Consider the following 496,077-nt stretch of genomic DNA (forward strand, 5'->3'; position numbering starts at 1 on the left):
TTATAGATCCAAAATACCATTATTCAGATTGGTCAACAGTAAAAATGTCCACTGTGTTGTTCTATGTAATTCTGCTTTTATAAAGGGGGCAAAAGACTTTCTGTTAAGTGTTTCTTCTGGCACAGTGTTCCAGAAGAGAAATGGAGAAAACACTTCACCACTGTTAGCAAGTTCAGGAAGAACAACAGAAGTTATTGTTTTAAATAGTCATCAAAGTCAAGAGATTCCATCTGATTAGTTGGTGGAGATTATGGCTCAAGAAACATTACACTGGGACAGGACGAAAGGAATAAGATGACTAGTTAATGGAAATGACACAAGGTCAAAGTTTATCCTGAGACTGCAGGATCCATCTGAAAATATATAATTCAACCAGATTCCTGAAGTTGGGGTGCAAGCTGAATAAGGGGAGGTCTTCTTATCCTTTTCAACTATAATTTCCCATTCTTCCCATGCTAATTTTTATTAATTTGTCATTTGGCTAGAGTATATCTTCAAATAATTTTTTTTCCAAAAAGTATATGAGAGGAATATCTTATGAGCAGTTGAACTTATATTCATTCATTCATTAAAAATATTTGTTGAGGTCACCATATGGAAGTGACCATATGGGGCTATACAGCACTTACTTTCTGGTGGGAAAGATAGGCCAGTAAGTAACCTGCAATAAAGATGCTGTGCTGTGATAGACACACAGAATCCTAGGAAGTTGTATGGAGTGCCATCTAACCAGACTTATAGGCTCAAGGAATCTTCCTCAAGGAAGGAATATCTAAGCAGAGGCTAGAAGTTGAATAGGAACTAACCAGAAATCACTTGCAAAGATGTAAGAGAGCCTGGTGTGTTTGGAGACTCAAAGATAGTATGGCCACAATGCAGCATGTGAGAAGGAAAGGGCAAGAGAAGTAGCTAGAGAGGAAGGCAGGGGCCAGATAAGCCAAGAAAGAGTGTTTAGACACTCCTTAAAGGGTGTTAGGGAGCCATTGACGTGTTTTGGCAAGGAAGGAGCCTGGTTACACTGATAGATGGATAGAAGGAAAGCAAGAGTAGAATCAGGGAGATAGCCTAGCAGGCTGTGTTAGTATCCAGGTGGCAGCTGATGGTGACCTGAACTAGGAAACAGGAATCGGGGATAAAGAAAAAGGACTGAGTTTATTAGAATGTAGAAGTGCTGCAACTTATACTGGAATGTGGGGCATGAGGAAGGAGAAGGAGACAAAAAATCTTTTCTGATCTTTGGTCTAGGAAAATAAGTACATGGTGATGCCATTCTCTGAAAGAGTGAGCCATGAAGAAGGGCAGGATTTTGAGAGGAAGTGATGAAATTCCACTTGCCTATGTTGAATTTGAAGTGCTTTTAAAATTTTTATTTTTAGCTTTTTAAAAATTTATTAAAAAAATTTTTAATTAAAAAAATTTTTTAATTCAAGTATAGTTGATTTACAACATTGTGTTAGTGTCAGGTGTATAGCAAAGTAATTCAGTTATACATGTGTATATATCTATTCTTTTTCAGATTCTTTTCCCTTATAGAATATCACAAAATATTGAGTATGGGTTCCCTGTGCTATATAGTAGGTCCTTGTGAAGTGCTTTTAAAAATGGCTTTCTGGGGCTTCCCTGGTGGTGCAGTGGTTGAGAGTCCGCCTGCCGATGCAGGGGACACGGGTTCGTGCCCCAGTCTGGGGAGATCCCACATGCCTTGGAGTGGCTGGGCCTGTGAGCCATGGCCGCTGAGCCTGCGCATCCGGAGCCTGCGCGTCCGGAGCCTGTGCTCTGCAACGGGAGAGGCCACAACAGTGAGAGGCCTGCGTACCACAAAAAAAAAAAAAGGCTTTCTGTTGGTTGGCTATACAATTTTGGAGTTACAGAGTTCTTTCTTCACAAAATTTAATCAACTTTATTACATTAGCCTCATGAATTAAAATTGCAAACAAGTTAACCTTTTTTTTTTTTTTTAGAAAAGTTAACCTTCTTTTTATTACTTATTTTTACCAATTTTTTTCTGCCTCGTTGCTTGTAGGACTTTAATTCATCTATGTCATTTGAAAGTTTTGCCAGTACCTAGTTGTAGGTCTCTACTCATTGACTGTGGTCGTCAACTCTCACTGAGTTCTTTTATTGACGTCCTGGTTTAGCACATCCCTTCTGCTCATGTTTTCACTTTGAAACCCTTGTATAGTTAGCTTGAATCTTTGTTCTCTCTTATCTTCTTTCTCATAATCTTTGTCTTTTCCTCTGAATTTGGGGAGATTCAAGTTTTTTCTACGTTCTTTGTTAGAGCTTCTTCAGTGATTGTCTAAATTTTTATGGCCTCTGGTATGAATTTTTATTCACTAATAGTTTTCATTTCTTTGCATTTTTTCTTCATATTTCCATCTATATTTCAAATTTATCTTCCTGTATTTTCGTTCAGCCTATAACTTCTGTTTCTATTTCATAGAGGCTATTTCTTCTGGAAACTTACTGAGGACCTCTTCAACAGGGTAAAAGTTTAAAAATTTTCCAGAAGCAGATCTTTATTAGAGGTAGGATTTTCCTCTAAGTCTTCAGGACAATGTTCCTGTGGAGAGAAACAGGCAGGATTATCCAGTCGACGACTCCATGTGCCCAGTTGCCCAGAATGGGCTCACTGGGGAAGGTAAACTCAGCTTCTCAAAGGAATGAGGTCTCCCTTCCCTCTGGCAGCTTGAATCCTGTTTCTTAAAGGGTCACTAGGAGCTTGTAGTTGGTGATGTCAGACAAACATTTGCACAGCTGGTGTATCACCCAGAGCGGTTTCTGTGTTCTGAGAGCTTATTACCTACATATAAGGTGTTCACATATTTGTACCATAAGAAAATAGACACCAAGGGGATGGAGGCTCTCTCTCCAAAACAAAGTCACAGCATGTCCAGTTGTATCGCCATGGCCCTGGTACACCTCTTAGGTATGAAGAGAACATGGCACTTCCTTTCCCTCCTTGCTGGTCCTTGGCTTGTATGTTTCCTCAATAAAACTGATCATCTACCCATACCTTGTAACAGTGTATATGGTATTTGCCTTTATCTCCAACCATCTTGATTTCCTCCCGACTGTCGTCTTTTTAGCACTGAAAGTTCTTCATCCTGGGAAATCCCTCCATCTTGGGCAAACTAGGACAGTTGGTCACTCTAGCGAGGCAGATGAAGAAATGTCACATGGCTGGCATCCAATGTGGATAAAATTTGCTTGCTCTGGTTAGAGTCTTTTGGAAGTAGCAGAAACTCTGGAATGATGGTTCTACTATTAAATAGAAGCTAAAGGAAATAAGATTGATCCTTGCCTCTTCACAAGTTTAGAAGTTGTTTTGAGCCCTACAGATCAGAAGGATGGGAGAACACAAACCACACCCTTCCCACTACTGGTCACCGTGGGGGGACTAGTATAGACCAGTCCTTTAGATCCGATACCTGCTCTTATGCCTTTGGGGGGAAAATCAGGTACATATTGAAGAGAAACTATGTTCAAATAGGAAACTGGGCTTGTTTTGAGAATTATATAAGTAACAATCAAAAGAATCTCTGAAAGTCCAGACTATCATTTAAATGATAGAACTAATAGAAACGGAATGGTTTCATCCCTGCCCTGCCCTTGAGATTTGATTCACATATGCACATAGAGGATACTTCCCCAGGACCACACATACACAGTGAAGTGCCCTCGCTGAGGAAGTAGCCATGTTCAGATAGTGTACAGTTTAGCATTGATATATGAAATTCAAGGACAGCAGAAACTCTGACTGTATGCCATTGAGAGAATGCTGGATGGGTAGAAATGAGGAGAACCTTCTAATTGGAACCTGACCCCATCTTTACTCCTTTGACCTGGGGGTACCTAAAGGTTAGAACAATATTCTTAGGAGATATATGTCACATCTTAAAATGGAACATAGAAATAAGAGGCCTCAAAAGGCAGTGGTTTTTTCTGTTAGCTTGTTTTGTTTTTATTCTATGACAGTGAAAACAGAGACAGAAAGAGATACTCTGCTTCTGCCTTTGTTACTGCCTTCTGAGGCTGAGTTCAAACTCCAAAGAGTCCCTCTATACAAATTTAGTCCTGTTCAAACTTAAAGAGGACTAGGGCTAGACTCTGTTTCCCAACAGCTTCAGAAAGATTTCAAGGCTTAAGTCATGGTAAATGAACCCCTCTGTCGGGATTCAGGACAAGTATTGCTTGTAGTTGAGAGCCCTGGGTCACCATCTATGTGAGTGTTTGACCTGTTTGATCAGACCGAACTTGTGATTTCTTTGTCAAACTGCTTAACTGGAATGTACATTCTTAAATATCAGCCCCATGAAGGGGCACTGACACTAGCTGAGCATCCACATTATAACCTTTGCGGGAACCATTACAATTGTTTGTATTCCTGGGAACTCCCTGCACTTCTTATGCTACAAGGATTGTGCTATTGAAGCAGAATTACTTACTTGGTGGGTATAAAGGAATTATTCTCATCATATAAGTGTAAATGCAGGCAAAGATTAAATGCCCATTATCAACCATTCAACGGTCCAGTCTGGATGGTCAAAAAATCTTGGGGTGGGGAGTGGACTTGATTTGTTTTTTTTTTTTTTTGGTACGCGGGCCTCTCACTGTTGTGGCCTCTCTCGTTGCGGAGCACAGGGTCCGGACGCGCAGGCTCAGCGGCCATGGCTCACGGGCCTAGCCACTCCGCGGCATGTGGCATCTTCCCGGACCGGGGCACAAACCCGTGTCCCCTGCATCGGCAGGCGGATTCTCAACCACTGCGCCACCAGGGAAGCCCTGGACTTGATTTTTGACGGTGGATCACAAGGACTAAATAAAGATGTTGTCATGATTATTGAACTGATGGAAGCTGCTGTCTACACTTGGTATGTGGCTTTAAATACTGCTATTTCTCTTCATGTTTCTCTGGGAAGTAGATCAAGAGCAGTTTCTTTCACATAATAGGGTACATAGTATATCTTTATCACTCTGTTGTAAGGCTATTTGAGCTCCCTAGAAATAAGGTCTAGATCCCTAGTACTATGTGTACAGCTCACTGGGATTCAAGTAGTCTGTAAATGTATGATATTTTGGTCATGGCTCCACTAAGAAAGCTGCTTTCTCTATACCGCATGCTGACCAGACAATGGTGTCCACGGACAGCTGAGCCCCGAATCAGAAGAGAATCCAAGATTCCACCTCCCAGGTGTCTCTCTTGAGGGATTCTTTGGCAGCAACTTGAAGATATTCCATAACTGTCAAGGACACATTGCTAACCTCAGAGCTGTAAGCCACAGAAATAGAGGCCTAACACCTGGCTTGCCTCTTTGGACACAGCACATCACACATGGACAGGCAGGCAGATTGAAGCAGTGCTCTTTGCAGCGTGAAGCCCTGGAAGTAGTGTAGGTCGCAGTGAAACAGTTTCTGCTCTTGGGCCCCTTATCCGCTTCAGACTTAAGAAGAAGTTACATGTATCTGTGACTCATCTCACAGATAATGGGAACAGTTGGCAATGAGATTCTGTTAGCATTTTATGGTCTTTAAATCTTTGAACTTCTAGCCTTCCCACTGCTGAAAACTTCACCCCTTTTGCTGAGCTCTGGTAGGGACAGATGGTCTCACTAAAGAAAAAAAAATATGACTCGCTGACCTGACATCCCACCTCATTCTCCCCCTGAGCCAAAGACCCATGAGGTGGGAAAATGCCAAGAAAATTCCATTATGATATAGAAATGGTATCAATACATCCAACTGAAGGTCAAATCTGGTTCTCAAGTTCTCATCCAAATTTACGAGCAAGTGGTTGTTCATCCAACAGGTATTTTGAAAGTCCCACCTGATGGCTAGACTTCCTGGTTGAGTAAAAGTCCCAGATGCAAGATTTATCTCCTGACAAGAAAGCCTTGTTCACCAATAGTATAGCTTGCCTCCAAGGCAGACAAGTCCCATGGAGTACTGCATTGGCTGACTTAGAAAATGGGTGGAATTTCAAGTGGTGCTTCTAACCATAGAATTCTCCTTCTTGGGATTGACTGAAATCAACTTGTACACAGGCTCATGAGTTATTCTTAGAGGACTTGTTGTATAATCAGGCTACTATGTCATTCAGGACTGAACTATTAAGGGCCCAAACTTACGAGATTTCTCTGTGATAACAAACTCAACAACTCAGCTCTGAGCTTCATCTGTGCACATGTCCGTAAGAAGAGATCACATCCTAAATAAAACAGTTGGATGAAAAATTTACCAAACCCAAGTGCTTCTCATATCCATGGTGGCCTGCTGAATCCATGCTCAAACCCCGAATGTCACAAAACCACCATGAAGGATGGTGGTACCCATTGAAAAATTCATCTGATACGTGGAAAGATCATGATGTTCCCAGGGCCTTAAAACAAAGTATATGAGTGAGATTTTCTAGTACATGACACAGGTAGCAGTTAAGGCCTTAATGGTCTGTATGCTCTTAACCAGGGAGAGGAGATCAGTAAGCTCATATTACTAGAATATGTCCAAGGCAGTCAGGACCCACCACAAGCTCCTACATGGGAGCTTGAGATGAAAGTGGTTTAATAGCATACACATCAGGACCAGTTCACAAGTGGTGGGTAAACTTCACAGGACCTGAGTATAGAGAGCAATGCAGGGGTGAAGAATCTACTGGACATGTTAGAGCCGTAGAGTCTCTATACCTACTCACTTTCCTCCCTTTTTCATTCCTGCCTGGACCTCTGTGGGTGACCGGGCAGATGAGGTTGCTGGTTTGGGAACAGCTTCATGGACGTAAATTTGGATGCTTTATGCTCCTGTGAGATCATCTCCATGTTATTGCCACAAGGCAGGCAAGTCTGACACTTTTTTTGTGTTGAATTTGTTGTGCTTCTACCATGTTCTTCCTCTGTGAAGTGGACATACCTCTGACATAAGGCCTTTGTAACAAGGCTCCTCTTCTCTGTAGTGACCCTCCTTCATTTGAGAAGGTAGCCTGTTTGCATAATGATCACTCCTGTCCCCATGGAGCTCTTACTGTGGGGAAAGTTTAGATGGTCTGGACCAACCCAGAGTAGGGTTACAAGTGAACATGCCTGAGCAGGAAGATGGTGGAACTAGAGGGATGAATTATTTTCCTTCTTTCCCATTCCAGACACGAGGAGGCAATGGAGAACAGCCTTCTGTGGGTGTCACAGGCAATGGTCTGCTGTGTATGCCATCCTTAACTTGAACCAGACACGAGATTTTATCAATATTCTACTCCCTCAGATAATGGCGCAGGAGCAGATTCCATGTAACAGTGGTACAACAGCTTACCTTGGCCCTACACAATTGGGCTTCTGTCCCCTGGGCAGTTGATGTCAATGCCAAATTGATGCAGAGGGTCACCTTGAACCAGACTCAGGTTGGCAATGTGTGACCCCAAGACTGGTTTCTCTTTCTCTATGCAGTGGACAGGCCCATCTTTGCCTTTTTCTTGAACCTAATTCTGCTTATTCCTTGGGAGTTACATATGACCCTTCACAATGACCCAAGCCTTGATGGCAGCAGCCACGTCCTTAGACTCTGGTTCCAATGTCAGGACTTCCATGGGAAGAACGAGGATAAAGTGTTAACCATTTTACCCAGATTTTCTTCCCAAGTGCATGATGAAACCTCTTCCAGTAACCACAGGGAGATATTGCCAATAAGACAGCCATTCTTTGTTCTGGATTATTTGTTTTAGAGGCCTGTCTAGTAAATCTGCACTCCTAAGTGCAGTGAAGAAAATTTACAGACAGACCTTAGGGCTGAAAGAGACTCAGTTCTTCTGATAAATTTTTACTGTAACCAGCCAAACAATAAAAACATTCCCTAGATTACACACACTACTATATACAAGATAGATAACCAACAAGGACCTACGGTGTAACACAGGGAACTCTACTCCATATCCTGTGTTAACCTATATGAGAAAAGAATCTGAAAAAGAATGAATGTAGTATATGTATAACTGAATCGCTTTGCTGTACAGCTGAAACTAGCACAGCATTGTAAATCAACTGTACTCCAATAAAATTTTTGAAAAATGGTACACCATTTATTATTTAAAAAAACCCCATTCCCTAGAGAAATCTTGTTTTTCCTGTTTGTTTCGTATATAAATTTTCATTTTAACATGCATTATTATAATTTCCATAACAATGACCTACTCCCCAAGTCCCTGAAAATATCCACAGCATTAATTTCCCTAACTATGCAACTCCACAATTTAAAAAAATTCTTGTTCTAGAAGTCCATGGACTATCTGTGTTCCAGGGTGAAAGAATTTTATGACACGTCCATTTAATTTGCTGTGACTCAATTGAACATCGTGTAGGATTATGTTCTGTTTAGGCAGCTCATTTAAACTTTTCTCAACTTTCGGAGAACTAGCTTAACTTCTGTCCCTTAATCAGGAGTAGCTCTATGTGAAGTTCTATTTCAGTGTTGGTTGTTCCTGAGCTGCCAGGAAAATAGACATTTTATGGTGTAAAAATAAATATAATAAGTTCCCTTATTCTAAAATGGCAGAACAGATTTTAAACAACTGTTGCACCAAATTTACTGCATGTGACACTGGGTTTGGAAAGTTTCAACACCCAGAATAATATCATGGAAACTTTTGGGCATGAAAACAAGGGATAGAATGGAAAGTACTTCCTTTCCTTCCTTGTGCAAAGAGAGATAACATTAACTCTGTGTGTTGGCAAAGAGGGGAGCAAATGTACACAGTGTTTCTGGATTTCATATAGGACCAAAAACAAAAACAAAAAATTCCTCAGGAATGCAAAAACAATTAGTTTACGAAGTTTTCCTGGCCATTCCCCAAGTTTATCAAGAAGGGTTCTGTTCACTAGCAGACAGACTCTCTCAATTACTATCACTGTTCAGATCATTAGACCATGTTTCTTGACGAGTGTCCCAGGACTTACTAGCTCTAAAGGATAGGTATTATTTGAACAAAGGGTTTCAGAGTCAAGAGATACTGTTTCAAACAAGTCTTCATGAGTATATTTATTTCAGGACCTCAGAATATGCTGATTGATATTCAGGGTAAATCAAGAGTGAACTAGAGAATGCAGTTTGGGAATGCATTTTCCAATAAAATGGTGAACCAGACATCCTAAAGATCTTCTCTTCACAAAACACATAGAAGTTCTAGATAAACTATGTAACTTAAAATGCACAGGGACTTCCTTGGTGGTGCAGTAGTTGAGTCTCCATGCTCCCAGTGCAGGGGCCTGGGTTCGATCCCTGGTCAGGGAACTAGATCCCACATGCGTGCCACAACTGAGAGTTCGCATGCCACAACTAAGGAGCTGGTGAGCTGCAGCAAAGGAGCCCGCCTGCTGCAACTAAGACCTGGTGCAACTAACTAACTAACTAGATAGATAAATAAATAAAATAAATAAATATTAAAAAAATAAAATGCACAGCTATGCAAAATTAGGGAAATGCCTACAGGCAAAAATAAAAAGGAGGAAACCAGACCAGTAAGCTAGTGCTGAAGCCGTGTCTGAACTGGGAACATTTCCCAAAACGGGAATCGAGCATTGAGGGGCTTAATAGCTGCATGAGAGAGAGGGATTGGAACTGAGACACCTGCACCAAGCTTGGATCCTCAAATGTCTACTCTGTTAGATAAAAGGGGAAACTAGGGGGGGAAAATTCATTAAAGAAAAAGGAGATGACAAGGAGTATTTCTATCTTGAGCTATGTTATTTATGTGGGGAGAAGTCTCACATTGTACTTCATAATAATAGGCCACCTTCATCATCTGAGAAACCACAAAGGAAGAAATTAACTTACTGTAGTTTCAGATTATGATGCTCTCATGCGTGCGCCTGGAACAAGAAATCAAAAATCCTTTCTGGAGGGACCTTTCTCCACTTACACCTTTGAATACAAGTTTAAAATTCAAAATTACAAAACACATAAAGAAACAAACTATCATGAGTTTGCAGAAACAATTAACATCAGAATTTTTTCTCCAAGGATTTCAGATATTGAAATTATTGGGTCTGAGATAAATGTATTTAAATTACTTAAAGAAAGGAAAGAGGAAATGGAAAACATGAACAAGGATAGGTGCTTTTTAAAAAGAACAAGTAGGGCTTCCCTGGTGGCGCAGTGGTTGAGAATCTGCCTGCTAATGCAGGGGACACGGGTTCGAGCCCTGGTCTGGGAGGATCCCACATGCCGTGGAGCAGCTAGGCCCGTGAGCCACAACTACTGAGCCTGCGCATCTGGAGCCTGTGCTCCGCAACAAGAGAGGCCAGGATAGTGAGAGGCCCGCGCACCGCGATGAAGAGTGGCCCCCGCTTGCCACAGCTGGAGAAAGCCCTCGCACAGAAACGAAGACCCAACACAGCAAAAATAAATTAATTAATTAAACCACATTAGAGAATGGCTGAAAACACTTAAAAAAAAAAAAAAAAGAACAAGTAGAATTGAAAAAGAAACAGAATTTCTAGGAATAAGAAACGTTGCTATTGAAATTAAAATTCAATGTTCAGAAAAAGAAATAGACTCACAGATATAGAGAACAAACTAGTAGTTACCAGTGGGGAGAAGGAAGAGGTGAGGGACAATACAGAGGTAGGGGAGCAAGAGGTAGAAACTTTTAGGTATAAAATAAGCTACAGGGATATATTGTACAACATGGGGAATATAGCCAATATTTTATAATAACTATAAATGGAGTATAACCTTTAAGAAATGTCAATCACTATGTTGTATACCTGTAACTTATATAATATTGTACAGCAACTATATTTCAAACAAATGCAATGTTCACATTAAGTAATAGATAAGATGTTGCTAAAAAAAATCTGTAAACTAGAAGATAAATCTGAAGAAGTCCAGATGGCAGCACAGAGAAACAGAAATATGGAGAGTTTAAAAGCAATGGTAGAGTGTGCAGATGTTACGATGTCCAATAGGAGTTCCAGAAGGAGAGAATAGAGAGAAAGAAAAGAGATAATATCTGAATAGATAATGGTAGGAAATAGTATGGAATTTAAGAAAGGCACAGATCCATAGATTTAGGAATCACAATGAACCCTAAGTATAACTAATAAAAATAAATTCATGTCTAAACCTACTGTAATGAAACTATGAAGACAGAAAAGATCTTTTATTTTGTCAGAGGTAAAAGACAGATTCCATACAGAGAAATGTCCGTTAATCTGATAGCATGACAGCAGACTTATTTACAACACCAACGCTGGAAAACAGTGGAAAGTTGAGTGGAATGCTGGGGAAAAGTAACTGTCAACATAGAATTTGATATTCATCAAACTATCCTCTAAGAAATAAAGACAATTTCAGACACACAAAAACTAGGAATTTGCCACCAACAGACTTTCACTAAAAGGAATTTTTAGTTCTTTTTCACTAAAAGATTGCCCTTTAGGAAAAGAAAAGGAGAAAGGTCTGAGATATAAGAAGGAATGGTGAGCAAAAAGATTATTTGCAAAAGGTGATAAATCTAAACAAACTTTTACGTATAAAACTAATATTTGAAATATATATTTGTTATATAGATAACATTATATATTATGTAATAGATACATAATAATATTATTATGTAGATAATAAAACAAGATAGAATCAAAACACTGGACAAGAATAATCTGTAAACTGGAACAGAAGTGTTTGGAGTTAGAGAGAATGCAGTTTCTCAAATTTATACGAGCACATATTCCTAATTTGCAAGCAGCTTGTGGAATTTATGTTACTAAGGAATGTATTGTACTTGGTGTTTGGCTTGGCAGATATGGTGCAACAGAAGCAAGCCTGTTAACATCCTGGATCTTATTATTGCGTACATGCTGTGTTCCAGGCACTGGAATTCATTTAATCTCGTTTAATCCTCATCACCCTATGAGTTACAAACTATCATTATCTCCATTTTGCAGATGAAGAGTCTAAGTATCAGGACCTCATCCAAAGCCACACAGCTAATAAGTAGTAGGGCTGAGATCAGAACCTGGGTAGGTTTCCTCTAGAACTCACACTATTAACCAGAGGGCTTATTAGTTTTTTCTATTCCTAAAGCACATGCTGTGTCCATTCTTCCTTAGGGAAATGTGGTACAGAGTGGTACCCTTCATCTGGTATGAATGTGTTAAGGATGTGAAGAGGAAAAAACAGACCAGAATGATTCTTTGCTATTGGCCCACGAGGAAGGTATCAGGCTTTGTGCTAGACAGTGATGGCTGGAGAGAGAGTGAGGAAGCGTAGAGGCAGAAAGGACCAAGATCAACATGGTCCCTGTTTAAAGGAAATTATCTAGTTGGAGGCACTTAGATTGATAATTAGTTCTTGCATGCATTCGATAAATACTCATCAAACACCAGAGAGGCAATGCCCCTAGTTCATCATTAGGGAGTAGGCTCTAGAGTCAGACTCCTGGGCTTGAACTCCAACCTCACTGCAATTGTTGAGTGACATTGCATAACTTCTTCATGCCTCAGTTTCCTCATCAGTAAAAGTAAAAGGGATATTAATGGTACTTCTTTCTGGTTGACGTGAGGATTCAGTGAGGTCATATATGCAAATATCTTAGAACAATGATTAGCTTACAGTAAGTGTTCAATAATTGTAAGCTATAATCATACTACGTTTTTGGCAGTGAAGCTACATGATGATTAAGACAGTACCTGACCTCCAGGAGTTCGGAGTCTAGTACAGAGATAAGCAAATTAATCATTGTGATGTGTGTGGTATGCAAGAGGCGTGACGGGTGTGGGGTGGGGGTGGGAGCCTGCAGCAGACACATCTGAGCCATCCTAGGTGTGTGTGGTGGAGTCAGACAGCATAGGCTTTCTAGAGACGTCTCTGTCTGGGCTAAGTCTTGCAGGACAGGAAGGTAGGGGGACCTGCAGTGATCCAGGCAGGGGAAGGAACAGGAGCTGAGAGAAATCGTTTCCCATCTGTAGAGTCGACAGGTTTAGCAACTAACAATACCGAATGCCCCATTTAATTTGAATTTCAGATAAACAACAAAGAACTTTTTGGAATAGATATGTACCATGCAAGATTTTTAATATAAATAGGCCCCAAATATTGTACAACAGCAAAAATCACTTGCTTATCTAAAAGTCAAATTTAACTGGGCCTCTTGTATTTCGTCTGTCATTTTTATCTATCGACATCTAGGGAAATGAAAGGTGTTTCAGGGTAGCTGGAGAGATGGGAGAGGAAAGGGAGAGTGAGCTGAGTGAAGCTGGGAGGCATCAGAAGAAAGACCTCATGCCAGGTCAGGGGATCTGGATTTTATGCTGAAATTAATGTTGAGCCATTGCAGAGCTTTAACCACAAGGATGTGAAACCACACACAGCCTTTTTAAACATGTCATCAGGCATAATGAGGGGAGTATTAGTTTCTATTGCTGCATAAAAAATTACCCCAAACTTCATGTCTTAAAACAATAAACATGTATTATCTCACAGTTCCTGTGGTTCAAGAATTCAGAAGTGACTTAGTTGGGTGGTTCTAGCTCAGGGTTTCTTATGAGGCTGTAGTCAAGATGTCCACCAGGGTTGCAGTCATCTAAAGGCTTTATTAGGGCTGGAGGTCTTGCTTCCAAAGTGGTTCACTCACATGGTTGATAAGGCCCTACGGGCTGTTGGCAGAAAAGCTCTGTTCTTTGAAACATGGACCCTCCCTAGGACTACTTGAGCCTTCTCACAACATGGCATCTGGCTCAGTAATCCAAGAGAGAGCAAAGTGGAAGCCACATGTCTTTTATGACCTTAACTTTGCAAGTCGTACAACGCCATTCCTGCAATATCCTAGCAGTCACACAGATCATCCCTGCTTGATGCAAGTGGTATATATACAAGTAGGCAGGGATCACTGGATCATCTTGGAGGCTGGCCACCGCAAGTGGGAAGCTTAGATAGTGATGCCTATGACTTGGAAGGGGTGGAGAATGATAGAAGCATGGGATAGTGAAGAAAGGCTTGGAGGAGTAAAGATATAGGAGAGGAGGTGAGACAAAGAAAAGAGAAGGGGGGAAGGAGTGTTGGAGGGGTTTGCAGCGTGTCCACAGCAGAGAGCATGACCAAAGCCTGTACAACAGGAGTAGATTTACCTCTTCTCCTGGACATGCTCCAAAAATGGCTTGGGGTCCTGTCTGGAAGACAGGAGGAAGCACATAAAGTGGAGAATGGAAGGGCAGTACCCAAAGCCCCAACTTTCTGAGCTCAAGATTGAAAGTTTCCATGATGAAACAGGAAGTTGACATGCTTAAGGAGAAAAAAGTGGTAATTATTCAAGAGAACAGAATCACATGTGGTTTCAGGTTTCAGTATTAATGGATAGGGAAGAAAAAACCCATAAAAGTAATCAATATACATATATATTTGAGTATATTAACAAGTTTATGGCCATATATACAACTTATATATAAGTATATAAAATATATATTTATATATACTTATATAAATAAATAAATATTATATAACATACCTATATATAATTTAAATATATAAAATATATTTATTTATATATACTAGTATAAATAAATGTTATATAAAATATATGCATATGTTTAAGAAGAGTCATAAACTTGTTAACGTACACAAAGGCATTTTAACTGTTTTCCTTTAAGAAAAGTTCTGGTAGAAACGAATCTGTAAGAAGAGCGCCCTCTGCTGCCACTTACACAAAATAGATTTTCTGTTTAGCAATACCAAGAAAAATATGTTAAAAGGCTCTTAGGCTTATCTGCCTGCTGTCTCTAACAAAAAATAAAATTATATTTAAAAAATGACTTAACATTTAAATAAATAATACCTCTGCCTCTTCAAATATCCTTAAGATTTTTTTTTCTGTCTTGTAGAAGGCCATGTTGCTACATCTTTCAATTTGATTTTATTCTTTCAGCGGTAACTATAATCAAATAAAACTGAGACACAGAGACATCGGATAACTATGCAGTATGCAATTAGAAGCATTTCTTCTAAACTCTTAACTAAATAAAGTAAATCCTTCTCCAGGTGCGCAAATTCGTAGGTGAGAAGTCACAATTTCCCCATCAGGAGTAGTTCATCATAGTAGGCAGGAGGAGATGTCTTTATTTATTCCAGAGCAGTCAGGAAAGGTAAAGGCACTGACTTTTACAACCTGCTCAGCTGACTATTTCTGGGGATAGTAGTAAGGGGGTGGGGGAGGGCAGATCTATAACAATTCCACGGCAGCAACGACTCAAGAAAAGAAAGGATGCATTTGCTCGGCATTCTGTACTAAAATGTAATTTTTTTTTTTTTTTTTGCGGTACGCGGGCCTCTCACTGTTGTGGCCTCGGAGCACAGGCTCCGGACGCGCAGGCTCAGCGGCCATGGCTCACGGGCCCAGCCGCTCCGCGGCACGTGGGATCTTCCCGGACCGGGGCACGAACCAGTGTCCCCTGCATCGGCAGGCGGACTCTCAACCACTGCACCACCAGGGAAGCCCTAAGTTGTATTTTGAAATGGATTGGCCCTAGATGCTGACTGCCCACCCACACCTGACCCATCTGGGCAAACTAAATATAGACATGCGTGGCACCACTGCCCCCCATGTTAGCCTGGAAACTCCCATCTCTTCCATGAATTCATTCTTTCTTTCCTCTCCATAGTCTGCAGGTTCCCTGGCTCTCTTTTATGGCTTCTGGAATCAGCTTCTGAGCTCTCGCCATTCTCTATCACTACCGACTCACTGTTTAACTCAGGACTTTGTAGGTCTGTGGCACTTTGTTACAGCAGCCCTGAGAAAGGAGCACATTGTTCAGACATTCCCAGCTCTGGGGCTGCTCCCCTTCTGTGGCATGGGATGTGTTTGCTCCCCTGGGCTGCTTGCTCCAACTGTGGTTCTCAAGAGTCCATTTAACATAGTCTCCTGCAATTGGGAGCCTCACCCCAGTGGATGGGTACCCTTGGGCAGGACTTCAAAGGTTCTCTGTCCCCCATGGCTGCCCTGGCCCCAAGATGCCCTCATCCATCCTTTTTCTCTCCTGCTGACAGTGGGAGCCTTTCTCAGCACCGTAGCGCTCTCTGGCTCCCCCTCAACACTGAGTCAGCCATTGTCCACCCTTTTAGATTTCCTGGGCGGTACTCAGACACCACCCATTCAGTACCCCGTCCTCAACGTCAGGGACCATGCACCAGGCTTTCTACTGGAACCCCTCTCATTAGACCAGCGTAGAAGGTAACAGGGATTCTCCCCTCCCCTGGGAATCTCTCCCAAAGAAATCTTACGAATTCTCTTCTCATCACTCTGACCTCTTTTTATATCCTTGATCTGTCTGAGGGGATCAGAAGCCTAGGAATTGCTGAGCATTTCCTTTGTGCATTTTCATGTGGGGTTGTTTCACAGTCGCTCTAGTAGCTGAATTATGTACCCATACAGCTTTGTTAATTGTTTCATGGTTGCTCTCTTTTCTTTGTGTAAATAGCATCATATCTCACATACTAAAACTAATATCTTTCACTCTACAGTGTGTCCTAGAGATCCTTCAATGACAGGACATATCATCTTATCTTATACTTTTGTAACTGCTATAGTGAATTCCCTAGGAAAGATTCTCCGTAGTTCATTCAGTTATTATCCTAATGATGAGTATTATGGTACTTCTAAGTATTTTGCTGTTGCAAATGAGCTGAAGTCAACATTCTCATGCCGGTCTCCTTGTGCACATGTGCAATTGTTTCTCTCGGTTAGAAAAAGGTAGGTTGGGTTGCTGAGTCAAAGGCTACATGCTTTAAAATGTTCAACTGATTCGGTCAACTGCTCTGTATCGTGGCTGCCTCACTTCCCATTCCCTCCATCGACGGTGTTTTGGGATAGTCTACCCCACTTTCAGCAGTCCAGGTATTCTTCTACTTCCGCATATCATGCTCCAGTTATTGTGGGTTTATACTAATATCCATTAACCAACTGGATTGATGAATTCCTTCACCTGAAAGCAGTCGACTGATGTTCAGCCTTCATTTACTCCTCCTTTTAGTGCACCTTCCAGTACAGCAGAAATTGGAAAACTTTTAAAACAAACTAGATTTTTACACTTCCCTACAGGCAAAGTACTGGGTACAAATTAGATCCTGCCAGTAAGATGCATTCATTGGAAATTTGAAGGTGGAAATGAGGTTGAGGCATCTCCTGTTACTTCAGGGACTGTTTCTGATGTTGTGTATGATTATGGAATATAGTGTTTTCACCCCTGAGAAGTGGTCCAGTGTCTAATCCCCAGATTTGTGGATGGTGAGAGCGCCAGTGACCTCTGGATACCAAGTACTTGATCCTGGATTTTATGTGCACTGACATTTTCTTGGACTCAATAGTTCCAATGGCAGCTTCTTGCTTTTCCACCTCCCTAGTTGGGACAGGTGTGAAAGCTTCCCTGGTGGCTCAGTTCTGTAGTGTTCTGAGTATCATGCTTGGAGACCTAGCCTACAGTCCAGTCCAACAGTCCTTCCACCAATTTCCTGAGCACCTCATTCCTACTATTAAATCCTGTTCTGTATAAAATCCCTATGGCGGTCTCTGCTCCCTGTACCTGAATCCTGACTAATACATACTTGCTACATGGCGTCTGATTTGTTTTTTTTACTTTTTATTATTTATTTATTTTATTTTTAAAATATTTATTTATTTGGTTGTACCAGGTCTCATTTACGGCTCGCGGGCTCCTCAGTTGTGACATGCAAACCCCCAGTTCCGGCATGATGTGGGATCTAGTTCCCTGACCAGGTATCGAACCCGGGCCCCCTGCATTGCGAGCACGGAGTCCTAGCCACTGTACCACCAGGTAAGTCCCTTGTTTTTTATTTTTTAAATTAATTTTTATTGGAGTATAGCTGCTTTACAACGTTGTGTTAGTTTCTGCTGTACAGCAAAGTGAATCAGCTATACGTACACATATATCCACTCTTTTTTGGATTTCCTTCCCATTTAGGTCACTGCAGAGCACTGAGTAGAGTTCCCTGTGCTATACAGTAGGTTCTCATTAGTTATCTATTTTATACATAGTATCAATAGTGTATATATGTCAATCCCAATCTCCCAATGCATCCCACCCCCCTTTCCTCCTTGGTATCCATACGTTTTGATCTCTATGTCTGTGTCTCTATTCTGCTTTGCAGATAAGATCATCTATAACATTGTTCTAAATTCCACATATGTGCATTGATATATGATGTTTGTTTTTCTCTTTCTGACTTACTTCACTCTGTATGGCAGTCTCTAGGTCCATCCACGTCTCTACAAATGACCCAATTTCATTCCTTTTTATGGCTGAGTAATATCCATTGTATATATGTACCACATCTTCTTTATCCATTCATCTATCAATGTACATTTAGGTTGCTTCCATGTCCTGGCTATTGTAAACAGTGCTGCAATGAACATTGGGGTGCATGTGTCTTTTTTAAAAATATCTTTATTGGAGTATAATTGCTTTACAATGTTGTGTTACTTTCTGCTGTACAACAAAGTGAATCAGCTGTATGTATACATATATCCCCACATCCCCTCCCTCTTGAGCCTCCCTCCCACCCTCCTTATCCCACCCGTCTAGGTTGTCCCAAAGCACCGAGCTGATCTCCCTGTGCTATATGCAGCTGCTTCCCACTAGCTATCCATTTTACATCTGGTAGTGTATATAGTATATACATGTCAATGCTACTCTCTCACTTCATCCCAGCTTCCCCTTCTCTCCCGTGTTTTCAAGTCTGTTCTTACATCTGCATCTTTACTCCTGCCTTGCCACTAGGTTCATCAGTACCAAACACTCCTAGTTTATCATTCTAAGACACTCAGTCCTATACCAGACGTTTCAAAACAGCTACCATGGAAGTTCACACAGGACGCTGTGACTCCATTTTGAACTACTTAACACAGCTTAGGTTGAATCCTACAATTTTCACACAAGATGAGTAGGAATCATAACACAAAAGAAGTCACATTCTAACAGAGACAGTATCATGTGGTGCGTAAAAAGAGCCCCAAGCTTCAAGTCTGTAGCCCATGCTCTGGTCTTGGCTCTGCACCTTACCAGCCCAGTGACCTTAATTAAATCCCTTACCTCTTCTGGGAACGAGTTTCCTAGACTTTAAAATAAAAGGTGCCAGATGGCTTTCAAGGCCATTTTATTTTATTTATTAATTTATTTATATTTTATTTATTTATTTTTGGCTGCGTTGGGTCTTTGTGGCTGCGCACGGGCTTTCTCTAGTTGCAGCGAGCGGGGGCTACTCTTCGTTGCGGTGCGCGGGCTTCTCATTGTGGTAGCTTCTCTTGTTGCGGAGCACACGCTCTAGGCATGTGGGCTTCAGTAGTTGTGGCTCGCGGGCTCTAGAGCGCAGACTCAGTAGTTGTGGAGCATGGGCTTTGCTGCTCCGTGGCATGTGGGATCTTCCTGGACCAAGGCTTGAACCTGTGTCCCCTGCACTGGCAGGCAGATTCTTAACCACTGGGCCACTAGGGAAACCCTCAAGGCCATTTTAATTCAAAGACTTTATAGTCCTTTGAAATCATTATCTGAATCTAAGCATGAAATGGTTAACTACTGAATAACATCATAGCCCACTAAGTATTAAAAACCTCGCAAATGACATGTTTACTTCCCTTCCTCCTTGTTCTGCTTGTCAGTGTTAGGTATTAAGGTTTCTCTGTTCTGTCTGCTTTCTTTTGTTTTGTCTTCCATTAATAGTAAATTGACATAAAATTGCAGTTCCAGAGAATTAGAGGTGTTGCTATGGAAACAGTCTTGATTCATTGAGGTAAACATTAAGCTGTTGATGCTATTCTTTGAGGTGCTTGTAAAAAGGAAAACATAAAATAAATGTTACGGTAAGAATGACATTTTGTTTTCAGAGTCAGTGGCCCACACTTTCAAGGCTGGATCTGAAGGTATACACAGCACGTTATTGCAGGGATTTGACCCTAGGTCTAGTGACGCTCCCGACTCAGCCGCTGACATGATGTAGCAAGACTAAAATGTGGATGTTAGTCTTGTTTGCCTGCACCTGGGTTACAGAGGACTCTCAGAACTCATTGAGGTTAACACAAAATAAAAGATACCTCTACCTCAGGCTTATTGGTTGTGGCCCAAAATTGTTCCCCTTTTAGGACCCAGTGAAATTTTTCTTCCCTTTCAAACAACTACAATACAATTCACTCACTTTAAGTGTGTATTTGGTGAATTTGGATGATTGTATACCATCATTTAACTTCCACTAAAATCAGATAGAACGATTCCATCATTCTAAAAAGTTCTCTCTTGTCCCTTTTCAGCAGATTCCCTCCACCCTGATCCCCAGCCCCAGACAACCACCGATCTGCTGTCAGTATAGTTTTACCTTTAGTAGAACTTCACATAAATGGAATCATACTGTATGTAGTCTTTTGTGTTTGGTGTCTTTCACCTAAAATAATATTTTTGAAACTCATCCATGTGGTTGTGTATATTACTTCATTCCTTTTTTCTTGCTGTATAATAGTCCATAATATGGATATATCACAGTTTATTTATTTACTTACTGGCAGATAGAAATTTGGGTTGTCTCCAGTTTCTCACCATTGTAAATAATGCTGCTACCTACAAGTCTTTGTGTGGACATAAATTATATTCCTCTTGAGTAACTACCTCAGAGTAGGACTGCCAGGTGGTATGGTAAGGGTACCAAGTGTCTTAACTTTATAAGAAACCATCAAACTGTTTCCAAAGTGGCCAGACAGTTTGCCCTCCAGCCAGCAATGTCTGAGAGTCCTACAGCCTTGCCCACAATGGGCATCACCCCCGATTTCTGTACGTGTCTTGTCGTGGACAAGCCGCAATTTGTGGACCATATTTAGAGCAGGACTGCTCCAAGCCTTTCATGGGAAGATGTCCATGATCCTAAATGGAATCTGAAAAATTGTCACAACCAGAACAACAGGATCTAATGCAAAACTCCCCTTGGATTAAGAGAATGAAAATTATGCAAGTCTAGTTCTACAGCATTTTATGGATTCTGTTTTTAATGCCAACATTGAGGTCTACCTTTTGTCTCAGAAGCACTTTGAGTTTTCTTTCTTTCCTAAAGAATGGAAAATAAACATAGTATCTACTTTTTAAAAATGACTCACTGAGCTCCAACGTGCCTAGTCGTCTGGAAATCATGTATGCCCGTTAACCTCATCTCTGGCCTTCCTAGCAGTGCTTGGACTGATCTTGGATGAACTAAACTATAATGGTTGGATGAACAGCCAGACTCGGGAACAGAGGGAGTGATACATGTGCAAGTGGGGGTGGATGGAGCCACAGAGATGCACCTTGAGCCAGAGTAGGAAAAAAATCAAGCTGAACCCTAATTAGGAGCTGTGGAGGATAGAACATACTGAGAGAGGGAGTAGTGGAAGTGACTTTTCTAACTCAGCTAAGTTTCTTAACATTTGGTGGAAGGGAGAAGGAAATACACCACTGATCTGAGATTTCAGGATAGCCTGTTGGCTATTTTATTTTCTGCCCCTTCGGAAGGCAAATTTGAGTCACGGCACGGTGAGACGAATCAAGTGCTGCACGATTACGTGTGCAAACCCAGACTCAACAGCGCCAGGGGCACATAGCTTCAGGGCTTATTTGTGACTGAAAAGCATATTAGAGCAGAATATTCAGAAATGCATTAAAACATACTTATCTCTAATTACTTATAGAGGGTGGGGTAGAGCTGAGTGGAGTTATTTTGCTAAATAGTGCAGAAGAAATTCTGTTAAAAGATTAATTCACTAAGGAGAGATTGTACTATTTTCAGAAAGCAAGTAACCATAAAGTACAGGAGATCCTGAAGAGATGATGAAGCTGCCGCCACTGCCAGTGGGTTATTTTTGGCTACATATTCTGGAATGGGATACAGTTATTGAAGGCACACAACAAATTAGACCTGCGTTAAAACAGAGCACGGATTTTTTCACAAAAAGTAAAGTTTTAGGAAAGTTTATGGTGAAGAGTTTTTTGGGGGGATAAGAGAGGGCTCTGGGGGATAAAGGTTTGATTTGGAAACCTTCTCTTTTTTCCCTTTGCTATAATTAGCCTCAAGTTACAATGGCTGGAAGAATTAAAATATACTTATCTTTTCAGCAAAAATACCGGGATAAAAAAGCCCCAAGCTTATGAATAGTGAAGCAAAGGTGCTTTACGTATTTTACATACATTACAAATTCATTACATAATCAATGGGTCAGCAAGTATGAAGTCTCCTCTAAAGGGCTGATTCAAATGAAGTAAATAATAAGTATGAAAATAATTACTGGACTTTTGGGTTAAGAAGGAAGCTGGGCATCCCCAACATACTTTCTAAAATAATTTAAGAAATCAGTGGCAAATTGCAACTGCCCTGCAGATTAAACACATTAGTTCTCTCTGTCACATTCCAAGAGAAGTTATATTAACCTAAGTGTCTAAGTGGTTCCTCATCAGGATGGTAAGAGGTTTCCCTGCATCCCTAAGTTCCAGAGATGTGGGGTCTTTATAGATGAACAACCATCGGTTACCTCTCTATCACAGGGACCACTCTATGAGGCAGCCAGGGCCATCTCACTCCAGACCAGCCTCCCCTCTCCACTTCTGTTCAAGGGCTGCAGTTTAACATAATGCATGCACCTGGAGGAGGACACACTTTATCATTGGCTCACCAAAGCCAGGAGCAGGAAGGTAATACAGGTGCAGATCCAGGAAAGTTCAGGGGAGTGGAGTTGCCAGTGGTTTTCATTTCTATACACTGCTTCTAGCAAACAATGAACTACAAACTACTTCAAATAATTCTGGAAGAAAGAACCCTCTAACTGGTCCAACCATTATGTAACAGACCCTAAAGTTTAAGCTGACCTTAGATTGTAATATTTTAGGATCTCATTAGTTGGTTAACCATTTGGGAAAAAAACAGACCCTCACCTCATAGGGTCTCACATCAAAACAAAATCCAGATGAACTAAAGAATTAGATGTGTATGATTTAGCTATAAAATAACTAAGAATAAGAAACATTATCTGAGTTTGAGATGGGAAAGAACTTTTCAGGCATAAAAATCAATAAAAAATATTATAAAACAAATATTTATAATACATTTGACCATATAAAACACATATTACTTCTGTATATGTATTTTAAAAACCACTGCAAACAAAATAAAAATATAAAATTGAATAAATATTTATAAAATTATTATAGCAGTGAGCTCATGGCCTTATTATAGAAAGATTTCATGGAAGTTAACAAGAAATTAAAATTTAAATGAAATGAGCACAGGACATGAAAAGTCAATTCAAAAATTTAATTCTTATGAAAATAGCAAATAATGTATTAAGATGCCCAGCCTCCCTGGTAACTAAACAAATCGAAATGAAAACAAGATTTAGGGGCTTCCCTGGTGGCGCAGTGGTTGAGAGTCCGCCTGCCAATGCAGGGGACGCGGGTTCATGCCCTGGTCTGGGAGGATCCCGCGTGCGGCGGAGTGGCTGGGCCTGTAAGCCATGGCCGCGGAGCCTGTGCTCCGCAGCGGGAGAGGCCACAGCAGTGAGAGGCCCGCGTACTGAAAAAAAAAAAAAAAAAAAAAAGATTTTAAAAAAATTACCATATGGCAACTAATTTTTTTTAAAGATAGTATACAAATATAACTGATAAAGACCTTGTAATTATTGGGTAGAGTAATTTGGCCATAATTGTCAAAATTTACTTTACTTCAGTAAATTTTCCTCTATATTCTAATGAACTAGTCAGAAACTCAAAGATTTATATATCAAGGTATTTATCCATTAATTCATCAAATTTGAAAAGAGAAATCTTGTCTAAACTATAGTACAGCCATATAAAAATATTATTTTTAATTATTTATTTTGAATTTAATTATTAATTTAATTTTCAGAAGTGTTAATAGTTATTTAAAATTATAATTAGCACCATGAGGAATGTTCAGAGTACCATGAGCTTTCTGAGGTGTAACAAATAACTTTATTTCAAAATGAAAATAGTTTATTTTTCTGATTATAAACAATAAAATGTAAAATTAAAGTAAAAAAACAAAGCAACACAGAAGGCCCAAAGAAAAAAGTTAAAGTGAATCAAAACACCATCTCTCAGAGATGAAAGATGTTAAATTAATGAATATTCTTCCATATAGGTCTCTGTGCCTATACAGAGGCACACACCTTCATGCACAAATTTATATAATACTATTTTCATGAACTGCAGCATACTCAAGCTGAACTTAGCTTTATTTCCTTTCATTCAAGATATTTATAAACTTCTTTCCAACTCAAAATTATATGTCCCCATAATGATTTGTAATGATTGCATAGTATTCTAGTTCATATTTGTCCCAAAATTTAGTTAACTAGTTTTCCATTGATGGATATTTTTAACAATTAGACAGAGTTAGAGCAATGCAGCTGTGAGCTTGTTTTTAGGGGAGAGTCTCTGTCCCCTTCTAGTCTATTTTCTTATGGTGTAAATAGAAGAACATCTTGTATGTAGGTGATAAGCTCTCAGAACATAGGCACCAAGGACTCTCAGTGATACACCAGCTGTGCAGAGGGTTGTCTGACATCACCAACTGCAAGCTCCTGGCAACCCTTTAAGAAACAGGATTCAAGCTGCCAGAGGGAAGGGAGCCCTCATTCCTTTGAGAAGCTGAGTTTACCGGCCCCAGTAAGCCCATTCCGGGGCAACTGGGTACATGGAGTCGCTGACTGGACAATCCTGCCTATTTCTCTCCACAGGAACGTTGTCCTGAAGACTCAGAGAAAGATCCCATTTCTAATAAAGAGCTGCTTCTGGAAAGATTTTAAACTACCCAGGGGTCACTCCTGGAGCTAGAGGGCTGAGCTTGCCTTGCTTCTTCCTTTCTGATCTGGAGTTACCTTACCACAACTCTGTGGTCTATCTGATCAGCTTGACTCAGCCTAGCTTGCAAGTTGCTTCTCGCAAAATCCTACTTTGTGTGTTGGAAGCTTAGCTTTAACTCTTACTCTCCCATTGCATTTCTGCTATTGTAATCCTAACACTTGCTAGTCCCTGCCAGGGATGCCCAACTAGGTAGAAGGTGGCATAATGCAGAAAGAAACGCACCAAGGAAAGCACATTGACATTTAAAAAAATATTTTTCTTATGGCATCCACACACAAATCCACACCCTTCAAAAAATAAACTTGCAAGATGTTTTAAAATGATTGCTATTGTTATAAAGCATTTAAGTAACAGTAGAATTCTTTAAAAACTAACCCCAGGGCTTCCCTGGTGGCGCAGTGGTTGAGAGTCTGCCCGCCGACGCAGGGGACACGGGTTTGTGCCCCGGTCCGGGAAGATCCCACATGCCGCGGCGCGGCTGGGCCTGTGAGCCATGACCGCTGAGCCTGCGCGTCCGGAGCCTGTGCTCCGCAACGGGAGAGGCCACAACAGTGAGAGGCCCGCGTACCGCAAAACAAAACAAAACAAAACAAAACTAACCCAAAATATGAGTTCCAACTTCATTTTGCTTGAAAAATTATAATGGCTTCCCAAAGCCTGCAGAGAACATATCCTGTGTGATAAGAAGACTGTTTATAATCTGACCAACTGCCCGTCTTTCTTCATTTTCTACCTTATTATGTACACTAGAGAAAAGTGCTACGATAACAAACTTCTCATCATATCTCTCAAATGGCTCAGGATATATCACCCCTTTGTGACTCAGCTCAAATGTCTGCCTTAGGGCTTCTCAACCCTGGCCGTCCATTAGCGCCACCTGGAGCACATTTAAACAATTTCTATTTATTTATATTTCATATTTTAAATTTTTAAATGGTTGTAGATATACAGAAGTTATAAAGATAGTATATAAAGTTCCTATATACCCTTCACAGCTTCCCTTAATGTTAACATCTTACATTACCAGGTACATTTACCAAAACTGAGAAATTGACATTGGCACATCAGTAAGTAAACTACAGACTTCATTTGGATTTCATCAGTTTTTCCACGAGTGTCTTCTGTCTGTTCAAAGGGCAAAACTAGGAAATCATATTGTATTTACTTGACATGTCTCTTTAGTCTCCTCTGATCTGTGAAAATCTCCGTCTTTCTTTGTTTTTCAGGATCTTCACACTAGTCAGGTATTTGGTAGAATGTCCCTCCGGTTGTCTGATGTTTTCTCATGATTGAACTGGGGTTATGGGTTTTGGGGGAGAAAACCATAGAGGCTAAGTGCCCTTCTGTTGCTTCATGTCAGGGGACACGTGATAGCAACAGGACTTATTTTTGGTGATGTTAACCCTGATCACTTGGTCAGGTGGTGTCTGACAGGTTTTTCTACTGAAAAGTTACTGTTTTTCTTGGTCCATATTGCTGAGCTGAAATAAATAGCCTGCCAGATATTTCTCCAGCAAACAAAGGTTTATTCGGGATCCGCAGAGCATTGCAATCGGGGTCTGCAACCACGTGCAAGTTCCTGCCCGGCAAGGGAAGGAGAATGCTTTTATGGGGAGGAAAAGGAAGTTGGGATAGTAAACAGAGTCCATGGCTTTTCACTGGCCCAGTCCTTGCCAGGAAAGAAGAGTCATCTTTTTTCTTCCTGCTGGTCTCCCCACTCTATTTAATTGAGACTTCTGTTCATTAATGTTTTTTTTACAATACATATTAGTTAGCGAGTCACTAAATCCAGCCTACACTCAAAAGGAAGGGAATTAAGCCTCACCCATTGTAGGGAGAAGCATATTTTTAAAAATGTGGGCATAAGTTAAATATTTTGAAGGAAATACTTTGGGACTATGCAAACATCCCTTTTTTTACTTAAAGTTTTGTCTGCTGATTTTAACATTTATCTATGGATATTGCTTATAGCAATTATTACTGTGGTGTTCTAAAGGTGATTTTCTATTTCATTTCTTCTACATTTATTAATCTGAAATTTTTCTGTAAGGAAGTTTCTACCCCCTTCCCATTTATTTAACTATTTCATTGTTATTTATCAGTGTGAACTCATGGATATTTATTTTATGCTTTGGGTTATAATCCAGTACTACCCTTATTTATTTTTTTGCTTAAATTATTCCAGCTTTGTCCATTGGGAGCTGTTTCAGGCTGGCCCCTATGTCCTTGTGACATGCTCCCCTTACTCCTATCCTCCTCTTTCTTTTAAATAACACTTCCTTATTTTCTACAAAGATGTTCCAGGGTCGTCTTATATTTTCCCTGCTTCAGGCCTGAGAATATGTCATTTCTTCAGGGAGCCCTGTTTCCTTTTATTGGAGATTGGTGTCTAGAAACTAAGACCTGGTGTTAAGTGTGTTCATTTATTGCTGGGTTATCATTGTCTCTAAGCCCTCTCAGTGGACAGAACTAGGAAACATGTGCATACTACCCCAGGAATACATACATATTTACATTTATTTATTCATGTGTCTACCTGTATATATATTAAAATAAACATAAACTCATACTAATATCTTCAATTCTAATCCAGCACCACATTCTAACCTTCCCTGGGGAACATTTTTAAATGTCTTTGTCTGGACCTCAACTCAGGCCAATTAAATCAGAAACTTGGGATGTCCTGCCTCCATTGGTTGTTTTTTTTTTGAAACTCCCCCAGAAGATTTTAATGGTTCAACCAGGATTGAGAACTACTGTCTAGGGTGGCCTTTCCCATTTGTCCTTTTGATGAAGTCCATTCAATGAGCTGGCCCCTCAGTTCAATCTTCCAGCGTCCCACAGACCATTATCTCCTTCCTCCCCAAAACTCCCACCCATCATTGCTTTGTTTCAGACGGATGTGGTATAGCCTTTAACACATGGACTGTACTTAATTCTCTAGATGTTGGTCTTAGTCAACAGACAGTGAGCCTCTTGAGGGCAGCTGATTGTACCATTATCTGCTCCCCTTCATAGTTATCAGACCGGGAGAACAAATATGGCTGCCACCAGCCCTAGGAAGGAAATCTTCACTGGTGAGATGCCCATGAACTGGATGACCTCCCCCCGGACCCTTCTCAGAGACCAAATAGATTTAGGGAGTGATTCTGCTGTAGAGGGGAAGGAGACAAGCTCAAATCAGGGATGTGATTGTTGCTACTGTAAGTCACACCGTCTTAATTGTCTGCCTGGACCTGTGCACCCTGGGAAACTCAGGTTACAGAAGTAAAACCTATGTACGTGACTGGAGATCAGAAAGACCATAGAGAAAGAGAGTTGTTATATTAAGGAGAAAGCGAAATGTTTTTCACCTCTTGTAGTTGTTAGGGTTATAAAACTCTTTTGATGAGAAATATTCTTTTTAATATTTGTCGGTAAAAGTTTCAACCTCTCCTCCCAGTGTAATGAATATATACAAACCTTCAGATGTGACACCAGCACATTCTGTTTCACCTCTAGGAGCCCAGGAAGGGGGAACTGGTGAGCAGAAAAAAGACTAATTTTAAAATGAGTGATTGAGTGATTGATGTATTACATTTATTACCTCAAAAGGGATCAGTTATCAAGGGAAACATAATTTTCTATTTAAGAAACATAATTAAATAGAAAACTAAGATAATGAGAAAGTCAACTATGAGTATTATTCAAGCTCTTGCCTATTTGGGAAAATGAGCAGTGCTACTCAGGGTACTTCTGGATCTGTAGTTGCTAGAACAAAATCAGAAAAGAAATGGGGAAAGAAGTGCATACACAGCTCATTTCTAAAAATAGAGCAACACATAATGGATGACATCTGAGGTAGTTTGCTGTTGATGTCATTAAGACAACAGAGTTTTAATTGAAATTGACACAGACATATTTCCTCTCAACCTAGGCTTTCAGCACAGGAGCTACAGGATAAATATCTATTGACTGACTGACAAGGAATCTCTCTCAAGACTAGGGTACAATTGTAATGGGAGTGGAGTAGAGTGGAAAACCATTTGACTTAATAGATAGAGGAAGTATTTGAAAATTTAAAGAGATCTCATGGGGGAAAGACATTTACCCAAAGGAAAGAATAGTTAGCAGTGGGTCATCAGGGGAAGGCTAGCAGGGGAGATGTTTCTTGATAAAGGGTCTTTCCTTTAATCATGCCATGTTATATATGCCCACTACCACCATCATCAACTCAGTTCTTAAAGAGTAGAGTCAAAGAAAATTTAACAGTCGAATGCATTGACTTATGAAGACATTCATAAACAGTTGATAGACACATACATTGTAGGAAATCTCACTTGAATACTTGAATTTTTTTTTTCACTTAAATTGTTGATGGAAATCTCCCACTGGAAATGCATGATTTCTCCAGAATTTATTTTTATAATTAAATTCTTGTGGCTATAAGCCTGGATATATATGCAGAATAATCAATATTTGAATGAACAATGAAAAAAAGCAGACAAAGGAAAAACAAGTGCCTTTTCAAGAATCCTCTATTTTGTGCATTTTTAATGATGAACGTTCCTTCAAGGAAATGCAGCAGCAAACTACGGTTAGGAACTATGTAGGATTTATCCCAGATTCTGCATCCACCACACAGTGCTTGGTACAGAGCAAATTTTTTTTGAATGAATTTTTAACATCTAAGACACTAGGAGCAGGTTTTAAGTGAAGGCTGAATTTGTTATTCTTTCTTCACACACTGGAGCACTGAGACCCGGAGAGGCTAACTGCGTTTTTTGAAACTATTGGAAAATCAGTGATAGCACTAGGGACTGAATGCATACTTTCTACTCCTGGTCATTCACTTGTAGGAAATTACTAGCCTGATTTGCCTTTTTGGCAGGCTTTGGTCACGTCCATGGCTGACTTTTCCCTTAGTCACAGTGCCTGGGTCTCATGACACTTAAGGGCCCACAAAAAATGATTTATTATACTTTCTTTTAAAATAATTTTTAAAAAGTTATATCAACACAGTCATAAAATATCATCTTCAACATTTTTTTAATGGAGAAAGGGGCCCACGAAGTCATAATGCTGCCCTGATCACAGCTAGCTCCTACTACATAAGTAAGGAAACAGACTGGCGTGCCCCTCTCCAGGACAACAGGCACCACCATCAGTGTAAGACAGAAGCCAATTTTTAAAAATAACACCTTTCAACCAGAGTTTCTCCCCCTCCCCCAAATGCCCCATTTTAAAATTCAAGCTTATTGAGGTCTCATTTACATACAGTAAAATTCATTCTTTTTACTGTTCAGCCCTGTGAGTTTTGACAAATACATTGTTGACCTAAAAATAAATAGACTGCCAGTTATTTCTCCAGCAAAAAAATGGGTTTATTTGGGATCCACAAAAAATTGCAGTTTGGGGTCTGCAACCATGGTGAGCCATGTGCAAGTTCACAGCAAAAATGGAGAGGAGAACTCTATTATAAAGGGGAAAAGGAAGTTGGGAGGGGCTAGAGTGAACAAAGAGTCCATGGCTTTTCATTGGCTGAATTGTGACGGTCTCTCATTGGCTGAGCTCTTGCCAGGAAAGAAGAGGAAGTTTTTCTTTTTCCAGTGGCTCTGCTATCTTCATAGGGCATGAGAGCTCCCCTTTCTGGTCTCCTGACACTATTTAATTTAGGTTTCTGTTTATGAATTTTTTATGACATATACTTGTAAACCTATAGCCACTATCAAGATATAGGATATTTCCATCACCGTCAAGCGTCTGCTCATGTCTCTTTGTAGTCAGCCCCTCCCCTCTTCTCTGTACACTGGTAAACCACTGATTTATGTCTATACAGCCTTATCTTTTCCAGAATATCATATAAATAGAATCATACAATACATAGCTTTTTGAATCTGGCTTCTTTCATATATGTATTTGAGATTCATCTACATTGTTGTGTGTATCAAAAGTTCATTCCTTTTTAGTGTCGAGTAGTATTCCCTGGTATAGATGTACAGTTTGTTTATCCACTCGCCAATGGAAAGACATTGGGGTTGTTTCCAGTTTGAGGCAATTACAAATAAAGATGCTATAAACATTCACCTATATCTGAACATCATTTTTCATTTTACTTGGGTAAATACTTAGGAGTAGAATTGCTGGGTATGGAAGTAATATTGATCCCCCAAAGATGAACACATCCTAGTCTACAAAACCTATGAATATGTTATATTATATGGCCAAGAGGAATTAAGTTTGCAGATGAAAAGTAGCTAATCAGCTGACCTTAAAATAGGGAGATTACCCTGGATTATCTAGTGTGCCCAATCCACATGAGTCCTCAAAAGTGGAGAACCTTGTCTGGATGTGGTGAGTGGGAGATGTGATGAGAAAAAAAGAGTCAGAGAGATGTGATGGTCCTGGCTTTGAGGATGGAGGAAGGGGGCCATGAGCCAAGGAAAGTAGGCGGCCTGGAAAAATAGAGAAAACAGATTCTGCCCTGGAGCCTCCAGAAAGAATGCAACTTGGCTGACACATTGATTTTGGTTCAGTGAGATTCGTATTTGACTTCTGTCTTACAGAACAAATTTATATAGTTTTTGCACTACTAAGTTTGTGATAGTTTGTTACTGAAGCAACAGAAAACTAATACACTCGGTCATATAGTACATATGTTTACCAATAAGAAAGTGACACATGGTGACCCTTGGAGGGCCATCCTTCAGCCTACCATAGTAACATGAAAACAAACAAACAGACAAACAAATAACAGAAACCCCCCAGTTTATTAGGATGACCAACTCATCCTGGTTTGTCTTAAACTTTCTTGGATTTCAGCCCTGGAAGTCTTGCATCCCGGGAGGTCCCTGAAGCCTCAGTAAACTGTGGTGGTTGCTCACCTTACTTGGTAGACACAGTAAATGTTTAATAGAATGTGTAAATTAACAGCAAATAGTCCATGAATTTACTAACTTAGAAGGAATCTTAAAATGTCATTTCTAAGAGCAGTTTTGCTTTCACGATGCAAATGCCAATATTACCAGGGAGGTCCCCACCGGTAATATCTATTCATTATCTGAGGCTTAAGGAATCCCAGAATAGGGAGAAGGGATTTCAGGTTATTTGAGGAAAAAAGGACATACATTTCCTTGACTCCTCTGGTGCAAGGATTTATGAAACTACACAACACCATATTTGACATATGAAGGAGATGGTTTGAAAATATAATTTTAAAACACAAGACCTAAAACATGTTCGGAGATTGAAGAAAGTGAAAAAAGTTCACAAGCGGGATTGAGACCTGTGAGACAACCTGGGATTTACTTTTAGTAGATTTACTTTTATTTTACTTTTTACTTTTGATCATTTTTCTGATGATCACAGAACTCTGGGCCTCAGTTTCCTCATCTGTGATACGGGGTTAAAGACTGTCCATTCTGAACTCACAGAGTTTCTGAGAACAAACAAGGTCTCACACTGAAAATGCTGTGACAAAAGTAGAGCATCTTGAATATTTCTTGACTTCAGGAAAAATAATTAGCCTTTCCTTGGCTCGGTTTCTCCACCTATAAATGAGGGTTCATTCATTCAACAGAGATTTATTGAGGATCTTCTACGTGCCAGCACTCATTTGCCACAGGGTTACAACAGTGAATAAAACAGACAGAATTCCTTTTCTCAAAACAGTTATATTCTGGGATACGAGACAAATAAATATATGCTGGGGTGATATGTGCTAATAATAAAAGTTTTTTAAAAATAGGAAAAAGAATGGCTGGGAGGGTGCTATTTTAAAGAGCGTGGTCAGAGGCTGACATTTGAGTGAAGACTTGAGTGAAATGAAGGCAAGAACCTTCATTCCGAAGGTCTTTGTTCTGAAGACTTCTGGGACAGAGGGTTTCAGGCACAGGGACCAGCAAAGTTGCTGCAAAGGCTCTGAGGTAGGGAGTGCTTGTATTCAAAAAGCGGAAAGGAGGCCTGTGTAGCTGAAGCCGAGTGAAGCAAGAGAGGAAGTAAGAAATGAGATGAGAGGGGAAGAGAGAAGTGGGGCAAAGCACAATGGCTGTTTAAGCTGTGGAAAGAAGGGTTTTAAATTTTAACTCAACCAGATGTGAGGCAACTGGAGGGTTTGAGCAGATGAGTGACATGACTTGACATTGCTTTTAAAATGATCGATCCAGTTGCTGCAAGGAAATGGATAAAGGGAGGAGCAAAGAGACCAGATGGGAAGCTCTTGCAATCATCCTAGGGTGGACAAAGGTGGCAGAGATGGCAGTGGTGAAAAGTGGGTGGATCTGGGTTACATTTTGAAGATACAGAGAGCTTTCTGATTGATTGGCTGTGAGGAGGGATACCGAATAAAATACAGGATGCCCAGTGAAATTTGAACCTCAGATAACTAGCAAATAATGTTTCAGTGTTTAAGTGTGTCCCAAATCTCGCTTGAGCCTAACTTATGCTAAAACACTATGTATTGTTTATCTGCAATTCAAAGTTCACTGGGAATCTTGTATTTTTATTTGCTAAATATGACAACCCTAGATGTGGGCCTGAGAAAAGACAGGAATCAAGGATGACTCCCACACTTTAGCGTGAAAAACCACAAGAATGGAATTGCCCCTTTTAGAGAGGGAAATATTTAGTGAGGGGAAGACATAATCTAAGTGTTCAAATTTAAACATGTTAAGATCGAAATACTTATTAAACATCCAAAGAGAAATATTGCATAGGCAATATAAATGAGTCTGGAGTTTAGGGGCGAGGTCTCAGGTGAAAGATATACTTTTAGTAGTAGACAAGATATAGAAGGCATTTGAAGCCATAAGACTGAATGAGATCCCCTAGGAAGTGAGTATAGTTGCAGAAGAGAAGAGCCTCTGAGACTGATCCTGGGACCCACCAGTGCGCAGAGGAACCAGCCAAAGAAAGGAAAACAGATCTTTATTCATAGAACTCTTTTTTTTTTAAATTTTATTTATTTATTTTCAGCTGTGTTGGGTCTCCATTGCTGCGTGCGGGCTTTCTCTAGCTGTGGTGCGTGGGCTTCTTATTGTCGTGGCTTGTCTTGTCACGGAGCACGGACTCTAGGCCCACGGGCTTCAGTAGTTGTGGCTCATGGGCTCAGTAGTTGTGGTGCATGGACTTAGTTGCTCCATGGCATGTGGGATCTTCCCGGACCAGGGATCGAACCCGTGTCCCCTGCATTGGCAGGCAGATTCTTAACCACTGTGCCACCAGGGAAGTCCTTATTCATAGGGCTCTTAATTCGTAGGTCTTAGGGGATAAATGAACACATGTAACATACTTAGAACCACTTAGGAAGTGCTTAATAAATGTGAGCCTCTATTACTTATTTATTTAACAACCTGATTCCCTAAGGATTTGAATGAGATAAGATTCATTAATTCCAGAAATATGTACTGAGTGCCTACTGTCTGCTAAACACTGATCTGGGTGCTGGGGAAATGGCAGTGACAAAATGGACAGAATTCTATGTCTTCTAGTGAGGTGAGGGAGGTACAGACAATCAACAAAATAATTAAGTAAAATATATACTATATCAGATAGAGAGGAGATTTCCACAGCTGAAAGTAAAGTGCTGGGGGCAGGGATAAGGTGGAAACGTTTTTGATCTGATGTTCTTGGGAAGCATTACTTACATGGTGACATTTGAAGGTGAAGTAGAAGAGCAAATGAGGGAGTAGAATTCCTGGCAGAGGGAACAGCAAGTGCAAAGGCCCTGAGGTGGAAGCCTGCTTGATGTGCCCAAGAAGCTGGGGTGACTCGAGCAGTGTGAGTGAAGGGGAAGAGTAGCAGGCAATGAGGTCTGGGCAGGGGGGCCTTGCAGGTCCTGTGGGGCCGTATAAGTCATCGTCCTGACTTTGGCTTTTACTCCCAGAGAGACAGGAGTGGGTGGAGGTTTAATTGACCTCCACCTGCCTCCCATTTTATAAGAATTTTTGTTAAGCCAAATTTTCCTGTGAGGAAACACTAAAAACAGAATGCTAGTTATATTCAAAGTCACTAAAAGCAAACAATTGGGTGCAATTTGTAACGACTTGGCCTTAGGAATTTAAAAATTCATTCATTCTTGGGACTTGCTGGCAGTCCAGTAGTTAAGACTCCACGTTCCCAATGCAGGGGGCGTGGGTTCAATCCCTGGTTGGGGAACTAAGATCGCGCATGGTGAGGCCAAAAAGAAGAAAAATAAATTCATTCATTCAACAAGCATTTTTTGATCACAGGAAATAAAAACAGGCACTATGACACTGATAAAAGTGATGACACCAAGCCTAAATGTGTAGTATTTATGTAACAAATATAATGCCCTGTCCTGGATTAATGTCAGTTTAAAGAAGTGCTGCCCAAGTAGGAATTCCAATGGCCTCATTTTACAGATAAGGAAATTGAGGCCAGAAATGTTAGGCAGCTTCCCCAAGGTCAGACGGTGGAGAAAGTGGTGCTACAGAGGGGTCTACAAACCACGGGATGCCTCCTCTTTTCTTCTTCAACCTCTGTTGGCACAGGATATGGTATTGGGTAAAGTAATACAGTTCAGCTAAAAAAGTGCAGGCAGATTCCCATGATGTTCTGCTATTCAATAAAAGAGCTGGTGGTGAAAAGGCCATCCCCTCCCTTCTTCCCTTTGCCTGTATCAAAATGCAGAAAGTGGTCTCTGTAGAAATTCAAGCCCATTGTTACTGCTGCTGAGCCATTCAGCTGCGTGGGTCAGTGCAACTCAAGGAGTGTCTCATTGAGGTGCAGGCATCATGGAAAAGCTGCCCAGCCCGGGACAAGGGATTTAATTTGCTGGCCTCATTTTTTATATCCTGAAAATGAAAGATGCAAAGGGAGGATCTCTGAGGTCTCTTCCAGCTTGGAAATTTTAAGATTCTGATGGGAGAGCTGCTTGGGATTTAGTGCATAAAGGAGACATAGGTGGAGGAAAATGTGCCTCCTCTATTCTTTATTTTCTATGTGGCTAAAGCTGGTACCTGAAATGTAAGTAACCTGTGTCTTCTGACCCTTTAAAAAAATCTTTCTCTCTCTTTCTATTTAACCTTCCTCCTTTTTAATGTCTTTTGTTTTCTCTGATTCACAGTCAACTTTGGGTTTCTATGACCCTTTAAAAGACTTGAGCCAACCTTTCTTGTAAACTGTTGGGGGCGTGGGAAGAAAGGAAGAAAAAAGTTCTTGTTTCCAGGTACACCGTCTCAGAGCAGCATCTGTCCTCAATTTGGACAAAGCAAATGAAAGGGGAAAGGAGGTCTTATTGATTGGAAGAAAACAGAGACGGCAAAGCACAGAAGCTTCTCTTTGGCCAGCCTCGCAATTGTGTTCCCCCTTCTTTGCTGTCCTCCCAAGGGCTACACCCCACACTCCCACCGAGGTTCTCATGACATTGACAGTTTAGCTGGAAAACCAAGTCCCACTCCTGGGGGGATTTCTTGCTGCCTTCCCACCGACTGTCTATCCTGTAGCCTGGGAGGGCTGTCAGCACACAGAGAGAACAAGGCAAGGCCAGGACAGCAGGTGCCCGGCGACTGCCTGCTCCCAGCAGCCCCTTGTGGCCAGGTGTGGCCAGCCAGCCTGTGAAACAAGAGACAATCCAGTCCCCGCAGACTCTCGGCCACCCCGACTCATTACTGTGTAACTAGGGCACTGGGGCTTTCTGGGGCCTGCTGCAAACATTCTTGCGCACAGAGACTGTCTCTTCCTCGAGTGGGGCTGAAAAGATGGATGCTGTGGGCTTTTGTTCTCTCCTTGCTTCTCCTTCTCCTCTTCTCTCTCTTTCTCTGCCACTTCTGAACATGGAGGGTTTACCCAAGAGTGACGCAAGCGTTCCCAACTAGCTGTTGACACACCAGGTAGACACACCTGTCTCAATGACTCCTCAATATAAACACCCAGTGCTCATTGCCTAGGGGACTGGACGAGGTGTGAGACATTTTCTTTATGCTCCTTCCTGCAAAGACTTTTTTTGGTGACTTCATGAGTCAGTTGGATTATTGTGTTTGGATTCTCTCTCTTGCTTTCTGTCTGATACTCTAGTGAGGTGTTGGAGGGCTTTGTTTCAAATATCATACTTAATCTGAAGTGATGCATGGTGGGATCGTTACTAAATCAGGACTCAATTTCACAGGGATTTAGAAAAAAAGAAAGTCAGCCAGTAACCTCCACGGAATGACATACAAAAGTCTTCTCTAAGACCCTTCTCCTCACTAAGGTAGGGAGTCCTAAAAAACTTAGAGCCCCAGAGAAGTTCATCTGCAAGGACTTTTTCACATGACCAACAATGAATCTCTTTTCCAAGTAAAGCCACAGAGCCGGGCTCCAGTGCTGTACTTTTTTGACACAGGTACAATGAGGAAGACTTCTCTTCCCTCACAGTGGGAGAGGGTATAGTGGTGAATATGCACTGGGGGCCCAGTAGGGCTTGCTGCAATCCTGGGTGGGAGAAACAACCATTTCTGCCGTCTCCCCAGGGCTGGGCCTGTAAGCATCACTTTGTTTTGTTTTTTTTTTTTGACTGCTTTGGGTCTTTGTTGCTGCGCGTCGACTTTCTCTAGTTGCGGTGAGCTGGGGCTACTCTTAGTTTTGGTACACTGGCTTCTCACTGCAGTGGCTCCTCTTGTTGCAGAGCACGGGCTCTAGGTGCCCAGGCTTCAGTAGTTGCAGCATGTGGGCTCATTAGTTGTGGCTCGATGGTTCTAGAGCGCAGGGTCAGTAGTTGTGGCGCATGGGCTTAGTTGCTCCGCGGCATGTGGCATCTTTCCGGACCAGGGCTCGAACCCATGTCTCCTGCATTGGCAGGCAGATTCCTAACCACTGGGCCACCAGGGAAGTCCCCAGCATCACTTTTTTGGCAGCTGCACAGAACGCTGCTTCTCCACACAGCTATGGAGAGACAGGCCCTCAAGGCAAAGGCCCTGGAGAGACCATGATGACAACTAGAAAGTGTACAGTGTCCACCCTCAACCTCTTCTCCTCAGGCCGGTCCCCAAGAGCAGTGCATCTTGGGTTTAGTTCAATGACCGCTGTGACCTTGGACTCCACCAGCACATGGGGTGAGGGTCTCCTGAAGTGGCCTCTAGTTTTCTTTGTGTGGATTTACATGAGATACTTCTGCTGTTTCAATTTAATAAATTTTAATGAGATTTCTTAAAAAAACGCCAATCTTTTTTTTTGAAGAGGAGGAGGTTTGTTATTTTGTGGTAAAACTTGATATTTAATTGAACACAATGGTAGAGATGGTATATTCTTTTACCATTGATGAAAAAAATGAATTTAACACAATTCTGGGAACAGAAATGTAAATACTCCTCTGTCTTGAAAACTAAAGAATTAGGCGAAGTATGTCTTTATTATAATCAGAAGTGGATCTTATAAAGTTCTATAGAAATAGAAAGCCACATATCTAAAATGTGCCTAAACATTCAACCTTAAATTTATGAAATCTTCCTCTTCTAAATTAAAAATCTACTAAGTCTAAACTAAAAAAAAAAAAACAAAAAAAACTATAAACTAAAAAGTCTACTTAAAATCGTGGAAAAGCCAATATCACCCCTACTAAATTCTGGTGTGCAAATCCTGTAAACCACATCTATGCAGCTTTGTAGTTTCCTTGGTGTGTTATGGAGAAGGTCTTGGTTTTGGTGTCAAGGGAGGGTTAGGATCCCTGCCCCACATGGTACTTAATCTCTTGGTGCCTCACCGGGAGAGATTATAACGCCTACAACACAAGATGGCTGTCAGGACTCAATAAGGCGATGACAAATAGCATCTTGCTTGGCTGAGTACTTGCTGCCACGTGAGTGAACAAGATCTTTACCTTCCCTTCCCTTGTTGACCTTTGACACTGTGAAGAACCCTGGGAGGCAGACCTTACCCCAATGAACCACTAGATGGCACTATTTGGAGACGCCTTCATCTACCACCTAAAAGCATCAGAATTTATTAATACCACCATCCCAACTCCTCAATGTTTACCTAAGTGTTGGTGATCCCATCACTAGCTTCTGTACCTCCTAACTTAAGCCCAGTCATTGAGGGATGAATTACTTGGACTGATACTACTCTATTAGCCAGGCACATACTCCATCTAGACCTGTAGTATGGAATGTAGTCCATGGAAAGAGTGAGGTAGAAAGAAGAGGAAAGAAAGACAAGGAGAGTGAAAGAGAAGCAAAAAGGAAAGGTCAAGAGGGAAAGAGAGAGACAGAGACAGAGAGGCAGAGAAAGAGAGAGGGACAGAGAGAGGCAAAGGACAGAACAAGAACCTGGGAGAAGGAAAGGGGAAGTGATTCACATTTGACTGAAAAGGGGAGGGCTTTATTTTTGTTTCACATGCTGTGAAGCCAAAAGAGATGCCTCCTCTCCTTTGTAGGCCAAGAGGCTTTGAGGGCTGTGTCCAGGGAGCAGCCTCTGAATGCTGAGCCATACACACCTGGGCCAAGACTGAACCCACACCCGGTTACTTTTCAACTGTCAGAGATATCTTCTCCTCCCTGAGTTGCAGTGGTGGGATAAGTGAGAACATAGCTTAGGGTTACTAGGAAGTTTGGAGTGTGAGGGCAGGTATGCATCCATTGTTAATTCAGAATTAACTCTGTTAATTCTGAAGGAGAAGCCATTCATGAGATGTGAGAACATTTTAGGCTTAAGGTTAATTCTTCAAGACAATGAGCTGCCTGTCACTGGGAGGCAGGCAGGCTGGGGTTTTTAGGATGATGGGGGTGTGGGTGTGGGAGTCGTGCACTGAACAAGAAGGTCTCCCAGAGTCCTGTTGTCCCCAAAACATGAAAAACAGGACTGTAGTGGTGGGACACTGACTGGCATTCTTTGCCTACATCCCATCCATTGGGTCTGAATCTGGGGCTGCAGGTGGGTACAGGGGAAAGAGGCAGCAACCATTCAAGGTAAGATATAAGTCTTCTTGCCTCTGAGGTCACTTTTGCAGGTTTCACCTCCTCTGTGCTGGGGGAGGGAGAGGAGAGGAGGGGTTGAGCGTGTACTGAGCAGTCCCTGAGACGGGAAAATCTAAAAAGGAGTCAACATGTGAACTTGCCACTTTGAGAATGCGATGCCATTGCGATATCTCACTGAATATTTGCAGTTGACTCAGCCTAAGAGCATGAAGTACATATTCTCCTGAGACTGGAGGAAAACATGCCCCCCTGTGCCAGTGCATGATTAATCAACGTGCTTCTTTGCTTCGCCTTTATCCTCACCATTGATGCTATTGTTTTAGTGCATGTTCATTGCTGCTAAAGCCTGCTTAGTTGTCAATAATGAATTTTCTAGAACATTTGTTAAGGAGCTTGAAGGCAAACAGTCTGGGTTGCATCTTGGCCCAGTGGCCTTGGGTAATTGACTTGATCTCTACAAATCTCAGTTTCTCCATCTGTTAGGTGGAGCCAGGTTATCTTCATGCCTCGTAGAGCCCTGTAAGAAGTAGATGAGATAGTCTAAAAGACAGTCACTCTAGTGCCTGATACAGACTTATCAATGAAACAATTATTATAACATAGACAACTTTTCTTTTTGCATTTCTGCAATATTTCAAAAGGAGCCTTAATGAATATACCATGAACATATGAATTTATTTGCATGCTTTCTTGTAGAGGTCAATTTACTATTGATTTTGAAAGGCGATTTACAAAGCAGACACAAGAAATTACAGTGTGATAAAAACTGACTCAAGAACTACGAAAGTACAGAGTTAGTGGAAGCTGGAGCACACACCAGAAGAAGAGGAAAACTGCTACCTCATGGCAAGAATAACCACCAAACCCTAGATAGATTAATGAGATTTGCTTTACTACACTTGCTAAGTAGCCATGCTCCCCATGAAAATATGTGTTCAGCAGGCACGTGGATACCACAATGTCTCAGTCAATTGGAACTAATAAAGGAAAACTTACTCAGATTAATAGTCTAATAATTCTTTGAGAAAAATGAATAAATTTTAAGTCCATTTCCACACTAGCTCCAACAATAAAATGTAATCTTATTTTAGCAGATCTCAAACAATGCTTTGTGATTTGACTTGGAAACTGAGTTCACATTTTTCATCTTTTGTTTCAACCAAAGGCAACTCTGGAAAATGCTTACTGGAAAATACTTGCTGGTGGCCAATCTCTAAATGGTAATCTGTCATTCAAACATATTAATAAAGCTCTTCCCCATGCTGTCTAGACAAGCAGGACTCATTTTATTTTTAGTGTGCAGAAATTCTTTCATTGTTAAAATGTTTCAGGGACTCTCATGTGATATGTGTGGGTTTTGGCTTTCCAGCAACTTTGTTTCCTTTCACAGGACCCTTTCTTCCTTTCTTTTTTTTTTTATTAAGGTATAGTTGATATCTAACATTATATAAGCTTCAGGTGTACAACATAGTGATTCACAATTTTTAAATGTTATGTTCCACTTATAGGTATTAGAAAATATTGGCTAGATTCTCTGTGTTGTACAATATATCCTTGTTACAGGAGTTTTGGCCTTTGTGCTTGGAAGAAGTGGCAAGGGCAGGCAGGACACATGAATCTGGGTGAAAGCAATCACAAGTCCCGTTCCTCTGGTCACAATGGTTAACTCAGAGATGGTCAAATCACCTGTTCAGAGCTTGGAGATAGAATGAGACCTTTGCTGGGAATTCTGGGAAAGATTCCCATTGCCTTCTGCTGGACTGAGTGTTGAGAGATGAGAACCTGAAATTGAGCATCCCCTCCCTGAGCCTTAGAAAGGAGCTGCTCTGGAGAAGCTGAGCGAAGACATGAGGAAAGACTGGTTCCTGGTGACCTCTTTGGAGCCATCTCTTAACCTAGACTTTTTAAGTGAGACAATAACTTTTCCATGCGTTAATCCAGTTTGAGTTTGAGTTTCTATCACATGCCACCAAGAAATCAATGCTTATCACACAGGACTGTTGTGTAGATTAATGAGATAATCCAGGAGGAAGCACTCAGCACAGTGTCTGGCATAGGGGAGCTCAATGTGCCTTACCCACCTCCACCAGCCCCAGCAGCCCCAGGAGTCACTAACATGGAGTATTAGGATGCTCAAGGAAGCTTCATGAAGGGTCTGAAGGTTCAGAAAGGGCAGGGAAACGTGGAGAAGAGAGACTGGGAAGGGATGAGAATTTCGGGTAGAGGGAGTAAAAGTAGGAATGGATAATGCATACTTGGGGCATGGTGAGACAGCCAATCAACAGAATGAGAGGAAAACAGATCAGCCAGCCGGGCTGAGGCCTGGATGACTGCAGGGCCTAGGTGCTGGCTAAGGAGCTTAGACTTTGCCCTGTAAGATGCAAGGAGATATTGACCGCCTGGCTTGACCCGACAAATCAGCATTAATCTGACAAATCCCTGCGTGCTGTCAGTGATGTGGTGTGGAGGCCATTTCTGAGGCTGCTGCAGTGACGGAGGTGAGGAAGGGCAGCTGTTTCTCAGCACTGTGCACTTAGCCCTTCCATTCATGACCTGTTCTTTACAGAGGATGAAATACCAGCCTCCAAGCACCAGATGCCTATTAGCCTTTGTCCCTGAGCAAGAAGAATGGAGATTCTATGGCATTCACTTTAGCTGGCTGGATGATTATCAGTTTTCTGTTTCTGCTCTCTCACCACGCCCTCTGACTCACCCTGCGTGCTGCTATAGGCCTGTGTTACTTTTCAGAGTTTTGTATGAAATTTCTTTTCTTCTACCCATATCTCATTTTAAGTAGTGCATGCAATTTATATTGCTTCACACTTACTTTTCCTGAGGTTGGAAATCAGTCCTGGTAGAATCTTTCTCACTAAAGCAAAGAGGAAGTAAGTCGTTAGTCGTTAATTTGGCACAAAGATTTTATGAAAATGTCAAAGGTAGAGCAAAGCAAAAGGTTCCTTTTCATAACTGTGAATGTGGTGTTGTGGAATAAGTCCTGGTGAGGGTCAGGAGGCCTGAATTCTTGTCTTAGCTCTTTTGCTAACCATCCTGTGGCCTTGGACATGCTCCTTGATATTTCTGCCCCTGAGTTTTCTTATCCATTAAATGAAATGGCTCCATCTGAGGCACTCTAAATTTGCTCCCAGTTCTATAATTCGAAACATCTGTCTGGAGAGTCAGCAGTTGAATGCAGTTCTCGAACAGAATAAGGGAAAGTGAAGGCCTTTGCGCTGTGTCTGACTGAGCCCCTCAGGTGTGGTCCTTACTTGGATCCATTGTTGCAAAGTAGCCTGACGGGGACAAACTTTTAGGAAGCACTACGTTTTATTCAACTGTATTTGGACCCAGACATAAAATGGAGCCCCCATTACAGATTGTTTCCCCCATAATTAAGTAGGAGTATAGTTTAAGGAGCTTCAGTAGTCTCCCAGAGAGAACCTATGAGATGTCATGCTTAGAACAGCTCAAATTCCCTCTGCTACTTATAGGCTGGATGACTTGCAAAAATACTTAACTGATTTGATCCTTTGTTTCGTTACGTTTAACTGGAGATAGTAACACAAATCTGATGGATTTATTTTGAGGGTTAAATGAAGTATGTAAATGTGTTTAACACATACCTGATACTTAGCAAGAGCTCGAGAAGTAGTGGTAAAACTGCTAATTTCACAGGATTATTTTCTGAAGCCTTAGTTTCTCAATCATGGAACTGGGTCTAAATATTGACAGCTCCCGTTATCTCCACCCAAACTAACTAATCAAGAATGTAACTAATTTATGCAACACAGTGCCGTAGACCCTTGGTGTGTATCACAGCCTAAGATTTTCTTTAATACCTATGGCTTCTTTTTCTGCTATTTATCTTGAATTCTGGAAGACAGTTTAACCTACTATTGACTAACAGAGGGTTTACTGGTGGGTTACTACTTACAGGGAGTGCTTGAACACTTGCTGGGGTTTCGTGGTGCTACACCTGGCCCAAGGAGACAGAAGACAATTATGCTTAGAAGCTAAAATGAAAAGTATTATGAAACTTCAAGGTACTTCCATGAAAACAGTCAAGGAAACAGAGGCTAAAGATTAATAGACAATTAGTGATTGTAGGAGCTCTTGACATCGTAAAGGTCATCATAAACAACAGCTTAGACTGGAAGAATGGACCTACAATTACATAAACTGTAGCTGGAATCATTCAATTATTTCAAGGAATGTAAGGAGGAGCAGGGAAAAACAGTTGCCAGTGTAGAATCTAAGAAATTCAGCTCCCTACGGGCAGGGCTGTAAGGACGTGCATAGCCAGCTGACTCAGCTACGTCTCCCATTTCCAGGAAATGATTAGTCCCTTACACTAAATACAGTATGTGTATAGAGTACAAAGTATGTTGGCGTTATCCTTTTAATTTTTAACTTTAAAATATATCAATAGATTCTGGGTATCTCTCCATGTCAGCATATATATAATCTATCTCATTCTTTCTAAACGCTCGATAATATTCCTTTGTATTAATTTACTGTAATTTTCCTGGTTAGTCCTCTATGGACATCTGGGTTGTTTTAAAGTTTCTGTATTACAAACAATACTGCAATTGCCATAATGCCCTTAGAAGATTCTATACTAATTTACACCGCTGTCTGGTTTTGGAGAATGTTTTCTTTCTCTATGTCCTCACCAGCGTGAGGAATTATCAAGTGTTTTAAATGTGTTGTGATTTATAAGTGAAACTAATGTTTTATTGTTTAATTTGCAGTTCTTTAATATTAATAAACTTGGATATCTTCTTATGTTTGTAGGATATTTGCACTTCAAATTCTGTGAGCTCCTGGTTCATGTTATTTACCCATTTTTCTTGTAGGTGTATTTATAACACTAAAAACTTGGAAATAACTAAGTTGTTTAATACGTTTAATATATTTCATGCAATAGAATACTATGTAGTCATTAAAAACTATATTTTCAAAGGATTTTTAAAAGATGGAAACATTCATTATATGGTAAGTGGAATATAAAGTCATACATAAATAAAATGGAATATAAAATCATACATAATGTATCATACTTGTTTTGTTTTTAAAAATACATAGAAAAAAAGCCTGGGAGAAAATGCCTACATATATTAATGTGATTTGGAGAGTTGAAATTATAGGTAATGTTAAAACTCTTTTCATAAATTTTATTATTTTCCAAAGTTACTACAAAGCACATTTACTCACGTGGTCAGAATGAACAAAAATGGTGTAGTTTTGTGATATGACTGACGTCGAACACTTGTACTCTTCTGTGCTTCAAGGGCACTGGTGCTCAGCACCTGAGATTATTATCACAGGGGCTCTTTAAGGAAGGACGGAACCCAATCAAAAAATGGGCTGAAGATCTAAATAGACATTTCTCCAAGGAAGACACACAGATGGCCAAAAAGCACATGAAAAGATGCTCAACATCGTTAATTATTAGAGAAATGCAAATCAAACCTACAAGGAGGTATCACCTCACACCCATCAGAATGGCCATCATCAAAAAGTCTACAAACAAAAAATGCTGAAGAGGGTGTGGAGAAAAGGGAACCCTCTTACACTGTTGGTGGGGATGTAAATTGGTGCAGCCACTATTGGTGCAGCAACCTAAATGTCCATCGACAGATGAATGGATAAAGAAGATGTGGTACATATATACAATGGAACATTACTCAGTCATAAAAAAGAATGAAATAATGCCATTTGTAGCAACATGGACGGACCTAGAGATTATCATACTAAATGAAGTAAGTCAGAGAAATATCATATGATACCACCTATATGTAGGATCTAAAAAAAGATACAAATGAACTGATTTACAAAACAGAAATAGACTAACAGACATAGAAAACAAACTTATGGTTACCAAAGGGGAAAGGAGGGGGTGGGGAGGGATAAATCAGGAGTTTGGGATTAACAAATACACACACTACTATATATAAAATAGATAATCAACAAGGACCTACTGTATAGCACAGGGAACTCTACTCAATAATCTGTAATAATCTATATGGGAAAAGAATCTGGAAAAAGCTAGATATGTGTATGGCTAAATCACTTTGCTGTACACCTGAAACTAGCACAATGTTGTAAATCAACTATACTCCAATATAAAATAAAAATTAAAAAAATATATAGCCATTAAAAAAAAAGGAAGGATGGAACTGTCTGTAAGATGACTGAGTGAGTAGAAAAAAGGCAGCTAACTGTCCCTGCGTCGTCCAAATGGGGTCCGTGCCACACTGGTGGGCCATAAGTGTCCTCTGCCACCCACTGACCGACAAAACCAAAAGCAAGTTCCTTGGTCTTGGTTTTGGTTTTGGTTTTGGTTTTGGTACTTGTGAGTGACTCAAATGTACATCCAAGGATTTCATTTTTATGTAAGATTTAGTTATGTACCACAGGTAACCTCCTGAATAAATTATTAAGGATGATTACAATTTGATATTTATAAAGGAAATGGCAGTGTTTCTAGGGCAATTCAAGTTTCCACACATTTTCCAGCCTTTCAAATCCAAATAAGTGCCTCAGCCCTCATCTTGGAAGGTCTTACCAAGGCCTTCTGGTTGTCGTCCATCCCATCTTGTTTTGCTTGGCGGTTCCTGGTTTCCCACTGGTTACCTCTGGCGTTCTTGCCATCACTCTGCAAACTGAAGATTTCTCTCCCAGCCGCTTCCTAATTCCCCAGGATCACCAAGCAAGGCTGCTGGCTTAACAGACTGAATATTGGAGGCTTCACAGTGCAGAAAAGGAAAGCTTGGGGGATGGTGACGGCATATGAGCATCATGAATACTGCCTCTCTCCTGTCCCTGGCTGGCATCTACTCTCTGCAAATCAGAGCCTCTTCTCCCATCTTTGCTCCATGGGGAGTCCCCACCCCTTGGTCCCCAGTGCTTCCTCCTACCCAGTCCGGGGACACCCTAGGAGCTCTCAGCACAACAGATGTGTATCTCTGTCCAAAGAAAGTAGCTTTTTTAACACAGAGAAGTTTTAGCCTTGTTTTGTCCAAACCACTCCTGCCCTTTCTACTTAAGTGTAAGTAGAACACCCATTAAAGTGTTTTCCCAATTAAAAAAAAAAATCTGTTCTGGACTTCCCTGGTGGCACAGTGGTTAAGAATCCGCCTGTCAGTGCAGGGGATGGGTTCGAGCCCTGGTCCAGGAAGATCCCACATGCCGCGGAGCAACTAAGCCCATGCGCCACAACTATTGAACCTGTGCTCTAGAGCCTGCGAGTCACAACTACTGAAGCCCACGCACCTAGAGCCCATGCTCCGCAACAAGAGAAGCCACCGCAATGGGAAGCCCGCGCACCACAACCCAGAGTAGCCCCAGCTCACCGCAACTAGAGAAGGCCTGTGCACAGCAACAAAGACCCAACACAGCCAAAAATAAATAAATAAATAAATAAATAAATTTATATTAAAAAAAAGAGTTATGTTGATCTAGATGTTTAAAAAAAATAAAATCTCTTCCAAAGAAGAATTCTGCAGTCACTCAAAGTAAGGAGCATAAACAGCAAAGGGTCCTTAAAGCAGCAGGGTTTCCCCTCCTACTCTAGATTTTGCTGAGTTCTCTCATTCACTTCTCTGTTAAAGTTGCTGCCATACAAGGCTTGTAAAGATAAAAGGCTTCTCTTGTGAGTGTGGACACCGAGATACTGTGATTTCAGCAAACTGGGGGAGAATTCTTTGTGAGCATCTTGCTGTCTTAGGTGATTGTAATTTTTGACTGATGTTTTTCTTTTTAATTATACATTACTTTTAGTTTAACTTCAAGGTTTACTTTGTTGTAGGTAGTTTAACTCAACGGTGGGTAGCGGTGAATATTTTTATCAGTAATGTTGGGGTCCATCATATTTCAATAACTTGATTTTTGAGATACCTTATATTGTGTTTCATGTAAGAATCATCTAATCCTCTACTGTTAGAGTAGATAGATAGACACATGATTGTTCTCCCTCTCATTTGTTTATATAAAACACTCCATTGTTTTCATTGATTTCCTTTCCTAAAGGATGTGGGAGTAGGTGGCCTAGAAGAGCAGGGGATCTTTTGCAAAGTCTAACAAGTTTGAGAGACACTGATGTAGGGACAAGTGATGTTAAAACTACTTAGCAATTGGTAGGGACTTCCCTGGTGGTACAGTGGGTAGGGCTCTGCACTCCCAATGCAGGGGGCCCAGGTCGGGGAACTAGATCCCACATGCATGCCGCAACTAAAGATCCTGCATGCATCAGCAAGGATCCCACATGCTGCAACTGAGACCTGGTGCAACCAAAATAAATAAACAAATAAAAATAAATCTTAAAAAAAAACTACTTAGCAATTGGTAAAACGTGCGCACAGATCAATTGGGAGGACTCTAGCTGTTAGGGTGGAGCCAAATCCTAGAGTTCGAATCCTGGGACAGAGTTAACTCTTTAGTTACTGGGTCCTGGATAGATCCAGGGCTCCTGGGGGATGGGGGCACCTGGTAGGGTCCACAGTGGCTGTTTACCAACCAGTATGGAAGTATTTTAATATTTTAATAGTCAACGGGGTCTTATCAGTGCGTACCTGCTAAGTGTCAGTGCTGAAAGTAAAGATAGAGAATTATAGAATCCCTGAGTTGGGAGATACTGGAAGTCTCTAAAGAAATCATCTAAGTGATGCCTCCAGACAATGAATTCCTCAAAAAGCAAAGACCACGTGCTTCCCACAGTGACAGCCACACCACAGATGCTCCATGACTGATGACTGGTTCAATGAGGGAATGAGCCAGCCCTCACTGCTGTGCACTTCGCAAGTTGTCACTGGTCTTTTCTGATTATCTTAAGTGATAGGAAACTCATTATCATGCAAGGCTGCTGGTGATTTTCTTTGTGAATCCCTCCCATTTTTTGCATAGGAAAATTTTGATTTCAAATAATTTTACTCTTCTTTTGTTTTCTGATAAATGTTTACAGCAAATATCTGGACTTCTCTTTGTATATTATACATATATTAAATGTGAAATATATATTAACATTTGTCTAGTATATATATTTCTCTTCTGATTTCTGCCTCTTTTCAGAAAACCTTCTTTTCCTATCATATTCCTTAGTCTCAACATTTTCTATTCTTTATGCTTTAGCAATAGCAGATGACAATTACTAGCTGGGAGGTGGTGATGTGGATGCAAGAGGTACAGCAAAACCAAAGGGTGAAGGACAGACAGAAGGGGCATAGAAGAAACCTCACTAGCACTGAGCATTCCTTCCTGTGGCCTTAAGCTAAGATCAGCTCTCTTTGGTGGAATCATTTACATGGACCTTGAACACTGGAGCTCTTCAGAGGGTGGGGCAACAATTACTGCTCTTGGAAGAGCTGACGGCTTTGACAGCCTGGAATTATTGGCACGTGAGTGTGCTGGAGAGAGCAGTCCTGCCAGAGGCCCAAGCTAATCACGACAAGGTTTATAGGGACATACAGTAGCCTTACTGTGACGGAGGGAGATGTTTATCTTGTTAAATTGCCTTTGAATCCCTTTTGGAGCTGAATTTGCAATATTCTCCATGTTTAGTATGGGTATGATTTTTATTGCTCTTGTTAATGATAATGAGAACAAAATGCAAAGTACTTAACATACATCTTTCTATTTGTTACAACACCACCAGGACGTGGACATTATTATTCTCATTTCACAGATGAAGACCACACAGGAAATAAGAAGAGCCAGTCAATAAATAGATCTAAAGTCTGTAGACCCCTCCCTCTTTACATGGATTTATGCCAAGTAACATAAAAAGCCCTGGTAGCTCTTGACCGGGGCAAGGGTGTAGGCTCGCACGCTTCCCAACTCCGGAAAGATAGAGGAAGTTTTTAAGTTTCAGATTTCCTTCTACTTTCAAAAAAGAGGAACCTTAGTATTATTTCATTTCAAGCATAGCAATGAGAAAAAGGTTCAAGAAAAGGTGCAGTTCTAAGACTGCAGGAGTAAGAAGAAAGGAAATTTTATAGCTATCTAAACACCCCCAAAACGCAGGGGACTTACATAGTCAACCTGCTGTGAAGGAATAACAGGCTCGTGTTACATTTTAGAAATGACACTGAGACTGCAAATAGTCACAGCTGCCAACAGCACTGGCCTGACTTATTCGGTCATTGGAGAGATGCCCATGTGAACACACAGACACATGCATGTACACACAGGATATGTGTTTACTCAGTCCTCATTACTCATAGAATCCATATTTGTGAATTTGCCTACTTGCAAAAATTTATTTGTAATCCCTCAAATTCACACTCAGGGCACCTTGGTGTCATTCACAGACAGGCACAGAGCAGTGGAAAATTTGAGTTGCCAGACGTGCACTTTCCCTGCTGAGGCCAAAGTGACTCTCTAGCTTCCTGTCTCAGCTCTCATACTATGAACCGTGTCCTTTTCGTGGCCTCTATCATGCCATGTTACTCACATTTTTGTGCTGTTTGTTGGTGATTTCCCTAGTTCAAATGGTCTCCAAGTGTCTGCAGTGTTCCTGAGCACAGAAGGCTATGATGTGCCTTATGGAGAAAACGTGTGTTAGATGAGCTTCGTTCAGGCGTGACTTATAGTGTTGTTGGCCATGAGTTCAGTGTTAATGAAACACCAGTGTATATTAAATAAGGGATCTTTTAGACACAAAAACACACAAAATAAGGTTATGTATTCATCAGTTGACTTAAGCATTGCAACAAGAGACTCACAGGACCTAACTCTGTATTTCCCCTAGCATCAATGGTTCAATATTTGCCAATTTGGTGTTTGTGGCACTTTTATAGGACATAACTACCATGAATAACTGTACGAATCAACTGTATGTTTATAGTGTGTTGTGCATGTGCATGTATGCATATGTGTATTTGTGTAGCACCTCATATGCTAATTCAGTGAGGCCCTGAAATTGTAATTCTGTTATTCAGTGATAAATGATTTTTAGAGAAAACTATTACCATTCCAAAATGTACATTTTTAAAAACTAGGGCTTAAAGATCCTACAATTCATCTTTTGTTTCACTAGCAATATTTTTGATCAGCGATCATTTGATTGTACCAGCATGATAATGTTGCTTAACTACTGCTTGGAAGGGTGGGTGTATGTGGGCTAAAATTGTGAATATTATTGCAAAAACGCTTACTTGGAATACGACTGCATTCCAAGCAACATTTTCACTCCAGAAATCTGTCCAAGAGTTTGTTATCTAGTTGGTAAGTCGACTTTTGGACATAATATTCTGTTCAGATCTCTTTGGCCATGTCAACATAGTCAATACCCTCAAACGACCACTCAAACTGAGTCAGATCTTGCCAGAGATGGGCGCTACCCTTCTGTGAAAGCCAGACCTGAATCCTCCCCAATCCACTCCCCTCCCAGCTACCACAGAGAGTGGAGCAAGATAGTTCCTGTCCATTTATTTCTCTGCAGCAGTGCCTTCCAGGAACTTCCCAGCATCTTTGGCTCTCCACATTTGACTAGATCCAGTTTCAACATATCTTGATTGTGGGAAAGAAATCAAAGTTTATAAAATGGTAAAAAGCAAGGCAAAATTTTTCTTCCTTATTTGATCATCTCCATAATTGAATTAGGAAAAGCAGCCTGTATGGTGGAAAAAGCCCTAGACTGGGAAACAGGGTATTATTTTCATCGATAATATTAATTACCTATGTCATCTAGGCAAGTGACTCAACTAGGCCTTAGTGTCCTTATCTGAAAAGGTTGAAGTTGGACAAAATATCCTTTAGAGTCCCTTTTAGGTGAAAAGTTCCTACACTCTATGCTTCTAGCTGGACTGCTCAAGATAATCTTGAGGTTTCCCAGATCATTTTGTCATTAGAAAGACTTCTAATGTGCTTTAGAGCCTGAAAATGGAAATTAATGAGCATAACACATCATATTGAATCTGACAATAGTCCCATTCAGTCCTGGTTGGCTGAAGAATATGTTAGTTTTTTCCATGTCATCTTCAGAGATTACAAATACCATTAATTTGTTAATTCATGCATTCGACACATATTATTGGGCCCCTATAATGCTGTAGCACATTGAAAACAAGATATGGTCCCCATCCTTAAGCCAAACCAAGATGTGTGCAAACCCAGTTTGATAAAAACTTGGTGCTCAAAGTAGGTTAATAATTTGATATCCTATTCTTTTAAAATACGCTCAACATTTTAAGAAATGAGAAGGGGAAATGTCAGCACCAAAGAGAAATGTTTTTCTATTTAACTCAAAGGTATAAAAGTAATTTATATTTTGCCATAAGAGAAATTGTGTATGGCAAGCCGAATTAATTGGCATCATGTTTTATAGTTATCCTAGAGATATTTTAGGAACCATAAAAACTGCTCCCAGGACTTCCCTGGCGGTCCAGTGGTTAAGACTCTGTGCTCCCAAAGCAAGGGGCATGGGTTGATCCCTGGTCGGGGAACTAAGATCCTGTATGCCTCACGGCAGTGGCCAAAAACAACAAACAAACAAAAAACACCAAAAACCCCCCTCTTCCCTCTCCTTCCAAGCGGCTACCTCTGGCCCACTCGCCCACCGCTGCATCTTCCCCACTGGAGATTACAACCTTTGTTTTTTGTTCCATTTGATAATCAGTTATCAAATAAAATCAGAAAGTGTTTATTAAGTAACTTACTATACTATACTATGATTTCTGGGTGTCTAAATATTTATTTTATTGTTTTTGTTATTTTTGTAAGCTCTTCAACACTCTGTGAAACAAGATAAGGTAGAAATAAACTATTGGCTTAATTAACATTGTGACATTTCTATGTACCAATTTAGCTAATATTTAGTATCTGTTTATATTTAACCCTAACTAAAGGTTTTTTGTTTGTTTGTTTTAAGGTGCAGAATCTTCCAAACATACAATCTGCTACGTAAAGCACTGTATTTCCTTTTATAGATTTTATACTATCTCCTATATAAATCAATGTTTGGCAAAGCAAATCAGATTTATCTATTAGCTTACATTAAAAGTCAAGCCATTTTTGTTTGCTTATAAATTTATCTTCAATTTGGGGCTTCATTAGTCTCATTTTGGGAATTTCTCCCTTTTGTCTTTTCTGCACCTACAAGCACTATGGTGGTTCTGAATTCAAGAATATTTTTGGCAAATCTTTTGGCAGAGAATTTTGGTAATGAAAAAAACCTTCTGTCCCTAAGTCATCTGTTCTATCTATTCAAACTTCTCTTAACTTACAGTTTATTACACTGGGACATACCTAAAAATATAAGATTTTGATAAGTAATGTTCCCTGTGAATCCTGAAATATAGAGGTTGAGATTTCACTGTAGAAATATCTATGTAAATAACTTTACTTCATGGAATCAAACTTATAAAAACCAAAATTTTTGTTAATATTCAACATGCTATGTTTGTTGTGAAATAAACTAAGTTTTGTATAGAATAGTGGTTTTTATGACATTTTTATTTTTTTGGCCGCACTGTGAGGCTTGTGGGATTTTATCAGACCCGAGCCCTCAGCAGTGAGAGCGCAGAGCCAGCCCTAACCACTGGACCACCAGGGAATTCCCTTATCATTTAATTTTGCTAGTTAGGAAAAAAAACCACTATGGCGCTCACTGTGAATCTAAAATCTACAATTCCTCCTAGAATCTACCCAAACAGAGGGAAAATTAATACTTCTTTCAAGTTTTAATTCCCCATAGAAAGAAAATTATTTTTCTTAAGTATATTTCTAGAATTAGTCTAAGGAAAATAAAATTTTGCTAAACGATTAAACTGATTTTTTTTCTGTTTCAGCTAGTCAATATTTTAAATTGAGTCCCTTAGTGATCTTGTATTATCTTAAAACTCAATCATAATTAACTTGCTTCTCCCAACTTTATAGAAGAGGGAACAATCTTATTATAAGACCTTTGCCATTCAATACTGTGTTAAAAGTAAGTTAGAGAATTAGGAAAGATAAGGCTGCCTATTACAAGCTGTTCATCTACTAAGAATGTATCTGTTCTTGGAATAGTTAAGGTGTGGCTAAAGTTTAAATGATTTGTTTACAGAAAGGATTTTTTAAATGCATAGAGTAATATTTGACCTTTACTATGTGAGTCAGCAGAGTGCAAGAGAACTTCCAGTCATGTTTTTGCTCTTCCTCAAGAACATCAGTGAATTTGGGGAGAAAATATCACTAGTACGTCCACGTATACATGTATATGCTAAGTATTTTATATTTTTATTACTTGTTACCTTATGATAAAATACCAAACAGATGTAATTGTGTTTTGCTTTGAGTTTTATTATAATATATGTGCTCAGAAATATTAAATTTTGGTGAAGAAAATAAGAATATTAAATAATTAAAACTACTCTGTATTGCTGTCAGCCAGTCATCATGCTTAGCCTTTTACGTAAATCACGACTCTATTCAATCATGATGGTGATGAAGATAAGAAAGATGATGACAATGGATATCATTTGTTAAGCAGCCATTATGTACCTAGTACCTGCTAGGCACCTGAGGTATAATAGTGTACATGGGAGGCACAATCCCTGACCTTATAGAGATTAAGATTAGTGACAAGGTGTAAACAGATCAACAGTTATGATATAGAGCGGTGAGGGCTGTGTGGGAGAAGTATGGGTGTTACAGAAGCACACTGGAGGGGTGTCTGACCCACATTTTATTGAGGCATAAAGAGAAGGTATGTGTCACACACACACACACACACACACACACACACACACACAGATATAAAAGGATGAATTGGCCACCAAAAAAAAAAAAAAATCCCAGAATAAAAATGAGCATGAAGAAATATCCAAAGGGTGGAATATGCATGACATTTCCAAAAGGACTGAAAAAAATGTTCAGTATGGTGGGAGCAGAGAGGACCAACATGGACAAAATAAAACATAATCAACCATGTGGATGAATGATGGGGACAGAGGCAAGACTGTTGGCAACAAAATGAATTAGAAAGGTTGCAGTCATTTGGCAAAAACAAAACGAAAAATGATTGTCTGACACCAGGGGACTGACAATGTGAATGGATAAAATGTGATTTGATTTGAGAGACGTTTAGGATGTAGATTTGGTAGGTCTCAAAGGTGGGAGTGAGGGAGGTTGAAAGAGAAAGGGATTCTGTGGAGAGGCAGTTGGCATTTAATGAAATTCGGAACAGAGGAGTAGGAGAAGGTTTTGGAGTGAGGAAAAAGAGAGCACTTACTTTTGATGTGCTGAAGTAAATCCAGAATTTACATATGAGGAAATGAAACTGAATGAAGTTAATAACTTCATTTGGAGTCATGACGGTCTGGCTCCAAATTCCGTTAACCACTATACTATTCTCCTTCTCAAATCTTTGTGCGAAACTCTTCTCTAGACATATGGATTTTGACAATCTGGACTCTCAGTGCTCCTTATTTGATCCTATAGGACAGTGTCAGGATACCGGTTTCTACTTCAGCTGTTCCACTAACTTCTTGACTCTGGGCAAATCATTAACCTTTCAGAATCACTGTCTTTAAGGAAGGAGTTGGACCAGACTGGTATTTTTCAAAGGGGCTTTGGAAGTAGGAGTGGAAGGAGCTTAGAAAAGAAGAGCATGAACAAACATGTCTCCCGAGAAAAGCCTATCACCTGGAAAGGTTCCTCAAACCATAAACTCTACCTAGGTCCTTCTCCTCCCTCCTATTCTGATATTCCCCCCCAGCAAGGGCATCCCTTCCAGTTGAGATCTATGGCTTTGGCTTGTTCTGTATCCTTCAGATATGCTCAGAGAAATAAAGATTGATAACCTCCAGATAAGGTGATCTCAAAGTCTTTCATGTGCTCTTAGATATTTCAAAATTCTGTCATTGCAAATCAACTTCTTTAAAATATACAAGAGAATAGTGTTTTTGCTTGTTTTCTCACTAGGTCTTCTTTCATTCACCATATATTTACTGCGTACTTACTATGGGTCAGATCAGGCATGTAGATGCTTGCGATATAGCAGCGAATAAGACAAAGTCCTGTACTTTGGACACTCGCATTCTGGTAGGGAGGGACAGATAATGAACTTTGAAAAGCACAGGCTGAACTGTGTAGGTCCATTTATATGCAGATTTAAGAAAATAAATATAGTACCTGTATTTTCATTTTACAGATCTTAAATTAACTAACGTGGGGAAATGTTTGTGTTCAACAGGATCACAGTATGTGGAATCAAAAGAACTAGCGTTTGAGTCCTGATTCTATCCACTGTTTCAGCTTCCTGCCCTTGGGTGAGTCATTTATCAATTCCTTTGTTTTTGAGGCAGAGATAGCAGTACTTGTATTTTTGACTCAGCGGGGTGTCAGTGCCTCTAACCCCCATGTTGTTCAAGGGTAACTGTACACAGAAAATCACCAAAGCTATAGCAATCCTAAACACTATCAAGCAACTTGATTGAACTGAAATATTTTCAGACTCTACTTCTCTACCTAACAGCAGCAGAACACACATTCTTTTCAAGTGTACACAGAACATTCACCAAGAAAGACAATACTCTGGGCCATAAAGCGAACCTTAGCACACTTTGAAATGAATTGAAATCAGGACTATGATAAAATTAAACCAAAAATTAATAGCAAACTTATCTAGAAAATCCCTACATATTTAGAAATTAAACAACAGACTTCTAAATATCACATGGTACAAAAAAATGTCTCAATGGAAATTAGAAAATATTTTGAACTGAATGACAAGAAACATGTAGCACATCAAATTTGCACAATGAAGCTAAAACAGTTTTTAGAGAGAAATTTATAGCAAAAAATGCTTATATTAGGGGGGAAGAAAAGGTCTCAAATCAGTAATCTAATCTTCCACCTTAAATAATAAGAAAAAGCAGAGCAAACTAAGCCCAAAGCAAAGAAAGAAAAGGATAAAGATAAGAATAGAAAGTCAATGAAACTGAAAACACAAAAAACAGTAGAGGAAGTCAGCATAACCAAAAACTGGTTCTTTAAAAAGAACAATATAATTGATAAAGCTCTAGCAAGAATGGCCAAGAAAAACAGATAGAAGACACAAATTAATATACCAGAAGCTAAAGCTGGACAAAGAAGGGGTGAACATTAAATGCATAATTAGGAAATACTATAACAACGTTATGCTCATAAATTCAACAACTTAAATGAAAAGGACCAATTCCTTGAGAGACACAAACTACCAAAGCTCACATACACAAAAATAGGTAATCTGACTAGTCATATATCTATTAAAGAAATTGAATTTGTAGTTAAAAACCTTCCAACAGGGCTTCCCTGGTGGCGCAGTGGTTGAGAGTCCGCCTGCCGATGCAGGGGACGCGGGTTTGTGCCCCGGTCCGGGAAGATCCCACATGCCGTGGAGCGGCTGGGTCCGTGAGTCATGGCCGCTGAGCCTGCGCGTCCGGAGCCTGTGCTCCGCAACGGGAGAGGCCACAACAGTGAGGGGCCCACATACCGCAAAAAAAAAAAAAAAAAAACCTTCCAACAAAGACACCTCAAGACTCATATGGCTTTTCTGGTGAATTCTACTAAAAATTTAAGGAAGAAATAATACCAATTCTACAAACGCTCTTCTAGGAAAATTGAAAAGGAGAGAGTACCTCTCTACTCATTTTATAAGGCCCATGTTACCCTGATACCAAAACCGGACAAAGACACAAGAAAACTATAGACCAATAATTCTCATGAACATAGATTCAAAAATTATCAAAAAGATTTTAGCAAGTTAAATCCAGCAACATATGCAAAAGATAACATCATGAGAAAATGGGGTGGACACCAAGAAGCAAGGCTAGTTCAGCATTCCAAAATTAATGTGGATTACAGTGACTAAAGAAGACTGAAAAGGAGAAGCTACATAATTATATCAATATCTATAGAAAAATCATTTGACAAATAAAAAATATATTTATGATAGAAACTCTTAATAAACTAGGAATAGCAGCAATTTTTCTCAATATGATAACAAGCATCTAGTAAAACTTAAAGCTAAATTATACGTAATTAGACATTATAAATTATATGTAGTAAATTATACATAATGGTGAAGAATAAATACTTTTGCCTTGATATGGGAATAAGATTCAAGACTGAGACAAGATGCTCACCACTCCTATTTAGCAGCATACTACTCAGTGCAATAAGGCAAGGAAAAGTAAAAGATACTGAAGTATCATTTACAATGGCCCCCAAAATGAAATATTCAGGTGTAAACAACAAAATATTTGCAGAATTTGCATGATAAAGACTACAAAACACAGATGAAAGAAATCAAAGAACTACATTTATTGTGCTTGTGTACTGAAAGACAATATTAAGATGATAATTCTCAAATTGATCTATGGATTTATTACAATCCCAATAAAAATCCCAGCAGGATTCTTTTTATCAGTAACTATTGACAATATCATTCTAAGCTTTATATAGAAAGCCAAAATAATTAGAATAGACAAAATGGTTTGGAAAAAGAAAAACCAGGTTGGAAGATTCATGTTGCTTGATCTTAAGAGTTACTATGAAGTCACAGCGATCAAGACAGTGAAGTATTTGCAAAAGGATAGACACAAAGATGAATGAACAGAATACAGAGTCCATAAATTGATCCATACAAATATGCCCAATATATTTTTTGACAAGGGTGCCAAGATAACTCACTGGAGAAACCATAGTTTTTTCAACAAATGGTACTAGAACAATTGAATATACATATGCAAAAAATAAATGTAATGAAATATAAAATTATAAAACTTTGGAAGAAAACTTTAAAGAAAATCTCTATGTCCTTGGGTTTGGCAAAAAGTTCTTAGATATGACATTAAAGGTCCAAGACATAAAAGAAAAATTTGCTACCTTGGAATTCACAAAATTAGAAACTTTTGCTCTGTGAAAGACACTGTTAAGAGAGTGGTAGATAAGATACAGACTGGGAGAAAATATCTGCAAATCATATTTCTGACAAAGGAATTATATCCATAATATATAAAAAGTTTCATAACTCAACAACAAAAAAAACCCCTAAAAACCTGGGCAAAGGTTTGAACAGACAGTTCACCAAAGAAGATATATAGATAGTAAATAAACACAAGATATGATGCTCAACGTTATTAGTCATTAGGGAAATGCAAATTAAAACCACAATATGATACCTTTACACATCTTTTTAAATGTTTAATACAAAAACAAAAACTGACAATACCAAGTCCAATACAGTACAAGGATATGGAGTATCTGGAACTCTCATACACTACTGATGGGAATGAAAATGGTACAGCTACCCTGGAAAACAGTTTGTCAGTTTCTTGTAAAGTTAAACTTGCACTTGCCATATAAGTGTAGCACTCTTACCTCTATGTATTTACCTTGGAGAAATGAAAACTTAGGTTCACACAAAAACCTGTATTCAAATCATCATAGCAGCATTATTCATAACTACAAAAACCTGCAACAACCTAAGTATCCTTAGCTGGGCAAATGGATAAAGAGGTACATCCATTAAATGAAATACTACTCAGGAATTAAAAGGAATGAATTATTGATATTCTCAACAACATTGATGCATTATGTTTATCAAATATATTATGCTAAGTGAAAGAGGCAAGGCTCAAAAAGTTACATATTGCATGATTCCATTTATATGAAAATCTGGAAAAAACAACACTGTAGGAATAGAAATAAGATCAAAAGTTGTTTACTATGATTTAAGGGTGTGTGTGTGGCGGGGAGTGGGTTTGACTATAAAGTTGCAACACAGAGGAATTTTTGGAGTGAAGGAACTGTCTGTATCCTGACTGTGATGGTTGTTATACCATGCTATAATTTATCAAAACTCACAGAATGAATACTTTGAAATATTTTTTAAAATAATAGAGATCATAAAAGAAAAAAATGAAATTGATTCTAAAAATATTTAAATATCTTCTCTATGTAAAAATAATTCTAAATAAAGTTCCTAACTAAAACACAGAAAATTTCAAAAAGTGGGTGAGGAATTTACAAACCATGAGGTCCTTTAGGAGAACACAACGGCTGGCGACCACTAGAGGCAGTACAGAGATGTCTAAAGCACTTTAGTCAAACCCAGAAGATAAATGGCAAATTAATCAAAACCTTCTTCCCGCCTTTGGAATTTTTCAGAGGGCACTTGGCAATCCTGGGTTACTTCCTTTGTTCCCTCACTTGTATTGTGGGCGGCAGATAGTGGGCTGATGTGACCGCAGAAGCATTCCAAGTGGGTGCTTATAGATTTGCAATGCCCTGCCTGGGCCGGGGAGGCCCCGAATACTAGAATGGCCGGGATCCCAGGCCTCTGCTAAGGGTGACTGATGGAACAGTGGAGGGGAGCTTTCTGGGTGAGCGTGTGTCTCTGCTCAGGCTTCTAACCAGCCCACTGGTGCTTGCAGATTGGAAACCAGAAACGTGGGATGGGACAAGAAATGTAAAGAGCATAAAAATAAACTTGCTTAGTGTGGCCGAATGTCTGAGGGGCCCGGAGAGGCTGAGGGAGAGTAGAAGAGATGCCACGTGGAGAAAGATGAGGACAAAGAAAGAGGCCAAATGTCTGAGCAGATGCCAACCCATCCTTACCTCATTTTTCTCTTTTTTTATTTCATTTTTTTCTTTCTCTCTTCCTTCTTCTCCTCTCTCTTCTCTTCTCATTCTCCACCCCTACACCCCCAACCCTGTATTTTCCCTCCTCTCCTGTGCTTTTATATCTCCTTCATTCCTCTCTCTTCACAGTCAACTGAATAACATGTATTCAGTGAACACGGCAGAGACAAGATCAAAGGCGTGAAGGACCATTAGCTTCTGGTGGCTGCCATAACAAACTATAATAAACTTGGTGGCTTAAAACAACACAAATTTATTCCGAAGGCCAAAAGTTTGAAATCAAGGTGTTGGCAGGGCTGCAGTCCCTCTGAAGGCTGTAGGAGAGGATGCTTCCTTTCCTCTCCAGACATTCCTTGGGTTGTGGCTGCCTGACTCCGTCTCTGCCCCCCTCTTCACGTGGCCTCTTCTCAGTTTTTAAGATCCTTAATTTATGAATCTGCAAAGACCTTTTTTCCAAATAAGATCATATTCATAGATTCTGAGGGTTAGGACATATCTTTTTTGGGGGGGAGGGGCACCATTTAACCCATGACAAATGAGATTCCAACCTCCAGACAACATTTGATTCTTCTGTTCTCACTCATCCAGTAAGCCATTTAGTTCTGACGATGAATTATTACTTAGCCTCACACTGGAATAGAGCAAGTAAAAAGTAAATGCAATTCATGGGTCCTGTACTTAGAGAATCAACAGTGTGGTTGGAAATTCACAATAAATCCTCCCCCCAACCCCCCACATATAAAACATAACACAAGAAAGTTAAAGAACACAATAGTTTAATAATGCCATGTAAAATATAAGAGTAATCTAGTTAGAGAAACAAGACTAGCATATGTCTCATGATTAAAGAGCAATTAAACTAATAACGTGATAGAAAAACAGACAAAGGATGTGAACAGAGAGTTCATATAAAAGACATAGAAATTAAATGTTCCAAAAGATGCTCAAGCTTACTCATAAGAAAAGAAATGCAAACTAAAACTACCTTGGATATATACTATCTCTTACCTATTATGTAGCTAAAATCCAAAAGTTTGGTAATGCTCTCCTGGTGAGGCTATGGAGAGAGTCACTTTCATACATTGCTGGTGAAGTGTAAATTGGTACAACCCTGACAGTGGCAATTTGATGATATCTCTAAAATTTATCTATAAAAATGTTGTGAAGTATATATTCTTTGATCCAGCATGCCTGCTTCTGGGATGTTCCTTTACCGAAAAATTTACACAGGTGCAAAATGATCTATGTTCAAATTATTCTATATAGCACTGTCTTAAAGAGCAAAATATTGGAAATGAGCCAGAGATTTTGCAGTAGGCGGCTGAGGAATATGAGTGTTAAAGAACGTAGAGGCTCAGTACCAGGGAAGCCATTATGGGGGGGCGGGGGTCCCATGACTCAAGCCTCCCTTCTTGGCCTTTGTCTATCATTCTTCTCAAGTAGCAATCATCTTCCATTCCAGTAAGGGTTTCTCTGCAGCCTTGCTTTCTTCCTGACCTAGTTTTTACAACTGTGTTCAGCATTTCATGCAAAGTTTTGGGAAACATTCTCATTGAGGTCCACACCTAAGGGGCATATTGAAGCCCATGCCCACTTTTATCCGGAGGCTGGTCCAGTCACGCTAACATAAACATGCAGGGCCTGGATCTATCACAGCCAATAAAACTATTCATTTGGAATAAAATAGCCTGATAAACCCTGGGTCTGTACCCTTCAGAGGAAATACAGGTACATGTACACGTACACACACACATGCACACACACACTCGCCCAATCTAAAGTCCAGCGCATTAGTAATTAATTTGCCAGGAAAAGGATCATAAATTGCCCCACATCAATATGTTTATGTTTCCAGACTCTGAGTCCATCTTTCCTGGCGTAGAATCAGAGGACAATGGAAAAAGCAAATATTTGAATTCAGAAGATGCAGCTCTTTAGGACTCACTAACCATAGAACCTTGAACAATCACTTAATTTCTTTGAGATTCCATTTCTCATCAACAAAATGGGGGTCAAAGTAATATCTGCAACATTAATTAGCTTTTGATGCCTAACAAACCACCCAAAACGCAGTGGCTTAAAACAATTAATTTCATGCACAGTTCTTCAGGTCACCATTTAACCTGGCTTAACTGGGTGGCTCTGGTTTCATCTAGGCTCTCTCCTGCTTCTGCAGTGAGCAGCCAAGCCAGCTGGTCTCAGGTAGCCTCAGGAAGACAGCTTATCTCTGCTCCTGAGGTCTCTTCTCCAGTTGACTCGCCTGGACTTGTCTTAAGTTGGAGACAGCTTCTGAGAGAGAGTCAAAGCTCATAAGGCCCCTTGGAGCCTAGATTTGGTGCTATGGACCAAATTGTGTCCCCCTCCCCCAAATTCATATGTTGAAGCCCCAATCCCCAGTGTGACTGTATCTGGGGACAAGACCTATAAGGAAGTAATAAAGGTTAAATGAAATCATAAAGGTGGGGTCTTAATCTAACAGGAAGTGTCCTTATAAGAAGAGGAAGAGACACCAGAGATCTCTCTCTCTTTGCACAAGCACAGAGGAAAGGCCATGTGGGGTTAAGGTGAGAAGCTCTGTAAGCCAGGAAGAGAGGTCTCACCAGACACCAACCCTGATGGTACCTTGATCTTGAACTTCTAGCCTCCAGAACTGTGAGCAAATAAATTTCTGTTGGTTAAGGCACCCAGTCTGTGGTGTTATAACAGCCCGAGCAGACTAATACAATTGGAGTTGGCAAAATATCACTTCTACCGCATTCCATTGGCCAAAGCAAGACACTAGAAATGAGCCCAAAGACAAAGCGTTAGGAAATAGACTCACATCTTGATGGGAGGAGCCGCAAAGTCCCCTATCAAAGGGTCATGGCTATAGCAGTAATAACCTAAAGCGTCTGCCACACATAGTTTTTGTATGGATCACATGAAATTACAGACATGAAGGCATGTCCTTAATCATAAAGCCCTATAGCAATGTTAACTATGGCATGCAGCCTGTCTCGCTTTGTGGCAGTTGTGACCATTTCTTAACTACCAGGTGATGTGGTTGTATAGATGTGTCTGGGTAGTACACTGTTCCCAGGGAGTTAGTAAAAGTTGCTGCCTAGTGAATGAAGTCCTATAATTCTTCTATACAAATTTTTGTGTATTTATTTTTGTCCTTTTTGAAGTCCTATAATTTTTATAATTAACCAGAGAAGTAGCATGGTTTAGGAAAGCAAGACTGTATTTTCATAGCTAGAAAAGCCTGAAAATAAGTATTTGAATGAGTATCCCACTCAGTGAGTTCAGGAACAGGAAGGTTGATGGCTGGATGAATAGTAGAAAAGAAGGATGCACATCAGGTCGGATTTAGTGAACTTAGTCTTCCATGCTCACCACCTCCCTGAGAGACCAAGGGAAAATCGAGGCTGCTGAGTCAAAGAGGCAGCCCGCCGGGAAGGAATATCTGTGGCTACAGCATTAGACTCTTTTCTCATCGAAAGACCTGCCCATGAGTCCTGAAGACTGTGTCCAGGTTCACAAGCCTTTGCCCTGATCATCTCCCTGATCATCTCCTGTCCTTGCGCAGAGCTGCAAGCAGAAATCCTACTGACAGTTGTGGTAAAGAGAGGTTATTCTGTCAGAACAGATAGTCCAGCAAGCTGGTGCTTCTGTTCCAACTGCGAACAGGTTAAATTACAGCATAGCATATTTCATCATTCTTTCATCGGTGAGGATAGACATGGCGCTCTGACTGCAGTGGAGACGTAGTGGTTCCTGGGAAGTGGATCTGTGTACCTTGAGAAGTCAAAAGGGGATAAAGGGAGAGGCTTCAGCCTCTGGAAATCTGCAAACTTGAGGAGTTAAGAGGCAGAACGTCACCCTCTGCCGGCAGTCACTCCTATGTATTGGCTTAAGTAGGCGGGTATGTTGGTCGAGAAGCAAGGGGGGTGATTTGCCCCCCGGGGTTGGGAGCATGTTTAACACCTTCAGGTCACTCACAATACCTCAGATGTAATTAACTCATCAAAACATCTTGAATGGTTCCTGAATGATCCAACGCCTGTCTCCAAACTATCATTGCTTATATTACACTGTACTGCAGTAAGATTATAAGTCGGTATAGATTAAGATCTTACTTTCTTCTGCATGCATTTTAGTTCACTGCCTGGTACCTAATAGGCACACTGAATAAATACAAGAATGAACGAACTCAATAAATATTTTTTCAATAAATTGATAAATCAATACAAAATAAATGAAGGACACAGTCAGGGTTTAAATTTATAAAGTATATGAAGGACTAAAAATATTGGTATCTACTTTATTTTTTGTCCCAAGGCCCTTGTACTATGTACTCAATAAATACGGGTTGATTTGCAGTGAAGTTACCTAGCCCCCAAATTAAATATTACATTACAAAAATAAGACAGCTAAGTGTCCCAATTAAAAGGTGCAATGGGCAAAATTCTACCCTTCATTCCTGAAAAGCCATAGCTCTGTGCCCCTGTAGACTGGAAAGAACTACCTTCTTCCGTCCAAAAAATTCCTAGTGCCTGTAGCCTTGGCTATACCAGGGTCAGGGGCATCTACAGCCCCCTTGTTCTCATTACAATCAGTGGGGGACTGACAGGGAACTTTCTTTCAAAACCCATGCCTGTTGGGAGCCTCACCAGGCTATATCTCCTACTCCCCCTGTGCTCCCTCTGCCTCAATCTCTCCATCTAATTCCTGAGAATTGGCTTCAGTGTAAAAGAAACTTAGAATATGTCCAAGGGTGAAGATGTGAGCGGCTTCCTTCAATCAAAACATACCCTTCTGCAAACTCAGGCTGAGAGAGATTTCTTGCAAAGAGTGGTCTGTCAGGGCTCATAGGTGTTGACATACTCCACGGAACTGACAGTGAGCTACCTAAGGCTGCCTTGGATTTCCAAGGCAAAAGTTGTCCCATGTAAAGTCCCCACCTGCAGTAATACAGCAGTGGACGGCTAGAGGGAAGCATGTGGATCATGGGGATGAAGCTGATTCCTCGTCCTTCACCATCTCTAGGATCAGAAATGCAGGGAGGATGGTCACTCCCAGGGCTTTAGAGATTTTATTGTTGACAATGTGGTGTCTCCACATCCCTAAGCCATCCTCCAGGCATTCCTGAAACTTACCATTGCATTTCCCTACTAAGCTAATTGCCTCTTCTTCCCAATTTTACTTCCCTTTTTGGGGGGTCTGACAACACCTTAAAATATATTCATCATATAATCCCAGATTCAGGGTATGTTCTTAAACATATAGATGACAGCACGGAATCCCATTCTCTTCTTTTTGTCCTCTTGGACCTGAGGCTCTTTCTTTTTCTCCATCTCCTAGATGTTCAACTGCCCTTGAGTTTTTGAAACAAAAACATGACCACAGTTTTCCAAAATGCCTCTTGGCATTCCCCAAGGAATGGAGCCTTCACATTCCAGACAGGGTTTAAAGGAAACTGCTGAAATAATTCCTTCAGGCCAATCTCAACCCATCACTCAGGAACAAGAATAAAAACAGCTGATATTACTGAGGGCTTCCTCTGGGCTATGCAGTTTATCTCTAAGAGATATACTTTTATGTGTGCTTAGTTCAAGCAAAACCCCATGAAGTGGTATTTGCATTTATTCACAAGGAAACCTGAGCTGGAGAAGGTAGATGACTCCACTCCAGTTCCATTCCACGTGGCTGCTCAAGCAGCAGCAATGTCCTCAAAAGCACTGAAAGTCTGCAAAGAAAGGGTCTATCGAAAGAGGTTCATCAAGCTCTTGGGACCTTGGAAAACCTGACCTCCAAGGCAGAGGGGAGAACATAGTGCAAGACCTGGAGCCTGCTTTGGCCGGAATAGAGGGTGTTGGAAGGGATGGCAGGGAGAGAGACACGGAGGAGTGGGCAGAGGTTGGACCCAGCGGGGTGCTTAAAGCACGTTTATTGGTTTAGGATTTTATCTGGAGGATACTGTCTCATCATACATCAGAGAGTGTTAACCAGGGGAAGGAGATACTACTGGATTAGCTTTCTATGTTAAAAAGTTTTGAAATCTAACTTTTTACAAAGTTTAGTTCAGTGGTGGGTTGGGGAACAGATTATAGTAGGGGCAGGAGTGGATACAAAGAGAGGACCAGAGAGCAGGCTGCTGCGCTGGGCCAGGGGAGAGAACTGGTGCCTTAGATTCTCTTTGTGGCAGGGAAAATGGAGAGAGGTGGACAGATTTGAAAGAGTTTATTAAAAATACAGAACAGACTGATCAATTCAATGAAGAGAGCCAGTGAGTTGGGAAGAATGAGGAACCAAGAATGACTTCTAGTTTTCTGGTTTGAGCAATTAAGAGCACTGAAGGAAGAACAGCAAGAGAAGGGGAGGAGGGCTTCCCTGGTGGCGCAGTGGTTGAGAGTCCGCCTGCCGATGCAGGGGATGCGGGTTTGTGCCCCAGTCCGGGAAGATCCCACATGCCGCAGAGCCCCTGGGCCCATGAGCCATGGCCGCTGAGCCTGCGCGTCTGGAGCCTGTGCTCCGCGACAGGCTGGAGCCTGTGCTCCACAACAGGAGAGGCCACAACAGTGAGAGGCCCGCGTACCGCAAAAAAAAAAAAAAAAAAAAAAAAAAAAAATTAAAGTAAAATAAATCAGACAAAGACAAATACTGTATGATCTCACTTATATGTGGAATCTAAAACAAACTGAATAGAAACAGAGAACAGACTGGTGGTTGCCAGAGGGGGTGGGGGAAATGGGTGAAGATGGTCAAAAGGTACAGACTTCCAGTTGTAAGATGAGTAAGTTCTGGGGATGTAATGTACAGCATGGTGACTGCAGTTAACAGTATCGCATTGTATATTTGGAAGTTGCTAAGAGAGTAGATCTTACAAGTTCTCATCACAGGAAAAAAGACTGTGACTATGTGCGATGGTGGATGTTAACTAAAGTTACTGTGGTAACCATTGCACAATATATAAATCTATCCAACCATTATGTTGTCCACCTTAAACTAATACAATGTTATATATCAATTATATCTCAATATCGGGACCAAAAAAACACAACACAAACACAAACAAAACAAAACTAACAAATAACAACAACAAAAATGAAAGCATGGCAGGTTGTATAACTCAAATAGGTTCACAGACAGTAAATGGAAAAGCCAGGATTTAAATCTAACTCATCTGACTTTAGAACCCTCTGTCTTAACTACTATATTACTTCACGTCTCCTGCAAGAAATTTAAGTCCTCATTCGCTCAACAAATATTTAATGAGTACTACGTGCTAGGCGCTGCGCTGGCCACAGCAGAGCCAGCATAAATTAGAGTCCCTCCCCTTTAAGAGTTTACCATCTGGTGGTAGAGACAGTAACAATACTGTCCATGGGATGGGCTGCGGCAGGAGTCTGTGTGTCCACGGCAGGGACACAGACGAGGGCATCTAACTCTATCTTGGAGGCTCTGAGCGAAGCAACCAATGTCACAGTTAAAACTTAGTGGAAGAGTAGGCGTTGTATGGCTATTTATAATATATATATATTTATAATATATAAAAATAATATATATGCAAAGGAGGAAATTTCAAGTTAGCTGGAAGAGCTGGTATTGGTAGATCTGATCACAGCCCAGAAAAATATCATGTCAATGGTGAGGGACATGTTGACCACAATCCTACTGTAAAATTTATTGCATGTAATTGGAGATCTGGTCTGTTTTGAATATAAAGGTAAACACTGCTTCTCTTAATAGACACTATAATAACAGAATTTTTGAACTTGAAGTGTCTGAACTTCTTGTTTTACAGGTGAGAAAATGAAAGCCCAGAGCAGTTAAGTGATTTGCCTGAGACCACACAACTACCAGTTAGAAAAATGGGTCTAGAACCTGGGCTTCCTTTCAGGCAGGCCAGTCTGTCCTTTACCAAAGCCCATCACCTTCAGGGCATAGTTCCATCTATTCATGGACTCACAGCTGCTGTATAAGGCTGTGTAGGTTGTTTACTGGACGAGGGTGCCTGCTATGGGAGTGTTGGGGGGGGGGAGCTGAAGCCCACCCAGAGGAAGTAGCCCCCTTTTCTCACTCTCACAGGCACTTTATAGGCAAGCAATTGCCCTCTTGAAATGAATGTAGCCCAGCCTACAGAAACACCAGTTCCCTCCCATACTGTATTAACACAGCAATATTTCCTGTATTTTTACCCATGCTGTTCAAATAATTTAGTGATTAGTGCTTTAGTGCCCACTGGCACAAAAAAAACAGTTCTGGTAGGTGGATTTCCAAACAAGTTTCACTGGTGTGATTTCTCTGCCTACAAGTGTGTCTCAGCCATGCCCTTTCCAACAAGGTGCAGGGGTTTGGAGCGAACAGGGGGTCTCCTTTGAGTGCTTAATCTCAGCTCCGGGGTCATAGTTGCACCTTATATTATTACTGTGTTCTTTTGGGTTCCTGTTACTTCTTACCAGGCAATCCCTTCTCACTGCAATCCGTATCACAGGTAATAGTTCTGTATAGTAAATGCTCCCTGTTCAAATTACTGTGTGGTTTCTCTCTCCTGATCAGGCTCTGACTGATTCACAACCCTCTTATATTTTTCTATCAGCCAGACACAGCCTACTTTCCTAGAGGAGAAAAGATTATGGCCCTACCAAGAATTACATGCAAGTACAGCATGGAGGGCCCATAACCTTGTAGATTAGCCAGGAGTTCATGAAGGGGCATGAAGAATGAACATTGCCCTTGGAATTTCCCTGAGCTCCTCGACTAAAAGGGCAGTGAGGCATGTGATCACATGCATATAATATGGTCAGTGGGAGTGGTAACATGCACTTGAATGTCCTATGCATAGGTGTTTCCCAACAGAGTGAAGGAGGACCATGACAGTCGCGTGGGAAGAGACTCTTGAATCTTAATGGTTGATTGAGGCTTTGCCAGGCAGGTAGTGGAGAAAGAATATTCCAAGCAGAGGCAACAGGACAGACAGAAGCCTGCAGGCATGGCAAGGTACTCTCGGGAATTGTCAGTAATATGGAATGGCTGGATAGGGGTGGCAGCCCTTGTGAAGGAGTCTGAACTTATCCTTCACAGTTTTAAAGACAGTGTAGAGAAGAGTTAAAAACTGATTGTTTCCAGGCCCCTGGCCTAGAGGGGATGAATTCTTGACCAAGGACAACACCAATGAGAATGGAAAAAGATGAGTTTAAACAAGAGTACAGAATCAGGTAGATTGGCGGGATTTGGGGCCCTTGAGGGCTAGTTATGAGGAACTGAGATTATAGTTGTGAAAACGCACTTTTAAAATAATATGTATATAATTATATAGCCGTGCTGCAATTTGATTCTAGGCATGAATAATGAGGCTCCATGCTCCTTTACAGCAGAATTACCCTGATTATTGGGCCAGACGACAGTGTGGTGACAGCACCACAGGATAATGTGATAGCTTTATTGCAATTTATGCTTCTCTACCTCCCTCCCAACTTCCCACCTGACCATCAGTACTGGACAGTTGGTGCCTTTGTGTTTTATAGTAAACAATGAGCACTCTATGAATGAGCTTTTACAGCCCGTTGTTCAAAATAGCAAATTCCTAAGAGAGAGTTTTAAAGTGGGAATATAGACTCCATCCCATCATTTTACAGAAGAGCAAACCAACACCCGGATCATCTAAGACTCATCTAAGAGCAAGGGAGAGAGAGAATTATGACCGGGTGTCTTGGAAAACTTTGCAGGAGCTCTTTGCTGCCATCTTTGTAGGATATGCTTGCTGACTGGCACGAGAAAAAGATTAATAATCCAGGGTACTTGTAACTCAAGGAATATCCCTTCAGAAAAAGCAAAGGGAGGTCCTGGATGGGTCCCCTATTCCCCTCTTAACGGCAGGTAAGTCAGCAGCTCCTTTCAGGGGTAGGAACCTTCATCTTCTTCAACATGAACATTTCTAGTTTAAGGGCCGGAAAGTTTCTAGTTTAAGGGCCGGGTAAACAGTCTTGTTACACATGTCAGAGATGAAGATACTCCATCTTTTTATTGCACAAGGTTATGTCAACAACTCTGACATGACAGTTACGCATCCATCGCTTTGTCATCCGCAGCACAATTTGGTTTGGAAGAAGGGCTGAATTCCTTGTTTTGAATACCTGGAAGGATCGCTGATATCCTCTGTCAGTCTCATATATCGTGATCTTTAGCTACTACCACTTCTATACTGTGGTCAATTGTCCTCTGCCAGGGCAAGACCTGTGCGGTTTCCTTACAATTTATATCCTTAATGATAATCTTCTCTCGCCACGAATGCTATTCACCCCATGTTCCAGATGTACGGGGCCATCTTTTGACAAAGTGGTTGTTAATACACTGTGCCTGCAGGAGGCTGGGGAAGGGCCCTGTGCCTCTCTCCGGGCGGCCCCTCTTCCACATCTCTCAGCCTGATGGGGACGCACATGCAATCGCTGAGGCGAGGTGAGAATGGGGCCGAGGGTACAGGAAACGGGTGAGAAGAACAAAGCTGTGATGGGACAGCCAGCTTGTCAGTGACAGTGTACCCTGGGCTGCACACTTGTTTCTAGCCTAAGGTACTGGTTATGTTGACACCCAAGAGTATAAAATATCTCTGGTCCCACCCTCTACTTGCCATGGAGATAAACTCATGCTTATCCCAAGAAAGAATCTCTTACATTTCTGGGTAATTATCATAAGATGCTCTGCAAATAAAATAAGAGTTTTTAAAGATCAGTTACCCCTACATCTCTATCATGCTAGCTTTTTTTTAGTGTTTGTTTCTAGTCTGGCTGATACTCCTCAACTAAGGAAAAATAATATTCTCTATCTCTTTTTCTCATAAAAGGTGCCTTGTGATCACTGGATACTAGTGCCCTATTTTCCCCCTTATTCCTTTCCAGTTCACCTTTTATTTGAAAGGTGCCCACTTTCTGCCCACTTTTATTATTTATTCACTTCAAGGCACCCACATTTTCTTCTGCGTATCCCATGAGAAGAACTATTTCTGACAAAGCTTCAGCCCATGCTACCGTTCATTAGGTTTATAGTTCCCTTCTAAGGACTCGGCAAGATCAGCGTTCTGAGTTTGCATTACATTTCAAAGCAGAGAAAAATATTTCCCAGTGTTATATGAAGCAGAATGTCCTAACTGTATACAAAATAGTCTCTGCTCTTGAAATGCAAATCAGAATGGGATGAACAACAGGAGCACGAACACAAAGGGACGTTCAGGTGACCTGTAATATGAGTTACTGCTCAGCCACCGACTGCAAGGACAGTCCCTGAGGTAAAAAGCACCCTGTGCGTATAATTATCATGGGTATGAAAATATTGAGCAAACACACTGCTAGACTTTTGTCCCTTTTTCACATAATTTGGAAGCATGGCATAAGAATTTCTTTAATCGTTTCCAAATTTGTGAGTGAAATTTCATTTGTAAGGGATTTTAAGAAAACAAAAGTCTCCAGCCTAATTAACTCCAAATTTAATTCAACATTTTCCTTTTATTTACTATAAAATATCTAGAGGTTTAAACATTTTCAAAATCTGTATAGATGTTATGGGAATGTAATTAATGATCTGCAGAGCACATAAATCCCAGCAAGACACTTTGTCAAATTATCTCATCTTACTCATGATCCTTTTATCCCACCAATTTTTCTTGGTTTCTGATTTCACGGAGTTGGGATTAAGTCAGTGCATTCCTCCCACTGCATAATTAGGACTGCTTTAAAACTATGTAATTACAAACCTCAACTGCCAATTGTGCATTGCATTCATTGTCATAACTGCCATTAGCATGGTTTTAAATTCTTTCAGGACAGTGGGGAAAGATGTCATGTTAATAAGTTCCACTGCTATATGTCTGCTATCGATTATCTGCGGCAATTATAGACTTGGATGGGATCCAAAACTAGACACAGAACCCAGGAAAATGCCAATGTTTTGTGAACCTAAAGGAATTTTTAAGGAAAAAAAAGTTCTTTAAAACAATAAAACTGGATGAAAGGGTTAGTATAAGATTTTAAAAGTATGCAATGGCTGGCTTGCTTTTATAAATGGGTACAGATCTAATCTCTTGGTCTTCCTGGGAGGGGAGAAGTATTTTGGGTAGTTATCTACTCTAATTTTGATTACCTTCTACAGAAATTAAAATAGTATGAAGGTGTTCCAAAGCCTGATTTGACAGCGTCTGCTCTGTTCACTCCCACTGCTGGTCAGCCCACAGTCCCCTCCCTTAGCACGAACCTCCAATATCCCAACTCCCTCTTCTTCATCAGCGTCTAGAGATGGTAGGTAGACCCACTTAAAATTGATGTGAAGTCTTCCTCATCCAGAAAGCTCACCCTGATGAGACTTCAGTCACGTATTTCCCAATTCTGAATACAAAGCAAAAAAAAACTTTTCATGATTAAAAAAACAAAAACAAAAACCCTCACAAACTCTTTTTTAAGAAACTAAGGTGTTCATAATCCCCATGTAAACAATTTCCTTTGGAGTAAGCCTTTAGTATGTGGAAGTGCATGTATCAAATGGTAAACTCTATGATTTTGCTGGTATCCAAGTTTGATTCACTAATTTAAATCCATTTTAGCTATTTTCATCAAGTTTCTTTGTTAAATCTCTTTGGACAATCAACATGCTTTGTTATAAATTACTTTGTTATAAATTACTAATTTAAGAGAAACCAAAAACTATATATAACAAATTCAGGAGCTCCAATCAAGTTCTGGCCTGTCATTATCCACATTATATATATATAATATATATAATAATTATATATATATATAATATAGATATCACATATATAAATTATATATATTATATATATAGTTTATATATTATATATATATATGAGTGCAATGCACAATTGGCAGTTGAGGTTTGTAATTACATAGTTTTAAAGCAGTCCTAATTATGCAGTGGGAGGAATGCACTGACTTAATCCCAACTCAGTGAAATCAGAATTTTATATATTTATATATATTACATATATTACATGTTATTTTCTTTAACATCTTTATTGGAGTATAATTGCTTTACAACGGTGTGTTAGTTTCTGCTTTATAACTATATATGTTATTAATATATTAAATATATTAATATAATATATATTATATATCTATTATATATATGTACAATGTGTGTGTGTATATATATATATACACACACACACACTTTGATCATTATAATTTCCCCGCTATGCATTTCTAAATGGTTATAAATGAACTGAATTGTGGTGGGAAGAGGTCCCGGGGATCTTAACAACTACAATAACTCTCTTGTAATTTGCTGAAAGCAAGTGATTTCAGTATTGATTTACTCTTTTACTTGAAGTTCATAACAAAAGCAAACAGGTAGATTTTTTTAAAAATCTACAGGTTGGTAGATCTTTAAGGCCTTGCACCTAGATAAATTCTTACTTCAGACTAAGGAAATTAGCTTTTGAAGCAAAGAGGGTGGGAAAAAAAGCCAGCTTTGCACAAACTGAGAGTTCAGTCCACCTGTTTGAATAAGTAGTTTTAGACAATTGTGAGTCAGGTTAATAATGAATACAGAAAGAATTATTATTAGCATTGTGACTTACTCTGTGAAGATGCACTGAAGTAAAAAAGAAAACTTAGGAATAATTAATTGGTACCTCTCCCTCTCTTCCTCGAATTTGGTTTGTAAATAGGGATATCCAGCTAGCTGTTTCCTATCTGGGTGTTGGTAGTTTGTAGACATGGTCTCCTCCCTGCAGCTTTTCAAGAGGAAATGTCAGGTTATGTGGCAAATGATTAACTCTGTCACCCTGGATTTTGCATGCCTGCTTTTAAGTGTGATGGGCTTCAGTCTTGCAATGGAAAAAAAAATACAAAAGTCACCTTAAGTCTTACAGGGCAACAGTTTTAATAGTCCACGCTACAACAGGCAGTACAGTTTTGCAGTTCAACATTAAAAGCAATCCTGCCTTAATTAAAATGCTTCTACTTAAGAATGCTTCCTGCTCTCTCCCATCCCTTCACTTAAGGTGTGTCTACAGAAGTACTCCTAAAGTGCATTTCTCAGGCATTAAAGATAGCACTGTGATTTGCTTTCCAATAGCAAGTTCGGAATCAGAGCATGCCTTTCTCAGTGGAGGGCTGCGCAATTCCAGTTGAGCTAAGGTCTTTTACAAAAGTACCCTTCTCACTCCCACGGGCGACGCAAAGGAGGCCACTGAAGTTTTTTGAAAAAAATTGTGCCATCTTCCTCTGCGGTATCTTCTCTTACCACGAATAAATATTTAATGCATCCTTGAGTCGTGATATACGGAACACGTTGTTTTGTCACGTCAATTTCCAGGAAAATAAACTCTGGAGGCCTTGTGCGAATATTCTGAATTTGGTGGGATGAGACTCCAAGAACAGGGGCGGGGCAGAATTCTCGGGTTTAGACCTGGGGGTTGGGGAGGCGTGGTGCGAAGAGAGTCCTGGAGCGCTCGGGCTACTGCTTGTCCTCGTGCGGGTCACCAGAGAAGCTCGCCTCCTCCGAGGACCTGACTCCCTCGGGGAGCAGAGTGGCGCGCACTTTCCTCTTCTCCTTAAAGCGGCCCGAGCGCGAGATCTTCAGATTTCGGCGGCTGTTGCCCGATTTCTCCCCGCCCAACTTGTCTGGCTTGTGGGGCTCGCCGGCGCCCCCGAGGAAATTGGGATGCTGATTCTCCCGGGTACTGCTAGTCCAGTCGGGGCCAGGCGGGGCGGGCGCCGCGGGTTCCCCGGGGTCAGGCTGGGCGGGAGGCTTCGCACCCCCCGCGGCGTCCTTGCTTTTCTTCCTGCTGTTCTTTAACGAACTCCACCAGGAGCCCGAGCTGCCTGTGCCGCCGCCGTCGGCCATGGCCAGCGGGCCAAGTGGCGGGGGGCGCGGCGAGCGGGGAAGGGCCTCAGCGGCAGCGGCGCCTCTCTCGTCCACCTCGGCCCTGCCCCGGCTTCTCGCAAGCGGGCTGCGGGCTGGGAGCCGCCGAAGCAGAGGCTTGTGCTGGGGAGGAAAACAAAACTTCGTTACTGGGTTTGTCGAAGTCACGTGCCCCTCAATCCCACTTCCTCCCCTTGGCTCCGTCTGGCACCGGAGCGGCTGGGGTCCGAGGGTCCGCAGCCGCGCGGGCCGCAGAGGGCACCGCCGCGCCCCCCCCACCGCCCCCCGCCAGGGCGCAGGCGGACGAAGGGCTTCCGGGGCGCCACCCTCTGGTCTCGAGACTGAGTCTTGGCACTCCCTGGCCTCAGCCTTAGTCTGGCTTCCAGGATAGCGCAGTGGTCCGCGCGCGAGGGCCACCCAGGGGTGGGTGCCGGGGCTTCTGGATTAACCAGGCCTCAGAGGGAAAATGGCCTGTCCTGTCACTCCGCCCGTTTGTAGGCGAAGCCCAAAGGTGACCCACCGGGTCCAGAAGGGCACCTGCGAGGAGGGCGCCCGGAAGCAAGCGCGCCCCCGCTATAGGTGAGCCATGAACATTAGATCCCTGTCAAACAGTTCCGAAATTTCCCTCAAAGGTTTTTGCTCCCTGGACTTCTGTCCCGGGATCCTTTTTGATGTGATTCTTCGGGGGCGGGGCGGGGCGGGGCGTGGGGGGCGGATTTACAGGCCAGTAAGAGCGAGGGACAAGCTCATGGTGTTTGTTTCTTTTAAATTCTGCTTTCGACAAAACTTCTGCCTGATGACCTTCAGAGAAGCATGTCTAGACCTAACTTCCCTTGAAAACCGCCATCCTAACGCTTCCTTTTATTCCCCAGAGACCAATCTTGCGTCTCTTTGAAGCCACCCGCTGCCTGCGGTTGAGATGAGCCCAAGTCCCCTTCCCTTAGTTCTGTATTAAAATATGCACCGCGTCTGTTTGTACTAGGCAACTCAACTCATGGGATTTTAAGTTACAAATTAAAGGCTTCTGTTCTTTTCCTTGCGCAATTCCCTCCCCCAAAGGAGAGAGCGCACAACCAGGAACTCCAATTTGCCTCTTCCCAGCTTTTAAAATAGCACTGCGGAGCGAAAAGGCTGTTTGTTAGCACTTAAGGTGCGAATATCGGAAGCGAGACTCCTCTGCTCATTTTCTGTGCTGGGCACTAACTCCACGAACGAGCAGGATTCGCTGGCGCCGCGGCTCATTTCCAGGTTTCCGCTGGGCTCCTTCCCATCCCACGCGCCCGGCGCTGCTGGGATTCGACCGCTCTGGAGAGCGAAAATTCGGCGGTGTCTGTGGTTTGGAGGTTCTCCTTCCCCAACCGGGGTGAGACAGCCGGAGGGCCTACGCCGGCGGCCGCAGCGGCCTCCCCTGAGCAAGGAGACCTTGGCACCAGCTCCTCCCCAGAACGCCCCGAGGGCACACTCGACTTGAAAACAATAGAAGAAAAAATGGCCAAAAGTTCTTTCCTTACAGAAGGCACCCACACCCTCAGGCACAGTTTGCAGTTGGGTTTGCAAACATCCATTCCCCCTCCGCTTTATAGATCGGAAAAGCACCCCCAACTTATTCACTGGTGGTGGTGGTGGTGGTGGTGATAGTGGCGGGTGTTCCTGATGCTACTTTCAGTCTTCTACCCTACGCTTTCTTCTCCACAATCAACGTTGTATGCACGGAAGGGTTTTGCACGAATTGCTCATGGGAAAGATTGCAAATTACGCAGAACGCCTGCAGCTAGTAACTTCTCCTCGGGCGCTGGGGGAGCGCCCCAGCGTGACACCCCGGAATGGGCTCTGTCTTGGCGGACGGAGAATCACCCTGATCGCTCACCTGCTCGGGCTTCCCAGGACCCCGCGGCTCTCTTCCCGCGCAGAGTCGGGAGGGGGTGCGCTTGGGTTAATCTGGAAGTCGGGGCGCGGCGTCCCTCTGCGCGGTCTTGGAGAGGTCGGGTTTCTTTCTGGAAGGTGTGCTAGCCGAAATCGCCGCAGTCCAGCTAAGCCGATTGCTGTTGCTGGTCTCCCCTGGCTCCTCCAGCTTCCTGGCGCAGCGGCGGCAGTAGCCCGGAGCTCGAAGTACTGTTGGCTCCGACCGGAGGCCGCCTCTGCGAGTGGGTGCCAGGCTCACTGCCCCAGGTGAATGGCCAGGCAGGCTCTCCCGCCTAGTAGCCTTTCATTCTCCCTTTCCCTGATAGCGCCGCCCGGGAGCCGCAGGGAGATGGGATCTCAGGGGCTCACTCTGATGCATTGAAGCTCCCTACCGCGTCGGTCCTCCGCGCGGGGAAAGACATCTGCTCACCTGCTGGTTATTCGCCAAGTGATTCTAGAAACCAGAGCCCCGGGGCAGCGGGAAGAAAAAAATAATAACCCAGGAGGCGGCCACTGCTGCCACAGGTGCAGGTAGGAAGTTCGCGTTCCCGCCTTCCAGGGACGAGATTGGACCAGGTCGCCTACGTGGCGCCAGCCTTGGGATGTCTGATTGGAGAAAGGCTGCGTGCGCCTCTCGCGAGTCGGACTCCTGAAGAAGAAACAGTAGAGGAGACCGGAGGCCCGGAGACCGAGGCTGCAGGTGGGCTCCGGCGGATAAACGTCGCAGCTCTCTCTCCCTCTGCCCCTACCCCAATTTCTTTTTTTCCTTTCCTCTCCGCGTCCCCAACCGTGGCCACTCAGCTCCCAGAATCTCAAGTTCTGTAACTTACAGAAGCCGTTCCATACCCAGGCACAATGTTGCAGAGTTGCAGGCGCCCTGAGTTGAAAGGCTGTAATATTAAAAAGTTCGTTATGTGCCAGTCAGGCGCTCTTCCAAGCGCTTTCTGTGGATTAACTTATTTACTCCTCCTCACAGCAACCCTAGGAGGTAAGAACTATTGTTATCCTCACTTGAGGATAACTTAGCTCTGAAAGGCTAAAGGGTTGCCCAAGGTTGCACGGCTGGTGAGTGGCAGAGCCGGATTTGTACCCTGGAGACCTGACTCCGGCTCCCGCGGTCTTAACCGGCACCTTATACCGCAGCCTGCCAGTCAGTGTCGGTCTTTTAGCGTGACTCAGTGAGGATGTGAATTTCCTTCCCTCAGGTCTAGAAGTCCGTGGACAGCCACCGCGCCTGAGGAGTACAGATCCAGCCCTGAGCTGGAAGTCAAGTGAACCCGCGGATGGCGTCAAGTTTCAGGAGGCTTTTGTTCCCAGGAGCATATGGGTGCTTTTTATTACCTGGACAGAAAGGTTTTGACATAGGGCATTTTCACTAATAAGGCAGAGGTGCAACCGGCTGCATCTTCTAGGATGCTTTTATTTTTCAAAGAACTATTTTGATGTTCACTGAGCTCGTGTGTAACTCCTCTGAAGGACTGCGTATGGAGCAACTGACATCCCAGCATCTTTGTTCTGAGGATTTTCTGAAGTGGTGAAGTAGTGAAAGACATGATGCCTACCTATTGCATAACTTACAATATGGAATTCATAGGAAGAAATTTTTATAGAGTATTTCAATGTATGAAATATGGTAAAAATATGAATATTTTATATCCTTAACTTAGTTTAGCATTCTTGGATTTTTAAATGATATGCACAGCAGCGTGTATTTGAAAGTGATACATTTTCATATATTTCTTGGGATTCGTTTTAGAGAGGAAACTTGCAATCGTAGCACCAGAACTGAACAAAGACAGGCCACCAACCATGAGAGGAGGACGGGATACGTCGTCATAGTGCCATCTCATTACAGAGGAGACACTGGACCAAGGAGGAAAGTCCTGTCTGAAGAACCCTCACCGCTAGAAAGTGGTGGAGCTGGGTTCCAAACATTGTTTGTTGATCAAATGGGTGAAAGAAGGAAGAAATTTAGGAAAAGAAAATGAGTCCTGCAAATGGCTTCTCATCTAGCATGATTTAACAGAGGGCCAGCATTTTCTAAATAGATGGACATCAGCTAACTGCTGAAATTAAAAAATTCATTCTCTTCCATCCCTCCCATTTATATTTAATAACTTTGAATATTTCTGTATTTCATTGACTTGATAACACCTTATAAATAGCCCTTGCATGCAGTAAAAACATTTAAATGGAGACATGAAAGCTAAGGAGAAATGAGGCAGAAGGGACTAGGGAGGTGGAGAATGGGTGTCCCTCCAGACAGAGGGAATAGCACGTGCAAAACCCATGAGCTGTGAAGGAGCTTAGGATTTTTAAGAAGCAAAGAGGTGGTCAGTGTGATCTGAGTACAAAGTGAACTGAAGCACTGCAGGAGACAAAGCTAGAAAGGTGGGTGCGACCAGACCCTTCAGGACCTGGTAGGAGTTTTGAACATAATCCAGAGGAAGTGACATGGTAAGATTTGCATTTAAAATATCACTGAAACTGTAAAGAGTGGATGGTAGAGTGGACAAGGTGGGGCTACAGGAAAACCAGTTTGGAACTGTTGGGGTAGTTCAGGTGGGATATTTTGATGGCTGGTGGGAGAGTGCTGGCAGTGGGGGAGGTGAGAAGAATTAGATGTATGCAAAAGAGATTTAGGAGGTAAAATCAACAGGACACGCTTTCATTCAGTTCATACAAAAGAGGAGCCTGAGTTTAACTAGAGGCTTAAAACAGATGCTTTTACAGTCTTCCTTGTAACTAGGAGCATGCATGTGATCTAGTTCTGACTTATGGGGCTATAAGGAAGACTTCTGGAAATGTTTCTTCCTAAATACAGGACAGAGCCTTCTGAGAGAAGAACATCTTTTGCAATACCCTTGATCCTTATGTTTAAGTACAGTGTGAGGATGTGCAGCAGCCATTGTGCAACAGTGAGGCAACAGACATGGAAATAAAACCCAGCACACGAAGGATGATGGCATGGGAGTGTGACAAGTGTCTGGGTCCTTCATGATACTGGTGAGCCCCTGAAAGAACCGTGGGATGACCTATCTCTTGACTACTAGTTCGGTGAGATAAGGCGGATTCCTATGATTTAACCACAGCTTTAAATACAGTTTTCTGTTACTTGCAGCACCAAACATTCCTTCTTGGTACAGTCTAGTAGAGCTATAGAAAAAACATGACATTGTTCAAAAGGCAAAAAGGTAGCGTTGTCACATTTTTTCCTTGACCAATCTGAAAAGTTCTTCCTGGAAGAAGGACTTAGTGAAATGTTTAAGTGATGGGGAAGTTTTTAGAGGTGGGGAATGCATCTGCAAAAGAAGGCACTTCATTGAAAAGGCTTGGAGTTGGAACTGCCCTGGAGGTCCAGTGTTTAAGACTCCACACTCTCAGTGTAGGGGGCATGCGTTCGATCCCGGCCAGGGAACTAAGATGCCACATGGCAAGGCCAAAAAAAAAAAAAGAGGCTTGGAGTTAAGGGAATGAGTGGATAAAGGTATATGTGTACATGTGTACATATGGTGGCGAGGAGCATCAGATTATCTGAGATCTCATGGTAGTTTGACTTTTAAAGATAGAATTTTAAATCAAAACAATTGACTTATTTTCCTCCATTTTTTGAATCTAGAACTGTTTAAATCTATAAAAATTTTCATAACCAATCCCATGAAAAAAAAACCCACCCCAGGGCTTCCCTGGTGGCACAGTGGTTGAGAGTCCACCTGCTGATGCAGGGGACACGGGTTCGTGCCCCGGTCCGGGAAGATCCCACATGCCGCAGAGTGGCTGGGCCCGTGAGCCATGGCCACTGAGCCTGCGCATCCGGAGCCTGTGCTCTGCAACGGGAGAGGCCACAACAGTGAGAGGCCCGCGTACCAAAAAAATAAATAAAATAAAATAACCCACCCCAAACCAAAAAACAACAAAGAGAGTTAGTGTTAAACAAATATAGTTGTGTTCTGTAACTATTGATCTAGGAATCCTGCTGTTTTCTTCTATAAGGAGAACATGGGCTGTCCTAAACCTCTGTGTTGGTAAGCTATGAATACAGTATAGATGCATTTAAAAGTTGATTTATCTACCCAGTGAATAGTAGGTGACTTTCAATGTTACAGAATTTAAATATGCTTAGATTGGGCATTGCTTACATTTCTTTATAATATTTTTTTCTTGTCATTTTTTACTTTTCAAAAATGTGTTCATGGTTTGAGAAAGGACACAGTTTCTTTCTTCTCTTCTTTTTTTAAAAAATTAAATTGTTGGGGCTTCCCTGGTGACGCAGTGGTTGAGAGTCCGCCTGCTGATGCAGGGGACACGGGTTCGTGCCCCGGTCCGGGAGGATCCCACATGCCGCGGAGCAGCTGGGCCCATGAGCCATGGCCGCTGAGCCTGTGCGTCCGGAGCCTGTGCTCCGCAACGGGAGAGGCCACAACAGTGAGAGGCCCACGTACCGCAAAAAAAAAAAAATTAATTAAATTGTTTCTTTCTCGGTGACCCTTTAAGTGCAATAAATGATTACACTAAAAGACAATAGATAATGAATTTCTAGAGAGCAGGATTTGCATACTAGAAATTAAAAGAGGAACTTTAGAAGTTCAACTTGGCATTTGCAATCCTAGCAAATCTGGCATTGTATCAGAGGCTGAGAAATTGATTCTCTTCCTTTAAAGCATTTATGGTGGGAACTGGGCAAAGGAAAACACATGATGAGAAAAGTTAAGAAATACAGCTAATCGGAAAAGATAGGCAGAACACTCTATAACATAAATCACAGCAAGATCCTTTTTGACCCACCTCCTAGAGAAATGGAAATAAAAACAAAAATAAACAAATGGGACCCAATGAAACTTAAAAGCTTTTGTGCAACAAAGGAAAACATAAACAAGACAAAAAGACAACCCTCAGAATGGGAGAGAATATCTGCCAATGAAGCAACTGACAAGGGGTTAATCTCCAAAATTTACAAGCAGCTCATGCAGCTCAATATCAAAAAAACAAACAACCCAATCCAAAAATGGGCAGAAGACCTAAATAGACATTTCTCCAAAGAAGATATACAGACTGCCAACAAACACATGAAAGGATGCTCAACATCACTAATCATTAGAGAAATGCAAATCAAAACTACAATGAGGGGGGCTTCCCTGGTGGCGCAGTGGTTGAGAGTCCGCCTGCCGATGCAGGGGACGCAGGTTCGTGCCCCGGTCCGGGAAGATCCCACATGCCACGGAGCGGCTGGGCCCGTGAGCCATGGCTGCTGAGCCTGTGCGTCCAGAGCCTGTGCTCCGCAACGGGAGAGGCCACAGTAGTGAGAGGCCTGCGTACCGCAAAAAAAAAAAAACCAAAAAAAAAGCTACAATGAGGTATCACCTCACACCAGTCAGAATGGCCATCATCAAAAAGTCTACAAACAATAAGTGCTGGAGAGGGTGTGGAGAAAAGGGAACCCTCTTGCACTGCTGGTGGGAATGTAAATTGATACAGCCACTATGGAGAACAGTATGGAGGTTCCTTAAAAAACTAAAAATAGAACTTCCATACAACTCAGCAATCCCACTACTGGGCATATACCCTGAGAAAACCATAATTCAAAAAGAGTCACGTACCACAATGTTCATTGCAGCTCTATTTACAGTAGCCAGGACATGGAAGCAACCTAAGTGTCCATCGACAGATGAATGGATAAAGATGATGTGGCACATATATACAATGGAATATTACTCAGCCATAAAAAGAAACGAAATTGAGTTATTTGTAGTGAGGTGGATGGACCTAGAGTCTGTCATACAGAGTGAAGTAAGTCAGAAAGAGAAAAACAAATACCATATGCTAACACATATATATGGAATCTAAAAAAAAAAAAAAAGGTTCTGAAGAACCTAGGGGCAGGACAGGAATAAAGACACAGACATGGAGAATGGACTTGAGGACACGGGGAGGGGGAAGGGTAAGCTGGGATGGAGTGAGAGAGTGGCATGGGCATATATACACTACCAAATGTAAAATAGCTAGCTAGTGGGAAGCAGCTGCATAGCACAGGGAGATCAGCTCAGTGCTTTGTGACCACCTAGAGGGGGGGGATAGGGAGGGTGGGAGGGAGACGCAAGAGGGGGGAGATATGGGGATATATGTATATGTATAGGTGATTCATTTTGTTATAAAGCAGAAACACACCACTGTAAAGCAATTATACTCCAATAAAGATGTTTAAAAAAATACAGCTAATCAAAATGAAGAAAATAAAGATGATTTATATTCTCTTCACCCAAGGATAACAATGGCCCACATTTTCACATTTACTCCATTCATCCTACCCCTTCCCTACCCCCCTTCCCTCCCTTCCATCATCCCTTTCTCTTATGGACTCTTCCATTCTTTGAAAATTAGATTTGTCTCTCCTATGGCCTTTTCCTTTATAGTCACCCATGTACTTATAGTTTAATATTTCTTTTCTCCTTTCTGTGTATGCACATCAGTGTTGTTGGATTTAGTCTGTAAACTTTTTAAAATACATTTATTTATTTATTTATTTTTGGTTGCCTTGGGTCTTCGTTGTTTTGCGTGGGCTTTCTCTAGTTGCTGGCGAGCGGGGGTTACTCTTCATTGTGGTGTGCAAGCTTCTCATTGTGGTGGCTTCTCCTGTTGCAGAGCACGGGCTCTAGGCGTGTGAGCTTCAGTAGCTGTGAGGCACAGGCTTAGATGCTCTGGGGCATGTGGGATCTTCCTGGACCAGGGCTAGAACCTGTGTCCGCTGCACTGGCAAGCAGATTGTTAACCACTGCACCACCAGGGAAGTCCGTAGTCTGTAAACTTTTAGAGAGGGTGTTGCACCTGTGCCTGAATTTGGAATCCACTGTTGACAGCATCTCATCCTGTGCCCTGTCAAGTTATCATGAATGCATACCTAGAAGAATAAAAATTATAGTCACAAAATATGACTAATCATGTCAGTTTCACACTGGACCTAAGCAAGCCTGGTTTGTACAGTTCCGCCTCCCTCCGAAATTCAGTCGACACCAGCTGACTCTTTGTAGCTTCCCACACCTCCTCCTTTTGTGGATCTGGTTCCTTTAGTATTCTTGGATATCATTGTATGTTCCTCATTCTCCTTAAAAAATTATTTGTAGGAAAATTTAAGACCTAAGACAAAAGTCACTTTTTCTAGAAAGGATTTTCAAGAGTTTAGGGACACTACCAGGTAGGACCACTTTACACTAAGTTCATGGCTTGAGGATTTTGGAATAACCAAAAACAAGAGATCCACAGGACCATTAGCCTATAGTCATACTCCAGGGACAAGTTCATTCCCTCCCTACCCGCCCCCCCCCCATCATTTCTGCTCCAAATTAACTTAATTGTCCATGAAGACCTGTTGGGGGGATGGGTATAGTTTACTTCTGGGCTGCCCAGAGCCTGAGGGTATGGTCCTTTGGGGTCTGACACTTATCAAGGGAAAAATCTTCTATTAATTGCTCCTTTTTGGATGAGCCCTACACTCACTTATAATTCTGTCCCTTATGCTCCAGGGGGCTATGAAAACTGAAGTTGTTTTGGTGCCCAATTTTTTCCAGCAGGAGAATTCAGCCAAATAACCTAGCTGCCACTGACAGGAGTGGGTGTGTTTTAATTTTATTGTAAATTGTTTGCTTGATGTTTTTCCCTGCGACTAGATTATAATTTTCTTATTTATTTATTGTCTGACTCCCTCACTAGAAAATGAGTTCCATTTTATTTAATGATCATTTACAGAACACTTTCTGTGTACTGGGTACATTTCTAATTGCTTTATAAATATTAAGTCATTTAATCTTCCTGAAAGCCCTGTGAAATAGGTACTATTATTATTATAGATGAGGTAACTGAGACACTGAGAACTTAAGTTACTTGCCCAAGGTGACACAGCCAGTAAGTATTAGAGCCAGCATTTGACCCCAGGAAAACTGGCTTCAGAGTCCAGGGACTAACTCTTCTCTGTGCTGTGTCTCTCTGTGAGCACTAGGACAGGTCACTAATGAGTCTTTAGGACCTGGCATCTGCCTGACAATAACAGTTCTTAATATTGTTGAATGCATGACCATCCAATGCAGAAATGTGCGCTTCCTTGGTTAAAATGTGACCAACTTGTAAAAAGAAATGTACTAAAAGTGGCAATGAAATAAAATTTCAATCTGTCATTACAGGTAATAATAGCCCGATTTTCTTTAATTCTGAGGAGTGAGTACAGTAGGTGGACCAAATTATCTGATAAATTTTTGCTTTTTTCTTAAAATTGTAAGAGCACTATCATGTTGCAATACCCTTTGAAGGAGATGTGGTTAGGTGGTAAATGCGGATGGGGAAGAATAAAGTAATACCAGAGGATGGCTGATGAGATTTTATTAAATATTGTACTTGGGGAATAAATGAATGATCTAGAGGACATGACATTTCAGAACAGGGCTCCACAGCACATCTTGACTCTCTCAGGAAACAAAGATAATTCTACTTTATTGTTTATTAGAAAATCACTGATGTAAATAAAAGTCATGTGTTACCACGCAAGGTAGTGTTCTCTGGCTGGTCACCTGGTTCCAGGTCAGGGCCAGGGTAAACTGGATCCTGTAAAGGGTGACTTGCTATCTGCAGTTGTTCATTTCCATTTTCAAAGGGTTGATTCGGTTATGCTCCGTTCGCCAGGTTATATTTTCTCTTTATGGTTTGTCGATGTGTCAGCTCATTACGTCACATGTGCACAGGGAGGAGGTGGATATCTGATGGAAGGGTAACATGATGCAGGAAGGGAATCTTTTGGTTTCATCATTTGCATCAAGGCCAGTGTCAAAACATAGTTAGAAATCCATAAGAAATAGCTGCTTTCCTAAGTCACAGGCTGTCAGGGGAGGTGCACCAAAGTTTTGGCACCCAGCTTTCTGTTCGGCGCCAACACAGGTAAATCTCCAATCGTACACTCCAGTGAACATTCAGTTTCATCTACTTGATGTCATTTCACTTACCTACTGGGGGAAACTACTTCAGCTGCAGCTATAAAACTTTTATAATAATGGCAAATTTTAAATTCTTACTGTGGGCTTTCACTTTACTATGTGCTTATCCAAAAGTGGAAAGTGTCCTCACTGGTTTAATGGTACAGCAACCTGAGAGAGAGATATTACAAGTTCTGCAGTTTTATCCTAGAAATTTGAAGCAAGTTGCTCCAAGTCACAGGACCAGAAGAGGTGCAGTTATTTTGATTCGGTTTGAGTTACTCTTTCCCTAGTACAATGTTCTTTCAATATTGATATTTGAATCTCATATTGCCTTTTAGTTAATCATTAGATCAATAAATATTTGTTGGTGTCAAGGCTATTACATCAAAAGAGGTAGTCATACTTAAAAGATTCGAATTAGGTCATCGTCTTCTAAGTTTCCCACTTAGAATAATGCTAAATTCATATGTGGTTGCTTAAATATTAAAGCCCTATGGAATCACAGAGCACTCAAAGCTCAAATTAACACTGGGAATTGTAATTATATACATTTCTTGTGAAAAGACTTGATGGTTGGTTTGAATTACGAGCTGTGTGGCTTTGAGAAAATTACTTAATATCTTTAGGCTCTGGTTTCCTTAAATGTAAAGTGGGGATAATACTATCTACTTCTCTGGATCGTTGCCAAGATTAAAGCAGACAATACATTTATTAAAGTCCCCAGCACAGTGCCTGACACATAATAGGCACTCAGTAAATGTTAGTTTCTCCTTGACTGATTTCTTTCATTGGCTGTGTAGGAAAATCATGTAAACAGACTCTACAGATCAATCACTTCCAAGTGCTTTTGGAAAAAAATGGGTAGAGGGTCTTAAAGTTCACTGTCATTATTGTTGGTTAGGGCCCATTGCATTCCCCCCCAAGAACATAAGGTTAAAATTTACTGGAGAGTATTTAATATACAACAATTTGCTCTGAATCTAACTTTTTTTTCAGGAACATACTTAATGATTAAATCAAATCAAGCAGAAGTTTTCTGTATGTGATTCAAGAACGCTCTTCATCCTTTCGGCACCAAAATTGCATTACCTGTCATTGAAGGAGGAAGTGTGCTCAGTTAAGCTTGAAAGCAATGTTACCAGAAAAGGATTAACAAATCATAAGGCAGAATCCTTAGAAGTAAGGTCACTACCAGAATGCGGCTGAGGCACAAGCCAAGGAATATGTTTAATATGTGTTGCCCCATTAGCTCCTGGAATCTTAATATATAATCCACATCACTGAATCAGACCCAACGGAGGGAAAGAACAGGAGCATCATGTCTCTGCTATGTAGACACGGCATTATTAATTGTTTTAAGAGATTAGTTTTTAGTCTATTAAAGTAATCTATGCACACAGAGTTCAAAAGTCAAATGTTATTAAGGCGATTATAGCACATTACAGGGGTTTCTTATCTCATTCCTTCCCTTAGTTCTCTTCCCCAACCACCTTCAACAATTTTGGCTTTTCATTTCCGACATGTGCACATCTCTGTATTTCTAATTAATTTGTGTATTATGCTCTCTTTTGATTTATCGATATTTGACCTCTATTAATGTCTTATTATGGTATTTGAGCCTTTTGTTCTCTTATACCACCATGCCTTCTGTTTCCTTTCTCTCCTATCCCAGTACAGTGGTCATATTACAGCCTTTGTTTAATTGACAATTCCATGTTGATATTATTGTGCCTTTGTAAATATTGTTCAGGCTAAGCATTATAGTGTACAGAACATTATATTTGCTTTCCTACTTTTTGTCTTTTCCTAAAGTTAATAATGGCCTCTCCCTGCCCGCCCTCCCTCCCACCTCAACCCTTTCAATCTGCTTGTTTTTAGTCCTATTTCTAATTCTTTCTACACTTTCCAATGGCTTCTTGGTGCACTTTTCTACAAGTGCCATCATATCAGTATATATGTGTTCCATTTTGTTTTTCCTAAAAATATCCCTCCTGGACACTTCCTTCTCCTTCCATAGGGACTGACCTCTCTCTGTCTGTTGCACAGTCTTCTCCTGGGGATGCCTTGAGTCTCCTTCTTTCTTGGTGGAGTTGCTTGTTTTGCTGGAGCACATTGTCAGATGGGGCAGCAGCAGAAGTTATCATGGTGGCCGTCTTCAACGTGGCTGTCTCTTTAGCCACACAGTTCCATCTGGACTGTTTATCCTCCATGCCTCGCACACATCATCCTCCTGGGAGATCTTTCTACCCTTATTCTGGACAGTCCCTTTGTGCCAAAGGTGCAAAGTGAATATTGACGTACACATCACACAGTATAATTAATAATTAGATCATGGATTTTAAATGTAAAAATATAAAACTTTTAGAAGAAAATATAGAATGTCTTTGGGACCTAGGGCTAAGTTCATAGACATGGCTAAAACGAAGATCCATAAAAGGAAAAATAACTAAGTTGGACTTCATCAAAACTGAGACAAACTTTGGCTCTGAAAAACACTCTGTTAAGAGGATGTAAAGACAAACTACAAAGTAGGAGAAAATATTTGCAAACCATATATACCTAAAATATATAAAGGACTCTCAAAATTCTATAGTGAAAAAGAATCAATTATGAAATGGGCAAAAGACTTGAACAGTTGTTTCACTAACTTGGAGATACAGATGACAAATAACCACATGAAAAGATGTTCAGCATCATTAGCCATTAGTGAAATGCAAATGCGAACCGCAATGAGATATCAATATGAACTTATCAGAATGACTAAAACAGAAAATAATGATGACACCAAATGCTAGTGAGGATGTGGAGAAACTGAATCACTTACACATTGCTGGTGGGAATGTGAAATGGTCCAGCTGCTCTGGAAAACAGCTTGATAGTTTCTTAAAAAAACTAAACATGCAAATATGACCCAGAAATTGCACCCTTTCCAAACTGGAAACAATCCAGATGCCCTTCAGTGGGTGAAAGGCAAAACAGACTGTGGTAAATCCATACCATGGAATATTTCTCAGCAATAGAAAAGGATAGCTTACTGAATCTTAGGAATCATTTGGAATTGTTGCCTACAGAGAAAGTACGGCAAGAAGGCAGCCTTGGAGAGTGTTCCAAGGGACTTGGAGAGTTCTAGAGGGAGAATGGGCAGAGAAGCCTGGGCAGAGGATGGGGGCGAGGGTGGTGTCATAGCAGCCGAGAGAGAGGGGGTTTGAGAAGAAGGGAGGTGGTCAACTGTGCCAGCAAATGAGAAGCCAAGTAAGCAGAGACCCGAAGCTGCAGTGAGGTTGATGGGGCTCCAGGGAGAGCACTCTGGGGGTGGAGCACAAACACTGAAGCTTGACCTGGTGGTATGAAGGTATGTTGCAGCACCTCCACACCTGCTCCCATGCCATCTGGCCTCAGTGATAACCCATGAGGTTGGTGGGTCGGGCAGGCAAGCAGGCATTAATTTTCAAGTTTCAGAAGGGAGAAACCTGGGGCTCAGAAATGTTGGAAGCCTTGATCTGTGACCGAGCCAGGTCTTGTGGCTCTAAATTCAGTGCTCTTGTAGGGCTCCCATGATGGCTTTCTACCACATCACAGCACAGGGCAGGTGTGGCTTGGCTTCAAAAACCCATTGGACAGTAAACTGCTAGAATCCCCCTATAATTTGCTAGGCAGCAATGTGATGTCCTGTAACTCTGAAGAAAGTTTACTAAGGCTTACTTAGTGTAAGTATTCTCATTAAAGTTTCCCACAGCTCTTGAGTTTTCAGACAAACATTTGTCTTACTGTGTGCCCCAAATACTATACTGAGTGCTGTACATAGATTATCTTAAGCCTCACAATTACTTCATGGAATATGTACCGACACTAGTTCATTATAATGACAAGGAAACTGAGGCTTAAGAAGTAAAGTAACTTTCCCAAATTATACTATCAGAAAGTGATAAGAGGCAGGATTGAAACAACGGGGTTGTAACCTGCAATTGAACTTGTGTAACAGGCAATTGAACTAGAGACTTAGATCTTCAGGTTCTCCAAACTGAATTATTTTGAGGCTTAATCATACCTACTGGATAGAAGGAGAAAGAATATGGTGACGATTAGGTGAGTTTTGGATAACTAGTTCCAAGAAAGCTTCAGTGACTGAAGGGTTCAGATACTGGACAGAACTCTAAATGGTGGACAAGAGTCAATATGCATTTTCAGATTCTTCTGCTTCTAGAATCACCCCCTCCTCCATGACACCAAAATATTATAGGATATTTGAATATTTGTAGAAGGATTATTCTATTAATTTAGAAAGTGTTTGAGTGCCTACTGTATGCCAGGCAAAGTTCCAGTTAGGGGCAGGGGTAGACTGGTGAGCAAAGTAGACCAATTCCTGCCTTCATGAAGTTTACAGGTCAGACAATGTCATTTTAGAGATAGAGGTGGTTCCATAGTTATGGAGGTGAGACGCCTTTGGGGACCTTGGTCTATGGATGTGGAGGGTCTTATTCAGCCTCTGAAAGTTTGAACATCCTTCCCAATGCTACAAAACTATTTCCCCTTCTTCATTAATAAATCCTGAGTTTCTTCAGGTATCCAAACACTTCGGAATGGGTGGATTTAGCCGCAGTTCAGGTGAAACCCTTTCTGTTCTAAACCAGTTCTTCTCAAATTTATCCTGCATTGGAATCACCTGGAGGGCTTGTTAAAAAGATTGTGAAGCATCACATGAACGACCGCGGTCACGTGAGCACAGTTTTCGCGGGGCTCTGGCTGCGGCTTCCTCCGGTAAGTTGCGGTCACGGTCATCTCTCGGCCTCCCGCCGCCGGCCCGGGGGAGGCGGGGAGGAAGCGAGGGCGCTGCCAGGCTGCCCAGACGACGCCAGCACAGGAGCCCCCGCCGCCCCGCTGCCCCGCCGGACCTCTGCGACCCCAGTTCCTGGCGCACAGGCTTTTGGTGCTGTTGCTGGTGCTTTCTTCCTTGGCTTCGGCTATGATAGTCCTGCTGACCTCAGACTCAGGTTACAAGGATATGCAGGTGAATACCACGAAATTCATGCTGCGGTATGCCTGGTATTCTTGGCCCAATGTAGTTTTGTGTTTCTTTGGTGGCTTTTGTGTTGTGTGTGTGTGTGTGTGTGGTACGCGGGCCTCTCACTGCTGTGGCCTCTCCCGTTGCGGAGCACAGGCTCCGGACGCGTAGGCTCAGCGGCCATGGCTCACGGGCCCAGCCGCTCCGCGGCATGTGGGATCTTCCCGGCCCGGGGCACGAACCCGTGTCCCCTGCATCGGCAGGCGGACTCTCAACCACTGCGCCCACCAGGGAAGCCCCTCTTTGGTGGCTTTTTGATAGAGCAAGCATTTGGAATACGATGGGGCACCATTATTTTTAGTTGCTATTTGTTTTTGCCCTGGGTAGAATATTTAATGCTTTTTGGCTGATGGAGTTTGGATGGTTAGGTTTGGGATGGGTGGGGACTCCTTAGCAGTTGCCCAGAATACGTATGCTGTGAGTTGGTTGAAAGGCAAAGAATTAAACTTGGTGTTTGGTGTAAGTTGGACTCCAGCTTAGCATGGCTGGAATTGGAAGAACAGCAAACATGAACCTCATGAGATGGCTGTATTCTAAGGTTTAAGCTTCCTTGGGTTCTGCTGGTCACACAACCCTTGGGGTCACACTTATGACTGCGGGTATAACATGTATTCTTTCACGAGTCTGTGCCTTGGCCCTTGCTTATTTGGATCAGACAGCAGAAAGAATCCTTCATAAAGAACAAAGAAAAACAGGTGAAGTTATTGAGTTGACTGATGTGAAGGACTTTTCCTTACCCCTGTGGCTATATTTATCATCTGTGTCTGCTGTTACGTTGCCGTGTTCCCTTTCATTGGACTTCACAAAGATTTCTTTACAGAGAAATTTGGATTCTTCTCCCAGACAGCGGGTGATATTAGCAGTATAGTGTTTGGGCTCCTGGTGGATAAAACGGGAAGTAACATCATCTGTGTGCAGTGGTGACCATGCTTGCTTCCCACATGATGCTGGCCTTTATGCTGTGGAACACTTGCATTGCTATGTGTCTCCTGGGACTCTACTATTCGTTGCTTGCCTGTGCATTGTGGCCAGTGGTGGCGTTTGTAGTTCCTGAACATCAACTGGGAACCGCATATGGCTTCATGCGGTCCATTCAGAATCTTGGGTTGGCCATCATTTCCATCATTGCTGGCATGATATTGGATACTCGGGGATATTTGTTTTTAGAAGTTTTCTTCATTGCCTGTGTTTCTTTGTCACTGTTATCTGTGGTCTTACTCCACTTGTTGAATCATATCCAAGGTGGGAACCTAAATTATTCTGCAAGACGAAAGGAAGAAACAAAACTTTCTCATGCGGAATGAGAAGTTTAAATGACTGTGTCATGAGAATGGGCTGCACACATCATTGGTTTGAAAAACTTTATTTTTTCCTCAAATTTAGAGTTTAGTTGTTAGGAAAAATAATGGTCTGGAGAGTTATTATATTTATATTTTGAATACACTTATTTTAAAGTATAATTCTGAGGACTGTTTTAGCCTGTGTCTTTTGTATTGCTGAAGAATTCTACTTTGGGATAGGCTCATCAGTGGTGAAGTTCAGAAAATTGTACCTGGTACATGTGGGTGATTTTGAGTACGGACACTGAATAATGGAAATCTTTGGATCTCATATTGAGATAATTTTCACAAAGAGTATCATAGGAATATGGCCTTTTCTTTATCTTAAAGCCAAAAAAAAAAAAAAAGCTTTTGAGGGAGTAGAAGTGATTTTTTTTTGGTCTTTTTGTATCTTGTCCATCATGTGCCCCAACTGCACATGCACAACAGTTATTTTTAGCCCCTTATAGTTTCTTTGTATTCTGTTGCTCCAGGAAACGTGTGTCCAGGTACAAGTGCTGCAGCAAAGGGGCCCAGGGCCCAGCCTGTCTCAGTTTGAAGTACATGGTATAATACTGTATGCTTAAAAGTTTTAGAACAGCTTGAAAGTGCATTCCTTATTCAGGATAAGTTTATTTACATCCTTTTTTTCTGATTTACGGTGTACTGTGTCATTATTCAGTTGTTAATTCTTTAGGCTTTGACGGCCATGTGACTGTTCTCGCCGATGGGTGTTGAAAGTTGGCCTTACCAGTTGGGAAAAGTCTGCTGCTGTGGAGGGCCTGTGTGGTCTGGCTTCCTCTTTCCACTACCTCTGTGCCTCAGCTACAGTGAGCTGCTTACATTTTTTTCAAATTGGTTACATCTCTTCCCTTCTCAGGGGCTTTGTCCATGCTGCTCCCTTTGCTTAGACTATTTTAGCCAGGATTCTCTAACAACCTGGTTTCATAGGATTTAGGACAGAAAATTTTAGCCCCCCACTGGGAACCATTCTCCCTGTGGAAACTCTTCCAGACCCTTCAGGCTATATAAAGTTCTTCTAAAATTCCTGTGATCTTTGAAAACCCCTGTACTTTTCCTTCGTAGCTTTCCTCGGCTTATCATGAAGAATTTGTGATGAGGTATGTGTGGGTGTCTCTTTATTTTGGTTGTAAGCTCCACGAGGGCAGAAACTGTCTCTGATATGTTAATAATAATTGTGTTGATAGTGCCTAGCACAAAGTAGGCACAAAATAAATATTTTTTTGAATGATGCATAAATAAAAAGGAGAGTAAACTGGGACCAAAAACATATTGTGAGGCCCCAGCCCCAGTCAGTGATTCAGGCCTGAGAAATTGCATTTTTAACAAGTCCCAGGCCACAGTGTTGCTGGCCAAGGGACTATACTTCGTGCCACACTGACCTGAACTAATCATGGGAATCTCATTCCCCTTGCTAGTGACTGGTTTAGCAATAAACATGCTATGCAATTCTGGCCAAGGTGTTGTGAGGGCATATATGTCGAGGGAAGGATTTCTTAGCTATTAAATGGGACATGCAGGATGAGAAAGACATTGTCCTGCTTCTCCTTGAAGCTACCTTCTTATACGATGTTTGTCAAAGCCTGAGGGAAATGCCAACAAACCGAGCATGATGGAATAGAAAGAACCAATAGAAAGCACCAATCTTGGAGATGCCCTACATTTGGATTTCTTGTTGAGATAATTAATGTCCCTATTGTTGAAGCCCTTTGCATCATAGTTTCATATTATGGTGCAACAGATACTTTCCTGATGGATGAATCTAGTGCTTCTTAAAGGTTAATGATCATCTCCTTACTAGTAGAAGTCAGTAATCCATGCTCAAGCAGCGGTCTGTATGGGCTGTTGGTATTATATTGACCTTGCCATGGACTTGGGACTTGGGACTTTGTGACTGTTCCTGATTTTGTTCCAAGGTGATCATCTTGACCATTCCAAGAGTCAAGAACCTGTTGGCCCATAAAACCTGATGGGTTTTAGCATGTGACCCCTGTGGAAAAGAACCCACATCTCTCTCTCACACACACACACACGCTTATTCCTCACTTGATCCATGGCACTCAATTCCTGAATTCCTGGCCTAAAGACGTCTATCTTTGCCTTGTCACACGTCTTTTCTGCTTAGACTTTGGAGTCTGAGCATCTCTCCTTGGTGGGCTGTTTGGCCTGAGCTTCTGATTCTTGCAGCCCTACTTTGCCCCTGACAGTAATGCCCTGCTCCAGCCCCATGCCTCCACATCCTCCAAACCTGCCAATTAATGGACTAACCTGGGTTTGCCCTACCTAAGGATGGTCCTGCATACAATAATCAACATTTGTACATTACTATCCAGTTTATACTGAGCTTTTAGTTTTTATATTCAGGATCTCAATGGATCCTTGCGTAGAAGCACTCTGACAAGAAGGGGAGATCAGGTACTCTGTTATTATGCCCATTTTCAGATTAGGGAATTAGAACAAACCAAGATTATATCCATTGTGTAAATTAGGACATAGAAAAAATCAGGTAATTTAAGTGAGCAAACATCTATTCCAGTAATACTTGCTTAACTCTTTAAGAACATTTTGAAGTACACAATTTTTCAAGAAAGTCTGTTAAGGTTATAAATTTTCGGCAGCAATGAAAAATTTGTTCCCGTGGATGATTTATCATACATATGAGGTTTATAAGCCTATGAAAGGAGAGCTTTATGGGTTTTTCTTTAAAAATACAGGTTTTATCTTCTTTTGATAACCCCATTCACTGTAAAGGTTTAGCAATGTGCCATGCACCACATTGTCCTCACTGAAAAGCTCCTGTTAAGTTACAGGGACTCCTTAGTTGCTATATCCAAAGGGGACTCATCACCTTATCATCTTTTTTTAAAAATTATTTTCACTTTATAAGTCCAACAAACTATAACAGTCACTTTATTTAAAAAACTTTATTATTATTATTATTTTTTAATTTTTGGCTGTGCTGGGTCTTCATTGCTGCAAGCGGGCTTTCTCTAGTTGCAGCGATCAGGGGCTACTCTGTGTTGCGGTGCGCAGGCTTCTCATTGCGGTGGCTTCTCTCGTTGTGGAGCACGGGCTCTAGGTGTATGGGCTTCAGTAGCTGTGGCACGCGGGCTCAGTAGTTGTGGCTTGCAGGCTCTAGAGTGCAGGCTCAGTAGCTGTGGCGCACGGGTTTAGTTGCTCCACGGTATGTGGGATCTTCCCAGACCAGGGCTTGAACCTATGTCCCCTGCACTGGCAGGCAGATTCTTTACCACTGTACCACCAGGGAAGCCCCACCTTATCATCTGTAGCAGCATTTGACCCTGGTGACTTCTCCATCCTTGAAGTTCTATCTTTCTCTGCTTTCTTCTTACACTCCTGACTCTGTGCTTCCTCCTCTGGCCATTTCTGACCTTCCTTTCAAAGTTCTCTAACTTTGCCTGTTCCTTAGACTTTACTGTTACCCAGGGACCTATTATTGGTCTTCTTTATTTCAGCTGACTATACAGTCTGATCTCATCCTTCTTTCTCGAGCTCCAAAACCATGTGTTCGGCCATTTGCTAGACATTTTTACATGGGTGAGCCATTAGCACCAAATGCATCCTGCAAACTGAACCCATGATTTCTCCCTGCTGAACCCCCTTTCCTTCCTGTATTCTCTTATCTTCCTAAATAGTCATTTAATTGTAAAAACCAGAAATGAGGGTGTCATTTGTGACTTCATCTGTTCAATCTTGGCATCAAATCAGTAAGTCTTGACAACCCCCTAAATATCTCTCTTACCATGACACTTCTCCATCCCTACTGCTGGGAATCAAGTTCAGTTGGTCATTGCCTATAACATCTTCTTGATTAGCTTCTGTCTTTCTAATCTTACATCCTCTGGCCTATCCTCCACGTGTCACCAGACCAATCTTTCTAAGTTTGACTCATACTTGGCACACAAGGTTCCTTATTCCCTGGCACAGACGTGCTTGTTTAATCTCATTCCCCCTCCTCTTCCCTCACATTTCATGTGCTGGTTAAACCCAACTCTGGAGAGTACTCTGAACTTTCCATGCTTTCATGTGTTTACGGCTGGCACCTATGTACTCTGCCTGGGGAAGCCAGGGAAAGTCTCAGCAGAGAGGAAACTTCGAGTTGAGACTTGCTGGATGAGTAGGAGTGTGCCTGACCAGCATGTGGTGTCCACCATTCTTTTTTTTATTTTATTTTTTAACATCTTTATTGGAGTATAATTGCTTTACAATGATGTGTTAGTTTCTGCTTCACAACAAAATGAATCAGTTATATATATACATATGTTCCCATATCTCTTCCTGCTTGCTCTCCCTCCCTCCCACCCTCCCTATCCCACCCCTCCAGGCAGTCACAGAGCACCGAGCTGATCTCCCTGTGCTATGAGGCTGCTTCCCACTAGCTATTTACCTTACGTTTGGTAGTGTATATATGTCCATGCCTCTCTCTCGCTTTGTCACAGCTTACCCTTCCCCCTCCCCATATCCTCAAGTCCATTCTCTAGTAGGTCTGTGTCTTTATTCCTGTCTTACCCCTAGGTTCTTCATGACATTTTTTTTTCTTAAATTTCATATATATGTGTTAGCATACGGTATTTGTCTCTCACTTTCTGACTTACTTCACTCTGTATGACAGACTCTAGGTCTATCCACCTCATTACAAATAGCTCAATTTCGTTTCTTTTTATGGCTGAGTAATATTCCATTGTATATATGTGCCACATCTTCTTTATCCATTCATCCGATGATGGACACTTAGGTTGTTTCCATCTCCGGGCTATTGTAAATAGAGCTGCAATGAACATTTGGTACATGACTCTTTTTGAATTATGGTTTTCTCAGGGTATATGCCCAGTAGTGGGACTGCTGGGTCATATGGTAGTTCTATTTGTAGTTTTATAAGGAACCTCCATACTGTTCTCCACAGTGGCTGTATCAATTTACATTCCCACCAACAGTGCAAGAAGGTTCCCTTTTCTCCACACCCTCTCCAGCATTTATTGTTTCTAGATTTTTTGATGATGGCCATTCTGACTGGTGTGAGATGATATCTCATTGTAGCTTTGATTTGCATTTCTCTAACGATTAGTGATGTTGAGCATTCTTTCATGTGTTTGTTGGCAGTCTGTATATCTTCTTTGGAGAAATGCCTATTTAGGTCTTCTGCCCATTTCTGGATTGGGTTGTTCGTTTTTTTGTTATTGAGCTGCATGAGCTGCTTGTAAATCTTGGAGGTTAGTCCTTTGTCAGTTGCTTCATTTGCAAATATTTTCTTCCATTCTGACAGTTGTCTTCTGGTCTCGTTTATGGTTTCCCTTGCTGTGCAAAAGCTTTGAAGTTTCATTAGGTCCCATTTGTTTATTTTTGTTTTTATTTCCATTTCTCTAGGAGGTGGGTCAAGAAGGACCTTGCTGTGATTTATGTCATAGAGTGTCCTGCCTATGTTTTCCTCTAAGAGTTTCATAGTTTCTGGCCTTACATTTAGGTCTTTAATCCATTTTGAGCTTATTTTTGTGTATGGTGTTAGGGAGTGATCTATTCTCATACTTTTACATGTAGCTGTCCAGTTTTCCCAGCACCACTTTTTGAAGAGGCTGTCCTTTCTCCACTGTACATTCCTGCCTCCTTTATCAAAGATAAGGTGACCATATGTGCGTGGATTTATCTCTGGGCTTTCTATCCTGTTCCATTGATCTATATTTCTGTTTTTGTGCCAGCACCATACTGTCTTGATTACTGTAGCTTTGTAGTATAGTCTGAAGTCAGGGAGCCTGATTCCTCCAGCTCCGTTTTTCGTTCTGAAGATTGCTTTGGCTATTCAGGGATTTTTGTGTTTCCATACAAATTGTGAAATTTTTTGTTCTAGTTCTGTGAAAAATGCCAGTGGTAGTTTGATAGGGATTGCATTGAATCTATAGATTGCTTTGGGTAGTAGAGTCATTTTCACAATGTTGATTCTTCCAATCCAAGAACATGGTATATCTCTCCATCTATTTGTATCATCTTTAATTTCTTTCATCAGTGTCTTATAATTTTCTGCATACAGGTCTTTTGTCTCCTTAGGTAGGTTTATTCCTAGATATTTTATTCTTTTTGTTGCAATGGTAAATGGGAGTGTTTTCTTGATTTCACTTTCAGATTTTTCATCATTAGTGTATAGGAATGCCAGAGACTTCTGTGCATTAATTTTGTATCCTGCTACTTTACCAAATTCATTGATTAGCTCTAGTAGTTTTCTGGTAGCCTCTTTAGGATTCTCTATATATAGTATCATGTCATCTGCAAACAGTGACAGCTTTACTTCTTCTTTTCCGATTTGGATTCCTTTTATTTCCTTTTCTTCTCTGATTGCTGTGGCTAAAACTTCCAAAACTATGTTGAATAAGAGTGGTGAGAGTGGGCAACCTTGTCTTCTTCCTGATCTTAGTGGAAATGCTTTCAGTTTTTCACCATTGAGGACGATGTTGGCTGTGGGTTTGTCATATATGGCCTTTATTATGTTGAGGAAAGTTCCCTCTATGCCTACTTTCTGCAGGGTTTTTATCATAAATGGGTGTTGAATTTTGTCAAAAGCTTTCTCTGCATCTATTGAGAAGATCATATGGTTTTTCTCCTTCAATTTGTTAACATGGTGTATCACGTTGATTGATTTCCGTATGTTGAAGAATCCTTGCATTCCTGGAATAAACCCCACTTGCTCATGGTGTATGATCCATTTAATGTGCTGTTGGATTCTGTTTGCTAGTATTTTGTTGAGGATTTTTGCATCTATGTTCATCAGTGATATTGGCCTGTAGTTTTCTTTCTTTGTGACATCCTTGTCTGGTTTTGGTATGAGGGTGATGGTGTCCACCATTCTTGATCCCACGGAGCCTGTACTTCAGTGGGAGAGAGATGGACACACAGTTGCAATACTCTGTGATAACCGATGGATTAGAAGTATGTACAAATGGCAGTAGAAGGCAGTGAAGGAGGTCCTTGAGTATGATAGTATCTTTTCAACTCAGGAAAAAAAATGACCCTGGCTTATTTGCATTTACAAAGCATCCAATGAAGCAAACCCCTCCAAAGCATAGGGTCTAACGTGGTGCCTCGCGTGTAGCAAAATACATGGAAGTGGAACAACGAAATGGACTAGGACATTGTGAAACGAACCTGAAGACAAGGAAAGAGTCTTTCTGAACCACACTCATGAGACCCTCTATATTTTATCAAAATAGACTTCATTTGCCCTCTCCTCCTTCTCATCCCCTCTCCTGAATGTTGGTGCTCTAGAGAACTTTGAATCAGGCCTCTCCTGTATTTCTCTGTTCCGGGTCCCTGGGCACTCTTATTCAATTATTACCTTGGTTCCAATTATTACCTCTGGTGTCGCTCCTAAATTCCTACCTCCAGCTTGGGTCTGTTAGTGCAATTGCTCATGAAATATCTCTTCCTGGAAATTTCACAGGTATCCCTATTTCGTCATGTCCAACATGGAACTCATCATCCTCTTTACTTTTTCCACCCCTCCTCAAGAACCTCTGGCTCTCTTTGTGTTCATTTCAAGAAATATTAGCCAGTTGTCAAATTAAGCAGTGTGGGAGTCGTCCTTGATTCTCTAATCCAATCTATAGCCAAACATTTTCAACGCTGCCTCCGAAATATCACTCAGTTCTGTCTATTTTTCTCTGCCTTGCTACCACCTGATCCAGGCTACATCACCTTAGACTTACAATGACAACAACGAACATCGAAGTGACTCCCTGCATCTACCTTCACTACCCCCATCTGCCTGCATATTCTCTGATGGATCCACAGTCAAGTAAGTGATCTTTAAAAAATGTAAACAAGATTGTGTCATTTGTTTCTTAAAACCCATTAATGCTAAAGGCAATATGGTGTCCTAGATTGTATCCTGGAACAGAAAAAGGACATTAGCGGAAGACTCATAAAATCCGAAAAAAGCCTGGAGTTCAGTTAATAGTAATGTACTAACGTTGGTTTCTTGGTTTAAATAAATGTACTGTGGTTATATAAGATGTTAACATTAGGGGACAGAGGGTGAGGTGTACACAGGAACTCTCTGTGGTATCTTTGCAACTTTTCTGTAAATATAAAACTGCTCCAAAATTAAGTTTATTAAAAACAAAAATCGTAGCACCAGCGCCTTTTATGTTAGAGTCCAAAATCCTTAGCATGACCAGCTTTTGCTCTCCAGCCAAACTAAACTTATTATTTAATTCTTCCAGTGAGACAAACCTTTTCCTTGCCAGTATTCAGTGTCTGGCCCATTAATAAGTGCTTGATAAATGTTGGTGTAAAATTAATGAACATTACATTTTTAAAAATCAAAAGATTGACTGTAAATTTGGGGATTGATAGATCTTGGGAATTTGGAAGCTACCTGATTTGGGTTTTCAGTTGGAGGCAGGATGGCCGAGGCAGCACACCTGTAGTGGTATGTGACTTTCCTCAACTCCCCGTATCTCCCCTCCCTCGTCCCTTCCAGGCTGCTGTCCTTGAAATTCTGCACCAGGCCCCTTCCGAGCTTGGAGACCAGGTGCCCATTTATGTTAACGGGAGAGAGAAAAAGGTCTTCCCCCACCCACACTGCCCCGTCCCGTCCCGTCTCCCACAACCCACCTGTGGGCAATGTAACAGTGGGTTCTGGAAACAACACTGCCTCTTTTCAGGTCTAACTACTAGAGTTATTCCAATGGCAGGAATTTCAAGCCAGGTAAGAGAAGCCACGTCAGGCTGCCAGATGGTGGGGAAGATAGGCACGGGTATCAGAGCGGGCTTCAGACTAAAGGCAGGTAGAGGGGATCAGGTGTTGTAATCACATTGGAGAAAAGGAGTCAAGTGAACCTCATCACACATTATAGAGCCCTGTTATAATAATACCCCTTATTATTACTCGGACTTGGATTTAACCCGTGACAAATCCTTTTCTCTCATGTGTCTTCCTTTCCCCTCCTAAGTCATCATTCTTAAAATAATGATGACAATAAGAAGTAACTATGACTAATTACTTTTTAGATCATCATTTCATCTAAGGTGTCCCAATCAGAATATTTCCAAACCCAGTTTTTCAGGTAAGCGAACTCATTCCCAAGGTCATACGCAGTTGATAAGAGGCAGATCTGCTGTTCAAAGTCAAGTCTTTCTGGCTCCAAAACTCTTTTTCTGCCCTCCTGCAAGTTGCCTAGGGTGATCTGCTCTGAACACCGCATCTCTCAATGAAGGACAAACACAATGGGTCTTTATAGAAAGGGAAGCTGGAGTATTGGAATCTTAATTGCAGGCAGGCTCCTCAGGAGGAAGCTGGAGGAGGGAGAGGGGCCAGGAGGTGTGGACTCCATGGGGTGTTTGTTTTCTCATCGTGTCTTGGTGATGGTAGACACTTTATTGCCCACAGTCCATCTGGGAGCAGTGTTTTGAATATTCTGCCCCCCCTTTCCCCCAACATCAATTTCCTTCACGTCTTCCAAAATGATAGACAGAAGAATTTAATACATTTAATGCTTTTCCTTCCATTTACACTATCATAAATTACAAAGTATTGTTCACTTCACAAAATAAAACCATTTCCAGATAGTTTTTTGACAGTATCAAGAAGTACATAAGCTACAACAAACAAATCTGTACAGTTGGGAGGAACGATACTAGCAGGGACCAAGCAGAACCGTTCTGACCCCCGTGTGCCAGCGGAGTCCATCCACATAGCCCTCAGGACTTTCTAGGATAACAACTGCACTGCCCTCTCCCCTTTCAGCTCGCTTATCACACAGTAATTCTCTTCTGGTCACTCCGAAAGAAGACTAGTGAGTAATGACATGAATCATCTCAGATAATGAGAGGAAAAGACTTTGTAGTTGGGGTTAAGAAAAAAATTTAGATTGACAGTTTTTGACGTTTTAAATATTTTACCTATGTTACAAAATATAGAAATCTTGGTGTGGAAAGCTCATGCTAAGATAAATATAACCAATAAGATAGGACTGTAGCAATCAAATCATATTAAATTATTATCCATCAGAGTTACTTTGATCAAGGAGGAACACATATTTGTAAAAAACCAAACATTCATTCTTACTTTAAAAAACAGGCTTGTTTATAAAACAAAAATGAAAAAAATCAACAATGACTCTGCAGATTGACTTTTCATAAATACAGAAATGTGGCGAAAATGCAACCTGACATTAACAGGTGAATTCAGAATGCTTGCCTGAAAAGAAAGAAGTGCTAACTTTTTACATGGCCCAGATATAACCAGTGTTTCCAAATCATTTTATGTAAAATGACCACGTTCTGCATGTTCTGTGATGTACACACATGATATGGAAAGACTATGACCAATTCATAGAACGTACTTTGGGATTTCACAAAATTTTTATGGAAAGAAAATTTGTGGATGTTTCAGACCATCCTCCAATTGCTATCAACATACACCGTACGACAGCAAAATGCCAGTGCTTAACCGCAAATCTATCAAAAGCAGGGACAGAGGTGGGAGGCGAAATTTCATTGCAAAGCACTGATAAGGACAGAGGTATGTCAAGATAATACTGCATTCATGGTAAACTTTTCAGGGATCGCAGCAAGAAGGCAGGACAAGGTACACAGGGTAATAATCAATGCACTGCATTGAGTTCTATTTGCTAAAATAAAGTAACATTCTTGCAGCTAAAATAAAAATACATTTTACAATATAAGTTTCATTTAACATTTAACATATAGAATTGTCTTCTTTTTGTAAGTGGAAAATGTATAACTGTATCAAGTACCTCTATGAATTAAGTTCCCTTTTATTACTGATAAGACTGAAGTTTAAAGGTCTACGTTGTTTTTTAATAAGTTAAAGAAAGATTTATTAATCACTCTTCCAGCAAAACAGACATACGAGGCACAGCAAAGACCCAGGCAAGGGCTTTTTCTCACCCTCATCCTTGCTGTTCTCCTGTGGAGGGGGCCAGTGTCTATGAGACACAGTAGCCGACGTGGTGATCCTCTGTGGTCTAGGAAATTCCACCACTTGTTTGGAAAACAAATCAAGTGTAAAAGATGTTTTTATTTCTTTAGCCTTATCAACTTAGATGGGGCTCGGGCCACTCAGCTCACTTCCCTGGTGGATTAAAACAAAACATCTTCGTTTTCTATTAAAATCTGCACAATCATCTTTTGGTACCGCATGTCATGGAGGCTGGTGAGGGTACTGTCCTCAGGGGGCCTCATCAGGGTGGGCCCAAATACGATCCCCAGATTTTCAGCGTTCATGAAATTGTCCTTTTCATTCAGAGTCACCCTGCAAGACAGACATATACACAGAGGCATTATACAGACTCGAGGGTGGATTTGTATACTGATTATGAAGTTCTCTGGTTTGGGAATTTGCAAAAGAAAATTGAGAATTGGAATTATACAGAAGTATTTTTTAAAAGGTAATTTTCTGACTAAAAAGAAGTTTTAGATTATTGACATTGCCTTCAGCCAGTAGAAGTGAACCACTAAGTCAATCTGGTATAGACACACTTTTTAAAATTATAAAATCAGTCCTTCTTACTAAATAAACGTGGAACTCTCATTGAGGGAATATTGGTTTGAAGGGGCAGTAGATTATTAGGTGGCCCATAGTGCATACAGATTTAGTCTAGGCTTGTATGGATGTCTTTTTTTCCCCTCTTGTCGCTGTCTACTGGTCTGTATGCTGGCAAACCAGGAAGCTGAGGGCAGATTCCCTGTCTGCTGGCAGGCCTAGGGCCTGAGGAGAAAGGTCAAGCCATCATCATGGGACTGGGAAATGGCTGGAATGTGGCCAAACGGAAAAGCAGTTGGATATTATTTCTAGTTCCCACAGGATGAGGTCTGGAGCAGTAATTATTGTTGGAATTGAAAATCGTCATTTCATCACTAATCATTAGGGAAATGCAAATCAAAACTGCAGTGAGGTATCACCTCACACTGGTCAGAATGGCCATCATCAAAACGTCTACAAACAATAAATGCTGGAGAGGGTGTGGAGAAAAGGGAACCCTCCTACACTGTTGGTGGGAATGTAAATTGGTACAGCCACTGTGCAGAACAGTCTGGAGGTTCCTTAAAAACTAAATATAGAACTACCATATGATCCAGCAGTCCCACTCCTGGGCATATATCTGGAGAAAACCATAATTCGAAAAGATAACATGCACCCCAATGTTCATTGCAGCACTATTTATAATAGCCAAGACCTGGAAGCAACCTAAATGTTCATTGACAGAGGAGTGGAGAAAGAAGATGTGGTACATATACACAACGGAATGTTACTCAGCCATAAAAAAGAATGAAATAATGCCATTTGCAGCAACATGGATGGCCCTAGAGACTGTCATAATGAGTGAAGTAAGTCAAAGACAAATATCGTATGATATCACTTATATGTGGAATCTAAACAAAAATGGTACAAATGAACTTATTTACAAAACAGAAATAGAGTGACAGATGTAGAAAATAAACTTACGGTTACCAGGGGAAAGTGAGGGGTGAGGGATAAATTGGGAGATAGGGATTGACATCTACACACTACTGTATATAAAATAACTAATAAGGACCTACTGTATAGCACAGGGAACTCTCCTCAATACTGTGTAATGACCTGTAAGGGAAAAGAATCTAAAAAAGAGTGGATAGATGTATATGTGTAACTGATTCACTTTGCTGTACACCTGAAACTAATACAACATTGTAAATCAACTATACTCCAAGATCTAGGGGAAGATGGCGGAAAGGTAAGACGCGGAGATCACCTTCCTCCCCACAGATACATCAGAAATACATCTACACGTGGAACAACTCCTACAGAACACCTAATGAACACTGGCAGAAGACCTCAGACCTCCCAAAAGGTGTGCGAGGAGAGGGGATTAACAGTGCTGCTTAAAGGAGCTCCAGAGACGGGCGCGAGCCGCGGCTCTCAGCGCGGACCCCAGAGACGGGCACGAGACGCTAAGGCTGCTGCTGCCGCCACCAAGAAGCCTGTGTGGAAGCACAGGTCACTGTCCACACCTCCCCTCCCAGGGAGCCTGTGCAACCCGCCACTGCCAGGGTCCCGGGATCCACGGACAACTTCCCCGGGAGAACACATGGCATGCCTCAGGCTGGTGCAACGTCACGCCGGCCTCTGCCACCGCAGGCTCGCCCCGCACTCCGTACCCCTCCCTCCCCCCAGCCTGAGTGAGCCGGAGCCCCCGAATCAGCGGCTCCTTTAACCCCGTCCTGTCTGAGCGAAGAACAGATGCCCTCCGGCGACCTACACGCAGAGGCGGGGCCAAATCCAAAGCTGAACCCCAGGAGCTGTGCGAACAAAGAAGAGAAAGGGAAATCTCTCCCAGCAGCCTCAGGAGCAGTGGATTAAATCTCCACAATCAACTTGATGTACCCTGCATCTGTGGAATACCTGAACAGACAACAAATCATCCCAAATCGAGGAGGTGGACTTTGAGAGCAAGATTTATAATTTTTTCCCCTTTTCCTCTTTTTGTGAGTGTGTATGTGTATGCTTCTGTGTGAGATTTTTTCTGTATAGCTTTGCTTTCACCATTTGTCCTAGCGTTCTATCCGTCCTTTTTTTTTTTTTTACTTAAAAAAATTTTTTTTCTTAATAATTATTTTTTTATTTTACGAACTTTATTTTATTTTACCTTATTTTATTTTCTTTTATCCTCTTTCTTTATTTCTTTCTACTTTTTCTCCCTTTTATTCTGAGCTGTGTGGATGAAAGGCTCTTGGTGCTGCAGCCAGGAGTCAGTGCTGTGCCTCTGAGGTGGGAGAGCCAACTTCAGGACACTGGTCCACAAGAGACCTCCCAGCTCCACGTAATATCAAACAGCGAAAATCTCCCAGAGATCTCCATCTCAACACCAGCACCCAGCTTCACTCAACGACCAGCAAGCTACAGTGCTGGACAACCTATGCCAAACAACTAGGAAGACAGGAACACAACTCCACCCATTAGCAGAGAGGCTGCCTAAAATCATAATAAGTCCACAGACACCCCAAAACACACCATCAGACGTGGTCCTGCCCACCAGAAAGACAAGATCCAGCCTCATCCGCCAGAACACAGGCACTAGTCCCCTCCACCAGGAAGCCTACACAACCCACTGAACCAACCTTAGCCACTGGGGACAGACACCAAAAACAATGGGAACTACGAACCTGCAGCCTGCAAAAAAGGAGACCCCAAACACAGTAAGATAAGCAAAATGAGAAGACAGAAAACGCACAGCAGATGAAGGAGCAAGATAAAAACCCACCAGACCTAACAAATGAAGAGGAAATAGGCAGTCTACCTGAAAAAGAATTCAGAATAATGATAGTAAAGATGATCCAAAATCTTGGAAATACAGTAGACAAAATGCAAGAAACATTTAACAAGGACCTAGAAGAAGTAAAGATGAAACAAACAATGAGGAACAACACAATAAATGAAATGAAAAATACTCTAGATAGGATCAATAGCAGAATAACTGAGGCAGAAGAATGGATAAGATGACCTGGAAGATAAAATAGTGGAAATAACTACTGCAGAGCAGAATAAAGAAAAAGGAATGAAAAGAACTGAGGACAGTCTCAGAGACCTCTGGGACAACATTAAACACACCAACATTCGAATTATAGGGGGTTCCAGAAGAAGAAGAGAAAAAGAAAGGGACTGAGAAAATATTTGAAGAGTTTATACTTGAAAACTTCCCTAATATGGGAAAGGAAATAGTTAATCAAGTCCAGGAAGCACAGAGAGTCCCATACAGAATAAATCCAAGGAGAAACACGCCAAGACACATATTAATCAAACTGTCAGAAATTAAATACAAAGAAAACATATTAAAAGCAGCAAGGGAAAAACAACAAATAACACACAAGGGAATCCCCATTAGGTTAACAGCTGATCATTCAGCAGAAACTCTGCAAGCCAGAAGGGACTGGCAGGACATATTTAAAGTGATGAAGGAGAAGAACCTGCAACCAAGATTACTCTACCCAACAAGGATCTCATTCAGATTTGATGGAGAAATTAAAACCTTTACAGACAAGCAAAAGCTGAGAGAGTTCATCACTACCAAACCAGCTCTACAACAACTGCCAAAGGAACTTCTCTAGGCAAGAAACACAAGAGAAGGAAAAGACCTACAATAACGAACCGAAAACAATTAAGAAAATGGGAATAGGAACATACATATCGATAATTACCTTAAATATAAATGGACTAAATGCTCCCACCAAAAGACACAGGTTGGCTGAATGGATACAAAAACAAGACCCATATATTTGCTGTCTACAAGAGACCCACTTCAGACCTAGAGACATATACAGACTGAAAGTAAGGGGATGGAAAAAGATATTTCAGGCAAATGGAAATCAAAAGAAAGCTGGAGTAGCAATTCTCATATCAGACAAAATAGACTTTAAAATACAAACTATTACAAGAGACAGTGAAGGACACTACATAATGATCAAGGGATCGATCCAAGAAGAAGATACAACAATTGTAAATATTTATGCACCCAACATAGGGGCACCTCAATACATAAGGCAAATACTAACAGCCATAAAAGGGGAAATCGACAGTTACACATTCATAGTAGGGGACTTTAATACCCCACTTTCACCAATGGACAGATCATCCAAGATGAAAATAAATAAGGAAACACAAGCTTTAAATGATACATTAAACAAGATGGACTTAATTGATATTTATAGGACATTCCATCCAAAAACAACAGAATACACATTTTTCTCAAGTGCTCATGGAACATTCTCCAGGATAGATCATATCTTGGGTCACAGATCAAGCCTTGGTAAATTTAAGAAATTCAAAATTGTATCAAGTATCTTTTCTGACCACAATGCTATGAGACTAGATATCAATTACAGGAAAAGATCTGTAAAAAATACAAACACATGGAGGCTAAACAATACACTACTTAATAATGAAGTGATCACTGAAGAAATCAAAGAGGAAATCAAAAAATACCTAGAAAAAAATGACAATGGAGACACGATGACCCAAAACCTATGGGATGCAGCAAAAGCAGTTCTAAGAGGGAAGTTTATAGCAATACAATCTTACCTTAAGAAACAGGAAACATATCGAATAAACAACGTAACCTTGCACCTAAAGCAATTAGAGAAAGAAGAACAAAAAAACCCCAAAGTTGGCAAAAGGAAAGAAATCATAAAGATCAGATCAGAAATAAATGAAAAAGGAATGAAGGAAACAATAGCAAAGATCAATAAAACTAAAAGCTGATTCTTTGAGAAGATAAACGAAATTGATAAACCATTAGCCAGACTCATCAAGAAAAGAAGGTAGAAGACTCAAATCAATAGAATTAGAAATGAAAAAGGAGAAGTAACAACTGACACTGCAGAAATACAAAAGATCATGAGAGATTACTACAAGCAACTCTATGCCAATAAAAAGGACAACCTGGAAGAAATGGACAAATTCTTAGAAATGCACAACCTGCCAAGACTGAATCAGGAAGAAATAGAAAATATGAACAGACCAATCACAAGCACTGAAATTGAAACTGTGATTAAAAATCTTCCAAAAAACAAAAGTCCAGGACCAGATGGCTTCACAGGCAAATTCTATCAAACATTTAGAGAAGAGCTAACACCTATCCTTCTCAAACTCTTGCAAAATGTAGCAGAGGGAGCAACACTCCCAAACTCATTCTACGAGGCCACCGTCACCTTGATACCAAAACCAGACAAGGATGTCACAAAGAAAGGAAACTACAGGCCAATATCAGTGATGAACATAGATGCAAAAATCCTCAACAAAATACTACCAAACAGAATCCAACAGCACATTAAACGGATCATACACCATGATCAAGTGGGGTTTATTCCAGGAATGCAAGGATTCTTCAATATACGCAAATCAATCAACGTGATACACCATATTAACAAACTGAAGGAGAAAAACCATATGGTCATCTCAATAGATGTAGAGAAAGCTTTCGACAAAATTCAACACCCATTTATGATAAAAACCCTGCAGAAAGTAGGCATAGAGGGAACTTTCCTCAACATAATAAAGGCCATATATGACAAACCCACAGCCAACATCATCCTCAATGGTGAAAAACTGAAAGCATTTCCACTAAGATCAGTGGAGATCACTAAGATCACAAATTGCCCACTCTCACCACTCTTACTCAGTGTAGTTTTGGAAGTTTTAGCCACAGCAATCAGAGAAGAAAAGGAAATGAATCCAAATCGAAAAAGAAGAAGTAAAGCTGTCACTGTTTGCAGATGACATGATACTATAGAGAATCCTAAAGATGCAACGAGAAAACTACTAGAGCTAATCAATGAATTTGGTAAAGTAGCAGGATACAAAATTAATGCACAGAAGTCTCTGGCATTCCTATACACTAATGATGAAAAATCTGAAAGTGAAATCAAGAAAACACTCCCATTTACCATTGCAACAAAAAGAATAAAATATCTAGGAATAAACCTACCTATGGAGACAAAAGACCTGTATGCAGAAAATTATAAGACACTGATGAAAGAAATTAAAGATGATACAAATAGATGGAGAGATATACCATGTTCTTGGATTGGAAGAATCAACATTGTGAAAATGACTCTACTACCCAAAGCAATCTACAGATTCAATGCAATCCCTATCAAACTACCACTGGCATTTTTCACAGAACTAGAACAAAAAATTTCACAATTTGTATGGAAACACAAAAAACCCTGAATAGCCAAAGCAATCTTCAGAACGAAAAACGGAGCTGGAGGAATCAGGCTCCCTGACTTCAGACTATACTACAAAGCTACAGTAATCAAGACAGTATGGTACTGGCACAAAAACAGAAATATAGATCAATGGAACAGGATAGAAAGCCCAGAGATAAACCCACGCACATATGGTCACCTTATCTTTGATAAAGGAGGCAGGAATGTACAGTGGAGAAAGGACAGCCTCTTCAAAAAGTGGTGCTGGGAAAACTGGACAGCTACATGTAAAAGTATGAGAATAGATCACTCCCTAACACCATACACAAAAATAAGCTCAAAATGGATTAAAGACCTAAATGTAAGGCCAGAAACTATGAAACTCTTAGAGGAAAACATAGGCAGGACACTCTATGACATAAATCACAGCAAGGTCCTTCTTGACCCACCTCCTAGAGAAATGGAAATAAAAACAAAAATAAACAAATGGGACCTAATGAAACTTCAAAGCTTTTGCACAGCAAGGGAAACCATAAACGAGACCAGAAGACAACTGTCAGAATGGAAGAAAATATTTGCAAATGAAGCAACTGACAAAGGACTAACCTCCAAGATTTACAAGCAGCTCATGCAGCTCAATAACAAAAAAACGAACAACCCAATCCAGAAATGGGCAGAAGACCTAAATAGGCATTTCTCCAAAGAAGATATACAGACTGCCAACAAACACATGAAAGAATGCTCAACATCACTAATCGTTAGAGAAATGCAAATCAAAACTACAATGAGGTATCACCTCACACCAGTCAGAATGGCCATCATCAAAAAATCTAGAAACAATAAATGCTGGAGAGGGTGTGGAGAAAAGGGAACCTTCTTGCACTGTTGGTGGGAATGTAAATTGATACAGCCACTGTGGAGAACAGTATGGAGGTTCCTTATAAAACTACAAATAGAACTACCATATGACCCAGCAGTCCCACTACTGGGCATATACCCTGAGAAAACCATAATTCAAAAAGAGTCATGTACCAAAATGTTCATTGCAGCTCTATTTACAATAGCCCGGAGATGGAAACAACCTAAGTGTCCATCATCGGATGAATGGATAAAGAAGATGTGGCACATATATACAATGGAATATTACTCAGCCATAAAAAGAAACGAAATTGAGCTATTTGTAATGAGGTGGATAGACCTAGAGTCTGTCACACAGAGTGAAGTAAGTCAGAAAGAGAGAGACAAATACCGTATGCTAACACATATATATGAAATTTAAGAAACAGAAAAAAGTGTCATGAAGAACCTAGGTTTAAGACAGGAATGAAGACACAGACCTACTAGAGAATGGACTTAAGGATATAGGGAGGGGGAAGGGTAAGCTGTGACAAAGTGAGAGAGTGGCATGGACATATATACACTACCAAATGTAAAATAGATAGCTAGTGGGAAGCAGCCGCATAGCACAGGGAGATCAGCTCAGTGCTTTGTGACCACCTAGAGGGGTGGGATAGGGAGGGTGGGAGGGAGGGAGACGCAAGAGCGAAGAGATATGGGAACATATGTATATGTATAACTGATTCACTTTGTTATACAGCAGAAACTAACACACCATTGTAAAGCAATTATACTCCAATAAAGATGTTGAAAAAAAGTACAATAAAATATTATTAAAAAAAAAAGAAAATCATCATTTAAACATCCATGTTCAAGAACTGCAAAGCCTTTAAAAGATGAAGTTCAAACTCCAAAGTTGGCTTAATACCTTCCAAGTAGAATAAAACTATGATCTCTCTGATATTTTGGTTTAAGGATTTAGGTTTTAGGATGTTTCTAACAGATCTAAAAGGGATTACATTCTCCAAAGAAGAGCAAAATAGGATTAACATATGTTTAGGTTTTGCACAGAAAGCCATGCCTTTGTGTTTAGTCTCTTGAAGCTAATTAAGACTAGCCATTTAGTATTATTTTAGGAAGGGTAATTCAGCTTGCATTACCTTCACCTTGCAAAGTTAAGAGGTAAGAAAGAAGTCATACTTCACTTTCAACGTGCTCGTATTTCCCCACTACGTCAGGCACCACACCTGACCAAACAAGATGGCTAGCAAACCCACCATAGTAAAAATACTAAATAATTGGCATTTAAGATTCAACTGGCACGTCAGCATTTCTCCTGATAATGATACTTTGCCTTCCAAAGTGTAACAGTTGGGCACTGAAAGAAATAACTTAGAGCTATTTAAAAGCCACGCTGTCATACAAGTCTTTTTTTAATCCCAAAATTACTTGTACTCTTAAATTCAATAAATTAATCAGGGACTTCCCTGGTGGTGCAGTGGTTAAGAATCCACCTGCCAATGCAGGGATCATGGGTTCAATCCCTGGTCCGGGAAGATCCCACATGCCGCGGAGCAACTAAGCCCGTGCGCCACAACTACTGAGCCTGAGCTCTAGAGCCCACGAGTCACAACTACTGAGCCCACGTGCCACAACTACTGAAGCCCGCACGCCTACACCCTGTGCTCCGCAACAAGAGAAGCCACTGCAATGAGAAGCCCGCAGACCGCCATGAAGAGTGGCCCCCGTTCTCCGCAACTGGAGAAGGCCCACGTGCAGCAACAAAGACCCAATGCAGCCAAAAATAAATAAAATAAATAAATTTTAAAAAATAAATTAGTCAAAATGGGACTCTTCTAAACTACATGTTACACCCCTGATCACGTTGAATATGAGCAAGAGTTTATATGTTTTAAAGGTAGAAGAGTTAAAACCTCAATACCTTAGTGTTTCTACAGTGTTCTCCACTTGCTTCCTTTCACTTACTTAATGGATCTGTAAGTTGGTATAGGCGATTTTCTTTTAAAATCTAAGAATGGGCTGTTGCCATGTAACTTCCAGAAACACAGAGGAAGGCACACAGAAGCACCCCGATCCTTCCAACATCTCAAAGACCAACTGATTGACTTCACTATACAAGTACAGTGAAGGAAAGAGATCGATGGTTTAGGTAAAAGAGTCTGGAACCAGAGACTTAGTATCCTGTGAACACCCATCTCCATCTGTCTCGCGTGCTCTCACACAGATAACCCGGTGTGCAGCCCTCTGTGGCAGGCACCCTCTGAGATGGTTCCCAGTGATCCCTGCCTCCTGGAATTCATACCCTTGTAACCCCTTCCCCTAGAGCACGGGCTAGACCTAGTGACTTGCTTCTAGCACATAGGGTATAGCAAAAGCAACTGGATATCAATTCTGAGATTAGGTTACAGAAAGACTATCTCTCATCTTGGGTGCTCGCGCTTGCTTGCTGTAAGGGCGGCCAGCTGCCATTTGGGTGAGCTGCCTATGGGGAGACCCGTAGGACAGGGAACTGAGGGTGGCCTCCAGAGAACAGTCAGCAAGAGAGGCCTGCAGTCTAATAGCCACTGAAGAACTGAATCCTGCCAAACACCATGTGACTGACCTTGGAAGTGGATGCTCCCCGACTCAAGCCTCAGAGGAGGTTGTAGCCTGGCTGTCAGTTTGACTGCAACCTCATCAGAAACCTTGAACCAGAGGCACCCAGCGAAGCCACCTGGATTCCTGATCACAGAGACTGCGCGATAACAAATGGCTATTGTTTTAAGCCACTAAGTTTGGGGGCAATTTGTCCCTCAGTGATAGATAATTAACATGTCAAGTAAAACAAGAGATCAGAGTGGGAATGTGCTTGTCCAGAAGGAAGGCAGCCTCAGGAATCTGGGACTCTCGTAAGCAGGAGGACCAACAGAACACAGAGCACAAGGCTGGTGTGGGAGGAAGATGCAGAGGCGGAGGCAGTGCAGGCAAATGGTTAAGACACAGTAAGGGCCACGGCTCAGACCGGGTTTCAGTCCTGGCTTTACTGCATCTCTTTGCATCACTTATTGAACCTCCCCAAGTTTCAGCAATATCATCTAACAGTACCCCCGTCATAGAGATAACACATCTAAAGTGCACGGAGCAGCCCCTGCCACAGAGTGAGTGGCTGGCAGTTATGAATGGGGCTGGACTGGAGAAGGCGGCCTAACTCACTCTGAAGGGCGGTCTGTCTGTTCAGCAGGTTGGGGAGGCTGTGAACTTTTCCTGATGCGTTAACTGCCCAGGGCAGGGAGGGACTGCAGAAGCAGCGCCGAGGAGGTGTGAACTTACTTCTTTAGGTGGATCATCAGGTACCGGAGGGTCTCATAGTGGGCAGGAGGAAGCAGCATCAGCACTTCGTGGACCGCTTCCAGCCTCTCATCCGCACTGGAGATTTCTGTGAAGATCACACGTAATGAATATACGTGCAGTGTTGAAACATTAAAGTTTTCAGGGAAGTAACAAGAAGTTTGGTTTGTTCAGGTTGCAGAAAAAGGGGCAGTCTACTAACGTTTCACTTAAAGTAATCAATGTGTTCTGTGTCTTGCCGTATTCCAGAAAAGGGTTTGAGGCTGGGAACCACGTGCGTGTTGAACGTCCACTGGCCGTGTGGCAGGAGGCTGCCCACGGTCCTTGCCCTCCAGAAACCTGCAGCCCTGTAGATGCTTGCTGGTGGCACATGCACCGACTGTGTTTTGCCCATCTTCTGAACACTGGATTTGCTAGAAAACTCACTATCCCCAGCTTTAGTTTAAATTGGACCACACTTGGGAGTGTTCTCTTGAAGTTGTCTACCAGCTCTTTCCGTGGCAGGCTTCCATGACGGAATACACTCTACAATGCAAGGGCACTGGCAGGTGAGCCAGCCAACTCAGTCTGCACTGATGGCACTTTTCACCAGAATGCTGGCACGGTTAAGCCCAGTGTGCCGTCCAGGTTAGGAAGTAGATAGTAGGTATATTAACAATGGGAGGAAGCATGCATGCTTCTGCCTTTTAGGACTCTGATAGGTATTGGCAGCCACTCAAAGAAAGCTCCCCTGGTCACTCCTCCTGGGGCAGAGGGCACCCTGCTGCCAGAACCTTCTCCCCCAAGACCACCAGGACCCAGGAAAGAATGCTCTCACCAGGGAGTAGGGCCACAGCTCATCTGGAAAGTACACCTTGCACTAATCCCAGCCTGACCACATCTCTCCCCATCAGGCATCTTGTTATTATATTTAGCAACACATATCTTTAAAGGTTATATATTTTTTTAATAAAAAGTTCCTTGAGGTGTGCTTGACTTCTACGTCATTCATTCTAGCACCTAAATCTCCCCTTCCTCACTATGCTCCTGGACAAAGTGTAGTGCAATTCCCCCCACACCCCAACACACATATACGCACTATGGTTCTCTCTCCTGATGGTGGTGACCCAAGCGCCAAACCCTGAATGAGCAGCTATGGACTGATGGAAGTCCAATGCTGACGTGCCATCCCTGGACCTGTGAGCTCAGCTCTCCAAGCCTAGCTTTCCTCCTCTGTACAACGGGATTAGAGTACGTGATTCATCAGGTAGATGGGAAGATTAAACAAGAAGATATTGGTGAGAGTTCCTAGTATAGTAGGTGACACAGTATATTCTGGGCCTATTACTAATTTTGAACAGCATCAATGTGCAAAACTTGGGGTATGACTTTAATTGATTAGCAATGGGATTCTGCCTAATAGATGAAAGTAGTTAATCTATACAGTCCTCATTGAAGAACATCTGACTGTTTGCTGCAGAAACATTCTGCTTTCAACATATAAGAGTAAGCCTGACTGTGCTGGCTCCCAGCATAGGAGAAACGATGGGGAGAGACAGAACTGCCTGGCACCTAGCTTCAGCCGAGCAGAGCTGGCTTAGTACTGGGTCAACTCGGCTGATGAAGTATGCCTGGTTTTCTTTTAACTGCACCATTGTGCTCTCGCTTGGCAAAGCAAATCCTCATGCAATAATTTAATCAGGTCTGAGTTTTAATTTTCTTGAAGTCAAAAGCATTGCACTTAAAACTTTGGTGCCATTAAAAAATTAGTTCTCCATACTTACTTGCTGCTTCTATAAATTTGGAATAGGTATCATAGGTGATGACAGGAATGGGTAAGTCTCTGAAATACAGTTTAAGGGCTCCAGTGATGATGTTTATGTCTGGATAGATGTTGGCAGATATATCGGCCTTTTCACCATCTGAAAAACAATCAATGATCCAATTCCTAATTAGGACCTTATTTCACCAAGTTAAAGCATGCCCAGAAAGAAAAAAAAGATCCAACAATGAATGCTCCTTTACAAGTTTCAGCTGACTACTTTGGCTTCTAATAACACTGAGATGCAGGAAGTAACAAAAGAAGTTTGGTGAGAGGGATTTTGGGTCCGAGGGTAAGTGCAGCCAAAAAAGTAGTGAAATAGACTTAAAATAGTTCTTTGGGTCCCAGCCCCTGGTAATTTGCTAAATAGAAATCTAGCACAGTAATTTATATTCTAGACACAAAGGTTCATAATAGAATAACAATCTAATTTGAAGTAAAAAAAATCAAGAATCTCTTATTTAGTATTCTTTGGACTCGGATTTGAAGATCACATACAGAAAATAATGGTTGAATATCTTCAGTTTCTAATATCTCTTTCAGGCCTACTGAAGTTTCTTTTCACTTGATTATTTCTCCCCTAGTCCCTAGGACTTTAATCTGGGAAACTTTAACCTTCCCTCATGTATAGGTAATGTTATATTTCTTACTATTTTTACAATCATTCTGAAGACATTTTTTGACTTTTTGTTTTACCATTAGTAAATACCAGTCCAATTTAATTGTTGCAGTCTATAAAACTTTTTGGATAGAAAAATGTTTCAATCATATAGGGATTATTAGCATTTTCCTTTATACAGAGAATTGAAAGAACAAATGCCTCAGCAAATTTGGTTCTGAGGATTAAAAAAGCTCCTAATGTACAGAAAACAATAAGAGTGTAGCAGATATGCCATCTGATCCCCTTATTTATGTACTTAACAAATATTTATTGAGAGTCTACCATGTGCCAGGCACTATTAAGCCCTAGTGCATCAAAGAAGAAAAGACAGACGGTTGTCCCTCAGTATCCAAGGGGGATTGGTTCCAGGAACTTCCCACTGCGTGGACACCATAATCCAAGGATGCTCAAGTCTCTGATATAAAATGGCTTAGTATGTGCATATAACCTATGCATATCCTCCAGTATACTTTAAATCATCTCTAGATTACTTACAATACCTAATACAATGTAAATGCTACATAAAGACTTGCCAGCATGTGGCAAGTTCAAGTTCTGCTTTTTGGAACTTTCTGGAATTCAAAAAAATATTTTGGATCCATGATTGGTTGAATCTACGGATATGGAACCTGCAGATACAGAAGGCCAACTGTACTCCCTTCAAATATAACTCTAGTTAGACTGGGAGTCAGGCCTGCAACTCAACAATTACAAGGAAATAAGAAGACTGCTGTGCTGGAGACATGTGGAAACAAGGGGGCGGGCAGAGGAAAAGGAAATGGAATTCTTAGGTCAGCTTGGGGAGGTTGGGGAGGGGTCGTGACAGAGGAAAGACTTGAGCTGACACCTGATGAATAGGTAAGTGCTTGCCAGGCAGAGATGTGAACACATCCTAGATGGACAGAGCAACATGAGCCCAGGTGCTTGTTCATGAAAAGAGGTAGGGTGTATGTCAGTATTGCTGGGGTACAGAGTATACAGACAGGAGGAACTGGCTATGAGCCTGGACAGATAGGGCAGCTAGATCATCAGAGACCTTGTCTACTACTCTACAGAGTGCAGGTCCTAGCTAGTGGGCTAGACGTTCCATCTCTGATTGGCTGTACCAGAAGTATTTGGATCATTCAACAGATATACAGATTCTTGGGCTCACTCAGCTTCCTGAATGAGTCCCCAGGGTGGGCCCTGGTGATCTGTATTTTTAGTAAGTTCCCAAGTTGGCTCATGATATCTGACCTAAGAAAGAATATGGCCTAGAGGACGTATGGCACAGTCACAAAGAACAAAAGGAGTTACCTCCTAAACTTCCCCGACTTCAGTGCCAGGGGTACCCCCATCCCTATGCTCTCTTCTCTGGAGCTCTGGGAGAAGAAATCAAAGGGATCTGAGATGGAGGATGCAGAAGGTACCCTGGTGCCATGTGAACTGACCATAAATGTTGGGCGACCAGGTCAAGAACCTTAATGGCACCAAATGCTGTCTGATCATTTTCAAGTAGTATTTTAAACTCACTTCTCCGTATGGTCAACTGTCCACGACTTTTAAAAAAACACTTTCCCCAGAGAAGCAGAGAACTGTGATATTTGTGAACCGTTACTCCTTGGCTTCCTAAAGAATAGCTCTCAGTAGCTCTAAAAACCCATTTCCATTATGAGTAAAACCTGGTTCCAAAAGAGAGGATGCTAAGGAGAAATCATTTGGCACTCAAGAACGTGCAAGCCTACCTCTGTCAAATGCCATTTTGACATCTTCGATGTGTTCAGTAAACCCGGACACTCTATAAAGCCCTTCTGACTTTAATCCTGTTAAAAAAAGGGACAGACAGATTTTAACTTTAGCTTCCTAAAACATCTAAAAGAGAATCTGATTTCCTATCTACACTGCGTGCTATCAGGAAATGAGCAAATATAGTCAGTGCTCTTATATATTACATACTGTCACGTCAGAACTTGAACTTGTCCATCTCGGTTTCTGTGCAAGTCTGTCTTCATTTGCTTGTGTGGCAGTGGAGACCTCAGCAATCTGGTACTCCTCCTGCCTGGCTTTGCAAAGTGAACCCATGGTCAAGATTCTCATCAACCGTGGTCTGCTGCTTCCTTTGTTCATCTGACAGCTGGATGTGATTTCACTGCAGCAAACTGTTTTCCTCGCAGCATCATCTCAATCCATATGCCATACTGCATGTAGCGTGTACTAGGTACCCAGTACAAGTATGCATGTGTGTGGTACATATTACCCTGATTTTACTGGAACTATCCAGATTTTATAGCCTTATATGTTTCATCATAAACATGACAATATGTTATATGTTTAACTACATATGATTGATTTAATTGGTATACCTTCAAATAAATGATCATACAAACGGATGCAGGAAAATAAAATTCTATTGAATGATTCTGGAAACTTGATCGCTGTATATTTAGTCTAAGAAAAAAGATGTGGGTTCTGCTCCTAGATCTCATTGATTTGTTAAGATATTTCCAAAGTATCAGAAGGGATAGAGGACAAGATTTCAGACCTTTTATGTCAAAAACTAGCTGCTATCAAACTGTAGCTACAGCAATAATAAATAAGCAAATAAATAGCTTCTACTGCTGCTGCAGTATACTCTGTCAAACTCCTGCTAACTGACATGCATTTCTGTTTTTCACATGTACTATCTGCCATATGTAAGGGCTGACATCGGGTCTGCATCAGAGACAACAAATGCATGGCATACATACTACCCCTCCTCTCTCCTGTGACCAGAGGAGACATTCTTGATTGACCTCAGCTTCTTCTCCTACTGAGCCCCACTCAGTTTCAGAATTCGTCTCAGGACAGTTGTCTAGGATGCCACTACCGATCAAATGAATTGGCCCATAAGATGAGGCCCGGTGTCATTCTGTTCTAGTTGGTGGTGCATGTAAGCACGCTCCAGTCCAGTTGTAACCTGCACGGCAACAGAGGCAAGGACACAGTGGCACAGGGGAGCACAGTGCAGTGGACACTAACACTGCCTTTTGATAGAATAGGCCATGGGGAAGGTCTTACTGAGGAGCTATCTTTAAAGGACATCATGAAGGACAGGCTGGAGTTTGCCAGAGTTAGCAGAGGCTGCCAGCTCCCCGTCCAATACTAGTTCTCCACTTCCTCTGTTGTGATAAAACCCTTGGTTTTTAGAACAACATCCATCGCAGAGGCCATTAACTCCTGGCCAGTGTGAAGAGAGCAGAAGTGATGTGTATAGTGCCTGGGTCATGGACTTGAAGAGAAAGGGTATGCCCTTTTGCTGTTGGCTGGAATGCAGATGAGACGGTGATAACCATCTGGGACCATGCACATGAGGGCAGCACTCAAGGATGACAGAGCAACAGCTGGCAGGGCCTGGGTGCCTGTTCCTGGGCAGCTGCTCCGTGAGCCCTGGGCTGCTGCCGGAGAGAGAGATTTCTAGCTTTTTGAAGACACTATTATTTGGGGTCTCTGTGACAGCATTGAAAGCTATGGGTTAAGTACATTGGTTAGACACACAGATTTGGAGGTGGAGTTAGGGGAGTTGGTCATTCCAAGAAAAAACCAAAAGAAACAACAGAGTTGAGTCCTATTATGTTGGGCCCTGTACTAGGTCACTTATATGGATTAACTCATTTTAACCCTCATAACTACCTTAGGAGGTACAACTGATTCTGTTACTTTAAAGATGAGAAAATAGATATTCAGATGGAGTAAGTAACTTGCCCAAGGTCATACTATAGCTAATATGAGAAGGGGTTGGGAATCTAACTTCAAGGTCATGATCTTTTCACTCTGCCATATCATGCAGAAACAAGTGGCGGTAGAAGCATTTGGAGAACAACAAGAAGTTTGCTATGGGTGGAAGACAGGGTAAGATGTTGGCAGTGGTGGCAGTGAAGCTGGGAATGGCAGCACCACGTGAATTTCTTCCAGCCCATCCTCTGGTTCTGCTCACATGCACAGGCCCCTAATGCCTGTAGCTCCAGTCCCTTTGCTGTGACTTCCGTATAAATTCCTCACTTGTGCTATTCTAGCTCTTGTACTAGACTTGCTTAGTGCTGTGCTCCCCGTGGACACATTAGACACCTGATGTGGTAGTGACTTTGCCCAAATTATTAGTAGTCTCTGATGAGGATCCCTATGGGATGATCCCAGCTTCTTCAGAGAAGCGGAAGTCCTGACTGCCGGCTCTGGAGAGGCTGATGATCTGACCCTTTGGGGTCGCGGAGTCCTCTAAACAGCAGGACCCAGGGCTGCTCTTCCCAGCCACTCATCCAGAGTCAGGGCACCCCCCTCAACTCGTACTCAGCTCAGCCCCTGCATCAACAGCTTCACCAGATTCCAAAGCTCCCATTCAACTCTGACAGACACAGCAGTCAAAAGGCAGGAGGCATTTCTTACAATTTGAGATGAAATGAGCAAGTCTTAAGTTAACAGAATAGCTATCGTTTTCATCCTGTATGGAAGAGGGAATAATTTCCTATCTCTAAAAGCTTTGGGATAACAAGTTACAATACCCTCCTTTGCTTTGTTTTGGAAAGAATGGGATGGTTGGCGAATGCATAAATACCTGTAGAATATATTAAGCCAATTTGGACACAATGATGGATACCAACTATAGCAGGGTAAATACATGGCAACAATGGTAAAAGCCTTTCCAATTATCCAAATTACATCCAACAATCCAGTTCTCCCTAACCAGGCTCTATCCACCATATCACTGAACATTTTGATACTGAAAAGTGGCCGAAGCACAAATAAAGGAAAGATGACTCAAGCATAATATAAAGAATCTCTTCTTTGAAATGTTTCTATCTTCCTTGCCTTCTCAATTTTCAGTGAATAGATCTTTTCAATTTTTTAACTCTCCTCTTTGAAATAAACAGAACCAATACTAGGAGTGAATTGCTATATGGTAGAAAATATATGTGTTGACCCAAAATTTCTTTACTTATTTAATAGAAGCACTTTCAAAGACTCGATTCAAACCTCACCTCTGCCATAAACCCTTTCTGAACTCTCCTCAGATAAGATTAAAATGTTTCACTCTGTGACTCCGTGGTTTTGTTTTTAATAGTGTTTTGAGTATATGTACTCACAGCCTTTATTTATTTGCCCCCAACCCCCGATTCTGCACATTATGCTATGAATTTCCTGAAGGTGTGACTTTTATATCCCCAGTGTGTAGCCCGTGATAAATGCTTAGCAAGTGTGTGTTAAGTGCATACATGCATGATTTATGTATGACACAGAAATGGATGTCATTGGTTGGATTTGGCACGTGTGCATGCGCGCACGGGCCCGGGCAGACCATTTCCCCAAGATCAGTACTGGAGAGTCAACTGAACAATTATAAGGGAGTCTCCTTGACAACAGTAAAAATAAAATCACTCTAAGAAGCAGGTGTGTTTTTTCCAAACCTCTTGCTTCAATTTCCCGAATGCACATGTCAACCACCATGGGTCTCTGCGTGTTGTGAGCCTTCACGAGTGTTGTCAGGTCACAGCAGTACACCTTCTTGACCCTCTTGAGATCAGGTTGGCAGTCATTGGGAACATGCTTGGAACACTGTTTGTGTACGTTCAATCCACAGTCTGTAAACAAAGAAGCCACATTACGCTTGCCTGGCCGTTTTGTCAAAGCTCAACACAAATTATATGTTACCAAAAATAAAAATGAGAACACCCGGAGTTTGCTGTATCTCTCTGAAATATCCATCCCACTTAGAGGTGATGCTGTCCACAAGGTGAGTATGAAATCTAGCTTTACTCATGAAACTTATATAATTCCACTTTTCTCAGTAATCCTTCTCTGTGGCTGGACCATAAGAATAGAACATCTCATGGAGATAGTTTTGGTAATTAGCCAGGTTGTTTGTATGCTTTTTTTTTCCCTTTTGGAACTGGAAACTTTGGGTCCATATGAGGGCTTTTGGGTTTGGATTCCCAGAGCAAATTGTGTCTCATAAAGGGCACCTAGGACTTTTGCTAGGTTGTTTCCCTTAAGCTCGTGACACTCCTTTTACGGAAGACATGATGACTGTCTCTGTAAGAATCTCTAATCTTTGGTCTGAGAGACCCATGACCATTGGCATCCTCTTTCGCATTCCTGGAGAGTTGCCCATACTTTCCACTCCTGTCCTCCTTGCTGGGCAGTTTCAGCAGGCCATTCTCCTTTCTACTTGCCTTATTTTGACACCTGTTGAGCGGAAATACTGTCTAACTGGCCACCGGTGGGAGTACCCGAGAGTTTACAATTTAGAACAATGCCATGTAATGTGATGATAAGACTAATTATTCATAAAGCTCATATCAAGATCCAAAGCTGAAAAGGTGCTTTTAAGTTCAATGTGCACATTAAAAGCCTTATTAGCAGTTGGTATCCACTGATGGAATCTCTCTAACAATAACAAGGCACAGTCTACGTTCTGGAAAATAAAAATTTAATGCTGAAGATGTTCAAAGTTGATTTGGTATCTATTCAAAGTACCTTCTAATACTGATTGTTTTTATAGGTGTAAAGAATAATAATATCAATTTTTTATTTTATATACATATTATACACACACGATAATGAATATTGTAATCAGTTTCTTTAAATAAAAGCACTTAACTACACCAAGGATTTGAGAGGATCTAAACTTTTGCAAAATCATCAGAAAACGATTTTTGTCATTACATGATTTTCGTGTCGTGTTTACTGGCTGAGTTCTGTCTATCCCCCTCCAAAGACAAAACCAGTTCTAATTGTCTTAGCTTTATCAACATGAGAAGTTCAGCAAAGCTCAAGTAAACTTCAATAACATTTGATAGATCTATTTAGTGAATACAAAGGTTGGTGAACTGAACTAAATAGAATAGGCTGGTTTTCTTGTTTGGATATAATAGCACCGTTATCATGCGGATCAAATAAATTACTATATGTGAAGTCTGAAGTGTGGGAACACTACATGAGAGTTAAATAGAAGAAATAACACATACGGTGATAGAAAATATAAGGATACCTGCCCAGCTATTCTTAAGTTATTTCATTAGTCATTTTTACTCACTGAATTCTTACAAACTTCATTTAAAACAATTTTTTTAGAAATGTGGTAAAATACACGTAACATTCACCGTTTTAGCCATTTAAGTGTATAGTTTAGTGGCATTAGGTTCCTTCCCACTGTGTGCGGCCACCACCACCGATCTCCAAAGCTTTTTTGCATCTTTCAAAGCTGAAACTTTGTACCCATAAAACAGTAACTCCCTGGACCCTCTTCCCCTCGGCCCCTGGCAACCACATTCTGCCTTCTGCGTCTATGAATGTGACTACTTTAGATGCCTCATAGAAGTGGAATCATACAGTATTTGTCCTTTTGTGACGGGCTTATTTCACTTAGCATAATGTCCTTAAGGTTCATTCATATTGTAGCCCATGACAGAATTTCCTGAAGAACATTCCATTTAAAGGCTGAATAATATTCCATTTTATGTATATACCACATTTTGTTTATCCATTCATCCACTGATGGATACTTGGGTTGTTTCTACCTTTTGGCTGTTGTGAACAATGTTGCTATCAACGTGGGTGTACAAAGGTCTGTTCCTTTCAGTTCTTTTGGGTATATACCCAGAAGTGGACTTGCTGGATTATAGCATAATTCTATTTTTAATTACTTTATAAACTTCATTTTAAGGTCTGAAATGACAGTGTTTTTATGTAGAGTTAAATACTGATATTTTATTAAAATGAAGATGTTTTCTAACAAGTATAAAAATATTCAGTTTTTGCAAACGAATACAATTCTATATGATATAAATAAAGTCTAGTTAATTTAAAAAATATTTAAATTATGTAAAATATGGAGAGTTGAGAGGTAATGATGGATATTCCAAACATTTAATGATCAGTTTTCAGTTCTCCTGCTGCTCAGAGGAAGTATGAGGTTAAACAGTGGCCATTGGAGAATAGTAACATAGCCTTAGAATTATGTTTTATTTAAAAAAAAAACAAACACAGAAAAAAAACCCCCAAAAAACCCAAACTCTCTTATCCCAGAGCAAGTTGCCGTTCACAGCTAATCTGAATCCCAGAGTTTTGTTCTCATAATATTGACTTTGGACCAGTTTCCTGCTGAAATTGGATAATAGAAGCAATTAGGGATATTTTTGGTAGGTATAATCTGAACAGGTTGAACTAATGACCACTGAGTAATTCAAATATTCCACCACTTTTCTCAGTGGTTGAACTGTGAGATACTTTGTAACTTTTGTGGTAATCAGAGGTATCTAGATCATTTCTGGAGAGTCTGCCTCCAAACCTACATTTACTGCTTGCCTCATGGATCTGGGATGGGGGCAGCCAGACGAATTGACATACACGAGCACTCCTGGACCCGTCCAGGTATCACCATAGGTGATTGCTGTATCTATATACTAGAAGCTGAAATAGCCCTTTCCAGGCAGAGAAAGGATTTAAGGTCCCATGATCCTGTGAACCAAAATGGGCAGTATGGGGAAATAGATCATCATTTTTAATTTTTATTTTTTAAATTTTTATTGAAGTATAGTTGATTTACAGTGTTGTGTTAGTTTCAGGTATACAGCAAAGTGATCAGTTATGTATCTATCTTTTTCATATTCTTTTCCCATATAGGTTATTATAAAATATTGAGTTCTCTGTGCTATACAGTAGGTCCTTCTTGTTTATCTATTTTACATATAGTAGTGTTTATATGTTGCTCCCAAATTCCTAATTTATCTCCCCCGCCACCTTTCCCCTTTGGTAAACATAAGTTTGTTTTCTGTGTCTGTGAGTCTGTTTCTTTTTGTAAATAAGTTCATTTGTAGGAAACAGATCATCTTAATGTAGTGTCATTAGCTTATTTTAAAAGCTTCATAAGAATTATTTTTTAAAATCACACCCTAGCAAGAAAGAAATCAGTCATGCTGTCAGTGGAAACCCGGTCAATGTATCACAGGAGGCTATCCTTGCTTCCGGCCGGAACTGTTCGCCAGAAAAAGCATGGCATGATGAAGTAGGAAGCCTGGTTACACATTAATTTGGCCATTCTTTGCTGTTTTGTTAGATGTATCTTAATAAGATATGCTGTGTGCTCTTAGCAATGGGTGTGTGTGTCTAGTTCTAGATGGAAAAACACCTAGGGTTTCAAAGTACTTTGAAAATATGTGATATCAAATCAAGGTGTGTATTTTCACTGCTAATCTGATGGCAGAAAAATACTGGGCATGATGGGCTCTGGAGCCAAATCAATGTTCCACCACCTACTATGTGGCCAGGGGCAATTAAAGATTATCATTAAGGCTCAGTTTCTTCATCTATTTAATGGGGAGAATAACTGCATCTCCCCGAAGGTTCACTGGTGAGGCTAAATGGCATGATAAATAGAAGATGGGAAATTAATGTAACTTTTCTATCTATGCAATTCCATTGGAATTGATTTAGTTTTTTCTTTTAAGGACAGCTACCTAGTTTGGATGGCAGGTAGGTGCCTAAGAAAATATACTCCCCTGGATTTTTTTCTTTTCTTGTATAAACAGAGATAATCCTTTTCATTCTAGCAAACACCTAGAGGAGTTTCTCCATTAAGCACAGAGATGCCTTGAATCTTCCAGAAAGCTAGACTTCTGAGCTAATCTGGGCCTATTTCCCCGCTCTGGAGAGATGCCCTCCAGCTCATCATTGCGGCGCTTGATGTAAATGGAAAAGGGGAAGGAAAGCTCCGTGCCTACCTGAGCATCGGACTCCTTGGGCAATAAGCCCCCACATGAAGTTGGCACAGTATTCACACCAGTGCGGGCCTCGGAACGTGTGGACCTGTGAGCCGAGACGAAGAAAAGTGTTAGAGAAGTCAGTCACCTGGAGGCAGGTGGCCTTGGACATGAAACGAATAGACACCAAGGAACAAAGGCCTGAGTGGGAGTGAGCATCCCTCACTGGGCGTTTTCTTTCCAGTGGGGATGAGTTGCGAACAGACCTGGAAAAAACAGAGATGTGCTTTGATTTCTGAAAATCCTCCACTGAGCCTCCATGCCCCACACCAGAGCCAGAAAGGAATGTGGAGAAACAGTAAGAGGACAGGCCATGCCATCAGCTAAGGAATGAGACTCTCCCTACCCCAAACAAGGCACTGTATGGAAAAACCCAAGAGAGCCTGAGCTGGTTGCTATAACCTGCATTTAGCTCAGCAAGTTCTGGAAGGCAGACCTCAGTTACTGTGGCCTTTTGACCAAAGCTGCCCTATCTATAGAATATCCAGGTAGGTATAAATAAGACATGACTATGGGAAAATTAGAAGGTTCCAAGGCTTTAAGCCACTTTCAGAAGAGGCATTTAAAAAGTGAGGGAGTTCGGGCTTCCCTGGTGGCGCAGTGGTTGAAAGTCCGCCTGCCGATGCAGGGGACAAGGGTTAGTGCCCCGGTCCGGGAAGATCCCACATGCCGCAGAGCGGCTTGGCCCGTGCACCATGGCCGCTGAGACTGAGCGTCTGGAGCCTGTGCTCCGCAACGGGAGAGGCCACAACAGTGAGAGGCCCGCACACCGTAAAAAAAAAAAAGTGAGGGAGTTGGCTGAAAATGAAGGATACCAATAGGGTCTATAGAATTGCCTTCCCCAGAGAGGTGTCTGCATTCAGTAGGCCCCGGTGTGACCTCTGGGTGTGTGTAGGTTGAAAGTCCCTTCTGATTGGCCAAGGTGCCAGTCTCATTGGTTGGTGGCCAAGTCAGTTGTTAAATATTTTGAACATCATGAAGTAAGGATGGTCTTATCTCTCATTATTCAGGTACAGGTCCACCTGTGACAGGACCATGTATTAAGTCATGATTTAAAACAAAAATAAAACAAAACAAAAATACATGTTCCTGGGCACCAATGAGCTGCAAGAAGCAGAGCTAGGGGAATCCTTGAAAGCAAATGTGGTTGAAGTAAGCCAGAAACCATCACAGGCAGTCTATTTGGGGGCATATCAATCTATGTGAAGAGGTCTTGAATTTTTACAAAATTAAAATATTATGAGACTGTGTGGCTCCTATAAGGACCTTCAAAGTTTTAAACCTCCATTAACAAATAAAAGACATGCAGACAATATTATTTTTTTAAGAGACTGGGAGGCCTGTACAGGCCTGTATAGTCAGGATGACAACTACGGTCACAATTTGGGAAGATGTTCATCAGAGCTCTACTTAAGAAAAAATGGCATCACTTTGAGATCTTTATTTATTTATATATACTAGTAATTGGGTATACATAAAGTGACAAATGAAACAAGCTTGGTTCCCTCCTAATGGCACTCACAGATTTGTCAAGGCAGAGAAAGTAGTCAATCAACCCATCAAAAAGAGCAACTTCTGACCACGGTTTCTATGCAATACAGCTCAGTTATAATAGTCTTTTGGTATTTCAGTTTGTCACATGCAAACTGCCCCCCTTATACTATTTCTCCTTTGAAAAATGATCGGGGGGGAGAAAAAAACCTCTCAGAATTATTTTTACTAAAATGGAGAATCGTGCTGCAAGGAAATGACACTAAGATATGACAAAGCACCCCTTGCTGGAATGCAGAGAATCCATCTGAGGGAGCATTTGAATTCTCCCAGAGCCAAAATGCCACGATTCATTGAAAGGCCCATTCACATTAAATGTGGTACTAAAAGAATTCCTCAGTAAAGTGTCCTACTGAAAGCTGAACATTTTACAAATTCAGCAATCAAAGGTTTCTTAATATTTTACTAGAAGTGTTCTAAAGGGACTGCTGGTTAATCATGGCAACAAAGTTGATTGCTAATATACCGTTGAAACTGCAAGGTCGATAAAATAATATGTAAATAATATATCTCAAAAAAAAAAAAAAAAAGAGAAAAGGTGCGGAAAGGGCTATAAAAGAATAAATGAGGGCTTCCCTGGTGGCGCAGTGGTTGAGAGTCTGCCTGCCGATGCAGGGGACGTGGGTTCGTGCCGCAGTCCGGGAAGATCCCACATGCCGCGGAGCGGCTGGGCCCGTGAGACACGGCCGCTGAGCCTGCGCGTCCGGAGCCTGCGCGTCCGGAGCCTGTGCTCCGCAACGGGAGAGGCCACAACAGTGAGAGGCCCGCGTACCGCAAAAAAAAAAAGAAAAAAATGAGGCTGTTACTAGAGAGATTTAAGAAAGGCCCCTGTGATATCCATGAGGGTCGAGAAGTCATCTTTTGAAAGGTGACCTCAAGCTGCTTGAAGGAAGAGAAGGAGCCAGTCTGGTGGGGGCATTGAGGCGTGCATTTCAGGCAGAAGGAATCTACGGAGGTCCTGCAGGAGCAAAAGAGCTTGGTGTGACTGAGGGACTAGAAGGCCAGGGTGGCCAGAACACCAGAGTGAGGGGGAGAGAAATTGGGATGAGGTTGAAGGTAGGACAGGGCCTTGAAGGCTTTATTAATGAGTGTGGATTTGGTTGTAATCTAGGTCCAATAGGAAGTTCTTGAAGGACTTCAAGTAGGAAGATGATTTTTTAAAAAAGATGTTCTGACCGCTGTGTTGAAAATGGAAGCGAGAGTGTTAATAGCAGAAAAGATTCAGGAACTGGGTAGTGGTTACTAGTTGGGAAATGATAGAGGCCATGACCAGGAATGTTGGAGGAAGAGATAGAAAGTGAATGGATTTGAGTTCTCTTTTGAAGATTGAATTGAAAGGACCTGACAGTAGAATAAATGTGGGTATTTGAAGGAGAGAGGAATCAACAGTGACTCCTAGATTCTCGCTTTAGAAACCGGGTGGATAGTGATGCCACTTGCTGAGCTATGGAAGACATTCTTTTGGGAGAAATTCAAGAATTCAGCTTTGAGCAGTTTAAGTTAAAATGCTGCTGAGATTCCAAGTTTTATGGTCAAGCAGGAATTCACACACAATTCAATAACTCAGAGGAGGAGTGGAACTGGAGGTATACATTTGGCCATCCGTGACAAGTAAATGGTATTTAAAATCATGTGAATGGAATAAAAAAACCTATTAGCAATAGAGAATAGAAAATGAGGAAAATAGAGCTCAATTCCAAGCCCATGGTGCTCCAACATTTGGAGAGAACCAAGAAAGTAAAGTGTCTCAGAAGTCAAGAGGTGAAGCGTGTTTTAGGGAAGGAGTGGCCAACCAGGTTGAATGCTGGAAAGAGGTCCAGTTAAATGAGGGTTGAACTGTGATTCAGACACATGGAAGTCACTGGCAACCTTGGCAAGAGCAGTCTCTGGATTGTTGAGGGCAGAAGTCATACTCGAGGGAACTGAAGGATAACTGGGAGGCACGGAAGTAGAGAAATGTGTAGGCAAATTCGTCAAAAAGTTTGGTGGTGATGTCCAGCAGAGCAACAAAGATAGCTCCAGGGAAATATGGGGTGGGCCCTGGGAGGATTTTTTTTTTTTTTAAATAAAAGATGGGAGACATTAGGGCATGTTGACTTGTCAATGAGATTGATACAATAGGTAGAAGAGACTGGAGATGCAGAAGAGAGAGAAGCAAAGGAGTGATGATCCTGAAAAGCTGAGAGATGACGGGGTTAAGGGCATATATGGAAGCGATATTCAAAAAGAGAAACAGTTGAGATCTTTCCAGAATTGCTAAAAGACACAAAACCCTCAGATTAAGAAAAGCTAAATGAGCCTCAAACCTGATGAATAAAAAATAATTTAGACCTATACAGATTGGAGTGAAAGTGCAGAATACCAAAGAGACAAGCAAAATCCTGAAAAAACAGGTTACCTGCGAAAGGACAGCAATTAGGGTGAAAACAGACTTCTCCTCAGCAAAAAAGAGACAAGTAGATTACAGATTTCATCAAAGTGCTCAGAGAAAATTACTGCCAACCTAACTTCTATACACAGCTAATTACCATTCAAAAGCAAGGGTGAAATAAAGATATTTTCAGACAAATGCCAAGAGTTTCCACTCACAGGTCCTCACTCAAAGATACACTTAGGGATAATATAGTTCTGTAAGAAGCACATTGAACCTAGTGGGAAAGGACAGGATTCAAGAAGCCAGGGTGAGCAAGAAAACTGGGAAACACAGGCCAATCTAATCAAGCCTGTTTATGAAACAATAACAAGATGACTAATTTCAGAGGACTGAAAAACAGGATGAAAAAAAGGATATGGAAGATTCAAACAGTAAAACAAAGAAACAAAAAAGATTATTGTAGAATATAATGAAATAGAAAAATAAAAGAAAAAGGATTAAAAAAACTAACAGGTGATTTTTTAAAAGATTTATAGGATAGGCAAACCTTGGGCAATTGATCAAGAAAAAAGGCACAAACAATAAAAGAGAGGACATGAATGCAGATGCAGTAATGATATAAAACAAAAACCTCGAGAATGCTAACTTTCTACCCACAAAATTAAAAGTTATATGAAATGGATGATTTTCTTAAAGAATATAAATTATCAAAATGACTCAAAATAATATAGAAAACCTAAATTCAATTATACCCATTAAATAATTAAATCTGCAGTAAAACATCTACCCTCAAATGGTCATTGATCCCAAATGATCTTATTAGGTTTAATCGAATTTTTAAAGAACAATCTCTAGCCAATACAGACTACTGCAGAGCAGAGAGGAAAAAAAAGAAAAGCTCCACAATTCACTTAATGAAGGTAATGTAATCTTGATTCAAAAACCATACAAGAATGGTACATAAAAGTAAAATTATACATCAATTTCAATTATGAACATAAATATAAAAATCCTACTGAGTGTAGCATTATATTTAAATGTCATGACCGAGGAGGGTTTATTTCCGGGATTTAAGGTAGTTGACATATTACTAGAATTCATAACAATAATAAAACAAGAGAGAGAAACCACATAATCATTTTAAAAATTAGAATACCAACAGTTAATAAAATTCAACACCTGTTCATAGTAATAGCTATTAGCATACTAGAAATAGAGGGAACTCTCGTAAAAATGGTTGATTAAAGATATCTATGATACACATATAATAAACATCACATTTAAAGATAAAATATTAGAATAATTTCCTTTAGAGTCAGCAGAAAGAAAAGGCTGACTGCTGTAAGTGCTTCTCTTGGGCATTATCCTTCAGAGTTTTAGCCAGCCTAATAAAACGAGACAAAGAAATACATCATATATGGTCGGAAGAAAGAACAAGCCCATCAAGTTTACTTAATATAAGAGCAATAAGAAGAAATCAGTAGCATCGTTATACATCAGCAATAACTCATTTTGTTAAATCATAAAAATTAAAGACTTAATTCACAGCATCAGCAATAATCTAATTATAAAATAATTAAATTAAGTAAGGAGATATTCTATATTCATAAGTAAGGAGATATTCTATATTCATGTATGGCAACGTTCAATACTGTAAATATATCAATTATCCTCCAAATGAACCTTTAAATTCAATGCAATTTCAAGCAAAGTCTCCATGGTGCTTTTCACAAAACCTGACAAGATGGCCCTACAATCTATATGGAAGAATAGAGCAGAAAGAAATAGCGACGATAATTTTGAATAAGTAGAAGAACATAAGAAAACACATCCGACTATATATCAAGACTTATATAGTTTAAAAAAAAAAAAGTAAAACACCATGCAGGATGGACAAACAGACCAGTGGTACACAGTGGAAAGATCAGAAACCAAATCACACATATATGGATACTTGGTATATCTCAGAAATGGCATTACAAATTGGTGGGGGAAGGATGTCAGAGAGGGCAACTATTTCCTAGTTCATCCACCCATTCACCCACTCATTATTCACTCATTTATTCAATACTTACATGCTGATTGCCTACTTTTAACCTGGCACTATACTAGTCCTTGGATAACAAACTCAAAATAGATCAGGGGAGCAAAACCTTCCTGCACTCAAGGATCTCATCTACAAGAATAAACAGGCAACATAAATAATTATCCTATGGTAGGATACTGGAGAGAATAATAAATTCTTCCTGAGAAGGCTGGGGAAAGAGGTATTTGAACTGGGTTTTTGAAGGATGGATAGGAGTTCACTACACTGGGAAAGATTAGGCTGATGGGGAGCTGATGATGTTGACCTGGAGAGGCAGATACTTGGGGAGAACATTCCAAGAAGAGGAAACAGCACAACCAAAGGCCAGTGAAGGTGGGTTTGGCTTTTTAAAGGCATTCTTTTCGTGTAGGTCATGCAAAAAGAAAAAAAAAAAAGGAGTGGCAAAATTCTTATCTGGAACATCTCCAATGGATGAAGAAATCACATGGGAAATAACATGCCTTGGGGTAAAAATAAAAATGCAATATTTAGGAATTAGGAGAGTAGCTACAGTGTTTACCATACATTGACAAAATGGAAACTGGTCTACCGGATGCTTCAGGAAATACAGGATACGCTAATCACAGATTTTCTAAAATTTCACTTCTTGCCATATTTTTAAAAATAATTAAGCATACCAAGATTGCATTTAATGCTTATTAGCCCTGCTCATATTTACCAACAACCTTTCCCATCAGTGTTTCCCCACTGCCTTCCATCTCATTTCTTCAGCCAAACAAATGCAGGCAGACATTTCTGAATAGCAAATAGCTCCACTTATTGTCCCCACAAATACACATTCCCCAGAAATATAGCAAAATGGGGACACAAGGGAATGTAAAGTTAGTTAAACATTATTTTAGGTCCACTGCCTAATTTCCGCTTTGTGATGCGACGTTTATTTTCACGGCTGATATATCGTTCAATTTTCTTTTGGGTTCACAAGGACAATCTCTAGACAGGAGGCTATATGTAAATGCTGAGGGTACACTCTCTGGATCCATTTTATTTCGGATTGAGTTATTATGTTTACTCTCCCAATGAAATGCCCCATATCTTGAAAAGTCACTGATCAGTTTTTTCCATTCTCTGAAGTTTATTGATTTTCAAGAGTATCTTTTCAGAAAAAAGAACATTTTGCAAACTTTAGGGCAGTAACTAAAATACCCCAGACAGGAAGAAAATACCCCAGACAGGAAGAATGTCTGTCCAAGACTATTATCCTGGGCCTGGTCTGCCTGGAATTCAAAAACCACACCAAACAGAAAAAGATGATATTACAGGAGATAAAGTCTGTTTGACAAATAGCCCAGGAATAGCCACTTAGGAAAAACAAGAGCAAGAAGAGTTGTCAAGAAAAATCTCAGGCGTTTAGCAAGTATCCCCCAACTTGACTTTCTAAGTGAGCAGGATGTTATTTGTCTCACATCTGCTGAATCTGGAAAGCAGTATTCTCTGGTGGTTTCATAACAAATATGTTTTGATGGGTCAGTGTAGACACCGCCCAAGTATATAATCAGCTCAGCCCAAGTTCTAGACCATAAGAAACAGAAAGTGCTATTTATGATGTGCTACAGTTGAGAAATTTTGCTTTTCCTTATCAGTGTAAATCAGCGTTTCTCAACCTTGGCACTATTGACATTTTGGGCTGGATAAGTCCTTGCGCATTGTAGGACAGTTATAACGCATTATCCCTGGCCTTTACCCACTAGATGCCAGTAGCAACCCCTCAACTGGAACAACCACAAATGTCTCCAGATATTGCCCAATATGCTCTTGGGGACAAAGTAACCTTGATAGAGAGTCACGGGTATAGACTAAAACCACATCACCTCAGTTTGTCATTTTTATTACTCCTAATAAAATGAGAACTTTATTCTTTTACTTTGATATGAAAAGGACTCTGGATCAAAGGCAATTTTTTCTTAGCTGCTTTCTATGCAGAGAAGAAGGGGCTGGAGATGGCTAAAGTCATTTTCAGCTACAAGTCTCTGGGTTTGGGGCTCATCTAGTCTAGCTTTTGCCCAGTTACCTGGGCGGCTGGAGGACAGGTGGCTTGTCCACGGTCACCCAGATGGTCAGCAGCACTTGGCCTCCTGATCTCAGCCAAGGGTTCTTCCTGTAATCGACTGCGTTTCCCATCATCATGTGACATTGAACTTGTGTGAGAAATTAGGTTAAACTTTGGACTTTTCCCTCTTGCAAGATCAGATGAAATACTGGCCTTGAAGTGAACCTTTTCAGATGTAGGGAAATAGCCAAGGGGAATCACTGGGCCTGTGACTGAAGACCCTGGGTTTTCCTGTGAGGGCTAGCAGACGCCGTGGGACAGCCGGGTTTCTCCACCGTGGCACCACTGACCCCTCCCCCACCCCTCCACCAGGTGCGTCTATTCAGCAGCTGTTCTAGTACATTTAAAACAGGATTTCATTTCTAAAACACTGACTGCCACAAAGCGTTTTGGGAGTCTCCCCATTGCATATAATGAGATATCCTTATGCTGGCTGACTTCCTCTCAGGTTGATGAGGGCATCAGCACCAACATCCTTTGACACTTCCCCGCTCAAAGGCCGCCAGGGCCCCCACTGTCAACTGCAAGTTTTCTCAACCTTGGTACTATTGACATTGGGGCCGATAACTCTTTGTGGTGGGGACTGTCCTGGGCCTTGTAGGATGTTTCGCAGCATCCCTGGCCTCTGCTAGATGCCAGTCATGAGAATGAGAAATGTCTCCATTGCCAAATGTCCCCTGGGGAGCAAAACTGCTCTGGTTGAGAACCACCTAGCAGGGGAAGAGCTCGCATTCTTTTTTTTTATTTTTATTTTTTGCGGTACGCGGGCCTCTCACTGTTGTGGCCCCTCCTGCTGCGGAGCACAGGCTCCGGACGCGCAGGCTCAGCAGCCACGGCTCACGGGCCCAGCCGCTCCGCGGCATGTGGGATCCTCCCGGACCGGGGCACGAACCCGCGTCCCCTGCATCAGCAGGCGGACTCTCAACCACTGCGCCACCAGGGAAGCCCAAGAGCTCACATTCTTATGTCGCCACCATCTTTCTTGTACCTGGCAGTGCCTGGCACATAATTGGCCCTCAGTCTGTATTTGCTGAATAAAAAAAAGAATGTCTAAATAGTTAGCTCTTCTTAGAACTTATACCCAACTAATACGTACAGTGATCACTGGTGGTTTTTTTTCTCTCCACAAAACACAAAAGGAGTATTTCTCTAGACTTAAAAAGCCAGAATCAGCCATTTAGTCATTTAGAATAGTCCCTTGGAATGAAATGTTCTTTGGCATAAAAAAAACTCAACATAAAATTAGTAACAACTGAGCATTTTATATGGGCCAGACTTGTTAGTAAATGATTTACATTTGTTGAACACCTTGGCCAAGCCACTTGCCTGGTGTGTGGCCTAAGCAAGGAGTCTCTGTTGGGTTAGCTGTCAAAGCCTATTTTCTTTCTACCAGGCTCTGCTGGTTTGTAAAGGATTTACAATGACAGTGTCCCAGTATTTACATAAAAACATGCCAAGGAGGTATAAGATAAGCTTTAGGTCAGACCCTGGCAGGCAGAGAAGGTACTCACCTATGTGAGAGCCTTGTCCAAAACTTGTTTCCTCACTTGGCCAAAATCCCTGCCATGAATGAAATTCCATTGCAGAAAGGCATTGTGCCGCTTGTCTCAAGAGGACTCATTTAAAACACGACTACTAGATTAATTTAGCTGTCATTTTCATGAACAAGCCCTTTTTAAAATGAGCACGTACTATCTGTGGAGTAATAGTAAATCTTGGTGAATCAAAGAAGAAAGGGTTTTCGTGCAACCTACCAGGCTGCTTTGTCAGGAAACAGGTGATAGCTCAAATTAACCCTCATGTGTAGCCAATTTGTAGAATGTAAAGCCTCCAGATGACATGGAGAAGGAGAAGCTAAGATCTAGAAACTAGGGCTGGCAGGTCTCAGCAGGGTGGTTCCATGGAGTAACTCGGCAGATAGGAGCAATGGAAGGGGGGCAGGAGAACCAATCCAGGCGAAGAGGGTGGAGAGTTTGCCAGACACAAACCTCATTTACTTCCCAGGTTTGCTGAGGGCTAGTCCTAACTCCAAAATGGCACAACAGCAATGGGTACACTTTGTAAAAGATGGAACTAAAAGAATAGAGACTCTAACTTGAGTCTGACTAACAGATGACAAGACTAACTCGTGCTGCAGAATGCCCAGGCTCTCAGATACTAATATTAATAATAACATCGAGGCTCAGAGTAGCTTCATGACCTCCTTCAAGCAGAACCCAGTGGAAAGAGTTGGACTTTGATGTGAAACTTTAAGTGGAATTCTTCAAAACAAGGTGGAAAGGATTACAGCTGACATCTCCAGGCTATCTAGCTGGGAGTTACAATTCACACATAACCTGGGTACCATCCATCCTCCAGACATCCTATAGCCCCATCCATGTATTTACGGGGAGGGGGTGACCTCCATGGCCAGAGTTATCTGAGCATAGTAGACACCTGGTCTGAGTCAGGCTATTCCGATTCTCTCTCTGGAAATTTAGAATTGGGATTTTGTGGCTGGTCTTCGTAATATGTAAACCAGGGAGTTACCATCAGCCATATCCTGCAGACCATATGGACTAAGATATTTTTGTGCAGGGAGAGAACAATGAGAGTAGAAAGCAATGAAATGATGGGAAGGGAGGGGGAGAATGGAAGAGAGGGAGGGAGGGAGTAGAGAAGGAGACAGTGGGTCCAGGTGTACCCCCAGCTCCTGCTTCCTCCCTGCCTGAGTTCTGAGCAGTCCCTTGGGGGCTCTATGAGGCCTGCCTATTATTTCACTTAAGATGGTTTCCAAGGGTTCTATTATTTGAAAATAAGGGGCTTCTAATAACTATAACGGGGGAGCCAAGCTACAGTAGATAAAAATGACTCATCTTCATGGCACTTTGAGAGCAGAAGCCCTGTTTTCTTCATAAAGCCCAGTATTTCCAAGCCTATTTATTCCAGTCTCACTCTGAGTCCCTCATTTTATATTCAAGGTGATGAAGTTAGCCTTTCCTTGAATTGTTCCTTCCGGACTTGCTTCTGCCAAAACAGCCTTTTCTGATTATTAAACAAAAGAAACAAAATAAAACTCACAACCATTTCTGAAGTGATTTCTGCCTGTGCCAAAGGGCAGGTGCAAAATCCAACCACCCTTTTCCCCAGGCACACGGAAGCGGGACCAGGACAGGCAGGGACCCCTGCATGCCCGTGAGAATGCAGGGTGGGCAAGATATCGGGGGTGAAGTACTGGCACAATTTTATGAGGCCAACAAAGATGAGGAAAAGCAAGGGGTTTGCACGTGGGAAGCAAACATGGCTTGTTGCAAAGCAAATGACCACCAGATTGATAAGAATGCAGAAACTGATGATAGGCATAGAAGCCGTCAAGGAGCCACAAAACCCAAACTGGGAGGTCGTGGTGCTGCCACACCCTGCCACACACCCTCAGCCTCCCGGACTTCTTGTCCTGGCCCCCAGAATCTTAGGGGTGGGAGGTGCTGCACGAGCACGCACGTACACACAGTGTACTGCAGGAAAAGGATTCTGCTGGTGCAGCCTCGTCTATGGAGAGTGGGGGACGTAAAAGGGCAAGTTGGCAACCGTTTAACTTAAGCCCAGTCAAGGCCACTTTTGAGAGTCACCACACAGGAAGCTGGGACAATAGGAGTAAACCGGGCACGTGTCTCCCCCGCTTGCCTGCATATAAGATACCGGGTAGCACTGTTGGTGACCCTGGCAAGGACTGCTACCCACCACCTGGAAGGACTGGAGCACAACAAGCCCCAAATGAGGGCAAACTGTGGGACGGGGAGTGAGGAGGGCAAGTGCAAGCTTAGGTAGGCAGGGTCAGAAGATACCTGCTACACATCCTGTCAACATATTCACTGACAGTCGGCTCTGGGCCAGGCCCTGATTGAGACACTGGGATTTCTGCAGGAAGTACAACAGACAAAAGTCTCTATCTCCACCCCTTTTCCCCCACCCAGCAGGGTCTTTCTTTCTGATAAGGAGAAGGCAAACACATAAATACATGTGTACAATGTCAGCTGGTGATCAATGCTATGGATGAAAGTAAAGCTGGCAGAGGGCTGGGAAAGGGATGGATGGGGATAGAAGAGGATTGAAGGGAAGATGGACAGGGGAGGCCTGGGGGAGGGCTGGGGGAGGGATTGGTGGGATGGGGAACACAGGTGAGGTCGGGATCGGGTGGTCTGCTCTTTAACGTTTAGAACTTTCTGGACCTTTGCTCTCCGTGCATATTGCATATAGGGAGAGAAGAGCGCCCCTGAAGTACCTGGGTGGAGGGAGAGAATTCAGGAAAAGGAGTGAGTGATGTACACGCACATGCAGATTGGGAAGGCTGAGCGCGTGAGTGGGCTAAGCACACAAAGTGCCAATGCGTCAGCAGGCTGTGGCCACCCGCCCCGCCCCAGCTGACTCTCCAGATGTGCAGTGAGCAACTCTCTCTCCTGGATGGTATCTTCCCTGTACCCTGTTCACCCTTGGCTCATTTCTAATTCCAAGTTCTGACTCATGTCCTTTGCACTGCCTGGAATGTTCTTTCATTTTTTAATTACATCATGCTGAGAAGAAGAAAGAGATGATAGAAAAAAGGACAGGAAGAAGTGAAGGTAGAAAATAAGAAATACAGAGACAGAGAAAGCTAAACATCAAAACTCAAGAAAAATGAGAGACACGAAAAGATGAACAATAAAGTAATAATAGTAGCCAACCTTACTGGGTGCCAGTGACCTTGAGTGATTTACATGTATTCTTTAAACCTTACAGCACTCCCATTTTACAGGTGAGGAAACTGATGCTCAGAGAACTAAGGTCCTTGCCAAAGAGCACTTTGTGGCCAGGAGTACCAAGCTGGCCACAGCTACCTCATCACTGTGCTAAGTGGGGAAGGAAGGACAGTTATCCAGACTGATGGGGCTGCAGGGTTCTCGAGGGTTTCAGAGCTCAGCCATAAGGTGTTCTTAGGGCAGATCCTCTAAAAAGAGAGCTAGTCTACCTACGGGAGAGTGCCTCTTTCAGTCCCATGGATAAACAGAGATGCGGACATAAAACACGTTCAATAACAAAACGGCTTTTCTATATATCAAACAGTTTTCATTCTAGAGAGGAGTCTGCTAATGTCATCATTCCTTCAACAACTACTCTTAGTTCCTAGTATGTACAAGTAATCCTGAGAATTTAGGATTTAAATCAGCAACAATCGCATTTGTATACAGTGTTGAAAAGTATATAATTACTGCATGAAATGAGGCGCAACTTTAATTTGCTTCCGAAACCTTTTGTTTCCAGAGCTGAATTTCAGCTTTTCCTAGACACGCTTTGTTTGGAAAGCAAGGGCAGTAGATATGCCCTCAGGAGCAGTGACAGGAAGCCTTCTCAAAGAGCACAGCGGGAGGGGTTCCAACCTGCACTGTGTCAGGAGTTTCCATTCATTGCTCTTTTTTAAAATTGTAAGTATTGGATTTTTTTTTGATTTGAAGTATAGTTGATTTATCAAAGATGTGTTAGTTTCAGGTGTACAGCAAAGTGATTCGGTTATATTTTATATATATATGTATATATATATATATGTATGTATTCTTTTTCAGATCCTTTTCATTATAGGTTATCTATTCATTGCTTGTGATGAAGCTCCTGGGGAGAGTGAGGAGAGGGCTTTTTACCCGGGGAATAGTCCTGACTGGGGCAGAAAATCCTGTTCTGAAGTGAGGCATCAAGATCTGCTAGCAGATTTGACTCTCTGGTAGGAGGCCTCTAGGCGAGAGCGCAGACAGAGCCTTGCAAGGCTCATTTCTTGATAAGCATGAAAATGTGATTATTCTTTTTAAACACTTTCTCTATGCCAGACACATAATACCCTCCAATAATAACCCAAATTACAAATCAAGAAAGTTTCAGAACAAAGCCTACTAGAAGTTAATATAAATAAAAACTTACTGCAAATTTAAGATATAAAACAGATTCCAAGCAGATGTCAGGGGCCTTTGATAAGACCTTTCTTTCTTCTGTTAGGTCAGTGGCATGTTACTAAAACCCCACTGCTCTATTTATAGCAGGGACCTGCTTTTAGAATGTTCTTCTACAGACCATGCAGAGTTCCCACTTAAAGTTGGTTGGGGGGTGAGGAGAGGGCTGAATGAGGCGGGGATGGGGAAAGGAGTGACAGAAAGAGCCATCCCTCCTCCTGCCTCAGCCACTCATTCTTAAGGACAGTGGCACGAGCAGTACCATTGAAAGCCACAGTCAACTGACACAGCGACTCAAGGGTCTGTTATGTCTCAAAGATGTCTATTTAAAACACGGAAGAGAAACGCTCCTGTCTGGCTTGTCTATTCCCCTCTAACGACCTGTCTGTTCTCTGCCTTTTCTTCTTTTAATAGCAGTAGGTTAGAAGAGATATTGTTAATAGAGATAGTTAATAGATACTGACTTTTAAAGCAAACGTTTAAAAAGCTGTTGGTGTTTTTTAGTGATAAATAATTAATGTAGCTCATGTCAGCAACAGAACTATTTAAGAAAATAAGATTCAACTAACTTTTTGTTTTAAATGTCTTTATGTCCCATGCAGACATCTAAGATTTAAAAAGACTGAAATTAGTTTTGAAACTCAGTCAACTAAATACACTTGGGTATTTTTCACACAAACTCAGACGAGTATCTACAGAGAGAAGCTAGCCCATGTAAACACATAACTGCGCAGGGCACAATTCCAATGGTATCTCAAAGCCAAAAGAATCAGAATTTTCGAGAGGAAGGAAAAAAAATTTGCAAGGCCAAGATCCATCCTACCATTCATGGTAGTGCATCTATAGGATGCAAAAAGTCAGGGATTTCTGCCAGAAGTCAGAAAAATACTTTCTTAAGGCAAAAAAAAAAAAAAAAAAAAAAAAAATAGGGTAAAGAGAGGAAAGAGAAATAAACATAAATTAGACCCGTCTCTACTCAGTGATGCCCCAAATTAGACCTGTCACTATTCAGTGATGAGAGAAATAGCGAAAGCCTTGGCATGGATGAGGACCTATCTAATGCAATTCTTCACCCTCATGCTAAATATGGAGAGCTGAATAAATTCCATGCCTCAGGTCAATTATAGCATGCAAATGCCTGAGCTGCTTGCTTTCTAAAAACAGAAGCAGGGCAAACAGACCAAACTAACACAAATGTATATTTAATAGACACACATCTGTCCGTAGGAAGGATAGGAAAGCAACAGAAAAAACTAGGTCTCCCTGGTCACTTCTGACAAAGGGTTATCTAGTTCCAGTTGTTACTCGGGCTACTGGCCCTAAGGGAAACGAGTTTTTAAAAGAGAATACAATTTACATTTAGCTGCCCCTGTCTCTTCTTTTCTTCCTGGATCCCTCATCTCCACTCTCTCCAACTTCCACACTGTCAGCCCATTTGCTGGGGTAAAACCTCTAACGCTGTCCTGTCTCTCCTGCACTCAATGGCATCTCAAGCCAGGCAATTTGGCATCAGAACCTCCTCTCAGAGCTTCTTGGAAAACACATCAGGGCAAAGGAAAGAGGCGTACTTTTCTGACGGCAGGCCGTTTCTACAACTGCTAGTCTGAAATAAAGATAGCAGTATTTCCAGTTTATAAATTCACATGGGAAAATCCACTTAAAGCGCCACCAGCTCTCCGTATCTTTTTGTTTGGGCTGGTGAGCAGGACCAAGGCTGTGACCAGAAGGAGATTGGTAAGGCTGCCAGGGTGCCCCCTGCACCCAGAGCACAGACAAAAGCTACTGGATGGTATCTCCTGTCGTCATTTGCTTTCACAGCTGTCTACACATAAACCAAAGGAGTTAGCATCCCCGAAAACAAAAGACAAAACACAAAATGTGAAACGGGCAACTGTTTTCACTTGCTCAGAGATAACAATATTCTTTACTGCTACTCCCAGCGGAAAAGTACTGCTTGATATTCACCAGATGATCTCTAAATGCCAAAGACTGGGCATGCTCTGTTTTTCTTTCATTGGACGTGGGAATGTGAGGAGGAAATGGGCCCAGTTCTCCGGAGCTAAGTTAACATACATATAGGTGTTTCTAAGCATCAGCATTGAGCAAACTGCCTTCTGAAATCTCCCGTTTGATTTGATTCAAAACAAGTAACTAAATGTGGAAAGCAGAGGAGTTTGCTGTCTCGTTACTTTACCATCAAAGACCAGGTGGAAAGCATAAACTGGAGCTCTCTACCTGCCCTTTTATAACAGAAGAAAGAAAGCAGAGGCTCCCTTACCTTAAAGTTGTGTGTCTTCTCATAGTTGAAGTGGTTGTCGTTGTGTGAGAGGGCGGCCCTTCGGACCAGGGAGGAGATCTGTGGACAGGCAAAGAGTTTGAGAGGGGGCCAAAGAAAGCTGCCTTTGACTCCCACCTTCACCCCCAAGGCCACGGCCAGAAGCTCCTGGCGTTTCCTGCCTTGCTTAGGCTTGCGAACCACAGCACACTTTTTCTCATTTTCCAGCCACAGTTCCTCGGAGAACATATTGCCCGGATCCCAGATCTTTCTAGCTTCCTCTGCGGAGCCTTGGGAAGCGCAGAGCTGTCAGGTTTTTTGAACCGCGGCTAATGTTAGGCAGCAGATTAGAGGCAGCTGTGTCCTGTCTGCAGAGGCCTCGGGCATGTGACCTGGAAGGGCCGCTTTGAGTGATGGAGGGGGCTCTGCATCTGAATAAGGACGGGGCTGTTTTGTTTTGTGCTATTTCTTAAGGCCGACGTGTGCCTGGAACAATAGCACACATTCATGAGCATGGCACCCCCCAGAAGCTGTATCCAGTTAGCCACTGAGGAACCAATGCAGGAGGCAGGGGCAGGCGGCTTTATTCCTCCTGCCACAGCTCATTGCCAAGGAGGGACCTCAAACACTCCTTAGCATATTTCACACACATGCGTGCACACACACACACACACACACACACACACACAACCCCCAACCAGCTCTGATGTTCAAAGCCTGAGGCTGTATCCAATTATTCTGGGGCTCTGGACCCCATCCTGGGCTGAATTCCAGCAGATTAAACCTTTAAACCCTCATGTTTAATCTTATAGGGGATAAAGCCTGCGTCTTTTTTAAAAAAAAAATCTGCCCCAGCACTGGAAAGCTTAATTTTTATTCTTATGCACGCATTAAATTAGAACAGTCTGACCACTGAATGAGGCATAAGAGAATGGTATAGCATTTCAGCTCCGGTTTCTGCAGTCAGAGTTTCAAAATAAGAGGCGGGATGTCTTGCTCCCGTCCTGCCTCTTATTTTGGATACCCCCATCTTCCCCCGACCCAACCACAAACAGCTCCCTCCATACAAAGACAAGATTCCTTAACTGAAACCAAAACATCATAGTTTTTTTCTTTAAAAAATTTTTTTCCGTGTTAATTCTGTTAGTATCCAAGCTAATGCCCTCCCCTTGCTCTTAAAAGCATCTGTTTGATGGTCTCCCTTGGGACCCTGGTTTTCTGGTCCCAGGTCTCTGCATTAATAGAAGTGGGGAAATCATTATGTCTTAGGAGTACTCCTAATCTGTGGGCAAAGGTTAATGCAGCCAGTGCCAGACAGTAAGATCAATGCTTTTGGGACTAGAAAACAAGGACATAGATGGTTGGACCATGATGTAGATGGGACTGTCCATGAATCTCACCCCATCCTCTGTGTGGCCCCATGTTCCAGCGCCTCCAAGCAGCCTTGGGGAGAGTAATAAAAGATCAATCTTTTCCTTGTGTAATTCTTTATTCCTGGCAATTACTGTCATTCCAACTTGGTTCAGAAGTCCATCCTCTCATTTCATCCTCTTTTTACTTTCAATAATAATAACAGCCAAGGGCTTCCCTGGTGGCGCAGTGGTTGAGGGTCCGCCTGCCGATGCAGGGGACATGGGTTCGTGCCCCGGTCCGGGAAGATCCCACATGCCGCGGAGCGGCTGGGCCCGTAAGCCATGGCTGCTGAGCCTGCGCGTCCGGAGCCTGTGCTCCGCAACGGGAGAGGCCACAACAGTGAGAGGCCCGCGTACCGACAAAATAAAAAAAAATAACAGCCAATTTTACATTGGGCTTTTGAGCACATTAACTTATGTTATGCCAGACGAGATTCAGAATGTGTTAAGTGCACTTACTCATTTACTCTTCTTATGAGTATGTAAAACAAGACTTTTATTCCCATTTTGTGAAGAGAATATGACATCAAGAGGTATCTCAGGGACATGCAGTGGGTTTACGCAGCCGAGCCAGGACTAGAGCCCAAAACATCTGCATCCAGCACCCGTGCTTCTGAGCCCCATGTCCAAGCGCCTAGGTAAGCCGTGCAGGGCTGCCTCCTTCACTTTGTCTTGCCAAATGCTTTATCTGAAATATTGGCCAAGTCTGGCCTCTCCTTACTATTCTTGCCTCACAATAACTCAGACCCTTGATATCTCTCCAGTCCACCTTATACACAGCTGCACAACAGCTGTCTTAGTCCAGTCACCACTCCACCTCTGCTCAGAAAATGTCAGTGATTCCCCATGGCTTGACTGCATCCTAGCATTGTGGGTTTTTCATGAGCTCATCTCAATCTATCCATCTTATTTATTTCCCTATACTCCCTGCCACAAATGCTACAAATCTGCTTCTCCGACATAGTCAACTTCCCATCTTGGTAGTTTGCTCTGTCCTTTAGCATTTTCCAGCATCATTTCCACATCTACATATCCACCAATGTTCACATTTGAACTCAGATGCCACCCTCTCCAAAAAGACTTCTCCAAACTCCCCACTGTAGGCAAACACTTTCCTCTGGAATCTCATAGTGTTTTCCCCACATTTTTCTTATTGCACTTATCACTTTATTAGAGTGATTTATAACAGGTCTTATGGTCTGCCATATTGAGAACTGCGTGTGACATGTTCTATGTCTGGTTCACCTTTGTTTCCTCCTCCAAAAAGGTCTAGTAAGATTCCCTGCCATAGTAGCACTAAATAAGCTGTTGAAAGCACTTATACATACAGGAAACCAGAGTTATGGAGGAAGGTGTGCAAAGGTGGTGCATGGAGTGGGGTCTCTTGCCCCATGCATCCCCATGCTTTAGCTTCCAAGGGTGTGAACCTCCAGGGGTCTGCCCTCCTCATGGTCTCCACCACACTCCTTAGCCCTCCTTCCCATCGCCCAATCCTAAAGGACATCTGCCACGCACAAGGATTGACTGAAGGTTTGGCATGCCTTTAACAGTCTTCCAATACTTAGCCTAAAGGCAAAAGGACAGAGAGGAGGAATAAGGGTCCCTTTCGCAAACCTCACTGCTAGCAAATCAAGACAGACCTTTTGTTGGCGAGTCATTCTGTGTAAGAAGATATTCTGTGATCCAAACTAGACTAAGTATATGGATATATGGTTTTGGAATCTGATAAAATAACTCTTTAAATGGAAAGTGGGCAAAAGGGGTCTCCTTTACCTTTTGGTGTGTGGGTGGTTGAATACAAGATTTAATATTTTTTTGTGTGTCTGTGCCTTTACTTATAACAAGTAATTTTTATTTCTGACAGTGATTTCTTTTTCAGATATTTGTTCAATAGAATTTACCCAAACACAAGACACATTCAGATATGTGAACAGACACTGTTCACTCACTTAAGATGCGTCTTTATAGGGAACTGTTAAGTGTTAGCATTTGAGCAAGAATTATTGTGAGAAGTGTGGAGGACCCCAGATCGCCTCTTATTAAAGGAAAAATGATGACAAAAGTCTCTTGGTAAAAACTTCCCTCTTAAACAGCCCTCCACACACAGAGCTCTTCTTATCCAAGCCCCTCCAGGACTGAGGCTGGGTTTCTTTTATATCCTCACAAAGTCTAACACATGTTGTCTATACACAGAGACAGGCTGGCAGTCTTTTTCGAACAAAAATTTCTATCTGACGTATTTTTATTCATATATTCATTAGATGAAGCACATGTCCCGGCACGCTCCGTTTAAATCAGGGATTGTCCACCTTGGAACTACTGACATTTGGGGCCGGATAATTCTTAGTTGTGGAGGAGCTGTCCTGTGCATTGTAGGATAGGTAGCAGCATCCCTGACCTCCACCCACTAGATGCCAGTCGCATCCCCCAATGGTGACATCACAAATCTCTCCAGACACTGCCAAATTTCTCCTGAGGCAAAGCTGCCCCCAGTTGAGAATACCGGGGTTAGATTAATACCACAAATATTTACAGCATGCTTCCTCTGTGCCAGGCATTATGCTAAGCAAATGCTTATACTGCTTATATGCCTAAGTGCATATGTTGGCTTATTTAAGATTTATAACCCTCTGAGGTAGGTACTGTTACAGTCACCCCCACTTTGAGAGGAAATGGGAACTGAGGGTTTAAGTGATTTGCCCAAGGTCACACAGCTGGTAAATGGTAGAGCTGAGATTAGAACCTGGGCACAACTGACTAGGTCTATGCTTCCCCCCCGCCCCACCGCCCAAGAATAAGTTTATTTTGTGTGTGTGTGTGATAAAATATGCATAACATAAAATTTACCATTTTAACAATTTAAAAGTGTATAATTCAGCAATTCAGTGGCATTATGTACATTCACAAAGTTCTGCAATCAGTCCCACTATCTAGTTCCAGAACATTTCCATCACCCAAAATGAAACGTTTTACCCAATTAAGCAGTCACTCACCATTCCCCTCTCCCTCCAGCCTCTGGCAATGGCTAATCTGCTTTCTCTGTGGATTTGCCTATTCTGAATACTTCATGTAAATGCAATCATGCAATCTATGGTCTCTTGTGCCTGGTTTCTTTCAGTTAGCTTGTTTTCGAGATTCATCCATGCTGTAGCATCTATCAGTACTTTATTACTTTTTATTGCTTAATAATAATCCATTGTATGGATGTGCCACATTTTGTTTATCCATTCTCCAGTTGATGCACATTTGGGTTGTTTTCACCTTTTGGTTATTGTGAATAGTGCTGCTAAGAATGTTCTTGAACAAGTTTTTGTTTGAACACCTGTGCCAGTTTTTTTGGGTATAACAGTAAATCTATGCTTTTAACCACCCTCTAAACTACCTCTCATCCAAATAAAGTTCACATTTTAAAATATTCAGAAATTAAATGCCAGAATTACTCTCTTCCCCATTGTTAACCTGTTAACAACTCAGGGCTGGTGCTCCCTGGTCTGGTTTTTAAAGAGGAGACTTCTTTTCTCCCTGAGTCCTCTGCCAAAGCAGCCATGACTTAAGATACTTCTGGAAGGTGGGGCTATAAATAAATGGTGACATAAGCTCACCACTTCCCTTTTCCTTTTTTATAAATAAGGGTTGGATTCTATTTTCTATGCATGGCATCTCACTCTTCTTTGTCTCTATGATTAGGATCCTGGATCCAAGAAAGAATCAGGTAACGAGACGGCAGTGGAAGTTTGTCAGATGAAGACAAGGAAGCACGAATGGGTCACTGGGCAGGAAAACATGGGGAAACGAAGCCCGTTGGGGTGCATGTGTACGTATAAAGTGCCCAGGATGGTGCAAGAAAGGACACCCTTCTCTCTTCTCTGACTTCAGTAATCTAGCATCTTAAATCCATAGGGGACCTCAGAAGCTAGTCTAATCAAAGGCCCCTTCTCCACCTGGCTTCAGGCAGGCCCACATCTTGGCCTCTGGGGACCACAACAGTCTGCCTTTTTAGTACCAATTTCTAGAAAAGGTGATTTACCATCCATCTGCAATCCTTTCACAGACTTCACGTAAATTCCTGTGGTACATTTTTTTTTTTTTTTTCAGTACGCAGGCCTCTCACTGCTGTGGCCTCTCCCGTTGCGGAGCACAGGCTCCGGACGTGCAGGCTCAGCGGCCATGGCTCACGGGCCCAGCTGCTCCGCGGCATGTGGGATCCTCCCGGACCGGGGCACGAACCCATGTCCCCTGCAACGGCAGGCGGACTTTCAACCACTGCGTCACCAGGGAAGCCCCCTGCGGTACATTTTAAGGAGGGCTTTTTGAAAGTGTCATTATCAACCCCAAGACAGTCTCCGAGTCCTCCTGGGGCCCCTCTCACTTCCATCTCTTGAGTCTGAGTCCCCCCTTGGGTGTTGAAAGCCTGAGCTATACCCCTGCTACCAACACTACCCTGTAGATGTAGGCATCTGCTGCCTTGTGGCAGTATGTGAAATGAAAATCAATATTACTGATGCTGGTGAGGGTGTCATGAGGACAGCTCGCCAGCAGGCTGATGGTGTTTTTAAGAAGTGGCCCATTGCTGGGGAAAAAAGCTGGCAATGTATCAAATGTCTCATGTGCATTGATCCAATGATTCTATTTCTAGGATTCTCTTAAGAAGGTCTTCAGACAAAGAATTAATAGGTAGGTAGATAGATATTCATCATCACAATAACAAGAAATGAGAAAAGGCCTAAACATCCATGACAGGGGAAAGGTTAAGTACATTATGGTATAAACATGTAACGTTTGTACGTTAGGTAGACACTAACAAACATGATTAAAATCACTTTTAGTGATGAAGGGATATGCCCCTGATATAACGGTAGGTGAGAAGCAGGCTCTTGAACCATGATTTCAGTTTTGTAAGTAGATGCATGCAGAAATATCAGAAGGAAAAACACCAAAATATCTCCAACACATCAAACAACTGGGGAGGGGGCAACAGTTCTCTCCAGGTGGAGAAATTTTAATTGACATTTATTTTCTTCTTTATTCTTTCATGTATATTTTGAGCCTCCTACAGTGATTATGTTCTGGTTCTATTATATAAAAATACAGATTTTTAAAAAGTATATTATGAAGACGTTGTTAGCTTTCGTGTGCACAGATGATAGACTAACATCATAGGTAACCTTTGAGCTCACCTAATCCCACCTACTCTTTTCACAGCTGAAGAGACTGAGGGTCAGAGAAGCTCAATGATTTGCACCTCCCTCCCCTCATCGCAGAGCTATTCTACAACTAGATCTAGAACCAGGTCCAGACTCCAGGTTCTCTTGGCTGCAACCTTCGACAGAGTGTGCTTCTCACACTTAGGTGGATCTCAGGACCCCCAGAGGTCTGGTTCAAACACAGACTGCTGGGCCCTAGCTCCAGGGTTTCCGGCTCAGTCAGTGTGAGATCAGGCCTAAGAATCTGCCTGAGAAAAGTTCCCGGGTGACGCTGATGTTGCTGCTCCAGGGACCACACTTTGAGGACCCGTTTTGTGCTTTCCTCTGTACCTGTGGATCTCAGCCTTACCTGATCATTAGAATCACCTGGGGAACACAAATGCCCAAACAAACAAAAGCCACGTTCAAGCTCCACCTGAGACCAATGAAATCCAAATTTCTGGGGATGGGCCTGGACTTTAAAAAAAAAATCCCTCAGGATTCAAATGTGCTCCTAACATTGAAAACCACTGCACTAATCTCGAGCGCTTCAATTCAGGGGGATTATCAGAGAAGAGGGACGTATGAATGGAGTAAATGCTATTGAAAACCACCCCACCATAGGAATCAACACCTTTTCAAACACAGAATGTGAAAATGCTTCTATTCACGCCCACCCCTCCCTCACCTCCCATCATGCCACTGAGAACTCCATAGACTCTTAAAGGCAAAAATCCACACCATGGCCTATAGGGGCCTGCATGGTCCAGCCCCTGCCACCTTCCCAGCCTCACCCTCCACCCTTTCTTCCCGCCACCTTAAGAATATATAACCATGACCTAGCAGTACGATTTTTAAATTGTTACCTTCGACCCTCCCCAGACTGCTAACTTTATGAGAGCAGATACTGTGTGTGCTCAGGTCACAGTTAAAACCCCAGTGTCATACCTCAAACGTGGCACAAAGTAGGTGCTTGCTAAATTTTGCTGAATGAATGTCCATGGCTATAAGATATCGTGAAGTCAAAGTACCACTATAGAGGTTTATTATCATCACTACCTATTCATCTAGTCAATTTACTCTTTTGAGTCTCTGATATAAAGTCCAGGGGCCATGCCCTTTGAGGTTTTCTTTTGGCCAAGCTATCAGATTTTTGGTATCACAAGAAGGGGTACTGGAAACAGGGGGACTCTGCCCCAGGGTGAGGCCCTAAGAGTCACAACCAAGTTCAGGACTAGAATAATATTAAAAGTACCATTGTATATTTGTGGACTATATTATATGGTATCTCTGTAACCAAGCAGAACCCTAGGGGCCTTCCCAGGACAGACCCCGCCCACCCCCCCACCATGTCCTCTGCCTGCCTCTTGTTCGTAGAAAAGATGTAGTCTCCAAGGCTTCCCCTGAGTCACACAAAAAAAGCCTGGCTCAAGAATTAATGATTGAAAGGATGTGAACAAGTAGTGACAAAAATAGCAGTTGGGCTAGGAGAACTGGAAACAATTTAAACAGTAAATCGGCCATATGGCAGTCACAGAATCTTTAGTTCCTCCCAGAAGTACACAGATAACAGTATCTGATGTACATTCCTGAGTCACTTTACAGATACTGAAGCCCCTACCAAATGAAAGAAGTTAACTACATGATGACCATGAGCATGTAGCCCCCAGTCCGGCTGGAGGGTGAGGATTGATAATGTTAACCCCTGTGACACTGCCCTGTTACCTCACCATCAATCAATTAGAGAATTGTGCACGAGCTGATCACATACCCTGCAACATCCCTCCCTCACCTTGCCTTTAAAAATGCTTCTCTGAAACCCATTGGGGAGTTTGGGCCTCTTGAGCATTAGCTGCCCTGGACTCCTTGTCTGGTGCCTTACAATAAATGCCGCACTTTCCTTCACCACAACCTGGTGTCAGTAGATTGGCTTTACGGCGCGTGGGTGAGTGGACCCAAGTTTGGTTCGGTAACATCTCTATTCTATGAGGAAGGTAAAGCGGGAATCATTATTCTCATTTTTACAGATGAAGAAACCGAGATCCTAACGGGTGTGTCCTGGGGAATGGAATCAGGTCTCCTGATTTTCTTCCTTTTTTTTTTTTTTAAAGTTTTTTTGATGTGGACCATTTTTAGAGTCTTTATTTTTATTTATTTATTTATTTATTTTTTTGGCGGTACGTGGGCCTCTCACTGCTGTGGCCTCTCCTGTTGCGGAGCACAGGCTCCGGACGCGCAGGCCCAGCGGCCATGGCTCACGGGCCCAGCCGCTCCGTGGCATGTGGGATCTTCCTGGACCGGGGCATGAACCCGCGTCCCCTGCATCGCCAGGCGGACTCTCAACCACTGCGCCACCAGGGAAGCCCTAGAGTCTTTATTGAATTTGCCACAATATTGCTTCTGTTTTATGTTTTGGTTTTTAGTGGCAGGCATGTGGGGATCTTAGCTCCCTGACCAGGGATAGAACCTGCACCCCCTGCATTGGAAGGTGAAGTCCCAACCACTGGACCACCAGGGAAGTCCCTCTCCAGATTTTCTTCCCATGGAAATCCCTGGCCCTCCTGTCACAGCAGATCAGCAGTAGAAACCACTCACAGCTGACACGGGGCTCATTCCTCCTCTCTCTTCCTAGAGGACTTATTACAGACTTTTAAAATGGGGCCCCCACCGAGTTCTTCTACTAGCTATACCTCCAGTGACTAGCATGAGGCCAACGTTAGCTCTCATGAAAGTTTTGTCTCATGAAAATAAACAAACCCAGTTTTTTTGCAGTCTATTTTTCTTGCCTTCCCTCAAAATAACTTCTAATTTTAAAAGGTTGCTTTTATTTTCTTGCTTCGACCATCAGTGTGTTGCCCACACATCTATCTGAGGTTCTGGGGTTATTTCCCCAAAGCTACAAACTGTGAAATCCAGCCCAGATTCAGAGACGCCCAGCAATGTGCTGCAGTCATTCATTCCGCCCAGAATGCTGGGAAGAAATCTGTTTGTTCCTTTTGTTTTCACTCTCTCTGGGTCATACTTAAATATTTTTAATTGCTGGATATTGTTATATTAAATGTATGCTTACTAGTTATTATTTCAGTATTTGAAATACACACCTGTGTGTGTGTGTGTGTGTGTGTGTGTTTGATTGAGAGAGAGACAGATGGAGAGAATGCTTATGAGAGGACAGTGGATAGAGGGGCACGGAGATTTTCACTGTGGTTTTTGCTGTGGCATCCTACATCTGGTTCTCTATTCTTGTTTGCAAGTGAAAAAACTAGAAATACTAAGTGAAAAAGCCCAAATCCCAAATTGCTGAATGATAATCAAAGTGGTAGCTTTCTTTTATCAACACTGCTAAGCCCAGCCTGTCTGATCCTATGAACTCTGAACATTTCCCCGATACTGCCAAATCTCTGTTGCTTTGCCTAAGAACCGCCCCATTAGTGTTTGCTATACTGTGCTTGTGGTTTTCAGTCCTGAAAGAGGAGAAAGACAACAGGGATATGACTCAACTGCAAACTCATTCCCATGACAGCAAAAGAAATGAGAGACCAGGGTGGGACCCTGCCATCTTTCCCACCAACGTGCCAGTTGAAGCTGCATAATCCTGGCTTTACTGGAGTCTGTCAAAGCATCAGGTATCAAGGGCTGACCTGGCTGTCTCCTAAAACTCCCGGTGACCTCCAAATCTTCTGTGTCCTGGTCCGAGGAGGAGAGACCTTTGACTCTGATGGCACAACACGCCCAGCTGCCGCTCTAATTGTTCTCCAGGGACAGATGGCCACTCTCAATACGAGAGACACAAAAAGGCTGGAGGATCGGTCCTGCCGCCTCTCTTACAACTCATTTCCCTTCATCCACAAAAGTCAGCGTTCATCCCAAACTGAAGGCCTGTGCGGTCTCCAAAATGGACCAAACCACCTTGTTTGGAAGCACATAAATAATCTGATGCTTCTTGGGTGATTGATTGTGAAATGTTGACATTGCGGTCCTTCCCACTTCATTTCTCCACCTGTTTTATTGAGGCTGATGTCAACAATTTTGGCTAATGGCTGCTGTTTTTCACAGTCTGCTTAGATGTAGACACAAAAGTTACTCCCCGTTACAGAGAAAGACTTCTGGTTACATTAAGCATTTCACACATTTCAACAGGTACTCGTCGGTATTTTCTTTTTGTGCACAGTTTTTGAATGAGGAAAAAAAGAGGTTTACATCAGAATGTAGTAACCCATTTCCTTACGCAAGAACTTGAAAAATCGTAGTCAGATTTCTCCAATGCTGAGTTTCAGAAAGGACAGTAAGGTTATTTTCAAAAGAAGGGAGCATTTGTGGAATCAAATTGCTAAAACTGCCTTATGACACGTTAGGTAACCTTTTATAAAACTAAGACCCAAACGGGCAATGCAAACCTTAAGGGAGAAGCAGCTATGACAAAGTTCCCAGCTGCTAGTTTGCTTCTTGCCTGACGTGACTCTCTTCTCTTATTCAGTATTTATATCCTTTGCTTTCTATTTTCCTTCCTTTGCACCTTCCCATCTCTGGCCAGAGAAGTAGGTACCCCCAACGATTGATGTAGGGGTTTTATTACAAAAGTCAAAGATGCTCAATTTCTGGCTTATGGCACCCAACAGTATAGTAGGATCCAAATGTATTTCTCTCTTGCCCCCTCCCTGCCACTGCCGCTCACTCAACTGAGCCTGAGAAATCTCTGCCAGAGGCTAGAAGCTTTGCCGAATTACACTTTCTTGCCATAGTGCAGCCTGGCAAGTTGTAGAGCATAATGTGCCACACAGAGCCTCAAGCTGCTTTTCCACCAGGTTCTTTGGTCAGCTGTTGGATTAGGATGCACCTTTACTGAAAGAGAAAAATCAAATCAACCAGCTGTCTTCTGCGTGCAAGCTGTCCCACGTTGCAAATGACAAGAGAGACACCTATTAAATGTTTTTTCAAAATTTCACACACAAAACACCTCAAATCCCCCCCGCTGTGTTTTTTACAGTGAACAATCACCCAAACAAAACAGTCCTTGAGGCCACTCACAGCTGTGCAGCTGATCCTGCCCAATATAGTTCCTGGCGATATTTACCAACTCGAGACTTCTGAAATACACATGCTTGCACATTCCAAATGTGAACCTAAGATGCTTTCTGGCCTCCTGTGTGAGTGGTGACAGGGATTTTCAAATTCTGCAATTGAACCTCATATTTGTGTGTTGGGAAGACCAGCCTTCTGCCAAGTATATATGGCCCTGTAGCCCGTTCCCAGGTGGAGTGTCAGAATACATGTGATGATGCAGACACTTCTACCAGCCACTGGCCAGCCCTGGGAAGAGACACTGTCATCCTAGTGTGTATACATGAATATTGCAGAGGGACAGTTCAGTCTGAAACGACCACATCCAATTTGACCTCAGCTATGTTTTAATGCAATAAAACTATTCTTTAATATGTTAAATATAGTTTTTTCCTTCCTTCCTCCCTCCCTCCCTTCCTTGCCTCTTTCCCTCTTTCAGCAAATATTTACTAAGTATCAATCATATGTCAGGCACTGTTTTAGGTCAACGGGATACAGTAGCGGACAACTGACAGAAATCTCTGCCCTCAGACAAGAAACAAAACTAGTAAATACATTATATATTATTCTAGAAAGTGATAAATGCTACAAAGAAAAATAAACAAGAATACAGGATAGACATTAGTAATCGAAATTTGTGAAATGGCATTGAAACATTACAACAATGTTTTGTTGCACCAATTTTATAAACTTTTACAGTGCAATACGTGTTATTTTTCAGAGACAAACCAAAGTTTAATTTCTCAAGGTTCATGCTGTTTGCTTTAGCAGCATTTGATGGTGGATCTTTTATATACGTTTGTAATAGATGAAAAATAAACCAGATTGCAAATGCTTTTTCTTTCTTTTTTAAAGCAAACCATGTACCAAGTTTTCTGGTCCAAATTGTGTAGGATAAGTTAAATTGTGTTCTAATTACCAATATGAGTGTATTTCTGTAAGTATAGTTATGTTGAAATAAAGTTTTAAAAAGCAAAAACAATACAGGGTAGACAGTGATGGGGAGGGAGGGTGCAATTTAAAACAGGATGGCCAGGAGAGGCCTCATTGAGAAGGTGGCACCTGGGCAAAGACCGGTAGGAGGTGGTGGTGAGCCATGTTGATATCTGGAGGGGCAGCATTGCAAGCAGAGGGGACAGCAAATGCAAAGGTCCTGAGACACGAGCAAGGTTGGCACGTTCAGGAAATAGCAAAGATCAAGAGTGGCTAGAGCTGCGCGGACGAGGAGAGGTGAGGCTCCCAAGGGCCTGGCAGGAGAGAGGAAGGACTTCGCTTTTACTCTGAGTGACGCGAGCAGCCACTGCAGGCCTCGGAACAGATGTGTTGTATGATCTGAATTACTTTTCAAAAGCATCGCTCTGACTGCTGTGTTGAAGACTGTAGGAGGGCAAGGGTGGAGGCAGGGAGGCCAGCCAGTTAGAGGCTGTTACGGAAATCCAGGGGAAGAGAAGACAGTGGCTTGGGCCGGGGTGGGAGCAGCGGAGGTGGTGAGGAGGGGCCAGATTCTGGATATCAATTCAAGGTGGAGCCCAGAGGAGCAGCTGACAGGTTGGATGTGGAGAGAGAGAAAAAAAGAGGAAGTGAGCCAGGCTGGGGCCTGTGACCCTTTGCTGCAGTGCTTATACCTGGACAAATGTCTCCTGGAGCAACAAAATATAAAGAAACTATAAGGGACTAAAAATAACTGTGCGCATGTGCGGTTGGGGCAAATTATGAACAAAATACAAGAAAAGACCCAAAAGCCCAACTGCCACTTCTGAAGAGCCGGGAGCAAAAGCAGGGAACTGCGCATGCCCCCTGCATACAGCACCACCAAAGGCATGGGCAGACCACCTAAGCCACCCTTCTGGCCTGACCCCTGGACACACCCTGCCCTCACCCCATATAAGGAACAAGCTTGCCCCCTATCAGTGAGCAAGCTAGCAAGCGAACCTGTTGTTTGTCCTCACTGCCCCCTGCTGCAGCGGGGGCCCCAATAAAGCCTTGCCTGAATTTCTTGTCTGGCTTCTGATCAATTTCTACTGCTTAAGGAAGGCCAAGAACCCTGGTCGGTAACAGAAGGACTCCAGGATAATGGCACAGTTCGGGCCCTGAGCAACTAGAGAGATGGCACTTCCATTAGGAGAGATGAAGAAGACCGTGGAAGAGGCAAGAGTGACGGGGAAGCGCAGAACTCCGTCTGGAGTGTATGAACTCTGAGTAGGTAGCTGGACAGACAAACCTGGGTTCCAGGGAGGGGTGGGCGCTGGAGACACACTCCTGAGAGCTGTCATGTCCAGACGGATTTACAGCAAGAGAATGAGTGCAGACAAGAGGACTGCAGAGGCCCCAGGACTGAGCCCTGGGCCACCCCAAGCATTACGAGGTCAGGAAATTGAGAAGGAACTAGCCAAAGAAAAAGGGGAGGCAAATTTGATATCCTGGAAGCCGAGGGAAAAGATGACCAATTGTGCCCAGTGCCGCTGACAGGTCAGGTGTGATGGGGACTGAGAAAGGACCATAGGATTTAGCAGCTTTTAGGCAAGTGAGTGATCACATTGACAAGAGCGGTTTCCAAGGAGCGGCGGGGGAAACCTGATTGCAGATGCTTTAAGAGAACAGGAGGAGGAGAGAGCATTTGGAGCAGAGACTATTGTTAAGCTAGGACTGGAGAAGGTGGGAACAAGAGGAAAAAGCAAAAAGGGGTGGGGAGAGGTAGGGTCCAGAGAGAATGCTTTTACTTTTAAGAAGGGAAGAAGCCACTGTGATTCCCTCTGTCCATCATAAAACCATAACCCGTGTGGTGAAGCCTGACAACAATTTGGGTTAATGACTGCTGATGCTTTCATGCCAATCAGAAGGCCCACGTGCCTCCTCCCTTGGTGCCAGCAGGACGTCAAAACCGCACAAGCCTCTGCGGGTGCAGCTCCCTCCTCTAGCCCACCCCCCCTCCTCCACCTCCGCCAAGCACCGCACAGCCCTAAGCCAGTTGTCCCTCCCAGCTCTCTCAGGCCATTTTCAGACCTGCTGGGGAACCTGTCCTGCTCTCTCCAGCAAGTCTCATTATGTGAGTAATAAAACTTCATATCCTGTTGGTGGGCACGTGGCATCATCAGTATCCACATCGAGGCAAATTTTGGGTGGGGGAGGTCCATCCACCTCTGTGAAGTGGCTACCACGGCCTATTAGAACTGAAAAGCACCTTCACTGTGGCCCGTGACCCTGACCTTTCACCTGCTGCTTACTGCTCTTCCACATTTGTTCAGTGCTCAGAACCCAGGACCCATTCTTTGAACACATGATATTCTTTTGTGAAGCCACGCCTCTGCACATGTGCTCCCTGCCACTTAAGACTTACCAAATATATTAGATTCATATCAGCAACAAAAGAGAAGAAAGCAACCCTAACAATTACTGGACACATACTGCACCAGGCACACTAACGACTGTCTCGTTCAGTCTGCACAATAGCCCTGTGAGAAAGATATTATTATCCCCTGTTCATAGATGAGGAAACCGAAGCGAAGAGGGCTCTCACTGCTCAAGCTTACACGGCTAATAAGCAGGACGGATCAGTTGCTTCTGTAGTTCGCACTCCTAAACCTCATGTGATTCTGCTTCCACATATTCGTCCCCCAGGAGGTTGTAATATCCCGAGAAAGGACACTGCACTCATATTTTCTAATCTCTTTGGCATCAAGAACCAAAAAGCGCTCAGCAAAGATTTATAAATAAATGAACGTGTCTGGTCTGGCCCAATCTCCCCATTATACAAGGAACGTTAAGGTAAGTTAGCTGCTCACGTTCTCACAGCAGTTAGTTGTAGAGTCAGGACAAAGAGCCAGGTCCTTGGAGGGCAGGTTCAAGCTCTTTCCACTGTGCAGCAATGGATGTGGTCAATATCCATGCTCTCCCAGGCTGCACAAGTTAACACACACACACACACACACACACACATACACACACACTAAAAAGCATATCAAATATAGGCAGGAAATTGCTAGACAATGTACACTGTTAAAATCATCTCAGAAAGTAATTTGGCCATCTGTATCAAGAGTTTCAAAACACTAATATCCTTTAATATTCTGTAATTCAAGAATTATCGATTCTAAGAATCTATCTTAAGGAAATGATCCTAAATACAGAAAGGCATTCATGGCAGCATTATTTCTAACATTAAAAATGGAATATATTGTGCATGTCCTAACCTTAGGAAATAGCTGAATAAGTATGATGCTCATGCTGCAATAAAAAATAATGTTTGTGAAGAGTGCACAGTAACATGGTTGTAATATACTATGTGAAAATAGCAGGATACAAAATTATAAATGTACTATGATTACAACTATATTTAAAAAGCCCCATGCATAGGAAATCACTGTAAGGAAATAGCCCAATGTATGTATTTTCTGTATCTTTCATAATTTCTTTAATTAATTACCGTTATAATTGGAATGAGAAAAAAAAAGGAAAAACTTGCCACAGAGAAACAAAAACCTTTTTTTCCCCCAAGTTTGCATCAGTTTTGTTTTGTACTAGGAGGTCTTTACCTTACAGGGAAAATTAGGTAAGTTTTAAGCATAACTAGAAATCAAATAAATCTAAAATATTAGAGTTTTCTGTGGTCTGGATCTCACAGCTATAATATATTTAAAGAAACTAAGATGTACAAAAAAAGTGGTTAAGAAATGTTATTAGACATGAAAACTTTAACCTAGCAGGTATTAAGAAAGGATTCACTTTTGGTGGGGCTTAATACCTGCCATTTTATGGCATCTCTTGATATGAATTAAAATCTTTTCAAAATGCAAGACAGATTTATGTTTATGTAAAAATAAGATTTAAACCTCCGAAGAGATTTTGACCTTGAAATAAAAGTTTTCAAATAAAAATACTGTTTCTGTTATATATTATTGTTTGTAAGAGTCAGGAGTTAAAAGAAGAAGGAATAAATATCAGGTTTGCATAACATAGATTTTTCTCTAAATAAATTTATTCAACCCCCCAAAATTATATCCTAGCACGTATAATATACCTATGAGACTTTAGCTTTTGTAATATTTCAATAATGATTTGGGATCGAGGAGCTTCTATTTTAAATAATTTAAATGTTTTCTAGTTTAATTTTTTCACTTCAGTCTTATAATAATAAAAATGAAATAGGGCTCTGTTTTTACTTTTTATCAGTAAGGAAGGTTTCCAGCCATCTCCTGAAGAGTTGTGTAAGAAACTAACACAGTAATTGACCATGCGCTATTTTGGTTGAAAATGCTTTGAGCTTATCAAACCCCTTGGTCATAGAAAGGGCAAATACAACTGTGTTTGTTTGCTAAGAATTCCTTGGTAAGAGTAAAGACTCTGGAGCTAAGTTGTCTGTGTTCAAATTCCTGCTCCAACCCTTCCCAGCTGGGAGACCTCATGCCAAGTTACTTAACCTCTCTGTGCCTCTTTCCCTCAAATATGAAATGTGGATAATAATAGTAGTGCCTCATAGACGACTAAATGTGCAATTTAAGTTGTGAGTTGTAAATTGCTCAGATCTATGCCTGGCATCATTTTATATGTATATATGCATATATAATTTAATGAATAAATTAACTTTAACGATTATGCAGGTGATGCTTTCAAAGTAAAGCCTAATCTGAGGAAGGTGTTGACAACTGAGTTTAACTAAGATTACCTTTACTTGATGTGATATGGAGAAAAAATTCTTTTCTGATCTGCCACAGTTAAAAAACGCATGGTCATTTAAATTCAAGCAGAATCAACAGAGAGCTAAGTGTAAGCTAGAAGTATACTAACCACAAATGGCAGTTCTCCAAGACATATATGGTGGAACACATAGCGGGTTGCACCAAAGATGTGTAAATGCTGCAAAAGTAGGCTTGTCTCCTGAAATATTTTGATGATATCAGAAGGAACAAAGGTAACAGGGGTGTATTTTAGGATGTGAGTTTATAAAAAACAAACAGCATGAAGGAAGAAACTGGAGCTTATATTGATCTTGGGGATTAAAATATGGCTGGTCACCTTAGTCCTGGGCTTCGGCATGGCACTCAGGAAAGAGCCTTCAAGACTCTTGGGGAATGGGGTGATCAGCAGCAGGACAGGCTGTGAACATCTGAATGGGCTCAAAATCCTCACTCTTCAGCTTCCTCACCTTGTACAATATGACTGGGTGTGGGGAGCACGGGATGCTCCTTGCTCCTGTGATGCAAGCAGGCTTTTTTTGGAGAGTTGTGGAGCAGATAACAGATTTCTAAAAACAAACCATCAGCTACTTCCAGGAGTCACCAGGCCATCCTTGGTATATCCCCAGTAACTATTTTCAAAGACAGTTACACTAAATCCAGCTATAATGATTTAGACTTATATTTGTTTCCAAATAGCTCTTAGACTGAACTTATAGAACACTAAACATATTTTATGGTGACCCACTCAGGTTTCAAACTGGTGTTTCTAAACTATCAGTTATCCCAGCTGTTTTATGATTAAAGAAGTTTGTAAAATTCTACATATATCCCCTTCTTGGAGAATTACCTTTTATATTACCATTTAGAAGGATCAGCATTTTCTAAACTTAATTGTAACCATGTATGGCCAATGAGTATCTAGAAGTACTAGTGTCTGGGACACTAATCCTCGAAACTCAGGACTGTTCTGAGGATTAAAACAGATAACCCACATTGTTTGCGGTAACCAAAACACAAGGGCTCACAGAGGTTACCTATGATTATCATTAATAACAACTACACTTTTTTTTTTTTTTTTTTTGCGGTACGCGGGCCTCTCACTGTTGTGGCCTCTCCTGTTGCGGAGCACAGGCTCCGGACGCGCAGGCTCAGCGGCCACGGCTCACGGGCCCAGCCGCTCCGCGACATGTGGGATCTTCCCGGACCGGGGCACGAACCTGTGTCCCCTGCATCGGCAGGTGGACTCTCAACCACTGCGCCACCAGGGAAGCCCAACAACTACTCTTTAAATAAGCTTAGCTAGTGATCCTGCTGTATCCTGAATGGTGTACATTTAAGAAGGCTGGTACTGGTTCTGCTAACTGGTCCTGAGTGACACGGTGGGGAGTGGAGATGGTTCTTTCTCTCCCACATGGCAAGTCATTCAAGGCAGCATGAGGCAAGGTGAGCACAGGATGACTGGCCACAGCTGATGGCCTAAAGTGCACTGTAGAATGTCGGTTCCAGGCGGGTAGGGCAGGAAGAACCACCTCTGGGCACTCATTCCGAGATTTGTACACCAGTGGAAATGGGACACAACGTGGCTGGTTCCTGTGGGTCCCTTAGAGTTGCTGTGATGTCTCGCTGGACAGAGCCCAGGGTGTCATCTGAATCCCAGCATTCCATATCTTGACCTCTCAGCTCCCTGGTGCCAGTTAGTCTGAAGTCCCAAGATCTCTGGGCCCTGACACAAGGTCCTGGCATCCACCCACCTTATTTTACAAAACTCCTTGATGTATAAGAAACAGTCCCTTAGCCCCAAATGACATGTCCTAAACGATCTGAATCCACAGGAAACTGCCCACTTGCCTGTTGCCCTGAGTCCTTCCAGAAAATCGTTGCACTTGCAAAAGCACAAATACCGGCTGCCAAGATCCTACGGAGAAGGAGTGCATTTGTGGGGCAGGTGGAAGCTTGGGGGGTGTCACTGCTCTGGGCACGCTTGCTCGGTGGTCGGCTGTTACTCCAGGCTCAAATGCTTGGCCCTGGCTTTCTAATATGGGTTCTGTTGCTGCGTTAAGAAGGCCTCCTGCTACTGCTCCAACGGAAATCTGGTGCCAAGGGCTCTTCTCTCAAAATTGGCATCATCTAAGGTGAGCACTGAATTCAGGAAAATGGGGGTGAGGTTTTCCTGCCACCATGTTGCCGGCATATTCCAGGCATGAGGGGGTGTTGGTGATCCAATTCTCCCCTCACGAAAAGCGAATAATACATGTCAAGAAAAATGAGTCTCAAAGGGTGATGAAATGAGTTAAGGTAAGATTTCATTCTGTTGGGTTCTAGGGTTCAGTTTCTAAGAATTAGGGGTGTGGTATTTTAACAATGGCTGCAAAACTATCAAAAACAAAACAGTCCTGCAAAAACATTCCTCTTATCAAGATATGGGGTGGATGTCCTCTCCCAGGAAAGCTGGATGGACTTGTGTTTACTTCAGCCAGTAGAATATATGATGGCAACATGACATGATTCCCAAGGCTGGGTCATAAAAGGCAATGAAGCTTCTGCCTTGTCCATGGAAACCCATACACTGGAGCTGTGAGCTGTCTTAGAAGAAGTTCAACTATACTGAGGCTGCCAAGTTTGGGGGAAACACATTTCATGGAGAGGACTCATGTAGACACTGATTTACACTCTTGCTAAGTTCAGTGCTCAAGTCATCCCATGTCAGGGGCCACGTATGAGAACAAAGGAGTTTCCCGATGATTCCAGTCCCCAGCCATCACATTCCCCCAGCCTTTGCACCTTCCCAGATGTGGCCCCTGACAGCATGGAGCAGAGGAAGTTTTCCCCACTATACCCTGTCCTAGTCCTGAGTCACTGAACCTGTAACCATAATACAACAGATATTTTACACGACTAAATTTTGAAATGGTTTGTTTCTCAGCAATAGTATCTAAAACGAGGTTTTAGTAACATAGCCTGTGAAAGTCCCTTCCACTCCCGAAGTAAAAAAGCTAATGGCCCTGGGGACCAAGCACATCTGTTTATTCACGTTTATGACAAATCACGAAGTCCTCTTTAAAGGATTAATGCTCAGAAGTGTTACAGTGTTATGGTGGTAGGTTTTATTCAGAATGCATTTGTATTTTAGTTTCTCTGCACAAACAAAACATATGTGAAACAATGGCTATATTTTTTCCATTATAAGAAAAACACTATTCCAAGGACTGTATTAAAATAGGTTAAATGAGTAGGAATTCATAGACCCAACTATTTTAGTGTTTATGAAAGTTAAGGTGTTTATGCTGTAGGGCAATAGAAATATATAATTACAATTTATTATGTCAGACACTGCTCTAGGCACTTTACATTCCCTCTCTCCCATCCAACCATCCAGCCATCCATCCACCCATACACCCACCCAACCAATCAACCAACCAATGGACCAACAAACCAAACAATCAACCAACATCAAATGAACATCTCCTAAGTATGAGGCACTGTGCTAGGCTCTGACCATCAAAATGCAAATAAAATTCAGTACCTGTTCTCACTTCAGGCAGTTCATAGACTAGGAGACGTGTTTATAGCCCAGGAAGTGTGACACGTGCAGTGCCTTGCTGCTCATCACTGCTGTATTTCATACCTGAAAGTCTCTCTTTCTCTAGGCCTATTGCTTAGTCTTGACTAATGTCCATACTTGGCATTGTCCTGAGAATACAAACCTACATTGCCTGAAAATAAATTTTTGTGCTCAGTATATAACTTAAACTTTGAGTTTATTTATCTCTCTATGCATAGAAGCCCAGGAAGGTGGGGTCACACTGTAAACTTGGATCTCCCCAGGATATACTCCAACCCGCCCAACATCATCCTTCTTTGTTCACCTTGCTAATTCCTATTCATCCTTCCAACAGTCCCTGGCTTCCCATCACTTTCTGCAGGAAGCTTTCCTTTGTGTCTGTTTTAGCTCAAATGATTCTTTTTTTAAAAATTTTATTTTATTTTGTTTATTTTATTTTTGGCTGCATTGGGTCTTCATTGCTGCTGGCGGGCTTTCTCTAGTGGTCCAGTGGTTAGGACTCTGCACTTCCACTGCCGGAGACACGGGTTCAATCCCTGGTTGGGGAACTAAGATCCCGAAAGCCGTGAGGCGCAGCCAAAAAAAAAAAAAAGGTTACACTTATCAAGACACCGTGCTTTGTACTTTGCATGCATTACTTCATTTTATCCTCAAAACAACCCCATGCAGTAGATACTGAGATGGAAAAACTGAGGCTCGGGTGGATAAATAATTTGCTCAGTTCCACAGCTAATAAGGGACATAGCTCGTTCTTGAGGCCAAGATTTGTATGGCTCATGAGCCCATGTCTTTAACCTTTACATGATTTTTGCACTTTTCATAAAAAATTAGCCACTATAAAGTTTGTATACCTGTTCAGTATCAATGGGATGAGCCTCTAGGATCTCTGTTTCTTCCCACTCTCCCCTCATGACCTGTGGCCTTATCAAATCAACCTGTCTCACATGTGAACACAGTGATACCTGTCAATCACCCTGTCTGAGGAGCATCTTGGAAGCAGGAAGCCACAGAACATAAAGATCAGACAGTTTACACTTACAAGACAGCTTTGTGCCTTTAGAACAGGTACTTGCCAGGAACGGCACCCTGCTCCCCAAACTGGGTTAAGCTAGACAATGCATACTGTATTGTCCACAGGGCACGGCACATAACAGGTGTGCAATAAATATTGGCTGGATCTGAACTTGTCCCTTACAAAAGGGTGATAGGTCCCCTGGAGGAAGTGGAGCCTGTTCTGAGAGATTTGTTCTGAGAGTGTGTAGGGCATGGACCCTAGGAACTACATGGCTAATAATTCAGTGGTTCCCAAAGTTTGTTACACATTAGAATTGCCTGGGGAGCTTTAAAAATCCAGATGTCTACTTGCTACCCCAGGTCAATTAAATCAGAATGTCTGGGGGTGGAAGCCAGGCATCAGTATTTTTTAAAGATACCCAGGTGATTCCAATGTGCATGTGATTAAAAAAGGTTTTCTTCAGAAGAACACTAAGGGTCACAGTGAGATTGTGGCTGCTGGTTTGGAAGAGGGGCAGCTGTGCTTTGCCTTAGTGACTGAGAGGGAGGAGGTGGAGGACAGATGTTGACATGTGGATGCAAATTTGATTGGTTGATTGTATTTTTTAAAATTAATTAATTTATTTTTGGCTGCGTTGGGTCTTCGTTGCTGCGTGCGCAGGCTTTCTCTAGTTGCGGCGAGTGGGGGCTACTTGTCAGGGTGCGCGGGCTTCTCATTGCAGTGGCTTCTCTTGTTGCAGAGCACGGGCTCTAGGTACATGGGCTTCAGTAGTTGTGGCACACGGGCTCATTAGTTGTGGCACGTGGGCTCAGTAGTTGTGGTACGCGGTCTCAGTAGTTGTGGCACACAGGCTCAGTAGTTGTGGCACGTGGGCTCAGTAGTTGTGACTTGCGGGCTCTAGAGCGCAGGCTCAGTAGTTGTGGCTCACAGGCTTAGTTGCTCCGCGGCATGTGGGATCTTCCCGGACCAGGGCTCGACCCCGTGTCCCCTGCATTGGCAGGCGGATTCTTAACCACTGCGCCACCAGGGAAGCCCGGTTGATCGCACTTTATGTGTTGATGTCTCCTCTCTCTCCTCCTCCACTTTCCTTTCCTCCTGGCCTCTTCCTCTTGCTGCTGCGTCATTGGCTGCCTGGTTTCTACTGGTAGCAGTAAAATCTAAGGACTTTCGAATGCAGGATATACAAGCTTCTAGAGGCTTCTCCCATGCCACTCGTGAATTTGCTGGAGCTTTGTTCTTGTTTTTCTGGATATCTGAGAGCTTGGCACGCAGGCAGGGGAGGAGGGGTGAGATGGAGCCCTCCTGGGCTGCAGGCTGATGTCACACCTGGCCAGTGGGTGTGCACAGCTGTCCCAGCAGAGGCTCCCACCTGTTGCTGTGGGCTGCTTTGTGAGGTTGGGTTAGCTCCTGCAATTGGCTTATTGACCTCAGAAAGGAATTCTTTGTTTCCTCTCCCATTACACACATAACCAGATGTTTTATTGTGTCCTGAGGCAATTGGGGCCTCTCTGGCTGGTCCATGGAGGTCTCACCTAATGAAGAACTTGGAAGGGGAGATGAACTGGACACGTTTGATCTGTGTGGGGAGAAGGATTAGCCAGGTTAAACTCACCCTGATTTCTCTAGGGCTACCTTCCCCTTTCAATGGAAAAAGAAAAAGAAAATTCCATATTACATGGGAAACCAGAGAAGGGGAAGTATCGTGAGAGAAAAAGAATTAGTGCCACATGAAAAAGAAGTGAGGTTAAAAACACATGAGGAAAGAAATATGACAATTCTTCCCAAAACCCTGAAAGTCTTTGAAAAGACATTTAAGAATAAATTTTAAAAATAATTAAAATGTGTGGATGTGAGCCCTTCACAGCCTTCAGAAGGAGAGATTGTGACCCCTGATCTACCACGTTCCTGGCAAGGAGCATGGTTATGGGAGAGATTGAAGGATTCCTGAGAAAACTTGAGACTACATGAAAGGGAACAAGAAACTGGTCTCTCCTAGTTTAGTGTAACTTAATTCAAAACCAGGGGAGACTTTTTGTGAAAGAATCACTGTCAAATTCAAGGCAACAGAGTTCTTAACTGGTTGAATTTCACAAATGTGTTTTCTGGGCATTACATCTGTCCATTCCTGAATTCTGATATTTCGTCACGCCCTTGGATCATTACACAAAGCACTTTGCAGATGAGATAGGCAAAGGAAATGTCTTATCTTCTTGGGTGTATTTGCCATACTAAAAGCACATCCTTTCACATATCCAAGTGATTGAGGGAAACTAAGAATTTTGATAGGGGACATTTGATAAATATTTTGATTTGATTAAAAATTCTCCTGCTCATTACTCATGCACTTGTTTTTTGTGTGTTTCATTTTTTGTCCCAACTGCTGTGATCTTGGCTAAATAATCTGATGTATTTGGGCCTTGGTTTTATCTCTTCCAAAATGAAGGCTCAGCCAGGACCACTTTCTATCTGCAAATGTTCAATAAACATTAACTCCAGGCCCTAGGAATACAGATGTCCTTGAGAAATCAGAAGTTGGGGATGGCAGGGGGCTTCCCTGGTGGCACAGTGGTTGAGAATCTGCCTGCCAATGCAGGGGACACGGGTTCGAGCCCTGGTCTGGGAAGATCCCACATGTCGTGGAGCAACTGGGCCCGTGAGCCACAACTACTGAGCCTGCGCGTCTGGATCCTGTGCTCCGCAACAGGAGAGGCCGCGACAGTGAGAGGCCCGCACACCGCGATGAAGAGTGGCCCCTGCTCGCCGCAACTAGAGAAAGCCCTCGCACAGAAACGAAGACCCAACACAGCCAAAAATAAATAAATTAATAAATTAATTTAAAAAAAAAGAAGTTGGGGATGGCAGAGACAACTAACAAGGATAATTATATAATATTGGAGTCATGGGAGAACAGAGATGGGACAGCTAATGTTCGAATTCTAGGTCTATTTGTGATGGGTGTGTGGGTGTGTTATACAAACAGCTCCAGTGGTATTCCCTTAGTAAACCAATTATTTAGTTGTGTAACTTGCCCCATAGTTTAGAAACTCCAATAGAACCAATACATCCCACTATTTCTAGAATCTTCACCATCTGAAAATAAATGGAGACTTATGCTTCAATTATACAAAAAACACTCCTAATCACAAATCATTGTATCTGCATTCCATTGGGAAAGTCTGAAATTAAGCACCAATGAAAAAATTATTCACTGCTTTTTGTGACATATAATAACAGGGACCTGGGCTCTGAAAGGTTAATAAGGGATCTATGAATATAAGGCACTAACATTGTTAAAAAAAAAAAAAAAAAAGAGTGGGCAACTGAAATTGTGGCACTGCTACTATCTGTAAACTTTAGGTAGAGCAATGTATAAGATTTTAAAAATACGTGCTAATTGATAAACAGAAGTTGTGAGTCATGGACAAGCATTGCATGAGAATAACTCCAGCACCAAGCAAACGGCTGGGTCCCCAGCACAGCTGCACGATTCATTAACATCAGGGTGTCAGGCTCCCCGGGCCACCCAAGGCCACCCAGTTGACTTCCCAAGTAGTGAACTGGAACCGCGCACTGCCATGTCAGGATGTCCAAGCACTTCAAAAGCTGCCCCTTTCAAAAAAAAAAAAAAGCTGCCCCTTTCAACACTTGGTTTCTCCTTATAATTACTTCTTGTTTCCCTCTGGATACTCATTTAAATGCTAAATAAAGGGAGAGAGTTCTCCTAGGCAAGAGACTCATGGTTGTAACCTGGAGCTACCTCAGAGTGAAAATTAAAATCAATTACATCCCATGTGGGTATAATTATAGTCACTTACTGAGAGGGAGTATAAAACAATCGTCTTCTGGGAGATGACTGTACTCTGTGAGGTGAACGAGTGTGACATGCACTGCTTGGCACTTGCCAGACCTTTTCTAGGGCTCAGTTCTGAGATGGGCTCAGGTGGGGGTCTGGAGGGGCGTGAGGTGCCTGGAGAAGGGCTCGGAGGCTGAAGATGTTGGTAACCAGACCTTCCCAAGGAGGTGACAGCCCTGCTGTGGCTCAGCCTTGAAGACAGAAGCAGCTGCTGGAGCCGTGCATGTGGCAGCCTTGGTGGTGGGTGCAGGACTTGACCAGAGGACACTGCTATTGCTGAGGCTGGGGTAGGAGGGCCTGAAGGACGCCCAGGTCAGCCTGGGAAGTGCTGTGACAGTGGCACTGGCTACAGTCGCAGCTTTGCTGGAGGTCTCTGAGCCCAGGGTCATGGCTCATGTTCTTGAGTCAGACCATGGCTAGTACCAGGATCCCACGTGGCTATCCCACAGCCCAGAATAATCAAATAACGGACTAGAATTGGAAATATTCAGATGTGTCCTTAACATGCCAAAATTCTGCCAAATATTCTGAAACAAGAAGTACAAGAGGTCTACCAGCATTTCTGCTGTGTGACAGTGGCCCGAGTGAATCAGGCAGGGTTCTGGGTGGACTCCCCTAGGACCTTCCAGCTCCCTGTGATTTTGGGGAAACACTGCAGGCAGTAGATCGTCCTCTACAGCCCGGTGGGTACATTGGACTTGAGTCCGTACCCTCCTCCTGGCTCTTATCTTGTCTGCATTCCTGGAACCATCTGACCAATACTTCACAAAAGTGTTGGGCAGGCCATCTGAGCAGAATATCTCCAGGAATGCTTGTAAAAACACAGATTTCTCCCCTGCCATCCTTAAAAATGGGAATAAGGGTGAGGGCAGGGAGGTAGAAATCTACCTTTTAAACAAGTATGACTTGGTGACTTTCCTACACAGTACGGCTGAGACTTGTTGCCCTGGGGTGTACACAGTCATCTGGTAACTCAGAGCATGACGGGCACAGGGAGACTTCACTTTTCTCCAAGTTTGCTCTCATTCCAGAATGGTCCTTCCTCTCTCCTCACCCTCTCTCTTTGGTGTCAATCACGGGCTAGGCCAGGCACTATGGTGGGTTCAGGAAACTAAAAATGAGTAAGACACGGGCCTTGACTTCAAGGGGCAAATATTCGGTCTGGTTGAGGAGACATACAGCTGAACAAACAATCCCAAAACACTGTGATATGAGCCGTAGTAAAGGTAGAAGCAAAGTGTTCCAGGAACAGGGTAGAAGAAGCAATAAATTTAGAGGCGGGGAAGGGAGGTACTGCCATCAAGGTCAGATCAAGGTCAGAAAAGTCTTCAAACAGGAAATGACATTGGGGGCTTCCCTGGTGGCGCGGTGGTTGAGAGTCCGCCTGCCGATGCAGGAGACGCGGGTTTGTGCCCCGGTCCGGGAGGATCCCACATGCCGCGGAGCGGCTGGGCCCGTGAGCCATGGCCGCTGAGCCCGTGTGTCCGGAGCCTGTGCTCCGCAACGGGAGAGGCCGCAGCAGTGAGAGGCCCGCGTACCGCAAAAAAGAAATGACATGGGGATGGGCCTTGAAGGAAGAGCAAGAATTTGTTAGAGTGAGAAAGGAGAAAAAGGCACTTAAATGGTACGACCAAAGAGAGTCACACAAGCTTGAAATATATTTGGGGACAAGTCTGGCTTGGTCTCCAATCAGTCGTGATTATGGTAGAGTTATTATTCGTTTTGACTCTACCCTGAGACTTGTAGAATGCACTCATTCTCCCCAAAGACTCTTCTCAGCTACCTCAAGTTTGGCTGAGATGGGAAAATGCTTGGTGGTCTGGTTCTTGAACACATGGCTGCCGCTGCTGTTCTTAACGTGGGGTGAGCTGGGAAGTCGGCAGCAAAAGGCCAGGGAGCCCATGCAGACTGGTTCCCATGGGGGCTGGGGGTGAACCACAGTCCTCAGATAAGGTGCCAGCTTATCCTCTGCTCTCCCAGGGCAAAATGCATTATTTGGATCAAATAGCTATCAAGTAACACCTGACACCCCTCTGCACCCTCTGTTCCCTGCCACTCGCTCACCACAGGCATGGTTTAGCTGAATGTTGACCTTTTAAAAACAATACTTGTAAGATGGATGTCAGAAAGTAGACTAGGAACAATGGTACACATTCAAAACCTGGAATCCCACAGTTCCTGCAGTGGTGGGGAAAACCACACACATACATTAAATAGGAAGTCAGGAAACTCGGGTTCTGGTTCCAATTTTGTCACCAGTCAGCTGGGCGACTTCGGGCGCATCTTTTACATTTCTGAGAGTCTTCAACTGTCAAGTGACTAGATAATCTCCAAGACCCCATCTAGCTTTAAATGTATGATTCTGCCAGATTATTTTTTAAAACTGCAGTATCTGGTTGGCGTTATTATTATTATTACTACTGCTAATTCTGCATTACTAGCAAATTGGGAATTTGTAAAAGGCAATCCTGGGACATTAGGAAGTCAATCATTATCTTCCTGCTTATTATAATGTCAAATTATAGCATATTTTAATATTTTCAGTGGTGTGCAGGGATTGGCTTAAAATGTGTGCATCTCTTCCTAGCTCAGTTCAGTGACATCACACTGGTAGCTTGAAATCAGCCATGGTAGGGGTATTTACACCATGGAAATAGGCAAATATCACTATTCCCTCCCTCTCCCAGAGGGAAAACATTCCCGGTTGCTAGACATTTAATCAGCATATCACAGGTTATGATTTTTAAAAAGGATCCATAAAATTACTTTTTAGGGATCAAATAATAATTTAAGTGACTGTTTGGATCGTGATTTTCAAAGTTTTTAAAAGCTGGCTGTTTAAAAAAAATGCACCGAAGTATTTTTTTAAATCAGAATTATTGGCATATAATTTACATATGGTAAAATTCCCTCATTTTAAGCATACAGTTCTATGAGTATTGACAAATGTACAGAGTCTTGCATCCATCACCGTATGGTAGGACTGCAATGCCCTGGTCCCTCCGAAGTTAAGCGTGGCCATGTGACTTGCTTTGGCCAATGAGATGGAAACAGTGACAGGTGTCACTTTCAGGTAGAAGGTTGAAGAAGCAGGTCACAGAAAAAGGACAGTACTGGGCAAATACTGTGATGGGTATGTAATGTGGGTAAGAAATAAATGTTTGATGCCTTAAGCCACTGACATTTGGGGGTTGTTCGTTAATGCAACCTAACCTAGACCATGCCCACTGACACACCTATGATTACCAATGAATGACAAAGCAGATGGATTAGTTTGCTAAAATGTGCTGCAAATAAAAATCTATCTCCCTTAGCATACTGTTCAAGGCCGTTCCCAAAAAAAATTTCAAATTACCTCTCTAGTTTCATTTCCAGAACTTCCCTTCCTATATTCTAGCCATACTGGGTATTTGAAATCCCTTAAACATGTAACTACCACTACTGCTCCTATTACTATTTATTGAGTACCTACTATGTGCCACATACTGTTCTAAACACTTCACAGGTATCAGCTCATCTGAGGTACCACACCTTTCTCCCTGTTTTCTCTACTATGCACGTCCCTTTTTCTTTGTCCTACAATATCCTACTTACCCTTTATGATTCAGTTCAAATATCATCTCTTTTTTGAAGTGTCCCTGACCCTCTCTCTGATAAAATTAATTGCTCCACTACTAAGCTTCCCTGAGCATTTGGTACAAAACTGATACTGTGCTATTATTATTTGTCTACTGTGGTTCCCCCCCACCCTGTTCCCTCAAGTGGACCATGTACTTGCTGTGGCACTTATATAGGGTGGGATTTCAGGCCAGGGAGGAAAGGATGAGCCAGGGCAGCATTTTGGGTGGGTAAGGTCTCAACATCAATCACGAAAAAGCAAAAACAAGGCTGGTTAAAGGAATCAACTGTAACTGCATTTTAAACTAAAAAGTCCAAGTGAATCTTTGTAGAGATTCCTCTTTAAATAGTAAAATTGTAGAAAATTGTAGAGAATCCTCTTTAAATAGTTTGTTAATCGATGGATCTGGAGCTAGCCTAGGTGGACCCTGATCTCTCTATCAATTCTCAAGCAACCACCCAAAACCCCCTATGTGACCTAGCTAGAGTTTAGCACTGGGGTTAGCATGGTGTCCTTGGTGCTCCCGTGACAGAGGCGCAGGAGTGTCTGAAAATACCCCTAGGTGCTCAGCCTAGGTGATTTGGTTAAAGAGCCATGGGGGTGGGATCCTAACTCCCTCTCCGAGCTGCAGAGGCTGTGCCCAAGGTCCCCTTACCACAGGACAAGCCGTGTTCTCCTTCCAGGGTACCATTACTTGGGTTCCAAGGTCCCCAGGTGCTGAGAGCTTGATAATTCCTGTAAATGCTGGCACCCAAATCCAGACTGCCTGGTGCCAGAGTAGTTTCATTATCTCCCCACTAACAACTGCTCTCACACTTGCCCCAGGAAAAGGGAAATAAATGGGGATGGGGGTGGCTTCGTCCCCTGGAACAGAAATCCATCTAGAAGAGCCTATAGCCTCAGCAGGACTTTCCATCTTCTCTTATCTGGCTGGCCCTGGCTTTGGAAATTTCTTCTTTTCCTCAATAAAGCCTATTCCAAGGCCTAGCTCATATTGTTTGATGTTGTGGAATTCACCCCTAACCTTGGTGGATGGCAGGTGGCAACTCAGAATGGACCCATCCTGCAAAACCACTGCCCTCCAAAAATTGAATAATAGTGTCAATAACCAGCTAGCATTTTATAATTTGCAAAGCATGTTCAAAAGCATCAGTTCATCATTCCATCATAATAATCATGGGAGACAGGGATAGCTTTATTATCCCTATCTTATAGGTGAGGAAACTGAGGCTGAGAGGGCATGAAGCATTTCCGCAGGTCACTCAGCAAGTACGCAGGGAACTCGGGACAAAAACCAAGGTTTTCTGACTTCACATCACGCCATTCTCAGTCTCTGGTGACTCAAGGAATGTGACTACAGGTGCCATCGACTCTTTCACCCTTCCTATAAAATGTTTTATGGTATTGACAATTCAGCTTTATATCAAATTACATTTACACAATACAGCATTCACCTGCCAACCATGGCCAGTCTTGCAGAGAAAGGGGAAATATACTTCTCCCTCAACGAAGACTGGACAAATAAAGAACACTTTGAGAAAAATCTAAGAAAAAGTCAATAGTGTAGGTTTCTGTGTGCCACCTGATCTGGCTGATGAAACTTCAGCCACCATAGAGGCACACACTCATTTCCAAAGATAAAGGAAGCAGGAGAGAATAGTATATGGTAGGTGTAGTGCAGGTGTGGTACAGGTACGTTGCAGGTGTACTGCAGAGTAGGACCTCAGTGAGACAAATGGGGTGCAAAATTTAAGGGGCACTCACTCTCAGGTGCTGACCCTGTATTGGCACAGTCCTGAGAGTCAGCACTTCCTTACATTTTGGACTCTCAGCTCCTGCCTTGCTTAACCCACATCCCAGCCTTGGTATACCAAGTCTCCTCATCCCAGAGCGAATGGTCTATCAAATCCTCAGACGCAATAATGAAGGCTGTATCTCCAGAAGGAGACTGGAAGCAAACTAGGGATAAAATGCTGTTAAAGCCAAGTTGTCTTACCCAGACAGGACTGGCTGCATAATTTGCAGGGCCCAGTGCAAAATGAAAAGGTGTGCTTCTTTTTCAAAAATTATTAAGAATCTCAAGAAGGTGACGGCAGAGCATTAAATCAAGCAAGGGCTTTCCAAGCACCAGGCTCTGTGAGGCTTCATGCTCATGCAGCTGGCCCTGTGCCCAGGCATGTCCTAACTGTCCTGCTGTCCTCCATCAGAGGCGTGGCCCTCATACCATCCTCCGTTAGCCAGATTCAGGTTTATAAGCACGCTCCCAGTCACCTAGGAGATGACCTTTAGGAAGTCCATGGAGATGTTTCATCAGTGTCCACTGAAATAGCACGGGATGGGATTCAGAAGTTAGGATCCTGGGTTTGGGCCTGTCTCAGATGCTAATTAGGTCATAATCACAGAATGGCTTTACCCTCTGGTTTCCTTGTTGGGGTTGGCTTATAACTCTGAAACTTTAGGCTATGGAGTCCTAATGGTTCATCGTTACTCTATGTGGTTGGAGAATTATCTTTATTTGGAATAAATACACCCCTTTCCAAGTATCTGTCTCTTTCTCGTGTCTATGGCCATTTTAAAAGGAGGTAAATATTGGTGCAACCACTATGGAAAACAGTATAGAGGTTCCTTAAAAAACTAAAAATAGGTTACCATATGATCCAGCAATCCCACTCCTGGGTATATATCCAGAAAAAACTAAAACACTAAGTTGAAAAGATATATGAACCCTATGTTCATAGCAGCACTATTTTCAATAGCCAAGGCATGGAAGCAATCTAAGTGTCCATCAATAAGTGAAAAGATAAAGAATATGTGGTATATATATATTATATATATATTATATATAGAGAGAGAATGTTACTCAGCCATAAAAAAGAATGATATAATACCATTTACAGCAATGTGGATGGACCTAGAGATTATCATACTAAGTGAAGTCAGACAGAGAAAAACAAACACCATATGATATCACTTATAAATAGAATTTAAAAAACAGTACTTATGAACTTATTTACAAAACAGAAACAGACTCACAGACATAGAAAACAAACTAACAAACTTATGGTTACCAAAAAGGAAGTTGAGGAGAGATAAATTGGGAGTATGGGATTAACAGATGCACACTACCATATATAAAATAAACAACAAAGATTTACAGTATAGCACAGGGAACTATACTCAATATCTTACAATAAACTATAATGGAGGAGGGCAGAGTCAAGACGGCGGAATAGAAGGACACAGAATTTATGTCTCCACACAACTAGGGCACCTACCAGGCACGAGTGGGGGACCACAGACACCTAAGGGATGGGAGGAAATCCCAGTGACCGGCTTGCGGGATCTTGCTTCCCAGGCCAGAGGTCGGGTCTGAGCTCCTGTGGTGGGAGCTCTGAGTCCAAACTGCAGGAGTAACAGAGAACCTCAGACCCCAGGGAATATTAATCAGAGTGAGGCCTCCCGGAGGTCCTAATCTCAGCCCAAGACCCAGCTCTATCCAACTGCCTACAAACTCCAGTGCTGGATGCCTCAGGCCAAACAACCAGTAAGATAGGAAAACAGCCCCACCCATCAAAAAAAAGAAAAAATGAAACGACAAAAAGATATGTTACAGACGAAGGAGCAAGGTAAAAACCTACAAGACCAAATAAATGAAGACGAAATAGGCAACTTACGTGAAAAAGAATTCAGAGTAATGAGAGTAAAGATGACCCAAAATCTCAGAAACAGAATGGAGGAAATACAAGAAACATTTAACAAGGATCGAGAAGAACTAAAGAGCAAACAAACAGTGATGAGCAACACAATAACTGAAATTAAAAATACTCTAGGGACTTCCCTGGTGGTCCAGTGGTTAAGACTCCACACTCCCAACGCAGGGGGCCTGGGTTCAATCCCTGGTCAGGGAACTAGATCCCACATGCCACAACTAAGAGTTCATATGCTGCAACTAAAGATCCCACATGCTGCAACGAAGCTCTGATGCAGCCAAATAAATAAATATTAAAAAAAGAAGATAAATTAAAAAAAATACTCTAGAAGGAATCAGTAGCAGAATAACTGAAGCAGAAGAACAGATAAGTAAGCTAGAAGATAAAATTGTGGAAATAACTGCCAGGGAGCAGAATAAAGAAAAAAGAATGAAAAGAATTGACAGTCTCGGAGACCTCTGGGACAACATGAAAAGCACCAACATTCAAATTATAGGGGTTCCAGAAGAAGAAGAGAAAAAAGAAAGGGTCTGAGAAAATATTTGAAGAGATTATAGTTGAAAACTTCCTTAACATGGGAAATGAAAGAGTCAATCAAGTCCAGAAAGCACAGAGAGTCCCATAAAGGATGAATCCAAAGAGAAACATGCCGAGACACATATTAATCAAACTATCAAAAACTAAATACAAAGAAAAAATATTAAAAGCGGCAAGGGAAAAGCAACAAATAACACACAAGGGGATCTCCATAAGGTTAAATGCTGATCTTTCAGCAGAAACTCTGCAAGCCAGAAGGGACTGGCAGGACATATTTAAAGTGATGAAAGGTAAAAACCTACAACCAAGATTACTCTACCCAACAAGGATCTCATTCAGATTCAAAAGAGAAATTAAAACCTTTATAGACAAGCAAAAGCTAAGAGAATTCAGCATCACCAAACCAGCTTTACAACAAATGCAAAAGGAACTTCTCTAGGCAGGAAACACAAGAGAAGGAAAAGAGCTACAATAACAAACCCAAAACAATTAAGAAAACAGTAATAGGAACATACATTTCGATAACTACCTTAAATATAAATGGATTAAATGCTCCAACCAAAAGACATAGACTAGCTGAATGGACACAAAAACAAGACCCATATATATGCTGTCTACAAGAGACCCACTTCAGACCTAGGGACACATACAGACTAAAAGTGAGGGGATGGAAAAAGATATTCCATGCAAATGGAAATCAAAAGAAAGCTGGAGTAGCAATTCTCACATCAGACAAAATAGACTTTAAAATAAAGACTATTACAAGAGACAAAAGAAGGACACTACATAATGATCAGGGGATCAATTCAAGAAGAAGATATAACAATAGTAAATATTTATGCCCCAAACACAGGAGCACCTCAATACATAAGGCAAATGCTATCAGCCATAAGAGGGGAAATCGACAGTAACACAATCATAGTAGGGGACTTTAACACCCCACTTTCATCAATGGACAGATCAGCGAAAATGAAAATAAATAAGGAAACTCAAGCTTTAAATGACATATTAAACAAGATGGACTTAATTGATATTTATAGGACATTCCATTCAAAAACAACAGAACACACTTTCTTCTCAAGTGCTCATGGAACATCCTCCAGGATAGACTATATCTTGGGTCACAAATCAAGCCTTGGTAAATTTAAGAAAATTGAAATCGTATCAAGTATCCTTCCTGACCACAATGCTATGAGACTAGATATCAATTACAGGAAAAAAACTGTACAAAATACAAACATATGGAGACTAAACAATACACTACTAAATAACCAAGAGATCACTGAAGAAATAAAAAATCAAAAAATACCTAGAAACAAATGACAATGAAAACATGTCGACCCAAATCCTATGGGTTGCAGCAAAAGTAGTTCTAAGAGGGAAGTTTATAGCAATACAATCCTACCTCAAGAAACAAGAAACATCTCAAATAAACAACCTAACTTTACAACTAAAGCAATTAGAGAAAATAGAACAAAAAACCCCCAAGGTTAGCAGAAGGAAAGAAATCATAAAGATCAGATCAGAAATAAATGAAAAAGAAATGAAGGAAATAATAGCAAAGATCAATAAAACTAAAAGCTGGTTCTTTGAGAAGATAAACAAAATTGATAAACCATTAGGCAGACTGATCAGGAAAAAATGGGAGAAGACTCAAATCAACAGAATTAGAAATGAAAAAGGAGAAGTAACAACTGACACTGCAGAAACACAAAGGATCATGAGAGATTACAACAAGTAACTACATGATAAAAGGGACAACCTGGAAGAAATGGACAAATTCTTAGAAAAGTAAAACCTTCTGAGACTGAACCAGGAAGAAATAGAAAATATAAACAGACCAATCACAATCTCTGAAATTGAAACTGTGATTAAATATCTTCCAACAAACAAAAGCCCAGGACCAGATGGCTTCACAGGCAAATTCTATCAAACATTTAGAGAAGAGCTAAAACCTATCCTTCTCAAACTCTTGCAAAATATAGCAGAGGGAGGAACACTCCCAAACGCATCCTACGAGGCCACCATCACCTTGATACCAAAACCAGACAAGGATGTCACAAAGAAAGAAAACTACAGGCCAATATCACTGATGAACATAGATGCAAAAATCCTCAACAAAATACTAGCAAACAGAATCCAACAGCACATTAAAGGATCACACACCATGATCAACTGGGGTGTTTATCTGAGGAATGCAAGGATTCTTCAATATACACAAACCAATCAATGTGATACACCATATTAACTAACTGAAGGATAAAAACCATACGATAATCTCAATAGATGCAGAAAAAGCTTTCGACCAAATTCAACATCCATTTATGATAAAAACTCTCCAGAAAGTAGGCATAGAGGGAACCTACCTCAACATAATAAAGGCCATATATGACAAACCCACAGCAAATATCATTCTCAATGGTGAAGAACTGAAACCTTCTCCTCTAAGATCAGGAACAAGACAAAGTTGCCCACTCTCACCACTACCCTTCAATGTAGTTTTGGAAGTTTTAGCCACAGCAATCAGAGAAGAAAAAGGAATCCAAATAGGAAAAGGAGAAGTAAAACTGTCACTGTTTGCATATGGCATGATACTACACATAGAGAATCCTAAAGATTCTAGCAGAAAACTACTAGAGCTAGTCAATGAATATGGTAGAGTAGCAGGATACAAAATTAATGCACAGAACTCTCTTGCATTCCTATACACTAATGATGAAAAATCTGAAAGAGAAATTTAAGAAACACTCCCATTTACCACTGAAACAAAAACAATAAAATACGTAGAAATAAACCTACCTATGGAGACAAAAAACCTGTATGCAGAAAACTATAAGATGCTGATGAAAGAAATTAAAGATGATACAAACAGATGGAGAGATATACCATGTTCTTGGATTGGAAGAATCAACATTGTGAAAATGACTATACCCAAAGCAATCTACAGATTCAGTGCAATCCCTATCAAACTACCAATGGCATTTTTCACAGAACTAAAACAAAAAATTTCACAATTTGTATGGAAACACCAAAGATCCTGAAAAGCCAAAGCAATCTTGAGAAAGAAAAACGGAGCTGGAGGACTCAGGCTCCCTGACTTCAGGCTATACTACAAAGCTACAGTAATCAAGACAGTATGGTACTGGCACAAAAATAGAAATATAGATCAATGGAATAGGATAGAAAGCCCAGAGATAAACCCATGCGTATATGATCACCTTATCATTGATAAGGGAGGCAAGAGTATAAAATGGAGAAAAGACAGCCTCTTCAATAAGCGGTTCTGGGAAAACTGGACAGCTACATGTAAAATAATGGAATTAGAACACTTCCTAATGCCATACACAAAAATAAACTGAAAATGGATTAAAGACCTAAATGTAAGGCCAGACACTATAAAACTCTTAGAGGAAAACATAGGCAGAACACTCTAGGACATAAATCACAGCAAGATCCTTTTTGACCCACCTCCTAGAGAAATGGAAATAAAAACAAAAATAAACAAATGGGACCTAATGAAACTTAAAAGCTTTTGCACAACAAAGGAAACCATAAACAAGATGAAAAGACAACTTTCAGAATGAATAGGAGAAAATATCTGCAGACGGAGCAACTGACAAAGGATTAATCTCCAAAATTTATAAGAAGCTCGTGAAGCTCAATATCAAAAAAACAAAAATCCCAATCCAAAAATGGACAGAAGACCTAAATAGACATTTCTCCAAAGAAGATACACAGATTGCCAACAAACACATGAAAGAATGCGCAACATCACTAATCATTAGAGAAATGCAAATCAAAACTACAATGAGGTATCACCTCACAGCAGTCAGAATGGCCATCATCAAAAAGTCTACAAACAATAAATGCTGGAGAGAGTGTGGAGAAAAGGGAGCCCTCTTGCACTGTTGGTGGGAATGTAAATTGATACAGCCATTATGGAGAACAGTATAGAGATTCCTTAAAAAACTAAAAATAGAACTACCATATGACCCAGTAATCCCACTATTGGGCATATACCCTGAGAAAACCATAATTCAAAAAGAGCCATGTATCACAATGTTCATTGCAGCACTATTTACAATAGCCAGGACATGGAAGCAACCTAAGTGTCCATCGACATATGAATGGATAAAGAAGATGTGGCACATATATACAGTGGAATATTACTCAGCCATAAAAAGAAACGAAATTGAGTTACTTGTAGTGAGGTGGATGGACCTAGAGACTGTCATACAGAGTGAAGTAAGTCAGAAAGAGAAAAACAAATACCATATGCTAACGCACATATATGGAATCTAAAAAAAAAAAAAAGGTTCTGATGAACCTAGAGGCAGGACAAGAATAAAGATGCAGACTTAGAGAGTGGACTTGAGGACACGGGGAGGGGGAAGGGTAAGCTGGGACGAAGTAAGAGAGTAGCACTGACATATACACACTACCAAATGTAAAATAGATAGCTAGTGGGAAGCAGCTGCATAGCACAGGGAGATCAGCTCGGTGCTTTGTGACCACCTAGGGGGTGGGATAGGGAGGGTGGGAGGGAGACACAAGAGGGAGGGGATATGGGGATATATGTATGCATATGGCTGATTCACTTTGTTGTGCAACAGAAACTAACACAGTAATGTAAATCAACTATACTTAAAAAAAATGAAAGGTGGTAAATATGTTGTAATTAATAAAAATACAAATTCATTGAAAAACAACATCAAATTTACAGTAGCTTTTTATCAACTATGTTATTTTCTTCATCAGTGATATTTTTAAAAAAGCATTAAGAAGTTCTTCTGGAGGCTTCTGTACTACTGTACTTATTTCACCACAGACTGATAATAAATGGTTCTCAAAAAGACACCTGTCTTATGTATCACACTTTAATCAGGGTATTAATTTGGGGTCCCAATAAAATTTCAAGCTTACCGTGAATCCCAAATCTTACCTGCCTTTATTTCACTCATGTATTGAGTAACTATTTACTGAGTACCTATTATGTTCCAGGTACTGCTCTCAGCATTGGAGACACAGTGAATATAATACACAACAATCTCTGACTTTATGTCAGAGATTATGTCCTCATGTAGGGAGAGCCAGACATTAAACGAACTAGCAAATATATTTAATAGATGCTATGTACTATGGAGAAAAATAAAACAGAGAGGGGAGATGGCTGAGACATGTATCTCTGCCCAGTTATCTAAAGCTTCAGCGAGTTTTCCCTTCCATGTCTTCTCCATCGCTTTGCTAATTCTCCCTCCATTTTCCCTGATCCCCAGTTCAGTAACGTGTACTATGTAACACCTGTCCCTGCTTGTATGGATAGAGAAAAAGGGGGGGGGGGGCTTTTTGCTTCTCTGTCTCTCTCTTTGTAGTTTATCATGCATACACTATTCACCAAATGAGTACATGGTATCAGTTTTCTATGGCTGTTGTAGCAAATGACTACAAACTTGGTGGCTTAAAGCAATGCACACGGGGCTTCCCTGGTGGCGCAGTGGTTGAGAGTCCGCCTGCCGATGCAGGGGAATGGGTTCATGCCCTGGTCCGGGAAGATCCCACATGCCGCGGAGCGCCTGGTCCCGTGAGCCATGGCCGCTGAGCCTGCGCATCCGGAGCCTGTGCTCTGCAACAGGAGAGGCCACAGCAGTGAGAGGCCCGCGTACCGCAAAAAAAAAAAAAAAAAAGCAATGCACATTTATTCTCTCACAGTTCTGGAGGCCAGAGGTCTGAAATCAGTCTCTGTGGGCCAAAAATCAAGGGCTGTGCCTCTTTGGAGGTTCTAGGAGAGAATCTGTTTCTTGCCTTTTCCAGCTTCGGGTGTCTGCCGACGTTCCTTAGCTTCTGGCTACACCACTCCAGCATCTTCAAATCTCTCCGTGTTCCATTTTGACATTGATTTTTCCTCTATGCCTGTCTGTGAAATACCCTTCTGCCTCTCTTGTAAAGACATTTGTGGTGGCACTTAGGGCCCATCTGGATAATCCAGGATAATCTCTTCATCTAAGAGCCTTAATTTAGTCACATCTTCAAAGACCCTTTTTCCAAATAAGGGAAGCTTCACAGTTTCCAGGGATTAGGACCTGATATCTTTGGGGCCATTATTCTGCCTACCAGCACATCCTTAACAACCCACTCACTCCCTGCCTCCTGCAGTATCTCCTCTCGGGTTACTTGGTGCTTCGTGAGGAGCCTGACGATGCGCGTGCACCGCAAGCGGACAAAACAAACCTACCTATTTGCCCTAAAGATATCCATCAGGTGAAGTAAAATACACACCCTGGACTTCTTAAACCTCTACCACATCCGCTGGGGAAGATCCTGGAAGCCACCTCATGAAACTCAGAGTGAAATACTGACTAACCACAAATTGAGTTTGGCCCTCCATCCTTTTCTCTGGAGGTAGAGAAAAGGAAGTGATATAAACATTCCCCAAGAGTTGTTTTTCTTTAGAGCAGAGTAAACACCGGGTTACCACCCACCTGTAGTCCTCTTTTTCTCTTTGCTTGGCCTTTGCCCAAACTGTTCCACAAGCCATGAACATCTGTGTTCCTGCCTTATGTAGAGGGGCTGTACCTTTGCCTACAGCCCAGTGTTCGTTCCTCAGTGCCCGGCCACCATACTACCAATCACAGCCAACGTTTATTTGGGTTAACTATGTGCCAGACACTGTGCTCAGTGCACTGTAGAGCTCCATCAGTGATTCAAAATGAATGTAAGTAGTCTCATGCATTCCTAGGTGGAGGGCCAGCCACTGTAAAGTGCCGAGAGTAAATATTTTAGGATTTGCAGGCCAAACGGTCTCTGTCCTGTTGGGACACCTCAACTTTGCCACTGGAGACCAGAGCCTTAGTCAATACTGAAATCATAGTCTATTCCTCAGTAAATGGGTATGGCTGTGTTTCAGTAAAGCCTTATTTACAAAATAAAGTTTAGCTATTCCTGTTCTAGGCCCAAAGGACATTTTTTTTTTTTTTTTTGTGGTACGTGGGCCTCTCACTGTTGTGGCCTCTCCTGTCACGGAGCACAGGCTCCGGACGCGCAGGCTCAGCGGCCATGGCTCATGGGCCCAGCTGCTCCGCGGCATGTGGGATCTTCCCGGACCGGGGCACGAACCCGTGTCTCCTGCATCGGCAGGCGGACTCTCAACCACTGTGCTACCAGGGAAGCCCCCAAAGGGCAGATTCTGACTTACTTCCCACCACAAGAAGTTTAACCATTTCTGTTGATTTAAGGACAACTTCAGATTTGTTTTCCGTTATTACCTCTCCAAACTGGGTTTCCTGACACATAGACTATTTTTCAGACACTCACTGGGTTTATATAATACTAATAAAACTTAATTTTTTAGAGACTTCCACTTTTCCTATAATTCTCAAGTTGTCTGCTTCTCTCTGTGTGTGAAACAATGGGGAATCATTTCATTTATCCCCTCTGGGTTTATTCTGCTCAGCTTAAGTTAACCGAAAAAACCTAACTTTGCAAAGTTATCAAGTCTCTCTTACAGAATGAAGCCCCTATGGCTGAGTTTCAGTGGTAACTTCCTGGACCCAGAATGGTGATTTGCAAATCAGAAATGTACTGTAAGAAAATGGTGCTACCCAGCACTTTATCAGTCCTTGCATTTCTGATTGACAAATCATCAGTCCAGGCCCTGTGAGGGAAGCTAGGACTGGTTCCTGTCCTCAAGGAGTTTACAGTCAGGTTAGTGAATAATAGACGTTAATAGACAATTATAATATAATTATGTATATTATTATAATTATATAATTATATGTTTATGTAATATTACATTATATAAATACAATATGCTATATGTTATATATTAATTATATAATATAATTGGATATTATAATATATATTATATGTATAATACATATAATTTTATAATTATAATAATGCTAAGGTTGGGGAGGTGTAATGTGCTCTGGGAACACAGAGTCATCCCTCAAGGATGAGAAGCATGCAGAGAGAATGAGTCCAGGAGAGTATTCTAGGAACAGGGAGCAGAATTTGCAAGGACTTGGAAGTGAGTTAGAGGGTGACCCATCACATGAGTGTGGCTAGAGATAAGAAGGTAAGGGAGTGATGCAGGCATGCATGAGATCATGTAGACTCTTACAGGATATATTAGGGAGGCTGGACTAAATACTAAAAACCTGGGGTAGAGTGGCTGGGAAGTGACATGGTAGGATATATAAATGCTAAAAGAGTGAAGATAAAGCTGTCATGTGCTTCCTTAAAGAGAGCTTAGAAGTCTTCAGGAGGCTCGCTCTGGATGACTTCTGACCTGTAACAACAATAATATCCTTCTAAGAAGTCACTTCTTGGAGCTAAAAATCAAAGGGCCCAATGTGAGCATGACATCACAAAGTTCCAGGAAATCAGAAGCTGTGAATGTTCTGAGGGGAAAAAAACTCAGAAAGTTTAGAAAATAAGGAAAAAGGTGTCAGAATCCCATCCTTTTATAAAATAAGGTGTATTGTATGCCTATAAGGAAAAAGACCAGACACAGGAAACCCACAACTCAGATGTTAATGCTGTGTATCAAGTGGCCACATCCCTGAAATATGAAGCTACATATTTAGAATAAAGGTCATTAGCCTCTAGACCAGATTAATGGGGAAGTTTCTGAAATTTCCTGCTGGCAATGATTCTCAAAAAAGCTTGCCAATAAGAACTCTCTGCCAAGTTTTAAAAAATATGGATCTTGGGTCCCATCCCAGACTAACTGAACCAGAACCTCTGAGGACAGAGCCTCGTATGTTTATAAAGTTCCCCATCATTCTCATGGGCAGCCAGGGTTGAATTATTGTTTGCTTTTGAAAATCTATCAGCTTTATTGTGATGTAACTGACATAAAATAAAATAAACCACACACATTTAAAGCTTGAAATAGTTTCACTTATCCTTCATATCACTTATCAAACATATATACACGGCTGGGGAACTACCACCACATTTAAGAAAATGAGCGTATCCATCACCCCTGGAAATTTCCTTATGTTCCTTGATAATCCCCCCCTCCTGTCACTGCTTTTGAGCAATTTGGTTATGATGTATCTTGGTGTAGATTTGGGCACTTGGGGTTTGTTGAGATTCTTGGATCCCTGAGTTTACAGTTTTCATCAAATTTGAAAAATCTCTGGCCATTATTTCTTCAAAGGTTTTTTTTTCTGTCCTCCCTTCCCTTCTTATCTCTTTGGGAACTCCAACTATATCAGACCAGCTGAAATTGCCCAGTAGCTCAATGAAGCTTTTTTTTCATTAAAAAAATTCCTTTTGGATGGTTTATATTTCTGTCTTTAATTTCTCTATTTTTTCTTCTGTCATTTCTAGTCTGCTGTGAATATCATCTAGTGTATTTTTCATCTCAAGCATGGTAGTGTTCATCTCTAAAAGTCTGATCTGGATCTTTTATATACATACCACGTCTCTACTTAACTATTTGAATACATGGAATACAGTTTGAATACAGTTATAATGCCCATTTTAATGTCCTTGTCTGCTCATTTTCACATCTCTGTTAGTTCTAACATGATATGTCTTCTTATTATAGGTCACATTTTTCTGCCTCTTCCCATATCTGTAATCTTTCACTGGATGATATATATTCTGATTTTTTCCTTGCTGGGTGCTGGGTATATGTGTTCTATAAATATAAATGTGAATGTAAATGTTCTTCAGCTTTGTTCTCGCATGCAGTTAAGTTGCTTGAAAACAATTTGATCCTCTTGTGTCTTGCTTTTATGATTTGCTAGGTGGATATGGCACAGTGCTGGGTCTAGGGCTAATTTTGCCCCACTCCTGAGGCAGGAACACCCTGAGTACTCAACCCAATGCCCCATGAATTCTGAGACTTTCCAGGCCGGCTGGTGGAAAGAGCCACTGTTCTTGGCCCAGTGTGGGCATCTGCAATGTTTCCTTTAATCTTTTTGCATGGTTCTTCCCTGACCTTGGCTAGTTTCCGCACACCCGTGCCCTGGTACTGCTGAATCTGCTGCACTGATATCTGCTGAATACTCCAGGGCCCCCATAACAGGAACCCAGATCTCTGGGTGTCTCTTTGTGCGGTTCTCCCATCTTGTTACTTGGTCCTGGACTCTAAGGTCCATCTCTTCATCTCAGAGTCCTCTAGGCTCTGCCTAAGCGTCTCTCCTTGCACCACTGCCTGGGCACTCGCTAAAGGCAGTAAGCTGGGACAGTCATAGGGCTCTCCTCATTTGTTTCTAGTCAGCGTCCTTTGTTGTCTGATGTCCAGTATCTTACAAACCGTTTCCTCTCTTTCTCTCTCTTTCTCTCATCTATCTGTCTAGTATCTATCTATCTACCTACCTACCTAACTGTCAATCAATCTATGGTTGTTTTAGTTGTGAGGGTAAATCTGGTCCTTATTCTATTTTGGCCTGAAGAGTTAGTCTAGAATAGTGAGTCTTAACCCTTGGGTGTACATCGAAATAACCTGGGCAGCTTCAAAGCTACCGTCCTACCCCAAAGAATCTAATGTAATTGGTCTGCCATATGGCCTTAACATCAGGGTTTTTAGAAGCTCCCAGGTGATGATAATATGATTCCAAGATTGAGAACCATTGGACTAGATGGTCACCCTTCTAATGAGGTGCAGGTATAGCCACTTCCAGCTGGAGAGTAAGACAAGAATCTTGGGGGTCCTTTCTTTTTTTTTCTTTTATTAAAAATTTTTATTGAAGTATAGTTGATTTACAATGTTGTGTTAGTTTCAGGTGTACAGCAAAGTGAATCAGTTATACATATACATCTATCCACTCTTTTTTAGATTCTTTTCCCATATAGGTCATTACAGAGTATGGGTTGGGTTCCCTGTGCTACACAGTAGGTCCTTATTAGTTATCTATTTTATATATAGTAGTGTGTTGCGGGTCCTTTCAAACAAGAAATTCTGTAGTCAGGCACCTAAGTTTCTTTGCCTTTTGGTACTTCAGTGATGACTAAACTGAAATCAGTACCTCACATGTGATAATCAGTTTATTTAACTTGTTAAGTGAAAGCTACAGTATTTCACTAACTCTTTGGAGTTCAAAAATATATACTGTTCAGTTAAAAAAAAAATCCAAAACAAAGAACAAACCTGTGTTGATTGTAGCAGTGATCACAATACGACAATAGAAACAATGATGGGTAAACACCTAAACTTAAAAAAAAAATCTTTCCAGATTGGTCTTAATGAATGCTCTTACAGTGCTGGATTTATTATGCTAATCATTCATTCTTAATTGGTTAACAGTGAATTAACAGCACTATTATGCTTTAAGGGCATACTATAGAGCTAGATTTTGCATATTCAAATGGTGGTAATAAAAATCTACACATGACAATACATTTTTGGTGGCTAGATGAGTTTATTTCATGATTTTCCAGAGTCTGATATTGAAAACATCCTAAATGAATCCAGAACCTCCCTCCATTAACAAGAGACCTGACTTTGGGATGGGACAGGCCTGTTGGCGAGGAGGGGGATGTCTCTATCCCCTTATATCTAGTTGGAAGGCAGGGTTCTCAGTGTTCCCAACAGGAATCCAGCTAGGACTTTTATATACTTTGTGAGTCTTGTCTCCCACATTAGACCACCATCTTTCTGTGTGTTGGTAGGATTTCCTTCAGAATCTACACTAACTTCTTGCTCGTGAAAGAAAGCATGGGAGAAAGATGTATAACCATGTCATCTGAGGCCAGTAGCACAGGTTGAGGGGAAAATTTGGGGTAGCATTCTGTCTCTATCTCCTGATTCTGCTCAGATAGGCTTTGGAACCAGAAGAAACCCTTCTTCTCTTCTATTCATGGTTCCTTTCCTTTCTTATAATCCTTTCAAAGTGTCTTCAAAGTTGTCCAAATCCTGGAGTGACCCACTAGAAACTAACAACCCCAGAAATGCATGAAACAGTTCTGGCACCATAGATCCCATCTGGTCTAAGGCTGATGGTGAGCAAACTATCCACGAGTGGTGTGGTGGGTTCTTTGCACAGGTACTAAAACTTCCTCCCATCTTTGTATGTGTGAACTGTTCTTCTGTTTGAGAGGTGGAGTCACGCTTCCTTGCTTTTGAATCTGGGCTGATCCTGTGTCTGGCTTTGGCCAATAGAATATGGCAGAAGAGATGTCATAAGACTTTGGAGGCCTTGTAGCCACTTGATAGAGAAGCTGTTTTACATTACAACTAATTCATTTACTCAATTAAGGAATATTTCTGAGGACGTCCCAGACTCTATTAGGGATAAAGCAGTGAATAAGAGACACAAAGACCTTGATCTTCTACTACGCAAAAGCAGGAAATAAACAAACAAGCAAATGACCCAAGACGATTATGCGAGATAGTGAAGAGTCATACAGGGGATGTGAATAAGGAGGGTCTGGGTGAGGGTGGTCCGCTGAGAAAAATGTTCTTAAAGGGGTGCCACTGGAGCTGACACCTGAGGGACAAGAAAGAGCAAAGGTGGGAATGTCTAGGCGAAGAAGACTCTAGAGAGAAAACCAGACATGACATGAAAGGCTCAACGTGGGAAAGGGTATGGCAGAGTCAGGGAACATGAGGAAGACAGTTAAATTCAGTTCAACAATTTTTTTGAATGGCTGGTACATACCAGGCAAAGAACCATCCTAAGTGCCCAGAGAGATGAGACAGATGAAGTCTCTGTCATTAACAGTCTGTTTGGCATGTGGTTTTCTACCTGTTTTTTGTTTAATGTAAGCATGCTATTCCAATGGCTCTTACATATGTGTAGATATTCACGATGACAATCTCATGACAGAAGACTTTCTTGTTATTTAGTTTCTGTATAACCAGGAAAGTGTCGTTCTTCATTCATCGAAATCCAATACAGACAAACCCCCAAACATGCTTAGTACATGACAGGTTCTCCAGAAATAGTGGTTTTTTTCATGCCCAATAATAGATGAATGAGGCAAATGCCATATTCATTAGCTCTCTGATTTCAGGGAAATAGTGTCTCTGGTAACAGGCCAGTTAGTGGATTAATAGAACTGCAGTTATAGTAAAACACTATCTGTTCTTCTCCAACAGTTGAGGGTAATAATTCAATAGATATTTTGAATAGTTCTGCACAATTGTTTCCACAATGTCTGTTTCTAATATTACTCCTCACAAAGGTTGTTTAATCAACCAGTAATGGTCATCTAAAACAGAATGTCCCAAAAGGAGATGCAAAATATAGGTATTTCCTCAAAGCAAAACAAAACAAAAACATGATCTTGATGGGATAATAGTTAAGGAAAGAGGTTTACAAAACACAGTGCAAAGAAAGTAAAGTTATATTGGCTATACAGTTTAATATGAGTGCAAATGTGTAAAGTAGGTACCTGAAATTTAACTTAAGGAAATAGTTAAACCCATTTGCTAAGGTTTAGCTACAAGAATGTTCACAAGCAGAGTTGTTTCTAAAATTTTTTTTAAAAAAGAACAAACATCTAACCATAGGGGGTGGTTAAATTAATTATAGTGCATCCGTTCAATGGACTGCTATGCAACCAGTAGGAATGATTTTATTAAGGATTACTTGGTAATACAGAAAAATGTTCATAATAAATAGTTAAGAGAGAAAAAGTAGACTTGGAGTTGTCAGGTAATGAATGAGTGCTAGGGCTACTTGACTGTTAACATTGAAGTAAAGCTGCATAAATCTCTCGAATCTGAATGGCATTTATTTCAACCAGCAGAAAACTCAGTGGCCCTTCAAGTATATCCGGGCAGTGGCAGGTGTTGTGAGGCGTGTTTTTCCACCACTCCGGATCTGCTTCCCTGTTTTTGCTAAAGTCACACTCCGCTCTGTATCTTCACCGACTATCTTTTTTCTACTCACCATCGTCCTACACTAGCCATCACCGCATTTCCCTTACTCCCCACCATGTTCTAAAAGTATGTGTGTAGCGGATTTTACTGAAGATTCGGGGTAAGGGATGGGGAAGAACAGTGTTTTTAAAGCACCACCTAGCAAACCACTCAGAACTGTTTATTAAAAGTCTGTGTTCTTTGAAGTTCCTGAACCATTCTCATTGGCCTCACAAAGCTCTAGGCTCTGGCTCTGACCTCACCTCCTCAACAACCCAGGCACTTGTGCTGTTTCTCTTTATATATAATGATCCAAAACAATTTTATATATACTATAAATTTTATACACATATAAATTTGAAAAGCTTAAATATAAAGGAAAAGGTAGCTTTCTATTTTTCCCTTTCCCTTTTCCAAACTCCTGAGAGCTTTCCCTTTCATAAATGACCTATCAAGATATTTTCCTAAACAAAGGTTTATCTACCCAGAGAAATTATGCTAAGCTCCTTAGCAGGAAGAAGCCACTGGGGTCTATTATGGTTTTAAATGGCCTAAGTGCTTGTTAGATAAAAACAGTAGCTGTCTCTGCAAGGTCAGGTTAGGGATACTCAACAAATGATTTTAAAACGCATATTTTCTAACTTGTATACAATGAAAATGTAATATTTAAATTATTTGGTAAGAAAATAAAAAATAATAGAAATTATTTTAAAATTTAAATTAATTTTTAAAAGATAGGGCAACTATATATTTCTCTATATGTAAATGTTGGAAAGAAATAGTATCTCCATGTGATGGATTATTAAAAAAACTATCTTCAGACTTCCCTGGTGGCGCAGTGGTTAAGAATCCACCTGCTAATGCAGGGGACACGGGTTCGAGCCCTTGTCCGGGAAGATCCCATATGCCGTGGAGCGACTAAGCCCGTGCACCACAACTACTGAGCCTGCGCTCTAGAGCACATGAGCCACAACTACTGAGCCCACGTGCCTAGAGCCCGTGCTCCGCAACAAGAGAAGCCACCGCAACGAGAAGCCCACGCACTGCAACGAAGAGTAGCCCCTGCTCGATGCAGCTAGAGAAAGCCCGCGCGCAACAACGAAGACCCAACGCAGCCAAAAAAAAAAAATTATATATATCATTTTTGCTTATCTGTATCTCATAATTCAGTAAGCAAATAGCAGGTAACAACAGGATCAAACAGTAAAGTTTATTATTATTAATTTTTACAAAAACAACTATCTGAAATCAAAGTTTAGATTAAAAGTACTTTCTACTAAAAAAGAAAGTTGGGATTGGGATATAAAAGTTTGAAACCCTACAACATGGGGAATATAGCCAATATTTTATAATAACTATAAATGGAGTATAACCTTTAAAAATTGTGAATCACTATACTGTACACCTGTAACTTATAATATTGTACAGCAACTATATTTTTAAAAAAAGTTTGAAACCCTGGGAATTCGCTCTTAACAAAGAACGTATTGAGAGCCCCATACATAGGAAACTATTTCATTGCATATCCACTTGAAATGAAGTTGTTTACTCAGATTCTCTCCCTCTACCCATTAAAGAGAGAATCAGAAGCCATAGAAGCTTGTTGGGTTGTACGGATAGAATTGGTTAACTCTGGGGACAAATGTTGTTCTCCACAGTTTCTCTCTGGAGAATTCGGATACTTCCTCCTGGTGTCTCACGTGGTGTGTCACCAGGCACAACCCTTCTGAGCGCATGAGACCAAATATCATCAATTGTCAGAAGGCAGGGCTGCCTCAGTTTACCCCAGCATCAGGTTGCCCTTCAGAGAGCCAAGTGGGGGACACTGGGGCCGCACTCACTTGACACACAGCTACAAGGAAGCTGAGGTCAAACTCTACCTTCACAAATGCTTGTGGAGTGTTTAAAAACTGATAGCTTTTTTTCATCAATGTTCAAACATAATGTTCAATGTTAAACATGATATTCAAATATTCAATATTTAAACATAATATTCAAATGTAAGTACAGTCATATAAAAGCTAATATACCCACTTTAAAAAGTGTGGATAAATAGTGGGGTCCTTAACATGCTGCCTAGTCGTACTATTTAAAGACACAGACAGGGCAGGGGCATCCCTGGACCCTGTAGCCTCAGTATCTCTGGGAGCTGGTTAGAGATGCAGAATCTTGGACCTCAGCACAGACCCACTGAATCAGAATCCCCAGGGCTGGTGGCAATATGAAGGCTTGAGGGGCACTGCTCCAGTATTCTGTGTTCTCCAATCCAAGGCCTCACTCCACAGCTTGGCACACACGCTGACTTTGACCTTGCAGTACAGATGCTACAACTTTAGGGCAAGCAGAACCTAGTGAGAGGACCACTTCATTCCACACCTTGGTTAATATGCTGGGCTGATTAACTCTATTCTAGAATTCACCAGTCCAATTTTCACCCCTCACCATGATCTAAAACATGAAAAAAAAAAGTGGCAGGCTCTTCTGGTAAGATGTGGAGAAGTGTGCATGAATTCTCTCTCAGCTTAAAGATTTCCTTAGATGCTGCACAAAGTCTTATCCATTCCGGCTTTGAGGAAGGTGACGTCTCTGAATTCCTTGACCAGTAGTTCTTAACCTTTGCCTGCATTACAGTCACCTGGCTTCAGATACTGATTGCTGGGCCCAACCCCAGAGTATCTGATTCCATAGGTCTGGGGTGGGACCGGAGCATCTGCATTTCTAACAGGTTCCCAGGCAATGCTCATGCTGTTGGTCCCTGGACCACACACTGGAAGTCACTCTCTTTTCCTAGAGCACTGACTTTTGGTTTCTCTCATTTGGACCTTTAAAAATAATTGATTGGATAGATAGACTGAGAGGGGATGTACTTACTGATTTGTCTTGTTTATCCTCTCATTATGGTCTGTTTATAACTTTTCCAAATACTGCAAATGGCAAGTTCCCTGAGGGCAAGGACTGTGTCTTTAGATCTGTCGTGGGTTGAATTGTGTCTCCTTCCAAAAAGATATGTTCACCCCTATAAGCTGTGTTTGTAAACTTATTTGGAAATAGGGTCTTTGCAAATGTAATCAAGTTAAGAGAAGGTCACACTGGATTAGGGTGGGCCCTTAATCCAATGACTGCTGTCCTTAGCACAAGAAGAGGGAAATTTGAACACAGAGACACACTAGGAGAGAGCCATGCGAGGATGGAAGCACAGATTGGAGTGATGTGTCTTACAAGCCTTAATGTTCCGTTAGGAATTGCCATCAATCACCAGAAGCTGGGAAGAAGCAAGGAAAGATCCTCCCCTACAGCCTTTGGGGAGAGCACAGCCTTGCGCAAACCTTGACTTTGGACTTCCAGCCTACAGAACTGAGAAAATAAATTTCTGTTGTTCTACGCCACCCAGGTGGTGGTATTTTGTTATGGCTGTCCTGGGAAACCAACACAGGCCTTTGCATTTCCCAGGGCAGAGCATGTGGGTTACAGACAGTCAGTAACTCTCCGGGATGCAGACAAGTCACCAAGATCACCAGAACCTATGGCCGACTGGTGTTAATGACGCAGGGCAAAGAATGAAGACGTTTAAAAAGGAAGGTGAAACTGCACAGACTTTTCTGGTCAGGTACAACATTCTTAACCACTTAATTTATCTTAGTACACTTTTCATTTTACCAAGAAAACAAGTACCAGATTTGAAAAAAGAGAAAAGGCAGGCAAGAGGGAAGATTCTCAGTGATAAATCAATGCTCGTTGCACATGAGGACACGTTACCCAGTTTATCTTTTGGTTGTTGAGGTTAACAGAGAACTGTAAGGCTCCTTCTCAATCAGGTGACCCTATAGCTAGATTTATTCCTGTAAGTATGTCTCATTTCACTCTAAAAAGTCTAGGTACACATCTAATTGTCACCCTAGTACAAACGATCATTTATGGTCAACACGAGGAAAATAACCTGGTACTTGCCACCTGCACGACTTTGATTCCTGCCAACTCCCTTCAGCCCAGTTGTTCCCAATTCCACACATCTTTCAAATCTCATTCCCCTTGCAAGTCTTCCCTTGATAACCCAAGGCTCCTCTTGGATTTCCAGACCTTGTAATCACAATAGAGCATAAGTCAACCATACCTTGAATTTTACCTCTTTGTGTAGACATCACTTTTTGCCAACCAAAGTGTACTTGAAAAAAGAAATCCACTGCCACAGTGCGCGGCACATGCATTCAGCACTTGAGGTGCAAAACAAATATCCGCTGGCATAAACAGTGAACAGAAGAGATAGCACTAAATGAAACGCTTCTGCCAGCAAGAGCCGGTTCCTCTGATGGAAGAAGTATGTGCACGAGCTGCAAATCTTATTGGTAACCATGCTCTGGAATGTCTTTTTATGCACTAGGAGTTGCAGAGCTGTCAGCCAACAGAGGCATGTCAGAGCTGCAGACTCCCTGTTGTCAGCTCTGATTCCACACAAACCTTTTTTTTCTGGTTGCAGCAGCCGAATTATAGCTCAAGAGAAAAACATAGCTAAATTCAGAAGGCCAGGGACAGCTGTTGAAAATACTCTACGAACAAAACAACAACAAGAGATGAATGAGGATTACCCATGATGCACAGCTAATCCAAAATATTCCAGGGACTATTATGAAATGACTTCCCATTTTTTCTTTTGTCTTATGTTCTTCACTTTAAAAATATTAGTTAAATGTGGTTGATTGACAGGTGCAGCTAAATCTATCCTATTTCCACATATATTTACTAAAAATGTTGGTTCCTTCCAGTACAGACACATACCCACACTCCCATACCCACAGCCACACAGACAGCCCTCCCTTTTCCTCTGGTTGGCTCCCCAATACAAATGCAGAATGAATGCAACAATGCACGTGTGTATACACAAGGATCTTTGGAAAATTCTCGCTGCAAATAGGGCAGGGTAATCCTCATTCATCTCTAGTTGTTGAGATCACCTATACTTCTGATGTAGTGGGTAAGTAAAATGTAGGTTTCTGAGTTAGGATCTTTCAATAGGCTAACCCTGAAAAACTTCACTTCTTTCTGGGCTTCTCTGGCCAGCAAACTAGAGGCAATGAATTGACAGGGAGAAGGAAGTGGTGGTTAGAGTTCATAGCTGACAACAGGAAGAGAAGCGCAAAGAGCACTAGGCTAGAATACTGGTTAGCCTGGGGCCATTCATTGAGGGAATGTGCAGCACTACAGAACTCCAGTAGCCTTTAGGGACATCACATATTGTAGCAAAACACATCATTCTTGCTTCTGGGACAGGAGGTTGTCACTGAATGTTTGTCCTCAGGAGTAATTATGGAATTATGAAGTGAGGCATATACCAACTTAAGGCAGAGTCAGAGGGACCAGTGAATACCAGTTCACAACTCTTAGACCCCCTTCCCTCCCAACACAGAGCAGGATAAGGAAATGGAAGGTTGTTCAACACCGGGAAGGATTCATGAGGCGATTCTTTTGGCCAACTCAGCTGTGAGTCCCAAACCCCTGATTCCTGCAATGATGGAAAGGTGTCTGACTGATGCTGAGGCAATCGGACAATCTCAAGGTGCATCCTAGGGCTGTGGGCCTGCAGGGTGACATCAGAGGGCTGCATCTGGGAAGAAATGGCATTTCCACCTAACTCAGGGCAACCATAAATAAATGTTACCTGTGGACCAGAAGTGGGTCCCATGGCATAGAGGGTTGTCTAGGAGTTTTTCCAATTCAGGCCATCAAGATCATCTGGAACATTAAGAGAACTTGAAAGGAGAGTTCTTGGTGAAGGGGACAGCTGGAAAAGCAGGGACTATGGGCCAAGTGGCCACTGGAGGCACAGGTGCATTGCTAAGTTCGACCTTTGGCCATTCTCCCTTATTGCTCCAGATAATTGATGGTCCCAGGTCATGACTGTTGGCCTGGTCAAATAAATACTCCTCCATCTCCACCCCCCTTCACTCTCACTTGCACTGTCTAGTTTGGAAGATAAGTTATGTGGTCAGCTATGCAGTCGCCCATGTCCTAAGAACAGCAGTCAGAAGGGTCTAGTGGAGCAAGCTCCATACCCCACAAATGTGCCCACCAGGCCCATTGAGTGTGAAGCCTTCCTAGGATGACACGAGTCAAGTAAGAGCTCTCCCCGATCTGTGCATCCCTACCCTGTGGGCAGTGAACTTGGCAACAAGAGTGGGGACAGAGGAAAGCTGATCACAACCCTTGCCAGGCAGCAGGCGACCTCTGTCAGCCAGGGCTGGGGGAGAGACACTTAACTATATCGACTTGGATTTTCTAGTATTATTCAGGACTGGGGATTCTAATTATTAAAACCAGATTGTGTTTTGAGATTGAAAGTGATGGTAGGGCTTTCTACCAGCTGCCAAGTGGCTAGAAGGGTCAGGGGGCACGACAGAGTTTTTATCCCAGGAGCAGGAGAAAACTTCCCCAACTTCAGGAATTTTTAACTGGGCAGCTGTACTTTGATCGTCTTCTGCGAGTTGCGCTTGTTCCAAACCAGGCACGCTTATACTGGTTACCCTCTTGGGCAGATCCTCTTGGTTCCCTGCTCACAGCTGCTTTCCCCTTCTTCTCACTTGCCAACAGGACACTGACTTGGTTTGGGCAGCGATGTACCTGGATCCAGAGAACTGGTCAAGACTGGCCCAAGCCAGTTATGGCTCCCTGTTCCCTTCTGTCAGTGACTGGTCTATGGGAAGGCATGGGCCCATGCTGGTCAGCGAGATATGATGGAAAGTCTGCCGGGGAGAGGTTTTCTCTTGTGAAGGGAGGAACGGAGAAGTCCCTTTGTTCTATCACCTCCCTTGCCCTCTGCTTTAAACATTGTCATGTGATGCCTGTGATGGAACTGTGATCTTACTGTGCACTTGCTGACCAAATCTGGAGGGAAGGCCATACGGTGAGGTTGGCAGAGGGGGAATAAAAAGAGCCTGGGTCCATGATGAAGCCACTGGCCCCAACCTGTCCTCAAACCACCTACCTTGGCCTCTGTTAAGGAAACAATAAATGTCCTGAAGATTAAAATCTGTTAGCGGGACTCCGTTATTTACAAAGAATTGTTACCTTTAAACATTAAGAAACTACTAATTTATATATCCTATGCAAAGTTTGCTTGTCTTTTTAAACACAATAGCAGTGATCTCATAAAGGGAAATGTCCTAAAGTGGATTTACCTTCTCCTAGGAACGGTGTGCTTATGTTCCTTAGCCAGGTCTTATACCTCCAATAAATTAGAGCACAAACAATATATGAAAGCAAAGATACAGCCACGTATTGTTACACAACGTGCTAATTATACAAGGGCCTCTACTATATGATAAAGTTCACTTATAGCACAAAAGCATACCATACCGTTACATATCAATTTCCAAACGTATACGTATTATAAACATCTGAACTGACTCTAGTCACAACAAATTCAAAAATCAAATTTCCACCTTACAATTTTGTCTAAGCCTATACTAGTACTCACTCAAGTCTTGCTTTCAAAGTTTTAGTGTTCTAGAACTCAATCACAAACTCCAGGCAGCTGAACCCTGAGTTAGGGGTGTCTCTTTCTCCGTAACTCAAGCTTCGTTCTCCAAAGTGTAAGATGGCTAACCCATGCTGCAGGTTGTCAAAGGTCATCAATTTCTCAATTTACAAAGACAGATTTTGTGTGAGTGGTATAAGATATCAAAGCAAAGACCAAGTCGAACCCAAAACAAAACAAAACAAAGAACCTCTCAATCCAGCTCCCTCACTGTTGGTTGCAACAGGGATAGGAAATGTTTATAGAACATTTCACTCTTACTGTTTAATCACCTGGTTGGGTTTGGTTCTAAAAAGACTGATATCTCTTGTTTTACTTCTTTGGCTAAATGCTTTGCTATTTCAGATAAGCCTCCGCCAACTTCTAAACTACTAAGGCAAAAAATAAGCTCATGTAACAATTCTAAAATTTTTTTTGAAGTTGTCCGAGTATGTTTAGCAGAATATTATTGCTCTTGGAAAACACTAAACAAGACGTGTGATACATGTGTAGGGCAAGATAAAATAAACCCTTGACAACAGTCAAATACGGTAAAGACTGTGAGATGGTGACCAAACCCTTTTCTACTGTCTCTTGAGCAAGAGCCAGCAACATTCTCCAGCCTCCCTTTTCTTGGTGTGGCCCTGTGCCTGAGTTGCAGCTGGTGAAATATGAGCGGGAATAATATACTGCTTCCAGGACTGGCCCGTAGAAATATCCTGACATGATCGTCTGGGCTCGCTCTGCCAGCAGAATGGAAGAGTCTCCCATGATACATCACTAGATCTCCAACTTTTGGTATCAGAACCCCTTTATACTCTTACCATTTATTTAGGACCCCCAAGAGTTTTTGTTTCTATGAGTTACATCTATTGAGACGTACCAAGAACATTTCAGAATCCTGATTCATTAAAAAATAAAAATATAAACATTATAAACACTATAAGCCCTAAATATTAATGTAAGTAATATGTTTTTTATAAAAATTAACCATATTGGCCCAAACAGGAAAGAAATCTAGTGACAAAAGTGGCATTATTTCACATTTTTTGAAACTCTAATGTCTAACTTAAAAGAAGACGGTTGGATTCTCACATGTGCTTCTTTATTCCACCTGTTATATTGTTTTGGTTGAAGAATACGGAGAAAAATCAAGACCTTCACAGATGAACAGCCGGAAAAGGGGGGGCCTTGTGGAAATAGTCTGAAATGGCCTCAGGGACTTAAGGTCCTTGGATTACACGTTGAGACCCAGTGATTCAGAGGAAGATGGAGCCACAGTATATAAGGTGTCTTGGTTCCTGAATGACCTCACGGAAGGCTGCCCACCAGAAACACCCCCACTGAACTATGATGCAAATGAGAAATGACCCTTGATGGCATTAAGCCACTAAGATTTGGGGATTTATGTATGGAAGCAGCTAGCATTAGTCTAATTAAAACATTAGCTCTATGCCAGGCACTGTTTAAGCACTTCACATATACTAACTCATTCAGTCGTCTCAACAACCCTGTGAAGTAGTTGCTTGTATAGTCTCCATTTTAGAGGTGAAGAAACTGAGGCACAGAGAGGTGAACTAAAATATCCAAGGTCATGCAACTAGTCAGCGAGTCTACTTCTAGAGTTCTTCCTCCCAGTCACTTCACCATACTGCCTACTCACCTTACCTACATATTTCCCAGCACCATCTTACACCTTATACTCCAGACAAGCAAGGCAGACGTAAGTAAAAAATATGTACCTGCACTAATGACTTGCTTGCTTGAAACAGATACAGTAGAAACTAGTTTTGGATTCTCCAGAAAAGATGAGAGTTGGGAGCAAACAAATAGGTGAAAAGGAGTTACTGAGGATTCTGGGAGGCGGGTGGTGCAATGGTTGGTGGGGGGAGGGGGCTGGTAGGGTGAATTCTAGATGGCCTCATGACCTTGCCACCTCCTGTTACTTCTCTGATTATGTTACATGGCAGTGAGTTGCATGATTACATTATATGGTAAAAGGGATTTTGCAAATGTGATCATGGCTACTAATCAACTGACCTTAAGATAGGGAAATTATTTGGGTGGATGATCATGAGCCCTTTAAAAGCAGAAATTTTCTCTGGCTGGCAGGAGAAGTCTGGAAGATCTGAAGTATGAGAAGGACTGGATGCTTCCCTGATGGATTTGAAGATGGAGGGACCATGTGAGAAGGAATATGATTGGCCTCTAGGAGCAAAGACCAGACCTCACCTGACAGCCAGCAAGGAAATGAGAACTTCAGACCTACAGCCTCAGGGGTCTGAATTCAGCCAACAACTTGAATGCAATTAGAAGTGAATTTTTCCCCAGGGCCTCCGCCTGGCCCACACTTGATTTGGGCCTTGCAATACCCTGAGTAAGGACCTGGCTGAGTCCACCTTGATTTTGATGTACAGAACTGTAAGTTAGTAGATGAGTGTTTCCTTAAGCTGCTAAACTTATGGTAATTTATTACACATCAATACAAAACTAATAGAGAGGGTAACTCAAGAGACATCCTGTCCCAGGGTACTTGCTTGAGTAAGAACGTCTTTGCTGTTTTGTCCCTATTCCTGGCAACTAGTGACAAATAACCCTAAGCACCAGTAAGTTTTCCTACACAAATAAAAATAAGTAAAAGAAACCCAAACCACATATTTCCTTATAAATATTTTCAGTCTACCACTGGCAACTTTAAAACTAGTGATCCATAATAGTTTATTATTATAAGCCACAGAAAAACTAAGAAATGTTTTAAGGCAACATGTTTCATGTAATCTATTAACCTCTCTCATAGTCTACTCTTAAAAAGAAGTCTTAGAAAGTCCCAGAATTAAACCCCACACTCATGCACAGACCTTGTAAAATGTGTGCAGCAGATTCTCAGGGCTTTTATTTTTTAAGGTATTTAAATTTTTTTTCAAGGGAAACGTATATGTGTATCCGAAAGTAACCTCTATGGATGTAATTAATTATTTTTATATCTTGCTCTTTCTTTAAAAAACAGCCTCTTTACAATCCTGCAGTCCCACACCTGGGTATTTTTCTGGAGAAAAACATGATCGGAAAGGATACATGCACCCCAATGTTCATTGCAGCACTGTTTACAATAGCCAAGAAATGGAAGCAACCTAAATGTCCATTGACAGAGGAATGGACAAAGAAGATGTGGTACATATATACTTTAAAAAGAATGAAATAATGTTATTTGCAGCAACATGGATGGACGTATAGATTGTCATACTGAGTGAAGTCAGAGAACGTGAACATGAGGAACCTAAAACAAATGACACAAATGAACTTATTTGTAAAAAATGATACAAATAAACTTATCTGCAAAGCAGAAACAGACTCACTGACTTAGAGCAGGAACTTATGGTTACTGGGGGGAACGGTGGGGGGAAGGGATAGTTAGGGAGTTTAGGATTGACATGTACGCACTGCTATATTTAGAGTGGATAACCAACAAGGACCTACTGTACAGCACAGGGAACTCTGCTCAATATTATGTAACAACCGAAATGGGAGAAAACTTTGAAAAAGAATAGATACATGTACATGTATAGCTGAATCACTTTGCTGTACACTTGAAACTAGCACAACATTTCTAATCAACTATACTCCAATATAAAATTAAAAGTTTTTTAAAAAAGAGGACATCTCTAGTGGCGCAGCGGTTAAGAATCCACCTGCCATGCAGGGGACACGGGTTCGAGCCCTGGTCCGGGAAGATCCCGCATGCGGCGGATCAACTAAGCCCGTGTGCCACTACTACTGAGCCTGCACTCTAGAGCCCCCAAGCCACAACTATTGAGCCCATGTGCCACAACTACTGAAGCCCGCGTGCCTAGAGCCCGTGCTCCTCAACAAGAGAAGCCACCGCAACCAGAAGCCCGTGCACCGCAACAAAGAGTAGCCCCTGCTCGCCGCAACTAGAGAAAGCCCGCGCGCAGCAACGAAGACCCAATGCAGCCATAAGGAAATAAATAAATATATTAGAAAAAGAAGTAGTAAAAAATAATATTAAATTAGGGGAAAGTTTAGAATACCCACCAAATATCACAAGTTCCTACACTTCCATAAGAGATGGCTTTGAGACTCCTAGATGCCAAAGAAGATTCTTAGAGTCCTTTAGATAAAAGGAAACTAGTCTCTGAGAAGAAGAATTTTTCTAGTTCTCTAAGAGAAATCTCTTTTATGGACTGTACCACTCAGTATAGGCTAGGGTCTGCTGCAGTAATTTAAAAAAATCCCCAAATTTCAGCTACTTGGGTTCAACAAAGATCTATTTCTCACTTATGCTACACATCCTCTGTTGTTTGGCTGCGGGTTCTTCTCCATGCCTCTTCTGGGACTCAGGCTGGCAACAGACACTATCTTGTCATTGCTGGAGGAAAAGGAAGTCTGGAGGGTCTTGCACTGGCAGATCATGCCATGGCCTGGAAATGATGTGTATGCAACACAGATCAAATGCCATACATCATTTCCTGTCGTATCGTCCCACCCAAGCACAAGGGGGCCGAGCTGTGCATCCTAGTATTGCCCAAAAAAGGCATGACCAAGTAATATCTCAGGAGCACTAATGACTGCCACAGATGTCGTTATAAAGTGTGTGATACAGTGTGCCACGTCACAAGTCATAGTGAGTGAGCATCCTATGATTATTTTTTATACAATTGCTTAATAAAGGTGGAAAACACGACGCCAAAGCACAGCCAGGTAAATACCATGCTATGTGGGGACAATACAATAAGGCCAGCATGCAGCTCTGTCGGTCTTGGTTAATGTAAAGTAAAATCCTCCAGGAATAGGCCTCCAGAGGCCAGGGAGGGAAAGCAGAGGAGGGAAGCTGGCTGGTTGACCAAACCGTAGTAAACTGCGAAGCGCCTGCCCCATGGAGGGGTTGGTCTACTAACTTTCAGTAGGTTTATTGCTATAGGAGGCTGTGAGCCTCGGGCTACTAGATATTCTGATTTTTTCTTAAAAGAACCTGGAAATGTAGGTTTGTTTGTACAATCTCCAAAGTTAAAAAATTTTAAAAACAATGTGCAAACCAGTCAAAACACGTCTGTCAGCCAGATGTGGCCTGCGGATGCCAATTCATGGAGAAATCCTATGTATGCTGCTGATTCCTTACAGAGGCATTGGTTGTGACAATCAACTGAGTAGAGGGGGCGTTGATGTCCCCTTGGGAGAGGGTCACAGAGAGTGAGATCTCACATAACTACGACATGGGAAATGAAGGGCAAATGCCATCTCATTGGTCTCCCTCAATGTCGAAATCACTGCTGAAGAGGTCTTGGCTTTGTGGGAACCAAATGCCTGCCAAGAAGACTCCAGGGAGGCACATTCTAAAGCCTGCGAGACCAGGGGCTTTGCCTGTGTTTGTTTACCACTGTGTCCCCAGAATCTCAAAGGAAGTCCAGCAAATGGAAGGTACTCAGTAAGTATATGTTAACAGAATGTGGGCAGTTGCATGGAACTAATTTAAAACCTGTATCTGCAGAAGGACAACATGTGTGATAGCCTTTTTCACCCACGGACACCAAAAAACAATTGCTCCTTCAGGACATTCTGTAAATGGATTAATTTGAACAGAACCTTCAGTGCTAAAAAATGGAACTATAACCACATGGCACTTTTCTTTTTTTTTTTTTTTCCCCTTAAAGAAATGATGTCTATAGTAGAAAATTCAGCAGCTTCCTGTTGTCCCCAAGTAGCCCAGCAGGGGTGGGAGGCAAGAGAATGGCCGCTCCCATGCAGCTACGAAGATGTGTCACCAAGAGATGGCCAGCAGGGAGAAACCTGAGGGTTGAACCAAGAAGCAGATAGCTGCAAATGGGGTGTGGACCACAAACCAGGGAGTGGACAGAACACGGTGTCTCAGTGGATGCTGGCACAGAGAGGTGACAACTCCTAAGGTCTCACGGAAAGGAGATGTAATCCCAGGAAGAAGAGGGGAAGAGGGGAAGAGGGGAGAAGGAATCCCTGAACTGGCAAAGACTAAGGTATCACTATTAGGCAGCATGGAAGCTTGAGATGGAAAGTAAATTCAATTAAAAAGAAGATAGAGTGATTATTCTCCACCTCCAGTCTGTAGCCTGAGATTTCATACTCCCTGTAAGATTGTCATGGGTCCAGTTCCCTGGGAAGCAGACTCCAAGGTGAGCATAAGGTACAGGAAGTTTACTGGGGGAGCACTCTCTCAGGATCAGTACCTACGGAGGAGGAAAGGAAGCAGGACTGGGCAGGGGAGATGCTCGCTGCTACGATGAAGCCTCGACAAAGGCTTCACCTGATCCCGGGAGTTCTGAAGCCGGGCTGGTCCTTCACGGTTGTCCTGAACTGGGGCAAGGAGCTGAGCTTTCATGCCTCAGTGTTACCTGGTCATTTGATGTGGACCACCCCCGAGAAGGACTATGTGGCTGTGGACAAAAGCCCCTTTCTTCAGCCTTCTGTCAGCAGCCCACCCAGGGCTGGGGGAATGAGCCTGTCAGTCCTGTGGGGCCCAAGGGCGGTGCATTATAGTGCCCATCAATTACCAAGTGAGATAACTGTACAGTGTGGCCATCCCTGAAGTGGTGCATAATAAGCATGAAATAAATGTCAGTATCACTGCCCTCTTCTCTCCATTCTGAGCGCTGAAGGTCTGTGATTCGGGGAACACAGGCACTCCCTTGCAGCTCCCATTTCAGTCGCAGGGTCTTTTCCATAATGTTTCATGTAATACTCTGATAGTTGGGGCCGTGTATGGACAGACCAAAGTCAAGAACATGGCCTGGAGCAGACTGAAGGAGGAAGTGGAATTAACAAGGCAAGTATGTAAAAAGGACCATAACAGTGCAAGTTACAATGCAGACCCCTGAATGTGGACACTTTTCCTCTATTTTTCATTTCCTTTGGTCCCAGTTTTTCCAAGGTGTGCTCTCAGAACATCAGTCTGGAGGGATGCTCAGCACTGAAAGGGTTCGACGGGCAAATACGCTGGGAATCACTCATACTCTAATCCCCCGTGAAGATTCTTACATGACCCTACTGAGAAGTCCCGCACAAAAGAAACCTGTTTATCTTGGTAAAACACAAATTTATTTGACCACAGGTAATAGCCTTAACATCTCATGGAAACACTACAAGATTCCAAAGGGTTTATGTGTATAAAGCAAGCAATTTACTAATGCGTTTGGTTTTTCTAAATAAATATTCCTTTTTGAAAACATCAGTAACTACATGACCCTCTTGGTTTTTTTTTTTTGTTTTTTTTTTTAATCTATGGAGGAAAATCTCAGCTGAGGCTATTTCTCAGAAGAAGAGACAGTCACATTATAGCAATAGCCAGAGAGGCAGGCTATTAGACATGGAAACAGCTTTAAAATTTGACCTTAACCACGTAGGAGATATCACTCATTTAAGGACTTCATTTTGCACTAAGATTCTGAAACTGCCTTCTAAAAACCAGCAGTATACCAGTGGCTGGAATTTATAGCTCACCTGGTAGGTGGCAGCTGCTGTCCCAGAATACACTTCACACACACTGTGGTACTTAAGAAGATGCTCAGGCTGAAAAAGGATAAATGATGTGCCCCAGGCCACGGGGACAGAGCTGACCAAAGAGTAGTTTGGTTCCTCAGCCCCTGCTCTGAACTGCCCCTCTTCACCATTCTTTCAAAAATGGATCAATAACAGCAAGGAAGGGCTAAAATCATGCTTAAGATAAAACGAATAAACATATCCCCAAAGAGAGAGTCACTTAAAAAATCTTCACTTGGGAAACTAACACTTTAATACTTGCTGACTTAAACAAAATTGAGTATAGATATTTCAAAGGAGAACTCTACACATTTTTTCTGTAACAATAGGGAATCTTAAGTCCATCTGTGGAGTAAATATATACCCCTATTCAGTAGTCCCCAAACATTTGACTGAAAGTTCTGTGTTCTGCTTGTCTGACACTGTTTTAGTTGAAAAAGCTGTCAACTCTCCCAAAGTACTTCAGGTCTTCCCCTCCCGAAAGACAGATCAGAAGGCCGGCTGGTTTTCAAACAGCTGTGTTCTTTTTGAAGTGGCCATGACAAGGACCAGGGCTGCTCTCATACAAACCAGGGGCCACAAGTCGGACTCACCCCCTTGGGTGACCTTCCCCAGCACCTTCCCAGGGCTTCAGCTGTGCAGGCAAGTACCTGCCTTCATAGGTGTTTGCACATATGCTTACCGTATACACCTCTGAGCTTTCTCCGCAACCCATTTTTGATTTTATGGCTCATCTTCTCTGAGCTAAGAAGTCTCTGCCAAAATAAGTCACTGGGCCACCCTTCACTTTGGAGGAAATAAAGCTGCAGAAGGCCTGGTCACTAGGAGCTTCTGCTGTCCCAGCAGTCCCTTCTCTTATGTGTGCTTAGGGCGGCAGGAGTACGCGTACATGAAACCCAGTTATTTGAAACCAATGGCCTCAACTCCCTCTATGCACAAAACCTCTTACGAGCTCTGCCATGACTTTCACTTCCTTCCAGAGCCTTCTCTCTGGTGACCTGTCTCAGAGGCAGTAAAACAGCCCAGAGGCAGGAAAGCAGGGGAGTCTGTCCTTGAATAGACTGAGGATCTCCTGAACCACCCAGCGGCACAGACTTGGCTGTGGATCAGCTTTAGTGACTGGGGCAGAGTGATCACTATGTGAGAGAAAGGAACCCAGCTGACCTTCGCTGAAAGTACAAGAAAGATGTGGGATCCATCTGCTTCTCTAGATTGAACGTTAACCTGGTAGTAGGTTCAGAACGTTGTGCTGGGTAGAGACTGGGGGTGATTATTTCAAACTATCTGGCTAACAATTAACAAACAAACCCTCAAGGTGTCTGCCCCTGAAAGCTGATTTTACACACACACACACACACACACACACACGGTGTAACAGTTGCCAGTTAGGGAGTTTGGGATTGACAAAAAAATTGTAAATCACTATATTGTACACCTGTAACTTATATGATATTGTACATCAACTATACATCAGTAAAAAAGAAAGTGAAAAATAAGTAAGTAAACAGAACTGCCACCTAGTGCCAAACCTATACTATTACTCTGATAAATCATCCTGCGTGGCCCTTCAGAATTCAGGACTTCAGTCCACCAGCGTCCTTGTTGTAGACTTATTAATGAATATTCATAATGGGCTGAGTATGTGCAGAGCAAGTATTACTGTGTTATACTTACCAGTGTTCAAAGGCACTCACATTAAATAGATATTAGGGACTTCCCTGGTGGCACAGTGGTTAAGAATCCGCCTGCTAATGTGGGGGACACGGGGTCGAGCCCTGGTCTGGGAAGATCCCACATGCTGTGGAGCAACTAAGTTCGTGTGCCACAACTACTGAGCCTGCACTCTAGAGCCTGTAAGCCACAACTACTGAGCCCATGTGCCACAACTACTGAAGCCCGTGCGCCTAGAGCCCATGCTCCGCAAAAGAAGCCACCGCAATGAGAAGCCTGCGCACCTCAATGAAGAGTAGCCCCCACTCACTGCAACTAGACAAAGCCCCTGCGCAGCAACGAAGACCCAACGCAGCCAAAAATAAATAAATAAATTCATTGAAAAAATAGATATTAGTTCGAGCCACATGAAATTGCCTTTTTTGTAGTTAAAAAACTATCAAATATCAACAGTTTCATATGGTTCAGCCTAAATCATTTCTAGGTTTTCTACTTAATGGATTTTCCTCTAGTTTCAAAAGTTACAGGAAGAATGTTTCACAGACAATGAGTAACTTGGAAAATTCCTTCTTTCTGTCGTCCTTCCTTCCTCCTCTTCCTTTCATCTCTCAGCAAACACTGATTGACTGTCCTGTAAGAACAGTCCCTTGGCTGTCAGTCCTGTGACGGCACAGAACTAAGTAAGGCGCTGCCCTTGACCATGAATGGTTCCTAACTAGCAGGGAGACCAGCCTGAAACAACTCACAGCAGTGCACAACCCGGCTCTCAAGAAGGTGCAGGTGAGACAGATCAGGGGGTTGGGGAGCAAGGCAGGAAAGGGGGGCTCAGGAGAGTCCCAAGGAGAGTTCCACAGTCCCTGCCTTGGTTGAGAATTTGCTCTGTGCCAGGCACTGGGTGGCATCAGAGGGGATGAGGGAAGCCTGGGATCCAGCAGGCTTAAAGACCCAGGGGCTCACTTACTGTGCTTGTGACACTGGCCCATCCTGAGCTAGTCACAGAGATGTAGGGGTGCAGATGCCTTAGGAGGGGGAGCATTTCTGGTTGTGGAGCTCACGGTGAGCAGTGACCCGGTTCAGGGGTCACAGTGAAGAGAGAACCAAAGGCTAGCCTTACGTAAGGACGCATCATGTGGCAGGCACTGCTCCTGGGGCTGTGCCTGCCATTAACTTGGTCACCAGGCACAACCCTTCTAGGAGGCGGTTATGATTATTTTCACAGGAGGAAACCGAGACACAGGGAGTATACATGATTGTCGAGGGCCACACAGCCTCTGGCCCCGGAGCCCATGCACTTAACCACTGAGCTGCACCTTTTGTGTGAGGAGACGTGCCCTTCAGAGGGCATCACAGACAGCTTCAGAAGAGAAGGAAACGTGTCACACAAAAGCAGTGGATAGGGGCTTCCCTGGTGGCTCAGTGGTTGAGAGTCCGCCTGCCCATGCAGGGGACACGGGTTCGTGCTCCGGTCTGGGAAGATCCCACATGCCGCGGAGCGGCTGGGCCCGTGAGCCATGGCCGCTGAGCCTGCGCGTCCGGAGCCTGTGTCTGCTCCGCGGTGGGAGGGGCCACAGCAATGAGAGGCCCGCGTACCGCAAAAAAAAAAAAAAAGGAGCAGTGGCTACTCAGAGAACACCTAAGATGTTCCTTGCTGGCATCAATTCATCTTTCTAAAACTTACATCTCTGGAAACCCCTCAAGCTTTCAGGTATAAAGTCCAAACTTCTCAGCCTGCTTTACATGGCCCTTCTCCAGCTCACCTATCTCATCAGCCTCCCTTCCCCTACCTGGCTCTCTTGTCTGCCGAGGGCCTTCCTCTTTACAACCCTGTCACTAGGCTCTGCCCACTGTCCTCCCTTTTCTATTTTATTTATTTATTTTTGGCTGCATTGGGTCTTTGTTGCTGCAGGCAGGCTTCCTCTAGTTGCGGCGAGCGGGGGCTACTCTTCGTTGAGGTGTGCAGGCTTCTCATTACGGTGGCTTCTCTTGTTGCAGAGCACGGGCTCTAGGCGCGCAGGCTTCAGTAGTTGTGGCACGCGGGTTCAGTACTTGTGGCTCGCGGGCTGTAGAGCGCAGGCTCAGTAGTTGTGGTGCACGGGCTCAGTTGCTCCGTGGCATGTGGGATCTTCCCGGACCAGGGCTCGACCCCGTGTCCCCTGCATTGGCAGGCAGATTATTAACCACTGCGCCACCAGGGAAGCCCCATGTCTTCCCTTTTCTAGAAGATCCTTCTCTACCAGGCATGGGTCTCTTTCCTTTGTGACTCCATTAGAGCTCTTTTGACAACAGAAAACAGAAACTCTACCCAAATCGGCACTAGGAAAAAAAAGCTCAAAAGATCCACTTAAGAAAGGAAGAGCCTCTTCCTTATTTTTTTAGCAAAGACCCAGGGGCTCACTTACTGTGCTTGTGACCCTGGCCTATCCTGAGCTAGTCACTGTAACTGGCCAGCCTTGAGAAGAACAGTGCTTGACACAGATTAGGTATACAATGGATATTTACTTGTTATTAATTATTGATAGTTAAGAATGAATGAATGAACTCTCCAGTGCAGTGTGCTAAGTGCAAACAGAGGTAAATCTAAGTGACAGTGAGGTGGCCAAAGGAAGGCATGTCCAGGAAGGCTTGGGTGAGATTAGGGAAGACTTTGTAGGTCAGAAAATGCCTGAGCCTGATCTACAAAGATAGGTAGAGTTCCTTACATCAGGGCAGGGGCTGGCCGAGAGGAGAGGGGGACCACTGCAGAGAGCTGGAGGAGGCTGGGTAAAGGCTGAGGGGCATGAAGCCAGCTGGTGTGCTTAGGAAATGGTAATGGTTCATATGTGCTGGCCTCTTGGACACAGCTGGGGAGAGGAAGTGGATAAGGGCAAAGAGATGAGTGCATGTGTGTGCAGGGTGACAGGGCAAGGGCACAGGGTCATCAAAGTCCCTGTATATAACACCAAGAAGGTTACTCTCAAGTAGTCAGGAGCTCTTGAAGGGGCTTCCACGTCAAGTCAGCCAGGGGTTGGGTTCCGGTTCACCTGTCAGCTGGGTGGTCATGAATAAGTTACTTCAATCACCCCAATTCCTCCCTCCCAGAGCTACTGTGAGGACGGAACACGCAAAGCACCCCCTCCAGCACCTGCTGCATGACAGATGCTCAATAAATGCTAGTGTTCCTTTGCTTGTCGCCTGGTTGATTTTTACACTTAATTTACTGGAGGAAGAAAAAACCCAGTAAATGAAAAACTCTGTGTATATCATTTTACAATCCCAGAGTTCAACCAGTGTTTCAAAGCCGGGGGAACTGGGTCATGCGTTACTTCCAAACATTCATGAGGGTAACTATGGCTTCAATTTCCTCTCGTCCCTATGTATTTCATCACGATGTGAAGGTGTGGGATGCAGGCTTCTGCTGAAGCACGTATTTCATACTTGTCACTTTGGGATTTCGGGGAGGTCCACATACAGAGCTTGACAATATTGCCGAATCCCTTTAAAATTCATATAGCTCCAGGCTAAAGATACACAGAGGGATTTTCGAACAGAAATCACAGAGGCAGGCGTATTTGTCTGTAATGAACGACTTGTCTTCTTAAGGAACTCCCTCAGCCAGACGTATTTTCTTCCTAAGAACCAATTAGTCAAGAGCGGATGACGATTAGAATCACGCCACAGAGAGACAGGAGGACTGACATTTGAAGAGGGAAACAATTCCCAATATAATGCTTTGTTTAGCAGCTTTCAAATTAGACACAAAGCAAGTTAATTTACTTTGTCAGTGTGTAGAGTAGAAAGGACAGCAGCTTTGAAGTCAACCAAGCCACGTTCTAATTAATAGTTATTAGTGATACAACCTGCTAGTTCTATGACCCTGGGCCATCCCTGGGCCTCCCCACGCCTAGGGTGTTGTTGGTTTTTTTTTTTTGCTCTTTTACTGATAAAGCATAGGAACTCAAAACTTAAAGATTGTTATGAAGCTGAACGAAATAATGTAACTTTATAATGGATTAAAAACTATGCCATGCTTGATAAATGTAAAGTTTCTGGTAACTATAAATGTCCTATAATCATTCAAGATGAAAAATATTAGAATTATTTTATATCCTGAATTGTTTTACATGGAATTTACGTAAACGGTGATAAACTATAACTAGCCCTACTGTGTTAAATGTGTGCTGGGACATCGATCGCTCACCATTCTGCAGCTTATTTCTGACTCTCAACATGAGTATTAAAGGAGGATCTGTTGCACATGACGGTGATTTGACTTCTTAATAATTATTTTAAGCCACCAACTCACATGAGAGCAATAAAAGTTGCATTTTTAAAGATTAACTTATTCTTCTGATGGCTAGACACCATTAGCGACATAAATGGGGACTAGGTACAAAGTGAATTACTAGCTTTGTGGAAACTTCAAAGTGATTATCTATAAAGAGAGACAAACCCAATCGGGACATTTACAAACTATTGTCATAAAATCCAGACAGACATTTCATTATTGAGGAATGAGTAATGCCAGTTCTGCAACCTGTTCCAGAGGCAACAGACACAAATCACCTAAGCTGTAGCTCTGACAATCTCACATCCATTAATGACAATGGAAATTATTCAGAAAAACTAAGCATGTGCCGCAACTAAGAAGTCCACATGCTGCAACTGAAAAAAAAATCCCGCATGCTGCGACTAAGACCTGGCGCAGCCTAAATAAATAAACTATTTTAAAAAACAAATCAAGACTACAGATTGGAACTTTGACCTTTCTTTCCTCAGGGTCTGCACGTTTCCACTTCATATCCTCTGTTTTACTGATAATCTGGGAGGTCTCGTGTTCAACAGAGGCTCTCTGGGCAGATCCAATACTGCCGATGGGGCTATGTTTCTCCTCATTCTGTTAAAAAAAATTTCCTGGCAAAATCAAGAGCAGACAAAAGCCTGGTTTACCAGAGTTCACTAGGACTCTTTAACAGATTGCCATAATCTTATGTAAGTGCATGTCATTATTAAGAAATCCACAAAGCCGCTTCTTCAGAGCTGCGGGCGAGAGAGATGGAGAGAGGTACTCCGGAGGTGGCTTTGGGGTTATCTCTCAGTCTGCCTGGTAATCCAGGCACCACATTCCTACCTATTTCAGTAAACACTAGATGTCCCCTTTTCTGATTTGATGTTACCATGTAAAAGAAGGATAGTGAGGGTGATTCGATTAAAATGAAAATGGACCCTGAATGTGACTAGTGAGCTTTCTCCATAATGGTGACAAGCCGTGAGTGCAGGATGAAAGTGTGGAGGACAGGGGATGGGGGTGGTGTGAGTTAGAGCTCTTCTGGTTATAAAGACGCAGACACCTAAACTCAACACAGACACTCCCGCTGCTCGGCTCAAGAGCTAAGCAGGAATGACTTGGTAAGGCACTGAAACAGGCAGCAGAGCGCAGCGGGCCCCAGAGGCAGCTCAGGCTGAGTCCTCGGGACTCAGTTTCTTTCTCTCCACTTCCAGGCTACACCTTCTCAGACTCTATGTGGTGGCTAGAAGGCTTTCGCCACCCAGACTCTGCTTCCTGTTGGATCCAGCCCAGCAGAAAAAGGGCAGAAGGGCCTTCTTCCGGGAATTCACAGTGCAAGGCTATTGGTTTCATGGGTTCTGATGACCGCATGCTAACCCTTGAACCAACCAGAGTGGCCATGGACATGTGACCCCTTGGATCAGCCTTGAACCACCAGTCCGCCTCTGGGAGCAAAGAAGGACATAAACTGAGAGCGGGAGGGGAAGTGGCTCTGGGTGCCGTTTCCAAAAGAGGGTGCATGGCTCTAGGTGGCAAAAATGACAGCGACTCACTGTGGGGTGGAGGTGGGGAGACTGGTAAGTCCTGATGAGACAGACGCAAAGCTGGTGGAAGGAGAGGCACTGGAAGAGTAAGAAAGAGGCCGACACCCTGTGCCAGGCCAAGGAAAGAAAATAATGGGGTTCCCTAAAATGGTGTCTTGTCCTGCCAGAGCTCATTGTCACCATGTCACCTTGAGCTCTGGGTCTCAGCTTCTCACCTGCACAGGGAAGGGAATAAGAGCAGGTCGGTGGCTCTTTACTGGAATATGCATCAGAATTACCTGGAAAGCTGTTTTCAAATGACAGAGGCCCCAGAATCAGTGCTGTTGCCCACCCCCAGGGAGAGCCATTGGGAAGAACTCTGAGGCCATAATCAGGGCAACTCCTGCAGTCTCCAAAGGTGGACGGCAGTCCCAGGCGACAGAATCATTTACCTCCCACAGTCAAAGGTGATAAAAGTGGCATAATAACTCCTCCCAAACACCTCCCTGGAGACGTACAGATATAAACTTTAAAAGGTGTGCTTTCTGTCCATCAAACGTCTGCCTAGAGCAGCAGTTCTCCAAGTGTGGTCCACCAACGTTTGGGGGACCCCAAGGTCCTCTCAGAGTCCGTAATGTCAAAACTATTTTTATCAATTGCCTTTTCCAACCCATTGACGTTGTAAGTAACCTTTAAGAAACTACCATTTGTTAAGTTTTGTTCTATTATTAAAAAAATAAAAAAATTCAAATTTACCTAAGAAGTCTATAAAAACATTCTTCCTTTTCCCAATGACTTATCTGTTTGAGGCCAGAGCTTCTTCCTACACTTCAAAGGAAATAATATATCACCACAGATTGAATACAGAAGCAGGAGTGAGAATCCAGATGTTGTCTATTAAGCCAGACACTTAAGAGATTTACAAAATGTAAAACGACGCCAATATTCTCACTAATTTTTTTTTGTTTTGGAGAATGGGGTTATTTTTCACAAAAATATGTTATTTACACGAATACATAATGACTTTATTACTGTTATGTTTAAAAGAATTAAATGTTTTCTCAGTTTTACTTTCTAATGCAGTAAATATCAGTAGATATAACTCACATAAACAAAAGCTCTTTGGGATCTCCAGGAATTTGAAAGAGTATAAAAGGGCCCCGAGGCCAAAATATTTGAGTGACCCAGGACGAGAATTTCAGTGAATCAGGTCATTGGGACCATTTTTATACCTAAACGCCCCAAGCTGGAGGAACTGCCCACCTGCTTACACAAAGAACGAGCCCGAACCACAAAACAGACACCCCCTAGCCACTGCATAGCCTGATCTGTGCTATAAAACCTGAGGAAATGGGGACGATTCAGTGGATTCTTGGCCGAACATTTGTTCTTGCTCATTACTCCCACATCTGTTAAGTGTGGTCCTTTGAGACTGCAGTCAGCATGTAACTCTTCTTTGAGCCACTAGATGGCACTGCCTGCACAGAAAATACTTCAGCAAGGGGTGCATCGCGCTGTTTTCCAGAGATTTTTGATGTGGATGAATGAGGAAGGTTTGTTTGGACCATCTTATTCTGACACACACTGAATGTACTAGGATAACTTTCCTTTTTGTTCCTGTAAAGCTCTAACCTTGAGACCACTGATGGCAGGGTACTGGTAAAAAAGAGAAGCTTTCTGATAAAGATAAATCTGGTGTATAGAACAACCTAACTCATTTTTAGTTATTCCTCCATAGCAGGGGTTCTCAGCTTTACCTGCATATCAGAATCACCCAGAGAATATAAACACCAGATGCTCTGCCCTTATCCCAAGTAGTTAAATCTGTTTTCTGGGGGTGTGGCCCAGGCACTGGTATTTTTGAAAACTCCCCAGTGGGCAGGTAAGGTTGAGAATCCTAGTCCTATAAACTTTGTCATTAAGAAAACCACCCACTAGCCCGTAAAGAGATACTGACTTTTTCTTGTCTCTTCATTAAATTCTCTTAATCCTACTACATTTAATTTCCCCCATCATTTAAATTTTAGCCAATAATCTGGGGAAAGGACCCAGGAAAAAAGGAGCAAAGCAAACCTTTGAACCAACTCAGATAACCAGAACCACCGGAGTTTACTCTCTTAAGAATGTTTACATGGAGAACTTTGTGGAGGTAAAGGTGAGAAAGAATGCCAGTGCCTAAATTAGGACATAAAAGAGTCTCAGGGGGCTTCCCTGGTGGCGCAGTGGTTGAGAGTCCACGTGCCGATGCAGGGGACAGGGGTTTGTGCCCCAGTCTGGGAGGATCCCACATGCCGCGGAGCGGCTGGGCCCGTGAGCCGTGGCCGCTGAGCCTGCGCGTCCGGAGCCTGTGCTCCGCAACGGGAGAGGCCACAGCAGTGAGAGGCCCACGTACCGTAAAAAAAAAAAAAAAAAAAGTCTCAGAAATACAAGAGGCGTTAGAGAAAGAGGGACAGGAGTCCTTAAAAGAAAATGCTCCCAAGTATCTGACAACCTTTACTTCCCCAACTGACCTTTCATCTAACCAGGGGCTGAGAATTTTAGAATCATCTGGGGAACCTTAAAAACAGAGATGCTTGAGCTTCACCAGTAGAGGCTTTGATTTAGTAAGTCAGGAGGGGTTAACATGTGTCTTTCTTTAAAAAGCTCCTAGGGTGACTCTAACCCGAAGCCGGTTTGAGGACCACTGACCAAGCCAAATCAGCTTTTTTCCACACTGCATGATGAATTCCACACCCTTAGGGGATTCTGATTTAAATAACTCTTGGTAAAACCTGGTTTCATGAGCAAATGTAATCTAAGTTCAAATCCATTCTTATAGCATTATATCGCATTCCATTTTATGACACCGTGTGTGTGAGTAGGAAGATGGATGATCAGAGTCATTACTGTACCTGTCACTTTTTTTTTTTTTTTTTTTTGTGGTACGCGGGCCTCTCACTGTTGTGGCCTCTCCTGTTGCAGAGCACAGGCTCCGGACGCGCAGGCTCAGCGGCCACGGCTCACGGGCCCAGTCGCTCCGCGGCATGTGGGATCTTCCCGGACCGGGGCACGAACCCGTGTCCCCTGCATCGGCAGGCGGACTTTCAACCACTGCGCCACCAGGGAAGCCCTGTACCTGTCACTTTTACTAGCTAAATTATGCTCATCTTCATTTATCCTTTCTCCTGAGAAAAGACTGGTTATGTCAGTTACATATTATTTCCAAGAGACCTCCTGCAGAACAAATCTACAGGTTCTCCAGACCCTGTAATATGACTGTATCTTTTTCAGCCCCTGGATGCTTTCTATGTGAACAATGCAGGCTCTTCCTTTGGCAAATGGATGCAGCATCTCTGCTCGGGGAAGGGCAATGGGCGACACCATGCTTGAATTAACTGTTCTTAATGAAGTTACAAAACCTCTCCACCCTCTAGGACCAAGACCCCTTCCATAATGGCTCAGTGGTGGAGTCCACCCACAAAAAGGGCTACCTCGTCATCTTGCATTAATGCCAATCGTGGCTTCTGAATCTGGTGACTGAACGTTCTACAGGAATTAGAACAAGGCTAACACACTTTTTATTCTATTTGTTCCTTGCATTGGTTATTCTCTGCCACATCCCCCCCCCCAATTCATTCCCCCCTCGCCTATGGTGGGGAGACTGACTCCTATGGACTGTAACCCTGGCTCCCTTGTCCTCTGGCTGCTGGTTGGATTTGTCCAATGGGAGATGCAGGCAAGAGATCAAAGGGTGGGAGGAGAGAGAAGCTGAGATATTTCTTCCCCTGCCCCTTCCCGCTTGAGTGGCGCAGCACCTAAGGGTTGCACCCTTGCTTGACCGTGAGGGTCTCTCTCTATGAGAGTCCCCTCCTGTGGGAGTTCCCTTTTTATGTGAGCTCCCTACCTACAGAAGCCCTTCTCCTGCAATCTCCCCCTTCTGTGGCAGCCCCCCCCCCTCCAGCTCTCATAAGACCCCAGAAACCCAGTGCCTTCCCATAGTCCCTTCAGCACTGGGGAGGTAACAGCTCCCACCATTGCCAGTCCCTCGGAAAGATCCCTTGTTAATCAAATTCTCTTCAAAATCCCAGTGAATGTGTCTTCTATTTCTTGCTGGGACCTGACTGCTGGGATACCTTTAAGACTAACTGCAACCTGAATTCATTTTTCACTTTTCAATCATTCACACAGGAGTCCTGTACATATAACTTGTGCTCCTCAAAGATCTTTTAACTTTAAGAGAACTTCTAAGTGGCCAGTTGCTTTAAAGCATTTTTTTCTATCCAAGCCTCTGTGACCTCTAGATGTCTCTGAGATACTCCAGACAAATGAGCTGGATGCCTTAGTCTCCTGTTGTGTAAAACAAAGGGGATGCACAAGATGGTCTCCAAGACCCTCCTCCTCCAGGCTCTAGCTTCTCAGGATGCCACAGCAGGTCAGAGTTTAGCCCAGGGGTGGAAGGAGACGCCCTGAGAGAAAATGGTGGGAGATACTGATGCACCATCTTGGTGTATTCGAGAGACGCTGTTCCTTAGGGTGAGTGTGAACCAATCTGTTCCATTTTGAAAATTATCTATCTGTTTATTCAACAGTGTTTACTCTGTTGAGTCCTTCATGGGTCGGGCTTTAGAGTTAAGATGTAAACCAAGGAGTGACCTGGGCCTCCAACTGGTCAACTTCTAGAGGAAGAGAGGAGCGTCTAAACCAGGGGTTCTCAAACTTGGGCGTGCACCGGAGCCACCTGGAGGCTTGGTCACACAGCAGCTGGCAGGTGCCGACCCGGAGGGCCTGACCCAGTAGTGCTGGGGTCGGGGCCGAGCAGGTGAATTTCTAATCAGTCTCTTGGGGAATGTGATGCTGCCAATCACTGAGGGAGACACTGAGAACCATTGATTTCAATAATTACCTAAGACAGCATGTTACATTATCTTAAAGATTACGTGCAAAACATTAGGCTAAAAAAACGATACAAATGAACTTACTTACAAAACAGAAACAGATTCACAAACATAGAAAACAAACTTATGGTTACCAAAGGGGAAGGGGAGAGGGGTAAATTAGGAGTTTGGGATTAACAGACACACACTATTATATATAAAATGGAAAAACAAGGAACTACTATATGGCACAGGGAACTATAGTCAGTATCTTGTAATAACCTATAATGGAAAAGAATCTGAAAAAGAATATATATATTTGAATCACTTTGCAGTACACCTGAAGCTAACACAACATTGTAAATCAACTATAATTCAATAAAAAGTTTTTTGTTGTGAAAGTGGTGAGATAGTGGTGAGATGAGATCAATCCTTTAGAGTCGGTGAGGGAGGGTGGGTCCCAGCAGGTTTTATTAGGGAGGCTGTGCTTGTCTCTAAAGGGTGAACAGAAAGCTGAAGATAACAGGAGAGGGAAGGCATGTCAGATGGGGCACAGAGGGAGGGGAGGCGAGGGGCACAGGAACATCTGTAGACCACAGGCCGGCGAGGGAGGCCAGCCTCTGGAGACAGGCTGGGAAAGGCGGGGCCGGACTGCAGTGGGCATTGTCTGGCCCACCATCGACCCCGGGCATCGCTGTGGCTCTCACCTTCCGGCAGTCCGACAGCATCTGTCCTCACCATGATCTCTCACTCCCTGCCCTTGGGCACCCACCTGGTTCTCTGCAGGCACAGCCTGGTGTTTAAGGGACTTAGCAGCTCACAAGCACCCCTCAGCCAACAGAGGTCAGGGGGTGGTGGGCAAATACCACCCCCCTTTCAGTTCCTCCCAGGAGCAGTTCTACATGGCTCCTTGGAAGGTGCCCAACTCAATAATCTGCATTTCTACTGGCTTCTCTCCTTGTCTGTTTCACTCTCCCTCCTGCTCCCTGGCTGCCATCCCAAATTACCAATGCACCAAGCCCTTGCCTCAGGCTCTGCTTCCAGGGGAGCCTGGGCTTAGATGGGCTGCAAATGTCCTGCTGAGGAATCTGAACTTTGTCCTGTAGACAAAGCAAATCAGATGGTTTCCAAGATGAAAACAACAGCAAGAGCAACACTCTGATGAGTGAAAAGTCACCAAGGGGCACCAGCCATTGGGGGCCATCATGGGACTGGTGGGGAGAACCACTCAGGATGAGCTGAATCCACTGTTGACGCTTCTCAGTAAGTGAGGCCTGGAGATTTGTGCCCTGGGGCGGCACGGGGAGTGGGGGCACTTCCTCTTGCTCCAGGAGTATGGAGAAAAATGTAACATGGTATTAGGCAAAGATATCTTGCAGGCCAGCTGATCCCTATGGTGGAAACAGTGAAATAAAAGACCAACGGTTCACCCTGGACATAAAGAAAATAATTATTTCTAAAAGAAAATAAATGGTGGGGTGGAGGTTGGAGATCATTCCTCTCTGAAACACTCATCTATACAGGAGGACAGAGCCCTTCACTCCAGAAAAGGTCTCTCTCTCGGTTTCACAGCAAGACGAGCAGAAACGAAAAAGGTTTCCTCGCTGCTGTAGGAAAGCAAGAGGAATCTGGGAGCTGGCCTGGGGCGGCTTGAGAAAGGAGGGTGGGGTGGGGTGGAAGGGCATGAAAAATGGGGGGAGGGCTGGAAAAAACCCCAGGGGAGCACTGCTGAGGGGTCTATAGGTGGTCAGGGGCCAAGATCAGGGAGGGAGCAACAGTCACCCCATTTCCAGGGACAGTCATGCTGTAGGCTTTATTTGCTGATTTAGTTCTGTGCTATAATTACTATCTTCTAGCCCCCAACCTTCAGCAAAAGGCTTCTAAATACAGACTCTTTGCTAACAATCCAAAGGAGAAATGAAAGAATAAAAAGAGCTATCAGGATGGGGAAGGGGGCCAGTGAGAAGGGATGGGAAAACAGTGTGGGTCCAGAGGGCTAGAACTGTATATGTGTGTGTGTGATACACTGAGTAGAGAAGATGTTTTAGGGAGGGTTTGCTTTAATGTATGTGAATTTAGGACATGATGAATTTTGCTTTCTTATTTAATTTTCTGAATGGGATCCTGCATTTATCATGATTCAAAATTCAAAGAGTATGAAATAGCAGCAGGAGTCTCCTTCCCTCCCTTACATCTTAGACACCCCCGTCCCCTCCACACTGGCAACCCTGACACTAGCTCTTGCATCCTTCAAGGGATGTTCTATGATTTTGCAAGAAAAAAATGTCTAAAATCTTTTTTTCTTGTTTACACAAATGAAACCATACTGCCCATACTATAGTATATTTGGTTTTGCATTTGATAACTCCGGATAATCTTTTCAAACTGGTCCATATGAGAGCATCCTCATTCTTTTCTGTGGTTGCATAATATTCCTGTACATCGGTGTACCATAATTCATCTAAGCAATCCCCAACTGATGGGCATTTAGGTTGTCTTCTGATGTTTGCTATTATAAAAAATAGTGAAATGAATAATGGTAAACTATAATATATTCTTAAATGTGCTTGTATTGTATCAAGAGTACAGATGATTTTTCTCCAGTAAAGCATAAATGCAATTTAATCCAGCAAGCCAAATTTACTTAATAAATGTGCTATTGAAAATATTGTTGTCACATATATTTGATTCAGTTGGGTATCGTTTACAAGGCAGTTTAGTTATTAGAGCTATTGACAGCAGTGTATTTTCAAAAGCACATCACGTAAATATTAAGGGATTCTTATTATCAATTGACTTAGGATGGTCAAAAGCAAGGGTGTTTGCTTCAGGCAATAAGGGCAATAAGAACAGAATGAGGTCCAGCTGCTCCATAGATTTAAGAAGCTTTGAACTTGGAGTTAGGAAGTGTGGGTCTGATTCCTCATCCTGGTATTGAGACTTTTTCAATAAAGTGGGGATAATGATTCCTGCCCTATGTGCCTGGCAAAGTTGTTCTGAGGATAAAATGGGAAGCTATTTCACGTGCGTGAAATCTGTTTACGAACTGCAAATGTCTGAACCAATGTTAAATCCTGTTATTCTTACATTGCTTACAGCACCAGTTTTGGAGGTCAGTAGACAATCCATCTATGGAATAAATTCTGAAATAAGTTTCATAAAAGAAATGACACTGGGGGCTTCCCTGGTGGCGCAGTGGTTGAGAATCTGCCTGCCAATGCAGGGGATATGGGTTCGAGCCCTGGTCTGGGAAGATCCCACATGCCGCGGAGCAACTGGGCCCGTGAGCCACAACTACTGAGCCTGCGCGTCTGGAGCGTGTGCTCCACAACAAGAGAGGCCGCGACAGTGAGAGGCCCGCGCACCGAGATGAGGAGTGGCTCCCGCTTACCACAACTAGAGAAAGCCCTCACACAGAAACGAAGACCCAACACAGCCAAAAATAAATAAATTAAAAAAAAAAAAAAAGAAAGAAATGACACTGGGCATGACCATTTTAATTAAATACATGAAACGGTGGCCCTTATAGATCATAATGTTTTAAAAATCAATTAAAGAATCAGAAAGAAATCAGATCCCTATTGGCTAACAACCACAACATTTTTTTTTGCACCCTCCCCTCTCCCCACCTCATCTGCAGTGATTAAAATCAAGTCCACTGCTAACCATCTTGACAGGAGGTAAATCTGGAGACAGCTCAAATCTGATGGGGTAGGTAATATCTTTTTGCCAGTTTACACTGTTAACATTCTCGGATTTACAGGTAACATAGTCTCTCTGGATTCATTAGGAAATGAGCAATAAAATAAACAGGTGGATGGAGTTTAAGTACTCTGGAAAATGAAATGCTGGGCTGTCTGGATTTGAGAAGTATTAGGAAACCTACCCCTTTCACTCATTAAAACCTTCAAGACGTGCCACTACCGAAGCAGACAGGTGCCGCGGACATTCTCAGTCAATCCACTCAAGTTTCTGCCACTTCTTTTCTAGTTACTGTCTCCATGGCAGCAGTCCACTGACCTGCCCTTAAGGGAAATGGAATTTCTGGCAAGACTGAGACTTGGTAATTCCACTTGTCAATACAGGTCAGAGAGAAACAGATGGAGGTGTACCAAGTTACTTCACAAATCCAGTAACAAAATGAGTGACCCCTGGCAAATGACCAGACCCACTATTCGGAGTGTCCTCCAGGAAAGCCAAACACTGCATCATTAGCATCCAAGAAACCCGCACCACCAACACCTGTCCATCAAACCTTTCACTGCGTTTGGACTTCCTCTTTCAACATTTTCTTTATTTACCTTTTCCTAAAAAGGTAAAAGTATACTGGGGGGCTCACTCAAAGTGATTATTAATTTCCTCCAAAATTTAATCTTAATAAATACAAAATGATCTACAAGAAAGGACATATTTTGTCATGTAAATCTCCTTATGGGACTATCATCTAGAAATATCAGTTTCCAGTGACCCAACTTCCCTTGTGGCGGAGGGCAGAAATCGGTGAATGTCAGACCCAGGATCTAAACTCTCATGCCAACTACACAAGAGTCACTGCCTACTCACCTCTTTTCCTGGAAATGCCCTAGTGTGCTGCCTGCAGTTGTAACAGGCTGCCTTTACGGTGGTATCACTCTCCAATTCAGAAATGTAAACACCACTTCAGAGATTCATTTTACAGTTCATCCTCTGATTTGTCATGGCTAGGAGGGTCAGCTTCCAGATTTGCTATTCCAAATTACTTTTCAACAGATTTGGCAAACAGAGTAAGGAACGGCTTTTGCCTAGACGGGAACAAACTCTGAAAGTTGGGACCCAGGTTCTCTCTCTCTCTTTTGTTGAAATGTAAACAATCAGAAACCTCACCATTTCCCAAATCAATTATTTGCAAAAGAATAAACAGGTGCTTTGGAGACTCTGGAGTTATAAAAAGAAAATGGCAAATGATTTTTTTCATGAGCCAGCTGCTCATCTGACATGATTCTGAGGAAGGTTCTCCTAGGCTCTAAAGCTTAATTAGCAAATCAATTAAGATCATCCCCTGTCTGCCAACAGAACCGCCTGCCATCCTCTGCTCTCCTCATTTCAGTGCTTTCTGGTGCATCCCCGTCGCCAAAGCCGAAGTCCAATCAGTCAGCCTGAGGTTCCTTTGCTTTCTGCTAACACTGGACAACAGGGGGACGAAGGGGGCCATTCCAGTTTAATTATGGATTAGTAACCACCAGAAGTAGCAGTGCTCGCCCTGCTTATTTACATCTGCCCCAGTCCAAGCTCGCCTTAGAAGCTGGGCTCAGCACAGACTCAGTGGGGGCTGACTGGCGTGGCTGGCTGTCATTTTCTTTCAGTGGAAAACAGACAGGACCAGGCAAAGCAGATGGTTCCTAAAGAGGCACATCCAAAAAATCTGCTAGCAAACTGTGGTGGTGTCTTTCAAATAAACAGCAACTTACTGGAGAGGAAAATCAGATCTTCCTCGCCACATCCTGCCGTGATGCAACCACCTTGAACATCACCCACTTAGGAGCTTCTAATCCTCGGCGAGGCATAATAACTCCTCCTTTGGGACAAAGGATAGCCTGTCTTTCCAAGCCTCCCAGAGAGAGCCATCATCACCGCTAATGCTCCCATCTCTGTCAGTAAAATCTATTATCTAGGTAAAACCACCTTCAAGAGACGGCTGACCTGTGGATCACGCATAGTCACCCAGTCCTGAGAGAAGGAAATGCAAATACCATGTATCTGGCCAGCTGGGTGGAACTAGAGATTGCCACCTCAAATGGCAATTAAAAAGCAAGTGACTAGTTTCATCATAAAACATTAATGGGATTTTCTCTTCCTTTCAAACTCCGAATAAACGCACAGATAATTATCTGTGGAAGTCCTGGCTCTGACCGCATGAGTTGGGGCAAATCATCAAACATTTCTGGACGTCACTGTCCTCATCTGTAAAATGAGGGGGTTGAGCTGAAAGATGTCCAAGGTCCCTTTTAGCATGAAAATTCTGAAGTTCTTTTGGTGGAGGTGGGGTGGTCTCCTACAACATACTGGCAAATCACATATAGAATTAATCGTCCAGTTTTTGAGCACAGATCAAAAACAGAGAGACTGTTTTTGTCCCTCGCGTAAGCTTACCTTTTCAACCGCTGTGTGTTCTTCATTTGTGACGCTGGCTTTTCTTGATTCGTTTTTAGACCTGCTTAGCCTCCTGGATACTTTTTCTCTGAGTAAAGTGGCATATCCAATGTGTTCATAGATGGGATTTGTTGTCATTTTGGAAATGTATTCAGAAGCTTTTGTTTCTATGTACAGCGTTATCAAGCCATCTGTGACCAGATCGTGAATCGATTCAAACCTCTTCTCACCCACAAAGTGTTTTCCATCATAGAAGAGCCTGTAGTTTAAGGTCTGGTTTCCAAACCTGCCCATGAGGAAGGAGAAATCACAGTAGTGTTAGAAATCAGGCCAGTGAGTGGCAATGGCAGCTAAAACTTCCCGAGAGTGTACTGAATGCCAGGCACTGGGCTAAGCCCTTGGACATGATTTTCCCCATTAAGTTATCACGGAGACCCGTTGAGACAATTATTATCCCTGTTTGACTGCTGAGGAAACTGAGCCTTGAAAAGAGGGGGTACCTGATTGAGGCTACATCCCTGGAAAGAGGCAAAGGTGGGTTTAACCCTAGCCAGTCATATGGCATCATTTGGTCCTAGAAATCACTAAGGCCATTGGGTCATAATCATTCTCATTTGTAAAAGTCAGGGAGTACTGCCTGATTTACAGATATCTTACATAAATTTCTTAATGGGAACTAGCCATGCCCCTCCACCCCCTCCCCTGTACCAGGCAATTACCTCTGCAAGGGAATCTATCACCACTGGCCTGATGTCCTTTTATTATTACATCTTTAACCACTATCAGTAAAGCACCCCATGCCTCCCACCCCAGTTGGTCCAGCAGAAGGGAAACAGGGGAGCTGTGTGGAGCTCCCTGCTTGAACGCCAGAGCCAGCATTCCAGTGACCTAATCATTAGGGTGCTCTCCCTTTAGTTCTGACTGTTCCCTCTTGGCCTTGGTCCTATATCTCACAGCCCCTGCTTGGCTCCCCACTGGGACTGTCAACTCCTGCTGCTGGGGTGCTGGGAAGCTGGGAAAATACTTTGCATCTCTAGGGCACTTGCTACTCTTGAAGTGCTTCCCCATAATGACATCACTGAAGATATGCCATCCCCAGTCGCAACTTGGAAAGCATCTACCATTCCACAATCACAACATCGAGATGGTGGGTTGAACACACCTTTGTGGGCTGACCTGGGAAGTGCTTCTTTCTTTCTTTTTTTTAAATACATTTATTTATTTATTTTCTTATGACCGCGTCGGGTCTTCGTTGCTACGCACGGGCTTTCTCTAGTTGAGGCGAGAGGGGGCTACTCTTCGTTGCGTGCGCGGGCTTCTCGTTGCACAGCACGGGCTCTAGGCGCGTGGGCTTCAGTAGTTGTGGCACGTGGGTTCAGTAGTTGTGGCTTGCGGGCTCTAGAGCATGGTGTCCCCTGCATTGGCAGGCGGACTCCCAACCACTCTGCCACCAGGGAAGGCCCTGGGAAGTATTTCATTGATACCATTTCTTCCACGGAGAAAGAGCTTCCCAATTCCAAAGAGTTCACGCATGAACTTTTGGAAGACAATCCAATTCTGAAATTGAAAACCTTCACCAAACCTTATAGGATTGCCATGAGGATCAAAGGACATAAAATATTTGATCCAGGTTAGGAAGGTGCAGTAAATGCAATGCCTTTGGGGTGCTGTGATTTTTATTTTCTTTTATTTTTTGTTTAACATCTTTATTGGAGTATAATTGCTTTACAATGGTGTGTGAGTTTCTGCTTTATAACAAAGTGAATCAGCTATACATATACATATATCCCCATATCTCCTCCCTATTGCGTCTCCCTCCCACCCTCCCTATCCCACCCCCCCATCCCACCCCCTAGGTGGTCACAAAGCACCGAGCTGATCTCCCTGTGCTATGTGGTTGCTTCCCACTAGCTATTTTACATTTGATGGTGTATATATGTCCATGCCACTCTCTCACTTCGTCCCAGCTTACCCTTCCCCCTCCCTACGTCCTCAAGCCCATTCTCTACATCGGCATCTTTATTCTTGTCCTGCTCCTAGGTTTTTCAGAACCATATATATATATATATATATATTTTAGATTCCATACATGTGCGTTAGCATACGGTATTTGTTTTTCTCTTTCTGACTTAATTCACTCTGTATGACAGACTCTAGGTCCATCCATCTCACTACAAATAACTCAATTTCGTTTCTTTATATGGCTGAATAATATTCCATTGTATATATGTGCCACATCTTCTTTATCCATTCATCTGTCAGTGGACACTTAGGTTGCTTCCATATCCTGGCTATTGTAAATAGAGCTGCAATGAACATTTTGGTACATGACTCATTTTGAATTATGGTTTTCTCAGGGTATCTGCCCAGTAGTGGGATTGCTGGGTCGTATGGTAGTTCTAGCTTTAGTTTTTTAAGGAAGCTTCATACTGTTCTCCACAGTGGCTGTAACAATTTACATTCCCACCAACAGTGCAAGAGGGTTCCCTTTTCTCCACACCCTCTCCAGCATTTATTGTTTGTAGATTTTTTGATGATGGCCATTCTGACTGGTGTGAGGTGATACCTCATTGTAGTTTTGATTTACATTTCTCTAATGATAAATGACGTTGAACATCCTTTCATGTGTTTGTTGGCAATCTGTATATTTTCTTTGGAGAAATGTCTATTTTGGTCTTCTGTCCATTTTTGGATTGGGTTGTTTTGTGTTTTTGATACTGAGCTTCAGGAGATGCTTGTATATTTTGGAGATTAATCCTTTGTCAGTTGCTTCATTTGCAAATATTTTCGCCCATTTGAGGGTTGTCTTTTCGTCTTGTTTATGGTTTTCTTTGTGGTGCAAAAGCTTTTAAGTTTCATTAGGTCCCATTGTTTATTTTTGTTTTTATTTCCATTTCTGTAGGAGGTGGGTCAAGAAGGATCTTGCTGTGATTTATGTCATAGAGTGTTCTGCCTATGATTTCTTCTCACAGTTTTAAAGTGTCTGGCCTTATGTTTAGGTCTTTAATCCATTTTGAGTTTATTTTTGTGTATGGTGTTCGGAAGTGTTCTAATTTACAAATGCTAAAGGAACTTCTCTAGGCAGGAAACACAAGAGAAGGAAAAGACCTACAATAACAAACCCAAAACAATTAAGAAAATGGTAATAGGAACATACATATTGATAACTACCTTAAATGTAAATGGATTAAATGCTCCCACCAAAAGACACAGACTGGCTGAATAGATACAAAAACAAGACCCGTATATATGCTGTCTCCAAGAGACCCACTTCAGACCTAGGGACACATACAGACTGAAAGTGAGGGGATGGAAAAAGATATTCCATGCAAATGGAAATCAAAAGAAAGCTGGAGTAGCAATTCTCATATCAGACAAAATAGACTTTAAAATAAAGACTAGGGCTTCCTTGGTGGCGCAGTGGTTAAGAATCCGCTTGCCAATGCAGGGGACATGGGTTCGAGCCCTGTTCCAGGAAGACCCCACATGCCTCAGAGCAACTAAGCCCGTGTGCCACAACTACTAAGTCTGTGCTCTAGAGCCCACGAGCCACAAGTAGTGAGCCCATGTGCCACAACTACTGAAGCCTGTGGGCCTAGAGCCCGTGCTCTGCAACAAGAGAAGCCACCGCAATGAGAAGCCCGTGCACCAAAACGAAGAGTAGCCCCCACTCGCCACAACTAGAGAAAGCCTGCATACAACGAAGACCCAACACAGCCAAAAATAAATAAAATAAAATAAATTAAAAAATAAAATAAAGACTATTACAAGAGACAAAGAGGGACACTACATAATGATCAAGGGATCAATCCAAGAAGAAGATATAACAATTGTAAATATTTATGCACCCAACGTAGGAGCACCTCAATACATAAGGCAAATGCTAACAACCATAAAGGGGAAATCGACAGTAACACAATCACAGTAGGGGACTTTAACACCTCACTTTCACCAATGGACAGAACATCCAAAATGAAAATAAATAAGGAAACACAAGCTTTAAATGATACATTAAACAAGATGGACTTAATTGATATTTATAGGACATTCCATCCAAAAACAACAGAATACACTTTCTTCTCAAGTGCTCATGGAACATTCTCCAGGATAGATCATATATTGGGTCACAAATCAAGACTTAGTAAATTTAAGAAAATTGAAATCGTATCAAGTACCTTTTCTGACCACAACACTATGAGACTAGATATCAATTACAGGAAAAAATCTGTAAAAAATACAAACACATGGAGACTAAACAATACACTACTAAATAACCAAGAGATCACTGAAGAAATCAAAGAGGAAATCAAAACATACCTAGAAACAAATGACAATGAAAACACGATGATCCAAAACCTATTGGATGCAGCAAAAGCAGTTCTAAGAGGGATACAATCCTACCTCAAGGAACAAGAAACATCTCAAATAAACAATGTAACCTTACACCTAAAGCAATTAGAGAAAGAACAAAAAAACCCCAAAGTTAGCAGAAGGAAAGAAATCATAAAGATCAGATCAGAAATAAATGAAAAAGAAATGAAGGAAACAATAGCAAAGATCAATAAAACTAAAAGCTGGTTCTTTAAGAAGATAAACAAAATTGATAAACCATTAGCCAGGCTCATCAAGAAAAACAGGGAGAAGACTCAAATCAATAGAATTAGAAATGAAAAAGAAGTAACAACTGACACCGCAGAAATACAAAGGATCATGAGGGATTACTACAAGCAACTATATGCCAATAAAATGGACAACCTGGAAGATGTGGACAAATTCTTAGAAAAGCACAACCTTCTGAGACTGAACCAGGAAAAAACAGAAAATGTAAACAGACCCATCACAAGCACTGAAATTGTGATTTTTAATACTGTGATTTTGTGGTAAAGTGCTGCGATGGCTCGCTGGCATGGAGCGTCATGACTACCCCTGGGAGCTCAGTGTGAGGTCAGTGTGATCTCTGAGAGAATCCTCTGGTTAAAGCGCGTGGCTGTGCAGGCACACACGCACAACGTGAGGTGAAGACTTTTGCCGAGGGCGCAGGGAGGCAGAGGCGTGTCTCAGACAGCAGGCTTGATGTTTCAGAAGGAAGCAGCCCTAGAGCACCAGCTTTGCAGATGGTTCTCCAAAGAATGCTGTGTATGCATAAACAGAGCCTCAGAGCCCATCAACTGATAACAGGAAATGTATAAGCCTCTGACATGCTGCTGGCTGCTTTGTAAATGAAGTGAAAATAAAAAATAATTAGGGGGGAATGGGGAGCAATTAATTTAATGGGTACCGAACATTTGGGATGATGAAAAAGTTCTGGAAATGGAGAGTGGAGATGGTTGCAGGACACAGAATATATTTAATGGCGCTGAATTGTACACTAAAAAATGGTTAAAGTGGTACATTTACATTGTATGTTGTGTATATTTTACCGCAAAAAAAAAAAAAAAGGGAAAAAAATAAGTAAAGTCTCCTGTAAAGCAGTTGCAACAGTGGATGAAATCAGGCTCACCTTAGTGCTAACGTGTAGCACCCTGGCTGGCGCTGGCTTTCTCTAAGAATGTAGGCGCCCTCCACGCCTCCAAGAAGCTCATCTGCCTGCTCTCGGGAGATGATCCCATGAAACCTGAGGAGAGACAAGATCATCTTTGTTCTGAACAGATCACATACCAACATGGACCACAAAGAGCTGCCTAAAAAAGATGGTGGGTCCTCCTGGAATCTACAGCTCCCCATTTAAATGAAGAGGGGTGTGACTACTGTATACTTCCAGATGGGCTTGGACCTGGCTCTCAGCATGCACCCAAACACATAATAAGCATGCAAGTAGGCAAGGCAAAAGGAAGAACACCCAGTCCACCTGGCTTTCTGCTATTGTCTTTGATCATAAGCTGAAAATTAAAGTCGTGACCAAAAGCCAGGTTATGGCTCCTCTTTTATCCATGAAGGAAAGCAAAAGAGCATTTACCAATTTAGCACTCTGCTCATCACTAGGTATTATCCTGATTGCAAATGAGCACGTACTGATTATCACCCTGCTTACTTCAGTGTGGGGTGATGTTCATTTTAGAGGCTCATTCTCTGGGAAGAATGGCCAGAAGTAATGAACAGCCTTCCATTCCTCTAAATTTTGAGAGCATTCGCTTCGGTTCGCTTAGGGATGTGTTTGGAAAATGTACCTATTTTTCTTTTTTAAAGATAATGTTTATTTTTTCCCCCGCAATTTAAAAAGTAATACACATGCATGTAGAAAATTCGGTAGGATTGCAAGCTTGGCCAGTAACTGCCTTGCTCTGGAAGGGATGTCTGGGACCTAGAGAGCGGACAGCGATGCCAGGGGAGAGGAGAACAGGACAGGAGTTAGGGACACACAACCAGCCAGCTCTCTCTGCTGCCCTAAAGCAAAGACAGTGGCTCACCCCTGTTATCAGAGATTTGATCAATCTGTGTTTCAGAGGAAGGTGGGAGCTGGGTTGTGGCGGAGTGAGGCCAGGGCCAAGGGGTCCCGGGCTCCTGGGAGAGGGAACACCACCTTCTTTCTGGGATTACCCAATCTTAGGGAATTGGGGGGAATAAATTAGAGAAGTTTTCTGGACAGAGAATCCCCTTTTACCTTCCTGGAAGGAGACGGGAGGGAGGGAAGCTGGCTACACAAGAAGTGCTGTTGTTTTTTCCCACAGGAATGCAAAGATTATTAGAGGACACATGTACCAGGATAACATTTTGGAAAAAAATAAACCTATCACAATACTTACGTCCTAATTCCCTTCTATTCTTTACAACTAGACCTTACAAGCTGAAGCTTTAGTCCTAGGGGAGTGAGGTCAAACACTCTGGCCTTGAGTTCTCAGATCAACTCTCAAAGGCCTAGGGCAGTGATAGCTTGGGAAAAAGCGGTGTTCTGGCTTCTCAAATTTTGGTTTTAAATCTTGAGAGTCAACGTATGGAGGTCTTGCAGCATCGCTTTTCCGGGGTGAGGATGAATGTGCTGTGTGACATAAGAGCAACGCTCCTTTCCAAAAGGAGACCAGTGTCCCCAGTTCTTTTGGGAGGGAGATTGGGAGAAATTTGGCTAGAACCCATGTTCAGTGGGTCTAAGCTGGGAGGTGGAAAAGCCTCCTTTGCAGCAAGAGCTGGGGCTGGAAGAAGGCTGGAGAGAGAGAGAGAGAGAGAGAGAGAGAGAGAGGGAGGGAGGGAGGGAGAGGTGGGAGGGACGTGGAGAGGATAGAAGGGCAGAGGGCATTGGAAAGTTTCCCACATCAGAAAGGACAAAAGCTGGTGCCACAAGAGGTTTGAGGCTGAGATGTCCAGGACACAACCGGGCAGGGCAGGGCAGGGGGTGACCGCAGCAGGAAGAGGCACACGCAGCGAAGGGCACAGAAACCTGACACCCCTGACCCAGGTCACTCTCTGGGGGGAGAAGGGCAAAAAAAAAAAATGGGAAAAGGAATATCCCAAATAGGCAGTTAACCTGAAAGCAGCTTTGTTTGAACTCCCTTGAATGGACGTGTTTCAGCGATGGCCAGCAGCAGATGTCAGGTGTCAAGAACTAAGTTAAATTCAATTGTTCAAAAGAAGAAAATGACAATCTTGTGCATCTGAAGACCCAGTGTGTGGCTCATCAGCCCCTTTAGGCATGGATTTAAAAGTACCCATCATGTATATATCTATGATCCCAACTTTTCAAAAAAAAGAGCCTGCACAAAGACTGGGAAGAAAGAGATGAAGGGAAAAAAGTTAACAATGCTTCTCTTTCACGGTGGGGCTATGGTGTTTTCCACCTTGTAGATTCCTATATGCTCTAATTTTCCCAAATTAATTGGGTATTAAGTGATTAACTTTTTAAGAACAAAAGTAATACCTACCCACAGTGGGAAAATTCAAAATTTGAAAGTTAAAAGGCACGAAAGAAATAAAAATATAAACAGTAGAGAAATAAAAATTCCCTTTCCCTAATGGTATCTACTGAACACACTTTCTTGTGATTCTTTCTAGGAAGAAAATATGCATATATGTTTGCTGAATAGAGCATGTTTTACTTTTTGAATGGAACAACAAAAACTTTCATTTTTAAAAAAGAAAGGGAAACACAGAATATGAAGTTTTAAAGCTAACTTCCCTCTAATATGATATATTCCTTTTTTATGGTTAAGAAAATGTTTCTTTGGTCTCGTTTCACTCTATAGTTTATGTGGATGGTGGGGTGGGGGGAGGTTGGACTATGAAAACTAGAAGGTTATTCAACAAAACTTTTATGCAAAAAACAGAAAGAAACAATAAATAGAGTTTCTTTTGGAATTCATGTACAAAAATGTTCTATTTGAGAAGTATACAATAGGTTTTCATTTTCTCTTTTTTAAATTAATTCTCTTTTCTTTTGCTCTATGAGCAAAATCCAAATCAGTATACTGAAGAAAAATAAGTCCTATTACAACCAGGTTAGATGTTAGGGACATGGGGGTGGAAGAGAGAGGAGGCCAGCGATGCAGGCAGGTGTTCCAGAGCCCCCAGCTGAATTCCCAAGGCCCAGTAGGAAGGTTCAGAAACGCAGCCGTGGCAATTAGGAAGTGGCTGCTGAACTGGGACAAATAAGAGGGTCATTCATCACGGAAGTGAAGCTCTGATGGGTAAGGGAATAGAGGAAGAAGGTTTTGGATTGGCTGGGAGAGCTCTGGGAGCTGAAAGAGACTTTAACCTTATAATGCCTCCAGGTGGGACATGGGAAGAAAATCGAATTGTGCCTCTGACTGACATCCTCCCCACCTCCGCCTCCGCCCTTTGCTCTGTCTGGGTGGTTCTGCCTGCTGTGAGCTGTGCACCATGCCACAGCCCGGGACTGCCAGCTATTTTTATGGTAATGCGTATTTGCTTTGCAGTAGGCTTCTGAGAAAGTTAAACAATAGATGAAATTAAGAGAAAAATGGGGGGGACTTCCCTAGCGGTCCAGTGGTTAAGACTCTGCCTTCCAATGTAGGGGGTGAGGGTTCGATCCCTGGTCGGGGAGCTAAGATCCCACATGCCTTGTGGCCAAAAAACCAAAACATAGGGCTTCCCCGGTGGCGCAGTGGTTGAGAGTCCGCCTGCCAATGCAGGGGACGCGGGTTCGTGCCCCGGTCCGGGAGGATCCCACATGCCGTGGAGCGGCTGGGCCTGTGGCCATGGCCGCTGAGCCTGCGCGTCTGGAGCCTGTACCCCGCAATGGGAGAGGCCGCAACAGTGAGAGGCCCGCGTACCACAAAAAAAAAAAAAACAAAAAAAAACCCAAAACAGAAGCAATATTGTAACAAATTCAATAAAGACTAAAAATGGTCCACATTAAAAAAAAAATCTTAAAAAATATAGAGGAAAATGGGGGAAATCATAATTATGGTATTAAGGCAATTTGGCTAATAGATCCATGTCAAGAGAAATAATCATTTTGGTTTTAGGAGACTGCAAGGAAATGGGACGACTTTCCTGAGCGTTGCGTTTACTGAGGTAGATGAAAGTAAGGAATTCAGCCTCAGTTCACATTCTTCGACACCCTAGCTGTTTATATAGTATTGAAGTAAAAGTGAAATGAAATACTAAGAGAGCCACAGTTATGAAAAAATGCCGCCTTACACCTTATGTTTCAAATACTTGCCAGGCACTCAGTGGCTGCTTTTATGAAGAGAACTGAATGTAGCAGGAGATAGTCTCCCTCCCACATTCATGAAGCCAAGCACCTGAATATTATAAGAAAATTCAGTACAAAGGGATCTGATTGCATTTATCCTTATTATTAAACTCTTGCACAATGGACATTTGATGAAGACTACATATTGGAAAATTTTTAATATTTAAATGACATAGGAAGTGACTACTTATTACATTATTAAAACAATGAATAGCATAATACATACTCTCTTCCATAATATTTTGGTCTGTTTCCCACCTATATTGAAAAGAAGAAAAGTGTTAGTAATGCACTTGAATTCAAATCAGATAGATAAAAATACTATTCAAATAAACAGAGCTAGAGTCCTGGGAATAATTTTATTCCAGTTTTTATTCCCCAAATCAGAGATCTAAGACACTCTGGAGTTAAGCAACACATTCCACTCTCTTGAGTAAAAATGACCTAGAATTGCCATATTTCTCTAATCATTAGGCTCACTCCCCACCCATACTCAATCACCCAATAAAAAAATTTTTGAAGGAAACACAGTGAGGCTTATTTTAATATTAAGGAATTTATAAAAGTATTACAAGGCTTCATCCTGAAGGATAGAACAAATAGTTTTAGCGTGAATAGAACACAAACATTTATTTCAATCTTCACCTAATTGTTTCATTATGTATTTATAATAAAAATGGGCAGTGCACCCGGATTAAAAAATAAGTTTATTTTGGTCTCTTTCCCGATAAAATCAATATCCTAACATTCTTATTTTTTTCATCAAATGGTGAATGGGCTAAAATTCACTTGACACCAGAGGTACAAGCTTTGGAGGATAAGATTTATGAGTTGACTGAAAAGCATAAACATTCCAGAAAAGATTTTTCAATCACATCTTGAGCCTTGGGGTTATCACATTGGATTTCTGCCACATATATGTGATAATCTACTTTCATATGAACTTTGTTTTCTTACATTCAAGGTGTTGGAGTTGGTAAGAAATTAACATGAGTTCTCATGTTCAGCTTTTATTCTTCTAGTCTGATTCCAGGGACACTGAGAACATGCAGAGCTACATGAAGTTATGGATTTCACTGGTGGTTATAACAGCAAGATCACGTTTGTTTACTAGGGTAGAATATGAGCTGGGCAGCTATGTCATTTACAGTCACTTCTGTCTACAGTCAAATGGGCAGTTTTCTCAGCAGGGCACCGTGGTGGGATTTGAAGGCAGTTTCCCGGGCTACCTTTACTCTCCAAAGGATGCAGGGGACCCGAGTGGGCAGTACGGAGGTATGGACTAGAAGAAAAGGTTCAAAAGGGGGAGCCGGGTCTCTGTGGACCATCTTGACAAGCCTGCCTTGGACAAGCCTAGCTGGCGTAAAACTAATCATCTAGATACTTCTAAATACGTGTTCACTCTTCTGTGCGTTTTACACCTGAAAAGCACTGAACCAAGAGAGGGCATTCATCACTCTTTAAGGTTTGAAGCCTGCTGTGTGTCATTTATGAAGGAAGATCTAAATGATATGATTAATCGAAGCACAAAGTGTGTAAAAAGGCACCTTGTTATCTGATTCCTCTACATGCTGGAAAGCTTTTGAATGGGAGTTGAACATTTTGTCATTTACACTGTTCGACTGGCTTTCACAGTTCTTTCTTACTCTCAGGATACTGTAGATAATATGGCTGCAACACCAACATGCCATAGAAGAAATTTAGAATTTTAGAAAAGCTGATGGAAGTAGGTAATATATAATATGCAAGATATCTGTCCTTTCTTTGAGAGTCAATGTTCCACATTTTGAAATGACTCCCTATTTATCAGGACAATTTTATTTCCATCTTTTTGGCTGAGCCATAACACAGATTTGCAAATCTAGGTGTAGCTACCAACCCCATTCCCTTTCCTCCATCCTCTTATCTTTCCAAAAGAGAAGGGTAATTTTTTTTTTTAATATGCGAAAGACCCAAGTTTTATTTGCCTCCAAAGGACGTAGGTAATTTAGAGAAATTTAAAATACAGTTAGTTGGTAAGGGGGAATCATCCCTCAACAGCAGCTGCCGAATAATCAAGCCTAACGACCCAGCTGGGCCTCAGAACACTGTTAACCTGTCTTTGCGTAAAAAAGAAATGACTACAGTTTTAATTATAATTTGGGGTTATCCATGTAGTCTGACCCCTCTCCCTCACAACCCTTATTCCATTGAATATTGACTCTACCAGTTGAAAAGGAAAATATTTCCTTGAGATTAATAAAAAAACAAAAGGGTGGTAGACTATAGTAAGAGAAGGGTAATTAATCTAATTTCCTAGATGGACAGCATGGTAGATGGAGCTTACTACGAACTCCTGGCGTGCAGGTAAGTAGTTAATTTAATTGACTCTTAAGAAGACAACAAATTGCTTTCAGTTCATCCATCACTCATAAAAATATATGGTACACTTATGTTCAGAGCTCTGTGCTCAGCCCTGTCATTGTTCGTGAAGTGATGACCTCACAGGTGTGAGAGGAAAGCTATAAGGAGCTCAGGGGTGTTCTGTACTTGAAGTAAGGGGCAACACTTGAAAAATGTGACATAGGCCGCCAAATGGGGAAGTCAATATCTAGGGTGCCTTGAGGAATACCAAATAAGATCCCGCCTGCAGGACCCTTTGATCCAATTGAAGAACAAATCTGCATATGAAAACTGCAAGGAAATAAAACAAGAGCACTGAACTGTGTGGGAGAGACTACCCGTGGAATAGGGCCATACAATAGGTCTCCAATATTGCGCAAAACGTATACTAGAATATTATTCTTTATTTAGCTGAAATCCAAATTTAACTAGGCATCCTGTTTTTATTTCATTTTTTCTAAATCTGGCAACCCTACATAGGGAGAGAGGAAACGTGGAAGTAAGAGAGAGCGAAGACAGAGGATGTGGGCAGTCATCTGATCACTGCTCCCACTGTCCAGGCTGTTTTGATAGTGATCTGATTCAACCTGTCATCCATCTGTTGTCTCTGTTGCTCTTAAAGAAAACATAGCTCCCTCGTTAATGTTAAAGAGAGAGAGAATGGCTGGGATAAAAAAAAATACAACTATCACCTCTTCCTTTCCTAAACTTTTGCTCACAGGAATCTAAACGTAGTCTTTCTCTCCACCGTTCACTAAGCTTTTAACCAGTCAAGAGCTTAATATAAGTTAAACGACCCCAGAAAAATCATAGAATGTGCACATTTTTTTAAGGCGGATAATATGGGATCCTCGGATCCAGACAAAATACAGTCGGCTGATGTCAGGGCTCCAAGGGACAAGGGACCTGACTAGAGAAACTAGAACCTCTACCCTGTGATGGAGTAATGCCTTAAAGGAGCCTGACTCTCTCCAGGTGCTGCCCCACATTAGACACTGATGGAGTCAGGACCCACCTGTGAAATGCTGATTTGTTTTATTAAAGAAGCCCTAGCGTTGAATTTCAATTTCCAGGTGTATGAGATTCTCTTCAGTGAATGAGACAGAGGACAACTGATAAATAAAAAGTAAGGCAGCTCAGAAGTTCTTGCATTTTCATTGAGAATTATGCTTGTTAAAATCAGGCAACTTGACAAAAAATGGAGGGCTAATTTAGGTGTTCATGTGGATTCAGGAAGGGACAAAGATGTAACATATCCCAACGTGAATGAAAGTTGGTTCTGGAACTTCCCTGCCACTGTGATTATCCTAGGATAACCCATCACCTTGGTGAAACTGGTCTTTGAGGATATGACTGACAGAAATCGGATTTGCAATGCCTGCTCTTGGGGTTTAGTGATCCAGCTCCAAGAAGTGAAAGAAGCCCACCCTTTTCAGGACAAAAAAGTAATAATTCGTATACACATTGCTGGATCTTCCAATACTGGATCCTTTCATGATCTACCTGGTTCTGAAAGGAACACCTCTTTTTGCAAAAGGAGGATACCAAGTAGATCGGTGAGCAAACAAACACCTGAAATGGGTCCTGCCCAAGACACAGGTGCATTTCGTGTGTGGGGTGTGACTGTGAAGAATGGTGGCTGATTCTTTTTATAAATATAACTGAACATCATATTCTAAGTAAGCATCATGTACAGGAGAATAGTCCCTCGAGGTAGGTGATACATGACACTGATGTCACTGTTGATGAAAACACTTTTGGAATTCCTCTTTTGGAACTGCCTTAAGAATCACTACCCTTTTTCTTGGATATACTTAGAGCTGCATTTCTCAAAGTGTGGTCTTCAGGATGCTCGTTAAAGACGGCAGGACCCTGATCCCTTCCTCAGACAAACTGAATCAGAATTACTTAGGGTGGGGCTTTAATCAAGTTCCCCTGGACGACATTTAAGCATACACTAAAGTTTCAGAATCACCTGGTAAATAGAAACATACATTTATTTTTTGAGAATGGATTTGAGAGTGGATGTTATTGTGGCAAACAGGTATAAGTTATTCACAGCCAAATTCAGTAAATAGGGTGAGTGATCCGACTTGGAAACACATCTGAGACAAAAATGAGGCATGATCCTAAGATACTAAGATTTGCACCGTGACTTATTCTGAAGGTTCTTTAGAAGAGCATTCCCAGCACACTCTAGGCAATGGGAAATTGGTGGAATAAAAGCACAGCTTCCCATGATGACTGACTGGAAAGGGACCACCCTCATGTAATACATGTTAAACTATTTCATGACTTTATAGTCACACCTCATATATAATTATTGCCAGTACTGTGACTACTGACGATGGTTCTAGTCCTGTCTAGCCCTGTCCATACAATGCACCCACCCCCCGCTCAACAGTCCATCGTTTTTAATATGCTCTTATTTTAAGATCCTGAACTTTCTTTTAATAAAATAAAGGTGGATCACAAGATGGTTGAAAGCGTGGGCTCTACACTCAGACTGCCTGTCTTTGAGGCCAGATCAGTGTGTCCATAAGCAGGCTGCTAATCTGTTACTCAGTTTCCTCATCTTTAAAATGGGGATGATGACAAAAATACCTGCTTCACTGAGTTGTAATACTTGAGTAAATACATGCAACATGGCTGCAACAGTTCCTGGAGTACAGAGATATTCAATGAATATTAGCTGTTACTGGTGCCCAGAGAGACCCTCCTGTGTAGAGAAGGAAGAGGTAGGCCCATTATTTTCTGTGCTCTTAAAGCTCCTTTTACTGATCTCTGCTGAAAAACTTGACATCTCACCATATTTTAAATCTTTATTGGGCTGGTTCTTCTCTATTCTGTGAGTGTTTTGAAGCAGCCATTTTTGTCTTCATCATCATTGTATTCCTAGGATTTCACCCGATGTCAGGCACAGGGTGAATGCAGGCACCTCTTGTTATCTGAATCAAATCCATTCCTAAAAATGTGTTGGGCAGCAGAGTTTCAAATAGCAAGAGCCTATATTCCATTATTTTAAATGGAAAAAAATAATAATTCATTCTTAGAGCATCCAAAAATAGCAATGTCCCAGATATTACTAAAATTCTTTTAAATAATTATATAACAATCTGATAAGAATTTCTGCATAATATATTTAAACGCCAATTATGTAATTGTTTAACACTTCATGGTGTAATTAATAGGTATGTTTATGTACAGTCCGCAGCTGAACAGAATAGGAATTTCATTATCCTTCTACACTGAGAATGTTCTATAATAAAAAACGCAATGAAATAATATTGCCAAAGATTTGAAAGATACTATCTAAATCAGGCCTGAATTGGTAGTGCCCCCAGGTACCTGGCCCAAACAAATACTGAGGAGCTAAACCCTCAGGGGAAAGTGGGGGGAGTTATGGATATAATGCACAATATGTTTAAACAGGAGGTAGAACAGGAGGACTCTGAGGTATGAGAGGAGCCCCTCTTGCATCACCTAGCTTTCCTGCTACTCAAAGTGTGATCTGGGGACCGGCAGCATTGGCATCACCTTGGAGCTTGTGAGAAATGCAGAATGTGCATTTCGAAGGGGAATCATATACACATTAAAGTTTGAGGAGCCGTCACACATAGGAGAACTTGTGACAGCAGGTTTTTAACTGGGAGAATGATTTTGGCTAAAACCTTCTGTAAGTTGTTACAGCAAATACTCGGAGAGTGATTGTCCTGAGAGCAAAGGGTGCCTGTACTCATTAAATGTTTGCAGAATGAGACAAAGATCATGAACGAAGAGCCCCACTGTCAATTCAATGGCTGTGTGACCCTGAATAGGTTATTAAACTTCTTTGCATCTCATTTCCCTCGATTTTCAATAAAACTGGAGTTATAAAGATGTACTATTTTAATAAGGCTCTTTCAAAGATTAGGTGAGATAACGCATGTAAAAACCGGTAGGGCTTGGGAAAAAAGTTGTGGTAATAGGCTAACATTTACTGAGTGGCTATTCTGTGCCAGGAACCGTCCTTAGGGTTTCACGTGTTGATCTCATTTAAGCCTCCAAACAAACCTATGAGGGAAGTGAGTGCGATTATTTTACACAAAGCCCTCAAATAACTAGCCTGAGGTCATAGTAGAGTCAGTAAGTGGCTTTGGACTCAGCACACATACCTTTAACTACAGTACTGTGCTTCCCGGCTTCTCCAGAGCCGATGCCAATCAATGCTGATGGCTTCATTGGCTAGCAAAATTCTACGGACTGGTTTCAGACTGAATTATCTGAATTGCCCTTGATTTTTCTTTGCCAGGACTGAACACCTTAAAATCTCCTTGGACTTCTGTCAATGAGTTAACAAATGAGAACTTGGAATAAATTTGCCTAGATGTTGTGATATTCTGGGTCTCTCAACGATTTCCCTGTGATTTAGAATTAAATGTATTCCAAACTACCTGGTTTGTTTTTCAATTTATTCTTCTAATTTTAAGGAAAAATTCTCAGCATTTTGCAAAGCTTGAAAGAACAGTAGGGTGACAGCTGCATAGTGAGAGACAGGAAGCATAAGCCTTAAATGAGTTTGCTTTATAGTCAGATTATCATTGCCTAGATAAACACACGTTCTTTTATATTCAACACAAAGGCATTTAAAGAATATTGTGAGTCCCCTGTAAACAAGTTTTCCAATTATTGAAAAAACTAAGCTTTTATAATCCCTCAGCAGCTGGTATGTGTTAAGTTTTTGCCTAATAGAAATAATTTAAAAAGCCAATTTAGCAACCTCCTACACAGGGCAGCTAGACTGCTGGATTCTCTGAGATACAGATCAAGTGTAGGAGAAAAGGCTTTTGATGGGGGGATTTGTATTGGTGATACTGGGGCAATTTCATCCAGAAAAAAATAAACATGGATTATTCCCTTCTAATTAGAAATCAAAGATCTCTGTTGAAAGGGACAGAAAGAAAATGCAAGTACTGAAATTTACATTCTTGTGGTCAGATTGCATAGTATAGAATGAAAATTGAGCAAACGTGAAATCTCCAGTTTCTTTTCTTTAGGTTTCCTCATGGCATTACTTTAACCTTTCCAGGATTCTGATGGCGTGCTGGTGAGGTGCATTCCTTCCTGTCTTGATTAGAGTGTATTATTAAAAAATCTACTGATCAGTCTTTCTGTAATAAACCTCCTTAAAAGATTACCAATGGTTTTCCTAAGTTATGTAAGTACCCACAAGTCGGGCGCCTTAGTAACCTACTATAAACATTCTGCTAACATGTAGATGTGCACAATATCAGGTTGTGTGCTCAGGACCAAAGCAGTTTCCATTCATTTGGTTTGTTTTCTGCCTTCTTCTCCTTTTTTTCTCATATTTTTCCAGGAATTATGATTTAAAAATCAGTGACAATATTAGAACAATTAAAAAGACTTTTCATAGACCAGTGGTTTTCAACCGGGAAGGGAGGTGTTTTTTATTCCCCAGGAGATATTTGGCCATGTCTGGAGACAGTTTTGATTGTCAATGACTAGGGGGAGGGTGCCACTGACATCCAGCGGGTAGGAGTCCAGGGATGGTGGTAAACATCCTACAATACACAGGTCAGAACACCCAAAATGTCTATAATGTTGAGGTTGAGAAACCCTACTTCAGACTAAAAGAACTTTGAACTCTTGAGTATTCCCAAGGAAGATCAGTAAAAAACATTCTTTTAACTAAAATGCAAATAAGCAACAAATACTTTAAAAACATAAAATAAAATGGAGTAAAAGGAAGGTAAGAGGTAATACTTGTTTTTGATAATACTGATAATTTATAAGAGCAGCTTTTAAGAAAAGACAGAAATACCTCCAACTACTCCGGGAAATAGCTCAGATAAATACAAAACTGAACAGACTAACAGCTCAATCAGATTAATAAGGGAACCAACCTCTCTCCCCCCTTGGAAAAATTATAAACAATCTAAAATGTGAAAAACACTAAAGAAAAAAATTTAAGATATTATTCAAGAATATCAACCACGATATGCATACATGTGAACTAATCGATATATATACACTACGGAATGTAAAACAGCTAGTGGGAGGCAGCCGCATAGCACAGGGAGATCAGCTCGGTGCTTTGTGACCACCTAGAGGGGTGGGATAGGGAGGGTGGGAGGGAGGCTCAAGAGGGAGGGGATATGGGGACATGTGTGTGCATATGGCTGATTCGCTTTGTTGTACAACAGAAACTAACACAGTATTGTGAAGCAATTATACTCTAATAAAGATCTATTTTTTTAAATAAATAAATAAATAAATCCCTTACGCCATGGGACCCCACACCACAGCATGTTGCTTTGAAACTATGCCCTGATCCCTGGGCTGGAAACAAAACTTCCACCACTCACACTCCCAGTGTTAGAGAGCGCACTCGGGGGTGGGGTGGGGTGGGGTGGGGGTGAAGCGTTGAATGGCTGTCTAGTACCTCAGTGATGTCCTGATTTCCCAGGTTTAGTTATATAAGCACCTTTACAAAACAAGCATCATAAAAGAGGAAGGTGAATTGCCCAAGTTCCTTATATTTGGATTTGAAAAGTACTGGAAGGGTAACTACACCCAGACACACACTCATACAAATACCCATGCCTTTGCACATTCAGCCCTTTGCTCCTGGTTCTGGGTTTCTCCAGGTTCAGACCTACTGACCCTGACCCAGAACCCCACCGAGGGCACAGCCCAGGAGGAGCGGAGGAGGAGGCAACACCTCACAGGTGCCTTCAGTGTGTGTGCTTCAGTTCTCCCAACAGGTGAGTTATGTAGAGAATGGCGTTCCTAGTCCACAGAGGAGAAGAGGGAGGCCCCTGTGACTACATCACCTGAAGATCACACAGCGGCATGGAGATGAATCCAAACCGACATCCGACTGACACCAGAGCCCATAACCTTCTCCTACACCAAGAGGAAGGGAAATTGTCCAGGGAACAAAAGAGATGGTGCACTCACAGAAAACACCGACTCTGCTGTAAAAGGTGGGTTGATCTTCAGGTGTTAAACCCCTCAACCCTCCCATTCTGGAGACCTGGGTGGGCTGTTACAGGAATACAGTAAGTCCCTTACATACGAACCTTCAAGTTGCGAACTCTCAAAAATGCGAACGTGCATCCGGTTCCAGCAAGGAATCAGAACCTGTGCCATCCACGTCAGGCGTGAGTGAAACTGCAGCTTGCCCTCCGTCTCCTGTCGCTGACGATCCTTCAGCTCTACCATCTCCCACCTCCTCTCCCTCCTCCAGTCAGTGACTCCTCTTGCCTGTTCACCCGGCGCCAGCCCTTGTGTGCCAGCTGTTATACTGCACTACTGTCCTTTTCAAGGTACTGGACTGTAAGCTTAAAAATGTTTTCTTTCTTTTTTGTGTGCTTGTTTTTTATGTTTTATTTGTGTGAAAAGTATTATAAACCTATTACAGTACAGTATATATAGCCGAGTGTGTTATTTGGGTACCTAGGCTAACTTTGTTGGACTTACGAACAAATTGGACATACGAATGTGCCCTCATTACGGAACTCGTTCGTTATGTAGGGAACTTACTGGTATCTGTTCACCACATCTGATGGCCAACCTCCTTTTCTCCCCATCCCAGTGAATGGTACTACTCAGGGCATCAGCCACCCACTGCCCAAGCCAGAAATTGTCATCCCAGATTCCTTCTTCTTTCCCAACCCCACTGTCATTAAGTCCTGTCCATTGTATGTAATTTCTTAATTGCTTTTGAAATGCTCTCTCTTTTTCCTCATGTTCACTGCACTACATAGTCACCTGGACCACTGAAATTGTCTTTTTACAGGTCTCCCTGTCTGCACTTGAATCATCTTCCAATTTGTCTTTCACACTGAGGGCAGAAAATGCACATCTCACTGTGTTACTCTTTGCTCCAAATTCTTCACTGCCATGTGGTCAAAACCACACAACTTAGTGGGGCCTTCCCAGACTATTCTACTTAAAAGTGGTGCCTCCTTTCTTTGGCAGACCCCATATCTCTTCTCTGGTTTATTTTTTTTCACTACATTTATCATCATCTGAGATACTATATATTTCAATTGTGGGCTTTTTGCCAACTATATATTTTAACTGTGTGTTTTTTGCCAGTCTCTCCCATTCAAATAGAAACTACACAAGGGCAGAGATTTTTGTGTTTTGCTTACTGCTGTATCTCCAGAGTCTAGAACAGAGCTGGTGTATAGTAGGTGCTCAATAAATATTTATTGAATGAATAAATGAATAGTATACAGAATCTTCCTTTCTTTAATTAGTAATCTTTTGATGTTCCAACTACCTGCTTTTTTTTTTTTTTTTTTGGCAAAAACTCCTGTATATTCCAGCTCCTCCCTTACTTCTTCAGAGCAGTCCCTCAGAGCCATCTGAGAGACTGTCTCCCAGGCTTAAGTCCTCAGTTCGTCTGCCAAATAAAACATAATTCTCAACTTTTAGGTTGTGCGTTTTTTTCAGTCAACAGTCCTTAGAACACACACTCCTGTTCCACCACATCCTCGTTCCCCAATTCTTTCAGTTCTTAATACAGAATGCCTTGTAGTTTCACACCTTGGTTGTTCATAGACTTTGGCCATTCTTTGGTTGTGATATTTCCTCTGCCTGGAATTCTAATACTTGCTCTCTAACCTGTCTATCCCCTAACCTGGCAAAATCTCACTGATCTTAAAACTAAGAGGCAAGATGCTACTATGGTAGGAAAATCTTTCCTGGCCAACTCACACGAGTTTAGGTATGGTTTCCTAGCCTCTCTATGAACTTTATAAAGGCCTCAGTTAGGGCCATGATCTTATTAGGTTTGGGATTGTTGGCCTTTACAACCTCAGGATGTGAGCTCCTTATGGAAAGGGCTCCTGTCTTTTCACCTCTGTTGTCCTAGCAACCAACAGCATATGTTATACAGAGCTCAGCTTCAATGGAAGTAATACATTATTTGAAAGACCGCTCTGCTAATGGCCCTACATTCCCTTCCTGGGCTCACTGAAATTTCAAAAGGGGCCTGCATGGCAAGATAGGCAGTACTGCTGGCTCACACCTTGGTCCTTTATGCTTCCACACCATAGGACAAAACTTGCTCCCCTCCCAGTTTTCTGAATCTCCAAAGAGTGAAGGATGACGCCCACAGCGAACAACCACGACTGGTAGTCAGTGATTCTGCTAATCAAATTCCTGCACATTCTCGGGCCAAGGGGTGAACATGTGAACCAATATAAGCTGCTCAGATGCTCTGACCCTGGAATTTGCAAGTTGAGGAAAAGCTATTAAGAGAAATGGTTACAGCTGATTCACATGCATGGCAGAGCCTAACAGCAACAAGAAAAATAATTGCTAATAGTCATTAAGAACTCACTATGTGCCAAGAATTGTTCTAAGCACTTTCTTGCCGTATGTTGACGCATTCAGTCCTCATGACTAGCACATAGGTAAAAATCTATCACACCCATTTCCAAAGGGCAAACTGAAGCACAGAGAAACAGGGTATAAAAGCAGGCTATAATATCCCAGAGCCTGGGCCCCTAACCACACACTCTACTGCTCAGAGGTGCAGCCATCGTATTTCCTGGATCCCTGGAGATGTCCTGATTCACAGATCCTTCCCAAAGCCCCTTGTTCAGCCTTTTTTTTTTTTTTTTTTCTGTTCAGAGAATTTCTTCATATCTTTCCAACCACTCTTCTCACTACCCCCTCTTCCCAATCTTCCCCCCCCCCTAAATTTAGCCAGATTTGGTTTCTGTTGCTCACAAAAGAATCCTAAGTGATGTTCCCATTAAATCCCAATCTCTAAGGCTGGAGCCAGGGTGGCTGTGAGGTTTACAAAGCTCCACAGGGGATTCTGACACATATGTAGGAGTGGAAGCCATGATTTTGGGCAGTAGTTTCCAAACATGGAAAGAATGAACAACTTCCTAGGACTTCTACATGGATTTTGATCTACTCTCACAGTAGCCTTCCAACAGCACTTAAAAGCCTAGCCATGGGCATTACTCTCCTTGGCAGCTGGTCCACAGCATCTTCCCAGCAGCTCACCTTGACCCACTCTTCCTTGCTACGTCTTCTCTGACACCGATTCCTTGGCTCCGTGTGTTGACACCCAACACCCGCCTCTGGCACTGCTTGTATGGACAACCCAGCTGGGTGTATTGCTCTGGCTGTGATCTCTTGGCTAGGGCTTGGTACTCATCCTCTGGCATCCTGAAGCCACAGCTCCAGGAAAAATGACTTTCTTCCCATCAAGCCAGAGCCTATGGAGGCCACATTGGCCAGGTTGGCTGGCCGGCCTCTGACCAGGGCAGGAGAAGCAAAGGTGATGGGTTCACTTGTCCCTCCTCCTGATACGTCCTACAGACAGGCACCTTATTTTGAAAAAATCCCATAAAGGAGAGTCAAAGTCTAGGATTTAATCACGGGCAGTTATTTTATCTTAATATCTAATCTCACATCTCTCTTGCTTCAAAATACACTTTTTCCCTTCCTTTGGTTTTCAGTACAGATAAGAACCTGAGAATATTCTCCATAGGAGGTTTCCATTATTAGAAGCCATCTCTGTGCTACCTGATTGCCAGTTCTTCCTCACACTAAATAATCCTTGTTCTTTTAATCTTTTCCAATAGAGCCTATTTTCCAAACCTTAATTCATCTTCATTATTCTCCTTGGAACTCTCTTTAAATTCTCCACGTACCTCTTAGACTCAAAGAGCTTGAAGTACCCAATAGAATCGAAGCAAATCAAGGGAAAACTAATGCTACTGTTAAATTTCTAGCAGGAAAAAGACTGGGTGAGTACACTCATTTAATTCCTCATCCTTGTTAGCAAATTCCTTCCTTCAAAGCTTAATGGTATTTGGGTTAAGTGGTACTACATGTGCTTTGGAAAAGACAATGTCCATCATTCTCATTCTTCTCCCCAGAAGTTTTTCTTTTTCTCCCTCCTCCTGGAAATATAAGATTCAAATATAAGTATTCAATGTAAGAATTCAAATTTACGTGCTCGAACTGATGGATCAGATTAAGCTACCTATAAAAAAAGGGGACAGAACTTAGGAGGTGGTAGGAATTAAAGATCATCCAGCAAAATGTTCTCAATATTGTTTGCATTATAACCTTCCTTGTTTTTCTTCCCTAATCATCTCTTCCCAGTGAAATTTCAATACTACAGATAGATTGTATACCTGTTTATGTTCTATATGTATATCTGTGCTTTATACATTGAAATAGTAAAATTTTTTATGAGCCCCCTGAAGAACCAATCACCACTCCTTGGGCATAATACTGCCCCCATTGAGAACTCATTGTCTGGTGACATCTTCATGGCTTTCAGAATGCTTTTATATTTATTCTACTACCAGGAGGGTGGACTATGTATCTTTGCCTCCTTTTCATAGATGAGAAAGCTGCAGTTCGGAGTGATAAATTAATTTCCTCCCAGTCCTACCCATGGTTAGCAGAAGATTCAGGGTTGAAACCTAGCTGATTTCAGGTCCCGTATTCATTTTGCTACATGGTGATGATGCCATAAAATCCAGAAGCCTGTTCTCTATTATTTAAAAAAATTACTTAATTTAGCATTTCTGAAACAGGCATTTCCCCCAAACAATTCCCAATATGGTAATAAATAAGAGTAAAAGTGCCTTATTAATGTTTGTCCTTGCTTTCAAATTCTTTTTCTGACAAATTATTCCACATTAAAAATTCCTGAGCTTATGGTGTTTGCAGCAGCTCTGACACTGAGACACCCTCCTATCTTTCATTTTTGTTCCCTGGGCCGGAGCATGCCCTGCCATTGCTCATCTTACACAAACGTTGTTTTTCTTCTTGACAGTTTATTATGAAAATTTTCACACAGGCAGAAATATTTAAAGACTTTTACAGCAAACACCCATATATGCACCACCTAGATTCTGTAATGTACTATATATACTTGCTCTATGGCATATCTCTTCATCCCTCTATCCATCCACTAATCCAAATTTGTGGGGGGCTGTATTTCATAGTAAGTTACAGACATGGCACTCTTTCCCCCAGATGCTACAGCAGGCAAATCATTAATCAGAATTCAGTAACATATAGACTTTTAATAGGAAGGTAACACCAGCTCTGTTCCTGAAATTAAAGAAAGTGAGCTTAGTTTGCATGTTCAGATGGTGTTACCAAATAAAGAGATTCCACACATCTCTTCAATTTCCTGCTTATGAAGCACTGGGCTACGTCTTCTAACAGGCTACCATTTCTTGATGGGAGGAAGTGGCCGTGAGAAAGCAGGTGAAAGAACAACTTTTTTTTTTTTTTTTTACAACTTCTTATTGTAACTGCCTTGGCTTCTTTCATCAATTTACATGTGTTAAATATGAAGGTCAAAATGTTCCTTATAATGGCTTGGGATCAAATTCATCCTACATTACAGGTCTAAAATTCCCTTTTTGGCTAACATTTACACAAGTGCTTGGGAAGTGGTAGAAATTAAAGATCAATACTTCCCATAGATAAATGCCAGGCACTGTTCTGAGTGCTGTACATGTATTAACTCACTCTTCAAAGTTACTTCAAGTGCAAGACTAGGGGTCAGGAAACTTTTTCTGTCAAGGATTAGATAGTAAATACTTTGAGGACCATACAATCTGTCTCAAGTACTGCACATGGAAGCAAAAAAGCAGCCGTAGACAATACATAAAGGAATGAGCATTGCTGTGTTCTAATAAAACTTTATTTACAAAAAAAGCTGGCAGACTATAGTTTGCCAATGGCTATGTTAGACTAACAAACATTAGAGTCCATTCTTAAAAACGGTTTCAGGACATCTTATAGTTAGCTCAAAACTCTGAGCTTTTGCCAGTGCCTCAAAAGGCCTTTTTATTTAATGCTGGGTCAAATCATCTATTTGTGTTCATGCCCTTTTGTCTCTTACTGTGCAGAAAGGAGAGAATCATTCATTTTTACTCTATGGCATATTGATGCCAACTTACAAAATCAAAATGAACTAAGACAGCAAATAGTTGAATTATATTGTTAAACGACGGGGAATACTGAAACCCTGAGGGATCTGATCTGTTTCCTTGAATTGAAAGGTGCTGCAGCAGCGTCATTAAGCATGGTCTTCGAGAAGTCATGGAACTTGGAGGATCACAGCAGATCAAAGGGACAACCAGAAAAGTGTAATTACAGACACGGTACAAATACCCCTGGAGATACAAGAACAATTCATCTAACGATCGATGCGTAATTACCTGGGAAGACACAAGGTGCTTGATGGCATCCAATATGCCTTTGTCGGGCTGTGCCAAGGCTATTTAATTTCCTCCCACAGTAGATGGGGAGATGACACTGGCCATGTAAATAAGGAGGAAGAAAGAGATACTATCGCGAAAGCAAAGCTTGCTATTCTGTCCAGCAAGACAGGGAGATACGGTGTACTGAGAGCTAATGCCAAGACTGTGGTTTGTCAGAGGACAGAGCCAAAGGTGACTGATTACCAATGGCACCAGTAAACCTGGGGACGGCAAAAGGAGTGGTAGACTGAGGCAAGGAGGCAAGGTCAGGACTGCACCAGCACTGGACTAGCTTTTATTGGTAAATTAATTGCCTGCAATCCTGAATTGAGAGCTACTCACTGAGCACAGAGATGATCCACTGAGTGAAGTGACTAGCACTTGGAAAATAGAAATATAATTCACAGTATTCCTGACATAATGATAATGGATTTGGTATTTTTATTAATACAAAGGTCCATAAAAGCAAGAGTAAAGGGACTTCCCTGGTGGCGTGGTGGTTGGCAATCTGCCTGCCAATGCAGGGGACACAGGTTTGATCCCTGGTCTGGGAGGATCCCACATGCCGCGGAGCAACTAAGCCCGCGAACCACAGCTACTGAGCCTGCCTGCCGCAGCTGCTGAAGCCCGTGCACCTAGAGCCCGTGCTCTGCAACGGGAGGGGCCGCTGCAGTGAGAGGCCCGCGCACTGCAGTGAGGAGTGGCTCCCGCTCGCCGCAACTAGAGAAAGGCCCACGCGCAGCAACAGAGACCCAATGCAGCCAAAAAAAAAGCAAGATCTAGCCAGGATTTCTGCACAGTCACAAGGTAAGGAAAACATCTAAAAAGAGCTGGAGTTCATAAGAATATATACCAAATATGGACAAGCATGAGTATGAACCACCTGATTAGAACTGAATTTGAACATTTTTGTTAATTAGTCCTGCAAACATAAGACTAAGAAGAGTGGGAGGACGGTGGTGGGCATAGAAAACCAGGTTAAATTAAGCACTGACCATTCCCCTACAAAGATTCATATTTGGCCTCTGCAACATACGAGGGTGTGGGAAAGCTAGACATAGCAAAGAAGAAAGGCAAAGGCAAAATACTTTTAAAGGGTGGAAAATAATATCTAGGAGGAAGTACATCTAAAAAAATGGCGGCTATGGGGTGACTTGGCATCGACTTTGAAGTTCATGAAAAATCTAGCACAGTGCTGGGCAAACAGTAAGCATCATCAGGAAACAAAGCATCTTGATTCTCCTAGTACAGGGCATAGGGAAAGCAGCATGAAACAGAAAGTAGAGAGACCATTTCACTCGAAAAGATACATGCACCCCAATGTTCCTGGCAGCACTATTTACAACAGCCAACACGTTGAAGCAACCCAAATATCCATTGACAGATGAATGGATAAAGAAGATGTGGTATATATACACAATGGAATACTACTCAGCCATAAAAAAGAATGAAATAATGCCATTTGAAGTAACATGAATGGACCTAGAGATTATCATATTCTAGGAAGTGAAATAAGTCAGAAAGATACAAATACCATATGGTATCATTTATATGTGGAATCTAAAAAAATGATACAAATGAACTTATTTACAAAACAGAAACTGACTCACAGAAATAGAAAAAAAAAAAAACAACTATGGTTACCTAAGAGGAAAGGCGGGGAGGAATAAATTAGGAGTTTGGGATTAACAGAGACATACCACTATATATAAAATAAACAAAAAGGATTTACTGTATAGCACAGGGAACTATATTCAGTATGTTGTAATAACCTATAATGGAAAAGACTCTGAAAAAGAATATATATATAGTATATATGCATATGCATATATATATATATATATATATATATATATATATAAAAAACGAATCACTTTGCTGTACACCAGAAACTAACACAGCATTGTAAATCAACTATACTTCAATTTTAAAAAAAAGAAATTAGAGGAAGTGAGAACAATGGCTATAGCAGTGGTCCTCCCACTTGAGCAAACATCAGAATGACCTGCAGGGTTTGTTAAAACCCAGATTGCTGGGCCCCAACTCCGAGTCTGTGATTCGCAGGTCGGGGGTGGGCCAGAAAATCTGCATTTCTGATAGGTTCCCTGGTGATGCCACTGCTGCTGGTCTTAGGACCACACTTTCAGAATCACTGGGTTAGAAGGCCAGTCCTGGATTTGGACTATCTGAGTCTGAATCTGGCTCTGCCCTTCCTGTGCTATTTGTCTCATTTCCTCTTGTAAAACGAGACAGATAACAATCGCCATGGCACTGTTATGAGAAATAACATATGTGAAACTCTTAACCCAGCGCTCAGGGCGCAGTAAGTGATCCATATGTGTTAGCACTCATTACTATGGAAAGACTGACAGCAGTAAATAATTAGGCAATATGCCTCAGAGCAGCCACAGTCAAATCGGGACAGTCTGAGACTGTGCCATCTACATTACTTTTCAAAAGTCTCACTGCTTGATTAGCCAGGCCACACTACCCTAGGAAACATGGCTTGCTCGGGGCAAAGTGTAACCTGCCCCCACCAACATTATTTCTCAGTTAATATTTAACCAGATGAGTCAAATGTGAAGCATGTCTTTTAAATCTCACTAGTGCACGCAGTGCTATGTACCTGTTCCCTTTCTCAGAGGATCCTGGCCACACCTGAAATTTTGCTGGACCTGACCTCTGAGTCACAGAGCAGACATACTGTGGGTTGTTCTAGATAGCGACTGGTGTGGAGACCTTTGCTTTCTGTTTGGGTAAGGTTGGCCCTACAAAAGCCAGCACCTCCTCATAACCTCTGTGCCCTCAGTCTGGACCACCCCTCTCCCTCTCCCGATCTGTGAGCAATGGTATCTTGGGTTATGGCTGTCACAGACTAAGTGAGGATAACAGAGCGTGTGTTATAATACATGATGCTATCGGTTATTCTTTTTTTTCTAAAACAACTAACTACACAATGTAGTACTTCATCTCTAGTAGTAGCTTCTTAAGAAATTTTACTTTTCAGAGGGCAGACAGCAGAAGCAAGAAGAACTACAATCCTGCAGCCTGTGGAACAAAAAACACATTCACAGAAAGACAGAAAAGATGAAAAGGCAGAGGGCTATGCACCAGATGAAGGAACAAGATAAAACCTCAGAAAAACAACTACATGAAGTGGAGATAGGCAACCTTCCAGAAAAAGAATTCAGAATAATGATAGTGAAGATGGTCCAGGAACTTGGAAAAAGAATGGAGGCAAAGATCAAGAAGATGAAAGAAATGTTTAACAAAGAACTAGAAGAATTAAAGAACAAACAGATATGAACAATACAATAACTGAAATGAAAAATACACTAGAAGGAATCAATAGCAGAATAACTGAAGCAGAAGAACAGATAAGTGACCTGCAAGACAGAATGGTGGAATTCACTGATGCGGAACAGAATCAAGAAAAAAGAATGAAAAGAAATGAAGACAGCCTAAGAGACCACTGAATGACATTAAATGTAACAACATTCGCATTAGAGGGATCCCAGAAGGATAAGAGAGAGAGAAAGGACCTGAGAAAATATTTAAAGAGATTATAGTCAAAAACTTCCCTAACATGGGAAGGGAAATAGCCACACAAGTCCAGGAAGCGCAGAGAGTCCCATACAGGATAAACCCAAGGAGAAACACACCAGGACACATAGTAGTCAAACTGGCAAAAATTAAAGACAAAGAAAAATTATTGAAAGCAGCAGGGGAAAATGACAAATAACATACAAGGGAATTCCCAGAAGGTTAACAGCTGATTTCTCAGTAGAAACTCTACAAGCCAGAAGGGAGTGGCATGATATAATTAAAGTGATGAAAGGGAAGAACCTACAACCAAGATTACCCTACCCGGCAAGAATCTCATTCAGAGTTGAAGGAGAAATCAAAAGCTTTACAGACAAGCAAAAGCTAAGAGAATTCAGCACCACTAAACCAGCTCTACAACAAATGCTAAAGGAACTTCTCTAAGTGGGAAACACAAAAGAAGAAAAGGACCTACAAAAACAAACCCAAAACAATTAAGAAAATGGTAATAGGAACAAACATATCGATAATTACCTTAAATGTAAATGGATTAAATGCTCCAACCAAAAGACACTGGCTTGTGAATGGATACAAAAACAAGACCCTTATATACGCTGTCTACAAGAGACCCACTTCAGGCATAGGGACACATTCAGACTGAAAGTGAGGGGATGGAAAAAGATATTCCATGCAAATGGAAATCAAAAGAAAGCTGGAGTAGCAATACTCATATCAGATAAAATAGACTTTGAAATAAAGAAGGTTATAAGAGACAAGGAAGGACACTACATAATAATCAAGGGATCAATCCAAGAAGAAGATGTAACAATTATGAATATATATGCACCCAACAGAGGAGCACCTCAACACATAAGGCAACTGCTAATAGCTGTAAAAGAGGAAATCAACAGTAACACAATAATAGTGGGGGACTTTAACACCTCACTTACACAGATGGACAGATCATCCAAAAAGAAAATTAATAAGGAAACACAAGCTTTAAATGACACAGCAGACTAGATAGATTTAATTGATATTTATAGGACATTCCATCCAAAACCAGCAGACTACACTTTCTTCTCAAGTGTGCACGGAACATTCTCCAGGATAGATCACATCTTAGGTGACAAATCAAGCCTCAGTAAATTTAAGAAAATTGAAATCATATCAAGCATCTTTTCTGACCACAATGCTATGAGATTAGAAATCAATTACAGGGGAAAAAAACGTAAAAAATACAAACACATGGAGGCTAAACAATACATTACTAAATAACCAAGAGATCACTGAAGAAATCAAAGAGGAAATCAAAAAATACCTAGAGACAAATGACAATGAAAACATGATGATCCAAAACCTATGGTATGCAGCAAAAGCAGTTCTAAGAGGGAAGTTTATAGCTATACAAGCCTACCTCAAGAAACAAGAAAAATATCAAATAAACAATCTAACCTTACACCTAAAGGAACTAGAGAAAGAAGAACAAACAAAACCCAAAGTTAGTAGAAGGAAAGAAATCATAAAGATCAGAGCAGAAATAAATGAAATAGAAACAAAGAAAACAACAGCAAAGATCAATAAAATTAAAAGCTGGTTCTTTGAGAAGATAAACAAAATTGATAGCCAGACTCATCAAGAAAAAGAGGGAGAGGACTCAAATCAATAAAATTAGGAATGAAAAAGAAGTTACAACAGACACCGCAGAAATACAAAGCGACCTGAGAGACTACTACAAGCAACTCTATGCCAATAAAATGGACAACCTGGAAGAAACAGACAAATTCTTAGAAAGGTATAACCTTCCAAGACTGAACCAGGAAGAAATAGAAAATATGAACAGACCAATCACAAGTAATCAAATTGAAACTGTGATTAAAAATCTTCCAATAAACAGAAGTCCAGAACCAGATAGCTTCACAGGTGAATTCTATCAAACATTTAGAGAAGAGCTAACACCCATTCTTCTCAAACTCTTCCAAAAAATTGCAGAGGAAGGAACACTCCCAAACTCATTCTATGAGGTCACCATCACCCTGATACCAAAACCAGACAAAGATACTACAAAAAAAAGAAAATTACAGACCAATATCACTAATGAATATAGATGCAAAAATCCTCAACAAAATACTAGCAAACAGAATCCAGTAATACATTAAAAGGATCATACACCATGATCAAGTGGGATGTATCCCAGGGATGCAAGCATTCTTGAGTATACGCAAATCAATCAATGTGATACACCTTATTAACAGATTGAAGAATAAAAAACAAATGATCATCTCAATAGATGCAGAAAAAGCTTTTGACAAAATTCAACACCCATTTATGATAAAAACTCTCCAGAAAGTGGGCATAGAGGGAAACTACCTCAACATAATAAAGGCCATATATGACAAACCCACAGCAAATGTCATTCTCAACGGTGAAATACTGAAAGCATTTCCTCTAGGATCAGGAACAAGAGAAGGATGTCCACTCTCACCACTGTTATTCAACATAGCTTTGGAAGTCCTAGCCATGGCAGTCAGAGAAGAAAAAGAAATAAAAGGAATACAAATTTGAAAACAAGAAGTAAAACTGTCACTGTTTGCTGATGACATGATACTATACATAGAGTATCCTAAAGATGCCACCAGAAAACTACTAGAGCTAATCAATGAATTTGGTAAAGTTTCAGGATACAAAATTAATGCACAGAAATCTCTTGCATTCCTATACACTAATGATGAAAAATTTGAAAGAGAAATTAAGGAAACACTCCCATTTACCGTTGCAACAAAAAGAATAAAGTACCTAGGAATAAACCTACCTAGGGAGACAAAAGACCTGTATGCAGAAAACTATAAGACACTGTTGAAAGAAATTAAAGATGATACCAACAGATGGAGAGTTGTACCATGTTCTTGGAGTGGAAGAATCAACATTGTGAAAATGACTATACTACCCAAAGTAATCTACAGATTCAATGCAATCCCTATCAAATTACCAATGGCATTTTTTACAGAACTAGAACAAAAAATGTTAAAATTTGTATGGAGACACAAAAGACCCTGAATAGCCAAAGCAGTCTTGAGGGAAAAAAACATAGCTGGAGGAATCAGACTCCCTGACTTCAGACTATACTACAAAGCTACAGTAATCAAGACAACATGGTACTGGCACAAAAACAGAAATATAGATTAATGGAACAGGATAGAAAGCCCAGAGATAAACCCACGCACCTATGGTCAACTAATCTTTGACAAAGGAGGCAAGGATATACAATGGAGAAAAGACAGTGTCTTCAATAAGTGGTGCTGGGAAAACTGGACAGCTACACATAAAAGAATGAAATTAGAACATTCCCTAACACTATACACTAAAATAAACTCAAAATGGATTAGAGATCTAAATGTAAGACCAGACACTATAAAACTCTTAGAGGAAAACATAGGAAGAACACTCTTTGACATAAATCACAGCAAGATCTTTTTTGATCCACTTCCTAGAGTAATGGAAATAAAACGAAAAATAAACAAATGGGACCTAATGAAACTTCAAAGCTTTTGCAAAGCAAAGGAAATTACAAACAAGATGAAAAGACAACCCTCAGAATGGGAGAAAATATTTGCAAATGAATCAACGGACAAAGGATTAATCTCCAAAATATATGAACAGCTCATGCAGCTCAATATTAAAAAAACAAACAACCCAATCCAAAAATAGACAGAAGACCTAAATAGACATTTCTCCAAAGAAGACATACAGATGGCCACGGGGCACATGAAAAGCTGCTCAACATCACTAATTATCAGAGAAATGCAAATCAAAACTGCAATGAGGTATCACCTCACACCAGTTAGAATGGGCATCATCAGAAAATCTACAAACAACAAATGCTGGAGAGGGTGTGGAGAAAAGGGAACCCTCTTGCACTGTTGGTAGGAATGTAAATTGATACAGCCACTATGGAGAACAGTATGGAGTTTCCTTAAAGAACTAAAAATAGAACTACTGTATGATCCAGCAATCCCACTACTGGGCATATACCCAGAGAAAACCATAATTCAAAAAGACACATGCACCCCAATGTTCATTGCAGCACTATTTACAATAGCCAGGTCATGGAAGCAACCTAAATGCCCATCGACAGACGACTGGATAAAGAAGATGTGGTACATATATACAATGGAATATTACTCAGCCATAAAAAGGAATGAAATTGGGTCATTTGTAGAGATGTGGATGAATCTAGAGACTATCATACAGAGTGAAGTAATTCAGAAAGAGGAAAACAAATATCATATATTAATGCATATATGTGGAACCTAGAAAAATGGTACAGATGAACCGGTTTGCAGGGCAGAAATTGAGACACAGATGTAGAGAAGAAACGTATGGACACCAAGTGGGGGAGCGGCAGGGGGGTGGAGTGGTGGTGTGATGAATTGGGAGATTGGGATTGACATGTATACACTGATGTGGATGAAACTGATGACTAATAAGAACCTGCTGTATAAAAAAATAAATAAAACAGAATTAAAAAACTCAAAATAAAATAAAATACGAATTCATGTGAAAATTTTTAAGAAAAGATGCACATTTAAAAAAAAAGAAATTTTACTTCTTATCAATCACTGTTAATTCGCCGTCATTTTCCTTATTCTGTTTTAAGGAGAAAAACCTTCTACTTTTGCCTCAACTTATATATATATGCTGTTCCTTGGTGGCCCTCTCCAGTTTAGCCATCTGTCCTCTCGGCTTGGAGCCTCTGAGCATCTGAATCCTATAGCAGCTTGTCCTCAAGAGCCCTTATCCACTTCTCACGATATCACCTTGGAAATGAATAAATATTTTCTAGGTGCAAACGTTCAAAATCTGTGTTACACTAGAAGAAATTCAGAATATTCCAAAGAGAGCAAAATTTTTGGAAGGTTATCTATTTTGGTAGATGGCCTCACTTGTTAATTTTAAAAAAAGCAGCTTTTTATTTAAAGCAGCAGAAAACTTGGTTTTATCTTTAGAAAGAAAATAAAACTCATATGTCTAAAATTTTTTTTCTAACATTAGTTTTATGAGGTTTTCCCCCTTTACAACAGTGGGTCTACAAGCAAAGTGAGTCTAGCTGAAGATGAAATCACAGCAGCAAAAACGCCTGACTGCATTAGGGAGTGAGATGAAAGCATGGGGGGGAGTAATGTTGGGAAAAGCCTTTGATTCTAGGTTGTGTCAATAGTAAGGGGAGAAAAGAGACGAGTGGAGAAAGTCTAGGATGAAAAGAAGAGAAATATTTCTGACCAGGGAAGAAATAGCCTTCTGATTGCTACACATAAAGCCAATTAAAAGGTAATGGGATTGATTTTTGTGTGTGGCTTAAAGAATCAATCTCATTACGTTAAAGACAAATCGTCTAGATGTCTTGAATCAGTAGAGTTTTCAAAAAACATTTATTTTCAATGAATAGAAAAAGAAAAGGGGGAGGATGGTAGAATATTAGAAAACCCCTCTGAGTTTACTTTAAATCTGTGATTTGAAATGTACTGAGCTAGTTGAGAATGATACAGCCAATCAGTATGGCTTGTTAAGATCTTCCAGACGTGTCTAAGACAAGAGAAACGCCTAAAGCTACAAGACTCTAAGACGTGAAATCTAGGTATGGTGAATGAAAACTTAAAAGCCTAATGATAAAATGAAATGCTCTTATAGGCTTAAAAGGACAGTTTTTACAAATAAAGGTAGAAGGGATGAAATGGGTAGATATTTAGGAACACCAAAAGCTAGAGAAAATGCACAAAAAGGGGGAAGGGGCACTTACGGTAATATTTAAAAAGTGAATACAATTCACTAGGAGGTAAAATAAGGTACGACAGCAACTTAAGATAGTCCACTGTCATCTGTACTTGGCTTAACCTCAGACAATCAAGAAAAAAAAAAGATTCTACAAAAGTGAATTGTACAACTTCAGTTCTACAATCCACTTTTGCATTAAAAAAAAAAACTTCCAAAATACTCTGTGGTAAGGGAGAGGGGAAGTAAAGCCTCATAAAATGGAGAACAATTTGAAATGATAGTATGTAATTTATTTCTCTGCTTTGAAATTGCTTTTTATAATCCCATATTCACTACAACAATTTCAAAAAAGAATGACAAATGACACCAAATCATTTACAGTCATAAAAGAATTTCTGCATATTTTATATTCTTCAGGTAATTCTTGGGGCCCTTGCAAGTAAATCTTGACGTTTGGCCTTTTGGAAAGGCCAAAAAGAAAGTGAGAATGTTCCAGGAAAAAGTATTAGTCCATGTTTACGTAAGAACCTTAACAACAGCCAGAAAGTTCAACTCACTCCCCTAATAACAGCATTGAGTAAATCTGATATGCTATTAGTAATAGTTTGAGAATTCTAAGTTCCTTATGTTAGCAGTCTCTATCCTTTTTTTCATCATTTTACCATATATTTACTGATTACCCACTGCTGCTTGGCCCTGGGCTTAATGCTAGGGAAGTACTTATGATTAAGACTGGTGACATCTCTGGAGCTTATATTCTCCTGGAGAGAGATGTACAAGCAACAGGTAAACAGTTAAATATGATCAAAAGTATACTAGAGCATGTATTAAGTCCTATAAACAAAATAAATAGGGTGAAACGAGAGAGAAGATCTGTAGGTGCTAAATTTTAGGGGGTTCAAGGAGGGCTTTATTAGGTGAAATTTGATCTGAAACTTGGACATGCAGAGAACTTGAGGACAAGAATTCTAGGCAAAGGGCAAATGCAAAGGCCCTGTGGTAGCAGCACTATGATCTGTTTGATGAATAGGAGCAAGACCTAGTGGGGCTGCAAGGCAGTGCACTCTGAGAAGGATGCTACAGACAGGGCAGTGAGGAAGGCAGGAGCCACACCACGGCTCAGAGCCATGGCAAGAGGTCTTGCTTTTTTTTTTCTTTTATTTACTTCTAAATTAATTTATTTATTTGTTTTTATTTTTGCTGCGTTGGGTCTTCGTTGCTGTGCACAGGCTTTCTCTAGGTGTGGCGAGCGGGGGCTACTCTTTGTTGCGGTGCGCGGGCTTCTCATTGCGGTGGCTTCTCTTGTTGCGGAGCACCGGCACTGGGCGCACAGGCTTCAGTAGTTGTGGCTCATGGGCTCTAGGCGCGCAGGCTCAGTAGTTGTGGCTCACGGGCTCTAGGCGCACAGGCTCAGTAGTTGTGGCGCACGGGCCTAGTTGCTCCACCGCATGTGGGATCTTCCCAGACCAGGGCTCGAATCCGTGTCCCTTGCATCTGCAGGCAAATTCTCAACCACTGCACCACTAGGGAAGCCCGAGGTCTTGCTTTTAAGAGCAATGGGAAGCTGCTGAAGCAGTTGGATTTATATCTAACAATGATGGTTTGGGCTCCTGTTTGAAGAATGGTGTGTGTGTGTGTGTGTGTGTGTGTGTGTGTGTGTGTGTGTGTGTGTGTGTGTGTGTGTGTGTGTGTGTGTGTGTGTGTGTGTGTGTGTGTGTGTGTGTGTGTCCGGGAGAGTGCCAAGAGTGGAAGCAGGGAGATGAGGCTGGAGGTTGCTGAGCAGCAACAATCCAGGTAAGAAACGATGATGGGCCCAAGCCCATGGTAGTCCTGGAGGCAGAGAAGAGTGACAAATGCAAGATATATTTGGAGGTAAATGCAGCTTGCTAAGAGAAAAGGCTGAGGGTAGGAGAGACAGGCATGCAGGTTTCTGAAGTTAGGTGCCATTTAATGGAGTGGGGTCCAGTTCTCCTTTGAGCATTAGGCTAGAGATGGCCGGTGGGACATCTCCCTGAAAAGGTCAAGTAGACAGATGGAGCGAGGTGTTTGGAGCCCAGGGGAGAGGTCTTAGCTAGAGATGCAAATTTAGGAGTCGATATTCTGCACTATTCCTAGCAGACCACCCAGGCACACATTTGGTGATTAATAAATGCTGATGTGACGACTGATTGATAATTGACAGAAAGGGCAAGTGAGAATTTGGCATACCGGAAGATGTTCTGAACCTCTTGGCACGGAGCGCTCAGGAAATGCTGGTAGAGAAGAGTGCCAGGTGCCGTGGCTGCTCAGTAAATATTAATTTACCACGATGAATCTCAAGAAAGCCATGGACTCTTATTTCAGTAACTGACCCTCCCTGGCTTAACTGGCGCCAGAGCCATTGTTCAGCCACTTGTTCTTTCTGTTCCTCACCCTCAGCATCTTTTTACATGGCAGCTTAATCCCTGACCCAGGAATCGTGCTTTGTTCTTCATCACTGCCTTTTTGGCCCTCACATCCAGAGAATACTGTCATTGCTGTGACTCTGTCCCTAATGACTGTCTCAGAACTTGCTCTCCACAGATTTCTGAATCTGCCATGAATCATCAACAGTGAGTACCTCCGATGTGCCAGGCACCATTCTAGACACTTGCCACATGGATCCCACTTATAACACCCTGCGCAGTAGCTGTTTGCCCTGCGGGTAGACCTTAATCCCCCTGAGAGAGTAAGTGCTTGGTTCCAAGTCAGGTAGCCGGAAAGTGGTAGAACAAGGATGCAAAACAAGCCCAGCTGACTCTGCAGCCGGGCTCCCCTTCCTGGGTTTGCAAAACTCACTGGATTTCACCTGCTGAATCAGTCTGTACCCTCGATCGCCTAGTTCTCCAACAAAGTCCATTAGGCGGTTGGTATCCGTCGAGAGCCACCAAGCATTCAAGTCAGGTTGGCCTGTGTCTGTACACTTGAACGACAGTGTTCCATGACTGTAACTGCAGACTCACTTGGTGCTCTAATGTGGGATGTATCACTTGCAGTGGGAGGACCCGAACCTGAGAGAGGCCCATAGCCTGGGAGGTTATTAGTCATCAGAGAAACAAAAGAGATGGAGTGTGTTGGAGCAACACAGCGGAGCAGGCTTGCCAGGGACAAGGTGGCTGAGAGGAGAGGGGCTGGAGACTAAGAAGGAGGGCAGCAAGGCTGTGGGTAAAGTAAAGCGAGGACTCAATGGCTAGCTGAGGGATAAGATGGCAAAGACACAGAAAAAATCATAACTCACTGTTCAAAAGAAATAGCCTTTATGGCTTTATGTAAATATGTTAATAAAGCTTCAGGCTTTCTGGCCACACACTCAAACTGAAAGGCTTCTTCATTAGGCATATCCCCGAGCACGCAGGTGTGCTATAAGGCACAGAGCCGTTTGCTAAAACACCCTCTGCAGCAGGAGTGGTTTCACCAGCGACCACTCCTTCACTAGAAGGAGGCCAAGTCCTGGGAGGCCGAGCAGTGTGGGCAGGAATTATTTGCACAGGAGGACAAAGGGCCCTGAAGCTACGCTGGCTGGCCCTCGCCTCGGCAGCACCTGTTCCTCCAGCACACTCGGACCTTTATCACCTGACATCTGCCTGGCTGGATGGCCCCATGCTGCCTGCTGAGGAAATGGAGTTGATGAATGTCCATTTTGTGCTAGGCTTCCTGGTAGAAATGAGATATGGAATTCCTAGAGGCAAGTTACCTAGGAATCCGGCATCCACCAGGCATAACTTATTAATGAATCAGATTGATAAAGGTCAAAATGTGAAAAGCTTGGTTTACAAGACTAGAAAGGAGGATGAAAAAAGCTGTACACACGCCATGTCCTTTAGTCATAGCAGATGGTGGTGGCTTGTGGCTCACAGCTCTGCTTTGCTAAGGCCTCTGGGGCACTTCCTTCTGATGCAAGTGTGACATTGAAGAGATAGGCTGTGGACCCTCAGCCCATAGGATGTCTGAAGAGTTTCAGAGGAACCCTGTGAAGACGCTTCATGAAGCTAATCTGAATCTACCCATCTCCACTGCTAACATTCCACCTGGCTTAGAGGACAACAGACATGGTTCCAAGGATTTTGAGAAACAAAGAGGTGCTCGGACTCTTTCTCTCTCTCTCTCGCTCTCTCTCTCTTTCTTTCTATTTCTCTCTTTCTTTCTGTTTCTTTCTTTCTCTCTCTCTCTCTTTTACACCCACCCATAGATAACATCTTAAATATACCTTTAATTACATACAATTAATATGAAACTCAAAGCACCAATAGCCAAGTTCTTTGCTGTATTCCCAACACCTAGATCTAAGTCAGAACAGAGCAGTCTCTCTCTGTATCTATATATTATATATATATAAAATAAATGAACAAATGAATATTTACTATATCCCTTTGGGTTTCAAGTTCTAGTGCCCGACCTTACCAGTAGACTTTTTATTAATACCCCTAGGAAGAGACTTTAGTTGTATTTTAATTTTACAAACATTCTTTTCATGGAGACATTTAAACTCCTCTAACTCCCTACACATGGTTATATTTTTCCTGATGGCAAAATACTAAACGTAAAGTAGGACTGAAAGAATTTTTAACAACTTGTTTCTTATTTCTCACCCAAAATACCCTAATTAAAGCATCTCATTAAAAATTTTGTATTTATCCTATATTTCTCTTACTTGGATATTATTTAATAACCAAAAGACAAGTCAGCAGGGTTAGTGATGGAACAAAATCGTACCACCAAATAAAGATTTGACCTCATCCTGGATTTTTCCTTACAGATCAAATATTTTCTCTTCTCAGGCTATATTTCTGGGATGAGAATGTCCACTCTATTAAAATTCAGATTACTTGATGAACTTCAGTGCCCTTCAACAGAAGTAAAATTTCACATAGAAACACTTATTGAACAGTGGTAAGTTGGCTCTGGGTGTGGGTACATATGTACCTAAGCCTTTGAGACAGATTCAAAACCAGATCCAGTCAGTCTGCCAGAAAGTACTGATGTTCAAGGAAAAATCTCAAGATTGTTGGAAGTAGAGCCTTGCCCTCTGATAAGGCAGATGTGACACTTTAAAAGAAATCTGCTATTCTGTATTTAATTGAAGTCATAATAACAAAAATAATCAAGGACCCATGGACCTTTGTTTGAAGGATATTGGTCTGGCTGTTAAAGCACCTAGTCAGCATAAAAATAGAAAACAGAGCCTTAGTCCTGTCTTTCAAATCTTGCTGGCATCCCAGATGATAAGTAAAGGAGGGCTAGGGAAAGTTCTGTGCCTGGTAAGCATTTTTATGAGTCAATATATTTTTAAGCTTATCTCCAAGAATAAAAACCCAGTCACTTTTCTCGTAGGGATTTTTTTTTTAATATGACAAAATGTAAAGGTTTGCTAAATATGGGTGTTGAGAGTATCCAGATATTTATCATTCTCTGCATTTTCTCTTTTGGAAGCATTTCATAATAAAAAAGTGATAAAAGTATCAAAACTGCAGGAACAAAGAAAACAACCAGAACACACATTTTGGAGAGTTTACAAAGGATGCTTAATTTGCCTCTGTAGTAGTGAAAAATGTAAGACTTCTGATTCCAAGTTAGTATTTTTCAAATAATACCTGATTTCAAAATATAGATTATTTAGATGTTAAATTTGGTGACACTTTAACAAACATTAAACGAAATCAACTCCCAGGAAATCTGAAGGTCCTCCAATATGAACAAAGTGCTGACCATTCATCATATTTAACGAGGTGTATCGGAAATAGCTGAGTACTGACCTCCGCAGGGCAAATGATCCTCTTGGGGCGAGGGGCCTCTTGCTGTAACTGATATACTGCCAAATATAAAAAGAGAGAATTATAATTAAAGAGCATTAGCACATACCAACATGTCTTCAAACAGTTCCACCTAACCACCTTTCAAGAACTGCAAATTTCTCAACCAAGAAACAAAGGAGATACAGACACATTTTTAGACTAAATAAAGGCAGATCATTTAAATGGAAATTAGTCACAACGAATATAAATGGGCAAAATTGATTTTTTAAAATTCTTATAAGGACAATTTAGTGTCATAATTGTTACTGGCATTGTTCATGTTATGGCTTTCTTGGAAGACTAGATAGGACTAAAATTCTTTCGACAATTTTAAAGATGAAATTGTACTTTTGAGTACCTAGGTAGTAAGATCATGTAATAGGATTCCTGAATCTCAATGCTGATGTTTCTTGACATACCAGGGAAAGACTGGCATTAGAAGAGGAGTGGCATTCTCTGAAATGTTACAGTTATGGACAGAGACACAGCTGATTCTGTGAGTGAATGAAGCCCCAACTCATTTCTCTTTTCACGAGTTCCATTTTTGCCCTGTCCATCACCACGGATACTTATCTACTTGACTATTTCCCACCCACTGTCATTCCTTTTGCTTGGGCCCTTTAGTATCTTAAATAATAATAACTCTCTTATATCCTGTTTTAAAGACAGGCTTTCAGGCTTGGGCATGGAGGAAAGCAGGTAACTGTATACAAAAATGTAATTTATCAGAATATTATTTGTAATTTTTCAGACTATAATGAGTGATTTTCTGCTGCTCAGCTAGTTTGATTACTTCTCTTAGAGGAAAAGCTACTCTATGCAGGTACCTTGGGATTCTACTTCCATGGAAATAGAGGTTGAAAATAAACCTCCTTGATGTTATCTTCAGAATCTTGAAGAGGGAATAATTAATGTCAAATAAATCTCTGAATCATATCATAGAATACATCTATGAGAAGTTAAAAACTAGATCACATAAAGTCTTCTGGAAAATGTAATAAGAGAAGCAAAAACTTCTGGCTTATTCTTAGGTCTAAAAATTAAAAAAAGAAATTTTAACTGAAGGGCAGATGGTCACATGGAAACAGAGGTGGAAATGATGAGATGTATTTTGTACCTATGGCTCCCCAATGCCTTCAGCTCAACATGGTTATTTTCTTACCTAATTAAGGGTAGATGATTCAGCTTCCTAACAGAGAAGAAACCATCTAACCCTCATATGGATGTTTTAACGTGTCGCATTTCTAAGCTTAGGTTGCCCACACTAATGATGATGCCTGTGTCACTTAAGGACAACTGTAGCCATGTATCAGAGACAGGTCAGAGAAGGCTCCTTGTGCAGGAGGAAACATGAGGAAGAACTGGCTAAAAATAGAGAAATAGCTTTGGACATTCCACTGACTCTCCCACTAGAGCCCATGCTCTCTTTAAATCACGACAGAGTCTGCATGGAATCCTTTATTCCTCTCGAATGAGCTCCAACAGCAACTAACTGCTTTTCAGCAGGGTTTTGCTGTTAATGAGTGTAAAGGGAACCAAAGGGGGCATCTCCTAGAATCACAGAGCTTTAGAGCAATTGCAGAACCCACATCCAGAGAATCCTATCCTCTCTTCTCTTCCCATTGTCAATGCCCTCGGAAGCCAGCAGTTATATGTGGGGGGCATGGCTGGAACAGTTTTGTGAACACCGTTTTTAATGCTTCCCTCGAAGGTGGCAAAGGAAGTACAGCTGTTATGAGAGAAGCATTTTAAGCTAAGCGCACCTTTGCAATTCATATTGGCAAATATTTGAACATCTGCCGTAGAACAGATACCACAGTCAGCATTATGTGGAGGCTGTGAGGATGGAGGGGAAGAGAGAAGAGAAGGGAACCAGCATATCAGTACCTGTTATGTGGCAGGAACAATGTCTTATTGAACCTTCACAAGAGCTCCGAGGACAGAACGTATCATTACCATTCTCATATTTTATATGAGGAAATAAGTACCCAGAAGTGAAATATTTGCCCCAGACCATCCAGCTAAAATGTATCCTTTCGATTCCAAAGCCCAGGTTTATTTTTCCATGCCTCAGGGCCTTTGCACTTGCTGTGCCCTCCACCTGGATTGCACTTTCCCAAGATGTTTAGATGGCACTCCTCCCCCTTCATTCAGGTCTTCCCTGACTTGGTATAAAATTCCATGCCATCACTCCGCTACCTTTACACCATTTCACATTTCTTCACAGTACTCATCACCATTAACACGCTGTATTTGTTTATTTTGTGTGCTGTCTCCCTTGACTAATGTGTAGGCTCTTTGGGGGCAGGGACTTTGTTCTGTCCACTGTGGGACGCTCAGCGCCTAGAACAGTGCGTGGCACATAGTAGATGCTTAACGCATATTTGTATGCATTGACTCATGGGTCACAAGCCATTCCTTCAAGGACACTGATTCAGTGAGGGAGATACATGTGGAGAAACAAAACCAGGAAGGGCCAAGTGCTTTAATTAAGGGCAGAGGAGGAAGCAGTTCTTTTTACTCAGGTGGTCAGGATGGCTTCCTGAGGGGAGAAGCATGGAGCTCTTCTTGAAGAGTTAGCAGGGTGTCCACAGGTAGAGAAAAGAGAGGGCGGTACAGATAGAGGAAAGAGCCCCACCAGTAAAAGGGAATGACGTGCTGATTGGTCAGTGAGAGTCCAGTGTGCCCGGGGCAGATGTGGGAGGAGGCCATGTGGGACTGAACCTTGAAGGTCATGGTAGGAAGCATGGACGTTCTTCTGTCGACAATGGGGGAACAGTGACGTGTTTTGAGCAGGGAGGTGACATGATCTGGTCTGTTTCAGAATAATGACAATAAGGATAAGACTGTTCAGAAAAATAGAAGTTCTCATTTTCTGGAGACCTACTGTGTGCCAGACACCTTATCTACATTTCCTCATTTACTCCTCCCAACAAACCTCCAAGGTAACTGTTATTCTCCACCTCAGTGACAAAGTAGTGGAGACGTCAAGCTGTGAAGGAGCTCAAGGTCACACAGATAATATGATGAAATCAAGATTTAAGGCCTGATTTCCAGGTCCCAAGGTCTATATTTTTCAGCCTCACCAGTGGTTCCCTAAAGCAGATGGTGGAGAGGTCCCAAGTGGGGCTGCTTGCATTAGAATCTTTGAAGAGCTAAAATATAAATTATATAATTATAAAATACAGATTTTCAGACACCATCGTCTCTGGCCATGCTCACTCTGCCAGCCTGGCAAGGGGCCCCGAAATATGTTCTTTTTAAAAGTCTTTGGGAGATTCCAACACACAGTCAGGAGCGGGGGCCACTGCCCTTTGCTTCACTGAAGGAACGATCGGAGGGGGATCCTTGGAGGCAGGGAAGCAAAAAAGAATTGTATTTTAGTTGTATGTAAAGGAGATCCTGAAAGTACGAGTTAGGACAACACTAAGAGGAGGTGAGTTGATTGCAGAGGGGGATAGCCAGGGCTGGATTACAAATTGAATGGAGGAAAGGGCCTTGAATGCTTGAAAGATTGAGACGCCATTAACAATCACAGAGGTTACAGGAGAAGGAATGTAAGGGACAGTTCCTCTCCTGTGTCAACAGGCTAAAGCCCTTAGCTGTATCCTCTGAGTAAAGAGATACATGGTCATTCACCAGTCTTACAACTGGAAATAGCCCCAGCTAGGAGTAACTTTGGTGGGGGAGTCGCTGAAAAACCCTCAAGCCAGGGGTGCCACCTCTCCTTGCTGGTCTCTGGGCAGCACACATCATTAATCAATCATTATTTTTCAGTGAGCCAGTCTCAGGATCTACAAAATCTGCTCAGTGCTGTTCCAAGCAATAGAAATTGACAAAGCCTGTTTGCCACCTGAATAATATGTCTCTATAAAGATAATGAGATGACAACCAATTGCCATGGCAGCCACAGAAAAAAATGGGGCCCTAGACTCTATCTCAGCTTCAGCCCCAGTCCCTCATTTTCAAGGTTGGCTATAACGAAACAAACATCCATGAGGCCCATTTAATATAACTGAAACATGTCACATAATCTTGAAAATGTCGTTTCTTGAATTTTCTTTGTTCAACAAACCCACGTCACAAGCAAAATGCAATAACAAATGTCGCTGCTTGGGTGATTCTGTGTGCTAAGGGGCGAGATGATGGACTGTGCTTCTGCGGCAATGCTCCAAATCTGTCCCAGGCACTCCCCAGCCCTGGGTCCTTGCAGCACAAGAGAGAATTCTTATTCTGGAATAAGCTGTTAGGCAGGGGGATGGGGTGGGGATGGTCACTAGGGAACGTGGAGGTAAGAGAAGGGGATTCCCTGCTCCCCAGGAAACCTGAAGCAGACTGAGAAATCAAGAGCTCACTGAGAGAGTGTTTTATTTTTTTCTTCAGTAAGAAAACTCGGCTCATCCTCTGGTAACACAACTCCATGGAGGCCGAGTGAAAGCCCTGGCCTGGGTGATGCTAAGCCCAGTCCAAACCCGTCAGCTACTAAGAGACCCTGCAGGGATGTCCTCTAACAGCCACTTATCACTTAAGAGGGCATGTGGATCCAGGAGCCAAACCTGGCCGCTTGGCTGTGACACTGACCCAGCACCACCCCACTCACTGCCCATGTCTTCCCAGTTTTCATGGGAAAAAACTTACGGGTGTGAGTAAGAAATAGCAGGGGCTTTCAATGGCCTCTTGGCTGAGCCCCACTTCCAGGCAACTGTGTGCAGGTCTTGTCTTGCGAACAGAATGTCCAGTCTTACTGGGGATGGAGTTCTCCTCTTGTCCCATGGCACAGTGAAAAGCCTGAGGATGAGGCTGTGTAGACTTGAACCAGGGGGTCTCAGGCCTAAGTGTGTATAAGAAGCACCTGTGGGCTGTGATAAATTGCAGATCCCCCCACTCTTCCGATTCAGAAATCTGGCGTCAGGCTGAGGTTATTAATAATAATATTTATTAATAATTAATAAATAATATTTATTAATAATAATAGTTATTATAACTATTCTCCCCAGGTGACTCTGATGCAGGGGGCCTATGGATCAGAATTCTGAGGTTCTAAACTCCTCTTTAGAAAAACAGGCACAAGCTGTGACTGCCTGACCTGCTGCCCAGGAGAGTCTCTGGGGAGAGATGTTGGCCACAGCATCTTCTGCTTAATTGGCACTTGGCCTGTTAAACAATAACATCTTCCAGAGTGTACCCATGGTGGCTGGCTTTTAAACTCATCTGCTTAGGTCATAGTTCTGGCTTAAAGTTTAGAATGTGGCTCTACTATTTTTAAAGTAAACTTGAAAATAGCTTTTTTTTAAGAATTGAAACCAAATACATTTCACCAATGTTTTGGGGTTTGGTCTTGCATATTAAGGACTAGATGTAGATATATGATACTTTGGGACAAGATTATTCTTACCAAATAATCAGCTCAGGAAGTGATAGCATTGGCTTCTAAGAAAGAAAGGGGAGCAGGAAAGGCAGGAACTTAAGGGACTTCACGTGGCATCACTGTTCTTTGAGTCAAGATGGAGTCTTATCCATCCTTGCGGTCCCACAGCTCAAAGCACACTGCCTGGTCTAAGGCAAAGACTTAATATGCATTTGTTGAATGAATAAATTAATAAGCAATCTACTTTATAGAAAATATTTAGAGAGTTGATTTCTAAGGTTCCTTATTCTTCTAAATTTCTAAATCAGACATTCATTGGTTGCCTTCTAGGCATCCATTTCCATCTTCCCCATTTTAACGGTACTCCAAAGTTTCCAGTCACTCCTATGTAATCCCTCCTGAGTTCCAGTGGTGAGCCCTGATGGGTTTAGGGCAGTTAGTATATCTCAACTCTCTGACCACAGTGATGGAGTCAGGGTTGGGAACCCATGTCAAATAGGGCTGAGACTCAATTCTAAGACTTCTGCTTGCAGTAGACTGTCCTTCTGCCTGTTGCTCTTAAATGTGGATGTGGTAGCCCTGGTGCTATTGGTAGCTCTCTGGGGGTTACAAGAGAAAAGCCTACTAACAGTGGAGACAAACCTAGGAAAGTAGAGCCAAGAAAGGAAGAGGTACACATTGGGTTCTAGTAATGTCATTTGAGTTGCTGGACCAAGTCATGCCTGAAGCCAGTGCCTCTAGACTTTTTGCTTATGTCAATCAATGCGCTTGAGAGGAACATTCTGTTACTTGCACGTAAGAGCATTGCAATTAGCATTAAAATTTAAAAACAGCTTCTTAAAGTGGATCATTATGAGGCAGAATAATTTTCTTTTAGGAATAACGTTATAATTGGGACTAAGGCTTCATAATAAGAATCTGATATCAAATAAGTCAGTGTTAACAGCCAACAATAGGTGATGGATGAAAGCAAAGACATATCTATATACTCCTATAATCATTGTAAACAATCAGTTTTCAAACCAAGTCCTATAATATGGCAAAAAGGAACTACATCTGGTAAATGTATGAGAAATTTCAAAGTACCGAATAAATGCCAAAGCTGGAAAATTAAGTGTGTGATGGGCAAGTATGGATTCCATAGATGATATGTTAATGAGTTTGACATCAACAAGTAAAATTAATCTCTGAAAGGATGGTCTGTGAGTATTTCAAAGAGAAACAACTTGGTGATTCCTGAGGTTCGGAATGGGTTTACCAACAGGTTATTTAAAAACAAACAAATTTCATATTCTGATAGGTTTGTTGGATTTTCAGATAAGGAAAATACTATTGTTTTAACATACTTGGATATTAACATGTATCTCATGAAGTTTTTCAAGGCCCTCGGATTTCTTCTCCTTATTTATCCTTCAAGACCCACATGCAAATTTAACCTCTTTTATAAAGTCTTCTCTAATCCCAGGAGGTAGAGGAGCAGCATATTGTTGCTTCAGTCCATCTGCATGGTAACTGGTTACATCTGTCTCCCTTTCTAGACTGTAAATTGGAGGAAAGTATGGGCCACATTTTAGCTGCTGTTGATTCCTAAAGCTTATCCTAATGCTTATAATGTATGTCTGCTGAAAGACCAAATGAGTAGATGATAAACTTGGGAATAAGAGGGAGTAGCATGAGCTTGGTAATGATATTGTTAGATGAGTTTATAGTAGTCCAACACCCTAACTCAAAGAATTAATGGACTCAGGACAACCAAAAGAGAGTGCTTTCTCAGTAGTACCCTGTGGATCTTCGATCAACCTGTTTTTGATGCCGTGGGTGGCCCTGCTGTTGGCATACTCCCTTCAGTTGTAGAGTTCTGCATCACTAGAGACCCTCAAATACAGCCTGGATGACTATTAGTTGAGTATAATAAAGAGGAACTTCATATATGTCATTAGGTTTGTATTAAATGGACTCAACTATCCCTTCTGCATCTAAAGTTTTATGATCCTAGAGCAAATTAAGCACACGCACACACACAACTTGCTTAGATCAAAAAATCAAACTTAAAACCAATATACTCTGGTAAAATTGATATTGGAACATGTAATTAACAACACCTTTTCTGGTTTCCTTAGGACATAAAAGTGCTTTTAAGGGATACACTGGGTGGCCCAAGGTCTCTTAGAAAAAGTGAAATGAATTTGAGCCAGTGCCATCTTCTCGCTTCAGTAAAGCTCTCTGCGGTGGCATTCACTCAACAAATATTTATTGCGTAGTTAACGTACGCAAGGCTGTGTGTAAGGCAGTGCAAGGAACAGTGAGTCACGGGACCCCCAATACCCTCACTACAGATATTTCGTTGATTTACTGCCAGAGCGCTTCACACTCCATTAGGAAACAAACAAACAAAACCATCCAATTACTTAGTCATTAGCATTGCCTTTTAAAACAGAAGATCAGAATGCATAACATTAGATTGGAAGGGCCCTTAGAGACCCAGAACCACCCCTTTATTTCACAGATGGAAGAACAGACTCATGTAATAAAGAACGAGGTGCCTCTCTATATGCTGAAATAGGAAGATAAAAACAAGGTATTTGCGAAGTGAAACAAGCAAGTTGAAGGACACCGGGTACAGCATAAACCCATTTTTACAAAAGGGAACAACAACAAACTATTAGGCATGTGTATTTTAAACACTTGGAAAGATATGCTTTCCAAAATTGACAGGGTCAGTGACTGGAAAAGAGGAGTGGAATATGGGGTGAGAACTGGTATGTGGCCTATGGGAAATTTTTGCTCCCAGCTTTATGTATTTCTCTACTGTTTGTCTTTTATGTAGCTTTGTATTGCTTTTGTAACAAATATGTACATACACAGGTATATGCATATGTGTGTCTGTGTGTATGTATATACTTATCTATATACTTATGTATACAATTTTAAATAGAAAGAAAAAAAGATTGGCAACTTGCAGCCTGTCAGTCTGGCTTGCTTCTGGGCTCCACTCTGAATGCCACTCCAAGGTTTCTCATAAAACGTCTGCCAAGTTACTGAACCCCTCTGAGCTGTGGTTTCTTTGTACGTGAAACAGGGATAAGGGTGGTACTGGTCGCTTAGGGCTGTGGTGCGATTTGCGACTTGAGGCACAGAGCTAGCGTGGTGGCTGGCACACTCCAGGTCTCAACAGGCGGTAGAAACAAGGGGAATGGCAATAATGATAGAAATAATTATTCTTATTATTGCTGTCTAGAAGCAGAGCCTGAATGAGAGCCTGTTCCCCTGGCTCTCAGCACAGTGGGCTCCCCACACCACACTCCTCCCCTCTGTCACTGGAGAATTACTTAGTCAGGAGGATGATACTAAGGAAACAGAAAACCAGCTTGAGGTGATGACAAGTGCCTGCCTTCATGAGGGGAGACGGATTGATGATCGATGATCAGATAATGATCTCTGTTTCTAAGGAGTCACCCTTAGTGACCAAACATTATCCATTGCTATCTGTTAATTTTTCTGTGGTAAATGTCATTTGATATTACAGCTTTAAGATGAACAGCCAGGAACATAATTCATGGAAGTCAACACACTTACCCTTGCTGACCAACTGTGAATAAAAAAGAGGAAGGAAGGATGGAAAGAAGGAAGGAAGGAAGACAAGGAAAGTCCCAAAGAAAGGTAGAGAGTCAGAATGTCCATCTTTTTTTTCCCTAAGCATTTCCCTAAGCGGGTCACAGGCAGCTGGCTCTCCGAGGTCCTGGCCAGGGGACAGGGCTCTTCCAGTTCTCTCTGACCAATATCTTTCCTTAGCAGAGAAAGAGACATTTGGGTTTGCAGTGCTGTGATGCGAGAGTTTGTGTGCACTAAATCAACAGCAAAAATTGTTCAAAAGGCAGGCCGACTAAAGACTTCTGAGGAGATTATGATTTTAGGTACTCACAGTAGGATTTCCATATCGGAGGCTGGTATTCTTCAGCATCTAGAATAAAAAGAAAGAAAGCAATCCGTCAGCTTGAACATCAAACTGTCAACTTGTGTCTTCTCTGGAGGAACAACTGTCTGTCAGCAGTACTTGCTTTCTGGTCCTGGGGGCCTCTCAGCTCATTTACGGGACAGTTCCAGGCATGAGGGGAGAAGTGTATATGGCAACCCTTGTGGATCCAACACCACTTTCTTCATGTCACTTACCATGACAGAATCAATTGCTTAACCATTTTCATAGAGCCCAGTAAATCAAAAAAGATTTTTAAAGCAATTAACTTGATTGTACCCTCCAGTAATCCTTTCAAACAGTATTTACTTAACTTGGCATAATAAACATATAATTTATCTCACAGATTCCAGTCAGACCTTTAGCCCATTTATCAAGACTCGAGGGCAAGACACAAAGTGGCAAGTATGTAATATTAAATCTGTTGAAGTTGTACGACTCAACCAACTGAACTCCTGGGTCTGACAGCTGAGACACTGATGATTCAATTGGAATCGCATTATATCCTTGAATTTACTCCAGTTTGTGACTTAGGAAATTTCCAGAAAACCTCTCAGCAATCAGTGTCAGAGTGAAAGAGTTACAACAAAATGGAGAGGACGAAATTGTTATTCATCAATCTAGAAAGCAGACGATGGAGAAAATCTGCTTGTTCAGTCAACTCAACAATCCCAGTGCTGACAGCTGAATTTATAATTTTGACGGAGTTATTAGAGTCCTCCTGAGCTCATAGCTAAGGTCTTGGTAAAACATACTCTAGCTTAAGCAGCCAGAGGGAAAAATCCTTTTCCCCGACTCATAGAATGTTAAGCTGGGGAAGCTTTAAGAGTTCTCTAATTCAGTGCTTTTTGATAAGGAAACTCTGTTTTTGTCATCCTGCACGTCTATGGCATCCCACACCCATCCTTATGCTGCCTTTGTCCTTGTGCTACTGTCACATACTACTTTCATGCAAAGGAACAGAAATTTTCTGATCTCATGCAGTAAGATAGTTTGAGAATTTTTCCCCTCCTGAGAAACAAATATACTTACTATAAATAAAAAGTAACTCAAGAGTGGTGAACTTCCCCAAATCCTACTCAATTACAGTTATGTAGCTTAAATTAAGTTCTTTCACAATTCATACTTGCTTTCTGGGGCCCATCCTATCACAGAGGCAACTAAACACCTCCTAAGATAGTTTCATACAAATGCATCTGGATTCTTAGGCTTGCATCGTCAGGAACCTACCTACAGATAATCAGCCACATAGGCACACACACAAATACAGTGTACTAATAATGGTTTATGTTGTTATTCAAACCTAGTTTGCTAAATAACAGTGAAGCTCTTAATTCTTTTGTCAAAGTAGACAATGTAATAGTGAGCTTTTAACCTAAAGAAGCAATTAATTTCATCTTATATGTGACACAGACCAATTTTAATAGGTTAAGATGAGTGTTTGTTTATAATAACATTCAAATAAAATAAATCATGTTGCCGAGTTTACAACAAAATTTTAGAACCATCCATACAATACCATCTCACCAGAAAAACCAGGTCCTGAATGTTAAAATATTGATGACACCTTCAAAAATATTTTTCAAATATAAAGATTAATATGCATGCGCGCGCGTGCACGCGCTCACACACACACACACACACACCACACACACACACACACACATACCAGACTGCATGGAAGTATGAATCCCTGAGATGTCATCTACCCAAAGCTGTCTTGTTATTTTGGATGAGATTTACTCTATAAGGTAAGTACAACCCCCAGACCAAGAAGTTGTCAAGAATATTCAGAACCTAGAGTGCAGCTTTCTACATAGTCAGGGAAGTTCCCCCCAAAATAAACAGTCTCCTTAATGCAGGTTTTCAAACATAGCTCAGATGCTCAACTTGGATTTCCTAAGGTCTTCTTACCTAAAGTCAGAAGTTTGGATTAGATGGTCTCTCACTGTTCATTTCAGTCTTGCTCTGTGAAAAACCTAGAATTTTGATTCATCTGAAATGCTGGCTCCTAACCTATAAACTTTCATTTAGGCTTCCCTGCACATAAACACCTTATCCCCTTCTGGTTGCTTCTTGTTGGCAACTGCACATAGAGGTAAAGAAAGCCATCCACAGAGACGGGAGATCACAATGCTCCCTTGCTTAAAATCCTCCAATGTCTCCCATCTGCACTTGGAATAAAATACAAACATTATACTGTGGCCTCCAAGGCCCTGTGTCCTCTGGTCCCTGGCCTTCTCCTCACTCCATTGCAGGCACTGCCACCCTTTTCATGTATCATCCAGCCATATTGGCCTTCTCTCTCTTCCTAGAACAAGCCAAGTTCTTCTGAGCCCCTGGCCTTGGCTCCTGTGGACCCTCCATGTAAGAACTCTCCTCCAATAGAGCTTTGCATGGCTGACTTGCTCTGTCATGCAGGGCTCAGCTCAAATGTCACCTCCCACGGGCCACCCCTGCCAATCCTGTGTAAAGCAGCCTTCCCCCAACCCCACTCACTCTCCTTCACAGCCACTTATTATTACCATCTGAAATTATTTATTGATTCGTTGGCTTGTTATTACTGGGCTCATCCCACTATTAGCCAAACTCCATACAAGCAGAAATTTTGCCTCGTTCACTTAGGTCTCATCGGCCCTTAGAAGGGTGCCTGACATAATAGACATTCAAACAGCACGTGTTAAATAAATGAACAAACTCTCAGGGTTCATATCTTACCTCTGACAACTACTGGCTGAATAACGAGAAGCATGTTACTCAACTTCTTTTAAGAGCCTCTCAAAACTTATCTTTATAAAACAGAAAAATAAATGTACCGACCTCAGAACCGATCTCTTAGGGCTATTGTGTCAATTAAATGAGATAATATATATAAAGTTCTTGGGACTGTGCCTGGCAAATAGCAAGTTCTCCATGAAGCCCCACTAATATTGTCATTGTGCTGTTGTCACTGTTATATCACCCGGTCCTGGTTCTTCCCAGGTGAGCTCAGGCTCTTGTCTTCTCTCGCTTGGCCACAGCCAGTGACTATCTCCGTTCTTGCCCCCAGACCTGGAGCCTGTAACTAAGTTCCACTGCTGTTGTCATGGAAGGTTTTCCTTTCTCATAAACGCATTCAAAGTGAGAGGCCATTTGTCACGCTTCAGTGGAACAACTATAACTACCTTGGTCTTAGGGATTTGTTTCACGAGCCACTAAAGCAGACTGTCAGGAGGCCTTGGCCAAGAGACAAGGCACAAAACATTTTTATTATGTCGACAGGAACCTTTAGCCGCGTCCAACATGGCCCCGCCAACATCACATTTGTCCCAGTTTCACACAATATTTTTTAAAAATCTGCTTTACTCTTGGATAGCCTGACACCGTATTTTTTTTTTAAACCTGGAATAGGTTTTCTAGATCATTTAGTTCACCTTCCTCATTTAGCAAATGAGGAACATGAAATGAGAAAGATGAAGTGGCTTTCTCAAGGTCATAAAACAAGCGGGAGGCAGAGGTGGGATCAGAGCAGGGAGCTCTGCCCTCCAGCCTCTGACACACTGTCATCCTTACCAGGCAGTCCATCCTACTTTACAGACTAACATCAGGAAAAAAGTTATATAACAGATTTGTTACTGTAATTCTTGTGACGCTCGGAAGAAAAAAATAAAATAGAGAAAAGAAAGAAAATCAGTTGTATGAGGCAGGCAATGATAAACATCATATGATACCACTTATATGTGGAATCTAATAAAATGATACAAGTGAGCTTATTTACAAAACAGAAACATACTCATAGACTTATAAAACAAACTTAGCGTTACCAAAGGGGAAAGTTCGGGGGGGGATAAATTAGGAGGCTGGGATTAACATATACACACTACTGTATATAAAATAGATAAACAACGAGGACCTACTGTATAGCACAGGGAACTGTATTCAGTACTTTGTAATAAACTATATGGGAGAGGAATCTGGAAAAGAATAGATATACGTATATGTATAACTGAATCACTTTGCTGTACACCCGAAACTAACACAACACTGTAAATCAACTGTACTCCAATATAAAGTAAAAATTTTTAAAAAACTGACATCAAGTCAAATGGTGGGACTGTATTCCACTAATACACATACCCCATCTAATAGTTAAAGTCCAGGAGATATAAGATACAGGAAGTGCTGACAACAAAAGGCATTATGCTTTGGGGAAGGGTATTATTTTGTTAAACATTTTAGAGAGATGGGTATAAGGCAGAAGGATGGAGGAGGAAGTAGAACAGAAGAAGCTCCATGTTCTAAGGAAAAGACTATCATTGAACCCAAATGGACAGTGATACATTATTCGAAAGGAACAATGAATTATAAAGGTCAAAGAGGCTTAGAAAATAAATTGCTTAAAAATGTTGACTAATATGTATCCAAACTTTAAAAAATGTGTAAACTTTTTGACTCAGCAATTCTATTCATGGGAATTCAGCCTAAAGCAGTAATTGAACATGTGTACAAAGATGAATGTTTGAACAAAGTGTTCATTGCTGCTTTGTGTATAACAGTGAATCTAACATCCCAGAAAGAAGGGAAGGGTTAAATAAATTACCATCTACTATAGCCATGAAAATGATGGCATGGGTCAGGGCTCTGTGGTCCAGAGCACGGCCTCTAGAGCTAGACTATCTAGGTTCAAAACGTAGCTCTGTCACTTACTAGCTGTGTTACCTCAGGCAAATTATCTCACCTCTCTGTGCTTCAGTTTTTCAATTTACAAAATGGGAGTAATATTACTACCCAACATACAGCCATGTTTTGAAGATAGGATGGGTTGTCTAGCATGTAGTAAACTCTATCTTTGTTGTTATTATTATCTTTCCTTAATGACATAGGAAAATATTCATGCTACATTATGAACTAAACAAATCAGGTTACAAAACAATTTAACAAATATGATCCCATTTTAAGGAAAAGATAAATATTTATATACATAGAAACGATCTACAAGGCTATAAACCCAATTATTAACATTTGCTATTCCTGATAGTGAAAATATAGGCAATTTCTAGTTTTCTCTTGTTTTGCTCAGCTGCATTTCCTAATTTTCTGTTCATATTGCTTGTATAAAAATTAACATGAATGAGAAATAAATTCATGGGAGCGCTAGGTGGTTTCTCTTTTTGAACATGCTGTCTAAATAAATCACCACCTTGAAAATAAAGCAGAAGCAAAAAGACCCAATAAAAAATAGTCCCTATAATAACACATGCAGCATGTACAGTATTAGCCCAGGAGAGCTAAGGGTGAAGTCAAAGGAAAAGAGACCAGGGCTTCTGCAGTAAAAAGCCAAGCCCAATTCCCTTGGCCCTCTTAAAAATCCTGTGAAACAGATATTAATGGGCAATTCTAAGCAGGCTGGGAAGCAGGTATCTCTGCTCATTGAAGAGGGAGGGAAAAGGGAAAAAAAGATATAGATGCTTAGAAAACAACCAAAACCTTGCAAAAATAGGTAATAAAACCACACAAATGAAACAATCTATAAAGACTGGAACATATGAAACAAAAAGAACAGAAAAAAGAAAGAGAAGCTTGTTTGAGGGGCCTGGAGGTACAGGTTAAAAAAGGGAAGTTTGGGGGAGAATGCATACGTCTATATGTGTGGCTGAGTCGCTTTGCTGTGCACCTGAAACTATCACAACATTGTTAATCGGCTGTACCTCAATATAACATAAAAAGTTAAAAAAAAAACCTTAGAAACAATTTTGAAAAAACCTTACGTGCTGAAGTAGTTAAACCCTGAAAAGATAGCGCTGCCATTCTGAACTGTTGGGGAGGATGAGGAATTCTGGGATCAGCATATGGAAAGCTCTTCCATGTGTGAGGCCCAAGGAGAGGGAGGCGGGCGATAGAGAGCATGTGTCATAAAAAGTCATCTTTCTAGATCAAAAGCACGACAAAAATAATTTGTCTGTTAAAATACACAGCATGTTGCAAAGCAGAAAAATTAAAAAATGTATATTTTAGAAAGTTCCTAACCTCAGAAAAAAGCACCATAAACGCGAATCCTTCCAGATTTTGTCTTGTAAAAGGCTAGAATAAAAATTTATAGGGGCAGGCTTCCCTGGTGGCGCAGTGGTTGAGAGTCCGCCTGCCGATGCAGGGGACACGGGTCCATGCCCCGGTCCGGGAAGATCTCACATGCCGCGGAGCGGCTGGGCCCATGAGCCATGGCTGCTGAGCCTGCGTGTCTGGAGCCTGTGCTCCGCAACGGGAGAGGCCACAACAGTGAGAGGCCCATGTACCGCAAAAAAAAAAAAAAAAAAAAAAAAAAAAATTTACAAAAATGGTCTCATATCATATATAGTGTCCTGCAATTTGCTTTTGAACTTAATGATATTTCTTAGGCATTTTTTCCATGTACATATAGATCTGTGGCTTACTTTTTTAAAACTGTGGGTTGGTTTTCCACTATATCTGTGTACCAGAATACCAAAATGCATTTAATTCACTTATGTAAACATTTCCAATTGATGGACATTTAAGTTATTTTCAATATTTTGAAACAATGCTTCAATGATAGGCTATACACGTAGTTTATATTCTGGGAAGTTGAACTGCTGGGTGATGGGTGTATTTCTGATTTTCAAAGCTATTGTGAAAATGGCCTTCAAAAAGATGTATCAATTGGAACTCTCAATCATGTGTGAAAGAATGCCCATTTCCCCACACCCTCACCAAACACTGGAGGTTATCAATATACATTTTAATTTTTGATGCCTTTTATACTCAATTAGAAAAAATATACAAATGAAACTAAGTACATTTGTATGGAAGCAAATGGCTGCACAGAACGCTCCTGGGAATGAACCTGTGGAAACATATGGCCAAGGAGTAAGGCAAAAACACGCTAATCCCCCAAGTTTTGGTGGCTGCAGCTGGAAGGCTATATTCTTCCAAGCATTTTTAGCTCCAGAAATATGTTGATTTGATGGAATCACCTGAGGAGCAAGTGTAAAGGAATTTGGGGACTGATTAATGAAGAAAAATTAGAGAACACCATGTGCTACACTTGGGCAAGTGACAACCAGAGAGGAAATACCTGTAAACATCAAGGAGAGCCAGATTCTTTTGCTTGGCTCAGTGGAGGATGTCTAGACTCACAGAAAAACACATGCAGGGGCTTTGGAAAATGAGAGTGAAAGATTCACCAATTTTGAGAATGATCTACCAAGGAAATTGGAGATGACCCACCCTTAAGGATATTTCAAGCAAAGCTGCCTACACTGCATCAGGAGGATGATTTGGGAAATAGAGGGTGGAAGGATTGGGTCCCTCCCTCTGCCATCCCCTCTCCCAGAAGAGCCAGGTCTCTGCTGTCACTTTTGATTTATTGATGCACACATTTGAAAATGGGCTGCAGTTCATGGGCTTTTTCCAGGGAAGTTGGGTGGAAACAGGTTTTTCAATCAGCCACGGGACAGCTTCACAATGAGATGACAGTTTGGAATTTGTTGGGCTTAATGGGCACAGAATGGGTTGGGATCCAAACGAAAGTAAACAACGACAGCCCAAGGAGTATGCTTCGTTTGTGTACATGCCGCAACATATCCTCGACACACACACACACGATGCCTAGGCTTGGGTCTTCGGAAGCGTGTGAGGGGCCACAGTGTGCAGCCTGCGGCTGTGGTCTTGTCAGGCCATTCCAGCCCAACAGCGCCATGCCTGAGCGGTGAGATGACCTGGAGATCATCCTAACTGCTGCGAGGCATTGAGATGTCAAGGCTATTATGGAGCTTTCTTTCTGTCACATTGGCTAAGGTATACAGAAATGTGTTCTAACACTTGTCACCTGTCCAGGCCCCCGGCATTCCCCTGAGAAACAAGACATCCATGTATTCTCTTTGGGAACTGCTGCTTGGGTAAGGAATGCAGCCCTGGTGTGCATCTGACTGTTGCTCTCGTTTCAGGGATTTTTGTAACTGATTTAGTCCTAATTGCAGAGAACAGTTAGTAAGACATATTCCAGAAATTACTGCTGGGCCCCAAGGCCAAGGCTAAACTGAGATTTTCTAAAGATGATGAAGCCAACCATCGAGGGCCTTGGGCTGGAGTCTGTGGTCACTAGAGGGCACTGAGGCCACACGGAGCTTCTGTCTGGGCCACTTATTCTGTATGTAGAGGCATGATGAGTTTCTCCTATTCAACAGGTATTTATTGAATAAATACAGTGAGGCAGGCCCTGGGAACGCCTCAGTGAACAAGGCAGGTAGGGCTTCAAGCTCTGCGTGACCTGGCCCCTGGCCACCTCTCCCAGGTCATCTCATTTGTCTCCTCTCTTGCCCACTATACCTCAGCTACTCTGGCCTTTCTTTTTTTTTTTTTTTCCATTTTTATTGAAGTATAGTTGATTTACAATGTTGTGTTCATTACTGCCATACAGCAAAGTGGTTCAATTATACATATATATATGTATATATACGTTTTTTAAAAACATTCTTTTCCACTATGGTTTATCATAGAATATTGAATATAGTTCTCTGTGCTGTACAGTAGAACCTTGTTGTTTCAGCCTTAGAGATGTTACACAGCCTTAGAGATGTTACACAGTGTACAGTCTCTTCCCTCTGATTTATACATGGCTGGCTTCATTATCATTTGGATCTCAGCTTAAATGTTCTGGCTCCCCAGAGACATCTTCCTGTACCATTCAACCTAAAGCTGTGTCTTGGATACCTTTTAAAATTATCTGCTGAGCCTTTTCACTATCTGATTTTTTTTTTTTTTTTTTTACTATGTGCTTGTGTATTTCTTTGTTTGTAGACAGCACTAGACAGGCTAGACAGCACTTATGAGAGCAAGAACCTCATTTATCTTGTTCTCCGAAGTCTGGGTCACCCTTAGCTTATCAAGAACCTCTGATGAATTTTAAAAGGTGCCCCTTTCAGGCAGGTGCGTGGCTTGGTCACTGGACAGCACCTGTGTGTAAAGAATATGCTTCCTTTGGGAGACACAGCCCTGAGTTAGGGCACAGGCCTGGTGAGGGGAGTCCAGACTGGGTTCAGCCCTAACCCATCCCCTCAGCTGGGCACTAACAGCATGACTGGAACAGCCCTGACTCTTGTATTCAGGAGGTAGTAGCTTCTCAATAAAGAGTTGGTTAAGTGAAAGGCAGATTTGTTGCCTTCCTGTTGAGGGATACAAACAAATAAGGAGGCAATCCAATAGCAAGAGGATATATAAAGGAGTATCTAGCAGAACTTCCTAACCTTCAGAAGGCTGAATGGGGCCTGGGCCAGTTACATCTGGTTTCGAGCAGCTCTGTCCAGGGCTCCTTCAAGAATTGTCCCAGAAAAGTGGAGTCTAACAGCAAGACCTAGGGTCCCCAAAGGCTGAGAGAATTATAAGTAACTTAGTACCATTGCCATTAAGCCTAGTCAAGGAGGTACGCTATCACCCAGATAGCTACTTACAGCAGCCCACGGCAAGGAGTGCCTTTGTGAACAAATGGGCTCACGGATCATGACTAGTAGACCAAGGTGTGGCCTGTCAGGACGAAAGGCAAGACAGAACATGGTGCTGAGAGCTAGAAGTGGTTCAGCCTGCTGGCTGAAGCAGAGAGACCATGGTGTGTGTGTGTGGGACGGGTGTGTGTGTGTTGTGTGTAGGTTTCAGAATGGCTAGGAATGAAATTAGAGAGGCACGCAGGGGCCAGATAATGAAGGGCTTTTAAAACCATGCTAAGGGCTTACCTTTGTTCTAGAAGGAAGGGGAAATATGCACAAGGAGGATACAGCATCCAGTTTGCATTTTAGAAAGATCACTCCAACCGCAGTGTGAAATCAGACTGGAGGAAGAGAAGACAGGAGGGATGGAAGATAAGGGGGGTGAAGACCAATCAGGGAGCTGGGTAGTAACCTACGCAGCTGACACTAGTGGTTGGAACTCAAACGGTGTCAGTGGAGATGGAGAAAATGGAATGGGTTTGGAAGATGTTGAGAAGACAGAATCTACAGGACTTGGTGATAAATTGGATGTAAACAGAAAAGGAGAGGAGGAAACATGGCTTCTGGTGGAAGAAGATGAATGGTTTTTGGCATAAGGAACTGGATGGATAGTGATGCCATTCACAGAAACAGGCCAGACCAGAGGAGGAGCAGGTTGGGCAGATGGTGATGCACTCGGCTTTTCCCTGTTGGAAAGAAACGTCTATGGGACAGCCAAGTGAGCATATCTAAGGGGCTACGAGTTTAGAAGAGAGATCTAGGCAAGAGATCTAGAAACGGAAGCCCCAACATACAGATGGCGACTACAGCCCCTAAAGTGGTTGACACACAAGGCCTTGGACAGAACCCCCCGGGAACATCAACATTTAAGGGATAAGCAGAAGAGGAGAGTAAGTAGAGACCCGAGAGATAAGAGAGAAACCATGAGAGGGGGTGACGTGAAAGGCAAGACAAGGAAGATTTTAAAAGGGAGAAGTGGTTAAGTGTATCAGAAGCTGTTCACATGAGACAAGCATGAGGAGGACCCACTGCTTTAGCAACAAGAGGTTTATGATGACCTCGCAATGGAGTGTGGGCAGAAGCCACAGTTAAAGAAGATGAAGGGTGAATGGAAGTTGAGAAAACTGAACTTGTGAGTATGAACAACTCTTTTGGGAGATGTGGCAGTGACATGGAGTTGAACATCTCTTTCCAATAAAGGGGGATGGGGATCAAGAGAGATAAAAGATATAGGAGCTTTAATTCGGATATCATTGTCATTACCTCTTGCCCGTGTCCCTGGTCTCCCTTTCCTCCAGGGCCTTCTCCCTACTTCCTGGTCCTAAGTTTCTATAACATGCAGGTTCCTCCCAGCATGATGGAGCTGCTTTCCTGGTGGATAACTTCCTCCTTTAAAATTCACATACTTCCTCCTCTGCTGTTTCTTTAGAGACAACCCCACACTCACTACTTCCATTCAGTCTGGAAGCCTCTCTTCTCCCCCAGCCCCCAACATTCTCCCTTCCAGCATTTGCCTGCCTCTTCACAAATTCTTTTCATCAGAGGAATGTCTTCCTGGCTTTCCTCCAGAAGCCAGGCATTCATTTATTCATCCAACAAATATTTACCTAGAACTTACAGACTACTTGGCACAAAATACTGCACGAGGCACTGGTGTAGCTATAAAGGCAGGATGCAGAATCTAATCACGAGAAATCAGAAGATGAAATAAAGACATCAGCTCATTCACTCAACAAGCACTGCCTGCTGGGCATCCAACTTCTGGCCACACGTGCATTGTAACCAAAGCATAAGGTAGAAAGTGGCATGTTATATAGAAAGGTTAGACTGAAAAGTGCTGTTAAAATGGAGAGGAAAGAGATTATTTTACTCAGTTATTTCTCTTTTTTAGTAGAAAATGGCTCTTTAAAATCTTTTCTTGGCATTCCCTGGCAGTCCAGTGGTTAGGACTCAGCGTTTTCACTGCGATATAGTTGATGTACAATATTAAGTTACAGGTGTGCAACATAGTGATTCACAATTTTTAAGGGTTATACTTCATCTATAGTTGTTATAAAATATTGGCTATATTCCCTGTGTTGTACAATATATCCTTGTAGCTTATTTATTTTTATACATAGTAGTTTGTACCTCTTAAGCCCCTACCTTGCCCCTCCCCCATTCCCTCTTCCCACTGCTCAGTTATTTCTTGATAATTATTCTTTTAAACATCTCTTTCCTGAAGAAGATGTCTTCTTCCTTAGAAAAGACAACTTAGGTGCACCTCCAGGCAGCTCTCTACTCTTGCCATTTAGAAAAGCCATTTTCTTCTCCTATTAAAACAGTATCTTTCTTGTGTGCCTTGACCTTACTGTGGGTATTTGTGTCTCTACATACATAGTGGTAGTGGCAGTGATAGACTAAATTCTCATGAAAGCAGCTCATAAATCATAGCCCTGGAAATGTTGCTACTGGCAAGGAAAGAAAGATTTTTTGCCTGTATTATATTCGGAGTCAAATAGAGGGAAGTCTTAGTGCAGAGACAGAAGAGGAAGTGAGGTCTTCTACCAAGAGTGGGAAGGAATTTTAAGTACCCAGTAGATTCTAGATTTGGGGGTAGGTCGCTTATATACATTATATCTAATCTTTACAATTTTCCTGAATCATCTCTCCACGCGTTCACCCATCTATTCGCTCATCCCTCTACCCACCTATCCACCTATCCATCCATCCACCCATCCATCCATCCATCCATCCATCCCTTCGCCAAATACTTATGTGCCAGGCACTGTGCTACACAGTGCTATATAAAGATATAGCCATGGGCTTCCCCGGTGGCACAGTGGTTGAGAGTCTGCCTGCCGATGCAGGGGACACGGGTTCGTGCCCCGGTCTGGGAAGATCCCACATGCTGCGGAGTGGCTGGGCCCGTGAGCCATGGCCACTGAGCCCGCGCGTCCGGAGCCTGTGCTCTGCAACGGGAGAGGCCACAACAGTGAGAGGCCCACGTACCGCAAAAAAAAAAAAAAAAAAAAAAAAAAAGATATAGCCATGAGTAAGGCAAACTCAGTCCCCACTTTCAAAGTGCCTTCAGTCCAGCAATGAAGGCAAACAAACATTTAAAAAGTAATTACAGGGCTTCCCTGGTGGCTCAGTGGTTAATAATCTGCCTGCCAATGCAGGGGACACGGGTTCGAGCCTTGGTCTGGGAAGATCCCACATGCCGTGGAGCAACTAAGCCCATGCGCCATAACTACTGAGTCTGCACTCTAGAGCCCGCGAGCCACAACTACTGAACCTGCGTGCCACAGCTACTGAAGCCCACGTGCCTAGAGCCCGTGCTCCACAACAAGAGAAGCCACTGCAATGAGAAGCCCACGCACTGCAACGAAGAGTAGCCCCCGCTCGCCGCAACTAGAGAAAGCCCGCGCGCAGCAACGAAGACCCAATGCAGCCAAAAATAAATATATTTTTTAAAAAAGGAAAAATTACAATAAACTAGGAAAAACATGATAGACAAAGTTCAGGGTGCTAATTAAGGAAGCATATAACGGGGGGTCTTGTAAGTATTTTTATCTCCTAGCTATGAGGAAGATGAAACTCAAAAAGATTAAGTAATTTTCCCAAAGTCACACAGTTAGTGGCAAAATTCAAATCCAGGTCTGTTTTGCTTCAGAACCAATTGATTTCTCTCCCCATGGCCCTAATCCCACAGAGGAATCAGCAGTGCAGAAGCTAAAGTGAAAATTTCAGCTCTTTCTTATTTCTCTTCTGCTTCAGCAATATAACACAGTTTGAACACTGTAGAAAGCAGCATTAGAGAAGCAAGGATACTTAGGACACTATTCCTTTTTCTGCCATTTTTTTAGACCAAAAAATGTGAAATCTCACTAACTGGAATCCCCTCCCTCCTTTCTCTTCTCCTCCCCTCCTTCCCTCTCTCCTTCTCCCTCTCTCTATTTCTCCCACCATCCATCCCTATTCTCCTTCCTCAAGAGCCCTCTATGTAACAGGTTCTGTGTGTGACTCTTCCTCAGTTTCATTATCCATAGAAATATTCAGCCCGTGCCTAGAATATTGGCTTATCAGCAACCAGTCTGGCAACAAATGGGCCCTCTAGTTTAACACCACCATTCCTCACAACTGGTTCAGTTCATAACAAACGGCACGGTTAATATAACCGTAGTAATTGATGGCAGGAATGGACATGTCAGCAGCCATTCACTCTGGCCACGTTTGCCGGGTCACTGTTGGTTTTACAGGCTGAAAACAGAACCAGCTGCAGTGGAACCTGCCTTTCAGAGGGCCACTGGCTATGCATCCTCCTGTGAAGGAGAGAACTAGTCTGGAAAATGGAAAGTTTAGAGATTTCTCGCAACGGGCATCTCAAGCGAGGGCAGAAATCTGTGCTCTTGTTAATGACCCTGGGAGTTTCTCGCCCCAGCTCCACTCTCAGTTCACTCAGTGATTTTCACCCACTCCCGCAACCCCAACCCAGGTGGGCCTCAGTTTTCTCATCTGTCAAAACAGGGATTGGGCGGGATTCCCTCTGAGAGCTCTCCTGAATCCCTTAAATGATCAGAGTTGTGGAGCAGCTTCAGTCTCCCCTGACGCATTCTCTGCTCAGAGCGGTTCCAGGTGACCTGGAGGTGAAAAGGCGGCGGGTTGACACCAGCAGTTCTGGTGAAGCCCTCCTTCCCCTGCTGATGGAACAAGTGAACCCCTCACCTGCCACAGAATAATCGAATTGCCTCACATGCGTTGTGAGAATCACTCAAAGTGAGTATAGGCTTTATGCCCAAATACACAGTGTTAGTGGAGAAGACTTCCCTACTCCTGGCCTGTGAAGCTCACTCGGTAAGTGAACCCCTGCCCTCGATCTGGGCATATGTTGTGTCCTGGGGAGATGGAAGCTATTTGTCGCCTGGCTTTGTGTCAGCACCTGGGAGCGCTGCACTGGAGGTGAAGGGCTGCCTTTCTGGTGATCTAGCTCTGCAGTGCCTGGGGGACAGGTAAGCCTACTTAATTCTGGGGTTCAATGGTGTGCAAGTCCACCTGGCTAACCACCCTCCTGCCTGCCCTTAGTAATACAGGTGACACTTCAGCCTATGCCTGCTTTACTTTGATTTCTATTTGTTTAGAACAGACCTGCTAGGGGACTTCCCTGGTGGCGCAGTGCAGAAGACTCCGTGCTCCCAATGCGGGAGGCCTGGGTTTGATCCCCGGTCAGGGAACTAGATCCCACATGCATGCCGCAACTAAGAGTTCACATTCCACAACTAAGGAGCCAGCGTGCCACAACTAGACCCAGTGCAACCAATAAATAAATAAATAAATAAATTTTTAAAAAAGACTAGAACTGCTAAGTACTGGGGAGTTCTAAGCAACCCCCAGCAGAAGGCAGCCTCCATTTTCCTAATGAGCAGATCCTCTACAAAAAGTTTTTGAATATATAAACTTTTAGAGACATCAGTGAAATCATCAGATACCTACTAATACTATTTAATTCATTAATTCAGTTATACATATGTACTTAAAACCAGATATAAAATAATACACAAATTTAGAGATAGTGCTTTCATTAATTCATATTTCATAGGACAACTTTATTGAAGTTCTCTATGTATATCTTTGGCATTTTTGAGTCATCTAAGACATTTTTTTCCTAAAGCGCATCATATTCACTTCTTCCTTAGCCTTTTCGGAGTTAAAAATTTAAAGATCCATGTACAGTGTGGACAACATAACCACTGGCTACATTACTTTTTTCAAGTGATCTTTAAAAACTCTGTTTATGGAAAACTACAAAGGTGCTAAAAGGAATAAGGTGGCTGATACGAAAAGCTCTCTAAGATGTTAAATTGTGAAAGCGTGGTACAGCCAGCCCAGCGTTGGCAGAGCACAGGACGGCTCTGGAAGATTCTGCCACGGTTGGAGTTGTGTTTGAGGAGGAAGAGAGCTGGGGACTGCGGGTCAGAAGAGACTGGGAGGCTTGGCTGTTAAGTAACCTCCACAAGAAGGCAAAACTATCATTGATTAAGGTGATTTCAGGTCGACTGTGTCTCTTCCAGAAAGTAGCTGGGGGTGCAAAATAAAGTAACTGAGAGAGAAACCCAGCTACCTGAGAGGCTTCATTATAAATACAATTTTAAGATGACACCCCCCTTTCTGAAAGATCATTTGTGGCACATATCATAAATAGAGACACAAGTATTTTAATCTCTATTGAGAGGCTTTCATTACATGATGTTGTTAGGTGTTTCAGGTGCAGTCTTATTTAATATTCATAACAAGCTTATAAAATAGAGATTATCAGTCCCATTGTACGGGTGAGTAAACCGAGGAATAATGAGGTTGCCCAGAGTCACACAGTTAATAGGTAGTAAAGCTGAATATTCAAATTTAGGTCTGTCCAACTCTGACAACTAGGCTTCTTCCACTATAAAATCTTGCCTCTCCCAATGAACCCTGCTACATCGTGAGACTTCATATATATTATCACACGGGATCATCAAACAGCATTGTGAGGTGGGTAGTATTATCCCATTTTACAGATACGGACGCTGAGGATCAAAGGCAACCGAACCTTACCCAAAGTTGGCCATCTCTTTTGTACCCCATAAAAATAATACTATGTACACCCAATGGTCATCTTGGGAAGGCTGACCTATCATTTTATCACAAGCATTGAATACATTTGCTTCACAATGCTAAACCTGTTTACTTAGGTCTAAGGTTGCATTAATTCTGTCTTCATCTATAACCAACCTAAACCTCACCTATTACTGTAAGCCAAATAAAGAGAGATGAGGCCCAGTCAGGTTGTCTGGTGTGGCTGTAGTTGTGGCCCTGATACTTGAAGCCTCCTGAAAACCAGAGCCTCAAGTTTTGCTTTTCTCCAGGGTTTCAGTGCTCTGCGGTTTCTTATCACTTGCTTTAAAAATAACTTCTTACAGAGAAAATATTTCTAAAGATCACAAACACGCACACTATAGCAACACTTCAGACATCTCACCCACCGTACCACAAAGCAACAAAAACAGCACAGGAAGCGCAACAGCGATGTACAGGAAGGAGAAACAAGAGTCAAAGCAACCCTTCACAAGCTGCAAGATGCTAATTAAAACCTCAGCGTTCAGCTTGGCATTAGCAGCGTGTATTTATCACTTGGATGCCGCATGCTTGAACAAATGTACGCAGGAAGGGAAGCCTTCCTGTCACCCTGGCAGGGTGGATGACAGCATTGGCAGGTCTATAATTAAAGGGTTAAGAATAAGGCAAACAACAGGCGGGCCCAATCATTTCTGGAAGGGAGAATATTTACATTACATAACAGAGCAAGAAGAATAGACACCCCCCCCCCGCCCCTGCTGTTATCTTAGGGTCGCCTGTCTTCACGGCACTTGGGACAGCTGTCCCGCATGCTGGCGGGAGAGTCATATCCTCTTGCTGTTTGCACAGTGGCACATTTGTCTTCCTAATCCCGGTATGTGAAAGTTCCTGCTTCCACGACCAGAATCAGAAACCAAATATTAAAACAAATCTTTCCTTAATATTATCCTCCTGTCTGAAGATGTTTGTACTTGTAACCTCTGTTTATCTATTTCCAGTGGCACTGGCATAAGGAGGAATAGCATATTTACACACCTGTGCCTTTATGAAAGATCATTTATCAATTTCCTAATTTGTCCACATAACAAATATTTACCAGTCACTCTGTTCCTGAGCTCACGTTAGGTGCTGGGCCCACAAAGATGAGTAAGAAAGTTCTTTCCCTCAGGCAGCTCCCACTTCCAGAGGGAAGAGAATTGAACGGTGTCTATGGGAGGCGGTTGTGCAAGTGCCACGCCCCTGGCAGGGGTGAGTGGGAAGGAGGAGGAAAACTTCACAGAGGAGATTATATTGGAGCTGGGCAGTGAAGGGTGAGTAGGAGTTCTCTGGGCTCTGCATTACAGGGAAGAGAAGGAAGGTGAAGGTAAAAGGGAGGATTGGGACATTGGTTTCACTTTAAGTGTTCTGAGAAGGAAGGAGACTTCTTGGTTTGTATGTTAAGTGTTTCTGACAAAGGAGCGTTTTCTCACAAAGGCTAGATCATCATTTCCACTGGAAGTCTGTGCCTTAACAAAGCCATCTTTCCCTGCCTATAATGAATGCAAAGGCAAATACACGAGGCACCAGCAGGCTTTGAATGAAAGGATTGCTTGCATCCTGTCAAGGGGCAAGGAGAGGGTCACGGGAAATTCCTCCAGGGCAACCTGCTGTCTCGCCTTCTCTTCTAGGCATGTGGCCTATTAACCCTGGCTGCTCAGGGCAGAGCCCTCACCATGATTACTCCCAGTAGGTGTCCTGTGGCTTCTGATGGAATGAAAGTGAGGTGTGAATCCAGTGGAAAGCCACCCTAGTGCCCCCCAAACCCCGGTGCTACCCTGAAGCTTTACTTTCTTCAGCACCTCCCAGAGCAGAGCTCTGTATACACCAGGTGCTCAATAAATGCTTGTTTGATTGATCAACTGAGTGACCACTATCGAAGCAGAGGAAAAAAATCAGATTCTCCTTAAGAATGTCTATTGCAGCCATCAGTACTGCATTTTCAGGGCTAGGTTCAAGCAAGACAAATAATCTTCACTGCTCACAGTGTCCAAATGACCAGTCACAAGCTGGCTGACGGGATTAAAAAGGAAAAGAACAACTGGGCATACTGGAAGTCTCCTTCAGCCAGGATGTACAGCATGCCCTACCTGACATCTGCAAACTCTGATACAAACCAATCAGTAACTAGTGCGGCCATGATTTGGCTGTCAGAATTCAAAAACTAGAAAAGGAAAAAGCAAAGAAAGCAGCCAGAAATGATTAGATCTTGGGCCTCTAAACAACAGTGAAAGGTCCTTTGTCTCAAGCATCTGAGTCCAAGCACTTGGTGGGAGCTTCCCCTGTCCAGGGTTTCCTACCCTCCGGTAGGAAGTGGGCGTTCCTCTGGGCACTAAGAAACCACTTAGGACGAACTAGTAATAATTTGCTGGGTCAAGAGGCTCAGTCTTTGGCAGGAGCTGTTTGTAGGTTTTTCATATGCAACCTTTAGCTGTTTAGGATGGTTCTATTTTCAGAGTTCATTTGTTACATTGTAATAGGCTTTCCTCCATTGCCTGCCATAGTGACAGAGGATGCTGGAGGGACTCCATTGTTCCACTCCTGTGAGCACCAATGCACTGAATAGATGGTTCCGGAAAGAAGGCATACTTGACCTTGACCACCACTGAGACTTTCACTATGGAATTTTAGATGTCTTTCTAAATGCATTTTATATCAACAATGTTTTCAAAGCTATTACACTAAAGTATTCTAAATGTATCCACTGATTAAGATAACTTATCTCTCACACATGGTAAATGACTCAAGGTTTCAATAATAAGGGTACACAGTTGCTCTTCCTCCATACAGGAGCTTCCTGTATATACCCAGAGGGGTATTTCTGCATTTGACTTTCTCACTCCAGTCTAGTCCTTTGACCCTAATTCTTACACTTAGGGGACAGAGATGTGACAAGCATGGAATCTGATGGACATTTTCCAAATAGAACTTTTAAAATAGAATTATAGAAGAATGTTTTCTAATCCCTCACCATTGTAGCTTTGTGATGTCAAACTGCCACAATTCTATCAGCCAAATTTTTCTACACTCATCTTGTGTGGTGAAATAGTAGCTATGAGATTGAATTTATTCATCATATGGCTTTTTAGATATGCTTTAGTATTTTCTGAGAGAAGGGGGATCAAAACTACTGGTTGTCAAAGGCCAGGTAATCTTCAAAATATGAAGGACTGCCAGCCCCGTAACACAGTGTATTTTTTATTATCATCTGGTCCTTTCTCACCAGCTCACACACTCATCTCATCTCTGACTCTTATCCATTACTGCTGAAAATCCAGAGATTACCGACACAAAATGTGCTGCCCCTGTAACCACTGGCTTTTTCATGGGTTGGGGAGACCTGGGGATGGGTAGGGGATGAGGTGCATAAGTTGGAAAACCAGAAGGAAGTCCAAGGATGGAGAAGAAATTAGCCAGGAAAATGCTAGTGGTAGAAACAGAGTCATGTTGAATATGAAACCGTGCCACGATTTCATGAATTTAGAACAGAATTTTGCCCCTAATTCCCAAGGCTGCCAGTGTCTTTATGTTCATCCAACTTGCTTCTAGTTTTTATTTTTAAAACTACAAAAATGTAAGGCAAAGCCAGCTAGTTTAGAGGACTCAACTACACCTTTAGATTCTTTTATTAGATCCTTTTTTTCTTCAAGAGACCCCAATTTCTTCTTGATCTGCTCTTAGCTGCGTGTAACTCTCTCACTCACTCTGTCACCTCTTCTCCCAAGAATGGTCATTTTCTCAGGATAAGACTCTGAGGCGGGCCTGTGAATCCTTTTAACAGCAGCCCCAACATGAAGCGATGGAGGCCATGGGCTCAGAAAAGAGTGGGTCAGGACCTGGTGTGGGATGCCGGTGAAGAATGTGATCACACAGCCTGGGGGGGCCTCCCCCATTTTGCTGTTGCTCCGCATACACCCCCATCCAGCCCTGACCTGGTGGGAACCTAGCACGTATCCTTCTTTAGTCAATTTCTCTGCTGCCTACTTCTGAGCTCCACAGGCTACCACCACCTGAGAGATAAGCAAGGCCAGAGCCTTCTTTACTCAGAGCCAAGAACGGAGGAGACAGTGGGTGTTTCTCAGCTGATTGCAGTCCACGCTCCCTTTTTATAAACATAAAGACCTCATGCCCTTATCTTCACCCATTCTGACTCCTGGTGCAGAAGGAAGGACATCTTCCGGGACAGGACCACGAGACAAGACTGAGCCTTCCTGTCTATAATTTGGATTAGCTGCTAGCAGCTGTATTTCTTGAGTGCTGATTATGTCTCAAGCCAAGAATTTTACGATTATCTTTTTACTTCAGCCTACCCACGGGTAGGTATGATCATTATTCCTACTTTTAAAATGTGCAAAAAGAGCCTCAGAGAGAAACTGGCCAGCTAGTAAGAGGCCAACCTGGGGTCCCACGTGAACAGTCTCAGTCCAGCGCAGGGGCTCTGAACCACTACTCCATGCGGCTGTTTGTTTCTTTTCTCCTTTTTATGGATATACCTCATATCTTACTATTCATGATATTTTTTTCCAGATCATACAAGCCAGCGCTCCACACCAATTCTGATTTCATTCATTCCTTGTGCCCTCTATCCCGCAGCAAATCCAATGAAAAATCACTATGTTGGTAACCCTGAGTTTGAAGGGAAGAACTGACTCTCTGACAGGAGTGGTCTGCTTCTCCCAAGGGCCTCCTCAGTGTGTGTGTGCGGTAGGGAGATGAACATCTAAGAACTGTAGTCCTTAGGCTCCCTTGCTTCAGGCTTCCAATTGGGTTCAGCCAATGGGAGGCTTGGGCAGGAAAGGGAAGGAGGGAGGAGAGGTATGCTGGGGTATTTAGTCCTGTTCCCTCCCTGCTGTGGTGATGCAATGGATGACCCTCACAGCCACCACTGTCCAGGCTCTTCTCCTGTGGCTCTAGCCATCCCCTGGCTCCAGCAGTAACATGGTTTCCTCCTGTTGCCTCTTCAGGCTCAGGAGTGGTCGTGGCTTTGCACTGCTGGCAACCCCTGGGTGCTTCAGAATCTCTGGTTCCCTTGGCCTGCCTATACCTCTGTAGAAAAGCCCCTTCATTAACTTCTCTTCAACACCCCAGCTGAGTGTGCCGTCTGCCCCTGCCAGGACCCTGCCAGAGACCATTTAACATCCCCTAGACCACAGGAAAGGTGAAAACAGTCTGAAACAAGACCTGAACAGGACGAAGGTCATTTATTTTTGTAGGGACTTTGGACTCACTTTTTATAAACTGGAATCAAATACATTGTCCAAAGGTGAAGAGGGAGCCTGTATAGCCTTCCAGTTTCCGTAGGTGTGCCTCTCTTACCATCTAGGGAGATTTTCAAGCCCACAAACCGAAACAGCAAACCCGCTTCCCACTGCAGCATTAAAATGGGTTAAACTTAACCCACTAAAGTGGGTTACATTTGGAATATGAATAAACATTTACCCTTGCTACGTACTGCATAATTTCACATCTGTAATCAACTTCCCATGCTATACTACACACCTTCTAAATTGGCTCAATGCAAGGAAGCTCTCATCTGAGCTCTGGGCTTTTCTAAAAATAAAAATGATAACAATAAACACTCCCCTCTTTACTCTTTGGTGATATATTCTGAGCCTAAGCAAGGCCTCCACGTTTAGTGGGCTATTTTTCTTTTCTTCATATGATATGCATGCCACAAAACCTGCAATTATGGGGTTTCTAAGAATTTAAATGATATGTTCTCAAAACTAACTCGATTCCTTTGTTTTTCATACACACAGAAACGCACACACACATACACAACATCCAAGAACATGAGTTTGTCTCCTGAACGTCAATCAGGGACCAAAATCAAATTCCAAGAACAGGTTTCAGAAAGGCCAACTTCATTAACCCTTTATGAATTGTAATTAAAAACCAAATAAATATCCATCTAAGAGAGGCATTCTCTCTTATGTTCTCCAATCATGGAAGATTCTCAGAGTCGGAACAATTCCCAATCACACTCACACAGAAATTATTCAGCCTGACCCTATGCACTGCGATGAAGCTCATTCAATGGAGTGACACTACAAATCACGCTTATTAGGTGTGATACCCAAACCATCCGGAGCCCAGGACTGAAGAACTTTACTGCAGACCACTGTGCTGAAGAAGGCCAGGGTCATTTTAGAAGAGGGACTGTCAAACACACTACATTTCATGATGACTGTATGATATTAAAATAGAATGAGGTGGGGCTTCCCTGGTGGCGCAGTGGTTGAGAATCTGCCTGCCAGTGCAGGGGACACGGGTTCGAGCCCTGGTCTGGGAGAATCCCATATGCCACGGAGCAACTAGCCCTGTGAGCCACAATTACTGAGCCTGTGCGTCTGGAGCCTGTGCTCCGCAACAAGAGAGGCCGCGATAGTGAGAGGCCCGCACACCGCGATGAAGAGTGGCCCCCACTTGCCGCAACTAGAGAAAGCCCTCGCACAGAAACGAAGACCCAACACAGCAAGAAAGAAAGAAAGAAAGAAAGGAAGAAAGAAAGAAAGAAAGAAAGAAAGAAAGGAAGAAAGAAAGAAAGAAAGAAAGAAAGAAAGAAAAATTTTTAAAAAATAGAATGATGTGCAATTCACTATTTTAAGAAGAAATGGGTCAGATCATTAAATGTGATTAAACACATAAAATCTTGTTACACAAGTGCCTGACAATCTACTGATTTAGGCACTTTGAGAAATAAACATTAAAATGATGCTTACCTTCAAGGAGTTTATAGTCTGGTTGGGACATAAAAAGAGAATTAACAGCAAGCACATGAAAGTAGATACTGAAAGATGAGAAATGAATAGATCAGACAGTGAGAGCTCTGAGAGGTCAGAAAAGAGAGGAACCACAAAAAACTGCCATGCAGATTCCTCAAGAAAAAATTCTTTTTTCTGAAAAGCAACAGTTCCTGTTTTAAAAAAAACAAGAAGAAACTTTATTACCTAATTCAATCAAACAACGTATTTTCTTTATTGCAGAGGTTTGCCGACTAAACACTGTCATTTTTTTTTTTTTTTTTTTTGCGGTACGCGGGCCTCTCACCGTTGTGGCCACTCCCGTTGGGGAGCACAGGCTCCGGACGCGCAGGCTCAGCGGCCATGGCTCACGGGCCCAGCCGCTCCGCGGCATGTGGGATCTTCCTGGACCAGGGCACGAACCCGTGTCCCCTGCATCGGCAGGCGGACTCCCAACCACTGCGCCACCAGGGAAGCCCTAAACACTGTAATATTAAAATGCTTTAGGATCATCCAAACAATGATTAAAAGCACTTGTTTCTTGATAAGTTTCTGCAGGATTAAACACACACACTTTACATTAATTATTACCGAGCTGGCAGGAAGTACACACAATGCAAGAATCCCCGGATTTCAGAGAACTGAGGGCAGTGAAATTATATTCTCTTTCCTCACCACATTTCTACTGATCTTCTTAGAGCAATCTCAGAAACGTTGCAAACAAATAATTTACTCCCGATAAGAAAAGACAGGCCCTGAGAAGACAGGTGATCAGAAAAATGAGAAAATATCTCTGGCAGGACCATTTTCTATTATGAGGGGCAGGCAGTCCCAGCGTTAGCCATTTTTCTTGCCTTATCTGAAGCTTAATGCCAGCGTTGGAAGATGAGGAGGAGTTAAACTCTTCCTTTTTGTTTGCCGTCAACCCTCACAATTTGCCAGACATGCTACTATTTCATTTCACTGAAGTGCTTTGCAGATTGTTCTGAAGCTTGGTGGAAATAGAAGCCATTCTTGGGTTCAGCCAGTGCTTTTCAAGGAAAGGGAGGGCACAGTCTCTTTTCCTCCCTCTTTTCCCTCACAGGGAATCCGCTGTCCAATTTATTTCGACTTATTTGGACTTGAAAAGGAAACACTTCAGTCTGCAATGAATAACCCCAGACAGTTGTAAAGTTAGACCAACTTCTAAAAGGAGTCTGCATGGCCCTTCTAAGGGCAAACATGATTTCCCAGGTAATTCGTAATTAGTTAATGGTGCCCTGAATGATTTTTAGCGGTCGTAAGCACCATTACTGTCTTCTGAAGAATTTAGAGATGTTTCTTCAGAAACGACAGCAGCTGTTAGCTTTATTTCAAAACTTTTCTTTCCATTAGCAGATGGCTGAATTTCTTTCTTATATTCAATAATGAAAACGTATGTCAACTTGTTATTTTAGGCTATTGTAAGCATTTGACCTCCAGCATAGGCACGAGGAGAAACAAGCCTGTTTACTTGAGACTTGGTTTTATAAAATAGTGAATTGATTCAGGGTCTGAATGATCCTTATTCTGCTGTTCTTTTTTTTAAATTCAGGAATAGCATATAATTTAAAATGTCAGGAAATGGTAATAAAAGGGTGGAGGTATTTTCCCTGCCCAGTGATTATGCTCCAATATTAAAGTTATAACATACAAAATTAAAACTACAGTTAGTTGGCATCTAAATTTTTTTTTTCTCCATACCACACTTGGTATAAAAGCCTCTTTTACACACGTATCTTTGCTTGTCTTTTTTTTTTGGCTGTGTTGAGTCTTCATTGTTGCACGCAGGCTTTCTCTCTCTAGTTGTGGTGAGCAGGGTCTACTCTTTGTTGTGGTGCGCGGGCTTCTCATTGCAGTGGCTTCTCTTGTTGCGGAGCACGGGCTGTAGGCATGTGGGCTTCAGTAGTTGGAGCACGGGGGCTCAGTAGTTGTGGTTTGCAGGCTCCAGAGAGCAGGCTGGAGGGCAGGCTCAGTAGTTGTGGCGCATGGGCTTAGCAGTTCCGCGGCATGTGGTATCTTCCCGGACCAGGGCTCAAACCCAAGTCCCCTGCATTGGCAGGCAGATTCTTAACCACTGAGCCACCAGGGAAGCCCCTCTTTGCTTATCTATTCACATTTGTATCCTCCATGTAAATTGTGCCCTGGTCAACCTCTGAAAAGAAATGTTTTTGCTGTGTCTCTATCTGGTCTTTTTTGGCCATTCATCTGCTTAAGATGAAGGCGGGAAAAAACCTTTTACTAGAGTAAAAAAAAAACTAGCTGTACTCTTGTAAATCTAATCTAAAATGAGAGTATACATAGGACAAGCAGTCTTGCCTAAAAAAGGAAGTATCTGCCTAAGCTGAATAAAGAATGACCGCGTAGAGAATATTATTCAGACTTTTTGGATTCTAAATAGGAAAAGGAGGGTTACCATTAAAAAGATGAGCAGAAATGAAAATGTTCATGAAGTGAAAAGGTGAACCATCTTTAAATAATTGCAGCTTGGAATCTCAAAGAACCAGCATTACCTCTGGCACCAAGCATCTCTGCCCATGGAGTCTCTCACCTTTCTGCTTAAATCATCTGAAGAATCTGTTTGACAACCAATCCAACATCATGCTTTGGAGAGGTTATTTTCTCAGAAGGTCCTGATATTTTAAATGTTTTCTTTCTTACCCATTTCCTCTGGAAGTTTGAAGGAAGCACACACACACACGCACACAATTTGGGGCTAAAGAATGAATAAAAAATCAGTGCAAATACTGAACAGTTAAATTAACTTTCAACTTTACAATTCAGAGAAGAAATGTTAAATGTGTCAAGTTGCAGGCAGCATTTAAGGCCATAAACTGGTTATTATCCTACAGTATTTATAGGGCGCTCTGGGCTCCAGGTGCCTTGCAGCCACTAATTACACATTTCTCCTGCTACCCCAATAGGGAACAGGCATCACTAACCACATTTTACAGGCAAAGAATCAGGAGTTAAGTGATGGGCCTCGGGTTACAGACTAAACAGAAGGTAGGAAAGGAATGGCATACCTAGTCTCTCAGTCCAAGCAAGCATCTTGTGGAGTCTCATCTTAAGATATCAAAGAGGTAAATATTCATGTCGATTTAGAACTTTTATTGCAACAGTGAGAAAACCAGAAGCTTCACCACTCTTCAGAAGCTGGTCCACAGCAGGATTCTCAACATGCATCAGAATCCCCTGGAGGGCTTATTAACATGCCCTGTGAGCGTGTTCTGAGCCTGATCTCCAGCTTTTTGGATTCAGAAGGTCTGGGATGGGGTCTGAGAATCTGTATTTCTGGAAAGTTCTTGGGTGATGCTGATGCTGGTGGTCGAGGGAACCCAATTCTGTGGAACTGATATTCCACCTCATATCTAAGCCCTTTCTCATACACCTTGAAACATCCCTCCCTCTCCCTCTCTCCAGGTATTATAGAGATTCACACTCCCCATCCTGTTGGCCTTGCATTTCAGCTTCCTCATCCATATTACTCAGTATGTCCCATAGACAGAAATGAGGCCACGTAACAAGGTGATTAAGAGCCTTGCTTTTGATATATATATACACACATACATACATATATATATATATCAAATTGCCTCCATTCCACTCAAGTCTTAATACCTCCATTGCTGCATTTATAAAATGCAAAAAAATAATAACTACCTGATAGGTTTATTTTAAGGATTAACTGAGGTAACCCACTAAAGCACTGAATGCCTGGCATGGAATTAGAGCTCAGTAATAGTGATTATTATTATCATTGCATATTTATCCAACAAACATTTGTTGAAATCTACTATACTTTAGACTCTACGAAAGGTAATGAAGACAGAATGACAAGTCCTGATGCCTGCTCTCAAAGAGCTGAATATCTGATTTTTGAGCTAGATGGGAGTTTCAGAGTGTCCTGTGATATTATACTACATGGACGTACTAAGATACATTCATTTGTAGGCAAAAACAAAATAAAGCAACAACAACAAAAACCTTTCCCTGAATAAAAGTTTCTGCAGAAGACCGAAGGGTAAATACTGAGTTATTTTGGTTGAACAGAGAGGGAGGAGGACAAAGTCCCTCTCCCACATCTCTATCCTGCTTCTCCCCAGGCTTCTGTGAGCCCTGCTCATTTAGAAAGCCCAGGAATTAGTCATTACTCCATCTTTAAAACTGAGGAAACTAAGACCTAGAGAGGTGACACAACTTGCTAATAGGACACAGAGCCAACTATAGTGGAAAAGATGGGATTGGATTACAATAAAGTATCACAGAATCATGCTGGGAATGACCTTCCAGATGTGTTTGAGTTGACCCAACTTCTTCATTTTATAGATATAGATACAGAGATCTCTGAGTCTATTTAGGAGCAGATCATGGGAACATGACTATGTCTCTTAACTCCTAATCCACCTCTCTTTCTTCTACACCTCTCCTTCCTCCAGTTCCTGCCAACAATATTACAGGAACATAGCAGCCTCCCAAAATGAATCAGGCTTGGGCTCTTCTCCATTCAGTGGCACCAGATAAAGTGTCCCAGGAAGGTCTAATGTTTCAGCCCAGCCATAAGTGAGCAGTTAAGGATGTCTTCCTTTAAAATGCCCCCTCACCCCTGAAACTATATAGGCTGTTAGCTTAATAACCCTTCTAAGAGATATTTGCATTTTAATAAGGGTCACTTAAAGACTGAAAGTAGTATTTAAAAGAATTTGGTGAGGCTCAGAACCAGGAGAACATCAAAGAAGACCTGAGTCAACTGCCTGGCATCCAAGGTGTGATGCTGACGGATGTCAAGAGGCACAGGGGCTTCCCTGGTGGCACAGCGGTTGAGAGTCCGCCTGCCAATGCAGGGGACACGGGTTCGTGCCCCGGTCTGGGAGGATCCCACATGCCGCGGAGCGGCTGGGCCCATGAGCCATGGCCGCTGAGCCTGCACGTCCGGAGCCTGTGCTCTGCAATGGGAGAGGCCACAACAGTGAGAGGCCCGCGTACCGAAAAAAAAAAAAAAGAGGCACAATCCCTCTCCCAGCTGCCACTGGCTTCCCTGCCAGGGAGAACAGTCTCTGGCTTACAAACGGAATGGACAACCTGCTGACAGAGACCTTGGAGGAAGACATGATCCATGAGAATGGGGCCAGAAGCAAGGAATTAGGCAAATGTCTTGATTTTTTTAAAGAGGCAGAAGGAAAATTCTCTAAGATATTGGTGGTTGAGCTGGAAATTGATCCCAGAAATTATAAATGGGATGGATTGAAAAAGAAAGTGATAATGGTGGGGCCATAAAGCCAATCCAGTCTCACTAAGAACAACTGAAGTCATAGTAATGCCAGTCATATCTTTCCAGAAATAAAGGAATAAGATTGGGATATCAGAGAAAATGAAGCAAACAAGAGGGATGTCCGCAAAGCATTTTGGACAAGGTTACAAAACACAGGTTAGGGCTTCCCTGGTGGCGCAGTGGTTGGGAGTCTGCCTGCCGATGCAGGGGACGCGGGTTCGTGCCCCGGTCTGGAGGATTCCACATGCCGCGGAGCGGCTGGGCCCGTGAGCCATGGCTGCTGGGCCTGCGCGTCCGCAGCCTGTGCTCCACAGCAGGGGAGGCCACGGTAGTGAGAGGCCCGCGTACCGCAAAAAAAAAAAACAACACAGGTTAGAGACCAGTACAATTAGGCAGATTAATAATCTGATATTGACAAGTAGAAAGGGCTCAAATTAGCTGATAGAAGAATATTTCTTGGCCTTATCCTAGGCAATATTTTTATTAACATTTTAACCAAAAGTGTGAGCATTTTTATCAAAATTATCTATGTACAGTAATCTAATTAAAGGTCACTATATTTGAAAGAAGCATGCTCTTTACCCTTTCTGGAATAAAGATTCAGAAGCTTGGATTGCCACCTGTGAGGGGTAGATAATATATTAGAAGGTAAAATGGGGATTAAAAAAAAAACTGAATAGGAGGGCACCAAATTCAATAAAATTTCATTTAAGAGGGACAGATGTAACTTTTTGCCAAGCATTTAAAAAAATCATTGCCAATACTGGGGAGACACAACCTAGCAGGGGTACATACAATGTAGATGTAAAGATTGTAATTGGTGTAACATCAGTAGCTATTATAGAGTAACAAAGCTCCCAGAAAATTCTGATCTCAGACTGTGCTAATAGGATGACAAGGTGGCCATCTCCTTTGGTCAGACTCTCTGGAGTGTCGAGTGTGGTTCTGGGGGCCACACTCTATAATATTAGGGGAGGACTGAAATATGTCTGGAGGAGAATGAGTAGAATGAGATGATTCAAAACCTCATCGGGTAAGACATGGTTGAAGGAAGCTAGGTTAGCGATGTCTCTGGATGAGCATGGTGCATGTCTTCAAAGAGCTGAAGGGGCCAGATGTGGATGTGCTCTGCAGAGTTCGGGAATGCAGAGAAATACCACCAATCCGAGGAAGCGCTTTCTAACGGTCTCCAGTGGCAGCTTCAGGAGCTGGGGAGCTCCCCATCGCAGGAGACATTCAAGCATGACTGAAGTGCTTCCCAAAGAGGAGTGTGCCCATCCTTTTAACTCTAGGCTGTCTGTGACCTGGATAGTGTTAATCTGACTGTATTTGCCATAAGTACTCTCCTTCTGGAATAAAGCCTTGGGACTCCAAACTACTGGCTGAAAGACCTACTTCTCTGATCTACAGACTGTATCCAAATCCCAATAAAGCAGGTTTAATGATATACTGGGATTTTATAGAGCTCTATCTATGGCGCTCAGGGCACCTTCATACCAATTATTGCCTTTTACCTTCACAATACTCCCACCAGGTAAGGAGGAGGAGGAAGCAAGTTTGATTTTGCCCATTTTGTAGCCAGGGAAGCTTGAGGAGATTTAGCAAAGGCTATTCCATCGTGATGGGAATCTGGTATTTGGAATTTTGTTCTTTAGCCATCTCTATTTTAAAGGGTAAAGCCACATTCCACCTTTCTGTGGGACACTGTCCCTGTTACAATGCATTTAAAAGCGACAGTAATCAGGGACTGACTTCAACTTTTGGTTCCAGGAAAGGCAGGGACTCACTAGTGGAGACAGGCAGAGGTGTTAGGAAGTAGAATGAGAAAAGCTGTTTGACCCTGATCAGTGGTGAATTACAAGGAAAAATGGCTTGGAGAGGACCCTTCTTCTCATTTTACCTCATCTTCCTCAGTTATCTGAGTGGCTGATAACTCTCGGGGATGGAAGGCAGTTCCAAAAATGGCTTTTTACACCACATGAAAATATCCAGGGCTTAAAAGCACCCTTTTCTGTGTTTCTGTGTGGTATTTAACACAGTATGTCTTAAATTAGATCGGCAAATGTCTCTCTGACTAATCCGTAAGATCCATAAAGGAACTGACAAGCTTTCCTTGTCCTTGTGTCAAGAGGTACAGAAGAAGGGGTATAAGCACAGTCTCTGAAACCACACTGCCTAGGTTCAAATACCACCTCTACCACGCATGAGCTGGGTGACTCTGGGTAAGTCAGTCCACTGCTCTGTGCCTGGTTTCCTCATCCATAAAACGGGATCATTAGAGCACCTCCTCCCTCACAGGAGGGCTGTGGGGAATAGATCAGCAAATCTATAAAATAAATGCCGGGCACCTGGCATATGCTTCCCATGTCTGCCTCCATGGCCACTGCACTGCCTGTACACCACAGAGCACAGCGAGTCTTCACCTTGGTGCTAAGAATCAATCTACTCCCTCGTCACCTGCTTTAAGATCTTGGGCTGTCCACACCAGAGGGCAATATTAGGAAAGCAGGCATAAATAAAAGGCACAGATAACCCCAAAATCTACTCTCTCCAAAAAAATGTCCATTGTTTTCCACCAAGGAAGCTTTGTACCAGAACTGCTAATGATCTGTAAGGATTTTCCCTAGATGGTCTGTTCTGTAGAAGAGATGATGACGTTTTAAAGAAATGCCATTCTAAAGCAAGTTTTAAAAGAAGCCACTTTCTCCCGTGAGGGAGAAATTTACCTAAGTGCTCCCAGCATTGGGTCTAATTTTAAGTGATTTAGATTCTGGTGTTGGAGAACAAGTAAAGATGGGACCAATGTGGTCTCTCTGGTTGCAGCAGATGCACCCCTGCAAATAGGATGTGAGGTGAAAGAAAGGAGGGATATAGTAGGAGCCTGGAGGGAGAGGGCCAGATGATGACCATGGGACAGAAAAGGTCTTCCAAGGCCCAGAAGGAACAACTCTGAAAGCACTTGAGGAAAGAGAAAGAGAATCTTCAAGAAGGAAAGAACCCCAGGGAAATGTGCACCCAGGTGTGGCAGGACAGTCTGGAGGACAGGTTAAAATCTGAGAACCGTCATTAATATTGCTATCCCGAGTAGGGTCGGGGGTCCAGCTGGCTGTTAGATGTTAGTGAGGAAAGCTGCCATATCCTAGAAGTTGCTCTGTTGGTTTGGATGCTTCTTTAATATTTATTTGGCTTTAGTTCTTCCAATAAAGAGAGTTTTTTACAGTAAAGTTGCACAAAGTGCACAGTCACAGATCTGTGGGGATGCCAGCCAAAAGCCCTACTGGCAAACCTCTGTGAGGATGACCCTGTTGTTCACAACCACAGGGTTCTGTCACCCCTGGTTAGCAATGTGTCTAAACCACAGGGGAGGGGAAGGACAAATGAATATCTTCCTGCAGGCAGAAAGTGCAAAACTCAGAAGCCACAGTTCAGTGGCTCTGGGACTTCAGTCTCCAGCGTGTAAGGTTTGGAGATGGGCGTGGTGGTGAAGAGCCCCACTGCCGCCCAATCTTGAGAGAGGAGATGTGGTTCTCATGCAGCTCTATTACTTTTTGCCTGTACCACTTTGGGCAAATTATGTAACTTTTCTAAATCTCTGTTACTTGCTCTTTTTTTTTTTGCGGTACACGGGCCTCTCACTGTTGTGGCCTCTCCCGTTGCGGAGCACAGGCTCCGGACGCGCAGGATCAGCGGCCATGGCTCACGGGCCCAGCCGCTCTGCGGTATGTGGGATCTGCCCGGACCGGGGCACGAACCCGCGTCCCCTGCATACGCAAGCGGACTCTCAACCACTGCGCCACCAGGGAAGCCCCGTTACTTCCTCTTTAATAGAGAAATCTATTGGACCTACCCCCCGGGGGCCAGGGAGGGTTCAGTGAGCCCAGCTCCTCACCAAATGTTGATGCTCATCATCTCATTCATCAATCTTCTACTTCACCCTCTCGTGGAGAGTCACAAAAACATGGAAATACTGCTGAAAGATAGGGGCTGGGGAGGGCAGGGGAGGGGAAGGGGAGGGAGGGGAGGCTGCACAAAGGAACTGGGCATTGCAACACTGGCTCATTCACACTGGGAAAGCAAGACGTGATAAAGGGTTTGGTGCCACTCGGTTCCAGAGTAAACAAAAGCCCAGATGAGCCACGGCCCTGTAAGAAAACCCCAACACTGCAATATTGTGAACAGACAGCTTCGGGCCCTCAAAGCAACTGGAAAGGCCGAAAGAAAATGAAGTTTGTTTTGTGGAAGTGGAGACCGACTCAGCGTCTCTAATGGAACCACATCTCCTCTGTCAGACCTGCCGGCAGTGGGGCTCTTCACCACCATGCCCATCCCCAAACCTTACACACTGGAGATTGGGGTCCCAGAGCCACCAAACTGAGGCTTCTGAGTTTTGCACTTTCTGCCTGCAGGAAGGTATTCATTTTTCATTCCCCTCCCCTGTGGTTTAGACCACACTGCTAACCAGGGGTGACAGAACCTCTAATGGAGCACTGCAATGTGCAACTGTAGGTTTACCAAAAGAGCTCCTGGAGCTTCTCAGAAGTAAGCATCTTACACCTCAAACTGAAATCAAAACAAGTTTGGCAGCTCCGTTATATCTGAATTGCGTCCACGAGGATGTTAAACTAGAGGGTGTCTGTGAAGACACCATCCACCATGCCTGGCACCGGACAGTACAAGGACCACCTTCTTGCTGGTATGAAAAGGTGACATTAGGGTGTCTGCACCGATGGGAGGGTGCTGAGCTGACCTCCACCTGCATCCTTTTTCTCCTCCTCACCTCAACTCAACCTCCCCTTGGAGCCCAGGACTTAACACTATCTGTGTTACTTATCTAATAAAGGTGGGCTAAGAACTGAGGCTCGAATCCTTGACTTTTTGTGGTGACTCCATTAAAATGTTTCATGCACAACTTCTGAGAAGTATGTAAGAGTTTATGGCGCCGAACGGCTTTTAAATTTGCAGATTTTACACATGCAGTTCTCTTTTTAATGCCCTAAACTGCTTCCGTGCTCCAGGAGCATCCTGCTTCCCTTCACAGCTCCTCTCTGTCTGATCCAGTTCCTTGTATCTGGTAGAGACCAACAGCCTCACGACTGGGCAAAGCACAGAAAACATGCCAGCTGTGGCCACACGGCTTTGGGACCGGATTGAGAGGATAGGGGCTTTTCAGGAGCTGTGGGCACCTCTGCACAGCCCTGCCAGCCACAGGAGTCAGGCAAAACAAATTCACAAGGAAATGAAATTTTTCCTTTCTATTTCATGAGATGATGAGATTCTTCTCTGTTATTAGGCCCAAACTATTATGTTACGTACAGCTTTTATTGAAAGGTAAGCGTTGTTACCATACAGAATCTGCTAAATTATTAGGATCATAAATGACCTACAGGATGGGTCACGGAACTAATGCAAGTTTCTTGGCTTAATAAATTTGCAAGTGCCAAATTTATTATTATAAATTTATAATAATTTATAATAATAATAATTTTTTCCCTCCTCCTCCCACGTACACAAACAAAACTGCTGTAAAATTATCAGGGGAATAAAAAGAATTTGAATGGCCAGGGGAGCTACCCCGGGCACAAAAACCACACGAAGCCATGTCTGTCTCAGGGCTCTGACCTTGCCCTTTTTTCTTCTCACTGACACCTCCCAAGACAGTCTTTATCCACCCGCTTGGCTGCTTGAATTCCACATGGCTGTCTATAACCCAGACTTCTCCACTATGCTCTAGAACAGGACTCAGCAAACTTTTCCTGTAAAAGGCTCGAGAGAAAAATATTTTTGGTTTTGTGTGCCACGGGGTGTCTGGGTCTCTGATGCACCTACTCAACTCTTCCCTCATAGGGTGAAAGCAGCCACAGACAATGTGTAAACCAATGTGCATGGCTGCATGCCAGTAAAACTTTGTTTGCAAAAACAGAGAGAGGGCAGGATTTGGTCTATGCAGTCCCAGTTCGCCAACCCCTGCTCTCAACTCCAACTGCCTGCTAGACATTTCCACCTGCAGATTCCATAGCTGCCTCAAAACTCAATGTTTCAAGGCTAGATACATTCTCTTCTACCTCTAGTTAGATGTAAAGAGACCACCAACACTCGTGTGCCCGGGGCTAACACTGGGGCATCATCCACATTCCCCATCCTGACAACCCACAGCCAAGCACAAAGCCCATTAACTCTAACTTCTAATACATCTCATTTCGCCCACTCCAATTATGTATTCCTTGAGTGCAGGGACCATGCATTCCTACTGTCTAATCTAGTTTCTAGCACATGGAAGGGCCTCCCAAAAAATGTTTACTGAATGAATGAATGAACTGTTATAAAGACTCTAGGGCAGTGCTGCTTCTTCTTTTTTTTTTTTTTTTTAATTAACTTATTTATCATTTTTGGCTGCCTTGGGTCTTTGTTGCTGCACGCGGGCTTTCTCTAGTTGCGGTGAGCGGGGGCTACTCTTCATTATGGTGCGCGGGCTTCTCATTGTGGTGGTTTCTCTTGTTGTGGAGCATGGGCTCTAGGCACGTGGGCTTCTGTAGTTGTGGCACGTGGGTTCAGTAGTTGTGGTGCACGGGCTTAGTTGCTCCACAGCATGTGGGATCTTCCGGGACCAGGGATCGAACCCGTGTCCCCTGCATTGGCAGGCGGATTCTTAACCACTGCACCACCAGGGAAGTCCCTCAGGCAGTGCTTCTTAAACTTCAGTGTGCATACACATCACCTGGCAACTTCATTCTGCAGTTTCTGATTCAGTAGGTCTAGAATGGGGACTACAGTTCTGCATTTCTATCACACTCCCAGGATGCTACATACTGCTGGTCCACGGACCACACTTTGAGTAGCAAGAATCTGGGAAATACCCTTTGGTCCCAGAGTGGCATATGCTAAGAGATCTCCTCCCCAATTTTGGTACATATGTTGACTTCTTTCCATGGTCATTTCATTAAATCATTACTTGCACCTATTCAAAACTCCAGAGAAATTAATAACATAATTTATGGCACCCAAATGACTTTTAAATTTGCAGGGTTTACACACATTTCCATTTCTACGCCTCAGACTATTTGCTGTTTCAATTACGTCCTCCTTCCCTGTTTACTCCTATCCCTTGGTGTCCACTTAATTTAAACATAACTGTTCTCATTAACCATAGAGTGATTTTTCTACAGATGCTCTGCCAATGCAAGCCTTCCTTATCAAGATGTATTACTTATCATGAATGGTGCAAATGTATTAAACAAATTACTATTGTTTAGAAATTCAAAAGAACAGTCTATTTTCCCAGAACTCCAGCACAGTGACCAAACTGAAACTTATTTGGGGGTTACCTACACCTCTTTTTATAGCAACAAAACACTTTTTTATCAGCAGAGCAAATAATTGCTTACAGAGCTCCAGGAACCACATGATTCTCCACCCTCCCAACCTCCCCTAACCCCCCGGATCACCTCACACGCCAAAAAAAGAGGCAGAAGAAGAATACATCAAGATTATCTAGAGGAACTTCATACTCCATGAAAGCTGAGCTCTTTGCTTTGGCAAGTTAAAAGTATAATCTTAACATTGTGGCAAAAATCACATTTCATTGTATGAGTTCAATAAAGTTAGATATCACACTGGGGGCAGCAGCTCCAGCCATTCAGCTTTGCCTGGAAACTGACTTTTAGCATAAAGATGCCACAGGTCCATTACAAGTAGGCTTAGGCTAGTTTATATCAGGTAATCTCAGCATTTTGGATAACTCCATCTCCTCTGACAATTTCTAAGGATATTGAATTGTGTCACAAAATTGGTGCTATAGTGAATATGTGATTCTAACCAGGCTTCTTCACTACTAAATTGTAGTAAAATGCACTACAATCAACTCATACTACATAAATGGCTCTCTCCCTATATTTATTTCCAATGGAAGGAATCAAGTTGCCTTACCTGAAATTACAGAAGAAAACGATTACAAAAGTATGGCAGTTTTATAACTGAGCAACATCTTATAATACCTGTCTCTTAGTCCCTTCCGGCAACTATAACAAAATACCACAGACTGGATAGCTTATAAACAACAGAAATTTGTTTCTCACGGTTCTGGAGGCTGGAAGTCCCAGACCAAGGTGCCAGCGTGGTTGGATAAGGGTTGCAGACTTTTCATTACATCCTCACATGGCAGAACGGGTTAGGGAGCTCTGTGGGATCTCTTTTTTAAGGGCATTAAGCCCATTCATGAGGGCTCCACTCCCCAGGCCCTAACTACTTCCTAAAGTCCCCACCTCCTAATGCCATCACACTGGTGTTGGGATTTCAAAGTGTGAATTTTGGGGGAACACAAACATTCAGACCACAGCAACCTGATTTCATTATGCATTATATATATGGCAAACATTCCTATTTCTCCAAAACCTAAATGACCAGAAAGCTCCAAAAAATGTATTCGATAGTAATTGGTTTCCATACTGACAGCTCTGGGGAACTGAAAGATCCTGAAGGGTCTTCTAAATCATTAAAGAAACATTAATACTTACAGAATTTTAGAGCTGAAAGAGATTTGGAGCTCATGCGTCCAAAATGCACATCTGACAGCTGTGTACTGAGTCTGAAGGAGTGAATAATTTGCTCATGAATGAAAGCAAGGCCTGGCACCCAGTTTCCTCATACTCCGACACATGGCCTTTGCAACCACACTGATTAAATGGCGTTAAGTATCATAATCTTTCATATGTTCAAATTTTTGGAAATTTCATAATTCATGTATGGTCCACCCTATCTAAAATTTCAACACCCACCACCATGTTTCAGAAATCCCTTCCTACTTTATCTCTTCTCTTTGGCATTCTCACAATTTAAAAAAAAATCATCTGTCTCCCCCATTAGAAGGTAAGATTCCTAAAGACAAAGATTTTTATCTTTTATTCACAGCTATACCACCTAGAATAGTGTCCAGCACAAAGTGAGAGGTAAATAAATTTGTTAAATTAAAAAATAAATGAATCATACATGATAACCCTCAAAAATATCACTGCATTATCAGAATATCCCCTTTTCATGTTATCTATTTGACATTTTTTCCAGAACCTCTGATGTGCCAGGCATTTTACAAGGCTGAGGTGAACCTCAGAGTAATAGCTTTATTTTATTCATTCAAGGGAGCTTAATTTAAGGTGATCCTATTATTGTAACCTCCTAATGCAATGTCACTGTTTATCAGCTTAATTCTGCAGACTGGATCTAGACATTACTCCCTGAAGGAATTCTTTTCACCTTTAGCCTGAAGTTAGGACTCTCAGGATTCAGCAGTCAGCCTCCTAGGATTATACGGCAGGGAAATTGCCATCTCTGCTGGCCTGCCAACGCTAAGAAAGATAGATCAGATCAAAATAAGCACGCCTGGCCAGGCAACTTTGACATATTCTCTCTTTCAGATATTCCCATCACAAAGTAAAGTATTTCATAACTACGGGAAGATCCTTAAATTAGAAGCACACATGGTATCAGGTCTCTCATATACTACACTCGTTTTTGAGGTAGTCAAAAAAGTAGAAATAAATCTATGGCTTTGTTTTCTAAGAATAGGAGAAAAACAATCATTTCATAAGAATTCAGGAAATTGTACAATATTTTCACAATTGAATGCTAAATTACGGTAAGGTTGGCGCTTTTATATAGAGAATGCTGGTGTTTAGAACCTCTAAGGGGTTTGGTACTTAGCACTGTCTTGTCCCTAAAACACACAATGTTGATTTAATCAAGTGACACTTTATGGAAGGGATGCCTGGAATTATTCCATCTCAGAACAGTTTATAAGAACTCAGAAAAATAAAGGGCCATAAAGTCTTAGTTATTAATTCTTTAATACAGGCACAGGTAATTAAAAAAAGTTGTTTCTATCTGGCTTTAGATTCCTACCTGTCCTTCTCAGTTCACCTTAAGTGATCATCTCAAATGTTCTACCTTGTACCTAATGTGAACTTGCACTTCTTGGAATTTTCACTCAATTAATATTCTGTGCATGTCTCATAACCTGGACCACACCAGCATCTCCCGGGAGACAAGAACCATGCTGTATTTATCTTAATATCCTTCTTGGCTCTCAGCTCAGGTATACTATATATAGTAATTACTGAGAAGTATTAGTTGACAGTGACTTATCTGAATTTTTGTTGTTGGTGGTGTAACTTTCCAATTCCTCTTCCCAGGTTATTATTTTTTTAATTTTATTTTTAATTGTGTCAAAATACATACCATAAAATTTGCCGTCTCAACCATTTTTAAGCATACAGTTCAGCAGTGTTAAGTACATTCGCACTGTTGCGTAACCAATCTCCAGAATTCTTTTTATCTTGCAAAACTAAAACTCTATACCCATTAAACAACAATCCCTCCTGTCCCTCTTTCCCCAGCAATCTCCATTTTACGTTGCATATCTGTGAATTAGACTATTGTAGGTATCTCACATAAGTGGCATCATACAGTATTTGTGTTTTGGTGACTGGTTTATTTCACTTAGCATCATATCCTCAAGGTTCATCCATGTTGTAGCATGTGCCAGAATTTCATTCCTTTTTAAGGCTGAGTAATATTCCATTGTATGTATATACCACATTTTGTTTATCCATTCATCCATTGATGGGCACTTGGGTGGTCTCCTCTTTTTGGCTACTGTGAATAATGCTGCTATTACCATGGGTGTACAGATATCTCTTTGAGACCCTGCTTTTAATTCTTTTGGATGTATACCCAGAAGTGGTATTGTCCCAGGCTAATGTTAACATTAGTTTATATATTGGCAAGCACTATGGACAGCGGATGAAAAAGGATTCCAAGAAGACACTGGGCAGAATGACTCTATAATCAAATAGGGAATGGCACCCCCCCAGACAGAATGTTGGGACTCTGTGACCTTGAGGAGATCTTCATTGTGTACAATTTCTAAATATAATAAACACCCACAGTGAGTTATGTCTCATAAACTACCTTAAGACCCCCGGTTCTGCCCTAGAGGAAATAAGGGTATGGACATGAAGAGCCAGAAGGGAGAGGAGGGGGAGATCAAGAATTAATGTATCAAAAAGAGTTTCCCAGAGAAATCTTCCTAAGTAAAGCATCATGGGAATGAATGATTTAATGTTTAGGAAGCTTAACCTTTGCTTCCTGGCTTGGCCAAGTACCATGGTCCTAAGGACAGCACTTCTCTAACTTCGTTGCTTTCCCAGAGTTCAGTGGTCACTTAAATAAAGTGCCTTCCCACCTTAGCAGTCAGTAGGGTGCTACAGGGAGCCTCAGGTGGGGAACAGGGATACATCTGCATTTTTCCGAGACTGAGCTGACACCTCTGGGACCTCAGCCATTAAATCATTTGCCCCACCTGCTTAGTGAAGATTTTCTCACTAGTCCACAGTCCCTCTATTTCCTGGGAATCCTTCCAGCTTGGGTTCATATCAACTAAATTAGAGGCTAGGGGGTTGGGTATTTTTCCTCCAACCCTTCTTAAAATGTGACAATTCGTTCCTGGGGGAAAACCCTAAAGGTAAGCATTGACCCTGAAACTGCATATATCTCGGGAAGGCTGAAAGGCACTATGGCTGAGGGAAAGGCTTGACCTTGGCGGTGAGCAGGTCATTGGTGAACTGTGAGCTGATACAGTGAGGCTCAAGTTCAACTGTAAGTGTTCAAAGAACACAGTGGACTAACAGAGATACAGGAATACTGACTATATTTTTGGAACAGGGTTTGACAGAACATCTGCAAAAGATAATGTTCTGGAAATCTAGGCTGTGTGATTGCTCAAGATACAGGGAAACTATTGATAAATTCAGGGGCTTCCTATGGTCACGCTATGGCCGTTTAAATTTAATGTAGAATCTAAGGAATGAGTAATTTCCATTCCTGGAGACTGGAGTGTAGGGAGGGGAAAATGAAGAAACAGCATATTCCGGTGATACATTTTTAAGCAAGTGCTTTGCAAATATAATAGGTTATTGCTATTCCTGTAAGGCTCCATTTGTTTTAAAATAATGGCATCATTTGGGAACAGTCTGAGTTTCTTACCACCTCAATTTCATTTTAATACATGAGACCCCAGAAGAATATATCCCCTAGGTAGGAAAAGCAAATTTTTCTCAGAGCTCGCCTCTGTATAAGGTGGTGAGCAACAGAGTGTAGAAGAACATATTCTTTTACATGTTCTTTATTATTTAGGTGACTTTAGACAATTAAACCTTTTGAATCTCTGCTTTGTTATTAATAAAACAGAAATAAAGTCTACCTCATGAGATTATTCTGCCCTCTAGAGCTAGCCTTTCTTCTTTCTTCTGCACCCAAATGAAATCTATAGTTGCTGGTGACACCAATTTTGATCAGATCAATGCCTTGCCATTTTTACCCTACAGGTTGAAAGAGAAAATCATATCGTATTCCTGAGTTTTGATCAACTGTTACAAACATACATTTGGGAAGGTAGAGGGAGAAGGAAAGAAGGACAGGCAGAGGGCGCAGAAGGAAGCAGTGAGAGGCACTGAGATAGTTTCACGAGAGAAGAGGGGAGAAAAACAGAAAAAAGTAAAAATTATGAGCAAGAAAGAAGAACATAAAGAAACGAGAGAAAGGTGATATTTTCAGATATGCACTGAAGTTTGAAAAAATACATTTCAAAGCATCAAGATGCATCAAGCAGTCATGATGTGATCACTGACAGATCGCTAACACTTGATCAGCTACAGAGCTCTCACGTGACAAAGGAAGGATTTGTATTAATTTCCAGCACTGTCATTGCCTCAAATTATATTATATAATTATAATAATATAAATATATATTATATATAAATATAATTATAATAATTATATTATACCCCAAATTTAAAATGAAATCTAGTGAAGCATGGATACAAAAGAAGTAAAAATGTCATGTAAATAACACCTGAGTCATTTACCCAACTTGCCCTTGACATTTTCACTAGAATCTAAGTCACTGCTCCGCTCTCCCACTGAGGGCAGAAATCTTGATGTGTTTTGTTATTTACGTATTTCAAGTGCTTAAAACAATGCCTGGCATATGGCAAAGGCTCAATAAACTCTTGTTGCATGAATAGTCGATATTTATGATGAGATTGCTATATGCCAGCCCTGGGCTTGGCATCAAATAAAGAAAGATACATTTAAAACACGATCCCTCCTCTACAAATATGGTAAAGGAAGAGAGACATGCGAAAGGCCTCATAAATATGAGAAGCAGCAGCACCTAAATATGTAAAGTGTAGAGATTAGAGATGCTGGAGCTGTACTACCTGAGTATGACCCCATTCTTGTCAGTTTCTCCCTGTGATGCCTTGGACAAGTTACTTAACCTCACTGTGCCTCCGTTTTCTCATCTGTAAAGTGGGGCTATAACCCTCATGGGGATGTTGCAAGGATCACACAAATTACCATGGGGGAAGTGTAAACACAAAGTGCCAAGAAGGGCAATAGAAAATAATAATGGTAAAGCAACGAGAGGAAACTTTGGGAGGTGATGGATATGACTCTGGCCTTGGTGGTGATGGCTCTATACTTATGCCCAAACTCATTAAGTTGTACGCATTCAACTTTTACATGTCAATCATACCACAATAAAGTGGCTTTAAAAAAAGAAAGAAATGCAGCAGAGATTTAAAGCTTCCATAAGAGAGTTCAGAACAAAGAGTGAGGCATAAAGAAGGGTCGATTCTGGGAACAGAAATGGAGACAGTCAGGAAAGACTCAGAGAACATGTGACCTTTGAGCTGAGTCTCCTGAGAAGGGTCCCCCTTTGCCGGGTGGGGGGGTGGGAGGATGGGGGGGTGGGAGGTGTCAAGTGTGAGTCCAGGCCTGGAGGCAAGTCTCATCCGAAGATGACAGAGGGCTAAACTAAGGCAATGGCGGTAGGAATGCCATGGGAGGGCGTGGCGACCAGAGATGGCACCACTCCAGATACTGAGGAGGCCTCAGCACTTAGTACAGGTGGGTGGGAGGGAAAGTGAGAGACAGGGTCCAGGATGAGGTTGGGGAACAACAGATAAGCAAGTTATTGGGCTTTTTTAAATTGCACTTCAATGACTTGGTTTGTTCTTTTAAGTTCTGTCAACAGTCATTTTTCAGAAACAAGTGTTTATTTGGGAACCTAGCCATCTAATTTGTAAAGTAGCAGTTTAGATTTTTATGTTCCTTTACAAAAGAAATGTGTGTGCATTATAGAAAATTTTAAAAATACCATTGGGCACTAAGAATAAAAGAAAAATTTACCTATCATCACATTTACACAATAACCACCCCATTTTGATCTTTATTCTTTTCATTGTTTATATATTATACATTAAAAAAAGTTTTAATTGGAAAAAATGGGGTCACATGGTATCCCCTATTTTATAGCCTGATTTTTAAAAATTAAATTACATGTCATTTAATACTCTCCTACATGATCAATGTTAGTGACTTTCTAGTATTTCATTATATGGACGTACCATAATTTATTTTTATCTGCTCCCTTATGTGAACGTTTAAGTTGTTTTCCATTTTTTTCCTATTACTGAACATACCTGTTGCTACATCTTTGTACACATCCTTGATTTCAGTGTTCATCTTAACGTGTATCTGCACAAAAACGCCAAAGCGAGGGAAAGAAAGCAAAGTAAGTACACACTGTACTCTTCACAGGAATTACCGCAACTACAAGTCCTCGGTCCTCTACCCAGGAAATGCCATATGCCTGCCCCATGGGAGACAGAATGGGGTGATGGGAGAAACCCATCTGCGGTAGGGGCATCCTGCCTAGCCAGTGATTCCAGGAATCTGCACTCTGCCCCCTCACTCTCCTACATTCCCCAAAGCCCAGCCAATCAGGAGCCATGCCAGAGACAGAGCCACACAAATGAACTAGGTAGGGTGGACCTTCTCTGTGTCCCGCTCCAGGACACAGGCAACAGCCCAGCCTTCCCGGCAAAGTAGCTGAGCATGCCATAGCATCCCTCCTTAGAGCCCTACTCACACTGCAAGAGGGGAAGCCTTGGGTTGGGCATTCTGCCTCTTGGACTGCCATACACTCCTGATGCACACTGAGCCAGAAAAGGACGATGGGAAGGGAAAGGAGAAGAAAGATAAAAAACTCAGTCGTCTGAAATGGTATGCTCCCATTCCCTGGGCCACTATGAGGATACTGATAGAGGAGGGGAGGGAAGGAGTAAGTCATCTGGCTTCTCTGAGCGGAGTGGAGGTGGAGATGAGGTGAATTAGGAGGGTGTCTGAAAGGTCTGCACCCCGCTCAGAAATACAACAATAGAATTAATCAACCAGAATAAAAACACAGCACTGCTCCTTCCCTGTCTGCTCACCAGGAGAACTGAACTTTGCGGAAAGAGCCGTGCCACTCCAAACACTTTCTGAACCCTAGTACAAGGTCTGTTACTTTTAATTCAAAGATTTTTGTGGCTTCTTAAAATTAATTATTGTAAAAGACCATGAGCTATTGGCTCTGTCTTTGCTACAACAGTGGATATCTTCTAGATAAGGGCTCTGTTTTCTCTTTATTCATTTGTTGGGTCATCGGCTCATCCATTCATCACACATTGATTAACTATTATTAATTGGTAAACTACTCTACAGGACCCAGTTTTGCCATGTGCATATGGTCATGACAAAACAAATGATCTCTATCCTCACGCAGGTCTGGGCTTGTGGAGAGAACACAGTTAACAAAGAGGCAAATAATTATTAAGGATAAAGCACTATGGAGAAAATAAATAAGGAATCACCATGAGACTCACAAGGCAGACCTGCTTAGGGATGTTATAGAAAGCATCTCTGAGAAGGGGCACAGCAGGGCAATTAGTCACCAAGTGGCGAGTTTTCCATCTGAGCTTATAGAAGGACTGCCTACCCCCTTGCACCTAGATGGGGTCATGTGGAATGTGAGCCCAAGTGATGCTTCTCACTTCCAGGCCTGGCCTGAACTATCCTCCACAGGTTTTTGATTTCTCACCGGGTGAAAGCAGGTGAACCTGCAGAGGATTCCAAGAAGGCCAAGGGGTTGGTGGGGGTCACATGAGGGAAAGGCTCGGTGGCCATGTAGAACACAGGGGCGTCCGCATTCTTATCCCTGATTCCCACACGCATCAAACACATTGGGCTGTGACCTGAGGAACAAATAAATGTCATTGTTTTAAGCCACTAAGGTTTGGAGTTGTACCCGATACACTGCTCTGATAACGGAGGAGGAAAGGTTACGCTAAGGCCTGAAGGATGCGAAGAAAGCAGCTGTTGGGAGATCTGGAACAAGGGCATTCAAGGCAGAGGAAGCAGCATGAACCAAGCACCAGGGCAGGAAGTGTGAAGAACTGGCAGAAAGCTGGAAGAGCTGGACTCAGGATTGTGGAGAAGTAACATAAAGGAAGGCTGGAGTGCCAGGAAGGGGCAGGTGATGCAGACACTGGGACACTGGTAAGGAGTTTGGATTTATCCTACTTCCTCTATACTTTTACAACAACCCTCGTACAGTTATTTGTATGTCATGGTACCCAGAAGATACTGTTAACTGATTTTGGTTAAATGACCAAAATCCAGAAACATACTACACTCAGTGCATTAGTTTCCTATTGCTGCTGTAACAAATTACCACAAACTTAAAGGCTTAAAACAACACAAACTTATTACCTTCCAGGTCTGGAGGTTAGAAGTTCAAACTAGGTCTCACTGGGCTAAAATCAAGGTTTTAGCAGGGCTCGGCCCCTTCTGGAGGCTCTAGAGAAGAATTTGTTTTCTTGCCTTTTCGAGCTTCTAGAAACTGTCTGCATTCCTTGGCTCATGGCCCCTTCCTCTGTCTTCAAAAATAAACAGCATAGGGCCTCCCTGGTGGCGCAGTGGTTGAGAGTCTGCCTGCTGATGCAGGGGACACGGGTTCGTGCCCCAGTCTGGGAAGATCCCACATGCCGCGGAGCGCCTGGGCCCGTGAGCCATGGCCGCTGAGCCTGCGCGTCTGGAGCCTGTGCTCCACAACGGGAGAGGCCACAACAGTGAGAGGCCCGTGGAAGGAAGGGAGGGAGGGAGGGAGGGAGGGAGGGAGGGAGGGAGGGAGGGAGGAAGGAAGGAAGGAAGGAAGGAAGGAAGGAAGGAAGGAAGGAAGGAAGGAAGGAAGGAAGAAACAGCATAGCATCCTCAAATCTCTCTCTGACTGTACCCCTCCAGCTTCCCTCTTTCACTTAAAAGGACTCCTATGATTACACTGGACCCACCAGATAATTCAGGATAATCTCCCCATCTCAAAGTCAGTTGATCAGCAGCCTTAATTCCATCTGCAGTTGTACTTCCCCCTTGCCATGTAGCAACATAGTCACAAGTTCTAGGGATTAGGACAAAGACATCTTTGGGGGGCTGTTATTCTGCCCCCCACACTAGGAATGACATTAGTTGTAAATTGAGGTTGAGTAAACCATAGTTACTAACCTTGTAACTCACAGACCCCTTTTATTATTTTCCCTCAAACTGGATGTTTCAAAAAATGTGATTTCCAAAGCAAATGGAATGTATTATATAATTATGTATAGATAATGATTTCCATTTAGATTTTTAAATTAGACTTTCAAAATGGGTAAAAGAGGTTGCAGAACTCCAAAAAACATTTGAAGTGATCCTTGGGTTGGGGGCCATTAGAATTACCGGAAACTGGGCTTTTCAAATATCAACTTCCTAGGTCTGGTCAAAGGATTCAGCTGAAGGGGAGACGACAAACTGATAGGATGGATCTGGGTACATCCCCCTCCTGTTGTCCCCCCAGTGGGGGTTTGGGGCTGCTCCCTGGAAAATGTCAACACAATAAAATTATATTCTTAATACTAAAGAGGCTTGGACATGATGAATCACATCTAAAATGAAGAGGACCAGTTATTATACACACTTCACACCTCTGGAGGGAAATGTGCGAGAGGACAGAAACCTGGGAAGTCTGCAGAATGCAAACCACCCAAAACAATTCCCCTTGAGCTCGGCCCGATTACATTCCCATGTCATCCCTCAAGGATGCTAACAAAGCTACCGGCACAGTAGGGAGTTTGCAGCAGTTCTAACCTAACTGATTATCCTGGATTAAGTGGTCTGCCCAATATTTAAATACTAAACAAAACACATGAAAACTCACCTTGGACACAAGATTCCCTGGACCTCTGTTTGCTGTTGGAGGGTGAATTTGTCACAGGTCAAAGATACAGCACTTCATGCAGCATCTGCTAGACCATTTTATTCTTTCTTATAGCTCCCAGGACCTCCTTTTCCTATTATGTCCCCAAGTCGATACCCGGGCAATCAGTACTCTCGTTAGTGATACATCACAGAGGGACTCTGTCTTCCCATCACTATCCCTCCTTCTATACTTTTCGCTTTGTGGCTCCTCCTCATTGTTTATTAAACAAGCTACTTAATCAGAACATTCTCCTTTCTTTTACATGATGCCAGTACTTCCATTTTCAGGAGATACTAATAATTAACTTCTCAGGAAATGTTTACATTGACTACAGTTTTAAGCTTGAAACACCCTCCCAGGAAACTGACAAAGCAATAAGATGCTTTCAGATCTGCTTCTTAAGACACAGCTAGTTTAGGGACTTTCTTGGTTCACACTGTGTGCTACTCAATCAATGAGCTTTCACATACCAGCTTCCAGACAAAATCCTAAAGGGGGCCTAACTTGCAACGGGATTGAAAGCAAATCACAATACTGGGAACATTCTGAGCTATTTGCTTGACACCGATTCTGCAATTTTTCCCTCCTAGATGTGAGCATTCTAGACATGGAACACAGAAATCTAACATGTAAATAAGATTCAAATAAGTATGTGTCTAAAAAGCTTTTGGGGGGGCAAGAGAGTTGAGGAAGAGGGAGAGAAAAAAAAGAGAGAAGGGGAGAAAAAGAGAGAGATTGAAAGAGAGAGAGAGGAAGGGAATTAGAAGAGGAGGAGATGGGGGAGAAGGAAGGAGAGGGAGAGAAGGCAAGCGAGACCCACAGTGTGTGGATGTGCTTTCTTATTCAGAAGAAGAAAATGTGGGCACGCAGAGTAACTTTCCGGGCAGCCCATGTGGCCTTCTACACAAGTAAACTTTATCAGACTTTGCATTCTGTGCAATGTAAACCAAATAGCTAACTCTACAATTGCTTTGATTACTTCGTCTCTAAAAATTATCCAGCTATTGACTCAGTTTTCCATTTTATCATGTCTCTAAGCTTTAACAAATGCAAATTTTTCTTACAAATCACAAGCTTTGTAATAAATCAGGGTAAGGGTCAAAACTAAAAAACAAAATTCATCTTCGTCAAAGAAGAAACTATCCCTAGCGAAATGCTGGATGCTGAATAGTTATTTTATGATTTTCAGCATGTAGAATATGAACAGCAGATAAAGAGGTGCGCTTCTGTGTAATTTCTAGCCCTAGCACCTAACAGGATCGCCTGACATACTAAGAGCTCAAAAGCATTTGTTGGCTATAGATATTTTATATCTCTTTGAAACCTTAATATGTGTGACAACTATTTTGAATAAGCAAAATTCATGGGCTATAAGCAACTTTATTTTTGTCTACCACTGTCCAAACTTTAAATTTATTCTGGTAAAGTTAACTCTTCCCCGTCCTGAAAGAAATTTAGGGCAAATCCCATGTCTTTCAGATTACTTTTGGATAATAAGAAGTTTGTCTGACAAAACACAACGTGGAATAATTAACATGTTCAGTCAGTCCAGTGTAATAATTCAAGGTTACAACTTCCCTTACTTTCCTGTCTCAGCCTGCTTCCAGCTAGCTGCCTGAGGGAGAAGATCTCTCTTCCCTCCTTGCCCTTTTATCCTTCTTGCTAACTGCAGTTTCTGATTCCTCCAGGTCAGGGTGGAGGGAAGAGAAGGAAAAGGAAAGGCCTTACTGGATTAGTACTGCTGAAAGATGGCTTAGGGGCCCACAGCAACTACTGAGCGTATATTCCATACCTGAAACTAACATAATGTTGTAAGTCTACATATACTCAACTCAAGTATATACTACTACACTTCAATTTTTTAAAAAAAGAAAGAAGAGAAATCACACATGCAAAAATAAAATAAAATATCTGCTTCTTCTCCTGGAGTGTTTTCATGGGTTTCCCCACAATTACTGGGGATCTCGCATCTGAGGTATCCTTAACACAGGCAAATCTGTAAGGCTCCTTCCTCAGCTACTGGAAATCTAGAGGCTCACCTCCTTTGGGTGTCGGTTTACCCTCCAAGTGGCTCTCCTGGACAGCTGTCCCTGGGGCCCAGCTTACATCTGCTTCATGGGAAATAGTTGCTCCTCTTCCCTGACAAATTCCAGATACTCAATGACCCCCAATCTGAGAGCAACCTGCCCTTTAGATTTGCTAGGGGTGAATCAGACCCCTGTTCACTGTGTCCCCCAAAAGGCAGACACATATTAAACCCTCCAAGAGGTCTGGTGGAAGCTGTTCTTTCTGTGCTTGAAGAAAGAGGCAAGCACACTTCATACCTTTTTTGGAGAGGATGAGATTTAGAGCATAGCACACAGTTTGCTCCAAAATTCTAGCTCTCCATCTTGTTACACCCTCAGTGGGTGAGGGGTCAGAGTCACAAAACCAGTTTGTGTGCATGTCCTTCCCAAATTTTGAAATGGCACATTTACTGTATTGGGTACTCAGCCAACATTGAAATTAAAATAGGTCCATTTTCACATAATATTATATAATATTCCATTTTATCCTAAATATGCAAGTCTAGATTTCCAAAGCAGATTAAGCAAGACAGTTATTGTTCAGTTGATCACATTTTACAATTTTTAATGCTATTTTATTATGAGGTATCATCTTGCTCTACAATTATAGCTTGGCTAAGCCTCTCTGAATATGTTTTTTCACTTGCTCCCTCAGTCACTTTTGGTTTCTTAACTCTCAGATACACTTCACATCCTATAAATCTCTCAGGGATACCAAAGGATCAGGTTTTAGTCATCTGCAAATTGGGTTTGGTTCACTAATTTATGTCCTCTGCTCTCCCTGAACTTCTACTAAACCGCGGAGTTGAAACATTAGAGTTAGGAAGATATTTTTAAGCACTAACCCAGTGGCTCTTTGTGTGTTTGTTTTGTATTTTGCTGCGGTACCCAGTGACCCTTGCTCATTCAACCAGCTACGACCACTGCTTTCATTACTTGAGAGAGAAGGGATGACACAGCACAGTGGCAGAAAACAAAGAAATCAATTATTTTCTGTTTCAAAATCTTGGATCCTGGCATGGGCTGAAGATTTGGAAGGATGGCTATTCGGTAAGCAAAGGCTCTGATAAAGTCCCACAGACGAGGGAAAGTAGCAGACCAGTGGACGGTGGTAGAAAGGTATTAGAGGGCTTTCCTGGTGGTGCAGTGGTTAAGAATCCGCCTGCCAATACAGGGGACAAGGGTTCGAACCCTGGTCCGGGAAAATCCCACATGCCATGGAGCAACTAAGCCCCTGCGCCACAACTACTGAGTCCGCGTGCCACAACTACTGAAGCCTGCGTGCCTAGAGCCCGTGCTCTGCAACAAGAGAAGCCACCGTAATGAGCAGCCCACGCACCTCAACGAACAGTAGCCCCCCTCTTGCCGCAACTAGAGTAAGTCTGCACACAGCAACCAAGACTCAACACAGCCAAAGAAAAAAGAAAGGTATTAGAGGCTGGGGTTGGGGGGTCCTGAGAAGCAGCCCCAATCCCCACCCACCTTCAGGCACAGACCTGAGAGGAGTGGATAAAGGAACTCTCAGGTAGAGGTGGAGCATATGAGGGCAGGGGGCACTGCCCCACCTGTCCTGGTAGATTGAGGGAGGAAGGGGAGATGCCACGTGGAGTGATCGAGGTGGCCCCAGATCCGCCCTAATGCCCCGACACATCACAAGAATGAGTGAATGATTTCTGGGTGCCCCAAAGGGAGCACATAAGTGGAGGCAAGCCTTACACAGACTGTCAAGTTCCTCCATGGAAAGAATGATCTCTATGAATCAAGTGTGTCATGAAAGAAACTCAGAGAGAGGCAGACCTTAAGCTGTCTTGCTAGGCGCACACAGCGATGACTCCAGGGAAACGTTGCCTGGGAACCAGGAAACGGAGGCCAGCACCAACACATGACAGCAAGAAGTCAGCCTGTTGCCCCTGCCGTGAGATACAGAGTGAGGCCCCCGGAAGCGAGACAGACTAAAGATGGGAGGGACAGGCCGCTAGGCCCGCTGGCTCCAGAGCCTGTATCCGACCAGTGTGGTGGGTTGAATAGCGTCTTCCCCCAAATTCATGTCCATCTGGAACATCAGAATGTGACCTTGTGTGGAAACAGGGTCTTTGCAGATGTAATTCGTTAAGATGAGGACATACTGGATTAGAATGGGCCCTAAATCCAAGGACGGGTGTCCTTAGAAGAAGAGACACAGAAAGACTCAGGGAAGAAGGCCATGGGAATAAGGAGGCAGAGATTGGGGTGATGCAGCTACAAGCCAAGGAATGCCATAGATTGCTGGGATCGCTAGAAACTAGGAGAGAGGCAAGGAGGCATTCTTCCCCAGGGCCTTTAAAGGGAGCGGAGCCCTGCTGACACCTTCGGACCTCTAGTCTCCAGAACTGTGAGAGAATACATTTTGTTGTTCTAAGCTGCCCTGCTGTAGTCTGTTATGGCAGCCCTAGGGATCTAATACAACCCCTAAGCACACTGCCTCTCCATAGTAGCCCAGTGACATCGGGGGTAGTCAGAGCCCAAGGAATCCAGTCCAGACAGGAGGAAGCCAAGGGCTCCCGGGACACCCAAAATTTTCATCTGACTGGAGGCCTCGACAGTTCTGAAGTTGATGGGGAGCCCTGCTCTCAAAAGGAGATCCATTTATGGGTTCACCTGGGATCTAAACACAGCACAAAGTAGAATGCTTGCTCCTGAGAGAGGCTTTCAGATGCTCCTGGTCTTTCCGTGGTGTCCTGCACTCCGGGTGACCCAGAGCCTGCCTAGGACTCCCCTCATCCTTTCTCTGAAGGGAGAATGAGGTGCACTGAAAAGGGCTGCAGATCTGGACTCAGAACACTGGGACTGACCCTTCTTTAGGCCCTGGCTTAGCGAGGTGACCTTGGGCAAGTCACTTAAACCTGCAGTCCTCATCTCATCTCACTAGAGTATATGAATGATACTACTTGCCCTACTTAATCTCAAAGAATTGCATTAGAATGAAAACACTCTTTGAGGTTAAATGTACTGTATAGAAAGAAGTGATTATTATCATCCTGGCTGTAGATTTTTCTCCCCCTTCCTTTTCAAATAAGGCCCCATAGTTGAGTTTTCTGTCTAGGACACAAATTGATAAAACTCCAAACTTAAAAATATATCTCTGGTTTTTTTGTTGAAACCATCTGGCAACCCATTGGAGCAAGCCACTTTGCGGGCTGGGAGGTGAAACACTGTTGTAACCACCTGTGGCACCGGAGGTGTGTGAGATGTACTTCCTCTTGGGGAGCAAGGGCAAAGCCAGAGGACCCCCGAGGAAGGGCCGATGGTCACAGGCTGGAAGACTGCAAGTGTAAGGACACTCATCCGGTTCCAGATTGGCCACTGCCACTGTCCTTTTCTACGAGAGCTTCTACAGAATTACAGTTTAGCAGAGAGTTCTTGTGGTTTTTTAGGGGGATAAAATGTACATAACAAATTCACCATCTTAACCATTTTTAAGTGCATAGTTCAGAGATCCTAAGTACATTCACATTGTCATGCAACCATCCAACTCCAGAGCTTTCTCATCCTCCCAAACTGAAACTCTGTGCCCATTAAACTCTAACTCCCCTTTCCCCCTCCCACTAGCCCCTGGCAAACACCCTCCTACTTTCAGTCTCTATGAATTTGACTACTCTAGGTACTTATATAAGTGGAATCATGCAGTATTTGTCTTTTTGTGTTTGGGTTATTTCACTTAGCATAATGTCTTCAAGGTTCATCCATGTTGTAGCAGGTGTTGGAATTTCGTCCTTTTTAACGGTGCATAATGTTCCATTTTGTTTATCCATTCATTCATTGATGTTGGGTTGCTTCTACTTTTGGATATTGTGAATAATGCTCCTATGAATATCGGTGTACAAATAAATATCTGTTCAAATCCTTCCTTTCAAGTCTTTTGGGTAGCAGAGAGTAATTTTAAATGTGTTTACTTTATTCATTTATTTTTGGCTGCATTGGGTCTTCGTTGCTGCGCATGGGCTTTCTCTTTGTTGTGGTCTGTGGGCTTCCCATTGCAGTGGCTTCTCTTGTTGTGGAGCATGGGCTCTAGGCGTGCGGGCTTCAGTAGTTGTGGTTCGTGGGCTCTAGAGCGCAGGCTCAGTAGTTGTGGCACACGGGCTTTAGTTGCTCCGCGGCATGTGGGATCTTCCCAGACCAGGGCTCGAGCCTGGGTCCCCTGCATTGGCAGGCTGATTCGTAACCACTGCGCCACCAGGGAAGCCCGAGAGTAATTTTAAAAAGCATTCTATAGAAGAAAACTAGGAACTTCTAGAAAATCCTAAAATAATTAAATTTACCACTTTTAAGGGTTCAAAAAGGAAGCCATTGTTAGGGTTTTTCAGAGCTGACATTATAAAAACTAGACTGTATTTATTATGAGACTATACAAACGACAGTAATCAAAATAATTAGCAAATTTTACTCGTCATTTTTATGTTTAATAAAAAATTTACAGCTTTAATTTTCCAAAATTGACTAACAGAAAATGAAAATGTACTAATTAAGTTTCTTAGAGTATTTATGTGATGGCTACTTCATACATATATAAATAAGTATTTTTAAAAATATTGCACATGTTAAAATGTAGCTCTAGGGGATATCATGCTTTATGTGATAAGCTTGTTCCTGTGTTTTATCAAATACCTACAAATAAATCACATTTTAAATGAGTGAAGACAAGGTGCTTACTATTTAAAGAATCCACAAAGGAAAGCTTTTGGAAAAGATTCCTTTTGTTATTCAAATAATCACCTGCTAATTTATCTACTTCAGAGTTTCTTGTTTTGGCATTTTTGGAAAGGAGAAAGTCTTCAAGTCTGATAAATGAATGACCACTTTCTTTTTCTTTAAACTCTACCAGTTTGACTTGTCATATTGTTTTGTTGGCTCAAAGTACTATGCTGTATCTTTGGCTATTTTAAGCACACTTAAAAGTAGAAAATAGCATCATACAAAATTGAGAATGAATGTAAAAGGGCAATATTTTCTCAAGGTTGTCCATTCAGAAGCCAGTGCCAAAGGCCCAGGGAGACACCTCATGACCTAATGAACCACCTGACCGCTCCCCCTACCTCCTCTCACCAGCTCACCTTTCTCACACTTCATTCATGGCCAATTCCTGTCTTTTCTCCAGTTAGGGTATTTCTTGCCTCACCCTCCTCTCTATTCTCTCTGATATGCCCTAGTTCAAGACATCATCAACTATTGTTTGGTGTACTGCCTCCAGTCTCTCTCATCACTGCTTACTATCACCTCTGCTCCAAAGTCCACACTCCTCAGCCTAACATGTAAGACCTTCCATAATCTGACCCCCATCTTTTTTCTAGAAGTTAGACTAGGGGGTCTAGAAGTGAGACCCCCTAGTCTAACTTCTGCTCTTGTCCCTCACGTGCCCTGAGTTCTAATGAAATCTACTCCCACTGGGCCCCCTCTGGGTTCCTGCCTCCAAGTCGTCATTCCATGCTATTTTTTCTGTCTTTCCTGTTTCTTCTTCTTGGACACTCAGGCTCTCATCTGTGCTCTCATGGAGAGTTATTAATTTGTCTCTTAAAATGTTTGCCACTTTCTGCCTCATGTATCAATTATTTGTGTTTATAGCTCAGTCCTCTGGGCTTCCTCCCTAGCAAAGCTCAAAGAAAATACAGGAATTAGCACAGGATACCAAGCAGTATCAGTAACCCTGCTTCATAACTGTATTACTCTTATAAAAAGTCAGTGTTTTGAGTTATATGCAATATTAAATTAAATAGAACATTAAATACATGTTGTGGTTTCCAGGTCTATTATCTCTTATCTCAAGACTTCTCAAAGAGGTGATATCTCCATCCTTATTTGACATATGAGCAAAATGAAGCAAAGAGCTAGCAAAAGGCAAAACCTGTATCAGGTGAACAGGAATTTCTGAAAATGCTTAGAAAAACATAAAGCATTCAGAAAAATGAAGCTCAGCCTAACTGTGGGCCCTTTGATACGGTCTCCAGACATCACTACCTATGAACTCAAGAATGTCCTGATTTATGTGGATCACCACAAACACCCATGACAAACAAGACTTCAGCTGAAATGAAAGAGTAAGTACGCTCTCTCCTGAGAACAGACATCACCATGGACCACTATGAGTAATGTTCTTTCGGACAGTTTCCCCTTCTCTAATCCAGCGGAGCCATTAACGGGGCATTTCCTGGATTTGCCTCGCTCCCAAGTGCAAATCTCACCTCCAGTGGGGAGCCTGTCATACTGGTAACTTGGGGCACAAAATCAGGCTAGTGACAAAGTATCCCAAGGAGTGTTTACCCGTTATAAGTCACTCTGCACCCCTGCAAGGCAATTCAGAAAACGTTCATTAAATATCTGGCCTCCGTTGTGCCTCTTTGGACTGCTAAGTAGATTTGGACCAGTTTACCTCTTGTCCCTCAGTGCACATGAGTCATTAGAAAGAAACCTTTTAAATAAGTATACAATGGAAAGGAACCCAGCCCCGTAGCATGCAAATACCTGCAGGCCAGAGCTAGCAGAGTCTGTTAGGCAAATGTTCTCTTGGAAGTACCTTTCATGCCAGCTGGAGTGCGCAGCACTGACTGTTGTGTTACTCCACAGCACTTGGCAAAACACAAGTTATTTACCCAACATCATCGGAATCCTTACAAATACAGCATTTTAGCTTATGCTTAAAAAATATGGTACAACTATATATTTTTTTAAGGTGATGAAACAGGAACAGACACTTCCCTTTTTTGGAGTGATCCTAACTTCAGGCTTCCCACGTGTTTCTTTCAACATGGATGATTTCTAGCACGTGGTGCCCACAGACAGCCCAGCCAAGATCACGCTGACTTTCCCTCCTCTGGGACCCAATACGCAATGTCTGAGACATCAGTGAGGCTCCCACCAGAGCCTGCGGCCCTTTGCTAATTTGCCTAACCCTTTCTGCTGGCAAAGGCAGTAGTGCCACTGAGGCCAGATCTGCGTGAGTCTGTTTCTCAGGTGCTCATTTCTCCCGGTCTTACTAACAAAGTATCATGAGAAGAGGGAGGTAAGTAGCCTCAACAGCCAAGAATCACTGGGATTCATCTATGCCACCAAGTGAGAACACTGGTAAGAAAAGCAATAGCCCTCAATAACCATGAATGGTTTTACCTTTCTTTCTTGACTCCTGAGATTTGCACTTGTGTCATTTCTGATGAAGAACTGGCCTGGTATCAGTGCAATATCATGCTGAGACCCCCAGACTAGCATTTTAGAGAAGCAGAGGTTGAAATCCAGCTCTGCCTTGCAGGACATTCTTATGTAAGTTGCTTAACCTGTTTCATTCTTTGCCAAACAAGAACAGCCTCTGTCTGCAGACACATCCGAGGGCCCCTGGGCAGGCACACAGTAGCACAGCTATGCCCTGGCCTAAGTAGGAGGCCTCAGTGTGGTGCACAAGGGGCTTCTCTTCAGAATGCCTGAATAGACACAAAACAGGAGGGAAAGGAAAATGACCAGTAGGAGGGGAATTTATAAGAATGGCCTTTATCTACTGAAAAAGGATTTGTGTCAATTTTATCACGTTTCTAATTATACTGAGTGGCTTCACTGTCCAGGGCGTTTTCTGTGTGTTGAAAACTCCCGAAAAGTAGAATACAATCCCTGCCCTCAATGTGCTTATATTTGGCAGGAGGCGGGTGTCTGTTGTACCTATGTGTGTGCATGTATGTCTGTGTCTGTATGTCTTTGTGTGTCTGTGTGTGTTCACAGCAAAACTGAGGCACCTGCAGCTTGCTATTCTAAGGAGCACAGTCCACAGGGGGAGTCCGTGCTGACAGGCAAGGATCTGGAAAAGCTTCACAGGCAAGCCTGTGTTTGTGCTGGGCCTTAATAAGAATGGGAACTTCAGTATGCAGAAATAGAGGAGAAGGGATTTTTGAAGAAAGAAACAAATACTTGAGAAAAGGCAGAGACAGGGGATAGTACAAGGCATGTGCCATGTGCTGATGTGCATGGAGAAGAGGAACTAAATGAGAGGGCCCTAGCCAGGCAGGAGGCACCAAAGACAGGCAGGCGGCATTGGCTACCTTTACAGAAGTCTCTCAACCTGCAGTTACAACGCCTCTGAAGCAACATGAGCCGCATTAAGGCAAGCTCTCAGCTGCTTCTCTCGGATTCTGCCCCCGTCATTCAGTTTGGCCCCCAAATGGCACCTTCTCGTGCTTACAAGACAGACTCCAAAAATTATACTGGAATTTAGAGTTCTGAGGAAGTGTTTCTGTGTATACAGAAAGGCTGGCAAAATGGGAAAGGCATTCCGCCTCTCAAAACACCCTTGTTTTTCCCAAGCCATAATAACTCTAAGAAAACTAGGAATCTGAAATTCCTATAAGGTATGAGACTCAGGAGGTGCTCCTGAAGTATTTCTCCAAGTACATTACTAACAGACCAAGAACATTCATGACTCATTCATTTCTCCATTCATTCAATAAATATTTATTGGGTACCTATCAGGCACTGCCCCAGGCATTGGAGAACACAACAGATAACCAGCCCCCCAAGGAGCTTAGTCTAGTGGGTGGAGACTGACAATAAAGGAAACAAATACATAAAATAGTAAGCCAGATGATGAGATGTGCTGTGGAGAAAAGGGGCAGGCAAAGGACACAGGGAACGCTGGGGACATTTGAGCCCATACTTGAAGGAAGAGAACGGTGGAGACCCATGCAGATGTCACAGAGCAGAGCATCTGTGGCAGAAGGAACAGCAAGTGCAAAGGCCCTGAAACGCACCTGACATGGGTGGGGAGTCACAAGGAGGCCAGTGCGCCTGGAGCTGAGTGAGGGGAGGCGAGAGTAGTAAGGTGCAAGGACACAGAAGTAAGAGCCATCAGCAGTCTGGAGCAGGAAGACAATTAGTGGAGTGTGGATTGTGGGTGACAGAAGAAGAAACACGTCTCACGGTGGAGGAAAGTGAGTGATCAGTGTTAGCAAATGCAGCCGAGAGGTCAGGTAAGGTGAGGACAGAGAATGGACCCTTGAAGTTAATGCTGCTGGCGACCCCGACCAGCCTCACCGCAGGGAATTCAAGGGAGAGAGGGAGGAAAAGAGTGCATGACAAAGCAGTTACTGAAAACAGAGTAGAGAAATGCAGTGATCGTTGGAGGGGGAAACGATGTCAAGAAAGGTGGTTATTTTTTTTTTTTAAATAAGGAACGCGTACAACTCAACAGCAAAAAGGCAAATAATCTGATGGAAATATCAGCAAAGGACCTGAGAAGATATTTTTCCAAAGAAGACATGCAAACGGCTAACAGGCAAATGAAAAGGTGCGGCACATCACTCATCACCAGGGAAACGCAAAGCAAAACCACAGTGAAATATCACCTCACACCTGTCAGAGAGGCGATTATGAGAAAGACAAAAAGAACAAGCGTTGTTGGGGGTGTGGAGAAAAAGGACCCACCATGCACTGTTGGTGGGAATGCAAACTAGTGCAGCCACTGTGGAGAGCAGTATGGAGGTTCCTCAAAAAATTAAAAATTAAACCAAGACAGGATCCAGCAATCCCACTTCTGGGTATATGTCTGAAGGAAATGAAATCACTATCTTGAAGAGATGTCTGCACTGTCATGTTCATTGCAGCATTATACACAACAGTCAAGACACAGAAACAACTGAAGTGTCCCTCAGGGGATGAATGAATTTTAAAATGTGATATATATATGATACAATATCATTCAGCCATAAAAAAGGAAATCCTGCCACTCTTGACAACATGAATGAAACCTTAAGGAGTTATGCTAAGTGAAACAAGACAGAGAAACAAAAATACTGCATGATCTCATTTCTATGTGGAATCCAAAAAAGTCAAACTCATAGAAACGTGTATAGCATGGTGACTACAGTTATAATACTGTACTGCATACTTGAAATTTGCTAAGACAGTAGGTCTTAAACATTCTCACTACACACCAAAAAAGGTAACTATGTGAGGTGAGAGATGTGTCAGCTAGTCTTTTTGTGGTCAGCATTTCATGATGTATACACATATCCAACCATTGCGTGGTATGCCTAAAAGTTACCCAATGTTATTTGTCAATTATATGTCAATAAAGCTGGGGGTGGGGAGAGAAAGAGAGAAAGAGAGAGAGAGAGAGGGAGAGAGGGAGAGCGGGAGGGAGGGAGGGAGAGAGGGAGGGAGGGAGGGAGAGAGGGAGGGAGGGAGGGAGGGAGGAAGGAAGAGAAAGAAAGGGGGAGAGAGAGAGAGAGAGAGAGAGAGAGAAAGAAAGAAAGAAAGAAAGAAAGAAAGAAAGAAAGAAAGAAAGAAAGAAAGAAAGAAAGAAAGAAAGAAAAAGAAAGAAAGAAAGAAAGAAAAAGAAAGAAAAAAGAAGGGTGGTTTTTGTCTGATTGATTGATGGTTTTTGTGTTGTCCTGTTTTTTAAATGAGAGAAATAACAGGCTGTTAGTAGGTTGTTAGGAATGGATCCAGTAGACAGAAGCACTGGTGATGCTGGAGAAGAGGACTTGTCAGAACGAGCAGGGGGAACGAGTGGGAGAGGAGAGGATCTAGTGCACAAGGGAACAAGGTTAGCTTGGGCAGCAACAGGAACAAGTCATGGTCTGGCAAAGAAGAGAAGGCAGAGGATCTGGCACCAAGGTTTGGATACAGATGAGTGCTGGGGGCTCATGCAGATCCTCTCCAGACAGCTCTGCTATCTTCTCAATGGAACAGCTCAGGGGGCCTGTGGTCGGAGAGGAAGACTAGGGTGAGTCACGTAGGGGCAGAGGTGCTGACTCTGAGGGAGGAGGGGCTGCAACATGATCTGACTTACATTTTAGGAGCTCCCTCTGGCTTCTGGGATCAGAATAAAGTGAGGCAAAGGTGGAAACAGAGCAGCCAGTTGGGTGGTTACTGAAATCATCCAAGATGGAGATGAGATGTTTGTGGGGTTTTTAAAAATAGACCAGAGTGGTAACAATGGAAGTGAGAAAACGATCAGATTCTGAATGTATCTGAATACAGGTAAGTATGGAAGAGTCAATGAAGTACAGGGTATTTTATTGTTTTTCTCCCAAACCAATACAACAAAACCAAGACAGGTTATTACAGCATTTAAACCAAAAATCAGTAACACTTCAGCTGCTTTTACTGACACCAATTCAGTTTTTAACCAGCAAAGACTATTCCAGATCTGTGGCAATATCAATAAGTGATGCTGTGAACACATAAAAATCCACTGGCCTTGTAAAGCATTATAGAAATTGGAGCTGAAGTTAAAAGCAAGGTATCTGTGTCTGTTCCAATAAGCCGATTGTCAAGGATGAATCAATAAATCACAGAATTAGTGTGGAAAAATATTTCAGCCTTTCCAAGATCAAAGAATGGATAGTAAAATATTAACCTGATGTCCTTTTAACTTTCTTTTCTTAATATTTATTAGTGTTTGACCTCCCTTGAAACGAGAGTTCCATTATAAGCTCTTCTGATAAATGGATTGAGAAGTTGCTCAAAGCACTCCGTCCTCACTAAGTATTTTCTATTCACCAGTGAAACACTATTAGTCTGCATTTTACAGTAACTGTCCACAGCATATCAGAAACATGCATCTCTATGCAACACGGAAAAGAACTAAGACGACTGCCCTTTCCCTTCCTCCTCTGCCACTTATAACTACAGTTACAGATAATCTTACAGATAAAGTTGGGATGTACAAATTGCATCACAAGGTGAAAGTGTTGTTATAAAAATGTCCACCTCTGGTCTTCATGAGGCCTATTTTAAACCTATTTCCTCTAATATTTAGGACTTGGAACAACCAAAATATATGAGGAACCCAGTCTTTCCTTTCAAATTTATAACAGGAAATAATACACATAAAACTTCCAGAGAGTAAAGGGCAGAAACCCCTTTCACTTCTTTCCCTGACTCAAGTTTTGTTTGAGAAGCATTAACTGCTAAATGTTGTCACCCAGATGTTCTGCACCATCCTAGAGGGCATATAAAATAGATTCCTATAAGAATCGTGGTGGGTTTTTTTTTTAACAGTAAACAGTCTTGTTTATTGCAAATAATCTTAGCCAATAAATGTTATTTATGCTCCATTTAAGAATAAAGATGTTAATCTGAGATCACAAAACGATCTTTTTTTTTTTTTTACATCTTTATTGGAGTATAATTGCTTTACAATGGTGTGTTAGCCTCTGCTCTACAACAAAGCGAATCAGCCATACATACACGCATGTTCCCACATCTCTTCCCTCCTGCGTCTCCCTCCTTCCCACCCTCCCTATCCCACCCCTCCAGGTGGTCACAAAGCACCGAGCTGATTTCCCTGTGCTATGCGGCTGCTTCCCACCAGCTAACTATTTTACGTTTGGTAGTGTATGTATGTCCATGCCATTCTCTCGCTTTGTCACAGCTTACCCTTCCCCCTCCCCATATCCTCAAGTCCATTCTCTAGTAGGTCTGTGTCTTTATTCCTGTCTTACCCCTAGGTTCTTCATGACATTTTTTTTTCTTAAATTCCGTATATTCAGAAAGAGTCATGTACCAAAATGTTCATTGCAGCTGTATTTACAATAGCCCGGAGATGGAAACAACCTAAGTGTCCATCATCAGATGAATGGATAAAGAAGATGTGGCACATATATACAATGGAATATTACTCAGCCATAAAAAGAAACGAAATTGAGCTATTTGTAATGAGGTGCATGGACCTAGAGTCTGTCATACAGAGTGAAGTAAGTCAGAAAGAGAAAGACAAATACTGTATGCTAACACATATATATGGAATTTAAGAAGAATCATGGTGGTTTTTGACAAACAAATGTTTAGAATTTAATACTAAAGGAACAGTTAAAGTTGCATAAACATTTAGTTGCAAGGATGTTCACCACCGCATGGTTTATTAGAAAGAAAAACTAGAGACAGTCTAAATGTCTAACAATTGGTGACGGGTTAAAAAAAATAAGTACCATTCATGCAACTGAACTCTCAGAGTGACTAAAAATGATTTCAAGTACTTAAAGATGTGGAAATACGTTCACAGTGGATTCTGAAATAAAATTATTATGAATGGTCTGACCACATTTTTGTTAAGAGAAAATACATATTTACATGTATATATGCACATGGAAGGAAATATGAAGCATAAACATCAAAAGAGTTACGTGATTATTTCTAAATGAAGGATTTTCAGGGAGGTTGTCTTTTTTGCTCATCTGTGCTTTGTTCTAATTTTTCCGTAAGTATCCTTTTATTACTTGTGTAATTGGAAAACTGTCAGTAAAAGTGGCTAAACATTATCCATGGTGGACTCCAGTCTCACAGAGTACTGCCTGGCCAAAGGCACCCCTGTGGCTCCTGACCTTGCTTGCTTTTTAGACATGTGGTTATGTCAGTGCTTAAGCCCTAATGTGGCCCACAGATGGCCTTCCATGGATCTGTGACAATCTGCTCAGCAATCAGGCCGATTGTATTCTTCAGGCACCAAGTGCAAGGAAATGAGGAAAGCAACGGAGATTCAAATACCCACAGAACCACAGAGAACAGGCTTTAACCATAAGCTTCAAGGGGGATGTGTCATAGTATCAGTTGCCTTTGCACCAAAGCAACAAAATGTAGCCAGAACATCTATGGGGGATAGAGGGTAGGAGGCACACAGGGGAGACAAGCAAAGCCCCAGAAAGGGAATAAGAACCCAGCACATATTTGGTCAAATGGGCCTTCTGCTATAAAACAGCACAGCACAATTAGGGAAATTCCGGCTAATTTCAGCAACAAGATTCAATACACGGCCCAAGCAATTTCCAAAGACTCCTTTAAATTAAGAACGAGGTCTCCAAAGAACTAAATCCTAATACTTTGAACTTCAAACAAACTGCTTTAAAAGCAACACTGAAAACATCAAACAGAAAGTGGATTAAGTGTAGGCTCCATCTGTAAGAGCCTGCCTAAGACAAACTCAATTACTTGTTCCAAAATGAGATACAGGTTTGTTTGGATTTACTGATACGCTTGTCCCGAGAAATGAGAATGACAGATCTAAGGGGAGAAAGCTTCGGTTCTCTTTCTCAGTCACATTCCAAACCAAACCTCCAGGTAAATGCATCAAGGAGTGGCACAGGACCACATCTAAGGAAAGCCAAGTTCAACGCTGACTTTTATCTTCTGTGCCATCTATTTGAATATAGAAAGCACGAGGGCATATTTGCCTCTGGAAATAGTGAGCTTTTCCCCTTGGGATAGTGTTTATTCCAAATTAGTATTATATTTTCTCTCTGCCATCCACCCTCTGTTGAGTTCTAGAATTTTCTCTTATCCAATTTTGGCCTATCTTCTAGTTCTGAGCAGAGGGCCCAAGCATGTGTGCCCTGCTCCCCTGTTAGCTCGCTCATGCCTACCCTCAGTCATGCTGGCCTTTGTGAGGCTGCCAGCATCCCCCTCTCGGAGACATCTGTTGCCTTGCTTAAACCAAGAAGCCTCGGATGCACGTGACAGGGCCGCGCAGCATCAGAGTGCCATCTCCACCAAGAGGCGTCTGTCCACCTCGCCTCTCCCCTGCCATTTCCTCCTCTAGCCTGGCCCTCAACAAGTGGCCGAGCCTCACACAAGCTGTCAGGGACAGATGCTATGTGAAAAGAGGAAATTGGACTCAAAGATGCTACAGCTTTTTAAATTAATTCCAACCTAAAAGCCAAATAGCGAGGCACGAAATGAATACTTACTTGCAAGTAAGCGCCACGTTTCAAAAACAAATGCTAGTCGGCAACTTAAGAGCTTTCTCAAATGTCTCACTGTTCCTCATCCAATGCCTCCTATGATATTTTCCCTTCTGCGGTGGAAAATGCGTTTTGCATTGGTACATCGGTATCCTGAGTCTTCTTTTGTTGTTTCCTCCCTTCGCTGTCCCTGGGCTAGTTGAGTTGGCAGGAGCCAGTGTGTCCACACACAGCCAAATGCTCGCAATTATTCATCACTCGCCTCCCGGCTCCACAAACATCCACCGAGTGCCTACGACACGTCAGGCCTGGCTTTACAGTCTAAGAAAAAGGAAGGATAACACAGTTCTGGCTTCCCTCTTCCCGGCTCCCTGAGCTAATTCTAGTCATTTGCTGTGCCTCCATGTCTTTGTCTCCATTGTCTCTAGTTTACTATTTGTTTGCTACTCTGGTTACCTTATTGTTCCTCTCTGCCTGCTGTCTGCTAATTAAAGCCGACTAGAGGCCCAGGGCCTCTGCTGCAATTCTCAGCCTAAATGGCCAAGATCCTTGTTGATTACCAAGGACCATGAGGACCTAGGGAGATGGCACATGGATTTTTACAGAGAAGAAATTAGGGGAAAAAAAAAACCCAAAACAAGACAAAACAAAACCCCTCAGATCCAGATGGATAAACCTTAAAATATATACTACCAATTCTAAGGTAATCACAAAAAACAGATGGGTCTCATTAAGATTTATCATTTTTCTCACTTCTTTTTCATCATTTCACCTACACAGAAAATTAAATCTATTATTTAAGTGCTTAAGAAAGTTTCCATACATTTCAAAATCAATAAGGAGGGAACCTTAGATACCACCTTGCCTGTTTTACAGACCAGGAAACCGAGGAGAATAACTTGTCCAAGACCACAGAGCCAGGTATTTGCTGAGGCCAAGGTAGATTCCCAGGTTTTCTGATTTGTTCCCTACTCCCTCCCACCCAAAGCCCCAGCCAACTTCCCTCTTCTGCATTTAGCATGTTCTATTATATGAACACTTTAAAATATTTCATGACTTGGGGATAAAGAAGGTAAAGCATATGCTTGCTGTGAAAATCTGATGACAATGTTTGGAGTTTTCTTAGATAATCATGACCTGCAGTATTTTTAAAAGAATTTCTGAAAAGTAATTTCGAACAAATGCAACCAAAAAGATGGGAAGGAGAAGGAATTAGGCTGTTCCGAGATCATACTCACCAATGGATAACAATCAGGAAAGGAATATCTGACTCTGCCTTATTCTTATTTTAGTCTCATTAAGGAAGACAAAACTTAAACTTGAGTAAGAATTTGATTTCATTGAATCTACTAGTTAGGACTCTTTGGGTTAAGTGACCAAAACCGAAATCCAAATTAGCTAATTACAAAAAGAGACTATATTGTTCTTAGAACTGAAAAATTGAGAGGAGGGTCTGATTTCAGGCTTGGCTGGACACAGAGCTCATATCGTGACAAACACTTGTATGGTCCATACCAAATGCAGGGTACTGTTCTCAGTGTTTCACACAACTCACCTAATCCTCACAATAACTCTGGGAGTAGCTATTATAATGATTCCCATTTTACAGATGAGGAAACTGAGGCACGGAAGCTAACTTGTCCTGAGTGACCCTGACAGTAAATGGAAGAGCAATTCAAACCCAAACAATCTGGTTTCAGAGTCTAGATTTTAATCAGTGCCTTCTCACATGACCATGATCCACTTTTGCTCTATCTTTCAACTCCACCTCCTCTGTGGTTCCTTCTCTTTGAGATTCTCCCTTCCTGGAAGCAGACAGCCAAAACAGCTTTAAGCCTTAAATCATGACAATTCCAAGTCCAGTGAAAAAGACCAAGGGTTTCTTTCCAGAAATCCCAGGAAAAGTCTCCCTGCATCTCATTGACTTAACCCAAACACAGAAGAGTGTCAATGTTTTGATTGGCCAGACAAACTCGGGTCACAGAGCCCCACGGAGCAGAATGTGGAGTCAACTCCACCAGAAACATCTGGACAGAAAGTAGGTGAGGTGAGTACACCTCCCTCCCCAGAGAAACTGCAACAGTTATCAGAGATGGTGACTGAAATACTGGGTAGTGTAAACAATAGGTGAACATCACATCGTAAAATTTTACCACAATAATTAAAATACTTCTTTTTCAATTATCTGATAGAAGCTCTTGGTCTTTGGGTATCACAGTTGTCCTATGAGACCTGTGGCAACTTTCATTTTTATAAAGGGGAAAGGTATATAAAAAAATGAACCAAGACAGGACCATCATGATTAATTTTCTATTCATTGACTACCTCCACCAAGCCCATTCACATCAGTTTTTATGATTCCTCAATGAATCATGAAATCAGAAAATCTTCACTTGGCGGGGGATATCGGCATGCATCCACTCCAAGGGCCCGCATGGAGCAGAGGCTGTTCCCATTTCCACCAAGGACCATGTCCTCCACGTTAGCAGGCTGGTCTATTTCTCACCTTGCCCTGCTTTCATGTACGGCATAGCTGATACAGAAAGCGCAAAAGGACAGGCAAAAAAGGCTGATGCTGCAGACACCTGCACTTATGCCGTGGCAACCACGCTCATCTTATCCTCCATCTCTCTCATCATCCCATCCCCACGTACAAACCTTGCCTCTAACTGCACACATCTCAGCTTGCCCTGCTCTTCATACCAGAGCCACTTACCCTACTTACGGAAAAACACTTAGGATTGGCTCTTCCTCTGAAATAAAAATGAACTCTGCCTCAATTTTTAGGCACCCCGAGATCCACTGTTATCCTCTAAAGAGTCTTTATCTTTCCCCATGCGAATCTGAGTGGAAACAAACAAGATGAGAGAGAACAGAGTTGTGGGAAGAAATGTTTATCTCAGGAGGACCAAACTACAGATCGGCGGGTAAGAGGCACCACTGGGGAAAGATGCTGCCGAGTGTTTGTGACTGCTCACTGGGAGCTCTTGTGACCTCCTGGCTCGGGAGGTCAGAGAATTCAATACCTGTACCTGGACTCCAGGAATTTTTTTTTTTTTTTTTTGCGGTACGCGGGCCTCTCACTGTTGTGGCCTCTCCCATTGCGGAGCGCAGGCTCAGTGGCCATGGCTTACGGGCCCAGCCACTCCGCGGCACGTGGGATCTTCCCGGACTGGGGCACGAACCCACGTCCCCTGCATCGGCAGGTGGCCTCTCAATCACTGCGCCACCAGGGAAGCCCCAGGAAATATTTCATTACTTTTCTGAGGGTACCTTTATGAGTTGAATAACTGCCAGTAGGTGATACAATGAGTCGGACTGTTAACTGTTTGAAAGACCCAAACACTGGGAGTAGGCCATCAATAGGATGCCAGAGGACTATGACCTTAGCTCTGTCCAGTTCCAAAATTCTGTCAATAAGCCCAATGAGGATATTTATGGCATACTGATCAAGTTGAGAGTTGAAGTGATGCTGGGAAGAAGAGTAATGTGGTTGGATGACCTAATTAGGATCAAGCAAGATACACACCAGATCCCTGATGAGACAATAGTGATGCATGTTAAGCCTGTGTTTGGGTTAAAATAAACACACACAAGTCAATTGTTGTGGAGACACACCTTAGCAGCCACATGTGTGAAAAAGGAGCTTTGGGTGACACTACGAGCGATATGAGTCAACTCTGCACTGTGGTTGCCAAGAAGCTACTGTGGTCTGATGCTGCACTGATGAAACAGAACATCTTACTGTGGCTGGTGTGAGGCGAGCTGTAGTTCATGCGAAGCAGACCACACCACGAGTTCTGTGCTTAGTTCCTGACCTTACTCTAAGAGAGACATAAATGAACTGAAGGTCAGGAGAGAAGTGACCATTATAGTGAAGGGACTGGAAACACCTAGGAGGGCAAGGAGATGTTTTGCATGGAAAACAGAAGGCTTATGTGAAACTGGAGCACTGTCTTTGATGATATGATAAGCAGTCTTGAGAAAGAAGGGATCCATTTGTTCTGTGCATCACCTGTGGCTGCACCTAAACCAATGGCTGGAATTTTAGAACAGGTTTTAATGCAACAGAAAGAAAACTTTCCAGAGGAATGGTCCCCGGATTGAAGGAAAAGTTTAGGGAGGCATTCAAACAGAAGTCAGTAGATGACAAGGATGTGGTCGAGGGAAATATAAAGACCAGATGCGTTGTTGGATCAAACCAGTGGTTCTCAAACTGTGTTCCTCAGAAGTGCCTCAGGGCAGAGGAGACAGAAGCAGCTGTCTGCTTGTGCCTCCATTATGACACAAGTTTCCTGCTCCCACACCCCATTTTAAGCAGAGTAGCTCCCCTGACCTGTTCACACACGCTTCTGCTGTGAGGGAAAGGCTGTATTAAGCCATGGGACTGGACGATCTCAAAGGTCCCTGTTTAACTCTCAGGTTCCAGGAATCAGTGATTTCTGAGATACGACTTCTCCTAAGAGGCAGACTAGAGTAGTGGGGAAACAGGTGAACTCTGCAGCCAGAATCATGCGGTTCGAATCCCAGCGCATTCATTTCCTATTGCTGTGGAACACATGAACACAACACGCCCTTACCAGCTCAAGTCTCTGCAGGACAGAAGTCCAGGCAGAGCTTAACTGGGGACTCTGCTCAGGGTCTCACAAGACTGAAACTGAAGTGTCAGCTGGATTGTGCTCCTTCCTTGAGCTCAGGGTCCTCTTCCAAACTGGCAGAACTCTTGTCCCCGAGGCTGACGGCCAAGCGCCTCACTTCCTTGCTTACTGCTGGCCAGGGACCACTCTCAACTCCTAAGGCCACTCTCTGGTTCTTGCCATGTGACTCCCTCCATAGGCTTTCACAGCCTGACTGTGTGCTTCTTTGAGGTCAGCAGAAGACTCTCTTGCTTTAATTCTGTCTCTTCAGGAAAAGCCTCGACCCTCTTATAAAGGGTTTGCCTGATTCAGTCAGGCCTACCCACCAAAATCTCCCGCTTGATTAATTCAAATCAACTCATGAGAGACCTTACCTGTATCTGCAAAAATCCCTTCCTGCCTGCTATGTAATGGAACCCATTCAAGAGAGTGAAATCCCATCATTCTTACAAATCCTGTGCATACTGAAGGGGAGAGAATTCTCCAGGGTCTGTGCACTAAGGGGTGGGAATCTTGGGGGCCATCGTAGAATTCTGCCAATCACATGTAGCTTTTGCACTCACAGCTTCTGACCTTGGGCAAGCTGCTCAGCCTCTCTCTGCAACTCAGTTACTTCATCTATTAAGTGGGGATAATGATTCCTTAAGGGGTTGTTAGAAGGGTTAAATGAATTCATACATAAAGCACTTGAACAGTAACCTGGCATCAGGTTCATGTGAGCAAAGTTATAAGGTATTGTCATGCAGGAATACATGGTATCCTTTGGACGGACTGGACCCGGTGGCGGTCAGACATCCTATGGTCAATGAGCTCTCAGGCAGGAGCTGCTAAAGTGGGTCAGATCCGCAACTTCATGGAGAGATGGCTTCTGTTTTCTCTCCGATGGGCCAGCTCTCCTCTTTGCTGCCACTTTCACTATTTGGCTTTAATTTCCTTTGCCACTTTGGGTGTCCATCACCTGCTGTTATTCTTCCTCTTCTCTGTGTGTGTGGGTTTTTTCTTTCAGCCTTTTCTTCTTCCTCTGTTGCTTCTTTCATTATTCTCATTTTTTACACTGGCAAGACTTGCTATTATTAGCCCAGCAAATAAGACTATGTCTTTCCTTCAGATCAGCTAACATTCTATCATGTGATCCTTTTTGTTAGTATTCACTGCTCATCAGCTCTTAAAAATATTTTTTGTGTTTGCTATTGTTTCAGATTCCTGAAGTTATGAAATTTTGACTTATTTTCCCTTTAGTTAAATTTTCTCCTTTGCCAAACAGATAAGACAGAAAATAACGTTTCACCTTTCAAAACAATTCAACATCAGAATTTCCTTTTAATAGAAACCCTCCCCCACAGTACAGTTAAAACATTGTTAATTTTTATAACAATTCATTTTCGAAAATAAGTTTCAGGAACCCTCCTGTTACGCTAAGGGAATCAGCCCTGGTTTGCAACCAGTTTGCCAATGAAAACTATGAGAGGCTAGCAAAGGAAAAAGGCAAAGCAATGTCAGTCTGCCAAAGTCCATGGAAACAGCTAACACAGCTATGGCTGTCGGCAGTATTTCAAAATACAATACATTGCAGCCCTGTGCCCTGCACATAGTAGGTGCTCAGCAGACATTTTTTGAGTTGAATTGAGGATCTGTCCCACTAAAAGACTACCATGGATCCACTTAATTAGCGTCCTTTCTTCTCCCTGATACCTAACTCCAACGTAAAATAGAGTTTTCAAAACAAACAGAAGAACCAGTAGTAATGAACACAGTTCGACACAGAAGGCTTGTATGGACAAATGAGCTGAGGTCATTATCATGCAGCCGCTCCCCAGCGCTAGCATCAGCGCCTCAGCTCCACCTCAGATCATCAGGCATTAGGTTCTCATAAGGAGCACGCAACCTAGATCCCTCGCGTGCGCAGTTCACAGTAGGGTTCGCGCTCCTATGAGAATCTAATGCCGCTGCTGATCTGACAGGAGGTGGAACTCAGGCGGTAATGTGAGTCCTGGGGAGCGGCTGTAAATACAGATGAAGCTTCGTTGGCCTGCCGCTCACCACCTGCTGTGCGGCCGGTTCCTAACAGGCCATAGACTGCTACCGGTCTGTGGCCCGGGCTTTGGGGACCCCTGTCTTAGAGGCCATGGCTGGACAGGGTTCTAAGGGGTTGCCCCATTATGTGTAACCATCACTTTCCATGGTGTTGACAGCAAGCTGTAGAGCTACTGTGTAGGGAGGCACAGGGATGAGGACGCTGTGAAAGTATAGACTCCTTCTCAGCTCACATTTAAAGTAATGTTTAAACACATTACTTCACAGGACCCTCATAACCATGGGAGATCTTGCTGATAAGAACAGAGCTTGGTAAAATCACCAAGATGAGAAATTTGCTTATCATCATCAAAATTACAAATACACATTCTCTTTGATTTAGCAATCCCATTCCTAGGGATTTATCCTATAAGGATACTTGCATATGTGGAACTGGTACAGCATTGTTTATAACAGCAGAATACTGGAAACAACCTAAATGTCCATAAATATCAGGTCACTTAAGTAAAACTGTGCTGTATAATGGATATATTTTGTTATGTGAAAAAAGCAAGGTAGAGAACAGTGAAAAGCATGCTACAATTTTCACAAGAAAGAAAGGAAGGAAGAGAGGAAGTGAGAAAGGAAAAAAAGAAAGAAAGGGAAAGAGAAAGAAAGAAAGAAAGAAAGGAAGAAAGACACGTGCATGTGCACATACATGCACACAGATACACACACACAGTGATAGGTTGTACATGCAAAGAATACCCCAGTAAGGGCACACAAGAAAATAGTAACACTGGTGTCCTCTGGGAAGAGGAATTGGGGACTGGGGACAGCATGGAAGGGAAACTCACTATTTACACTTTCAGGAATTTTGTACCATCTGAATATATTGCTTATTCAAAATATACAATTTTTTAAAGCATCAAGGTTGTCAGTTTAAGTGTTAAATTATATAATATGTGTAAGGGGTTATAAACAATAAGTCCTATACATGCCTTAGTTATTGCTAAGGTTCTTATCAGCCGCTTTTCAAAAATATTTTTAACTGAAGTATAGTTAATTTACAATGCTGTGTTAGTTTCAGGTGTACGTCAAAGTGATTCAAAGTTATATATACATTCTTTCTCAGATTCTTTCCCCTTATAAGTTATTACAAGATACTGAGTATAATTTCCTGTGCTACACAGTAGGTCCTTGTTGTTTACCTATTTTATATATAATAGTGTGTATATATTAATCCCAAACTCCTGATTTATCCCTCCCCCACTTCCCCTTTGGTAACCATAAGTTTGTTTTCTATGTCTGAGTCTATTTCTGCTTTCTAAGTAAGTTCATTTGGATCATTTTTTAAGATTCCACATATAAGTGATATCATATGATATTTGTCTTTGTCTGGCTTACTTCACTTAGTATGATAATCTCTAGGTCCATCCATTTGCTTCAAATGGCATTATTTCATTCTTTTTTATGGCTGAGTAATATTCTATTATCTAAATATATATATATAATATACATATATATTATATATATATATCACATCTTCTTTACCCATTCTTCTGTCGATGGACATTTATTACAGGTTGCTTCTATGTCTTGGCTTTTGTAAATAGTGCTGCTATGAACATTGGGGTACATGTGTCTTTTCGAATTATGGTTTTCTCTGGCTATGTGCCCAGAAGTGGGATTGCTGGGTCATATGGTAGTTCTATTTGTAGTTTTTTGAGGAACCTCCATACTATTCTCCATACTGGTTGCACCAATTTACTTTCCTACCAACAGTATAGGAGGGTTCCTTTTTCTACACATCCTCATCCACTTTTTTTGAATGAAGACATTGAGACTGAGGAAGGTAAACAACTTGCCCACAATCACACAACTAAAAACGACATCTGTTTCCAAGTTTATTGCTGAATGTCTGTCTCCTCTGCTAAACTATAAGCAACAGAGCATAGGAGCCACATCTACACCCAGTGCCCAGTAGACTGTCTTGCACTCAGTAGAATATTTGTTCAATTAGTAAGCAAAGAAACAAATGAATGGAGTCTTATACCCTGAATGGAAGGAGTAATGGCAAGGTTCCAGGGTAAATATTTAAGACATCCTGAAGCTCATCTAGTGGTACATCTTAGTTCAGTCCCAGGTGTAAACAGATCCCCTTGCTCTCCTCAACACTGCCCCAATTCATAACTGATACAGAAATCGGGTCTGCTCTGTTGGCACTTCCTCTACTCAGTTCCTTAAATGCTGGTGTTCCCTGGGGTTATGCTATAGACCTGTCCCGTTCTCTTACCATCCCATCTCTTCCCTTCCCTTCTCTTATCTCTCACACACTGTAGTTAACTCATTCACTGCCATGGATTTAATTACTGACCATGCATCATTTTTACCTCCAATTTCCCTCTTCAGTTTCAGCCCACATGACCCACAGACTAATGGGAAACCCCAAACTGCATGTTCCTCAGACTCCCTAAACTCAACAGGCCCCAATCCCAACCCCTTAACTTCCCCACCCCTCTAAAACACCACTCTTTCTTCTATCTTTTTAATTATAAAGAACTCCTCACTTGCCTTCATTATCCAATCACATCTCTTGAGCACAATCGTACATTCTTACTCCTTCTCATCCTAGCTTCCACATTCTTAGTTGAGAACCTCTTTATTTTTACAACAGCTCCTAATAGGAAGCCCCTGCTTCCTTCCTTACCTCCCACCCCAATTCAGGATCCCCATGGCTACCAGAAGCTCTTTCTAAAACAAAAACTGGATCGAATTATCCCTCTATTTAAAAGGCTTGTATTGGCCCAAATTGCCCATTAAAGTTGGCACTGCCAGACTGCTTTACACATCCCTTTGCCCCTTTCCAGACTCCACTCCCACCATTCCCCCAGGAACCACACACTCCAGTCACACAGTCGCATCCCATTCCTGCCTTGACACGCCAGGCCCTCTCCCAGGAATGCCTTTCCTCCTGTTCCTGGTGGGGAAATTTATTCAAACAACTCAACTCGCCTCTCACTCTCTGGGAGAAGCTTTCCCTGTAACCTCAGGCATTGACTCCAGCCTCTCCTCCCACAGAGCTATGTACACGCCTCTCTTATGGCACTTCTGATATGGTTATAGAGTTATTTGTTTATGTGATGGATTCTCTCATGAGGATGGGAGCCTTATCCTGTATCCCTGACACATGGAACAGATTACGGTCTCAATAAATGTTTGTGGAACAAATGCATTTCGATGTCTAAACAACTAACTTACAAAAAGACTTTGTGTACATGAACTGTTAATATCTTAGGTGTCACCTATATTAAGAGTTTTCTTTCACTCTGGCATTTTTGTGGTGTCTCTTACACCCCATTACCAAGGACAAGTTGACATATGAGGGGAGATGAGGAAAGCAGGCTATTTTTAGGTGGTTGGGGCATAATTCCAATCGCCACAAGCAATTCTGCAGCTTTATCTTCTAGTTGTCCTTTTGACTTTGTAAATAATCACAACTCACAAATTCAGGAATACTCTATTAATATTCCATGAAAGAAAATTAATTGATATACTGAATTCCTCAGGCGAAAATGATGCTATTACTCAAACTACAAGCACCGGGCAGACGCGGAAGGTCAATTGGAAAAGGAAAGAAGTGGGAGTCTGGGTGAGGAGAGTGTGGGGCCACACCTCCCTGGGAGATGGCTCTGGGGGGAGACGGGGGTAGGGGTGCAGGGTGCTGGGGCAGAAAGGGGAAGCATGATCACACAGGGGCAGTCCTCCTGTCAGACAGGTGGCAGCCTCGTGGGTCCAGCTAATCCTCCTAATTACAGAGGACCTGGCCGCCAGCCAAGACAAAGAGGGGCAATATTAACTCCTCATGGGGAAGGGCTAGCAAGCCAGAAAGGATCCCCACCTAACAGGGATGGTTCATGGCAGGATTTCAGACCTGAGGGGAGGTGGGAGTCCTTGACAAAAAAGACAAATCATAGACACTGGGCCAACACCTCCAAGCCTGCAGGAAGGCAGTGGATTGAAGGGTTTATGGGTGCCCAAGGGGAACAGATACCATACCACAGATACCAGGTCCACAGAAGCAATATGAATTCTAATTTCGCTGGCGATGGATAGAATCTACTAAGGAACTGACTGACTTGATCAAGCGTTGGCAAACTATGGCTCGTGGGCCAATTCCAGCCAGCCACCTGTTTTTACAGATAAAGTTTTACCGAAACACAGCCATGTTCCTCTGCTCATGTGTTGTCTATGGCTGCTTTTACTCCACGAAGGCAGAGCTGAGTACTTGTGACAGGGACCATATGGCCCTGCAAAGCCTAACACATGTGCTATCTGGCCCTTTACAGAAAAACTTTGCCAACTTTTGGTCCAGACAATGCCCAGGCTACCCCTCAGACCAACTGAAATCAGAATCTCTGGTGGCAAGACCCAGGCATGGGTACTTTTTAAAGCTTCCCGAGTGATTTCAGTGTGCAGCCAAGGTTGCGAACCACTGGTCCAGTCTGATGAAGCAACGCTGAGAAGCAGCTGAACACAGAATAAGATTCCATCTTAGCTGAATAAGTCACAGGGAAGGGTGGTTCAGAGCTTGAGCTTTGGGGGAGAAAAGGCCTAATCTGCATCCTCACTCTGTCATTTATCAGCTATCTAACCTAGACAGCTCGACCCCTCAACACCTCAGTTTCTCCATCTATAAGATGGGCATAGTAACAACACCTACTTCACGGGGTGGCTAAGAGGATTACGGGAAAGAATGCTTGTAGAGCTTTTAGCACTGAGCCTGGCATATGACTTGATAAAAGGTAGCTAAAATAGGGGATGGGCAAGAGCTGGGCTGAGAGGCTGACTTTATCCTGGCTTAGAGCAGCTGTGGAGGAGCTGGAGAAATTCTCAGGGCCGCCACATGTGGTGTCCAACGAGAGATGTTCATGTTGGAGGCTGAGCAACATTTTAAAGATGCTCCTGTGCATGTGTGATGACCCAGCCTGTGTTGGGGGGCGTGGTCCAGGAGAGCTCGAGGGACGCCCATGGCTAAACTCTGCCCATATCTCCCCTGCTCCTGGGGCTCCCCATTTTGGGCCCTGGCTCACATTCTGGATGCCAGCAGAATCTCCCTGCAAGGTTCTGGTAGCTCCTAGTGAATGCTTTTTAGAGACCTTGATACTAAAACCTGAAACCTGCTGCTTGGACCGTACACTGGGCTGTGGTAGGCGCCTGACACCTACCCTGCAGACTCCTGCTTCCTGCCCACCTTTGGCCTGCCTCCGTGCCAGTCTGGGTTTGACATCAGTCTGCCAAACTCGTATCCAGGGAACACAAGGAGGACTCCGGTCTGCTACACACAGAGGACTTCTCTTTGGGGCAGACTATCTGGCTCCTAAAGATGCTCCAACAATACCTGTCCTCGACCATCCAATTAACAAGTAAAGGACATGAACGCTGCAAAATTCTTGGGACTGCCTGCTCAGCTAATGACCTACACTGAGCAGGGAGAGTGGTCCTGCATTTCACAGACAGGCCTGAGTCTTGTTCATAGTTAGTAACCTCTCCCATCCAGTGTAAAGATGGGAGGCTCCTCAGAGGCATGACCAGAGTTCTTGGGAGTGCTGGCAGGGTTTGGAGACCCACCAACTCAAGAAATGGTAAACCATGACCTTCATCAGCTGAGTCAGGGGCATGACTGCTTGCAGTTGGCCATCTCTTCCTGCACGTTGCCTTAAGGCTTGGGGTAGAACAGGATCAAGCTGTGTGGCTAGTTTCAGAAAAGCCTGGCCAATACTACCATGAATGTAATACCTGCATAAGGAATCGTAGCTTAGCACCATTCCAGGCCCCTAGCCATGGGGCCCTGTCCTGAAAACGGACATCACATGTGACGATCTAAAATAGCTTGGAGTCAAGCCATGGTTAAGGGACAGCCCCTCAACACAACTGGAAAATCCAAGAACCAGTCAATGAGAAGATCTAATTGTAATGGTAACAATGATACCAATGGCTTCCATTTTTGGCGGGCTTACTAAGTGCTTGGTAATTTATTTATTTATATGCAATTTCTTGTTTATTCTTTAAAAAAAACTTTTTTTGATGTGGATGGACCATTTTTAAAGTCTTTATTGAATTTGTTACAATATTGCTCGTTTTGGTTTTATGGCCACAATGCATGTGGGATCTTAGCTCCCCAACCAGGGATTGAACCTGCACCCGCTGCGCTGGAAGTCGAAGTTTTAACCACTGGATCGCCAGGGAAGTCCTAACTTCTTATTTATTCTTTACAACCATCCTATGAAGACTCGGAGAGTTAAGTGCCGGCACAGCCACATAGCTTTTAAGTGGCAGGACTGAGATTTGAATTCAGGTCTCCATGACTCTAAAGCTCCCGCTCTATATTACTAACTTATAGAGCCTCCCCAGAAAGAGCTAGTTATGCCTCTGCTGTGGCATAATCTTGTCCCACCAAATAGCTTTGGACTGAGACAGGGAAAAGATATCCATGCCCCATGAGACAGCCTCCAGCCCCTTTGAGAAAGGGGCTGCACTTCTCTACTCTGGAAGTTTCTACCTCATGTCTGGGGCTCACCTCTGCCTTTTTCCTAGGGTCTCAGGGTCCCTTCAGAAACTGCCTGTGGATTTCTGTTCCAGGCCTCTCCTCACACTGTCCCACGTGGCTGATCCTTGGAGAGCGCTTAGAGCCTTGCATCTGATCTCCCGCGTTTCTCAAGAATTGATTCTTGGCTCCAGCCCTGGGTTATGTCTGGTCAACGATTTACTCACCTAAGAAGCAGCCAGCTCCTCTCCCCAAATAGTTCTGATAAAGCATCATATCTTTCATCTAAAGAGAACAAAGAGCTCATCTAAAGAGAGCTCTGCCCTGCTGAGCTCAAACTCGGATGTTTCCCCGTCCACCTCCTGGACCTCTAGCCCTGCTCCTACACTGGTTAAGGGTGCTGATTGGGGACCCAGCCTGCCTGGGTTCAACCCTGGCCTAAGTGGCCCTGGGTGAACTCTCAATTGCACTTTCCTCATGTGCAAACTGGGAATAATAACATCACCTCTTTAAAGGCGCTGTGGTGAGGAGTGACACAATATATTACATGTAAAGTACTTAGCTCGGTGCTGACACGAGATAAATACTAACTCTTATTGCCCGTTGTGACTATATTGTTGTTTCTCCTCTGGTTGTTTTTATATATTCACGTAATTGAAGTTAACTGCCCTACTTTCAAAACAGTACAGAAAATCCCATGTCACTGCTCCAGGACTGGAGTCTTACACATGGAAAAACACCCAGGTTCAAAAACTGTTCTATTAACTTGGCCCCCAAATAGAGTACATTACTTTTAATGGCACTTGACAGCTTCTCCAAGACTTGACCATAAATTCTCTAACCTAATCCCCACACCAACAGGCAAAATCTACTCTGCAGATGAGGAAAGTGAGTTTCAGAAGTGCCTAATAATAAATAATAGTAATACTAATAAGATGGTGATGACTAACATTTATTTTGGGCTTCCTATGTACTGTACACTGCTGAAAGAAGCATCTATGTATACTATCTTTCAATTTTCAAAATCACACTATGAGATAGGTGTTATTGTTATACCCATTTTACAGATGGGGAAACCGAGATGCAGAGATTAAGTAATCCTCTAAGGTGTCAGGGATCACAGAAATCGTGGGAATTGGCTAATTCCAATTCCCTAGTGTGGTGTCTTGAGTTCCACAGCTAGGTCTGGCAGAGCACACAGAGAGACAAGACCCATGGGCCTTTGCTGTGGTGACACTGTTCCTACCCTGCACCTCCCTCCCATGTATACACACTGCACACACTCACACACACACACCCTGGCCTTCACAGTGGATGATCTCTAACTCTCCTCACTATACAATTCTGTGACTGTAACTGAATCTACAGAGACTATCCCACTGCCAGTTTTGGACAGGTCAGAGCAATGATGCATGTAGTTTTCCCAAGGGACAGAGAATGAAGCTGAATATTTTCCTAGCCACATTAGAAATGATGTTCCTGCTTTAGAACAACATAAAAATGTGTTTTATTTTTGTCTTTTAACCGTCTTTCTTTGATCTGCATGTTGGCTGCAGACTGGCTGTATCCATTGTGCTGTATCCACCGTCCTTTTCTGGCTGGCCGAGTCGGGGCCTGAGCAAAGCTAGATCACAGTCCTTATAAATCATCACCTTCCATCCATGCTCATCTTGCTGGTGTCACAGCTCTGTCACTGTCTTGATTAGTGCAGGAAAAAGGGAGTCACGATTAAGTGAGATAAATCTGTGCTGTGCAGAAAACACCAGATGAGTCGGTAAACTGCCCAGATATTGGTCACTTGGAAAGCAGATTTGAGTTGCCCCCGGGCCCTGAAACACAAACCTCAGAGAGGCTGTGGAGCAGCTGCTCCTCTCTTAAAAAGCTTGCAGTAATTGTGGAAAGGAAAAACGTCTGTGTTGCCCAGACTAAGTGGGGCTCGTAGCATTTGAGGTTCACATTTTGAAAAGTGTGGAAGAGAGACTGTCTCATGCTCTGGATTATCATTTTTGCCAGTCAATGAGCAAGAACTCGGCCAGATTGCCCAATGGGACATTCAGCGTCGATCTTATTCTAGCTTGTCTCTGTGATGCTTTGTGGAATGTTCACAGGCACTGTTCAAATGACAAAAGCTTGAAAAAGAATTATCCGCTTGGCTCACCATTACCCACTTTCTGCTAATGCAGAAATGTCGTCATGCAAGATGGCCGCATGTTAAACACAGAGAGAGGCGCGTTTCTGGGAGCTGGCACCTAGGGAAGCATTTCTCAAAGGATGGTCTGGGGAGCCCCTGGGCATCCCTGACACCTGGGATCTGAGAGGTCAAGACTATTTTCATAAAAGCACTGAGACATTATTTGACTTGTTCACTCTCATTCTCCCTCAAGTGTAGCGTTTTCCAGAAGACACATGACATGGGATATAGCATCAGATCGGACGCATGAGCAGATAAGAGAATCCAACCATCTCCCACTAAGCCAGACACGACAGAGATTTGCAGCAAAGTAAAACAATGACATTATTCTCAATAATTATTTTCATAAAACATAGTTTTTGTAGAAAATAATTTATGTTAACATACATCTGGCATATTGTTTGAAATAAATTGACAAATTAGTTTTTATATTTCTCAGTTTTAATTTCTAATATGGTTAATACTGATTGCTATAACCCACAGAAAAGTATTTGGGCCCCTCAATTTTTAAAAGAATGACAAGGTTCTGAGCCCCAAAAGCTTGAGAACCACTGACCTAGAAGCATCTGATAACTTTATTTTCCCCTCGGCGGAAACAGTCCTTCCTTCTCGGCTCAGCAGCCAAGCATCCACCCGCTTCAGACTCACCACTTTCTGGGTCTTGGATGCAGGCTGTCTCCATTACCTGCCTTGCTCCAAATCCTTACCGTTGACTTGTCTTTGTTCTGCCCATGACACGGGACCAGGAGAGTCCCAGTTGTTCATCCTCCCTGGCAAGCCTCTTAGCTCTCAATCAGGCAGTGTCCACATGCGTATGAGGACTGTCACTTCTGCCTGGACTGTCAACCCACAAACGCTGGATGGGGGCTGGGGAGACAGATGCACTTCTATGGGTTGACAGTGGGAGGGAGCTGCGTCTAGACTGGGGAGATCAAGACCCTGAGTCCGACTGCAGAGACTGGGAGGGAGCCCCGTGCCTGTGGTGAGGGGCAGGCAGTACCATACAGATCAAGGGTCCCCTCCATGTGCGAAAAACCTTATGACTGACACCAAAGTCACAGGCAGGGCCATGTTCTCTGCAGGACCTCAGAAGCCCTGTCCTCTATCTCTCTCCTGCAAATCACAGTAAAATATTCACTTCAATCTAATCCACCTAAAAACAACAATCACTGACACTATGTAAAGTGCTGGTGGGGAGAAGTGCAAAGATTCATAAGAAATGCCCCCTCTCTGCCCTCTAGGAGCAGGACAAACCTTTACTGGAGCTTCGTATTAGCAGCAAAATGATCAGACTTGAGTTTTTAACTCATGTCTCTTACCTTGCCTGTTTTCTAGAAACTGCACATGGAGAAAAAGCAAAGCTGCTAGAGAAAATGGAGAAACAAAAGCCCTAAATAATTCACAAGACTGGATAATCAACATCTGAAATACAAGAACTGATTCTGCAGAAGTCACTCTCTCTTTTCCTCTTTATAAATATTATTTCCAAACCTCAAATTCAATTGCTGGCCTGGACAGAAAGAGATTTCCGACCAAACTAAAAATTCCCGTGTCTGACCTGGTTATGCTCTGGTCCCCAGGCAGGATTCACCCACAAGGCTCTTCAGAGGCATCCAGCTAAAGGACTGCCCAGCCTGGAGGGCATCTTAGAAATGGAAGGGGACTTGGAACATTTTTGAATTGCAAAATGCTTCATCTTTAAAGTAGGCTCTAGAATCATGAAGTTCTATGTTAAAATGGGCAGCCTAATCCCTACCTGCTTATTTAATGGGGCCAGAAGCAAACAACCAGAGGGCTTTCACTAATGTGGACAACAACCTGTGGCTCAAACTTGTCGGCCTGCTGTCAGAGTCAGGCAGGGACCTGCCACAGCCAAAGTTAAAATGCACTCGATTAGGGAGCTTCCCTGGTGGCGCAGTGGTTGAGGGTCCGCCTGCCGATGCAGGGGACACGGGTTCGTGCCCTGGTCTGGGAGGATCCCACATGCCGCGGAGCGGCTGGGCCCGTGAGCCATGGCCGCTGAGCCTGCGCGTCTGGAGCCTGTGCTCCGCAATGGGAGAGGCCACAACAGTGAGAGGCCCGCGTACCGCAAAAAAAAAAAAAAAAAAAAAAAAAAAAAAGCACTCGATTAGTGAAGATGAAGATGACTGAAAGGAGAGTTGTTCGTGAAAGGATTTTCTGAAGCCAGTTTTCATCTCAATCCCCTTTCTCATTCCACCTCCTCTCACCTCTTCTACCCTCCTGCCCCCCACTGTAATCATTTCTTGTTCAGCAAAGTTTTGAAATCCTGGGTACTGTCTCACCTTAAGCATCTTCTGATCTTTTATGAAGATTATCAAGATCATGTACTTCCAAATCTCCTGCTCTATGAACATCAAAAGCCCACTAACTAATTAATTATAAGCTTTTAAAGATTATCTGCATGTGAAACATTAGAAAATCACTATTCGTATCACACACATAAAATTACATCTTTTTCTCTCCGTCATGTATTCTCTTTCTCCCTCCCTCCTCTACACCTACTCTCTGCTCTCTTCTCTCTCTGTCACTGTAGCTCGCTCTCTCTCTGCTGAATAATCATAATTGTACACCATGCTTTCTGGCCTTATGGTGCATTCAAACATTCAAAGAGTGGTTCAGTTACTGATAAAATTTTTAATCATTTTAAAAGTGTCAAAACTGAAAATGAAGAATGCAGCCCGTTCATTTAGAAAGCAGATTAAAGGAGAGTACATGGGCTTGTCTAGAAGATCGTGATGGATTCAGAACCCAGTCTTACATGAACTGAAGGAATGAGTACCAATCAGCAAGGTTTTCATGAGGATTAAGTAAAACAAGGCCTGTAAAGCATTTAGCTCAAAGCCTGGCACATAAAAAGTGCTTAGCAAATGACAGCTATCATTATTATCAGGAAGCCTTACAATGGAGGCTGTGATTCAGAAGAGGAAGAAAATTAGAAGACAGAGACCATGCCTACCAACTTCTGTTTCTTAATCCATCTGTGCATTCTATTTCAATTGGTTTGACAGTGGGCAGAGCATTTACATTAGCTTCTCTGATCCCCAGAATAAGCCTGTGAAGTAGGTAGGACAGGTGGTATTATCCCATTTGGTAAACCAGGACACGATGGAGAGGCAGGAAGCGTTGGAGGTTTTGGTATAAGGTTTAACAGTCACTAAATGGAAGAGCTGGGACAAGAACAGGAGCCGCATGGTTCAAGGCCCCGAGAGGGGATTGTTTTCTCTACTTAGCTGATATCCTCCATTCTTTTAATTTATGCTCCTGCCTCATCTTAAGAACTGGTCTCTGAATAATTTAAGACTAAAATGCCAAAGTCAATACAATAAAACACCAGCTCTGGTTATCCAATTGTGGCCCAGTTGAGTGAATCAAGATGTTTTCTCCCATCTACCAGGCAATAGTTACAGGCTCCTTTCCCTTCCCAGAGCAGTGCATCCTGCTTTAGGGGGTGGGGTCCCTGCAGACAGCAGCTGGCAGGGTTGCGGGGGGGAGCCATGCCATGTGCAGGGACTTGAATTCCAGCAGCCCAGCTGCTGTGTTGCCTTCTGTGGCTCCAGTGCCAATTTAGCACAAAAGATTACAGGCTGCCAGCTGTCAATTATCCAAGGCAGATCAACTCCCCATTGGCGTTCCACATCTGGAAAAGCCTTCCTTGGGATTGGTGCAGAAGCATCCATGCATTCTCACGTCTATTATTATCTTCAAAGCTACCTAGAGAGTAGGTAGCATTTTCCAAATGCAAAGATTAAGAGAAGTTGAAAATGCATGGCATAGTTAGTAATTTTTTTTAGAAAAACATACTCTATAGATAATGTTGGTACCCAGGGAGAAACTATTTTTTAACTGGTATGAAATACAAACGACATGAAAAACACCATTGAAAATGGTTGATACACCAAGAAATAACTTACACTTCTTCCTACGTTATCTAAAATGGGTGACACTTTTGAGCCAATTGCATACACTAAATATGGTTAATTTGTTTCCCAAAACCTTAATTCCAGGGTTTTAACTAAGCAAATAAAATAAAGAAGATACTCAAAAAGGTACTCCCGTAACATGTATAGGAGAAATATGCCAGGTACAGGGAAGACAAAGGTTTCAGCACAAAATATTCAGCCTTCAATGGAAAAGAACCTTCCATGGCACAAATCAGTAACTTGGGCTGCCTCTCTGTTTGCCCCAACTGGGGTCTTTGCTATAAAATCTGATTACTGTTGTCAGTAGGAAGCTGATTTGGCTGTCCTGCTTCAAGGAGAGTCATCCAAATTACAGATAAGCCAAAACACAAGTAGCGTGATCCTGACACACACAGATGGAATGCTCTGGAGCCTCTTCTTGCCCTGTGCTGTGGGGAGGATTCTGTGATCTGACTCAGCTCAAACTGCGTATGCCGGTGATGAATACCAGGTTCCCAGAACAGGGACACATTGACATCCCCAAGTCATGGAGAACTAAAGGAAATTCAAAGGGGAACCAGGGCTTTGTTCTGGGTGCTAGGATCCACGCCCCTCAAGTTCCTCCTGGAGAAAATCATTTGCTCTTTGTATCCTTTAAAAACCAATAAGAAACATGCATTTAGTGCCTAATGTACCAAAGATTCTGGGATACAGGGGAGTGTATCCCGATGACAGTCCTGCCAGGGAGAAATGTAGGCGAGGTCAGAAGGCACTTGGTGAGAAATGCCAACTGAGCACAAAAATTCCAAGTGCTACCGGGGCTGAGGGGTGGGTGGGGCTTGAGACAAGCAGGAAAAGCATCAACGGGAAAGGAAGGATTTGACCCATATTGAGTACTTCCATTAAGAGATGGGCAGGACTTCAAACAGAAAGTGACTTTAGCTTCTCATTTTAAAAAGAGAGAAGGGCCAGTACAGTCAATTTGCTATTTCCCAAACTATGATCATTGAGGCCCAGGCTGGATTTGAAGGATGTCACTGTTGGGAGAAGTGGAGGCTTTTTGGAAGGGTGTTTGGTTCTTGCTGGCTGCGTGGTCAGCAGTTTGGATGGAAGGGACGGGAGGAAGAGGAAGGGAAGGCAGTGCTCAAAACCAACTTGTCACTCATCCAGAGGGTGTGCTATAGTGGAAAGAATTGGGCCGTGGACCTGGGCTCAAAATCCTGCTCCACTCTCCCTGGCTAGGTGACCCTGGGGAAGTTACAGTCTTCCCCGGACCTCACTTCCCTCGACTCTGAAATGGGGTAAATGCCTGCCATGTAGGGGCTCGTTAGCATTAAGGAATGCCTTTAAAACTTGGAACACAATATCTTGCACACAAATGGTCAGTAAATACTAGATCCCACCTGAATCTTCTCATATACCGTCTTGCCCCACAATGGAATGACAAATGACTGGGATCACTGGTCATGGATTTTTCCAGAAAATGCATAGTTTCACAACTCTTATCTTGCTGGTCTATCTGACAGGCGATAAAGTCAATTTGTGATTTAGCAAATATATTCTTTCAATCGGAAGTTAATAATATCACCTGTTTAGTATCTTATTGGATCATCCATTCTTCAGATATTTTTGATATGGGGGGTTGAAGGATAGAGAGGAGGGGAGAGAGGAGACGTTAGGGAGAAAGGAAATATTTACTGAGTCCCCTTCTGGTGAGTGCTCAGTGAGAAAGGCCTACCAGTGGCCCAGTTTCCTAGGAAACCCTGCTTGGAGATCTCAGGCTATAAGTGTATCGGCAGTTTGCTTTGTGGAGGACAAACACATCTTGGCTGTCATTTGTCACACAGCCAATGGCATGGATAATATCTGAATCGGGGCTTTCTGAGATGATTCTTCATTCATATGGCAGTCAAGCTTTTACTGTTTGATTTAAAACAGACTTTATGAGTTGACTCAAAACTTGAGCCTTTTTGAACCCTCCCACACTGTTGGTGGGAATGTAAATTGGTGCAGCCAGTATGGAAAACAGTCTGGAGATTCCTTAAAAAACTAAAAATAGAGTTACCATATGATCCAGAAATCCCACTCCTGGGCATATATCCATAAAAAGACAAAAACTCTAATTCGAAAAGATACGTGTGCCCTAGTGTTCAGAGCAGCACTATTTACAACAGCCAAGACATGGAAGCAACCTAAACGTCCATTAACAGATGAGTGGATAAAGTAGATATGGTACACACACACACACACACACACACACACACACAATGGAATACTACTCAGTCATAAAAAAAGAATGAAATATCACCATTTGCAGCAAAATGAATGGACCTAGAGATTATCATACTATGAGAAGTCAGGCAGAGAAAGACAAATATTATATCACTTTTATGTGGAATCTAAACAAATAATACAAATCAACTTATTTACAAAACAGACATAGACTCACAGACATAGAAAACAAACTTACAGTTACCAAAGGGGAAAGGGGAGGCGGAGGGATACATTAGGAGGTTGGGATTAACAGATACACGCTACTCTATAAAATAGATGAACAACAGGGATTTACTGTATAGCACAGGGAACTGTATTCAGTATAATAAGCTGTAATGGAAAAGAATCTGAAGCTGTACACCTGAAACTAACACAATATTGTAAATCAACTACAGTTTAGGGCTTCCCTGGTGGCGCAGTGGTTGAGAGTCCGCCTGCTGATGCAGGGGACACGGGTTCGTGCCCCGGTCCGGGAGGATCCCACATGCCGCGGAGCGGCTGGGCCCGTGAGCCATGGCCGCTGAGCCTGCGCGTCCGGAGCCTGTGCTCCGCAACGGGAGAGGCCACAACAGTGAGAGGCCCGTGTACCGCAAAAACAAAAAAAACCTAGTTTAATTTTTTTTTTTTAAAACTTAACCCTTTTCCTTCTCGTTACACTCATCCATCATGGCAAAGGGTGTCCTTTGTACCTAGTCTCTTTGGCATCAAAATTCTCTATTCCTCAGCTGTAACGCATCACCCAGGCTGCAGGATTCTCTTCCCTGAATGCAAGAGGGAGATGTAGTACTCTTCTGGATCCAGAGACACTACTCCCCTTGTCTCATGTCTCTCGTGAAGCCTCCTCCCATCTCCAGTAAAGTTCTTTGGACTCAGAGTGACAAGGCAGGTATGTTAATCCTAATCAGAGAAGATTTTTTTAATCATCTCGTCTTTGCTCTAGAAGTCCCAGTTGCCTACCCACATCTCTTAAGCAGTTTACAAAAGCTCTGCTAGCTAATTAACAGCCTCCTCAGCTTCGAAGCCAGGATCCTTAAGGTGGCAGAAGGAAAAACTCAGACCAAGGTTTCAAGAGGTCTCATGACAGTGAGTTTGGTCAGCCTAGTCTAGAAGAGCACATGAAAGTTGTGCCCTCTTCTTGGGCATCGGATTGTACCTTTGTGCCAGCTGCCTCCTCTTCCCGGGATGAAAAAGGGTGGTTTCATAAGCATTGTTTTCATTCTTACCTTGTGTCCTAGCCCTTCACAACTTCTTTCATTTTTGTTCTCTTGTCAAACTGGAATCTCAGTTAGGTTCTGAGACACATTTTTGTAAGAGCAGTATTATTCTGCAAATCCTTTCAGGTTTTTATAAACTTTCTCTCAAGCCATCAGTGGATGAAAAGAGGAACAACCAACTTCTGTCCGAAACCCTAAGACTCAAAAATTCACTTAACTAACATGTTCTGTGAATGTAAGGCTGAAAAGAAATCTAGGGCCCCAAAGCAGTGCAGCTCCCAAGGAAGGACAGTAAGGAAGCCAGGTGGGAGACCAAGGGCACCCAGACAAGCAGGGAGACTGCACAGTTGGAGCCTCCAGAAAACCTGAAGCTCACTAAATAGGTGAATGTTCTGTGGAGTTAGGAGAAGTTGAAGAAATAGGGGCGGCATCATTGACTATGCGGGCAAAATAGTTATGACACCTCAGGAGAAGGGCCAGGGTACAAAGAGCTAGGATTGGGGAGGTGGTCTTTGAGGGTCTCAAAGGAGAGTCTGTTTCATGCTATGTTTTGTGACTCTCTCCAGCAATGTACAGTCAACACATAGGAAATGTTTGCTGAATCAGAAACCCCTAAAACTCAATGTGATAGGGAAATACTAAAAGCTCTGGGCTCCATCCTAAGTGCTTTACATGTATTATCTCATTAAATTCTATGAGGCTGGGGCCAATATGACAGGTGGGGAAACTGGAGGCATACACAGGTTAAATTAACTTGTCCCAGATCACGCTAATAATTGATAGTGGAGTTTGGATTAAAACCCAGGCATTCCGGCTCCAGATTCTGTGAGTTCAACCACTACACCACACAAACCATAGGGAACACAGTCTCTCTGGGTAATTTCTTGATCACTTTTTAAAATATATCCACCCCAGCTAAAAGTATCTTCAGGAATTATGCTGGTCCTTACATTATAAGGACTTTTAAATATCAAATATGTAGTTTTTAATATTTTGTCTAGGAAATAAACATTGAAGTGGGAAAAGAAAAGTTATCGTTTAGTTACCATTAACTGAATTGGGCAGAAATAGGCATTTTTCTGACTTTTTGTCTCTGTGGAATTCTCCGTAACAGCTACTTTAAACCCTTATGATTTCACTGTGATTGGAGAGAAATAATTTTGATATCATTTCTCAATGGATTGAATTTATACTGAGAAACAACAAACCTCTTTTTAAAAGGCCAATGATTCTATTTCATCTAAAACTAGTTGCACTTTTTTGGTTAACAGTCAATTGTCTTTTTAAATTTTTTGTTATTTTTAAAAATTGTGGTAAAATACACATACCATAATTTGTACCATCTTAACCATTTTTAAGTGTATAGTTCAGTGGTGTTAAGCATATTCATTGCTGTACAACCATCCTCACCACCCATCTCTAAAACTCTTTTCATTTTGCAAAACTGAAAACTGTACCCATTAAAATCTACTTTCTTTTTAGGAAGAAAGTTTCACTTTAACAGATTAAAGATAAAAGGAGGGGCTTCCCTGGTGGCGCGGTGGTTGAGAGTCCGCCTCCCGATGGAGGGGACGCGGGTTCGTGCCCCGGCCCGGGAAGATCGCGCGTGCCGCGGAGCGGCTGGGCCCGTGAGCCATGGCCGCTGGGCCTGCGCGTCCGGAGCCTGTGCTCCGCAACGGGAGAGGCCACAACAGTGAGAGGCCCGCGTACCGCAAAAAAAAAAAAAAAAAAAAAAAAGATAAAAGGAACAATTAGACAAAGAAAAAAGGAGTTAGGGAGCTGAATGAAGTCAACCCAAAGCAAACAATTATATTCAATCTATTCTCTATACTGATGTTTTTTTTTTAATCCAGACCTTTGTCATCCACATTGACAGTCTAATCCTGATATAATTCAACTCTCTTTAAGGTGGTGTAACTTATTTCAGCCTAGTAAAGAGAAAATAGTTTAAAGTATTAACCATGGGGGTTATCTTTGCGACTGACACAAAGCAGGGCTAACGCTTTCTTTAAAATGTATTACCCATTGGACCCTATGCCCAGGATTCTGTTCAGCTGGTCTGAGATTGAGCCCTGATCACCAGTATTTTTTTTAAGCTTCCCCAAAGAGACTCACGTATAGTCAAGGAGGGATCCTAGAGTTAAGGGAGTTGAAGCCATGGAGCAAATATGCAGAAAGCAGTGCGTCTAGGCCTTTTGTTTTTTCTTAATTCAGAGACAACTTTGAGGATGTGATGAAGCTCTGGATCATCTCCTAGAAATACGTGCTTACACACATGCTCACAAAAGTTACAGCCCATCTCAGTGGCCCACGGTCCACCAGAAGCCCACCTTCGCAAGGCTGAGTATAGAACAATCAGGAAAAATAGCCAAGGGGAGACCCAACAAATAATGAGCTGCCTGAGATAAAGGAGCCAGCCCAGGGGACTGAGATGGTGCAGCCAGAGAGGTGGGAGGACAGCCAACTAAAGCCAAGAAACAGAAGAGTTTCAAGAGACGAGGGTGGTACAGAGTCAAATGCTGTGAATGGGTCAAATAATGGAGCTGCAGATGGTTTAAGAGTAGAGCAGCAGGACCCAGGAAACACTTACCCAAGCATACTCTGCTGGGAGACAGGCTTGGGGGGAGGTGCCATAAGAGGGCAGAAAACCCAATGGAAGCAGCCATTAGAATTAACCACAAAGAGGTATCTATGTTGGAGTGTCAAGGCTCAGAGGCCAGAATGCCGAGGGCTGGATTGAGGATATCGGATTTTAGACATTGTAAATGCTACTGTGAACAGCTGCTGGACCTCCTTCCCGCATATACTTGTCTGCCTCTCTTCCCTTTTTTTGACTGAGGCACACCCTTTTCCTGACATCCAGACTCGAAAACAGCCAGACATCTCTCTCCCTAATCCTACATTTTCATTCAGTTGTTTTGATCTCATTAATTCTATATCTGCTTCCCATCACTACCTTTTCAAATGCCTACATCCTACCCTTCCTCCTTTGCCCAAGCCTCATCCATAAATAACTTTTCTTTAAGGCCACAGAACATCCGCTGTTTTCTATCTTCACTTTCTGTTATATGTGGGCCGGCCAAAGATCTTTAGGTCAGGTTGCATTTTCCAAAAATGGGCACAACAATATTTCCCAACCTACATGATCTCCTACAATGTGACATTGACATCCCACAAGAGGTGGGGTCTAGGTCCCCTCTCCTGAATTCAGACAGAATTCTGACTTGCCTATAACCAAAAGACTCTAGCAGGAGTAACAATGGGTAGTCATCATCAGAAAAAGACCAGGTCAGAAAAAGGCAATGCAGTTTCTACTCTTCAACGTAATTTTTGTGCTTGGAGCTCTGAGCTGTCATGTAAGAAATCTGACTACTGTAAGGCCACCATGCTGTGAGGAAACCCAGTGCCAATGAGTAAAGACATCCTAAATGATTCCAGCTAAGCCTTCAAGTGTTCCCAGTGGAGGCCTCAAACATCATGGGACAGAACAAAGTTGTCCCCTCTGGGCTCTTCTGGAATTCCTAATCCAGAGAATCCATGAACCTAATAAAACAGTTGTTGTTTCGTGCCACTAAATTTGAGGAGGCTTTGAGATAAAGGAGCCAGCCCAGGGGACTGAGACGGTGCAGCCAGAGAGGTGGGAGGACAGCCAACTAAAGCCAAGAAATGGAAGAGTTTCAAGAGATGAGGGTGGCTGTTACACTTAGTACAGCTACAGTACAGCTTCCCTGGTGGCACAGTGGTTAAGAATCCGCCTGCCAATACAGGTAACACAGGTTCGAGCCCTGGTTCAGGAAGATCCCACATGCCACGGAGCAACTAAGCCCCTGCGCCACAACTACTGAGCCTGCGTTCAAGAGCCCCAGAGCCACAACTACTGAGCCTGTGTGCCACAACTACTGAAGCCCATGTGACTAGAGCCCGAGCTCCGCAACAAGAGGAGCCACCACAATGAGAAGCCCGCACACTGCAATGAAGTGTAACAGCTACACTTAGTAGCTGTTACACTTCTCTCCTGGTTTATGAGTGTCCTGAGGGTAGGATCTATATCTGATTTTCTGTGAGTAGTACAGTGTTGAGACATGACCATAAGGTGACCCTGAAAATAAAGCAACTGTCTGTCTTCTCAATGAGAAAATAAGGAAAACAGTGTTTTGGTCAGTTTAAATATATAAACTTCTAAGGCTGAAGATGAAATAGTTAATTTTAATTTACTTATTTAATTTATATTTGCATATTCACAGTCACAGGTAGCATAAGATGATACGTTTAGAAATATTGCTCTTTTTCATTTCCATATTTTTTGAAACGATTTTATTACTCTCTTGCCACACATCTTTGTCAGCAGTATCTTAGTCATCATTAGAGTCACTTTTTGAACCGTCTAACAGATTTCTGGAGCGCACCATCTTCACATCATTTACACAGTTTGAGACAAAGCACTTTCGGATCTGTGTCTGATGTTGTCACTGGAAATTTTATCCCAGCCACAAAGCTACATTTATGTAACACAAGACCGGTTTTTATTTGATTGTGTGGATGTGAATTCATGAGCACCACGAAATTAGTGATCACCACTTTATTGCTTTTTAAAGAAACTTGAAAAGGCCTATGTACAATGATATCTAATGTGCACTTCTATGAGGGCAGAGCCTATGAACAATCACTAGAGCTGTGCAAATCTGCTTCCTTTAAAAAGTCATTCCAGGGCTTCCCTGGTGGCGCAGTGGTTGAGAGTCCGCCTGCTGATGCAGGGGACATGGGTTCGTGCCCCTGTCCGGGAGGATCCCACGTGCCGCGGAGTGGCTGGGCTCGTGAGCCATGGCCGCTGGACCTGTGCGTCTGGAGCCTGTGCTCCGCAATGGGAGAGGCCACAGCAGTGAGAGGCCCACGTACCGCAAAAAAAAAAGAAGTCATTCCATTAGATGACCACCATGAGCATCAACTGCTGGTATTTATTTTAGGTAATTTCAAGCTAATGTGTCTTGCCCCAACAATGTTTGTGGTTCCAAGTAAATAACTGAACTTTCATTCTAGTGAAGATGGAAGACTTTGCAAGGACTCAAATTGAAAACAAAATCCTATGTGCTGAGGAATGATATTTTGAAGGAAAAAATCACCATGTATTTGGGGAGATACTCCAGAAAAATGTGTCGAGTGGAGGGAGGATACTTGTGGCCCTTCAGAGAGACTGAGCTCTAGGCGGTAAGTAGGATCTCCAGGTTATAAGAGGAAAAACCTGGAAACTGAGCCTTGCCTGGGTTTGGAATTGATGTGAAAGATAACAGCAAAGGTAGAACTGACAGAGCTTGGCCAAGTTACGGAGGCAGTGAATATAATGCAAACACCAGCTTCACAGCCTGAGGACATGAGTTCAAGCCCAGGCCTGTCATTACATTGTAGGCTGTATGACCTTGAGCAAGTTATTAAACCTCTCTGAGCCTCAGTTTCCTTCTCCATAAGAAAATAATAAGAGATGATATATAAAACATAAGAAAATTAAAAAGCCAGCTGGATAGAGCATTCCTGAAGACATTTCATGAAGAAAATCTATTATTATGGTTGATAACTGCTTGGATGCAGGGGCTGGGAAGGAGGAATCACTATTGCCTACAGAGCTTCTCTTAGAACGGGTCATTCCAGATGTCTGCATTAAAAAGTCATGTCCTAACTTTTCCCCCCCATAAGAGACAAAGTCTGTTAGAAGGAAAATAAAATATAATTGCAAAGTGGTTTATTAATTGTGGGTTATTTCTAAATGACATTCTTTTTTTTAAAATAAATTTATTTATTTTATTTTATTTATTTTATTTCTGGCTGCGTTGGGTCTTCATTGCTGCGCGCAGGCTCTTCTCTGGTTACGGCGAGCGGGGGCTTCTCTTCGTTGTGGTGCGCGGGCTTCTCATTGTGGTGGCTTCTCTTGTTGCGGAGCACGGGCTCTAGGCGCGCAGGCTTCAGTAGCTGTGGCACGCGGGCTCAGTAGTTGTGGGTCACAGGCTCTAGGCACGCAGGCTCAGTAGTTGTGACTCGCGGGCTCCAGAGCGCAGGCTCAGTAGTTGTAGCACACGGGCTTAGTTGCTCCGCGGCATGTGGGATCTTCCCGGGTCAGGGCTCAAACCCATGTCCCCTGCATTGGCAGGCGGATACTTAATGCCTGTGCCACCAGGGAAGCCCTTAAATGACATTCTTAAAGAGCTGTAAATTACATTTGTCAGAATGAGACGTGATGAGTGGAACAAAGGATCTGTTTCCTCCCTCCCTCTGCTATTGGGAGAAACCACCACATACATCACCAAGGAAAACAAGTCTGGTGCTCAAAATTACCAGGCTGGAAAATCGTGCTTCTGAATAAACGTTCACCTGAAAACAAAACTCCAAACTCTTGAAGGCCAAGGGCAACAAGAGGGAAATGCTGAGATACGGAGCCAGCAAATGATTGAGCTTCTTATAAAGAAACCTGGTTGACAGAGCCACATTCAACACTAGAGGCTGGGGGCCCTGGGGGCCAATTCCACCTGTAGATCACCCCTTCTCCAGGCTTCCTCTCTCATCCCAACACACCTTCACCTGTGGCAGAAAGAGGTTTCTAAAGCATAGCTCTGATGTCCCTCCCCGGATGGTTATTCAGTTCCACAAATCCAAACATGAAAATACTGCCAATGAGGGAATGCAAAATTAATCACACTGTACACTACTTTATAAAAGAAAGAATTTCATGAAATAAAGTACTTTAATGTTAAATTAAAAGTACTTAAAGGGTAGCAGATTACATCCACTCTTCTGTACCTTGCTTCTCCCCTTCTCTGTGTCCTATAGATCTTTCCATATTCATACACAGAGATTGTCCTTCTTTTTTTTACAGCTACTCCACTGTGTGCTATGTGCTATATCACAGTCTGTTCAACTAGTTCCCTACTGCTGGACACTCAGTTGCTTCCAACCTTTTGGGATTACAGTAATGCCACAAGCAATAACCTTGTACATATGTTATTTCACACTTGTGCAGGCAGAAGTGGGATTGCATTTAAACTTCTGTTACATAATGACGCATTCTCCCTTGCAGAGGTTGTACAGTTTTCCACATTCATCAGTAAGCTCTTATATCCACTTTGAAAGTTTTGTTCATTTTTGTTATTTTCTGGGTCTCTCTCTTTTCAGGCAGACACATTTATGGTGAGGCTTATCAGAGACTACATTCTCACTATGGAGGAAAAAAGTCAGAACAGCTCATTTCACCACTTGTAAGTGTCAGATTAGTAGTAGAGACAGCAAGTGCATGACTTAGGAGAAGCTAGACATCTTCGGGAGATGCAACTAACTTAGAAGATTTTATGGAAGAAAGGGGACCCAACTAGGCCCTTAAAGAACATGGAGAAGTTCGGTAAGCAGAGAAAAATGTTCAGGTTCCAAAGCAGAAATATACATGAAGTATGCCAAGAAGGATGAGCATGTTGGCTGGGGAAAGGGCTGTGTAGGTTATTAAGGACAGAGCTTAGAAATGTAATTGGGGGCCGAATATGGAAAACCCTAAGTTCCAGAGGGGAAAGTCTGGTCTTTATGATTTATACTACAGGAAGTACGACCATATGTCCTGGTTTATGTCTGTTGTCTTAGCATTTCTTTCACTCTCAAGGGTCCCAGCTTGAATGGTAATTTATATTGTCATCATCTTAGCAATATTGTAGCAAAATTTATATTGTCTCATCCTAGCAATAGGGACCACCAAAACTTTGTGGACAAGAGAGAGAGATGATGAAAGAAATATTTCAGCAAAATAAATGTGAATGCCGAGTGCACAGAATGGATGAAGGGAGAGAGGCTAGTGGAAGGGGGACCAGGACATCACCTGGCAGGGTAGCGAGAAAACAGGACCAGGAGGAAGGATGCTAGGCCTGACTCTCCTAGTTTGAAACAAAGTAATTTATCTAACCTCTCTGGAGCTCCCATTTCTTAATTTGTAAACTGAAGATACTGGTTTAGTTGCAAAAGGGGACTTTCAGATCTAATACTCATGGGTCTAGGAGGCTATTGCTACACTCTAGGTGCATGGATATGTGGAAAATTAGAAAGGAAAAAAAAGATGAAGCAACAGTGAAGTACAGGGAACAGTCAAAACAGTTGAGCATAGGTGACAAGGACAGCAGAATTGTTGCCACTGGCATATAAAAGTTGTGCGGACTATTGAGCTGAATTGTGAGACAGCCCGTGAAGTTAGTTTCATACACACTGTATTCGAGATGACAGTTGGCACCACTGAAGTGGCGATTTAAAGATATACATAAGAGGTCACAGTGACGTAACCGAGCCAAATGGAAACCAGGGCTCGGCTGGACCACACTTAGACAGTTCTAGCAGATGGACTCAGGGAAGGTTGTTGGCCCTCACTCATGGTGCTCATGTGTGGTCAAAGAAGATGAGTGCAAAGACAGCAGGTGAGTAGACAAAGGTTGACAGTCTAAGTTTCAGGTCAGACAACCCGGGAAAGCAAGTAGGTTTTTGACGGCAAGGCCAATTGACAGTCCCAGTCTTTGTCTCCGAGGGCTCTGAAGGAAATCTATTGCTTTAACTCAGGATGTATTTAAGGAAAACCCATACCTATAACTGGATGGCTTTGACTCCAACAAAGTACCATGTCTAATTCCTTTGGGTTTCCCTGATGACAAAAGGGATTTGCAGCCAGAACTCATTATTAGAGTCTTTGGTTAATGAAGGGCCCTGCAGGTAGATGTGGCTCAACGGGGTGTCAGCTCCCCCTCATATGCTAGTAGGATTGGCTCCTAGACTATCCAAGTCCCCTAATCCGGAGCTCACATGTCCAGGTCTCAAAAGATCATCGAAGAGCATCCTCGCCAGACCAGCCTGATGCAGCTCTAACTTATGTGAAATAGAAAATGGGCTTTAAAATAATTCCTCGAATAAATGATCCATGAGCACCAGCTTTCTAGCAGAAGATACTGGGGAATGAAAAGTTCCCCACCCCGCAGGCTTCTACCACTTCTCTGTGAGGAGATCAGAAGCAGATAACTAAATCACCTCGAGGCGTACCTTCAAAACTGCCAAGTGAGAGTTAAAATACTGCGATTGTGTTCAAGCTGAGAGAATGGGGAATGGCTTTTTCCTTCCTCTTGAATGTTCATATGCAAACTTTTTCTTCCTCAAAAAGAATATTTTCAATTGAAAAAGAAACACTAAAATCACGTGGGAAAGAGTCATTAAACTCCAGGTTTATTAGAGATAAAGTATTCTCACATGAGCACATGATTCTGTGGTTCTAAAACAGAGTGAGAAGTCGCCTGGGGCTTGAGAACAGGGCTATGTCTCATTCCCTCACGCACAAATATCTGACACACCCAGGACACTGAAATCAAGGGGTCATATCTGATATGGCAGCATCTTTGTGTCTAGAGCTGACCATAACCCAGTGGTGAAGGCTCACTGTAACATGACACCAAGATGGTAATAGGAAGTGAATGAAGAAGAATCAAGCAAGAAAAGCACCTGTTACAAGCCAAACTGCTGTGTCTGAGAAATGTCCACTCTGGCTGTCAGGAACTTAAATACCAAAGGAAAGGTAAATTGGATTAGGCTACATTTGGAAGAGAGTTCCAGTAAGATGCTTGGTAACTTCTGATTGCATTTAATGACATTAAACTCAATCAGTTTCTAGAAAATGGTTTTTGCACACTGCAAGTTGCATTTATAGATTTCATCCTTACAAAAGGTATAACTGAGTAGAGGACTGACATGGATGTGCCTGCAAAGGAAGAAATGATGTCAGTAAACCCACCAAATCCTCCACAAGGCCTACAAAAATAAATAAATAAGTAAATAAAAGGGGGGTGGGGATAAATCATGGCTGTTTCTTTTTTTTCCTCTGTAAAAGATCCTTTCTGAACTTGAATTATCAGCTTGCCACTTTGGCTGTCTATAAGATAAATTCCAGCTAATTGCTCAGCTGCCCCACTGTCTATATCACACAGTCTATAAAACATGACTCAAACTGAAAAGACAAAAGGTAAAAAAGAAGAGAAAGAAAGGAAAATCACACCTTCAACCAAGTTTTTTGGTTTTTCTTTTTTCTTAAAGGTCACCCAGCTCCTTCCTTCCAACCTCACGCCTGAAAGGTCCTAATAGAAGGTCCTGCAGTGTGGCAGGTGCCCCTACTCTTCCTTGCCTCCTCCTCATTCCTCCCCACAGTCTACGTTTTAGGACCGGCTGTAGGATCATACAGGTCGGGTCATGGGAGCCACATTGCACAGCTGCCCCTCCTTTGTCACCCCTGCTTTGGGATGGATGGGGGTGGCTGGGCAGTGAGGTGAGCTTGATGGCCCTGCCTGGAGCTCAGCAGCTGGGACAGCGCCAAGGCAATAGGAGATACAGGAGCAGGTCTCCCTCTGCACACAATCATGCATGCCCAGGGTCAACTACCTTCACCTTTCCTCCTCTCCTGACTCCCTGCGTCCCCTCATCAGGATCCTGTTGTCCATTCTTGGGTGGCTGTTCTGCAGGCTCCTGGGTTATGCGGGCCTGAACTCTTCAATGCGTTCCTCTGGTCTTCCAGAGCCTCCTCTCAGTGGCCACGCCCCCATGTGACCTCTTCATAGTCTTTTTTTTTTTCCTACGTAGTCTTGGTGGGACAACTGCATGCAGCTGCACAGAGCGACCTCTGTGCTAGACACTGAGCATTAGCTATCTAAGCACCCCTTCCAATCCCTCTTTAGCAAACCTGCTTGGACTACAGACATTGGAAGGCTAAAGACTACATTTCCCAGTATCCCTTGCAGCTATAGGTCTGCACGTGACCTAGACTCTGACAAGCAGACACATTCGGATGAGATTTGGAAGGAATAGGTGTTGAGCCGTGGCTGTACAGGGAAATCGGCTCTTATAGACCTGATGTGTGTGATCTGTCTGGGGTAACTATGGCAGAGATTCTCACTCCACTACCCCATAACACCAAAGGTGAGTATGAGCAGTGATGGCAAGGAAGTTACTGCTAGAACAGTCCTGATTCTTTAAGGTTCTTAATACGCTGTAACAAATCACTTTCTGCTTAAATTTGTTAGAGTGGCTTCCATTGTCTGAAACTAACATCAATGATCAAGACAACTTCTTATCCTTAAGTCTTCATTCTTTTCCCTTAATGTACAGTGTTCCCACCTCATATGTAGAGAAGGTGCTTCTTCAGATACATGCACCAAAACCTCACTTGAGAAACGACAAATCTCAGTTATTTTGAGTAATCTTTTTTTTTGCGGTACACGGCCCTCTCACTGTCGTGGCCTCTCCCGTTGCGGAGCACAGGCTCCGGATGCGCAGGCTCAGCGGCCATGACTCACGGGCCCAGCCGCTCCACGGCACGTGGGATCCTCCCGGACCAGGGCACGAACCCGCGCCCCCTGCATCAGCAGGCGGACTCTCAACCACTGCGCCACCAGGGAAGCCCTTGAGTAATCTTTATACAGCTGACCCTTGAACAACACAGGGGTTAGGGGGCACTGACCCTTTGCACAGTCAAAAATCCTAGTGTAACTTATAGTCTGCCCTCTGTGTAAGCGGTTCTGCATCCACGGATTCAACCAGCCACAGATCGTGCAGTACTGTAGTATTTACTATTGAAAAAAATCCACATATAAATGGACCAGTGCAGTTCAAACTCATGTTGTTCAAGGGTCAGCTGTATTAGCATTAGGACTGGCGATCTCATCCATTCATTCAATTAACAATGATCTGTTAAAGGCTGACTATGTTCTAGGTACTGAGTTACCAGGCGAGTATGTCAGATACAATTCCTGGCTTCATGGAGCTTACCCTCTAGTGGAAAAAATAGTAGCTACATTTATTTAGCAAATTAACACTTTAAATATTTAACTCATATCATCCTCAAAATAACAGTATAAAGAAGATATTATCCTTCCTACTTTACAGATGAAGGAATTAAGGCACAGAGAGGATAAATAACTTTCCCACAATCAGGATTATTGTATCTAGTCAGGGCTTGAACTGGGAGTCAAATCCACACAGCTGACTCCAAAACCTGCCTCCAATATAAACTGTAAATGCCTTGAGGGTAGGAAATGATCTCTTAATTGCATCTTTGAAACTCACAGTTGGAAAGACATACCTAGTCTAATCTCCTACCTATTCTAGAATCCCTTTTATGGCTGACTCTACTAATTACCTACCCCAAATCCATGAGCCCCCTGCTTCCTTACAAACAGAATGTTTATGTTGTTCAAAGCAGCACCAAGCCCAGCTAAAAGTTAAATTTCCTGGACATCCTCATGTTTAGGGGAGGTCATGTGACCCAGTTCTGGCCAATGAGAATTAACTTAAGTGTACTGAGAATTTCTGGAAGTTTTGCTTTCTTAATATGGGCTGTTCCTTCCTTCTTGACATTGCCTTCTTCTTCCTGCTCGAATGACTTTTGTGAGGCTGGAAGTAGGGCAACTAACTTCAGGCAGCAAGGATGAAAAACATGTAAGGATGGAAGGGCAGAATGAGAGAAGCAGCCTGGGTCCTAGATGGCACCCTGGGGCTTCTTTCCTAGCTCATAAGGCATAATTTAGGACATCTTATTATATGAGATCCTTATTGGCTAATCCCTATTTGGTCAAGCCACTATAATTGGGTTTCTGTTACTTGGACTGAAGTACAGTCTCTAACTTATACACTATCCTCCATACCCTGGATCTTAAATCTTTCCATCGAAAGGAAATTGACTGCCCAGAAGATGTTGCTTACATTTTTGGATGGTCCTGTAGAAAATAATTTTTCATCTCCCTAAGCTGAAATCTCACCCTGAACAAGGGGTAGCACTTTGTTGCATAAGAGCAGAATTTAACACAAAAAGCATGTGTCAAATACTTGTACATAGAATATCTCATGTAATCCTCATGTAATCTTGTGTGGTAGGTTTTACTGGGCCCACTTTAAGGATAGAAAATAGCACATCAGTGCATTTAAGCGCATCTCTGATAAGTGGCTGTATTAGTATCCTTGGGCTGCCGTAACAAAGCACCACAAATTGGCTTAGAACAGCAGAACTCTTCTTCTACAGTTCTGTAAGCTAGAAGTCTGAAATTAAGGTGTCAACAGGTCCATGCTCCCTCTGACAGCGCTAGGGAAGAATCCTTCCTTTCTTCTTTCAGCTTCTGGAGGTTGAGGGCAATCCCTGGCATGCCTTGGCTGTGGCAGCATCATTCCTACGTCTGCCTGCATCTTCAAATGGCCTTCTCTCTTGTGTGTCTGTCATCATCTTCTACTCTTCTTGTAAGAACATCAGTCACATTGGATTTAAGAACCACACTAATCCAGCATGACCTCATCTTATTACTACTTACATCTGCAAAGGCCTTATTTCCAAATAAGTTCACGCTCTGAAGTTCCAGGTGGACATGAATTGGGGGGTGCAACTATTTGACCCACTACAGTGGCAGAGCCTTGATTCAGGGCTTTTCTACCATTGTTTGGGGGTTAAAGATAATGTGTTTGTGTCTAAACCTGTATGTACAGCACATAAGCTTCTTGAGAGAGATGTAACATTTAAAGCACCTTCCAAAAGGTAAACAAACAAACCACTCTCACCTGAATTTAATTGCTTGAATCTTTAAGTGTCGTGCACCAAGTCTTATATTGTCTTGAATTGTACATAATTAGTTCCATTTCTATGATGAAAACCTTCCTAATTCCAAATTTGGCTTCACGTTCATAGCTGAAAACAAACATTTACAGTTTACACATACTGACACATTTCTCCTCATATGAACCTTAAAACACCGTGTGGAGAAAGAGTGAAATCTCTGTTTACCCAAACAGTGCTAATATGTCTGGATGGCCTTAACTCATTCTTTCTGAAATTCTGCACAGCCTACACAAAGTTATCGGAAAAACACTGCCGAGCATTTATTCAGCACTCACCACGCCAGGTGCTTTACTACCTCTCAGCCCTATAACAACCCCAAAAAGTGGTCTTATCAGAGGTGAGTATTTTAAGTCACAGTCCTTTGCAAGGTGTCCTGCATAGTAGATACATAACAAATGTTGGTTTATTAATTTTAGTATTTTCATTCAATTTTGCCTTCCTTGCCTGTAATTAGTATGTATTAGAACTATTACTAAATTATAAAGCAGTTTCAGACATGCACAAAAAAGGAAGACTCTTCAAAGCAGGAAGACTTATAGGAAATAAGAATTCCTACTCTAAAATATTTAATTACTTGCAAAGTACTTTTATATCCTTTAGTGAATCATGCCATAATTCATGCAAGTCTCATATCTTCTGTACATTCCTGAATCAGAAATCTCTGTTGGCGTTGCCTGGTTCCCTGAGACATGCACTCCTTATATCGGCAAAGCATAACTAGGTTAATCTCCTATCTGTAACATCTGAAAATAAAAAGGAATTTTAACTCTCATAGAATTATCAAAGAAGAGCCTTTTGGTCTTTTAAGGATTAGGAAGAAGGCATTTCTAATCCAATACATCTCCGATCTAATTTTGGTAATGGATACATAATTTCATTTTTGCAATGCAGATAAAAGGATATTAAAGATGCACATATATATCAATAAAGGTGTTGCTATAAAAGCTATAAACAGCTGACTCCTGATGTCTTCCTTTCATCTCAGAGAATGCCATAAAACTATGCCTGTTAACAGAAGCCTGAGCTAATAGGTGTTTCTGCTGGTGAACAAAAGCAAATATAACAGAAAAAATGGTTGCAGACAAACAATTAAATCATAAACCTTATGTTATATATTACCTCAGCAAAGTCTTGGCAATACAGATACTCTCAGAAGCTTTACACTCTCTTCATTAGGCAAGACAGTGAAGAAAAAAATTCTTATACAAGGCTAAACAACTGAAAGTGCTACTTGTTTAAATTCATGTTTCCAAAACTTTTTAAAATGGAGTTGATTGTAGGCATTCATGCCACTATCATTCTTGAGATATCGTCTCTTTTTTTCTTGTAGATGTAAAGTAGCAGGTAAGTGAATGTAATATCTTTATATCTTTACTTGGTTATTCGATTGCATGCTATCTTTCACATTTGAGCAGCTGCTAAAGTTCCTGGAAGCTGCAAGATACACAGGGATGAATAAAATGCCCTCCCTACACTCAAGGAACTTATAATCTAGCAGGCGAAAGACAAACAGCTTAGAGTACAAAGGCCACAGGACAAACCTACAGGGTGGAAGAAGAAGTCATTTTTGACTGCTGGGCTCAGGGAGTTCTTCAAGAAGGAAGTAACATCTGATCTGGACACTGAAGAACAGACAGAGTTCTGGTGATGGGAGAGAGAACACCAGCACACAGGAACGGTTATGGCAAAGGCGCTGGTTCTCCAACCTGGCTCATCCACAGCGCCACGGGGCCAGAGTTTTAAACATGAAGCATCCAGGGGGACGAGAGGAAGATGGCGGAAGAGTAAGACGCGGAGATCACCTTCCTCCCCACAGATACACCAGAAATACATCTACACGTGGAACAACTCCTACAGAACACCTACTGAACGCTGGCAGAAGACCTCAGACCTCCCAAAAGGCAAGAAACTCCCCACGTACCTGGGTAGGGCAAAAGAAAAAAGAATAAACAGAGACAAAAGGATAGAGACGGGACAGACCCCTATTTACTGCTGTGTGTCCCTCGAGGTGGAGCCTGAGAAACTGTATGCTTAACAGTTAGCAAGCTTCCCAGTGGATCCACTGGGCAGAGCGATGAGAGTGGGAATCTACAGGAAATATTCAGGGCACAAGAGGTGATCATACTCCTTGCAGAGAATGAGACAGGAAGTGGTATGAGAGGCAAAGCTGACGGCCTGAGGCCTCGAAATAGCAGTCTTACTGGGTGGGAGGCCCCAAAGATCTGTGGGTAGGGGAATAACGTGATCAGAACCGTGTTTCAGGTAAAGACATCTGGCAGTGATTCAAAAGGCAGACATGATAGGGAGAGACTCCAGGCCGGGAAGCAATTCATCACTAGGTCAATAATGGTAACCTGGAGGAGATGCAGGGCCTACATGAAGGTCACGGCAGCAGAAGTACAGAAGGAGAAATGGATGCTGGAGACAACTGGGGGAGCAATGGCTAATGAGCTAGAGGCAGAAAAGAGATATAAATTGGCAGGTGAGTAGTCTGAAAGCAGGTCTGACTGCGAGGCTGTGTCCTAGGCAGCCAGTCTGGAGCTCAGGTCTGGGGTTGGATATCACGGGTTGCTTCTTCCTGATATCACTACTGCCTGCCTGGCACTGCCTCTCCAGACTCTCCGGACCTCACCTCCAGCTGCCCTGGCCAGACTTCCTCCCATCTCCTGCAACAAAGTCAGACCCAATGACTATACTTGGCTGCAATGGGCAGGGTCTGTTTTCCAAGCCCCAGGCACCCAGGTACCCTCCAGCCCCAAGTCAAACTGACCCGCTAGCTGCCTGGTCTCAGCTCTGCTCTCACAGGCTGGTGCATCGGTTCCTCACACACAGAACCTGAACAAGGCAGAGCAAAGCCATGGTTCCACGGACAATAAGGCTTTTGCTATAAAAACAATGCTTCCACTAAAAACAACAGCAAGAACAAACCAAAATTCAAAATACTGTAACACTGACCACCTGAGGATCAGGAGTTGGGAAGGATTTGGGGCTTGCTGGATTTTCATTTTGTTTTGTTTTTTGCTGGAGAGCAAAGCCTCGGAAAGGGAAAGCTGGCCAAGGAAACAATAGAACTGTGTCAGCGCTCCTGTCTCAGTGAATCGGGCTGTGATACGATGAAGGTCAAGACTGGGTGGTAAAAGGTCAGGACTTGTGATGCACCATCAGGGGCAGGAAGGCTTTTGTTAGTTTGTTTTGTTTTGTTTTCTGTAACCCAGGGGCTGGCCAATCTTTGTAAGGGGGCAAGACAAACAAGTTCTGGCCCCTTCTAGGCCACTGAACAATGCCAGGCCATCAGGGTGGTCTGTGTTGGCAGTGCCCTCCGCAGTGGCACAGCGCAGCAGCCTGCATCCTTCTGGCAAGCTGAGCTCAGGAAGCGGGGTAGACTGGCCGTGGGCAGAAGGCTAGGGAAGCATGTGGTCACAGGACAAATGGGCACTTGTTCTCTGGAGGGTGTTGGGCAGCCACTTTCGTAAGTGATAAAGGCAGGGAAGGAGGCACCAACAGCAGGCCTGTGCGCCAGATGTAGCACGGAGGAGAGGCCTGTGCTGGCATCTTTGGGCGACTGTGTTATTTGCATACATATCAGCTATTTGAAACAGAAAGTCCAGAATATGTGGCTCTCATTGGACCTCACTCCTGAACTCTCCAAGCTCCAGCTATGCCAACCTGCTCTCTCTACTCTTTACACTTGCTGGGCCCTCTTCCTGGAGTGCCCCTCCCCCACCCCTTCTGAGCCTGGTCAAATCCCATTCATCTTTCAACTTCTGGCAAAGGTGTCACCACTTCCGTGGAAACTTCTTTTACACTCTCAGGCACGACAGATCGTTCCTTCCTGTGGTCTCTGAAGGCATTAGATGCACAAGGCCATCAGGACGCATACATGATGTGTGCTATTGTACTTAAGTTACGTAAGCTGCTTTTCAGCTGCAGTTCTGCCTTATTTTTTTTTTTTTCAAATCCATTCTCTACGTCTGCATCTTTATTCCTGTCCTGCCCCTAGGTTCTTCATGCCCATTTTTTTTTTCTTTTTTAGATTCCATATATATGTGTTAACATATGGTATTTGTTTTTCTCTTTGACTTACTTCACCCTGTATGACAGACTCTAGGTCCATCCACCTCACTACAAATAACTCAATTTCATTTCTCTTTATGGCTGAGTAATATTCCATTGTATATATGTGCCACATCTTCTTTATCCATTCATCTGTTGATGGACACTTAAGCTGCTTCCATGTCCTGGCTATTATTGTAAATAGTGCTGCAATGAACATTGTGATACATGACTCTTTTTGAATTATGGTTTTCTCAGGGTATATGTCCAATTGTGGGATTACTGGGTCATATGGTAGTTCTATTTTAGTTTTTTACGGAACCTCCATACTGTTCTCCATAGTGGCTGTATCAATTTACATTCCCACCAACAGTGCAAGAGGGCTCCCTTTTCTCCACAGCCTCTCCAGCATTTACTGTTTGTAGATGTTTTGATGATGGCCATTCTGACTGATGTGAGGTGATACCTCATTGTAGTTTTGATTTGCATTTCTCTAATGATTAGTGATGTTGAGCATCCTTCCATGTGTTTGTTGGCAGTCTGTATATCTTCTTTGGAGAAATGTCTATTTAGGTCTTCTGCCCATTTTTGGATTGGGTTGCTTGTTTTATTGATTTTGAGCTGCATGAGCTGCTTATAAATTTTGGAGATTAATCCTTTGTCAGTTGCCTCATTTTCAAATATTTTCTCCCATTCTGAGGGTTGTCTTTTCATCTTGTTTATGGTTTCCTTTGCTGTGCAAAAGCTTTTAAGTTTCATTAGGTCCCATTTGTTTATTTTTGTTTTTAGTTCCATTCCTCTAGGAGGTGGACTAAGAAGGATTTTGCTGTGATTTATGTCATAGAGGGTTCTGCCTATCTTTTCCTCTAGGAGTTTTATAGTGTCTGGCCTTGTATTTAGGTCTTTAATCCATTCTGAGTTTATTTTTTTTAAGTTTTTTTTTTATTATGTGTAACACAAAGTTATTTAAGTCAATAAATTTTTAAGGAATTTCACACGTTCTGATTCTTTCCACTGCCAATCACCTTAGTTCCTCCAAACTCATAAACTTCAAGATAAAACAGCCCTTTCAAAAAGAAGTTATAATGTGAGTCAGCCCTGTATAACAAATAAAAAGATAAGGGTCCATTTTCAGAGGTGCTCATGTAAAATTCTGAAGCAGCCTCCCCTCCTTTAGTAACCAGGCAACCTGTAATGTAATAAAAACAATTCTTTTAGTTAGGCTTCTTTGATCTCCAATGAAATATGGACACACTTCAAAATTCCCCACCTGTAATCTTTGGGATCCAATTTCCTCAAGCGATTTACTTTAGGACCATGTTTAGGGTCAGGAGATGGATCTGCCTGGTTCTGAATTTGACACCCTCTAAAAATGTATTAGGTTCAAATCATATCCACTCCTAAGCCATCGCACCCTAGAACAGTACAGATCATTGGGATATGCCAATACCTAAGATAAAAAGTTTGTTAGGTTTTTCATAGTTTACTTGGCAGCTCTGTCTTGTAGTTCTTTCCCACAGATCTAACAGGTAGTTCTATGAGTAAAGGAAACAATACAATTAATCTATGAGGCGTTTCCAACGCCTGAGTTTATTTTTGTGTATGGTGTTAGGGAGTGCTAATTTCATTCTTTTACATGTAGCTGTCCAGTTTTCCAAGCATCACTTATTGAAGAAGCTGTCTTTTCTCCATTCTATATTCTTGCCTCTGTTATCAAAAATAAGGTGACCATGTGGGCATGGGTTTATCTCTGGGCTTTCTATCCTGTTCCATTGATCTATATTTCTGTTTTTGTGCCAGTACTATACTGTACTGATTACTGGAGCTTTGTAATATAGTCTGAAGTCAGGGAGCTTGATTCCTCCAGCTCTGTTTTTCTTTCTCAAGATTTCTTTGGCTATTCGGGGTCTTTTGTGTTTCCATACAAATTGTGAAATTTTCTGTTCTAGTTCTGTGAAAAATGCCATTGGTAGTTTGACAGGGATTGCATTGAATCTGTAGCTTGCTTTGGGTAGTAGAGTCATTTTCACAATGTTGATTTTTCCAGTCCAAGAACATGGTATAGATCTCCATCTGTTTGTATCATCTTTAATTTCTTTCATCAGTGTCTTATAGTTTGCTGCATACAGGTCTTTTGTCTCCTTAGGTAGGTTTATTCCTAGGTATTTTATTCTTTTGTTTCAATGGTAAATGGTAGTGTTTCCTTAATTTCTCTTTCAGATACTTCATCATTAGTGTATAGGAATGCCAGAGATTTCTGTGCATTAATTTTGTATCCTGCTACTCTACCAAATTCACTGATTAGCTCTAGTAATTTTCTGGTAGAGTCTTTAGGATTCTCTATGTATAGTATCATGTCATCTGCAAACAGTGACAGCTTTACGTCTTCTTTTCCGATTTGGATTCCTTTTATTTCTTTTTCTTCTCTGATTGCTGTGGCTAAAACTTCCGAAACTATGTTGAATAATAGTGGTGAGAGTGTGCAACCTTGTCTTCTTCCTGATCTTAGTGGAAATGGTTTCAGTTTTTCACCACTGAGAACGATGTTGGCTGTGGGTTTTTCATATATGGCCTTTATTATGTTGAGGTAAGTTCCCTCTATGCCTACTTTCTGGATGGCTGTTATCATAAATGGGTGTTGAGTTCTGTCAAAAGTTTTTTTCTGCATCTATTGAGATGATCATATGGTTTTTATCCTTCAGTTTGTTAATATGGTATATCACATTATACTGAAGAATCCTTGCATTCCTGGGAAAACCCCCACTTGATCATGGTATATGATCCTTTTAATGCGTTATTGGATTCTGTTTGCTAGTATTTTGTTGAGGATTTCTGCATCTATGTTCATCAGTGATATTGGCCTGTGGTTTTCTTTCTTTGTGACATCTTTTTCTGGTTTTGGTATCAGGGTGATGGTGGCCTCATAGAATGAGTTTGGGAGTGTTCCTCCCTCGCTATATTTTGGAAGAGTTTGAGAAGGATAGGTGTTAGCTCTTCTTTAAATGTCTGACAGAATTCACCTGTGAAGCCATCTGGTCCTGGGCTTTTGTTTGTTGGAAGATTTTTAATCACAGTTTCAATTTCAGTGCTTGTGATTGGTCTGTTTATATTTTCTATTTCTTCCTGGTTCAGTCTCAGAAGGTTGTGCTTTTCTAAGAGTTTGTCCATTTCTTACAGGTTGTCCTTTTTTTTTTTTTTTTTTTTTTTTTTTGCGGTACGCGAGCCTCTGTTGTGCCCTCTCCTGTTAGGAGCACAGGCTCCAGACGCACAAGCTCAGCGGCCATGGCTCACGGGCCTAGCTGCTCCGCGGCATGTGGGATCTTCCCAGGCCAGGGCACAAACCCGTGTCCCCTGCATTGGCAGGGGGACTCTCAACCACTGTGCCACCAGGGAAGCCCCCACGTTGTCCATTTTATTGGCATAGAGTTGCTTGTAGTAACCTCTCATGGTCCTTTGTATTTCTGCAGTGTCAGTTGTTACTTCTCCTTTTTCATTTCTAATTCTATTGATTTGAGTCTTCTCCCTCTTTTTCTTGATGAGTCTGGCAAATGGTTTATCAATTTTGTTTATCTTCTCGAAGAACAAGCTTTTAGGGCTTCCCTGGTGGCGCAGTGGTTGAGAGTCCACTTGCTGATGCAGGGGACACAGGTTCGTGCCCTGGTCCAGGAAGATCCCACATGACGCGGAGCGGCTGGGCCCGTGAGCCATGGCCGCTGAGCCTGCGCGTCCGGAGCCTGTGCTCCGCAATGGGAGAGGCCACAAAAGAACCAGCTTTTAGTTTTATTGATCTTTGCTATTGTTTCCTTCATTTCTTTTTCATTTATTTCTGATCTGATCTTTATGATTTCTTTCCTTCTGCTAACTTTGGAGGGTTTTTGTTCTTCTTTCTCTAATTGCTTTAGGTGTAAGGTTAAGTTGTTTATTTGAGATGTTTCTTGTTTCTTGAGGTAGGACTGTATTGCTATAAACTTCCCTCTTAGAACTGCTTTTGCTGCATCCCATAGGTTTTGGGTCATCGTGTTTTCATTGCCATTTGTCTCTAGGTATTTTTTGATTTCCTCTTTGATTTCTTCAGTGATCTCTTGGTTATTTAGTAGTGTACTGTTTAGCCTGCATGTGTTTGTATTTTTTTACATAATTTTCCCTGTAATTGATATCTAGTCTCATAGCATTGTGGTCGGAAAAGATACTTGATACAATTTCAATTTTCTTAAATTTACCAAGGCTTGATTTGTGACCCAAGATATGATCTATCCTGGAGAGTGTTCCATGAGCACTTGAGAAGAAAGTGTATTCTGTTGTTTTCGGATGGAATGTCCTATAAATATCAATTAAGTCCATCTTGTTTAATGTATCATTTAAAGCTTGTGTTTCCTTATTTATTTTCATTTTGGATGATCTGTCCATTGGTGAAAGTGGGGTGTTAAAGTCCCCTACTATGATTGTGTTACTGTCGATTTCCCCTTTTATGGCTGTTAGCATTTGCCTTATGTATTGAGGTGCACCTATGTTGGGTGCATAAATATTTACAATTGTTATATCTTCTTCTTGGATTGATCCCTTGATCATTATGCAGTGTCCCTCTTTGTCTCTTGTAACAGTCTTCATTTTATTTTATTCTTATTTTTATTTTTTATTTATTTTATTTTATTTACTTTTGGCTGTGTTCGGTCCTCGTTGTTGTGTGCAGGCTTTCTCTAGTTGTGGCGAGCGGGGGCTACTCTTTGTTGCAGTGAGCAGGCTTCTCATTGTGGTGACTTCTCTTGTTGCAGAGCACAGGCTCTAGGCACACAGGTGTCCAAAGCTGTGGCATGCGGGCTCTCTACTTGTGGCTCGCGGGCTCTAGAGCACAGACTTAGTAGTTGTGGCGCACGGGCTTAGTTGCTCCGCAGCATGTGGGGTCTTCCTGGACCAGGGCTCGAACCCGTGTCTCCTGCATTGGCAGGCAGATTCTTAACCGCCGCGCCACCAGGGAAGCCCTAGTCTTCATTTTAAAGTCTATTTTGTCTGATATGAGAATTGCTACTCCAGCTTTCTTTTGATTTTCATTTGCATGGAATATCTTTTTCCATTCCCTCACTTTCAGTCTGTATGTGTCCGTAGGTCTGAAGTGGGTCTCTTGTAGACAGTATATATATGGGTCTTGTTTTTGTATCCATTCAGCCAGTGTATGTCTTTTGGTGGGAGCATTTAATCCATTTACATTTAAGGTAATTATCGATATGTATGTTCCTATTATTTTCTTAATTGTTTTGGGTTTGTTATTGTAGTTCTTTTCCTTCTCTTTTGTTTTCTGCCTAGAGAAGTTCCTTTTGCATTTGTTGTAAAGCTGGTTTGATGGTGCTGAATTCTCTTAGCTTTTGCTTGTCTGTAAAGCTTTTAATTTCTCTGTCGAATCTGAATGAGATCCTTGCTGGGTAGAGTAATCTTGGTTGTAGGTTTTTGCCTTTCATCACTTTAAATATGTCCTGCCACTCCCTTCTGGCTTGCAGAGTTTCTTCTGAAAGACCAGCTGTTAACCTTATGGGGATTCCCTTGTATGTTATTTGTTGCTGCTCCCTTGCTGCTTTTAATATTTTTTCTTTGTGTTTAATTTTTGATAGTTTGATTACTGTGTGTCTTGGCATGTTTCTCCCTGTATTTATCCTGTATGGGACTCTCTGTGCTTCCTGGACTTGATTAACTATTTCCTTTCCCATATTAGGAAAGTTTTCAAGTATAATCTCTTCAAATATTTTCTCAGTGCCTTTCTTTTTCTCTTCTTCTTCTGGGACCCCTATAAATCGAATGTTGATGTGTTTAATGTTGTCCCAAAGGTCTCTGAGGCTGTCTTCAATTCTTTTCATTCTTTTTTGTTTATTCTGCTCTGTGGTAGTTATTTCCACTATTTTATCTTCCAGGTCACTTATCTGTTCTTCTGCCTCAGTTATTCTGCTATTGATTCCTTCTAGAGGGTTTTTAATTTCATTTACTGTGTTGTTCATCATTGTTTGCTCTTTAGTTCTTCTAGGTCCTTGTTAAACATTTCTTGTATTTTCTCCATTCTATTTCCAAGATTTTGGATCATCTTTACTATCATTACTCTAAATTATTTTTCAGGTAGCCTGCCTATTTCCTCTTCATTTGTTTGGTCTGGTGCATTTTCACCTTGCTCCTTCATCTGCTGTGAATTTCTCTGTCTTCTCATTTTGCTTATCTTAGTGTGTTTGGGGTCTCTTTTTAGCAGGCTGCAGGTTTGTCGTTCCTGTTGGTTTTGGTGTTTGCCCCCAGTGGGTAAGGTTGGTACAGTGGGTTGTGTAGGCTTCCTGGTGGAGGGGACTAGTGCCTGTGTTCTGGTGGATGAGGCTGGATCTTCTCTTTCTGGTGGGCAGGACTGCGTCCGGTGGTGTGTTTTGGGGTGTCTGTGACCTTATTATGATTTTAGGCAGCCTCTCTGCTAATGGGTGGGGTTGTATTCCTGTCTTGCTAGTTGTTTGGCATAGGGTGTCCAGCACTGTAGCTCGCTGGTCATTGAGTGGAGCTGGGTCTCAGTGTTGAGACAGAGATCTCTAGGAGGGCTCTCGTGGCTTGATATTACATGGAGCCAGGAGGTCTCTGGTGGACCAATGTCCTGAACTTGGCTCTCCCACCTCAGAGGCACAGTCCTGACACCTGGCCAGAGCACCAAGACCAAAGAGAGAAAAAGGGAAAAAATATATATATCGTTGCTCCCAAAGTCCACCTCCTCAATTTGGGATGATTCGTTGTCTATTCAGGTACTCCACAGATGCAGTGTATATCAGGTTGACTTTGGAGATTTAATCCACTGCTCCTGAGGCTGCTGGGAGAGATTTCCCTTTCTCTTCTTTGTTCGCACAGCTCCTGGGGTTCAGCTTTGGATTTGGCCCCGCTTCTGCATGTAGGTCGCCTGAGGGCGTCTGTTGTTCGCTCAGACAGGACAGGGTTAAAGGAGCAGCTGCTTCGGGGGCTCTGGCTCACTCAGGCTGGGGGGAGGGAGGGGTACGGATGCGGGGCGAGCCTGCGGCGGCAGAGGCCAGCGTGACGTTGCACCAGCCTGAGGCGCGCCATGCGTTCTCCCGGGAGAGTTGTCCCTGGATCCCGGGACCCTGGCAGTGGCGGGCTGCACAGGCTCTCGGGAGGGGAGGTGTGGAGAGTGACATTGCTTGCACACAGGCTTCTTGGTGGCGGCAGCAGCAGCCTTAGCATCCCATGCTCATCTCTGGGGTCCACGCTTTTAGCCGCGGCTCGCGCCCATCTCTGGAGCTCATTTAGGCAGTGCTCTGAATCCCCTCTCCTCGTGGACCCGAAACAACGGTCTCTTGCCTCTTCGGCAGCTCCAGACATTTTCCCGGACTCCCTCCTGGCTAGCCGCGGCGCACTAGCCCCCTTCAGGCTGTGTTCACACAGCCAACCCCAGTCCTGTCCCTGGGATCCGACCTCTCAAGCCCAAGCCTCAGCTCCTAGCCCCCAGCCACCCCAGCAGGTGAGCAGACAAGCCTCTGTGGCTGGTGAGTGCTGGTTGGCACCGATCCTCTGTGCGGGAATCTCCCCGCTTTGCCCTCCGCACCCCTGTTTCTGCGCTCTCCTCCGCGGTCCCGAAGCTTCCCCCTCCGCCACCCGCCGTCTCCGCCTGCGAAGGGGCTTCTACTGTGTGGAAACCTTTCCTCCTTCACAGCTGCCTCCCACTGGTGCAGGTCCCATCCCTATTCTTTTGTCTCTGTTTTTTCTTTTGTCCTACCCAGGTACGCAGGGAGTTTCTTGCCTTTTGGGAGGTCTCAGGTCTTCTGCCAGTGTTCAGTAGGTGTTCTGCAGGAGTTGTTCCTCATGTAGATGCATTTCTGATGTATTTGTGGGGAGGAAGGTGATCTCTTACTCTTCTGCCATCTTAAGGTCTCTCCCAGTTGTGCCTTATTAACCTTTGAATCCACAGCACTGTGAGCAGTGGCTCAAAAAACTGAGCCCCTGCAGAAGACATAGCAACCAACCTCACCACTTACTCACAGGAAGATCAGTGAATATAAACTATGCCAACAGAGGCCTTACTTTGACCCTTCACTCCTGGATGGAGGGAAGAAGCTCTGACATGCTTCCAGAAACCTATTCTGGTTGTGCAACTCCCAGCAAATCAGTTCCTTCTGAGACTGTCCACTCCACACAGTGCCTATCTCCCCTCACCCCTCCAGGCTGCATGGACCAGAACCAGGAAAAGGACAAGAGAACTCTGGGAACCTTTTACTTCTGCCGGAGGCAAGAAGTAATTCTCTCCATGCAACATAAATCCCAGACGATGATCTCATCATGGGTGTCACCCCAGCCTCTTCTCCTATAAAGCAGAGAGCAGTTGTTCTAACACTGGGAGAGTCTTCCTCTTTAAGTTGTCAAAGCCTTGCCAAGTGCTCAATAGATGTTTGTTGAACGGAAAAGAATTCTCCGCTCACTTTTCATTAGATGTTCTTACCTCACCCTTAGAACCTCATAATGAGAAAAGAGAACTTGGCATTAATGCATTCATTTTATACATGTATAGATTCACACATTATCAGGGACCCAGCTGGAAAAGGGAGACAGGCAAGAACTGAAGAAGGAGAGATCTGAGGCATATTTGAAGCATGGAAAACCTTTTCACGAGCTGAGAGTAAGTCACTCCCTTACCAGCTCTATGTGGCCTTGGGCAAGTCCCTCAAACTCTCTGGGTCTCAGCTTCCTCATCAGTAAAACAGAGATGATAATACCTTGCGAGTTTGTTCTAAGAATTTAGGATACAGGTTAAGGATGTGGTAAAGAATATGCATTAAATAAATGGAAGCTATGGTGATGATGGTGATGATTGATGATGATTCATAAGCTCCTTGAAAAAGAGACTATTTCTTACTCTTACTTGTCCCCACTGAAGTACCTCATCCTGTTTTGCTCAAATTCAACAGGTACTAAGTGTGTGTTGACTTAAATGAATCTCCTTGCCACGTTATTTCTATCCTTGTTCCTTGGTTTTTGTTTTCCTCTTTGAAGAAATGTTTACTACAATTTGTTAGCCTGATTAGACATTAAAGTGAATGAATAAAACACAAATCCTGCCCACCATGAATTTCAGGCAGGATTTGTAGGCAATCTGACAAATGCATAGCCAGTTGGAATAGATTGTTGAGTATTAAAGGTTCCACGAGGGAAAAAGTTCTATGAGGCTCAGCGTCTAAAAAAAATGAGTAGGATTTTGATAACCAAAGAAGAGGGGGAGGCAGAGGCATTACATTTAGAGACATTTCTGAAGAAAGGAGATCAAGATGGGAAAGTGTGGAGCAAGCTGGAGAAACCAGGGGTATCTGGCCTGGCCAATAAGTGTAGGAAATTGAAGACATGGCCTGAAAAGTAGTACAAGGTCAGACTGGAAAGAAACCTAGAGGTCAAGATGAAGATTCAGGGCTCAGCTCATGAACAATGGACAGGCACACGTGACCTGGCCTGGATTCATGGAATCCAAGTCCTGTAAGGTTCATATAGTCTAGTCCCCTCTGAAAGGCCAGGAAAGCAAGTCTAAGGGAAGTTAACTTGCCTGAAGTTACACTGCTCATTAGGAACAGAACTGGGGTGAGCATATGCTGATTTCCTAATTATTAATCAGAAGCTGGAACATCCATCACAGGGAAATGGCAACATATGGCATATACACCACACTTCCTTATCCCTCACCCAAAGCAGACGTTTCTAATCGATCAGGGCACTCTTTCCTATTGAGTCCAGACCCAGCCTTGCCATCTTCAAAACAGCCTTCCAGTCTGCCAGAAGGCTGCACTGCTCCTGGAAGCAAAACCCATCAGCCATCACACTGGACCAAGCCTTGCTGCCTTAATAATACTGTAATGCTTGCTTTGAAATTCTCAAAGAGAATGCCAGAAATGACCAAGGAGGATTCAACCACTTACTCCTCCAAGGAGGAGTCACTTGGTTGGTGCATCCCTCCGTGTGGGAGGTGAATTGTGTCCTTCACAGCCTCAGACGTTTCGTCCCCAGCCCATGAGAGTGGTTAACCACGGCCACCTCTGCTCTCTGTGCCACCTTCCCTCCCCTGAAGTTTCTCTTCTACATCAAAATTCCAACCAAGAAGAAGAAGGGGAAATCCCAGCCTCGGAAATGAGAGCACAAGGGCGTAAATAAGTGAACACACCACTTACGAAATGACAGGGAAGGGGGAAAGTGGGTGTGGGGAAGCAAATAATATATAACCTGCAAACTTGAAATTAAGCACCATTCAATATTTCCTTTTCAGTTTAGAAACCACTAAATAAAAATGAAAAAAGAAATCAGGAAGTTCCCTCCTTAGTGTTAACAATAGAACAATCCAGTGTGCTGTTACTCAGGGCAACTTCTTTTTTAAAAAAAAAGAGGCATTGAATGTTCAGATCCTGCGGGAACCCTGCCTGGTAGTCCGATGTGGGTGCACTTTTGGCGTCTAAAAATAGATTTGTGATAGCACTGAACTGCAATTAACTTCAGACGTATTTAAATTATGTAATTTTAGATCAAAAGGATATATCTGGCAAGCACACTAACAACAAATGTGGAAACGGGATTTTCTTCCCTCAGTAGTCTTGAGACTTGGCGACATTCTTCTCGGCTCTCTGTTGTAATTTGTTCCAACCCTACAAGTGATAACACCTATCTGCCCATATTTTGCAAGCAAATTTCTGGAGTATTTTAAGATCCTCTAATTCAGAATCTGTATAACATACACAAAGTAAAACGATGTCACTTATAAATACAAACATGCCTACCTTATGGTAAACTGGCATATTGAAAATCTGAATTTTAAAAATTGGGATATTGAGGTATTTTCACATAAAATGTTTTATTCATTTCCCAAAAGGACTCCCCACAGAACCCCTTTCAAATGAGGAGTTCTTCCTATGTGAGTACATTCTGAATGGTGCAACTTAAGAAACTGATTTGTACATAACTTTTCAGGATTACACCTGTGACCCAAAGTGAAATGCACCTACATTAGGTGAACTACAATGGTCTCAAATTGGTGGAAGATGCCAGAAATGGGGTTTTTTTCTAGGAAAAGTGAGACGTAAGAACAGAAGTAGCATATTTTTGAAAGGTTGATTATTGATTGTTTTTTTGTGTTTCTTCAAGGCATTGAAAAAAGAAGTTACATTTTCTGAAATGTAATTTCCTCCCGTTACCATATTTTTAAAATGTAGTTATTGACTGATTAGATGACAACAGAATTCTAAAATAACTAAGCCGTCTCAAAGAAAACACAAAACATGTCTGTTTTTACAAATCTCTCTCAGTGATATTTATTTCCATACTTGTTTTTTGACTACATAAATAATGAAGGCATTAATGAAATGAATTTGTTTCCCTGCAGATGGGAATACTTTTAACATGTGTAGAAGGTTTGAAGTTTATTTCCAAAAAAAAAAGTCATGCTGTAAAAAGACTAGCATTCACCCTGAGAACCGCAATTCCTGTTTTCCTCATAGAAATACTATGATTCTTTGACTTTTCTCTTCCTTTATTTTTAAGAAGAGTCAGTGTTGCAGATTTCTCCAAACAATCGAAGACTCTCAAGATTTTAGCATTTAAACTTCTTCCTTTTCTTTATCCAAGACAGTTCTTAACTAATGTGCAATAAGCATCAAAGAGAGATTGCAAAACTTTCTGAACATAATGGATACTTACTCTATTTAAAGAGTCTATCCACCCTGAATCCAGCCATCCAGAGTTCTTGCAGAAAATTATCTAAAATACTGAGAGAGCCATTCTGTTTCCACCAAGACAGATCACTGACTGCCTTAAAAGATGTGGCCATGGGCTGCACCATTTCATGTAAACGTGGTGACATCCTAGTCAGCAGTGTGCAGCAGGCAGCCATAGGTAAATGTGCAGCTCCCACTGCCTTTGAATTAAGGCAGGGTCTCTGACGATTTGCACTTATAATCGTCACTCCCAACAATGCCAAAGAGATGGTTTTATACAAATACAACAGCCCCGTCTCTGGTTGCTAGACATTTGCTATCTGTCTTACAAAGCCTCTGGTGAGAAACACCACGATGTGGCAGACAGGAGCATTGTAGAACAGTCAAGAGCAAGGCCACTAGAGGTAGCCTGCCTGGGTTCCACTCCTGCTTTGTCACTTACAAGTCGTATTACCTTGGACAAGTCACTTAACTACACTGGGACCTACTACATCATAGGGTGGTTTTGAGAATTCAGCGAGTTATAGGAATGCATCACATATAGAGCCTTTGGGACAATGCCTTGCAGAGTAAACACCATATAAGTGCTTGATATTATTATTTTGTTCTATGTCTTATATGACTGGCAGGTCTCAAGGGAAATAAATGAAGGTTACATCAAACTTTCTAAGTGGCTTCAGGTTGATGGTGGCTCTCCTCTTGGCATAAATTTTGGAAGAAAAAGGGGATTTTTGTTTGTTTGTTTGCCTCTCAACCAAGATTATGCTTGCCTCAGCAGCCCTCTAGCGAAGATGGGAATGCATTGGTCCCTCTTTCTTCCTCTTTGACAAGATCCTTCAGGACTTGGTCCCTGGCACCCTCTCCTGCCCTGTCCCCTCATGCCGGGCTTTGCCCTTTCCTTCAGACTTTAAGCTCTTGCAATGACCAGAGTTCCTTAACTACTCCATGTTACACCATACCTCTGAAACCTTGTACATGCGAGTCATTTTTCTAGAATGCTTCCCCCCGGTGGTCTACCTGGTAGACTTCTCCTCATTTTTCAAAACTTGGCCCAGCTATCACTGCCTCCAGAAAGACTTTTTTTCACCCTCCCTCTACCCCTGCTCTTTGCTCTGTGGCATTTCTGTCCTGCTGCTGTCCTCACACTGCTACAGTTTGTTTCCTTTCATATTTGTCTCCTCCACTAGGCTGTGACTCTCTTAGGAGCAGATTGTGGTTTATTTTTTCTGTACACACAGCACATAGTAAAAGAACTGGCACCTCACAAGTATTCAATACATAATTGTTGAAAAAATATATAGTTTCTTCTACCTGCCCTCAGACTAACTTGCGCTCTCAGACTCATTCAGCTACTATTTTGCAATCTTTTTTTTTTTCTTACCATCAAGCATTTCAGACAGAGGTGCTGATTCAATAGTCCCTACCTGTCTCACCTATGAGATATGATCAATACTCATTCTGCTTTTGAAATGAGATACAGTATCAGGAGGGATGGAGATGAAGGAAAACAGAACATAAAATGTTCTCAAGAGAGGTGCTGGGGAAGATGTCTCGTTATCCTTTCCAGAAAAGCAGGGCCTTTAGGAGCCAGGCTCAGGGCACAGTGTTCCTTGGGAACCTCCCCAGTGTGGGGGCTTTGTGCCCTCTGCCTGCACTGTGGGAAACCAAGGTGGAGAATCCAAGTGGTTCTGTTCAGGAGCCAAACCCAGCCAGTCAGCCTGTCCAACAGGCTCCTCACTGGTAAAAGGCGGGCGGCCTGTGGACTAGATTTGGTCCGCAGATATATTCTGTTTGGCCCACAGAGTCTTGAAAAATGTGTAAGTTAGCTGCCAATGTTTAAAAACTAGGAGACTGTACATTTTTTTTTTTTTGCGGTACGCGGGCCTCTCACTGTTGTGGCCTCTCCCGTTGCGGAGCACAGGCTCCGGACGCGCAGGCTCAGCAGCCATGGCGCACGGGCCCAGCCGCTCCACGGCATGTGGGATCCTCCCGGACCGGGGCACGAACCCGTGTCCCCTGCATCGGCAGGCGGACTCTCAACCACTGCGCCACCAGGGAAGCCCAGAGACTGTACATTTTTTAAATCACGGATTTCTGGCTTGATTTTGAGAAGAACTGGCTACAATGGGTTCCCCTCCCTGGGAGGAGCACCTGCTGGGAGCTGAATCGTGCTGTTATCTGTAGGTGGGGCATGTATTCTGGAGTTCATCACTTTCTTCACTTCGGGCAATTTCTTTAAGTGCCTAGGCACTGTGCAACTGAGTCTGTAACCTCAGGGCTAGGCTCAGCAAGAGAATCCAAGCTCTGATGGAAGGAGGTGGGAAATGGAAAAATCAGACCAGAATCTGGAAAGAAACCCAGAACCAAGTGGCCAAGAGCTTTTTATAAGATCTTCATTACTTAGGCCAAGGTAGGGGGGCTGCTGTGAAGAGCAGTGATAAATGGAGGCTAGAATTAATGGTTTCTAGGAAGTGTGGTGGTGGGGACCCGAGTTGATGGCTTTATGGTATGTGTGCATGTATAAATATAAATTCGTATCTCCAGCCAGGACCTCTCTTCTGAGTTCCAGACCCACATATCCAACTGCCTACTTGACCTGTCTAGTGAGTATATTAAATTGAATATCCAAATTGAACCATTGATGGCTTCCCCCAAACCTGCTCTTCCTGCCATCTTTTCCATTCATTCTTCCAGTTGCTCAGGGCAACAACTTTGAGGTCATCTCTGACTCCACATTCTTTCATTCCCATGTCTAGTCCATCTGCAAATCCTGTTCTAGCTCTACCTTCAAAATATCCCAGGAATTCAACCCTGTGTCACCAGCCCCACTGCCATCACTCTGGTCCAAGCCATCATCTCTCTCCTATATTATTGAAATAGGCCCCTAAATGCTACTGCTAATTCCGCCCATGCACCCTGCTGTCCATTCTCAACACAGACGCCAGAACAATCCTGTGAAAATAAACGTTAGGTCATATCGTTGCTCTGCTCAGCAGCTGCCAATGAGTTCCCATTCATTCAGAGGAACAGAGCCCCTGCTGGGATCTTCAAGATCTCCCATGACCTGTGAACCACCCTCCACTCACACACGCCACCTTCATCTCTCACTACTCTCCCTGCCTCGCTCACTCTACTCCAGCCACACTGGTCTTTCTGCTGTTCTTTGAAGCTGCAGGCATATTCCCACCTGTACTTGCTGTTTCCCTGTCCAGGATGTTCTTTTCCCCCACATATCCACTAACCATCCCCCTCAATTCCTTCTGACTTTACAAAAGTGCCTCCATCTCAGGAAGGCCCTCTCTGATCACCCTATCTCAAATTCAACCCTCTTCAATACTTTACAACCCTGCCCATGCCCTATTTTTCCTTCACTAAATTTTTCCTATTTTTCTTTGTAGTCTGTCACTCCCAGGTAGAACATAAGCACCTCAAAGACAGGATTTCACCAAATGTAAAATAGATAGCTAGTGGGAAGCAGCTGCATAGCACAGGGAGATCAGCTTGGTGCTTTGTGACCACCTAGAGGGGTGGGATAGGGAGGGTGGGAAGAAGACTGATTCTCCTTGCTATAGCTGATTCACTTTGCTATAAAGCAGAAACTAACACACCACTGTAAAGCAATTATACTCCAATAAAGATGTTAAAAAAAAAAAAAAGACAGGATTTCAATGTTTTTTGTTAAATACTGCATCATCAGTGCCTAGAAGAATCCTTGGCACATAGTCCAATGAATACTGGCTGATCAACAAATATTTGTTAAATGAAATGAATTCATATATATATATTCTACATTCTTCAGATCATACTTACATATGATCATTCCCAGTGGAAAAAAAAATTTACCAGTTTGCCTGATAACATTAAATTTGGGGATAATACACATAGTATTAGGCCTAAAGCTTTAAAAAGGGTAGATGTCAGGGACTTCCCTGGTGGTCCAGTGGTAAAGAATCTGCCTCCCAATGCAGGGGACACGGGTTCGATCCCTGGTCGGGGAACTAAGATCCCACATGCCGCAGGGCAACTAAGCCCACCACAACTACTGAGCTCGCACCTCAATGAGAGAGCCCACGTGCCGCAAACTACAAAGCCCGTGTGCTCTGGAACCCACACACCACAACTAGAGAGAGAAAAACCAGCAAGCCACAACTAGAGAGAAGCCCGCATGCCACAACGAAGAGCCCGCGTGCTGCAACAGAAGATCCCGCGTGCCTCAACCAAGATCCCGCGTGCCCAGCTAAGACCCAACACAGCCAAATAAATAGATATTTTTTTAAAAAAGGGGGTAGATGTCACAGTATGAGTGACTGACAAAAATTCAAAAGATGGAATAACAGTAACTTAAAACGCCACATATACAATGCTGTGCAGTACAAAGCCCAGGCCTTCTCATTTTAGATTTTGCTCTGGCCCCTTGCAAGACACAGTGGAAAGACCTCTTCACGCACAAGATGTGTCCACTCTGCACCACAGTTTATTCAGCCTCTCCTTTGTCCTCCTATCTGCATCTTTTGCTTCTCTAGCTTTGGAACCTCTGTTTGCCTGGTCCTGAGGCTGCTAGCCCTGTTACCTAACGTCCTGGCTCACAGCTGATCTCCTGCCTCCAGCCTTGGCCTCGAGACCTGCTTTCCTCTCTGCTTCAGCCTGGAGGGGAGATGTTAGACAGAAAGGAACCCAGGAAAGTTTTTGGCAAAGGCCCTTGTTCTATTCAATTTTTTTTTTCCCCTTTCTCTTTTCCACCAGATTTTTGAAGTTATCTGGAAAAAAATACAAAGCTTCGTGGTGACACCTAACTATGAGAAAATAAAGTTGAAATCTTCATAACAGCTTCAGAAAAACACATGCTGAAAAGGTATGTCATGTCTGTCCAAAAAAGCAGTGTAAAGCACACTCTAAAAGGCAACGGGATGAGGAATTGCTGAAACAGTCTGGAGTCTGATGAGGAATTTACAGACCTGCAAATGCAAGGCAGATAGCCTGGAAATCTGCCACTTTCCACCAACTTTCCCCACTGAGCCCAACGTGAGATAAGACATTGCTAATTCTATTCACATTAAAGCATTTCATATCATGTTCATCATAATGGGAAATGGAAAATGGGCCATCTTGGGGTTACAAAGGTTTGTCTGGCTCCAAAACTCGATGGGGCTGAGATTTTGGTTTCAAGGCCTTAAGCAAAACATTTTGGCTGTTTGGGTGCCATCATCTTTGACACTTTGTGGTAGGCAGAATAACAGCCCCAAGAGGTCCACATTCTAATACCTGGAACCTGTGAAAATGTGACCTTGCATGACAAAAGGGACTTTGCAAAGGTGATTAAGGATTCTGAGACAGAAGATTATCCTAGATTATCAGGGTAGGCCCAATATAATCAAGAGGGAGGCAGGAGGGTGAGAGAGAGAAGGCCATGTGAGAATTGAAGCAGAGGCCAGAGCGATGTGGGGTCAGGGGTCAAGGAACATGGGCAACCACCAGAGGCTGCAAAAGGCGAGAAAACAGATTTCCCTCTGCATTTTCAAAATGCAGCTCTGCTAACCCACTCGAGAATGAAGACCCTCCAGAACTATAAGACGTGTGTTGTTTTAAGCCACTGGATTTGTGGTAATCTGTTACAGCAGCAACAGGAAACTAATACACATCTCTTCTCTCACTCTCACATCCAGTCCTCCAGCATTTCATGGCTGAGAATGTCCTGAATGTTCTAGTAACCAGGCTAAGGTAGAGATAGGGTGTTTTGTGAAATCACAGCTCATTCTATGGCAGTTCTTCATCGTCTACAAAGGTGCAGTCTTACAAACAGCCATGGCTAGGTCCAGCAGAGCCTGTGGGAAATGCCAGACTCACTAATGCAACCCGTGTGCTCAATGAGTCACAAAGATGGGCTTCAAGCCAGGTCTGGGTGGGTCACACTGATCACCTTTGGCCATCCCACACCCTCTCTGTCACTTATCCACTCTTTACCAGAACTTTTAAAGAATAGTTTGGATCCACTCGAAGAAAAATCCAGTATGAGTGAAAATATTATTCACTGACCCCATGATGCTATGCTACTACCATCCTTTCTTATCTTCTTACAGAAATCTTACACTTCCCCCTCTGGCTCTTATTGGACTTCTAACCTCTTCTCCTCCTCCAGTGAAAGCTTATTTTCAAGACAATATCTGGTAAACTCATTCACTATAAAGTACACAATGGCTGTGCTGTGACATTTAAACCATACCTCCAAGGGGTATTTACTTTTTAACAAAGATCACAAGACTGTAAACTCAAGAACAGAGTCTACATTCAACTTCTTTTTCATTGGTATCCCTCATCCCTAGTACCATGCCTGGAATTTAGTTGGTCTTGGATCAAAACTTACTGAACAAATGAATGAAACCATACCAACAGACAGAACACCTATATTATCTGCTATAAATGTTAGCGCTTCCTATGATATGGAGATAAAACCTGTTTTCACGACTGCCCTAAAACAAACAAAACCTTGGAATAAGGCATACTAAAGGTGACCACTACTCCAACGTTACCTTAGCTTTCAAATCACCTTTTAAAACACCAATTTAATTACTTTAGTGGTGATGAATCTTTTCTAAAAATGGAGAATATGAGTACAGAAGGATCATGTGACTTGGGATATACTATTGCCACAGTAAACTGAGAAACAGAGAACAAGGTTCTAAACTTTCAATTTGACTGAAAAGGGGGCCCAAACCTCTAAGTTACCTTATAGCTTTGATTAGCATTCACAGAGTCTTCAGCTACTCAGAAGAACCTCAAAGTACCAGACAACTCTAACAGTCCAGTAGCAAATGCTCCTAGGTCATTGTTAAAAACTCGTCATTGGCTGAGTCTTAACAAATCCTGAACAAACCTAGGGTTATAACCTGGGGTCAATGGAGGGTTTCCATGTGGTCTGTGGGCCTTGTTAAATTTTATGCAAAACTTTATATTTACGGGCATGTTAGCTGTTTTAAAGGAATGATTCTGACCAAGGAAGGTTTAAAATCCACTGCTTTAAGAACTGGTTCTAGCCATTATGTCTTCTTAACGTACAAATTCTTACACTGGTACCTGTTTTTTGGTGTCATTGTCTCAAAAAATCATCTTTTCATTCAGTCAGTTGGTCACTGAATTAAGTTTTCTATTACTGCTTTAACAAATTATCACATACTTGGTTGCTTAAACTAACATAACTTTATTATAAATTGTATATGTTTATATTATAAATTTATTATATGACAGTTCTGAAGCCTTTCTGGGCTAAAATCAAGGTATTGGCAGGGATGTGTTTCTTCTGGAGGCTCTAAGGAAAGGAGAATCCATATCCTTGCCTTTCCCAGTTTCTAGAGGTTACCCAACAGTCCTTGGCTGGTGGTCCCTCCCATCTTCAAGGCTAGCAATGGCTCACTGAGTTTTTCTTACTTCAAATTCCTCTGCCCCTGACTCCTCTGCCTCCTTCTTCCACATTTAAAGGATCCTTATGATACACTGTGCCCACCAGGAAGATCCAAGTAATCTCCCCATCCCAGTCAACTGACAGCAACCTTAATTCCATCTGCAAAACCTCATGTCCCTCTTGTCATGTAACATAACACATTCACAGGTTCCAGAGAGTGGGATGTAGACGTCTTGAGGGACCATTATTCTACCTGCCACAGTTACTTAACACGTTCCTTGAGTACCCATTTCTTTCTTTTTTTGTTTTTGTTTTCACATCTCTATTGGAGTATAAATGCTTTACAATGTTGTGTTAGTTTCTGCTGTACAACAAAGTGAATCAGCTATATGTATACATATATCCCCATATCCCCTCCCTCTTGAGGCCCCCTGCCACCCTCCCTATCCCATCCCTCTAGGTTGTCACAAAGCATCAAACTGATCTCCTTGTGCTATGGAGCAGCTTCCCACTAGCCATCCATTTTACATTTGGTAGTGTATATACGTCAATGCTACTCTCTCACTTCATCCCAGCTTCCCATTCCCTCCCCACCCCCCACCGTGCCCTCAAGTCCGTTCTCTACATCTGCGTCTTTATTCCTGCCCTGCCACTAGGTTCACCAGTACCACTTCTTTAGTTTCCACATATATGCGTGTTAGCATACGGTATTTGCTTTTCTCTTTCAAAAAGATACATGTACCACAATGTTCACTGCAGCACTATTTACAATAGCCAGGACACGGAGTACCCATTTCTATTACGAGGTTTTGTAAGGGATTTTGGAAAAATACTGTTTCACATAGTCCTTACTCTTCAGGAGAGAACAATAAAGATGATTAACAGCTGCCACTGTTGAGCATTTCCTGTATGCCAGGCTCCTTTCTAAACACATAATACGACTTAACTCATTTAATCTCACAACCACCCCAAGAGTTAGGTAGTACTATTACCATCATTTTAGAGAAAAGGAAACTGAGGCACAAAGAGACAATGTTTCCTGCCCAGGTCACACAACTAGTTTGGTGGCAGGATGGGTTTTAAATACAGGCACTCGGACTCTGAAACCCAAGCTCTGAACCTCTATGATCAATTTGTTCTTTAATATAACTTTAAGAAAAAAGGGCATTAACTGGGTAAACAAACAAAAACAATATAAACTGTAGAAATAACATAAACCTCCGAGCAAAAACAGGACAATGGAAATGAAGACAAACAAGTCATAACAAGGAATGTTAAAAAGACTGGCCCACATTATAGATGTATGAGGACCATTCAATGAAAATAATCAATGAATAGTCACCGTCACCATTGTTCCTTTAAAATAATGTTTGTCATAAAAATAACTGAAGTTTTCACAAAGTGTATAAATAACAGTTCAGAAAGAAGCCTGCAAAATTTAATGGCATCCTGCATTCAGTGGACGTTCGACAACTCTAAAATATGTGAGTGCACACAAAAGATCACACGGTCAGCTCAGACTGTAAAGAGATGGCCTCAGCCAAACCCCAGCACTACAAAAAAGATGCACCTCTATTCTCGAATAAAAATACATACCAGGTCACTCATTTTGTTTGTAGGTTTGAAGCTACCAGAATGAAATTAAGTATGCAAAATTCAAGTGTGACTGCTTCTTAGACATGGAAATTGTGTCTGTTGAATGCAACTCTACAGGGGAAAAAAAAGAAGAGCTAGAGTATATTGTTTCTCAAAGGGAGAAAGCAGCTGTGATGCTGGGAGAGTGATTTAGGAAGGCTTCCTGGCTGTGCACATAAAAGGATGAGAAGAAATCTGGTCAGATGAGAATACGAGCTGGCCACTAAACTAGAGAGAAGGTTAGGAAAATACAAAGGAATTTTTTTTTAAAGTAGCTTTTAAAGGAAGACTGGAAGAAAGGGTAAGAAAAGAGAAATTCCCATTTTAAAGTCCCATCTCACTTTAATTCTGACTATAAAAATGACAACAAGGTCCTGAATCTATTCTCTCCCAATGATGTCCTCATAAAATGTCACAGTTTTACAAATGTGTTTACAAATCCAAGGATGACTGTCCTTGCTGGCATCTCTCAATTCCAGCCTTGGGTCTCATAGTCAAAGTGTGCCCTTTCTCCTCCTTACACAATCACCAGGAATTGGCATGATTCAGAAACAAATACACTGGAAGGAAAAGTTGCTGCTGTTTGTGTAAGGAAAAGTGGTTTAGGCTTCAAATCATTGACTAATATTATTAGTAATAAAAATAAATACTTAAACTGCAATAACCTGAAGACACACAATGAGAAACTCAATTAGTAAGATGATCTGTGTGTACAGGAATCATGATCTTTTGCTAGGATAAAAGGTGAACAACAGGCAACATACAACCAAAAAAGGAAACACTGTTAAACTTAAATACAAATGCAGAATGTTCAAGAAGCAGCCTGTATCTCCCTTAATACACTGCAACCGATAATCTAAAGTGCTAATGACAGTACCAGAGCTATAATTTGGTCCACAAAGAAACATCTAAAAGGCTAAAGTAAGTAAGTGGGAAAATGTCCACCCCCAAAGTGCAGTAACGATTGTTTTTTCATACTTCTATAGCAGTGCCCCTACGTTATCTTTGTGCTTGGTTGAGAACGATATATTATTATTAAGGAGATATCGTTTTGTTTCTGTTGCTTAACATTTTCATTAATGACTCAGAGAAGAATTTCAGGGTAACACCACATGATGATGAAAAAAGAGGACAGCAGAGAATAACTTCAAACATAGACTCCAAAATCAAAGTAATTTGGGCAAATTAGACTACTAAATTTAGTACATCAGAAGAGGAAAACAAATGGCACAAAATAAAACAGGGGGATGGGCTGGCTATGTCCAATACAGGAAAGATATGTAGATAACATTGCCCACTGTACAGAAAGATGACACCATGGAACATCTTCCTCCTGGCAAAACGCACACCTTTTCTCCTGCTGGTGATGGATATTTGCTAATTTAACCACACTCTCCTCCAGTTCCTCTGCTAACATATAACCTGCTTGCCGTGACCGTAGAACACAGTGACAATATTTAAACAGTGCACTGAGGACCCACTTCACACCGGCCCCATGGACAAACAGCTTTGAGTTGAAGTTGAACCAGCAGATATACAATGAAGGACAGGATATCTCCCCCAAAGCAAGCTCAGTATTGCACCAGACACATGCAATATAGTTTATTGAAACTGTCCTCCTGCCAGGCTCATTACAAAGCAATAGGCAGTGCAGTAAGCTAGAAGAGGTTTATCAATTCCTGCTTATGTGACCACGGAGCTGTGTATTTAACCTTGTTGAGCCTCATTGCCCCTCATCTGCAAAATGGGCATAGTAAAAACCCTAGCTGGCCTCCCAAGATGTTTTGAGATCCAAATTGATTCTATACCTGAATGCACTTCGTAATAGGTAAATATTATCAAAGTACAATGTCCAGCTCTTGGTATAATAAAGAAATGTGATCACAGTGAATGGAAAAGGCTTTGTAAATGAGCCACGCAAAAAAAAAAAAATTCAAGATTTGGGAATGTTAAAAGGGATGGATTTTATCCTGTGGGCAGGGGGGTGGGGGAGGGAAGACAAAAATTGGGCCATTTGATAGTCTTTAAATATATGAAAAGATTTCATTGAGCAGCTAAAACAAAAACAACCAAACTAAAGACAAAAGAAGAGGAACTGGGTCTACCTTGTACCATGAAGGATTTAAGTAAGTTATCTCTACAAAGAATTTTTGGTTAGTAGGAGTTGGAATACCAATGAGACAACACAATCTTCATCCCTAGGAATCATTACTAACTGGGCAAATACTTTTCTGAGGCAACAAAAATACAATCATTCCAGAAAACAGGCAAATGGATTTAAATTGCCTTCTAAAGCAAAATCAGCAAATTTTCACTGTAAAACACCAGATAGTAAATATTTTAGGCTTTGTCAGCCTTACAGTCACTGTCACAAGTACTCAGCTCTGTCGGTGTATGCGAAAGCACATTCACACTTACATACCACAGACAACACTTAAGTGAAAGGCTGTGGCTGGGTTCCAATAAAACTGTATTTACAACAACAGGGGGCGGGCTGGATTTGGCAGTAGGCTGTAGTTTTCCAATCCCTCATCTAAGGGTTCCTTCCAGTCCTAGGATTCTAACCTATAAAACACAGCTGTAGCAAACAGTGACAATCAAACCAATGAGAATACCATCATACTCACTAATGCAGCTATGTAGTATGTCACTGAAGTGGGTGCCATTCTTTCTATCTAGAGTTTGGGAATATCGCTAATTGATCTTTGTAATCAGCTCATTAGGAGAATACATCACTGGTGATTTTTTTCCTTTTGCGCAAAACATTAAAATGTTTACATACGTTTATGGTTGTAATATCCAGACTTCGTGATCCCAGTGTATAATATTACAATCTGGTGCACTAGGAAGCATATGTCATATGCTCAGCTTCATCTTTTTTGCCAATGGGAAGTCTTTTCAGATAAGGTGAAGACTCATGTGGGAACAGACTACCTTTGCCCTTTTTCTATCTGCTACTCTTTCATCTCAACTTTCTTCCTCACCTCACCGTCCTGTTAGAAAGACAGAAACAGCACCCCTAGCCCAGAGAAAGTGTGGCCAGGAGCTGGGCAAACCAAGTTAGTGGGCCTGGGAGCTTTAAGGGTTAAAGTTGGATATCGATTCCATCCTTGAGTCCGTGGGCCAGAAAGGAAAGCATGTCACTAGGCTTGGAAATCAGGCTAAACTGGAACAGAGTGGGTGGGAGCAAAAGGAAGAGTAGGCGTGAACCGAGAGTTCAGGAAGGAGAATGGGGCTGCAGTGCCACAGGCTCATTTATCTGGCACCCTGCCCTGGCTATGTGGGTGGATTGGCCTCCTTGAAACCTGGGGTCATAAGAGACAAACAACCCCCCCACTTTGCTACTGTGCCTGCAGCCAAATCATCTTGGACTTTGATCACATCAAATTCTCTACCCTGGTGTATTTATTTCCTGATATTGCCCAATGGGGAGCTTATTTTTTTTAATCTAACAAATTTAATTAATGAAATATTGTTGACCTAGCCATTACAAAGGTGTAACACACATCTATATGTGTATTTGTGTGTGTGTGTGTGTATATATATATATACACACACACACACATTTTAAAAGGCAGCTTCTCTGTGAATTAGAAGCAGTGACTTGTAGGTACCCTGATTTTAAGCAACTTGATACTATGCTTAGCACTGAGTACATGGGGCTGAGAACTTATTTGTTGCACGATCTGAGGCCTCAAATTCAAGAACAATCTTGTTGGTGCCAGCATCCATGGGTGAAGAAAGGTTCTGAAGCCTTGATATATTAGTGGGAATACCCAGGATAAAACAAAGGAGTGAAATTCTTTTGAATTTGGACCATAGATACTAGGCTTGGATTACTCAGGGTTATTTCTGTTGAGAGTAACAGATGATAGAAGCCCCAATTCCAACTGGTTTGAGCTAAAGAAAAAAAAAAATTGTGGTAGCTAAAAGGCCAGAGGTAGAACTTCAGCCACAACTCCATTCAGGTTCAGACACCGTGATGCAGGGCTCACTTCTCCATCTCTCACCTCTGCCCCGACGTGGGTGTGGTCTCTCTCAGTTCCCATGTGGATGATTGCAAGGTGGCTACAGTTTAAATCCGCAAGCAAAAGCCAGAGCAAATGGCTGATGGTTCCTGTGCCCCTTCCCGCCCAATCCCTGAAGCTCTTTTCTGTGAAGCTGGAGTCACAAGCCACCCTCAGAAGCTCTGAACGTGTATGGACTGAGAGAGTCAGGGAAAAGTGGGCACCCATAAGAAAATCAGGGGCTTTGCTACAAGAAGGGAGAGTAATGGTGGACAGTAGACAACCCTTATCAAGGAACTCGATGCTTCTATCTCTATGGAACAGACAACTTAATGGAGTGCAGGTGGCTAATGGCAGAAAGGAGATCACTGAGTTGGGAAAATGACTCCAAGTCAGAAGAGTATGAAAATGGAAATGTTGATGGCTTGATGTGGGCTACAGTACCCAGCAAGGCGTGAAGACATCTCCTCAAGAAGCTTCCTGCTGCCAGTGGGATGCTGTGATGGTGGGAGCCAGGGGGAAACAAGTCCGATTAACTCTGCCAAAACACTTACAGCTGGTCGTAATGTCATACCAAACAGTGAAGTAGTGTAGTCCTAAAATATTCTAACAAATGGCAGCATCACATTACATCTCCCCACAGATCTAATGACTTGAGATCAGGGAACTGCTATTACTCCTTTCATAAGCACAAAATGCTGGGAATTGTGTGTAATTATACATTCCAACTTGCTTCCGAAAACATGAATGCCCTCTACATATTTCACAGCTTCAGGAAACCTTTTATATTCTCCACTTTGTAGATGGGAAAAGTAAAGACCAGCTTAAGAAATTCATTTTAGGAGGAACAAAGAAAAAAATGGGTCATCAAAATCTATTTTCTATGCTTACAATAAAATTATCTTCTTCTTAATTTGGGGTCTACATTGAGAAAGTTAAAAGCAAAATTATGATCCCCAGGATAATTTCAGAGAAAACCTGAAAATTCATACCATAGATAAATTGGTATGAATTTGATTCTGATTTGCATAAATTGATTTTTTTTTTACCTTAATGGTATAAATTGGGTGACTGTTGAATTCTCTACTTTGGTTTGCTTAAGAACATACGGCATTTTAGCCAAGATCTTAAAATACAGACCCAAGCTGATGCTCAGGGTCACTGCTACAGAGTAAATAAACAGGATAAAGCTCTGTGAAGTTTCCAAGGAGAAACTAAGATAGTAACTGTCTTCACGTCAGGAAATATTGTCTATTTTTCTTTTTAAAAAATGCGCTGCTTTTCTAGCTGACTATAAAAATCGGTGACTCACGTTTGCATTTCATGCCACCATGCTCTGTGCGCTGGACTATCTCAGACTTACCTAAGCTTACATCACGGAAGTTTCCAAAAAGTCTAAATACTTTAGGACTTTAGTTCATTCTTTCCCACTCATAATAAAAGATTTCTAAAAGATCATGCTAAAATGTTAAATTTCCCTTCATTTTTCAAAGTGTTTGGAACACTAGGCAATCAGTTGAGAAAAGACAGCTCATTGTTCTATGTTTTTTCCCCACAGAGAATTTATGTCTCAAAAGATATTTTTAAGAAAGGAAGGTTATTTAATATGTCTCCCCAGCCAACCCAGAATCTGCTATAAATTCAAAATTCATTCTCCTACAATGTTCTTAATTATAAGATAAGTAATCTTTCTGTGTTAGTTTAATTCTGTCCTATTTATCTTCTCAAGTGGAATGACATATTGCAAATACCATTTGGGGAGTTTTATTAATAAAGGCCTAATCCCATGGCTTATAGGACATGTCTCAGAATAATGTTTTAACTACACGAAAGCTCGGTGACTACAACACCCACTCAATAATTATAACTCTCCCCCATGTGAGGTGAGTTGCCTTCCCCAGTGTGATTAGTGATGATTCCTCAAAATGGGTCTCAAAGAGCTCACAGCAGGCGATCAGCTTCGGTCTCCTTCTGCCTTAGAGATTTTCCATGGTATGGATAGGAAACCAAGAGAGATGCTAAGCTACAACACTAACGTCCTCTAGAATGTAATTCAGTTTTACAAAGAGAATCTTTGGAGATTTTGCTCCAAACAGATATGTACATATCTCCATACAGATAGACAGTCAGAAGGTATGTGTGCGCGGACACACACACACACACACACACGAGTTTTCCATATATTGGTTTGGATTGACTGATCTGGGAACTTAGTCACTGTATGTATAATAATACTGTCTTTCTTAGATCTCACATGTATATAAAAGCCCAACAACTACTTCACATTAAGTTTGCATATTTGATGGCTAACATATCTTTCTGGACTAAATTTGCCATGTCCAGATACAATAGGTCAACGTTATAATTGGGCCATATTTCCCCCTCTTGATTTAGACAAATTATGGATTAATTTAAATAATTTGTAAAGCATGTGATGACAATTACGAGAGAAGATCCTATGTTTTGTTCCATCTGCTTTAAATCTATAACGAGTTTGAAAAGGGTTCAGATTCAGGATTTCAGAGCTCTGGCTTTAGCAATTCCCTGCAACTAAAAGCAATCTTGCTGTGATTGAAAATGGAGGTGTCAACTCAGGCAGGCTACAAATTGCCAATAGAGGGAATAGCCATTTTAAATTACCTCCAAAGCCCAAATAAATTCTCCTGAATGGAAATCTGCCTCTATCCTTATTTTCCATCACCAGGAGATGATACGTGTTTTACTCATTATGCATCATCCTTTCTATTCCTTTCTACTGAGGCAAAAGAGAATGAGCAAATGGACTTCTAGACTGCACCGCACTGGGCTCTGCTTACAACATAAGATGTATAACAAATAAGATTATCATATGAAAAATATGATTTATCGTATGAAAAAAACCTTCCATTAGAATAGCATTTTACCCATTGTAAGATTATTTTAAATATAGAAATGAGAATATGTGGAAAATGCTTTGTTGACTTTAAATCTACATATGGATTAGCTGTTACAGGCATTCAACTGCTTCTCACAATAATCTTTTTGGTAAGCAGAGAAGGTATAATGTTCCATAGCTTTAGCAGACACTTGAAACTGAGACAAAAGATATTAAGTGACTAGGATTACAAAGTTAGTAACAGCAGAAACAGCTTCTGACTTTTCTCTCCTGTGACCTCTCCTTAAGCAAAGCAGGGTTTTAGAAATAAACCCAGTTTATGCCTTCAACGAACAGGAAAAAAAAATGTTTGTATTGTGAGAGTTCTTCTCATCATAACCTAGTTATGTTACTTAGTTGCATACGTAACTTAGTTAAAATAGTAGTATCTGACTAAGCCTAAAAGTCTACCCTTTTCAGTTATATTTACTGTTTCACATGTAGTGTCACTTAATCAGGAATCATTTCATAATTTTTCATAATTGCGACATTTCTAGGGGAGAATAAGAATTCAGTTAATGATTAAGCGGTAATGCCTTCTTAAATGGGACAGCAATTTCACCTAATAGTTTTCCTTTCATTAAGTAGCCTTTAGCATGATCTGACTTGGGAATATCAGTTGGGACTGTCTCTCCTATCATGTTTGTTTGCTGCTTCTGCTACTGTGGTGGTTTTAGTCTAGTCAAATGTGATTACCTTCAAAAGAATTTTAAGTCAACAAGAAATGGGACATGAAAGTGGAGAAGATATGGAATTTTCATACACTTCTGGGTGGAAATATAAACTGGTAAAACAATTTTAGAAAACTATTTGGCGGTGTCTTATAAAACTGAATATATACATACCCCACGACCTAACAATTCTACTTTCAGGTATATAGATAACAGATAATGTACATAGGTGCACATACAGAATATTCATAGCAGCATTTTTTGGTAGTAGTCCCATATTGGAAATAACCCAAGAATCCATCAGTAAAAGAATACATAAGTATACAGAGATAAACATATAGGAATTGGAATATTCTACAAAAGTGAAAAAGAATGAACCATGGGTAGACATAATATATGGATGAATCTCAAGATATAATGTTGAGTGAAAGAATCTAGATATAAAAGAGTATATAAGTGCATATTGTATGATTCTATGCATATAAAATTCAAAAACAGACAAAATTAATCTACGGTGAGAAAGTCAGAATAGTGGTTAATTTGGGGAATGGCAATAATGACGAATCAGTGTTTCATTGGAAGGCCTAAGTAGATTGGCTCTATCTACCTGGGTGAGGTGAGAAGGCTCTGAGCAAAAGGCAAGACTAAATGAATGGGAAAATATTTGCAAATGAAGCAACCAACAAGAAATTAATCTCCAAAATATACAAATAGCTCATGCAGCTCTATGTCAAAAAACAAACAACCCAATCAAAAAATGGGCAGAAGATCTAAACAGATATTTCTCTAAGCAAGACATACAGATGGCCAAAAAGCACATGGAAAGATGCTCAATATCACTAACTATTAGAGAAATGCAAATCAAAACTACAATGAGGTATCACCTCACACCAGTCAGAATGGCCATCATCAAAAAGTCTACAAATAATAAATGCTGGCGAGGGTGTGGAGAAGAGGGAACCCTCCTACACTGTTGGTGGGAATGTAAATTGGTACAACCGCTATGGAGAACAGTATGGAGGTTCCTTAAAAAACTGAAACTAGAACTACTATATATATCATCCAGCAATCCCACTCCTGGGCATATATGGGGAGAAAACTCTAATTCGAAAAGATACATGCACCCCAATGTTCATTGCAGCACTATTTACAATAGCCAATACATGGAAGCAACCTAAATGTCCATCAAGAGAGGAATGCATAAAGAGGAGGTAGTACATATATACAATGAAATATTACTCAGCCATAAAAAAGAATGAAATAATGCCATTTGCAGCAACATGGTTGGACGTAGAGATTATCATACTAAGTGAGGTAAGTCAGACAGAAAAAGACAAATATCATACGGTATCACTTATATGTGGAATCTAAAAAATGATACAAATGAACTTATTTACAAAACAGAGACAGACTCACAGACTTCGAAAACAAACTTATGGTTACCAAAGGGGAAAGTGGGGGGAGGGATAAATTAGGAGGTTGGGATTAACATATACATGCTATTATATATAAATTAGATAATCAACAAGGACCTACTATATAGCACAGGAACTCTACTCAAGAGTAATAACCTATATGGGGAAAGAATCTGAAAAAGAATAGATATGTGTATATGTATGACTGAATCACTTTGCTTTTCATCTATCTGAAACTAACACAACAATGTAAATCAACTATACTCCATTATAAAATAAAAATTAAAATAAAATAAAAGACTAAATCAATTGGGAGATGACTTGGGATGCTACAGCCAAGAAAACGGAAGAAGAGCTGCTAATACAGAGTTTTAACTATAAGGACAGGGAGGACAGAGTGAATTCCTTTCTCCAGGTCACCAAAAAATCTAAAACATCAACTTGATATTGTCAGCCTTTTTTTTTTGCAGTACACAGGCCTCTCACTGTTGTGGCTTCTCCCGTTGTGGAGCACAGGCTCCGGACGCGCAGGCTCAGCGGCCATGGCTCACGGGCCCAGCCGCTCCGTGGCATGTGGGATCTTCCCAGACCGGGGCACAAACCCGTGTCCCCTGCATCAGCAGGCGGACTCTCAACCACTGCGCCACCAGGGAAGCCCTGTCAGCCTTTTTAACTTTAGCCATTCTGGTGGGTACGTAATGGTATCTTTTTGGTATTTTTATTTGCATTTATCTAATGACTAATGATGTTGAACATATTTTATATGTTTACTGGCAACTGTGATATTCTCTTCTGTGAAGGCCCTTTCAAGTATTTTGCCTAATTTTTAATCGAGTTGACTTATTTTTCCAATTGTTTTGTAGGATAGGATTCTTTATGTGTTCTGGATTTAAGAACTCTGTCAGATTTACAGATATCTGTAACAATTATTTCAGAACTCTATTCTATTCCTTTCTTCTATTTCTTCCTTTCTTCTATTCATGTACCTTGAGTCAATGTCACACTATCTTAATTACTGTAGCTTTATGGTAAATCTAAATCTCTGGCAGTGTAAATTCTCCATCTCTTTTCTTCTTCCTTTATTCTTTTAATAAGGCTTTGATTATTTTTTAAAAGTTAAAACAACCACAGATTCCTGAAATAAATCCCATTTGATCACAATGTACTATCCTTTTATAAATCACTGAATTTTATTTGCTAAAAACAATTTTAGAGTTCATGAGAGATACTGACTTGTAATTTTCCTTCCTAGTAAGTACTTATCAGAGTTTGATTATGCTGAACTCACAAAATGAGTTAAGAAATGTTCCATCTTTTGCTATTCTCTGGAAGAGTCGAAGATTGTATAAGATTGGCATTACTTCTCCCTTAAATATTTGGAATAATTCATCACTAAAACAGTCTGGGTCTGGAATTTAATTTGTAGGAAGACATTTAATTTTGGTTTCAATTTCAATATGTAGGACTATTAGATTTTTTATTTCTTCTTATGTCCACTTTGGTAAGTTATGTTTTTGAAGGAATTTATCAATTTCTCTAAGTTGTCAACTTTACTGACATAAAGTTGATTGTAATATCCTCTTACTTTCCTTTTAATATCTCTGACCTGTAGTTGTGATCCCTTCGGTGTTTTTTGCTGACATTCTTTGTGTTTTTTCTTCTTATTTTCTTGGTTGGTCTTCAAGGAATTTATCAATTATATTAACATTTTTAAAGAACCACACTTGGTTTTGTCGATTTTTTTATTATATATATTTTTCCTATTTCTTTGATTTCTGCTCTTCTTTTTGTGATTTCCTTTCTTTTTTTCTTTTGGGATTAATTTGCTATTAATTTTCCAGTTTCTTGAATGGATGTTTAAATGATTTATTTTCAACTTTTTCTTTTTTATGCTGTATAGATTTTAAAAGCATAAATTTCCTTCTAAGTATTGATTTAGTTCCATCTCATAAATTTTCTTATGTTGCATTTTCATTACCTTTATTATTCACCTCAAAACATTTTCTTATTTACATTGTAATTTTTTCTTGTGTGGGGTATTTACAAGTGTTTTGCTTAATTTCCAAATATTTAGAGATGTTCTAGGTATCTTTCTGTTATCAAGTCCTAATTTGATTTTACTCTGGTCAGATCATATACACTGATTCCAACCCTTTGATATTTGCTGAGACATATGTTATGGCCAAGGTGTGATCTATTTTGTCAAACGTCCCATGAGCACTTAAAAGGAGGGCCCATGTACATTTGAAAAGAATGCAGTTGCTGGATGTAGCGTTCTATACTTGTCAATTAGATCAAGTTACATAATCATATTTTTCAAGTCTTCTATTTTTTATTGACTTTTATCTGCTTAAAATCTCCAACAATGATTTTTGGATTTGTCTATTTTTCCCTTTGAGTCTGTCGATGTTTGAAGACGTATCACTAAGTGCCTACAAATTTAGGATAGTTATAACTTCCCTTTTTCATTAAGAAATGTCCCTTCTTATGTCTCATAATAATTCTAGCTTTAAAATCAGCTTCGTCTGATATTAATATGTTGTTATAAGCTTTATTTTGTTTAGTTTTTGCATGGTAAATCTACCTCTAACTTTCAACCTTTTTGTGTCTTTATAAAGTATCTTAAAATTTAAACCTGTTACAGTTGGTTTTCTTTATCCATTCTGACAACCTTTATATTTTTGTTGGAATGTTGATGTACATTTAATGTAATTACTGATATAGTTGCTTTTAAGTTGACCATCATACAATTTGTTTACCGTTTGTCCCATCTATATCTATTCTTTGTTCCTGTTTTTTCACTTCCCTTTAAATTAATCAAACTGTTTTAAAATTATTTTTATCCCTTTTTAGAATTTTAGTTATACCTTTTTAAAATTATTATTTTACCCTAAAAATAAATCTTTAGGTTTAGGTTACCCTAAAAATTACAAAATGCATTCTTGATTTATTTCAGTCTTCTTTAAATTTGTAATTTTACCCCATCCTCAACAATGCAAGAACCTTATAACAGTTTAACTCCATTTACCCTTGCCATCCTTTGTGTTATTATTGTTATATATTTTACTTTTATAAATGCTGCAAATCCCACAAAAGGACTATTGCTGTTATTTTAAACAATCAATATTTATTTCTATTCATGCACATATTTACCATTTCTAATAGCTCTCCATTCCTTCCTGCAATTATGTTTTTCTATTTGAGATCATTTTCCTTCTGCCTAAAGAACTATCTTTAATACAAGTCTTCCGTTTTCTTTAACCATTAAAGAATTTAATAATACCAATCGTGATTATTTTGAGGCCCATTTCTAGTAGCTCTAACATCTGGATCATCTGCAGATCTGTTTTTATGCTTTCTTTATCTCTTGACTGTTGGTCACGTTTCCTGCTTCTTCACGGATGAAATAATTTTAATTTTATGATGTACATTATAGATAGCGTGTGAACTCTGTCTTATGTCATTTTTCTTACAGAGGGTTGAGTTTTGTTTTGCTCACCTGTTAAATTACCTGTGGATCACCTTGATCCTATCAAGGCATGGGTGAAATCCTCCCTCCCTAGGACCTCACCCTGGTCTTCTAAAGCCTCACATGAATGCTCAGAGTGTTCATTTAGGTCTGTCTATTCTCATTAAGCCCAAACTCCAACATCTCTTTAGCACCATATGGCCTCTGAAATCTCCAGTCTTCTCTCTAGCCTTCTCTCTGCTACTTCCCACCTCTCACCCTGCACATGCCCAGCTTAGTAGTTGACCAAAGATCCTAAAAGCATTTTTATGGAGCTATTTAGGGCTCCTTCTCTCTAGCTCCCTCCTCTCTGTGACTCTGACTCTCAAATCCTTGATGCTCTCAAACTCTGACCTCTGTTTCTTCTGCCTAGGGAGACTGAAGTTTTCTGTTTGGGTCCTATTTTCCTATATATTGGTTTGAAAAATGGTCTCAGAGAAAAAGTCATCGTACATGTGGGATCTCCTAGAGAACTCCACCTCTCACTCAATTACTGCATTTCTGTTCTGGTTGTTTTCCAATACCTGAATGAGTTGTTTATATATTATCCAGTTTTCACAGCTTTTCATAACAGGAGGCTAAGTCCAGTACCTTTTATACCATTATGCCCGGGACCTCAAAAGTGGAAATTCTTTCTTTAATGTTTAAGTAGAGACAGTGTCTTCCTATAGATACAATTCTCGAACTTTCTATTTCTCACTGAAGAGCTCTAATATAAGCATTTCTTTTTCTTTTTTTTTTCCGGTACGCGGGCCTCTCACTGTTGTGGCCTCTCCCGTTGCGGAGCACAGGCCCCGGACGCGCAGGCTCAGCGGCCATGGCTCACGGGCCCAGCCGTTCCGCGGCATGTGGGATCTTCCCGGACCGGGGCACGAACCCGTGTCCCCTGCATCGGCAGGTGGACTCTCAACCACTGCACCACCAGGGAAGCCCTAAGCATTTCTTAAGTCATCAAAAACTCTACCCAAACTTCATTTAAGCTAGCAGCAATCCACTATACGGAGACCTTTTTCCTCACTTAACCATGGTCCTAATCATCTGTGTTTCTGACCCTATTTCCTGCTCATGCATTTAAGGGCTTTTAATAAATGCTTCTTACACTTGAAAGTACATAAAAATCATTTGGAGATCTTGTTAAAATTCAGATTCTGATTCAGTAGGTGTGGGGTGGGCCTGAGATTTTGCAATTCTAACAAACTTTAGGTGATGCAGTCACCAGGGACCACCCTTTGACTGTTCAAGGCTCTAGGTGACTCATCATTCTCAATGTTGGGGAAACACAGAGCGTTTCATTACCTTGACTGCACATGAGTATCTCTCAGCCTTATCTCTAAAAGATTCTTTAGATCTGGAATGTGGCCTAGGCCACTGTTTTTTCAAAAACCATCCCTGGTGAATCAGGACTAAGGACCACTGGCTCAATCTCTGACAGAGCCTGTCTCATCGAAAACAATCTAAATGTCCTGTCTATATTAAGAACTAACTTTAAAAAGCGTATCTTAATAGGACATAACCTTTTAACACAGATATGGTGTGATTCCACTACTCCTCATGCCTCCCTTCACTAAGCATGACTTCTACTGTCTAGTATTTATGGTAACAATACAGAAGAAAAAGGAACCAACTCAGGAGCTGAGAACAGAGGTGCTGCTGTGCTGGAGGGGGTCAGGGTTGTGGATGGGTGGGAGGGGATATCACAATCCCAAATAAGACTAAAATCACCCAGGACCCTTTACAGCTTTGTAGTTAATTCCAGTTCCTTGTTTCCCTTGAATCGTCTTTTTATTTCTTCTTAATGTAAGACAGTAGAGGGTTAAAACTATAGGCTAAGCCTAGTTTTATTAATATCTGAACTCCACCAGTCACTTTCATGTTTTAAACAAAAGTTCAGCATCTTCTAATTGCAATGCTAGCTAATCAAGATGATAAGCCATCCAAGGTATCCTGATTAAACTGCTTTAATGCCAATTCCTTCAAATCCAGGAAGAGACACACACCCTCTTGCACATATGCATTCATTCACATTCAGGTTAAGTTACTGCATTCCAGCCTGCTGCCCAAGGGATGAAGCTGAGATGGCAAATTATCAGAAATGTATCTTTTATTCAGATATCCTTAGGAGCATGCATACAATCTAAAGGAAATCATTTTTCTGTGCTCCAAGCAACTAAAGGAAGAACCAGAATTAAAAACAGTAAGCCCAAAGGACCTTAAGTCCTTAAAGACATCCTGTAACCTATACCCCAACTAAATATTTATATTCAAATGAAAAGCATTGTTAGGACTCTTTGATCTTGAAGATACTTTTGTGTTTTAATTAAAAATAGCTGAGACCTCACAACTTTCAAGACCTTTTCAGCTAATAAAAGTGCCAAATGCTTTTATTTTCCCAGTGGCCCTCCAAGTCTATAAATGTTACCACTGGTCCCAATTTAAGATATCTTTCCTATTCAAACTGAGAGATTACAGAGCACTTGAGTCGCCTCCAGATAGAGGGCTGCTGAAGTTACGGAATGTGCATATGGCACATAGTGAAAAACATGCTGAGTCTTACATAATTACTGTGTTGAAGAAAAGGCAAGGGTAGAGCAATAGGTCAGATAACTACTGTGGTCTGCTCTTTGCAAGGCACAGCCTGAGATAATATAAAAATAATTATACACACAAACCAGATTTTCCAAACTGCTTATTTCGTTTTCTAGGTCAGTATAGCTGGTCAAATCCCTCTGAAAGTTACATTTTCCAGCTGACCACAAATGGTTACTTCACTTAACATTATTTCTGTAAAGTGCTGCATACACATAGAAATTTAAGGGACTGTGATGTTTATTCCTCACTCTCTAGAGAGTTTTTCCCCCTAATAAGTACTGCTAGGAGACTGGAAAGAAGAAACAGATCAAAAGCCATGCGACTCTAAAAGTTTAACACCATCTTCATTGCCCTGTAATTAAAACTTCAGGTACATACAAGTAAGTTCCAAACGACTTAAAACTGAATCCACTCGATCTTAGCATTTGCATGTTACACTAAGTATTATTTTCATAAGTATAGCCAGCTCTATGAGAACATGCTAATTTTTTCTTTGTTCCAATTTATCCTGTCCTCAATAATTTACACACACACAAAAAAAATTGCCATGGTGTTATTTTGCCTTTATAGAGGAAAAAGCTGATGCATCAATTGGTTTTTGTGATTTCCAGGCTACATCAGTGGTCTCAGAAATTTAAAGCACCCACTGTCTTAAACCAACACAGATTTGAACCAGCTCACTGAAATGTTGATTGTTAGGAAGAGGAGAGCCCCAAGAACGCTGTGAGCACAAAGAAGGGCAGGGGGCCAACATTTCAGCCAAAGGATGAGCTAAAAGGTGACAAAGAAAGCACTCTAATTTGATAACAGATCTTATTTGAGGTTTCCCATAAAGAAACAACAGACAGTTTTAGAAAACATGGTTCGTGGGTTTCCAAATGGGCACATTTGTCCCATTAAGAAGAGCCAACGCCAGATAGTTTTTGGCAGGCTTCCAACCTTGTCAATTATCTCAATCCTAGCACAGTCTTCAATCCTGGTGGGATTTCCACCTACCCAAGTGTCCTCTACCAATTTCCCCAATCCTAATTGTCTTTTCCTTTCTCTCCCATATACTGCTGAGTCTCCGTGTCTCTGGAAATTAATCACTATTTGAGAGATTAATTGGAATTTTAAGACTATTCATTGTAATTTCCTCTTCCTCTTGCTTTTCTAATTTTGAGGGGAATCTATGAGGACTCTTTCAGCAACTAAAAACATCTATTTAAAAAGAAAATGTTCCAACCCCCCAAAATAGTTGCTTCTCTGACATTCTGACTCTGTGGCTTGTCATTCATCATACCTGGAGAATTACTTAGGCTTAGTTACAAACTCCACCAGGGATTAAAAATAATTGGTTTACATAATAAGATTAATTATATATAACCATTAAAATGTTAAATGTTATCTTTTCCATTCTCTGAGAGAACTCTTTCATATTCTGAATCAGTCACTTCAGGAAGAGGAGTAAATAATTCAAAACCACAAGAAAAGATAGTAGCTGAGGGCTTCCCTGGTGGCGCAGTGGTTGAGAGTCCGCTTGCGTATGCAGGGGACACGGGTTTGTGCCCCGGTCTGGGCAGATCCCACATGCCGTGGAGCAGCTGGGCCCGTAAGCCATGGCCGCTGAGCCTGCGCATCCGGAGCCTGTGCTCCACAACGGGAGAGGCCACAACAGTAAGAGGCCCGCGTACCGCAAAAAAAAAAAAAAAAAAAAAAAGATAGTAGCTGAAAACTTGTCCCATGGGTTGTGGGCCTCTGAAAGTTTTCTTTCCCCTGGGAACTGAATCTGCCTTATGAGGCAAAGACACACATATATCCCGCAAAGACACACACATACACTGACACACAAACACAAACTGAGACAAACACAGACACACACATGTGCACACATACAGCAACTCACAGACACACCCTGACATGCATAAATGCAGACATTCACACACACACACAACATTAATTTCCACCAGAGTGAATCCTTGCCCTGGAATGACAGAGCAACAAGTATTTTTAATTCCTCTTTAACCAGTAGTAAACGTCTCCTGGCAGAGCATAAACATAAAATTGTAACTCAGAGAGAAGAAAAGACAGACGTAGATCTGTGTGCTGGTTTTGAAAATGCTTTCCTCATGGTAACGAGTTACAACTACAGGGCTGCCTCCAGGCTAAACAAGCCCCATAATCAGGACATCCGGGAGGCCTCCCAAGACTGAGACATTTCCAGAACCAGAGAGGATGAGCAACTGGGAGTGTCTCATCTAGCTAGAGCTACATACGCAGGAGAGGCAGACAGTGAAGGAAGTGAAGCCCTCCCCCCCCCCACTCCCGTCTCAGTCTTTCTTGTTTGTTGTCCAGAGGCCATACCTATGCTACTGTGTGTAAGAATCCCCATGTCAAGCTTCTGGCATCTTTAAGAGGGTACTGAAAACTCAGGAGATAGTGGCCAGGAGGGGTAGCAACTTAAGGGAAAAGCTTCAAACTGCAAATATTTATAAATGATAAGGACCTTACAAGTTCTACCAAGTTCCACCAAGTCCACACTCACTACCAAATCTTGGGCTGTAAACTCCTTTGTGGCGAGGTTCATATCTCTATTCATTCAGCCATTCATCCAAAAACTGTTCTTAAGAAGCTATTATATGGCAGGCCCTCTGCTAGTAGCTGGTGACCTGAGGGTCCCTGCCTTTATGGAGTGACAATCCACTGGGGACAAACTCTGAACAAGAAATTACAAGGACGCTGCTTCCCATCTTTGTGTTGCCCAGAGCCACACATGGTGGCTGGCACAAGTATGCACTCAATTTTTATGGAAAAGAGAAGGGGAAAAGGTTGGAGAAAGCAAGGATGAAAAGAATAAGGCTTGAAGTATTGCCACTTCCCTTACCAATCTTACAGATAAAATATTTGGGTAATTAATTTGTTAAATAAGGGATACTCAACACTGAATTAGTATACACCATATACTCAAACATACCTCTACCTGGAATTATGACTACTACACATATTTAGAAATGACAATGTTTCCAGTAATGTAACCCATAGCAAATTAGAATCTTGTCAATAAATTGGTGGAGATTAGGGCCACTATCACAGAAAGAGAAACACCACACTCTACTGATTGAGGATAATGAGCTCAAGGAATAGAAGGGACAAAAAATGCTCTTTAAGAACAGAGGTCAACTTGAAGGCTCCTGTCAAAGAGTTAATACTGATCCAGAAAGCTTTCCATCCTGGTAGAAGTGAGGCTTCCTGGAAAAGTCAGATGTTAATGATGCTACAACATGTAGCCAAAGGAGTAATGGGCCAAAGGGCCAAGAGAGGTTACCCCAATTCTGCATTTAGAAAAGGAAGTAAGAACATTAACAAAAGTGTGATGGCTGCTGTGTGTGGGGAACCATATCAAGCCACTGGGTGGTACAAGGGTCATAAGACCCAAGACCTTCTCTCAAGGTGCTTACTATTGATTAGTCAAGAGCCACAGAAAAGGAGGTCACACTTAAGAAGAAACCAAAGTATAAAAGGGGAATAGGATTGAAGTGACTCATTTTTTTGTGTGGTACATGGGCCTCTCACTGCTGTGGCCTCTCCCGTTGCAGAGCACAGGATCCGGACGTGCAGGCTCAGCGGCCATGGCTCATGGGCCTAGCTGCTCCGTGGCATGTGGGATCTTCCCAGACCGGGGCACGAACCCACGTCCCCTGCATCGGCAGGCGGACTCTCAACCACTGTGCCACCAGGGAAGCCCTGAAGTGACTCATTTTTGAAAGTAAGAAAGTATTTCTTCAACAGGGGCTTGGCAGCATCCAGAAATACCATCTTCAGCATCAGGAAAGCATGACCACAATGACCACAGCTTCATTTCATTAAAGTCACTTGCATTTCTGTCCTCAGGTGAATGAACAGAGACACTGCTGACCAGACTAAACAGGGGGAATTACTGCTCGTGTATGTGTGTGCGCGCGCGCACGTCTGTGTCTGTGTGCGCACGCACGTCTGTGTCTGTGTGTGCGCTCATGTGAGAGAATACTAATGTGGCATATTTTTGTAAAGAGTTCTTATCTTTTAAGATAACAACTGAAATATTTACAGACGAAATAACACCAGGCCTGAGACCTGCTTCAAAATGATCCGAACTATAGGGGTTGAGTTTAGACAACACCAGGCCATGAGTTTACAATTGTTCAAGTTGGTTCATTATACTTTTCTCTTTACTTTAAGTATATTTAAAATGCTCTATATAAAAAGTTATTTCCAAAGTGGAGAGGGAGTGGGGGAGGAACATATTAGGAGTATGGGAGTAACAGATACACACCACTCTACATAAAATAGATAAGCAACAAGGATTTGCTGTATAGCATAGGGAACTTTATTCAATATCTTGTAAAAACCTATAATAGAATATAATCAGAAAAAAACTGAATTGCTATGCTGTACACCTGGATTGTAAATCAACTATACTTCAATAAAAGAAAGTTATTTAAAATACAAATTAGTAATAAAAGCCTGCTGAATATGTAGGAAAAGATGAACTTTGAAATCAGCTTTTAATAAAATAGTTATTCGACGTAAGTTTAAAAATGAACAAAAGCTCCTTGAAAACTATTATTGAGCGTAAATACGAGGTTTCCATAGGGTGCCATGTATACCACAACCATGCCTTGAGCAAGGACGCTCAATTGTTACATCTTCGGGGTTCTAGGCCAATTTATAATCTGTTTTTCAAACTGCCAGTTGCCACCTGATAGTGAAATCAATTTGTGGGCGCTGACCAGTTTTTAGATGAATGAATTAGAATACAATAGAAAAGAAAATACAGCACAGCACACATGAAGGGGTAAGTACAGGTCGTAGAGCTTTCTCACACACACAGTGTTCAGTCTACTCTCAATACAATAGCCAGAATGGTTCTTGGTTAAAACCCAAGTCAGATCATGTCATTCTTCTAGAATCTTATGGATTACCAAGGGATAATGGATCTCAGAGTAAAAGCCCAAGTCCTTACAATGGCCTGTACAGCCCACCGTGATCTGCCCCACCCCCCTTCTGCTCAGTCCTATTTACCCCTTATTCACCCCAGACCCATTGATATTACTTCTGTTCCTGGAACACATCAGGCACACGCCCGCATGCAGGCATCTGTAACTGCTGTTCCCTCTGTCCGAAATGCTCTTCCTCCAGATATCTGCGCGCTGGCTCCCTCACCATCAATGTCATCTTCTCAGTAAGGCCTTCCCTGACCACACAGTTTAATAATCAGACACCACCCCCCACTATTTCCTATCTCCCTTCCTGCTTTATTTTTCTCCATAGACCTTACCACCTTCTAATATATTAAGGAAATTATAAGTTATATATAATATAATAATGTTGCATATATTTCATAAATATACAGATTACATATAGTTTCTTTGGTTTATTATTTCTCTGTATTTAGAAGTTCTATAAGGACCAGAATTTTTGTCTGTTTTGTTCGCTGCAATAATATTTCTAACACTTAGAACATCATAAATACTCAATAAGTACACACTGAATTATGTGTGTGTGTGTGTGTGTGTGTGCACATGGTGTCTGTGTGTTCTGGGTTGTAGTATAAAATATATTTCTTAGTGTAAGAAATTCCGAAAGGCTTGTATAATATTCCCCTGGAGCACACTTGGGATATCTCTGGGCTTACTGTAAGGACTGAAAAGTGGGTGCAGGAAAGGTACGCAGTAATTCTTCATATCTTACTGACCAGGTGCCAGGAGCAAATGGGGCCAGTGATAACTGCTATGTGCAGTACGCGTGGGAGGACAGAGGGTTGTTCCCTTCAGCACACCACCAAAACACTGTAAACTGGCAAGAGGATATCGGCAGAGTCACAAAATAATTTTCAAGACCCTCAGAGATGATCTGGTCCACCTAATAATTCGACAGATGAGCATCAAAAATTTACAAAATGATGATGTAATTGGCCCCAGGCCATATGAAAAGCAAATGCCGAGACAGAACTAGCATAGACCTGGGTCACATGACCCCTTGTCCAACGATCCTCACACACTCTGGCCTGCCATAAAAATGAAAAACAGGAATCTGCTCTCCAAAAGCCTTCTGCCTGTTCTCTTTTCTTTGGAAATAACCTGAGATTCTTTCTCCAATTAGGTGCCAGTCATCTATTCCACTCAAGCCTTCACAATTTGCGGGGCTTTCTGTTTTAAAAACAAAGAGCTGCTAATGATCACCGTTTCTCATAAATCAAAGCTTTAAAAATTCCTCACCATAGCAACCAGGAGCGGTTGAATCAGCTGCTATTACTCCCTGAATTTCTAATAAAACAATTCCAACTTACACCAGGCTCAGGGGTGTTAAAGTCAGTTGAGAATCAAAACCTTCAACCCTCACTGTCCTACTTTTCATTAGAGCTGAAGAATCCATCCATTTTTTAATGAATGGCTCATAACCATAAAACAAAATGTTTCAAACCATAAGGCACTAACAAGTGAAAACAATGCATCAGTAAAAGCTGTCAGTCACCTTAACTTGGAAGGGAAGCAGATACATTTTTTTGTCAGGGACCAAATATTATTACAGAATGAATAGGTTCACTAATCGTTAGGTTCTCAACTAGACTAAATAAGTCATTTGACTGGGGGAGGCCAGGTTTCTTAGAACTCTCAGTATTTCTAGGTGCCCTTAGAGATTTCGAGGGCTGCAGACATTCTTGACATACCTGTGGCAGACACTTTCGGTTCCTCCACCCTCCTTCACAGAACCCTGCTCCCTCCAGATGTCCTCACTCTTCCAGAGGAGGCTGGCCCCATCTCCATTCCAGGAAGGGGGTCATGACTGGACTGTGCACCACGGGAATCCTATTCTTGCCAGTGATTGGCTCGCATATGAGCATGTGAGAAAACTGTGACCAATGAGGCAAGGGGAAGTCTGCTCGGGGGAGAAATGCTTCTGAGACAGGTGTTCTTACTTTCCACCAAGTCAGGAGGAAAATATTATCCCTTTTCTCTTTGTAAACGTGATGCCAGGGACTGCCGATGTCATCTTGATGCCAAAAGGAGAGTAAAGCTGAGGACAGAGCCCATCCACCAAGAGGGAGAGCCCACAGAACTGCAGAGAAGCAGACAGAGTGGAATGCCACAGTGTATAGTATCCCTATCTCCCACTTCTTTGCAGGTTTTCTGCAGAAGCATCCTAACCCATGCAATAATCACGCCCTGGAATGTTCTAGTCAGGAAATTAGGAAGTGTGAATGCGTTAGCATGAGAAATGAGAAATGTGTCAGCATGAGAAATGTGTCAGCATGAGAAAAATTACACGCACAGGATGTCTCAAGGACAGTGTGTCTTTTGTCAGGGAAAGCTTGGCCAGGGACCCACACCTGGCGTGAGACGTGAGGGCAGCTGCAGAGGCCAGCACAAGGCACAATACCTTGCCCACGTAGTCGCAGGGGACTCAGGGCATCCAGATTTCCCCTGAGGGAGGACACAGAACAACAAATCCACTGTAGCCCGTACCCACTTCCTCCTCTGGGCGCCAAGAAAATACTGCAAATGGGACCTTAAGGAAAGAACTAAGGAAGACGTTTCCGTACTTGCTTTGCCTTCACACTCCCATGAATGGGTACTTATGTGGATCTTGTGTGGGTACCCATCTTAGCTCTCCCATGGGGAGAAAGAAAGAGGACAGGCCATGAACAGGTTGAAGGGGAGCCAGTCATCATATAAATTCATACAAGCCTTTGAAGATTGAAGCCTGTCCATGAAAGTGATGACCCAGGGACTCTGCTCCCCAAAGATGCCAGTCTCTAATTCCGTAAGCTCCCCAGCAGAGCCAGATATTCCTCCAACCAACGGGAAGTCTATCTTGCTCTAGGAGACTCTAAACTTGTGGGGAAAGGAGGATTTCTACAACAACCTGGTACTCAAAACCAACAGGTCTTTTTAAAATGCTTATTGATTGGATTCATTGTAGTGAACTCTATGTGGTTCTAGAAAATTTCATATTTGTAATATTCATATTTTACATCTGATCTGATCAAATGCATTTTTCTTTACTTGTTCAGGGTGAAAGTAAGCACTGTCAGAACAGCTGAGACAGCTGTACCCATGTAATATTTTAGTCTTTCTAACAAAGTATTTACAGTACAATACTGTGATCTGACATGATCAAAGGGTGCCAGCTCTTTGATTAGAAACAACAAAAGAGCCAACAGATGATACCCTTGGAAACGTTTGCACATGCATCCATCTAGTGGGGCATGGAAGAGAGGAAGAGAGGCATCACTGCGCTGATAACATCCAGCAGAACCATGTACACAGTGGGAAACTTGGTTCCCAGATGACCGCCGTTCCACTTGGAGGGCATAAGAGTTGTGCCCAGGGCTTGAAAAGCTGCATAAAAATCTAATTAACTAGTCATGAGAAATGCATTAATTGCTTTGTCCAGCATCAGCAGAGACCTGCTGCTGTCCCTCATTTTTCAGCCAGAGGAGGGAGGACACCGTGGCCTTTAGGGGACACTGGGGAAGGAGGTATCTGCCTAGTGCAGGCAGAGCTGACCCTGAGAACCAGCCACAGAGAACACGTTTCTGTGGAACCTTTACAGGAGATGGGAGGCTGGCAGCAGAAAAAGATGAATGTGCAAACAAAAATGGGAAGAGGAGAGGTACCTCCATGTGTTGATAAAGATATCAGTGAATACTGGAGTGAATGCCTCCTATATGATTACAAGCATCCTATCTGGAAAGGACTTGATCTTTAAGTATATTCCAGTCTTTTCACCCTCTCATGCCTACTCTATTAATTTTTTGGCCTCTTTTAAATAACGGGTTTACTGAGATATAATTCACACACCTACAATTCACCTCTTTAAAAGTGTACAGTTCAGGGCTTCCCTGGTGGCGCAGTGGTTGGGAGTCCGCCTGCCGATGCAGGGGACACGGGTTCGTGCCCTGGTCTGGGAGGATCCCACATGCCGTGGAGCGGCTGGGCCTGTGAGCCATGGCTGCTGAGCCTGTGCGTCCGGAGCCTGTGCTCCGCAGCGGGAGAGGCCACAACAGTGACAGGCCCGCGTACCGCAAAAAAAAAAAAAAAAAAAAGTGTACAGTTCAATGACTTTTAGTGTAATCACACACAGGTGCAACCATTATCACAATCAATTTTAGAACAATTTCATCACCACCAAAAGAAAGCCATACCCATTAGCAGTCACTCTGGTTTCCCTCCAACCCTCCCAGCAGGAGGAAATAACTAATCGACTTTCTGTCGCTATGATTTGCCTATTCTGGACATTTCACATAAGTGGAATCATACAGTATGTGGTCTTTCTTAGCTGGCTTCTTTCACTTAGCATAATGTTTTCAAGGTTCATCCTTGTTGTAGCACGTATATTTTATCCGTTTAAAACAAATTTCTCTATAGCTCTCCCTGTTGAACTCTAGCTTTACTACTCATGTTCCTTGAGTGTTCACTATTCACTCCTGAAAAATGCCTGTGAACTACATATCAAGTTTAAAAAGAAGTCCTGGTTCAGAAAAGTCTATGTAATTTTTCTGGGAGTCTCCTATTGCAACTAAATGCAAATAATCTATATTATCAGTTTAAAAAATACGAATTTTCTAAAAATCATTAAAGGCATGCAGCTAATGTGAAACAGTGATGGAATTTACATCACTTACAGAACTGATTTACCTACAAGAGATAAAAGAGGGACTATAGCGGCATTCCTTTGATAGACTTGGGATACTGACATATTCATTTACTCAACAACTAGTTATTGAGTGCCTACTACATGCCAGACACAGTCCTAGGCACTGGGGATTGACTGAACAAAACAGACAAAAAATATCCACCATCATGTAGCATGGATTTTAGTGATATGTGATGAAATCATTTCAAGAAAGAAAACCAAGGGAATAATAAGCAGGAAATTCAAAGTAGTGGTTACTCTGGAGGGAGGACACGGAAGGGGAGGGTGGGACGCATTGGGAGATTAGATTTGACATAAATACTCTACCATGTGTAAAATAGATAGCCAGTGGGAACCTGCTATATAGCACAGGGAGCTCAGCTCAGTCCTCTGTGATGACCTAGATGGGTGGGATGGGGGGGGATGGGAGTGAGGTCCAAGAGGGAGGGGATACAGGGATACATATAGCTGACTCACTTCATTGTACAGCAGAAACTAACACAACATTGTAAAGCAATTTTACTCCAATTAAGAAAGAAAGAGAGAAAGAAAGAGAGAAAGAAAGAAGGAAGCAAGGAAGGAAGGAAGGGAAGAAAGAAAGAAAGAGAGAAAGGAAGACAGAAGGTGGGGGAGGGAAGGGAGAAGGGAGAAGAGAACCCAGGAAGATGCAAGGGAACAAGGTGTTTTAGGTTGGGTGGTAGCTCTCCTTATGTGAGTTACCTTGCTGTGCTTTGTAACTTGCATGTCTATTACAGATATTCAGTTGTATATATTGATTATAACATCAAATTTGATTTATAAAAGAGCCACTCCTCTGGATTGGAAAGTATAAACAGTGATGTGCCTTTGGATGAGAGATTTATCCAGGCTCATTTAAAATGTTTATGGGAATATGGGATGCACAGTGAAGTCTCACACTGAGTGGAGAAATTCTAAACTGGTGGGATTACGCTTCAAGATTTTGAAAGGCTGTTGAAGAAGAGCAAAATAATATATTTAGAAGAGATTTTTCCAGTTATATTAGATGATCATGAACTCTGGATGATCAACTTATCACCCAGGAAAGAAATCTATGGAGCATCTATTAGAATGGGAACTTCATGAGACCAGAGACTTTTACGTTTTGTTCACAAATTTTCAAGTTTCTTTCACAAACATATTCCCATTTGATTCTCACAAACAGGTATTATTAGCCCATTTCATGGATGAGAAAATGGAAATTCAGAGGGGGCCAAGTTAACACAGCCGTTGGTGCTAGTGTTTGGGCCAGATCCCCTTCACAGCACGTGATACATGACACATCACCCTTGAAGTCCAGGGTTCAAATGAACCCACATTTATTTACAAAGCCAGGAATGGATGTTAAAAATAAGTTTCAGAGTTACATTCAAAGCAATAAAAAGAAATACAAGTCCACTCTGAGGACAGAAAATGGATGGAACTCATTACTATAAGAAGAAGCACAAGCTAGAGCTACATATGCTCTCAGAAACATGTTTACGTGAATTCCTGAATGACAGATTTACACTCAGTTATTTATGAAAAATAAGATATCTGCAGGGCATCTCTTCCCTGAAAGACTGCTGTGCATTTTTACAAAATACCCCTTAATGTTATTCCTGGGGTTAGAATATAGAACCAAATAAGTACGGTGGCAAGTATTATGTTCTTGTGACAAATTACATTGTCTAGTTCCAAATCATGTCTTCCGTTCATAATTCCCTAGGATTTGCTGTGGTTATGCTCCTAATCTGAACCTGATATTATTTCAAGAGAGTTGACAAAGCCACTGTCAATTGCTTTTTCCTCTGAGGAAGAAATCACATTTGCTTTAAAAAAAAAAGAAAGAAAGAAAGAAAAAAAAGCACGTGGGTTAGTTTGGTGGCTTAAAACAAGCATAGGGCTCTCACAGGGACAAAGTTCAACCCTCAGGCACATCACATAAGAAGAAAACCCCTCTGTGCCCAGGTTACTGACAGTACCTTCAACCCTAGATATGGATCACGAGGGAGATAACCAGAGGACGCCTGACTGAACTCACCAGACCCCCAACAAGAACCTAACTGCTCACAGCACTTCCTGAAGGAGACATCATAATGCTCTCTTTGCACGTGAAAGTCAGCAAAATAGCATTATTTACCCAATAAACACGGTTTTACAGTCTCACTGTCTGCAGGGACAAACACTGTAGAACAAAATGGCTAATTTTTCTGTAATAAAATGAATTTGAATGAGCAACTTAAATCAATGTTAGGCAGCCAAATTATGTGTATTAATATCTACACATCATTAGCAAAATCCCAAGTGACTTTTTCATTACCGAAAGTAATGCTAGGCTTGACTTTTCACTTCCCTTGATATTAACATACATTTGGTGGGAAATAACTTTTGTTTGAAACCCAATCCACTTTGGCTTTCTGTGTATACATATACACATAAACACACACATATAGACATATACCATGCGTGTACATGCGTGTATACACATATGCATACTCATGGCAAGAAGCTTCAGGTCAAGAGAAAATGTGTTCCTTATTCTCTCAGCTTCTCTTTCCAACTTCATAGCATTATCGCACGGCAGGCTTTCTTTAGAAAGAGGGGTATACATAAAACTCACAAGTAAATATGTAAAGTCTAGAACTATCGTGAAGCAAAAACCAAAAATAAACAAAAAACAAAGCACAAAACCTATATAAACAAGAATCTGATGAAACTCCCAGTTTGTCCCTCTCTATAGTATTTCATTTCAAAGTCACTGTACAGACCCAGAAAAATGAAGGACGTCTCTCAGTGTCTGAGACTAATCCAAAACAGGGACTTAAGAATCAGGGCTGAACTGGACCTGGGGGGTGGGAGGGAGGGTAAGTTTCTGGCTTGGAAAGTGGACAGGACGGCAACCATGAGAGCCACTGAGCCAAGCAGCAGGGATTCTGTGAGAAAGGCTAGAACATTCTCACTGGAGTTGTCCAGACCAGTGCTGTCTAATCCAAATATAATGTGAGCCACATATGTAATTTTAAATATTCTGGCAGCTACATTAAACATTTTTAAATAAGTTTCTTAAAATGTTTTCTTTTAACCTAATATCCAAAAAATGTTATCATTTCAAAATATAATCAATATAACAAAGTTATTCATGAGACATTTTACATTCTTTTTGTTTTGTACGAAGTCTTCAATTCTGGTGTGTATTTTAGCTTGCAGCCCATCTCAGACTAGCCACATTTCAAGGGCTAAATTGCCCAGGTGGCTACCATATTGGACAGTGCAGGTCTAGGTCTTGAGAAGGCCCTTACAGGTCAGTGTTGCAGCCCTCACACTCTAGTAGATGCTGCAGAAGATTTACCCCCAAAACCATGCTCCCTGCTTCCTGCTTACTTGCTGCCCCCAAAATTGATCTTTCTCAGGTTTATTCCCTGGAAACAAAATTATTTAAGAAAAAGCGCTTTACATTGTTAGAGTGGCATTATGTGAAATAACTAAGAAGTGCTAGGTTTCCTTTCCTTGAAGAAGATAGTGTTCAGCCAGGACTGAGGGTAGTCCTCAGGGCAATGATGGGGCGTGATGAAATCTAGGTACTGGGCCTCTGAAGAGAAAAGAACTACGTAAGGTTATCACCCAAGTGATTCTGTGATTCATACTGCCTGAAATTTGTGACCTGAGTCATATCAATAAAGAACAAGCATTCATGCCACAGGCTTCTGGCTGGTGTGGTTTCTGAGGCCACTGGCCTCAGCATCCACCTCTTTCTTGACAGCTGCTTGACACTTGAAAGATACCCTCCACCTTTCCATTTTTTGGTTCCACTTGAAGATGGTAACAGAAGTTCAAGGAGGAGGGCAGCTTCCTTTTCGTAGGAACTGTCATGTTCCTGCATCTTATATGCACGCATCTCCCCCCAATTAAATGTACTGAAAATTCCAAAAGCTAACTTTATTTTCCAAAAACCAGTGCATTTTCTTTGCCCTGTATGTGGGCTTTTGCAGAAGCAAAATACTTCTAGGCAAATGGTTTGCTGATGGCCAAGTTGGCAGAAAATCTCTTTTAGATAGCATAGCTTAGATATGCCACTAGCAACCTCAGTCCACACATTCACAATTTCCCTATTTTATTTATAATTTTGGGGAAGAAGTGCAGTTATAAGATCCAAACTTCTTCTGGATATGGCATTTTTTTCCTCTTGGAGGGTGAAATTACAACTCACTGTGGGTTTATTTCAAAAAGAAATGGAGCTGCCATTAAGGAAGCTACAGACCATTTTTTAAAAAGCTTGAATCAAACTTCAGGACTAGCAGTGTTTATCAACATTTTAATTACTCTCCCCAACATTATATTCTAGCTGTCATTGCACAGTTTGCCTCAAAGTTATGAAAACATTACTTACGAAAAGCCAATTTGCAAAATTAGTAAAATCCAACCCAAGCAGCACAAGGAGCAAACACAAGAATGGGTGAACATTTTATCAAATTTTCTATCCTTAGCTAATTAATTTTACATTAGTAAAGTCCCTGTCTTAGAACTTCATACCCTGTCTACGAGTGTTGCCCAACAGAATCTTTTGCAGAATGGTGGAAATGTTCTATTTCTGCATGGCCTAATATGGTAGCCACTACCTACCACAGTAGTACCATGTGTGCTACTGGGCCCTTGAAATGTGCCTACCACAACTGAGGAAACGAACGTTTTTAATTTAAACTGAAATAGCTACATGTGTCTAGTGGTTACCGTATTGGATAGCATAGCTATATATAGTTAGGGCAGACACCAGATCACTTAAGTCTCTGTCTCTGTTGACACAACAGCCTTGAGTTCTAAGGCCCATTTAACATACAAAGTGCTTTATGACTTCTTTGTTGAAAATATTAAATAATTAAATAGAACAGCCTGTATGAAGCCAGACAGAAAAAACATCTGCGAGAAGTTCTCTAAGGATGATAACTACTCTTTAGGATGAGGCAGGAAGGAGGATGGAGAATGATGTTCTGGAAACGTGGGTCCTAGACTACAGTTCAGCTCTAGCCCCACCATCAACTAGGTGAGCGGCACTGGGCAGTTCCTGGAGTTCTTTGGACCCTGATTCTCTTGCTTATACTATGCTGGCATCTTCTAAGCAACCTCCAAGGTCCCTCTTTGGTCCAAACCTACAGTGAAAAGTCAGGTCAATCCAGGTCGGGAGAAAAAAACCAACAATTCTCAGGCAGAAATTGTTGTGTGTGTTCTGCCTGAACTGCTTCTGTAATTTCAGCTCCTTTACGCTTTCACTTAAGATATAAGCTAAGAAATAGACATTCTGCTGCCTGAGGATTCAGAATCTGGGAGTTTCATGAGATGATAACAGGACTTGATATGCTCACACAAAATGGAACGCTTTTGAAATGCCAGTGAAGAAAATCAACTGAATGCTAAGTAGTACTTTTCTTTTTTTGCCTAATTTTTTTCTTTCACTGAGAAAATTTTCAAACCTTTAGAAAAGTTGCAAGAATAGTACAATGGATACCTATATACCCTTCACCTTGCAAGACTATTCTCAAGTATAGATACTCACAAGTCCAATATCCTGGGTGTTCACTCTGAAGAGTAATGACGTGATAACACCTCCCAGTTCGTATTGCTGGTGAGAATAAGCTTTGGTCAGACTGAGGTGAGGGTCTGGCTAACTACTGAGGGCAACAAAATAAAGCACAAGTATGTAACTATATTTTCTCTGTCAACCATGAGCATGGATTTCAGCGGTAAACTCTAATGTCAGCAACTTTGTAAATAGATAGAAATGAACCAACCCCTTAAGTTTCAAGAGGGAAAAGCATGATCTTTGAAATTAGGAAGACTTTGCTCTAATCCTATCACCTCAAATCCAAGCCCCATCCCTCTCTGAACCTATTTCTTTGTTTACAAAATGGGATATAATGTCTATCTCAGAGAAATATTGTGAAAATTGTGTGAGATAATGTAAACAGAATGACACTTAGCAGCCATTCAGTAGTGTTACTCGCTTTTACAGTTTACTACGCATTTTCCCAAACAATACTTCAGGAATGACAACCCCATGGGATAAATTCGTCAGATATCACTCTTTCTGGTTTACAGCCAAGAGAACTGAGGCTCAGAGACGTTAAGGGAAGGAGACAGGGAAAAGAGAACTGGCCTCTAATAAGCAGGCGTGCTGGCCAGGTCTGCAGAGGGGATGCTTCTATCACCTCTGTCGATGCTCATCTCAGCTCCAGAAACAGACTCTCACAACTGCAGTTTGCAGCGAGGCATTTAAGGCTCAGAGGGGCTAACTTCACCAAAGACCACATAGCTAGCTAGTTGGTTTGGTTAAGTATCTGGTTAAAGTGCCTATGTTAAGAGATTAGGGGCCTTGGTAAAGGGTTCAAGGGCCTTGGTTAATGGTTTAAGGGTCCTGGTTAAGGGCTTAAGGGCTCTGACAGACGATTTAAGGGCTTTGGTAAAAGATGTACGTGCCCTGGCTAAGGGTTTAAATATCCTGGTTAAAGGTTTAAATGTCCGGAATCTTCTGATTCCACATTTATGGCTCTTCCTACAACATCTAACGAAGACATATTTCAGAAGGTGGGATCTCTCCCCAGCTCAAGGAAGCAGACTGTTTCTCCAGGTCTATTTGATTCTTTTTTTTTTTTTTTTACATTGGAGTATAATTGCTTTACAATGTTGTGTTAGTTTCTGCTGTACAACGAAGTGAATCAGCTATATGTATACATATATCCCCTCCCTCTTGGACCTCCCTCCCACCCACCCCCCATCCCACCCATCTAGGTCATCACAGAGCACAGAGCTGAGCTACCTGTGCTATATAGCAGGTTCTCACTAGCTATCTACTTTACACATTGTAGTGTATATATGTCAATCCTAATCTCCCAATTCATCCCACCCTCCCCTTCCCCCGTGTCCACCCAACCATTCTCTACAACTGCGTCTCTATTCCTGCCCTGCAAATAGGTTATTCAGTACCATTTTTCTAAATTCCACATGTATGCATTAATATATGATATTGGTTTCTCTCTTTCTGACTTACTTCACTGTGTATGACAGACTCTAGGTCTATCCACCTCATTACAAATAGCTGAATTTCGTTTCTTTTTATGGCTGAGTAATATTCCATTGTATATATGTGCCACATCTTCTTTATCCATTCATCTGTCGATGGACACTTAGGTTGCTTCCATGACCTGGCCATTGTAAATAGTGCTGCAATGAACATTGAGGTGCATGTGTCTTTATGAATTATGGTTTTCTCTGGGTATATGCCCAGTAGTGGGATTGCTGGGTCATATGGTAGTTCTATTTTTAGTTTTTTAAGGAACCTCCATATTGTTCTCCATAGTGGCTGTATCAATTCAGATCTATCTGATTACGCCAGGCAAGTGGCATCTCGCCTCTCTCCTCGACGAAATGCTCTCCTCCACAGGCCCACCAAAGGCATGGGGTGATTGGCGGCCTGCACAGTGAGTGGGCGACATCTCAATTCCAGGAATCTGATCAATGCCCCCTCTGACCTGAGGTGATGATGACATTTTAAATAAGGTTATTAATTGAACACCTTTCTTAGAGAATGTCTATGGGAACTCAGACACTGGATGATTGAAAATAACACTTTAAACTGTGGAGGTGATACTGTGAATGGGCTGAAGTTGGGTGACTTTGACAGGCCAAACTGCTGAAGCAAGGCCATGCTGTCATTAGGCCATGCTGTAAAGACTATATTAGAAGATTGGTCCCCACGAAGGTGTTCAATTAGTAATAAATGAGGGAAGAAGCAGGTTATTCGCACAAGCAGCGGTGGATGGCTCTCCCCCAGTGCACACATGCCATCTTCAGCCTCAGAGCCCAGTGGACAGCCACACGGGTCCCCTGGCAGAGCAGACTGCATGTGGGTTCAGCACATTCCAACTGGGTTTTCCTCTAGCCATGGAAACTTTACATAAACCTCTGCTTTCGTTTGTAACTTTGAGACACATGAGTGTGTTCTGTCACACCCACCAGCCTGCACCAGAGATGGAGGCGTACATCTTGACGCTCTGACCAGAATCCACGTGAGAACAGTAGCTGCCTTTCCCACTGAGCAAGTGGAAGGAGAAGCAGCAAGGTGCTTGGAGGACTGGGAAACTATTAACAGTAAAGTAGACCAAAGGCAGGGTTTATGAAAACATCTCTAAATAGAAATGTGACCAACGTAATAACTGATGAGAAAACCAAAAGGGAGAAAGAAAGAGAGAGAGAGAGAGGCAAGCCAACCATTCATTTTGAAAATTCAATGACATATTTTAGAAGCCATGAAATGTGAATACATTCATAAAAGATAAATCATGCGTGAATGATAGCTGGGTGCTATTAATCTTATGTCTATCACTCAGTTCCTTTCTCTTTCTTTATATCTAACTATCTTGGCAGGAATCTTAACCTTCTGGCAGAAAACGCTTTCCCAAACCATACCAAGATGACACTGCTCATGTATAGGTTTTCCAATCCTAATGTCCGGTTATTTTCACCATTGTGTGAAAACCGGAGACCCTGCAGAGCAGCAGAAGGCCCTCAGCAGGACTGACACTCAGGCCAAGCCCCAGGAGGCAGTGCAAAGAACACATTGTTCAGTTAAACCCCACAGAGACTGGCCTCAGAAAATACCTGGGGTTTGCATCCCCCAAAAGTTGAACAAATGTCAAGGTCATTCAAAACTCTTCATAGGGTTAGTGGGAGTGGGGGGGGGCATCTGGAGTTTTAACGAAAGTACACAAATCAGTGGGCCTTTGTCAAACACTGCAAACAAGCTGTCATGCTTAAGAAGAGCCTCCTTTTCTCTCAGATTTTATATCACTGGGTTCATCTCAGGTACCACAAAGTACAGTGAAAATCTAATAAGTTAAAATAAGCTGTGGAAAGGTCACCAGAAAAACAGCAAAAAATAATATTCAACTGAGTGAATGATTTCTCTCAGGGGATTGACTTTTAGATTGTGATTTTTAAAAATATTTGCGATGTTTTTGAAATTGCAATTTTTTGGTGCACACGATTTCAAATAAAGGTGATCAAATCTTCCTGCCGTTCCAGGTGACTGAAATTAAACTGCCAGCAGTTATCACTAAAACAAAGGTAAAGATACTTTGCTTACACATAACTGAATATTTCTGAAGTCTAAAGGACTAGAAGACTTCTCAGTGCGAATGTCTGTTTCAACAAAGATACCCTGTTTTGTAGTATTGGATCCATGGAGTTTCTAATTACACGTATATAAGTCTTGGCAGCATTACTGTAGTTCAATTTTGCCTTCTGCATCTAGGAATGTGAAAGATTTGTATATGCCGCTGGTTGTGACTCGCCAATAACAAGTAATGAAAATTCCTATTTACCATTTCTAGGATCAACACCAGTTTGACAGCAGAAAATGGCATTACTTACCTGGCACACAATTACTGTTGTAGAGAATCTGGAAAAATAAATCCCTCAATCCATTCAGGAATGTTCTTTTCCCAATTAAGGTTTCAATGACTCTGCACATAACACTGATTTTTACCTTTTTCTATTTGCATTTTAATTTCAGAAGTCCCTGTCGATTTCATTTCTATAATACAGGGTGTTTATGTTTTCAAAATCTTAACAACTTCTTATCCCAGGAGTCCCTTTATTATTTAATATTTTACTTTGTTCAGTTACTGGAAAACATCTCATAGCTTCTTTATCTATTACTTTACTTGAGTTGATTGTTTTTGTTACTTTGTGAAATTATCCATTTGGTGATCACATGACTAATATGCAAAAAGTTCTTATTTCAATTATAAAAGCAAATCTAATTCATGATTATTAAGAAATGTACTTTGCAAGTCAACCACTGTTTATTTCAGAATATAATCAAGTACCACAGGCTAGATTAAAAACTTAAGGATAGGGATTTTTTCCCCCCCGATTTAAAATAAAACAGGTAATCAAACCTTCCTGCCAACCTAGGTGACTGTGAAATTTAATCACCAGCAGTTATCATTAAAACAAAGGCAAAGCAATTTCTTTTTTTTTTTTTTTTTTTTTTGTGGTATGCGGGCTTCTCACTGTTGTGGCCTCTCCCGTTGCGGAGCACACGCTCCGGACACACAGGCTCAGCGGCCATGGCTCATGGGCCCAGCCGCTCTGCGGCATGTGGGATCCTCCCGGACCGGGGCACGAACCCGTGTCCCCTGCATCGGCAGGTGGACTGTCAACCACTGCGCCACCAGGGAAGCCCCAAAGCAATTTCTTTTACACATAATTGAATATTTCAGAAACACATGTCTAAAGAGTTCTCAGAAAATGTATTTAAAAATTAATTTTAACCTGATTATTTCATCTGTTGTGACTCAGCTGGTAATGTAGAATAAATGAGATGCTTGGGTAATGTGGTCCAACAACAGCAGGTAAGAACATATTCTCAGGAAAATCAGATAATTTTGAGTTTAATAGGAGTAAATTATTAGATTTTTACTCTTCACACAAATCCATCCAAACCTAAACCTCCCAGAAATAGAGGCTATTCCTCTAAGAGAGGTTTAACCCATGGTATTCTATTCAAGTTCACCTCTCCACATCCTGGACACAACAGAATCAACCGTTCCTTTCTCAGTGCTCAATTGCCCAAGTATGTGCTAAGGTATTGGAGAGCTGTGCCATTAAACCCATTGCTACCTGAGCAGAAAGAAAGCGTCCTATATCGCCAAAGGTGAGTGATCTGGTAGCTCTGTGCGTGAGGCTGCTGATGGGCCTATAAGCACAACTGTCCAGAGAAGAGGAACCACCAAGAAAACAGGTCAATAGCCCTAAGAAGGGAGTTGAAAATCAGGCAATGAACTTCCCTATCTCCAGACCTTTGCCTAAGATCTTACCTCTTCCTGAAATGCCTTTCCCGTGCCCTGCTTTTTGAAAACATTCCACTCATCCTTCAAGGCTCAACTCATATGTCACCCCTACTGACCCCTCACAACTGAGGTCATCACTCTCTTCCCTGCACTCTCCTCCCCATAACTTATTTTATCAAAATGGAAAACAGATTGCTATTTGCTTGTCCATCTCTGCTGCTGGATGGAGAGGGAAAGGATCCTGATGCATTTTTCTATTCCATACACTTGGGAGTATGCTTGAAACCTAAAAGAAACTTAATAAATGCTTGTTTAATGAAGCTCAAACCTCAAGACCAAACTTAACATGCAATGTAAGAGGCAGATTTGATGTGTGTTGGACTTATTTCTGTACCTAAAGTCTGAGTCAGTGAGAGCTTTCTTTTTCATTCCTCCAAGGAACAAACTTTATTCACACCAAGCACTTATTAAGTGCCACACCCTGTGCTAAACGCTCTATACACGTTATCTCACTTAATCCCCATGACATTCTTATGAAATAGTTCCTGTTATTAGCATCAGTCTCATTTATCGATGAGGAAATTGAGGCTTGGAGAAGTTAAATAACTTACCCCAGGTTACCCACTGCTGGAGCCAAACTCAAGGACAATAATCCCAGAACTTCAGAACTTGAAGGAATCCTTTAAATTATCTTCCTCACTTAACCTCCTTGAATCTGATGCTTATAACTTACTGCCTGGCACATAGTAGGCCCTCCAAAATGGTGATTAATAGATTGATGGAGTGTCCTAATTTTTCAGACTCTGGCCTTTGCCTGAGAGAACCCAGCTGCCTCCACAAACAGACTCTATTCTTTCCTACCCAACACCTCCCACAGGTGTGAATTGCTTGTGTCGCCTGAATTATTCATGATCCACACGATGGTGAGCTTAAAAAGAGAATTCTGGATCTCAAATTTTTCAAGACAAAGTGCCTGATTAATTGGTGAATTAGCCAATAGAAGCTCATGGCCCATGGTCGAGTCATACCAAAAAATATACCTCTGCCCACTTTTTGAACTTAAGCTTTCGCATAATTTTCCAGTTTCCATTAGGATTTAAAACAGTGGTAACTAAAGCAGAAAAAAGAACCATCACAAGCATCTCTATTCTATCTACAAAGCAATTAACATCATCTAAAGCTTATACTGTGCTGCTTCAAACCCATGTATTCTTCCTAAGGCTGAGTTAGGGTTTTCAATAACATTCCTTAAGCTTAAGGAGATCTTTCATCAAGATCTGAAAATTCAGATGCCACAGCACCTGTAATTTATACCTTCAGTAAATCATGTGATAACACTGCCTTATTGTCCTTTATCCTTTCTTCTTTCCCTTCGTCACCTCTCCCCCACCAGTTCATGTTCTTGTGGGCCATTTTCGGAGAGGGATAACCATATGCTAATCATAAGCTAACATCACTGTGTTTTAAATTCAATGTTAGTCAACCAACATGAACTGAGAAGCAGCAGCAGTGGTTTGGGGGCACTAAAAATAAGCTGTAGCATTTGCTGAGTTCTCAGAATTAAAACCACAGGCGGTCAACTTGTTGCTGCTCTTAATAAGACATGACTGTTCTGCCCCATTGGTCGCTACTACCAGAAACTTCAACTACATCGTACACATAACAACACTGTGCTTTTCATTAGTTGGCAGTGATCAAGAAAGGAAGCGCTATTTCCCTGGAACTAAAACCTGCCAAAAAAGATAATAAATGGCTTTCAAGTGATCACCTTGTTCCACGTCACAACTGCACCTTAGTCAAATCACCTTGCATTTATGATTTAATTAGTCACACATCTAGAGATATGGTTCCTTAATGCTTGGCTTGCTGTCCAATGCCTCCAACAAAGTGTTTCTTCTGGTGAGTTTAATTTTTGGGTAAATAATTTAAAACACACACACAATAGGAATTAATACAATATTGATATATTAAGCATTTCCATTAGGACTTCAAGACCTTCTTGACCCATGAATACTGTAAACTACACTAAATGTCTTATCAGCTAACACTTTAGGGTTTGTCATTAAAGTTTTCAATGACTAGCGAAGTAGAAGAATTCTACCTCATGCATCATCCTGATTAGAAACCTGTCATACTCAGAATCCAGTGGGTCTGCTTCTATTGATTCCTACTCCTTCAGATTCATTAGCAATTTGTTCTCTTCAATTAGGCCCGCTGTTCAACGTAGAAAAGCTGAAAGAAGCCCCTCCTTCCTCGGCCGCACTTGGAAAAAAAAATATGTATGCCTGGAAAGTAAAATCACAGAACATATTCCAAGAGGCCATAGAGGAAAATCACACACACACACACACACACACTTGCAAACGGGCAAATTGTCAGAGGCTGGCTCGACCTCGCGTCCCCTAACTCGCTTCGATCAGAACCAGAAAGAGAATTACCTCTATCCCAAACCCATACCCCAAGCGTGGGTCTCCACGGAGCTAATTTCTGAAACAAACAAAGAAAATCAAGTCTGCGAGAAGCGAGGGTTTGCTCCCCACTGCCTTGAATTTGGACATCCCGCGGAGCGGGCACCCCATAGCCAGCGGGTCGGGGCGCCCAGCGTCACCCTAACCTTCCCCGCCCCGCCAGCCCGGGTTCCAGCGGCGCCAGAAAGTGCGAGCCTGCCCCTACCCGGTTCGCTTCTCGCCTGCTGCTCCCCAAATCTCCAGAACCCCCGCGTCTGCACACTAAGGGCGCCCCGCTCCCCCACCTCTGCGCTGTCAGACGCCAGGCGCGGAGGTACTGTGGGCACCGAGGGTGCTGGCCAGCCAAACAAGTGTCACACCGGCCGCCTGCCCTCACCCCGGGAGCGGGCAAGACGGCCACAGGTAGGCTTTCTCCATCCCAGAGTGCGGGGCGAGGGCAGCGGGCGACAGACCCAGCGGGGCAATCGCGCCCGACGGGCTGAAACTCACCGGAGGACACCGAGGAGCCGGACAGGCTGGAGTTGCTGGACGCTGCCATCTCCGCGCGCCCTGCGCGACGCTGCTCCCTCAGCCGCGGTGCGGACGCCGCCGCCGCTGTCCTGGCCCGGCAGCTCGCAGCCTCCGCGGCCCCCAGCCCATGGCAAAGTCCTGGGGACGCGCAGAAAGCACCAGCCTCCGGACTCTGCCTGCACTTCCTGCTCCGCCAGATGACGCGCTGCTGCCGCCGCTATTTATTTGTGGTTTCCGTCACTCTCGGCGCCTTCGCACGCTTTTCTGCGAGTGTCGAGGGTAGGTGGGAGCGGAGGGAGGCCGAGGGGCGGCCGGAGCAGACGAATCGTGCCTCCAGCTGAGCCCCAGCTGTGGTGCGCGCTCCCCAGCGCGCGGCTGGGACCAGGGCGCCCGGGCGGCCCCGAGACGCCCCGCCGGCTCCCCGCACCCTCCCCCCGGCTCCCGCCTCCCCGGCGGCACTTCAAGCTGCCCGGGCAAAGGCGGCGGGAGACAGACAGACAGAGCGACCTCCCCCTTCTCCCTCCTCCCCAACTCCGCTCGCGCGCACACAAAGGAAGGAGAGGAGACGCGGGAGCTCGGGGGCTGGTTCAGCTGCCGCGGGCTTGACAGCTTCTGCGACGGGGGCTGGAGGGGGAGGCTGTGGGCTGCAGGGCGGGGCGACACTGGCCCGGGGAGCCGGACCCCGAGGTGCCGGGGAAGCTGCTGGGGGGCGCGGGGCGAGCATGGCTGCGGTGCGCAGCGCGGCTCCAAAGGTTTGAGGGCGACCGGGTGTGGGGCGTGGGGGAAGGTGGCGGGACTCGCGACGCCCGGCCGGACTAGGGAGCAGCGAGACAGCCGGGGTGCGATCCAGAGGGCGAAGGCGGAGTCACTAAGGACACGATGCTAGGCGTAAGGGGGCCTGGGATGCCAGAGCGGCTATGGAGCGCTCCTTGCACTCCCCTCCAAATTGTCCTTTGTCGCTCTGGAGCTGAGGATTCCTGCCCTGCAAGAAGGTGCGTTTCCTAAAATACCCTCAAAACACCCGGCAAGCCAATCCGGCTGCTCGTAAGTACCCCAGCCATGGACAGTGCCCGACGGGTCCACTGCGCTTTTGAGATGGGCCTTCAAAGAAATAGAGACGTTCCAGATATGCCATCAGGCCCACACAAAGCCGGGTGTCAAAGAAAAAGAGGTTCTCACACTGCAGTCTTGCAAAGGATCTTCACAAAAGACTTAAGACTTAGCAGCAGGTCCAATTGTGCCCTTTCTGGATAAAACTACTCAGGTGTGTGAGAGAAAGAGACTCTGGCACAAGGTGTGTACTTTACTCCTGTATTTAAACCTAAATTAATTTCACTGGGAGGAAATATCATGCAGATTTTTTAAGTCTATTTCACGCTCCCAGCAGGGTAATCGGTTCTTTCATTCCTGAAGCCACAGAAAACTGTGAAATTTGAACAGAAATTGTTAGGTCAAAGGAAAAAGCAAACATTAAAGGAATGAAAGTACTCTCATTATGTAGCAAAGTGGAAATTGTTCACATTGTGGTTGTTCAATTTTTAAAAACATGGTTAAAAGGACATAGTCAATTTTAAAATTATCAGGAGTGACACAGGAACAGCACAGCCAATCCTAGGGGGTCCATCTCAACGAAGCACCTAACACACAGTGAATAATAAATGTTGAATAATCACAGTATGCACCCATGTCACATTTTCTAGTTGATTTAAACTTTTTTTTTTTTAATTCCCTCCAGGATGCCATCCCAGTGTATGTTCCCAATAAGGCTCTTTTTTTTTTTTTTTTTTTTTTTTTTTTTTTTGCGGTACGCGGGCCTCTCACTGTTATGGCCTCTCCCGTTGAGGAGCACAGGCTCCGGACGCGCAGGCTCAGCGGCCATGGCTCACGGGCCCAGCCGCTCCGCAGCATGAGGGATCTTCCCGGACCGGGGCACGAACCCGCGTCCCCTGCATCGGTAGGCGGACTCTCAACCACTGCGCCACCAGGGAAGCCCTTGTTTTGTTTTTAATGCAGCTTGTAGAATAGTTGAGGGCTCTGGAGCACTCTCCAGTCACATTGGACTGAGTCCTCCTGACACTCATCTACATGGAACTTGAAACATCCCAGCCTGGTATACGGAGACCCAAGCACCTCCACTCCGCCCCCCTTCCATTCTTCTTCTTCTTTGTGTAATGCAGTCTTGATGCAGCTTAATGTGGAGCCCTTCAAGGACATATGGCCCATCACAACCTTGACCTCTCTGTCAGAATAGAACTTCCTGTTTTTTTCAGAGTTCTTCTGACCAAAGGCATCACCTACCTCTCTGACTAGTAATCTTTAGCTGGTGGACTGTCTGACTTGGCTATGTCACCTAGTAGGGTTGTCTCCCTCTGGGCTTTGAAGGAGACAACACCTGGATTCAAACTCTGGTTCTGCCACTTATTAGCTGTGGGACCTTGAGCAAATTACTCACATTTGCTGAGGTTCAGTTTCTCCACCCCCAACCAAACTCCTGATAACGTAGGGCGTGGTGAAAATTAAATGACATGAGAGGTGTAAAGTCACAGTGTACCTGGTATACAGTTTGTGCTCCATAAGTGATTGTAAATTTTTTACTTGAAAGATGGAATCTATGATTTGAACAACTTTTGCTTTCTCCACTGGAGATAACTGGAGATAACTAACTCATCAGCAGTGACTTGTTCTACCAGGGGAAATGCTCATCTTCGGCCCAAGGTTTGTATCTTTCTTGTCCCAAATCAAGAAATATGCCAACAGGTTTCATCACTCAGAAGTCTCACAAAGGGATGTCAAATTCTATTTCTGCAGTTTGGATGATGATATCTACCCTCATAGAGCTTTACAGTCCTTAGTTAGAGAAAGTAAAGCATGGCCCTGTGAAGTAGATTATTTTTTTATTCCCAATTGACAGATGAAGGGACAGAGGGACACTTGCTGTGAAGGCATCACCCCAAGGCACCCTGTGTACAAAAGTAGAATAAGATGGAAAATAGGTTTTTTTTCCACTGGGCCCAGAGGTCAGAAGAATACAAGACCAACAAATACGCTTGCTGAGTAGAAACGGGATGACTGGGGAGGCTTAGCTAATTGGTAGGAGATGGACAGAAACCCTGAAGTCCATTATTTTGAAGAACAAAAGGAAAGCTCTAGGTTCAGTACTAAAATCTGAAAGTTAATCAATAACTTGGATTGTTAAAGTCATAACCAACAGAGAAAACTCAGCAGGCATGATCGCTCACCATCAACTTAGTTTCAGAGGCTTAATGGCTCGCTGCTACTTGCAAAAATGTTTAATATCAATATATTAGCAGAAGGTAGAGGAAACAAGATGCTAACCTCCTCCTCAGTAGACTCAGGAACCTGTTTGTGGACCTTCCAAAGCATTCCTCTAAATGAAGCAATAAGAAAATTCATTCATATATTTTATTCACTCATGTACGGCCTTATTTCTAGGTAATGCCTATCTGCTGGTAAAAACGGGAATATTGGTGCTACAAAGATCTGTAAGTCTGTTTGAGAAGTAGGGATTTTTTAAAGATATTTCGACCTTCTTTCTTCAAACAGTAGAGTACTTATGGGATGAAAGGAGTCTTGATAACTTAGTCTATTTAGGCTTAAAGATTACCATTTTGTTTTAACTTAGCATTCATGCTTAGCTTAGCATTTAAAGCCTTCCCACCTTCCCTTTCCAAACATATTTCCTGTTGTCCCTGTCACAAACGTAACCCTGCCTCACCTCATCCCCTAACCACTGGGGCTGCCAGCACTGGCCTTTTCCCATCCCTCCCTGCTGGACCTCCTACAGACCGTGAAGGTTCAAGAAGAATGTACCTTCTTGGGGAATCGTTCCTGAACCCCAAGCCAGAAATCGGCTCTCCTTCTGTTGAATTCCTATAGTCTTTTCTCTGCACCTCTCAAATGGCAGATGCTCTGTCTTGCTTTGGTCGCAATTGTGGAACATATTTGACCTCCCTACTTTATTAAAAGCTTCCTGGGGGGTAGGATCCTTGTCTGGCCGGCCTTTGTAGTCTCTACCATGCTTTACACACAATAGGTGCTCAGTGGATATCTGTGGAATAAGTGAGTAAACCAAGGAACAAATGAATCCATGAATGGTTCTCATGTACACCAATTAATTTTCACATCAGTAGCTGTGACCACTGAGCAACTAGGTGATGAGTGATGCATCTGGAGCACAAAAAAGTTGACGGGCATGTTAAGGACCCACTATTTTGCTGTGAACAAGAAAAACTAAGATGGTGAAAACAAGAATAAATTTTCATGGAGCAAATGTTTGCATTCCCCACCCCCACTCCCATCACCAGCTGTTACAACTCCTGTAATTTATTGTTTACAGAGTAGCTCTTCTGTTACTGTAGTTTGTTTATTTTTGCTTTACTGTTCCTTCCTTTGAAGTTTAAAGGCAGATGTGAAAACACCGAAGGGTGCATGTGGTTGTTGTGGCTGGAGCTGGGCTCCCACATTTCAGGCACTTGGGGGTGTTTGTGAAGGTCATTCCTCTTCTCTGTGCTAAGCATAGAATGAAACATTCCTGACTTTCAAGATTAATCCAGGAGCCATCTTTCGGGAGAAGAGTGGGGCTCTTTGTCAACTAGTTTTAAATATTTTATGGCAAATACTCTACTATAGAAAAGGGGTCCTTTTGCCATTAATTTCTCAACATAGATATACTCTTTGTTGTAGTGAGAAATATTTCCCTTTGCAGTTTAAGCCGTGTTTCAAATGCAAAGATACCTAGTCCTGTTAAAGAGAAAACACTGGCTCTTCCGGGGTAACGTCAGGTGTAACTAAAGGCAGAAGCTGAGAAACAGTGCACGTCCTCCGAAGAGGTGCGCAGGCAGCCCAGGGCTGGGTGACTGGAGCAGACAGCTCAGACGCCGCAGGTAGCAGCCCAGCCTCTGAACAAAAGGAGTCCACACCTGGGGTGCAGACAAAGGAGGCCGCCTCGGCTACCCAAGTCCCAGTTCACACCGCCTTCCGCTGGGGACCCCTAGTGGCGACATGCCGCAAGCACAAGTGTTCCTGAATCTGAGATGCGGAGGGGTCCGGGGTACCACCGCGTTTCCCTGTTTGCCACTTAACTTGGGAGATCAGGCACACACTTATGGCATGGCTGTCAGCTACAACCTCTTTGACTTGAGAGAGAAGTGGGGAGGAAGAGAGAGAGAGAGGTATTGAGAGAGAAAAAGAGAAATGAAGGCTTTTCTTTCTTTCTAAAGGAAAAAAAAATCAGAGTTCAGAAATTCAGTGATAGAGTTCAAAAACTCATTGAATATGCATTCTTCCACAGTTCAACTCTGGCTTTGTTCCCTGACTTTTTAGATAACAAAAATCTTTTCTACCCTCTATGTCCAAAGAGAAATCTAGGATAAACTAAACTGAAGAGAGCTCTAAGCCTACTCTGGGCAAATGTGTGCAGTGAGTTTGTTTTTCATGTCTTCTGGGGTACCTCTGGCTTTATGCTTTCATTATCGAAGTTTGCTTTCATAAAAGTATAAGATGGATTTGTTCTCTAACTTTTCACTCATTTATGCATTCACCACTTCACTCAGTGATGTTTATTGAGCACTCACCATGTGCCAGGGAGTACGCTAGGAAGAAAGTATGCTGGGAAGAAAGATAAGAGGAAAGCTACATTCTTGCCCTGGGGCATCCTACAGTATGATGCCTCTCCTCCTCCCTGGAACATTTACATTTTAGCGGGACAAGGTTTTAAGCTACAAAAATTATCTCTAATTGGGAATTATAGGTATTACCTATGCTGGTGGCAACTTTAATTTCAGCATTTTTTTTAACAAAACATCCAAAATTAAGCCTTAAAGTCTGTTTCTAGATAATTGGCATTTTCTCATTCAGTTTTAGCTTGTCAGCTCAGAGAACTAAACATGATACTGTACTCTAAATGTTCTGTGCCCTCACCTCCCAGAAAAGTTCTGAATCAATATTCTCATTTCATTCCCTGTGGCAGCTACAGATTCAACACAACAGAAACAAACCTTTTTTTTTTTTTTTTTTTTTAAGGAAGGAGGGTAAGTGGGCATTGGAAGAAAGCTAACAGACACAATATCTGGGCCAATTTTCTGATATAAGAAAACATATTTTAGCCTTTTGCAAATATTCCAGATTTGTGTGTAAAACAAGGTATGAAATGATTCTGGAAAAGCTGAATGTGTATCTATGCAGTCAGACAGACCCAGATTTCAATCTTAGTTTGTCATTTGTTAGCTGTGAGACCTTCAGCAAGTTACTTCATCTCAGTCTCCTGATCTTTAAAATGGGGTGAACAGTACTTACTTCAGAGTTTGTGAAGCCCAAATGAAACAACAGATGTAATGCAGCGTCTACCACACAGAAGCCCAGTTAGGAGTTCTGGGTGTCTATTCCTCAGAGCAAAGCACAGTGTGCTTACATCTATCTCTCCAGAGTAGTCTGGAAGAATAACGGTCTGAGGCAAAAGTAATTTTCATCTCTACCTACCACTCCTATGTTCCATCACTTGTGTGAGATTACATTAAGACAGGTGAGAGAGGCCTGGGCTCTGGAGATAAAGCAGAGTTCAGACCCTGATTCTGCTACATATCATGTGGTAACCTTGGACAAGGAGCTTAACTTTTCTTATTCTTAGGTAAAAGGCAATGATATTAGTGTATGCAACGTTATTTTAGTACTCAATAATATTTATGTCCAGCTGGAGAGAGGGTGACTTTGCTAGGTGGAGAGTGTTTCAGAATCTCCAGGGAGTGGCATGTATAATATTAAAAGTTTTACTCAAGTCCTCTCTCTCCCTCTCTCTCTCTCTCTCTCTCTCTCACACACACACACACACACACACACACACACACACCCTACACAAGATGGCAATGCCTCACACTGAGACATTTTCCCACCAGCCTCTTTGGATAAGAATCCTGGTAGAATTTGAAAGTAGGGTTCAGGGTAAGAAGGTAGGCAGATTACATAAACTCTCTGTTAAATCTGGCCCCCATAAGAAAAAAGGGGAGAAAACTCATATTTGCTGACGACTACTATTGCTGCTACTTTTATCACCACTCAGGACGTTCCCTGCCACTAGTGATACAGAAAAATCACCTTCCACATAATAAGCATTTATTGTGCGCCAGGACCATGCTGTACATGTTAACCTATATTCACAACAATCCTGAAGTCAGAATCGTGAGCTCCATTTTCCATCTGGGGAAACTGAGGCCAAAAAACTTACATCACATCTTAAAATGAACTACAAACCTAGTGGTACGTATCAGCATCCTCACTTTATTTGGTTAAGAAAACCAAAAGTGAGAGAGGGTACATAATTTATCACGGTTACAGGCATCAATTTGAACCCCGCTTTGGCTGATTCTTTTCAGAACACATGAAAAGAAAATTGACTTTTTAGTGTTTGTTTGAAGTTTCTTTCTGCTTTTTTGGTAAACACTTTCCTGTTTGAGCCTTTTCTCAGGTGAGAAATGAAGTCTTTACATTTTCTTTGCTTTAAGCACTGGTGTTCCTCTATTTGAACCCAGAAGGACACTATCATTTTCCTTGCCTGAAACACACACCTTTGCACAGGCCGGGCTCTGGACAGTTCACAGGATGAGCTTGGGATCTGACTCCAAGGACCTGGGCAGGGACGGGCATAGTGTCGGGGATACTAAGGCATTTGCCCAAGTGAGGGGATTTCAGGGAACCACGAATGCTCCTGATCAAAAACTCCATCCTAGGGCTTCCCTGGTGGCGCAGTGGTTAAGAATCCGCCTGCCAATGCAGGGGACATGGGTTCAAGCCCTGGTCCAGGAAGATCCCACATGTCACGGAGCAACTAAGCCTGTGTGCCACAACTACTGAGCCTGTGCTCTAGAGCCCGCGAGCCACAACTACTGAGCCTGTGTGCCACAACTACTGAAGCCCACGCGCCTAGAGCCCGTGCTCCGCAACAAGAGAAGCCACCGCAATGAGAAGCCCGCGCACCGCAACGAAGAGTAGCCCAGCTCGCAGCAACCAGAGAAAGCCTGCGCACAGCAATGAAGACCCAACGCAAAAATAAATTAAAAAAAAAACAAAAACAGAAACAACTCCATCCTATCCAGCTTCCAGTTGCTGGAAGTCCCATAAGTAGAACTTCCACTTTTTTTTGGAAAAAAATTTTAATTGAAGTACAGTTAATTTACAATGTTGCGTGAGCTTCAGGTGAGAATTTTCACTTCTGACTTCATCAAACAGTGCCGTGAACACCTACTAGAATTCAGTCACCTTTGGGGGACCTAAGACATTAAACCATAGCTATTTTCACTTGAGTGAGTTTCCCTATCCCCTAAACTGATTTTAATACCCAGGGATTTTATACCAATTTTAATTGATTTTAACACCAATACATAGGACAGGGCTATGCAACATTTAAGGTGTCTACAGATTACCTAGGAGTCTTGGTAAAATGCAGATTCAGATTCCGCAGGTACGGGGCAGACCCCAATTCTGCATTTCTAACAAGCTCCCAGGTGATGCAGATGGTGCGTCAATACACCTTGAATAACAAGGGTCCTGGGGCAATGGTTTGCAACTCTGGCTGCACATCAGAGTCACCTAAAAGCCTTTCAGAAATCCCAATGCCCAGCTTGCACCCCAGGAAAATCAAATCGAAAATCTCTGCGGGTGGGAACCAAACATCGGTATTTTTTATAACTCCTTGGTGATTCCAATGTACTGCTAAGATTTAGAGCCACTTATGGGAAAGACGGGATTTAGAAAAGAGAACGTACTGTCAAAGGAGTCAGTTGGGAATGGGGAGGGCTAATGCTGCTTTAATGATTTTTTTAGGACCGTCTCTGGTCATAAAGGAAAAAGAGAGAACCAAGTTCTTGTCAAGACCTTTTATAAGACCACACGACCCCTGCCACTGTGATGAAGGAAAACAGAATATAATCTAACATTCGGATAAAATCTTCTCAATCAACATGGGGGTAATTCTTCTTTGAATTTTAGTCCACATTATGATTTCTAAAATATACTTCTCGATGAATAAGCATCAATATGCTATGACCTTAGGGCCAATCCCACAAGAGCCACCAGCCGTCAGGGAGGCAGATGTTTCCCAGCAAATCCACTCTATCATTTCTCAATCAGAAAGAAGATTAGAGATGGGATTTTCAGCTCAGATGGGCTTGTAGAGTGATGTTTACGCCAGAGAAGTACTTCACGCCACAGCTAGAAAAATCGCTTTGGAGAAGAAACCCCCTCAACTTCTTATGCGTCATGAATATATGAAAATGAAACCCTCAGGTTGGACATAAAGAGGTAGTAACATAGGTGAATGAACTTGACTTCCACTTCCTATGTGGCAGCAGCAGGCAGGCAAAAGGTATTTTAGCTAACTCTTTATACCCAAAGAATTTATCCTCACCCACATACACTCCCATTCCTCAGGGCTGAAACTGAAAAGGTGACAAGGTAAACCAAAATGTTTACAGCAGTTAATTCAGGTATGATGGTTAATTTCATGTGTCAACCTGACTGAGCCATGGGGTGCCCAGATATTTGGTCAAACATTATTCTGGGTGTTTCCATGAGGCTGGTTTTGGATGAAATTAACATTTAAATCAGTAGACTGAGTAAAGCAGATCATCCTCCCTAATGTGGATGGGCCCCATCTAATCAGCAGAAGGCCTGAATAAAACAAAAAGGCTGATCCTCCCCGAGTAAGAGAGAATTCTTCCCCAAAGCCTTCAGACTGCGACACCAGTTCTTTCCTTGCCTTTGTTTCTTGATTTGAAACATCAGCTCTTTCTGGGTCTTAAGCCTGTTGACCTTTGGACTAGAAATAAACCATCAGTTCTCCTAGGTCTCCAGTTTGCTCACTGCAGATCCGGAACTTACCGGCCTCCATATATAAAGGAATTGGCTTGGCCATATATATTCTACTGATTCTGTCTATCTGGAGAACCTTGACTAATAATTCATAAGGGCAATTTTTTCATCTTTTGTATTTCTCCATATTTTCATATATTTTTCTAAAATGGGATTGTACCATCACTGATTTTTAAATTGTGGGCTATTAAATGAACAACCGGAAGAACCATATCCTCTTACATCACAGGTGTCTATACTTCAGAGCAATGTGGCTTCTCCAACTTTAAAACCTATGAATATTACCTGCAGAGCTGTTAAAACTGGGTCCCCCCCCTCAGAGATTCTGATTCAGGAGGTCTGGGCGGGGAGGAGGGCCTGAGTGTCTGCATCTCTCACAAGCTCCTGGGCGATGCTATTCCATGAACCCTGCTCTGAGTGAAGAGGTCTACCATCATTGTAATAATGATCACAGCCCCTTTCCAGGGGACTGCCCTTTGATCTCCACTTCCTGTGTTTATGCCACCAGTTCAGCCCTTAAAGAAATTCCACTATGATTTGCAGTTTTCTTTCTATCTGGCGCTCTCACGCAATGGGAAGATTCTGGAGGGCAGCAATGATGTTTTGCCACTTTTGCATCTCCCTTCCCCAACCCAAGAACCTTTCCTATAATGGAATTTCAAAAATGTTTGTAAAATCCAGCTGAGTGTTTATCTTTGTTCTGGTTTCCGAAGCCATTTAAAGGCGGCAGGCTGTCCTGATTTTCCACACAAAAAGGCAGGAGTAGAATTCACACAATAGGATGCTGTCTGATATTCTCTTCTGCTCTGTCTGAAGAATTTAACCTTCTATAAGCCTAGCTCCAACTCTTTTTGGGACATTTATATCTAGAATCTTAATGTTTCATACCCTCTTGTGACGTTGAAGTCTTTTCTATTGAACCCTAATGATCTCGGGGGACACCGAGTTCACTCAATTTATATTTCTAGACATGTAAATGTATGGAATTGTGTAGATAAAATGTTTAAATGTTGAACTGACTTTTTGAATTTTGATCCAAATGTGTAATACTGGGTAAAAATATCCTAGGGTTGTAAGTGAGTAATATTGACTGAACTTGTCAAGTAGTTGAATATGATGATCTGGCAAGACTTAGGGAGAAGTCTGAACAAAGTTGCAACTTTATACACTTTCATTTTGATACGAGTCTTCGTCTCCCCATTCGGTTACACTCTGTGTGTCATACCACAATGACTAGCTTTCTTCTCTTAATGCTGTTTGTGATCTTATTTTATTATTGTTAGACAGAACACTATAGGCTCATACAATTCTTTTAAGGCATTCAGAATCGAAATCTTCCATCACTGCTAACCCTCCTCTGCCCTCCTATTTCTCAAGCTCTATCATTACCTTCTCTTTTGCAGAGCATCCTGTCACAGCCTCAGAACAGAAGTTCAGCCTGTTTGCGTACGCATTTGCATGTCTTCATTAAGAGGAAGACAGCAAAGTGATTAATGAATGTTATTTCACATTTTGCAAAAGAAATATGTCTATTTTTTTAATATTCTGCATTCAAATCACTGAAAGAAATAGTTATAAGTTAGCTGAACATCAAGTCATTTACAGCATTTGTTATTTAAAATGTTTTTCTTAAAAAGTAATCATGCTAACTGTAGACGTGTTAGAAGTAAAAAAGAGATCAGCAAAAGAAAAGACAAATTGTCCATAATCCCATCAGCATGAATAACTATGTTAATACTTTTGTTGTATTTCTCTCCCTGTGGGGATTAGCAGTTTAGCAGTCTGCTCTTTGCAGTTTATGTAGGAATATGAATATACACGTGTAAAATACTTTGTTAGGACATATATCAAAAGTGGCTATCTCTTTGTATGTTGAAATTATTATGACTACTTTAATTTTCTATATTGTGTCATTTAAAATGATTATATTTTACTTTTATATTGGAATCAGTAAGAAAGCTACCTTTGTTTTGGAATAAATTTATATGAATATTCCCCATGTCATTACATAGTCTTAATTAAAATTTAAATTATTCTATGGTTTCTGCTATTTGTGAATTATGCTGGGATAAAAATTCTTGCACATAAATCTGTAGGTGCCTTTCTGTTTACTTTCTTAGGCTTGGTTGCTATAAGTTGTGCATGTCACTGGCAGGGCCCCCAGGTGTGTGACTCTTGAGGGCACCAGACACGGTGTGTCCTATATAAATGGTGCAATTTCAAACTACAGTGTGAGTTGAGTCCGTTGGAGTAGAGCAACGGTTGAGTGTCATCAAAGATGAAGGAAATGTTTAAAGCCCTTAATAAAAACTGGCAAATTGCCTGCTGGAAAAATTATCTCAATTTATATTCATTCCAGGACTCACCACATACATATCAAAAGTAAGAATGAGAACATATTTTCATTTGAACATTTCAAATTTGCTAGGGAAAAAAATGGTATCTCATTGCTGTTTTATCTCTGATTACTAGTGAGATCAAAATTTTTGCTTATGTCTATTAGTCACTTGTATTTCTTCTTTTGCAAATTGCCTATTCATGTCTTCTGCCAAAATCACAATAGGTGCTGGGTTCCAGTAATTGCACTAAGAGTTGTACACGTGTGATCTTACTTACCTCTTCTCAATTACATGGTAAGCAGTCACTTTTAGTAACTCTGTATTACACATTAGAACACTAAGAGGTGTGTGAAAGTTAAGGATCTTGCTCAAGGTCCCTCAGCAAGTGACAGGACTTGGATCTGAACCTAGCTCTAACTCCAGAGTCTGGGCTCTTTATCATTGCACTATAGTGCTCCTTCATTGCTTTGCCAGTGTTCCTCTTATTAGTTTGTAATAACTCTTTATACAATAATTGTAATAAAATTTGGTCCAATTTGTAGCAAATTCATTTTTCTTGGCTCATTATTTGCCTTAACTTGATATACTATAGATTTAAGCCTTTCTTCATATCAACTTACATGACTTCTTTGTATAACAATGATATTAGCCCTCTGTCATGTTTTAAATATTTAAAATTTGATTCAGGTATTAAAATGCTTGGTGTGACATGATATTTTCCTTTCTAAGTAAAAAAGACTATTAGAGGAAGAACTGACTTTGGAATATTAAGAATGGAACACGTAACCATAATATGTGAATATCTGGAAATCAAATAATCTACATCATTAATGAAGAGACATCTTAATTCTCAGTGGTGTTTCTACCACCTCTAGGGGGACATAATAAATCGAAAATATAAGACAACAGATCAATCAAATGCTTAGCAATGTAAATTATTCTAATATTTTCAAAATAAGGTGGTGATTAGATGAGGTTTGTAATACCTAAGCTAATTTGCTGGAAATAATAAATATATCCTCACATGCACTAACTCACTGAAGGTCTAGCATAAGAAAAAAAACCCATAATGAACATTAAATAGTCCCAACAAATGTCTAGTTCTCAACTGTGCTTTGCATTCATATGATACAGAATAGTTATTAAGTATTTTATATTTTGTCATTTGAGAAGTGAATGCATAGTAATTATACCTGGTCCCTCTACTTAGAAAAGGAGAGTATTTATTTACATATATCACAATAATGCTGTTTGACAAAGGATATATATAAACTATTGACATACTGATGTCTGCCTTATTCTTGTTGCTGAAGGAGACTTAGGATAAGTGTGAGAATTTTCCCTTCCTACCGCAAGAAGTCTTCGTGTTGAGCCTGGGTTCCTAGGTCCCCTAGTGTCTGAAGGTGGTCAAACAACTTATATGGTAAAATTCAAGCCTGAGGTTTCTGAGCAGAACCTTCAGGAGTCCTTTCTCCATCAAGGCTGACCGAGAGGCTGAGGCTGGGTCGTGGAAAGGCACAAGTGATCTTTCCAGGGAGTGAAGCGAGCAAACTTCCCCACGACCTGGAGTGGGGGTGGCAGTTCTCAAGGATGGCAGCCCATGCCCACCATCACCCAGTGCTCTGTGAGGGGACAGAACCTTTTAAGGGTCCTCCCAGATGGCGGTGTGACCTAACGCAAATAAGCCTCATGCCCAGGCTTGGCAAAAAGAAACTGGAAGCGTTGCTTTCAAAGGGACCACGAGGGGTATAAGTGTGTCAGCACAGATTCGAGAATAGTTTCCTATTCCCTGACAGCACGAGACACTCCTGGATCCTCTGCAACCCTAAGGGGTCAAGAGACCACTTAACAACGACCGAGAGGGTAGAAATTCTTGTTAGCTCTGGTAGATGGGATCCCGGCCAGATTATCTGATTATTAAAAATGAAATGATGTAACCACTTTTTTACCCCAAGTTGTGGAATTAATGTCAAATGTTCATCCAACAAATAATAACTGAGCTCCTACAATATCACAAGGCTTAGTTATGCACCATGAGAGGAGCATCAGGGCACAGCCGCAGTGACCTCCTCCCCGTATCCTGTGCCATCAAAAGGGGCTCTCTCCAGCCTTTGACCTACCCGAAATCTTTCTCAAAAGCGCCCAGTGGAGACCAAGGGGAGGAGCTTCGGAGTGGGTACAAATCCCCATGTGTCTGGGGTACCCAGTTATTCTAATTGATATACTAGTGCCTATTCAGCCTTTAGGAATTCTTTTTTTTTTTTTAATTTTTTTCTTCCCCAACCCTATGGCAGCCACCTCTTCCTCCCATGCACTGTCAAAGGTAAAACAATCCATGTGTCCTGACTCTCCTTGAGGGGGACTTTTTACTATTTGAAATTCAGTTTCCTGGTTGCCAGTGACCTCAGTCCTCTGATGAGTTCAGGAAAACTGTGATTGATTTTGTACACCGTTAAGCATTTTCCTGTTGTTAGGATGGGAGGGACACTCTCTAGCAGCTCTCCAGATCTCGAGCAGGAGTGGAATTCCCAGTGTATTCCAAACAGCACCACCTTTCATTTCCCAAGCACTCCGGTCTGGAGGATAAATTACTACGTGGCCGCTGAAGGTCAGGCCCAAGCTCAAAGCCAGGAGCACCTGGCAGGTGCCTTCAGGGCAACACCAGCTGCAGGGCTCTGGATTCCTGCTGTCTTATTTTGCTGGCCTGAGACGATTGCCCTTATTTTTCTGTAAGCTCAGACATGCATTTAAAAGGATGTTTTTTAAAAAACTATCTTATCCAGCATTTTAGAATGATACATAACAGAGTCTCTTCCAGATATCGAGTAAGGCATACGGCCAGAAACAAAAGTTGAAAAGAGAAGTGTTTTATAACGTTAAAATTTTAATAATTTCCTTTTTTTCTTATTAAGATGAATGATTCTCAAAATTGTTGATTAGAAGGCTGCATAAGTCAAAAAGCAATGGTTAATGTGAAATTAATATTTTAAAAATGAAATCCATTAATGTAAAAGATTGACTTTACTAAGCTTTTCTTAAATACTCTTAAATACTCTAAAAATTCAATTTATCTAGAGGATGTTAACATGAATAATTTAGAATTCATTTTCCAACTGCAAGAGAAAGAAAATTGATTTTGAGGATTTTCCTGAATCCAAAGGGTTATTTTTAACAAAAAATTTTTTGACAAATGATGAGCGGATGGTTACATGATGATAGATAGATTCATAGACTGTTGTTATAGTATACTAATGTGAACTTTAGACACTGATTTCATCATAAGGTGAGCCTAAGTCTGAAAGTCAGAGGATTCTTGGGTCAGAAAGCTGATCGACTAGATACAACCAATCAAATAACAGAAATCAGCTAAGATGCCTACAGCACCTATGCTACCATGACCGCAGTGGGACTGGAGAGAAGATAATGCTGACTTTTAATGACCTACAGTAAGACGTTTCATTAAGGGACTGGATCATTGCGTGAATTCCCTACATAATAAACCTCATTACTTCTTGGGTTCCATTTAGGAGGTAACGTTATCCCAATATGTTAACATGATCCGTTAGACCCTACATCTGATTTGGATGATCTTGCCGACTGGATGGCTGTCTTCTTCCTCCCTCGTTATTCCATGAGTTTTCCCCTGTGCACAGTGAGTGCTCAATTGAGGAGGACAACCTTTTCACACAGGACTGACTGTTCTTTACAGTCAAGGATATAGGAATTGGGGGCTTCCCTCCAAATCAGCTCTTAAGTTCCATTTGTAGGAACTATATGTAAAGGCATGCTTGAAAGCTTCAGTTACAATTACTTCATTCCTTTAAAATGATGCATTCGATAGTTTTTTTTTTGGCATTTCCCTACCCCTCTCTGGCAGGCCAAATAATGGCCTCTCAAAGATGCCCTCATTCTAATCCCTAGGACCTATGAATAAGTTACCTTACATGGCCAAAGGGACTTTGTAGATGTGATTAAGGTTATGGATCATGAGATAATCTTAAAATTACCCTAGATTCTGAGTGGGTCCAATTTAGTCAAATGAGGACAGTGGTCCCCCGCCGCTTCTCTACGGGGGATACGTTCTAAGACCCGCAGTGGATGCCTGAAACTGCAGATACTACTGAACCCTGTACATACCATGTTTTGTCCTAGAGATACACACCTGTGATAAAGTTTAATTTACATATTAGGCACAGTAAGAGAGTAACAGCAATAACTAATAACAAAATAGAACAATTATAACAATATATTGTAATAAAAGTTATGAAAATGTGGTGTCTCTCTCTCAAAATATCTCGTACAAATTTAATGCCTTTTCCACCTTAACTAGGCACTTATCATGACTGTGGCCGTAACTTCTGCAGTTTGAGGTTCAACAGCAAAATCAGCACACATTTCTTTTTCCTTCTTCACAATTTCATGGATAGAAGATTCGTTCTTACCGTAGGTCTTAGCAACCTCAGCATATAATTTTTTCTTTCCTTATTAAGTTGAGAGATTTCACCTGTAAAGGAAGCACTTTACAGCTTCTCTTTGGCATATCCGAATTGCCAGCATCACTACTCTTGACCTTTGGGGCAATTACTAAGCAAAATAAAAGTGACTTGAACACAAGCACTGAGATACTGCGACAGTCAATCTGATAACCGCGACAGTGGATCAGATAGCCTAGACAGCTACTAAGTGACTTTCAGGATACACTGGACATAGGGATGATTCAGGTCCTGGGCAGGACAGAACTGGACAGCTCAAGATTACATCATGTTACTTAGAATGGTGTGCAATTTAAAACTTATGAATTGTTTATTTCTGGAATTTTCAATTTAATATTTTTCACTGTGCATGACCTCGGGTAACAAAGCCATGAAAAGCAGACCTGCAGATAAGGGGGGACTGCTGTACTTAAAAACAAAGACTCTTTGCCAGCTGTGGTCAGAGAAATCCAATGGAAGAAGAGGCAGCAAAGATTCAGAACAAGACAGGGACCTGACCCACTGCTGATGACTTTGAAGACGAAAGAGGCCATGAGAGAGCAAATCCAGGCGGCCTCCAAAAGCTGAGAGTGACCATGACCAAGAGCCAGCAAGGCAATGAGGACCTCAGTCCTACGAACACAACTTGTGAATTCTGCCAACACCTGCACGAGCAAGGAAACAGACTCTTCCCAGGAGCCTTAAGAAAGAATGCATCCCTGCAGACACCTTGATTTTAGCCTGGTGAGACCCATTTCAGACTTATGATCCACAGAACTATGAAATAATATATTTGTGTTCCTGGAAGCCACTAGATTTATGGTAATTTGTTACAGCAGCACTAGGAAACTAACACAGCCTCCTGTTCTCATGTCTCTCATTACCCACTTTATGTTTTACTCTGTACTGACTCTACCCAGGTATTCCAGTGCCTTCCTGGGTTCTTGTGATGGTCTAGGGAGCCCCACTACCCAGGTGAACAACAGGGCTGAGCAAGGCCAATCCAAGTCCCTTATAAGTTCCATTTGGGACTGATAGGGATGCTGGGAGAGAGAGTATGTTTCTCCTCTTGAGATGACAAACCAAAACAGAGGCCATGTAAACCGGGAGATCCCATAAGGATAACTCCAAAGGAAAAAAAGGCTAAGAGATTCTGAAAGCACAGTTCAAGCACCCACATCCAGCTGTACCTGAAAGAAATAACCTCTAGACTTTTTAGTTACCTAATTAAAAAAAAAAAAGAGAGAGAGAGAGAGAGAGAGAGAGAAGAGCCTTTTAAGTTTGACTGTGTTCCCTGCCACTACAAGAGGCCTGGTTGATAAAAGTATGAGTGTCCCTGGATTGCTCAATGAACTGATCATGATGGCCTCAGGCACAACGCACAATGCCTGGAACATAATAGGCCGCAAATTACTAGTTTTATTTTTCAATCCTTCCCAAGGAAAACCTCATGCTTTAGATGTGTCCTCCCCACTCCAGTCTCCAATCTCAAACTCTTAGGACTCTAAAAGGAGACATGTAAGCCATGGAAAATCTTACTCAAGATGATAATGTTGATTAATGTGCTCATGAATTAACCTTTTTCATTGAAACTGAAACCAAGCAGGACCCTGTGGGGCTCCTGGGCACAAAGACTTTCCATGTCCCCTGTTTCTTGTTTGTAGGGAATAGACTCCAGCCTCCATAACCTTCCCTGAGATCCAAAGGGCAGATTCGAACAGTTGCTAATCAGGGAAGGGAGGGGATGCAGAGACAAGGGAGGAGCAGTAGAGAAACAATACTGCAGCCTTGGGGCAGGTCCTGGTTCCGCCTCAAGGGACACACATAACACTATCTTTGACCTCTTCTACAGAACTAAAACCCCCAACAAATGGAGGATAAACTACTTGATGAAGCAGTCCTCATTCCAGAGAGAAGGCTGTGGTTTGACAGCCTGGAGAACCAGAGAATCTCACCAGGAGACCACCTGAGGCCAGATTAAAGGACTGCAGGCCCTGCACACACCCTGATCCTTATTAGCAACTCCACCCTTGAACTACTGTTATAAAACTCTACACCAAATCCTCCTGGGTTGGGACACACAGTTTTGAGGGGCACGAGCCTGCTGTGTCCCCCTTTGCCTGGCAAAACAATAAAGCTATTCTTTTCTACTTCACACAAAACTCCGTCTCTGAGATTCGATTTGGCACCAGTGCAAAGAGGCTGAGTTTTCAGCATCAGAACTACTAGAGACTAAAATTTCGGAGGTACTTTGGTTCCCAAGAGTGTATAGTGAATTTCAGGCACTGTGATATGGATATGGAGAAAACATTTTGGACTGGGTATCCTTTCCTTGGTACCACTTAAATTCTATGTCAAAGGATTATCACTCCATTACATCTGTACCTTAAGAACAACCAAAAACCTCTTAACTATAACTGGAAAAGGTTTTAGCTAGGTTTGTTATTCTGCACTGCTTGCAGAACCTATTTGTTTTCCTGTCTATTTGTCACACTACATACCCTAGAGACAAAGGCCATATGAGAGAAGGAACCATATTTTTATTTTCCAAATCAAGGAATGGCTACTTTTAAACAGCAACATTAGTATTTCAACTTGGTATTGGCTTGAGATTAGGCCTATTCCTTTTTGGCATGTGTTTATATTGAAAAACGAACAAGCATTATTTGGAGACACACTGGTAGTTTTCTTAATTATGTCACATGCCTGGATTTGGCTGCAACAAGTTTATGCTCTGAATTATTTGTCTCTTGGCAGATATTCAGTTTGTGGAATTTGATTAAATAGTATCTCAAGATTTTAGAGCTTGTCTTCCCTGTCCGCATGTGAATGAAATATTAAAAGTCTCTGACCTTACACTCTGTATACAGAAGACTCTTGATAAAAACCTCAGGATTGAATTGAAGAGGATTCTGGGTAAATTCCTTCCCTCTGGGGTCCCACCCTGCTTGCTTATTTGGGGCGTGATGCTCTTTCTCCTGGCAAGCTCATCCTCAGGGCTCTGAACTGGCTAATGCTGTAAGTTATTCCATTACGCACATATTATGTTGGATGCTATCCCCACAGAATAACCAAGCCCAATTAACAGGTTGTTCTTCTTACAGACCTGTGAAATCCCCTGGGTGCTCCTAAGGGCTTTTTGGTTTCTGGGAGTGTGGCAGAAAGAATGGAGTGGGAAGCTTATAAGGTGCTGTCAGAGCCCGTTATTAAAGAGCAGTGCGTATGTAAGTAGTAACAGGGCTTTGCAACCAAGAGTCAGAACTGGGAACCAAACTGGCAGTTCATTACTTTCAGCACCTTTCAGCTTGATTGACATACGTGGTAGACAGTCATTTTCAATAAGAGAAATGTGGGTTTGTATCCATTAGAGAAATGGATCGGCTGAGTTACAGAGCACTGTAAGTTGTTTTTGCCTGAGGTTAGATATTACAGAAAGTCAGAAGGATTCCATGGAGCTTGGGAACAAAAATACTAGAAGACATACATTTGTCACGTAATGATTGGTCTTTCTTAGAAATATTCACTAAACATTCAAAAGCCAGTGTAAAGTGGGGATAGGTACAAGTTACTTAAATAAGCCATCCGATGAACAACTGGTGAAAATATGAACTATGTGGGGAGCAGGGGGACTAACATTCACAGCACCCAAATTAATTTAAAGGAAGGGCAAACCTCTGGGATCAAATAGAACAAATGTTTTATTAAGGATGCAGATAAAAGAAACACTGGCATGAAGGAAAGTGTGATGATTAATTTTATGCATCAATTTGAGTGGACCGCTGGATGCCTAGATTACACATTGTTTCTGGCTATGTCTGTGAGGTGTTTCCAAATGAGATTAGCGTTTGAATTGGTAGACTCGGGTCTGAATAGAACAAAAGGTGGAGGAAGGAGGAATTTGCCCCTTTTTTCCTGCCTCACTTTTTGAACTAGAGCGTCTCGTCTCATCTCATCTCCTGCCGTTGGACTGGGATTTACACCATTGGCTTCCCTAGTTCCCAGGCCTTTGGACTCGACTGAATTATACCACCAGCTTTCCTGGATCTCTAACTTGCAGAGGGCAGCTTGTGGGGCTTCTCAGCCTCCATAACTGTATGATCCAATTCCTCATAATAAATCTCTCTCCTCTCTCTCTCTCTACATCTATATCTATATCCTATTGGTCCTGTTTCTCAGGAGAACCCTAATACAGAAGGCATATTAAAATCTTGCGTTTGAAGATTCGTTGTTCCCTAGAGTTGCTCTGGTAATGAAGATTGGAAAAAAATGTGTCAGATATTAAAACAAAGAAAAAGTTTCATTAGTATCACCAGCAATCAATTGCTAAACATAAAGTGGCCAAGAAAGCACATTAGAAGCAGGTGCAAGAGCTCAGGGAAGCCTCTCTACTCTGAGATTCCTTGAGCACAACTCTAGACCATGGGCTTCAGCTGGAAGTCTGGAAGCACCGGGTTAATCAAGAAGATCAAATATAAGCATCAAAGGGATGCACAATTCTTATCCCTGCCAGATAACCATGGAATAAGGGCAAGCAGAGCTATAGGTATGCCACCTGTGCAAGCAGCAGTCAGAGGGAAGGGAGGGACATTTTTGGATCAAACGTATTAAGCAAGCCCCAAGGAAAAGAGACAGCGCTGCAATGACAGCCCTGCAAAGGACGCGAACTGGTAGAAACCAAAGGAGAAAAAGCAGGAAAAGGCAGTGATCCTGTGTTGGTCTTTTCAGTTACTCTTTGATATACTGTCAGCTACTTAATCTGCTTTCTCCTTTTTTAAGTGAAAGATAATATAAAAGCAATAAAACCATTGTATTTATTTTTTAATTAACATAAAATCATTGTATTTAGACATTTATAAAAAATAGAGGACAGAAATCACTAACGGAGTGTTGCTTAAAATAACTAGTAAAAACATTATTTTAGAGAGGTATGCAAACGGAATTGTTAAACTCTGAAAGACAAAGTACACTGTACACAAATAATTGAGAAGAAGCAACTTGATTAGATGATACAGTTGAAGGGATTAAATGACAGAATGTTCCTTCCAGATTCTTGTAGAATGGTAATATCAGTATAGTGCCTTTATCCATAGTAGGACCACATATTTTAAGTACCTTTAAAAAACAACGGTGCTGAACATACAATGCATAGACTACCTAGAATAGGTGTAAAAAAAAGAAAACTGAAATGAGTAGAACACGGAAAAATCCCACATTTTGTTCCATGTGAGATAAATTTCTTCTTATACCCATTAGAACTGTCTATAAAAATCAAGCCATAACTTGAGTTCATTTTCCGCACGATATCCTAACAACTACCAGGATGTCCACTTTCACCAAATATAATTTATTCTATGTTTAATTCTGAATCGCATTGGGCTGGGTATTATTTCAAACAAGGCCAATAGGAACAATTCATACATTTTAGAAACTTATAGGTTAAAATGGACAGTGGTAAACACACACATGTGTAAAAGACATACGAGCATAAAACACACCTACTAGTAAATATCTAAGCAACATGAGTATATACTAAACTTAATTATTTCTAGTGCTTTTAGCCCAATATAATTGAAAGGATGGCTAAAGCCACCTGGTTGGCTGAAACACAAATGCTCCTCAGAAGCCTACAGCTTCGGTTTGAGGGGAAGGGGAAAAAGCCTTCGGCCTGTGCAGGGTGGGAGACGGGAACAGAGTTTACACAAAGCTGAGTCTACAAATAGCAAAGAGATCTTCTCTTCAGACATACACAGATGAAATTATGTGAGGACTGGAATTTCCTTCAGAATAATCCACCAGTGAGGGAAATGAATAGGGATTACTGATGAAACAAGAGTGGCCATGAGTCAATAACTGCTGAACCTGGGTTATGGCTCCATGAGGGTTTATTATACTATTTTCTCTACTTTTGTATATGTCTGAAATTTTCTAAAATGAAAAGCTATCTTTTTAAAGAACCATAGGATTAAAAGAAAAACCATAAATTATAGAAAGAAATTGGAAACACAACCGACAAAAGAATCCAAAATGTTTTAAGAACTCCTATAAATCAATAAAAGAAAGACAAAGAAATCAATTGAAAAATGGAAAAGCCATCAATGAGCATTCTATGAAGGGACAAAAAATGTCCAGCAAAATATCAAAAGATGTTTGGCCTCATTTAAGTAAGCAGGAAAATGCAAATTAAAACCACAATGAGATATTTCCTACATCATGATAGACTAGGTTATATTGTTGCTGCCAACACCCAAGAATCTGATACTGACAAAATTTTATGTCTCACTCACACTAACTAGCCATTTTAGGTCAGTTGGGAGGCTCTATTCATCATAGTCACTCATGTTCCCAAGGTCATACGGCAGTCACTTCCTGAATGTTGTAGGTCTCCTTTCCAGAGGGAAGAGAGTCAGGGAGGTATTTGCATCAGCAATTAATTGCTCCAGCCTGCAAGCGGCACACATGTTTTCATAACTCATTAGTCAGTACAAGTCACATGAACTCACCCAACCACAAGGGGTCAGGAAGTGTAATTCCTCCTTCTCTGTGCTTGGAAAGGGGGATAACTGGAAATGTGGTTATAGCAGCACTATTGGTAAGCAAATAAAAATCAAACTGGAAATAGCTTTCACATGCAGAAACAGTAAAATCGATAATTTTGGGAATATTTATTTATGAGATACCATTCAGTTTGGAAAATGAATGAACAAAAGATATACACTTTTATTCAGTTCAATTTCAAAAACATCATATTGAGTGAAAAAGATATGTCAAGAACTGTGGTGTTTTGGGAAAGGCTTAAAATAATCAAAAATAATATATTGTTTTAGGAATATAAATAAGTATGTAAATAAATAAATACATCTTAGTGAAGCACACAATTCAACACAGATGTCACCTCTGAGTGGACTGAGGGAGGGGTGTGATCAGGGAGGGACTGATAAGGTGGTAGTAATATTTTTTTTGGAACAATAAGCTTATTATTATTTTAATAATGGAGCTTTAAACGTGTTTATTTTATTAGTATTCTTTAACTTGTATGTATACATTATATACACTCTTGTTTATTTGTGCACACACACACACACACAAAAATAACAGTGAAATACTTCTCATATTGTGGAGAAAAACCAATCAATAGGAACAAAAAAAAATGGCACAAATGGTAGAATTAGTAGTCAAGTTTAAGCAGGTAGAGGAAAGCATGAACATAATGAAGAGAAAAATTAAAAATATTTAAAAAAACCCAAATCAAATTTCTAGAGATGAAAAATTAATAACTGATATAAAAATCCACTGAATGGGATTAATGAATTCGACACAACAGAAAAAAAGCTTAGTGCACTTGAAGGCATAGAAACTGCAAAAAATGAAACATACACAAAAAAAGACAGGAAAAAAATGAACAGTGCATCAGTGATCTATACATTAACACCAACTGGCCTAATACGTGTATAATTGGAGTCACAGGGGGATCATGGGAAGGGGAGACAGAAAAATATTTTAATAAAAAATGCCTGAAATTTGTCCTAATATGAAGAAAACTATAAATATATAGGTTCAGGAAGTTCAATGAACTTTTTAAACTGATAAAATCTACAACATAGCACATCATAATCAATTGCTGAAAACCAGTAACAAAGAATCTTAAAAGGAGCTGGGTTGGGGAAGGGAAAGGGAGACACATTTTACATACAGAGGAATAAAGATGAGAATTACAGTAGATTTCTCTTCAAAAAAAAAAAATGCAAACCAGAAGACTGGAGTAAACTCTTTAAAGTATTTGGGAAAAAATACTGTTAACTTAGAATTCTTTACCCAGTCAAAATATCTTTCAAAAATGGAGAATAAAGATTTTTTGATAGATGCAAAAGCTAAGGACATACTTCACTAGCAGTTCGGCACTACCAGAAACACTGAAAAGAAGTCCTTCAGGAAAAGAAGCATGTTACAAAATGGAAACTAAAAAATACAGTTCTAATCAACCCATGGGTCAAAGAGGAAGTCACATGAGAAATTAGAAAGTATTCTGAACTCAATGCAAATGAAACAAGATATATCAAAATTTGTGTTATGTTGCTAAAGTAGTATTGTAAAGGAAGATCACTCCTGTTTCTCCTCTACTTTCCTACAACATTCTGCTCTTAATATACTTCACTTCTGGTCACAAATATGTAGCAGTTTTTTCCCTACACTAAGCAATTCTCAGCATCAGCTGGATGTCCTATAATTTAACTCAATTCTACCACCATCTACCTGGAGACAGCGTCAAATCCTACAGGTTATTGGCTCAGTTCCACAGACTGTCCCCACTTTAGACACCAATTTCAAGTCCAGGTTGTCACCTGTGCTTCTGACATATCAGTTATAAGTTGGAGGTTCCCATGACTCCCACCTAGGGTTTGATAGTTTGCTAGAGCATCTCACAGAACTCAAGAAAACAGTTTACTTACTAGATTACAGGTTGATTACAAAGGATATAACTCAGAAACAGCCCTACGGAAGAGATGCATAGGGCAAGGTATGGGGAAGGGGTGTGGAGCTTCCATGCCCTCTCCAGACCTGTCACCTCTCAGGACCCCCATGAGTTCACCCACCTGGAAGCTCTCTGAACCTCATACTTCAGGGATTTTTATGAAGGTTTCACAACCTAAACATGATTGATTAAATCACTGGCCATTAGTGATTAAGTCAGTCCCCAACCCCTCTCCCCTCCCTGGAGGTCAGGAGATGGAGCTGAAAGTTCAACCTCTAGTCCCAGGGTTTATTCCCTTGGCAAAAGCCCCCACCTTTAGGGGCTCTCTATAATCACCTCATTAATGCAAACTCAGGTGTGATTGAAAAGGATTTGTTCTAAATAAAAAAAGACACTTTCATCACTCTTATCATTTAAGAAATTCCAGAAGTTTTAGAAGCTCTTTCCAGGAACAGAGACAAAGACCAAATACATATTTCTAATTACAAATCACAATATCACAAATGTTTAGAGAGAAATTTATAGCATTAAATCCTTACATTAGAAAAAATCTCTCATCTGTGACCTAAGCTTGCACCTTAAGGAACTAGAGAAAAAACAAATTAAACTCAAAGTAAGGAGAGGAAAGGAAACAATATAGATAATAGTGAAAACAAAAGACAGACAATTAAGTAGGAAATAAACAAAATATAGAGAATATCATTAGAATTAAATGCTGGTTATTTGAGACCAATAAGAGCGATTAACCTTTAGCTAGATTGATAAGAAAAAAGAGACGATGTAAATTACCAATTATGGTGATGAGAGGGACGATACCACTACAGATGTTGTAGACACTAAAAGAGAATATTATGAACAACCTTGTGCCAACATATTTGTCAACTTAGATGAAACAGGTAAACTTTTTGAAAGAAACAATCTCCCAAAGATCACTCAAGAAGAAACAGATAATCTGAAAAGCTCTGTCTTAGTCTGCTCAGGCTGCCGTAACAAAATACCATAGACTGGGTTGTTTAAACAACTGAAATTTATTTTCACACAGTTCTGGTGACTGGAAGTGCAAGATCAAGGTGCCAGCAGGGTCAGTGTTTGGTGAGAACTCTCTCCTTGAGGTGCAGACGGTCACTTCCTCACTGTGTCCTCACACAGCAGACAGAGATCTCACTCTCTTCCTCTTCTCATAAGGTCACAGTCCTATCAGATTAGGGCCCCACCTTTATGACCTCACTTAACCTCCTAAAAGACCCTATTGGGGTTACGTTGGGGGTTAGGGCTTCGACATATGAATTTTGGGGGACACAGTTCAGTCCATAGCATTCTGCCACTGGGTCCCTAAAATTCATGTCCTTATCCCATACAAAATACTTTAATTCCATCCCAACAGCCCCAAAAGTCTTAACTCATTCCAGCATCAACTCTAAAATTTTTACTTCTCTAGGATAAATGCCTAAGTGCTATTGCTGAATTGTGTGGTAAACATATGTTTAATAAGACTGCCAGAGTCCCAGGGTGGCTGTATCATTTTACATTTCTATCAGCAATGTCTGAGAGATCCAATTTCCCAGCATCCATGCCAACATTTGTTATTATAATTTTTATTTTAGACATTCTAATAGATGTGTATTGATACACATCTTTAGGAGTTAAATTTGTATTTCCCTAATGGCTAGTGGTGTTGAACAACTTTCATGTGCTTATTTGCCAACCATATATCTTTGGTGAAATATCTATTCAACACGTTTACCTATTTTATAAATAATTTTTTACTTTCTCACTGTTGAGTTCAGAGAGTTCTTATATAGTCTACATATGAATCCTTTATAAGATACATAATGTGTCAATTTTTTCTCCCAGTCAGTGTCTTGTCTTTTCAACCTCTTAACAGGGTCTTTCACTGAGCAAAAGTTTTTAATTTTCAATTATCAGTTTTTTAATTCAAATTGAATTAAATTAAAAATTGGATAAAAAGGCCAGTCTCACTATGCAATTTTCAGGTACCCACATGGAGCCTGTCGCTAACTAGTAAATAACACAGTTTAGAGGATGAGTAGAATTTGGATGGGCATCCTTCCAGGTGAGGGACCAATATAAACAGGACCAGAAGCATGAATGGGTAAGGAAAGTTACAGGCAAATAGATCCAATTGGGTAAAGAGTGAGATTCAGGACAAGCAGAGATGCTCCTGCTAGAAAGGTCAACTGGGTCTAGATTGTGAAAGATGCTGAACACTAAGAAGAGGGTGGATGCCTTATCTGACAGCCTCTACAGAGTCCTTGGGACTTTCTAAACAGGAGAAAGATGTTACTGCAGGCAGTGTTTTAGGAAGATTCACTGGTAGCAGTGTTCAAAGAGGACTGGAAATGTTGCAACCATGCTCTCCTCTCCTTCCTCCTGTTTCCCTCTCCAAACTCTCGGCCATGAGAGCCTGGTCTGGGATAATGTTGAAAACATTAAAAACATTAAAGTTTTTCCCCTAATCTTGAGCACCTTACCCTATCTTGTTATTAAGGTACAAAGAAGGGGCTTAAGATAATAACTCGTAAGAAGCGACACAGCTTATAGGTATTATTGTACAGAAAATAAATTAATAGAAACAAGTTTTTATAAAAGAAGGTTGAGAAAATAAAGTTAACAAAAGTAAGAAAAACTCAGTGATAGAGGAGAAGCTCAAGAAAGTAAAATCTTTTCTTAATATTATTATCCCAAGGTTGACAGACATTTTTAGACAAAAATAGTCTATAATTTTTCACACTGATCAAAAATAGAAAAGACTACAGATTTGATATCAGTGATTAAGAGATATCAATGCTTAAGAGATACATGAATGTGGTCAGTAAGTCAGGAGATAAGAGTGGTCTCAGACTGGATTTGTTGGCTTAACAATCTCATTAAGAGCCCAGACACCTTCAGTCCTTCCTCTCTGCCATCCTTAGTGCACATGTGATGGTTTTCCTCATGGTCACAATATGGCTGTCAGAGCACCAGGTATCACATTCTCACATGACACCACCCAAATTAGGAATCAAGACTTTGGGATTTGGAGTGGGGATTGCTGAACTTCCCCTATCTTTTAACAGGGAGGAAAATCTATCCCAAGCCTTCCACTAGAATTCTCATTACAATTCACTGACCAGGACTGGGTTACGTGACCACTTGTAGAACAGTCACTGCCAAAGGGGAAAGGGATTGCCATGATTGACTGAGGTCAAACATGACTCAACTCCTAGCACATTGTTGCCCTGCCCAAACTAAATTGAGACAGCAAACAGGAAGGGGAATGACTGATGGATAAGCAAGTAACCTTGTCTGCCCCAGAGAAGTACAAAAGAATTGACCAGAAGAGTATCAGGGAGTTAGAGAAGCTTTATGGGACACTAGTCGCATAAATTCCAGAATATACTACATATGTTTCCCGTCACCACTGAATGTCTGGCACCAACTGTGCATATTGTAGGTGTTCAATACACATTTTAGGTTAATGTAGAATGCAGAAGGTGGCAAACTGAGTAGGATTTAAACATGTAGAAATATTTATGAGGGCTGAAAAATCACACTGATATTAAGAAAGTAGGCTATCTTTATCAGAGAGCCCAAATCCACAGTGTTTATTTTTCAGGAGGGCAAGGTAATAATGAAGCCTGGCTCTTCACCATGACTGGGTGTTGATGGACAGGGCATGTCCAGGCAAAAGACGGTGACCACCAATGGGAAGAAGAAAAAAGGTGGGCACCTTTGACAGCCCAAAGAATGCCATTTGAGGAGAAAGCATTAGTTCCTTCTGCGAATACTTATTGAGACCATGTTATATATCAGGCACTGTTCTAAGTACTTGCCATACATTAGCGAACAAAAACAACGAAACACTTCCTAGTCCCATGAGCTTATATTCTAGCATAATAATGAGTAAGTTACAGCCTGCAAAGTGAATTAAGTTAGCAAGTGATTAAGTGCTATGGAAAATAAATAGAACAGGGTCAAAGGGGTCAGTAATCCTGGGGTGGGCGCTGTGGGAGGGGTTAAACAGGGTGGTCAGGGACACCTCACTGAGAAGGTGACAACTGAACAAACTCGCCAAGGAGGTGAAGGATGGCCCAGAGGACTTGTGGGAAGGCTGTGTCTAGTATCAGGCATCCCATTTCCCTGCTCTACAGAGGGACTTTATTATTGGCACTTGCCCTTGCCTCCAGCCCTCTAGAAACATGGGCCTTCCAAACCTTCCCTGAGAGATCTCAATGTATCAGGGAAGTGAGCCGCTGCTTCTCCTTGAAACAAAGTTGAGGACCTCTGTATGCCCATTTTGATTTTTGGCACTGATGTGGATTTCATATTTCTTTGCCATTTCACATTTAACACCAAAATATAGTGCTTGTGTTTAAGTGATTAAGGACGAATTGCCTTAATTTTATTGTTGCTTGTTTATTATCACATTAATATACTTTTCCGGTTAATGTTTATTTGTGAGAACTGTAACCTGGACGGTGTCATGGGAATGATTAGTCCTTGACAGGTAAGCTGAATCAATGCACTAGATTTAAGATTTGGATAAATTATAAATTCTACAAAAATTTAGAGAACATTTATGAAGTCATCATGATTCTACCCTGATGTTTTCTAAGCGAGACTTTCCAGTTAAGTAGAAAAAGAGATCAGTCTTGTTTTGGAGTGCTACACTTTCCAGTTTTGTCACTGGTTCGTGTGACTTTAGGTAAACTCAATGGGCCTCAGTGTCCTTTTCTGTAAAATAAAGGGTCGAATTGGCTGATCTGTGTGATCCCTTCCAGCTCCCAGATCCTTTGACTCTAAATCATTAGTTTCAACAGGCCATGCACAGATTCCACTTTCTGCTTCTTTAAAGGAGACATTTGTTTTGGCCAAAATTGCATTTTCAAAAGAGTCGAATTAGTAATTTTCAATTACCTTGCTTTCCAAGCTACTTTAGGTAGTGATCACTAGCAGTCTGTTTATACAAAATACAGATTAAATGCATATCACGACACCATGGAACTCAGGATCAATTCAGTGATAGTACATGATATGTTACAAAATAAAACACATTGTAACTGCTCTACCTTTTAAAAAGAGTAGGTTTTTTATTTCTTCTGAGGCAACCATCAACCCACAGAGATTTCAAATTCCACCATCCAAAGCACACGGGTCTAGAGAAATTCACCCTACCTTCAGGACTAGTGGGCTCTGTGATTGCAGGATGTTGCAGGGATTTGGGGGTTAACCCTGAGTCTTCCTCAAACAGCTGTGGATTTTGGAAAAACCATTTAACCTCTTCTGTGCTCAGTTTCCTTGTCCGCAAATTGAGGGAGCTGAAGAGGATGACGCCCTAGGTCCATCTCGGGTCGAAATTCTGTGATTCTTAGATAAATCACACTCCTGCTTACGGGAGTCTGCGGTAGCCTCTTCTCACCTGCTCTGGAAGGCCTTCTTGTTCCCTGCCACCCAGAAGGCAAACGAGGCTCACGAAGACTGAAGAGCCATCTAATGACTGAATAGGCTTTAATTTGGGCAGCTGGGTTTTCATTTCCTCTTATAGCACATCCCTTGGGGGGAAAGGGTACTTTCCAGTGGAATAATAACTGCACAGGGTATTTCAATGGCTGGAGGATGTCTCATTTGGAAATCAGGTTTAAGTCGCATTCCTCTGATAGTTTTCACTTTCAGAACAAAGTGAAAGCTCCCAAAGGAATGTTTATACTTAAAGTTTACATCTGCTGGAAAATGAAAAGTATCTTTCAGAGTTAAGCATCTGTAAATATTTAAGACAGGATGAAACCACAAATACTACTTCTACTAATCTCTGTTAAGTTCGAGTAGAAGCCAAAAGGAACCAGCAAAATCCCGGGGAACACTTTGATGTTTAACTGTTAACTCTTGCAACTAAGAGCCGATGCAGCCAAATAAATAAATATTTAAAAAGTTAGCTCAAATCATGCCTAATAACTCATTATAACAGAGAGTTGGGGGAAATGCATAAATTGTCCCCACAAATACACAATCAACTCCGCACATGAGAAAATGGATCACGCAGAGGATGCCGAAGAGTCACTTTTCCTCTCTGATAAACTTTGATAGTAACGCAATCACATAAAGGCCAGGCTACACAATAAATAAAGTCAGTCTTTCTGCCCGAATTTTCATGATTTAGCCACCCCCACCCCTACATACCTGCATCATAGCTTTACGCATTACTCTGGTTTTCTATGACTACGGACCAGACACCATGTTAGATGTTTCATTCACATCACGGTATTTAATCTCAACAGCCCATAAATGTAGCAATTGTTTGCTCTATTACAAGATGGTGGAAACTGAGGTCCCAAGGGGTTACGCGTATGCTGTACACTGCTTTTCCTTCAAATGCCAAAGAACATTAAGACAGTCCTTGATTATAGTCATTCATTCATTCATTCATTCAGAGACTCACTCTATTTCTAACATATCCTACTCTAAGGAAAGCATCCTCTAAACCCAGCCCACTTCCCTTTCCTTATTCAGTTTTCAGTGAAGATGGGAACTCAGAGAAATGATTAGTTCAGTTGCATCTTTGCCTCCATTATCTGATTACCCCTCTATCTTGCCTTTTCCAGGATAAACTATAAAATTTCCTTTCTGCTTCTCTTTGGAACCATTTCTCAAAAGATATCTTCTAAGAGCAGAATTGCAAACAAGAATGAGTAGTTTGGGAGGGAAGAATGAAACAAAAAGATTACCACAGCATTTTTCCATTAGCACCATGACATTTCTAATAATCTACACAGAAGGATTTTTTTTCTAGCATCCTCCTAAGTGCCTCTTGAAAACCTCTGTGACATACACGATAGCTACTGACTAATTTGTTCTGGCAGAAAAATGAGTTCCGTATTACTGAAAATATGTTTCCTATCACCAGATCTTATTCAGGTCATTGAGTGGCTTTTCACTGGTAGAAGGGAGTAGAATTTACCTTTAATGAAACACTATTGAGAAGAGAGAGAAAAATAACATTTTGACCCACTCCAACATTAGCAAAATGCAAATCACAGTCAATTTTCTAGGAGGCGATATTTCAACAGTTTGCATTTCTGTGGTTGTGCATCAGTCGGAAGTTTTTTAAAGTAAGGTGAACGAAGGGTGCATGAAACAGACTGTGAATAAACAACTGTGAAAAACTAAGCGGCTTTCAGCTTAGTGACTGAGATAATGCCATTTCCCTAGAGAAGTTCTAAATATAGAGGAATAGTGGATAGCAGTTTACCACAAGCTATGTAGCTGCCTCAACCAGCAGGGGCTGGGCATTGACTGGGGTAGGATTGTAGAGTTCCCACAGCAATTTCAGAGATTGATTAAGGATGTACTAGCGACAGGTTCCAATGTGTGTGGCAGGGGAGGGGGAGGGGTGTCACATCTCATTCTTTTTTTTTTTTTCTTCCTGTGCAGAGGTATGGGTAGCTGCAATGTAAACTGCAGATGTGGATCATTAGGATGTTAAGTGGAAGAAAAGAGAGCTCTTCATTATTCTTCTTTTGGAAATAAAGAGGGATAAAATTCAGCAATCATTTCCCTACAATTTGTCAGCACAGCTAGGTTACTGACTTCCTTTCCAAAAGTGAGATTACTTCCTGCTGACACCAAGAGGGAGCAGAATGGACAAATGCATGAAAAAGAAAATTAAGCTCAAAGGGTAGCTTTTGTTTTGATGTTTGCTAGACATTTTTTCTTGCGTTAAAATTAGATGTATTGGTGACTGGCAGCCACAGGATTTTAACGCTGAGAATGCAGGGCAGCGTTCTCTACACAGATCCCCAAATGCATAAAACAAGTGTCAGTTTTGATAAAGAATTACGACTTCTTGGACTTTGTCTTTAGCTATGCAGAACCGAAAAATCTCAACATTTAGCATAATGCCATAGATAAACTGTGCCAGAGAGTAGTAGTCACTTCTATACTAATAAAAAGCTCCCTGGTCAACATCACACCAATAAATGCATATTTAATTAGAGTTTACAGACAAAGAAAAAATTCAGAGGTTCTCTCATAGACGACCTTTATAAGAGATGTCTTACTCTCAGATGCCTCAGGGCAAAATCTCAACCCAAATGAAATAAAACGAGATGTGGCTGGTTATTTAACAAGATCACTGTCATTATACAGAATTTATCTTTTTTTTTTCAGAGTTAGAGCTTTATACATATTTTGGAGGTGGTCTGGTGATACAGTGGCTTAGATTTACAATTTTCTAATTAAAATCATATCAATTTTAGAGAAGTAAAAAGCTTAAAGCTTAATCCATTGCATTTAATCATTGAGATTTGTTTTGACATTTTTAGAAACGGAACCTAATACAGAGATGTGATTACTTCGCAACAGATTTGCAAGGAAGGTGACATGCCACGTGAGAATTTACAAATAGAGGGAAAATGGACTAGTCTGGTAGGGGAAGGGAAGACAAAAGAGATCGTGATGTCAAAAAATTCAAAGTACATGCATGATTTTCAAAGCGCCTCTCTCTGAAGTCTAGGATAACCTTGTATCTAAACTTTCTTCCATTTTATCATGCTTCACTGCTCTACCCCTGGCCCTCTTTACATCTGAGAGGAAAAAACAAGGTTGAATGTAAAAGTAAGTCTGCTAAACCAATAGCCAAAGGGTCAATGCTTGATCCACTCTGTAGGGGTATGTGGCTTCCAATGGACCTGTCAGCTCATGGCTTATTGCCCAGCGCTCAGACCCTGACAGGATGCCCTAATACTGTTTCAACACAAACAGAGGGTATTTAAGAAGTGTCCTCTCCAGCTGTTCTGTACCCTATAAGAAATCCACCACAAAGATGAGATTTGTCAACTGGCCCCCTCCAGCCAGCCTAACTTCCTGGTCCCAGATGAGGGAGGACTGTCCACTGGTGACCTTGCTAAAGGGACAGGATTTAGAAACAGGGAAGCAGAGCAGGTGATGTGAATAATCCAATTATTTATTTTAAGCTCCAGAATGGAGGCCACTAGACATAGATGTAAAAAGGATGGGTGTTTTAGTATCAGATAGGCCTCAATTTGAATCTTGATTCTGACACTTAGTAGCTCTTTGACCTTGGACCAATTGTTGAACATCTCTGTTCTTCAGTTACTTCTGTTATGGAATGGAGGCTGTGATACCTACCTTTTAGGGTTAGGGTGAGGTCTAAATGAGATAATGTGTGTGAAACACTTAGCATGGCTTTTGGCTAATAGTAAGGGCTTAATAGCTTTTGTTTTTTTAGGGCTCAGTGCCTTTTTTGTTTTTAGAGTTCAATACCTTTTTCTCAAGGACCAGAGGGTCCTTGTCTTCCCCTCTAACTTTGAAAAGAGATTTATTTTTTTGGTAATTGCTTTTTTTATTTAGGCCGTTAAAATGTATTTGTTTTCTCTGAAATGGTGTCAACCAAGTTTAGACGATAATAAGAGTACTTTATATATTGGTCAGATGTGTACTGTTTTGTCACACCTGGAGTGTAAGAAATGTCCTATCTTTTTATATTGTTGAAAAAGAATCCAGTTTGAGCTCACCCTTGCTGAATTTGGAGAGAAGTCTAAAAACGAATGGTTTAAAGGGATATGGAGAAGGGATGGGGAATCTCCCTTCTCCCTTTTCTCATTTAGATCCTAGAACATGCTGGTAGCTATTCCTTATATATATAAGGGAAGGGGCCTGATCTTTGGAATTCACAATCTTTCTGGTCCTACTGCTCTGTCACTTACTCCGTGCAGCTCTGACTGCTGCTCCTTATCTGTCGGCACCCTGCCCTAGGTAGATTACAGACATGCCCCCATGGCAGCCCTCACCACAGAACACAGTCGCGTTCTCAGAGGCTCCCAGCACTACTTGCTGGGTTGAGCCCCTACTGGCACCCATGCTGCCAGATCACATGGCTACAGAGGTTCTGAAACCGTGAGACCCACTACCTTGGTATAATAGTCAGAATAAACCAGGTTATGATAGTCCCAAATATTAGTAACCCGACTCACCAAAGGCTCATTTCTTTCCAAGCCTAAAGTACGAATGGAGCCCCAAGTACCATATGTCTAAGTATTTAAAAGTTATAAACCAAGGTAACAAACAAAATATGTTCTACCCTCTTGTACGGCTGTTAGCATAACCAATACCATCTTGGGCCTGTTCAGTTCTTCCTGTCCTTCCACTGAACCTACCTAGGACTGTACTGTGTAGTAAATCTCTTCTCTATTGTCAAAGGCTTTATAGTTAATAGATATTGCTTAATGTTCATTAGTTCTGGGTGGCCTCTATGCTCTGTTAGTCTCCAAACAATGACACTGACGCATTTCTGGCACCCACAAGACTAGTTACCCATCAGAAGTCAGATACGATTGCGACTTAGGAATACCCTCCTTGTCTCTGAGCACATACCCCCATATCCTAGTTTAACTATAAAAACGTCCCAAAGGCCCCTCAGCAGAGCAGAGAATTACAGTACAAACAGGGGTATCGCCATTTACCCAATTCCACTCTATATGTAATTTATCCTATAATAAACTGATCCATTGATTATATGCAACTGCCTACCTCATTTTTCAGTCTCAAGATACCTTCTTAGTTCAGTGGTGGGCACTCTTCATTCTCTCCGTCTTTGGACACTTCTTACCTTGAAAAATATGCCTTTATAACCACCTGGAAAATGAGATTTGAATTTAGAATTCCGCAACTCCTTCCCTCATGCTCTATGTTAGAACATGGTAGTATAGGGCAGGATAGCCTTTTAGCCTGTCCTGCTCCTTGACACCCTATCCTATACATACAAGATCTGTAAGTATGCTCCTTGGACACCCCCCAAGGGGAGCCAGAATCCAAAAAAGATTAGCATGCAGGCTCTGGAATCAGACTTGTAGACATTTGGGCAAGGAATTCTGAGGGCCGTGTTATCCAAACCATGGAGGCGAATCTGCAAATATGGAATCCACAAAGAACGAATAGTGACTGTGTTTTGTTTTGTTTGCTTGTTTTTGTCAAGAATTTCCTGAGAGAAATGAAAACTGGGTACACAGAAAGAGGAAAAGTGGGGTTACTAACTCTCCTGACCATTCCGGTTGCAAAGAAGCCCAGATTTTGAAGAATCTAGTGTTGAGTTCTTCTGAGAAGAGGAAGGGATCATTCCTTTTCTATTCTTTTTGCTGACAGATCTCTGTGTGGGGTGGAAGAGGACCAGTTAAGCACTGCCAGTTTATATCACATTGGTGATCACTGTGCCACCCACGACATGCCCTGCACAATTAGCCCAGTGCATTCTTCTTATTCCTCAGCTCACTTAGTCATCCATCACCACTCTCTGGGGTGAGGATGGTAGTAAAGGTGGATGGAGTAGATGAGTTGTTACAACATCCACTTTCAGATGAGGAAACCAGAGTTGAGAGACAGGCTGTAGCCAGTGACAGAGACTAGAGAAGGAAGAGACCTTGGAACTGGTCTTCTAGCGCATCCTCTCTTCCCAACTGTTGTGTGCTCCGAGAGTACAGCCATCTTAAATTCAAGGGAGAATCTTTTAAACCCAGAGAAGTCAACCAAGCAGGAGGTTCTGAGCAGTTTAGCCTGAACCACCTTATATAAAAAACAACATGGGCTTCCCTGGTGGCACAGTGGTTAAGAGTCCGCCTGCCGATGCAGGGGACACGGGTTCGTGCCCCGGTCCGGGAAGATCCCACATGCCGCGGAGCGGCTGGGCCCGTGAGCCATGGCCGCTGAGCCTGTGCGTCCGGAGCCTGCGCTCCACAACGGGAGAGGCCACGGCAGTGAGAGGCCCGCATACCGCAAAAAAAAAAACAAAACAAACAAAAAAACCATGACGTTTCATGTCATTGACTGAGCATTCCTGCCGAGGACCACCCTTCACCTATTTCATTTGTATCCCTTTATTTGGTAATATTACTTAGTTCTTGAAGTTCTTGGAAGCCCTCAAGAGGTTACAGAACCAGAAAAATAGAGAATCCCTTTTCTAGGCCAACTCTTCTTTGAATCATGCAATTAATCACAGGCACAATATTTTGTTAGTAAGGAGAGCCCCTGGACTAACCACTACTGGCATCAGAGGAAAATAAAATAAAACCTGAATAAAACAAAAAGAGGAGACATCACATGCCATTTCACCAATTTGGTTCCTTTGATCTCTGTTTATCATTTGTAAATTTTTTGCCTTCAACAAATGAATAACTTGCTTGCAATGGGCCAGGCATTGTTATATCAGCTATACGTGCAAGTTAGTAAATCCTCAGATCAGCCCTGTAGGGCTGTCCTCTCTCCATATATGAGAAACTGAAGGCTTAGAGAGGTTAATTAACACAGCAAAGGTCACACCGCTAATGAGCTGGGATTCAAATCCCCATCAGTCTTCTCCATGAGCCATGCTGTGCCCTTAATCAGATACTCTAGTGAGCGTACTGGCAGGTTCATCATCACATCAATATATACCTTGCAGGGCTGGCGTGCAAATTAAAGAGATGATATATATGAAAAGTGTTTGGCAAACCACGAGGCCCTGCAAAGCTTCACTGTGATTATTTGTCAAGGCTTTACACAGAGGCAGCTCTGCTGTCCTTAGTGACCAAGTCTATACTAATCCCACAATTCATCCTTAATCCACCAAAGTCTTGTTTGCCTGGCTTTCTCTATAACCAAAGGGAAACTGAAAATATGCCTTCTGTAAGGAAGGCTTAACACCTGCTGCCAAAGGGTGCTGGATCATCAGAGGACACTAGATTCACTTACAAAAGATGTAGATTAATTTGGACATTACTTCCCTACATAAACCAGGCACAAGAAGGCAAGCAACCCAGGGAAGGATAATCGTGCTGAGATTGGAAGCACTTATTATAAATAATTACCATGTAATTATCCACAACTTCCCTGAGGCTGTAGCCTGTGGCTGGTCTTAGGAGGTGGCCCTTCCTAACTAAGTGTAAGGAGACTGAAGCACTTCCATAAATTTATCAGGGCACGTTTCTGCGCCTTACAGCTGGGTCAGCACCACCTGGGCCTACTTCTCAAAGCTGATGGCCAAGGGGCAGAAGAGCTGTGGGGTCTCAGCCACTGGATCCACTCTCCTCTCCTCTCCTCTCCTCATAGCACAATGACTTTTTTTTTGCAAATGTGTGAATGCGACACATCTGACTTCTTTTCTGAAGCAACCGGCTTATAGAGCAAGTTAATACAATGGGCAGGCCGTGACATTCCTCTTTCTGATGTGCCTCCCAGCTGTGTTCTCAAGCCATGAGGCGCTGTTGAAGATACTAACAACACTTAAAAGGAGCAATGGCAGAGGCCATGACAAGTGTAGGGAGAGACAAAGACACTTCCAACAGCGGCATGGCTGTCTACAAGGTTAATCAATTCCCTTGGTTTTCATTCCAGGTCCACATTATCTTGGCGGCAGCAGCTACAAACGTGAAAGCCAAGACGACTGAAATTGTATTTACCTGCTTGAGACATGGAAACGAGCTATTCTCTGTGTCTTCTTAGACAGGATGTAAGACATACTGCAAAGCTCCGGCGGTAGGTCAGTGAGGGACACACTTTTCTGTGGTGTCCAGATACCATGGAAGACACTGGGGGAGAGGACACAATTTAGCACCTTTGGTGAGACAGCTGAAAAGCATGACAGTCACAGGACTGAAATCTCACAGATTGTCATGCTCATCATTACTATTGCTATAGCTATGGTTCATTGGGCCCATTCTATATGACAAGTACTTGACGGACACACTCTCATTTCACCCACTTAATAACACTGTGAGGTAGCTAACATTATTTTTACCATGTACGGTTGAAAAAGCTGAGATTAAGGAACTTGCTGAGGTCACCAGATGGCAGGTCCTAGATCTAAACCTGGGTCCAACTCATGCTGTGAACCACCAGGGCTTAACAAACTAGAACCTTCCCAGGATATGCAGGTGCAGAGAGCACAAGGGCTTAGGGGACCCTGAAGTCATCTGGACTGATCAACTGGCCAATTTAAAGGTGTTCTCAGAAAAGCCAATCAGAGAAGACGGCTTAACCAATCTTTTTACACAGCCATTCTTTTGTCCACCTTTGAGAACTCTTGATACAGAAATAGGCTAAAAATACTATTTCCAGCCGTTTGATCCTCCTCTGCAAGTCATATATTTTGATTTTTCAGCTGTTAGGTTGATTACAATTATGGTCACTTGGAGAGAAATGTAAAGAAATACTCTCTAAAGTATTAGTAATATTTGACCAGCTATGCCAAAATATGCCAGTGAATAGTGTAGAAAAGGAATACGTTTGTCTCTAAGGAAAGGAACGCACCAAAATCATCTCTCCCACGCTGCTGCCAATTATACCTGCACAGTCTGGATGCAAGCACACCCTACCGATGATCTCCTCCACTGCAGTGTAGTTTCCAAACAGAATTTGCTCATGGGTTCACTAGATGTGTCATTTCAGAAGCCACAGTTCACTGGAGAATGGGTGTGAATAAAGACAGGGAAATGATTATTTCATGAAAATGTACGGGTTCATCCTTTTTGCCCATCCCATGGTTAGCTGTCCCCAAATCCTCTCAATGCACCTAAATATCTTTCAAAGTTGTACCCTTTCCATAGGGAATGTAGTGGGTTGAATAGTGTCCCCTCAAAATTCATATCCACCCAAAACCTCAGAATGTGACCTTATTTGGAAAGAGGGTCTTTGCAGATGGAACTAGTTAAGATGAAGTCATACTGGGTTAGGATGGGCCCTAAATCCCATGACTGGCATCCTTATAAGAAGAGGAGAAGACATGAAGAGACACACAGAGAAAAAGCCACGTAAACATGGAGGCAGAGATTGGAGTGATGCAGCTACAGGGCAAGGAATGCCGGGGATTTCTGGGAGCTGGAAGAGACAAGGAAGGATCCTCCCCCAGAGCTTCAGGAGAGAGAGCAGTCCTGCCAACACCTTCATTTCAGACTTCTCCGGAACTGTGAGAGAATCAATTTCTGTTGCTTTAAGGCATCCAGTTTGTGGTCATTTGTTACAGCAATTCTAGGAAACTAATATAGGAACTACCACATACAATTTGGCCCAAGCCCTCATCACCTTTTGCAGGGATTCATTTCAGTGAATTAATAGCAAGAAAAAATTGGAAGCAATTGAAATGACCAAATGATGGAAAATGGTGGAATATATTATGGTATGTTCATATAGCTGAACAGTATGCAACCATTAACATCATGTTTTTGAATTAACTATGTGGGAAAATAACTGGGATATAATATGCTACCTGTTAAAGAAGATAAATAACGCTGTATAATATAATTTCAGTTTTGTTTTAAACACGTTTGTATAGAGAAAAGATTAGAAAAAAATGTATCATTTGCTTATCTCTTAGGAGTCACAACAGGATTTTTATCTGATCTTTTTATATATCCTCACATTTCAATAATGATAATGTATTATGCTCATAATAAAAAATAAGCAATATAGCTTACTTGAAAAATTCAGAAGACTTCCAGTTCAGTGGTTTTCAAGCTATTTTGACCTCATCTCCTAGTAACAAATATGGTTTGCATTATGACTATAGTAGACTGAGTAATGCCACTCCCTCCAAAGATGTCTATACCCTAATCTCCAGAAGCTGTGAATGTCACTGTTGGGAAAAGAAAAAAGTTCATTCTACCCTTTCTAGGTTCTTCTGGCTGGTGAGAATTAAACTGACATAAGACACTTTAACAGGAAAAAATCAAATTTAATTATGTATGTACAGGGGCCCCATAAGAAAAATGAGGGCCGTGGACAAGTTAGTAATTGAGGCTTATATGCCATCTGAGAGAAGGAGAAGAGGGTAGGGGTTTGGGAACCTCAAAGGGGAGAAAGGAAATTCATATGGAGATGGAAAAACAAATGTTTGGTAAACAAACGTTTGCTATGCCATGCAAAGGCAATGGGACCCAGAGAAAACTTTGGTCTTAAGGCCCTGCTGAGTCCCCCTACCACACCTATAACCCATATTCTTTGTAGATATCTCTGGTGATGGTGCTCTTCCGGGACCAGTCTTAGGCAGCTTAAGGGAGAGGTTAAAAAAAAAAAAAGACTTCCTGAGTCTTTTGTTTCTTAAAGACAATCAACCTAAAATAATCCTCATGCCAAAGAGTAACATTTTAGGGTGGCAAATTTTGCTTCCCTACAGTTATGCCTTTGAAACTTCCCCAAGAAGTTTCACAGTCCAAAAGTTGAGTTGGTAGATTGTTCCATCTCACTGAACCAGATTCTTAGCCCTGACAATAGGTCACTTTGGCTAAACTCATTTCAGGAGGCGGTGATGCAGGTGAGCTCCCAGAGTTAGGACTACGGTGCAAGCAATCAGGTGTTTAATAAGAGGCACTTCCATGGAAACAAAGTAGAATAACGGCTAGTGATTGGAGCAAAACATAATCCCAGCTTCTGAGTTCTGAGGGTAGCCAGTAAATATTTCTAGATGTCTGGCTTAAAGAGTTTTCAGATAGAGTGAAGGCAGGTAGTGGCAAACTGACAAATTTTCCTAGTTTGCAGTTTGAATGTCTCTTGTGATATTTCTGAGTGGCTTATATGGCAACAGATATGAAGACTATATATGAGCTATCATGGTGATTTCTCTGAAGTTTATATCAGGTTGTCCAATTTTAGCTTGCATGGCTTCAGAAAAAGGACAGTTTTAGTTCTTAATGATTTCAAGTCAAAAGGGTGGGAGAGAAAATTAGAAATGTTAGCTTGGAGAGTTGTAGCCAAATATTGGAGGAAACTGGAAGAATTCAGGATCCAATCCAGTTTATAGGTAGAAAACAAACCTCAAAGACAAGGGACAGTATTAGAATCTATAGCCACAAGTATATTAATAAAACATAATTTTTCTCTCTAAAATCATCCTAATTTTTACCAAAGGTAGACAACTTAGGACTAATTTGTTTGCAAAACAAGTTTAGTTTCAAAAAACTTGGCCTGTTTATGTAAGTATAGCAAGAATAGCAATTGACCATGTAACTCTTTTAATCTGCTTTGCTGGAACTTTTCATAAGAAATTTCAGATTGGACTTTTAAATGCCTCTTCAGGCCAGGAAGCCAAGCTAAGGATTTGCCATCAGACTCACATGCAATACCTACACATTTCAGTGAATTCTTCTCTTCTCAAGGTCCCCAAAATACCTTGAGGTTCCTGTACCTTCCAGGAAGTGACCATCCTTACACACCTGGTAAGGCTGCCAGGAACCCTGTAAGTGAAGTACCTAGGAGGAATATGCCATGGAGTTGGGGGTTATGTGTTGTTTTACAGAGTACCTCATTACATGGAAATTTTCTTGAGGTTGGCAGGTGATCTAGTGTTGATCTAACCCATTCCGTGACCAACTTATCCTCTCATGGGTGCCTTTTTGAGGTGGCAAGCACCCTAATGGCTCTTAAATCCTCGATCCATGTCAACCAATTTTGTGGCTTTGGCTTCCAAGATGTCCCTTAGCAATAGCTTTTACCTCATGTGCCTAGAAATCCACAGCAAAGTTTGTCTAAACAGATGCCAGTCTGCTGAGAACTGTGAACTCGCTAGTCTTTGAGGCTCAAACTGCAGGTTCTAGGGCCCTATACAGCCTGTGCCTCTGTAATTATCCTGTGGTTTTTCCTCCTTATGACAAACATAAAAGACAAGGACAAAGAAAAAACAGTGACTGTCTCTGGGAGGAAATGGATCATTAAAGCCATTTGGTAAATACCAAAGTGATCAGAGTCACTAAGTCCAAGGTACTGCAGTTCCACAGATATTTTCTCCTACTAATCTATATTTAGAAAGAGAGAGTGAAAACATTCACATCACTTCTGCTCTACCAAATCCCACAGACAGAGATTCTGGAAGGCTGATATAACAGGAAATCTTACCTTCTGCCAGCTTTTATCAGATGTCCCAGGGTCTCTTTATCTGCAGTGGTCTTCTGGAAAGCAGTTTTTCCAGCCAGTGAAGGATCCTGCTGGATACATCACCTATTTTAAAAAAAAAAATTTCCTCATACTTTTTCTAGGTTCTTCTAGCCTGTCTAAAAATTAAATTGACCTGAGACAGATGAACAGGAGAAAATCAAATTTAATTACATACTTACAAGGGCCCCATGAGAAAAATGAGACACAAGAGACACACTTTGGGGTGGCAAGTTTTGCTTCCCTACACCCTGGATTATCTGTTGGGCCCACTGTGATCATGAGGATCCTTATGAGAGAGAGATAGAAGGATCAGAATGACTAGTAGGAGACGTGAGGATGGAAGCAACGCTTAGAGTGACGCAAGTACAGGGCCAGGAGACAAAGAATGGGGGCAGCTTCTAGAAGATGAAAAAGGCAAAGAATCATATTCTCCCCGAATCCTCCAGAAGGAATGCAGCCCTGCTGAAACCTTGATTTTAGACTTCCAACTTCAGAACTATAAGACAGTAAGTTTGAGTTGTTTTCAGCCACAAAACTGTGGTAATTCGTTACAGTACCAACAGGAAACTAATGCCATGACACATGTGTACACACATTGAAACAGTTTCATAACACATGATATACTCTGATGTTTTCTTTCCCATCTTCATGAATTTCATTATGTTCCCTCAAAAAGATATGTTGAATTCCTCAACCCCCGCCTCCCCGGTACCTCAGAATGCAGCCTTATTTGGAAAAAAGGGTCTTCACAGAGGTAATAAGTTAAATGAGGTCATTAGGCTGGCCCTAATCCAATATGACTGGTGTTCTTATAAAAAAGGGGAGCATCCTATGAAGACCAAGGCAGAGATTAGAATTATGATGCCATAAGCCAAGGAGTGCCTGGGGCTACCAGAAGCTGGAAAAGGCAAGGAAGAATCCTCCTACTACAGTGGGAATGCGGCCCTGCAGACACCTTTATTTCAGACTTGTAGGCTGCAGAACTGCGAGACAATAAATTTCTACCGTTTATAGCCACCCAGTTTTGGGTACTTTGTTATAGCAGTCCTGGCAAACACATGCTCTTCTGTTCTGTTCTATTCTATCCTATTTCATTAAGAAAACTGATTTTCCAGTCTACTAATTCTGAATGTCATCAGGCTTCATTCAAGCTTTTCCCACACCAATTTTTAACTTCCATTTAGCCAACCTCTGATCCATCCCAAATGCATCCAGTAGCTCCAAACAGTCAATCATTCCCAGAACATAGCATCAATTCACAGACGGCATGCTATGTGCTTGTGCTATACCCTTTGCCCTCAATGTCTATTCATTATTATTATTTTTTTTTTTGTGGTACGTGGGCCTCTCACTGTTGTGGCCTCTCCCGTTTCGGAGCACAGGCTCTGGACGCACAGTCTCAGCGGCCACGGCTCACGGGCCCAGCAGCTCCGCGGCATGTGGGATCCTCCTGGACCGGGAAACGAACCCGTGTCCCCTGCATCGGCACGCGGACTCTCAACCACTGTGCCACCAGGGAAGCCCAATGTCTCTTCATTTTTAATGCCCAGCTTGATGTCACCTCCTCTGAGGGGTTTTCCCTGGCTCCTATGTAGAGTCAGTTGGTTCTCTGTTCCTACAGCGATTTCAATAGGCCTCAATGATAGTACTTAGCATTTAAGTGTCAATTAAAGGATCAATTTAAGTGCCTCCCTCCACCTGCCCCCCCAGCTAAACTCCAAGTTTCTTAAAGACTGGTAAACAACAAGGGTCTGCTGTATAGCACAGGGAACTATATTCAATATCCTGAGATAAACCATAATGGAAAAGAATATTAAAAAGAATATATATATATGTATAACTGAATCACTTTGCTGTACAGCAGAAATTAACACAGCATTGTTCCTCAGCTATACTTCAGTAAAGTATACTGGGACTGGAGCTTACTGGGAAAAAGGGAAGTGGCTGCAGACCAGGGGCTGGAGACCAGCTCTCCCTGCATCACCACATCTAGGTGCAGATCATCAAGGAGTTTGTATCTGGCCTTGCAGGTCATTACAAAGGTATGTTTGTCAAGGTAGGAAGGTTGCACCTATTTTATTTAATAGTTTGTTAAGGGTGGTCTGATTTTGGTCTTAAAGGAAAATTTTTTCCCACCAATAAATTTTTCTCCATAAAAAGGTAAAGTGTGTAGAATGTACTTCCTTGCATAGTGTATGATGGCCGATAGTAATGGCTGCAGCCACCCAGCACATACTCTGGGCCAGATGACTTCCATTTAGTGTCCACCACAACCCAATAAAGTAAGTATTTATGAGAAAACTGAGCCTCAGTGACATTAAGCAACTTGTTCCAGATCCGAAAGTTAATGCTACAGTTAGCCTTAGTGGCATAACAAACTCCCCAAAACTGAAGTGGCTTAAAACAGTGATTTTTTTCCCCCTGATTGGTGGGCTGCCCAGGCTGTTCCACTGCTGGTTTCACCTGGGCTAGCTCATGCAGCTGCGCTCTGCTGCAGGGTGGGCTGAGCTGGAAGGTCCCAATGGCTTCTCTCACCAGTCTCCCAGTTGGTGCTCCTGTCTCTGGGATGCCTCGGTTCCCCTGCACATGACCTCTCACTCTTCAGGAGCCACACCTGCTTCTTGTCATGGTGGTCCCAAGGCAGCTGTCTCAGAGCAGAAGCTGCAAGGCCTTTTGATTCCTGGGATAGAACTGGCACTTGCTCACATTCTAATGGTCAAAACATGACACAAAGCCAGTCCTGATTCAAGGGGAGGGAAGAGAGACTTCACCTGTTGATGGGACGAACGGCCAAGTCACCCTGCAAAGGAGCATGGTGACGTTGTTTTGGCCAGCTTTAAAAACAATGGATCAGAGCTAGTAGCTAAATAGCAGAGCCAGGATGCAAAGCCAAGTGGCCTGGCTGGGATGCTCTAATAACTGTGCCTTTTCTGAACCACGGGACCTGTTGGGGACTTAGTCATGGGAATGATGACACTCCTGTATTTTGTCTTATCCCCTTGCTCTTGCAATCTCCTTACCTATTTAGTCTTAAAAAACAAAATTCAATCAAGTAAATTTGAAGATTTAATTGGCTTTGTTAAGTCGTGAACTGGGTAGAATCCCATCTGAATCTCATCCAGCAAATAGAAAGGAGTCCCAAAAAGCTGCAGAAAAGGAAAAGCTTTTAAAGGCGGGAGTGGGGGTGGGATAGGAAGTCATAAATGAAAAAAAAATGCATTATTTTAGGCTATTTCAGGCAACTTCGACTTCTTTTGGAGGACAAAGGGTCCATCAGGTGAATTACCTCACTGGTGCTGACCAGGAAATTTCAGACTGCTGGTTAAGATTATGTTAATAGGGAAGGTTGGAATTGCAATCAGGTTAGGTATCAGGTCTTGGTTTGGTGACAGGGGCTTAGCACAAGAGACCCCATTTTGGGTCTGTTGTTTCTTTTTTTTTAAAACAAGTCTCTGTCTTCCTCCAGTGTCTGGCTTAGTGGCCAGCACCTGGTGGTGGTTAATACTACCTACTCAGGTAGGTCACTTACAAGAGATGACCCTGAATGGGCTCCTTAATCTCTCTAAGTCCCAGTTTCCCGCCTGCAAAGTGAGGATAGTTATAGCCCAGAACACATCGGGTTGCTCTAATATTCCGATGCAGTAAGGCAGAGAACGCACTGGACACAGTACTGGCTCTCAGTGTGTCCCCAGTGTTAGCCCCATTACCATGTGTAAGAACTATCCAGGAATGCATGTGGGCCTTTTAAACGGGGGGAGTAAAACCCCACTCTGCTTCCAGATGCAAACACCAGGCTTGCAAGCACGGGCGTGAGGACATTATTTCAAAATACGGTGGCAATTCTAAGATAGCAGCTTCAAAAAAGCACGTGAGGGCTTCCCTGGTGGCGCAGTGGTTGAGAGGCCGCCTGCCGATGCAGGGGACGCGGGTTCATGCCCCGGTCCGGGAAGATCCCACATGCCGCAGAGCGGCTGGGCCCGTGAGCCATGGCCGCTGAGCCTGCGCGTCCGGAGCCTGTTGCTCCGCAACGGGAGAGGCCGCAACAGTGAGAGGCCCGCGTACCGCAAAAAAACAAAACAAAAAAAAAGCAGGTGAGAAAGTCAAAAGGAACACAAAGGAACAAACAAACCAAATGGAGCTGCACCGTGGTCAGTCTTTTCTCTGTTCATTTTTAAGATTTCACTCTGCGACTGCTGGCTTCTTCCACGACGGAAAGCGCTGACCGGACGCGGCCAGGTCGCGGGGAGAGACAGGTGGGTACTTACCTTTGGCTCCGTAGGTCTAGGTCACGTGGGTCTCCTCCTCCTGAGAGAAGCACTCAAAAACTCGCGGGCTGCAGGGCACGCGTGACTGCGAGGGGCGACGAGGGGAGACCGCCTCACTCTTTCCGGACTCGGGAACCCGGTGGGACCGGGTCTCCGCGCACCGCGAGGCAGGGAGGAGCGCCGTGTGCCCTGCGTAAGTGCGCGGCTCCGCGGGGATTTCTGGTCCCCGGACGCACGGAGCGTAAGGAGGGCGGTCTCAGAAGCCTTCAGCACCGTAGAGAAAGCAAGCCTGGTGAGGTGAGATTGGGGTCAGGTGGTTTGGGCCGGCTAGTAGTTTCCAAATCGGAGTCCTGGGGGTGCTTGGTATTCTGCTCTGTGTGCGCCCAGCCCGGAGCGTGCTCCCGAAGGCTTCTGGCACAATCTGAGGAGGTCGACCCCGGGCTTGCAGGCCAGGCGCCCCTCCAGGGAAGCGCGAAGCTGTGTGGTCCACCATGACTCTCAGTGCGAGGGGTGGGCGTCGGACACGACCTCCTTCTCCTTCACCGAGTCTCTTTGGGGTGTTTTATTTCGTGGGTGCTGTGGAGGAAAGTGGAAAATGCGTTTAATTAGTGCGTGTCCCACAAAAGGAGACTTGGCTTGAGTGAAGGAAGGCACACGAAAAGGCTGTTTTTCCCGGAATGTAGGATTAGGAGAAAACCAGGGACACGGCACAGGTGGAAGCAGCTTTCTGCCAAGTGGATTAGGTCCTTGCAGGGGAATTCATAGGAGCCAGAGGGACACGTAGAGATGTGTAAATGGAAACATCCAGTGTCTTTCAGGTCAGCTTGGTGTCCTGAAAAAAAGCTGCTTTGGCATATGAATGGATTTGAATCCTAGCCCTGCCTTTGGCGAGTTGGTGACCTTGAACAAATTATTTAAGCTTACTAAGCTTCAGTCTCCCCATTTGAAAGATACTTGTACAACTGCTTTTTACTTTTTTTGGTGAGGGATGAGGAAGAACAGAGATGTAAGGAGAAAAATAAAATCCAAGGAGCGTTTTAGTAACTTGAAAAATAACTTTTAAGAAAGCTGTTCAAAATAGGAATTGGAATGCTTTTGGAAAAGTAGATTGCACTGGCTTTGCTGGCATATGAAAGTCTGAAAAGTTGTCAAAACCCCTTAGCTGATTGGGCTTTCTAGAATTGTACTGCAGGCTAATCTAAGTGCAGTGGAAACCCTTTATAATGTGATGCAAGTGTTCTTAGCAAGAAGCTGTTTTATTCTTCTTTTATAGGAGTCGGTTCTTTTGGAGGGACGTAATTGGCCCAACACTACATATGAATCCAGCTTGTAACCCAATTTACAGTGGGGTTCTATTAGACTGATTTTATAGCCCGAGAAATAAGTGGGCTTTGACTGACAGGCAGTTCAGATGACTTAGAAGAGTGTTTAGGAAGTCCACTGCCCTTGGGGGGAGAAAAAAAGTGCAAACAGCATAACTATTTTGTTAATGACTGTTTTTGTTTTGGAAAGTGTATGATTTGTTAGAAGAAAAATTGTGTTGAATATTACCCTGGTGTGCATGAAACTAAGACAGTAAGACAATAAGAGAGGAAGAGCTTAGTTACTGCCCCAGCTAACATCAGATACCCCTTTATCTTTTCCCAAATACCCAAGGTAAATAGGTAATGACCCATTCTTAATAGGAAGTATAGTTCATTTTAAAGAGCAAACATGATTATTTTTGTTTAACATTCCCAGCGGTTTAGAAGAAGAACTTAAGAAGGACAAGTTTCCCATAATTAGAAAGGTTCCTCTAGAATTTGTTCTAGAAGAACAAATCATTAATATCTATATTGATTCGGGAGAGGGGTAACCTGGACAGAGGGCTAAGAACTGTACTTGGTCAAAACAAGTGATGGAGTTTGAACTTTCATGCTATATAGTTGCAAGTTCAAAGCTTTAAGCAATAGACTCAGTTCACAGGACAGTGATCAGGTGCTTTCTTCATAAAACCTACGCTCCTGAGTGTAACTGAACCAAAACCAGAATATTGAGATTCCTCTCCCTTGAAGATATTGCAGGTACTGCCTTGGACGTGAAACCACATGCTTTTCTTTTACTGCTTTAACCTTAGAATCTGGGGAGCAAGATTGGGGTGGTGGTAATAAGTCTTGATGTCCTTAGATCCATTAGCCTGAAAAAGCAAATTCTTAGCATCACATCTTGCCAGTATCCTTAGGTCTTACCTCTTAACCTTCTCTTTGTGTTCTGATTCTAGTTAGTGGCTGTCTTTAAATTGCTAAGGTTGCTTACTGGCCAAAATATTTATTTAGGCATCCGGGGGCTAGCTCTTCCTCCTTTCCCTTTTGCGACTCCATATTCTGTTAACTCATCTTTCAGAGAGACCCCTTGACATATCTTCTTGTACCTGTATCTGGGGAGGATAACCCACCTCCCAAGAGATTCATTCTTTCATCCTAAATGGACTAATATTTTTACTGATGTTTGATTATGAAAATTTTCAAACATTCAGAAAAGTTGAAAGAATTTTACAGTGTACTGTATACTCCCACCTAAATTCTATTATCATTCAACTGATATTGATTTAGTGCCTACTATTTGCCTGGAGGTAAAGACATAGAAGGCAGAGTAAAGTTGGGGAACACAAAAGGGTTTGATTTGGCTGGAACATAGAGTTTATGAAGGGGTCGTATCACTTTGCTCTGGAAAGTTATGCCAGAGTCACATTGTGGAAGACATTGAATTTCATGGCAGGAAGTTTATACTTTATTCTGGTTGCAGTTGGGAACCACTGAAGGCATTTGAGGAGGGAAGTGTCTTGCGCTTTAGAAAGCTCACTTCGGCATCAGTGTTAGGCTGAATGGGTGTGGAGAGGACCTGAGGTCTGAGAGACGAGTTAGGAGGCTTTGCAAATGTCCCCAGGGCAAGTGAGGGTTGACTTATGAACCAAAAGGGAAAAAAAAAAAGAAGAGAGGTGGGATTTTGTGAATGACTTAACATGAGCCTTGGGTGTCATTAGGAATCAGGAAGTTAGAGGAGGGGGAAGTTCAGGGGGGATGTTGATGTTTTGTTATAAGACTCGATGGGTTTGAGGAACCAACTGGGTACCCATGCAAAGGAGCCTTCTGAGTGTGGGGAGCCCAACAGCAAGGTCAGGAACAAAATTCTGGACTAGCAGTTAGTGATCAAGGGATGGTTGAATGAGAATGTACAGAAGGAGAGAAAAAGGGCAGGACCTTGAGGAAAATCTGAATATATAGAGTTCTTGAAAGAGAAAAAAAAAATACGTGTTAATTGTCAGTTTGTATATTAATGATGGTTCTATCTACGGCGTTATTGAAGCCACAGTTCTCCTTGATAACTTATAACAAACTAAAAACTGTACCCATATGAATGGAGTGGAGTCTTTCCTACTCCCACTGTAGGAGGCACAGGGGGAGGGTGTGAAAAGAGGATGGAGAATAAGGTGGCAGAGGGCAGGAAAGAGGGAAACTGAAATATTTTTTATCTTGGACTTTTAGAGTACAGAGAGCTTTATCCATGTCAACCAAATATCAGGAAGCCAGGTCATTTAATGAATTTGTCTATCTTTTCAGAAGGCAGTGCCTACTTAATCTGGGAACCATAACAACCTATTGTGATGGTGGCCATATTTTCCGAATGAAACCTCAGGTGGGACACATTCTGAATGCATGGTCACCAAGCCTTTATCCAAATATTTAGCAACTAAAACTCCCCTCTCCCTTTTTATATTAATATTTTCATATATGCTTTATGTGTTGAATAAATATTCAGGTCTGTAAACCCATCTTATTATAATAACTCACTGACAAGGCAAAGGAAATTAGATTTAATTAGCATCTCTTCTGTGGTCAGGGACTGTTCTAAGGTCTCAGAAGGTGAGGGCAGGGACTGTCTTTCATCTCTCTGCTATACCTGGTATGAGTTTATATATGTACGATATCATTGTCACCATAACAATGAGTGGTAGTGTGGGTCCACTCAGTATACAAGTACTTTGTCTAGTGGTACAGAGTTTTTAAGTGACAGAGCCACATTTGAAGCTGTGTCTAAATTCTTTCTGCTCCTCCCATTGGACTGTATTACCTTCCCAAATACTTACTGACTGTGTGCCAGGCATTATATCTGGTGTTTGCACATGTGGGTTCCTTCATTTCATCCCTCTGGTTTAGTAGGTAATTCCAAGGAAAGCTCAAACCAAAATTGCTCAATTGGTTATTATTGGTGGGGTATCTACCCTCTTGCTCTATTTTATTTTCATTCAACTTCTTTTTTTAAAATTTATTTTATTGAAATATAGTTGGTTTACAGTGTTGTGTTAATTTCTGCTGTACAGCAAAGTGATTCAGTTATGCATCTATATATGCATTCTTTTTCATATTTTCCATTATGGCTTATCACAGGATATTGAATGTAGTTCCCTGTGCTCTACAGTTGGACCTTGTTGTTCATCCATTCTATATGTAATAGTTTGCATTTGCTAATCCCCCAATCCATCCCTCTCCCAACCCCCCTTACTCTTGGCAGCCACAAGTTTGTTCTCTATGTCTGTGTCACTCAACTTCTTTAACCCTGCAGGAAGAGTCACACCCTCTCAGAAATGCCACCCCCTAAGGCTGAGTTTAACAATCATTTCATTAATTCTCCTGAAGATCACACCTTCAGTCCTCTGCTGATTTCTTTTTAAAGTGAGCTAGAGAAAAGCTCTCTTTTTTATTTGTTTACTTGCTTGTTTCACTCCATCAATCTTCTGCTTTTCCCATTGTCCCACTTGTTTACATATTATGTTCCTCTTTTTCCTTACCCGAGCCCGGAACTCTCTTCTCCCCAGATAGTCACTTGAAATTCTCTAATACCTTCAGATCCTCTCACCTGTCACCACCTCAGAGGGGCCTTCCCTGACCACCCAATCTAAAATAATATCGCTCCTGGGCTTCCCTGGTGGCGCAGTGGTTGAGAGTCCGCCTGCCGATGCAGGGGACACGGGTTCGTGCCCCGGTCTGGGAGGATCCCACATGCCGCGGAGCGGCTGGGCCCGTGAGCCATGGCCGCTGAGGCTGCGCGTCCGGAGCCTGTGCTCTGCAACGGGAGAGGCCACAACAGTGAGAGGCCCGCGTACTGCAAAAAATAAAATAAATAAAATAAATAAAATAAAATAATATCGCTCCTTGACCCCATCCCTCTGTAACCGTTCACCCTGCTTTGATGTTCTTAATAGGTTTCCTCTCTCTTGTCTCCATTATATGGGAAGCTTCATGAAGGCAGACACTTTGTCTCTCGTTTTCTGTGCCTGCATTGGAGTCTAGCACATAGTAGGAGCTAAAATATATTTGTTTATGGAATGAATAACTGGCCCAGTGAACTTGGAATCTGTCCCAGCTCTGCTACTGACTAGAGTGTCATTACTTGGGACGTTGCTCCATCCACCTGGGCCTCTGTTGAAGAGCTGCATTAACTCCTTTCAAGAGTGGTGGTGAAGATCCAATGAGACTATGTGTAGAGAAGAGATGTGGGAAGTACTGGAATAATCTAAGGGAGTGTTGCATGGAGATTACTCCCAATGACAACATTATCTCTTTTGGAATCAAGGAGTTACCTGTCACCTGGGTAAGGTGACAACATGGAGTGATTTCCCAGGATCATCCTCATATAAAATATTCTTATCCATTATACCCAGTCTTATCCTTGTATTTGCCACACTGTGTATCCTGATTTTTTGTATGGAAAATTTAGTCATAGTAGATAGCAAAAAGGAGGATCGTTTTAAAAAGAATAGGGCTACATTTACTTCAGCAAAAATAAGGAATTTCTCAGTGGAAGACATTTCTTTTGCCATGAGGATTGAGGGCTTCATCCATCCCCTCAAATTATTTTCAAAACAGAAGGAAGCTAGATATTCATTTTGAAGCAATCTCTGGTCATGTGAGTTTCACTTCTTTGCAAATAAACGTGCCCTTAAATCACTTGCAATTTCAGCCCCTATAAATTTTGCAAATGGCATGCCAAGATAATCCAGTTTACCCAGAATTCTGCTTTTGTCAAAATTTGCATGGAGGCAGATTTTGTTGTATTATGTCATTTATATAACGATATATGAAAAATACATGGACTTTGTAATCATCTAGATCTGGCTTCAAATTCGAGCTTTACTATCTAGTGGTTGAGTCGGGGGCTTGAGAAAATTAAACCTAGTGCTTGAGAAACTAGTCAACCTAGGATTTAGTTTCCTCATCTGAGTATGTCTTATATAAATCTCGGAACTTAGGGCCTAAGGATAGTGACACAGTCAAATAAACACATGTTATCCAGTAGCAAGTGAAAGGCTCGGAAATGTTCATTCTGTAACCAAGAAACCCGTTTAAGTTTGTTTAGCCCAGATTTTCCCAAAGTTTTGTTCTTATAAAATCTAATTATATATTGCTGAACTAGTATTCCATAAAGGATTCTGTGGGAAATCCTGGCTTACCAGAATGCCAGACATGTCTTAAATACAAAATCAATTTAGCTTCCCTTTCCCATTTTATTGTTGACCTCTCAGAATTTTCGCTTGGATGCTTAATAATAACTTAAAGTAGAACTGTTTAAGTTCCACTCTTTGTAATCTCCTCCACCTTGACTCCTTCCACAGTCTTCCCAACTATCCGTGTATTAGTTTTCTAGGGCTGCTATAGCAAAGTACCGCAAACCACGTGGCTTAAAACATCACAAATTTATTGTCTCAGATTTCTGCAGGCTGGAAGTCCAAATCAATGTGTTGGTGGGACCATGTTCCCTCTGAAACATGGGGGAAGAATCTTCTCTCATCCTCATTTACCTTCTGGCAAAAAGTTTATTTTTGTATATTGTATTTCCAAACTTACCTGAATAGGGAGATAAGCCCCTGGCACACATAGCACATTTTGGGAGATGCTGGTATGGGACTACAGAATGGTCTTTGAAAATTGATTGGTACTGGCCTCAATTCGTTGCTCTACTGCTTTCTAGCTGTGTGACCCTGGGCAAGTAACTTAAATTCTCTGAGGATCAATTTCTCATCTGTAAAATGGGGTGATAATAGTACCTACCTGGTAAAGATTAGAAATAAAAATATAAAGCAGTTAGCACAGTTCATGTACCTGGAGTGCATTGAATAATTGGTAGCTTTTACTGGTATCGTTCTCATGAGGATGCCCTGGATCATGGGGCTGGTCTTTCTGTTTCAAAGCTGGTATTAACATTTTGGGACATGTCTACTTTGTACTTCCTACCCCCATGCCAATTTTCCTTCTGGTTGGAGTGAGATTTCAAGGTAAGCTCCCTACTATAGTGTCAGATAGTATTATTTCCTCCTCTTCCTGATTCTTTTTATTCTCTACCTGCCACGTAACTCGCATTTGTTTCTCTTTCCTGTGAGCCCAAGGATATGGTGGCAGAGATAGGGATGACTAATTCAACTAGCAAGATTAGACAGCACTGTCTGATACCAGAGGGGTAGCCTGTGGAAAGGAGATAGGCATGTAAGTCTCGGTGATGCTTCAGCAAAAGGTTGCCCATCACCTTGTGTCATGTACTAGTCCTTTCTGGGAAAAGAGTGCTTCAAATATCAATTTTAGAAATTAAAATGATGTCCAAAGGAAAATGAATACTGCATCCTTTGAAATAAAGGTTTTCTTTTACCATTTGTTTGCATGGAAATCCTTTAACAAAAATAGCTAGACTTGGGATTTGGGTTGGTATTTAATTCAGGGTTGCACAATAGCCCTTCATTACAGGATTCAAATGCTTTGGATATACCTGAATAATCTTGTGAGGTGACTGAGTCTTATTTGAATAGAGGGATCACTTTCTTTTCCCTTTCTTTAATTACAGGTTTCATGGAAACATCTGTTACTAGTTGGCCTGTTTTTTGTTTGTTTGTCCAGGGGAATGTTTTTCTTATGTTGGGAGCTATTAAAGCCAGTTAAATATGTGAGGGGACTCCAAATAATTGTTTTAATTGCAGCTATGACATTTATTACATGAATGATTTTTATCCTTTGTTTGGAATAATCTATAATGTAAAATGGAGACATGGGAAGGAGAGAAGAGGAAAACATAGGGCTGCTTGACACGTTTGCTGTTTGTTTCTTTGTCCTCATTCTGGAGTTTTTGTTTATGATTCTTTTTTTCCCTGGTAGAACACACATTTTCCAGTGGCTTTTTCAGGTTTCTTTTCTCTAAGCCTTGCCTATCTGGGCGTGTTACTGGTTGCTTCTACACACGGATGACAACTTGCCAGATTTTCCCCTTTTGTCTCTTCTGATCATTTCCATTAGATTGGGGTGTGAGTTGATGGAACGTAGTTTCCAGCTCATTTTTCAAATAAGGAACGTGAGACTCACATGAGCAGGTAAATGTTGAACATCTAGTTCCCTGGGGTAGGGTGGGCAGGGGAAGCCCTGATTTGTGGTGTCTCTGATTTCTGTGGTGTAGATACTCCCACTGTGGCTGATTTCAAGCTACGAGATGTTACTGAACACCAGGTTGGAAAGGAACGCACAGTAGCAAACCATTATATAATCTGTCCATTAGACAAATATGAAAAATATAACTCCAGAGCATAGATGATGGTAAAATGTAGTAAAATAGTTAAGAAGTGATGAGTTTTGAGTATTTATTACTTATGTTTTTAATATAGCTTATTTAATGGTAAGCTTTTATAGTTTAAATTTAAACAATGGCTGTGTTGAACAGCTGGCTCTCACAGTTCCTGGAAATCTAACCATTGGTTTTAACACATTGACCGGGACCCAGAAAAGTCAGTGTCCTGCCCAAGGTTCAGTGAATGAGTCGTGTTAGAACCTGAATTAGTACAAATCATTTCTAAAACCCAAATTTCTCTAGAAAGATTTACTTGTTAATGTTTCTGTATATTCATTTGTTTATTTTTTTTACTGCATGCTATAATGATCTAATGAAAGGGGTTTAGGACTATAATAGACTGTTACTATCTACTGAGACAATAAGAGTCAAAATATTTGAATATATATAATCACAACCAAAGATGGGAGAGTGGAAAGCAGATTAGATTTAGAGCCATAAGTGAGTCCTGGCTTTGAGTCTTGGTCCTACTGCTCACCAGTGGTGTACTCTTACTTATAAGCTACTTGCTTACTTCTCTAGTTGTTCACTTGTCTAGTCTGTGAGATGAAGGAATTGAGCCATATGAGCATGTACTATCGCCCATATGTCTCACATACCATGATTCACTATTCAGACCCACCAATTCAACACATATTTGCTTAGTACCAATTATATGCACATTCATTATGGACTCTACTCCAGGCAGAACTAAATATAAATATAATAAGAGTAATTATTATTAGAACAACATCTCACATTAGTGTAGAGCCTTCTAATTCACCAAAGACAGACTTTACTTTGAGTCTCTGAGGTTCTATGGTTTTAGGAGATCAGGACACATCTTCACAGAATGTTAGAGCAGAACTTATTCTAAAAGAACAGACAGAACTCTTACTCCTAGGAAACGCGAGAGGTCATAACCAGGTAGTAATAAGGAATAAGGAACAAGCCATGCCTACCAGTTGCTTCACTGTGTGATAAAAAAGCAAAACCGAAAATAATTTTCTTCTAATTATAAGGTTAATTATTGTGGAAAATTTAGAAATTCTTAAGTGTATTAAGTAAGGAGAAAATACCATACATCTATTTTAATAGTCTGCTTTTCTTTACCTAATATTTTAGTATATTTTCCAAAACATTCTCAGTAGTCATTTTAATTGCTGTATATAATTCCATCTTTTTGATGTACAGTAACTTACTTATCTTAAATTGTTTACACTGTTGACAGTTTTTATTATTCTAAATAACACTGTGATAAATAGCTTTGTTTATATCAAAAACATTTACATTAGACACATGATTTCCAATTGTAATATTTAAGGCTTAGTAAGACAGTTTTAGTGAATCACATGGTTTTGACCTTTAGCTTATTTGAGTCTGCCAATATTGTTTTGCATCTGCCTAGATTTTATTCGGTTTCTGAACATTTATTAAGAGGAACAGTTTGCCTGAATTCTTCAGTAGGATGTATTTGAACTGGAAATAGCACACATGTTTTCATATCACTTCAAGTAGACACGTGATACAGTGTAGGGTTAATAATTTTTTTTTTCACTCTCTGTGGGCAATAACTTCCAGTACAGGGTTTATTAGTTTAGAAAGTACTCAATAAATATTCAATAAATAAAAAGATTCTGGCTAATTTAGGATACGCAAAAACATTTGTAAAAGATGTTAAAAAAAAGAAACACTTCTCCATTCATGATATGGCTTTCGTTTTCATTAGGAGAGATGACAGCTAAGCGCAGTTCAGGAATTCTGACCATTAAATGAAACAGTGAAATGAAGTATGTTGTTGCTTTAATTCACCTACATGGGAAACCATGACTCTAATAGTTATTTGATTAAATGTCAATGGGAGCTCCTAAATTGACCCAACTCTTACTTTTATGTGTTAGATTTATGTCAGTTAAAACGAGACTGGTTTTACCTTTCTGTCTTTAACATCTTTGAGTGAACATCTGCTTACAGAAGAAGTGCTGTAACTACCCTGGTTATTTTAATATTAATGACTTCCATTAACGGGGGCTGGATGTTTGCAGCAAAAAGATTGAGAAATTAGGTGGTATGATTAGTTTCTTGTTTCTGCCCACAGGAAAAAACCTTTTAATGGAAGAGCTTCTTCCAATATGTTTCTGATACCACAGATTTTTTTTTTCCCTGCGAACCTGTTAGAGAGTAAGATTGTTGATTCAAGCATTCCTTGAAAGTAGCTGTTAGTAAAACGTTAGCATAACAGGTTCTCATAATTTAAAAAAAATGTATTATCAGTGCCATAGTGATCATTAAATTACCCTTGGGCTTCTTGGGAACCTAAATTTAGTTTCTAAATTCATTTTGTTCCTTATTATAGTAAATAATAGAGAAAAGCATTCTTTAGCTATATACTCTATTTGGTTGGGCTTGTTTACATTAAGTCTGGGAGGTTCTATTAAGTTAACCATGAAAGACTTGACAAGGATTATGTATTCAATCAAATTATAATTATAAACTTTTATCTTATTGGGGAAATGTGGCTGAAAAGCTTTTTAAATTTTCTACAAGCAATATTTTCCTATTATGCCAAGTTGGGTTGTGATAAGCATGTGATTAATAGATTTCTACACATTTTGAGTTTTTAAGGTATTTTAGTGGCTTTGTATTTTAAAGCACTAAACAGTCAAAAGCGGACATTATATTTGCATAAATTGTATATTTCTTTTTGCATCCAGAAATCTGAGTGAGCAGAATATTTAGCAGCAGTGCAGAGTAATGTAATAGCACTGATGTAGGCATTGTAATACTTAGCAGAGTCAGGATTAAGGGGAAGCAAGTGAGGTGCCTGCCTTGGATATAAAATTTAAGAGTGCCAAAAAACTCAGTAATCAAGATAAATAGTATTTTAATGCAATACTTGAAACAATCAAAAATAGTACAGAAAAACCCCACGATAGACAAAGTCTCAAAATTTAAAAAAAGACGAGTTCCCACCCTGCATCTGCACCAGACTCACCTTACCCGGGTCCCGGCCCTGATTGCATACTAGTTCCTATTTCTCTACTTTGATGTCCATGGATAAGGCACTCCTTTGAGTCAAGTTTTCTTTGTCTAAGATTGATGATAATAATCCTTGCTTTCCTGCTTGATTTATTAGGATGTTCAAATCAGCTAAAAATACATGGGAAAGCCCATTGTAAATACAATTTATGTGATTACAAGTTTAGAGAAATCACCGTAAAATTTTACGCCATTATTATTATCGGCTCAGATGAATACTCTAAGCAAACATCAGAGTGGAAGATCCTTGGAAAGCTTTGTGTTAATAAAGTGTGAAGTCTAACTCTTGAGTTCATTTGTCAGCTAGCTATAGGGGCAGGGGCCTGAAAATTGTTGTAGGACCCTCCCTGTCTCTTTCTTTTTTGTTCTTGGATGCAAAGTTTAGTGATTTGTAAGAGATAGAAACGTGACCAGAAATCACATGCAAAATGCCCAGGGACAGCTCAGGTCTCACCTTTTCTCAAGCTGTGCCTCCCACCAATGATGCCTTCCCCATTTCTTCTGCCTAGCTGAGTTCCACCCACCTTTTATTCACCTCCGACCTTGGTAAGGCCTTCCTAGGTTCTCTTGGCCTGAAATGTGTTCTCAGTCCTCTGCCTGT

General features: G+C 42.0%; 2 protein-coding genes and 1 pseudogene across 3 annotated transcripts; 1 reads left to right on the top strand and 2 right to left on the bottom strand.

Moving 5' to 3' along the window:
• Nucleotides 1-74,728: 74,728 nt before the first annotated feature.
• Nucleotides 74,729-75,529, bottom strand: PRR15 (proline rich 15). The gene has a single exon (XM_022589835.3). The coding sequence runs from the start codon at nucleotides 75,206-75,208 to the stop codon at nucleotides 74,819-74,821; it is 390 nt and encodes a 129-aa protein (XP_022445543.1). The 5' UTR covers nucleotides 75,209-75,529; the 3' UTR covers nucleotides 74,729-74,818.
• Nucleotides 75,530-90,572: 15,043 nt separating this feature from the next.
• Nucleotides 90,573-92,905, top strand: LOC111182915 (lysosomal dipeptide transporter MFSD1-like; annotated as a pseudogene).
• A 9,054-nt stretch (nucleotides 92,906-101,959) lies between these two features.
• CHN2 (chimerin 2) lies at nucleotides 101,960-436,942 on the bottom strand. Of its 2 annotated transcripts, XM_089917579.1 has the most exons (13): nucleotides 436,457-436,942; nucleotides 273,559-273,597; nucleotides 264,230-264,285; nucleotides 233,723-233,754; nucleotides 229,351-229,464; nucleotides 223,851-224,136; nucleotides 142,934-143,011; nucleotides 126,581-126,665; nucleotides 122,267-122,440; nucleotides 118,574-118,651; nucleotides 116,151-116,288; nucleotides 114,370-114,475; nucleotides 101,960-103,771 (listed from the first exon to the last, which is right to left on the bottom strand). In XM_089917579.1, the coding sequence occupies exons 1-13, from the start codon at nucleotides 436,503-436,505 to the stop codon at nucleotides 103,600-103,602; spliced, it is 1,407 nt and encodes a 468-aa protein (XP_089773705.1). In that variant the 5' UTR covers nucleotides 436,506-436,942; the 3' UTR covers nucleotides 101,960-103,599. The 2 variants fall into 2 exon arrangements, with proteins under 2 accessions (XP_089773705.1, XP_089773706.1); XM_089917580.1 differs by lacking the exon at nucleotides 118,574-118,651 and having other exon boundaries at nucleotides 436,457-436,940.
• Nucleotides 436,943-496,077: the final 59,135 nt, after the last annotated feature.

This window comes from Delphinapterus leucas, chromosome 9 (assembly GCF_059928025.1).
Source record: "Delphinapterus leucas isolate spDelLeu-1000000601 "Yukka" chromosome 9, BTC_Dleu_Yukka2, whole genome shotgun sequence".
NCBI lineage: Eukaryota > Metazoa > Chordata > Mammalia > Artiodactyla > Monodontidae > Delphinapterus > Delphinapterus leucas.

What these genes read in the sequence shown, in the direction of transcription:
- CHN2 (XM_089917579.1), bottom strand. Translation starts at nt 436,505, where the DNA reads ATGGCAGCGTCCAGCAACTCCAGCCTGTCCGGCTCCTCGGTGTCCTCC. An exon ending in TCGGGAAATTGAAGCAAGAG is followed by an intron (nt 118,652 to 122,266) that starts GTTTGGAAAAAA and finishes TTTTTTTAACAG; the next exon opens with GATTAAAGTCAGAAGGGCTT. An exon ending in CAAATTTATAGAAGCAGCAA is followed by an intron (nt 114,476 to 116,150) that starts GTAAGTATGGAG and finishes TGATCTTCACAG; the next exon opens with AAATCTCCAGTGCGGATGAG.
- PRR15 (XM_022589835.3), bottom strand. Translation starts at nt 75,208, where the DNA reads ATGGCCGACGGCGGCGGCACAGGCAGCTCGGGCTCCTGGTGGAGTTCG.